A 576,716-nucleotide genomic window follows, 5' to 3' on the forward strand; every position below is an offset into this window, starting at 1 on the left:
GAGGCTGAAGGTCCTCATGTGCGAACTGGAAACAGGAATAGTTATCAACTCAGCCTGTTGTTTTGAGGGTTAAACAAACTACTGTTTATAAAACACCTAGGAGAGTGTCTGCCACAAGTGGCATATCGGTGTTTGTCAAATATAGCTATACTTATACACACACACACATATATATATGCACCTATAAAATATATGTGGAATATTGTTTTACATGATTTTAAACTTTACATAAATGGCATCCTTGTACACATCCTTCTGTAATGCGGGTTTGTCCGTTCGATTTCCAGTGGCATTTTCCAGCTGTCCCCCTGTGGGTCGTCTGACTCTCGTTCACCCCATCTCACCGCTGTGGGCTCAGCGCATCTTGATGGCTCTGGTCCCTCCATCCTCACTGCGGTGTGGACATCTCCTGTCTCACCTGCAAGCTGCCTCCTCCTCTTGGCCTCTTTTCAGCCATGCACAGAAGACCATTCCCGGCCTCCCCCAGGATGCCCCCGGCCTGCGCCTGGTCGAACCCTCCTTGCCTCCAGCTGCCCCTCGGGGCCCGGATCCTCTGGATCTTGCATGTCTTCCTGCCCGCTGGCATGCTTGGTTTTCCTTTTCCACGGGACTGTGCTTCAGAAGGTCAGCACTTCCCACATTTCAGAGGACTTCCATAGCCACGGTCTCCTGTGATGCCAGGCAGCACCCCTGTGACGGTGACGGGGCACTGCTATCCCCTTCCCCTCGCACGCGAGGAGTCGGGACCACAGAAAGGTTGAGGGACTTGCGGAAGGTCCCAGAACAGGTTACAGACACAGTTAGGACTAATGCCCAGCTCTCCAGACTCCCAACCGTGTGTTCTTTTTAAATTTCTTATTATGAAATTAAGTGCATTTAATGCTTATAGTAACACTCTGGAGTTTTATTATTATTCCCATTTCACAGATGAGAAAATTAAGTTTTCCTAAAGCAGAGTCCCAGAGCCACTTGTGTCAGGATCCCCTGGAGTACCTGTAGAGAATACAGGTTTCACATCCCCCACCCCCCCATTCTTCAATAAGTTAGGGTGGGTCCAGGAATCTGCGTTTGAACGACCATTGCTGGGTCGTTCCGATGCACACCCAGGTTTGAGGAACCCTGGGCTCTAGAATAGGCCTTGCCCTCCTTCTCACCCAATAGTCACCGTGGCAGCAGCTCCTGAGCCTCTGGGCAAGGTCACCCGCAGCTGCCAACTCTGAGGGGGACACATCAACTGTGAAGGCCAGGGTGGCAGAGGTCAAATGCTGGCAGAGCTGAGCAAGGAGCCCAAAGCTGGCGCATGAGAAGAGAGAGCAGCTGTGACATGCCCATAGACAGGGGCACACCTCTGATCGAAGCCGACAGGGCAGGGACCCGAGGGAGGAGACGCTGCGCCCTGGAGCTGAGCCAGAGAGAGACTCAGGATCACGTCCTTTAGGGGAGTGGCTCCCTGGAGCCCACTGGCTCCTGTCCTGCTGTTTGTGCCTTGGCCACGTGTCAACAGGCAACATTTATGGAGTGTTGACTATATGCCCAGCACCTGGCTAAGTGCATGGCGTACAGCACCTCATTTAGAGGTTGGCACTTTTGTTAGCTCCATTTTTCAAAAGAAGAATCTGAGGCCCGAGAGTCTAAATGACTTGCCCGAGGCCACACGGTGAGCAGACGGATGCCTCCATCCATCCTGTTAACCACGATTTAAGGCCACCATCTTCTAAAAGTCATTATTTTCTATGTTATTTTTGTGTATCTGGCATAGTGCCTAGAACTCAGTGAGTGCTAAATAAATAAGCTGAATGAATGAATGAATAAATAAATATGAACGAATGAACTGAAACAAATGTTGCAGGACCACTGATGTAAATTGACTCTAGCATAATCCCTCTAGCTGTATTAAAAAAAAGAAGAAGGAATTCTTAAAATAAGCTTATATGGCCATTTGCCTCTTTTTTCTTGAAGTAGATTGGGCCTGAAAGAATACACACACACACAGAGGTGATTGAGGGTCTGAGTTGGAAGCGTTCTGGCTATTTTTTTTTTTTTTTTTTGAGGGAGATTAGCCCTGTGCTAACTACTGCTGCCAATCCTCCTCCTTTTTTGCTGAGGAAGACTGGCCCTGAGCTAACATCCTTGCCCATCTTCCTCTACTTTATATGTGGGATGCCTACCACAGCATGGCGTGCCAAGCGGTGCCGTGTCAGCACCCAGATCCGAAGGGGGGAACCCCGGGCCGCCGAGAAGCGGAACGTGTGAACTTAACAGCCCCATGTTCTGGCTGTTTAGACTCCGACTTGATCACTTTCGCGGTGGAAGGTTTTGGAGACAGGCTCTGGCACTCACTCCGTGAAACCGCCAAGCCTCAGCCTGCTGCTCGTCAGTGAGATGTGGATGAGGGCAGCCCGGCTCCAGGGGCCCCAGCAGAATTCAATGAGACTCCGCGGCTCAAGGCTCAGGGCAGCACCAGGCACACGGGGCGTTGGCCAATGAGGTCAGTTTGGTCCTCAGTCTTCTTTCATTATCATGATTTGGCAGGAAAAGTGCACATGTAAGAATTAGTCTTCTGTCACACTCACGCAAAAGGAAAATCCCCCTGTGGGTTCTAAGAAAAATGATCTGTAGCGATAGTTTTGGTTATACATGCAAATGAAGCCTGGGACGTGGCAAACAGCACAGATAATCCTCGAAAGATGAATGCCACATGTACTCGTACAATTGACATTTGTCTTTGACACGGTTGATTTTTTTCCAATAGATTGTAATTGCCTTTCGTTCCCGTTTATAATTATAGGTTACTTAACCTACTATCAGAGGATTCCTTGAGCACCAGCTTGGTTTGGATGATAGAAGCGACGGTCTGTGAAAATGGCCATACAAAAACTTCACAATTTACAGAGAGATTGTACACACATTCTCTTTAACCCTCAAACCTCCGTTCCCTGAGGTGAGGCTGGGACCGTACCTGCCATCAGACAGAAAAGGAAATGGTGGCTGGAGGGGCGAGGAGGTGCCCAAAGTCATCCATTCAGTAGCAGAAGCTGGACTTGACCCTGGTCTCTGGACCCTAAGCCTGTGGTTGGCCCCATTATAAGAAGTGATTCTAGAATTCAGATTCACACTTGGACACCTAATAACCAAGCCACTAGGTTACCACACTAATAGGAGAGTAGGGGTCACCAACTGGAAGAGGCGTTAACAATAAAAACAGATTTGGGGGGACTTCTAGCCAAGGTCGGGGTATCAAGGACTGGATTTATCCTTCAGGTTTAAACAACTGAGAGAAACAGAAAAAAATACTGTTTTGGGACATTGGACAACGGGCAGCAAGGACAGCGATTCCCGAGAGAGGTTGAACAGGATCGCATCCCCAGCCTCTGCCTCATTTGGGAATCCTTTCTCTCCTTCAAAGCCAGCCCCACTGCCGCCAGCTCCCGGGGGTGCAGCTTGACTGCCCTGCTAAGGGCATCTCTGTTCTGCCCTCAAGTCCTGCAGCCATGCATCTCCATGGCATTTATCATTGTCTATCACGCGGTGTGGCTGTCTGGGGACCCAACAGTCAGGACACTGAGCGCGGGAAGGTATCTAACATCATCTCCCCGCCCAGCACCAAACACGGAGTGGTGTTCGTGAAACGTTTCTGGAAAGAAGAATGAGTGATTCTTTCTGTGACTTTTATCCTTAAAAGGGAGAAAAAATTGCTTTTTAAAAAGAAAGAATGACGGGGCTGGCCCGGTGGCATAGTGGTTAAGTTTGTGCACTCCGCTTCGTTGGTTCTGGGTTTGCAGGTTCGGATCCCAGGCACGGACACGGCACCACTCATCGGCCATGCTGTGGTGGCGTCCCACAGAAAATAGAGGAAGACAGGCACAGATGTTACCTCAAGGACTAGCTTCCTCACACACAAAAAATAATAATAAAAAAAGAAAAAAGAAAAAGAAAGAATGAGATAAAGTCTTATAATCATCATAGGCTCCCTTGATATTTTTTGTTTTCTAGTTTAAAAGAGTGAATCTTCGGAGATGCCACCCGATTAGTGAGAGAAAGATCTAGCTTTTTCCTGCAGTGGTCGCTGCTAACCAATCGTGGCAAGAACAGGGGAAGGACAGACATTTATCATCAAAGAAACACAGTTTGTAAAAGTCACATTCTTGGCACAGCGAGGGTATTTCAGAGGGACAGAAAGAGTAAAGTGATTTTTCCAACTAACAGTTGAGAAAATGACACTTTTAATCTGAATTCCCTCTTCTTTCCGTGAAAGAGAATCATAAGCCTAAAACGATTTTTTTTTTTTTTTGGTTAGACAGAAGTTCATTTTAAACTTTGTTGAGGGAGAAAGAGAGGCCTCTAAATTACCCTGGGATTACCAAGTGACACTAGTCACTATCAGGTTATCTTGTCATTTTCTCCATGACACTTGTTCTCAGATCTCACTGACTCTCCGTTTCCTGCCACTGAATGTGTGCATCAGGGAAATGGGGATCTCGTCCATCCTATTCCCTGTGGTGTCCTGAGCACCCAGACAGGGCCCCACACCCAGCAGGTGCCCTGTGAATATTTCTTGGAAGAATTCGTAAAACAGAAGCCCTTCCTGAGCACGGCCGGTCGCGTCTGCAGGCAGAGGCTGCGCAGCGGTGTTTCACAGGAGGACCCCACACACTTTCTCCCCAGCCTCTGGCTGCAATTGCCCAAGGAGGAGAGGCTACAAGAGGCAAAATGAACCAGTTAGCCAGGATGAGGTTGGGCATGGTATAGAGGAGCCATCCTGACTCCAGCTTATGTCTGGGAAGGAAAAACAGTTTGGGTTTTCATTTCTTTAAAGTTATCAAAGAGTTCCAGCATAAAGACATGAAGGATGCTTGTCTGTCCAGGCAGCTCTTTCCTCCTGAAATGTCCTTTCCTCTGCCTGCCACAGACCTCAACCACATCACATCCTTCCTTCCAGGGCCCACTCCAGGACTACCTTCTTTCTTTCTTTCTTTTTTGTTGAGGAAGATTCGCCCTAAGTTAACATCTATGCCATCTCCCTCTATTTTTTTTTTGTATGTGGGTTGCTGCCACAGCATGGCTGACGAGTGATGTATGTCCACACCTGGGATCCAAACCCACCAACAAAGGCCTGAAGAAAGGCCGGTGAAAGGGAGCACGCCGAATTTAACCACTATGCCAGGGGCCACCCCCTCCTGGACTACTTTCTCCACATGCTCTGTCCTATCTGGACATTTCATCATATTTGCACCTGATCTCTTCCTCTCTCCCTCCCTTCCCCCTCCTCCCTCCCTCCCTCCTTTCCTTCCTTCCTTCCTTCCTTCTGGGAGGGGAGACAGAGGGAAAGCTCCGTGTCACCTTCCATGCCCATGACTCCCCCTTGCTCCTCTGAGATAACCACTACCCTGACTTAGGGGTCAATCACCCCGTGTATCCTTCAACAATGTGCACAATTTTGTAGATTGTTACAACTTCGTATGAATGGTTTCCTTCTGTATGAATCCTTCTGCAACTTTCTTTTTGCCCCACGCTGGTTATTCCTGTTGCTACATGTAGCCTGTGTCTGCCCATCTAGTGACTCACCGCGCTTGTTACCACCTGGTGAAAGACCCGAGTGTTTCCCTCTCTCCACCTCTCCTTCCCCCTCCTCCTCCAGGAGAGTGCACCCTCCATGGGAGCGGGGGCATTTTTAGGTATTAGAACAGCACCCAGACACAAGACAACCTGAAAAATTGGTTAATTCGTTCCAAGAATTACTCAACAGTGTACCGTATTCCAGTTTATACACTTAACACAACTGCTTCACTCATTCTTCTGTGGACGACATCCTCCTTACCCTAATATTCTGCTCCTTTAAACAGTGCCTTTCCAGAGACATTCTTTTCCATGTCTCCTTGTGCATATGCAGGAAAGAACCTCCAGGTACCCAGGGGTGGAGGGGCTGGGTGATAGGCAGAGAGCGTAGCTCCAACTTTATTAAATATGACTACCCACTTTCCAAAGTGGCCATGCCAAGACTTGTCACCACCAGTTTATTACATATATTTTCTACATAATATAAATATATATTATATATATAAAAATGTGCAGACGTATAATTCTGACCTCAGAATCATGCACTCAAATCCTTCCAGAATTTTTCCATGCATAAACCATGCATGCAAGGGAGATCTTTCTCTTTTGACACGTGGACAACTTCCAATCTCTTCTTTTTGACAGCTGTTAATTTCTGTTGTCAGGATGCAACTTAGCTTTGTAAGTCAGGCCCCCGCTGGTTGTTAGGTTTTGCCCTGAAACATCATGTATGAAGCTTGTTTGCATGTTCTGCAGTTCTGTTTTTGTGGCTATATTATTCTATTGGGTGGATGTCCCATAATTAACTGGTCACATGCATTTTTTTAAATGACAGCATAGTATAAATCTTTTATTTTTCTTGGAAAAATTCCCAAGAGTTGGAATTTTTCTCAGTGTATTAATATCTTTGATGCCTCTTACGTATTGCCAAAAGGATTATTATAATTTAGACTGCCCCCTTCCTGGAAACTGCTTTATTTAATATTGTGGGCATTCACTTGCTGACTGGACTCTGGACGTTTACATAGGCACGATCGGTGTTGATCTCCTCTACGTCCTGGGCTGTGGCACACAGTAGGCGCACAGCGAATGCTTGCTGAAAGACAGGATGGCTGTCGGAGGCAGATGGGGTTTGAGTCTAGGAAGATGGCCCTGCCCACCTGTGGCTATTCTGAAAAAGCTGCTTGGTGAGAACAGGGTGGAGCTCACAGATCACAAGCGTGTAGTCACCGTGGTTTGAGGAAGCAGGCCACCTGGGAGTCACTTGACCCAGACTGCTCTCTAGCTGTGTGACTTCAGGAGGGTTGTTGAAGCTCTCTGTGATAGGCAAGAATAAGGGCCCTCCTCAAAGAGGTCCAGGTCCTTATTCCTGGGACCTGAGAATATATGAACTCACATGGCAAAAGGAAGGGACTTTGCAGGTGCGATTAAGTTAAGGATTTTGAGATGGGAGATTTTCCTGGATTATCGGGGTGGACTCAGCATAATCACAATTAATTCTAAAGGGTAGTGAGGGGGTCAAAGCCAGAAAAAGGAGATGTGACCATGTAACTCGAGGTAGGGGTGATACACTTGGAAGACAGAGGAGGGGCCACAAGCCAAGGAATGTAGGCAGCTTCTAGAAACTGGAAAAGCCAAGGACATGGATTTTCCCCTGAAGCCTCCAGAAGGAGCACAGCCCTGCCAATGCCTTGATTTTACACTTCTGACCTTGAGAACAGAGAGGAGAAATTTGTGCTGTTGACAACTACTTAGTTTATGGATATTTGTTTTAGCGATAATAGGAAATGACACTTTCAAGCCCCAGTGGCCTCATCTATAATGTGGAAATAAGAATAGAACACGGTTGCTTCGAGGGTAAAACGCATTAATGTATTTTAAGTGTTTAGAAGGGTTCCTGGCAAATACTAAGCGTTTAATAAATACCTGGGCAAGTCACTTGACCTCCCTGGGCCCGGGGACAAAGGGATCAGGGAGGGCTCCTCCTCAGGGTGAACATTCTCAGGGAATCCAGCCGACTCTGAGCTCCCTGGACAGCAGGATCCCCGCCGCCCTCCTCTTTAGCAGGTGCCTGAAGCCTTTGCGGTCAGCAGGCCCTGGAAGGTGGCAGGACGGGCATCTGTCTGCAGCCTGAGGGAGCTCGGTATCCTGAAGCTCTGACCCAGCACCGGGGCAGCCGGGGGGAAGCCGACGGGGGCTCGGAGGAGCTGAGAGGGAGCCCCCTCACCCTGACTTCGCAGGAGTGACTTGTTACAGCCGAGTAGCCAGGAGAGCGACAAGACATGCCCACCTTCCAGAAGGTCAGGGAAGGGGAAGAATCACCTCGTCTAACAGAACAGTGATTTACTGTGCTCAAAGCTTGCACACACATATGCACATGCACACCCACGCACGTGTGCGCAAACACACACACCCTGTGTGCATCTTAGTCTGTTCAGGCTGCTATCACACACTGTCGTAGACTGAATGGCTTATAAACAACAGAAATTTATTTCTCACGGTCCTGGAGGCTGGGAAATCCAAGATCAAGGGCCCAGCAGACTTGGTGTGTGGTGAGGATCTGCCTCTGAAGAAGGCCTTCTGCTCGCTGTGTCCTCACGTGGCAGAAGGGGCGAGGGAGCTTTCTGGGGTCTCTTTTATAAGGGCACTAATCCCACTCATGAGGGCTCCACCCTCATGACCTAATCGCCTCTCAAAGGCCCCGCCTCCTAACACCTCATATTAGGGGTTAGGTTTCAACATATGAATTTCGGGGGCACACATTCAGTCTATAGCAAGAGCACACATTCACATGCACACAAGTGCAGTGCGTGTGCACACACAGACACATGCAGGCGTGTATGTGTGCCAGGATCAGGCAAAGCTATGTAACCCATTTTGCAGACAAAGAAACTGAAACATAGAGGGAAAGGCTTGCCCAAGGCCACCAGCTGGCTGCATCCAGGCGAGGCCAGAGCCAGGCTCCACCCTCCTGGGTTCTGCAGCCCGGGGGCGGGGGCGTGGTGAGAGAGTTCCAATTTTTCTCCTGCCCCTGCTGCCCGGTAGGGCTGCCCTCCTCATCCCTTCTCCCCTCCTGATGGGTGCAGGCACAAACAGGATGTTGTTCATTGAGTCCAGTTGGATTCCGTTTGGAGAGCAGGGGCTAGATGTTTCTGAACACCCTCTACCAGGCCGGGAGGAAAGACGCCCACTTCTTGTAATTCTCACGTCCTTCTTCTCTCGAAGATTTTGGTGGGATGGGGTCAGGTGTAGTGGCCCCTTGATGGTATTTGAGGGCCCACTATGTGCTCACTGCTGCAGGGAGCATGAAGGGCAGACATAGTTGGTGCCCCTTAGGAGCTCAACGTCTGCTCAGTGGCCTGAGCCCTAGGAGGGGATGACAAGGCGCTGGTGGAGCGTGTGGAGGAGAGAGCACTCCTGGGCTGGAAGGGGCTGAGGGGAGGGAGACAGGCCTGGCGGGATCAAGCGGTGGAGGCCAGGCCAGGACCGGGCCATTGCCATCTAAGCACTCCTTTTTACTTTCATACCCACATGTGGCTTTGATTAAAAGTCAAAATATGTGAATGTTATTTGTCAAAGGATGGCCCATGACCACCCACGTCAGAACCACCTGCACAGATTAGTAAGAGGACTGAGTCCCGGGCCCCCACCGCTCCACTGTGGCCTGCTGACTCAGAATCTCCGAGACGGCGCTGCAGGGTCTGCGTTTTAAACGCTCAGGTTTGAGACCCATGGGCGAAGGAGAGGAAGAACGAAGACCTGGAGACTGGAGAGGATAATGGGCTGGTTGGCAGAGGCGAAGAGGAGTAGCTCGGCCAGCTCTGGGCTTGGCGCCTCAGGGCCTTCCTGTCCCCAGGGGCGTCAAGGGCACGGGGAGCGGGCCCCTCGCCATCGCCGATCGGGGTGTGTTTGTGCCGCAGGAATCCTGCCTTGCAGGGAGGGTGCTGGAGCCGAGGTGATGGAGGTGAGGCCTTGTCAGGGCATTGGCATTTCCCAGCCTGACTCATGGAAGGGAGTGACTTTACTGTTGAGGGCCCGAGGGGCATGGATGAGGAACTTCTATAAGAGTTTCATTTTTCATTTTTAAACTCACCGCTCAGCCTGTGGCAGTATGTCTGTGACCCCTGCCCCTCCACGCCCCCAGCAGACCTGTTTGTTAAAGCAATCCAGCTTCAGAACCACCAGACCGGCTCCCCCAGGGTCTGGGACCACCTGTCCCCGCCCCCAGGCCTCTCTGTGGCCTGACTTCTGAAGCAAACCAACTGTGGCACTCATCAGGGTGGTGGCTCGTAGAACAGACCCGGCCCCAAGCCTCCCGGGGCACAGCATGCCCGGCTGGGCTTCCCCTCTGTGGGGTGGGGTGGCGGATGCTGTGGGGGAGACCAAGAAACCCTCACAGGGGCCCAAAGGCTGTTTCCTCTCGAAAGGAGAGCAAAATGACACTTTCTTTTGGTTTCAATTGTCGGTAAAGTTCTCATTGGCCCAAGAAGCTGAGAAACACTTCTGTCTGTCTCTGATTTAATAATAAAAAGCAAAAGCAATGGTATTTAGCCTTTTCGCCCTAACAGGCAGCAGGTTCATGCGTCCTCCACTCAAAGCAGTTACGAGCAATTAAGAATGCTCCAGAGGTGGAGGGGTGAGGGAGCTGTGCCGGGCTCTTGGGCATAAGTAGCAAAGGAGGGAGGGGATTATCATTTATGGAGCCCCTAATTTACACCAGACCAGATTAGGTCTTACATTTTATTTAAAAAAAATATTTATCAAAGTAAAATGTACACGTAGTTAAAAATTATACAAGAAGGCCTATTGTAAAATGTTCCATGTTGTCGGTTCTCGGTCCACCTTGTGAGGCAGCAGTAGCATCCACGTTTCATGGACAGGACAACTCTGTGAATATACTAAAAGTCATTGAAATGCACACTTTAAATGGAGGAATTATACGGTATATGAATTATATCACACTAAAGCTGTTATACAAGTTTTTAAAAACAGATTGTAGGGGGGTGGGAGGTTGATGACGGGTTGCTAACAGGGGGCCAAGCAGGAAGCTAGATCAGAAGGACCTTTATTTATTTTTATTATTATTATTATCTCCTTTTTCTCCCTAAAGCCCCCCGGTACATAGCTGTGTATTTCTAGCTGTGGGTACTCCTAGTTGTGGCATGTGGGATGCCGCCTCAGCATGGCCTGATGAGCGGTGCCATGTCCGCACCCAGGATCGGAACTGGTGAAACCCTGGGCCACCACAGTGGAGCGCATGAACTTAACCCCTCGGCCGCGGGGCCGGCCCCTATTTATTTTTTTTGAAACTTCTGTTGAAGTATAACCAGTGGTCTGCTGGAGCTGGCTCTATCTAGCTTGCAAGAACGGATCACGTGCCTCTTTTCCTGACTGCATTCAGTGACACCACATTGGTAGCTTGTAATCAGCCAGGGTAGAAATATTTACACCACAGGAATTGGCAAATACTACAAATAAAGGCTTTTAAATATTTTTTTTTGAGAGCTGGTTACACGTTTGTCAGCATACCACTGAGAATAATGCACATACGAAAAGCGTGCATATCAGAAGCAAACAGCTCAATGAATTTTCACAAACTGAAAAAACCTGTGTGACCAGCACCCAGAGAAAGAAATAGAACCGCCATCTGCACCCCCAAGTCCCTCCCCGCAGCGTCCCCAGGATCCCCTTTGGGTAACCACGATTCTGACCTGTAACCACACGGATTACCTAGTTTTGTACATTCTGTAGAATCCAAGGTGACTTCTTTCGAGTCTGGCTCCTTGCGCTTGCCGTTGTTCGACATTCATCCATACTGTTGCATGTGGTTGCACAGTGTTCACTCTCATTACCGTGTACACTGTGTGAATAATCCCCAGTTTTTATAGCCATCCGACTGTTGACGGACATCTGGATAGCTCACAGGTTTTTACTATCACACATAGCCCTGCCTTCGACGCTCCAGTCTATTCTTTTGGCCGGCACATGCACACACTTCCACCTGGGAGTCTGCGGGTCATGGGGCATGCATACGGTCAGCTTTAGAAGACAGGCTCTCAGCCAGCCTCACTTTGACTCTGTTCCCGTTCTCTGCCTCCTCTCCCCGACTTGCTTCACTTCCCGTCTCCTTGCAAGCTGGCTCGCCACTCTGGCACCTTCCATTTTGGTGGAGAGCAGACTAGGCCTTGGCTTTAGGTGGGACAGAGAAGCCCAGGCCACCTGCACTAGTCTGGAAGGGAAACAGGACAGCCTGGGTGTGCTGGCTGCTCCTCAGTGTTGATGCTTTCTTACAGTGGCAGAGCCATGAAACGAGCTCCGGAGAGAGCAGTCGTCGACTGTATCCGGAGGTGGAGCAGGCCAGGGGAGTCCTGGTGTCTGAGTTCTCTAAGTGGTTCCAGCTGAGCAGGAACTAAGCTTGCACATTCAGACAATGTATTCTTGTGAATCTTTGTTCTGCAGCTTAATGCACCATAAAAAGAGGTCCATTGTCAGGCCGCCTGTTTACTGGGTGGGAGTCAGCAATGTGCAGCGCAAGTGGGCAGAGCAAATTGGATCAGAGGCTCCCCGGCTTTGACCCTCGGTGGGGGTGGGTGTCCCCCATGCCATTGAAAGCATGATGCCCCCCATGCTAACATGACTCCCCCCTTCAACAGCGCACGCTCGTCTAGTTACTTTTGCCAGGAGGTTGCATGTGCTCACTCGTTCATGGAATACTTGGACTGTCACCAACTGCAGGTCGAGCACGGAGTAGATTTGTGTGTCTGATTGCTCACTTGTCCCTGGGGAAGGTGAGGTTGAAAGTTCTTATCATTTGTGAGAAGGTGAGAGGGACCCAGTCCCCCTGGTGGTGTGTGGGAATCACTCATGGATGATACTGGGGATGCTGGCTACCTGCAGATTCCTGGGTACCTTCCTGCGACTCAGAATGACTCCGAATCTCCAGGGACAGGGCCCAGGAATCTGATTTTACTCCTGAGGGCTCCAGGTGATGCTGGCCCAAATCTGAAAACGTGGCCCTAATGGATCTTCAGGCCAGCATGCCGATGACACATTTGCCAAATGGTAAAGCAAAATTTCAAATTCTGTCTGCAGAAGTGTGAAGCCGAACAAGGCTTCTCCCCTGGCGGTTTTGCACACGGTCAAAGTTCTGGCCTTCTGAGCCTAAGATGAGGGTTTGCTGTGTGGTAAGAGTTTTGCAAAACAGCTGTGTTTATCTGAGCTTTAATTCCTGTTTTCAGGAGTTCAAGTGTTTCAGTGTTTGCACAGGGGCTGCTGTACTCACGGACAGACACACTCACTGCTTTCTCCTTGGTCACATTCTACACACACCAGGACACCCCAGGCGCCAGTCCCACCTCTGGCTCCCAACTGCTGAGCAGCTGTCCGAGAAATGCTCACCGTGGGGCCCTTCCGGCAAACGGGTCACTTCTGCAAATTGTAAACTTCATCGCATCTTGTGGCCCACACTTCCCTGGCAGGCTGACCTGTCCAGGGAAGACTGGGGCAAGCCAGCTTTGACCCAGTTTCTGTTCAAAAAGGGCAGCCAAGGTCACAGTAGCAGCCAAGAGGCAGCACAGGATTGTGGCTGGGAGCCACATGGGCACAGGGTTCAAGTCCAGCCTCCGCCCTTCACGAGCCACCTGACTTCTGGCAAATTACATCTTAACCTTTGAGCCTGGCTCCTGAACTGTAAAATGGGGAAATTAAGAGTTCCGTGTCATAGTGCTGCTGAGATGAACGTGGTCCTGCTGATAAAGCACGTGGCCCCATGCCCTGACCACATGCGGCCCTTGAGGCAGGTGAGCTGTTGTTAGGGTCAGGGGACAGACACCACACTGTCCCAGTGAGCTCTTTGCCTTCACCCTCCGTGCAGGCCTTTAGTCTGAGCGCAGGTCCCCTTCCTCTGCGAAGCTCCCCACCGGGTGGGCCCCATAGTGATCACTGATTATTTGTCCCCCTCCCCAGCCTGTGAGCTTCTCAGGGACAGAGTGTAGGGCTCGTCTGCGCAAACACAGGCCCGGCATGGTCTTGACACAAAGAGGATGTCTGTGGAATGCAGACGCGGCAGATGTCTAAGGTGACGTGGCTCAGCTGATCTCGCCTTCAGCCCAGGCTGCGGGCTGTAGAGACGGGTCTGTTCAGCTGGCCACTGTGGAGGCCACGCATCCTCAGCGGAGGCCCGCCTGCTAGAGACGTGACCCCCCAGCTCCGAACCACCTCCACACTGCAGAGGCCGGGAAATAAGGTTTCCATTCGGGACGGCTGAGAACACACGGGGCATGGGGGCGGGGGGGCTCGGCAAAGTAGAATAGGTGGAGTTATCCTAATCATCATCATCATCATCATCATCATCATCGTCGTAGTGGTCAAGCCCACCCACTCCTGCCACACCCCCACATCCTGGGAGTGGGAAGAATTAAAACAGGGAGGAGGCCACAAGGTCAGGGCAGAGGAGAAAGCAGGGCTGAGGAGGGACGAGAGGAAGCCTGTGCCAAGGCCACAAAGATTTGGGTGTGTGCTGCTGCCGATACTTACTGTGACCTTGAGCAGGTCACTTCAGCTCTGCAGGCAGGTTTCCTCATCTGAAGATGCACCTGAGGAGGATGTACTCCTCACAGAGGACCAAACACAGGTACAGGGTGTGGACCTATGGACCACTTGGCAGGCCATGCTGTGGTAGGCGTCCCACATATAAACTAGAGGAAGATGGGCACGGATGTTAGCCCAGGGCCAGTCTTCCTCAGCAAAAAGAGAAAGATTGGCAGCAGATGTTAGCTCAGCGCTAACCTTCCTCAAAAACAAAACCAAACCTATATATACAACCAAGTCAAACGTTATAACATTTTGCAATTAGATAGAAAGCTGGCTGCCCCTCTGCCAGAAATATCCAGATAATTATGCTAGCCTCTCCCAGATATATCTTGACAAAGTCACTGGCTTCCACTCCAAAGCCGATTTCCTTTGGCAGCACAGGGTTTATCCTGTTTAGGTGTGTGAACAGACATTAAAGTCTAGCCACTTTCAGGAAAGGAAACACAAGGAAAGCCGAGACCAACACTTGAGCATCTTCAATGCTGGCACCTCAGCTAGCTTTCCGTCACCGTGTTCCTCTGGCTAGAACTTCGAGACAGACACCGTGTTCCGTGTGGTAGAAATCTGATGGCCTCGGAGCCAGAACCATCGTCTAGACGCCTGACCTGGGGGTTTACCGGCCATGGCATCTCCTGCAGGGTAAGGACTCTTTCTGAACCTCAGTTTCAAGCTCTGTGAAGTCAAGAGGTGCGTGCTGGACAGTACTGGACCTGCTCTGCTCCATGCATGGCGGCACCAGCAGGAACAGCCGCGTGCAAGGAGCGCACGCGCGACACCCGGTCTGCGCTGGGCACCGCCCAGGAGCTTTCGATGCATCCACAGGCGATCCTCACGACACGGAGGCACCCCCCTCCCTCTTCCTCCTGCCCTGTCCACTTCAAGAGGAGCAGGAGCGGCTGCTGTGGAAGTGGGCGTGGGAATGGAGGGGGGCCCAAAACGCTGAGGTCCACGTTTTGTCAGCGGAGGGAAGCGACGCACGCACATTTTTACGCATCCAAAGTGGGATTTTCCATAGGAGGCGGAGCGACTTGTGTTAACCACACCCCCCAAACACAGCCAAGCGAAATCTTGATTTCCTCCAATCCAAACAGGAGCGGACAACTCACAAAACGGCCTGATGTCAGACGTTTGGGATCAACTGAGAATATGTTTATTTAAAAGCAATTTTAAATATTAAAAAAAGTAGAAATTAACACGTACAGTACTGAAAAACTGTCACATTACATACATGTGAAATGACAAGTGTGCTGATGACTGACTGTAACGTACGGATGGGGTTTGGAATTCCACTAGCGCTACTATGGGGTTCCCATACAACATGTTGAAGTTCTAGGCAATAAAAAAATAAATAGCGATTGCTGTTCAACAGTAAAATAAGACACACACTATTTGCAGAACATAACTTTCCCCTCTGGGGGAAAAAAGAACGAATTAGCTATTTTTTCCGTAAGGTTCCATACCTTCAAAATACTATATCATGTACAAAATTGCAGATAGTGGCTCACTGAGTTTAAGAACAATATCAGATTTAAATTCAACCGAGATCACCAAAGGCATTTCTATCTAGTTTTCCTATGTCCCACAGTAAGCTGGGTTAGAGAGAACTCAAATTCCTGATGGGAAACACAAACAAAATCAGGAAAAAAAAAAGTACTAAAAAATGGCTTTGTCTAAGTTGCTGCAAAAGGGGAAGAAGAGTAGACATGGACTCCGTGTAATTTTCAATATCTAGTTTCTCTGTTTTTTTTAAAAACCAGTTTGAGATCAGCTGAAAATAGTGTAGGCCACAAAAAATGAATAGTTCTTTAACACAAATGTGTAGATGAATGAACGGGGACATCAGTAACCTTGGTGGATTTCCCGTCCCTGACACCCGTGCAGCTCTGAAGATGAGGCTGCGAACACTGGCAGCCACACCCCAGCTCACCAGCTGGCTCCTGACGTTCTCGTTTTGCGTGGGATTCACATGTGCCATGACACTGAGGAAGCAACTGCTTAAGATCATTTTCCAATAACGGCTGATAAGACAGGCTGCAGGTTTGTCATGCAAGGTTTATGGATTAGGTGGCTATTCAAAGTTTTCCCAGTAATCACGTAAGCAGTACTAAATTAATATTGCCCGAGCACTGGGCCTCTATTAGACAGGGCTTTTCCTACGGGTTTGGTTGGGAGCTGTGCTTCTGTGAAATGAAAAAGTCTCACTCACTGCCAAGATGATCTGCTTAAAAATATTAAGTTTTCTGTGCTGTTGCCAACATAGCACTTTAAACAAACGGGATGCCAGAACGACACAGGAGCCTTGGAATCAGAGAGCAGACCCACTGACTGCGGAGTGAAAGTGCTGTATTCTTGTCAAAAGGCAGACGGACGTATGAGACCGAAACACTCGTGACGTTCTAACGGTCTGATAAACAGCTGGGACGGAAAGCAAGCCGGGAGGGGAGACGCACTGCAGGGAGAGCTTTCACAGTGCGATGCGCAGCAGCGATCAGAGCCCTGGAGGGAAGGTATCTACCGAACGGAGCTGCAAGGAGCACGGGAAAAGAAAAGGTTGGTTTCAGCACCTGGATTCTACAGTGGGGACGTTGTGTGAAGGGCTGACTTTTAAATTTGTCATCTGCTTGAAGAATCTTTTAAAAGTTTAAATTTATCAAGAACAAAACTAAGAAAATAATTTAAAATGGACGCATTAGATGCTTTAACACATTTGGAAGATGTTAATTCATAAGATGATCTGTAAATTCATACTCTTGAGAAGGCCAAATGACTGACTAGAAACAAATACTGTTGCAACCTTATAATTTCTGCTTTAATGGCAATCAAGTTTAAAAAATGTACAGTTCAACTTATCCATACTATTCCTTTATAAAAGGCAGATTTCAGGTAAGCTTCTAAATGCATGCATAATGTAGAGGCTAGTATTTTCTGGCAGTCCTTGGTTCCTGGAAGTTGAACTTCATCAGACGTGTTTTAAGCTTTTGTCAAAATAGTCATGAAGGATATGTTGTTTTTGCATAATGAGGTAATATCTCGGGGGTGGGTGCTCATCATCATAAGACAGTGTAATCCACTTGTCCTAACTTGCGTGAGGCTGCGGGCACTTTAAATGCCACCAAAGGTTTTGGGTCAGTGAAGGTTTTGCTGGAGGAGTAACACTTACATTTAACTGAGCACTTTCTGTAATAAATACCCAAGTAGGTTTTGTAGCTGTAAACCGTGTACACAGGTAACTACAGGCTGGTCTGTCACGGACGAAAAGTTTCACCTGGAAAACAGAACCCACCTCTTCGCTAATGTTGCATTTTCAGTAACACAATCGAGAATACTGTACTGTTAGACACAGAGTCAGCTCTATGCCCTTCACCGGTTGCTGGAGACCACTTCTATTTGCAAAGCCAGCAGTTCCTATATTCCTGTTTCTGTGTGTTTGCTTGGAAAACAGCATAGAGAGAGATGTAAGTGCTAAACGCCAAGGATGGCTTTGGCAAACCAGTAAGGCGCGCCGGGTCCCCAGGCTACCCTAATACTGGCGAAGGCAGAAGACCACAGGATATTTACAACACACGCCATGTTCCCCTCCTGAGGCGGCCTTTCCGGGGGTTGCTCGCTCTGTAACGGCAGCTATATACACGTTGTGCACAGGATCACGTGGAGGCAGCAGTCTTGCATGAAGGATGTGGACAGTCGTAAGGTTCTGCTTTTTGCTAGTCGGACAGGATGTGAACAAAGGACACTGGGAAGACCCCCTTCCTTTCAGGCTGCCCTTCGATATGCCCAATCTGCGGGGAGAAGAGAGAGTCGTCAGGCCGGGGCAGCCGCAGCTCCCTGGGACCAGTCCTGCGGGGAAGAGCGTGCCTGAAGTTTGCCCACAGACCTGGGGGAATGCAGGCTTCCCCTCCTTTCCCCTTTGGTGAGCTACGGAGAGCCGCTGACAATGAACTACAGAACAAAATAGCCGCGACAGAATGTACAACAGACAGTATGCTGACATGGATCTCATGTGGTGGCCACTCCTGCGACCAACTTTTACACACGGAGGGACAGAGGCCCAGCGAGGTGGGGTGACCTGCCCACAGTCCCCCCAGGCTGCAGACCCCAGAGTCCATGCCCTTCACCAGGGGTCTGCTGCCTCTCCTCCTGGGTGACCTCAGACAAATCCTGCTAAGCCTCATCTGTAAATGGGGCTAAAACATCCCTTCTCCTCAGGCTTGTTGTGCGATTCCATCAATCATCCATGTGGAAGGGGTTGCTGTGTGCTAAGAATGCGCTTTCTGGTTGCTGGAGGGAGAGGATATTGTGAAAGTCTGAGACTGATGGTGGCCTATGGCAATTTTACTGTGTGCTGCCTGAGCCTGTAAGCCATGGTTACCTGCAAAAGGTTCCTACTTATCTCAGTTCCATGAGTATTAACTGTATGAAAGAGAAGCCTATCCTAAGCCTTCCGTAGCAAGAATGAGAAGAAGTGCACATTGCTTTCAAACGACAAATACAGAGAGGAGGAGGCTCGAAGAGCCAGGCCAGCTTTCATGTGCCTCCATGAAGAACCTGCCAGGTGGAGGGGGCCGGAGCAAGAGCCCTGCGGCCAGCCCAGGGCTCATTCCTTTATTTACAGGGCTGCGCCCTGGGGCGGTCACAGGGGCCACAGTGCATAGTTTTATCCTGAGAGCAGAATTAATGGTAAGCCCTGACCTACCCACCTCATGGGGTCTTGGGTGGCATGATGCACATGAGAGGGCTTTACAAATTATAAGTCACGGGTGGGATGGGCAGCATTGTTTTTGTCTGGTTTGGCAGATGTGCTGATGGCACACAGAATTTCTGCTGAGAATGATGCTAGAGACACCAATGAAAACCTTCCATTTCTTCTCTCATGAGCCTCTGCTGTAGTCCCAGTTTCTTAGCAAAGAATGTGATCACTGTCTGCTCATAGTAATGTTAACATATCACAAAGTGAGTTCTCAGACATCCTTGTCAGGTAAGGTCACTCATGTCCCATTTTCCAGAGGAGGAAACTGAGGCCTACAGAAGGGACATGCTTATCCAAGGTCACAGAGCGAATAAGTGATTCAGAGACCATCTCCTTGTCATCATTCTAGGTTGGCTCTCCAAAAGGCTCCATGCCAGGAGCAGGTGCACCTCTAACAGAGCGGCTGGACGTGCCAGCTGGGCCACCCCCGCTCGTTCCTGCCTGAGAGAGAGAAAGGCCTCACCACTTCAGACTCCTGACACTCTGGGTCAGGTCACTTTGTTCTCCCGAGCACTGTAGGGAGTACAGTGTTTAGCGTACCCCTGGCTTCTGCCCACTGGATGCCTGGGGCACCCACCCTTCCCAGGTCCTGACAATCAAAATGTCTCTGATATTGCCAAATATCCCTGGAGGGCAAAACTGCCCTGTTGAGAACAGCTGATTCAGTTTAAGGAAAACCCCTACAGCTGTGATCAAGGATCTGCAGTCACTGCCTAGGCCCAAAGGAAGAAAAGCTAAAGGTGTGCACGCATGTGCCTGTGTACACGTGTGTGTGTGTGTGTGTGTGTCTGCACACACACGTGTTTCCGGGCATTAGCAGGCTCTGCTGGGTCCACCGTGAACCACAGGTCCCTTTCTCAGCAGACAGAACTGGGTCCTTCTGGGCAGGAGGGGCTCAGGCTGCCAAGGAAGCAGAACTTCCACACCGGTGTTGGGACACAGTCAACTAGGAAACTCCTAAGAGGCCGCCGCCCCCTGGAGGCTTACTCCTCAGGCAGCCTCCCCAGCGATGGACGTGTCGGGCCACTGAGAGCCTGGGCATTTCCACGGGCCCCAGATCTCCAAACGACCACTGTGTGAGCACAGTGATGCCGTCCCTTCCTGACACCTGGGAGGCAGGTTTTCACGTAAAAGGAGTTTTCGTAGATATTCTTGTATAATCTCCTGAAACCACATGAGGAAGGTATCATGCCCCACTGCACACAGAGAAGTGCAGGCTGGACTGAGGGTTGAGCCTGAGGACGGCAGAGTGGTCAACAGCCGGGCCTGAGCAGAACTAGGGCCCTGCCTCGTGGCCAGGACAGCGTGCAAGGAATGCAAAGCACACAGGCGCCTGATTCCCAGATGCTTCGGAACCTGGACCGCCTGCCTCCCAGCTGTGTGCCACAGGCAACATGTTTAACCTCCCTGAGCACTGGTTTTGCAGCTGAAAAATCAGAAAACAGTGACAGCTCGCAGGCTGCTGTGTGATAACAAGGGTATAGCACATGCGATCTCAGTTCTCCTGACCCGTCTCAAAGCTCCACGGCTGTTTCACCAGCACATAATAGTAAGAGAAAAGACATCCAGTGAAAACGGCTGCGGGGTAAGTGACTGGGCGGTGGGGCCCTGGGGCGCCCCCTTACTCACGGCAGGGAGCCCGCCCGACATGCTGAGCCAGCGGGTGACAGGGACAGTCCTCGCACGTACCCACCACTCCTGGTCCTCCTCCCCTGTGACGACGATCACCTCTCCCTCGTTGAAGGTGAGCTCATCGTCATTGTCGGCCTGGCAGTCGTAAATGGTCTTCACTCGCCTCACCTTATTCTTCCCCTTTAGGAAAGAGACTGGGTGTTAGCTGACAGGACAGACAGAAGGGAAAAAGGACACACTGACCTCGGGCAAGTGACTGAACCCTGTGCAGCCTCCATTTCTTGACTCTGAAAGGGGGGAAGCACGTCTGCCAGGTGCCCTGTGTACCGTGTGCTGTTAAGACACCACAGCCCCTCGCTCCTCCCCGAGCATCAGGGCAGAGCCGGAAATGGCAGGCGGCCATCACCCAGTATTTTCATTGGAAAGCAGACAACATGGGAAGGGATCAAAATCCCGCTTCACCAAAACCACGCAGCTCTCTGCACTCCCCACCCCTGATGGCACTCGCAGAGATGACAGCAGAGTCTAAAAATGGTTTGGGAAACATGATGTAAAGCAGAATGTGCAGCTTCTGCACACCGAATGCGCAGCGTAAACAGATTTCAGTCCCCTCGTGCAAAGCCCCGCGTCAGCACACGCTGGTTAAACAGGGCAGGAGCAGCAGGGGTGGGGACCATTCCAGGCAGTTCCCCAAAAAGTTGTAACTTTTGACTCATTTTGCCTTAGGCTTTTATTTGCTGGACTTCCAGTTCTTTGCAAACGGGAAGACAGAAATAGAGAAATCATCTTCTAAAGGATGTTTCTGGCGCCCAGCTCATTACATAATTAGCAATAAAAAAGCAAGCTACATCTCTGAAGGTTTTGGGTCGGTGACTTCCTCTCTGTCCCCTGGTTCTCCCTCAGTCACCCTGAGGACCTGGTGCCTTTCTGCAGCTCCCTTCCCAGGGCTGTGCTGGGGGGTCTGGGAAGCTGGCAGAACCGTGGCAGAGCCGATCTCATCTTCCCAACTATGACTCTCTGAGCAACCGAGAAGGCCCTATGCAATCGTGTATAACAGGGGGGATTAAATGAGATCGTGGAACAACTGTCAAGCACGCAGCACGAACTGGAATTTTGCACACATCAAGGCCATCAGCAGTCCCTGGGGTAATGGGAGACTGCCGTCGCGAAGAGCAACAGCATCTACCGCACTGACCATGTGGTCTCCGACCTGCGGCAGGATGGGTTTTCTTTCTTTTACTTTTCCTTTAGTACTGAAGTGACACGCTATTATTGCCACATCGTTTTTATAATAAAATGTGAGTGGGGGCAGAGCTGTCACTTCAGTGGGAGGCCTTTCAGTCCCCCCATTAACTGCTCCTCAACCGAGGGTGCTAGTGCCCCGTGGGCAGGACAAACAGCACACATGGATCCCCCTGGAGCATCATTTTTCCAAAAAATGATTTTTTGGCAAGAAAGCATTTTTATACTAAAATAAAATTTGTATATTATGGAGTAGCAAGCATTTCATGGAAACGATGGAATGTGAGACTTCAAGCAAATTATGTGTTTGTGCAAGTCTCTCTGAGCTTTGCTCCGATCCCTCCAGGAAGATGCAGTGAGCAGCACTGAGGCTGAAGATCCTCGCAACCCTGAGAGGGCGACTGCTCTCTCACCAGGCAAGAAAGGAGCAGTGTCATCCTCAAGGTCCCCAGATCAGAGGGCCCGCTGCTGAGCGCTAGCTCATCTGTCACTGTGCTTGTCGCCCATGTGCTCAGTGACTGTATCAGCTCCTTTTTGTATAGGAGGAAACTGAGGCTTGGAGAAGGTAGGGAACGGGCCAAGTCCCACACCTACGGGAGGCCCTGACGGCGGGGCCTGCAGCCCGGCTGCCGGAGCCCAGGGCCTGCATTTGTAACCACAGGCCCCGCTCCTCCCCAGTGCTGACCGGAGCCATCTGGGTGAGCGCGCTCCACTCCGTCTGCACAAGCCAGAGCACACACCCTCCCGCCGGGTGTCAGAGGGCAGCAGGGGGCCTGCGAGGGCCTGCCCCCGTGCCCACCCACCGTGTTGATCTTCCTGGGTAGCGGGACGGGCGTCTCCGGCAGAGTGGGCGTGAGGTCGTTGGAGTCTTCAGAGGCTTGCTTTTGGAGGGCGTCTCGGGACTGCACGTTTAGGGAGAGATCCACCGGGTGTGGCTTCTGGGGCACCTCTGAGGGCTGCAGGGCCTTGGGCGAGACCTCTCCGGCCTGGGATTTGGCCAGCAGGTCTCCCAGCTGCGGTTTCGGAGGCAGGTCCTTCATCTGAGGCTTGGGAGGTAAGTCTGAGAGCTGGGGTTTGGGTGGCAGGTCGCCCAGCTGTGGCTTGGGGGGCAGTTCTCCTGGCTTAGGCGGCAAATCTCCGATTGGGGGCTTGGGAGCCAGTTCTGTGGGCTTCGGGGGCAGGTCTCCAGGTGGCGGCTTCTGTGGTAACTCTGCCAACTGTGACGATTTCTGAAAGATTTCGGGCGGGACACTGGCTTTGTCGAGAGAGAGATGATGGCTGGTTTCTGTTTTTCTTAGTGCCACTGTGCGGAGCAAACACAAAGAGGGCGGTCACTGGAAGGGAACATGGGGCGGGCCGTGCTGCTCTCCTCCTCTGTGTCCCCTTGAAGAGAACCGACCGGAGGGAGCGTCCGGGACACAAGAGCTCAGGGGCCAGGCCCAGGCGCAGGCGGTCTGGTTTTAAACATGATTTTATGCCTCAGTTACGTAAGAACAGGATGTCCCAACTAATGCAGAACTGGGGGAAAAAACACAACTATAAACACAATACAGACTACAGAAAATTGGAAAGCACTGTATAGAGTTAAAAGGCTTCCACAGGCCTAGCACCTAAACGTAGCCATTTTAACTGTTCTGATGTATTTCCTTTTGGACTTTTCTACACATTTTCCATAGATAAAACTTTTACCTGCTTTTATTCATACACTGCTTTAGCAAGAGTATTTGCCATGTTAATAAAAATTCTTTACTAGCAGGATATAATTTTTCATGTTGCATTCTACAACTATATCATCATTTATTACTAATTCCCATATTTTACATGATTCATGCACTAGATGACACACAGGGTGACAGATGTCCCCTCACCACCCCTCTCAGGTAACCTGTTACATTTTGGTGACACACAAACAGGTGCTTATGAATGAATATATCTTTTAAAAACTATAAATGGGATTACAATACAGATATTGTCTGCAACTCTGCTTTTTTCCCCCACTTATGTTTGGGTGTATTCCTAAGTCAGATTCTCCTTAGTTTCTTCAGTGGCTGCTTAGTATCCACAGCTTGGGCATTCCACAGTTTGTTGAGCTATTCCCACAGTTTGTTGAGCTCTCTGCACAGCTCTATCCAAGAGAACTTAGGACATGAAGGACACATCTCCAAGTCCAGCTCTACCACTTACTGTGTGACCTTGGACAAATTACACAACCTCTCTGTGCCTCACCTTCCTGATCTCTAAACCAGCAGTTAACATGTGTAAAGAACTGCCAACAGCACCTGGCAGGCTCTAACTATTATATAAGAGTATTCTTATCATTACTGTTAGACCAGCTTCCTCAAGGCCAGGATTCACGCTGTTGCTCATTCTCATAACTCTGGCTCTTGGCACCGGGGCCAAGCACATAGTATGCGCTCGGTGAGGAAAGAGCTGACTAAGGCACACTTGGGTGAGTCAAACTAAAAATACAACATAGTTAGAAAGATATTCTTAAACTTTATTTTTAAAGAAAGAAAGACAAGATAAACCCCGGGGTTATAAAGGGTCACATGCTGTACTGCAGCTGTTTCTGCTCCTGGCCTGCCCAGCCACAGCCCTTCCTAAGGAAATCAAATTCAAGGGTACCCTGCTTGGACCGGCCCTTGAGCTTCGGCAGATGTGGCTCAGCTCAGAGACTTAAAGCAGGCTCATCAGATGCCTCTGCTGGACGTTAAAAACTGGCAAATAGAAGTCTGAGGCAGTGGGGAAGGGGAAAAGCTGGGGATTCCCTGAGGCAGTGGAGCCAGAAGGCCTTGCTGTGGGCTGCACTTACAGGGGAACAGAAACTGTTTAAGTGTGGGGCAGCCAAAGCCCTCATGCAAGTCCAATTCTAGGAACTCACCCTAAAAAAGGATCAAAGCCAGGCACCGAGATGTCTGTGCTGGTGTCAGTACAGCACTGTGTACAGAGAAAAAACTCCAGGCTGTGTGAACGTGGAATAGCAGGGAGTGCTTAACACGTGATGGCACCAGACAATGGAACACTATGCAGCCAGTAAAAGTGATCCTGTGGTGTAACTTCTGGCATAAAAAACGTTTCTGGATTTATTATGGAACAAAAGTCAGCTTAACTAAAAACTTAAACATACAACAAAAAAAAGCATAGAAAATGTTTAAAAGGATATACCCAATTGTTTATCTTACATGCTAAGACTTCAGGTGGTTTGTATTTTCTTCTTTTTGCTTATCTGTATTTTTCAAATCTTCTAGAAGGACTATATATTACTTTTATAATAAGAAAAGACAAAACAAAAAGAGAGTCTCTCCTTTAGGGGAGCTTGCCCAACCTTCGGCTATTTTATTTCCAAACTGGTCTTGTTTTTTCCCCCTCTCTAATCAAAAGTCCTCTCTGAACTGCATTCTGAAAGTCGGAAGCAAACCTTGTCCCAAAACTGGACTACACAGGGCCCACTGCTACAGCGAGGCACATTAAAAACATTTAAGGAATGAGAATTCCAACTCGTATTCAGTGCTGGGAGGTTATGGTGCAGCTGGTTCGTGCAGGCAGGACGGGGCAGAAAGCAACAGAAGCACCTGGCACTGAGGACGGCCCACTGAAAGGCCTCACCCTGGCTTGTGACCATCCCGTTCCTGGGAACCGATCCTAAGAACGTCACTGAGGAGGAGGAGGCAGAACCCTGCAAACTTCCAGCCCCCATTTCCAACGAAAGGGGGTGCGAGTAAAGGACGGCACCCCGCCTGATGGAAGAGCACGCAGCCTGACGACACCAGGAAGAGCTCGTGGACACACGCAGAATGCTGACGCCGAAACGCAGAGTGGAAAGAACCAGCGTGCACAGCTGTGCTTTCACTGTGCTGACAACTACAAAGAACGTGTGCTCTTGGAGGAATCAGGGAGTCGTAACAGTGGCAAAATTAGGAGTAATTTTGTTCATTAAAAAAATCCCTTCAAGTTTCTATAATACTGCTTTTTACCAAAACCCACATTTAAAAAATGGCTCTCCTATTGCAGCCTGTCTCCAGCTGACAAGGCTTTAATTAAGCCTTTTAAAAGGTGCCCAAAGGACTTTAAAAAATGGGTGATGTTTGGGAGGGAAAAAGAGCAAAACGTGGCCAGGACGCAGCTCACATGAACGTGCCAGCTGGTGGAGGACGCTCAAGGGGGCGGGAGGGATGAGAAGCCACACCCCCGTCCCTCTCAACATCACAGGCGCCCTCTGCCTCCAGCTGAGGAGGCCAGAAATGTCCCTGTGGATCCCCTAGGAAAGAACGCCGGTGCTTAGATGGCAGCCACAGACCAAAGAGGGTTTTGGTGTCAGGTGAGGGAGCTCCCTGGTTCTTGGGCTGGCTGCAGCCTGACCTCTGCACACGCCCCCTGGCTTGCCTCCTGCATCTCTGTGATCGTCCAGTCACCTGCCTGTATTGGTGGCCACGTGGATTGAGCGCTGGGGGGGCAGAGGCCTCTCCGCTGCTTCACCCCAGCACCCAGTGCACCCAGGAACAGAGCAGGGCCCATCAATCCCGGTGGACTGAAGTACTTTAGACGGAAGTACCGTGCGCCGGCTTCAGGAGGAAGAGACCTACGCACGCGTCCCAGCTTTACTGCTCTTCTGCCAAAGAACTGTGTAGGCCGGAGCCAGCTCAGCCCGCTGAGACTTCTCACACAAAAACTGCGGACGACATCAGTTCCTTCTCACGGGGGCTGACGGGAGTACAGGAGACAAAGAGATGCGAGTGCCTGACTCATAGCAGGTGCTCAACAGATGCCAGTTCCCCGGTAAGTTGCACGTGAGAGAAACAGATGGGGACAGAGGGCTGTCTGGCCATTAGAGCCTTTTCTAATCCCAAATCAAAGCCAGCATTACCACCGCTGTCACCAGGCAACACAGTGTAGGGCATGCAACATCTCCCCTGCAGGCACCTTGGACCTGTCTAATAGCAGCTGAGTATGCAGCGTGCAGGCAGAGGGAACAGCAAATGCAAAGGCCCTAAGGCAGGAACGTGTTTGGGGTGTTCCAAGAGCAGCAAGGAGACCAGTGTGGGGAGGGAGAAATACACAAGGAGGCGAGGAGCCAGGGGCCAGATCACAGAGATGGCAGGCCTCTGTCACGGGAGGCCCTGTGCACCGCTGTAAGGACTGTGCTTCTATTCTGGGTGAGACAGGGAACCACTGGATGACGGGGCAGGCGTGACCTGACTTAGTGTGGATCACCTTGGTCATTCTGTTGAGAACAGCCCACAGGGCTAGGGGGAAGCAGGCAGACCAGGCAGGGGGTGGCCATGGTCGAGGCAAGAGATGACGTCCCTTGGACCACAGTGAGAGTGGGGGCCATGCTGAGGAGGGACCGGGCTTTGGATAAACAGTGTGGGTAGAGCAGCAGCATCTGGAAACACTGGATCTGGGCTGTGTGAGGAAGACAGGCGTGAAGCCTGTCTCTTAGGTTTTAAGGCCTGGACCCCGGGAAGGAAAGCACTGCCTGCAACAGAAGAGGACACTGCTGGTGGGGCACGAGCGAAGGGGAGTCAGGAGTGTCTTCAAACTGTCACGTTGAGAACCCATCAGACATGGGAGTAGAGACACTGAACAGGCTGGTGCGAGCAGCCTAGGAGGGCACTGGGGCTGGTTGTGTAATGAGCAGGTGTCAGATGGTTCTAGAGTTCTGAGACTGTGTGGGTCACCGAGGGAGTGGTAGTAAATTCAGAGAAGTATCCATGACCAGGCCTGTGGCAGGCCAACCTCTGGAGGGGGAGATGGCGGGGAAGCAGCCCGGGAGGCCGGGCAGGAGCGGTCACTGCACCAGAAGGACCAGGGTGGCATCCAGGAGCCAAGCGCGGAGTCTGAATGAGGGGAGAACAGAGCTGCAGACGGCTGAGCAGGATGAGGGCTGAGATCTGGCCACTCGCCAGTGGCCTCGTGGGCTGGTTTTAACAGAGGAGGGAGGAAGGGATCCTGCAAACTTCCCAGAGAGGGCCAACTGGACGGGACGCACCTCCTGCCAGAAGAACACAGCACTGCCCAGGAAGGCGTCTTGCCAAAACCTGCACCTGTACCTGATCGCGCCTCTAGATTCAGCTCCCAACTGACCGGAAACAGAGGACAGAGGAATGTGTAAAATGACCACATGGGGACGCGGTCAACAAAATCCACACTGAAAGACTCTACAGGACACATAACCCCATTCCTTCAACAAATAAATTACTACGAAAGAAGAGAATGCAGGGACACCTTTAGTCTAAGAAACCTGAGACAAATCCATCAACTGGAAAGTGTGGACCTTATTTCATTCGATCCTGATTTAAACAATCGATTTGTAAAAAAAAAAAAAAAAAAAGACATTTATGAGACAACTGAAAATGTGAACTCTGGATATGTGAAGATACGACATTTTTTGATTTTTCTTTTTTTGTAAGGAAGACTGGCCCTGAGCTAATACCTGTTGCCAGTCTTCCTCTTTCTGCTTGAGGAAGATTGTCACTGAGCTAACATCGGTGCCCACCTTCCTCCGTTTTGCATGTGGGACACCTGCACAGCACAGCTTGATGGGTGGTGTAGGTCTGTGCCTGGTATCCCAACTTGTGAACCTGGGCCACTGAAGCAGAGCGGGCGAACCTAACCACTACACCACCAGGCGGGCACCCATTTTTTGATTTTTTGGATGTAATAATGGTATTGTATGTGTATGAAATGGTATGATGTCTAAGATTTGCTATAGAATTCTTGAGGATGGGGTTGGGGAAATAGATGAAACAAGATCAAGTATAAACTAATAAGTGTTGGAGATGGGAGATAAGTATCTAGGTGGGGTGGGGGACGCTGCATCATATTATTCTGTTTTTTAAAACATCTTTGTATTTTTGTACAAACGTCTTGTTTTATAAACATTTATTACGGGAAATTTCAAAAATAATGAAAAAACCCACAAAGAGAAAGAATGGGAGCAATGCGGTGACGGGGTGGCTGGAGGAGCTGGGTCAAGGTGAGAGCGTGAACAGCACGTTCATATTCTGATGGAATGGTTCAGAGAACACGGACGCAAAGGAGCGACACGTGCTGGAGCGAGGTCCTGAGCTGGGGAGGGGACAGGGTCCAGTGCAGGAGGACAGGGTCTTCCCCAGGACACGGCCTGCCGCCTGCCGGGTGCCGGGTGCAGGGGTGCTGGGGCATGCGGTGGTGGTAGCGGGTGGGCTTATGTCCTGGTTCACTGAGAAAATAGAAGCAAAGTCACTTTGAGGAGGAAAGAGAAGGCGTGAAGGAGCGGGCTAGGAGATGGCGAGCAGAGGGATCGAGGAAGTGGGGAGGGTGGCCATGCAGCACCAGAGGACGGCTTGAGGCCGTGGACACGAAGCAGAGCAGAACCGCCACCCCGCCTGTGCTTCTGCAGCCACAGCGAGCTGTGCGCAGTCGGAGCCAGGGCCAGGCGGCTGAGGAGAACGCAGCCGGCAGGGGTGCGAAGAGCCGAGGGAGAACGGCGGGAGTGACGCTGGCTCAGGAGGAAGGAGGACAGGAAAGCAGTGTGGGACCGTGAGAGGGGGCAGCAGCCACGGTCCATCCCAGCGAGGACTAAGTCATGTTGGGGTTTGAGGAAGCTGGACAGGCAGGTGGAAGGGAGTCAGGGGCAGTGCAGGATCAACGGGTGAACAACACGGGGGAATCTGGGGCAGATTTTAGATACGTGAGAATAGTGCCTGGGAAACTTGTCTCTAACTTGTATGGCATCAGGACAGCCCTTTGGGAGTAGTTAAAAGAAAAAAACTCCAACGACTGTAGACAAAGACTCAGTAAACGCAGGGGAAGCCTTTCTTTGTGTTCCACAGAGAATCAATCAGCGGCCGTCTGGGACTCCCTCCCCTCATCTTGCTACACAGGAGCCTCGCCTGATCAGTTGATGCTCCTGCAAATATGCCCCTCTGTTGAGTATCTTTGGAAGCAGTGACTTCCAGCTTCCACCACTAACCCCTAGCTTGACTTCTATGCAAACCAGGCAGCAGAGCACTGTGCTGGGGTCAAAGTCTCGCCACCAGCACTGAAACCCACAGAGCGGCCACTGGGCTCCTCTGAGCCTCCATCTGTACCTAATGTGGGCCCTGCTGGCCCCGTGGGCCCAAGTGAGGATGGACGGAATGAACCAAACGCCTCTGCGGGTGCTCAGCATCTCTAAGTAGAGCACTGCAACACAGGAAAGCGGGCACTCTCGCTTTTGCTGTGGTAAGAAGGTGGATACTTTGGTCTCACAAACGAAAAGCTCCATCAGGATTAAACAAGATTCGCTCAAAGAGCTGTGTGTCCTTGCTTGGCAAAGAAGCCACATGTACACACACTGCCTTCCTGTACCTCGCCAAGCACGAGTACCACTACTTTCATGATGGATGCCGTCCTGGGAAAGGAGGTCTGTGCCACCTGGTAGCTAGGGCCTTTCTGAAGCAGGATCTCCTTTCGTCCTTAAAACCTCATGCAGTTTGTGTTCTCGCCCCATTTACAGGCGAGGAAACTGAGGCTTACTGAAGCCTCTGAGGCCCCTGCCCAGGCCACAGAGCTAGTGAGTGGCAGAGCTGGCCCTGGTTCCCAGTCTCTCTGATGGGACGAGAAGGAATGGTACCTGGAGATGATAACGATGTATCTTCTGAAAAAGTATGGTGTTTGCTCAGGAAAAGTATGCTGTTTTGCTAATCACAGAATTAGAGTTTATAAAAACCTTTCTTCATTGAACAGGTGTTTTTAGGGCATCTACTACATGCCAGGTGCTGCTCTAGGATCTGGGACAGAGCAATGAACAAGAGAGACCCCTGTCCCCTTGGAGGGTATGGTGACATTCTAATTACGTGTGAAGACGAAGAAGAGAAATCTTACCTTTCTGAGGTAGTTTAGGAAGAACTCTTGGGCCAAGGGCAGTCTTTGCAGAACCGGTGCTAATTAATAAATAAGAATCATTTAGGATCTAAAAGGGCTATAATATCAGTAGTGATACATTATTCAAGGAAATCACAGGAGTTTTCAGAATTATCAAAAAACCCTTTCAAAATTTCTTTAATGAAGATTATAGTCTATTTTCCATAATTCAAATTTGCCTGGCTGGGGAGGATCAGGAAAAGGCGAAAACACCCCAACCGCCTGAATGAAGCCTAACTCCTTCTCCCATCGACATCTCTTCCCAGAGGTAAGGATGTTTATGGAAGTGCCTGGCACACTGCAGCCCGTGACCCCAGCCTATTATACAGAAGTCACTCCATCCCACGTGATCCCACACGTAACTCTCATCACCCCATTTGCAGATGAGGAAACCAGAGTGTGTGGAACTGCAGTGACCGGCAGAGGGTCTGGAAACTGAGACTCAGCTCTGTCTGACTCCAGAGCCCTTCCATCATCCACTGCACCAGGGCGGACAGCTCGGTTCTCAGACCTCAGACTTCCCCTCTTTTTGGAGGACGTGTAAATGAGCAGGAAAATGCCCACGCCCCTGGAACAGAAGCCGGCCCCACGTTGTCTGAGTAATCAGATGTTCACCTCCACACCCCTGCTACCGCTGAAATGGCAGTGCTGCAAGTGGCATCGAGTAGGTGCAACCTGCCATCTTCCTTTAACAAGAGGCTGTAATGAGTCTCAGGGGACCCCAAGAGCACTGCAGACCCCAAAAAGAAGTGCCAGCCAAGGGCCTGAGTCCTATCTGCAAAGAGCCCCTTTCACTATCTCATTTCTCCTTTTCTTTCCTCTCATGTGCTAAGAATTGGGGTTTTTCTTCTTTTTTATCCTAATTGCATTTAAAAGAACAGGATAAGCCAAACCAACTAATAAAAATAGAGTCAAAGAAAGGAGATGGAGTGCACGTGTCGTCTTCTCTCCTGGACGCATATCACCCCGGGTCTTAACTGCTCTTTCCTCGGCTCACGTGAAATCCCACTGCCCTGGGGCTACTGGAGGAGAACACTGTTGAGACAGAACCACTGCTGAACCAGCAACAGTAAACATGCGAGGGTTTTGCTGTGAACATTTTTGGAGTGAGTTTTTCTCATGGCCTGCCTCAGCATCTTCTCAGGGGAGCACACTCGCCAATGACTGATGTGAACATGACGGTCATTCCTGACCAAGTCACTGAGGTCAAGCTGAGAGGTTCAGAAAGGCCCGACACAGATGGCCCTGGGTGGACAACGCATCTGTGTAGACAAGGGCTTCTTCCTATGGAAACGACCATGAGGCCACTGCTGGCTGGTGGTGCTGTGTGCATGTGTGTGCGTGCATGTGCATGCGTGAGTTGGGGGGCTTGATTCCATTTAAAAACATTTTGTGGGCACTTTCCCTGTGTTAGACATTCTCCCCCTCTGGAAGAAGCCCACCGGCACTGCAGTTTTCGAGTCCCTGGGAGCAGGGTGGAAGGAGGAGGACTGAGTTAGAATGACGAGCAGGGCCCGTGGGAGGGGGACTACGGGACGTGGGGTCTGGAGGACAGCCAGGTTTGAGTTTAGTCTGCCATCTGCCCCCACTTAACTTCTTGGGGCTCAGGGTTCTCATCTATAAAAGAGGATAACAGCAATGGGGCCTACCTCACAGGACTGTAGACTAAATAAGATAGTGGCATTAAAAGAAATGAAGATTTTCGTTTCGTTTCTTTGATAAACTCTGGAAAGCAACCCACACGGGCCAGACTTTTTCTCCCTGAGGTTTTCGGTCTGGATGTGGCTTTCTGTGTCCTCATGTCAGACTGCGCCTCGAGAGAAAACTGTTTTTGTTGGGATTGGACAAATGCTGCCCACAGAAGATCTTCCAAAGTATCCCCTTTCAGTGAAAGGAGAGAAGAAGGCATGGCCACTTCTAGCCTAGCCTAAAAAAAAATCTCACAAATAGGGAACTTGGAAAGTCTCTTTTTTTTTTCATTCTTCTCCCCAAGGCCCCCAGTACATAGTTGTATATTCCAGTTGTGAGTGACTCTGGTTGTGCCAAAGAGTCATATTTTTATGTTTGAAAATCAGATTTCCCTGAGGAGTATCTTTTCATTCTTAAGTTTGCAAAAGGAGTCAAGAGGGAAAGTAATGAAAAGAAGTTACTTCCTTAAAAACTTTAAAATACAAACTCATTCTGATAGGCTCTGTGATCATTGGGGGAGCGAATTCCGTTCCCACCTGGAATCCGGATGGAGAAGAGCTGTGCTACTCAAAATCCTGGTCTGCAGACCCGTGCCAGGCAGGAACTCTTTATCATGGCTCAGCAACAAGGTGTGTATGCAAATTAGGGGCGAATATTTAGTTTCTCATCAAAATCAGCACCAGCTGGCAGACCATACTTTGAGTAGATTGCTGCTAAAAACCATTTCTATAATTCTGTCCGTTGCAACTCTAAGTCCCCTAGGAGAGAGCCGGCTTACCTGGACTGCTGAGACAGCCCCTCAAACTTGTTCGTGGTCTTACTTGAAGATGATGGACCCACATCGTTACCTATGAGGAAAATCAAATGTGAAAAGTTGCGTCTTCAGACAGGGAGATGTAATGTAATATGGGGATAAAGACAGGTACCCCTCAGGTTCCAGAAAGGAATTTAAAAGACTCAAGGCAGGAAAGTATGCATTTCTGACATTAAAATAAAACCATGCACCAGTTTGGGCTTTGATGCTGTTTTCACTACTATTAAAGGAGTATATCAAGAAGATGAGCAGCCTGCTCCGCAGCAAGGCCTCTAAGATCACAGGGCCTTGGGGAAGTCCCATTGGCGTGGGATCTAGTCCTTGGCTAGGGGCAGGGAAAAAAGAGTAAAACTTCTAAGTTCAAAAAAAACACAAAACACCAAACTTCAAGCTCACTCAGCGGTTCCCACGCCAGGAGACTAGCCCCTGGGAACCAGACTTGGAAGAAACAACCTACAAGTTGTGTGTGTGTGTGGACACTATCAGCAGGGTGGTGATAACTGGCCATCTGCCGGGCAAGGCCTCCAGTCACTTATTTACTTATTCATTAAACACTAACATTCACTAAACATCTGCCACGTGCAAGGCATGCACGTGGAGCAGGAGGCAGAGAAGCATAGAACACCTCACTGCTCTCGCGCGGGCGTGATCCGGCCTGGGAGATGCGGGTGCATGAACTGCACTAATAACGCGGAAGGAGGCGGATGCTGAGTAAGGTTGAGTGCTGTGAAAACAGGAGGAAATCGTGCCTAAAACTGACTGGAGAGAGGGGCAGGGGACCATCCTTTGGGGAGACATGGCACCTGAACAGGTGAAGCACTTTCTAGTGGGCGAGTGGCAAAACCAGAAACTGTGTCCAGGAGGAGAAAGAAAGACTGGCTAGAAAACATATGTGCTCTTCTGTGACCCATTCCACAGTGGGAGGAACACAGTCCCTGTCCCAAGCTGCCAGGCACCCAAGAGAACCCCAGAACCTGCAGCTGTCTCTGGGGCTCTAGTCTGCTTCCTTGTCTGCTCTTCCAATGACTGCTCTGGAAACTCCGCGTCCTCCTCCCTTGGCAGACCCCTCCCTCCCCACCCAGATGCCCCTAATACCCCCCAGGTGGCATCGGGAAGGGGCTGACTGCGGAGGCTCAGAAACAGGAGTGCAGATGCAGAGGACAGGGCGGAGCAAAGAACTGAACTCATGCCCACGGCACGGTGTGTCTGCTCCACAGCACCAGCAGCGTCCAAATGCCATTCCTCCTCACAGCGACAGCAGGAGCTGGGGTCACTATCCTCACTTTAAGGATCAGGAAATGAAGGTCTGCAGGTCACACTGCTAAGTGCTGTACCTAGAAGCCCCGACCACAGTCCATGTGCTTTCCATTACCCATTGCGATGCCCCAACAGTAACGTTAATAATAGCTACTATTGTTTATGGAGCACTTACTATGAGTAAGGTACTGTGCTAAGGACCGCATAGTAATTGTCTGTGAGATACACAATTACCCTCCATTTTACCTATGAACAAACACACAGGGAGGTAATGTGACTTGCCCAAGGTCAAGCAGCTGGCATGGTGAGAGCTGGGTACAGAGATGAGCAATCCACCTCCACCGTCTGTCCTACACCACCACTCTCTCACCTCCCGTCCCACTGACCCTACAGGAGAGGGACAGGCTGGCAGTGCTCAGATGGGGCCTCCTGCACAGAACTTCCTGCAACTCCACGACATCAGAACAAGAAGAAACAAGCTGACCTGGGGTTGCCAGGGCCAAAGACTTTCACACAGAGTGTTATTTGACCAAGATGCTCCTTCTAACCAACAGTATGTTTCCACAAACCTCTAACTTAAACGGAGGGGCTTCTTTGGCAGCCTCCCATGAAATTCTCCGTGATTTCCTTCGAGGCAGGCATTTCTTTTCAGCACAGTGCCCAATGTGAGTCCTCAGGACTGGGCATCAAATCTCACCCTTTCAGACTTAGATGAGCCATAACAGTCAAAATGTCAGGGAAAGTTTGTGGAACAAACTGTTACATGTGCTGATTTCCTTTCCAGTAGAAAACATTCCAAATCAGTGATTCTTGACCCTATTACACATGAGACTGAATATGAGGCCATTAGGGCTGCAAAAGCCCCTGGCTCTGTTTGTGGCCAGCACTCTACTGTCACACAGATGAGCCATCACATCAGGGGCTGTGGCCGGATGCCCAGAGCCCCAGTGTCCAGAGTCTTCATTTAACTCGTTGGCCACTCAAGGTGACTTCATCCTCCAAAGACATTGTGTCTGTGTTTTTTTTTTTCCCTGAGGAAGACTGGCCATGAGCTAACATCTGTGTCAATCTTCCTCTGTTTTATATGTGAGTCACCACCACAGCATGGCTTGACAAGTGGTGTAGGTCCATGCCAGGGACCTGAACCTTTGAACCTGGGCTGCCGAGGTGAAGCGCATTGAACTTAATCACTATGCCATGAGGCCAGCCCTAACATGTGTTGTAAGTCTCTGCCACTTTGCGCCCTCTGTTCCTTCCCACTGCAACACCTATCCCCCTCCCAGTCATGGTGAATTCCTATGCAACCTTCAAAGAATAATGCCAAAGTCAATTTCTGAGAATTCTTCCCTAGTGAGACTTGATCACTCCCTCCTTTTTGTATACCTACAACCATTAATCATAGACAAGAGGCCAAGGGTCAGATTTTGGAGCCAGACAAGCCTGGTTTTGAATTCCAGCTGTACCACTGACCAGGGGGTATGAGTCTGGATTACACCACTTTGTCTACTAAGCCTCAGTTCCCTCACCTATAAAATGGGAACAACAGCACCCACTCCACTAGGTGCGTATGAGCATCACAAGAAATAAACCGTGGCATGCTGACAATAGCGCTGGACCACAGAGAGCATGACACAAAGGGTAATTCACATTATTCGTAGCTCTTGGTTGGAACGTAATAGAAATGATCATGATTTACTCAATGAGTAAGCATCTCAAAGTCAGGGATTCTGCCTTGTTCATCTCTGTAACCTACTTTCTCACTCAGTACCTGGCACAGGGCCAGCACGAGGTGCTGCTGAAAAAGACAGGACGAACGGTGCTGACTCAGCCACCTCTTGCCCACTGCCTGATTTCTCACACGCCTGGTGCACAGGCCCCTGTGCTCTGGCAGACAGGAGCCCTGTCATCCTCAGAGTTAGGCAAAGGTCACCTGCTGTGCCTAGGAAGAAAAGCGTGGCTTAGAAAACTTTCTCAAAATAGGATAGTTTTTGAGGGAGGAGCAAAAACATGGAAGCAGCTCACTCCTTTTTCCTCTACATGCAATCTGGAGAAGGATTCTAGTCTATTACACAGACGTGTGTGAGAGACGCTGGGCGGGCAACTGAAAAAGCTGTTGCCAAGACTCGAGGTCACTCACTATAGCTCAGAAGCTGTGGGCCAAGAGTTTATGGAAAGAGAGGAGGGCACTGGCCCAAGAGTGAAGGGCACAGAAGCTCCAGCAGTCTTCTGGATAATTACATGCACCTCAGAGTCAGAAACGGGTTCAAAAACCAGCTCTGAAGTCACTGGATTTGTGATCTTACGCAAGTCATTTGACGTCTCTGGGCTTCCATTTCCCCATCAGTAAACTAGGGACAATGGGAGTCCCTATCTTACCGAATGGTTGTGGTGGCTTACGCAATAACGTATGAACAAGCACGGGGTGCCTGGTACATGCGAACGATCTACAAATGGTAGCAGGCCTTAATACTTCCAGAACCAAATGCACAGGGGGGCTGAGGGTGGACAGGGTAGAGCTGACATGAACATACGTTGGGAAACTCAAGAAAAAGGAAGAATAAGGAAATTTCTACCCAAAGCCTCTTTTACAAGCTACTACTACTTCTAATAAGTAGACGTGCATGCTTTGGATCAGATATATCAGATATATCAAATACTGAGGCTTTTCACCTGGAAGTTCTGGCCTTGAAATACGAGCAGTGAATCAATCTTTGGCATAGTTTTTCATCTATTATCTGCCCTACCTTACAAAAAGCAGCTTATACAACTTAGACCCAGTGGCCTAAGATGAGGAACGTTAGGTGATTTCCAGAAGTCACTTAGCTAGGGACTGGCAGAACCCAGATCAGAACTCGGGCTTCCAGAATGTTTGTTCAGTGCACGTTATGGTTTCCCACGATGTGTGATGTGGATACTTCTCTGAGTACCTGCCAAAGAACAGAGGTCCCGGGGCAACTGCTCTCAGGTATTAATCACAAGGATCTCCAGTGTGAGAAGGGGGTCATCTTACGGCCACCATGAACTGGACAATTAGTTGTATTTTTCTTTGCTCTGTTCTGTAAGGACCTCAGTGTCAAATCTGCGGTCTACTCCCAGCCATCATATGTGACCTGGCTGTGCCTTCTGTGAGGAGCTCACGCTCCTGTACTTCATCTTACTCTGCTACCTTTATTCTCCTGTTGTCTTCATTTCCTTGCCAACTTTATTTAAAGTGTGTTAAAATACGTGTTGGTCTGTTATCAAGTAGGTTATAAACAAATCACTTTGTCTCCAAAGGTGAGGTTTAATGACATGCCACTTCAAAAATCAAAGTCCCCACAAAACCCCAATCTGCCCACAGACCTCTCTGTTTTCTGCCCAGAGGCCGGCCTTGGCAGTCTCCTGAGACAGATGGCTGAGTTCATCCCAGTGGCGGGACTGCAGTACTGTGAGGCCGGGGCTATTTTGAGTGCTGTGGACATTGTGGTTCTGGCAGGGAGAAAGCTCAGAGCGGCCCTCGCCGCACACCAGGGCCCTGTGTGCAGATGGATGAGGAGGCACGGCCAGGTATGGCTGACATGCCTCCTCCTGTCTTTGCTTCACGGGCAGAGACACAACCACTGAGAAGGGCGGCAGCTGGTGGAACCCCCGAGCTATCACGTGCAGATGCAGCACAGCACGGAGAGGGCGCAGAGCGTGGGCTCTCTAGCCCCAGGCTGGGGACGAATCCTGGCTCCCACTGAGCCGCTATGAGAAGTCGGGCAGGTGATTTAAACTTTCCGAGTCTCAGCGTCCTTAAAGTTGAGGTCCCAGCATTTCCTACTCTGTGGAACTGTGGCTAAGAATTAGATAAGGACTATTAACTAGCCCTAGTTTACAGCTGGAGAAACTGAGGTATGGAACAATTCAAAGAGAACCGCTGAAAGTTACAGGGCTCCCACGTGGTAGAGTGGGATAAGAATCCGGGAAGTGTGACATGGGGTCCACGCTGGAGCCCTCTGCTCCCCTGAGATAGGAACAGCATGTGCCCTCCTGAGGAGTTCCGGATGCACTGGGAAGGACAGAGAAGCAAACAGAACCTGTGTGACAGTCCCTATGCCACAGGGAACAAAGAGTGGCAGTGGGGGCCGGTGGCTGCACTGTGGAAGGCCTTTTAAGCAGGGCCCTGGAGAGGACCCTTGAAGGATGAGGAAGCATCAACACAAATGAGTGGAAAATTCTAGGTTGAAGGCATACTATGAGTAAAGGCTCAGATCTCAGATGAAAGAATGTAGTTTGGGAACGTGGCAGGCACGTCCTGTTTCAGGGGGTGGGCAGGTGAGGGCTGGGGAGAGCCCAGGGTGTCTCTCTCTCACCTACTCATGCCTGGCGGCTACCCCTAGGCCCTGGTCCTGATCTCACAGAGTCCAAGGCCCTCCTCTCAGAGGCTGGGAGAGGGAGGTTCACGGGGACAGAGGAGCCCTGGAAAGATGGGTTCCCAGAGGGAGCTGCAGGCATCCTAAATATTGCCTAGGGGTCTGACCCTTGAGCGCTTTATTAACAAGCAGTTTGGCCCCTGTCTCTGGCTTCTGGAACACAACATCAGCAGGAGACAGCCAGGGATAAAACCAAGCAAGTGGTCCCGCAACATGAAGCGTGAGTACTAGAATTGGAGCGACTTTATGCTCCCCGATGAGATGCCCGTGACTGACCTGCGTCTGCGCATGCCTTCACCTAACGCTCAGGCATGTGCACACGCTCCAACACACCGCAGCCCTGACAGTCCCAGAACCACCATGTGCGGCTGTCTGTGCGTGACCACCCAAACTCCAGACAAGGAGAATGGTCACTTTTTTTTTTTTTTTTTGCCACGGACAGGTTTTGATCTTTGTCCCTCAAGGCTGGCTGTAGGCGGCACTGACTCTCTCTCTTCAAGTGGTGACTTTCTTGCTCAGTGAAAAATGCCCCTCACCCACAAAAAAGCCAAAACAAACAAAATACCAGCTTCTAGTCCTGCTGCTGAGTGATGTGAAAGAAATCTTAAGAAAGGGAGGATTCTTAAGTTTGGTAAATTTACCTGCAGATCGACTGAGTCTATAAGGTGCAGAGGGGCACTACAAACTTTACACAGAAATAAAAACCCATTGAACAGGATCAGTCATGTGAAATTGGAAAAGATTAACTTGTGATCTGTAGTATGAAAATGTGCACAGGACACTGGTAACCTTCGATGGAATGTTATGTGGGGAAAGTCCTTTTGGGTGAAATCTGGGGCCTCTTGAAGGCCCTGCAATGCAACCTCTGGAGACATCGAGGACACACACAGTGCTCACGTGTGCCTGGGCCGCATTCCCCACTGTTCTTCCCATGGGGACTGATTCCTTAACACCCACCGTAAGCGTCTCCTCTGCGAGGCCTTCCCCTGCAGTGTAACACTCCATGCTTCAGCAGGTCCATGGTATTTGGTTAAGAACATTTACTTAGTTGTTTACCTGTCTGTCTCCCTCACTAGACCATGAGCTCCCTGAGCATATGGGTTGAAAAGATCCATACACACCATACGTAAGTATGCTGAGTGAATGGCTGACCACGCAAACATATTCATGCACACAGTGTGGCATCTGGGCCAGATATCAGACAGGTGTGCCAGTCTGAAAATGGGTAGTATGGTTTTTTGCAAAAACTCCAAAAATTCAGAACACTTGACATAGGCTTTTGATGAGGTCTTTATAAGCATTCAGCTGAATTACCTATCAGTTACAATGAAAAAACAAATAAAAAAGCCACAGTGACTCATCAGAAGGGGAGGTGACACATGCCAACCAGCATGCACTTTGAGCAAAGACTCTCTGTGCCCATCGTGGCCCAGGACCCTGCCGGGCGCTGGGAGGACACTTGGTTCTTGACTTAAACTGCTGGCAGGCTAGGGAAGAGTTGTGGAGAAGTAAAAAGATCGACACAGATGGAAATTCTGGACCTTGTGGACGGAAATTTGTTATTGAAATGGTTAAACTGACTGACTCTGGCTGGGTGTGTTTATTCTCCAGTTGATTACCGAGTGCCTACTGTGGCCTGGGCTCGACTCTAGGCCCTGAGAGCACAGGAGAGCACAGGACAGACAAGGTCCTTGCTCTCAGGGAGTTCCCATTGGAGAGAGACCAAAACCCAAACACAAATAGAAGACTTATCAACTGTGATAAGGTGGTCTGAAGGAAATAGGGGGTCGGGGGCTCCTTGAGGGAGGAGGGCTGGGGAGACAGACACTGAAGCTGAGAAGGATGAAGGCAGCCAGCCTCTCAAAGTGCATGACCAAGCACAGGGAAGGACCGGCCTCAGGAAAGAAAGAGCTGGGGAACCCCAGAGGTGGAAGAAGAGGGTGCGGTGGAGCAGAGAGCAGAGCTGCTGGGAGGCGCTGGGAGATGAGGGTAGAGGGCGCAGGGCCCCCTAGGTCCTGCAGAAGGAGCCTGCGTTTATCTGAAGCGCAGAGAGAGGAGTAACTACGATCTGACTCACACTTTGAGAAAACCATTCTGGCTGCCATGAGGAGGAGGGATCACTCTGCTTTTCTGAGCCTGTTTCCTCGTCTGTCAATGAGGTTGACAGTATCTGTCTCACGGCGTTGCTAGCGTGACTGAGCGAGATCTGGTAGAAGGCTTATGAGCACCGTGTCTGGTGCACAGGGAATGCTTGGCACCTTATTATTACCATAGCTTTTAAATGGCCCTAAATATTTTCCAAAATGTTTCTCGGCCTCAAGAGGCAGTACCATCCTACTCAGACGCATCCAAGCCCTCATCCGAGTTGTGTGCAGTCTGCTCCGTCTGCCCATGGAGCCCCACGCACTGCCTGGGCCGGGCAGCGCTGGCCCTGACTGTAGGATGACTTACCCCAAGGAACTGCGCCTTTGTTTGGGGGCCCGTGAGGTAGTGGGCTGGGAGGGTCGGACAGGGTTCTCTTGTGTCCGGGTGGTGGGGGAGGAGGCCTCTTCTTGGACAGGGTGGAGCTGCCACTAGAGGTCTGGGTGCTTAGAGGGAGTGTTGAAGGTGGGCCAGTTGGACCTAGAAAGGAATCGAATGGGGCAGGAAGGTTAATCCCAGTCTCACAGACAGAACAGCCAGTATGCAGTTACTTCCACAATCAAATGTGGTATGACACACAGAGACAAAAGGATACGCTGGATATGGCCAATTCCAGCAACCTAATAGCTCACGAAGGTTTTCAAAAATTGCCGGTAAAAAAAAATTACAACAGGGGCTGGCCCTGTGGCCAAGTGGTTAAAGTTCCATGTGCTTCGCTTCGGCAGCCCTGGTTCCTGGGTTCGGATCCCAGGTGCGGACCTACTCTATTCATCAACTATGCTGTGGAGGCATCCCACATACAAAATAGAAGAAGACTAGCACAGATGTTAGCTCGGGGCTAATCTTCTTCAAGCAAAAAAAAAAAAAAAAAAAGAGGAAGATTGGCAACATATGTTAGGGCAAATCTTCCTTATCAAAAAAAAAAACAAAAAACCCCCCCACACAAGAAAAACAAAGTAAGGGAGAGTGGGCACTTTTAAGGAACAAAATGCCAGTCAACATGGAATGCTAATGGGTTTAGATCATCATTTAGGTACAATGGGAAAAATAAAACACACATTTAAAACCAATATCCCACTGGAATCATTGCAAAATCTACTGAGTAAGAAGGCACACAGCACTGCCAGAAAAATCAATGGAGAAAAAGCAGAGATGCGCTAACCTTTCAATAGGCCACAGGCTGAAACACAAAAGTATTCATAGAAGAGGGTTTTTCTCTCCACTACTTTTTATTTTAGTCAGAAAACTTTGCCTGAGTTTTTTTTTTAATCACTTATAAATAATGAAGATCTCATGTAAACAGTTACTTGGAAAAAAGGGAAATCCCCAGAATCTTTTTTCCTCCAATTCTGAATTGTCTTAGAAATCATAAACCACCGATTACACTGGAAGCCTGAACAAGTTATACAAATTAGACATTGATTTCCTCAGATTTAAAAAAAAGACAACTTTCTCCAGAAGTATAAAACAGAAGGGCAGCAATGACGTTAATATCATGCACACACACACAAAACCATTACTGCAAAAGTTGATTTTTTGAACTAATGTTTTGAGGAAAAAAAAAGGAGTTTGTTTTGAAGAGCTGTTCTGCGAGTTGTCTGTTACTAGTTCTGTTTATTCAATGGGACACTGAAGTGGCGGGTGGTGCCGCGCACCATATGCTGTCAAGCTGACAAATATCTCTTTGTGATTATTACCAGGTATACGGTTTAACTGTGTTCATGGAAAACTGCTTCCACAAGCACTAAGAGAAAAAAGGGGGAAAGAAACAACAAAAAAAGCTAAGAACACTGCCACGCCAGATGTTTTACACAGGACGGTAGATACCTGGTGACCCACAAAGGCTCCAAAAGAGCTTTTTACACTCTGCGTGCTCCACGAAAAGCTTCCTTACTGCCAGCCTCCGTCCTGGGTCAAAGAAACTCTGATAGCCCCACGATCAACGCTGACCTAAACCAGTTTCTTGTCTTGGAAGTAAATCCTGTTGATCTCCGTAAAGTGATCATCTGCTTTAGGACGAAACGGCCCCAGTATCTAATTTGTTCTCTCAGTCCTACTGGTTTGATACGTGATAGAGGCCTTGCGCTTACCCCAAATCAACGCCTAATGATGGCACCAGTCACTGCCGTTCCAGAAACTATTTTTGTAACAAAGTCCTTGTTATTACAGCCCTGTCTGTATAATGCTTTGCAGTTTTCAAAATATGCTCGTACACGCCACTCCGCTTGATATGCATAACAACCCCGTGAGGTGCTGGGTCAGCTATTAGTCCCCATTTTGCAGCCGGGGAAGCGGGGCCCTGGCGGGACTAAGCTTCTAGGGTCGTGAGGGGCAGAGCTGGGACTGGCGAGGGGCACACCCATCTTGATGCTGCTGTTCCTGAACGCCAGAGCAGCATTTCCTGCCCTGGGCACACGAGGAAAACAACAACAGATGCTCAGTATTAGGAAGTGTAACTTTCCTCTTGGAAATAAATGGAGAATAGATAATAGACAATGCCGGGATTCTCCAGCGATTTCCTCTTCATCGCCATCTAGGGATTTTTTGACGCACTGCATGTGAAAGGTCCTTCAATCAGTTCCAAACCCTGCAGGGAGACAAAAACTGCCAGAGACAAAATGCTAAGGGAGCCACGTCTCTGGGCAAAGGTGTATGTGTGCGTGATTTTAGGAGCAACCGGACCAGTGTCGTCCTATAACTACCGACCAAGCAAAATCAGGCCTCCTGAGTCATCATTTCAAAAATGAAGGGATCAGTGTTCCACATGTCATTACAGACTTGTCTTCTCCACATCAGCTATTACAACCTGTAATTATTTGTCTCTGTGTACTTGCTTATTGCCTGTCTCCCCCACCAGGCTGCAGGCTCTACTCGGGCGAGGCTGGTCTCTGGCCTGGTATAGAGGAAACTGAATTTGGTAACAAAGTACTGAACAAATAAACGAATAAACTGCTAACTTCTATCATTTTAAGGCTCGTGATTCTTAAGGAAGACAGTATGTCTCACCTAGGGTGACTGATCAAAAACTACGGAGAAGGGGAAATAGGGAGGGACAGTGTTAAGTTTAGAAAGGAATATTCAATACCATAATCTGTCATAGAAAACAAACACAGACCCACTTATTGTTTTGTAATAGAAGCTACAGAAAGGAAGGTGCCACAACATCCTCTTGGCTGGTAGGGCATCAGTTAAAAAAGGTTGAAAAACACTATGTTAGACCCCAGAAAAGCAGACCATTTTTTTAAGATTTAAGGAGCTGAGAAGACTTCCAAAATGAGTAATGGCTCTCTAAGCACTAAAGGGGATGTTTTATGAAAATACACCTGAATATTAGCTCAGTCAGGAAAGAAGCAATTCTGGCAGGGTAAAGAAAGCTAAAACAAAAAAAAATAAATAAAAAAGAATAAACACAGCATCAAACAAACTCAAAAAGGAGTTAAGAGGCAAGGTTAATAGATGTGCGGGAGACATGCACAGTCAATTTTCTCCCTTGACTCTGCCAGGGCCTGTGCCAGCAAGGGGAAAACGTCCCAAACCTCATTTGCCACTAACATCGGCTATCATGTCAAATATCGTCTAATTCTTTGTCTTAAAAATATGCGTCGAGTCTTCCAAAGCTGCTATGAATAATTCTGAGGTTAGTGAAGTTATCAGAAGGTCTTCTAAGAGGAGACAGAGAGCCCCTCAGCTCTTCCTGAGGGTCACATGCCTGGGTTGCTGTCCTGCATCTCCAACAGCCTCCTGGTCCCTGCATCTGCACCTTCTGCCCTGCCTTTAACTCTAGTGGTCCCCACTGGACGCCCCTGAGCTGTGCCGCCAAGGGCACCTCAATGTCATCAGCTCAGGGGGGCCTCTGACTGAGGTCTCCACCTCTGAAGTGTGCCCAGCACGTGGCCCGAGCTCAGGAAGCTCAGGCACACGACGACACTGTACATCTCTGAAGCCGCCGTGCTCACGCCGGCAGCCCAACAGTAGCCTGCAGGCCAAAGCACTTGTTCCATGTTCCTGGGCCCAACCACTTAAAGGCTCGAAAGGCTGAAGCTATCTCCCGAGACCCTCCCGGGAACTGACATTTCCTCTGGTCATGAAAGCTCCCGCATGGGAAAACATCATCTTCTTGACCACAGAGGTGGTTTGAATCAAATCTCACCAGACAGGATTCCATCTTCAACAACAAGGAAATCCATTCATGTTAAGCCCAGAAAAACTGCCCTTCTGAAAAATCATTCACCTACACCTAAGCATATACATATAAAAAAATCCATTCCTAAAATCACAATCAGCACGTTTTTCAAATCTCCTTCTCCGTTTCCTAAATTCTCCAGAGCTACCATTTACTGAGTGTTGTGTGCCTAACCTAATACACATGAGTTTAATACACATTATCTAGAGCTCATCTTATAAAGCAGTTTTGTTATCACGACCTCATGACCACCTATCTTAAGGGTAAGACCCGAGGCTCAGTTTATAACTGGCCAGTCACAGCGAGTGAAGTGGGCTCTGTGTGACTCGAGGCCGGGCGCTCAGCCGACAGTGCCCTGCTTCCCTTCCTATGAATGCACCACGTCCACCCGGCTGGAACATTCAGAGACTTAACTGTGTGCATCTGCTAAAAGTCTGCTCCGATGTAACCTCATCCAGGAGCCTTCTCTAATCCATCCCCTTGGTCCTGGAACAATTGCTTCTATCTCTGAACTTCACAAGGCTTAACAGACTAGATGGTCTCTACCTCGTGTGAGAGCTGTGCCTTCCCAGGCTGCAAGCTTCCTGAGGGCAAGATCCACATTGTCTTTCTCCCCTCAGAGCCTGGTACACCCTGGGCACTCAATGTAAGTCTGTGGAAGTAATTCATGGTGTAAGACAGGATTCTTTTTCAATATCCTTGTACCTTTGGTTTTCAGTAAAACAGAAAACCCAGAGTTCTTCTATGCTGGGAGACCAAATAAAAGTACATTTTTGAAACTTCAAAGAAAAACAGGATCCAGAAGATGGCTTTACAAATTATCCTGATAATTTTTGAAAAAAATAGTCTGTATAAGTGAATTTACATATTCTAACATGCCATATATAAGTGTTAATGACATGTAATATTTATACAGCTCTGGACAATACAAATGAAAATTTTATTATTTTTTAATGGTTTTCATAGTATAGAGCTTAAGAGTGAAAAGTTTGTTACTTTAAAAAGTAAATAAAGACACGATATATTCATCTAGAGAAGAACTGTGGGTATAGAAGGAAGAACCTATTATCGTCTCCATGCTCAGATGGGGAAACAGAGGTACGGTGAGGTGGAGTGGAGTGTGCAGGCACGCGCAGTAAGTCAGCGGCAGAGTCGGCCAGGATTCCCACACAGCAGTGTGACGCCAGGCATGACACCGCGCTACATGCAGAACACGGCATCAGCTATTCTCTTATCCTTCAATCTCCGTCCAGGACACTGGTAATTAAGAGAACAGCACCAGGATTCAAGGGGCTCAGGGGTGGTTCTTCAACAATGACTCACACATTCCTACCCACAAGAAGCACAACAAGGATTTCCCCGGCTTCCCTTTCCACACCCTGGCAGTCAGGTGACTTTGCTAGCGAGCCTGTGCCAGTGCCACTGCTGAGGGCAAACATCACAGATGGCCTCTCGGCCAGCAAGTGACAAGGTGACAGATGTGTAATGCTTTAAAAAGGTTTGGGGGAGACTGATAATAGGACCAAAAAAAGAAAAAAATCCAACATCAATAAAGGAAAGCAGCCCACGGGAAGCTTTAAAATCCAGCCATCCAAATGGCTGAGATAAAAAATCCAGGAAACTGTACAGTCATCAATATATGAATAATGCTGCTAATAGGAAAATATTTCCAGGGCAAGTCAGAATCGTCCAGGAGTGCACTTTCATGATAGCAGGCCACCTTCACATCCCAAGGAGGTCTTCCCTCTCCACTCCCCTCTGCCTTCTCTAACTATCGCCACAGACCTCAAATGAAGGTTGGAGAAATGGTGTACAGGATGCTTACACAACTGTGTACTAGCATAATGCTGCAAACGTTCTGTAGATTTTCAGCAAGTCAATGGTCACATCCCCAGGACATCCGGTTTAGTTTCATGAGTGGCCCCTCCTTACTCCAGCCACGTATTTCTGGCATATGCTCTCACTGATTCGGCTGATTATTCATTCAACAAGCACAGGTGGAGCACCCTACCCCCTACACCAGGGATGCCAGGACAGCTCACTCACAGCCCCTGTGCTTGAGGGGTTTGGTCTTGTAAGCGGGAGACAGTGAGACAAAGACTTCCTCGGGCCTCTCCTCAAGGCTGCAAGAGGCGCCTCTCCTCCCTGCGCCCACAGTGAGCCCAGTGCTGCCCCTATGGCACATCGCTCGGCTCCCTCTCCCGCTGAAGGGTGAGCTCCAAAGTGGGTGCTCCTTCTCTACTCTTTGCTGCCTTCCCAGTGCCCAGAACGTTTGTTGACCTGAGCGATGCAGCAGGATCAAACAAACTCCCGCGTATTGAATGCTCGCTGTGTGCAAGTCACTTTATAGACACTGTTCCACGTTCTCCAAGCAGTGACCAGTAAGGCAGACGGCCATTCCTTATTTTCCAGATGAAGACCTGAAACTCAGCGAGATCAGCTACATGTTACAGTGAGACCAGGGCAGGGACAGGACTGGCACTAATGGGGGAAGGAACCCCAGTCTCCTGGGTGGGGCAAGGGGACAAAGGCTTCCTGGAAGAGGAGAAAATCAAGTTTGGCTTCACAGGGGCTCGCAGCTGTCCAGGTGGCTGTGGTCTGGCTCGACGGGTGGATCTGCCTTCGATAGTGTGTTACTCTCTAGCTCTATTCTTAGATTAAGGAGGGTATTTGACTCTTCACCTGAGTTGAAGGCAAGGGTGGCATCTGGTGTGATACTCTCCGTGACACTGAGCAGTTGTGAACAAGCATTTGTGGGGGCCTCAGGATGCCTTGTGTGGATGTCCTGCCAGCTTATCAGACCGGGGCTAGGGTCCGTGTGAAGCAGGGAGGCCACATCACAGAAGACACATACGAAGTGCAGGGTGAATGCTCAGAGGCATCCAGACAACACTCAGAGGGCTGCGTTACGCCTGACTCTAGGGGACTGACTTCATGAGCAGATGGGAATGAATTGTAGTTAGCCTATCAGTTGTTGGTGTTTCTAGAAGCTTGAAAAGTTAGGTTTTTTTTTTTGGTGAGGAAGATTTGCCTTGAGCTAACATCTATTGCCAATCTTCTTTGTTCTCCTTGAGGAAGACTGTCCCTGAGCTAACATCCGTGCCAATCTTCCTCTATTTTGTATGTGGGATGCTGCCACAGTGTGGGTTGATGAGTGGTATGTAGGTCCGTGCCCGGGATCCAAACCCATGAACTCCGGGCTGCAGAAGCAGAGCACATGAACTTAACCACTATGGCAAGGGGCTGGTCCCAGAAAAGTTAGTTCTTTTAACTAAGTTAAATAAATTTCTCGAGATCAAATTTATCATTCACTGATGTAACAAATCCTTTCCTGAGTTAAGGTGTCTACATCGTGCAGAGTTTCACTGTTCAGAGTACCTGCTGCTTTACCAGACCTGGGGGACCTCACCAGCCCTATTCCCAAAAGGACCCTTTCAGGGCTGAGGAGTTGGAGTGGCCCCAATGCCAGCAGCACAGGCTCCAGGGGGCACTCACTATGTGCCAGATGCGGAGCTAAATGCTTCCTGTCCTTCCCACTAATCATTAATCCCACTTCCCACTGATCTCCAGGACTGTCTCATGTCAGGTACAGTTCTGTCATCGCTAAGTAAAAGGGATGGAACTGTACAATGTGAGAAAACCGCAGTTCTACAGCTTAAACTTACTTACAAATAGAGTAAAACAAACACACCATAAACGAGCAATATCTGTTTCAAGTACCTGTTCTGTGGGATAGGTATCAAGTTGCTCACCACATGCTAGAAACATCTGTAGAGTCACAGCCTAACAATCCTACCAGGAGTCTCTCACAGCAGCCCAGGCTTTGCGTTTTACACAAAGCTTTCTCCATATATTGCCTCATCGCATCCTGACGGCAATTCCATGAGGAAGGCAAGACAGAAACAGACCATCTTCCCCAACATGGAAAAGAAGAAGCTAGAAGATCTTGTTTGACATCTGAAGGCCCATTTTAGTTTTCCATCCTCTTTTAGCCACTGTGTGACCTGAAGTAAGTTCCTTAACCTTTCTAGGGCTCGGTTTTCTGAGCTGTACCATGGGTTGCAGGTTGGGTTAATCTTTCAGCATCCTTTTAGCTCTAAAAAATGCAGGTCCTACAACATAATCTTAACTTAAAGACTAAAAAAAGCCAATCTTGGCAAGACTGAAGAACGTCTAGTCTTAACAAACATAGTAAAGTGGGGGGTGGTGGGGAACCGCTGATCAGGAGTAACAAACTTCTGCAGACTCAAATTTGTAGCTTTAATTTAGTCTCGTTGGACATCGCATCTGAAGAGGGGTTAGGCAGCAAAGGGATTCTGTCGAAGGCTGAAGGGTGGTGAGTGTGGGGCTCTGGATCGCTGAGTTCTTCTGACCTGGCCTGCAGCTCTGCTTTAACATAACAGGGTTTTTCTTGGTGGCAATTTAGGTCCAACTTCCTTGCATTTTGATGAGGCAGCTGGAGTTTCTTGAAAACACTCCTGAGCTGGATTCAGACTAATTCTTCCTACTTCTCCCCTCCGCATTCCTCTTATCGGGGGGACTTCATGAGCGTCTCTTTCTGCCTCCCTGGAAGCCCTCATCTTCAGACCCCTACACTCACAGTTGTGGAAATGGCGTCTGCTGCGAGCAGAGACCTCCTCGTTACTTGCCATGGAAGATGAGCAACCCAAATGGCAGATTCAAGATGTCCTTGTTTTCCTGCAAATGGTTCTATCAGCTCAATGAAGGAAACGAAAAAAGTGTAAGGGTTTCAAAACAGAGAATTATCTGTGCACAGAGCGTCAGCTGATCTTCAACAATGTCTTCTAAGAACTCCCTTCTAACCATTATCACTTTTCCAAATGTGAGGGCACACGAGCCAACCTAGCCACGAGACGTGGCTCACATTTCCAGTTCCTCACAAAAGTCACGTGAAGGCTGTGCTCCCGTCTCACCTGCTCGGGCTAAGTCTCCGAATACGACGTCCTGCTAAGAGCGGCCTGGAAGAACACTGAGTTCGGTAAAAAGGGGTTTCTGTTTTCAAGGACGGGATTTTTGGGGGGTGGAGGGCAAGCAGTGTATCCTTAGCTGACCACGGTTGCGCGGCCAAGTCTCTAAGCACTTGTCTCGGCAGCTGGGTCACTGAATAAATTTGGTCTCTGTCTTCTGGGCCTTTGGTAAAGAGCTAGTTAGAATTTCTTCAGGCAGAAGAGAGATGCTTGGCGCTGAGTCAGAGAGTGTATTTTATGGGTTTCCGTGTTCTCTTGAGATAAAATGACGAGCGGGTGGGGGAGGTGAGGCAGCCTCTGGGCCCCAGCACTCTGGTGTCCTTTTCTCCCGTAGACCTTTGCAAGGTTCTCAGTTACCTGGAGGATCTCTGAGCAGGCGCAGGCCCTGCCTGTAGACAGCTCATCACCCCTTGTCAGTAACCCTAATTAGTGGATGTGAACCTTACAGAGTGACTTCTTCGATCATTTCCTTTGGTCTGGAGGTTTCTCACAGTCCTCTTTAGGGTGCAGAAAGGGAATCTCTGTTCCTCTCGGATTGCCATCCTGATGGGGAATGTCGCTACCCAGAGGTGAGCAGCAATAGTACTACTGATCTGCGACCTGCAGTGTTAGCGATTTAAAAAGGATTCCGACGCCTTATGTACGTACATTCTAGCATAATTCATGGAACAGTAAGAAAAACACCAGCAGGTTAACCCTTTGGCTTACAAGTGCTGTTACTCTTATGGTCAATGGTTATCCTTGATGAGCACCGTTCATGCCAAAGCCTTATTTTAACTTTTCTCCGTTATTTCATGATCTATGAGGCCATTTGCGGTCTAAGAACACAGCTCCCATTTATAACACTATCTGAATGGAGAATAAGCTCTGAAAAAACACTGTTTTGAATAAAGCTCACATTTCCCAGAAAATAGCCCCAGTGTGATTCACATAGGCACGGCATTGTGTACTGAGGGGCCCCAAAACCTGCGTTAGCATGAGCTGAGGGCACAGGAGAACCCTGCGTTTGGATTTACTGGCTGAGACCAAAGTCAAAGTGACAGCTCTGGGTACCTCTCAATGTCCCCCTGGCTGGGGTGACCCTTTAATGCTGGGAATTCTGTGCCTCGAATTATCCCTGCACAGGTGGGAACACATCGCCCTTCTGAGCAGGGCACACTGTGGATTCAGCATCCACGAGCAGCTCTTTGTTGCTACAGAATGGAGCGGTGGACTGTAGCCCGTGGTGCTTGCCCTGCAGAGGCATTTGACAAAGCACTGCATAAGAACCCTCCTCTGGGTAAGATTCTGCCCCATGTGTGTCCCATGGAAAAGCAGTCCTCATCAGAGGGCATAAGGACTGTGGGCTCAGGTCACAGCACCTGGGTCAGAATCCCAAACAGCTGAGAACCGTAGGCGAATTACTCAACGTCTGTGAACCACAGTCCCCTCGTCTGCATGATGCTAGCAACTGTAGTACCGACCCCATTTTGTGAGCATGAAATGGGAAGTGCTGGGCTGAGTGCCCCTCTTAAGGCAAGTACTTCATAACTATCACTGCTGCTATGAATGTCTTCTGGAGAGAGGCATCTCAGCACAGAGGAAAGAACTTTCCAAAGACCTGAAGTTCCATCCCATGTTATACAGGAAAGAGCACAGGTTTTGGAGCCTATGTGGACCTTAGACTCAATCTCAACTCTACCATTTACCGGGTGTGTGACCTTGGGCAAGTCATTCTACCTCCTTAAGCCTCAGTTTCCTCATCTGTGAAATGCGCACAAAAGCACATACCTCACAGGACTGTGTGAGGTTAACATGAGATAATGCACGAGTGCTTGGCAAATGGCAAGGTCCCTATTTCAAACTGTCCCTGACATCACATTCCGTACTCTGCCACTCAAATGCTCCTCGCAGTTTTTACCCCAAAGCTGGGTTGACCACCAGCTTTGAGGAGGGAGTCACAAGGCCCTTCCCGAAGCCCGTACCTTTCCCGGCGTTTCTAGGAGGCAGTGGAGGCGCCTCCGAGGTTGGTGACGTGGGCGAGTCTGTGCTTGAGACGAAGATCTGGTTGGTGAAGGCGCCGTAGGAGAGCCGCTGTTTGTCCCTTGGAGTGCTGAATCCCGGCAGTGACAGCTTGTCCTGGGGGGAGATACTGGAGGAGTGGCAGAAGCTCTGAGGTCTTGGGGAGCGCTCTTTCTTGACTGGGCTCGGCTGGCAGATGAAAGCACAGGGCAGGGGGTGAGACAATAATCAAGGACTACGCTTCAGGTGTACAGAGGACCGCTGCAGGGTGGGCTTGTTGGGAATCTGCGTTCCTGCAGCTCTCAGTGCTTACAATGGGAGCCTAAGAGCCACGACACGGTACAAGCGAAAGATCCAGAAACCACACTTGTGATTCTCACGTCACCCTTACCAGTCACATGAGGGAGACACTGGTTAGCGACCAGCAGTATTCAGAAGCGAGAGGTCACAGTTAGAGTTAACTTTCAATTGACAAATGCCCACCCATGCAGGACACTTTCACCAACAGCTGAACGGTTTTCCACCCGCTGCATTTGTAATCTATGACCTTCACTTTTCCTTCCTGCTCAACCCTTTCATGTCCAAGTTCTCCATCCTCACCTTTCTTCTCATTTTACATCCTCTTAGAAAGTAACCTCCTCCACACCTGTGGCTTTGACTGACCTCTAATACTGATGACTCAGATCTGTAGATCCCACCCCAATCTCTTGGATTCCAAACCATTTCCACCTCCCTGTGAGGGGTCACTGGTGTTTGCACTCCTGTTGACAGCAGCAGGATCCATGCAACTTCCCAAGTTAGACACCTCAGTGTTGTCCAGACCACGGGGTGCTGCACGGGGAGCTCACAGACAACTTTCAGACCCATTCCCAGAGCACACACCCACCAGCTCCCACTGGAAGCACTGGCCTCCTGAACAGACCCTGACTCTAGTTTCTTTAAATTCTAGCCCATTTTCCACACTGTGGCCAGAGCTGGTAGGAAACCTTGCTCTTCGGACAATAAACCTCTGTTGGCCTGTGACTCCTTGGATAAAAGCCAAGAGGCCAAACTTGGCCTGCAATGCCCTTCGTGATCTGGGCTGTCTGGCTCTGCAGCGCAGCCTCCCGCCTCTCCCCAAGCAAAGGCACCCCACACACCACGCTTCTAACCACCCTCAGACTCCAGGCTCCGTCACAGCCCCTGGCCTCGGCACAGGCTCCTCTCTCTCCCTGGAGGGATGCGTTCCTCTTCCTCCTTTGCCTGGCAAGCTCCTCCCTCCCCTCAGAAACCCATCTCCAATGCGACTTCCTTGATAAGGTCTTTGCTGCAGGCCAGGGCAGAGGCAGTTGCTCTGTCCTCTGGACGTTCTCAGGAACTTCCCCACTCTCATTATCATGGCATCCACTGTGTTAGAACTGACCTCTTCTCTAAGTGGTACATGCCTTTAGGACACCTCTCTATGACCATCCCTGACCATTCCGTACACCCTGCCTGGGACAGAGGAAATGCTCAATACATGTCTGATGAAAAACGCAGGACCGAACCTTCAGAGGTAGTTAAGAACTACCTGTGCGAGTCAGACAGAACTGGCTTTAATCCCCGAGACTGTCTCTAGGAGCTGTAGGACTTCAGACGAGTTGCAAAATCTGTGTGTGTCAGTGTTTCCTTCGGTAAAACGGGGGCAATGATAATGCCATAGTGGGCTTTCGGTACAGATGGTCTGAGATAACACAGGCATGCCTTCTGCTGCTTACTCCGTATTTAAGTACTCAATAAATGATGACTTTCTGTTTATTAATTAACTGTTTTGATGGCTAATTTTATGTGTCAACTTGGCGAGGCTATGGTGCCCAGGTGTTTGATCAAACACCAGTCTAGATGTTGCTGTGAAGGTATTTTTTAGATGTGATTAACATTTAAATCAGATTCTGAGTAAAGAAGATTACCCTCCATAATATGGAGGGGCTTCATCTAATCAGTTGAAGGGCTTAAGAGAAAAGACTGAGGACCCCTGAAGAAGGAATTCTGCTTCCAGACTAGACTGCCTTCAGACTCAAGACTCTACCTTAGCTCCTGCAGGAATTGCCAGCCTGCCAGCCCGCCCATGGATGCCGGCCTTTGCAGCCCCCAAGATCATGTGAGACAGTTCCTTAAAATAAATTCCTCTCTTTCTCTCTTTCCATACATCCTCATGGCTCGGCTTCTCTGGAGAACTCTAATACAGCTATTAAGTGGCACCCAACAAGGACTAAAGACTGACCAAAGAAAATGGCCCTAGTACATCAGGTCCCAGGACTGAAATCAATCTCACGAAGAATGGATCTTGTCCACAGAGTGTAGAGTAAGTGGGAGAAGGGTTTAGTAATTCTCAGGCATTATTCACACTCACCTTGTCATCCAGATCATCATCGCTTTCATCCATCTCCTCCTGTCGAAGATTCCACTCATATTCTACGTGGACATGTGGATTGAACTTTCCAGACTTAGCCTGGGAAAGCTGAAAGCAACAACAGGTGGAACCATCTTAATTTAAATGCCAAACACCCTAAGATTATATAAACATGGAGCAAATTCATCTTATCCCTGGTTTCAAATGAACCGCCGGTAGCTGCAGTGTAGGCAAAACTCATTGTACAAGCTGGGCTGCTACAGGGCTGAAGAGGAACTGCGAAGAAATACAGGCAGAGCCTTCCTTATTTCGATGACTTGACTTCTCTCCAAAATTAAATACTTTCTTAATATTCAAATGAGCCTCAAAATGGGAAATCCTGGCCGGAAGGTGAAATGAGAGTTAGTCAAGTATGAGCGTTGGTCTTTGAAGTGAGACAGTCCCAGTTCAATCCATGTCCACTTTTCTTATCCATAAAATGGGCATAGGGATAACTGTAGCTTCCTCAAAGGGTTCTTAAGAGATTACAGAAGGACAACTGCTGGGCTGGATCTGGAACCTGGCACTTAGCAGACGCTCCAAGGAATGGAAGGCAGCTCTCCCAGATCCTCCTGTCCTGTGGTTCAGAGAATCATGCTCAGCCCAGAGTAAGAAGCAAGAACCAAGGGGATCAAAAAGGTGAGTGCGCACAGCCTGGGAGGGTGGAGGGGGGGCGGTGCGTTCACACTTTAAAACCGTTACACTCTGAACTTTACTTGCCAAAGTTTTGGAATTGCCTTCCCAAACAAGTCTTCTTTACTGTCAAGCTACAGAGAAAGCCTTACGGTCTGGGAGATAAAAAGCGAGACCTCAGTCCACAAGCCTGTCTGGTAATAACACTGCTCAAACGCCTTTCAGCTCCTGCCTCATAACTGTAGTCAAAAGACACATGGATGACAAACTCATCATTTAACCATTTTTATCAAATGTAGTCTTAGTGCCTGTCTAAATTTCTCTACTAATGTTCAAACAAAGGAACCTGCTTCTTTTATCACCAATGCCAGTTTCTCAGAATGACGTTTTAAGTTGGGGTCTAATGAGTCTCCCACTTCCATTTCTGCTTACCAGATCTTCACACTGGGTAGCTTTCAGTCTCTTTGCTATGTCCAGGGCAGTCTCTCCAGCCTGGTTAACTAAAGGAGGGCAAAATAACTCGGCATAATTATCTAAGCATATATCTTGAAGAGGCAAGGAACAATAATCAAATTATAACGTAACATGCAAGTCTCAGTTTTAGCCAACCAAACGCTCCTACTATGGTTCCTAAGAGACACCCGCCGCACTCTTACCGACATCCACGGTGGGCTTGCTCCTGAGAAGCAGCTTCAAACACTCAGGCTTACTGTACATGCTGCAGTAGTGCAGGGCCGTATTTCCCAGGGCTGTCTGCTTGTCCAGGTTCCCACTGAAAACATCAAAATATTCTTAGAAAAAAATGACACCCTATAACTTAAAACTACAGATTAACCACTTACTTTTGTGCTAATGCCTGAGTCAAATTTGAGATCTACTTATTATAAGCAGGGAAAATTATATTTCTAACACTATACCTAAATCTATAAGCAACATAATGACAATAAAAACCAGCATTTCTTGAGTGTCTACTATGTGACAGTATTAGCTCATTTAATCTTCAAACCACCCTATGGGGTAGGTACTATCATAACCTTTATTTTATAGATGAAAACACTGAGGCACAGACAGGGTCAAGTGCTTGCCTTCAAGATTATTAAGATACGGACGACAGAGCAGGGATGTGAACACAGGCAGATGGCTCCAGAGGCAGCTCCTAACCACTACACTGTACTACCTCTACGGAAGAGGCTGGGGCGTTCACACTATTTGGCTTATATCCTGGCACCATTCTCCATATATGGGTTCAAATCCACTCACTATTTTGATCTTCGTCTTTGGATGAGCTCCAGCTCCTCCTTATAATCTGTGGCTTACAGAACTACCTAATAGAGAATCCAGCAAGCCCAAACCTCCTGTGTCCAATATTATACTGCTTTTAGTACCTCCCAAATTTGAATTAGCTATTGAGTCAGCCATATGCACTGCTGTCTTTTATTAAACTTAGGAACAATGACAACTCAAAGATCCTGCTGACCCTGTGCTGTTAATTCTCACTTTCAACCTCTCCTAATGCAGCAAGTTTTGAACACAACAGGATTTCATACTTATCTAGATCAGAGGTTGGCAAACCACAGCCCTCAGGCCATATCTGGCCCTCTATTTGTTTTTGTAAATAAAGCTTTATTGGAACATGGCCACGCTCACGTATTTACATATTGCCTATGGCTACTTTCACACCATGATGGCAGAGTTGAATAGCTTTGACAGAGGCCTCAAGCCTGCAAAGCCTAAAATAATTTCTGGCTCTTTGTGATTCCTAATCTAGGCCACTGATAGGACTGATTTGTGTTAACTTACAAGGCATATTCAGAGAAAACAAAAAGCATACCAGTTTTGTACGAGGAAGTCAACCAAATGGAGAGATGTCTGGTCTGCAGTTCGGACTGCAAGATGAAGGGCTGTTTCCCCGAGCTCCTAACAAGGAAAGGATAAATAAAAACAGGGTAATCGTAAGTCTGACTTTGCCTAGAGCAGCTTCGTTCACGTCAGTTACCCCAAAGTGACAATTCATAGCAACCCTTTTCACTCTCAAATTGTCCTGAGTTAGACACGGTCACTCAACATATCAGAGCTTCATTATGTGGTGTTACGATAAAAGGAGTCATCTTTTCAACAGATTTTCTGCACTCCTTTTCAGCTTAGGATCTCGGTGAAGCCTTACTTGTCCGGGTTCCAGCAGCGGTTCCATCAGCTCGACTCCCTCTGCATAGACTTGAATTAGTGCAAGTAAATCCCTGGATTTGATGGCCTCAAGCAATTCACTCAGTTTAGCTGATGACGATGAGCAGGTCTTCCGTGAAAATCTATGATCTACATACTTCGCAGTGATATACTCTTTCCGTACGGTCCTAAAATAGAGCAAAACAAAAGGAAGAAGAGTTTTTATTTTCCAAGAGCTACGGAAAACTTACATTTTTCTGATAATGGTTCTCTTTGAGAAGAGTTATTTTAATTAAGATACACTTCTTTTCAACATTCAAACAAACCAGGTTTTAGAGCAAGTTATTCCAAGAAAGACAGAACGAAGAAACACATATATTTACTAGTATGCGCAGGTAATACATAGCTACAAAGTTAACGGGAACACAGATAACAGCAGATTTCTTTTCCCCCTGGAGCAACAGCACGAGAAATCTATTTACCACTTCAAACTCAGATACATATGAGTATATAAAGAAATTTAAAAAGTTAAAAAGTTGAAACAATTCTAAAAGACCAATTAAAAGTTCTGAGAGCATTGTGGAAAGGATTTTAGGCATCTGATGTAACTCCCTGTTTTATTTTTATTTTATTTTTTTTGAGGAAGACTGGCCCTGAGCCAACATCCGTGCCCACCTTCCTCTACTTTACACGTGGGACGCCTACCACAGCATGGCTTGCCAAGTGGTGTTATGTCTGCACCTGGGATCCAAACCAGCGAGCCCCGGGCCGCTGAGAAGTGGAACATGCAAACTTAACTGCTTTGCCACCGGGCCGGCCCCTGTAACTCCCTGTTTCAACAGGTAAGGAAACTGAGTCACAGAAAGGCTGTCCTGAAAGCCCCTGGCACAGGCCAAGCACCAAGCTCTGGAAGGACACTGACGAGCTTTCTTTCCCACAGAGGTGTCTGTCGGGAGTAGCAGACTGCTGCAGGAAACACGCCCAAGAGCTGAGGGGGCAGGGGGCATTTCTCCTGCTCTTGAGGACTCACCCCTTCTCTACTTCAGCTCACGTGGTTCTGAGCTCATCTCCCAGGTGCAGGGGTGAGTATATGACCTAAGTGGACTGACGGTTACCTTTGCCACCTTTGGGGAAAGGCTGAAATGGAAGCCAGCTCAGAGGAGAGGAGAGACAAGAGTAGCGAGAGTGAGCTAGGGTCCAGATGATGATAGTTTGCATCCTGTTGATATTGTTCAAAATCCTGGATCCAGCTGTACCTGAACTCACCCTTTGAATTTCCCAGTACGTGAGCCAATTAAAAAAAAGACAATAAATAGATTTTGGATTCAAAGTCTACTTTTATAGTATGCCAGCTATGTGATTTTGGGCAAAATACTTAATCTTCAAGAGCTTCAGTTTTTTTCATCTGAAAATGGCGACAATAATTCATTGGCATATTTTGAACTAAAGAAGGTACAGCACCTAAGAGGTACACTTTCTTCTTTCTGAGAGGGCTCTAACACAAGGGACATAAAGTTTCTCGCTCAGAAACAGCCATTCCATCTGTGATAGCTGCTGTCGTTTCACACATCCCACAGCCAGGTGACACTGTTTAAAACTGTGCTGATGCTTCTTCCTTCATTTTGGCTTGGCAGCAAAGAGTTGAGCTGGTTGATGGTGGCACACAGTCTTGTGTGACTTGTAGATTCCGCTCAGTAACCAAGATCTTACATTCACGGTGTCCTTTGTGCTTAGGTAAAGTCCTCTGAGGATCGCACAGCCTGGTGAGTTGGAAGACTTTCAGACACCTGAAAGCATGGCCTAAGCCTGGCTTCTGAGTCTCCCGCTGCATGTGACTTACAGAAAGTTTGAAAGGGAGCGACTCTGTGATGGAAGGAGCATCAGACATAAGAATTAAATGGCTTGCCTGATATCACCTGCAATGCTCGTGGCCCTGGGTAAATCAAGCTCTTGGTACACTTCAGTTTCCTCATCTGTAAACTATCCATAATCACACCTACTTTACTCACTACCTTCCGGGGAAGCAAGAGCATAGGGATGGCACAGAGTGATGCATGGCTATGGGTTCATTTCAAAGCTTCTTTTTCAGTATTATCCAAGAGGGCAGAACCAAGATCAATGGTGGAAAGTTACAGGGAGCTACATCAGGGACAACTGTCCCAAGCATTAAGCTAGGCTGCAGCAAGGTCTGCAGGGGGCTTCCTCTTGCTGGAACTATCATGCAGACACTAACAATAATTTGGCAGAAATGATGCAGAGCGCACTCAGGTATCACATGGGAAGATGCCTTGGGGTCACCCTGAAGGTCACCTCCAACCTTGGGTCTCTAACTCTGTGGCTCTGGGCAGAGTCTGAGCTCTCACTAGACTCAGTATGTTCAACTCTTTCTAGACACACCGCCCATAGTCCTCTGGCAACCAAAGGCTTTCTGACATGGGGCAACTGGGAGGGCAGAAAATAGACTCATCTGAAAGTCTGGACACCAGAGCTCTAGTCCTACGGCTGATGAAAGACAACTTTCCTCTTTTGTCCCCACTAAACCTGGTCCTTCCCATCTACCCTGGTTCAGGTAATGGTACAGGCCAATAACCTAGAGTGTTATCCTGACAATTCCCTTAAGCACCCCATATTTGGCCCCCCTTCAAAATATATTGAGAATTCAATTACTTTTCACCACCTTCACTGCCACCATCTTAGTCCAATGTACCTCCAGTTCTCAGTGGATCTAGTCTAACCGTGTCTCTTTAGTCTGTCTCCACCTCCCCCAAGAGAGTGTGTCCTTCACTCATCAGCTACAGCTGCGTGTCTCAACCTCAGCCCTACTGACATTTTGGGCTGAATAATTCTTTGTTATGGATGGCTGTCCTATGCATTGTAGGATGTTTAGCAGCATCCCTGGCCTCTGCCCACTGGATTCCAGTAGCACCCGCCCAAGTCATGACAACAAAACATCTCCAGACATTGCCATGTGTCCTTAGGGGACAAAAGTGCCTCTGAATGAGAACCAATGAGCTTCAAGGTTTTAAATGTAAAACATAACTGAGCTCACGTCACTCCCTCTGTTTAAAACCTCCCAATAACACCTAGAATAAAGTCCAGAAACATTCCAGGACCTATAGGGCCCTGTGTGACCTGGCCCTGCCTCCATTTCACATGGCATCTCCCACCACTCTCCTTGCTCGGTCCTCTCCAGCCACACTGCCTTCTTGTGATGGCTCGATTTAACCAAGCCTGTGCCTGCTGAGGGCATCCGTGGTCACTGTTCCATCTGCTGGCCCCTCTCTCCCATGCGTGTCCTGCACATCCTTACATCCCCACCCCAATGTCATGTCCTGAGAGATGTCCCCTGTCTGCCCTAAGGAAAATGCCCCTTCACTTCCAGCCCTTCTCCCATTACCCTGTCTTTATAACACCTATCACTGTGTGAAATTACAGGATTTAGTTTCTCATTCTCTGTTTCCCTTCCCCAGTCAGAACATAAGCAGGACAGGAACTGTCTTGTTTCCTATTGTATCTTCAGTACTTAAAAGTGTGCCTGGAACACAGAAGTGGCTTAATAACAGGTGAGTTACTGAATTACGTGTTACAGGAGATTCACCTCATTGCCAGGCTGCTGGCCAAATAACAGAATTATAATAATGATGATGACGATGATGATAGTAAATACTTACCTAGCACTCCACGCCAAGGGCTGCTCCAAGTACTTTTTAGTTAACCCCTTTAATACTTCCCACTCCTAAGAGGTTGGTACATTTTTTCATATGAGGAAACTGAGGCACAGAAAGTTGGAGTTAGCTGCTAAGATCACAGGGTTTAGGAAGCGGCAGGGCCAGGCTCTGCTCCAGTGGTCAGGCTGCAGTCTAGGACTTTCACCACCACACCAGAGATGCCGAGGGTCGCACACACTGTGAAGGGGAAGGCCTCACAGAGGCCAAATGACCATCTGAGGCCCAGGTCTGACGGGGGCAGTCCTGATGCAGTCTCCCCCGTGAGACACAGGAAATAAAATCCATGCTACCAGGAAACTTCTACTCAAGTGATGCCTTCGAGGTCTGGGTTGTGGAAACATTTCAGAAATGCTGGTGTGGGCAGGACCGCACCGTGAGTGCTCGAGCACCTACTGTCACCAAGTCTGTGAAGGGACTTCAGAACCTCAGATCCTATCTGTTCATGGTTGTTTTACGATCAAATTACCTCCTGAAAAGTCTTATTTCTCAGTGTAATTTATGCTCATTAGTGTGCAAAAGACACTCAACTGCTTCTGTGCTAGGACGATGCTTGACATCATCATTAAGCCAGACGTCCCCAGATAAGGTGAGGGTATTACATACGCCCCAACACGCCCAACTTCTCTTCTGACGCTTACCACAACCATGACTAACTAATCAACCGCTTACTGCCCTGGTTAATACCTCTCTTCCTCTCTAGGCCTCTGGGATCATGAAGACAGGGCTGACATCCGGTCTGGTTCTGCTGTTTCCCCAGCATCTAACACAATACATACATATGTAAACAGAACAGAGTAAACACGAAAAATAGGCATCTGCTGAATCCAAGAAAAAACAACTGCCGAGAGGCTTTCTGGGAGATTTTATTTCATGACTTCAGAGTGGAAATAACATGCTCCTTGAATGAGTCCCATACGAGTTTCCATGCTGAGCAAATCTGGAGCCTGAATAACCAGCAGGGAGGGGCTGCCAGAGCACGGAGGCTGGCATCTCCGTCACAGCCTCCCCTGGCGCTCGGCTTGGAATTAAATCTCTTTCCTCCTCTTCATCCATGGTATTTAAAAATTTTAAACTGTAAATTCCACGTAAACATTTTTGGGTAGGTTTGAAGATTCACATGATTCAAAAATAAAAATGATACAAATAGGTGTTGAGAGTCTCAGGCCCATGCCCGCCCCAGAGTAAGGACTTTCATTAGTTTCCTGTGTATTTCCCAGTGTGTCTTCACGCAAACACAGGTTCAAAGAAATATATACATTTATGTATTCTTCACTGCCAAAACCTATTTCGTGTCTGAGTCCAGAGAGGGAGTAGAGTTCGAAAGCGAGGGATTTGTCAGCAAATTTACCCAAATTCAGTTCCTGAGTTTGGATAGTGGGTCTGGGCCGGGGGGGACACGTGCACCTGTTCCCGCCCTCAGCCCCCCAAAGGCAGCGTGTGCACTCAATGCTCTGCACCTTGCTGTTTCTACTTCACAGCCACGTGGAGAATGTCCCCAATCAGGACACAGAAGCTTCCTTATTCTTCTTTACATTTGCATGTGTCTCACTGTGTGGTTATGCCATGAAACAGTTAATCAGATGCCTATGGATGGATACTTACTTTGTTTGTAAACTTCTCCTACGAGAGAGGAGGAATAAATCCCACAAGTGGGACTGCTGAGTCAAAGATTAATAAATTTGCAATTGTGATAAATATGGCTAATTTGCTCCTCATGGAGAGCGTACCTCTTGTCCTCCCACCAGCAACACGTGAGACAGAAGGTGTTGCCCCACAGTCTTGCTGAGCGGGCTGCTAAGTACCTGGAGTTTTGCCAGTCTGACATGACTCTCCCACTGCTTCTGTGTGCCTCATTTATCATGATGCGCCATGATTTAGAGATAATTGTCCCGAGGAGGCTTTACCCCCTCAGAGCAGGCACGTGGCCACAAGGACCCAGCACAAGGGGACGATGGAATGATCCGTGCATTCCAGAAATATATTTCAAAACACGTTTTTTACTCTGCTTTTTCTTCATAATAGAATTTCCTCTGGAAAAAACTACAACCACCAAGAAGTGTTTTGGGAGGGTAGAAAAACAATTATAGAATGGTAAAGAATTCAACGCATTAGAACTACTTACATATCACTTGAACGGGTGGGCTTTGGTGAGGGGCTGGGTAAATTTGCTTCCATAATATCATTAAAACTATTGTTTCCTACATTCTTGGCCAGCTGTAACACAAAGAAAACACAATATAGCAAACTCTGCACTGCCAGGTCAGAAGTTTCCTATTCTTTACTTTTCAGATGTCCGATTATATATTTTCCTTTATTTGATTCATGATATAAACCACCCATCCACCTGGTCAACACATATTTACTGAGCATCTATGATGTGTCAGGGCCCGAACTTCAGAGTGCTAGGAGTACAGAGACAGGTGAACCATGTTGCCTCCTATAGGGGCTCAGAGACTAGCAGGGCCATTGATAAGAAACCAATAATCATTTATTTATTTATTTTTTGGGTGAGCAATACTGGCCCTGAGCTAACATCTGTTGCCAATCTTTCTCTTTTCGTTTAAGGAAGATTGTCCCTGGGCTAACATCTGTGCCAATCTTCCTCTGTTTTATATGTGGGATGCTGCCACAGCATGCCACCACGGCTTGATGAACAGTGTGTAGGTCTGCACTCTGGATCTGAACCTGTGAATCCTGGGCCGCTGAAGTGGAGCGTGTGAACTTAACCACTATGCCACCAGGCCGGCCCAGAAACCCGTCATTTTTACCGTATGTGTGATAAATGCTGGAACAGAATAGGCTGTGGTCCTACACACATACACGAACTATCTGAGATCACGCAGAGCAGCTTCCACATGTGAATCTAGGTTAAATGCTTAACGAACAGCAACAGCTTTTCAACCATCATCGTGCCTCGTTTGTAGATTGAGATCTCCTCTCACGGACAGAAAAGAATGTAGGATTCTTATATATTTGGGGTACAAATTAAGATGCTGCAGGCAACTAATGAAGACGCCTCAGGAAGCATTTTGCTTCCAAGAAATTTTGTCCCAAAGGGCCTTTGGTCGTTCCGATAATTTGGGGATCAGTGCGAAATTTAAGAAACACTCATGCATCCAGTCTCTGGGGGAAAATCCTGGATTTATTGCACAGTAAGCGTTTAGGATTTGGACTCTCCCTGTTTCTAGTTTTAAAACTGGGTTTCATAAATAGAAGTCAAGGAGATGGAGCGACACCATTTCCACACTACAGAAGAACGCTTCAGGTACCAGGTTTGAGCCTTTTCTCTGTCATCCTGAAGTGAGTTAGAGAGCCGAGCACCAGTATGATACTTCCTAAATCAAGGGGCTCGTACCACACAAGACAGACCAGCAGTGCTGAACAGGTGCTCAGACGACAGAGGCTGCTGGCTGCATGACTAACTGCCCTGACTTTTGGGTACTTTTCTCCAGACAAGGCTAGTGGTGAGCTTGGCCTTCAGATTTTTGAGCCTCACAGTCGCCCAGGCTCTGCTGAAGAGCCTTCTGTCTGAGAGGGAGCCCTATTTTACGTCCAACTCTTTCACCCTCAGTATGATGGTGCATCTCTCTCAGTGCACCAGGGCTCACTGCCAGACAGGGCATCATGGGGGATGCAAGAGGGCCTTCTCTTTCTTCATCTCGTGTACTGAGGGGACCACCTTAACTTGGAATGAGGAGGGCTCCCAAGTTAGGTGAACTGCGCTGGGAGGGGCAGGGGTTACGGGAAACACACGTTTGAGAGTTACAAGCACCCTGCCTTCACAAAGGTTTTTCCTTACCACCTAATGAAGCTATGGGTTGGGGAGTGATTGCTTTTACGACAGTAGCTAACAGGTCGCTCTCAATTCATGTGTACTTTTACAAACTTACAAACAGCAAAAACAGAGAAAAACTCTTTAGTTATTTTTAATAACATAAGCCACGAGCTAAAGGGAACATGTGCGTTCAGCCCTAACTCCCTTTACCGCTATTACAGTGAATCCTACAAAAACTAATTCTCAAAGAAAAAAAGCAGCTTTGAAAAAGCCCAATCCAGAAGAAAAGAGCCAGTTTAGTTGAACTAATTTTAGAAATATATGATTCACCAGTTCTTTGAACAGAAAATAGAAATAGCCAACGTTACATACCACAAAATTTACATTTTAAATATCTATGCAAATTCACTAAATTCAGGAATCAGAATTCTTTGTACTCAGCAGAAACAAAAAACCCTGAAGCAATGTATTAAATATATTCACGACAATAAACTTAAAGCTTTCTTCCAAAATACGGGTCACTACTTACCAAGAGTTCAGAAGTTCCTAATTTGTCTAGTTCCAAAGACTGAATGCGAGAAATATGGACCCCCATTTCCCTATGGATGCCGGAACATTCTATACAGGTTAGAATACCCAAGTTGGTCGAGAGCCAGGTGGGTTCTGTGGAAAGGATTTTGAAGACAAAGAAACAAACAAGATATCTAATTTTAAAACAGTAAAACTTGTTAGGATTTATAAGGGAAACATTTAAATGGAAGACATGATTGCTTGCGGGATAGCATAGGGACTATTACAGAAGTGAACAGCTTGTTAGAGGGCAAAAAGCGCGGTGAGACAAATTTTTAAGTTCCTTCCAATACTGAATCAAAAGCAAAATTAAGAGATTGATTTTTATGAAAGCATGAGGAAGATTTTTCTTCGAGGTCCCATGAAACATCCCAGGCCTTGCGGGTGGCGGTCCCTCACGGCCAGCATCACCCCTGACAGTGCTGGACTGAAGGCCTGCTAGTAAGCGCACAGAGACTGCGTTCTGCAGTGTCATTAACCCCCACGGTATCACTCGCTTTAACCCATCGTCTTGTCTATGGCTTCTCCACAGCACCTCTTGGTGATAAGACAGCTGTAAATATCGAACACCAGAAGTTGCTTTCAGAGACGTAAGCCTTTGCTACAACCCCCAAGGGCTCCAGAACAGTGGGAACAAACATTTCTATGTTACCAGAACCTTCAGGGTTCTCTCTCTGTGGCAAGCTTCTTTTTGATTGGTTAATACTTGAGTATTTACCACTACTCCTCAGCCGTATTTTCACACTGTGTGAGTCACTATCACACACGTACATGAAAACAGAACAAAACAGGAGGCTTTTCTCTGAGGAGCTTATGGAATGTTGTGCAGAGAAGTTCATTTCCACAAGTAAAACAATAACAAAGTACATCATAATGCTTAAGAACAATAAGTTTGCATCTACGTTCTGACCCCTACTAGCTGTGTGACCTTAGGCAAGTCACTTAACCTCTCTGAATTCTCTAGTATTTCATCTGGAAAATGGGGATAATATTACTATCTTGCTCACAGAGCTTCTGTGAGGATTCAATAAAATAAGCAAAACAACTAGCACAATGCTTATTACAATGTAAGCACTGAATAGACCTTAGCTACTGTCAACACCTCGGTAACACAGATGCTTTTGAAAACAGAAGTTGGGACACCAATGTGATGTGGAGGTTGGGGACATTTTTCTGAGCAGAAAGAAAGGGAAGTAATGTACCGGGCGTCAGTCTACTTCATATGCACCATTTCACTAAGTCCTCGTAACCGCTGAGGTTTATTATTTCATTTTTAGGATGAGGAAATCAAAGACTAGAATAGTAAACCTTGGCATGAGGTTGTCCAGGCTGTGGGTGGTAGGCTGGTGATTCAACACCCGGATGATGGACTCTGTGTCCAGTGCTCTCTCCATACTGGCACTGGTGCTTGCTGAACTGGACCTTACAGCAAAGGCAGCATTTTGGCAGGCGACCACGTAGGGAGAGCAGGTGAGAGCTTTCCAGGCAGAGCAAACAGCATGGGCAGAAGCAGCTTGGAGGGGGAAGCCTCAAGGGGGGAACATGTGCTGGGTGTGTGTCTCTATCCACAAGGACAGGAGGCTTTTAAATAACCAGCTCACTTATACTCTATAGGAAGAGAAGGGATGTTTAAGACGCCAGCTCAAGTTTGGGGGGCAAATACCTGACGAGCCACAATCGCAGCAGACGTCATTCCCAGGGAGACGCTGGACATCCTCGATAATGGCTTTTGTCAGGTCTTCCAAGCTGTTCTCCCCTGTGCTCTGCTCTCCACGGAAGGCCATGGTGAGGGCCTCTTCTTTGCTGTTTGTCAATACTGATATCCACCTATTGTCGAAAACACAGAAGAGCAGGGCCATGGCCTTCTCCCTCCACTGCAAAAAGTCTATTTTCATCAACAGTGACCAAAAGAGACCCCTGCACCCCCAGACAGTGATAAAGTGAAGAAAGATGAAAGAAATCAAATCTGAAGGAAAGAGAGTTAAAGAGTGAAAAGCAACACATGGGAGATAATGAGAGATGAGAGTAACAGATGAGAGAGGTAAAGATCAATATAACTGAGGATTTGCACAAATACACAAGGGCTTGCATTTCCATTTGGCCAGAATAAAGGGAATGTCAGAATGTGGAGGACCCAGAGTGGGACCAACCCAACCCAAGGATGAGAAAGAATTGGGAGCAATGAATAGCAAGCAGGAAAAAGAGTTTACAAAAAGCATCTGTTCTCTGGAAGTCCATGTCAGTGGGGCACTTAAAAGTGAAAACGGAGGGATATTTCACCAGCAGCCATCAAAATTTATGCTTATGAAAAAGGCATGTTAACATGGAAACATACTAACGTGTATAATATGAAATGAAAAGTGCAGGCTATTAAATTATATACACAGGACGACCAGGACAGGTGCCAAACAAACCTTCTACTACCAACCTATGCATAAAACACCTAAATACCCAACAACAGGGGCTGATTAATAGCTTGAAATACCTACAAAGTGGACTAGTTAGCCAGGTATTAAAATGGAAGTTTTCAACTATTTTTTGGATGACCTTAGGGAAATGCTCACAGTATAATGTTTTGTGAAATAAACAGGAAAAAAACTGTTACAGCATGTAATCCAAAATTTAACTGTATGTATGGATTATGCATTTTGTTTGGGGAAGAAAAGGCTAGAAAGAAATTCACCTAAATGTCAATACTAGCTGTTTCTGAGTGATTTTCTATAGGAAAAATGGATTGGGTTGCGTAACTATGCTTTCTATAATTTTCCAAATCTACGATAAGCTTGTACTAGTTTCATGAATGAGGAAAAAAAGCCAAACTCATTTTTTAAAGAAAAAAATTGAAAAACATTTCCAAAACAGTTTGTTCTCACTGACTGCACAGACAGCTAACTACTCTTAACAGAGAATACAGAGGTCCAAGAACTTAGTCTCTAAATTGCTGTGTGTGCCTTGAGGGATGAAACGGGTATGAACCAAAGGACTATCCACAAAACGTTTTGAATAAGTAACAGAGACTGCAAGAACTAAAATCCAAACTACCTGGCGTACGTGACCTGCAAGTCACACCTTAGACTCCAGGTGGCGCTCACCCTCAGTGTGTGGTGTGAAACACACTTAGCTTTCCCACTGTGATGCAGAAAACCGAACACCTCAAAACCAAGTGTCTAGGAATGGGGCAAGGGGGCGGGCATATAATACATTTTAAATTAAATAATATTTTTTCCATCACTTCGTCTCAAGTTAGAAACTAGAAATTATTTTGTTAAAAACAATGCAAGAAACTGCGTTCAACAGGCCTGACCACTGTGCATTTTATCAGCAGCATGGATGAAACTGGAGTTTTTGCTTTGACTGCTGAGTCTCTATTTTGCTTTCCTTAGGAATTCTGATATTTTGGCTATCTAATATTACTAAGTATGTACTATGTGCCAAGTACTTACAATTTTTGAAATATAATCCTCCAACAGGCCTCTGAGTTAGGGTTATAATGCTTTATAGGTGAGCAAATTGAAGCCTAGAGAGGTTAAATGACTCGCCCAACAGCCCAGCAGCTGGACTGATGTCAGACTAGGAAGAGGAAAAACTGCTGCTGACACCTTTCTTCAGGGATCCTTCCCTCATGACACATCTGCCTCTTTACTCAAGAGCTCATGACAAATAAAGACATTTGTTATGATAATCAGAAAAGCAGAATAATTCCAATTTGGTGGAATGGAACAGTTACATGTCAAATGAGTCAAGAATCAAAGAAACTATTTTTGACAATTAAAAAAAAGTTTTAAATTATTTTAAAGTAACAGGCATACAAAAAAGTATGAGAAATAAAATAATGCACAGCTCTCTCAAAATCCTGCAAGCGAGGAATACAATCCCCGTGCTACTGACAAGAAGACTGAGAAGGATGATCTTTCCAAGGTCAGAAAGCCACTACCGGGGAGATTCTGCCCTAGAAGTCAGGGAGGCCTGCCTTCAGACCTGCACTGCCTCCTTCCTCGGGGGGAGGGGTTTCTTCAGCACATCTCCCCGGACACTTCCACAAGAGAAAGGAACTCAGCGAGGCAGAGACTGCCTTTTGCAACTTGGAGGTACATGAAGCACTGAGCCTCCCTCTGGGACACGTGCTTTCCCTGTAGGATGCCATCACTTCCTACATCACTCAAAACGAAGCCCCCTAGCACCACCACCAGCACCCAAAGAGAATTCCGAGTGCAAAACGTGCAGCAACTGCGGGATGGGCCAAGCAGCCCTTTTAATGAAGGGTGTTAAGTCCTGCAGGCAGGAAGCCAATACCTCTTTGACTAAACTGGGACTGAATTACCTGTAAGTCATAAGAGTCAATAAAATATTACAGGCCTGGGTCTGAGATATGAGAGAACCAAGACGAAGAGGATGTGTTCCAGGCCTCACACAGATCTCTCACCTGTGCCCCAACTCAGGGCTTTGAGGAAAGGAAAAGAGGAGAAAAGAGTGAAATCAGAGATAGGGAAGCAATATTCCAAGGTGATTCTGGAATTCCATCCAGGAAACTTAATGGGACGTGCGTCAGGAGTGCCCCCTACCTGTGACTGCATGTGGTACCTTTTCTAGCAGGAACCAGTAACGCCCACCACACCCAGGAAAGCTGATCTGCTTGAAGTATCTTTCACTGCTACCTTCCAAAAGGGGCCTGAAACAATCCCCTGCTGGTGTTCCCTTGCTCCTAGAGCAGGAGACTGAAGTTCCTAACCAGTCAAGGCAAAGGTGACGGTTTGGACTTCTCAATCGTCTTGCCTCCGAATTCCTATCCTATAACCCAGGGACTCTCAACCATACAGCTGAATATCTGATGGAACCAGTGTCATGGACTGCAAACAGCACGGGCGTTAGAGCCGGGGTTCCCATCACACATCTGTTATTTTGTTTTGAGACCTTAAAAAAGTCCTTTAACTTCACTTGGCTTGTTTAATCTTGTGTAAAACGGGCATAATTATGCCAACCTTTTGGTGTGTTCGAAAGGATGAGAGAGAATGCAGGTGAGCCCCTGCTGCTCGGCTCACAGTAGGCCCTCAATACTGGGGGCCATTACGCATCCATTGTACGCTGGCAGACTTTCTTCTCTAACTTGAGCATAAGACCCCCAGGGTACCAGGACTGTGGCCACAGGCACGCAGGCCTCAGTTTCCCCATTTTCAAACTTAGGATAATACTCTGGGGTTGTGACCTACACTTAGCACAGTAAGGTCTCAATAAGTATTACCTGTTTCTACCATAAATATTACTTCTCTCTGAACCTGAGAGTGGAAGGCCAGCCCCTCTGACTTCTCCCATTCTCATTCAGTTTGCAGTCACCCTCCAGTCTGCCAGCTCTATCCCCACAACATCTAGCCGTCTATCGCTTCCTTTCTACTCCCTCCTGCCGCATCTAGGCCAGCAGAACCGCCCACCTGGAGTGCAGAGTATTTACAACCTTCTCACACGAGCCAGCGCACTGCTTACCCTCCTCTTGGAAGTCATCTCCGAATGCCATCCCCAAGAACCCCCAAGGGTGTGCGCCCCTCGTCTGTGTCCCCACAGCACCCTGCAGCCTCTGTCCCTGCACAAGGTCACCTGCCTGTCTTCCAGCAGAGACCCAGTCCCTTCAGGGAGGGCTCCATCTAACTTCATGTTGTATTCTCAAAGCTTTGCATGGTTCTTGGCATGTGGTTGGCATTCATTAAACATTCAAATGAATGAATCGATCAGCAGACGTTTCTATTTTTCCTTCATCTCTCCTACCTTCTTGCTCAGCTCCGCCCCCACCTCCGCTTTTTATTCTGTTTCTCCCAACTTTATACCCTTTCTACCCATTTCTTATTCTTTCTGATCCCTGATCATTTCTCCCCTGAGATGGGGAAAGCGTAAAATTCTTCAGAGGAGGAGAAAAGGGGGAGACAGAAAAGAAGCGAGTGTAAGGCAAAAAGGGTGTGAAGAGAATTCTGGGGCTCTATGTAAATAATTAAGGAAGGAGAATAATATTTATCGTGTGCCATCGATTTGAACACTACAAAATGTTTAGTTGCCAGCTTTCACACAAGCAGCTGAGAATGCAATGGTCACATCCTGCCTGTTTGGTCCCGGCAAGCTCCAGGAAGGAGGAGGGAATGCAGATGGCTCAGGACCAGGGATAACATCAAAAGAGGGGGCTGCCTAAGGTTGCAGACCGGGTCAGGTGAGGGCAGGATTCCAACCCAAGGGTGTGTGTGACACCAAGCCCAGCCCTTCCCACTACGCCAGGCTCCCTTTAACTGAGCCATGCTCACTCACAGGAGGCACCTGCCAACACTGCTCCTTCAGGACCAGGCTCTCCTGATCCTCTCACACTGACAGCCAAGGATCCAGGAAGACTGGCTCATGCACGTGGCCACCAAGCACTGAGCAAGCCCCTCCTAAGTGCAGGCTATGTGATTAAAAGATGAGGAGGCGACGGTCCTTGCCCTCAAAAAGCTCTCAGTCTCTAGAGGGCTCAGACTGAATCAGGGGATCACAGAGGGGTGCGAGGAGGCTGCAAAACCGCCAGGGTGGTGAGGCTTGAGCAGAGCCCGGAGAGAGGCACTGGAGTTTACTGACCACCCAAGGCAGAGAGAAGAGCAACATGTGAAGGCCCAGAGGTGAGAAATAAGCACGTGGAACCCCCAGGAGTGGTGCTTAGTAATAAAAAGAAAACTGTAAGGTATATTGTGCAGGGGAGAGGTGCCTTTTCAATTCAAAACACTGTGCCCTTATTTCAAAACTACTTACGCTACATAATCCTGCTCATCTTCTGCCTGAAAGTGATACGTCCTATTATCTAAAACACAAAAAAGAAAAAAAGTGAAACCTTAGAAAGCAGAATCCCTTCAGGTATAAGGCAAAAACTGACAGTTCCTGGAAAAAAAGAAAACAGAGTAAAAGTAGGATTTTAATATTTTTTTTATACCATTCTGTTTTAGCAGTTACACAATTCACTTTGTCAATATTATTCTTCTGAAGTGCAATAGGAATACAATAAAATAACCACAAATACCATGTAAACACCTGGCACTTCTTTTGAAAAAAAAAGTGGGAAGGGGGACAGGTCCTACCTGACCAAAGTGGATTTCAGTGACAAATCGGAGAGCACTAGCTGTCACTTGAGTATTTTCGTTGTTGTTTTCAATTTGCCTTTTACTGTGTTTCCTTGAGAAGATAACTCCCTTTTCAGAACTGATCCATAACTCGGGGCAGCTCCAACAAGGAGGCACACTCTGCCCCAGCTTGCTCTCTGGCTGAATCAGGCTTACAACCTCTGCTCAAGGGTCACCTTCAAGCTGCCACCCAGGTAAGGAGGCAGCAGCCTAATTTGGATAGTTTGGGCAGGTGCAAAAGAGAGAGAGAGAGAGAGGGTGTACATGTCCAAGAACGGGTCATGGGGTAGTAGAGCCTAAGAGACTCAGTTGAATCCCTGCTTTATTGCTGTGTGACCTTGTGTAAGTCACTGAATGTCTCTGAGCCTCAGTTTTCTCTTCTGTAAAAGAGGAAACTGATAGGGCCTTTGTGAGGATTAGCCACAGTGTATATAAATCACCTGGCACATGCCAGACCTTCAATTACTGATGACTATTATTAAAAACCTACAAGTTCTCAAAACTAGGTCTTCCTAGCCTTTTGAAGTCACATTATAATTCCAACTTTTCATATTTCTTTCTCATCAATAACCCGAGAAATCTCCTGGTCATAAAAACCATGGGGAATCTGAACTTCAGTAGAAGCTGCAGAATCCAGCTCAGACTCCATCGCAAGTCTCATGGCTGATCCAGTCTTCAGGGTTGGGGCTGTCTTCTGGGCTTCCATTCATGTAACTATACCAGGAAGATTCCAGGGGGCAGGAAAGTATTTTTGCGATCTACACACAGATCACAAGCTTAGGCTGCGGCTGCCCCGCGGGGCTTTACAGAAGGGGAGGAATCCTGAAGGTCAGCACCGCAGGATTTCAGAGTGCTCACGAGAGTCACTTTAAGGGTACTGCCATCCTCTTCCTTTACAGGAAGACGTCCCCACAGCTACTGTGAGGGTCAGTAAGTACACCCACAAGACCCGTGTAAGCACAGGGAACCAGCCTTGGGGAAAACAACTTTCCCCACTCTCAGAAGACTGTGAGAATACAGGCTACAGGCTGGGGGGGGTGGGAGAGTCTTTATGCACCCTCATCACAAGAGAACAGCACATTCCAAGCCATGGAGTAAGAGAGTGATGGAACGCAGCATCGTCAATTCATGCAGTTTGCAGGCAGTTCTGCTTGGAAGCAAGGAAATCATTTCTCCTTTAAGAGCCTGATTTTCCAAGGATAAAACCGGGCAGATCAGTTGTACAGATATGGTGGTGCATCTGCATTCCCAACTCTACGCCAGTGCTTCTCAACCATGGGTACACATTAGAAGCACCTGGGGATGTCTTAAAAAATACCTATGTCTGGGCCTCACACCAAAAACTGATTCAGCAGATCTAGGAGAGAAATAGGAACGTACTTAGAAAAATCTCTCCCAGGGGATAAAGCTATAAAGCTGTGTATGCACAGTCAAGAACCAGTCTAGTTTAATGTACAAATCTAGATTCTAGTCTGTTGCGGGTCACAGCTGACACTGGTATGCCCTCCCACTTGCAGGTGGGCTCAGGGAAAATTAAGAGACTGAGGGGTCTTCCTGGAGCTGCACGTCCAGGGAGGGCAAGGAGCCCTGCTGTGAAAGCTGCTGCTTCCATGCCCAGAGAACGGAAACGTGCAGCTGTCAGAAGCCACAGTGACGACCGGAGAGAACAAGGACTCACGTGATATCAGGTCAAACGACTTCTTGTCCTCTGCATTCGGTTTCACCTGGCAGGTGAGAAGGTTCAACTTGGCTGGCTGCCGGTTAGACTGGAAAAAAGAGGAAACCGAGAAGTTACATGCAGCACCACCCTGCGGGGCAGGCCTGCAGCTTCATGCAGTCGACGTGATCAAGTCTCACTCGCCCCGTTAGAATTCTGAATCTGACTACAGAAGGAAACATTTTTAGGTGGCCTACTAAATATCTTTTAACCATGTATAGATATCTTGGTGATTAATCAGAGTGGAACTGAGATAATCCACCTCACTCTGAAGAAGAATGGGCATGGTCCATGGATATACACCTTTCTGGAACCTACACACATCCAAGCACAAACAGCTGACACTCTCAAGACTGTGTCTTACTGTGAAATGTAGCTTAATTCACTCATTTAAAACAACCCCAGTAGTCAGTCATCCCAAACCCAATGTCCCAGGCATCCACAAATTTTGGTTGCAATGTGAAATTTACATTACTCCTCTCAAAAGTACAAGGACAATTACCACCTGTGAGACATTGTTTAATGAGCCCCAATATCTGGAGAGAGGGAAAATATAATAAGGATTTCACATCACTTAGCAGCAAATCTCTCGGTCACACACATAGTTCAGCAGACCCTGCAGTATCTAGATAGTCACACTAATTTACCCTCTGCCTAAACGGAGTCTCGCCATGTAATCATTCTGCTCAAAACTCTTTCTTGCCTTCCTACTTGCATTTGTCCAAGGTCACATGCTGGCCAATGGCTCATGCCAGCATGCCTGCTTCCTGCAGGAGCTAACCAAGGAGTGACCTGTCTGAGTGCCCGGGCTGGGCTTTGCTCGAAGAGAAGCCTGCTGAAGCACCCACGGACCTCTTTAGTCAGGCCTGCAAACCTTTCCCAACTGACAGTCACGATTCTGAACACCCCCCACTAGGAGCATTTCCACCCGAGGAACTTAGGTTTTAAGGGAAAACAGGGGGTAGGAAGAGGTCTTATCAGTGACCCAACTGAAGCCCCAAACAACAGAGATGGCATATGATCAAGACAATTCTAATGACACGCTGCACCTCTGATTCTCAGTAATGGGCACTGGACATCAATTTCTGTTTACCTTCCTGTGCTTGCTGGACAATTCTGGACATCTTCCTCCCTCTGTGATTTGAATGAGATTAGACACAGAAAACAATGTGCCTTGTCCTGAATCCCTAATCTGTCCTGAAGCAAGCTGTGTGGAGGAGGAAGTGAGGGACCCCGAGGGACTTGACGTTCGTTGCACGTACATTTGACTTGGACATGGATGCTGGAGGCAACTGCTGTACGGGAGAGTTTTGCCTGAGAGGAAACAGCGCTTGGGAAAGGATTCCTGTGCTACAGAACCGGTCAACAAACCCAGCATGGCGAGGCAGGAGGTCGTGGGCCCGAAAACTTTTCTTAGAATAGACCTGGAGTTTGGCTTGCTAAAGGCCAAAGCCAGCAACTGCAGCCACAAACCTACGCCTGGTCCACTGTGGAAGGAACTGTCAGTCCTACATCTCATCTCGTGGGATGTTGATCAAATTGCTGGATTTCCCACACGAATGACAATGATATCTGACACCCTGAAAAGATAGCAACCCTGGTTAATGGTGAGACTCTCCATAGACTCCTATGTTCCAATTTGGCATCCACATTCAAAGAAGGATGTAGAAAAGCTTAGGGAAGATCCAGAGATGATTAAAGGAGTGGAAAATGAGAACTCTGAAGAGTTACAGGCACTATTTAGTCTAGAGGAAAGAAGCTGGGAGTGACTTAATAACCATCTTCAAGTACATAAAGGGCTGTCAAAGAAGAAGGCTGGGCAGCTGTTTTCCATTTGCACAGAGAAGAAATGCACTCAAATTGTAGATTTGAGCCAGACATAAGGAAGAACTTCCCAAGCTTAAGTTGATTATGCATAATAAGAGGTTTCAAGTTTCTTAATGTAAGTGGGGAAATCTCTCTGAAAAACTTAAGACACCATTCACATTTGAATGTGGCAGAGGGTTAACTAGATGATTTCTTCTTTTCCCCAAATCTACATTACTCCACTGTTTCTGAACAACCTTACCAACAGATACAACCAAGTAACAGATAAAAAATTTGAAAAAAGGAAAAAACGCTCAGTTCAGTATTAACTGATTCACCACCATTCACCTCTCATTTCTAAGCAGGGACTACTCCAAAGCCTATCACCAGAAGGCTTTTGATGGTAAAGGTTTTATACAGTTTAAGCCATTCCATGACTAATCCGCAATTTTTTTTTCTTCTTTTTCCCAAAGCCCCCTAGTACATACTTGTATATTCTAGTTGTAGGTCCTTCTGGTTGTGCTATGAGGGACGTTGCCTCAGCATGGCCATGTTTGTGCCCAGGATCCGAACTGGGGAAACCCTGGGCCGCCAAAGCAGAATGTGTGAACTTAACCACTCGGCCACGCGTCGGCCCCATGATCCATGACTTTAACGACGATGACATACGATATTTCTTCCCGTGGAATTCTGTCAAGTCTACTGGCCTGACCTTTGCCACACCAACACGAACTTCATCTGACACAGATACATCTTGCCTGTATATAGTGTTCTCTCCCCCAAATGCCAGTGAGACTTTTGAGAAATGACCTCTCACCCCAAAAGCGAATCTGAGGAGCAAAGAACAGAATTTTCGACTGTTGAAGCATCCGACATAGCCAGTACTGAGCCCAAGAATACCAGAAACTGGAGTGGTATGCTCAACCAAGGTCCACGGATCCAGGACCAGAAGGCTCAGGAAGCACTACACTAATAGGAATCCAGCTTTGCAGAACTTTCCAAAATTTTAGAGTACTTTCTCAACATTTAGGACTAATTTATAGGTAAATTGATTAAAAGGAGGGATAATCTTTCCCGGCATCTTGGCAGACTAAAATCAAACCAAGGCTAACTGACTTGCCCTGGGCTACGTCACTGTGGAAGAGGTCAGGAAATGCTTTCATATTGTTTAAGGAAAGGAAAGAGAAAAGGAAAAAAGTGGAAAGAAAACTAAGGAAACACGTATTTATGAGTCCTTACTGTTGATGATTCCTACCATACCCAGAATAAAAACCCCAGTGTCTGTCTGACCTCCGCACACTGCCTCCAGGCTCCTCCGGCCATTGGCTCCTGCCCCAGTATCCGCAGCTCCCTCTGCTGGGTGGTGAGGGTGCGGGCCTCCCCCTCGCTGCTCCCACACCCCGCCTGCCCTCCCACATGGCCCTGCTCACTCCCTCAGGGGCCCCAGGCCTCTGCAATCAGCACCTCCTCAGAAAGAAGCTTCCTGGCCTGACCACCCTCCAGTCACTTTCCATCCCCTCTCACCCTGCTGTCCTGTGTCCCTGGCTCTCATTACTCCAAATTTGCTGCTTGTCTTTCTCCTCAGTGAGGGTGCACATTTTTCTGCTTTGCTCACTAAAATGTGTCTGGCATACAGCAGGCACTCAGTAAATATTTACCGAATGAATGCATTCGAGGTGCCTTACATATACTACCTCAGGTACTACCTGTGAGGAAGCCTTTTAAGTTTCTTTACTAATTATGACGAAGAAATGGATGCACGGAGAGGTTAACAAAGGTCCCTAACATCTCCCAGTAAGGAAAGGGCAGAGCCTGGAACCAAACCCAGGTCTGAGTGGACCAAAGCCCGCTCCTGCTTCTGCTTCCACTGTGGAGAGAGCAACACGAGAACCCTCGGAACAGCCGGATGCCCCGGCACACGAGAACATCTCCTTCCGAGAAGAGGAAGGAACAGAAATAACAGATCAGAGGTTCCAAAGATTTACCCCTATGGTAATATCTTCTCAGGTTATCAGATTCTACCCTAATTACTTACTTACATAATTGATGAAAAGGGACATTTCAGAAGGCTTTTTGAAATACCTACTCATTTATTCAATGGACAAGATACTTATTAGGTCTCTACCGGATTCTAACCACATATGAAAAACACGTGGTCCATGCCATCAATCAGCTATGGGAACCAGACCCAACCACGGACCCAGAACGTGCCTGGTGCCCGGGGGGTCCCGGCCTGAGCTTGAGTGCACCAAGGACTTCGATAAGGTGCCACAGAGGCACCTCAACCGTGAGTGAGGACTTAGAGGGGGAGGGGGTGTGAATAAGGCAGAGGAGCAGAAAGAATAAGGAGGAGCAGGTGCAGGCACTTGTGCGGAGAGGGGACAAGTGCTGTAGGTGATGCTGACAGGAGGCAGCGAGGGCATTGCACGTGGCACTAAGGAATTCACACTCCCATCCCAGAAGCTCCGGGCATCTACAGAAGGAGTTAATCAGAGGCGTGACCAATCAGACTTGCATTCAGGGGGGGCAGCTGCTGGAGGAGGCCAAGAGAGTACCACTGATGAGCAATGATGAGGCCTGCATTAAAGCTACAGCCGTGGTACTGCGGGCTGGGAACTCAAGACACAGCTAAAAAGAGAGATTTTTAATAATTATTCCAAGAGTAACCTCTATACAGCATGTGGATCACCCAGTCCAGGAGTTCGAATGGTGAGTGGAGGAAAGCTGTGCTGTCCCTGTGGGCTCTGCTGTTGAGCAGCGTCTTTCAAAACCTACAAGTGCTTCTACTCCACACAGTTACAACACCTTTCAAAAATGAAGATCTGTGGCCCTGTTCCCTGAAACTCTCAGGCGTGTCCCAGTCAGACTTTACCTTTCATTAAAATAATGCACGCTCACTGAAGAAAGGCGAAGAGCAGGGATTGTGCAAAGAAGAAACTGAACGTTACTGGTTAATTCCACTTTTATACCCAGAGATAATCATTGTTAAAACCTTGATTTTAACAAGACGTGACTGTGAAATGTGTTCTTTAAAAAAAAACATGGGCTTGTCCAACTGGTATATATTGTTTTGCAAACTGCTTTTTTCAATTAACAATATACACAGACGTGTTCCTTTTACACACATGCGCACATGGCAAAGCTATTCTCAAGTTTTTGGGTTTGGAAAATGTCTCAACCAGGGAAGCTCTGGGCATATTCCATGAACAACAGTGATGGAGATATTATCGCTCTGACAGGATGCTTTGCGGCCCAAAACAGAAAAGTGGCCGTTCAGCTAGGAAAGCCATCAGAAACGTAAGCAGAAATGCATGTAGAAACAGAATGAGTCAATGCTGATTAAATGTTTCTGTGTCTCCTGAAAGAAAACAAACACCACACATTTGTCCTCAGACAGCTTCATGTACACCGCGGTGGTGTTTTTGCTGGAAGTGTGAAGTTGTTAGCGCGGGCATATTCCCTGTTAGCAGAAAACAGCTGCTGCTGGAATTAATATCCAGAAATGAAATTATTTCCCCCATCATCCTGTTGAATTGCTTTGCTTCACAAACAAGAAGTGAACATCATTAATTACTGGGGAAGTATGCAGACCCAGCCAGGCCGAGGCTGCTGTGTGGAACGAGGTTAAAAAAAAAACAAAGCAAGCTTGCTTCACTTCCTATGCTAGTGCTTGGTAATGGAGCTGTTCAGATCATTATGGTCACTTCTAACTTTTCGTTTGATAAATATTTATTTAGACCTACCATGCCCTAGAGGGACACATATATTTGGCATGCTGTCAATAACCACAACAACACCCCCCTGGCAAGAATTAGGTACGCTCAACACCTACCACTGTAGACAGATCTTATGCCCTAAATTTTAGTACACTAAAACTACCAGCTTTTGAAAAGTATTTTGGTTTATTTGGGGCAAAGTAACAGTTTTCATTTACTGCGCACCTAAATGGCTATTTTATATAAATTTTCTTATTTAATTCTAGCAATAACCCTATGAGCTAGGTACTGTTACTGCAGCCATTTTACAGACGAGGAAACCAGGGGTCAGGAAGGTGAAAGGAAATTGACCAATGCTTTAGAGAAAGTAAAAAGCAAAGCTGAGATTTGAACGAATTTCTTCTCAGAGTTTTCCCATTTATCACATGGTTTCCCTTTAAGGCAAGCCCTTAGGACATTTGTAGAGTAAATGAAAACATCTTTCCTATTCTTCCTTTCCGGTTCTTCCTGCCTTGGAAGCCAGTTCCCTCATTTTCCCTCGAGATCACTTACCATTCCTGTTGAGAAATCCCACCCATTCTTGACATGTTCCACCTTCTAAAATTACTATCTTGCGGCCACAATTAAAGCTCCCCTACCCCTTTAGAGACCCTTGAGACAGCTTCAGGGATGATCCTCTAACTGAAGTTAATTCATCCTAGAGAGTGGATGACCGTAATTCCCTTAAACCTCCCAACTGTTTTAACCAGAGGACTGATGTCCAGTTGGCAGAATGTGTGTATGTGTAAGAAAGATATATTTGCAGATGAAATCTTCTAGGGACGGGCTGCAAGTCTTGCAGGTGTACACAGCAATGTATTTCTTCTTACAATAGTGAGCTGGGGAGAGGAATGGCCCCTGGAGCAGACTTTCCATGGGTGGTCAAGCCAACAGGCCACGACTCATTAATCTAAATGCACACTTGACCCTTTCCTAAGAACAACTTGCAAAAGTGACACCGGTTGGGGCCTTTCAAGCAGGAGGAATTCCCTGGTGTTAAGGGGTCCCAAACAAAGGCTCTCAGTTTTCTGACAACAAAAGCTCCTTTTACCCACTTTTCCAAAGATCACTGAATCCCATATGTCTTCCCAGGAAGCTGCTGTTCTTGATTTTCAATCTGATTCTAAGTCATCAATGGAGTTTGCAAAGTCAGGAAGAGCCAGCTGAAACTGGCTATAGAGATCTTTCTGTGGGAACAGGAAGGTGACTACAAGTGATGTACTTGGCAGACTGAGAGGAACCAGAAGAGTGGGTTACAGGACCCAGAAACTTGGGAGACTAAAATAAAGGAGATGGTGAGAATTAGGCTCCAGACTGGCCAAGCTGAGCATGAGGTCGACAAGCCAGTTCACAAACTTTACCAAAGTCCTTCCTATTGGGGTTAGATTTCCACATTACAACTTGCCCCTACACCCCCCTAAATTATAACACTGGCAAACAGTGGGTGAGGCCTCAGTGGCTCTCTGCCCTGGATGAAGAGGAGAATGACTTGGGAAGCAATCCGGGGGCAGAACCAAAGGTTCTAAGGTGCCCTCAGAGCTAGGAATGGCTGAATTCCTTCAGCCAAGTGCAGCCTCTAGCAATCATTTGTAAATTAAGATGGAAATGATAAGGGTTTTCATCTGAAATAAACCAGGGAGTCTATATTGATACTGTTAATATATAATCTTGGGATTCAAACAGTGAAAAGGAAAAGACTCTTTACCGGAACTCAAATATAGTAAAAATCCCTCTTGAATGTATTATTTAGAAGAATAAACAACTTGTAAGACATAACCAGACATTTCTAAACTTATAGTTTATGGAACTTGAGTTTGAGAAGCCCTCTAATAAACGTCACTGTCTTCAGCTCTGCATTTGCAATGTGGCAGAGGCCAACAAAGATATTCCATAAGGATCCCCTGGGTTTTGGAAACAGTGCTGCTTATTTTATATGTCCAAAAAGCATTACCTGCGCGGAACAACTGTTTCTTCTGCTGGAGACCATGACTATGTAAGTGCGGGCCCACTACGACCAGTTTGTTGACCCCATCTTATCAACAGAGTAATTAAGAGTTGTTTTTAACAAACTGAGAGATACCTCTTGTCCAATTCAGGCCACCTGAGACCACCAACCCATCAACTGGGCCTGCGCAAATGCCTGATAGGTGACCCTTTGATGTCAAGAGGCCGAAAACACCACCCTCAGATCATACTAAGCCCACCTCTTATGAACACGTGTCCTATGAAGAACTATGAAGCTCGACTACACTTGCGCAGATTATCAATTACCTCACCTCTCCTTACCTCCAATGATCTATCTCCACACTTCAGACCACCCTGCCCTTCTTCCCATAAATTGTGCCCCAAGCCCTGGATCAAGGCGACAGATGTGAGATTGTTGCCTGTTGTCTCCTTGCTGGCTGACCTCACAATAAAGCCTTTTCTTCTCTCAAAAGCTGAGGCCATAATAACTGTTTTTTGTTGGTTTTTTTAACACACATCGGGCAGAGAATCTCCACTTTGTGCAGTAACAACTACTAAGATTCAACACCAGTGCCTTTGGATCTGAGGCTGCATTTTCAACTTCATTTATGAAAGTCAACTCTGTTTTTTTGTTAAAAAAAAAAAAGAGGGTGGGAGGGAGTTCCATGTCACAAAGGAAGCAGGGTGAGAAGCTGGCTGATAAGATGAGGGAAAATGGCACCACCTGAAGCTGATGGAAGAGACGTAAAACAGAGAACTATTGTTCAAATGGGAGAGGGAAAATTCAAATAAGGAATTAAAATAATACTAGTTCAGGATGTTATACAATTTTCTATGGTTCTTGCCTAATTGGAACTTCTGTTATACCAACCATAAAGTATTTTTTCAGTTCATCCTTGAATGTTGTCTTTTTTTGGTATCCAGAATATAGACATAGCAATAGCTTTCAAAGAGAGTCTTAGTTTAATCTCCAAATGACTCTTTCTTTTTTTTCTGCTGAGGAAGATTCACCCTGAGCTAATGTCTGTTGCCATTCTTCCTCTTTTTGTATGTGAGCCACCCTGACAGCATGGCCACTGACAGACGAATGGAGTAGGTCCACACGCGGGAACCAAACTCGGGCCAAACAAGGGGAGCATGCTGAACTTAATCACTAGGCCACTGGGGCTGGCCCTCTAAGTGACTCTTTAAAGAGAATAAGGAAAGTGATACCATTTCTACCCGTACTGGCTTCTCTTGGCTTCCCGAACGCACCTTCTGGTCGCAGGCTTTTGGACTATCCCCTTCGCTCTGTTGGGACTGCTCCTCACTGAGTGTCCCTGCTCCCTGCTCAGAACAGCCTTCCCTGACCACGCTAATGTAACGCCCCCTTTATTTTCTCTCACAGCACCTGCTCACTTCTTCTGTAGCACCTAGCCTCTGTCCACTCTACGCTCCAGGAGGGCGGGGGCCACTAATTCATCACTGCCTCTGGAGTGCCTGGCCCAGTGCCTGCTTAGAAAGGACTCGACAAAACACTTTTAATAAGCAAATTATACCCATTTTACATGGGAGAAAACTGAGGCTCCAAAGACTTAAGTAACTTATCCAAGGTCTTACAGCTTGCTCAGGAGTTTGAGCCCAGGTCTAATCAGCTCCAAAGTCTGTCCTTCTACAATTCATAGTGTTGCTTCTAACCTCTTTGGGAAAAGAAAATATTCTCTTCTTGCAGTGACAATGGGGACAAAGACTTGGACTCGGGCCGAGTCCAGAATAGCCTCAGAAGGCCATAAAGACCAAACACAGAAACCAGGTTATTAAAACACACTGCAAGGAGAGAGCAATCTATTCTGCAGGTCTCCTGTGCCTCCTGAATGGACGTGTATGCACCTGTTAAAGCCCTCTCAGTGGCAGGTTATCTTTAGGGCTCTGGATGCGATGGAAAAACAACAGTTCTTGGGGAAAGTCTGCAGTCCAAAGACCCCAAGGACAGGGAGAGACAGAGCAAATTCTTGCTTAGTGAAATGCCCTGAAGGCACTAGAGGTGCTGTTAACCTCTAACAGGCAGAATGAAATTCCCATGAGAGGACAGGTACCCAAATTGGCTTCACAAAGTACCTTGAGGAATACAGAAAAAGCTACACAAAAGAATTCCAATAAACCACAGCTTAACATGGAGGTAGTGATACATGAGGGAAGAAGATATAACAGTAACAGTAATAATAACAGCTGACACTTATTGAGCATTAATTCTGCCCCACATTTGTTCTAATTACTTTTAATCAATGAACTCATTTAATCTGTACACCTACTTACGAATTAGGCACAATTGATAGCTGCATTTTATTTAGATGGGGAAATCATCACTAGGGTTCAGTGTCATTTGGAATTCAAATCCAGGCAGTCTGGCTCCAAGATCCCACCTCAGCTCAATGAGATAATCACACTATTAAGTTCACAAAACACTTAGCCTGGTCCAGGCTCTACAAAGCTTGAAACGCATCACCTCACTTAATTCTCAGGACCCTGAAAGACAGGTATTGTTATTATGCGATTTCACAGATGAGGAGCAAAGTTAACTATCCTAACAAAAGTCACACATAATGAGTAGCTGAAAGGGCATTTCACTGCAGGTTGAGTCAGACGGCTGTGCTCGTCATCTCCCACCTTTACAATGATCAGCCCACTAAGAATCATCTAAAGAGGCTCCCCTGGTCCAGTCCAGCTGGATTCCCAACCTTTAAGAGTAAAACACCAAACCTTCTTTGTGGACTTCTGTGGGATACTGAAAGTATTTCTAGTGTTGGCTGAGTGAGAAAAAACTAACTATGAACTTAATGATTGTTACGGTGTTAAACTGGAGAGCATCTTTAGGCATTTGAAAAATTTAAAACTTTAAAAAGTCAGTCTTCAGATTCAAAGATAAATTCACAGATCCCTGTAATATCTTCATGACTCCTCTCCTCCCTTCCTGGAAACCCTGACAGCCTTCTCTACCCTAACATCCTACGTCTGATTCAATTACAAGGTAAGAAGTTTATTTCATTTCAAAGAATTATAATTCATGAAGCTTTCAGAGACCTAACAACAAGTTGGCATAGAAGGAAAGGCTTATAGAGAGTGCACAGGCTTTAGGGTTTGAAAACTGGTCCTGCTGTTTCCAACCTGCATGGCCCTAGGCGTGAGATTTAATCTCTCTGAGTCTGTTTCTTCATCTGTAAAATGCAATTTTGTTCACAAAGCATTCACGGAGCACTAACTATATGTCAGGCAGTCTGCTAGGTATTGGGAAATCAAAGCTAAGACATAGTTTCCACCTCGTAAGAACTTCCAGACTAGTGAAAAACGAAGATGTTGGCACCAATCTCGTAGGGCTGGCTTGAAGAATGAGTGCAGGGCACGCTCTAAGAGCACAATAAATGGTAGTCATCTTTCTTTTTCAACCCATATTTGAACTCTGTGACACTGAGGTTAATATATTCAGGAAGTAAGGGGCTTTGAGAAGCAAAGCTTCTTATACTTTTGAAATTAATTTTTCAGGATTATTATAATAAAGTAGTACTTCAACTATAATTCTTATATTTCCTTTCTTTGATAATTTGTTTTATATTTATTATATACTATAATGCTTATAGTAAAAAAAAGGACAAGCAAACAATTCAAAGATACAGAAATCTATTTACAATAGTTTAGTGGCTTGATATAAACTTCACTATCCTTATTAAGCTTTGAGGCTGAGTAAAACGTGGGCATATATCTATGAGAACTGGTATTTTGAAACAAAAATCATCTTATACTGGGCTTAGAACACAATAGATGGTCCATAAATGGAAGCTGCTCTCAATATTATCACTGTAATAGCAAATTCAGAGATTCTCACTGGATTCCCACACTGCTGTATTACTTTGAATAGTAAATAAAAAAAAAATTATGTCTTTGAACAGGTATGTGAAAAGCAATGAATTTGCAGATGAAATCATTTAGGAACAGGCTGCAAATCTTGCAGGTGTACACAGCAATGTATTTCTTCTTACAATAGTGAGCTGGGGAGATGAATGGCCCCTGGAGCAGATCTTGCATGGGTGGTCAAGCCAAGAGACCAAGCCTCATTAATCTAAAGGGCACACTTGACCCTTTCCTGAGTCACTGTGATAAGAACAACTTGCAAAAGTGACACCGGTTGGGGCCTTTCAAGCAGGAGGCAGGAATTCCCTGGTGTTAAGGGGTCCCAAACAAAGGCTCTCAGTTTTCTGACAACAAAAGCTCCTTTTACCCACTTTTCCAAAGATCACTGAATCCCATATGTCTTCCCAGGAAGCTGCTGTTCTTGATTTTCAATCTGATTCTAAGTCATCAATGGAGTTTGCAAAGTCAGGAAGAGCCAGCGGAAACTGGCTATAGAGATCTTTCTGTGGGAGCAGGAAGGTGACTACCAGTGACGTACCTGGCAGCAAAAAAGCGTGGCCTAAAGCCACAAAAGTGGGGAAAGGACTAACACAAATCAGTGGAGGGAATCCAAAGTTAGTTGGAGGAAGCCATTTTCCCCTGGGCTGCTTTGGGGCTGGAGAGGTAGACCCACGGTTTCCCATGTCTGTGGCAGGAGAGGCTGCCTGTCAACAGATTTCAGTATTGCCAGTGACATCCAATGAAGTAACACTAATAGCCATGACTACTATTCACTGAGTGCCCACACACAGCATGTGATCTCCTCTAATCCTCACTACAAACTTCAGGAGTTACATACTCTTCTCAATGTCACAAAGTAAATGGCAAAGCCGGGATTCAGACTCAACCCGACAGATGCCAAAGTCCATTTTTATAGCCAGTTAACAATGCAGCTGACATGATATCTGTTGTTGATTAAAGCCTTAAGAAAGCATATCAACAGCTCGCTTGGCCACAACAATGTGTTTGGCAGGAAAGAAAAAGGAAGGGTAGAAGAGAACGCATTCTTTTTATTTTTAGCAAATTGTCCAAGGTCATCTAACTACCAGCAAGCAGTGCCTTTGATCATGTCATCAGCTCCGTGATTTCCATCACACCGCGCTGCCTTCCACTGCAAGTTCTTAAGAAAGGCAAGTGGATGGAACACGATAAGGCCATTACACAGCTTGTCGAATGCTTACTGAGGACTGTCATAGCCAGACGAATCCCAGGGAAGAAGAAGGTAAAGAGAGTTAGGGGACACAGTGCGAATCTTTGACTAAAAACTCCCCCTCGATATAAAGTCAGATGGTCAGAAACGTTCACTGTAGTATATTCAACAGGAAGGATGCTCCCCGGGAGCGGAGGAGAGGGAGTAACATCTCCCCCGTGGGTTTTCTGGTTTTTGTCTCTGCTTACCCACACTACTTACACCTAACTCAGCTAATAAAATCAGTCCATGTCAGACACGAGCCTGGCTCAGGAAAGCTGACTGAAGACCAGGCACAATCACATCCAGGCAACTGCTGCCCACATGTTCCATCTACACCTTACAGAGCTGCAGCAGAAACCTCTCAACAGGCCCGTGAACTGAGGAAGGGCGCCATTCTAACTGCTGCAGCTTTACAGTCTACAGACCACCCTGGATGCCTTTGGAGCTGGCCCAGAGACAGGTCGACCTCGGAGCTGCCCAAAAGTACAGGATATCCGAACCAGGAGAGACCACACTGAGGTTTTTATCACAAAGTGCAGGGCTGTCTGCATTGTATTGTTCTTATAAATAAATCACGGCTGGGAGTCACGCCCTGCTTGGGCTGGGCCATCCAAGAATTCCTGCCTGCATGTACAGGCACGTGCCTCTCCCAGACATGGACTCTCAGACACTCCCGCTTCAGGGCTGTCCTGTGATGTCCCAATCTGGGACCCTATGCTGGGGATGAATTCGGGTTGCAGGTGACGGGGAGTTCAAGTCTTCGGGTGTGTGGGAATGTTGAAGAGAGGAGTCCCGACCTGCACCAAATTCCTAGCCATGCCATTTGCTGGCTGTGTCAATTGGGTAAGGGAACAACTCTGAGCCCTAGCTCCATCGGCTGAAAACTGAAGGGAACATCACCTCTAACTTAGGGTTGTTTTGGGGATTAAACGTTACAAGGCATTACTGTGCTAGTGAATGCCTGGCACATGGCAAGCATTCAAAAAAAGGTAGCCCCAGGCTGCTGCTGCCAGGACTGCCTTTGAAAAGTCCGAGTTAGATGGTGGGAATCTTCACTCTCACAGGAAGAAACACAGCCCTAGAATGGAGACTGTTTATCACCTATAACACAGGAATAACAGAAGCTATAAAACAGGCTGTGGATATGTGCTTAGAACCATGACGCCCTGCCTGTGGTAAATACTCAATAAACGTTATCTGTTCCCTTGAGTGTTTCCAATCGTGGATCCTGTGATCAGAAATCTTTATGACACGGCCCCACAAGTATTTCAGTCACCAGAATAAAGAGCAGAGTGGGTCCCTGCACGGCCAGCGATCACTGACCATTCAGCAATCAGGGAGGCTCCAAGCGTGAAATCCCAGAATTCACCAGTCGTTCTGACTTGGGTAAGTTGCCTAAGCTCTCTCAGTAGCAGCATTTATCTGGTAGGTTGTGGCAACAATCACATACAGTAATACAAGTAAAGTACTGTCTCTAACCTGGCCCTTAGTAACTGCTTGCTTAGTATCAACTAACGTTCTCATTACTGTCAGAAGTTCTTCACAGGACTTCTGTTTCTTAAGGTAACTATGCATGGAATTAAATATGAGCAGGTCATTTTCCACCTGTGCATCTTTGATGCCTAGTCCAGCACATGGCAGAGTGGCAGCGTAATAAAAGATCCTGAATGAACGAATAACTGTTTGACAGCCTCAGCGATAATTACTAAGTGATCTAAGTCTGCCAGCAGAATTTCTGACATCAGATGGGTGGGGTGGCTGGTCACAACAGGCATGATGGTTAAAAAAATCTCAGCTGGGCTGCCTGAGGGAAGCTGAAGACGTCTGAGGAATCAGCCCAAAGGTTCTGCAGGGGGCAAGGGACAGAGGTGATGTAACCGCTCAGGTTCCACAAAGGCCAATGATTTTTAAGATGCATGCAATCATCCAGCAGGAAGGGCTTGGTCACAGATATGTACTGACCACCTTCCGAGTGTCAAGGTCTGTGAAGGGGCTCAAGACAGACGAACAGAACCTGATAAGTGCCCCTGGGGGGTGTGCGGTCTAGTAAGATGATGGGGTCCTCCAGGAAGAGAGGCAGAATGGAAGGGGCACAAGGACTCATGTCAGACAGACCCGTGTTTGAGTTTCCAACTCTGCCAGCTACTAGCCAAGTCATGTGCTTCTTTGTGCCTCAGTTTCTTCACCTGTAATATGAAGGTTATAATACCACATGGGATGTAGGGAGGATTAAGTAAAATAAATTTAACGAAGTATCTGGCATGAAGAAGTGCTTAGTAAGTGCTACTTCCTTTGCTCTTCCATAGAGGGAAATCTAAATGTGGTTGTGAATAATGAAAAACTGCCACTGTAATAAATGTTCATCCCTCATTTCTACTATCCTGTTAGCGATTAACTGCTTATCATAACTCAAAGACATCACCTGGCACAGGATACTGAAATTTACCCATGAGCTTGTTCTCCAAGCTGGGATTACAGGGTTCAACCGCATGCGTCTTTGTAAAGACTCCTGGTATATTCTGCCAATTCCATTACCGCTTGATACATTTCTCATTATGATCTTTGCATCTTTAAGGATAAAAAATAATTTCTTGCTAGTTTTAAAAGGGAAAAATAGTAATTACTTATTTTACTGTGCACGTTTTTGACTACCACCAAGATTGAACCTTTTTTGACAAGTCTATCAAAATTACAGGACTTTTAGTTAGAAATGAGCGATACAAAATATATAAAAAAATTCTAGATAGACCGTAAATATCAACTGTAACTACATAATGTATGTGTATATTTATTGACAACATTTTGAAGGGAAATAAAATATGTGTGTTAATAACTTAGCTTTATTATTTTCCACTTTCTATAAAATTGCCTTTATTCCTAAAGAAAGAGGAGTCATAACTGAGACATTTTACTATTTCACTGTTTTAACATGACAGTCTTTTGAGTAATTTAAATAAATAGTAACAATAAAGAAAAAGATTGAACATTTCATTTCCTACATTACTTTTTCAGGCGAAGAACATCCTTTGTCATCTTTATAATTCAGACTTTAGTTTTTTCAGAAAAACCACTAAGATTTCCCAAAAGATAAGATTATAAAATAAAAGAATACCTGATTGGTCTGAGGGAGCAAAACCAAAAAGTTCTGGAGGAGCCACCTAAGGAGGCAGCACACCACATGACAAGCTAAGACCAATTTCTTTTGTAAAGGAATATTCTAAACTATCTGACCCAACCCCATAGATGGAACATACTTGGGGGAAATTTCAGTGCAGGTTATTCATCATGTGTTTGCTGTCTAGTCCACGTGGCCAGAAGGCATAAGAGGTGCAGCGTGGTAAATTACCAGACACACTTACTGTGGCGTGGGAGATGGTCAGAATCCCATTCTTGACAGCGCACTTCCTTCTCTGCCACACTTTCCGGAGCCTAAAGAGTGAGTCAAACACAACCTGATATGGTATCTGGTTCACACAATTATACAGTGTTATGCGTAATAATCATTACCAAAAAAACCCCCCAAACAAAACCAAAACCCAAACCAAAAACTTTTGGTTGCCTTTTATTACCCCAGGTGGAAGGTAATTTAGACTAGTAGGCATCTACAAGGATGTTCATTATAGCACTGTTTTTGATAGTGAAAATGGGAAACAACAAAAATCTAATAGCAGGAGAATAAATGCATTTTATAGTTACATCCATACCACAGACTATTACGTAGGAGTTTAAAAGAATAATGTAACTATGGAATGGCTATCATCAAAAAGACAATGAATAACAAATGTTGGCAAGGACGTGGAGAAAAGGGAACCCTCGTACACTTGGTGGGAATGTAAATTAGTGCAATCACTATGGAAAACAGTATGGAGGTTCCTCAAAAAATTAAAAATAGAACTACTATGTGACCCAGTTAATACCACTTCTGGGTATTACCTGAAGACAAAAACACTAATTCAAAGAGATATGTGCACCCCTATGTTTATTGCAGCATTATTTACAATAACCAAGATACGAAAGCAACCTAAGTGTCCATCAGCAGATGAATGGATAAAGAAGATGTGGTATATATATATCTATATATGGCATATATATATGAATATTACTCAGCCATAAAAAAGAATGAAATCCTCCCATTTGCATCAATATGGATGGATCTAGAGAGTATTATGCTAAGTGAAATAAGCCAGACAGAATACTGTATGATTTCACTTATATATGAAATCTAAAAAAAACAAAACAAAACGAACAAACAAAACAGAAATAGATTCATAGATACAGGGAACAAACTGGTGGTTGCCAGAGCGAAAGGGGGTAGGGGGATGGGTGAAACAGGTGAAGGGAATTAAGAGGTACAAACTTCCAGTCATAACATAAATAAGTCATGGGGATATAATACACAGCATAGGGAATACAGTCAACATTGTAACAACTTTGTATGACGACAGATGGTTACTAGTCTTACCAGGGGAATCATTTTGTAATGTAAAGAAATGTCGAGTCACTATGTTGTACACCTGAAACTCATACAATATTGTATGTCAACTATACTTCAATTAAAAAAATATAACTATGTATGTCCTGACTTAGGTAGATTCCGAAAACACATTGTTGACTGAAAAAAGCAAGCTGTTTTGAGATGATTCAGGTATCATCTAGTAATGTTAAAAAAAAAATTAAAAATTTCTGACATAAAACAGCACTCTAAATTTTCCACGGGTACAGACACATATGTAGAAACATACAGGGGAGGATCTGGAAAGAGGCATACCACACTGACAGAAGGACTCCTCTGGGAAGGGGGCCCAGACTTGTATTAGGGGTGATGTTAAGGAGTTTTTAACCTATCTGTGAATCTTTCACAAGAAGGTTGTATCAATCTATTGCTTCTGTAATTAAAAATTGGATTAAAAAAAATGAAGGGGCAAGCCTGGTGGCATAGTGGGTAAAGTTTGTGTGCTCTGCTTTGGTGGCCCAGGGTTCGCCGGTTTAAGCCATGCTGTGGCAGGCGTCCTACATATAAAATAGAGGAAGATGGGCACAGATGTTAGCTCAGGGCCAATCTTCCTCAGAAAAAGGAGGAGGATTGGCAGCAGATGTCAGCTCAGAGCTAACCTTCCTCAAAAAAACAAAAAAAGTAAGTAATTCAAGATGTCCGCCATGCAAAGAAGAGTGGGGCTGGGGCTGCCTCAGGACACAGAAAAAGTAACTCAGGGTCCAGGGCTCAAGGATGAAGCAACATCACTTTTGGTAATTTGTCCCCCTCTCTTTTAGGATTCTTTCAGAGCCAAAAGGATGCCTCAGAGTCCCGTAAGAGAATAGTTCACGATTCATTTGGGAAAGTGAACTGTGGCCAAATCATTCACAAGTAGCTAGGACTGATACACACTTCGAAAATTTTGAATTGACGACGCTGAAGGTTGGACAAAGCCGAACAGAACTAATTTCAACTTGGAGGGGTTTTTTGGTGAAGCTCCAGGTACAGGTGAGAGGCTGCAGGTGGGCAGATGCGCACACGTGCAGGCAGGTCCAAACATACTAGCTGGGACCATTTCCATCAGGTCAGTGGCATATGCAGGGAACGGTGATCCTCCAGGCGAGAAGGCTTCGCAGGCCTTTTGTAGCCATGGAAACCAAGAACTTTAGAGGAGACCACCACAGCTTCTCTGAGGCACTTAAAATAGTATCATCTTGTGTTTCCTTTTCCCTCTTATATTAGTCCTGTAAGCAGCCTGCTACAACATGAATTTAAAACCAACTCTCAACACAGATAATATTGTCTTCTTGTATATGGACCTAGTCCTAGAAGCATGGGTTTGTTCCAAAGCACGCTTTACAGAGGGAAAGAAGAATTTGACATCGTGACCAAAGGTAAGTTGAACACACTGTGCTCAAAATGCTCGACTCCTCAGGAGGTAATAAACTACTAACTGATAAATCGCCCTCAAATTACAGCTAAATCACTGACCAGGGAATGTCTGATCCGAGGTGATACCTGTTGAATGACGGTATATTTGGTTAATGTAACCAATTCTCTACAAGTTTCTGCATTCCATCTTATACTCACAAAAGCCTGTTAAGACAGGTGAGGTATTCCCTGTACACATTAAGCCGAAACCAGTGTCACCCTTCTCTATCAACATTTCAAGTATCAAATAACCAACCTAATCTAGTCAATCTTGGGGAAGCTGTTCTGGCTCAGTCTATTCATTTTATTTATAAAGTTAGGTCTTATTGATTAGTTTTTCCTGACACACGTGTATGAAGGAAACACAAAAGAAAACAAAAAACCACATTCTCTTGAATTGCCAATAAAAGTCAAGGAAAGTAACACAAAAGCATTAATTGTTCTGGTTAATATAGAGATTGCTCATGTGGTGCCTCCAGGTCACCAGAGGAAGGGGACCAGTATCAAGTCATCCCCTCGCACAGCACCCCATCTCTGCGAATGCTTTCAGAGCTTTTATTCCAGAGACTTCTGCTGGGGTCTGTACAGCTCCTGAACAGACTTACTAAGGATTTTTGCCATCTGTTCTGACAGCGCCACACAGAATCACCAGAACAGGAACTTCCCATTAGAAAGTGGCCTGATACGACTAAACGAGGACCAACTCTGATGCTCGATTACTTGGGCTTCAATCCCAGCGCCATCAGCCAGCAGCCACGTGACGCTGCTCACGCTGCTGGCCTCTTGGAGGTTTATTTTCCTCACCTGTATCATGAAGATAACAATGCCCACCTCCTAGGACTATTTTGAGAAAACATATGTAAAGCAATTGCTCCTTTGCCTCTTAATAAATGCCTTTGGGCTAAAAAGTTTTAAAATTATTTAAAAAATTTTAAATTGTTTTTCACATTGTGTAAGAATCCTCTAAGTAACAAGGAGCACTACAAAACTAAGGTTGGGAATTACTAATGCAAATGATCCTTAGCAGAAAATCACACGACACATCAGCAGTGACTGTTAGCAAATGAGTCTGTCTTCATGCATAAGCATTCCAACTTTTTCCTCCTCCACAGAAAGCAATCACAAGCAATTCTGGGTTATTATTATTCATCTTTGCTTTCTGTGCAATTATCAGAAGGTTGGGTCACCCGATTTCCAACCTCCTTTCCAATTCTAAGATACAACAGCTCTGGCCTTATACCCTCCCAACAGACTGCAGCAAGGTGAGGGTGAGGATGACATCTCGCTCACCTTTTACCTTTCAGCATCTAGCAGGCTGCCTCAGACACTAGAGTGCTTAATAAATGTCTGTGGAATGAGTGCTTGAAGGAAGAATCGACCAAAAGAATGGAGTCAAGTAGGTGACTTTACGCCAGTATATGCCTTGTGTATCCCAAGGGTGATCAACAGCAGCGGAGGCCCCTTGAAACACGAAGGGGAGACACTCCGGCATTACGTCAGAAGACCAGGAAAAATTGGGGCTCTGACACTTACTGGTTATATGATCTGAGTCAAATTACTTAATCTCTCTGGATGAGTCGCCTTGTCTATAGAAGGTGTCAAATGAGATAAATGAGAGGTACCTGGCAGTGTCTGGCAGGCACACAACAGATGCTCACAAGATGGTGATATCCTTGAACATTTTAGGGTTTGAACTAAACAATACCTAAGAAAAGACTCTTTTGACTTTTCTTGAGCATGTTGATATTAACCACAAACAGGCACTTATAATTTTAAGAAAATCATTGTGACTTTAGGTGAGTATTGTTAGAAATAGGACTGGTTCCATACTTCTGTTTCAAAAGGTAGCTAACAGTATACCCTTGCCTACAACAGGACACACGTTAACTTTCCTTTTGATGAAAGAGTAACTGGTCACCACATTCCTAAGAGATGTCCACTGCACAGGTGGTCAGGAAAACAATGGGCACTGAGCCTCAGGCTTTCCAGTACATTAACTGTGGAATTAATAATTTGTGCACACTAGATACCATGCAGTTTGGGCTACAGTTTGATCACTGTGTCACTTAAAAAGAGCCCAGGTTCAAGCTGTGATTTTGGTAACTCGTATTTCTTTTCTTCTTTTACTTTTTTGTAGGACTCAATTAATGGCCAGCAAAGATTCACTGACTCTACAAAGAGCCAGGTGCTGTGCTATGTGCTGGGGATGCTTTTTTTTCTTTACACCCCAAATCAGAAAATCCTGCCGTCCCTACTTTCATTATCCAGGATCTGAGCACTTCTCACCTCTCTATGGCTATCCCCTCCATCCCTCATCATCGTCATCTGGGTTCCTGCAGTGGCCTCCTACCTTGTCTCTCAGCTTCTGCTCTTACACCCTACACGTTGTTCTCAGCGTGGTAACCAGAGAGAACCCCTCAAAATAAGTCAGATTATGGCATTCGTCTGCTTAAAATCCTCCCGTGACTCCCCATCTCAACCAATGGCTCCCCAAGCCCCCATGGTTTGGCGCCCTGCCACCTCTGACCTTGTCTCCTGGGACTGCTAGCTGTCACTCTACTCCAGCTATGCCGAACTCTCGAGTGTCACCACAGTGGAAGGCATGTTCCTGGCTCCTCCCTCTTCCCCCAGGTCTCTACATAGATCATTCCCTCACTTTCTTCCGGTCTTTGCTCAAACGTCACCTTACCCAAGTCTTCCCTCACCACCTTGTATGACCGCAAGAACCACTCCTACCCACCCTGTACCCCTTGCCTTGCTTTATCTTTCTCCACAGCGCTATTACCATCTGACCTCCCATTTACTTCCTCTTTACTGTCTCCCCCCTTAGAACGTAAGCTCTATAGGGATAAGGCCTTTCTTTTCTTGAATACTATAGTCCCAGTGTCTACAACAGTGCCTGACATATAGTAAGACTCCCCGAAGACACCTGTTGAACACATGAGTAGAATGATGAGCAAAAGTGACTGTGATTCCAGAAATTTATAGGAGAAATATGGACAATTTTAACAAACAAATTAAAATACAACAAAAAATGTATGCATCTTAGATAAAGGAGCACATATCCACAAGCAATCAGAAAACAAGAGGATTTCTCTCAAAAAAAAAAGGTGGCAATTAGTGGAGTGAATAATCAAGATTCTACTTATGCACTTATTTGAAGCAGAATCATTTGTTCAAGCAACAGAAAGAAGGCCAGTGTGTCAGGGCCAGAGGAGAACAATGGCATAAGGCGAGGCTGGAGAGAGGCAGGGGCGAGAGCTGACACACAACGGGAAGCCACCGGGCACTTCAAGCATGAGGAGGACCTGAAGTGCTTTGTTTTTGAAAACCTGCTCTGAGTGCTGTGTGGAGACAAAGTAGAGAAGGGAAGAGTGAGCGACAGAGACCAGTTAGCAGGCTACTGAAACAGTCCAGGAGAGATGACGGTGGCTCATCGAGAGCGGCGCCACAGAGATAGCAAGAAATGTATTATTTCTTGTCAGAAATGGAAGGGCTTGGGGCCGGCCAGGTGGTGCAGCAGTTAAGTTCACACGTTCCGCTTTGGCTGCCTGGGGTTCACTGGTTTGGATCCCGGGTACGGACATGACACCGCTTGGCAAGTCATGCCGTGGTAGGCGTCCCATGTATAAAGTAGAGGAAGATGGGCACGGATGTTAGCTCAGGGCCAGTCTTCCTCAGCAAAAAGAGGAGGATTGGCAGCAGATGTTAGCTCAGGGCTAATCTTCCTCAGAAAAAAAAAAAAAGAAAAGAAATGGAAGGGTTTGTTGTTAGATTGGCTGTGATGTAAGAGGAAAGAGGGAATCAAGGTTGACTCTTAAGGCTGGGGTTAGGGCGGCCAGGTGGCCATCCTAGCAGAGAAAACTGGAAGGAATAAAAGCAGAGAGGTGGGCGAGTGTGAAGTCAGCAAGCCATCTGCTTGCCTCATGTTCTACTCGGCTCCTGCATTCCTAAAATGGCACGTTACAAGTCACAGGAGCCAACAATTACTGTGCTTCTAAAGACAGCAGCTTAAAGCTCAGATTTCCCTGAGGAAAACCTGAGTGCTAAAGGTCTGAACCTAGTGCATTAGAAAACTTTTCAGTGTGTTTTCCTATTTGAGAGGCTGGGAGAAGTTCCTAGGTTACTGACACCCAGTAACCATGCTAAGCGCACCCAGGAACGCTAGGCCGGCCCATACATACCCGTCGCTCTTCTTCAGCAGGTACCCCTTCTTCTCGCTGCCATATTCCTTATTGCCCTGGAGCTGATGCATGCTGTATCCTCCTTGCCGGCTCTGGGAGTCCTAGAAAAGAGAAACCACACGTTAAACAAACACTCAGACAGTTCTCAAATCCTTGACTCTACTGCCACTGAGCCCTTGCCGGTTGGTCTAGCACTAAGAGAATGATGGAACTTTAAGACTGTCAGGTCCTTGCCTTTATTTTCAAGGAGGAAGCTGGGCAGCTAAATAATCACCAGAGTCACAAGCATGTCCCAGGCAGAGAGGGGGTGGGGATCATGTCTCCTATTTCTAGTTCAGAATCCAGCTCTACTTCAAACAAACACACGGCAGAGACAGACTATTCTATGACTCAAACCAGTTTACACCGGCAGCAGAGGCAAGCACAGGAAGGGCTGGAAAATGGAAGTGGACCACAAACCAAGTTCATGCAACCTGGATGTGTTCCTCCCTGAGGGACACCTTTCTCCCTTCACATATGCTGCTAAAATACCCACGATAAGAAGCACACCTCTGAGTGAGGTATTATGGATTGTTATAAAATTCTGATTTCGTAACTAACTGGAGCTCTGTAAAATATACCTATAAGCACGCTTTTAATTAAAAAAGATGACTCTATGGCAGTGAAAAGTGTATGATGTGGTGAAAGTGTGACAAGGGCCAACAGAACAACACAGACGCAAACAAGCCAGGTTGAACATTAGCACTCCATTGATACTCCCCATCGTTTCGAAAGACAGCACGAGCAGACACAGCCATCACACCGTGAAAATGTAGGAAACAAATGAAGAATGTTGGACTGTCGAATGAGAACATGGGGCTTTAGACACAGAAGTAGGACAACGCATTCTCACAGAAAGTATTGACTTACTCTCCTAGACTTCGATCAGGAAGGGCAAAAGCAACAGAGAAAAAAGGCAGAGAACATTTGAAAATATAGTTAATTTCATTGATAGTCTTATCGCTCATAATTCAAGCACTTTTTATAACACACAGAGAAAACATCATTGTAAAGATAATTAACACGAGAACATAAAACATCTTTAGACTCATGATAAACTTTGAGTGATAGGACAATAAACTTATCTTTATCAAGTTTTATTTCAGGTCATTTGAGTTAGAAAAGAAAAAAGAGCTGATTGGAAGATCATGAGGTGCATATTTCACCAAGAGAAAACGGCTCACAAACGGGCCTTTCATTCCTCGGGTCATTTTTTAGATTATTTTAATATTCTTCCTGAACAGTAGCTCGGTGGCGAGAACGCTCTGGTGGACAGTCTCCTTTCGCATTTAAGTCATTAAAATCATTACCTTCTAACATGCCACAACTGGAAGGACCCACAACTAAGAATATGCAACTATGTACCTGGGGGCTTTGGGGAGAAAAAGTAAAAAAAAATAAAATCTTTAAAAAAAAAAAAAAAATCATTACCTTCTAAACATAATTTTGCAATGACAGATGACAAACTGTGAGAATGGGATAGGCATGCTGTATAAAGATTTTACATTCTTTACTTGTAAAATCCTCTGGACATGGTACTAATGAAAACTCATTTATTAATTTGGGTGGAGTTAAAATCAAATCATGTGCATTTCCTCATGTACATAAGAGGCTTCTGTGCCACTTTGCTCTTCAGCTAGCATGAGCAGAATACATCAGTCTCTATGCAAAACAACAAGGACTGTAATAGTCCCTTCTTTTTCCAACAAAGCTTCCATACACAGGAAGGAGGTAATCCTGTGCAACAGAACAAAGGGGGAAGTGGTTAAGCACATCCGTGTCAGTCCAAAACTCATCATTTTCTCCCCAGACAGAGATCGACCTCTCACCCCCTCCATTTGAGTCTTGCTATTGCTCTTACACTGAGAAATCACTCAAGGAGACTACTTCCAGGACTTGTATGCCAGCAGTGAGCAGCCGCAAGGAGGCCTCAAAGCACAGGTGCAGACGCTGGCTGAGACTGCAGACGACACTGGTACACAGCATGCCATCTTCCAGGCCACTGATGCCTACCGCACAGGCTGCAGGTGCCAGTGCTAAAGGGCTACAGACTTCTCTCACTTTAAGAAAACCCACCGTGCATATAAAAACTGGATTTGGGGAAGAAGAACAGAGGCCTGCATTCACTCAGTAAAGAGGACCTTCAGGGTTCCTTTAAAGGATTAGTGTTGCTGGAGCAGGGGGTCTGCTTTGTTTTTGTTTTGGACTCGGAACCTCTTTCAGAAATTTTAGGAGTTTAAAAATAGTTTCCAATTGTGAGCTAATATCATGAGGAACTGACAATATAATAACTGCTATATTTTATGTGATTATTAAATTCAGTCCATAATAATTTCATAATAAAAACAGGCAAATTTGTACCTCTTCCCATGCTCACTACTTAATTCACCCTTGGCATGAAGTCCATCCCTTTATCCTGGCACCCAAGGTCCTCCACAGTCAGGCCTGAGTTTCCCCCTCAGAAACCGCATCTCTCACTCCTCCACCCACCTTGCCCTAAACTGTGTGTAGCCTGCTGAATACAGCAGGCAGTTTTCATGTTCGAGCCTGTTCAGTTTCCTCTCTTGCCGGCACGCTATCTCCCAATATACCTCTTACAGCATCAATACCACTCTAGGCATGACTCCTTGTTCTGCGGCTGACTCTCTCCACTGGATACTGAGCTCCTTGTCAGAAGGGACTAAAGCTTAGTGCCCAAAACAGCTGCTGGCACGTTAGGTAGGTATTAATTAAATGTTTGAACAGCAAATGAACAACTGACATTTATAGTTAAGGATCTGTACTGCATTCATCTAACATCTCCCCTGCATTATATACTCCATTTCAATATCCAAGGATTATCTCACCTTAACTTTCCTAACCATGGGGCAAAACTCCTATAGGATTCTCCATCAGACTACACCTCTATTTCCCTGGCAAAATGAGACAGGTCTCTTTGGCTGCCCATAAAGACACAGATGATGTAAGGACGGTATGGCGAGTGCACTTCACTGCCTCTCCTTCAGCGGCCTGAGAGGACGCCCTCCTGAAGTACACACCTTCAAAGCCAGGACGGAGAATCTAGGGTCATGGAATTGCAGACTGCGGGCTAGGGGCATCTTTTTCATAAGGAGGGAAAGGGCACTAAAATATTTTCCACACTGGGCAACATGGTAGGTGCACACTTGTATCTTGTACCTCATTCGTCCCCAAACCACCCTGCAGGAAGCTGTCAACGTGACTGCTTGGCGGATCGGGAAACACACAGGCTATCACAGCAGCTGCGCTTACATCATTAGCTCTGCTGGAAACACTCAGATCACCTACTTCTTTCTGATCAAGTTGAAGAGAAGATTTTATCAAGTCTCGGAGTGCAGTTAGCTGTTTTTTTTCTTCATCCTGGGTCTGTTTTATCTATGAGAGAAAAACATTTCTTCTGTTACATTTATGAGCAGAGGTTAATTCAGCCAAACATACCACTCACCAAAGAATTCAATTATATAGCTATTTCCTTATTAAAGTCCTTCACACGGTCTAATTTTTGATATGCGAGGCACAATTTTCTCATCTTATGAAAGTCCCAGTGAGTTTTGAAATTAGTGAATAATGCAACATGCTTTCTTATTAAATAATACATCGAGGCTAGACAACTAACTCTGAAGTATGATTTCAAACAAAATTAAGAAACAACACTGCTTCTGGTTTTTCAAAGGGTGGTAGTGGGGACACCACCATGTGACTGAATGGGCCAGGAGAGAACCACAAGAATGACAAGAATCCCGTGGACTAATGTGCATATGAAAGTTTATGAAGTACCACATGAGGGCAAGGGACCGGTTCTGCTCTTTTTAATCATTTGGAGCTTAACTGTAACCTGAACCATGTTAACTTTAAAAAGAAAGTTGGAAAAAATATGCAGCTGTGTATTTTTAAAGTTATAGCACAACATCAGGTATTATTTGTAACACCAAAGTCTTATTTGAACACATGTAGTTACACTCATAAAACATCTATTTTTAATATTATTCTTTGCTAAGTGGTTTATGGGGAACAAATTTGACATTTCTACATATGCATTTAGTTTTTTTCTTAAAAAAGTTTTCCTCTCGATTCTCCTATTATAAAAGAAAACCTAGACACAAGGAAAAAAAGGAGAGAAAATATAAAATAAGCAAGCAAAAAAAAATAATTCATAAACCTGCTTACTGAGATATCATCACAATTTTTATCCTTCCAGGATCAAAATTTCTTCCTGCAATTGTGGACTGAAGGGCACACATGTGTGATGCTTCTGAACCCTGAATGGAGAGCCATCTAGAACCAAGGGCTATATACTCCCCCCCCTCCCTGCTCCTCCTATGCCTCCAGAACATACTCTGGACTATGTGACCACTGATGACTTTCAGAGTTAAACGGCAGGTTATCTATGCTAGGTCCATACTGATATTTCACCTAACCTTGTCTTCTTTTCTTTAATTCTCTTCTAATACAGATTTCAAATTCACTGACTGTTATCTACAAAAGAAGTTAAAATGCATGTATTTTATAAAGAACTTACATTATATAAATCAGCAGCCAGTTTTTCAATGTACTGTTTCAATTTATCAGCTGTTTTCAAGCCATCTTGAAAGAAACTACAAGGGAAAACGTTAGAGATTTACCAGCAGTATAAAAACACAAATGAACCACAATTACCTGAAAAATCTAAAAATACTTATATAAAACTAATTTCAGTATTATAGAAAGATGCACCAACAAACACATTATGGACATGTTTGACGTGCTAGTAGATATCACACAGACACTACAAATAACAGTTGCAGTCTCAACTCACTGATTTCACACTGCGTATGCCCTTCTGTACACAGAATAATGCTTCCTGGTTGTGCCACATTTGAACTCAAAACAGACTGAAAGACACATTTACCAGCTGAATATCATGAAGTCAGACTGGACATTCTCAGGAGAGATGTGACTGAACTAGAAATAAAGGCTGGAGGAAGGTCAGCGTTCTTTCAGTTCCCCAGAGACCCCTGCGTCTTAACACACAGGTGGAACACAGGACGTCGAATTGAGGGCACGATGGATTCGGAAAGCTTTACCCTTCCACGTGTATATAAGAAGGATGCATCACTCCTCCCTGAGTAACAGCGAGAACTGACATGGGCTGAGCATTCACCACATGCCAAGCATGTTGAGCACCCCACAAAGGTTACTTTATTTACTCTTCAGAACAATCCAAATACAAGTTAAGAAGCACTTCAACTACGTCTTCATTTTAAATGGTGAACCGGGGCACAGAGTGAGTACTTAACTTGCTCAGGTTGCTCACTCAACTGTTAAGTGGCAGAACTGGGATTCAGGTCCAGGTTCTGATTCTGACACCCTGCTCTTAACGAACAAGAGACGAGATTTCTTCTCTGAGCACTTCCACTCAGGAGCCCCACGTGTTTCAGGGTTAGGCCTTTCTCCACCTGGTTGAAGCTTCGCTAACCATGCTGGCACGGCAGATTATTTCTCAACACACTTTATCTGTGTTTCTGCCGCCCCACAAAAGGCTGGGCTCCTTGAGGATGAGGACGGTCTCTTATCTCTGTAACACGGTAGGTCCAGCACAAGCAAATGCTCCGAAAGCGGGTAAGAATGAAGCATTATCAAGAATTTTTAGGGTACGCTTTGGGATCCACATGTATCTTTTTAGCTTAATAAGTACATTCAATGGTAACAATGAGTGATTACTGAAATCCCACAAGTTCCAAAATTCTTTAAGATTCACATCTTCAGCAGAGAACCCTTACTAAAATAAGGAAGAGAAACCTTATCTTTACAAAGTCTTTCAGCAACAAGAATGGGAGAAAAGAGGGCTTTTTGGTTAACCACTTAACTAGAAAGCTACATTTAAACTCTCACCTTCTAACATTCAGGTTTTCATCGCTGTCTTTAGGGATGAAAGTTAAACTTTTTGGTGCCAAATTGAATAAATTTCATGTTCTGGCCCTTGAATATCTTTCTGGTTTTACCTCTTACCATTTTCCCTTAAAAACTCTGGGCTCCAGCCACGCTATGTTATTTCTAGTTGCCCCCCCCAAGCCTTTGCATATGCTGCTCCCTCTGCCTGAAATGCCGTTCCCCACTATACTTGTCTGCCAAACTCTCATTCTGTCGAGGCTCAGCTCAGTTGCTACCTCCCCAAGCAGCCTTCCCTAGCCTCGCCAGTCACGGGGATGGCATCTTTGAGCACACGCCTGTGTCCAGGCCTAAGTGCCAATCCTGGAGCAGCAGGCAATGTTCCGCACAGAGCAGGCCATGCGTTAGTGTCAATCTGAACCAGCATCTTCTACATCTGGCAAGGAGTGTGTACCAAGGAGGCAGAAGTATAGCTACTAAGTTAATCATAGCAAAACCAATACTGATCTCTGAAACGGCACTTAAAGAATTTCCGGAGAAGGGTTTTGAAGGTAGAACATTTCAGTGCTAGATGGATGCTGTCGGGACTCCTTATAACAGAAAAAGCAAGCGCTTTGGGGTCAGATGATTATGGCCTAGAATCTGTGCTCTAGGACTTACTCACTATGGGAGTTTGGCAAGTCACTTAACTGGTACTCATGTTATCTCTATTAAATGGGGTAAACAAAACAGAGAAGGCACATGAAATCACTCAGCAAAGCGCTGGGCAGTTGGGATGTGTTCAGTAAATGCTGGTTTTCTTTCCTAAAGCTGTATAGGTTTATCATACAAGGAGTTATTTCCTCCCAGAGGGGTATAGATTCTTTGCAGATATTTTTGTGAAAGTGTCCCATTTTCACTTTCAACATGAAGGGAATTTAATGATGTCAAAAAAAAAAAAAGGTGAGTTTAAATGACAGTGCTCTAAGATCTGTGTTTTCCAATTCAATGTTTGCCATTAGTCACATGCAGGTAATTTAATTAAAATTAAACAAATTTAAAATTCAGTTAAGTCTCACTAGCCAAATTTCAAGTGCTCAGCAGCCACAGTGGATCACGGGTACCATGTTAGCAAATATGCACATTTCCATCATTTGAGAAAGTTCTGTTGGACAGTGCTGCTCTAAAAGAGTAAGCAAACTGAGACTTGAATAGAATGCAAGGAATGTGATAAAACATAAATTTTAAGGAGAAAAAGGGCACTGTTTTAGTTTGAGATGTTATTGATAAAAATGAAAAGTTATTTATCAGCAGTGAGAGCAAGCTGGAAGGGGACAAATTCCTACCAATTAAAAGGCTGAAAAAAGACCCAAACAAGTCTATTTCCCTACAGTTAAATTCTTCAGAACATTACAAAAACGTGGACTGAGAAGAATCAACATAATGAGGAATCATTTTAACCTACAGTATGATCCAATTTCATGTACGCAAACCTAGTAATCTTCGGTGCGAGGAGATTATAGAGTTTTTTTCTTTTTTGTGAACTTCATGTACTCAATTTTTCTAAAAATGATCATATACTACTCAGGCAAAACAAAATCAATGAAGAGAATCAATGTTTAGCATGGGAGGACAACGCTGAACTGAGGCCCTCTCGGAAAGTTATTTGCTGGGAAAGATTCGTGCTGAGCTAACATCTGTTGCTGATCTTCCTCTTTTTATTTTTTCCCTTCCCCAAAGCCCCACTACATAGTTGTATATTCTAGTTGTAGGTGCTTCTAGTTCTTCTATGTGAGCCACCACCACAGCACGGCCACTGACAGATAAGTGGCGTGGTTCCATGTCTGGGAAACCAAATCGGGGCCACTGATGTGGAGTGCGCCAAACGTTAACCACTAGGCCATCAAGGCTGGCTCTCTCAGAAAGTTATGTTAGGGCCAACTCCTAGTTTTTGGTGAGAAACAGGAGCAGGAGGAGAGGACTGGTTGCAAGGAGAACAAAACCATCCTGAGAATCATTAGTAACACCACAAAAAGCAACGGCCAACATGCTGTTAACCGTATTGTTCCTCTGGCAACCCCTCCTCCTGTACCTGAACCCTCCTTGAGCTGTTCAGTCTCAGCTATGGGCACAACATCTCACCGAGGGCAGTGGGCTCCTCTGTTCCATTTCCTTCTCCCTCTATTTTAGCTGGCTCTGGGTCAGTGGAAATGTATGGGCGTACAAGTCAAAAGTATGTATTTTGGCTCCAGGCCTTACTGCCTGTATAACCCTGGGCAGGTTACTGACCCTGTCTCAGTAAGAGCACGCTCATTGCCAAATGTGGACATTTTCCAGCTCCAAGGAGCATCAGAAGAGCTACTACATATAAAAGTATTCTGTTAACTGGAAAGCGAAGCACAAGTGTCAGTTCTGATTTCCTATCATTCAACTTGAACATGTAGGCCTTCCTATTAGAAGGGGAAATTACCTCTACAACATCCCACTAGTCCCTTAGCCACTCTCTCCGTAAATTACTGAAATATAATGAGGTCTTGGAAAACAGATGGTGATGATTAACAGTAATAATAATAATGGCAGCTAGCCTGAAACTGAGTATTTACTCTATGCCAGTCATTCACCATGATGCACAATTCATGGAAGATCCCCTTTTAAAATTCTCATTGCAATCCATCAAAATAGGTAATTATTGGGGCTGGCCCCGTGGCCGAGCGGTTAAGTTCACGCGCTCCGCTGCAGGCGGCCCAGTGTTTCGTTGGTTCGAATCCTGGGCGCGGACATGACACTGCTCGTCGAACCACGCTGAGGCAGCGTCCCACATGCCACAACTAGAAGAACCCACAACAAAGAATATACAACTATGTACCGGGGGGCTTTGGGGAGAAAAAGGAAAAAATAAAATCTTAAAAAAAAAAAATAGGTAATTATTAGTATTAACCTGTGAGAGAGATAAAAAACTGAGGCCCAATGAGGTCAAGTGTCTTTTTTTTGAGGAAGATTAGCCCTAACTGCTGCCAATCCTTCTCTCTCTTTTTTTCTTTTTTGCTGAGGAAGGCTGCTCCTGAGCTAACATCCATGCCCATCTTCCTCTACTTTCTATGTGGGACGCTTACCACAGCATGGCGTGCCAAGCGGTGCCATGTCTGCATCCGGGATCTGAACCGGCGAACCCCAGGCCGCCAAAGCAGAATGTGCACACTTAACTGCTGTGCCACTGGGCCGGCCTCAGGTCAAGTGTCTTGACTAGCATCATCTAGTCATTAAGTGCAGATGTGGATCTGAATATAAGTTTTCCTATCTCTGGAGCACAGGTAATTAATAAGTCCAGTTGATCTAGTTCCCAATCCTGGCTTTCCTACTGAAAAACAGCAGAATTCTGGATCTCTGTGCCTCAGTGTCCTTATACCAGCAACAGAGATCCTCCCATGTATCTTGGGGAGTTCTTGTGAGCGCTGAGATAATGTTCTTAAAATGCCAGGCACAGAGAAGCAGTTCAATACACGATTGGCCACAGGCCAGCAAAATGGGCTCCATTATTTCTTTGACCCTAGAGACACAGCAGCATTGGCTTCACTTTTTAAATAAGCAGGTTGAAAGAAATATGACCATATTTTAATGACATAGGGTGCTAGAAAAATATAAGTTGCCAAATGATGGGCTGAAGGACCCTCACATTTACACTGACATGCTGTAACACACCCACAGCTGCAGAGTGCAAGCTCATGACTATCCTTCTTAGAATGAACCAGAACCTCCTCTGTCCTGAGAGAATCACTGCAAATATCACTTCTTTCCTAAGCCATTCTGTCTAAACAATGATGGGGAAGGAAAACACTACGTTCTTTCTGATTTTAATTTACAAGAGAGAGACAAGAGTGCCTCTCTGATACCCTTTACCACATGTTCTCCTTGGCTTAGAAAGGCTGAAAGGCTCAGAGAGCACAATATTATTTTCAAAAGAAGTTAGGATACGCTGGAGTACCACAGAGAGTATGGTACTATAAAACAGATCAAACCATAAAACAAATAAAAAAATAAAGCGACCTCTTAACATATCAACCATCAACCCCTTCTGAAAGCCTGATGTTTAAGCTTCGGGCTTTGACTAAGGTACTTTCTTGACTAAGGTGATTTCCAGCTGTCTAGGTAACAGGGTGACATTTTCGCCCAGACACATTCCATGCATGTCCTGGGGTATTTAAGAAACTTAAATGTTACAGGAGTTAGTGTAAGTTCTAAGTAACAGCAAATACATCTTGATGTTCAGATCAAAGAGACAGCAGAGAGTGGTACACTGGACTCACATAGGGAGAGTCTTAAAATAAAAGTCCAGTCCCAATTTCTGGCAAACTAGGAGCATGCACTCTGGAGTTAGAGAGACCCGGGTTGAAGACTTAGTTCTGTCACCTTCTAACTGTAAGTTCCATGAATCTTTGCTTTTGTTTTGTTGGGGTTGTTTGCACTTTTAAAAATTGAGATAAAATTCACGTAACATAAAATTTTCCATTTAAAAGTGTACAATTCAGTAGTTTCTAGCATAGTCACAGTGTTGTGCAACCATCACCACTATCTAATTCCAGAACATCTCACCCCAAGAAGAAACCCTTAGCTATTAGCAACGACTCCCCATTCCTCCCTTCCCCTGTCCCCCAGCAAAGGGGGGGAGGATTTTCTGTCTCAATGGACTTGCCTTTTCTGGACATTTCATTTAAATGGAATCATACAATATATGACCTTTTGTGTCTGGCTTCTTTCACTCAGAATTAATGTTTTAAATGGTCATCCATGTTGGAGCATGCATCAATATTTCATTCCCTTTTATGGCTGAGTAATACTCCATTGTACGGTTATGCTATATTTTATTTATTCAACAGATAATGGATATTTGGGTGTTTCCACATGTTGGCTATTGTGAATAATGCTGTTACAAATATTCACGAACACATTTTTGTTTAAATACCTATTTTCAATTATCTTGGATATATACATAAGAGTGGAACTGCCAGGTCATATAACTCTATATTTAACTTTTTGAGAAGTTGCTAAACTATTTTCTAAAGCAGTTGAACCAATTTACATTTCTACCAGTAGGTACTGAGGATTCCAAATTTCTTCACATTCTCACCAAGACTTATTTTCTGTTATGTTGTTGCTGTTTTCCATTAGTCATCCTAGTGGGCGTGAAGTGGTATCACATTGTGGTTTTGATTTGCATTTCACTAATGACTAATGATGTTGAGCATTTTTTTCATGTGCTTTCTGGCCTTTGTATACCTTTTTGTGAGAAATGGCTATTCAAATCCTTTGCCAATTTTTAAACTGAACTGTTGATCTTTTTGTCGTTGAGTTGTAAGAGTTCTTTATATATTCTGGATACAAGACCCTTATCAGATAAACGATGTGCAAATACTCTCTTCCATTCTGTGGGTTGTTTCTTCACTTTCTCAAAAGTGCTCACACACAAAAGTTTTTAATTTCAAGTTCAATTTATCCATTTTTTTCCCTTTGGTTTCTTGTGCTTTGTCTGTTTTGACACACATTTATTGAGCATCTTTTAAATGAATGAATGAATGTGACTTTGGGCAAGTTACTGATCTTTTCTGAGCTACAATTTCCTGATCGCTCTTGACAAATGTTAGCCATTATTACCTGTAAGATGAAGGATAATAAAGTGATGTTTGTAAGTGCTCGATTGTGCAGATCATAATGGTACTTGCTAGGTGGTAAAAGGAGCCAGTGAGCAGAAGGATAATATGTTTGTTTTGAAAGCAGCACGTACTGACAGTGTTCATGTTTGAAAGTGAGCAGTAATTGGTGTGGGTGAGCTGAAATGGGGAACAAAAAGTCAAAAGCTCTTCTTTCCTGCCCCCTTTATTTCTCCATCGTAGCAGCTGCATCCCCACTGCGGCGCTACGACTACACTAGGCATTACCGGAGCAACCTCATTCTCGAGCACCACCTGACTTTGTACTGAAAATCATTTTGGGAATTGGAATAAGGACTTAGAATATGAAATCTCTCTCTTTTTAAAAGTCTAAGTAGAGGATGCCTTACAGGTCCATTATATGAATACTGAAGGTTTTGAGGGACTGACTCAAGTAGGAGAGAGCAAGAGCAGTCCTTGAAAGAGAATTATGCTGGCTTCTTGCTGTGATGGAGTTCTTGGGGTTCAACCATGGGGCAGCTAGGGTTGAATCCCATTATAACCCAGTTCTACTACTTGATATCTTCAAATATTTCTCCCCAAAAGGCAGTTTTTACTGGGTAGGATCTCCTTCGGCTGATCTTTCTCTGCCCTGGGGAGACACGCTTTTACCAGATTCCAATGGCCAAATGCTTGTCATCCTCCAAGACCAATCCCAAGTGCCACCACCTCCTTCAAGGAACCGTCCTTCGTCTCCCAGGTCAGAAGTCTCTCCTTCTGTTGATGCCCCATGTTATTAGTTACTTCCTAGCCCCATTAGGATTAGTGATGGAACTGTCTTACTCCCTATACCACATAATTAACTCCAGAGGGCAGAAGCCTTGTTTCACCTCTGTACCCTAGAACCTGCCAAAGTACCTGGCCTTTGTTAGGAGATTAATAAATATTTGTGGGAAGGAGAAAAAGGCAAGAGAAAAAGTACAAAGGGAGGATGTGTTAGCTATATAGGTTAGAGTTGCTCTTTTTTTCACCTTTACCAACAAAGGCAAATATATATAAAATTCACAAAACATCTTACACTTTGGGAAACTCACGTTTGTTTAGGTTAAACCCTCCTCTACAGAATTAGAGAAGTTTGAGATCAAAAGAGATTTCTAAAATCAAGTGAAATCAGATTTGCTGCCAAAGTGGTGTAACTGAGAAGACTGAGAGATTCACTTATTTCTGCAAAAGTCTCAAAGCAATGATATGTTTCTAGGAAAACTAAAATTGATGAAAGATGAAAAACTCCACCCTAAACTAAAACCAGGGACCACCACAGCACATTTCAAAGTTTCATAAGTGCCTCACTACACTATGAAGCCAAATGTCAGTCCAGGTCTTCACTATGAGACTTCTGTAGGCAAACTTTATCTTATAAATGTGAATCTGTTTCCACTTTAATGTATTATTATTTTTTTAATATCTGATACACATTCATAGCAGGTAGAATTTACTTGGAAAAGAGGAGAAGAGTTAACAAATCAAATTTATGTACATAACAATTCGATCACTAAAAAGCTTTTCCTGAAGAGAAATAATCCTGGACAATAAAATACACATACGGATGGTTTTTCATGCCACTTAGAACCATCACAGCAGCAAACACGCACAATGTAGCAGGCACTGGGCTAAGCTCTCCACATGCATCATCTCACTGCATTCTCACATCCTCCCAGAACCCGAGAAGGGTCTATGAACCTACACCCCACTTACAGATGAGGCCACTGAGGTTTAGAGAAGCACCCAATGCAGATCACACGGTTCCCCAGCTGCAGCGCCAGGATTTGAACTCATCTCTCTGTCTGACTCAAGCCTTGTGCATTTCCCATAATATTAATGCTGACCTCCTTAAATGCCTCAGTTGAATACAAAGATCTTCCCAGACATAACATTATCAAAAGGAATAAGAGGACATTATAAATTTAAATTTTTTGGAGAGTAAGCATTTTATCTAGTCCTCATGACCTTTATGTTATTCTACTTACAAATATGGAAGCTGTCTGAACCACTTTGGAGAGTCCTTGCACTATTTTCTCTGTAACTTCCACCGACTCAATACAGACTTTAATAGTAATGGGCACATTTTCACACAAACGCTCTATTTGAAAACCCAGAAAAGCTAACCCAATAGTAAACAAGTAAATAAGCAAATTCGGTGCCAGAGGATCTCAAACATAATAAACAGGTAGTCCTGCCATGTAAAGAAGCAAACATGGTGCCAGTCTACAGCAAGGACGCTCTCAAAGCACACCAGCGATCACAGAGGATTCAAAAGTAAACACAAAGTATTCTTAACGTCCCAAGTATTTATTTCATTTAATTTAGATTATGAAAAAAAACCCCCAAACAATCCCAAGCAGGAACATGTGGTACAAATGACCAAATAATAGGTAAAATGCCAAGTAAGGCACAAGGGGGACGGGGTCACTAAGAATGCCTCTTTAGTGACAGGGAAACATATATATCTGCAACAAGAGGGCCACAGGCTGTCCATGCCACTGTTAGCAGTTTAAGACAGATGGCATTTAAAAAAGAAAAAAAATATATATATATATTTATTTTTATTGTGTTAACAGTGGCTTATAACATTATATAAATTTCAGGTATACATCATTATATTTCTATTTCTGTGTAGATTACATCCTGTTCACCACCCAGAGACTAATTACAATCCATCACCACACACATGCGCTTAATCACCGCTTTCGTCCTCCTCCCTCCCTCCCTCCCCCCCTGGTAATCCCCAATTTAATCTCAAGACAGCATTTTTGAGGAGCCAAATAGTTGCACTCATTTGAGTTACTGATTTATAGAAAACAATGAAGACTGAAGACAATACTATTTCTTATCATTTGGGTGTGGAAGGTCATTATATCACTATATATAGTGATCAAATGAAGACCAGAGAGAAAGAATTAAGAAAACCAATGAAGTGAAGGGGCTTTACTTGGGCTAATAATTATGACTGCAACATTCCACTTACTTGCACTGTGCATGGTAATACTTTATAAGATTCTGCAGCAGATCCACACCCTTTTTGGTCTTGATTTCATTAACTTTAATGAGATACTGTGGAAATAAAACAGAATTGTATGTTGATCATTATGGACACAGTTCTTCAGTCATGGGTTCGGGTGGCAGATCACCAATCGGGAATCTGCACAAGTTACTGAGCCCCAGCTGCCTTTGGACAGTGTGGGCTTAACTCAGGGAACGCTGATTCGGCACAGCCACAAGTGTACAGAACAAACTGATTAGAGTGTTAGCATTTTATAAATGCTTAAGAGTAGTTTACCGGACAAGCAGAAGTCAAACACAGCAAAACATTCTGGAATAACTGATTATTTCCCCTTGGTGCAGTGGCTCTCAAACTTACAGTTCATGTGTCAAAACCTGAAAGATGGATTATTCTTTGCAGAAAACAAGAAAAACAGCATTCTCTCGAGGAACATGTCATAAGATACTGCAACTTTTGAGACCAAGGAGGTGAATTAGAAAGAATTTTTGCTACTCAAAAATGAAAGAACAGAACAAAAATAATGCATTACTAGTTTATGCAGTTAACTAAACACTACTAGCTCTGATTTTCACAACTGGCCAAGATTTTCCGTTGATACTGTTTGCTTCTTGTTCACTTGTTTTATTGTGTGGAAGTGTTCATGAGCAGGCAAGTTCAAGAAGGAGCCAAAGGTTATGACGGGGAAAAAAAGGAAAGAAAAAAATGTAAGGAAGAAAAACTTAAAAGTTGAGAAAATTCCATCCATTTTAATACTGTCTGAAGACTGCAAAAGGAATTCCATCACTTAACATCAGCATTAGAATGGGCTGGCCTCTAGGTCGAGGAGTGCCAGGGCTCAATGGGAACTCAGTTTGAGAACCACTGCTCTAAGTTTAGGGCAGCATGCTTTTTGTTGCATTTTTTTCACGAACTCAGACTTTCTTAATGACTACTTCATTTAAACTTTCATTCAAATTGGACACACGGTTAAAAAAAAAAAACATGCTCTAAACCTGTACCAAAAAACTTAATATTCATCAGTGTTATCCCTCATCAGAATTTTTTTTCCACACTCACTCTCAAGCAACATTAAAGTTCTCACCAAGAATCCTGTTTTGGCTTAAAGAGCCCCATAGGACCCAGGCTCAAAATATGAGACAACAGTGAAATGGCGGATCCCAAAAGGCTTGGAGAAAAATGGAGATTAGAATCCTTAGGAAACAGTCCCCTCCTCTAATAATCAAACACAGCCTGCTTTTAAGCATAAAAACTGCTGACTGGCAGGAAAGATTACTGTTAATAAGATTCTAGGCCAATGGCTGAAGAGTCTGCTCTTACTTCGCACATTTGGAGCTGAAAGAGGCGCCGCTCCTTCTCCATTTCTTCTGCAATCTCGGCTCCAGTTATCTCGGTGCGGATCATCCCATGCTGTTTGGCATGCTCTCTTTTCTCCTTTTCAATTTTTGTACTGTCATTAAAGCAGATGTCATCATTAAAACAAAAAACAAAACAGAACAAAGCCCACACACACTCGCGTCTTTCCCTTAATGAGAGCCACTTGATTATTTCTTAATGATTAGAGTTAAGAGGCAGGAACACTTAAGTTGGTAACATCGATCAAAAGTAAAACTCCAAGTTCCAAGAGAATGAACACATTGAATGGATTTTCATCTGGGAAACTTCTTACATTTTAACTTTGCTCTTAACACATGGATAGATTCATATAAATTCTCTTACATTTTGGTTGGTGTGAAGAAATTTTGACAGTTTACTTTTTCTTGGATAAAGCACTTTATGATGAAAAAGAATCACAAAGTTGGAGAACTGAGGCAAGTCTTGATTATCAATAGATTATGAGACTCAGAAATATTTCAAGACTATTAAACTATATAATGGGTCTTCGTGGGCAGGCACAAAAATTAGTCAAAGGTAATTTGCAATATTTCTCTAACTTGGGCTGTTTCCATATCCCAATAACATATTTTAATCATTCAACCATCTGGCACTGGGTTGTACAAAATAAGGACTGGGAGAAATCCCAATCTATAATTTGGAATCCTATGAAAACTTTTTCAGTAGAGAGGGGGCTGGGAGGGAACCAGGGAAATAAGAAGGGCCCACTTTAAACCTACAGCACCCGAGCTAATGCCTGGTGATGACAGATAACACTCTGGTAAGAACACACTAATGGTCACAGCCTTCTTTCCGAAAATCCATTTAACTTGAAAACAGAGTTCTAATTTCAGAAACAGCCTATAATTTCTAGCTGTGAATGCAAAGACTAACTGATTTAGCTTTCAAGTCTTCTTTTAAATTATGGTGGTGGGAAATGAAACTCCAAAGAAAGCCAGTAACTTTGTCTATATACTACAAACACAGTGGAAAGTCACCCCACTGACCCAATGGAAAATCTTGTACAAACCTGGATGGGACTCACTCTAATACTCTAATGCTATATCTAAGCATCACTTTTATCATGCCACCTTGGAAGTCCAACAGGTGTGATGGCAGGGATTTTACCCTAAAGAGAATAAGTCTCAGCTCTCTCTCCACTGGGGTGGGTGAGAAGAGAAGCAGGAAGCTATAGATGCTTGGGAAGAAACATGAGGGGCAGGCATAACTTAATAGCAATAGTAGACTGCTGGGGAACATGGTGACTTGACCGCATGTATTTAGCTATTCTTCCTTCAGCAATCCCACTTAAATGATAGTAAAGTCATTGAAAAAGTATAATCTCCCAAAGATAAGAATTGGAGACAAAAAAGGATGAGAGAATTCAACAAATATTTGGAAGAGCAGGTCTGATGAGAGAAGGAGTAAGAGAAAGTCTATACTCGAAACAACAGGGCTCCCTGCCTTCTTGGCCCGTGTGGCTTCCAGAACACTGTCATATAGAATCACTAGACAGGGGGTGCAGAGAACTGAGGGTCCCAGCAGACAGACCTCTAGATAGTGACAAACAGAATATTCCTGATAAAAAAAGCTATCTTGACATCTAAAACTTAAAACCTAAAAAGGCAGCTCATTGCTTTCTTGACAAGCCCTGCTGACGTACACGAGCTTTCGATCAACTTTTGGGTGCCCTGCTCTCAAATATGAATGGGCAGGCAAGGGTTGTAAGATAATTGAGAAAAGGCTCCAAATGAAAGCGAGAGATCAAAATAACAAATGGGCGGGGGGTGGGAGGGAACCAGAGGCAATAAGGGAGCAGAAAAAAGTTTTCTAAAATGTATTACATTATCAAATCTTCAGAGAGTTAAAATATTGCACTTATGAAACAAGAAACAGAAACTATAAGAAGAACAAAAAAATTAATAAATAACCCAACTAACTGAGAAAAAGCACTTTTAGACATTTAAAATACGATAGCCAGAATAAAAAGTCAACTGAAACAGTGGGAAAAAAAGATTGAAGAAATAACCTAAAATATAACATAGACAAGTAGGACTGAAAAGAGAAGGAAATTCTAAGAACAATCTAGGAAATCTAACATCATATGATGAGGAGTTTTAGAAGAATAAAAAGAAAAAAACAAATGGGAGGAATTAAAAGAAAATTTCCCCAAAATTAAGAACTAAAAAATTGCAAACAGAGGGTCAACACACCACGGCACGTGAAGAAACTGTGAAATCTTTTATAAGAGAAGACCTCAACGTTTTCTAATTGAAAATAAACCAAAACCCCCCATGTCACACATAAAGAAATGAGAATCAGAGAGGTATCAGATTTTTTCTCTAGCAGCACTGGAAATTAGAAAAACATAGAGCAATGCCTTCAAGATTTCAAGAGAAAATGATTATAAAATTAGAATTTCCTATTTAGCTAAATTCTCATCCTGTGTGATGGCAGAATGAAGATATTTTTTTGACATGCCAAAACCTAAAAATTTTACCTCCTTTAGAGCTCTTTCCTGGAAATGACTGGAGCTGATGTGCCAGCAAAATACGGAACTCTATCAGGAAAGAGGAAGTAGGAGATGTCCCTGAAGGGTAGTCCCAGGATGATGGCAGTCTGCTGATCTAAAGGGCCCTGGAAGGACGCCTCCAAGAGGGAGAAGGAGGAAGTGACGGAGAATGTCATAATAATAGATATCTAATCATAATAATATAGATCATGGGTTTTCTAAATGGAAATAAAATTGGTAGGTGTTGGACATCTGTTGGAATCGATAATAACTCACAAAAGACTCATATACAACTAAGCAAATGAAGAAATGAGGCAATTATTTCATTAAGAAAAAGCAAAAAATTGTACTATAAGAATGGAAATTCAGGGGCCAGCCCGGTGGCGCAGCAGTTAAGTTCGCATGTTCCGCTTCGGTGGCCCGGGATTCGCCAGTTTGGACCCCAGGTGCAGACATAGCACTGCTTGTCAAGCCATGCTGTGGTAGGCATCCCACATATAAAGTAGAAGAAGATGGGCATGGATGTTAGCTCAGGGCCAGTCTTCCTCAGCAAAAAGAGGAAGATTGGCAGTAGATATTCGCTCAGGGCTAATCTTCCTCCAAAAAAAAAAAAAAAAAAAAAGGATGGAAATTCAGGAGTCAGCCCAGTGGTATAGTGGTTAAGTTCGCATGGTCCACTTTGGTGGCCTGGGGTTCGTGGTGTGGACCTACACACTGCTCATCAAGCTATGCTGTGGTGCCATCCCACATACAAAACAGAGGAAGACTGGCACAGATGTTGGCTCAGGGACAATCCTACTCAAGCAAAAAGAGGAAGATTGGCAACAGTTGTTAGCTCAGGGCTAATCTTCCTCACCAAAAAAAAAAAGAGAGAGAGAGAGAGAGAGAAAATTCAATCATAATACACCATTCAGATTGGCAATGAATATTTATACTCATAAAAATTTAATTACTGACAACTGGTTTAACCACAAATTGTATTAATCATATTGGATGATCAGGGGTGGGAAAGTGATGGGGGGGGGGTGGTTGAGCAAGAGAGCTAAATCCTTATCACAGATGGCAACATGTCAGACAGACCAAGAAAGAACAGACAAAGAATACTGAGGAACAGGGAGATAAACAAACCAGGGCAGAGGTAAGAGGTGGACAAGGACAGAGACTAGGAGGGGAGGAGAGGTGGGCAGGGGGCTGCCGTGTTTCCCCATCAGAAGCACATTCTTTGGCTACTTAACTCTCCCCTTCATCATTAGACAAAGAGCCCTGGACCGTCAGGTGCAGCATAAATTCACTGAGTTTAGATTCTGAGGACAACACAGACAAGTGACCAGCAAGACAAGTTCGTAAGTGGCCTGAGAAGTGCTATGAAAGCATGTGGTCCTCCCTGGAATGCTTTATATTCTCTGATAAACCAGTGTTGAAGCCACTGTTATTTGGGGTTTCTATTATATGCAGTTAGAGCAAGTCTTATTTGATGTTTTATGTACACGTATTATTTTGACCACAGAATATGTCACCATTAAAAACTCTAATAGAAACCATTTGAGTGTCTACCCTATGCTAGACAACTATGACAGTTGCTTCAACACATTAACTTCTTTTGTCCTCACAAAAATCTTGAGAAGTAGGTAATCTGTATATTATTTCACAGGTGAGGATCATCCAGGTACGGTGGCTGAAAGTCACAAAACTGGTTATGTGGCACTGCCCAGATTCTCACACAGATCTCTGCCTCCTGCGTCTGTGCTCTTAATTACGACACCTCACTGCCTCCCAACTTCTAAATGGAAGACCGCAGAAAACGCCCAGCTTCCTCACTTATTAAAGCTAACAAATTAACTTTTTTTATTTTTGCACAAGCCATTTAGTTTTCTGTAACCCATAATCAAATAAGTCCTACTACATCAAACCAACAAATGCTTATTTTTTTTCTTTCTGCACATCAGTGAGAAAGAAGCCTATCTTAGGAAAATAATTTGATGACAGGGATTTATTAAAACACAAAAATAGGAGCCAGCCCGGTGGCATAATGGTTAAGTTGGCACACTCTGCTTCAGTGGCCTGGGGTTCGCTGGTTCACATCCTCGGTGTGGACCTACACACCGCTTGTCAAGCCATGCTGTGGCAGCATCCCACATGGAAGGACTAGAAGGACTTGCAACTAGTATATGCAACTATGTACTGGGGCTTTGGGGAGAAAAAAATAAAAAACAAAAATAAAACCATAATCTTTTTGGTGAGGTTCTAAAATTAGAACCCACTCAACTCGCTACTCCTGTTGTATATTTCCAAGTCTGGATAATTCCTTTATTCCCTAAATAAATATTCCCCAAGTACCAGCTATGTGCCAAAGACTCTGCTAGGCACTGGGAGATGAATACCATACACAAGTACAACGTGGTCCCTGCCCTCACCGAGCTCAGATTCTGGAGGACAATACAGAAAAGTGAACAGTCAGACAAGTTCGTACATCATGTGAGCAAAGGGCCCTGAGGAGCGCCCGGATCATCTTAGAACACTTCAGTTCTATGATATTCACAATACTGACCACCTGGCACTTTGAGGTCTTCAACCAACACGTGGATTTTCACATAAACACAGTGAGACCACCCAGCATCGGCAGTACTTTAGTTGACAGAGCACACGTTACGCCTTGTTTTGTTATTCCTATGTCCTACAAAGGAGATCCGCTCCACAACTAGTCAGGAGCTGGGATTTCTTCCCCCCCTTTTGCTCACTCCCGCCCCTTCTGTAAGTACTCAGTTCCCTTCCTTCCAAGTGCGTGCAGCTGCCTCTGGGCAGGGACAGTACTTGGCTCACAAGTGTGAGCGCTCACGACCCACTTTCACACAGAAAGATGCCATGGCCCACAGCATTCACTTCCATCAGCTGGCCTTTTTAAGAACCTTTTTGTTCTCACCCACATTTGAAACTGTCAACGCACAAAAGTATTCCTAAGGCAGCAAGTCCCCAACGATGCAATTATTACATAAGCAATTACAAAAGTAGTTCAGGAAAAAATATTTATCCTAAATTTGTTTTTCTTTTGCTTATGTTTTCATTCTGCTGTTATTGCTGCCTACGGAAATGCTTTTACTCTTTTATGTTTATAGTTATCTTTACAGCCAAGCTTTTTATTAAATGCTTTAAAATAACATTGCTCCTCCCACCCCACCTCATGGTGTTGTAAATGTGTCAGGGTAATAATAATAAAGGAACGCACAGTATGAAGAGGAGCCAGGCCCTCACTGAGGGCTTCACGCATATCGCCCGAATCCCTCACGATAACCCCGTGGGAGGCCACCTGACTGTAGAGGCCGCGCTCTGCTGACCAGGCTCCGGGGTCAACAGACTGGACTGTGTGCCAGCTGACACTCACTAGCTTTATGACCTTCCGCCCGCCCCTTATCCTCTCTAGGCTTCAGTTTCCTGACCTATAAACAGACAGTGAAAGCTGCACACGGATGGGCTGGTGTGAGGAGGTCATGCGTGTAAAATACTTTGAACAGGTCCTGGCAGGCAGAAAGCTGTCACAAATGCTCGCTACTGTTTTTATGATTTCCCAATTGCTATGTCACACAGAAGTGCAAACGGTCTATGGTTATATGCTAACTATAATGAAAGAGAAGGTATAACAGCCATAGGTCTCCAACTTGATAGTTAGTATCAGCCATGATCCCAAAACGCTTGACAGCAAAAGTGCATCTTGCTCCAGATGACTGGCCTGGGAGCTGTGCCACTTAATTAGGTCGGCACACTCGACCTCTTGGCCCTTACAAGGACGGGCTAAATAACTGTTTGTCCAGGAGACACTAGTTAAGGGCTCGCCCCTTCTTCCAGTTATTCTTTTTCTTAGGAAACTCATAACAATATTAAAAAAACAAATCAAATCAAACCAAACAAAAAAAACCACTTACAACTTCGTCTCATAATCTTTCCAAGCTTTGTCAAATGGCTTCTTGAGATCCTTAGAAAAGAGAAAATGAAATTGAAATTGAATGCTCTTTTGCTTACAGGTGAATAAATAATTTTTGAAGTAACATCTTAGCAAAATGCTTTCCTTTACAGGATACTTGAAACTTTACACAAGACACTTTCACACACATCACACCATTCACTGCAAGGGCAGCCTGAGAGAGTTGAAGGGTGAGCGTTCCTAGCTGCATTGATGAAGCAGGACCCCATGGTCCTGAGAGGCTGGGTCCACAGAGCGAAGTCAAGACTTGGGCGCAGAGCCCCCACCCACTTAGGCTCTCACCAACATTCCTAAAAGTGTCTGATCTTGTGCTCAGTCAATAATGTTACGCAAAGTCGCACATCTTTTCCAGTGATCATTTTCCAACAACATTTTTTACGCTAACAATGTTGAGAGTGCCTTTCAAATACAAGTACCATTATGATCTTAAAAGAGAAAAAATCAATCCTTTTAAGTTAAATCAAAAATCAAATTTCTGAACACTTACTCCTTTGACTCCCTTTAGGTCTCCTTTTAACAAGGAATCCAGGGTGAAGATGACATTGTGGCTCAGCCCCTGGAGCTGAAAAACAAAGCAGAGGTGGGTTAAAGGAGAAAGTGCGGACAGAACAATGGGCCAGCTCCTGCTGACTGGGGCTCTGTGGGAGGGCTCTGCACGCACCGTCTCCCTCGGCCTGAGGACATGTCCGCGGTCAGGGGCACACCTGGCCCCACTCCACAGCACGTGAGCAGAGAGCTGGGATCTGCACGTAGGCAGTGTGGCTCCACAGCCTGCCTTCTGAACCACTACGCTGCAGTGTACGTACATTTGTACAAACAACTCCTCAGATCATGTTTAGAACTTTCCTTGCTTCTCCTGAAATGGTAGATCTTAATTTGACTTTTCTTCAGATGCGTCTGTCAGAGTAAGCAGGGGACTGTACAATTGGTTTTCACTGCCTCCTTTCTATATTCTTCTGTGGCGTTTATCAGTATCTGAAGTCACCGGTTTGTCTGTATGTGTATTCTGTCTCCCACACCAGAACATAAGCTCAGTGAGGGCAGGGAGCTTGACTATCCTGCTCACAGCTGTAGCCTCAGGGCCTAGATTCTGTTAGAAAGAGAAGATATTTAGGAAGTGCCGTCTGCAGCTGCGGTGCAGGTTTTTTCACCGTTCCGAGGCAGTGGCCTGGGTTTCCTTGATTTCAGGATGGAGTCTACAGAGGACAGGGGGAGGGAGCTGCTCCCCAGCTGGAGAGAAGAAGGAAGGAATGGACAAGTAGAGACGGGGAAGAGTTTATCATATAGTCCGTCTTCAAGGCGATCCCTACAATCTTGGTGAAATCAGTTTTAATGGCATGGAACCAAGGCGGCAGGGACCCACAGAACTGGGTTATAGATGGAGAAGTTGGTGGGTTCCCTCATTCAAGAAATAATTTTATTCAAGTGTAAGTGTATTCAATTGTCAGTCTGTCCATCCATCCAACAAATCCTTCCATCTGTCATTTACCAGGTACCAGTTCTGTGACACCCACTATGCCAGGGGCTGGAGGTAAAGATGGAGAAAATGCTGCTCCTGGCTTTAGAGAGCTCGCATCCCAGGGACAGACACAGTCAGTACGCAACCAACACAACCACTTATGACACTACGTGTTGTATTAGAAGCGGAGAGACAAAGTGGTACAAGAAGGAAGGACGCTGACACTCACAAGCTTTGTGTGTGACCCTCTTAACATCTCTAAGGTGAGGATATTATAAGCCATTGTGGATGGCTACTGGGAGGATGGAATGAGTTAACGTATGCAAAAAGTGCTAGCTTACTCCCTGACACCTAGGAAGGGCTGAATACATGTTTATTTTTAAAACGCATGGGCTGTTAAATACAAACAGGGCAATGTGGGAGTAGAGAGGGGCAGGAACAGAGAGACCTTCCCTTTGGGTCTCAGTTTCTCTCTAACCCTTTCCTCTGGTTCTCTCATTCCTGGCTTCCGCAGCTCACAAGTCATTCTACGTCTTGCTCTCCCTGACCACTGACTTTACACACAAGGAAGGTTTTCCAGTGTGTACCACCAGAAGGCTTGGATGAGAAACAACCAACTCTTTCTTTCTCATTTCAAAGACAGAGATTCCTACCAAGACAATTCTGTCTATGTAATTTCACCACCATCCAAACAGAGAAACAGGCAAGCCAGTAGACCAGCCAACAGTGAGAAGGCCATAGATTCAGAGTCTAGTTCTGTGAGGGTCCAGGGCATTGTTTCCTGGGGAGTGGAGTGAAAAAAAATCTGAGATATTACAATTTTGTGGCTTTCCAAAGGGCCACAGTACAGAAACTGATACAGAGAACATCTACGATATTAAAATTTCATGGGGGAAGGAATTAGGAGAAAGAATGTCTTCAAAAAGGCTCCTTGGGGTGAGGGTTTGCAGGTAATAATAAAGAAAAAAAAGGTTGAAGCCACCGGCCTTGGGTATGAGATGGGAAAAATAAAGATTAATAGGATTCACCCTCTGCCCTAGACAGACAGCTGGAATGATATTTTGCTCTGAACTGTCACCCAACTCATTCCTGGGACACAAGCCCCCCGCATTCGGCTACCCTGGGGGTCTTAGGAGTCTGTGTGGATGGTGAGTAAGTGAGGTAGGGGCCTTCCAATAATCAAGCCGGTACCCACCTTTCCTCTGTTCGTGGAGATCCTGGCATTATTTTCTTCAAAACACCTACCATCCCTAACTATTTACTTATATGTACTTGTTTACTGTATCCCCAGTTTGAATGCAAGCTCTACTGTGCGTTCACTGCTATACTTCCAGAATTCAGAATGCTGCCTAACACAGAGGAGGTGCTCCAGAAATGTCTGCAGAATGAAGGAAACATAAAATCATGTGTGTATAAGGTTCTTCTCTACAGGACTGTTGATGCTGATGGAAAGTGTGGTGCTTATCCACAGGGGTCTGGTTAATAAATTATGAAAGTTCTAAACATTAGTCATAAAAATGAGAAAGCTCTCTATGTCTAACTTTGGAACTATCTCCAAGATAAATTGTTACATGATAAAAGCAAAGTGTAAAATAGTATTCATGGTGTACAAAGATTTGTATCAAAACAGCAAAAAAAAAAAAATGTCTATGCTTAAATTATTTCTGAAAGGACAGAGACTAAACTCTGGCTACTGGTCCCCTCCAGGGATGGAAACAGGGTGGGCAAGGACAGAGGGTGAGAGAGGAGCCTTGTACTGTGTACCCTTCTGCATTTTTTTGGTAACAAGCACTATATTGTTTATTCAAAAAAAGTAAAAATCCTAAAACAAAAATACAGAGATAGTGATTATAAGCCATTTTTAACTATTAGTCCTAAATCAGGGCTTCCATCAATGCCTCACATCCTTGGTGAAATGAAGCAGGAGAAAGCAAAAAATACATTGATGTTATTGACACCTTGATCTGAAGTCTGTATTACAAAATAACAATAAAAGAATTAGGAAACTCTGTGGTTAGTACTGAATGTAGGGGTTGTTCAAAAGGAAAAGTCCCTTAAAAGCCATGTACTGACCACACAACAATCACATACTGTAAGCGTTCAGTGTTGTCGTTGTGGTTAGGCATGGGGCAGCAGGCGGTGGACTGTAGTTGGATTGATGGAAAACCCCAAGAATTAAGAATTTCTTTGTGGTTATCCACACACATACTCTTGGGGACTGATAAGAAACCAAGAAGGCAAAAATAGTGTGTATTATGAATACAGAATCTCCCCAGTGATGAGCCTATGAAAAGGCTGTATGGAAAAAAAATTAAAACTTACGATCTCTTTCTTACTTCCCAGGAAAAAGTAGGTTAATTTATAAAAACTGGCAAAAGAGATTGTTTTAAGTAAAAAGTGAATAGTGGGGCCAGCCCAGTGGCATAGTGGTTAAGCTTGCACGCTCCACTTCAGCAGCCTGGGGTTCGCAGGTTTGGATCCCAGGTATGGACATGGCACCACTCATCAAGCCATGCTGTGGCAGGCGCCCCACATATAAAGTAGAGGAAGATGGGCAGGGATGTTAACTCAGGGCCAGTCCTCCTCAGCAAAAAGAGGAGGACTGGTGGTAGACGTTAGCTCAGGGCTAATCTTCCTCAAAAAAAGAAAAAAGTGAATAGTAACTGCCTGTCACTATAAAGATACAAAGAGAAGTCAAAGAAAAAGCAGACCAATCTCAAGAGGAGGAAACTTTTAGGAAATACTTATTGAGGTGCAGAACTACATTTCCTTCCTTGGAGACCTCATGAAGAGAAAATCTATTTTCTCAGATATTTTAAGGTGTGCTCTGTGACAGAGACCGATTACATGACTTCACAGTTGTAGGATTCTGTAATTTTCCTGTTTGTTTATTCTCTAGTTCTTTCAGGAATCCCTTTCATGGCCTGAGCAAGACTTACAAATTGATGCATAGCAAAAGCATCTCCATGACAACAGCACCATGGCCAACATGATACAGCAACAACATGGTGGACAGGCGTCTCCATGACAATGGCACCATGGCCAACATGATACAGCAATAATATGGGTGGACTGGTTTCTCCATGACAACCACACTGTGGCCAACATGATACAGCAATAATATGGGTGGACAGGCTTCTCCATGACAACCATACTGTGGCCATCATGATACAGGAATAATATGGGCGGACGAGCTTCTCCATGACAATGGCACTGTGGCCAACATGATACAGCAATAATATGGGTGGACAGGCTTCTCCATGACAACCATACTGTGGCCATCATGATACAGGAATAATATGGGCGGACGAGCTTCTCCATGACAATGGCACTGTGGCCAACATGATACAGCAATAATATGGGTGGACAGGCTTCTGGATTGCCTTCGTTATCTTCAATGGATCTTTAAAAAAGCCTTTCAAATTTATGATGTGATTATTTTCCATTTATTTTAGTAAGATTCTATTGATTATTCCATTCCCACTTACTCAACTTCCAATCCATTTCCTCTCCTTTAATGACAAAGTTGAATTAACCTAAATTCTTTACATGATTCAAGATTGTAAGAGGTTGTTGAAGAGTATGTTTTAAAAAGAGTACCTTCCAAATTTTATTAAGTAAATAACACATTAAAAATCTTTTTAGGAATGATGTTTGCGTGTGGTACACATATTTGCTTTCTAAACAAACTGCTGTTTACTTCCTTCCTGACAAAAGGGAATTTCCCCTGGGAGTATTATGTGTGCGTGTGTGTATAAACATGAATTTATATATATAAATATACAGTATAAATAACCCCATGCCTAACCCACAATATATATAAATACACACACACACACACACACACATCCAACCCAACCAGAAATTTGGAATAAATCAGAAAAGGAGATGGCTGAAGTCTATCGTTTTGCATAATGATGCAAAAATGACTTGTTTAAGCAAATAAACCGTAATTAATATTGGTTTTGATAAAACTAACCGTTTATTCCTTACAATTGCTTAAACACTACCAGACATTATACAAACAGTCCTGTAACCCCAGCCGTTGGCGATGACTTGATGAACAGTTCTCCTCTGTGCATACACACACACACACACACACACACACACACGTCTTCTGCACTGACTCTTTTTACCCCTGTATACCTTTACTACCACAGAAATGATCTTGTTACTTGTTTACTCATTTATCACCTGTCTTCCCTCTCTAAAAGGTATGCTTAAGCAGAGGCATCTCATCTGTTTTGTTCACTAACTGGCCAGATCCCCAAATAGGAGCCCAGAGGCAGCTGTCGGTCATCACAGTGCTGTAACTTCTGGCTCGCCAGGAGGGTGAGTGCCTGGTGGGGCTCTCTAGAGCACAGTGGAGGGGCAGTGACTCAGCAGTGCCTCGTTTTCTTCCCTCTGTGAGAGCAGCAGAGAGCAGCACAGCTCTACAAATGGTACCCCCACGACCCCTACATGCACATGCAAAACTGCATCAATTAACTAGGTCATAATTTGCTTGCTCTGTCATCCTGCATTAATTCTGACATTCTCTCTCCACCGCCCGCTGCTTCTCTCCCTCTCCTTACCTTCTACAGACAGAACCAGTTTTGCTGAAAGTAAGGATAATGCAAATCTGCTGACTTGCTCAACACATCAGAAAATCCAATTAAAATAATGAGCCAGCCCCCAGCAGTTAAGTTGACGATTCCCTGGTATGAATTAGGTATCCTGTCCAGTGAGTTAACTCCCTCATGCCCTAGAGAGTTATTTACTACCTAGAAGCTATTTAAAACTGGTGCCTTCTCATCAGGCCCTTTCCCTGGGGTTATGATGCAGAGGAATGAGTTCTCTGCAGGAGCTAAGACGCCCAGAGGCATGTGGCCACTCATCATTCCTGGCCTAGGTGACTCTGAGCCAACTGCTGGACCTTGCTGACTTGGTTTCCTGCCTTTAAAATGGGTGCCCTGGCACCTTCCTCAAGTACTGCCCACGCTGGTGTGAGAGGATGAGAGCCTGACATCAGGGAAGCTCCCGGTTTGCAGCAGGCCACGGGGCTGCCTGCTTTTACATGCGCTGCTTCATCTGCTGCTCCTAAGAACCTACACGGTATTATTAAGTGACAAGTTCAAACACACTCAACGGGTTAAGTGGCGGGGTCAAACCACAAACCAGGTCTACCTCTAACGTCAATGAACTGTTTACGGGACCATCTTTTTAAGCATAAAATCTTTTTAAGTTTTAAAAACTATAACATACTATAAATATGCATGAACAATTATTATCAGTTATGAGTGACCTATTAAACTAAGTTTTATTTGGTTGCATATGCATTAAGGAAAACAAAGTCTACTGCTCTCAGGTTGAGGGAACTTACAAACCCAGCACAGACGAGAGGTAATGACACCACCTCACCACTGCCCAGGGGTCTGTAAGTTCACCCTCCCAGGAGCCAGAGCGCCCAGTGCTCACAGGATCAAGTGGGTGACATATACTTAGCAGGGTGTGTGCTTGAGCAAGTCATTCAGGCTTTTAGAGACCTGTCTCCTCACCCATAAAGTGGGTGATAGGGCCCCTCCACATGCTGCCAAGGGGACTGTGTGAGATGCAGATACTGGCCCCAATGCGTGCAAAATGCCTGGCACAATACAGACCCTTAAAAAATGGAACTGGGTTTTTTCTTAGAATTCTTTACACTTGAAAAGCCCAGCAGTAGTGGTAGAAATATTGAAAATAGATACTGAAATAGATCTTTTGAGGCTGGGTTGGTGGTGGGGACTCCCAAATGTCCTTCATATTGTACCCCATTCTCTCCACTGGTAAGCTTCCTAGTTCTTGTCTCCCTGCCTCATTCTGCAAGGCAGTCTCCATAAACTGTAAGATAATGCATTCCATTACACCATGTGCTAATCTAAGCAGAGTGGCCTGAATTAGATTTATTAAAATGACAGATGGTACTGTGTTAACATATGTTATCTAAAGCTATGGCTCAGAACAACACTGCAAGATGGGTCTCTGTCTTAATTAAAGAGGAAACAGGCTCAGAGAGGTTAAGTAACTTGCCCAGGATCAAACAGTAAAGCAGGTGGTCAGGTTATTAATTAAGGTTTTTACTGACTCCCAAAGGCCATTCTCACTTCCTGTGTCATGCTGTTAGACTGATCTTTTAAACTGATTATCAGCTCATATCACTTTCTTGCTTAAAACCCATCAATGGCTTCTCATTGAACTGGATTTGGATCCAACCTCCCAGTTTAGGTCTGGCCTTGACAACCTGTCTTAAGCTCCTCTACTCATTCCTATTACCCTTCAACCACGCCAGCCCTTTTTCAGCTTCTTGACCCATCAAGTTCACCCCTCCTTTGCACACGCTTTACCATCTATCTGGACCACTCTTCCTTTGGCTATTGGCAGAGTCTCCTAGTCCCCATTTCACTTCCTGAGTGAGGTCAACCATTCTGAATAGGTCTCTCCTCCCTAATCTCCTAGTAGCCTCACCCAGGCAGGACAGGCTCAGTTCAGAGAGGACTACATTTCACAATCGCTTGTTTCTTTATTGCCTAGAGCAAGGCCTCCTGAAGGCAGGGGCTATGACTGTTGCGTCCACCACCGTGTTACATTAAACCCCCAGCACAGCAGACATGCTATATATACTGAATAAAATACTTGTTGATGGAGTAAATGGATGAACAAATGAATTCCTCGCCAAACTAGGAAAGCTCTTCTGAGACTCAGAAGTGTTACAGAACCTGAACCAGTTTTGGTCTTCCTGGAGCGAGGTGGGGGGCGGATTTAGGAGAGGGCCTGGAGGGTTAGAACTGCTCCCGGGATATGGTTAGGGGCGACAGACCAAGGATACCCTCCATCCAGTAGCTGTCAGGCCTTGCCTGACAACTGGAGAAGAAAGGATGCTCCAGACTTGAACCTGTCTCCACTTGGCTGTGAAAGTTCAGGCCACTCACTTCTCATTCTTGCCACTGACAAAATGAGAGGTCTATAAGGTCTCTAAAGAACCTTTTAGTTGTAATACTCTTACAGCTTAAAATGAGCTACTGAGACACAGTTGAACAGTAGGAAAAAACCCAGACCAATTGGGTGAAAGAGCTACAGGGAGACACTCCACTGCTGCACGAGCAGAAGAGCGGCCCTGGTCCTCCCCCCAACCAAAGTAACAAAAAAACAACTAAACAGTTCTGTACTAATGCCGAAGAGTGAGAGGGCTCAATTCATAACTCCTGTCAAAGCCCTAAATTTTATAGTCCACAATGTCCACGATAAAACTTCTGGTGCACTATAAATACAACCTTTTGAAAATGTCTGAAATATCTCAAGAAAATGAGCTTCTTACTTTTTTTTAAAGATTGGCATCTGACCTAACATCTGTTGCCAATCTTTTATTTTCTTCTTCTTCTCCCCAAAGTCCCCCAGCACACAGTTGTATGTTCTAGTTGTAGGTCCTAGTTGTGGTATGTGGAACGCCGCCTCAACGTGGCCTGATGAGTGGTGCCATGTCCGTGCCCAGGATCAGAACTGGCAAAACCCTGGACTGCCGAGGCAGAGTGCGCAAACTTAACCACTTGGCCATGGGGCTGGCCCCTGAGCTTCTTTCTTTGACCAGAGCAAGGACTGATACGCCTACCAGAGCCTTGGGCTACAAGCAGTTTCTCCTCATTTCCCGACCGACTCAAACAATAGTGAAGGAAGGAGAATGAAAATATTACAAACTGAATTCATGCTAATCACAGCATGTGCAGAGATTTCAAAGATGCTCTCTACTGTTAGCCTGAACAACAAAAAAGTGGAAATGTTCAAAAGAGAAGATTGGGTACATAAATTTTGGTGCAAATGATGGGCATGCTATACAGCTGTAGGAAACGATGTCCTGGATAGTGCCTCTGGGTTCTGCAGACCGTGCTCCGGAGGGAGAGGCTGCAGGCTTTCAATTAAGCAAAGGGTCTCAGGCCACAATATTTTACAAGGCAGGAAAACATTTCAAAAATACATAAATATGTGAAAAATAGATTACAAAATAGCACCACAGTATGGACTCAATGTTGTTAAAAAAATTATATGACAAAAATTACACATAAGAAAAAAAGCATGTACAAACAGAAAAAATGTTAGAAGATTTTATAGATACAGATATATCTCAATTCCTTAACAGTGGAAAATAAGGTTGTTGTTGATTTTTATTTTAGTCTCTTTTTCCTGTATTTTCTAAGTTTTTCACAATGAACTGGTATTAATTTTGTATTCACGTTATTAAAAAGATATATGAACGGAAACACAAGAGGGCGATATAATCAACCAACAGCCCACTTCTCATTCAACTTACTTGATTTACTAATATGAGATACAAACCAGATGGCATGTATGAAAGTATGAATAATCAGGTAGTGAATTTGGAGGAAAAAAGTTGTAGTTTCTCTCTAAGAGTAGGAAACTCTGGATCTCTGCCCAGAATGACAATCCTTACTAGTGGTCCTCAAAGTGTGGTCCTCAGACCAATAGTGTCAGCCTCACTTGGAAACCTGTTAGAAATGAAAACTCAAACCCTTAAATTAACCAGACCCTCCGAGGATGGGGCCAACAACCTATATTTATACTCTCCAGGTGAGATGGATGCAAGCTCAAGTTGGGGTATCACTGCCTTAGACTAAGGGCATCCAGAGTAGAAGAAAACCCAAAATTTCTTTAGAGAAGGGAGACCTACAGTCAGAGAGTGGAAATCACCTGCCTAAGGTCTAAGGCATAATTACTATGAGGTGGGTGAATGCTCTGGGAGATCTGGGAAAGACCTCAGGAAAAGTGGGAACCAAATCACAGCTTGATGCTAATGGCATTAGGAACTGACAAGATGGAATTTAAGTGGAACGTACAGTCTTACCGAGAAAATTGGGTGGTGTAGGAGTACCGGGGAATATGAGAATTCCTTAGTGTAAAATAATGCAATTATATTTTGTCTAATTCAATTTAAGTAAATGATGGGTTAGCTGTAACATCATCTCCTACATCAAGAGTGAAAAGGAAAGCCTCATTTCCCTTTGCATTATGTGCAGCATCTGATTCCATCTGAGGATAATGACAAGAAAAGGGGAGTAGCTAAGATTTATAAGACCAAGATAAATGAGAAAGCAAAAGGAAATAAGGCCTAGATAGCCAGCCTTTGGTTTAAAAAAGTCATCCCGACCCTAACAATTTCTTTATTGTGATCGAAATGATTAATCAGTCAGTTCATGATCAACTTGGAGACCTTTAATTTCATTTCCAAGCATGTCATCTATAATTTGCCATGTTTAAACTAGAACAAAACCACAGTGTAAGTGGTATCAAATCACATTTTCCTCGCCTTCATGGAACATCTTTATCACACATTATATGTTTTACAATAACAAACTGTTACTTAGGAAGCACCTTCTTAACACAATTAAAAAATCTAAAATAATAAGCATGAATGAGCACAAAGGGCTTACCACTACCAGGAGGACATGGTAACACCTCACAGTAGACATGTCCATCTTCACTTAACTGACAACAAGACAGAGGCACCTGCTGCTCCCTTTGCCTGTGCTGCCCGACTCTGTCTCCTGGGTCCATAGCTTCATGTTTTAAGACTTGCTTCACTTGATCCTCATTGAAAATTTTAGAATTCAAAGAATTTATCTAAATGGTGGCTGTGACATTCACCACCAGTTGATACGTTCAAGGCCACCCTGGCAGAAAAGGAGTCTTCTTAGATCTCATGTCTGTGCTGCCAGCTGCTGCCAGGAAATCAAGTAAGTTTTCTCTACTTGTGGGCAACAAAAAGCAGGAAGTTTTAAAAATCTGGTCCTATACCCATGTCCATCTTTCACCATAAAATTAAGTAAATTATTAAAACATTCTATATAAATAACCTCACAGAGAAAGTGAGAGTCAGGCTTATCAGCACAGAGCCTGGAACAGAGTGGACAGTTAGTAAACACAATCAGTAAAGTGTTTTCTTCTTTTCTGTAAATACTGATGTATAAAGTAAAGACGTGCACCTTACTCTAAATATCAAGTCTATCAACCAAAGCTTTATGCTGTTTCATGTTTCTATTTAAGGGAAAGAGCCTCTGCAAGCCTAAGAGAATAGTTTCACAAACATCTATTCATTATTTACGGCTCAGCTCAAGGATCTCTTCCTGATATCCTTGCCTTCTGGATGAGTGAGTGACAAATGCACCGGCCTCTGGTGACCTAGCTGAGAAACTGGTGGAGCAGAGATTTGAACTCAGTTTTATCTGACTTCAAAGTCATGCTACTTCTGCCAGCTCTCTGAATTTTCAATGGCTTAACATGGCCAGGCGATAAGTCAATAAAAGGGCCCACTCGTTTTTAGTGGAAGATGTAGTCAGCCACTACTTTAAGACTGAATCGTAGGCCGTTTCTTCAGGTTTAAATCTAAAGGTACCAAAGGCACCAAAGGGTATAATTTAAAATAAAGAGGCAAAGTGTAAAGAAGCAACCAGCTTAAAAAATCAGACATTACATCTTGAAATGTAAATAATAAATTCTAGAAGAGATGTGAAATGGAATAAAATTAAAAAACACACAACAAATGAAATGGACCACCTGACCTGGCAAAATCTCAATCAGCATTTCTCAAACTGGTACATGGGAAGTTACTGCTTCTTACACAGCAAGAAGGTCTGTGGTCAGACAAGTTAGGAAAGCAGTGAACTGGACAGCTTTCCTTCATCGTAGGATGTCTCTGAGCCTTTACTATAAAATGTGCACTGGAAGTCTCCAAGGGTAACAAGAGGTGCTTCTCAACCCAGAATTCTTGTCGAAAAACAAGGCACGGGATTCGTGTTTCAAGGAAAACTCCTAGAGGAAGGCATCTCACACTCTGATACTCCTGTTCCCAAGCAAGAGAGAGCCAGACGCACGGGGCTCAGCATGGCTGCTGTGCAGTTTCGTAGGATGTACACAGCTCAAAGCATCCACCTAGCTTGTACAAGAGGAGCCTGAAATCCAGCCACGCTCACCTCACTAATCCCTGTTCCCCGGTGCTGGCTGACAGCAGCCCAGAAGAAGGCACCCTGGCCGAGCTGTAGTACCTGCCCAAGAGTCTGCATCTGGAGGAGGTGGCCTTGTCTGAGGGCTACAGTAAGTGGAGGTGAGGAGAGACTCTGCGAGGAACCCCAAATCAATTCAAGACAGAACACTTCATCTGAAGCAGGTATGTGGAATGGCAGAATCCAGGTAAGACGCCTGGGATGGGAAACAGGAGATGCAGGAAGAGTGGAAGGGCTCAAAGGAGTGAGGGTGAGGCTGAGTCTGGCAGAATGCCCTGAGCCAAGGAAAATAGGTGCATTTGCTTCGCACAATGTGCCTCCAGATTTGGGCCTGAAGAAGGAGCTCTGGAGCCTTCTGGGACCAAGATCAAGCCAAGAGACGGCTGTTAATGATCTCGAAAACAGTGTTTGCCTTACTCCTGCAACATCTGGGCCATTGTTTTACTTGTTCTTTAAATCAAGACTTTTACTTAAGTTAAAAGTAAACTTCATGTCCATAAAAAGACATCCCTATCTTTGGAGAGGCAGTCCAGGGGACGGCTTAGAAGCACAGACTCTGGAGCAGACCACCTGTGTCTGAATGCTGGCTCGGACAGCTACTCAGCGCTCTGTGACTCAGCCTTCTCAGCTGTTAGAGAAGGCTAACTACGGCTACTACCTGGTAGGGCTGACGTGAGGAGTAAATGAGGCTATATACAGATGAGGCAGAAACAGTAATGCTCACCAAATATTCCATTTGCTCCCTTCTACTTCCTGTCCCCTGCACGTGGGACCAAGAACACAGTTTATACCAACGAACTAACAGATCCAGGAGAGCTGTGACAGGCCTTCCCGATTCTCCACTTTCTCGCCGCCTCTGCCATGGCAAGCCCTGCGGAGAAGGAGAAGCCTCCACCGGCCCAGGTCTGCGAGTTACAGTTACTGTGCGGAGCAGACTCCTGAGAAGACGTGGGGCAAGAGGAGGAAATAAACCTTTCCTATGCCAAGCCATGGAGATCTGGGGGTCAATGTATTACTGCAGCATATCCTCGCCTATCCTAGCTAATGCAACATGTGAAGTGCTTGAAACAGAGCCCAGCATATAAGAGGCACACTATAAACATACGTGATTGTTAACATTATTATTTGTATGAACAAAAGTTAGCCATAAAAATAACAAAAATTTTACCTGCCTCAAGACTCTGAGGGTGAGACTAGCTCTATCTTTGTTTAAAAGAGATATTGAGGGGCTGGCCCTGTGGCCGAGTGGTTAAGTTCGCGCGCTCCGCTGCAAGCGGCCCAGTGTTTCGTTGGTTCGAATCCTGGGCACGGACATGGCACTGCTCATCAAGCCACGCTGAGGCAGCATCCCACATGCCACAACTAGAAGGACCCACAACGAAGAATATACAACTATGTACCGGGGGGCTTTGGGGAGAAAAAGGAAAAGATAAAAAAAATCTTAATAAAAAAAAGAAATATTGACACGCAAATGTTAGGGACATCCTGATGCATTCCAGCACCAATCTGAGACTTTCTCCTCCACATTCAGATCATTCCTATGGCTGAAGAAACTCTCTCCTCCAACAAGCAACCACTTTCTTTCTCCCTCCCCTTCCTTTCCTCCTTTTTCTTCCCTCCTCTCTCATGCATCACTAAGTCTCTTCCGGCGTCAAAATGCTGTTTTTTGAGTCTGTTCCTGGTGGAACAACAATGACAAATACAAACACACAAATTTCAAATTAAAAGCGTTATTTACTACATGCAAAATTCACAAGATGAAAATTCAGTCCTATTTAAAATATTATTTGAACTTCCTATTTAAAACACTTTTAATGTAAATTCTCAAATAAAAAAACAAAAGAAAAACAAACCATTTCAAAATTTGGCCTGTGGGTACCAGGACTTCTGTATAGTGGATGTATTTAAGACAAGATACACCTGTATTGATGAATCTAAAATTCAAAGCCTATATAGGGAATCAGTGATGGTTTAGTTACACAATGAAATACTCTGTAGCCTGTTAAAGTGACTTTGCAATTTTATTTGTATGGTCATGGAGAGCTAGCAAGCTTTAAAAAAAAGTTTGAGAAACATATGTATAATACAAGGTTGTATTAAAAAAACCTCATTTGGCAGCAAAACCTGAGCTGAGATAAATTCATTTGGTGGTAAGCTCTGACTTGAAGTGAGGTGGGACTCTTCAGGGTCTTTATTTATTCCATTTCATGTAAATATTCACATGTTTCACTGAAGACATAAAACTGTTTAATTATGAGGACCTGTCTGAGAAGTCACTGGGGGGTATTACATAATATATGGCATAAGCACCCTGTTACCCTTCTGAAATCTGTAAAATTCTGAATTTTGAAAAACATCAAACCCCAAGGGTTTTTAGATAAGAGACTGTGGACTTGGATTATATATATATACACATTTTGTGTTGTGTAAATTATCAGCATCTCTATGTATAAATCTATGAAATTATTTAAAGACATACTATAATATTAAGTTAGAAGTTGGAATTATATAATGATCTTTATTTTCTTAAATTCTTCTATATCTCTGAAATTTTTTAGTAAAAATGTATGATTTTTATAATAGAAGGGAAAAAGAAAACCTCCCTCTTACCCACCCTCCCACCCACATGGATAGATCTTACTTCATGGAATGTCCCACAATATTAATTGGCAATGAAGCATGTCAGGACATGAGCTCTGCCGAATCAAATGCTGAAAACTTCCAAGTATGGATTACCATTTTCTAAGAAGATAAGGCTTTTTAAATGTATTATATAATTCAGGGTACCCAGAGGCTACCAACGCTCTCTACATTTTTCATTATTTCAAAGAAGAAACTTGAGAAATAGTCTGTTTGCTATAAATCTAGATCCAGTCTGCACATTTCCAGCTATTCTCATTTGAGGGGGAAGAGAAGAAAAATGAAAAATAAAAAAATCCTTAACCCAACCACAATGCTGGGCAGTCAGAGATTGCAAACAGGAAATGCTATGCAGCTGGAGAAACCTTTGCTTTGCTTCAAGAGCTCTGAAGCAATAACTGCCCTCCAACGGCTAAAGGAGACTCAGGCTCTTAGGGAAAGTGTAGAACTGTCCAGAGGCTCAGGGAAGAGAAGGAACCAGAGGCACGAAGAGTCCTGGCTGGACAAGAATCCTCCTCCTATTTTAAGAGAGGTTTTAAATATATTTTCTAAAACTACTGCTACGGGGGACTCTTCAGGGATGGTTTACATGGTTTTCCTCCACACAATGAGAATCTATTTCAATCCACCAGTTACTTCTTTCCGGTCCCATTTAGTGGTTTGGTAATTCAATGGATGCAATTCACTGTTGACTCTGTAACCCCTTTGCCAAGAGACTGGTAAGTCAGCTAAAGAAATCTTTCTTATAATTAAAAAAAATTCTATCTAGTAAGCATATGCTATGAACCAAACCTATGATAGGCACTTCACATAAAAGTACATGCACTTAAAACCTCGCCACAAACATACTAAACACAACAGCAACAACATAGATCACGTCGACATTTCTCTGGCTTCTCACCACTAAGAGGCAGCATTCCCTAGACATACTCAGACATGATTCACTTCTGGAGGAAACAGCTCTTCACTTTACCTCTGGGGAACAGTTACCACTAAAGAACTCTAGAGGGAGAAATTCAAAAGACGAGAAAGACCAGTTTAGAACACCTGTAGAAGTGAAAGGCAGTGGAATTACAGATCAGTGGTCTAAAGGAACAACAGAAAAGTGAGAGTTTTATTTTTGGTCTGTATGTTTGTTTTACACTGAAATTTTTATATAACAATAGCTATATTATTAAAGACTTTTCCCTACTTTGTCTCCCTGACTGCAATTGGATGATTTACACTTTTATTTAACCTTCTTATTTTGAAAGAATTATAGGGGCCAGCCCTGTGGTGTAGTGGTTAAGTTTGGTGCACTCCACTTCGGCAGCCTGGGTCTGTGTGTCTGGATCCCTGGAGTGGACCTACACCACTCATCAGCCGTGCTGTGGCAGCAACTCACATATAAAGTGGAGGAAGATTGGCACAGGTGACAGCTCAGAGCTAATCTTCCTCAGAAAAGAAAAAAAAGAAAAGAAAAAGGAAAAAAAAATAATAGACTCACTAAAAAATTTGCAAAAGTAGCGCAGAGAGGTCCCTTATACCCATCCACCAGCTTCTCCCAACAGTAACATCTTACATGCGCTATACAGTACATTACCAAAACCCAGAAATCAACATTGCACAAGACGATCAATTAGGCTACAGACCTCACTTCAATTTCACCAGTTTTTGCACACACTTATTTTTTTTTGCATGTCTTTGTGTATAGCTCTATGACATTTATAGATCAGGACAGCCAGCACCAGGATGAACATGGAGAACTGCTCCATCAACACAAAGAAACTCCCTTCATAGTCACATCCTTGGCCCACTTCTCCAGCCCCTGGTAACCACTGATATGTTCTGCATCTCTATAATTCCGGATGACTTAGACTTTAATCAGAAAAAGACACAAATGGCAAGGTTCACTTGTTTAAAGTCACTCTTCTATGGAACTTCTTGTTGACACTTTAAGGTGTCAAAAGCCCACAGTGGTAGAAAGAACATGAAACTCAAAGACAAAAGGTCTTCTTGTATAGTTCCACTGGATAGGCAAGTCCTCTCTCCTATTCCTGCCCAGGACCTGGGTTCCCACCAAGCAGATGTCCCAGCACTGGCTCTCACAGCAGGGAGAGGACAAGACTGCAACGGGGATGAGGGCTGAATTGCCGAGGATGGGGAACCCACACAGGGGCTCCTCGGGGAGTCACATTCTGTTGTGCTTCTGAGTCTAACTTGTCCCAACTAGGGAAAGTGTGTGACGCTCTAATGCCAACACTAAGTGAAATCTAGTGAAACAAAAAGTTTCTTAGAACATATGAGTTCATCTATTTGGGGGGAGAAAAGGTGCAGAAAAGAGAACTAGAAAGATAAATCCCAAATATCAATGACGGTTATCTCTGGGTAGGGGGAATATAGAAGAGAAACTACAACTTTCTCTGTATTCTAAATTTTTCCCACTAGGCATGTGTTCTTTTTATAAGAAAAAAATAAATACAAAAAGTACCCTGCAGTGACTATTAATGCCACAGTAGTATTTACATTAATGTAGTCTATTAATAGGCAACAATCCTCTGTGTGTGACTCAGGGACTTTGCAGTTTACAAAGCTTCTCACGTGGGTGATAGGACTTGATCTTCGCACAGCAAGAGGGTAGGTGGGGAAGGTTTCCTCATTCTCCCAGGGGGGAAATTCATGCTCTAAGCTGGGCAATGTTACCCACTCAGTGGCAGGGCTGGACTCTTAACAGAGCCTTTCATTTCTGATACCAGTGGTTCTCCAGGTGTGGATCACGGACCCCACAGAGGGCCTGAGGTCAAAAGTATTTTCACAATAATGCTAGGAGGTTTTATCTGACTTTTTCGACATTTGCAGTGACAGTGCAAAAGTAACGGAGGTGAAACTGCTGGTGCCTTAGTGAGAATCAAGGCATCGCCACAAACTGCAGTCACTGTATTCTTCATGGTCGTGCTCTTGCAGTAAAAAAAGAAAAGGTTATCTTCATTCAAGAATGCCCATGACGGGGGACTGGCCCTGTGGCTGAGTGGTTAAGTTCATGCGCTCCACTTTGGTGGCCTGGGGTTTGCTAGTTTAGATCCTGGGCATGGACCTACGCACTGTTCATCAGGCCATGCTGTGGCGGCATCCCACATAGAAGAACTAGAATGACCTACAACTAGGATATACAGCTATGTACTGGGGCTTTGGGGAGAAAAGAAAAGAAAAAAAACCAAAGAGGAAGACTGGCAACAGATGTTACCTCAGGACCAATCTTCCTCACCTCCCCCCCCCTCCAAAAAAAGCACACTTTAAAAAATGCCAATGACAAAATAGTAAAAATTACTGATTTTATTACACATCAACTCTTGAGTCTTTTTTATATTCTGTTTGCTGAAATAGGAAGTATGCATAAAGCACTTCCAAGGTGTACCAAAACATGACAGTTATCTTGAGAAAAGGCACTTAGGCAATTTTTTGGGTTGCAAGCTAAACTAGCTGGTTTTGTTAGATTTTTAGTGGAACACCATTTTTTTCCCTTAAAAGAATGACTGACAAACTGTGATATTGAGATTTGGTTTATGGTAAACATTTTCTCAAAAATGAATAAGGTGAGCCCGTCACTATGAGGTAAACAAGTGACAGTAATTGTTGCTTATGATAAAATGGGAGCTTTTGGAGAAAAGTTAAAATTTTGGAAAACTTCTGTCACCATGAGTTTGACAGCTTCCAAATCCTTAAAGAACATTTACATAGTTTCAGATTCACACTGCTACTAACTTTTAAGAAACAACCACTTGTTAAGTTTAGACGGAGTATCAAAGAGGAATATTGAAAATTCCCAGAAAAGGCTCTTCAAGTCCTCCTCTCTATTCCTGATATATGGACCTGTGTCAGGCTGTATTTTTTGTCTACTGCAACCAAAACAACTTATTGCAACAAAATGAATTCAAAGATTTTAAAATTTCTCAGTTTTAAATTCTAAGATAGTAAATATAGATAGAAACAGTCCACATAAACAGAAACTCTGGTGGTCCTCAATCGTTTTTAAGATTGGAGTGCTCAGACCAAAAGGTTGAGGACTACTGGCTAACACTCTCGCTCTTTCCAATACACTGTAATTCACTGACGAAAGAAATGAAAGGGAAAGCGTAGACAAGAAAGTACTATGCAAGCTAAACGTGCACAGGAATCTGATGACTACTGGCACAGGTTCCAGTTGCCATGTCAGGTGGGCCATCAGCGTCCACCCAGTCTGCAAAGGCGACATCCTGACTCCGTAATCCATGGGGCAGCACCGCTGAAACAGCGTCTGATCTGCAGTCAGGGAAGCTGAGCTCAAGCCCGAATTCCACTCTTTTTGGAGATGTGGTGCACTTCTCAGTAAGGTGAGATCTGACTACCTATACCTGCCCTTACACTGGGAGTTGCCAAAAAGATCAAAAGAGAAGATATAAATAACTAATAAAAGCTTGTAAATATTAAGCAGGTACTGTGCTTCGTAATTTACTTCCATGATCTCAATGAAGTCCCACCATTACCAAGAAATAGATACTATTATTTCTTTTTTACAGATAAGAAAATCTAGCCTTAGAGAAGCTAAGTGATTTGCCTAAGGCTATAAGGCTTGTAAGCAAGCTGGGAGCTGGAATTCCAGGTCTGAGGGAGACCAGAACCCATATTCCTCCTACCTACACCTCACAGCCTCTCTCATCCTATATTACGATGTAAAACAACTTTTTACAAAGACTGTTTTCTAGTATGTGGAAGGCAGGGGCAGTAAGAAAGCAAATTAGCCCTGACTTGGTGCCTCAGCTCAGGAACGTGCTCAGAGAGTAATGGCTACAACTGCAGTCCTCTTCACAGTCCTCAGAGGCCTGCCAGTTAGAAGTCAGAAGCCGGTTAACGAGACCCTTCCTCGGCGCTATCTGATGTAAACACCAACATCTGTGCAGCTCTTGGGAGTTTTCGCATAACTCATCATACTCCACCATCACTGCAAGTTCACAAAAAGAAAAAGGAACGTCTACCTGGTGACTGAGGTCATTATCATCACTTACTGGGTCGGTATTTCTCAGGACCAACCTTCAGAAGCCCCTCAACACAATACACTTGCAAAACCTCCTGCTTCCAAGTCACACAGATAATGAAAGTTCTTCTCCATCTAGAGTTAGCCAACAGCAGAAAGCTCAGGGCCAGCCCCGTGGTCGAGTGGTAAAGTTCACGCACTCTGCTTCAGCGGCCCAGGGTTTTGCCCGCTCAGATCCTGGGTGGGGACCTAGCACCACTCATCAGGCCATGCTGAGGCGGTGTCCCACATGGCACAACCAGAAGGACCTACAACTACAATACACAACTATGCACTGGAGGGCTTTGGGGAGAAGAAGAAGAAGAAGAAAAAAAAGAAGAAAAATAAAAACGATTGGCAACACATGTTAGCTCAGGGCCAATTTAAAAAAAAAAAAGTGAGGGAAAAAAAAAAAGCGGAAAGCTAGACCTGACCCCCAAATCTATCCTTTCTTTTTTCCTCCATGAAAATAAGTAATGTTTCAATATAGACTTAAAATACCTGTTTCTAAGTGATATTTTAATTGGAAAATGACATTCTTCGGTATTTACCACAGACCCCGGAATACAATAGACATTTGGTATGTGCTGGTTGAACTGGGGATACAATTTAGAAAGTCTACAAAATATCAAAGTACCGTCTTTTATCTTACTCTCTAAATTTCAACTGTGTTCATTATTGCTTAATATTTCCAGGCTTCACTAGCCTTAGAGAATAGAATTTTCAGGAATCTCCTGAAAAATACTGGTTCCCGGGGGGTGCTCCCTCAAACTCCTCATCCAGGCACCGTAGGTGCTGCAAGCCCTCCCTCCCTGGGGGGGTTGGCTTCCCCTGAGCCCTCTCTCCAAGGCGTGGCCCCCAAATCTGCCTGGTTCGCTCTTCCCTTTCCTGGCAAAACATAAAAAGGGAAGCTGCAAGCTGCTGACCGTTGTTTGGCTGTGTCACCTCCTGGGACTGATGGATATGCAGTCAGAAGAGCGCTCCCTGAGGAACCAACCACAGTAGGAACAGATTCTTCTATCTGCCCCCTCGTCAGGAATGCCCTCATCATCCTCAAAGGGAAAAGGTTTTATTTATTTTTTTTAATTAATTGAATTGGATCTTCCAGCAATTTCCTTCAGATCTTTCTTAGACTTCTACTCCTTAAAGGAGACTAGCTATGGAGGAAGGAGGCCTGCAGCATGGGGTGTGTTTAGGGGAACCACCAGACCAGCATGTCTTCTCACTAGGGAAGTACAACCGCCCGAGCACGAGGTGCCAGAGGCAGCACAGAGTAGGGTGGTGAAGACGACTGACGCAGAGATAGAACGTTTGGGTCCACGTCTACTTACTAACAGTGTGCCTGAACAAGTCACATAATCTCAATGTGCCCCAGTTTCCTCATCTGGATTAAAGGTATAATAACGGTAGGATTGTTCTAAGTTGTTAAATGAGATAATCCACATAAAGCACGACGCCAGGTTCATTAAAGCATTTGGGTAATATCAGCATTTTTGTGTGGAGATAGGCAAATGTATTCGACAATCAAACAGAGACAAGGAATGATGCTCCCATGGCCACTAACTTGTGTGGATGGCATAAATCCACACAGTGGGAAGGAACCCACAGTGTAGCAAAGTGATGACCCTTGACCTAAGCCAAATACACTTGGTCTCCCGGAAACTAAAGGTTAGCAAGACATTCCTGCTAAAGCGCCTATCTCAGGGAAAACAGAACTTCCTCCCCGAGTGAGTCTTGTACCACTTATTACCAAAGTGAATTATCAGAGGCTTGTTTCACTTCCTTTCTTCCCACCACACCACCCTTCGAGCAACCCCACCAGCAAAAGGGCAAGCCATACCCAGAGGAAGGAGAAATGCAGGGCCCCTTCTAAATAAGAGATTTAAATCATCTAAAATTTACAGAAATATCACGGACTTGTCAAATAAACCCCAAAGGGTAGGAACATGTACATCCTAAGTTTAAAATGATCCTTTCTCAAGTTTTTGAAAATACGTATTTCTATTTTCAACCTACATTTTCTTTAAATTAGTAATCATTGTGTAAGACTAATTCAGTGGCATAAAGCACCAAAACGGTGGTGGGCAGACTGGTGATGCCCAGACAACACTGCGTGGCATACAGGTGCCCCTATCCCAACTCTGTGTCTGCTTCCTAGGCTCAGCACCTCTAGGGTCTCAGATTTTTAGGGATTCTTCTTGCCATCTACTTCTGAAACCAGAGATTCCTCAAATCTCAAAATCTTTTCTTGGCACGGGGTTAAAAGGATGTGGGGAATTGAGGGAGGTTAATCATTTGTACATCAGGGACCAAAATGCACGGCACGATCATCTTTACTAGTGAGGTGTGAGGTCTCGTGAGGTGTAACACTTGCAATGTGTATTTCCAATGTACGTCTGACACAGAAATCATCACACTCTTTCAACTAATTAAAAAGCAAATGTTGCTCAAACTTATCTAAAACAAAAACAAAAACAAAACAGTGGTAGAATGTGGAAGAGAATTCAGGTTAACCAGTTGCTCTCAGATTCAATACATCTGCCCTGCTTTCAGGGTACAAATTCTCGGAATTTCACAACGGTATTTTCTTTAAATGTGACTCCCATCCCTGGGCCTGAAAAGCTTTTTGTTTTTTATACCTCCAGGACAGAGGGGTGAGGAGAGGATTATTAAGTTGTTCTCTTTACGATCTTATTACACTTTGGTCGGGCTGTAATTTTTAAAAATCACTTATGAAACGGCTTACCAGATTTTTCAGCAGTGTGGACAGTTCCTTTGTAAGTGTAGAAAACTTGACAAAAGCGGTGCCAAGATCTGGGTTGTCTCGACTTAAAAAATTACTCCCAAACTTATCAAGAACTTGTGCATAGTTTTCTTCATTTTGTACGTGATCTAAAAAAGAAGAAGAAAGAGGAGTCTGAGCTATTATTTGCAACAATGACAAGTTACTGTGAACACTGATTGATCATGAGAAACTCTCAAAAGGAAAGCAAAGAGAAACTGCATCAATTATTCACTGAACATGTCCAGGAGGCGGTTAGCTGTGCGCAGAATGTTCTCACTCTATTAAAGGTGGTCTCCCCTTTGTCCTCCACAGTGTTTAGCTCACTTATAGCCCATTAATCCACAGACTCCCCATAGGTTCAGGGGTCAAATCATCATGACATTTTCAAGCAATTAAGAAACAATGATTATCAGGGAATAAGGAGAAAATTCTCCTTAGAAAATCAATCTTGGAATGCAAAAGAAAAACCCATAGGTTCTGTCTTTCCCTGCAACTAATCTTAATTTCCTCTAATTTTGTCTAAGCCCCAGGTCTGAAGAATAGCTTTTTTTTTCTTCTTTTGCTGTGGAAGATTAGCCCTGAGCTAACATCTGTGCCAATTTTCCTCTATTTTATATGTGGGTTGTTGCTACAGCATGGCTGACAAGTGGTGTGGGTCTGTGCCTGGGATCCGAACCCATGAACCTGGGCTGCTGGAGCAGAGTGCACTGAACTTAACCACTACGCCATGGGGGCTGGCCCCTGAAGAATAGCATTTTTAGGGCGCTTTTTCACATACCATCTCTTGGTGCAAAGCGGGCAGGCATGGATCAAATGGATTTAAGTTGGGAAGTTAGTTTTACCACCTATGAGCTTGCTACTTTATCCGTTTTTTAGCTTCCGTGGCTACTATCCCAGCTGCCATATCAGACGTATTAATAAAACAGTTGCGAATAAATTTCCTCCCTCTGAGCTTTGATTTTCTGATCTGTAAAATGAGACTAATATTTACCTTACAAGATTGTGGTGCTGATGAGTTGATATAAAGTATACAAAAGTGCTTCTGGAGAGTGAATGTTCCATACTTAATAATCACTCCCACGTGCCTGAAACACTTTCTTTACTTGGCCTCCAGGACATCATACTCTCTTGACTGTCCTCCTTTCTCAGGGCTGCTCCTCTCTATTGTCTTTGCTGGTTCTTCATCTCCCTGACCTCATCATGTTGGAGAGCCCTGGGGCTCAGTCTCTGGGCCTTTATTCTCCTCTATCTATGCTCACTCTCCTGGGATTGCACCTAGTCTTATGGCTTTAAAAAACTTCTAGTTTTAGAACTAACAACTCCTAAACTAATATTCCAAGCCCAGATCCCACCCCTGAAATAGAGACTTATCTATCAACTGCCTACTCAATATCTCCACTTGGATGCCCAATAACTATGTTCAACCTTATGCTTAAAACAAACCCTTGATGTTCTGCCCCAACCCTCTTTTTTCTGCAGTTTCCCATCTCAGTCAGTCAATGGCAAATACATTCTTGTAGTTGTTCAGGCTGAAACTCATCAAGTCTTGCTTGATTTTACTGTTTCTTACATCCCAGATGTAATCTACTGGCAAATCCTGTTGCCTCTCCCTTTAAAGCACATTCAAAATCTGACAACTTCTTACCATCCCCCTGGCTATCAACCTCATCCAACATTATCTCTTGCCTCGTTCACTGCAAAAGCCTCCTGCAAGAGTCTATGTGTTGCAGCTCTTGCTCCTCTACAGTCTATTATCAACACAGCACCCAGTGTGATCCTGTTAAATAGGCATCAGATCTTGTGACTCTTATGGCAGACATTATGGATATGGGTAACAGATATCCAGGTTCCCAACCGTTGCAGGCTTATGGAAAAAAGTATTCCACAGCCCCACACTCTTGGAGTAACAAGCCATGGAATGTGACTTGCACTGACCAAGGAAATGTTGAGTGGAGGTGATGGGTACCACTTGTACATGGAAACGTTTCAGATGCCTCTACTCAATTCTCCACCTCTCTCTTCCTCTGACATGGCTAGAGGGAAGCACGAATTTGTATGGAGGCCCACAGTAGATGTATAACATTTATTGAATGAATAAATTAACAAATAAGTATTCAACAAAATCATATCTTTAAAGGCTTAATTCAAACATCAACTCTTTCTTTATAAAGCCTTACCTTAGTCGGCAATGATCCTTCCTTGCCCACAATTCTCTGTAATTCTACTGCAATATTCTCCAGTACATTCTTTCATATTTGTGTAAGTACAAATATTTCCCTGCCACTAGACCACGAGAAGGAGGGACTGCCTCTGGCTCACCTCTGCATCCTCACCCAGCAAACACCACTGCATCTTTTCCGTTAGCTAGGCTTATCAAGCTAGGGCTCAGTAAGTATTTGTTGACTTGGAGTTGTTCATTTTCTTTTTAGGAATGTAAGAAGCATTCCCTCTTTCAATCTCCTAGATTGTTCAATAATTGAGATGAAACTTTAAAATATTTTACTTTCAAACACACCCTCAACAACAGCATGGGAGCAACAGGAACTCATGAAACAGTTTTTGAGTCTGGACTGGGGAATGTCCCAGACGGGGAGGAAAGAAATCTAAACACAATGAAGGAAACAAGTGTCACAGCAGTTCAGCGAAGTGAAATGAGGCCCGAGCAGCCTTCTGATCATCACCCCATTAAAAATTCATGATGCCTACAGTGGATGTCAGCATTTCAGGCTGAGATATTAAAAAAGATAAAATGCAGCTCTGGTTACTGCCCAGGTTCACTCAGAGAAGTGGCTCAGAAAAGCACAAAAGAAAGGCCTCATCAGCTAGACAGACAAGATGCACATATTTGATCTCCCTTACAAGCGGGAGGTACCCTGATACCTTCTGTTTGAGGCCAAAGAGCCTCACCTCACCACTAAGAATCCCAATCCACCAGACCTTCTTTTCTGCTTTTGGAGGCCAGCAAACAAAGAATGCAGCTGCCTGTTCATTTCAACTGCTCTCAGGGGAAGTGTTTCAGCAGTAAAACCTAAGTATTAGGCCTTTTGTTTTGTTTACTTGAAATGATAAATTATTTCAAATGATAGATATCAAAATGTTTAGATTAACAGGATACCCATGTACCCACCGACCAGTTAACAAATACAATATCACCGAATGCTTCCTCTCCATGCTCCCTTGCCCCTCAACCCAATCCCAATCTCTTCCCTCCCTTCCTAGACAGAGCCATTACCCTGAATTTGGATTTTGATGCAGGGGTTAGAAAGAATTATGAGAAGCTCTCAGTCTATCATGGATGATAGACTCATCAAAAAAATAAGATGGACTTGGCTAAGGCAGAGACACGCCACAGAAGGGAGCACTGGCATTTGTTGAGGACCTTCTCTGACCCAACTGCTTTTCACAATATCATATTTAACCCTCACCAGAACTCTGCAAGGGAAGAATTATGCTTATCTGGCAGATGAAACATAAAATGTGACCTGAGAGAGGAAGAAAGTGAGATTGGATAACTAAGCGTAGGGTAGATCCTGGGTCCTGTATGTTTTGCTAATTCCACAACTGAATAACCACACAGTCAATATATATATCTATGTGCATAAGTATGTGTGTATATATATCACATATATATATATATGTATGTGAAATTTGCTAGTGTAGACATGCATTCTTAACTATATCAGCTAATTTAGTAAGAAATATCTTGGAATACTACTACTAATCCTCGTGAGGGTAGCAATGATGGGAATTAAACATAAGGTGCTTAAAATAGTGCCTGGCATGCAGCATGTGCCCCCAGAAAATCAGCCATTATTACCTTCGATTAGTTATAATATAGAGGGATGCATTTAATATCAAACAGCATAGGAACCTATGTCTTACATGTTTTAAGTATTTTTTTACATACTGCATTATAAATCTAACATTGACAACTCACTAGAAAGATTATATAAACACACACATCCTTTTGTACAAAATTAAGGGTTTCCCAAGCAGGTTTTCAACAGGCACAGAGAAGAGAGGGCAAGGAGACATGATTCTAGCAGAGGAAAGACGAGCGCACAGGCAGAAGGAGGGACAGATTACAGAGTACAATAAGCAATCTGGACGGAATGTAAATTCAGGGGTTGAGGGAAGAAGAGGGGAATAAAGGGCTTCAGTGGGGGGAGCACTCACAGGCCTGAGTGAGACTGAATGAGAGGGACAGAGGAGGCAGAAAATGGCCTGATCAGTTTAGGACATTTTAGAGGGCAGGATAAAGCTGTTTTAAGATCTTTACTATATCCAAGTGCTAGAAGACTTTTGGGAGGTTGGTAAAGTGGGGACTTGGGGAACTAGGTGAGGAGAGAGATTGGATAAAAGAAAACAGGGAGAGAAACTGGATCCATCCATTATGGAGATCCATGCTTTTCAAATATTTGTAGGGATGTCTGGCATTTATGGGGTTGTTGCAGAATGTAAGATAATTCTAAGAGCTAGGTGACTCCTTTCAGCTCTGAAAAAAGAACAAAACAATATATTTTTACTAACTGAACTAGAAAGGGCCACTTAGTCAGGATTTCAACTGCCAGCATTTCTTTGGGGAGATGATTAACATATAGGAATCACCTACTATGTCGCACGCAGCCTGAAAAGGCCTTTACAGACATTCCAACATTTAATCCCATAGCAATTCCTAAGTAGTGACATACTATTTCACTAATAACAGTGTTCGGTGAGCATTCGGTGTATGCCAGTCACTGCACTTGGCACTTTACGTACATCAATTAATTCACTCTTACTACAAGTCTATGAGATACATACCATTATCATCCTCATTGTGTACATACAAAAAGGTGCCAAGGTCACACAGCTCTTAAATAAGGGAATTTAAACTGAGGTCTTTTTGATCTCACAGCTGGGAACTTTGCCCCATATCCTCAAATGCGACAGACCTATGTTCAAATTCTATCACCTACCCTGTGTAGTGCTTTGGTCAGGTAACCTCACCTTGCTAAGCCTCATCTTTCCCTGCAGTAACATGGAGATAATAATGGTATTGACCTCCTAGAAGTACTGGGGAGATTAAGATACTGCATGCTAAGCAGTACACAATAAGCTCAATAAATATTTATGATGACAAGGGCAATAACAATGACGACAACACCAGGCTGCCTTTCCTGGGCCACTGCAGTGAAGTCAGGCTTTTGGCCTCTTGCCAGGTGGCAGGGGCTTCCAACAATACTCTGAAGTCAATGGCAGCACTCAGAGTCCACATTCCCAAGGGCTGGCCAAAACAAGTGTCTTCGGACTACATTAAAATTCAATATTCTACGACAATACTTTGTATATTCCTCCAATGAGGCCCTTCTCAGAATTTTCAGAACTACAGCACTTACCAAACAGGTGTTTCTCCAAGGGACATTTGCCTACTTCCCACCCTGTGTTAGACCTTACCAACTGGGAAACTGACAAAACCTCCCAAGTGGCCTGTCAATCCAACCTGGGATTCTCTGTCACTGTAACCATGGCTGCCCTTTATTACACGTTGACTGTGTCGTGGGATTCAGCACAGTGAATACTAAAACTCCTTCAAGGCAGTTGTTTTACAGATAAGAAGAGTGAAACTCAATGGTGAATCCAGACTGGATCCCAGCTTCATCTGATTCTAAACCCCAACCTTGTCCACTGACAGACTCAGCAAACACTGTCATGGATACCAGGATGTGTGCAACAAATATCTATTTAGAATCTACTATATGAAAGGCTTAACGATAACCACTGAGAAAAAAAGAGGAGTAAGACCTCCTGCCTCATAATAACGACAATGACATAACAATTATAATATATAATGTCATATACCAATGTTACCACAATAAAAAGTAATTATAACAATTATAATTATAATAATTGTTAATAATTAATTGCAGTTAAAGTTTTTGATTACTTAATATGCCAGGAACTATGCTAAGTATTTTTCCTGCATTATCTCATTCAAGCCTCAAAAGAACATGCTATTATTATCTCCTTTTCATAGATGCAGACACAAGTTTAGAGAGGTTAAACAAGTTGCCCAAGGTCACACAGCTAATAAGTGGTGATGACAGGCGAGCCTGTGCTCTTACCCAATATGCCTGGTTAAGTGTTGGAACCCCTAGAAGTTTCCTAATTTGAGACAGATGTCAGTGATTGAGGAACCTGAAAATCTAGGTCTTAGCTCCAGCCTCTACCATGTGATCTCGGTCAGGTGACTAAGATTCTCAGGGGCCTTAATTTCATCTATAAAACAGGTCTAATAATACCTACCCAGCCTACTTCTGGAAGTTGACGGCTAGGAGGTGAAGATGCCAGAATTAATGTGAAAGCTCTTTAGGGAAAACAGCAGCAGCAGCAGCAACAACAGAGAACCCCATAACGTCACAAAGGACTATTTCTATTTGAGTATAAGCCCTTGAAAGCACTCAAAATAAATCCATCCTCAAGAGCATCTTCGACCTTGACCAAGCACAACCCAGTGTTCACTGAGGCATCATTTAGTGGAGGGATACAGGCCTGAGTGGTGCACAGACCTGGGTTTGAATCCCACTCTGGTCCTGACCAGCCATGTATGACCTTGGAAAAGTCAGTTAACTTTTCCAGGTCTCAATTTCATATGTGATAGATAGTATCTATAAAGTACATGGCAAGCCTCTAAAAATATCTTTACTTTTATTACTTCAGTCATCCTGAGGCTGAAGGCTGAAGTCATGATGTTAATGAACATTTAGATGTAATCTAAATATCATGGTATTTTGGGGAGGGTTCCCGGATACATAAGACAACTGTGGATCAAATCCCAGGTCTTCCAGTTACCAGCTGTGGATCTAGGGCAATTTATGTGTCATCTCTGACTCCCACTTTCTTAACTGCATAACACACACTTGATGGGGCTATTACATGAACTGGATGAGAAAAGCCTATAACATGCCTCCTCCAGGGTCTGGCCTGTGGTGAGTATTCATGAACTGTAAGGTATCATCCCTCACTCCACAGTGAGTCTCACCTCCTTAGCTTCCCACCTCTCCTTCCGGGGAGCCTAGCTTCCTTTTCAGTGTCTTTATGCAAGTTATCTTCTGTGCCAAGAGTCCAGAGCAACTTGTGTTCATCACTTTATCTTCATTAGCTTAGAACAATCTTTGGGAGGATAGCTTGGATATGGCCATACAACCTAGCCAAAGTTCCCCAGTCCGCCAAGCTCCATCACCACTCCAGGCTTTAGCTTGCCTCTTTCAAGGTCAAAGAGAAGTGTACCCTTCCAGGCAAGCTTGTCATTCACTCTCTCCTTGGCCTCTTGCAATGCCCAAGTTCCCAGCTTTACCTAATTTGTTGCTGTATATACCCAGTTCCCAGCATTGGGCCTGGCACATAGTTAGTGCTGAGTAAAATGCTCATCGCATTTAATGAATTCGCCCAGAACACGTCTTTTTCCTTCCTTCAAAAAACATTTAGCATTGGCCATGTGCCAGGCATATAAAATACAATGAGTTACAACTGCAATAATGAAGCCAGGTAATATGTGTCATAAATTACAGAGCTGGCACAGAGGAGGAAGTGGTAAATTCTTTTATTCTATCTTCTACATACTTTGTAGCACTAATCACACTTTAAAAAATTTAATTCCATTTGTTTTTTAAATTACAAAAATAATTCATACACTATCCAGAGATGTATAAAGATAAAAATTATTGCCTTTCCCCTTCCCCAATCTCATCTCCTTGAAATAAGCAAAGTTAATAATCTGGAGCGTATCTCAGCAAAATTTTCTCTATGCTTAAAACATACACACACACACACACACACACACACAGGGGTTTTCTCCCCTTCTCTCACTTAAAAAACAAAGGGAATTATCTACAAAACTCCATGGCTTTTTTCCTACTGAATAAAGATCAAGAAATTCAATATAATTAAATCTAATTAATTATTTTAACTGTGATTATATTCCATAATAAACTCTACTGCAATTTATATAACTATCCCTCTGCTGAGAGACTTCCAGTTTTTGGCACCAAAAAACAATGCTGCAATAAATATCCTTATACACAAGCTTTTACATGCTGTTACTTTATCTCTGGAAAGATATATTCACACAGGCAGAACTGTTGAAGGATAGGGTCCACATTTCAAATTATGATTAATACTGCCACGTTCCTTTCCAAAGGGGTTGGTTGCAGCAATTCACGTCCCCAACAGCAAGGCAGATATAAAAGGGTCTATTTCTCTATAACCTCAGCAGCACATAGATGTCACCGTTCTTTTTAATTCTTGCCACATGGACGTGAAAAATTTGACTATGGTAAGGCTGAGTATCTTTTTGTATTTTATTGTCCATTCACGTTTCCTTTTCTGCCTGTTTACATACTTAGCCTAGTTATCCCACTGCTTGTCTTTCTCCTATAAATTTCTAAGAAGACTGTCTTGCATAAGGGCTAGCACTCTTTCATAATATGTGTTGCAAATATTTTCTCCTATTTGTCTTTTAACTTTGTTTATGGTGTCCTGTGCCATACAGAACTTTTTAAAATTTCAGGAAGTCAAAAATACCAATCTTTACCCAAGATTTTTATGTTTCCTGCCTTGCTTATGTTCCTAAATGTTTTAATGTTTAGTCTATTTTTTTTAAACATTCAAATCTTTAATCAAATACAATGTATTTGTTTATATAGCACGAGGAAGGGTTCTAATATTATTTAAAGTATGTTCCTAAACTTTCTAATATTTAGTTTAATTTTATTCTCTTTTTAATATTTAAATACTTAATCCATCAGCAATGGATTTATTTTATGGCATGAGCAAGAGTTCTAACTTTATTTTCGTTCCTCTGTATGAAAATATATTGATTATTTAACATGGCCGATCATAGGCACCCATTTAATATCTGATGAATAAATGAACACATGGAGAAAACTTGGATAGAACAGGTTAGGTTTCACAAAAGACGCTAATTGAGCAGCAACTTGAAGAAGGAATTAGTAGTTGGTTAACAAGTAGCCTTAGGTAAGGTACATTCCAGGTCAGAGGTAACAGCATACGATGAAAGGCACCATCAAGTGGTAGAGAAGCTAGTGTCCGTGTGAGTGGGCAGAAACAGGGCAGAGACTAACACAGGGCCTTTGGTTTCTTGAGAGCTCACCACCTTTGGTCTAGAACAAGGCAGGTTAAGGTTTTAAAGCACTTGCCCTCCTTTCCTGTTTGTTGTCAGATTGGGGCTCAGATCCTTTCTGCCACAGCAATCCATAAAACCAGCAATACCCAGCCTGTGACCCTGAAAACAATTGGTTTTAATTTTACAGACACTGTGTTATTGGGGGATGAGGGCTGGATCTAGAGTCCAACATCTGTATTTTCTTAGATACAACATTTACTTGATTACAAGCAAGTTATTTCACTTCCCCAGGGCCTCAGTTTCCTCCTCTGTTCCCACCACCCCTCAGTGCAAACGTCTATTATTAAGATTAAAGGCAACGTCCTCGGAGGCAGAAAGCTCTGTGCATATTTTTTTTTTTTAAATTGCCTTTCTCTGTGCCACTTTGGATGATTCATTCCTCTAACTTTTCAAGGTCATTTTGAATTTGGATTTGTTCTTTCAAAGTTCTAGCCAAGCCTCTGCAAGAATCTGCCTCAGCCCCTGGGGTGTTATCTGGAAACTCAGCATGCAGACTCCCATTTCCGCAGCACTGACAAATCCATTAACTAACAGAGCCCTAAGAAAAGACGCCTGCAGAGTTCCACAGGGCTATTAGTCAGCATTTAAACGGCCCTCGAACATTGCTCCATTACAGCAGAAGCAGAAATGTTCTCTCTTCTGGCTCCATCATTCAGGCTTCCTAACTGCCAGATAAAATACACATCACACTTTGCTTTGCTGATGGCTCTCTAGGTAATTTTAATGCTCTGCAATCTGGCCCGTAAGAATAGCCAGAAAGGAGACAACCAATTCCTCTCCTACTCCAGCCTCCCAAAGTCTCACTACCCACCATCCAATGGAGCTAAGTTTTCTTATAAACAGGTGTAATTTAAAAACACAGCTCCACATTTCACTATCAATTCATAAACTTTCATCAAGCACCCATACTGGGATATAAAGGTTATTTAAGCCATTAGGTTCGTGGCCTTAGATGCATCCCTTAGTCCTTCTGAGCTTTAGCTTCTTGGTTTATAAATTGTGTGTAAAATAATTAGGGATAAAATAAAACCTCACTGGGTTCTTGCCCCAATAGATCAAGTAGCGTAGGAGAGGACCTGGCCCGAGCAGATAGCCTCCAGACTGGGGCTCTCAGACTATTTTCAATCATCCATCCCTGTCAGCAAAACATTTTAAAGCATACATTTCCAATCAATGCTTATTTATGTAACCATTTAGTTATGTAGTAATACTGTATATATTATATGCATATATTATGGACTAACGTACTATTTATGTCAATCAGTGGTTCCGACCTCAATTTCAGGGTTCCAAAAACTCCTAAAATTCACTGAAAAATTCTGCAAGTTTTTCTTAATTCAGAGGAGAAGCTCTGTTTTTTCCCAGATTATAAAGGGATCTACAAGCCCAGAACATTCAGTCACAGAGAAAATGTTAGCGGACTCTAAGGACAAAGCTGCTCGCCCTGGATGGGCCAAGTCCAGTGAGTCTGACGGAGGGCACCACGCCTACAAAAGAGATCAAAGGCACAGGCGAGCCTCTGGTTCAGTCGCTGGGGAAAGGCGACCCCATCTGTTGGACCCCATAAACTCCCTTCAGGGGATGTATGGTGCATTTTAGGCCATAGTGCAAAACAATTTTCACCTCATTTTATAACTGCCAACTATTTCATAAATAGACAGGGTAGAAATCAACTTCTCTGCTTCATAGATAAGAAAACTGAGGTCCTGAGAAAGGGACAGACTGGCTAAGAAACACTCTGTACTTCCAGCCAGAGCAGAGGGCACATCCAGCTCTCCCGCCTGGGAGCCATGGCTCTTTCGGCAGGCCTCCTCCACCCCTCCTGGTGTCGCCAGCACAGAACACGCCCGAAGACACAGCAGTACCGGTCTCTCCACCTCAGCACTTCTGGAAAGGCATCAGCTTCAGTGCAGACAAGCAAGAAAACAAGGGCTGTAGAGTCACAAAGGTGCCAGGTGCCACCCAAGTGTGCCGTCTGTGACTCAGAACATGCACAGTGACAAAGAGTTTTAAAGAGAAACACATGGCTGATTAGTATCTTCTTTTAGCTCATCTGAATTTTCCACAGCAAACATGTTAATACACTATACTTTCACAATGAGAAAAAGCACCAAACCGAAAATGCCATTAAAAAAAATCAGCCCGTGGTGCTCCAGAGTGACAGCCCCTTGTAATCCTCCACAAAGAAAAAGTATAGGTTTGATCAATTATCTGACACATGGGAGATCTGAGAATATCCTTCTGCAGTCTGTGAACGCAAGTGACAAACTGGCCATGCAAAGTCATCCTCTGTCAACCTCCAACTGTTCTGTCCTATGGCATTGATTATCAACGAAAAACACTTCAGAATCAATAGGAACGTGGTTGATTTCCATACACAAACAGGGCATCAGAAAGACCATAAGTAGTTACCTTCTGGCTAAAGACTCAACTGGAGAATCCCTCCAGTGCTGGAAATAGACACTTTAAAATTCATGCCCATATCCAAACTACAAAAGGAATTCAACACACACAACACTGCTCTCTAGAGGTTATCACAGAGCATGGGGGCCTTAAGATGGTGCCTCATGTGAAGAACTGTGATGGATTCGCTTCACATGTGATGCTCCACATGGTCAGGAGAGCATGTGCCAAAGAGGTAGGATTTAAGCAACCCCGGGGAAAACATCATACAGAGAAATAAAACCGAAGGCCCTGGCCTTCCTCCAGATTCTGCTACAGTTTCACTGCAACATCTCTATAAAGGAAAAAACAACCCTAGTTTGATGAGACATAAAGCCATCCAAGAGTGTGGTCAAAATGCAGACTGGAATGAGAGGCAGCAAGGTATAGGCAGGGTGTAGCATCTTGAGTGTAACTGTCAAGGAGGGTCTGTTCAAGGCAGAAAGGTGGTCCTTAAAGAAAACCAGATAGTCATTAACTTGAATCTTTAAACAGTTAAAAGGACTAGTTGAGAAGGACTGAAAACCACAATGGTGTCACACATCTGTGCCTTTAACTGATGATATTTAACTTAGTAAATCTGAAAGAACGAGAGAGTGAGTAAAAACAATGTAAATGGCTCTGGGGTCCCATTCCATTCAATGAGCATATGTCCCAGGGGTGACGGGCAGGAGGAATGGTGACAACCTGCTCTTTCTTCACTTGCTCACAGGGAGACTAAGGGAGAATGCCTTAAAGATTGTGTGTGTTTTAAGTACCAGGGCTCCTAAAGGAATGCCAATACTTTGTAAAAACACCACATGAGTTATATTTCAAGTGTACTTTACAGGCCATTCAAGGATTTTGACCCCATGGGTTAATTTCCATTCATGCTGACTTTAAAACCTAACCTCAAATAAAGCGTGACTGTAGCGTAAATATGTAGAAATCAGGGCCTGCCCCGTGGCCAAGTAGTTAAAGTTCCACGCCCTCCACTTCGGCAGCAGAGGTTCATGAGTGTGGATCCTGGGCATGGACCTACTCCACTCATTAGCCAAGCTGTGCAGGCATTCCACATAAAACAACAACAAAAAAGTGCAGACGTCACTGCTTCTCCTTTCACCCTATTACCCACTCACCTCTCCAGCACATGATAGTTTTGACTGAAGAAATGAAATGCCAATTTTCTGTATTCAGGTATTTGTGATCCACTAATCAGAGTTGAAGGCATAACTCTTGAGTCACCTGTCATGTACTGTCATATATTATAGTTATTTACATGAGTCCAATTGCCCTAAAACACAGTAACCACCCATGAACCAAGAGCGTTCTGTCAATCCCTTGTAGCTATATGCTCAACAAGTGGTTAATAAATGAATTACTCATATACAATTTTTTTTAAGATTTTATTTCTCCTTTTTCTCCCCAAAGCCCACCAGTACATAGTTGTGCATTTTTAGTTGTGGGTCTTTCTAGTTGTGGCATGTGGGATGCCACCTCAGCATGGCTTGCTGAGCAGTGCCATGTCCATGCCCAGGATTCGAAGTGGCAAAACCATGGGCCACCAAAGCAGAGCACGCGAACTTAACCACTCGGACACGGGGCCGGCCTCACTCATATATAATTTTTATAATTAAAGGTCTGCCGTTGTTACCTTGACAGAGTAACTTGTGCCAGACTCTTGCTCCTGTCAATAACAATTATAAGTGATGGACAAAATATAAAAATGCAACTGTTTGAAGCCACTGGAGAGCCAAGACAAGCAGACACAAACAGGAGGGGATATTACCCTTCAAGGAAGGGAACCCCATGGGGGAATATCAAATTTTACTGGCTTTTCTCCTGAGGGCAGACCTCGGTCCACGCTGGGCAAAGAGAATAGAACTCACGCAGAAAGTGGCATTTTACCAAACTGAAGTGTTAGAGGTCAGAGTTTGGGATTGCTTTAGGAGCTGGAAATTGAAGAGGGAAATCCTAGAAAGCAGGAAAACACAGAAAGGGGAGCCCTCAAATCTGTATATATTCTCCCTTCAAATCCTTGCCTGACCCTGAACTGCACATGCATGAATGATACTTCAAGGAGTCCAAGAGAAAACAACATCGAAAGGGCTGGGCAGATTTCAGCCACTTCCCAATGCTGAGGAAAAAGTACAGAATTCAAGCCCCACAGAGGCAGCAGGGCCTGGTAAACACTTTGGGCTGAAACCTCAGAAGAATCATACCTTAGGAATATGGAGCCTCTTGGAACATATTGCAGGACTAAGGGCTATATCCTAGGACTGTGAGTAAAACTAAAATAAACCCACTCTAAGAAAGCCTTTTACAGGATCAAAGTGGTGGTGATCACCAGCAATTTAACTGTGTACTAGAATTAAACACAGCACACTTCAGAGGAAGATGACAGAGTCTCTACAGCATATAATTCACCACATCTACTATGCAAACAGAAATTACTAGACATGCAAAGCAACAGAAAAATGCAGCTAAAAAGCAAGAGAAAAAAAGACAGCCAAGAGAAAAAGAATTACCGACAACCCAGATGTTGGATTTAGCATACAACAACTTCAAAAATAAATACAACAAATATGTTCAAGAATCTATACGAAAAGATGGATAAAATGGGTGAAGAGATGAAGAATTTCAAGGGAGACAGAAATTCTAAAAAAGGACCAAATGGAAATCTAAAAATTAAAAACTACAGTAGTGAAATAAAAAATTAATTGGATGAGACTGATAACAGACTGGACAGTGAAGAAGAAATAAGCAATCAACTTGAAGATAGGTAGGTAGAAATTATCCAAACTGAAGCACAAAGAGTATATAAATTAAAAATAAAGAAACAGTCTTAATGACCTGTGGAAGAATATCAAGCAGTCTAACACAAATGTAACTGAAGTCCTGGAAAGAAAAAAGAGAATACAATAAAAAATAAACAATTTGAAGAAATATTGGCTGAAATTTTTCCAGCTTTGATTAAATTTTTGCAATTAATTATAATAATTATCACTGAGGACTACTATGTCCCAGTATCATACTAAATATTTTAAATTTGTTTTTCCCACCTTTTACAACAAGGTAAGTATTACTGTCTCATTTTAGAAATCAGAAAACTGAAGCTTGAGGTGGGATGGGGGCAAGGTGAAGCAATGTGCACATATCTACATGGTGGTGGATCCAAGGCGACAAACTGGGTGTGCCTTGATTTCCCCCTACTATTTCAGAAAGCCTCAAGTTGATGAGGATGAAGGTAACCATCACCATGACCATTATTGGGTACCTGCGCTACATGCGTTATTCTTCACAACAGTCCAATGAGGTAGAAACTATTTTTCCATTTTCAGAAATGAAGAACCAATTGCTTGAAGTGTTCTCTGACCAAGTGCTCTCCTGCCACCGAGCAGGGGCTCAATCAGCATGTGAGCCCAAATCTGTCAGACTTCTCCCACAACAAATCAGTAAGAGTGTGCGGGAGGCATGTTTAGCCTATATAAAAGAATATACCATCTAAGTGCTTCATTGTTCATATATGAATTCTGCTAATTACAGAGGACCTAGTAGTAGGAGTAAGTTTGGAGAAATCCTTTGTGGCTACCAAGTATTAAAGTAACAAAACTGCTCCTCTTTTTAACTGACCCATCTAGCACTTTCATGCCATATGTCTACTTGCTTGTTTTACTTGTCTGTCTCTCTTCATGTGGAAGGCGCTCCAGGGCAGTGTGTCCATGTGTCCTGCACTCCACTGAATCCTCGATGTCCCACCCTGGGTCAGCAGTCACTCACCTCTGACAGTTAATAATCTGGCAACTCTGCCTCAGCATTTGGATCATAAAGACCTATGTTTCAAGCCTCGTATCTACTTACTAACTGTGTAATTTTTTTTTCTTGAGGAAGATTAGCCCTGAGCTAACTGCTGCCAATCCTCCTCTTTTTGCTGAGGAAGACTGGCCCTGAGCTAACATCTGTGCCCATCTTCCTCTACTTTCTATGTGGGATGCCTACCACAGCATGGCTTGACAAGCGATGCCATGTCTGCACCCAGGATCAGAACCTGCAAACCCCGGGCCACCAAAGCTGAATGTGTGCACTTAACTGCTGCGCCACCGGGCCAGTCCCTGTGTAAGTAATTTAAAGCACATTTAAATTTAAACTTACTAGCTGTGTAAGTACTGTAAACCAGGTTCCTTCACCCTAACTTGGGGACGATAACGTCTTCCATGCAGGACTGCTGAGATGCGTGGGTGACAACATACATGTATTTAAGGCCCCCGGCACAAAGTAGGCACTCAACAAATGGTACTATAATTTATTATTTCTACCAAAATTGGGCCATTAAGGCAGAGAAACATGGTTTTTATATTCACCTTCAGAGTATTTTTGTGAGGCTTAAAAAAACCCCAAACTACTGGTTGTGGAAGGAGCACTCCCAATTTTATTTAAAATGAATTAATTTCTCATGAAGTATGCTCCCATAAGATGCAAGCATACATCGCAGAAAATTAACTCATTTTAAAATTGAGAACATTCATTCCAGACCAGCAAAATGGAAGAAGTGCATACACACACAACGGCTTCTGATTTCAAGTAACAGAATATCTGAGCCAATGGCTTACTTAAACAGCCTAGAGTTACAAGATTATTCTGGAAAGAAACTTCAATTTCCTAAAGGCAGTTTGTAAAACTCCTCCAGTTTATCCCCACATAATTTGAGGAGTAAAACTCTCCTGGAAATCTATACTCCCTTTTGGAAAAAGCTTCCCTCCTTGACCATTCTGAAGGAACTCATTATTTCAATTTATTTTTACTTCTTAAGGAGTAATAAAGGACCTGCAAGAATGCAAAAGGCCTTGAAGGCCCAAAGTAATTTCTTTAGTAATTTGCTCAAATCTCTACCGCCACTAAAAGATATTTACTGAACAGGTGGCCCTCCAGTTCCAAGGGTTTTGCATGGGCAGATTCAACTAATTTCGATTCGCGGTTGGTTGAATGGTGGATGTGACCCCCGCAGATACAGAGGGCCGACTGTATTCACTGAACGCACCATGCTATAGTATAAGGGACTGGAGCATTCGTGGATTCTGGTATCTACTAGGGGTGCTGGAACCAATCCCCTGAGGATACTTAGGGATGACCATAGTATTTCTATCTAAACCTTCTACTTTGGAAGACTTAAAATTATTTCTTTTTTACTAACAAGCTTACTTTACTTCAAAATAAAAATTTTAAAATCAGATTATTATCTACAAACTTGGAAAACAGCAAAAAGGAGAAAGTTTCCTAACAACACACTAGTTGCTCTCTGCATACCTCTCAACACTTTATTTTTCTCTATCATTCTATTAAAATTGTTATCTATTTTATCTATCTATCCCTGTTAGGAAAATTTTTCTCCCCATTGAAAACAACAGGATTAAAAATACCATTATATGACACCATGCTAAGACATCAAACTTAATTACCAACTCTAGTTAGAATACAATTCACACTATGCCTTCAAATTTGAGAAAATGTTAACCAAAAAAACAGCTAAAAAGGACTCATTTAGATACAAAAACATTCACTTTCTATCCATTGCTGAGTTTGTTTAGCACTTTACCTTTAAAATGTTAGATTTCATCATATACTATGAACTATTTCTTAAAATAGATAAATTATAAAAATGAAAATTTAAGGCAAACATCACATTTTAATTTTGCTTTGAAAAACACAAATGTTCTTATAAGACTACTTGCTAGGTAATTCTAACTGAAAAGGAAGGGAGTAAAAGGGAGGCCAATGAGAAAGGCAAGAGCTTTCTTTCCTGAAGTGAAACAGCTATGGAACTGTTTAAGACCATCCAGCTGTATTTTAGAAATAAGACTTCCATATCATATGCCTGTAATCAAATTACGTATCACTGTCTTTTTTTGGGGGGGTGTGTGAAGAAGATTCACTCTGAGCTAATATCTATCGCTAATCTTCCTCGTTTTTTTTGCTTGAGGAAGATTAGCCCTGAGCTAACATCTGTGACAATCTTCCTCTATTTTGTATGTGGGTTGCCACCACAGCATGGCTTGAGGAGTGGTGTAGGTTGGTGCCCAGGATCTGAACCTGGGCTGCTGAAGTAGAGCACGCCAGACTTAACCACTATACCACAGGGCCAGCAGCATACTGTCATTTTTTTTTTTATTCACTAAAGTTAAAGGATTTAAAAATCCCAACTTTCAGACTAACAATGTTACAGATTTCTAGGGGGCACCACATATTACTAAGAAGCTAAAGTGTATTCCAAATATATCTTGGCATAAATTGTATGGAAGCTACCACATAATAATAAAATATACTTTTTGATTTGTGCAAAAAGTATATGCATATATTTTTACCACAGAAAAAGACATAATAGCAGAAATAGCCTGGGTCTTCACTCCCAAGGAAAGTGTACATGTGTGCGCTTTGGTAATAATAATGTATCCATTCAAAAAGATTAATGAATTCAATTCAACTAAGTCATTTGACAGAACAACAAATTTGGTACACTGATGCTTACCATGAATCACATGACTCTTCCATTTTATAAAAGTATACTGTGTTATCACTTTTTTAACAGCATTTTTTAACTGAGATGCAGTAAAGCTCTTCTTTCTCAAGAGATACATGCTGATTTACAGTGGGCTTATGACATGTATACACATGGCCACGCTTGCAAGGGCAGAAGTCCTACGAATGCCAGTCCCACTTCTACCGTTCTGACCCTGGGTGTCGCCCAAAGATTGAGAGCAAGATGTCAGCCAGGGCTGCAGTCACCTGAAGGCTTGACTAGCGCCAGCAGACTAACTTCAGTAGTGGTTTTTGGTGGGAGACCTTTCTCCACAGGGCTGCTTGAGTGTCCCCACAAGATGGCGCCTGGCTTCTTCCAAAACAAATGATGGGGAGGGGGAGACCAGGTGGAAGCTCTTTATGAACTGGCCTTGGAAATCACAGGGCATCACTTCTATTACATTCTATTCATTAGAAGAGAGTTATAAGTTTGGCACACATTCAAGGGGAAAAGAATTGGGTCCATCTTTTGAAAGGAAAAGTGTCAAAGATTGCAACATATTTTAAAAGCTCTAAGATGTTGAAGAAACCGCTAGCTATTTTAAACATACGTTAGGGGAGAAAGAAAGGGAGGGAGGGAAAGAAGGAAGGTGGGGACACACACCAAAGCAAACTTTCTAAATGACAATATAGCTCACAGATTAATAATGTTAAGACTTTAAAACTTAAAAACAACACAGGAAAACTGAATGGCTTGGAAAATTTTCCCTTGATGCAAGAAATTCACAGAATTCAGTTTTTTGTTTTTAAAATGTCCTCATATACAGTAGGGGCAGTAAGAGAAAGAGAGAAATTCCAAAAGCCATTTTCAAACTAAAAGGCTTACATGGAGATAATTTGTTTTTCCAGTAAAATTTCTGTTATTATTATACTGTTTACTAATTAATACTGATAAAGCTTTTGTGCAAAAATAATAAAGATATTTTAAGATTAAGATCCTTCGCCATTCTCAACCCTCTTTCAAATCATTTGGGGTGTGGGTAGGGAGTAGTGGCTGGTAATTTCAAACCAGAAATGTAGAAGTGCTTCTCAAATCTTTCAAGAGCATCAGATGGGTTTCGTGTCACTAAAGCACTGTGAGAAAACAAGAAAATTATGAAAACACACTGGGAAACAGATATCAGAGTTCAGCCTCTTGTGGCTTCTCTGGACAAGGCCAAATGCCCTTGGATGGGAACAGCTTAGATTCCACTGAGCATGTATCATGGAAAGATCTGCAACATCACTGTTTTACTCATCTAGCTATTTTTTAAGAATTAAATGTCATAGTGCTGCCCACACAAGCTAACCAAAAACCTGGGTGTGCTATACTCATTGGTGACTGCAGACACCCTACCAGGCCCAGGAGTCTGCAAGATCTGAGTTTATGCCACATTTCCAAGCCACCGGCACCATAACTACTATTGCTATCCCTATCTGGGAACCACCAAAGTCATCCTATGGATTACACTGCTAGGAGGTTACAGGTGATCGATTCACTCACAAATATTCGAGATTAGTGAATATTTAACAGCCATTCACGGAGAGCTTCTCAGGGACCCATCCAGCTAATATGCGGCAATTCATTCTACACTTGCTGAGCCCCTGCCAACTGTCACAGAGAAGACATACAGAGCTATAAACAGCAAAACTGGAGTTAGCTAGGCTCTCATTCCATTATTTGCTAGGTGTGGCATCTTGGACAAGACAGTCTGGCTCTTGAAGCTGCAGCTCCATCATCTATAATATGGGGATAACGGCAGACCTGCCTCACAGGCTTGTTCAGCTTAGCTCAGCATGATATAAACACCCAATGAACGTCATGTCCTCCAAGCTAACCCCCTTAGCACCCTCCTCAAACTTCAGCAGATCCCTCTTGTTATTTCCCTCTTTGTATCCTGTAAGCTTTCCTTTATAGCACTTTCCAGTTTCCAATTATAAATACTTCTCGGTTCGATGACCTGATTAACATCTCTCTCTCCCACTGGACTGCAAAATTCATGAAGGCAGAGATTCTGTCCAATACACCCAATATCCAGAATAGCAGCATGTAATAGGTGCTCAGTAAATATCTGTTGAACAACTAATAAACTAGGTTGAAAAATGCACAAAATACAAAGATGAAAGACACAATACCGGCCCTGATCAAGGAGCTCACAGGCCAGTGACACAGTTCTCAAATCTAGCTGCATTTAGAACCAGCTGGGGAGGAATTTTGTTTTAATCCCAGTACTTGGGCCCTACTCTGGAATAACTCTTGGCCTGCAGGCTGGAGGGATTCCCGTTTTTGTGTTTTAAGAACTCTTCAGGTGATTCTAATGAACAGCCAAGGTTAAGACTCACTGGTATAATGCAAGAGAGACCAGTCAACAATTATAATACAATGGAATGTATGTTCTCCTACAGCAGCAAAAGAACTTCCTGCAATGATGGCAATGTCCCGTGTCTGCACTATCTAATATTGTAGTTGCTAGTAACATGTGGCTACTGAACACTCAAAATGTGAGTCCTATTGAGACTGAGGACCTGAATTTTGAATTTTATTTGCTTTTAATTAATTTAAATTTAAAAGCCCTATGTGACTAGAAGCTAGAAGCTAGTGCAGACCTAAGGAGTACACAGGACAACTCTGAATCCAGGCGGGGAGATTCAGAGCTCAGTTAGCTGTGACCCCCATCCACGAGAAGAGAACAATCTGATGGAGGAAATGGCAACTAAACTCTGCAGACCCCCCCTGAACTCTCCACCTTACATACATGCTGGGGCAACCTCTGCCTCCTGCCATATCCAGGACAGCTGGGACCAACGAAAGAGCAAGATGAAGCACATCCTCACCAAGTAAAAGAGACTCTGTGTGAGCTGCTGAATGATGTAATCACTGTGGCAAAGGGAGGAAACGTGTCTTGAGCAAGGACACTTGGGAAAAAAAGAGTCACATGGCACCTCCAGCAGAATAAACATGGTAACACCTCGCCTCAAGCATAAACCATAACATTAGTGAGAACTGACGCTTATTCCTGAGGCAGAGAATGGCTCATTAAGCTCTTTATAAAATCAGATTGGTCCAACATTATTTGTAGGATGACTGAATTAATATAGAGAAGACACCCACGCAATTGATCTGATTGCCATGTTTTCCCATCTACCATGAGTTAAGCACCTACTACGTGGCAGGCAGTGTGCTAGGGACCTTAAATATTCCCTCATTTTGTCCATACAATACTCTACAAATTAGATATTATTTTCGCATTTTATGGTAAGTTAAATAATTTACTTGACTTTAACAAGTAATGACAAAGCTAGGACTCAAACTGAGATCTACATGACCTGAGTTTCTTTTTTATATAGGCTGTATTCTATTATACAGATATACTACTGTTTATTTAACAAATCACTATTTATTTTCTGTTTTTCCAAATACAGCAAACGCTTCATTGAATCTACTTGTATATAAATTTTAAATATACTTGTATTGGTGCATAATACACATACCTACATATAGAAAAGTGCATAAATCCTAAGTGTAGCATTTGATGAATTATCAAAAAGCACATTTAACCATGTAATCACTCCCCAAATCAAGAAATAGGGCAATACAAGCACCTCAGAAGCCCCTTTTGTACCACCTGCTAGTTATTTACCCCACTCCCCTGCCCGAAGAGCTCACATCTATAAAGGGCTATCATGCTAACTCCTTAAAACGAAGCTCAGACGGAAGTTACAAAGCAGGTATATAATTTAGGCCAAGACTTAAAACATTTGGTCACTACATAACTATACAATGATCATTTATCTACCTTAATTAGAAGTTAGTGTTTTATTGGATATAAAGAAATTAGAGGTATCAAGGAACCGGGGTACAAAATCTGTCAACAATTATGATGACAGAGTGTCTTAGGCCTCGGGGCTTTAAAGAAGACAAGAGACTTAGGTTTCCAGTTTAGTGAGACTTCTCATTCCCAGCTCCGGTAAGGAGAGGAAGGTGATAAAGAATCTGAGGGTCGGACTTTCCCTTGTTCAATGTTCCTTTCAGCTCTATAATTTTATGACAATTATGAATATAAATATAAATAAAACACAAACTTTATATAAGATATGAATTTATGGCATTTACTGAATTCCCACAAGTACTCCCGCAAGGTGGTAGGCCCTTTATAGGTATTAGCTCATTAAACCCCTTCAACAGCCTTGTCATACCAAGATTCTCGTGGTACAGAGGAGAAAGGAGGTTCAACAAAGTGAAGCAACCAGTTCAAGGTCACACTGCTGCTAAGGGGCAGAGCAAGGATGCAAACCCACATTGGTCCATGTCAAAGCCTGTGCCCTTTCCATTCTCCTTGGCTGCCTTCCCCTCCCAGGTTTCTGTTGCATTACAGACAACCAATTTCTTAGAGACCTGACCTCTGGGTGAGCAGGCCGGTACTACAATAATGAGAACAAAAGATGTGAGTCAGAGACCTTGAAACTCATTTTGTATTTCCAAGTCTCTCCTTCCCTGGGGCGCTGGAACCTACCATTTCTTGTGGTTATCCATTGTTTATCTTAATTTGGTTTATTTCTTCTTACCCACTGACAACATACTTTTGTCTCCAAGTGATAAAGTCACTAGACCAAAGGTAAAACATGTAGTTACACAGGTTACTGGGCACGCCCTCAGCCACAAGACACGACTCTAGCTGGCAGGTCTGTCCAGGTCTCAATTTAACCTTGCCCCTTTCCCTCCTCTAACTTTCACCCCACGCCCGTCACAGGTAACTGATTTTCAAATGTGTACAGGTACACCTCAGAAGGAAAAGGTCCTCATGTGTCTAGGGCCACTGGATTACAGATTGCCCAACTACAAAGAGGTTTCTACATATTTCATATGTCGCTTGTGGCAAAATTACCTGTAAGTCTACTAAGTTTTTAAGTGTCTAATAAAACCCATTGCAACTAATATTTTTCCTACTTTTTACTTTGGAAACAGTAACAGGTTTGGGCTGATAGAAGAGAGAGAGGAAAAAAGAGAAAACCCAAATTTCTTTGACCTACTTATTTTTCCATTTGTAACAAGTCTTCTATAAACCTAGCATCTTACAAATAAAGAGAAAACTACAGACATTACATATAATTCATGCTATCTGCCTTAGTAAGTACTTACCTTGACCGGAATTATATATTGCTTTTACAGACTTCTTCACTTTCTGTAAGGCTGTTCTATCTTGGTCTAGAGCCTAAAAAAGAAAAACGGGGAGAAAAAGATGTTGGAAAACTTGGTAAACTTAAAAAATAAGAAAAACTCACTTGTGACTGCATTTGTTTTGCTGAGTACTGGAGCAACAGCAAGCTGACATATTTATTAACAATGAACCATTTCAAAGAATGAAGTGCCCTGGATTTGAGTAGCTATGTTTTGGGGATAAATGCAGAGTTGTTCCACAAAGCTGAGTGTTGGGTGAAATGGATAACCTTCAGTCAGCTGGTGACCATGCTAAGCTATGCCCAAGAAAGGAAATACAGGACCCCTAAGCGATGGTAAGACTTGAGAGTTCACCACCTGGGAAGGGAGAAAGGCAAGCGAAAGACATGAAAGACACATACCCAGGGAACAAAACACATCTGATCACATAACGGCAATTTCAGCCAGAAAGAAAACATTTAAGAGGTGAAAGTAAGAGTGACCTGAAGAGCTCTGAACAACGCTTTTAAATTTGAGGATTCCTTTTAGTGTCAAAAAAAAAAAAACTCTATGATATAACGCCAGTTGTATTTAAAAATTCTGTTTACTGAAAAAGCACAGCATGGAAAATGCTACCAGGATGCTCGTAGTGCTTGTAAATGATTTCTTAGATGATGAATCAATACACCTACATTAATCTACTTGTGCTACAAGGTGGGGGCTTCCAGGGGACTGTCACTGCTGATTCTTAATTCAGGTGCTAGATACGCAATTGTGTTCCGTTGGTGAAAATACATCAAACAGTGCACTTAGGAAGTGTTCTCTTTCCTATATAGGTACTACACTTCAAAAGCAAGTTTAAAAAGGGGGTGATCAATATAGGTATACATATGGCAACAGCGACCTAACTTTCTAAAATAACTTCAAGTCTCTCTCTGCTTCCCCAGCAGTCAATGATCCACAGGCTGGGGACACCATGGATGGTGTGTCAAGATCTGGAAGGCATGAGCGATAGCAGCAGCAATAATAATAAACTTGGATATATAAAATGTAAAAACACTACATGTGCATTCATATCCATTACATCAGCTAAACCTCAAAACTTCAGATGAGAAAACTGAAGTCCACGGAAGTTAAGTACTTCCCTGCCTGAAGGTCACCCAGGAGACCGAAAGGGGTAAACGCAACGGCAGCAGGCCTCTATAATTCCCCTTCTCCTGCAAAATGGTCTTTCCTGCCACCCAAAACATGTGGTTCAACTGGGTGCTGCCGTTTTCCTTCAGCTCCTGTAGTCTGGACACCAATGGCTGGCCAGGTGGGCATGACCCAGGCTGGGATCAGGGTCCTTGCTAGGATTTCTGGGCTTGGGAACAGGGATCATAATGTGCAGTCTCTTTCTGATGATGTGAGCCTGGGGATGGCCAGTGGTTCTGTTTCTAGCTGTGTGGAAGAATCTGGCCAGACAGAACGATGTTAACAGAGACAAAGCACCAGAGACAAGAGGTGAAGAGGGTCTTGGTGGCATCTGAGTCCTTGCTTCCAGCTTTCCCCAAGGCATATGTCACTGCTAATGTTCCTACAGACTGAGTACATGAGATAATAAATTTCTTCTGTCCCAAGCTAGTTGAAATTGGGATTCTATCACTTGCATCCACAAGTCCTAAATAACACAAGGACTCAAGTTACTGAGCACTTACTAGACCAGGCATAAGCTTTGTACAGAAGACATACCAAGGAGATAAGCTACGTATGATTTCTACATCTTATCTCTCGGCATTGTATCTTTACAGTGCTGTGAAGTAGCATCCATATTTTTCAGATAAGGAAATGTGCTAGGCCTTCAATAAATCCTTGTAAGAAGTGGGGGAGGGAGGAAAAGATTAACTAAGGTGCTCAAAGTCACAGAGCCGTAAAGTGCTAAGTCACAATTAACACTAATGTCTACCAAATCCCAAATCTAACAGGATGCTGGGATAAAATCCAGAGTTTTCAGACTGTAAGTCTAATGCTATTTCCACCATGCCCATCACTTACATTCCATCTCCACAAATTTGTCACAGTCATGTCCTACAGCACTCTTATTTAATTAATTTTGTTCTTTAAATCCATTCACATCTTTTTTAACTTAAATACATTGTAAAGAGCTATCATAAATGGAAAACCAGGATCACTTACCATTAATAGAAGATACCCAAAAAATTACTATGTATCTCTAACTATATAAAATGCTCATCTGTTTAGTACCTCAAATCAACTCATCTAACACCAGTGATACTGTACACCATGCTTAAGGAAACTATTTTAAGAGACAGTTTCAGGGAAGAGACGGAGTTTGAGCTATTTCAAAGATTTGAGATTTATACTTTAAAATAAAGAGGGAAAGTAAGTACCATTAAAAAAATGCTTAAGTATGAACCTCAAAGTATGCTGAGGTTTACGCAGATTATCTCAATTCTCACAAAAGCCTTATGAAATAAGTCCTATTATTAAATTCATTTTATAGATGAGGAAATACAAGCTCAGAAAGTATAACTTTCCCAGGGTGGCGGAACAGCAATTTGAACCCAGATATTGAGAGCAGAATTTGATCTCCCAACCACCAGCGAGTTCTGCATTCCACTGACATCAGTGATGAACTGAAACCAAAAACAGCCTCATCTTAAGAGGGGGACTATCCATCAGTTTTCAGAGACAAATCTGTGCTAAGAAATTACAAGGCATTAGGTTGCTGGGAGTATGTGAGGGAAAGAAAGCAATGCAAATAAGTGCAAGTAAGTACCCATTTAAGAGACCGAATCCCACGGGTTTATCCTTTTTTGCAGGAAGGACATTTAAAAATGAATCCTAACGATATCCACTACTATTTATCATTTTTTCAATTTTTGTTTGTTTTTTTGGTGAGGAAGATTGGCCCTGAGCTAACATCTATTGTCAATCCTCTTCTTTTTGCTTGAGGAAGATTGTCCCTGAGCTAACAACTGTGTCAATCTTCCTCTACTTTATATGTGAGATGCCGCCACAGCATGGCTTGATGGGTAGTGTGTAGCTCCATGCCTGGGATCCAAACCCGTGAACCCCAGGCCACCAAAACAGAGTGTATCAACTTAACTACCATGCAACCAGGCTGGGTCCCCCATTTATTTTTTATATATGTATTACTTCCATCTCTCTTTTATTTTTTTAATGAAAACCCCTGGGCTTTAGGGAAGTAAAACAGCTTGCCAAATGTCACGCACTGACTAAGAGAAGAACCAGCCTATGCTTTTTCAACCATACCCCTTATACCCACCACAGAAGGTGCCCCAGTGCTTTCCCTGGATCTTAGCATTTCTTAATTATTTTCAAGAAAGGAAAAAAGGATCTGCTTCCAGAAGAAGACAATCTATCTGTTCAGCTTGAGGGAGTGATGACCACATAAGGATGGGTCTAGGCAAAGATAAATTAACGAGCAGGCTTTAATGTCCATGCACATTTAGAGCTAATGATTCCACGTGAGCAAAGGGATGTGGAAGATTTCAGCCGTTAACATTTTATGAGACCCGCTACCTGCTTTATTTTTTCTCGGGAAAAGTCTCATAATTTATGTTGAACTCTTACCAACTCATCTATAAACTAATAGGGTGTAAAGTTCATGTGCTCACTTCTAAACGTTATTAATAACACCTGCGTTTGACAGCAACAGTCATAGTTAAGTCTGGATGACACTTCTCTTTTTATACTCTAGTATTTGGCCACTAGCAAAAAGAAGCCAAGTAAAATGCAGTCTTAAGGGCTCCATGTTTAACAGAGCTGGGGAACACTGTCATTCAATCAAACAAGGCTGCCTCCAGAAATAACATGTCTGAATGTGCTACAGAGTGCCATTCCCTCAACTGCCAGACAGGCACCACCTGCAGTGACATCCTCTGAGATGTCGTATGCCTAAAATTAAATAAAGGCGGAGAGAAAAGTGGCAGATAATACAGGCTATAAAATTATTACATCTCTGAATTTGTTAAAATATGTACCTCCATTTCTAAGTTTCCACCTGAAGTTAAACAACTCGAAAGGATATGTGTGTGAGAGACGGGGAGATGGAGGGAGGGAGGGAAGGAGGATAAATGAACAAATAAACAATCCAGGAGAATATGCTTATCTCTAGTAATAGAGTAACCACCTTCCCTATCTAAAATTGTGCAATACAGCAAGTTTACATTCTCTACATTACTAAAGAGCAGGGGTGTTAACCTAGAAAAGCACTTTCAACCTTGATGTGGAGAGTTTTTTCTTTTATTTCATGTATAGTTCTAACAGGTTTGGTCATCTGAATATAAAGAGAAGAAAGCGGCTTTTTCCAAGTTAGAGACTGCCAGAGAAACCAAACCGACAGAAGCAATACATAAGAGCTGGCAAGCAGGATTCAGAAAAATTATACAAACCAGATATAAGAATGAAAAATTCCCTACGAGCCTGAGGCTACTCAGGGTAGGACATGGAACCTTTCGTACTCCCCCAGGCTCAGTGGCATCCCTTGGTCACAACACAGTGTACCAACAGACGCACACGAGTCCAGCCAGACTTGTTCCTGGCTCAGGGCATCTGCACCAGCTGATTCCTCTGCCTGGAACTCTCACCCAAACTCTTCGGATGACTGGCTCTTTCTCCTTACACAGGCCTCTGATGAAAAGGCCCTTCCTGCAGAGGCCGTGTATAGCCAGCCTAAAGCAGCGCACACCCCAGCCCACCTGCTGACTTGCTAACACCCTTCGTGCTAGTTTTCCCGCAGCACCACCACACCCAGAAACGATCCTGGGCATGACGTGTTTACTTTTATGGTGCTCACCTCCCTCCCTAGAAGAATGAAAGCTCTATGCAGACAGGGCCCCACGTAACCTGTTCACGGCTGAATTCCATGACCAGGGCCTAGCAGATGGTAGAGGCTCAAAAACGCTTACAAAATGAAGTAACAAATAACTGAATGAATGAATTCCTCAGTATTCTCAGCTCCACAAAACAGGAGGTGTGTGACATAAGACTTACCTTGAAAATGGTTGAATAAAATAGTTTTGGATTGAGAAAATGTGGGCTTCTGTAATTTTTCCCCTAAAGATTTTGAATAGCCAAAGTTTAAATGTATGTATATGTTATATGTATAAACAGTCACACCTTTAAAGAAACGACCATACAGTACCAAGAGTAACGGTTAACAGTATAGACAAAATTTACACATTTTAAGTTGGTTTTGCACTTTAAAATGGTCATTCTGGTAACTTCCTTAAACCTTTTATTGAAATATAATACACGTTATGTTAAATGTTGTTATTCATTAAGATTTTCTATTTTAGAGTTACTTTCTAAGCCTATGGCTCCTTCTTTTCAATATACTCAAGTGGGGGACACTATTTTTATTTTGGGTAGATGTGATTTTTGAAAATAAGGACAAGTCTTTGGAGCAAAATCGTATGCACATACTTATAGAGAAAGGAAACGATGGATGAAAATAACATAATAGCATAAAATTCCTTAGAGATATGCTGAGGTCAACAGACATCACACCTGGCTTCCAGGGATACTGAGCATAAATTAATTAATTAATTAACTTATTTACTTCTTGTGAGGAAGATTGGCCCTGAGCTAACATCTGTTGCCAATCTTCCTCCTTTTTTTTCTGCTCCCCACAGCCCCAGTACAGAGGTGTATATCCTAGTTGTAAGTCCTTCTAATTCTTCTATGTGAGATGCTGTCACAGCATGGCTTGATGAGTGATGTGTAGATTGCACCCAGGATCCAAAGCAGCGAACCCCGGGCCACTGAAGTGGAGCAGGTGAACTTAACCACTATGCCACCTAGCTGGCCCCTAAATACATTAATGTACCTGGAAGTGGCTAGCATAAAGCCTTGCACAGAGCACGTGCTCAGAAACTGCTGGCTGTCATTACCCTCACCTCTGAAGGTGCTTCCAAGAGAGAAATTCCTGAAAGATCTGGAGCAGTGACAGCAAAACATTTCTGAAACAAGTACTCGTACTACCGAAGGGATTTCTTCAATGGAAAGAATTTTTACTTGCTTGGGGGAAAAAAGCTGTGTTTCCACTTTATTACTTTATACAGTCATACATTGCTTAACAACGGGGCTATGTTCTGGGGAATGTGTCGTTAGGCAATTTTGTTGTGAAAACGTCAGAGAGTGTACTAACACACATCTAGATGGTATAGCCTACTACACACCTAGGCTGTACGGTACTAATCTTATGAGACCTCATCCTATATGCAGTCTGTCATTGACCGAAACGTCCTTAGGTGGCACATGACTATAGTTGCATTCAGAGAGGTAATTTCAAAAATTCATCTTAATAGATGCATCTGTGCCATAATCATCACAAAGCAAATGTTCTTATGGGTAATTCCTTTAATAGGGAAAGCAAGGGAAGACTACTCTGGCCTAATTTTGGTTCAGATCCTGACTGCTCCAGCCTTCGGCTTGCTGAGCGATCGTGCTACCTCACAGGGAGCAGGGAGGATTGGGGAGCAAGGTGTTCAGGCTACAGGAGAGGCTGGCTGCCTAATTAACATTCACATAAAGTCTCTGAGGATGAAACAGGGATGTAGGTTCTCATGCAGCCTCATAGCCAAATCAATAAATTATTTACCCATTGTAAGGCCCCATATACTAGAATGTGTAAGTGTATAATTATCATGTGAATCAGGCATGAGCCTAGAAAGTAATCTGATGTGATACTGAAGAGCACTGTGAATGAAGGTGCCGGAAGAGAGAATGACAAAGAACAATGTCTACTACCTCAAAAAAGAGGAGGGGTCACAAAGCATGCAAGGGAGTATCTGCTGGGGGGAATCATCAAACTCAGGTTTTTCTACCATTTGCTCATTTTTTCACCTAGTAACTGTGCCTGGCACATAATGAACACTACTCTGTGTCAGGCACTGGCCTAAGTGTGCAAACCCAACACTGTAGGCACCTCTACTTCCCCAGCTGCATGCCCTCTCCCTTCTACTTGCCACAGCAAAACAACACCAACATCCTTTGCTAGAACAAACGGGAAGCCTGCTACTGCTTTTGACAAGACTGACGAGGGAACTTACTCATAAAATATTCATCCTTGCTACCGTGGGGCTTTATCCCCACTGCCCATATCATTCCACTCTTTACCTTGTATTTTAGGAGTTTAGGTACCTGTGTCTCTTCTCTACTCAATCAACTAAAAGCTCTCTAACGATAATACCAGGATAAAGCTTATGCTTGTTTCTTTCTTCACATAGAAGATGCTCGGTAAGAATTTGCCAAATTGAATGACAAGAAAACGCACGCACACACAGACGAGGAAGGATGAATGAATTCACTGTTCTTAGAATAAAATCCAGGTCCTCACTACTGCCTGCAAGCCCTATGTGATCCAGCCCTGCCACCCTCTGACTTCTCTCGCTCCCACACTCTCCGCTATTCATGTCTATGCCACAGCCGCAGTCTTTTTGAACCCACCAGGCTTGTTCCCACCACAGAGCTTCTGCAATTGCTGACCTCTCTGCTGAAACCCTTTTTTCAAAACTCTTTCCCAGATCTCAAGGGGCCTGGCTGGTCTGCTCCTTCTCTTTCTTTTTTTCTTTTCTTTTTTTTTTCAGTGTTCAGCTCAAATGCTGGAAGCACAGGTCTGTCAATTTGAGGAGGAGAAGTATGGGGTGCCGAGAACCATCCTGTGTGACAGCTATATACCACCAACAGTTACAGTAAGGCTAACCAGGAAGCAGCGGCACAGAATACCTGCAAACAGAGGAAGACAGACACAGCAGCAGAAGCTTTATGAAAGGAAGAGGTCAAGATGTTATCGCTTGTTAGTTTCAAGATTAATATGAGTTGAGTGAGGCTGCTACACAAGGGGAAACGATCAACCTAAAATAAAATTTGATTTGCATAACTTAGCAAAAAAATGGAAAGTTGACAAGTCATCCACAAATAGAGGTTTTAAGCTGTTTATCTGTGCTATTTTAGACTAGAAAAAGTGTCCTTAAGATTCAGATTCTCCTGTGCTCATAGATTTCAATCAGAAACATTTAATGTCCTCTACTGTGCCTAGATAGCTGAATGGTTGCATAGGGTAGAATTTGACCCACAGACAGCAAAGATCTGTAGCTGCTAAACTACAAGGGTTTGGGCCCCACTTCTTCAGTTTAGATCTGTAGCAAAGAGTCAGTGTACTACCTTCAGCACTACTTCCTGAACAATTCTAAGGATCTGTTCTATGCAGGAAAATACCACCCACTTAACAAAGAAAAGATACTGCACAAAACTGTAACTCACAAAAGTCCACTTTCCTGTGTACGCACACATTACCTGTTGGGTGTGCACACATCTTTAGACCAAGGACCACACTAGGCCCAGAGTATGGACTCAATTAAGGATCAGTCAAATGAATCTGCCTGTATTAAAAGCATCCAGAATTAAAGGTGTACAGAACAAGGACTGAATACAAAATGCTGCTGTTTATTTCTCATGTGCTATTTATTTTAAAAATCTAAGTGTTTACACCAACCACTTGAAGGAAGCACCATCTTAACTAACGTAAATACAGCAGCACACAGTTTTTGCCTGGGTGACGCGTGTAGAAATATTCATTTTCTAATCTCCCCAGGGCTCATCCTGTCCTTCAAAAGTCAGTACATCTATGAGGTATCAATGATGAAATAATTTTATTTTCCCTGTGAAGACTTAGGACCTGGATGAAACAGAGTCGCCTCAATTAACCACTCTGAGGTTGCAAAGGCAGCCATACAGAAGTCCGATACGTAATGGAGGCAGAGGCAGCTGTGTGGGGTCAAGGACCTGTCCCCCTGCCCTCACTGTCCCCGCTTCTACAGATGGAAAAAACAGGCTCAGAGAGGGAAGTAACTGCCCTCTGAGTGAGGGGAAGGCCTAGGGTCACTTTTGTATTCAATATTCTTTCCGCTAAACCACTCTGCCTCTGACACTGATGCCAGGAGCCAGCAATGTGAATAAAGAAAGCGGAACAGATCACTTTCAAAACCCTCAAAGTCAAACCTGCCGTCATAAAGAAGCACAGCCATTCTACATATTCTGCATCTTCTGTGATGAGACCTAACCCATCTCTGAGGGCTGCGCCAAGTCTTGCTCTGCTTTGTTAAGCTCGTTCTCTGCAGCTAACAGCTGGAGCCCTTGCTGGCCCCACACCATCCGGCACTCGTTACCAGACGTGGGTGCCCACAGTTCCACGTGATCTGATATCAACATTCCAGCACTCAACTACCACTTGTTACCAGGGCCAGCCTTTGCCTCTGGTGTTTATCCCTGGACTTGGAAGAAGCAGGGCCTAGTCGTGGTGCCAGGTGCCATCTCGAGATGCAGCAGGATGCTGTGGCTAACAGTGCAGGCTTTGAGGTCAGGGAGACCTTGCATCACGGCTCTGAGAGACTATGGTCAAGATAGTCATCTTCTCCGTACTCATGCTTTCCTCACACAACACCTGGTACAGACAGGTGTTTCCTTCTTCCCTTCCTTTCTGTCTTTAACTGTCCTCAGATTCTTATATTAGCTCATTCTCGCCTCTCTTCTCCCCAATACTGATGATGATAAAACATGTTGAAATGTGATGAACATGTTTGATACATCTTATCTTATTTAATCCTCACAATAATGTGTGCAGAGGTTTCTTATCACCCATATTTTACAAATAAGGAGACTGAAGCTCAGAATGGCCCTAGATCCAGAAGCTAGTCAGAGACAGTGCCAAGATTCAAAACCGGGTCTTCCTGACCCTAAAAGCTATATTCATAAGCATCATGCTCTCCGACCTTCCAACTAGACAGAGTGGAGTCCAGAGGACCAAAGAACCTTTAAAATACAAAATCAGCCAAGGATTCAGTAATCAGGCCACTAGATAAACAACTTCAAAAACCTCTTCCTTCCCATTCCCGTAGTTCTCTATGAAGGAGCCCAAGAGGAAGTGAGATGGGCACTTTGCTTGAGAACCCAAAGTAGCTCTTTAAGAAGGTTGAGGGGTGGGGCAGGGAGGAGAGCAAAGTGGGAAGAAGTCAACCTGCAGTTTGCTGGGGTTGTGCCACCGAGCTGCCCACCAACCATTTCATGTCAGTCCATCTGCCAACTACTGTGCTCGGCACAGTAGGCAAAGTGGCACAGTCAAAACCAGAGAGGTTTCCCACTTCGCTTCAAGTGCACCCTGGGAACTGCAGCCTTTGCTTCACTAACTGAGAACTCGATGCCGGGCATCATTTTCACTAAAACTGACTGCTGGCTTGTGCACCTGCACACAGAAAATAGGCTTAATATTAATAACTAAGCACAACACCACATGGAGATGCAGAGGCTTGTGAAAGCTTCTAGGTGTACTTTAAAATACCAGTAACTTATTGAAAACACCACTGAGACTGACTGGTAGAAAAATCCTTGAAAAGAATTGGTTGGCTTAACCTTGGGACCAGCAAAGAAAATAGGAGCTTATTTTTAAAAGAGGGATAGCTTCTCTACCTGCTATTTCTAGTCCTGCTGTGGTCCACAGAAAGGTCACTCAAGTATTTAGTCTGTGCTCAGGACTGCGAGGGGGATGGACAGGAACACTCACAGACTGGGCTCATCCATCCATAAATATCTACTCCTCCCACATGCCAAGGTCCATACTGGACGTGGGGATACCTGGCAAAGACAAGACAGTTCTCTGCTTCAAGGTGGGGGAGGCAGAAAAACAACCGAGTGTATACCAACATTTCTGAGAAGAGAGATGCTTGGTGTTTAGAAGCATCAAGGAGACCAGGTGGCCGAAGCAAGTGGCCACATGGAGGATAAGGAAATGGACGGGGCCAGATCACACAGGGAAGAAAGGCCATGGAAAGGAGTTTGCATTTTATTCTGAAGGCAATGCTTAGGTAAAGATGGAGCCACCGGGGTTTTAGAAGAAGGAGGCGATTACTCCCGACCTTCGCTGCTGTGCTGGGAATGGAAGGTAAAGAAGCAAGATTGGAAAGGGAAGAGCCAACAAGCCGGTTATTTCATAAACAGAACTTCTTTTAAGTATTTCTGTTATGGCTCAATCCACTTCCTCCTCTGGGACCACACCCCAAACTTAAGCCTTCCTCCAAAAATACTCCTTCCCCCTCCACAGCGATTCAGTACCTCAGCAGATGGCATCAAGCTCCTCAGCTGGAACCTGAGGTCACATTCCTCTTGTTTAACCCTCTGTACCCAACAGGCCACTAAATCTCACCAGTTCTACCCCTGCAGCAGTTCTCAAACCCACTCCAAGGGCTCCTGCTTTTAGGACTTGAATATGCCCACGCAGATCCCTTAACAGCATCTGAGCTGTTCCCCCTTCACCCTCCAGACGGACACCAGAGCAGCCTTTCTAAACGACAAATCTGACTGTGTCACTCTCTTGCTTTAAAACCTAGCATATGGGGGACCAGCCCGGTGGCACAGCGGTTGAGTGTGCACGCTCCACTTTGGCGTCCTGGGGTTCACCAGTCCCGATCCCAGGTATGGACATGGCACCACTTGACAAGCCATACCGTGGTAGGTGTCCCACATATAAAGTAGAGGAAGATGGGCACAGACGTTAGCTCAGGGCCAGTCTTCCTCAGCAAAAAAATGAGGAAGATTGGCAGCAGATGTTAGCTCAGGGCTGATCGTCCTCAAAAAAACCACAAAATCTAGCATACAGCGCAAACCCCAGCCATAGCCTATAAAGTGCTTCTCCACCTCACCCCAAACTACTTTCGCAGACTCCTTTTTGCAGTACACCCACTTCTGTCTTCTGACCTTCCACTTTATATTGCTAGCACCCCAAATGCATGGTGCCCAAACATATGAAGCCCCTTTCTGGCCTCTGTGACTCTGGAGACGCTAATTCCAGTGGCTCCAATTCTCTCCTTCCTCAATAATACTTCTGTCTTTGGCCTTTTGTCTACCATCTTCTTGGTAATCTTGCAAACTCACAGTCAACCTTTAAGACTGGGTTTTATTATCTCTTCTGTGAAACCCTCCCCCTTCCCTCTGAGAAAGAATCTTTATGCCCTCCTGCTACGAAAGCACTTACCATAATGACTTTTTTCTCACATTTTTATCTCCAACAAATGGTAGCTATTAATCTTTTAAGATACTACATATGTACTCATTTCCTTTCCAGAGCTGTAGAGCCAGCTTCCTGACCCCACCCCAGGGCACATGTGACCAGAGGATCTATCTGTTCACGGTGCACAGAGAACCCCGGGGAAGATCCCAGGACACCAGGCATCTGAATCTGAGTCTGCCCCCAGACACCTCAGGTCCCTGCTTCCTGATCCGTAAATCTGGAAGACTGGACCAATGAGCAGCCTCTTCTGCCTCTGATTCTCTGAAAATCCAACATTTTCACCTACTAGCCACATTAGTCCACTGCCTCAACTCTCTTAGCATGTTAGATTTTGTTTTAAATGAAAGACATTTTAATTTTTTAAAAGTACCACAATTGGCAGCAACAGTGAATGAGCCTGGGGAAAGATCTTACATTTACGATTTCTAGGCACTTAAAAGGATAGACCCATTCGAGGAGCTGGTCCTACAGTTAATAATCCTGTACTGCATATGTGAAAGTTGCCAAAAATGTAGATCTTAAAAGTCCTCCTCACAAGAAAAAAAAACTGTAACTATGTATGGGGATGAATGTTAACTAGACTTATCACGGTGATCATTTCACAATACAAATATCGAATAAAAAAACCCATAGATTTAGTCTCAGATTCCAATTCTAGGCATTCTGTGTCCCTCTTTTGCATCCTCTGCCCTCCAAGAAATGTTTTGAAAAGTTCATCTTGAATTTTGTATTCAAAGACTCTATCAATCTTATAAGCAAGCACTACTAATGCCTTATTACAGATGAGGACACTGAGTCCAAGCAAGTGTCCAGGGCCGAAAAACTAGGAAAGGGCAAAACCAGGCTTTTCACCCTGGAAAGTCTAACTCGAAAGTGTGTGTCCTTTCTGCCACATCTGACTGCTTCTTCACTGACAGAACATGTTTCATTCCACTTCTTATCACATCACATGCTAAGCTTTCCATAGGTGGCTCACCTCCCTGGCTTCCGAGGACCAAAGTCTGAAGGGGACACAAGCCATCCGTCATTGGTGACTTCTCCATTTCGGCTGAGTTTAGACCCCTCACGTCTTCTCCAAAACAAACTCAGAGCTGCTGACTGCAGATCTGGTCACTGCTAAGTAATGTTTTTTACAAAGAAAGACGGACCTAATTTGACAGAGGAGACCAAGAAATCCCAGCTACACATTTGCACAGAGATGACTACCAAAAATGAAGGACTGTTTCTCATGAAAAAAACTGGTCAGGGTAAAAAACAACGAAACGGATTAAAGTGGCATTTCCCCTGCTGGAATCTGTAGAAAACTGTTTCTGAGAGAGGCTGGAAAGTATTCTGGGGGGAAAAGAGGCCACAATAAATTTGGAAAACACTATACACTAACTATACCTTTCTTCTGTTACCCAGTGCACATCAGAATACCAAAGACTGGGATGTTTTAAAGAAATGTTTTTAACTTTATAACCCAGCAATTCTCAATTAAAATAACTCAAATAATAATTATTAAAATCAGAATGGTTTTTTTCTGCACACCTATAGAACAACGTTTGTTCTGACATAAGATAGGAAACTCTATATTAAAAAAATCTATCAAAGTTAAGCCTCAAAAATTATACTATGTGTATCAATTAAAGAGGCCTAACGATTGTGTAACGTCAACAACAGATACTACCAGGAAAGAGACACATGACTTCAATCAATTTTTTCACAAAACCAAGATAAAAGAACTAAGAGGGAAAAATAACAAAAAAGGGAAAAAGTTGACATCTGTAACATATAATTAGTATGTCGAACTCTTATTTTGCTGCTATGGACATCGAGCAGAATAGGAGAACAAAAGACAAGAAATCAAAAATAGTAAACATATGCAAATAATTTCAATCCCACCGATCATTTTAAAATTCCAAGTAAAACAATCCTGAAGTCTTTTTTATCTTATAAAGCTGTGAAAAATAGAAAAAGTTTTAAAAACAATGAATGGAGAGGCTTCAGAGAAATAGTCACAACTGATATATGGGACAAACTGTATTCCATGTGACATACTGCTCTTAAATTTGACAACAATGATCCCACTCCTAGTAATTCCTATGCAAACTACCACCACTCCCTCAATAAGAAACAAAAAAGAGACACTATAAAACATGGTACCAGGTTTTACAGTATAAAAAGCTGGAAATAATCTAAATCCAAGAAACAGGGAAATGGCAAAGTAAAATATGAAACAAACAGGAGGGTTTATTATATGGTTACTAAAAATTACAAATACAACAATTAGAAAGGATCAAGGATTATCATTTATTGAGGATCTATTATGTGATATGCATAAATATTATGAAATACCACTATTTAGAATGTAAAATTACATATATTATAAAGATGTGAATTACCTAGAAATGAGAAGAGAGATACAGAGATGTCTAAAAGCTGATGCTACATAGGACTGTTACAATTAGGAATTTTTCCTTTAAAATAATTTCTTTATACAGCATTTTATGGTTGATTTAGTACTTAAAAATTTTAAAGCCTTTTAACAATGTCTGTAATACATTCAGTGTCTGCTTTTCCCTCAGCATTTGCAAAAGACCCAACAAGATGTTAACTTTCATAGAAAACAAGGGAGAAATAGTACATACTCCTCTCAGTAATTTCCTTGTTGCCTTGCAAACTGTACATTTAAAAATTAGTAGAATATTGTGTTTCAAGAGCTCCTGTCTGGGGCCAAAAAGAAAACTGTAATCACAGCAATTACCTTGTGAACCTCTAATTTCTGTTGTAGCTCTAAGTTCGGAGGAGCACACCCACCCACAAGCACCACGGCTCTTTCATCTTGAAGCAATTTCAGCTCCATTCTTGGGAAAATAATAATTATAGGTACAACAAGGTATTTAAAGACCAAAAAATAGTCACGAAAACACCATTTCCATGTTATAAGATAATGAGAGATCCTTAAAAGAATTAAAAGCTAGACCGGAAAGGAGCTTCCTGAGTCACATCTTTTCAGGATCTTTAGAATTTACCAAGATTCTACCTCAGGACAGAAGAGTTTTTCCTGGCAGACAGATTAGGCCCCACTGAGCTGGTCCGCCTTTTAACTTCCCAGCAGTTCTGAGGGGCCACTAAACTTGTACATCTGGGTCTTGACCAGATTTAAAATACGCTGCTCACGGTTCACAGACATTTAGGCTTAATCACACAATTTTACCTAAAATGGGGAATCACGTAACTGCCGACTGGATGCTGGCATTTAAACACAGTGGTTAAGAGCACAGAATCTGGAACCAGACTGCCTGGGGTCAAATCCTAGCTCCACTCCTTCCACCTACACGACCTGGGCCTGTTAATAAACCCAGCTTAGCCTTTAGTTTCCTCATGAGCGACCCATCTCAGAGTTACGTGGATTAAGTGAGGTAATCCAAGCAAATGAAGTGCTGAGAATGGTGCTGGAACAGAAGCCCTCAACAAATGCTGCCTAGAACGTGCAGGTGCAGGTACTTTAATTAATTTTTTTCTAAGGTTCTCAAGACATATACAGTTAGCAAGAACAACTTTTACATGGCTGGTGGTGTTATGTATAGAAGGAAAAGAAAAGGCAGATGCAGACAGAAAACTTTCCACTCAGACTAGATCTTTCGATTGGTGACCTCCCTAGAAGGCACACCAGACAGTCCACCGTAGTGTGGGAAGAAAAACAGTAGAACTTCTGTTTGTATTGTTTTATGTTATACAATTATACAGTATTAGTCAGAAAAGTATGCATAATATATGTGTTTATAGGTATAAGTATATGCATGTGGAATCCATGCTCAAAAAGGTTTGACTCGGAGATGCGCAAGTCTGGAAACCATGGCTCTGTTAATGAACCGTGGGAAATGTGGAGTAAGACGAGACAAAAACGCAGCTCAGGGGCAGTTCACTATCTGTGTACAGGGAGAAGACAACACCACTGTCCAGCGTTTCAAGACACTGCCAAAGATGCCAATGGGTTTTTCTTAAGTAGCGGCAACCAGTCTAATAATGTTAACTTAGAACGTGGGATGGCATCAAATAGCACTAGCGTTATTCCAGGATAAAACAGCAGCTCCTTATATTTATTCTTGTCACTTTTAACTATTCTCATCTCATTTCCTCATTTCCTTTCTGAGGACCTGAAGGCTCCAAGAGACGAGGTGATTTTTTTCTAGGCCCATCTGGCTAATAAATGTCTCAAAACTCAAGTCTCCCAAATCAGAATATAATTTGTAAAAAATTCTTCTGTTCACAGGTGTTCCATAACCTTAAAGATAATACATGGCTAAAAGCAAACTAAAATAGATATTTCTCTCAAGGCTGCTGTTTCCTAACACAAGGCACTCTGGACACACGCTTTACTGGCACTAAGAAAAACCTGAGAAAATTTTGGTGTTTTTCCTTTACATAATACTGAGCAAATTAAAAAATTTAAACTTTACCCATAACTCCATGACTAAAAACACTGTTTTCTTTTTTCTTGACTTTCCATCTTTGTTCATGTACATGATCTCTATGTAACTAATCAATGTTCTACATGCAATCTGTATTCTGCTTTTTTATCTTATTATTATGCTGCAAAGACTCTTGCTCGTTCTTTCTGCACAGGCACAGCCATTACCACTCCAGGGGCTGCACAGCCTTCCATCACTCTGATATGTCATCCGGCTCCTATACATTTCTGTTGTTAAAGATGAACTTAACGCCCAGCTTTTTCACTTTCATAAATAAAGGTATTTATTTTTAAGAAAGACCTTCTTTTTGGCATGACTGTGAAATGATCAAGTTTCTTTCAGTAAGGATAGTTTTCAGTTGCGCGTGTTTTAAACATGATTGCGAAGCAGTAGCAGCACTAATGATATCTTTTAGTGTGTGAAGAATTCACGCGCCCCTAAGTCACACACTGACAAAAGGTCTTCAGATTTTGACTTCTAAAAAGCTGTCACATACCAGAAATGTCAAAAAGATCTAACTAGGCCTCTTGCAAATTACAGCTGACTGCAATTTAGGATGGTGGTTAATAGACAAGTAGGAGCATCTTAAAAAGGTGCAATGGTTAATGTGGAACAGCCCCACTCTAACCTCCACACACAATAGCTGGTCCTTAACACACGCCCTTTCAAACAAAGCTCCCTCAGGACAGCCAATCCAACAGAATGTCTTGTTAGCAGGAAAATGCTCACTAGACCCCTGGACCTATTGATTCAATATCGGGGAAAACAGGGATGAGGCAGCAGAGTTCGCTCTCGAGCACAAATGAGTATTATGCTCTATTGCGTGTTGTTTCCATAGAGGTAAATCTTTTTGTTTACAAGAGTTGAAGAAGTTTTCTACAAATCAAACCTTTGAAATGAAATCTTATTTCCTCAAAGATGCACATTAACATTCAGAGATGCTTTCCTCAATAGGCATCAAGTTCTGTTGTTTTATCTGAATAAATCCTCTTGTAATCAAATAATCACCCTCATCCATTCCGACATTTGGTATACTAAGCTTACTTGGAATGGAGATGCAACTACAGAGTATTTGGGAAAAAACTTCAATCTCCACCCTACAAATTCATTCCTTTGACAAGCATCTGGTGGGAACAATATCCCAGAGTTGAGGAATACAGAGACGATCCCTGACTTCTGGGATCCTGATGGATTACTTCAATCACATTTATTAGGTAGCTAGATACAAAATGTTTTCAAACATGAATGCTTCCCTATAATATGATATTTGGGGGATAAGTCTGCCAAGGCAAAAATCTATTTACCTAGAAGCGAAGCATGTAGAAAATATTCAAGAAAAAAATATAGCTTGAAGGAATGATAAAAGAAAATTCACAGTCTTCTTGATAAACACATATAAAAGCTTTTATTAAATTACATTTTGTGGATTGAGTCATACTGTAAAGGGAGGGGATAAATTTCATTTGAATGATTCTTTAATATACTACTGGGAGTAAAATTAAAGAGATATTAAGGCTTAAAAAGTCGTTTCCATTTCAAATACTAACATTAAAAAAAATGGAGCTGGAGTATTAAGGCTCTAAGAAAGCATCCCAACTTATAATCGACAATTTTATAAAAAGTAAGTGAATTGTTTTCCAGTGTCTTTGCTCATTCTTCAGTAACATGTGCAGTGGCCACTTCTCGGAGAGCCTGAGTGAGCCCAGCACAGTAACTATAACGTCCCCCCTCAAGGAAAGCTTTTTTCTCCTTTTAAATAGAGTCTAGCTGCTATAGTGCCACTTAGCACAATGACGAGTGACATTTCACTATCCAGATGTCCCAGAGATGCTCCAAATGATTCCACTTGTCAAAAGTGAGCAAACAGTGCCTTCCTTATCCAATGACAAGGCCCACTATGAACAGATGAGTGGGTCAAACCCAGTCCCAGGCAAACCACAGTAAATTACATCGAGTTTGGCTAACGTGTCACACAGTGCAAGTCTGGAGGGCTTGGCACGAGCAGTAGGGCTTCACGGTGAATACTTCATTCCATGAACTTTCATTTGACAGGTAGAATTGTGGTGAAGTACAGGGTTTTAGAGTTTTCACGTATTTAGAATACCCTTAAATTTGAGAACTATTCACTTAGACCGGTAGTGCCCAAAATCTGTGCCCAACGAGTCCAATTAATGCTGTGAGGGAAAAGGGATTTACAGCCAATAGGTTTGGGAAATACTCCACACTATACTCCCTTTTGAAGATTCATAGAGCATTAATATATTAAAAGACCATGAGATTTCTATTTAAAAAAATTTTTTAAAAATTTTAACTTTAACATAGTATTTCCGAAACTTATTTGGACTCAAAAGCACACTTCCCACCTCTCTCCTTTTTTAGAAGTGCCTACTAACATCTCAGAACTAGTTCTCCACATAATACATTTTGGGTAACACAGACTTGGATCATAATATTCCAGAAAGTCTGTTACAACTATATCAGAGAAAGCAAATGGGTGGTTCACAGTCCAAATTCAACTTGCATGAGTTTTTAAAATGTGGCTTGCATAATATCTTCTGTAAATTCTTGAATTGGCTTCCAAACATTTAAAACTTGGGAGATTTAACATAAAAATGCAGAAGTCCAACTTTCCCTATAAAATGCCTTGGGTGAGCTGACCTCACCTTTTCCAAGTAATGACAATGAGCTGTGCCTGAGGAGGAGGTGCCATTTTAGGTTCTCCAGTTGCCAGTGAACCACCAGATCTGTGCCAGTGACTCACATTTGGCCCCAATGTCACAAGGTCTCCTATGGATTCCACCCATGTTCTGGGCAATGGCTCCACGATGGAAGATGGCAGGGCATGTTCAGGATGCTTGAGGAGAAAGTCACTGTCAATCTGCCCATCGCCCCAGTCTGTCTCCTCCATGAAGCGCATGACCCAGACGGCTTGCCAAGGACAATCCCTGTTTACACCCACTGTCCTGGTATAATGAATAATACAGCCACTCGCACTGTCCCCCATTTTGGATAAGTTACAGGGTCACTCTAGCTGTGAAACCTTCCCAGCCCTCCCTGACAGTCACCCACATCCTCCACCTTCAAGGCCCATGGATATGCTTTAGCGCTTGAGTACTTCCTTCACGACTTTCCAATTGTGTCATGTGAGTGCTGTGGAAACAAGACAGACACCGGAGCCCAGATGACCTGGGTCTGGATTTGGGCTCTGTCTCTGAACGGCTTCGTGAGTACGGGCAAGTCTCCTAATCCCTCTCAGAGTCAGACCCTTCATCACACTACTTCACAGGGCCAAGAGGAGGATCAGGGATGCAGCAAGTGCTTGGTAAACAGCCAGTATTCAATTAACAGTACTTTTAGTTCTGAGACTCTAACTCCATGCAATTAAGGCTCTCTTCTCTCACAGTTCTTATATTCCAAATGCAACAGTTGTGGGTTCTTATGGTAGATAGATAATTCGTGATTGTTGACTGACTTGCTGATTTCTTCTTTAAAAAAACCCAAGAAATGTCCTTGTCTCTCTTTTCATGTTTCTTTAATTTTTTCAATTTTGGAGTAAGTAGTACAGGAGTGTTTTTCCTATTTGCCCCATCAATTTAAAAAAAATTTTTTTTTTTCAGAAGGGCATCTGTCCATTTACTTAGAGATTTTGTTTTGTTTTGTTTTGAAGGCTAGGGGCAAGAAAAGAAGAAGAAGAAAGAAAAAAATTGTCCCCACAGAATATGGTTCACAAAATTCATGACCCGAGTTGATTTAAAAATAACAATCTGCCTGCAACTCAGAGAAATAAAGTGATGACTCATTCACTAAGATGGGCTGGATTTTTTTTCTTCCATGCCTTGGGGTTACTAAATATCAGAAAACCCTCCCTTGGGATTTTCCCCAGTCTTTATTTGTTCCCAACAAGCTTCAAACATTTTCCTATTTTCTACTCCTTTTAAATTGGTCCCCTTTCATTTCAGCTAATAACTGAAGTAATTTCTCACGAGTTAGTGCTATGGAAAGAAAAACCTCAAAGTGGATGCTTAAATGCTTAAAATTCACTTTAAACCCTTGCCAGCCCTCTTTTGTGAGACTACACTGAAATCACCCTGGATGCAAGGCCTCTCCTGCTGTCTGACTTTTCTCTCAAGTCTGAAGCTAATATCCATGGAATAGATGGGCAAAACAAAAGAAAGCAGAGCTCTGATCCAGCAAGCGCCTTTTATGGGTTGGTTATGACTATACAAAATTTTCAAGCAAAATTTGCATAAATTAAAAATGCTGTTCTTAAAATCAAACCTAATGAACCATCATTATCTTGTCATGCTCGCTCACTAATTAGTTATGCCACATTGCCTCACACGACTTCCATACATTTCAGTTTCTTATAATGGACAGGAGGGGGTGGGGGATGGGAAGTATCTGCATTTCTACAACGTCTTCACCTGAGAAAGAAATCATAGAAGGCTGGATGAGATCTGAGATCAATGACCCTCACACTTATAGGGCAAGACTTCCAAGACCAGCAAATTATATGCATTTAACTACTTCTTGCATGAAGATTAAGAAATATTAAGGCTTTCAAATTAGTTGTGTTTATCTATGAGCCCTCAGCCACACTAAAGATTATAAAAAATGCTTTACCAAGTGACTCCTCTCTCTTCAAAACATTTTTGGGATAATGGGTAGAGGATGGGCTACGATTCCCTTTTTTTTTTTGGAAAGGGAGAAGAATGGCCAACTAACATTGTTCATTTACACACTGTCTAGTTAGGGCAAAAAACTCAAGAATCCATCTTTTTCTCTCCATTCAGTAGGCACTCCTAACGTTTCTTGTTATTTCTGTGACACTATAAGGTCTTTACAACGCAAGTGTAATGATGACAATCAAATCAGGAAAATGGCAGAGCGTGTGCCCTCTACTACAGGGGTACATTCTGTATTACCGTAGTCTCTTCCTGCCAAATCTCTGAGCGCTCTCTGCTTGTTCTACAGGGGTCGCTCACCATGTTGGGCCTCTAGAACAGGAGCCTTGTGTGAACAGGTGTTGGTCTTCTACTTCTCGTGCATCCACTCAGTTCAACTAGACTCTATACTAACAATGTTTCAGCCACTTTTCTCTATTTCTAACAGCCAAAAGTTCATCCCATCTCACTGAACTGTAGAGCCGGGAGGCCCTTAGAGATTACATATTCTAACTGCCATAGTTTATTTTAAAGCAAAAGAAAAACTGAAATCCTGAGAGGTTAAATGACTTGATAAGGTCTCACAGGATAGTTTAACATCAGGACTAACCTCACGTCTGTCTCCTACCCCTGTGGCTTTTCCCTCTATCAAGACGCAACTGGAGTTCCAGACTGCCCCAGGATGGCACTTAGGGTCCTCAGCTTGGAAGCCCAGTGGGTACGAGAGGAGATGCTGGGATGACCCAATGGGTGTAGGAAACATGGGCCAATTAGGCCTCTAAAGGGACCCAGTGGGTCTCTATGTGCTGACCTGCCCTCCTTCTCCAACCAGTGGACTACAGCATAAACAGAGGTGGGCCAGGGGTACACACAGCCACAGGGTGAACACAAAGCCTCTTTCCGAGGCCCTAAAGATTTGTGGGGGAAACAGTCTTATTTTAAAACAAACAAACTCTATTGTAGTGCATAAAGCCAAATTTGCCTGCCCCGAGCCCAGATAAAATACACTTCCAGAAAATTTCAAGGCCTCTTAGAGTCTCCCATTTCTCAGGAACCTCAAGCAGAAATGTAATTCACACGGATTCAATTATACGTATTCAGAAAAAAGTGTGGGAGAGGAATTACTAGTTAAAAAGAGCGGGTACTTCTACCCACACAAACCCCACTGTGAGGAGGCCAGGCCACTGAGACTATGGAAGACAGATTAAAGAATCTGCTGAGCCTCGTGTATTCCAAGGATCTCACCAGCTCGGAAGTTAGCCTGGTGTTTTACACATGCGTATGTTTGTATATGTGTATGTCTACTGATGATATCACAGCCCCTAAATGCACGCCAACACTTTCTCTGGTGCTCAAGTGAACAAATAGTGTACTGGAAAGAAAACGGATGACAGTTGATGTGCTGGCCATGAACATGGACTCTTAGCAATTTTAAGGGTATTCCTGCCTTTATATCACTTTCACCTAACATGAAGACCTAAGCACCTGATGAAATTCAACCTTCCTCCAGGAGGTAAGCTTGAGAAAGACTAGGAAGAGAGGTGTAGGGTGGTGGGAGGCTCAAGAAATACTGGGCTGGGATGCTATGGAAGCATGGGGCGGGTGGGTAGGGATGAGTGGGGAAGGCTTGGGAACCTAGGGCCTCTCTGATTGTGAGAAAAGACTGCCAGAAAGACCTCATACATGGGATGTTTAGTAGCTACTCTGGTCTGTCTAAATTAGAGGCTGACAACTCCTCAGGTGGACGTACCCCAAGGCAACCACATAGTTGACATAGAGTAAGAACCTCCAACAATAAAATCTCGAGAGTTCTTGCGAATGGTACATGTGGAGGAGGCCAGGGGACCTGAGGTGGGGAGATTTCGGAGGGGGCAGGATTAGAGGCAGAGGATCTCCCTGCCCCTCTCTCTCTCAGTTTTCATTCTTTCTTGTTCCATGACTACTGACAGCTGACCTCCAGTAACTATCAAAATTCCTACATATTGTACGTACACAATAAACGTGCAGAGTGAATAAAAGAATATGGCTAATAGGTAAAAAGGAAAAAACCAAATGAACTTTACAATTACTGCAAAAACTTAAGAGACCATATGCTCCAAAAAGAAAAATAACTGCTAGACACGGACAATATAAACCGTACACACTTTTTTCACTAGTTAACAACCAGCATGTGAGGAAAAAAATTATTTTATAGACTGGCTTCATGTTCCTGGTGCTGCTTAAAAATAAAGTACACGTGGGATTTTAGACAGGTTACAGGTTTATTCACTGTAAACACTTGGGATGAAAAATAATTCTTTATTAAGTATAAAGCAGTCTTCGAATGAAAGTTGGAATTCCTAGTTCCTCAAACGCCTTTAGCTAATATTTAGACTGTAAGGATCCCTCACTCTCCATGATCCATGTTGGGATAAAGGCTATCACAAAATTTTGAAAATATTTATAAAATAGGCTCCACTGAAAATTCCCTCAAAATGTGCTAGAACAGATCTCAAATACAAGTTTATCTTGAGATGTATTATTAAATGCTTCAAATTTTTTACTTCTGCAGAAACATAAACAGAGAGGCCTGTTCCATGACCCCATAGCCAGGATTTCCTTGAATGACACGCTAATGAAAAATGCAAACCAGTGGAAGTCTTGACTCATTGTACCAGAGTTTGTAACATTCCAACCAAAGATCTGCCTTGCATCAAGAGAGAAGAAATAGCTCCAGAAACCAGAAGTTATCCTTAACCCTTTGCCTCAGGAATATTTTTGCTTTTGTATAACATGGAAACATAGAAAAAGATCTCCAAAAATACTTAACACATTCACTAATATGAATCGCTCCCATTTACCTGGCATACAGTGTCTGACTGTGTGTGTTGATCACAACGCCTACCTTCAAAAAGCCCCAACTCAAAGATCAGGTAAGACATAGCCAGGTTTTGCAGCGAGGGATCAGATTTTTCCCTTTAGCTATTGCTAAATGGACCAGGGAAGGAAGCCTGACCTAGGGCTTCCCAGCAACCCATGATGTGGCTGGAGAAAAGAAAGATGAGCTGGGCCAATCAGATCTGACCCTCTGAGGAATTTGAACTAGAAAAGAGAAAAGAAAAGGTGGGAGAGGAGAGGCCATGATGGGCCAGGTAGATAAGCCTCAAAGAAGAAACACAAACTATGACTAAGCAGGAGAGAAAAAATGCACAAAACAGAGGCAAGGCCAGGCAAGAGTGTGAGGGGAGGGAGACCTCACCAAGATCCTGAAGTCGTCTGGAACTAACCCCCAACCATTACCACTTTTGAGTAAGTCTAAGTGAGCCTCTGCTCACTAGAGAGCTCACTGAAATGGCGCTCGTTGTTATTTCATTTATGTCTCAGAACAACCCCATCAAGTATTATTAACCTCTGCAGGCCACAGAGCTATCAACAGCAAGATCAGAGAACCAAGCTCAGCAATGTCGTGTTCCAGGGCCTACGGCTTATTCACCAGCTATATGCATTCCATAATAATTACTACAATTTCAAGTGCCTTCTATGAGCCAGCCACACAGAGACACTTTACAGAGCTCATTAATCTTTTATTTCAACAGCTCGCAAGGTAGGCATTATTCATTATTTCATATATAAGGACACTCAGGTTCAGAGAGGCTAAGCAGCTTGTTTACAGTCACACAGGTAAGAAGAGGCCGTTCTATGAGTCCCATACACCTCTGTGTTGCAGACACCGACAACTGTGAAATTCTAGCCCCTGTTACAACAGGCAAAAAGAAAAAAACCACCACTACGACTGGAAACGGCAGAGGATTCCTAACAATGACTGGGAAATGACATGGTGTGGAGGTAAACAGATCAACATACACAATTTCTCCAGTGCTCCTCCACATACCAGGAGAGAAGCCAATGAGACTCGACAACAATGGGGCTGGATTTAACCTAAAGGCAAATCAAATAAGGAATGCTGGCCAGACAGCAAGATTAAGCACCTGAATCTCTCTTTTTCTTTTTTTTGAGGAAGATTAGCTCTGAGCCAACTACTGCCAATCCTCTTTTTTTTTTTTTTGCTGAGGGAGACTGGCCCTGAGCTAACATCCATGCCCATCTTCCTCTACTTTATAGGTGGGACGCCTACCACAGCATGGCTTTTGCCAAGTGGTGCCTTGTCCGCACCCAGGATCCGAACCAGTGAACCCTGGGCTGCCGAGAAGTGGAACGTCTGGACTTAACCGCTGTGCCACCAGGCCGGCCCCAAGACCTGAGTCTCTTAAACTGAGAGAAAACCGCTGATGCCTCGTCCCTCCTGTCCCTTCCATGTTTCAACCAGTGGGAAGGCGCTGTGGGCCTCCTACAACCCCATGATCACCAGCACCGTATGCAGGTGGACACGGTTCTCAGGCGGCCCAGTCCTCTCTGTTGCTCAGTTGGCAAAAGCAGCGCAGCCCCTGGCAGCTGAGCTGGGGCGGTGGGACTGGCCTCCCCTTGTGCTGCCCAGAGAGCTACCAGCAGTGCTTGGAGAACTGGGCCAAGTACCACCTCAGAAGTGCCAGCCTACATCGTTTCTCCCTTTTCAAAACTGGAAAACAATGATTACCTAAACCACTTTTTAAAAATTATAATTGTATTCTTTAATTGTTATTTAGCTATTCATGCACACAAATATTTCACCTCACTCAGGAATTTATTAAGTGCATAGTATGTGCTAAGTAATGTGCTTGTCCCTCCCTGTGAGTACAAACATGAGAAAGGGTAAATCCGTTCCTTCCAGAAACATGCCAGGTGGTGACAGTGCTGGAGCAGCACCGGTGAACCACAATGATGGCACAAGATGGTAACTATGGACACAAAGGGCTGCAGAAGTTCTGCTTGGGAAGTCAGGGGGAACGTCCCAGAGAAGTGGTGTTTCACCTGGCTTTGAAGAGTAAATGTTCTTCAAGCATCAAAGGAAAGACATTTTAAGAAAGAGGGGTGAGCACAGGGATAAAGAAGCTACATGGACTAGAATCTCTGGTATGCAAGGGGAGGGGGGAAAAATTAGAGGATCTTTCAAAGACTACTGTGAAATGGGCCAAGGATCTGGCCCTTTTCTCAATGCAAGACAAAGCCAACGGTGGCCTTAAATAAGAACTGTGACAGGGGTCAAGTCTTGTTTCCTTCAGGGTTCCCCAGAGCACCTGGCGTAAGCAGAATAAGGGGAGCTATTCATAAATGTTTCTGGGAGTGAACAATCAAATAAGCAATCGGGACTTGGGAAGGAGTTCCCTCTACTTTCCCCAATACAAAATAAAAAAGTAAAAGAAGGACTTCCAACAGTTCAGCATCTGGATCAAGTACAACTAATGTCCATAGTGAGCTTGCAAGAAAGTAAGAAAAATCCACCCACCGGCACAGGGAGAGGCGAGAATGCTAGTCTGTCTGTTTGGGGCGAGTGGGAGAGCCTCTCCTGAGATTACAGGATTAGTGATTCCACCTGCATGTCTTGGGCGCTCCCAAGCTGAAAAGTGATTATAAAAGGTGGTCTGTACATTCAGGATGGTGGGTTTCAAATCAGTAACAATCTCAAATGACGGTGGGGAGCTCTGTGGACTGTGCTTACCACTTTTCAGTAAGTTTGAGGTCTTTTAAAAACGTTTTAAAATTAAATAAAACAAAAGTGGCTGGAGCTGGAAGCACCTTGGGACAATCGAATGTAAAACCAACCACTCTGGAAAATAAGGACTCCAATCAGGCCACAGAAACTGCCCACCAAGAGAGCCTTCCTGATAATGAGATCACCTTCCTCAAATACAAAAAAAACGTAACAGAAAACAATCTAGACTGAGTGAGAACCAGCAGATAGGAAAACACAAAGAACAAGTTTCCTCAAAAATTTGAGCTAATTATTGAATAGATTATACAATTTGCAAAAAGACCTAAAATAAGAATAAAAATGAGAAAAGAACAAGATACTACAGACAGATGTGAAAAAATACTAAACAAATTTTCCAAAAATTAAAAAATACATATCAAAGGAATGGTTAAATATTATACATAGCTGATGAGAGAAATCAGTGAACCGGAAGACATCACTGACGAAATTATCCTAAGAAAGCAGCACAAAAAGGGACAAAGTAGGATAATACGAGACACAGAAGACGGAATGGGAAGGTCCAGTGCCAGTCTAACAGAGTTCCAGGCGAGATCAGAGGGAAAGAGCGGAGGGGTAAGTGAAGAAGCTTAGGAAAGCTAACAACCATAGTTCTTTGAGCTTTTCAGAATATATCACTTGTCAACCACTTCTTAAATACCTCCTACAGGTACCGAGAACTAAGGCAGACACATCAGGACACTAAAGAAGTCCAGCCAGCCCCTTTCATATACTCCAGTTAAGAGCCCTTGTAAAACCAGTAGAGAGCACAGAATCCACTGCTCAACCAAAGCCTACAGGTAACCCTAACACCAGCTTCTAGGGTTACTGGATTCAATGAAAGAGAGTAAATAACAACTGTAGTACTCAAGTAATTCATGGACCTTGAGGGAGAAGGAAATAAGTGCCTTGCCATGATACAATATTGATGGCTAAGACTTAACTGAGTACTCAGTCTACGCAAGACACTGTGCTAGACACTTTAGATGGAGAATCAGATTAAATCTTACAACCAATGAGAGGGGGAAGATACAGTTATGATGATGATGATGATGATGATGATTTTACAAATGAAAAAGGCTGAGCACCTTGTCTGTAGTCACACAGGAGGTAACGGAGGAGACGGAAGTCAGACCAGTCAAACACCACAGCTGGGCCTTTAACCATTCTGATATCTAGGCAGAACTCCCTCTCCTTGATAAAAATCTGATTTGTAATTTCTAAGTGAACTGTGTGTTGAAAGAACCTCTCTACCCCATCCTTACAAAAACAGTGAGGTCAGGGTGGAACCTCCTCAGCCTTCTGGGTAGGATACACTTCCTTCATAACGGCAGTGAACTCAGCTGTGACTGAGATTTTCTCCTTGGAAAGGCCTCCTCCTAAGGGGTCTATTAAAGGGGAGGTTGGGAGAGGCCTTCTCTCTAGAGAGAAGCCCTGTAAGCCACCAGCCCTGAGCTAGCCGGAGCAGCTGAAAGAACAGTCTTTCCGAAAACCATGACTCTTCTCTGTGGCTAGTGGTGCTACACAACACTTTGAGAAAGGAATACAGCAGCGCAAGTTCCCAAAGTTGGTGCTCCTTTCCCTTTGTCCAAGAATCTCACTTCTGGAAAAGCATCCCAAGGAAATCACTCAATAGGGGAAAAATGGCTAATGACTCAAAGAAGTGGATCACAGCATTGATGGAATCAGCCAAAATGCAGGCAATCTCTAAAGACCCAATAACACTGAAATGGTTTAGAAAATCAAGAAATGTCTATATGCAGATATTATTTTGTGGCCCTTGAAATAATGAAGATGACAAAACTATGGAGCAATATTTGTGCTAAGTGAAAAAGCAAAATTCAAGGTGGCAACTGTTAAAAACAATGAATGCAAGCAACAAGGACGGAACAGTAGTAATTAAAAATAGTTGGGTTAGGGTGGTGGGATGGTGGATGATCTTTTCTCTCCAAATATTTAAGAAATTCATTATTGTTGCATGGTATATTAACTTGAAAAAAAATGGCACTCAGGCTTCTTGATAACTGTCCAGTTCAAGAATCATTTGCAGTCTCCACAAAATTATACTACTGTTTGTTAAACTAAATTCTTTCCCCTGAAGCATTCCCCCAACAATTTTGCCAACGTTCACTTACATTATGCAGGACAAGAGCAATATCAAGTTACTTAGCCTGATTCAAGGAACCTGAGGGAGGAGAAGGGGGAGGAGGAGAGGGAACAGTCGAAAGCTCTTAAACCACTAACAAAAAAAGTACTGTGGCTTGTACATAAAACCATTATTGGCCTCCGTGAGGCATTATCAGTCCAAGAATACATTTCTGTTTTAGACTTTTAAAAAAGTGTACTTGAAACCAGAACAGGCCTTGAATTTCAAACACACAGAACTGAAGGAATGCCATGGAGGGAGAATTAAGGTCAACTGAAATTGGCCTTTTGTCTGGGACGCATTCTTCAGACTCTGGAAAAAGGCAGAGTTTGGTTTAGCTGTGGATGAATTTGAAAGTAAAATCTGAGGTTTTCAGATTTACCCACACAGCCAGACACAGAATGCTAATGCAGATTTCTGTGATACGGTTTCCAAATAAAATAGCCATTGTGTGACCTTCACCGTATGTCCAGCTGCAAGGAAGTGGACAAAACATTGTTAACAGGATGTTCTGGGAATACAGGTAGTGACAGTTCAAATGGCTGTTTACACACGTGTGGAGGGTCAACAGCAGAAAAGAAACAAGAATGTTAAACATGTGTCAATATGCTACATTGCAACTCAGGTCACACATGCCACCCACCAAAGTCCCTTCTCCAAGTGTCACCTAGACTTGGTGATCATCTCACCTTTGTGTAAAAAAAATGTAGGTTCTGATAACTGTGTGTGACTGGCTCTCTTCTCCATGTGCACCAGGGACATCTGTTTCCCAACCAAAGAGCAGTCACCACCCAGACAATGGGAGGCAGCCTCAGGGTCACTACCAGAGCAGTCACCGTCTTGGGAAAGATGAAAGGTACATAAAGGTAGGGGCTGCCGGTTATCAGACTAGGCCTCTGCATTCACGTCACTGTAGAGCTATTTTTAATTGTTGCGTTATCTGGTTTCTGGATGAGATAAGGAGGCCAAGCTTGCGTTCCAGGCACCCAGGAATCACAGTAGTCTGAGGCATTACTTCAAAGTATACAAAGTTACCAAACATCAAAGACAAAAGGTCTAGACTAAGTCACTCCCCTGTTTCGACCTAGGCTCCCCTCTCAAGATCAAACTTTGTTTGGTAAGGATTGTATGGTAAGGATTGTAGTAAGTTCATTTCATGACCCATTAATGCACTGTGACCTGCAGTTTGACTAGAATATTTCTGAAGTCCCTTGTTTTCTGACAGTGCCTGACTCTAACATTCTTTCAAGTCCCATCTTTGTGATCTCTAACACAGAAACCGCTCTGTATGTAAAAGTATAAAGAAATAACTTCCCTCATTAAACAGGTTAATTGGGTAACTAGTTTTCAGACAAGTTTTTTATATATTCAAAGCTTTTCATTTTGATATTTTGCTTTATGTGAATAAAAATATTCTTTCAACTCAAACATGCATAAGGACATAAAAATTAAACCAACTAGGCCAGAGCTTCATCCTGTATATTTCTTTGGGAAAATTGGGTCCTAACATTTGGGTTTAAAAAAACAAAAGAAACAAAACCCCTCCATAACACAGAGGTATCTCAGGAAGCTCATTTTTGTTCTGCAGGTAGAAGGTGCTGGGAAAAAACAATGCTCAAACAAGAGTCACAGATGTGACTCTCCTCTCTCTCTCTACCTTTAAATGTCATTTTCCTAGTCTGCTCAAACTAATTTTTCCTGGTGATTCACATTAATCTCCCTTGTTTGGTAGAGAAATCTTCCCTATAACCTTTACCCAAGCAGTCATTCATCTTGCAGCGTCAGACGAGTCACTGGCACAGAAAACAAGTGCTCCACCATCTGCCTGGCCACACAAGTCACCGTCTCCTCCCCAGGCACCCGTGCACGCTGGGAGGGCTTTGAGGACCACACTGATCGGAAGCAAGAACTGCTTCTCCTGGTCCCCAGTGACGTCCTGGCCGATCAGCAGAGCCAGCTGTGGGGCTGCTCAGACTTGTCTCATCTGCCCTGTGAGCACCAAATCCTTCTCACTCCCCACCTTCTCATTGTTCCAATCCAGAATGGGGCTGCTCTTAAGACTGTATTGGATTAAGCAGTATCTACTGACAGGTGCCCAAGACCGTGACGAAAGGGGATCCTTCAGCACACGTCCTGTTAAAGGGGCAGTTTACCCCATATGTATATTCAGACTCATTCTGTTCTTTTTTAAAAACTAAATACAAATTATAATGATGTGCTATGAAGACACTACATTGCTTATATGCCACACAGGTATTTGTTTTTCTTTACCAAGAAAACATACCTTACATAGTTTTGGTAAAAAAGAATACTTATCACCTCAAGGAGGAAGAGGGAAATCAATAGCATTTCTTCCATTTCTGCACGCTGAGCTCAGATGTTCAGATATTCACCTAACTTGGAAATTTAGCTTCCAACATCTACCACCCAGTATCGCCATTTTTCTTGGTCGTCTTCTTTTGCATTCTTCATAAATATGATAAAAGCCACAAAGCTTTTAAAGTGGAATTAAACATTCAGCTATAAACTATTAGGCTGATCACCCACTGGGCTAAACTTGCCTTCATTATTGGGATTTCATAACATCAGAAAATGGTCCTCAATGAAGTTACACATTTTCACATAGTTATCTCCACTCCTAAATTACTAAATTTAGTTCACCATTCTCCTGTCTCTTGTTTATAACAATGTGCGCCACTTTGTTTGGTTTTCCCTTCCTTCCATTTTGTGTTATTTTTATAAGGCATGAAATCTTTGTGGGAATAGAAACTGCATGTCTTTATATCAGACGAGGAAAAAAAAGCAAGAATTACTAATTTACTAACTAATAGGTTGGATGAGTTGATCCTTAATTACCCAACTACTGGCAGTCTAATTGTATATTATTCTTTATTTTGTTGGCCAGGGCTTGTTTTGAATCCTTGGAGGCAAGTATGTGCTTTAGTGTTTAGGGATGGCCTCTCTCCCATTTAAATGTACATGATGCCACTACTTGATTTATTTCAGAAAAACAACAAAAACAGAGACATTTCCTCCCAAGGCACAGATTCAGACCTTTGGTCACAGAATGGTCCCTGTTAGAGCCTTAGAGTTGATTCCAGATGGTGATTCATATTCAACCAAGATTTGATAAGCTCATCCCCCTCTTCTTAACCTCAGTCTTATGAGCCAAGCACTTTACAAGAATATCCTCAATCCCTAAACAGTCCTCCTTATGAAGTAATAAAGATAGATTTGTCTTAGAATGAAGAAATAGAGAAAATAAGTAACTTGCTAAAAGTCATCTGTAAATTCAAATATCACTTTCCATTTGTGTTCCAGTCCTGTTCATGTTTCCTTCAGTTTCCAACATTCAGAAAATCCCATGAAATTATGGTGTCCAGTGTACCCTGCCATAATAAATCTGCTTGTTTTTCAACATTACAGAGCTTTTAGAATAGATATCACACAACTTTTATACTGCGCTAGAGCAAGGTAAAGACAGAACTGAAAAAACGGTAATAGATCACATTTAATTAAAATCATATTATAGGGGTCATATATGGTAGCAAGGTTGGGAAAGGGAGGAAGGCCCCTGAAAGTCCTTACCTCTAAAAATTGCTTCCCCACGCAAAACTCTTCAGCCTCTCTCTGATCTTGCTAACTTACACAAAACTAATAATGTAAGGCAAAATATAGTAGCAAGCAAAAGAGATTTGCAGAAACACTAAAGGAATCCCAATATCTAAAGAGAGAAATCGGAAGAAGGGAGAGAAGCAGTTTCTTTCTTAGAAAATGTGCAATTTTCAAATTTCAAATTTCAAAAGGAGTCAGATGAAAATGCATTTTGCAATTGTGCATTCCTGAGGGGTGCTTTTTGTCTGTTTATTTAAATTGTTTTATCTGTGGAATATTACACACAAGAGTATACCACTTTTGTTTGTTTTATAATGAGCACAATATGAAATTCTAGAGCCAGAAAGAAAAGAGTACAGTGAAATTTTAAATGTGCTAGAAGTGAAAAAACTCAGATGGGAGAAATGTTGTTATTTCTCTGGAGATTATTGTAAATTAACTGGCAGTACACTTTTCCAGTCTCACTTCTCTGTTGGATCCCTGCATATAAGAGAGGAAAGGGAGAAACACTTGTTCTGATATGTTGAATTCAGGGCTGGTGCCGAGCAAGAGTCATATTTCTAGTGACACTGCAAAGGGTAACTTCACAAATTAAGCTAAAAAAAAGAAAAAAGGATGGGCTAATGGAGAAAGATACAATCCTACCACTTATTCACCAACAGATCAATGTATAGTTTCTTTAAAAAGTTCACTTTAGTGTCATCATCACTTGTCGCTTTAAAATTAATACAAAGAAAGCCCATATTCTCAATCTCTTTCCTTTCTGAAGAAGGGAAGAAACATCAAAAGCAGTCTAAAGCCTTGAAGTTCAGAGGCAGGGTCATGCCTGCTTCCCTCCACTCCAGCTCTGGCACGGCAGAAGGGAAGAGCAGAAGCAGAGCGCTGGGAAAGGTCAGCAGGGCACTGTAGGGGGAGGACGGACTACAAGAAAAGTACCCTACGTCCAGAACACTGGTTTTGCATCAGAATTACCTGGGGAACTTGCTATAAATGCGGAAGCTCAGCTTCAGACACCAGGAGATTGTACCCAGGAAAAACAGACAGGACCTTGGAATCTGCTTCTTAACTGGCACCCCTGGGGATCCCGATGGAGGTCGTCCACAGACCGCACTTGGAGAAAACCTTGCAATGTCATGCCTAAGATGACAGACAATCCTAGGTGAAACAGGTCACACTTGCAGAAGGACAAGTGGTTTCAAATGGTGTGTGATGGGGCCCAGGCGTATTTTTAAAGCCCCCAGGTGATTCCAATGTGCAGCCAGGGTTGCGCACTTTGCCTTTATGGGGGGGGCAAGTGGCACACAGGTGAAACCCATTGATGTTGTCTGCTCTGATAACAAAGCTCATTATTCTCACCCCCAAGACTTGGTCAAAATCCTCTTAGCCCCAGCACACTCTCTAGGATGAAGGAAATTGGGGAAGCACACAGAGCTTGGGCCTTAGAGTAGAGAGACCTGGGTTCTAGTCTTGGCTCAGCCACTAATTGGCTCTGAGATCTTGACAGGCCTTTATCTATTTTGGTCCTCAGTTTCCCCATCTGTAAAAATGAAATGTTTGCAGTAAAATTCCTTTAGGGTAAATAAAATTCTATAATTCAGAATATCTTAAGCACGATCCTCTTTTTATTCTTCTATGGGCACTTCCCTACTCGTACTGCTTACTCTTGGGAAGAACAAGTCAAAATGGCAGGCCTTGAGATACAGGATGACAGATTGTTGTTACTATGACGGTTTACTATTGTTGCTATGAGGATGCAGCGAGTGACATCCTATCACCAAGTCACGGAGGACGGGCCTTGCTGGCATTACTTTTCAGAGGCCAAGTCTTCACTTACACTGTACATAGAGGCATTTTGGGTTTTTTTTGGAGGATGGTACAGAAGTGGGGAGGTTATGCTCTTTTCGTTGGTAGAGAGAGAAAAATATCTAGCTGATAGAGAACCAGGCTGAAGCATCAGGAAGCAGAGGCTTCTTGTCCGAACCCTTGCAACAGACCACTCAATCGACCTCCAACTGTCATTTACCTTTAGTATGCCCAAGTTTTCCTAGTGGACAACATGGAAAGGGGTGCTTAACCTCCCACTTGTGCCAAAGACTATCAATTTGATATGGCAACTTCTCTCTTCTCACTACCTCCTATTGGATTCACTGTCAGGGATATACCTTGGGCACTGACACCTGATGATATACTATTTCATTTTATTCAAGTCTGATGAGCAAGAGCCCATTTCCTTGGGAGCAAGAAGAATGAATGGCAATGTACTCCTTCTCCTCAAGAGAGTACCAGGCACAGAGCAGATGTGTGCTTATGGTCCTCGTAAAGCCCTCCTCGCTGGCCTGCTGCTATTCTTACTTCCCCCACACTTGTAGGTGGGAATGGAGGATGCACCTCTTTCTCTTTTCCTCACAGTTCTTGACCCTTGATTGGAACACAGACCATCTAGTGAAGCGCAGCAGCACGGACTCTTGAGACTATAGCTCCATACTAAAATATCGGCTGGGCACTTTGTTGCTGGCTAACCTTAGGCTAGTTTTTTAACTTTCTAAGACTCTGTTGTTTCAGCTGTAAAATAATCATAACCATCTCTAGAGTTTTAGAGAGAATGAAATTAGAGAGTATACAAAGCTTGTAGCACTCAGAAAATAGCCAACAAATGGTAGCTCCTTTTCCTCTTCCAAGTGCTTTGAAATCCACAGCTGGGAGATTTCCACATACGGAGTTATACTCCTGGCCCCAGCAGAAGGAAACAAATGGATGAACAAATGAAGCCTGTATGCGGCTTTCTACAGGTCATCAAGAACTACAGAAAGCCCACTAATTCATTTACCAAAGATTCCTGGAAGGCTGCAGTAATGGCTTTGGGCTGCTACTCACTTAGGCACATTTAGACTGATGACCGCGGGGTCAATACCCCTCTCTCAATTACCAGTCCCCCTGAGGCTTCCTGGACTGCCAGTGAGCTCCTACTCTCTCACGGCCAGTAGGAGCCAGAAAGCACTTTCAAAACAGGGGAATGGGCAGAGCTAACTGCTCACTCTGAGAGGTGAAATGCTTACTAAAGGAGCCATATCAGAGACTGGATAGATCAATTTTGTTTGCTCTTTTGTTCGAACTCTCCAATGGAAAAGGCATGTGGAAAACTGTTTATATTCCTCACGAGGACTAGAACAACAGAACCGGAAAAGGACATAGATACTAACAAACGGGCTGAAGGTAACAGCAGCCACATTTATGCAGAAGTAAATGTCCTGACAGTGTTTGGACTTTATCAGAGGTTCCAACAAGAGATTCTAAGCAGAGTGACCAAGGAAATAGACAAGGTCCAAAGAGGCAAGCTTCTCCGAAGGAGAGAGAGTGGGCAAGATTCAGATCCAGGACCTCCTATGAATGAATGGATGCTCTGCAATGAAAAAATGTACCACAGGGGCTGGCCCCGTGGCTGAGTGGTTGGGTTCGCGCACTCTGCTGCAGGTGGCCCAGTGTTTCGTTGGTTCGAATCCCGGGCGCAGACATGGCACTGCTCATCAAGCCACGCTGAGGTAGCGTCCCACATGCCACAACTAGAAGGACCCACAATGAAGAACACACAGCTATGTACTGGGGGGCTTTGGGGAGAAAAAGGAAAAAATAAAATCTTTAAAAAAACAAAATGTACCATAAAAAGAAGTGCTAGGGCCTAGCTTCTAGGTCTGGCACCCTACTAATAAGGTATGGTATCTCTAGGCAGAGCAAACTTCCAGAGCCCAGTTCCTCACTTGTTAAAAAAAAATAAAATGTGGGGGAGGGAGGCCTCAAAAGGTATAAACTTCCAGTTTTAAGATGAGTAGGTTCTGGGGACCTAATGTACAGCATGGTGTCTGTAGTTAACAATACCGTACCGTCTATTTGAGAGTTGCTAAGAGGAGATTTTAAAAGTTCTCACCACACACACAAAAAAACTTGTAACTATGTGAGGTGCTGGATGTGTTCACTAACCTTATTATGGTCATTTTACCATATATACATATATAAAATCACCATGTTGTACACATTAAACTTATACAATGTTATACTATGTGTCAATTATATCTCAATAAAGCGGGGGGGGGGGGGAGTCATTATAAAAAAGGGGAAGGGACACTACTGCTCCAGCTATAAGAACAATGTCTTCTATCTGTGTAACAGTTTATAAAGTGATTCCACATACATTCTACTGTATTACTGTGAGAAAAGCTCTATTAGCCTCTCTTTTAAGAAGCTGAGGCTCAGAAAGGTTAAGCGACTTGCCCCAAATCACACTGCTACAAGTGGCTGAGCTCAGACTGGAACTCACAACTATTAATTCAAAATGTGGGTTTTCTCTATTATACCCAATCACAAGATACAAAGAGCGCGCCTGCTAAGACACCTGATGGTCCATGTTACTGACAGCTACCTTGAGAGAGAAAACCACCTGGCATGAGGGTCCTGGATAGGTCCTGGATGTGGCACTTGAATATGGGAGTCAAAACTGGAAACACACACGGGGCCGGCCCAGTGGCACAGTGGTTAAGTGTGCTCGTTCCACTTTGGCGGCCCGGGGTTCACCAGTTCAGATCCCGAGTGCGGACATGGCACGGCTTGTCAAGCTATGCTGTGGTAGGTGTCATACACATAAACTGGAGGAAGATGGGCAGGGATGTTAGCTCAGGGCCAGTCTTCCTCAGCAAAAAGAGGAGGATTAGCAGCAGATGTTAGCTCAGGGCTGATCTTCCTAAACAAAACAAAACAAAAACTGGAAACACACACACTCAAGAAAAAGCTCTGCAGCAGCATGAGTGACTCTCAAGCATGAGGCAGAAACTGAGTCAACAGAAGGCAAGGAGCTAGAGTAGAGGAGTTCACAGTGTCAGGTGCAGTAGTGGCAGGGAGAGGGAACTAAAAGACCCAAAGGCAGAGGATGGACCAACTCTGCCTGCTGCTGAGGGAGGCCAGTCCCTAGGGCGAAACGAATCGTCCCAGTTCCTCGAGTGTGTTCCATCTACGTGAGGCCTCGCTGGCTAACAGCAGGTCCTGTCCTGCCTTCCTTAGCCCCGCCCACACCCCTCCACAATAGAATCACCTGTGAGTGCTTTTAAACGCAGGCACCTGGGCCCCACTCCAGACCTTGCAGATCAGCATCTCCAAGAAGCATGAGGATGGTGCCTGCTCTGGCTGAGAACGACAGGCCATGGTAATTCGAATAAGACTGAGGAGAAAGCAGCTGCCAGACTGGATCAGGAAGCAACAGGAACTGAACTGTCTCTGTCTCATCTAGTCTGCCCATCATCTCCAAGTGGTTCCTTGGAGCAACCACTTTGCAGCAAGAATGTGCAGAGGTAGTGAGATAACTACCATCTGCAGGCAACAAGAGGAAAACACCAGGGACCTTAAGCCATGCCAACTTTCTACATCCACTGAGTTAAAGACAACAAAACAGAGCAGTTAAAGTTGGGTTGAGGTGAAGGAACCAGAAAATTCATTTCACCACAACAAAAAACAAATTCAAAGTATCAATTCCATTTTTGCCGCATGGAAAAATGTTTACATAATCCCATCTTCAAAAATGTAACCAAAACAAAAATGTTAAAAACCAAACACAAACACAAAGTAAGCAATGTGACACTAAGTGTTCTCATGACAGAAACCCAAAATTAGTGTCACAGAACTCAAAATGTAACAATGTGACACCAAAAAGGAGAGTCTGACGGGCGGGAATAAAGGAAGTACAGATATAGAAACGGTTTTCGAATGCTTTAAGAAACATCACACACAAGGAGCCATTAGCTCAAATTTGGAAATGCTTTCTGTGAGAGTTCTCAAAGGACTTTCCAAAGTTGTCCCCAGATTACATAAATGTCTTTTTCAGCTCCTATCGCGTCAGCTGGCTGAGAGCTGCAGGCATTTGCGGGCGCATCACAGTGAACTCGGCAGGACAGTATGCAGACTACAGATGGCAGACTACCATCTGGGTGCAGCTCAGCTGGGCAAATGAATGTACTCTCAGCAATGAAAGGAAGAAATTCTGAGTAGGCTGGTCCTCAGTGGGGCCGAACATTTATTTCTCTGTGCCATGAGAACAGACCTAATGAGTGTGCTGAAACTGGAAAAATCAAAGGGCCATGTTAGCATACGTAAATTAGCACTAACATCCTGAACTACGGCTCCTGAACTCCCCATGACGCTCCGTAGATAGTAGTGAGCGAACAAGCATAGTCAATAACGATTAGGCAGTGTTATGCACGTCTGTCACTGTAGTCACATGAGCATTTGCAGAAGAATTTTCTGAGCCCAGATCTTTAGGATGGATCTGACCATAGAAAGCTGTAGTCCCACCCCATATTCTAAACATATTTTATTATTTTAGAGGGGTGTGGCAGGTAGAATCTACCATGGCTAAATGGAAAAAGAAAACATGACCCTCTCCAGAAAACAAACTGCATTTTTTTTGCTGACATCAACAACGTCAGAGTGGAAACAAAGAATAAACCAGAGACCCACTGGCTTCTGTTTCATTAGAAACACACGAAGACAGGATCTGCCAATGAGAAGAAAACATTTTTCCTTCTCTGCAAAAGTCTTCCATGCAAATCAATGCTTCTTTTTCCTTTTCTATTCTTCTTTTTTTTTCCAATACATACCATCCAGTTTTGTAGCTGGAGGGGTACACATATTGGACTGAGACACATGATCAAAGAGATGACAGATAAAGGACAAAAATACCCCCAAATAACTCCTAGGGTATTTAGCCCATATGCATTAAATATCCTTGTTAAATATCAATCCACAGGGGTGGAACACTGAGACAGCTACTGTTTCTGGGCCAACCATCATCCTTTCACCCCACCTAGTAACCATGCTGGGGCAGAACCAGAATTCAAATCCAGGTGTTTTACCTCCTGCTTTAAAAATCTCTTCAAAGGGCGCCGGCCTGTAGTGTAGTGGTTAAGTTCACATGCTGCTTTGGCAGCCAAGGGTTTGCAGGTTCAGATCCTGGGCACAGACCTACACACCGCTCATCAAGCCATGCTGTGGTGGCTTCCCACACAGAAGAACTAGAAGGACTTACAACTAGGATATACAACTATGTACTGGAGTTTTGAGGAGGGAAAAAAAAGAGGTAGATTGGCAACAGAGGTCAGCTCAGGGCCAATCTTCCTCACCAAAAAAAAGCATTAAAAAAACAAGTAAAACCTCTTCACAAAAGCCCTCACAATCAGAGGGCCTGTGGCATGTTTACCAAGCCCTTCCTCATCTGTTAGTTGATTTAAAACAACTCGAGACAAACAAGGCAGGAACCCTCGAACCCATTTCACAGATGAGAAAGCTGAAGGGAGCCAAGTTCTAGAAGGTCACACAGCCAATATGGAATGGAGCAGAGCCAGGCTTTCGACTCTCAGTCCATCTACTTGTCAGATAAAAACAAAACCCCCAAAACTCCAGCACTTGATTCACAAGGAGAATGAGAGAAGAAAAAAATTAACAAACGTACACAAATCCTACCCCCTCCTCTGAACTTTGCGGTGCTTTAACCCAGAAGCATGTGGGGGAGGCAAAGGCAATGACTCCCTGCTCATGTAAGGTCTGAATCACAGACTCAGGGTTCGGGTTTGGAAGTTCCCCACACGTTCTGCCCCAATCTGCTTCTCTGCAAGACGCATCAGCTGTCGTACGTGGAGCCTTGAACACGACAACCAGGGAACGTGAGGGCCTGGGTCCCACCGCAGGGAATGTGATGGCCGGCGGGAGGGTGAAATCCTCTTCTGTGGAGATTCTGAACCATAGTTTTAAATGGGAGTGGGGAGCCCTAGTCCATGGGAACAAATCGAAGCAGCAGCACAATGTGGTGAAAACAGCGTTTGAAACTGAGCATATGAGGTTCACCAGCTTGGCTCCCTATTAGCTGTGTGCTCTTGAGCAAGACACTAATCTCCTGGCTTTACTGCCTTCATTTGTAAAATAAACAGATTTCACTAGATGATTTCTAGACCTCTTTCAACTCTAAAAATATTCTATAAGAGAGATGAGAAAGACCAAGAGATGAAGTAGCGGAGAGAGAAAGAAAAAAAAGAGATGTGAAAGCAGGGAAGGAAGAGCATGTGGTGTTAGGTGGGAAGCTGGTCCACTGAGTAGTTTGGGGCCTCCAGAACTGAGAGTTACCCTACTCTGTGTGGAGCCCACTGCCCCTCCTGAACGAAAACCCAATACAAAACCTAAGGCTCAAAAGAGGAGACAGGAACTAACTCTCAATTAACATCAACTATGCACCAGATTAGAAGCTTGAGTCTGTCTCAGTTCAGTAACTTTCCGCTGTTACAGAGTATCTCAAACTAGCACTGCCATGGTCCTTTTTTATTTGGTCATATCCAGTTATCTCTTTCTGAGATAACTGGGGTCAATGTTCTTGCCTTCATTTTGGTGACGAGGAACCCATGGTTTGGAGGGATAAAGAGGCCTTAAAAGGTGGTCACAAGGCCAGTGATTAGTACAGTTGGACTTGCACAAAGATGATTTTACCAGTGCACTTCCTAATATTCCTTGATGCCCCTTTTCTACCTCCTTTATCCTCATATATGGATATCAGCAGAATCCCTCAGCATAAAACTGGTAACTGATCTCCGGTCTAGAAGCCAAGTTTAGAAAAGTGGTGTGCTATGTATTTAACTGTCATTGTAATTCCCAAAAGCCCTGGGCATTTTGTGCACAGAGTCTAGGTGTGATAACGGTTATGGCATCTTTTGACAATTAAGTCTTCACAAACCCGCAACTACTGCTGGAAGGAGTTCTCGACATACAGTCCACCACGACAGACAGGAGTCAATCATGTCAGCACTCTCAGCATTGGGACTGGAGGTTTCTTAGAGTGTATTCATGCACTATAATTTAGTCACTCTAACGGACTCTTCCAGCTTTGAACTGTAATTATTTATCCACGTCAATAAAAGGCAAAGAAAAGCAGGAGAGAGGTTCATAAACACTCATCAGAGATTCTGTTTAAGAATGAAAATTCATAATAAAACAATAAAAATTATCTAGTTACTTAAAATTTATAACAATTATTTATTAGGAGCTGGGAAGAGTACCAAAAGTGAATTTAATTTTCTACATCAGAATTCAACCACATTGCAATTTTTATTGAAATTTAAAAGCAAACAAGCAAGGAAATGCGAATTTGTCAATCGGTCCACTGTTCTTAGATATTAACAGCATTGTTGCACTGAAAGTAACCCAGAATACACGTAGCCTAACAGTCACTGGTTTGTCTAAGAATGGGTGAATGAATATGTGTGTTTATGGGATCACTTTTCTCAAATAACGTATAACAACATGTTATTTTTCCAGGCAACAAACAGGTTTAGACTATGTATGCATGTATATGCACACAGAAAATGCGTCATATCTGGAGGCAGCGTTGGACAGCAGAAGAGGACAGAGGTTTTGGGTCAGACAATCTGGGGCTATAAGACGCGGAGTAGGTTATTACATCTCGGCGGACTCAATTACCTCGTTTGTAAAACTGGGAATGACATGTACCTGAAACGGTTGTTGGCAGGAATAAATAATCCTACCACTCAATAAAAGGTAGCTACTAGTATTAGAGATCTACAGATCAACAAAAACAACGTTTCCCTACCATTTATGGCTTTTCTCCCTGCTTTTAAGTTTTTATAAATCTCTCTATGGTCTACGCCATCGTTTCTGGATTTTTTTCCATAGAAAGATTGATGTATGCTTATTAACTGAATTTGAAAATTTACTATTGGGTGGGGGGGACCTTGTTTGGTTCTTGATTTTTAAATTATGCCAGACCTTTCTGAGAACAGGGACTTCTATCTCAAAGTGTGCGGACTGTGAATGTACAACTAATGTACTGGTTCAGTTTTTCAGACTGGAAGATTTACCAGAAGTTTAAAAAATAGTGTTTTTTTAAAAAATGCAACTTAATTCATTCTGTTCTGAGACACATCTATACGATGATATGTGGGGAACCCCAGGAATCAAGATTCACGATTACAGCTCATCTTCTTCTAAGAGACTTTGCATCTTACGTTCCACATTTTGCAATTGGTTAATTATAATCCAATTTGATTGATCACACTGTCAAAGTAGAAAGACCTAAGATCCGATCCTGCAATTATACAGTGTTCCAGGGGTTCAATAATCTATCTGGCAAATAATTATTTTTCTACTTATGTTACCAAATAGAACAAAAGGGAAAACAAACAAAATGATACTGTGACTCCATATTTTTAGACGCCATAGACAAAACTATAAATTTCATTTGTATTTGTCTGTTAATCTTTCCTTTTTGAAAAATGGCTTAATTATTATCAGTCTATTTGCAAAAACAATTGAATCCAAACATTTGAAAGATTTCATGTGAAACTGCTTAAGGTATACCAACTGCAATAAAACTGGTGCCGTCCGCCCTCCGCATGGATATTCATTATCAATCCTGACTTGGGAATATAATTATGAACACTTAGTAAGATCCGCTTTTGGCAAATTGAAAGGCTAAATATTTTAAGTACCGTTCCCCTTTCTATAACACAAATGATTGTCTGAAGAGAAAAAAAGCCTACTCTCAAATACAGGACCACAAGAGAATTTAACTAGAGAGAAGCAGAAAAGATCTACAAATAAGCTGGGGGGAAAATGAAACACATTCACACATACCTCCTGTATTAAACATTTCCTGAGCGCCTGTCTTGTTTTAGGTGCTGAGAATACACAAATAAGTAGACACATTCCTTAACCCCCAGACGTTCATAGACAGGAAGGAAAAAGCATGGCGTGAATCACACCAGTACAGACGGATATGCTTTAGGAGGGTAAGGCCTCAGATGCTGGAATCAAGACAAATTTAGGTTCAAACGACTTATTAGGGAACTCATCACCTAACTTCTTGCTTCAGTTTCCACATCTGTAGAATAGGGTAAGAGCTGCTACCACCCAAGACTGTTGCAAAGATTAAATAAAGTATGCAAAAGGAAGTACTCAATAAATGCTATGGCGAGGCAACTGAAACACATCTAAATTGGACCAGAGAACTTCCTGGAGACGCTGATCCTGGAACTGAGGCCTAAAGACTAAAAAAGAAGTCTCCCTCTCTTTCTCTCTTGCCCCATCACACTCCTTCCAGTTGGGGCTCACCCTCCACGGCTCTGTGCTCAGCCCCGGAGATGCTGAGATGCGTTACACAGGATTTGTTCATGAACGTACTAGTGTACTAAGGCTTTCAAATGCTGCTAAAGCCAAGTAGGGCAGATGAAGGAAAAAAAATCTTCTGTCATGTGTACATCATTCAAGCTAAAATGGCCACCATGGCATTCAAGCTAAAATACCAAAACCAATTACTGATTTGGTAGAAGAGTTACCCATCAGAGTATGGATACTCTTGAGGAAACTATATATGTATATATGCAAAAGGCTGCCGTCCCTATTCTCATGAAAATCACAGAAATAACAATTTGAAAAGAGACAGAGGGTAGGGATAGAGGACGACACAGACTAGAAACCAAGGGATTACAAATGCAAATGGCTACTGGAGCCAGGAAGATAAATTAATAACAGAAGCGAGCTTGGACTGTTACACTATGGAGAGGATATGACTGTGGCAAAATGACAACAAAAGTTGCCCTTTAAGAAAAGCAGCCACTAATTAATTGGCGTTAGCTGGCTTTTGCCATTCAGGAAAGAGAGTTCAGTGTTATCAGATTGTCTGCTTTATCAAAACAAGCCAGAAATCCAATACTTCTGTGAAGTTTCCTGAAATTTAAATGACAGCAACTAGGTCAAATTTGGTGGAACACACAAATCATCTGTGGACTGGATGCCGTAAGGGGGCCACTAGTTTGTGAGCTCTGCAGTAACTCCTGTAGGAGAGAAGACAACTGTAGCCATGCAGGCTAGAGCAGCAGGGACCGCTTTGCAGAGAACATGCAATCTGGGATTAGCTTTAAAAGATGGCAGGATGCCGACGGCTGGATAAGAGTAGAATGGCCAACGCAAGAATGTGTGGGAATAGTGTTTGGGAGCTGAGAGAGGAGACGAGCCTCGTAAGAACAGAAAGTCGTAGGTGAGACTAGATAGAAGAGGAAGAGCCAGAGAGTAGGGGCCCTTAAAACTAGGCAGAGGAATTCAGATCTGCTTTGACGGACAAAGTAGAACCACTGTCAGCAGCTGCAAGATAAACTCCCACAAAGACGAAAGGCCTAACAAAATGGTGCCACGTCTCAAGAGAAACCCATGTTTGGATGGAAGGCAAAGTTCTCCTGAGCATATCAGTATGAAGAGCTTCAGGACAGGCAGAAATTCATCCGACATAGGAAATCAGCAGAAACCATGAGGAACTAGTCTGGACACCTCACGAGTGGCTTTCTCTCTGACTCTATCGACAACAACCTTGTGGCAGACTGAGCATGTGATGGGGACAGCTCTGTAAGGCTCAGCACCATCTCGTCATCCCTAAACTCCCAGCACAGTGACAAGCAGGACAGAGGTTCTCATGAACAGGACCCATCCCTGGAAAGGGACTGAGGTGGCCAATTGAATAGCAGTGTTTCTTGAAAGTTTTGGGGAGCCTAAAGAGTGCCTCTAAAAAAAAAATTCTATACATAAGACTCAGAAATTTAGTAATCATAATCCGAGATCTCAAAATAGTGGAGCAATGAGAGTAGAAAAACGAAAAGTGGGCAAACAAGTATCCTAAAAACAGCCAGACCCCATAAACTGTATATATAATCGGATTTAAGTGATTATAGTCTAATTAAGCCCACAGGGTGTGAGGTTCAAGTGAAGGCCAGAAAGGCAAAAACATGAGCCAACTGTGATAGCTAAACTTTTCCCTAAAGGTGGTGGGGAGCTCAAGAAAGATTTTAGGCAGGGTAAGGCGAGGCGTGTTCATGAAAAGCAAGCACTACAGAAGCTGGGCTGAGAATAAACAGGAAGGGGATGAGCTGGATTCATGCAGACAAGCGTCACCACTCAATAAGACCAATGGCTTCCTTTGGGTATGTTAGGGAACCAGCAACAGTGAACCACGGTGACCATACCTAGACTGAGATGCAGATATAGACTGAGACTAACATGCAGCCACTGGGAGGGAGGGGTATTTAGGAATGCACTTATAAGTATCTCAGCAACCACTGACAGAGCATAACAGCTTTGCAAAGAAGAAGAAAACATCCTTCCTGATATCCCTTCCCCCCAATAAAGTGTGATCTCCTTAGGAGGTAATGAAACTGATCATTCCTTCCCACTCCCTTTACCCACTCATCATAAGTGGGTGGCTGCCCACAAAGACTGGTCCTAAAGCCTGTGAAAGAGAACTGGAAAAGCTCCCTAAGCCACACTCTAGTCAAGACCTAGAAAAGTAAAAACCAGTCTCTAAAAACGATGGTCCTAGTGCTTCCTTAACATTTGAGTCTTCCTTGACTACAAAATTTAGAGTGAATTACTTCAGGAAACACTAGACCAAAAACAAAAGGAAGGCTTGGCAACCCACACTCATCTTTCCACAGGAAGCATGGAGGGAAGATTAGCAAAAGAGATAGTAGGACATACCAGTAATGACTTTAAACAGTCCATCATCCTTATAGAACATCCAGAAACATGTGCAAATAAAAATAGAATACTCAAGGAGTTTCAAACCATTAAGTTAAAAAAACAACTGACTCGGTGCCAGCCTGTGAGCACTAGCGAACATGGAATCTCATGAATGAAGAGAATTTTATGCACATCGGCCAAAACAAAATGATGTTATCATTAGAGTCATTTCTGGTGGTCTAAATAAAATCAAGGAAAAATGTAATTATTATCATATTTATCCATTCAAAAGCCATCTTTTTAAAAAATTTTGTTTTTATTACTGAAGTGAAGAGAGTCATCATATGTGTAGCAGCTAAAATACCCAGCCAATTGTAACCCTGACATCTTCGGAAAATTAAACAAACACAACAGGTTGGTTTTGTCTTTCTGAAAGCTCTGGGAAAGCAGCCACATTCAGTGTCAATCTGGCATTCAAATTTAGTTGGAATAAAGCTGATATCAGTTTTTATCTTCCATAGGCAATAGCCAGACTGTCTTTAAAAATATGAAATATTTGTTTATGCACACCACAGGGGAAGGCATGCTGCCTCTGGTTTCTGCTCTAACTTTATGATGTTCTCTCCCTGCTGAGTACCAACAATGCTCCAAATATCGATTGAAAAGAAACAAAAACAAAATAGGTAGCCAAGGCCTTAGTAGCACAGATATAACAAATAATTCAGGACCTATCCTAAACGAGGAAATCCCTGGCTGCTAACGGCAGGTTCCTGAAATATCTCTTCTTTTTAGCCATTGGTTACTGAGCACCCACTGTGTGCCAGGTGTGGAACTGGAAGGTAACGTGTGTGATCTCTCTCACTCCTCACAGGAAATTTCCCAGGTAGAATTACTCTCTTTCCAGATGAGGAAAACAAGGCTCAGAGAAGCACAGTAATTTGCTCTAGGTCTCAGAGCATCAAAGGACAGCGCAAGTTTTGGAAACCAAGACCACCTGAGGTACAGTGCACTACTACTTATACGACACTAATGATGAGCTTTGGTGAAAATGGGGCCGTAATAAAAAGGTGCCACAAAACAAACTGACAAAGTTATTCTCAATTAACTAAAAACAAGGCTGGCATTCATTTTACTGATGTTCATCTCACCTTGTGCATGAGATTCTATTTCTGTTTACAGTTTAAACCTATCGCTTACTTTGATATCTAGAAAAACACCATTTAGAGAATTGAGAGTCACAGCAGGTAGAAGAATCTCTCATGTGATGGGGTCTGGAGGCCAGAATCCCTGAGGTTTTAATCCTGCTTGAGCAAGATCCTTAATACTGCGGGCTTCGGTTTTCTCCTCTGTAAACTGAGGGTTGCTACAAGGATTTAAACGAGTTACAGAAAGTAAAGCAGTAAGAACAGTGCCTGACACCAAGCAAATGCTCAGTATGGGTTCACTGCCATCACCCTCAAGCTCTCTTTCACACTTGGACTGAAGTGGATGATCAAGATTCAGAGCATCCAACACATCTACTGAGCTAAACAAAGTATTCGACCGTCCAAAGGAATGCACGAATGAGCAAACACCCTTACTGACTCTGTGCTCATCGTTATGAAACGATACGGAAGCACAAGTCCGTGCTCTCAGGGAACATTAGCCCAGGCACCAGTTTATTAACAAGGTAAGATATACTAACATTGTGAGGAAACAGCTCAAGAGAGCACAGACCTTCATGCCAAAGGGACTGTGCTACAGATGAAAGGAGGGCTGAAGGAGGTAAATAAGGATGGAGTACAATTTGAGGGATGAAGGCCAGCCTGGAGGGAGCCCTTGAAGGGAGCTGATCAGAGAAGAAGAGGGAGTGCCTTCCTGGTAATGAGGCCCCAAGGAACAAAACGGAGAAACAGAGGTGAGTGTGTCATGACAGGGAACTCGGAGGCTGGTAAGTAGAATTATTTGATTCTAATTGAACAAAGTTGGAATGCATAAGCACCAAGAGGTCAGGAACTGAGCCTCACACATTTTTGTGTATTCCCTGCTGAAGGCACAGTACCTAGACAGGCACTGGTTAGGTGAACTACAGAGGGATGGAAGGACCACATGAAGGATGCTGGGGAATAATAACAGATAAGAAAGGGTAGGTGAGGTCACTTTAGATTAGGAAGACCTTGAACAAATGGAACAAGTGCCAACATAGAGGGTGATCTTCAGTCACACCTTCCTCTGAAGAATACTGCTGAATGTCTTATCCTATGTATTCATCCATCCATATCTATCAATCAATATATCAATCTATCTATCCATCCATCCATCCCTCCCTCCCTATCCATCCATCCATCCTCCATCCCTCCATCTATCTATCCATCCATCTACCCATCTTTGAGAAGGGAGTTAAACTGATTTGGGGGGAGGCCTAGTTAGGCTAATTTTTCCCAGCCCAAGGGAAAAACAGTTCCATGCAGTAATGGGGATATAAACTCTGAGTCAGGGAGTAAAGCGCAGCATTGTGGGAAAATCCCCCAAATCCTCTGTACTTGAGTTTCTCATCTTCAAACTAGGAAGAAGGCCTTCCTCACAAGGTTGGTGTGCAAGAACCAGAGCTAGAATATGTCAGGGGCCATAATCGTGTCATAGTTTACAAAGCATTATTAGCTATTTGTGTCCTTTAATAAAGTAAACTCCTACAGGGCCATGTCTGGGACTTGTTAACTTTGTACCCCTAGCTCTTTGCACTCAGGCCAGCATACAGGAGGGACGCAGGAAAGTTTTGATAAATTGATCTGACGTTTCCCTCAAACTTCAAACATGCACTCTGTTGCCCCATTGGTCCCTGCAATGACCTTCCTCCCGTCCAGGCCCCTCTCCCCGGAATGCTCCAAACATAGTCAATCAACCATCAAGCAGGAGAGAGGCACCCCGAAGTGCAGCTTTCAAGCCCTGCTCCAGTTCTCCTCCAACAACACTCCATGGACCTCTGCTCCCTGTGCTGAGCCCCAGCCACACGGATGGCTCAGTCAGCCTCCAGTGGCTCTCCTGCTAATCCACCAAGTGTGGGAGGCTTATCTCCTCAACCAAGCGGGAAACTCCGTGAGACTTTCATCTGTGGCTTTTTCCTGATAAAGCTGGGACTTTTCATGGATTTCTAACCTTTTTGGTTCTAGTTTGTGACTTCAAGGGCATCATTCCTCAATTTAGTTGCCCAGAACTTACTCCAGGGAATAATTCCATGCTTTTGCAATAGCTGCTATAGGAAAAGTTAAGAAAAAGGATACTTATGAGGAAACATAGAGCCCCTGTGACAGGTATGATCTCCCTGCTAATGCTTCTCAGGAAACGTTTTATGTGGAGCTGCAGTGTCCGACCTGCAGTCCCGCGTTTACAGAGCTCAGCCAGCTCTTACAGTCTCTCTAAGATCAAGGGGGAACAGGGCATTCCGAAGTCTGGTCTGCATATTAATTCAATAAATATGCATTAACACCTTCACCTAGAGATCCGGGACCCCCCTTTCTTCCCAAGTTTTAACTATAAGCTCTCATGGCACACTGGAGAAGCCTTTTTGGAAACAGGAGCATATGAGCCAGGGCTATATGATGCCTGGTTTAGCCGAGTCCACACGGGGATGTGTGCCTAACTTCATAAAGAACCCCTGAAGTCCTTCCAGCTATCCCTCATTCCAACGGCGGTCATTCCTCCCAGGCAGCAGGCTCCTTTATGAGACCTTTGAAAATGTCAAACTCCTTCCACCAATCCCAAACCCCTGGCTGATTGTTACCTTGGGATTATTTCCTTACAGGTGCTTTGAACCACCACAAAACCTGCATTTTAACACACAGGACTTTACTTCACCCTCCTTTCCCTGGGCCAGAAAGGCATGACCAACTTTAGTAACCTATCATATATACTCTCCCCCCTTGCTCTGATATGCTTTCAAGCCGATGGCATGTGCCTTGGGTTAAATGGAGTAAGGATCACAAGGCCCCTTGATGCATTCAATGCATCATGCCACCGAAGACCTTCACAAGTAGGAGCTACTTATCTTCTAAAACCAAAGATCATTTTGCAGGCTAAGAAACAGAAAAGATGAGTTGCCAAGTTACCATTTCAAGAATCCAGTTATCTTGACTTTTCCCCTGGGGCTTGCCTCTGCTGCAGCTAAAAATGAACCTCAGATTCTTGTATATATTCACATACCCCTCCAGCCAAAAACGAAGGAAACTGGTATGTAAATGGAAACATTACAGAACATTCTTAGAATGTGAATGTCAAATTCTCCTGCTGAAAAAACTCAAGAGATGAAACCAGGATTGACACCCAAAGAAAAATGCTGGATCCAGAAACAGACAATTGCTAGAGTATATATTCCAAGTGGATTAATTCCAGGGGAAATAATTATATAAGACCCAAGCCAAAGAGTTTCTTATTCATCTGACCCCTCATCTCTGGCTCCACACATCCCTACTCTAGGACCTACTGTCCTCATTAAGGGAAAAGGTCTGCAGAAAGTCATCTCCTGTCGCTTCTCCCTGATGTCGTTGGGAAAGAAAAATGGAAGGTGTAAGATGGCAACTCCCACCCAGCAAAAATACTTGCTATATTCCTATCTCCCACAGGGTCCTAGTGAGAACCAAGATGAAGCGGGGAGGAGGCAGAAGTAGGGGTAGGTAAGTCTGAAAAATGAGGGAAAGCAAAGGAGTAAATAAATGAGCAGTGTGAATTAGTGGAGTGAATAAATGAATATGTCCCATTCACACCTGAAAAAGCAGCCAAAGCCCCCATTTCCTTAGCAGGAGGTAAGATTCACTCCCACTTATACTTCCAGACAAGAATGAATTCACTAGATCCTAAGCCACCATATGCTAAAGTTCTCCAAACGGTGGAAAAGCCTGACAAGTCTGGGCTTCCTAGAGTGTCACTTGCTACATTCCACTGCTTACAAGGGGACACGGAGGACACATAATGTGCAAGCACTCCACATAAACTGCAGCCACAGTCAATGCTTATTTATCCAGGGAAATGGACCAGATCATCCTCAAGCCCAAGCGAGACTCCCCTTCCTCAAATACTTTCCCAAAAGCTGCTGCAGGAGCCAAACTAAAAATCTGAGTTTTATCTCCCACCCTTACACTTCCTGCCCCCACTCTGAACGCTACTAAAAACCCATAAAAGGCGACAATGGGGGGAAAGTAGGGGAAAAAGAGCGAAAACAGAGTCTGGATGATATATGCATGCACTCATACATTTAACACGCATGGAGGGCCAAAATAAGCCCGGGTCTGGGGCTACACTGGTGAACAGGATTCTTTTGACATCCCCAGGGAACTTACAGGCTGTCTGGATAGGAAGGTCTTAAAACAGGTAGTTAAGATATAGTAATCAGATCTGTAATATATGCATGAATAAAACACTGATGGAGCAACCCACTATCTGTCCCCCATCAGAGGGAAGGTTTACAGAGCAGGGGCCCTCTGAGCTGGGCTTTACAGAAGGACTGGAGGTGAATGTGAGCCAAGAAGTAGGAGGGAAGTGGCTTGCTGTTTCAGGCTCTAAATCTGAAACAGCCATGAAACTTTCCAAAAGTCAATTACTGCAGAATTCCATTCCTGGTCCAGATTCTTCTCCACCTACAACTGTCTCACGCCCCCTCTGTGTACAAGTGCACCTACGCAAAAGCAAGGGCACTGATGGGGATTTTTGATATCTCAATGTGGAAACATCAGATGATGAAAAAAAAAAAAGCAAGCTCTGAACCTAGGAGTTTTAAGGCCTCAGTTCAAATACTGCTAACTGATTTTACTGTGTGACTCTGGGTATGTCACATAACCTCTCTGTGCTTTCAGTTTTATTATCTATAAACTAGAGTTGACACTATCTCACAAGACTGTGGGATCAGAGAGGATGCACGTAAAATGGTTTTTAACCCTACTGTACTTCTGTTTTCATAGGCAATCATGCACCTCTATGAAGTTAGCAGCTCAGCCTGGAATTCTGCTGCTCAAAATATTTGGTAAGTTTTAAAAAGTGAGAAATAAGTCCTAATTGGTTGCGATTGCTCAACAACTGACACTCAATGACTCCAGAACAACATTCTCATTCCTAGGCTCAACATCTACAGAACTGCCCTTCCTTTTCCAAAGTTTGCTTCCCACACTGCACACAAACACCCGGGAATCTTACAAAATAAAGATTCCGATTCAGTAGGTTCTAGAGCAGAGCCTCAGATTCTGCATTTCTAAGAAGCTCCCAGGTGATGCTGATGCTGCTGGTCCCCAGACCCTACGGCGAGTAGCAAGAAACTGAGGGCTCCACTAAGACCCTTTCAAGTCAGTGAGTGGCTGCCTCACCAGGTAAGAGTGGATTCAGTCACTCAACTGAGGCAGCACTTTAATTTCTGGCTCTTTCCTAACTTCCAACATCCATCCCCTATTCCCCATCAAGCCATCATTTCCTCAAGCCAAAAGGTGTCATGACACATTAAATCATCCTTCAGTCAAAGAGTGCTCACAAGACATTTTCAGGTCCAACCCACCTTAGAATGACAGCAGAAGGTCCAATTCTGATAGCAATGCCAGAAGTAGTAAGGACTTCCCCCATCCCCAGCACAATCAGCCACAGAGCTGGGGAGGGATTCAAACGTCAGCTTTGCACTCCATAACCACAAAGGACGCCACCTGACCACCGCTCACCAGTGGGTCACTTTCCTTGGATTAGTTTGGTAAATGATCATATATCTCACGAGACTTATAAATGCCTCTGGTGTTATGAATGCCCCACGTCCTCCTTGTCTGGCACAAAGCTAGGGGCTCAAATACCTGTACAGTAAGTGAAGGCGGAAAAGAAATCAACAATCACCAACATTTACTGAACGTGCACCATGTACAAGCCTTGCAGCAGCCTAGGTGCCAAGGAAGCAATGACGAGTAAGACAAGGCTATGCCCAGCTCACTAAAGCAACAGGGGCGCCTATGTGAGTGCAGGACACTCGGCAGTACTTTACATCACTGTCTCCTTTCTCAATTCTCACCATAACCATACGAAGTGGGTGTTAACATCCACACAAGGTAGGTGAGGAAACGGGACACACCAATGTAAAAGAAATGCTGGCTGCTACTGTAAGTTTTCTCTCTTAGTCAACCAGAGGGTTTTTCCATCCAATAACCAAAACAAACTGCCTTTTGCCCATTATAAGAGTTCTGTGACTTAGAACCCCTTCTCTACTTACTCCTAAGATTTTCACAATACTAATATGAAGCATTAGGTGATGGGTCCTGAAAGAAAGTCAAGATATGAGCCAAGAGAGGTACCACTGTTTCCCTCTAGTGCCTCAGTCATCTCCTCTGCATTCCAAGAAGCCCTACCTTCTTAAGCCAGCCAGGCCATTCATCACACACAGAGAGAAATGACTGGAGCTGGACAGAAGTAGGTTTGAATCCCAAATCCACCACTCATCAGCTATGTGGTGCCTTTAACTCTTTCTGTGCCTGTACCATGAAGACAGCAACAGCACCTTCACAAGGCTGCTGGAAAGATGACATGAGACCATGTTTTTAAAGTCTTCAAAGCGTCCAGTGCACAGTGGACTTCCCGTAAATCGAAGCTCTCTGCCCCCTTATGAGGGCCACTGTTTTGCCTCTGCATGGGAAGAGTGTCACGAGTCAAGCCCTTCACTTGGCTAATGAACAGAGAATTTCCTGAAGACAAAGTCAGCAAAAGGCCAACTCCAGCAGCCATCTGAAGTCACCGTCCAATTACTGAGGCAATTACAAGCGACTCTTTGGTTTAACTTGGGAGAGAACGGAAGCCATTAAAAAGAGGATGAGATGCCTTCTTTTTAAAATTAACATATCTGCAAGTCAAAAAGATGATCAAAGCCAACTTACAGGAATGTGGACAGGGCCTAGCATATAACAGATAGGGGAATAGTAAAAATGTCCTAAGCTTTTCCCCAGATGGGTTTAAAGGCCTGAAGGTAACTCATTTTTCTGGAAAGACTATACCACAATGATTACCCAGGAACCACTTTGGAAAGAGCAGTGCTTCCTAAATCAGAGAGCTGAGTTCTCTAAGTTTGGGCACTTACTGGCGATGTGACCCTGGGCAAACTACATAAAAATCCCTTGCCTCACTTTCCTCAGCTGTGAAACAGGAATAACAGTATCTGTCCTATAGCTACTGTGAGGTTTAAATGAGATAATGTATACAAAACATCTGGCAAAAAGTAAACACACAGTCAGTGCAGCTGTTAATTACACGTGACCGGTCCCTGGAAGGCCTGCCCCCATGGGGCAGAAAGTCTTTCCTAATAAGCTGCAAACTGGCTGCTGTGCAGTAGGTGGGCTTGATGCTGAGCTAGAATTTGTGCTGCCACTGGTTTCAGAAAGGTTCCTAAAAATATCATGCAGCTGTGGCACAAGAAGATTTGTTTTAATCAGTCCTTACCTGGGTTTCACAGAGATTTCAGGAATATTTTTGGACTAAGTCCTGACTGTGCTACATTTCAAAGTTAAATATATTAAGTTTAGGAGCTGTCTATATTAAATAGAATTTTGTTTTTCTTTTACGGTCCCATCTTTGCCTCTCAAAGCACTTCCTTTTACTTCCCAAAATACCACCAATCAAAGGGACTACTAGATTCTCCTATAAAGAGCCAAAGCGCCAGGTTGCTCACCTCTGAAACCCCAGCCCAGTGGAGTTTCCTGGGAGCTGGTCAGCCTTTAAGCCCTCCAGATCATCTCCTCTCAGAAGAACCTCAGACTTGTCAAAACCTAGCCTTCTTTTACTCTGTGCAGTCTTGTTCAGGGCACTGACTTCTCAAAGGACAAGACACCCCCTACTCGTGAAGATGGCACTTCTCACTAAGTGGAGATTTATCTGGTTGAATACCAGATAGAGGTGACGCTTGCATCCGGATGCTTCTCTGCAGGAAAAACAGGTGTCTTTGTTCATGAGAGTCACCCTTAGCTCTGCGAAAACCTCGCTCAACAGCCAAGTCATGCTCACTCTGAGGCAAAGCTCTGTGGGAGAATGGAAGGCAGGATCCCCCGCATTTTTAAACTATCTCCCCCTTCACTTTCTTCTTCCCTTGTTAAACCCATGGCGTCACCCTGCCGAGCAGAAGCTAGAGGCTGATCACTCATGACACTTCTTGGTTCTCAAATATTAACCTCCTGCCATTCTTGGATCCTGCATCCAGGAAGGATTTGTGGTTCTGTACCACCAAATTCATTTCTTGTTTTTTTTCCCTACCCTTTCTTTGTAAATGTTCCTGTGTCTCTTCAGAGCATAAGGGTGACTACACAAAAAGTTAAAAAAAAAAAATTAGCAAGCTCTCAAAGCAAGGAAAACTTCTTCCCACAGATGTTCTATCTGTTCCTCTGCTTCCGGCACCTGTAACTGAGGCTGAACCCCCTCCCTGCCCAAGGTCTGATGGAGCTTCCACAGTCTGGTAGCTCTCAAGGTTAAGTGATGGGGTTCACGGAGGGTGGGTGAGACAAGGGTGGACATCTATCACTCAGAAGGGTGGAAACAAAGACCCCACACTTCTGACATCTCACCAAGGAATCGACACGAAGGCAACTGTGGTGGACAGGGGTGTGGTGATCAAATCCGTGGTTTGGGAAACCACAGTAAACGGCCAGAGAGCAATAACATGGTGTAAACATATCTACCATTTATTGAGCATCAACTGTGTGCCAGGCACTGTACTGGATTTCCTAATATATATCTTTCTAAATCTGCAGTCTAATTAGTTAAGTATAACTGTTCCTTGCCCAATGGACAAGTGGCAGAGCTGGGATTCAAACCCAGGCTGAGTCCTATGCCCAGGCGCCTAGCTGCCAGGCTGTAATCTACAGAAATTAAATCTGCAGCAGAACCACCCCTCACCACCATAAAGCCATAAAGAAGCCCAGCGTCCTACTGCCCCCTGCCACTCACCCAGGGGCTTCAGGAAGGGGAATTCAGGATCGAGTTCACTGCTGTCAGAGTTGAAGAAAATAAGGAGTGAAAAAAGAAAGGAAGGGCAAAGCTGGGAGATAATACATCGTTCCTTCTGGAGAATCCTGGCCTTAAAGAACAGCACACCCAAGGCCAGACTGGATTCATTTACCTGCCACACATTTCAGATCAGCCTACTGCAGCTGAGAAGAGTGGGAGAAGGGAATTGGGCAAAGCAACATACGCTTGTAGTTAAACTGGCCAGAGAAGCAGCTGTTTGGCCCGCAGCATCACCTAACTGGGAGCTGAAACATCTGGTTCCAGTCCCACTTCTCCGTGGGTGTTTGAGGAAGGCAGTTCCGTCTTTGGCCACCATGTACTCACTGCTGAAATGTGGGGGTTGGAGGGGATGAACTTTAAGGAATCATTCTGCTCTAACATTCTTGGACTCTAGGATTCAAACTAAATGACAAAGAGCTAGTTGGTGAGGATGGATATTGCCCAACCAATCCAATGCTTTAGCTCAAGGATCTGGAAACCAAGGGAACGACAGAACCTGTAAAAGTAGCTGCATCCTTGGCAATGTCTTGATCAGTAGGAAGCTAATGTGCATCGTTTCAACATGTTAGAGAACACAAAGACCCAAGATAACAGACAAGCAGGATAAGCCCTCATTTTCAGGGGCCAAGCATCATTTTTTTCCCCAGCAGGCAGTTACGGGTTAAACATCGCTTGAGTCTCTCTCTCTCCAGCCTTCTCCATCCCAGTTCCTCCTCCTAGGCCAGGCCACCAATAGCTCTCACTGGTTCATCTTTGCTACCCTTCATTTATGCCTGCCCTCTCCAATCCATTCCCCACATTGCAGGCAGAGTGGGCTTTCTAAAAGGCAAAACAGAGCGTACCAATTCCTTGCCGCAAACCCTAAAAGTTTCTGCTCCCAGGATAAAGCCCTGCTGTCTTTCCAGTCCCACTGCCATCTTCTTTCCCCATCATGCTCTAGCTATAGCAAACACGGTTTCCCAAGAATGGTAAGTTCTCTCCCATCTCTATCCTTCAGGTCCAAGCTGAAGTGTCATTCCTTCTGGAAACCCTCCTTTGACCCAGTAGACTAGTTTGGTCCCCTGACCTGGACTCTAAGCACCCCTGCCCTCTCCCCACCACAGCACTTAGCATATTTCACTGTAAATTCTTGTCTACTTGTCTGTCTGCCCCACCAGACTGCAGGTGTTAGGGAGGCAGAAACCACATGTGTCTTGTACTCAGTTGCATCCCAGCACCTAGCAGAGTGCCTGGCACACAGTATAAACTTAGAAACCAACAAAACTCTTTGTTGACAAAATGGATGGCCTCCTAAGAAGGTGGGGAAAGAGAGCAGACTAATGAAGATTAAAAGGAGAGGCTGAAAAGGGGGGTGGGGGTAGGCCGGGTGCCCAATAGGTTATGTGTGTGCCTCTGCACAGCTGCCCAGGGGCTAGGTGAGAACAGGAGCGGATGCAGAGGCTGTGAACTGTTTACAGGCAAGCTGTGAACTGTGCCGTGTGCAGATGCACCCCACACTACACTCCGTGGAGCCCAGGGATCCTGAGCAAATGGTCAGTTATCTTTCCAAGGTTTGGAGGTCCGGCAACAAGAATGATGTTGTTTCAGTGCTGCATGTACGTATAGGAGATGGATGACATAAAAGTGGGCCACAGATAAACTCAGCAATTCGAGTAACTGGACAACACTAGCAGATCATGTCTACTGTCCCCTCCGTTGTGTGCCAGCACTATCTGGCATGACAACCTCCCCTTCTTTTTACAGGATGCATATCCAGACAGGATGTTTCCTAGAAAACAACTATATCTGGGTTTGGTTGCTATACTATTTAAATAAACACCGTTGTCACTCCCCATAAATTGTGACAGATAGAAAGGCAGAGGAAGTCTTGCATATCAACATTATGGAAAAATGCAAACTGATTTAGGATTTAAAGAGATGGTAATCCAGAAGATGGACACTGCAGGAACTTTCCAGAGTAGAGTTAAATAAATTCAGAATCAGGAGGAACAACAAAGGCAGTTCAGAGGAGGAGAACAAATTCCTATTAAAAACACTTAAAAACATTACATTTCAAGATCAGAAATAATGCGCTTCAGAGAAACGAACAGTATAAATAGATTTCATACAAATCTCTGTTGGTAGAATAGACAACCACTAAAGGACAGGGTGGATTGTGAAATGAGCCACATACACAGGAGACGGGAGTTAATTAAACGAGGAGTCAGCCAGTTCCTTGAAAAACAATTTAGCCAAAACAGAGAAGGAAAAACAAACAAGCTAAAATACATACAGTTTCCTGGCCAAACAAGAAGAAAAAGAAAAATTCACACACAAACACTGCAGTCAATGCAAAAGGGTGACATGTTTCCAGAATTTCTCAGTGACCAGGCCATGAGACAGGCGAACAACAGATGTGGCTTTCAGCCTTAATTAATTGGGGGGGGTTTAAAATCAAACCAAGTTAGGACATCTAAATGAACTCACCCTCTCACATGTTTCTCCTTTTAAGGAAAGGATAACATTTTTATATTACCCCTATTTCCTAATTTTTAGAAGGTCAACCTCTGCCTTGTGCAGCTGGAATAACCACTTTGCAGAAGTTCTTAGTTTTGGTGGCACCTTGGAACCACCTGGAAGATTTAATATCCTGCCACCCAGACCCCTCCCCTAGAGTTTCTGATTCAACTGGTCTAGGGTGTGGCCTGGGATCCCAGTATGATTCTAACATGCAGACGAGGTGGAGAACCACAGTCATATCATTTCTCAGACTAGTAGGCAAGTTCTCAATTTCTGAAACATGTAATGAAGTTGAAGGAACTCAAACTTGACTGCTCTATAAGAAAGCCTCACCATGATTTCTAAAAAGAAATCATCTCTTCCTGCTTTATTTCTCCCCTTTCTAAACAATTGGATTCCTAAAATAAAAGCCCACCACTAGGTTGAACCCTTTGGCCAAGACAGGAAGAAGAGACAACATCCAATCCTTTGGCTCCTGTCTGGTCCAGGTTCAGCAGAAGAGCATCTGTCAGAGAGAGATGACTGATCTCTAACAATGGGCTGTCTGCACTTACTGAGGGGCAGGGGCCCTCCCTCCTTGCCATCCTGTGTCTGGAAAGCATGTAGAGCTATCGCTAAATCAAAACCCTGCCTGACAAAGCTGTAATGGGGCTTCTGAGGGGAGAAATTCATTCCCTCTGATGCATTTAAGGAGATGATGCCAAAAAGCCCATTAGTTCAGATGAGTGTATGGGGAACGAGCATAAACACAGGACATGACAAGAAATAGTACCTTACATTTCATGCAGACTATCCTAATGATAAGTGGCTTGCATAACTCATTAGGCTACCTTCCTCTACCTCGTAACTATGGAATGACATGTACCAACGCCTAGTTGGAGAAGACCTCATTCTTTTAATAAGTATACGAACACGGCGGCTTCCTTTATTCCACTCACAAACAAAATAGTGTGTTCTGCATAACAATGGAAATTCCGGCATGACTCTAATCCACATACATTGCTGCTCCTTCTCTGTTATCTAGTAGCATTTTATACACATTTCCATTATTCAACAGAAATGAATATAAATTGTGTTCTAGAATGATGACCTAAGAAGGCAAGGACTTTTGTCTATTGTGTTCACGGCTGTAGCCTGAGCTCCTAGAACGGTGCCCAGCGTACAGCTGGCACTCAATATGTAGTTTTTGAATAAACAGAAAGCAATGGCTATACTGAACGGTCACTGCTATTTACATGAGTCCCTCCAGGGCAGGAGCATCTGGGACAATGGTGTTTTTTCTTGCTCTGTTTCTTTCTTTATTTGATTAAATCTGTATAACATGTTCATTATGAAAAAATTAACCATCTTTAAACTCAAGCATCCACAGATAACTAATGCTAAACTTTTTGGACATCTTCTCAGATTTTTCTTATAAAAGTACATAAAATGGGATGATACTTCCATCCTGTGTTGTCTTATAACCTGCTGTTTTCCACTTCACATATCAGGACTACCTTTTGATATCAATAGATATGCATATGCACTATTGTTTATTGTATTCCATTCACAGATTTCACTCATGTGGCTCTCTGTTTTTGCAATTCCAAACAAAGCATGCAAACAGGAGAAAATTTGCAGAAGCAGAATGAACAGGTCAGAGAAGTAAAGAGAAGATCGTGACCTCCACGAAGGCAGAGGTTTCCCCAACACCTATAGAGCCCAGAGCCAGCTACTTGGTAAGTACTCAAATACTTACTAATAATCTCTGCACTCCAGGAGCTGACATTCCAAAAGGAGAGAAAGGCATGAAAATAAATAATCTGGCCATGGCTGTGGGCTAACATCATGTATAACATGTGCATTCATGCACAGCCTGACACATTCACTCGTTCGCACAAAGATTTGAAAAACCAGTAAAAAGGCATTGCACCAACCTTACATAAGAAAACTCTCTCAAGATTAAATAAACATGACAGAAACCAGCCAGGGTTGCTAAAAAAATACACTTCAGGGAGGGTGGGGTGGGTTGTGTGTTTGTGCAGTGTTTTGGGGGAGGGGGGACTCATTTTCCCCAGACACACGATATGTGTCACTATGAATAGCTATCTCCAATGCTGGAAGAGATGAGAGAGAAATGCTAAAAATGAATAGGCAAAAACCCCAAACAAATAAAAATGCTGGCTTTTAAACCAATACTGCCAGCTGTTCTTCACAGCAAACAGGAAGAACAGATCGAGAGGGCAGGCCTCTAACGGGCACTGAAAAGAACAACCAACTTCTTTATCCAGATCAGGTGCCATCTGCCGGGAGCCCTAGACTCAGGGCCACAGGAAGAAGACCAGAGACGGCGGCCAAGCCCTGGAGACAGACGCCAACTGGGGTGCAGGGGGTGTGCGAGTATCTATAGTTTCATTAAGCAAACGGTTCCCTGCAGAAAACAGGTTTTTGGTTCCGGGACTAGCAAGAGCTGCGTCACCCAAGGACATACATCCCTCTACCTTTATCTTCTGGGGCATCCACCTCAAAGGGCAGAGAACTGTGAAGAAACAAGAACCAGAAGACAACTAGACTGACAGTTCCCTGAGGCCAGAGACCACAGCTTCTTCACCTTTGTTGTTTCTCCAACACTGAGTGACCTACTACGTACTTAAAGAACTTTCACTGAATTGCACTGAAAAGATTACGAGAAATTTAAGTCACCAAGGAAAAAAAGGAAGATCATTTTGGTCAAAAACAAAAGAATCCATAAATAACGCAGAAGGGAAGACCCCAATGATACCTAATACTACGGTGGGGCGCAAGTGTCATCCTTGGGCTTAAAGACAGAAGCTGCAGACCTGATCCTGGCTTCGGCCGTTTACCAGCAGAATGACCAGAGGCATGCTCCTAACACCTCTTAGCCTGTTGCTTCATTCACAAAATGGAATTCACAATACACCCGGCTCCTGGGGATTGCCGTAAGGCTAGGGTTCTCAAACTATCCCCTAGCACAGCAAAACCAAAAGTGCATGATTAACATACTCTGTCTATATCTTTTAGGATATAATTAGAACAGGGCTTCTCAACCTCAGCAATACTGACATTCAGAGTTGGACAATTCTTTGTTGTAAGGGTGTCCTGTGTATTGCTGCATGTTTAGCAGCATCCTTGGCTTCCTCCAAGTTGGTGACAAAAACATCTCCAGAGAAGCAACCAAGATGTCTTTCATCAGGTGAATAAATAAACAAACTAGGGTGCATCCAGACAATGGAATATTATTTAGTGATAAAAAGAAATGAGCTATCAAGCCAGAAAAAAAGACACGGAGGAACCTTAAAGACACGTTGCTAAGTGCAAGAAGCCAATCTGAAAAGGTTATACACGGTGCAAGCCCAATAACATGACATTCTGGAAAAGGCCAAACTATGGCGACAGTCAAAAGATCAGTGGTTGCGAGGAAGCAGGGAGGGAGGGATGAACTGATGGAGTACAGGGAATTTTTAGGGAAGTGAAACCACTGTATGTAATACAGTCACAATGGATACATGTCATAAATTTGTCAAAACCCACAGAATGTGCAACACAAAGAGCGAACTCTAATGTAAACTATGGACTTTGGTTAATAATAACATATTAACGTTGGCTCATTAACTGTAATACATGTACCACAATAACGCAAGATGTTCTTAATGGAGGAAATGGGGAGTTGGGGTGGGGGGTGTGAGGGAATATATGGGAACTCTTTGTACTTTCAGCTCAATTTTTCTGTAAACCTAAAACTGCTCTTTAAAAAAAAATCTATTAATTAAAATAAAAACGTTTATGGACAAGAAAAAAAAACATCTCCAGACAGTGCTAAATGTCCCCTGGGGAGCAAAATCACCCTCATTCCCACTGAGTACCACTCATTTAGGATACAGTCCATCTTTTTGCTAAGAAAATGGTTCTTAAGTCTTATGATAGAACCAAATATGTATTAACCTTTTACAGGGTTCAGAGAAGAGCACATTGCATTATTATTTCTCTGTCCCAGGCTGAAGTAAAAACAAACATCTAATTTCCAGAGGAAAAGTCATGTTTGAAAGTCTGACACACTCACCCTAAAAAAAGGAAAATCATTTCACCCTACAATCTCTTCTTTAAGTCTGCTCTCAGGCTAATATTAATACTAATGATAATAGTAATATATTAGAAGAATAAAGAGAAAAACAATCGTAATCAATGAATCTAATAATGTCTAGCAGTCTCATGGAATGATGGGCAGGGCCAAAGCAACCTTCACAACTCAACCCTCCCTGAATCAGCACAAGGTGCAACTTCGATTGACAAAACTAACGGTCTTGTAAGCACCTGCCCAACCCAGTAGTTGTACCTGACAATCTTATTTTTATCTCCACCTTGTTCAAATGTTTGCATATGTTTTCAAACCAGTGCAGGAGGCATATCATCAACTGGATGGAAACCTCACCTAAACTCACTCCTATAGTCTCCTAACCCGGCTTCCTCCTTCTACCCTGTACTCTCACAGTCTAATTTCCAGAGTAGCCAGAAGGATCCTTTTTAAACCTAAGTCAACTCAAAACTGTCCTACTCAGAACTCTCCAAAGGCTCCCTATTCAGTCAGAGCAAAAGCCAAAGTCCTTACAATAGCTACAGGGCCCTACAGGATCTGGCCCCCTTCCAACCTCTCCTTCCACTTCTGCCTCGGCCACAGGACCTCCTTATTTCTTGAACATACCAGGCATGCTCCTCCCTGATTACCTTTGCACTGCCCCTGGCCAATCTACGAGAGCTAACTCTGTGGTCCCAGCCTTCAAGTCTGCTCATGAAGCCTGCCCTCATGTTCCCGCACCTCCACCATTCTCTATCTCATCCCTTTTTCTTTCTAGCGCCTATTACCACCTCACAAACTATATATTTGCTTATTTCTTGACTGTCTGCACCTATGAGAAAATAAGCTCAACGAGTGCACCTAGGTCTGATTTTCATTGCTCTATCCATAGTGCTTAAAAAATCCCCGCCACATTGTAGGCACTCAGCTGATAATGATGGATTCATTCCTTAATTCATATAATTGACTAATCAATCATCCTCATTTTAGAAGTGAGGAAACTAAAGACCAGACAGGTTAAACTAGCCTCCAGTCAAAATTAGCAAGTGATTTGAGCCATAAGCAACTCCAAAACTCCAGCACACAAATGGACTTCACCATCAGCTGTTTCACTGGCCCCCATGCTACCCTAAGAGAGGTATCCTAGGGATCAGCACCAAGAACTTCACATCCAGTAGCCCCTCTATACCTATTCCAAGCCACTATATTAGCTATTTGGGCTCCCTATACTCACACAGGTCTTCTTATTCATATTCATCTGTCTTCTCCCCAGACAACATTCCTGTAATGTCCTTTGCTTATAGTCCCAACACCATCAAGGGAAGCCATGACTTCTTAAGATTAAGGAGGACTCTGGGGTCAGAAAGACTTGGGTCCAAGTTCCATCCAGCCACCGACTGACTGACTATGAGACCTTTGGCAAGGAGGTTAATCTAGTTAAGCCTTCGGTTTCTCACCTGAAGAACAGCGACAACAATACCAACCTTACAGGTTCTTGGGAGGATTCACAAGAATGAGATACAGAAAGGCCTTAGTAGCAAGCATTTACTATGCGTTAGCTTTTATTATAAGTATTATTATTTAACAAGTCATTCACTCAGAGATTTGCTGACTTCTACTAATATAAGTCACTGTAAATGTACATCATAAGTGACTCTCTTCAACCAGTCATTTGGGTAATGGCTTCTTTTTTAATGTCCCTCTCCCCACACTGACAATCCCTTTAGCCTTTGATAAATGTCCCTTTTTTTTAAGCCACAAAATCAATTCAGAAGAAACAACCTTATCCATTGTCATTAGCACCAAGCCCCTGAGAGTTCACATGATCAATTGGTCAAAGGTCTGAGCAGAGCTGGTCCTTCATCTCCTCTTAAACTTTTTACTCGAGAGACCAAGGGATAGAGGCCAGTAACCTTAGGGTACAAGGAGGAACAAACCCAGCTGTTTGCACAAGATTAAATTAGCAGATGTAAGGATGAAAGGAATGGAACTGGAAAGCTATTTCATACATATATTTAGGATATCCTCTTGAAGTAAATTCCAATGAACCATATAAATCTGTTAGCATTCACAATGCACCATCCATGTAACCTAACATTTATTTGTAGTCTCCACCTCCATGTTTGATCTCTATAGTGTTTTCTCCTCCAATTAAAAATTTAAATCTTTCAGGGCAGAGACGACAGAGCCAAACAAAACTAGAACCATGTAGTTCACTATTCCCAGCCACCCCAGTTCAGAGCCTCTGCACCAGGCACTCCCTCAGTCTGGAGCTCTGGTGCAGCCAGCTCTTCTCATGGGGCTCCTTCTCACACCTCAGGATGCAGCTCAAAGGTAATTTCCTCAAACGCATCTCTGGGCAATCCTTACTAAGCCCTCCCACCCTCGCTCTCCCAAGTCACCCTATTTGTCTTCTTCATGGCAGTTATCACTACCTGAACTTATCTTTACATTTGTTTGCTTTGTCTGCCTCCCCCTAAAATGTACTCTCTGAGAAGACAGGGATTTTGTCTACGTTTTTTCACCACTGTAGTCCCCAGCGCCTGAAACAGTTACTATCCAACAGTAAGCGCTCAACTGAGTATTTCCTGAATAAATGAACATAGTGTTCAGGAAATAGTATTTAATTAACTGAAGGTCATAAATTTTTATCTGATGCTGTGGCAAAAAATAAAGAGGGTCTCAAAATAAGGGCTGTTGACTTATGGCATGTACAAGAGACAGCAATGTGCCAGTAGATTTAGCTCTAAGTCACACACCAAGGAGACCAGGGATGTCTGCTCCTGTGTCCAGTGGTTCAAAGGGGTCTCGAAGTCCTGAGAAAACTGGCAAAAATCTTACCTGTCACCTGCCTCTGGTTTTTCTCATTATCCTTTTCTCTCTAACCCCCAATATGCAACCCTCTCTCCATGGGAAATCCATACATATATATATATATATACACACACACACACAACACACACACACAGAGACATATAGTGCTCAACAATTTAGATGTTTCCCTCTACCTCTCACCTGATCTTCTAAGAGCCTGGTGAGGTAGGAGGAACAGGATAAGCATCCCTATCTCCCAGTTCCTATGCTCTGATCTGCCAAGAGGAAATCAAGACTCAGGGAAGTAAAAACGCTGGCCCAAAGTCACAAAGGACTAAGTGGTGATAAGCTGGAACTTGAAACCAGGTGTTTCTGGCTCCAAAATGCTCACTCCTTTAGTAAGCTGCCTTTCCAAATACATAAAATACATATCTTTTAATGTTAGTATTAAAATACACTTGAGAGAATAACATTTGCACAGCTTCAGTGAGCAGTTTCCTCCCTCAAATGTTATCTCCATTTCCTGACACAGAATTAATTTAGGAAATGTTCACATTTTAAATCCATAACTCAATTTGCTCCTAGCAATACATCCTTGAATTTGTAACACTAGCACAAGCCCCTTTAATTGTTACAGAATATTTTAGACACACATAACTATCCATCTTAATAAGTTTTACAAGTCATAGCTGCAAAATTCTACTCCAAACAAAGAGATAATCTACAAACTAAGATTTTCACAGTTGCCCAATTCAAAATAAGATACTAGACTGTTTTCTACAATTGGATTACAAAAATAGATTCTCAACTCTAAACTCAAACTCAAAAATAACCAACCCCATGTTATGATCAAAATGAGAAGTCTGAATATAGACAGACCCAAGGGATGAAGTGAACTTCAATCCTTTGGAATACAATACAAATGTTCTTTAAAAATTATTGTGGGATCTTAAGCAAAACTTCCCTCAGTAAGTGTAAGATCTTTAGATAAAGCAATATTACGTAGTCAAGTTTATTTACTAACATTAGCATCAGGGAAGAAGGGGAGGAAGACAATCCTAAACACAGATAATTCCGAAGTCATTTTTGTGGTCTTCTGAGCAATACAGTTAGTTTTTTCAACATGTACAGTTTTGACAGACATAAATAATAATTTCAAATTCCCTCAGTACACATCATTCACAAGGAGTGAACGTGCAGAATGAGGGAAAAGAGTCAACAACCATCACAGGCAAAGGAAAAGGAGCCAGTGGGCTCCCTATCTGCCACAGACAACCCACACCGTTGTAAGTTACATGCAGATAATTAAGAGCTGAAGACTGACCACAGAAGCCTTAGATTTTTACTCCTTCATCCTTCAGCAAACAGGTACTGAAGCACCTGCCACGCATCAAGGAGTGAGTGTGCTAAGCACTGGGATGATCCATTCTCGGAGTGCCTACTATTTAAAAAACACAGGGCCTACTTTTAAGAAATTCAGTCTTGGGGGTGGAATTGTGGGCAGAGACACGTAAACAAATTGTTTCAACAGGATAAATACTCAGACTGCGGTGTACAAGTTTCTATAAAATGACAGGAGAAGCTACCCCAGCCCCGTCTGACAGAGTGACGGCTAGCAGAGTCCGAGAAGGTACTTCAGGAGATACGACCCTTGGACTGCCTCCTCCCAGTGAGTAGACCCAATTACGTGAACAAGCAGATAGCGGCGCTGCCGTAAACAAACACATCACGGGATGACGCACAGGTGTGTGTGTAACTGCTGGGCGTGAGTTGAGAGCAGCAGTCAGGTGAGGGGGGAGAGAGAGAAATTAGCCAAGTGGGCCTTATTGGCGGTGCCAAGGGGTGTGGCTCTCACCATGCAAGCACTGGGGAGCCACCAAGGGCTCTACATAGAGAGTGGTACGGGTGGGAAGACTTACACTGGGATGCATTTGGAAATTCCTGATACCTCATCCATGACTAGGGGAAAATGGAAAGACTCAATGCCAACAGAGATCGGCTCAGATGTTGGTTCCTCCAAAACCAGACTTTTAACATTAGCGAATCGCAAGCTGTACTGCCACAGGAACTCATGGCCATGTCCACAAAAACGAAAATTGTGACCAAGCTAACTTCCTAGGTTTAGCTAAAAATCTCTCAAAATCCAGAACTTAGCATGAGCCTTCAGACATATTTTTAAGATGTTAACACCAGGGCAATGCCAATGATAACAGACAACAGAAACAGAAGCTGTCTTCTAAACTGTAATACCCCAACTGTCCAGTTACTATAATGAAAGTCCTAGTTCTGCACTCCATTAGCCATACGATTTGGTACACTCTTCCTATAATTCCTTTGCCTCAGTGTCCTCATCTGCAAAATGAGGATAATAATATTTGCCATACTGGGGTTTTTGGGAGGGGACTGTGGGAGTGATTAAATAGAATAAATATGAAAGGACTTTATAAACTCTAATTCTCTACAAATGAAAAAAATGACTTCTTATAGGCTCAGCCGATAGTATTATGGAACAGACAATTGTGAGAAGGAGGAAGGAGCTTCTAGGCACTAATTAAAATTAAAAGGACCGTTTTAATTAAACAAGACAAATTAGCCCATACAAAACAACCACTTATTTTAAATAGCATAAAACCACCTCTCAACCTCTCCTTGACCCCAGGAGTCATCAAGTAAATACGAGGACAGACACGGGTGAAGAGTATAAACTCCATCGTGATGGATGTGTCATGAAGTGAATTAAACCACAAAGGCAATTAAGTCATAAAGCAGCAGTAGCAATATAACTAGACAGAAGGTTCAGAGGGCCAGCTCCGAAAGATTTCATTAGCTAAACCACAAAGTCTCGCTGAAAAGCACACCACCAATCTAGTTAAAAATGGGTCACTGTATTTATAGATTCCATCACCAAATCACATATTCTCAGTTGAAAAAAAAAAAGCCTCTGAAAACTTTCTTGCACAGGTGTGTTAAACAGGGATGCTTTATGCCTGTTAAAGGAAATGAGGAAATAATGTTTAAACTTTGCCCACACTCATAGAAAGTTTTCTTAATGGGCTCAGTGCAGAAACTGTCCCAGTTTCCCTACATATTTATTTTATTATCTACATGTTTATTATTATAAATAAACAAGCTTCACGTGATGCCAACATGGCGTGCAGATTACACTCCACCAGAACACACGCTGTACAAGTTTGGGACTGAAGACCAACCTTAAGAGGGACAGTGTTTCCTTGGTGAGCTTCCCCCTGTTTGGGTCTACAGTGGAGGGGGCTTATATGTTAGACTCAGCAGGGGCTCCCATTGCGGGCAAGATAGCCACTCCATGAGAACACTGGGGAGGGCAGACTGTCAGAAATCTGGGCAAGGGGAGCAAATCACAGGCCTGGGAAATGCAGCACAGTCGCTGTTCACACTCCAAGTGACAAGGGTGAGCCACCGAATGCCAGCTGTGGTGATCTGAGTGATGGATGGACCCGGGTGATTTTTAGATTTTCTTCCCTATATTTTGCTCTGTTTTTCAAATTTTTCCCAATGGCTACATTTTGTAAAATTAATTTAAAAATATCCATATAGATGGAAATCTTGGAAAGTACAGAAAACATAAGACTAAAATAACAATGGCCAATTCTATCACCTAGAGACCATCTCTACTGACACCGTGCTCTAGCTCTTCCTAGTGTTTTTTCAATGCATATGCATTTTTTTAATTTGTTAAACCATTATTTAAAAAAGGGAAAAAATAAGCAATATATAAGTTATCTATAATTACAGAAAGCAAGGTTATTAGGCCAAACAATCAAAAGCCGTGTTAGATAATTAAAATTCTATTTTCCAGGGGCCAGCCCAGTAGAGCAGCGGTTAAGGTCGCATGTTCCACTTTAGCGCCCGGGAGTTTGCCAGTTAGGATCCGGGGTGCAGACCTATGCACTGCTTGTCAAGCCATGCTGTGGCACACGTCCCACATATAAAGTGGAGGAAGATGGGCATGGATGTTAGCTCAGGGACAATCTTCCTTGGCAAAAAAAAAAGCCAAAAACGAGGAATACTGGCGGCAGATGTTAGTTCAGAGCTAATCTTCCTCAAAAAAAAAAAATTCTATTTGCCAATAAAACAAATAACTCCAATAAAAAGGGCAAATTTCTTAAAAAGCAGTAATTTAAATACGACTTGTAAGGATTTGCTACTCATTGCACTTCTAAATGAGGAGATCTAAACTTAGCCTGCAACATGCATGTGCAAGTATATTCTTGCTTATTCACCTGTTAAATTCTAAATGACCACCACCCACTGCAAAGATGGAAGTGACTTGCCTAAGGGAGCTGGCCACAAACACTGCAGGATCCCTGGAGCTGAGCTCCTGGCCTTGGACACTGAAGGTGCCTTTCAAAGGGAGCTTGAACACTACCCAGACCGGAACTAAACTTCATCTAACACACCTAAATAGAATATGACATCCCTAAAAGGAGGAGGAAAGAAAGAAACATTTGGAATTCTTGTTTAAGAAGAAACACTTGCAACCTGTACCACCTCCCAGACCACCCTCTCTCTGATAGTGAACATCCTCTGGGTGAGGGATGTTTCCAGCCCAAAGATAACAGACTGTCTTTTAGTGGATCACATTAAAGGGTGTTTTAGTCCAGGAGGTCCTGTATATGCACGGTTAGAAGGCTTAAGGGCAGATAAATGGGGCACTTGTAAGACAGGCTGCAGCTCTTAGCAGTCCCTTTAAAACATACTATCATACTAACATTTCAAAGAGACAAGTATGTGTAAAACACTTAGCACAGGTCCTGGCACGTAGCAATGCCATCAGTAAGTGGAACCGGCATCAATGTATATATCTGTACCTATATCTGTATCTCACAGCCTACCAAAAAAGCACGGGTTTCTCACATATGAGGCTGATACTACTGACGAACTCAGAGCATCTCCTCTGACGGCTTTTTCTTGGCCATGGTGCTGAAGATTTTCCTTAACCATTATGCTATTTCAGCTACCTTCCGGGAGTCACTTGATGGCAGATTTAAGGAACATGTAATACAGAGTCAGAATGGAATAAAATGATGTGACTTTCTTAATTTACACTAGTTGTGCGATCCCTGGGCATCTGCTTAACCTCACTAAGCCTCAGTTTCCTCATCTACAAAATGGGGATGACAATGGTAACTATATGCTTATTTTGGAGTGAGGATTAAGTGAGAATATGCAAGTACAAAATGCTTCCTAGCACAATGGCTGGCACAAAGAAAGTGCCAAATAAAAGGTAGCTGTTACTCTAGGGTAGGCAGCCTCCTTAACACCTTGCTTCCTAGGAACTTAAAATCATTGTGCTAGGAAAATACAGATCTGCTTAAATAGGATGGAAACATGTCATCTGCCAAGCTACCAAGGAAGACACCTGGAAGACACTGATTGCCACATGTTCCTACACAAATGCTGCTGGCGGTAACGCTTCTTCCCCACTCTGGCCAGATGTCTCCTTCCATGGGAGGGCACTCCACTGGTGTGACACCCTGTCTCTCTCCTGCTCCCGCACTCACTGGATCCTAAGGGGGACAGAGTAACTGGCAAGAGGGGAGGAGAAGCTGAGCCTTGCAGACTCAGTCATTTCCTCTTACCTCTCCTGGGAGGGAGATGCTCACCTTCTGTTCTGCTCCTGCAACGCTGCTGAGCAGACAAGCCTTTAAGTCCTGGAGCTCAGCATTAGGAAGTCTACTTACCCACAGACAGAAGCCAGGCCATGCAATACAGCTTTACCAGGACTAAAGATGGTCTATTTGGATTCCGTTTGCCTTATTCCGCCATCTTATTTCATAATTCAGCCCAAAATTTATGTAGGGGAGAACGAATTTACTGGGCCTCCTCCAGATGCAACAAATGCATCATCCCTTCCTCACAGTTTGCAAGATTATTTCTCACACTCTTACTGAAAAGTCACAATAAAAACAAATTCTAGCTCACAGCCATTTTCACAGTTTTAATTTTTACCTCTAAACTGAATATCAATTACAAGGAAGCCTGGAGCCAAAGAAAGAGAATTAACAAAAAGGTAGCATGAAATACAAACACTTGGCTTACCACTTTTACTTTATTTCTTGGTGTGTGTGTGAAGTAAATGGAGTTCCAGAATCTTAGAGTCCAGTCTCCGAACTCCAGGTGCAAGAAAACCATTTCAGAGAGGTTAAACCATGTATTAGAGGTCACAGAGCTTCGGTCAAGAAAGAGAAGCTCAAACAATCAGTCCACTAGTTTCACATATGAAGAGACTAAGGCCCGGCCACGTGGACAAAGCAGCAAAGCCTAGATAGAAAGTACAGACTGCTGACTTCAAATCCAGTGCTCTTTCCACAACATCACCCTGTCTCTCCAGTTCTTTCCAGCCTTGGTTGAGAAGGGGACACAGTAACACGGCACCTGATCTTGACAACTACCTGGAGCTGAAGGACAGAGATACCTGACTTCTTTTTCTATGCTTTCAGGGAATGTGAAAAATTGTTATTCTCTCTTTAGATGTCCTGGGATGCCAACACCACTGGAGCTCACTTGCCAAAATGACTTACCCTTCAAATGGCATGGGTCAGTTCACGGCCCAAAGAAGGCCAACCTCTGCTGCTAGCCCTCTGGGCCTCTGAGTAAGTGCCAGCACCTTTTGAGTCCCCATGGAAAAGGAGGTGGCCTTTTGCTTGGCAAAAATAAATGGGCATTAATTACTGGAGACACCTCCTGGGCCAATCCAGTGTTGCTCCTGCATAGCAAGCACATTAATTCAATGCGTGATCTTGAGGAAGTCCCTTCCTCTGGCAGGGCCTCTGGGACTGGATTAGATGGTCATTAAAGCTCCTTCCTCAAATAATAATGTTTTATTATACTGTGAAGCCAGGGACATTCACTCTAGTACAAAGTGACATTTGTATATCAACATTTAACTAAATTCTACATGGAAATATGCCTTGGTCTTCTGCCTTTGGTCTAGATTAAACAGGTCAGTTTTTATCTGTACTTCAAAAAATATAAAGATATTAAATTGGTAGGTCTTAGACAGCCACACAATTGAATACTGCCTAAATTGTGTGTGTCCATGCATGTGCATGTACCATTAGCCAGCAGCTCAATCTGTAGATTCCTAATCTACAGCCCTCTGCCTACCCAAAAGCACTGTTTTGGGCATTATGTCATGGCAATAGTTTGCAGTTCTACACCAATGTACCTGAAATTAACTGTGAGTCACTCAAAGAAAGCAGCCAGTACAGGGATAAAATACTACTGTGAATCAAAACTTAGAATAAAGTCTTCGTTAATTAAACAAAACAGCACAGACGGTGAAACTGACACGGTGGGGTGAGAACAGTGCATGAGTGCAGCGAACGCTCGCCTAAGGTCACATTGTCAGGTGACGCCCCTCACGCTTGCCTGCAGTCTGTTCCTCCTAAAAGCTGCTAAACCAAAAATACACGAGACAGAAGACTGGCTGCCAACACCTGAACCGCCTGGTCAATCTTACCATAGAGAGAGCGCACAGAGAGAATGAGAATGAGCACACCAGGCACCATACGCCTCTTGACTCAAGTGAACAACACCATCTACGCAGCACTGTTGCTCCACCCCACCCTCCCCTTCCCCACCCGCAAAAAAATCAAACTTGAATCTGATTAAATCTCTAGATCTGTTTTCAGGAAATCTTGGGGCAATGGAACACGTCAAACACTGCAGGGATGCAGTGAGCAAAATCCCAGCAAAGAACGTGGGAAACTCTATAGGACAAAGGAACAGTTGCGTTAGCAAATAAGTTATTAAGGAAAGAAAAGGCAGGGGGAGAGCGGGACCCCAAAGAGACCTATGAATCAACACAGCTGTATGGCTCTTATTTGAACGCTGATTTGAACAAATCAACATTTGAGACCACTGAGGAAATGTGAACGCTGAATATTTAATATTAAGGAATTATTGTTAATTTTTAAGTGTGATCATGGTATTGTGGTTATTTTCTGAAAAGAGCCCTTATGTTTTAGAGATGAATGATCTCTATGAAATGATACGCCTGGGACTTGCAGAGCCCAGTGGGGGCAGAGAGGAAACTGGTGGGACAGCAAGGAGACAGGAGCGGCCCGTAAGGTGATTGTTATTGAAGCTGGATGCTGAATACAATGGGGCTCGTTATCCCCTTCTGCCTTTTGTGTTATTTTACATTTTCCAGAATAAAAATAAAAAATATATATATATAGACATAGGTGTAGATGCATGAGTTCCGCCAAAATCACAAAGAGAATGAAAACAAAGAAATTCACAGGCCATCAATAACAGCTCCTCTCTCTCTCTCTCTTTTTTAAACATTTAGCTGTCTGCTGTTTCAAAGCTTTAAGAGTCAATCCTTCTCAACGGTCTGGTGCGCCATACACAGCAACTGTTTCAGAGCTGGAATAGGCTCTCTGGAATCTTTGCTTTGCTTATTTCAGTGGCCCTCAGGGTGTGGTGCCTGGACAGCAGCATCCGCCTCACCTGGGTACTTGTTAGAAAGGCGAGTTCTCAGGCCCCACCCCAGACCTGCTGACTCAGCCTCTGGGGGTGGGGCCCAGCAAGGTGTTCTGACAAGCCGCCTAGGTGACTGCGATGCACACCAGAGTTTGAGAACCACTGGCTTATTCCAGCTGTCTGAAAAAGGTCTCTCCAGGTGTAAATTAAAACTGGATGGATCTGGCACAAGAATAACTAACTAAACTAGAGAACTGAGGAAGGATTGAGGACTGCTTAGGTGCCACGCTGATGACTGACGAATAAAAAACTCTATGGCCAACAGATCATTTTTAACTAACTTTGGTGGATCCCCAAAATAAAATATCGCCTCCATACCCATCCACTGCCACCTTCAACAAAAATAAAATAACCTTAAAATAAAAATTTTAGAAGGTTCACTCCCTTTCCTCACCTCTGCTGCCCTTACTCTCAATACGATCACACATAAATTTAACCCTCTTTCCAAATCTCTTGCCTTAGAAAGGAAATTGCTGTTTTTGCTTTGCAATAATGATCAGAGAAGAAAACTGTTTTAAAGTAACGCCTTCATGCAAATTCACCCTAGGGTTATCTGCAGAGTTAACAGACTAGCCTTGTGGTATCCTCAAATTACAGTTATATTGCCCAACTATGGAGCTGCAATTTGAAAATGAGAAACTCCGTTAGGTGGCGGAACACATAATCAACATCCTCACAGAAAACCAGAGGTTTCAGTTAAAGAAAAGAAAAAAAAATTTAACTTCACTGCCTAAAACCACCACCCCAGAATATTCAAAGCTTATGAATTATCTTAAACATTTTCCACATTCTGAGTAAACTGAAAAACTCATGACTTAAGCCTACCAGTGCTGACTGTTTAACAGTCTCTGCAGAGGGAAAAGGGCACGAAAGCCTCCAGTGTGAAGAAACGTCCCCGTCTGCAGTGAATGCCACCTCAGCACTCAGAACATCCTCGTGTCCTTTTCTCCCCACGTCAGTACAGCCCCGCAGATTGCTGGCTTCCTGCACACACTTCTTCGCAGTCCACCCCTAGGCTGGCGGACAGCCCAGGAACCACTAACTCAGTGTGACAGAAAGTCAATTTGAAAATAAAAGTACTGCATGTAAATGAGCATCATCAATGAAAGGATAGAATGAGTCACCCTCGAGATGGTCGGAAAAGGACATTTTTCAGAAAAGAGTCAGGTGCAAGCCTCTCTCTCTGGATCAAAAAGGTACGTCTGCACCCCGCACTTACACACCACATATTAATTCTACTGAGTGGGCAGAGCGTTCAGATTATGACATCCTTGACTTTATTTTTTAACCTTCATACCAGTTTTTGAGGCTCTCCAAACACCTGGAAAAGATGAAGAGGAGGAAGAAGAGGAGATAGATGGCACATACGTTAAGTGCCAGCTGTATTGCTAGACTTGGTGCTGAGCTCCTTTTGTAGAGTACTTCATTTAATCTTTACAACAAGGGAGGTGGCAATCATTGTGCCCATATTACAGATGAGAGAACTGAGGTTTGCAGAGGTAACAAATGGTCCAGGAACTACATGTTTCTTCCTCAACTGGAAAATGGTGAGGTAGAGGCCAGAAATGTTAAGCGGTGGTTAATATTGACATTAACAGAGCTAATACCCACGCTAGGAGCCACACACAGCCAGGCCTATCCAGAACCAACATCTGGGCAAGCACTACAGCATGCTCACTCTGCAGAGGCACCTGTGAGGGTGAGATCTGCATAAACCCGCTTAATCCAGCCAGGATGGAACTGTTATGTAGTCAAAATGCTCTAACTACTGCAAACGGAAGGGAGTTGAGCCACAGATGACACCAAACATTAACCATCGAAGCCTGGTTTAGATGTGGTCAGGATACGCAGGCAACTGTTTCAGCCACAGCAGACTGACTGACTAGATTTTCAACTCTACGCGTGAGAAAGGGAGACAGACAAGCTGAGTTCAAACCCCAGGTCTCCCACAAGCTAACTGGGTGACCTCTGAGCCTAAGTTTGTAAACAAGTGATAAGTAATGTCTGCCTCCATCACAGTTCTATTAAGAGGATCAGAGAAGAAAAGAGGGAAGAACCTCTGTAAGCCATAAAGTAGTGCACGAATGGAAAGAATTAATAGTATGCATCAGCTGCGCAGGCAGAATAGCAAGTTTTATAAGGAAAGTGTTAGGCAGCCCCGAATCATGCTAGTGGCACAGAGAGGTCATTCCAGGATTTAAAAAAAGAAGAAACAGAAACAAAAAATGTCCGTGACTACTCCTCAAAATGTCTACTCCTTTGCATACAAGCAAGAGAGAGCATGTAAAATACTTATTGTGCCCCATCCGGGATCAGAGTAGAGAACCGGGAACAGAAAGGTGAGTCTAAGGAGGGAGGGCAAGTCTTCAAAACCAGGACTATCCACAAACCTGTTCATAATGAAGACAGAGTTGCAAGCAAGTGGGAAGAAAAGTCCTAAAGGTGAGCAGAGCGCAAGGAAGAGGCTCCTTCTCCTCAATTCCCTAGGGGGAAGAGGCCACTCTAGGTCAAGTGGGGCCAAGAAACAGGTCCCTCTGTGCTCCCCAGTCCCGTGTTCCCATGAAGAATCCACAGCAGAAAACCTCCTTCAGCAGGGCTCCCAGGTTCAGTGGGACAGACAGACCTGCCTCCTGCCAACAGCTGGCCTACCGACCTGGAATTGCCAACGAAATGCCCACTGCAGTGTATGGCACACTGAGGACACTTGAAAATGCAAAAAAGGCAACCCTGAGACCCAAACTGATTCACTAACACTTCTTCTGCCCATCCATTCTCATCCTCCCTAACTTCCAAACGCCAGCCCCCTTTTTCTTTGTAATATAGCTGCCACCCTAGCCTATTCCCTCCTTTCTGTTCTTGTCTGGTTTAATGCCTCGCCTCCCCACTGGCTTTAGTCAATCCCTCCCACACGCCCTTGGAGTTTCTTCTTTGCTGAGAATCAATTCTCCATCTTCTGTAAGGCTGGGAGAGGAAAGCACTTCTGCCTTTCTCTTCCTTTCCTCAAGACTTATTCTCAAAGAGTACTAGTCCTTTTCTACTGTCTGTTCCCATCCACAAGTCCACCCGCAGCCACTATTATCCCATCATCATCCAACAATCTTGTCTTTGAGGTCGTGCTAACCACCTTTCTCTCCTGAGCTCCAAGACAATAATATTTCTATGACTTTGCCATCTAACTCAGAATTCTTTCCACCTCAAGATCACTCTTAGCAACTCCAGTGTCCACATTCAGCCTTCAGCGACATTCTTCCTTGACTTCCTCTGCCTCTATGCTGCACTGAGCTTTGCTTCTTGTTTACCCCAAGTATCCCGTGATGTGGCTTTGGGACAGACACTGCTGACTGCCTGCCCCAACATCCATTCTCCTCTTCTCCTTAGTATCAGAATCTCAGTTTTTAGCAAGATATTTTGCCACGGGGAATAAAAGACTCCATTTCCCAGTCTTTTTTGAAGCTAGATGTAGCCAATAAATCGTAGTGTTATGTGAGTTCTAGAAAAAACTAACGCATTTGGGAGGGCCCAATTTTGCCTTTCTTCTTTAGCATCTATATCTCAGAAATGAGAGTCAGAGCTCCAGCATCTACCTTGAGCCAAGATGTGACCTTGAAGACAGAAACCATGTGCTGAGGAAGCTGGGGTGCAAAAAGAGAAGCCTGAATCTCCGATGCACCACAGACCTGGCATTCCAGGCCTATGTCCAGACTCCTCTTAGGTGGGAGAGAAATAAATTATAGCCATGCATTGCTTAACAACGGGGATACATTCTGCAAAATGTGTTGTTAGGCAATTTTGTCATTATGTGAACATCACAGAGTGCACTTACACAAACCTACATGGTATAGCCTACTATACACCTAGGCCATATGGTACCAATCTTACATATGCAGTCTGTCATTGACATGTCGTTACGCAGCCCACAACTGTTACCATATTTAAGCCTCTCTTAACTTGTTTTTGCTTTTTTCTGTAATATGCAGCTCTACCTAATCCTAACTATTACAAGCCAACGATCAAATTATGGCAAATGATGAAATGGACAGGAATTCATGAAGAAAGGTCCAAAGAGACTGAAGGCCAATGTTTCCCAGCCTTTTATCAGTATAGGATACCCTATTGAATGTTCCAGGCCCTAATATCATTTGGTACATTATACACCCTATTCTTATTTTGCTTTTAGTTTCCTATCTTTTAATTTTTCTTTTAAATCTATATAGTTGTCCATAAATCTTTCAGGCAAGTACCACAAATATATTAAAAATAAAAAATAAATCTCAAAAAGTGTACATAAACTCTGAGTTTCTTCTCATATAAAATTCAAAAGAATAGTACCCAAGCAAGTGAAGGTTCCTTTTAGTCTTCACTCACCCATGCCCCCATCATTACATGCTAACACCATACAGCCAAAATGGTCACGACACCCCCCTTCTCAGCCAAAATCTGGCAAAAGGGAATGACCCTTGCAGGGAAAAATCATCTCTATGATAAACCTAAATGCCTTAAGACACTGTCAGGGTTTCAACTACTGTAGGAAGAGGACTGAACCTCTGACTCACTGAGCTGCCCGTGAGTTTCTCAGATTCCACCAGGGCGTAGTTCAAAGTAAGGAATGAAGGGCTGCACCTTCTCTGTGAATCAGGACGAACATACGTCCTACATGAAGGCTTTTTATAGCCTCCTCCCCCAAATGGAAAAGTCAAGTCCACCATTTATGTCTCCACCAGAACCCATACAAGTACTATCATAACACCTCCCATGGTTTATTGCACTTCCTAGAAACCGGTTAACATCATGGTGAGCTTTTGAGGCCTGGGGCCCTGTTGCCACCCTGCTCGTGTTACTCGTGCTGACAGCATCTGGAACATAGCAGAAGTTCAACAAATGGTTGCTGAATAAATGGATAAAAGTATGAATAAATCAGTGAGCCGGCCAGGGAGGTGTACACCCACTCCTGTCCTTTATACATCATCTCTTGCCTACCAGTGACAACTGCTAACCTGGGTAACATGGCTAAAGAGGTGAACATGGGATGGGATGCCCTTTCCTCAAAGAACTAACGGGCTGCCCACTGCCACAGCAACAAGAAAGAAAGAGGGGAGAGCTGAGGAAGCACTAGTGAAGAAATGGTTGCTGCGCTATTTGCTACTTCTACAGAAACAGCTAAAATAAGGAACAGGAAACTGTTTGCAAATGGATGTGCAGAAAGCACCCACTGAAAGAATTTCTACGACAAGACAAAAAGGGAACGCAGAAGAATCTGATGGAATCCATGGGACAGATGATGTTTTTCCAACAAGGGGCATTTGCTGTGACATGGGGTTGGAGGGGCTGGATATAGGCGGGGTTAGAAGGAGATACAAGGAGGAGAACTGCTCTTTGCCAAGCACTACTACGTGCCAGGCACTGCAGGAGGCATTTTCATGACCATCTCCTTTCATCCTCAGAGCAACACAACGAGCCCGCAGGTGAAACAATCTGACTAAGGGCAACTGATACAACAGTGAATTCAAAGGTAGGTCCCTTTCCCAAGGTCTTAAAACTGATGGGATAGACTTGGGGTTTAGCCTACGTTTGTCTAACTTCAAATAACAACCCAACGCTTGAAGAAATCTTTTTTCCTCCACCTTGGAAATACGACACTGAGTCAAACCAACCAGAGGGAGAACAGGTCCATGGAAAAGATGGCCAGGTGAGAGCAGTGGGGCGAAAGGAGTTCACTGGTCTCTCCACGGCAACACTGGCCAGTTTCAGGAGACTCGAGAAGGGAAGAAACCAAGAAACTCTAAAACCGAAAAGGAGAATAAAAAGCTGAAGCTTCTGCTGTATCTGAACGGAAATGATAAGAAAATGAACACAATTTATTAGAACTTAAGAGCAGCCACTCCTACAATCAGCACGGCTGTCAGTCTGCCAAAGTGTTTTTACAATTTCACTTCCTCTGTAGCAACTACTGTGGTTACTTGGAGAAGAGACTGCGCGGGAGCTGAGCACCTTGGTAAGAATGCTAAGATGATGGCAAGGAAGCGTGTGCAGCCAGAAATAGAATGGCACCCTCATTTAAGTTACTGTCGTGTTGGATCACGTAGCCAGAAGCAGCCCCCAGCTGCTGCTAATTTTAAGAGAGCCATTTCTGTCCTTTAAAAAAAGAAAAAAAAAAAGGAAGGAAAGTATGTTGAGAAAAATCCCTGGCGCTTCCCGGACAGATTATGTTATTAGTGAATGAAGACTAAAAAGTAAATGGGGAGGAAGAGGCCAAGTCTAAGGGTGATGATGACTTGCCCCCGGCCCTGAATGAGCAGTATGCCGTCGCCTCACTGGAGGCGTGTGGGAATACTGAGGGAGTCTGGAACAGAGCAAATATTTGCACACCCTAAGAATGGGGGGTCAGAGACTACCTTGCCCGTGGAGAGGGGACATGCTTGTACCCTGATGGTGGGAGCATTAATTGATGTAACATTTCTGGGGAGCATTTGGCAATGTGTCAAAACAGCCTTAAACTTAGCAATTGAAATCCCTTCCTAAAGGAGTCCTCAGAAAGGAGAGAGAGAAATGTGTGTATAATAACAGTAAAAAATGGAAAAGCCAACATCAATGGAGGAATATGAATAATAAAGTAGATCTATCTATTCAATAGAATATTGTGCAGCCACTACAACGGAAGGCAAAATCTTTTAGTGAGATGAAGAAAAAACTTTGTAAGTGAAAAAAGCAGAACATAAAAGCTGTAGATATAACATGACACAATAACTACTTCATAATAACTATTTACATGTGCCATATATAATATCAACTATTACTCTATAATGCATAGAAATGTGAACTCTAACATACTTCTGTCTAGTTAATACTATGTGAATTCTCAAAACTGTGTTATGCAATTTTAAGTTTTTCTGTATTTCCTGTATTTTTATAATAAGGAGACATTACTTTTATAATCAGAAAAGTCAACATATTTATCATGCAGAAACCAAATTCATCACTCCTATCAAGCAGTCTGGTTTCACTGCCAAAATGAAATATCAATGAGCATATGTCGCATGTTTCCAGGATTTGTGATGGTAAGAAATAGAGAGAGAAATAAGACCTGACACCTAGATTTAGACAGTGAGAAGACTAGGACTGTAAGAGGCAGAAAGAGTTAGAAAGAAAATTATAACCAACCTAGTTCTAGTTTTCCATGCTACCAGGGACCAGAATCCTTTCTGTCAGTGTCAGTAATAAAACAGTTGAGAAAATTCACAGCTTCTTATAGTTTCTAATAAGCCACTCTGAAAGTGGAATTTATCTATGGAAAAGAGTAAAATTACCTACCCAGAGACACTGATCAGGTCAGCAGACATTAACACCAATGCCCTAGTTCACACTTCACCCACGAAAGCAATATGTCCAGTCTTCTGTTAAAGGTATCAGAACAATAAAATAGGTAAACAACTAAGAGGCTAGCCACCTGCCTAACTGCAAATACAGAAAACTAGAAATGTGAGGAAATCTTTTTGTCCCATCCCATATACATATAAAAAAAGGATATTGGCCTAGAAGACCAAGGGCCCTTCCAATTTTGAAATTCTGTGATTCTAAGACATAAATTTCATCTCTGGCATACTAAGCCATCTTGTCCTAGAAGAGTAGCTAATGAAATCTTCCAAAGGGTAGTCACTTTCCTGGAAAAATGCATGGATTATAGTAAAATGTGGTATAAGCCCCAGTGGCTACACAGACAGGTGACTGCAGAGAGGCAGGTCGAGAGCTGACAACCCACTCTGCCACCTCTGTGAGGAACGCTGATGTTCATGTGCAGCTCCATTTGACCATCTGAGCTTACACATAGGTATCTGGTCCAGCACCAAAGCTTCTGAAGGGCAAGGAGAAGCAGGCAATGGGGTAGGGTCAAAGGACAATCAATCACTTGGGAGTTCCACTTCCACCTCAGCCAATAGGGGTGTGAACTTGGAGACCTACATCCACAAGAAGACAACAGAGGGACCCACTAGATCGGGGTTCTCTCTCCAACTCTTCCATAAAGTACCCCTTAGAAGTCGGAGGGTATATCCTAAAGCACTTACCCTAAGTACCTAATCCTAATAAAGTCTCTGTTTTGTCACCAACATGCACACATATTTTGCATTCTCCTCTATATTTCTAATTTAAATATGACTATCTAAATATAAAATGATTACTGGTCATTTACATTACCTAAGTTCACCCATTCTCCCCACCTTAATCTTTGAGTAAAACTGATATTCCAGGAAGATACACCATGCTTGTCCTGTAGCATCGGTTATCTCACTCCAGTCCATAACATGAATCCCCAAAAAAGTCATTCCGTAGTATGAGATGCAAAGTTCTTAACAATCACAGAATTTTCTCCCTGTTATAATTTTCTTTGATAAAATGAAATAATGTATGTACAAGTGACTAGCTCATAGTAGACGGTCAAAAGACAGAAGCTAAATCTGAATCTAACTGACTTGTTTTCTTTACCAGATTAAACTTGCTTTGAAAAAATGTGCCAGCAGAGAGTCCTGAGCTGGGAGAGCAAATCATAAATATTGTATTGAGGATGCTACTGCTGACACAGTTCTTAATCTCTAGAGTTTCTTGTTGAGAAAAACGACGTGTGGAGAAGAGAAGCAGCAGGTAAAACACAGAAAAACAAAGAAACAATTCAATAAAACAACTTATAAAGGAAGACTGACTGGGTAGGTATGTGCAGTGACAAACTGCATAAGCACCAGAGTGATAAAAATTTATACTCCAGTTTAGTACCAAGAGGAAGTCTCTCTGCAGATGAACTTTATGCCATCTGTGGTAAAAAATGAAAATGCAGTAACTAACCATGACTCCTTCTTTGTGTTAGATGCTAAGAAATTATGGAGTTACTACAATCTGCTGAATTCAGGCGTCTGAGTCCCCGCTGCCTCCTACAGAGGTATTATATTGATCTTACCCCAAATTACCTCATTTTACCCTGTATGCTAATCTTTAGGCTGGCGTCCTTCAGGATGCAGAGGAGACACATATCTTTAACTAAATATAGAACTGGGGCAAGGAACTAGACAGGAGAAAGTAAATATTAATTGATCTTTCTAAAAATAATTCTTTTTGTGCTTGATGAGTATTCAGCTCAAAATACATAATGCTATCTGGACTCAGTTCAACAAATATTTATTGAGTGCTTATTATGGTAAAGCCTCATGCTGGGGATTGTGAAAAATGTATAGAACACACAGTCCTTGCGAAGGTGAGTTTACAATCTGGTACGAGCTACTGGATGCACATATAAATAACTAACGAAGGGGAGAATGTAATAAGGGCAAAAAGAGATACAAAGACTTCCACTGTAGAGAAGGGAGGACAGATCATTTCCAGGCCAGGGAGACTGAGAGAGCTGCAAGGAGAACCCAGCCCACGTGTCTGGGCTTTCTTACGACCTATGCATAGGACCAGTTCCACCTAGGCTTCCTGACACAGTAGGCATTTGTGGAATCAAATTGGATGAGAAAGACTAAGATCAGAATGGGCAATGCAAAGGAAATACCAACACATTTGCTGCAAAGAAGAGAGTCCTCTAGTCATTAATGACAGCTACTGCTCAAAGACGGAAGAGAACTGGTGGCTCTTTAAACACCAAGAGCCAACTACTCTTCATGAGGGCACGGCAGTGCCCAGACTGTTCTTCTGGTTCATCACCATGCGCCTGGAGGGCATGTCTCCCAACACTGAAGCAAATGGAAGCACGACACTTTGGACGATCTTTAAGGGATGTGGGTTGAGAAACAAGGGTGGAAACTCTGGTGTTTTTAAACACCAGTACAGGGAAGCAAGAGGGAACATACTTTCCTTGGTTCACTTTTCTGAAAACAACAAATAAGCCTTTCACAGCTATAACCAACACCAAGAGATGCAGGGAAAGGCAGTATTAAAATCTCCTGGCTCTTTCAGACAAATGTGTGTCTCCTTAAGGCATAGCTTTCTACTTGCTAATCCCTGTACTGCTGGATGAGAAAGTCAACACCATTCCAATGCCATTGGTAACAGAGCTGAGATTCCTGCCTCATTTAAAAAGCCAGGGGCCAGCCCAGTGGTACAGTGGTTACACGTTCCGCTTTGGTGGCCTCAGGTTTGCCAGTTCAGATCCCGGGTATGGACCTACGCACTGCTTGTCAAGCCATGCTGTGGGAGGCGTCCTACATATAAAGTAGAGGAATATCAGCACAGATACTAGCTCAGGGCCAGTCTTCCTCAGCAAAAAGAAGAGGATTGGCAGCAGATGTTAGCTCAGGGCTAATCTTCCTCAAAAAATAAATAAAATAAAAGATAAAAAGCCAGGTTCAACCCCTCTTACTTCCCTCTACTGTCCATGGCTCCCCTATTCCCCATCTCAAGCCAGGATGGTTCCCTCCCTCTTTTCTATGTTCCTTCAGCCCTTGGCAGGCACCACTGTGAACTCCTCATCACACCGTGTTAGAATTAGGCGGACACATGTACAAAAAGCACCTAGCGCAATGCTGGGCACTATGCAGACGTGTGATAAACGGTAGGCATCTCCCCTCCAGCCTGCGAGGCCCTCAAGGGATGCTCTCACCTTTGTATCCCAGGGCCTAACAGAGTGCCAGGCACCAAAACCTCTTATCTGGATAAAGACCCAGAAGCACAGAGGAGCAGATGCAGGAGAGCTTCTCCCTTCTTGCCCAGGGCTCCCAGAGCTGTTTATGATTTCCTCACAATGTCACACCCTCTATTCCTCCAGGGGAGCAAAAACATGTTAGGCCACCCCACTCCTGCCCTGCCAGCTCCCTTAGATGTCAACTAACAAAACCCTCAGGGCCAATCATCTAATCAGCAGAATCCAACTTGCAGTAAAGGGCTGGGAGCTTCTAATCAGGAAGGTCTGGCTGGTTTTGGCAGGCCCTCCCAATCCTGCAAGGATCATTACTCAGCCCCACTTCTCCCCAGGCTGTTAACTTTTCCTGTGCTTCCAGAAATATTAGGCTGGCTTCTCCTTTCCCAGGATGGAAGGAGAAGGTCAGCCAACAGTGGGTCTGGGAGAGTGGCTGAGAGCAGTGAGAGCTGTCTTGGAAGCAGGAAGGGACTCAAACGTCGAATCCCATACCGAACTGGAAAGCTGGCTCCACGTGCAGAGAAGTAATTTTTAAAAGCTACAGTTAAAAGGCCTTAAAGATGATCTAAGCCTGACCTCCTTGTTCTGTAGAAGGGGAGACAGAGGCATAGTGAGATGAACTGCCTCGGGCAAGTGCTCACAACAAGGACATCAGATAACCAGGAGCTGACTGCACACGCACTGCATGACTCAGATGTGCTCAAGGAGTTAATTATATCCTATTTCACTCTACAGCATCTAAGGAGAAGAATTCATAAAATCAGTTAAAATACAGGCCTCTGATTTTATGGCTACATGAACAGGGCTATGAAATTTCAGTGGAACTTACTTCATCTGTTTTATCTAGCTGCTTAAGATTCTTCTAATAAACATTCACATGGCCCACACCTTCAGCACTGGGTTTTTAAAACACCCCTTTGGAAAAACAAAAGGCCCTTGGCTAGTGGCAACTTGCTTCCTCAGCACGTGGCAGCAGAACATGGGCATCTAGGGCAAGAAGCAGGCGAGGTCTCCAGACAGTCTAGCCCTGAGCTCTACAAAAGCCAAGCAAGCGCGACTGAAATCTGTAAAACACAGCTTGACAGCTGAGACCACAAAGCTCCAAGAGCCCGAGCCCCAGCTGCCGTGACTGGCAGCCCTGCCCTCAGGCCCTTCCCGAGGGGAGCGTGTCTTTTCCTAACCCGGACATTCTCATTAACCGGGGGACCAGAACTCCACTGACGTGTTGGGGGCAGGGAGGAAGAGGTGGGAGAAGAGCAGCAGTAGCAATTACCGTGTGAGCTTTCAACCCTTCCTTTTCTGAAAACCAAGAGGAGTTTATATCCAGCTCCTTCTTGGGACTAAATCTGGTGGTTTCTTTTTAACTGGGAGGAGAAGTTGACATATGGGAGAACGCTTTTCTTTCAAAGCTTTTCAAAGGTAGATACCGCAGAATGTCTAAACACTGGCTCAGGTAATACAGATTTCTAGCCCGAGGCCAACTTCACACAGTGCGCCGTGAGGAGCGGCCAGTGGTGAGCTGCACTTACCAACCGTGTGAGTTTGGGGAACCACATCACAAGCACCCTTGTTAAGAGAAGGACATCGGAACCATTTATCACATTTTGCTCTCCCTATGAGCGTATTAAGAGATACTTGTTCTTAAACTATGTGCTCCGCAAGTGCAAACAAACAGCTAAGTTGATTAGCTGTTGTGTTGAGCTGGGCATCCTGGGATACACAAAGATGAACGCACAGCCTCTGCTTACAGTTCCTGACGGGGACCGATGCAAAAAGGACTAGGGTACAGAACACAACACAGGATGACGTGCTGACTGATTAACTACCACACACTGATGTGCCAAGTGCCTGATACGAGTCAGGAGCCAGGCCAATGCTTTTCCAGCACTGTCTCACCTGGTCCCTACAAAACTGCTGTGGAGACAGGTATTTTCGTCCTATTGCAGATGACAAAACTGAGGCTCAGAGATGCTTCAGTCACTCCAAATCACCACAAGTAACAGTAACCATGGCCATTACGGAGCACCAAATAACCAGAAACTGTGCTATTATCACATACCGCACATGGAATGTTCTCCTTCCATCTTCACAACAACCCTTTAACTAAAGTACTACCACTGACTCCAATTCACAAATGAGGAAATGGACAGAACTGAAGTAATCTATGCTGGCAGAGCTGGATTAGGAACCTAGGTCTTTTTGACTCCACAGCATATCCCTTAACCACCATCTCTATGTCTTTGAGGTGGAGTGCTGTGGGAAATCAGAGAAGGTTTGAGGAGGTGGTGACAAGTGGCATCGATGCAGTGCCTCACTGCCCACCTCCCAGAACACATCTTTTACTACGGTGGGGTGAGGAATGAGGAAAGCCTCAACACACTAACGCACGACAGACTACGCAAAGGAGCTTACTTTTACAGGCCCACTATCGCGATTACCGTACTCTTGAGCCTGCTGGCAAAAGCCTGAGAATTCAGGTGCCTGCAAGGTTCCACACTTTTCTACTTCCATTCTTTAATTTTATAAAACAGTCAAAGCTGCACTAGGATCCCCAATTTAAGTACAAAGAAGCCGAAATGCCTCAAGCAATTTTCTACCCCAAATAAAACACAGGTTTCGATGCACACCATGAACAGACTGATGTGTCTAAATGGCAGTCAATGCAACATTGCTGGGCTCCTGTTGCAACAACTTTCATTTCCATTCCTCCGAAAGAGGCTTGAACAGCCTCCTCAATGCCAATGAAACTGAATTAACAGTGTGTCCATCTGGAGGCCAGCAAAGGGTAGAGAAAACACTAGGAACAACAAACGAATGGGACCGTTCTAAACTTGAACACAGTAAGACAGCCAGACGGCAAGCGTGCAGAAACAGATTCTCCTACGATAATCCCAACATTTAAACGCAAAGCATGAACTTAATGCAGCTCTCCCAGCCCTGGGACTTGAAAATGATCCCAAAGAAGAGATCAGGAGACGAAGAGCAGCCTGTTTTTTTAGGATCGCTTTTTCCCAAGTCATCTTAACTTAAGCTCTTTAGACTGGCACATCAGACGTCCTCCGGCTTTTCCTCCCTTCTCCAACTCAGTCTCTGCACCACAGGAGCAGGACTCAGAAGGAAGAAGTGGAGGGACGCCCTGAGAAGCAGGCATAGAGGAGCTCCACCCTTCTGCACAGGTGTGATGGATAATTCTCCCTGCACTTCGTTCCACTAGGATTTGTTCTTGGGCTTGAGACTGTGGCACTATTTGAAGAGCTGGTGACAACTATGGCCCTGTGCTTGGTCTGTCTTCCAATAGCTTTGCTCAATAAGTCACTTGTTCCCTCTGTCCCTCACAAATGGCTGCTGCTGCCCCTGGACAGCCACGACTGGACCTCAGAGGGGTGTGGTAGTGGGGCTTAGGCTCCAGGTTGGTCCTCCTCAGTGGTTCCAGGAGCATCTCACAGCACAAGAATATAGCACCATAGCTGAAGATTTCCTGTTATTTCCTAATTATGATTCCCAGGTGACTCTACTGAAATGATCAAAGAGGCCCAATATGAGCATTACCTAAAAGAATGAAACTAACTTAAATGTCCAACAGCAGTGGACTGGCTGCTAAATCAGGTACATCCACACAACAGAATACTGTGCAGCCATTAAAAAGCATAGTTTGGGGGGCTGCCCGGTGGCGTACTGGTTAAGTTCCTGTGCTCTGCTTTGGCAGGCCAGGGTTTGCCAGTTCGAATTCTGGGCCGCCAAATGAATTCTCATCAAGCCATGCTGTGGTGGCATCCCACATATAAAATAGAGGAAGACTGGTATAGATGTTAGCTCAGCGACAATCTTCCTCAAGCAAAAAAGGAAGACTTGGCAACAGATGTTAGCTCAGGGCCAATCTTCCTAAGCAAGATTAAAAAAAAAAAGTAGAGTTCAGAAATGTCTAGAATAAGCAAACCCATAGAGACAGAAAGTAGATTAGTTGGGAAGACTGGGAGGGTTGGCGGTAAATGGGGAGTGACTGCTCATGGGTACATGGCTTTTTCTGGGGTGATTAAAATGTTCTAAAATTGATTGCACAACTCAATATACTAAAAACCACTGAATTGTATACTTTAAATGGCTGCAGCATGGTTATGTGAATTATATTTCAATAAAGCTGTTATAAAAAATTATGGTTCGAGAGACTAATGACATAGAGAAATGCTCAATATAATGTTAAGGGGAAATGGCAGGTTTTAAAACAGATTATTTAAAAGGATCTTACTTTTGTAAAAAAAAAAATTATATATATATATACACACATTTAGAGGTTTATTACCTTCTGCTAATTCTACTTCTACCATCCCCAGTGTAGCTGGTTAGTATTTACGGAGCATTCAACTATGCGCCAGTCACTGTGCTAAGTGTGTTACATGCATTTCTCATCTACTGTCACAACTACCATCTGAGATGGGTACTATGACAGATAGGGAAATGACCAAGACACATGGTAACAAAAAGGACCGTGACCAAGTTCACACAATTAGTAAGTGGTGGTAGAGCAGAGATTCAAAACCAGGACCACCAGATCAAAGCTGTGTGGTCTTATCTATTGTGCCATGTAACACAGTGGCTAACAGTCTTCAAAGTAGTGAACACACGGTGACTTAACCTTTATATCATTCTTGTTACAATGAACCTGTATTAATTTTTGGAATAAGAGAGGACAAAGAAATATGTGTAATTTTGCCAAACAAAAGCAAGAAGTTCTAAGCATCTGCCCTCTGTGGTAGGCCCTGGGCACAAACCACACCTTGTACCAAATTATTTCCAAGAGGGAGATGGGCAGTATTAAGACTAAAGCTGTAAAAACCCAATTAATTAGTTATGGCTCAGAATAGACTTGTAACAGTTGAAAGAGGCAAGGCCTCCTAGACTACCTGGAAATCCAGGGCAATACTTTCCTTGACCAGATGTCTAATAGCTGGACTATGGCATCAGCTTAAACTATCCCCTTGAGGCCCCAGTGCTCTCTGAGACACCTCATTTCAATTCAGCCCAGAAGGTGGGTGCCTCTTCCTCACACTGAGAGCGTGGGAGCTCTCCAACTGTCTGAAGGCTAGCGTCGGCCCCCATTCCCACCATCGCTGCTTGTTTTCTGGGTGACACAACAGTTCCCTGAGCCACCTCTACAAAATGACTTCCAGCTCTGTTACCATGCTGGCCTCTGTCGCATCTCTTAAAATATGGCATCCAGCTGTGGTGCAACGTGGCTGGGAAGCTACCTTGCTGAGGACACTACAGAGCCTCAGAGCTTTGACTTGGCTCCTTCCACTTAAGACCGTGAGAACTCGCAGAGCTGCTACATTGCCAAGTGCAGAGTAAGGATCCAGGACCTCGGATTTATTCACTCCACTTCCGAGGGGCTACTGTGTAAGAGATCCTTGGAGGTCAGCTGGTCCAAATCCATCATCTTATAGATGTAGAGAGTGGCCTGGGTAGATGGCTATGCAACTCGCTCCAAGTTCTACAAGCGACACTGGTCTCCTGACACCAGATCTCCTATGCAAATGTTACTGGCTCACATTAAATGGGTAGCTAACTAAAAACTCCAGTGTTTTCAAACTTGAAGAAGTTGAGAGTCCTTTACATTTTAAGAAAAAAGAAGAGCTCTGAAATAGGAACCAAATAGAAAATCACATAAATGCGTTAATTCTTTCAATAAAAACGTTTTAACCGCCTAGCATATGATGTCCTTCTCCACTGGGGCAGCCTCAGATAGCGCCATCCTAAATTCTCCTTGGAGAAAACCCATGTGGCTCAGTGAGGAGCCATATTTATTAATCAACTGGAGCAACACAGCCCTATTTTTTCAAATAATTTTCAAGTCAACAGACCCAGCAGCCCTAAATCACCACTTCCCTCCTGTCTTGCCCGCAAAGGGAGGATGTCTCATGTTACAGCTAGTGCCCTGGCTTTCAGGGAGAAATGGCTGTAATCTAATTCCTCAATTTGTCAAATAGGACATTTTCATTGCAGCTGGACCCAGCTGGAAATGAATCTCTCCCACACGCATCCCAACAAAACACAAAACATAAAACGCATTTAACAGAGAAAGACAGAGAGAGAGATTGATCACTTCATCAAATCAAACTGAAGAGGCATGAAATAAAGCCAACATCACTGCCATGGGGATGCTGACCCCTACTACCCAACTAATGGAAGTCACCATTCCACTGTGTACTTTCCCAGTTTGGGTCTTTGCTCAAACAGTGTCCTCTGCCTGGAATGCTCTACTTATCTATCCTTCATGGTCTAGGTCAGAAAGGACCTTCTAAGGTCTCTCCAGTTGGAAGGAGTTGTGGCGTCACTCATGCTTCCAGAGCATTCTGAACTATCACCACAGCACAGACCACAGTCTATGCTGTATCACAGTTAACTCTGTACCTTCCCCCTAGTCCCCATTCACCTGGGAACACCTTTTCAGCAGAAATCGTATCTAATTCATTCCATTACCCTTCTTCTCAGCATCTACCACAGACCTGGCATACAGGAGGTGCTCAAACCATGTCAGAATCAAATTAAAGTGAACTTATTAGTTTGATGTGAGGCCTTTCTGAGCATTTAAGATTTATATTTCCAAAGGGAATCTGTCCTGTAGGTAAGCTTTATAATGGATCACTGTTTCCATTCCCACATTAAATGGGTATATATGTCCACATAGGGGAGGCGGGAGAGTATAGGGTTTTATCAAATAAATCCACGGTTTATTTTTTGTCATCTTCTGGGAATTCTGCCTGTCTTTACATATAATCCTTCTTGAGCCTATAAAAGCGCATCAAATTGACAACTATACATGAAGCTGTGAAGAATACAGACACCAATTCTACAGTCCTAATGGGTACAGTGTGCCCAAAGGTCAAACAAACCCACTTCCACTTCTACGCCCATCTTTTTTCTTAGCAGTAGCTTGGTAGAGTGTGCCAAAATGGGCTCTGGCATCAGAAAGATCTGGGTTCAAAACCTGCCTCTGCCATTTTTTAGTTATGATGTTGGTCAGACAAGCCTTTCTAATGCTCACTCTCCCAAGGTGCAAAGCGAGGGTAAGACTACTTCCCAGCAGATCGATGTAAAGAACACAGAGAATATATGAAGAAGGGCTAAAACCCAGCAGGCACACCTTCAATGGCAGCTGATGTTAGTGTGGTGGGTTCCAGTGTTAATGAAGAGGGGAATGATGTTTTCATTAGGAATGAATGAGATGAGGGGTGTGGCTATTTTGAGGGGAATGGGCAAGGAGGGCCCCTACCACCACTTGGACCATATCCACACAGGCTGGGGAGTGGGAAGACTGAGGCCCAAAGCCAGAAACACCGAGTGGGTCCCTGCAGACTTCTGTGGCCCCACGTCTAGGTCAAGCCACCTCAGAATCACTAAATCCCGAGACCCTGTGATGGAATACACTACACTGTAAGGCTTACACAGAAAACAGAAGATACTGCTGTGGCTACTATGTCAAATACAGGAGCACAGGCCTCCCTTCGAGGCTTCTCTGTTTACTTCGTTTTGGGTCACAGAGCAAAAATTTCAGAACCAGTATCTGGGATTTTTCATTCAACTTTGATGAAACAATCTTATTTGTCAGAGCTTCTTCTGAAACTTCCTGCTTCTGCTCTGCATTTTTAAGGTGCTTTCAGCGAGCACACCCAATTCTTGGACCAGCACAGGCCTACACCCGCCCCCACCTCCGGCAGTGGGTTTAATAAAAACACTCTAGCTCCCTCAACGCCTGCTGAGAAAGGAAACCTAATTCTGCCCATAAACCCATCCATGCCACCTGCATTTTCTGAACATTCAATCCCATTCCAAATTAAATAACCACTTTTATACTAGTTTCTGTGATTAAGTAACTGTAGCTTAGTGTATTTATCATTATTTGTACTCTCAAATAAACGATAATACAAAGAACAACTAGTTTTTATTTCAACACTTAAAAAATTTCATAATTCCAAATCCAAAATGGAATTCAGCATCAATAGCAATGCTTTTGGAAGTATTCCAGAATGCAAAAGAACTTTTATTTTTCTCACTAAAAAACAGCTTCTAAATGGCTGAGAGTAGAATAAAAAGCCTGCTTCCCTAGTTAACCATACCTTAAATTTACTTTCTACTTCTCCTATCACTTCTTTCAAGTAAAAGGGGGATCTTTATTCATTTCCCCAACCTGGAAGGAGAAGTCCATTAACACGCCAATGGTCGTCCACAATTTGAAGGCACACACAGTACAACAGGCATAATTTTCATTTCATTTTTATAAAAAATACTTTAGAAAATATTTTATATAAAAATCTAAGAAGTCTATAGTGGCTAGAGAGAAATGTTTTTTAAAAAGGAGAAATAATAAAGTGATGAACTGTCTAAGAAAAATGTATCCACGTAACAGAGAAAACTGGCAATAACAACATTCAGAGAGATTCTAGCACCAAACAGTTCCACCTTTCACACTGACCTTTTGTGTGGAGGCCAAACCATGCCATGCTCTGTTCTGCACAAGTGGCTCTCAAACCTCAAGGGGAAATTATAATTATACATCCACTTTAGACTATCTTTCTATCTACCCCTCACCTCCTAAGCACTTCCCCCCATCCAAACCAGCTGGATTACTTAAAAGGTGATTTTCCAAAGAATTATACATCAAAATGTCAACTTTGACTGTCTTGAGACGATGGGATTACAGGTGATTTTGATTTCCTTCCTTATTTCTACAATAAACAGGCGTGACTATTAAAATTTTTACAAACACTATGACATGGCATTTCCCTTTCTGAAGCAAAAAGGTTTACAGCCAATGTCACAATACCAAAAGATTAATATTTTTGCTGATCGTATGAATACAACGAAACTCTATCACAGACAACTAGACGTATTTATTCATTCAGCACTATTTCTGCAGGGCCCATGATGTGACAAGCATGGTGCTGTACTATGGAAGCTGAGAACACAGAAGGCATCCACAGCCATGAGCAAGGCCCACGGAGCACCACAGGAGTGGGCCAGGCATGAACAAGGACAGAGAAGTTAGGAAAGGGCTCTTCAAGGCGGTGTGACAACTGAGCTCAGTCCAGAAGGACGAGCAGGCGCTCATGTGGTACGGGGAAAGGCGGGGAGATGAGAAACAGCAAGATGCTTTCAAGTTGCTCCTGCTCCTTCAGGCAGCAGGAAAGGAGGGCAGAGGAGCAGAAGACTCTACGTTTGGCTGCAAAGTGGAAGAGACATTATCCCATAATCCATAGAAAGTTGCTGAGGCCCACAAATAAAGAGTTACACCTTCATTTCCAGGTAACAAAAATCGGGTGTATCAAGTAGACTTCTCAGGTAACGGAAAAAGAACAACACGTGATGAAACACTATCGCGAAACTCCAGCTCTTCGGGCATTCACTACTCAAGTCTTCTGCAAACCTCAGCTTCCCCAAGGAGGCTCCAATTCAGGTAGAGTTCAGGAGACAACATATATGGTCTGTTTTTCACTTTTCTTTTTTTTTGTGAGGAAGACTGTCGCTGAGCTAACATCTGTGCCAACCTTTGTCTATTTTATGTGGGATGCCGCCACACCATGGCTTCACAAGCAGTGCTGGGTCTGCGTCTGGGATCTGAACCCACAAACCCCAGCCGCCAAAGCAGAGCGTGCTGAGCTTAATCACTATGCAACCAGGATGGCCCTATTTTTAGATTTTAAATCACAAGACAAGTAACCAAACTTGAATAGAACTTCACACAATGAAGCAAAGACAGTTATCTTGATACTATTCCAATTCCTCACAACCACTCTGATGGCTTAAAAATTACTTCTGGCTGTAGCATGTGACCAAAATATACTTTTATTTAACAATTTGGGGGAAACAAAACACAAAAATGAATGAAAGATCCATTATATTTCATGTGCGTGGCGCTTTCCTGTTCCTTTCACACTTTTGGCAGCCCCGTACCCTATCACAGAGCACTTTTTATACTACAACATCAACAAAAATCCCTTTTCAGACTCTGGAAAAACTGGGCCTCTCTCTAAAATACCAACAGCTCTCCATCTACTAAGATAAAACAGCAATGTGATTAAGAACAACCACCCTACTAACAAAGTCCTTTTGTCACTAATAAACTTTCCCTTTAGATCATCCAAGCACATCCCAGATCTTCGCACCTCCCTTTCAGAACATCAAGCCTCCCTCCTTGCCCTCACTACCTTCCTGTGCTCATTCTCGTTCCCAAAATCTTCTTTGGTCACACTGCTGTCATTTACACAAGCATAAAGATGACTGATTTCTTCTCTCCCCCCTTCAGAGTGAACCGGGGTCCAGAGAGCTAATGCACACTTCCTGTCCATCACTTGCTCCCCTGCCATGAGCAAGATCTCCCCCAACTATTCTCTCGGGTTGGGTTCCCTTCCTTTCCGTTTGATGACACTGGTCATCTTCATCACCACCAGAATGAGCATTAATTGGAGGCCTATCATGAAGCAGACCCTCCACCAGGCATTTAAACAGACTAATTCCTTTCATCCTCACTGTCCATGAGGTCAGTATATGATCCCCATTTTACAAATGGAGAAACCAAGGCTTGGAGAAACTGAGGCACAGAGAGGTATAGTAATCTGACAAATAAAGAGCGACACAGCCAGGATCCAAACCCAGGTCCCTCAGGGTCAAACCCCGGTTGGTCACACTGTCTTCTACTCAGAACTGGCACAGTGAATGACAGGAATCGCCCTACTCATGTGTATTGGAATACGGAAAGATTGGATCCAAATCCAGAAATCAACAGTGTCTGGAGAGTATACAACACCCAAGTGGAAAGAGAGATGGAAAGAAAGAGTTGGGGGGCAGATTCTGGGCCTGACTTTGCCCTTCGTGGTTGCTGAAGGGTACAGCAGCCCCTGCTGCTGAGGCTGTGTTCCCCATGCCACCCAACTGGTGACGCCTGGGGCTCTCTGGTCAGGGAGAGACCTCAGAGGTCAGATGGGAAATGCAGCTCCTGGGAAAGCCCCGGGAATACATCATGATTAACTACTCTGCAACTATGAGCCTAAACAAGGGGTTAGTGAAATTATTACTTTTATGGTGCTGCTGAGTCAGTCCAATAATTTGCAGTAAGTTTTCAGTACGTTAAAAAACATGCAAACTGTAGGCACCTGAATGATTATGAAGTATGATTACTGGGAAACAAGATTTCCAAGTGAGACATGGGGAATGGAGGCCCAGGATGGGAGCAAGCTGCATGCAATGGAGACCACCTGAATCTAAATACCATCCAATCACTGCCCACCACAGATGGACACCTGGGATGAAAATGCCTCAGAAACAGCCCTCAGAAAACCATCAGGCCTCCCAATTGTATGACCCAAGATAATGTTTACTGAAAGAATGAATGGTCAACCAATCCAAGGCAGTGATTCTTGCCTCACACTTAATAATCACAGTAGAGGACAAGAAGGCCAAGTTAAACAAAGGAGTGTATGTGTGCACACCTATGAGAGTGCATTTAAGGCTGTAGATCAACAAGTCTCATCCGTGCTATTCAGTGTGGTCTGTGGACTGGCAGGAGCGGCATCACTTGAGAGCTTGTCAGAAATGCACAATACTGAGCCTGACCCAAAACCGACTGACTCAGAACCAGCATTTTTACAAACTCCCAGGTGAAGTGTATGCACATTAAAGTTTGAGAAACACCGGCCTAAGTCTATGCAACACAAAGCAAGTTACATAAAGACAAGGCAGCAAACTAAAGGAAATAATACGTGACGAATGGCTCCTATGGACCAAATAAGGTATTTAAGAGAAATAATAAAGAGGGAGGCAGGAAGAATGGAATCAACATTAAAACCTACACTCTTATGATTTGGGAAGCACTGCACTTTTTGACAGTCCTCATTTCAAAATTAGTTACAAAAAAAACAAAGGTACCTATTTACAACCTCAGTAAAAGACGCTAGTGAGGCAGAAAGGGAAATTTTACTCTGCAGCCAAACCAGACATTAGACCAAGAAGAAGAGCTAGAATGATGTTAAAACCCAAATGAAACCACCAGAGAACATTTAAGAGGAACTACTTCTCCATCAAACAGCTCCAGTTAGAGGCGAAAGTCTCCTCACATCTCACCATAAGAAAACAGCTGGAGGATTTCAGCAAAACCCTAGCTTACAACTGACTCTTAGAGCTAGTCACTGAGCTCGCAGGTAACAGTGCCCTGATGTTCGGGGCTAGCATTAGGGACTAAAGGATCTCTTCCCAGTCAAGCCACTCGCTTCTGTTGGCCAAACCAGCCTTCAATAAAACATCAATAATTAAATAGCACTCAACTGAAATTAATAATGCAATAAATGGACTATTATGGGGAACTTCCCTCTTACTGTAAGGGGCTTGAAAAATGCCCTGTGGATGGCTTAAAAATGTTATCAAAGATGATGGGGTTTTTTAAGAGCCAATGCAAACACAAAATACACAGCTTGTCTGTTTATCAAAGTCCACAATTTGGCACCAGAACAGGAAAAGTCCACAATGTTTCTAAGGTGAAATCACTGGCTCTTAAAAACAAATAAGAACAGTCATATTCTTCTGGAAAAAAATCACCCATATAGAAGCCACCAGCAACTAAACAAAGGGGAGCAAACTTAACTCACAAAGCCAGCTCCAGGGAAATGATTCAGTGGTCAGAGCATTCCCCACTGCATCAATGGCACTCCTGGCATGCGGGCTCGGGGATGGGGGCACCATAGTGGTCTGCTCTGCCCCCTGGCTTTTAGTCCAGGAGTAATGGAGGAGAACCAAGTTGAGGGTCAGGAGAAGAGAGTTTAAGTTCCAGCTCTACTACTAAAGCTATTTGCCTCTGCACAGGTCCTAGAATTTACCCCTCAGTTAACAGGACAACAACTACACACAATGCAACCAGGGTCAGAAAAGAAAAGAGAGACAAAAGGTGGGAGATGGAGAGAGAGAGCCCAACCAACCACTATAAATGGGAAAGAACCACAGAAATGCAAAAAACTCCTTCCTCTCCCTCAAGATACTATGGCAGAGGCTCTAGAAGCTGCTCCCTCCCTACTGGAACCATCTAGAATGAGAGCCACTACAGACCTCCTCCTTATGGTCTCTCTCTTCTCCTCAAGGTCTCCCCAAGGTGCCTCACAGCTAATCAGATCAACTTCCTTGCACTGATGTGCTAACAAAAACTAGGATGCAGACCAATGCTCTCGAGCAACATACACTCACATTCGTTCATTCTAGATCTGTGTTGTGACCCAACTGTTCACGTGACTGGTGCTAGGCTGCGAGCAGACATGCTGGGAGTCCCTGCAGCAAGAAACTCAGGTAAACAGAAACAAAGACACACACTGCAGTGCGTCCGGGCACCCTGCTCTAACTGCTTGGAACCGACCCAAAACCAGGGTATGCCAGCGGGACCAGCACTCAGGGCACAAATGTAAATGGAGCACTAAAACACACTTGTAAAGTAACTACATGGAGAAAAATATACCCTACTACTCCCTTTGAGACGCGTTCCACATGTAGCTGGGAGGAATAATATAGTGATAACTTCTCAGTATAAGATGGTGAGAGCTCCATGGGGCACGTCAGATTAGCAACATAAGTCACCAAGCTGCCTTCTCCAAGAAAGGTGAGCTCACCACCTGCAGGGCCCTTGTTTGGCTGAGTGAGGTATGCAAGTTTACGGCCAGAGCAGAACTGCTTAGGTCAAGAGAGGGGAGGTGGAGTCCTGGTACCAGCAGTTTCCTTCTCTGAGGCCCCAGCTGCTGAATAAATATGTCACTCTGAGGGGCTCCTCTAGTCTCAGGCTGACCCCTACTTGGAGGAAGACATCACTGAATGACTGATATATTCAATCAACGAATATTTAATGAGCTACACATGTTCTTTAAACAGGTACTGAATAACCAGTATAAATGAGAAAATGAGCAAGATATAGTTACTATGTAGATTTTAGCTCATTTTAGTCTAGACAAAGACAGGCCTGTAAATTAACAACAGAAATGCAGGGTGCTGGGTGCCTCAATGTTGGCCTCAGCACAGGTTTGAGCATCCAAGGCTTCACCAAGAAGGATATCAGAGACAGCAGAAGCTTTGTAGAGATCTTGAACCATCCCTTCTTCTTATCAGATGGAAGCTGACACATAACACTGCCCTCCTCTGCGGTCTACAACTCTAGCATCTGTCAGACGAAGGAAGGACTGCAGACCTGAAAAAAAGGATGAAGGGATGGTCTCACGGCAAACCACTGAGCGGAAGGAGGAAAAAAGGAGGAGGGTCTGGAAGAGCAGCTGTGCCATTAAAATTCTACCACGCAGACCAGGATGGAGTCACACAACGGAAGAATTCTCAAGTTCTAGAACGAAAATCACCAGAAAAACTGCAATGTCCAACCTTTCATCTCATGAATGTATTACTCAATTTCTGAAGAAAGTCGCTAACTCCACAATTCCTCATTTGTTTTCATCTGAAAACAACCCTTGCAGAATAGCTGCCAGAAGGGATTCAACTCCACTAAACCCTGGTCCTTCTGTTTTCAAATTCCTTATGAGTTAATTGAAATTACAAGTATCACAAAAAAAGATGCCGTGTCTCAAGGAAGACAAGCTGAAAACACTGCATCTACAGAAATAAAAGGTCCCCTGGTGTAAAAGAAAGGGAACAGGCTTGGCAGTCTGTATGGGACATGGAAGTCAGGGTGACTGCCATGCCCAGTGTCCACTTGCTGGGAGAAATAGCCTTAATAGTCTTTGCCCAGGGTGGGCACCTCGGACCAGGACTGTCACCTGGCTCGTGGGAGGCTCCTCCACTGGCTGGCCAGTGACCTGTGAGGTGGCCTGCTGTGGAGGGCTCTGCCCAATAGAGCAATGGTTCTCAAACTTTTTGGTCTTGGGAACCCTTTACATCCTTAAAATATTAGAAGATCCCAGAGACGTTGGTACTGTTTTAAAGTGGGCTCTACCTACTGACACTGGCTGCAACAGAAATTAAAACTGAGAAAATGTTCCCACTCAGGAACACATACATAACTAGCTGTCAGAGAGTGACACCAAAACACATCATTACAGCCTCTGGAAAACTCCACTGTACATTTATGAGAGAATAAGAGTGAAAAAGGTAAATAACGCCTTGTTATTATTACGAAAGTAGTTTTGACCTCACAGAACCCCTGAAAGGGCCTTGGGACCCCCAGAGACCCCAAGACTATACTTTAAGAACCTTTACAATAGGGGCAATGACAAACAGCTAAGCAGTCAGACAAGCTCACACCAGAACTTAGCAAATAAGGAAAGGCTTGGCCAGCCAACAGTGAGAGAATAATAGCAGAGGCTGCTAAAAGGACAGGATTGATCCCAAAATATTTTAAAAGACGTTCATGTGTTTTCCAAGTTAAATGACATTTTTAAAGTTTGATTTAGCATCTACTTATTAAGACTATCACCGTAACTCCAAATGAATGGTGCATGCTTCAGACAGATTACAGGAATGTCAATCAGTTTAACTGCTATATTAACTGGCAACTGGGTTCATTTCCTGTACCACCAACCACTTGCCTCTGGTTCCTCACTGATAATCAATGCAACATGTTGTTTTTTTCAGAAAGTCTCCACAATGTAACAAAAATGAACACACTCCAAACAGAATCCTTGTTATAAACTACAAATTCTGAATGCTAATTAAGCATGGTAGTCCTCCCCAAATAATGAAATTGTAACTTGTCCATGATAAATAATAAAACAAAAAAATGCTATTGCAATGGACTGACTGTTTGCATTGCGCCCCCCTCAACAATTCATAATCTCTCCAAGAGGAAGGTATCAGGAGGCGCACCTTTGGAAGGTAACTACCTCCCGAGAGTGGAGCCCTCAGGAATGGGATTAGTGGCCTTATAAGGGACCCCAGAGAATGTCCTTGTTCCTTCTTCCATGTAAGGACACAGCATGTCCACAACCCAGAAGAGGGCCCTCACCAGAGCCCGACCACGCTGCCACTCTGACCTTAGACTTCCAGCCTCCAGAACAAGGATAAAAAATTTCTGTTGTTTATAAGCCACCAGGTCCACGGTATTTTGTTTTAGCAGCCTGAACTGATGAGACAGAAATATAATCTTACCAGGAAATAAAAGCTGGGTGTATATGGAGGTGGTAGGGGGAGCTTTCATTCCATCCCATGAAAATTAAAGTATAAAGGCTGGCAGAACCTTATCCACAGCTTCTCAAAGAGCTTCTGTGACACTTGTTTTCTTGTATTTTCTTTGGTTTTTATAATCATCTTTTAACTTTTCTCTATCCCCAACCTGAATCTTCCCTTTCACCAAAACGTTCTCTCCCCTAAGTTAGAACAGAGAGTGGCCACTGGTCAGCCTTGCTAACAGGACCCCTCGATCCTATAATCTAATCTATATGTAAAAGAGTGAGAACCAGTTCCCATGGGGACGGTACGGCTACCATTCATATGGAGCATTTACTATGTACCAGTGTAAAGCATCAGGTGCCTGAGAGCCATTATCTCCTTTTAGCCTCACAACACTCCTGTCAGTATCTTTATGACCATCGTACAGATGAAGACACAGGCTCAGAGGGGTGAAGTGTTGCCCTACATCACACACTGAGGCACTGCGGGGGTCAGATTATCTACAGAGCTCGTGATGCTTCACGTGCATCCACTCTCTTCACCCTTACAACAGCACTGGGCAATAGGACGGTGTAAATACTACAGTTGAGAATAAAGCACAGACTTACAAGTGATGCTGGCAACTGGTGCCTAAGGCACAGAGATGTTAAGTAACTTTGCCAAAAGAGCAGTCAGTAAGTGGCAGTGGCAGGCATTCAACAGTACCTACCTTAAATGGTGGTTGTGAGATTTAAACAAGCGGATGCAGTTAATTGAAAATGGCACCTGACACACAGCAAGTGCTCAATAAAAATGAAAGTACTCTCCATACAGGAAGTGTTCAACAGAGTAGCCAGCAGCAGCAGACGTGTCTCAGGTAAATAAAGAGTGGGACCCTCCTCCAAGCACATCATCCCGACCACTCCTGAATAGCTTTAGTGCCCACAGCTACCCCAGCAAACATTCTGCAATACTGCCCATGACTCTAGCTGGTCATGTACATTTGCGCAGAACTTTTCCTTCCTGCTATTAAAAGCACGCAGTGGGCTGTGGTGGAAAATGTACATGCTGGGTAGCGGCGGCCTTGGTTCCATCACCTTCCAACTGCACGACATCTCTAAGCCCGAGTTTCCTTGGCTGCAAAGTGAAGACAATCACCACTTCCCTGTCACACCAGTGCTGACATCCTGCTGCTGCTCTGACCAACTTGGGGCTCCAAGAGATCACAGACCCCCATGGCAATTTCCCCCAAGTCAGTTGCTACTGGGCTCTTCCTGCTGAGCACTTGGTCCAGAAATGCGGCTGCCGGCCTGACAATTAAACTCCCTGACAATCAGACTCGCAGCGTGGGGGCAGTGAACAGAACACCGAGGACGAATGGGCACCTTATTTCCCCACCACGCAGCACAGCAGTCAGGGGAGAGGGAGGATGGAGGAGGGAGGAGAGAGAGCAAGGAACCTTCAAGTTCAAGGAATTCTAGGTAGGCTTAACACACATAAGTAGAGCACTCTTCCTCAGGGAGACTTTTAAAGGAAAAGTGGGGTCTTTGTCATGGACAAAGCCACGCACAGGAGAGTCATCACCCCAGAAATCAACATGTAATCAGCACTCAGCCCCTGTGAAATCTGAAGCAAGTTAACTTCTCTGAGCTGTCATTTCTTCATCAATACCTCACAGAGTAAAGTAACATACACAGAAATTGTCCGTAAACTGTGAGGTGCCAGATGCATGTGAGATGCTGGGGGTCTTTTCAGTTGTGAAAGGATCATGCTGTAGAAAAGACGTGGACAGATAATTTAGGTTTTTGTGGAGAGCAAGTCTTAGGAGTCAGCAAATTTACAAGGAATCTTGACTAGAGCAAAGGGGAGAGAACAGAATGTAAGAAGGGGAAGTGGAGAAGAGGAAGGAACAGAGAGGGCAAGCCTGGCTATCACAAGATTCAGCATGGGGCAATTCTCTTCCACTTGAAGGCAGTGTTCTATTTGATTAGTTCCTGGAATTTTTAAAATTGTTCTTCCTTCCTGACAAAACCATCCCAGCGCTCAAACACAAAACGAAATCAATTACTTAAAACATAAAACAATGCAATGATCTGTAAGTGTTTAAGTCAATAAAAGCACTAATTGAAAGAGATCTGTCTGGTTCTGTGCCCTGAAGTGGGCAGTGGCTGCAAACTCAGGGCTGCTGAGAAACCTCACTGATCTGGAAAATGAGGTGGCTGACCTCCATGACCTGGAAGGCTCCTTCTGGCTCTAAAATGCTAAGATTACATTACTTCCCTTGAACTCTTACAAGCCCTGAAATTCCTCCCTGTTCCCTTCCTGGTCAGTCCTACAGACAGTACTCCTCCCAGACTCTCCTTACCCTCAATTCTTCCACACGAAGAGCCAGGTTCACCTTTGCCTAAAATTCCTCAAGGCCCCCCAGGGTGCGTGTGCATGGGTGCGCGTGCATGGGTGCGCATGCCTGAGTATATTCATTTGTTCATTCAAATGGGGTCCATTCTACTGGCTCCCAGGCTTTGGAGATGAACAAATGAGTAAGATGAAGTCCCATCCTCAAAACAGTGATGCGACAGGCTGAGAACCAACCTTTCAACAGAGTGGGCTCTACGTGAATCAAAAGCTGACTGGAGGGGCTGGAGAAGGGAGTGACCCCAAATAAGCCACTGTTTTCCAAGCATCGCACAGTCGTGAGAAAGAACGGGTAGCTGCAAGGCAAAGGGGAAGTTCGGAGGGAATGAAAAATCACCCGGTCTCCTCTGAGACCTACGAGACAGACTAACACAGTAATTTATCCTACGAGAGAGTCAGACAAGGTGAGGCCCTCAGGAAGCAACCACTGCCGCTTCAGAAACAAACATACATTAACTCACCCTGGGTAACAATTTATGCCAGGCGCAGGGCAAACCTTTCTCCCTTCACACTGTAACGTTTCTAGGGAAAAGGGCATGAGCAGAAATTAAATACTCAATTACTAATATTTGTGTTATTCAGACTCTTGTACTCAATGCATAAAACGTTTACATATCTTTAAACTATGAATTTAAAAATTTTCATTCCGTGTCTCCTTTTTTTTTTAATAGGCTATCACGCCTAAGGCGGTGGTGTGACCTTGAGGAGTTGAAGAGGCCTGGTTTGAAACTTAGCTTTACTGTAGACCACCTGGGCAATGTGGGCATTGACCGATCCTGTCTAAGCATCTATTCTCTCCCTATAAAATGGAGACTCTTGCAAAGCTGTTTTAAGGATTAGAAATATTTACATACAGAACTTACCATAGCACTAGGCTCCAAAAGAAAGCTTACTAAATTGTGGCTATTTTAATATTATAATGACTCCTGAATGCTTCTTAAGACTGCTCAATCATTGCAATGGATGCTGAAACTTTTCCAGGAGGCATTCTAGTAAAACACTAGGTTTGTTGGTTTTTTTTGTGGGGGGGGTTACAGAGTGTGGTTTTTTCAACCAATATTTAGTGATTTAGTAATGCCACATGGTTGTGGGGGTGCTAATAGATCAAACTCAGTCAACTGACATGATGTCTTATGGCAGGAAGTGAATTTGACACTAACCTCTCAACAGACAGCTCCAGAGCACAGCATGCCCACCACCCCCGCGGGCCTGGGTAGGCGCAGGCACAGAGCACCAGGAAGGCCACCCTGCTCCCCAAAATGGATGTATGATTCAAGTGTCACAATGTCAAGTTCCTATCCATTACTCATGCTGGGGAGAGTTAGCCCCAGTGAAGCGCCCACGGTGTCTGGCACCGTGAGCAGACTTGGCCGGACAGTGCTGTGGGGTCTTGGGTAAGAAGTGAAGCAGCAGCAGTTAAGAGCAGAGACCTGGAGACTTGGGAGGCAGACAGATGACACTAAGGTCTGAACTTTGGTTCTCTCCCTCCAGCAGTGCATAACCTGAGCCAGGAAACTGCCAACCACCAAGCCTCATTTGAAAATTCAAGTATTACTTACATCAGAGATTTGCTGACGGTCAACTGATAAAATATGTCAAGAGCTTGGCACCTCTCTGGGGCGGCTTCCACTATCTGTAAAACAGGGGCCTGAGAATTTACCTCCTAAGGCTGAGGCAAAGATTAAATTATGCAATATCTTTAACTTAGAATTGTTTCTAAGGGCTGGGTGGGGAGCGACAGCCAACCACGCTGTAAGATGTGAGCGGATCCCCATGCTCAATACCTAAAGGACCTCCCAGCTGCTTCCTCACAATGCCTGGAAGCCCACCCTTCTGCTGGCTCAGGGCATCGTGCACTGTCAGACGTGCACACAGCTCCGGGAGGCGCGAGCTGCTGCATGCCTCAGCAGGCATTAATACCTGTAAGTGAATCAGTGGTGACATTTTCTTCCAGGAGAGTTCGCTGAAAGCACACTTTGGTAAGGAGATACAGGGCAATCACGGTGGGGTGGGGAGGAGAATGTCCTGGGACCCTGAGAGGAAGTCTTAAAGGGACAAGAAGAATGAAGAAGGGTACCAAACGGGCAAGGATGACACCAATGAGGGAAAGACCGTGAGCCTTCGAGACACAAACTCCAGCTTCCCCACTGACTGCATCGCTGGCTCAAGTCACTGTATCGTTCTATGCTCAATGTTCTCATCTGTAAAATGAAGTTAATACTGTTTACTTTCCAGATGTTCTCAAGAGTCCATAAGATACCACATGTAAAGTACTCAGCATGGAACCTAGCACATTCCACCAAGAGTCAACCTTGACTTAGAGAAGGCCACTCTAAGCTGAAATCTCACAGGAAAAATGTTCCAGAAAGCCACTGCTTGGATTCCCTGGGGAAGCAGAGGCCCAACATCTTCAGAGGCAGTCTCTGACTTAAGAACGGGCCTCTCTGAAACCTTTGGAACTGAGAAATTAACACCACCAGGTTGGCCCAGGAAAACCTCCTTAGAAATTCATAATGTAACAAACTCACATGACAAAGTGATGGGGCTCCCTAGCCAAGAGCCAACTCCAGGACATCTGAAACACAACTTGGCTTCTAAAAACACTGTGCCAACTCTCAGCAAAGACAACTTAATGTGGCTTTTGCACCTTCTCCTCCGTTGCTTCGCCTTCCCTCAGGTTGCTCCCAAACCCCTGGCCCCAGCACGCACCTGACTTGGAGAGGCGCCCCCTCTCCAAAACATCTCCCCTCCCGTCTTCTCAGCCAAGTGTTAAGCAGGAAACAACCCAACTAACGAATTCACAACCACGGGTGAATAGTGTGACAATACTTGGGTCCGCAAAAGATACTAACCCAAAGGAGTTTCTCAGCGGGAGAAATGTCCCCTGGAGTTAAAAAAGGGAAGTGAAACTGTCCAGGCAGCAAGGGAGAAAGAGGAGGAGCTACCTGAGGCCAGGTGACACTGACTAGGAGTCAGACGCCACGTCAGGTCTTCTAGTTAGTCCCTCTTTTCAGAGTGAATGCTATTTCTTTATTCCTGAACCCATGAGGCAGAGGCCTTATCGAACCTATTTCCACAGGAAGCAGAAACTCCCTCAGAGACTGTATGGGGCAGAGAGGTCACCACCCAGGGGCTGGAGGGCTCACAAGGAAGGGCTGCCCAGTTCCCCATGACACTGGGATGACATCGGCTCTCGGCTCTCGACGCTGCTAAGCAGACGGTTGCTAAGCAGACGGTGTGAAAACACTCACGATGCTCCTTTTTTCCTTCACTACTCACAATAACGTCTAGTGCACAAACGCATCAATGGGGGAACCAGCAGACTCAAAGTCTAATTTTTTGCTTTGAAGGAACTTTTAAGTCAAGGCCTCATTCAAAGCTGTCCTTGTGTGAAGAAAAGCTTTCAGAGGCTGCCCAGGGCTGGGGTGGAACGTGCCACAGATTACCATTCTAGGGGACTCTGGCAATATGACAACTGTATCAGAAATTTACCAAGAGACCTGGCTTTTGACCCAATAAACCTACTTCTAGGAATCTATCAGCAGTAGTGCAGATAATGACAGATGCATACAAATATTCACTGCTCTGTTTGCAACAACGGGTCCTCCTCTGGGGCAACTGCTGAGCCAACTATTTAAAACAAACTCCTCAGCTGGGGGCAACTTAAGGGAAGGAGGGAAGTATCATTAACACAATGACTCGCCTCATAAACTGTTACTGAAGACTTTTTAATGGTATGAGGAAAACTCATGATGTATTAAATGAAACTAAGCAGGACACTGAAGTGACAGCAGTGGCTATCTCTAGCTGGTGGGATTATGGATGACTTTTAAATTTTCTTTTTTATGCTTTTCCTCGTTTTCTAATAAAGAAAATAAATTCCTTTTATTCTCCAAAATGAAAAATCATTAGGAACAAAAGTATGTCAAGAATAGATAGTAGCACATGTTAAATGACACCAGAGAGATGCAATCAGTACTATCCAGACTGGAAAAGTCTATGGGACAAACCACCCACTTCACCAAATAAATTGCAAGGAAAAAAAAAGGGGGGGGTACCCATAAATTAATTTTAAACATACATTAGTCTATTTCAATATATGGATCTCATTTGAATCCTGATTTGAACCATTAAAAAAAAAAGAAGACGACCACTGGGGAAATTTCAACACTGAATACTTAATAATATTGAGGGAAACATTCATTTTTTTCAGGTGTGATAATCATAATGCAGTTCAGTTTTTCTTTTTTCAAGTCTTTATCTTTTAGAGATACATACTAAAATATTTATGGATGAAATGAAACAATACCTAGGACTGCTTCAAAAAATCAGGGGGGCCAGCCCCGTGGCCGAGTGGTTAAGTTCTCATGCTCCACTTCAACAGCCCAGGGTTTCACTGGTTTGGATGCTGGACGTGGACATGGCACTGCTCCTCAGGCCATGCTGAGGTGGCGTCCCACATGCCACAACTAGAAGGACCTGCAACTAAAATATACAACTATGTACTGGGGGGATTTGGGGAGAAAATGCAGGAAAAAAAAAACTCAGGGGTGCGGGTAGAGATGAAAACAAGACGGGCCAAAAGAGATCACTATTGAGGCTGGGTGACAGGGATGTGGAGATTCATACTGGTCTTCCTACTTCTGTATATAGATGGGTAAAAGTTAAAAACAAATCAATAAACTAAAACAGAAACATCCCCAAAGTAAAAACCACCTGGAGGACTGGGCTACTAGGGAAAAAAGAGACCTCAAAACGTGTATGTGTATAGGGGAAATCTAACTATGCAAAGTATTACAAAATTATCCATAATACAGTCCATATTTTCTTTATTCAAAAGGTAGTCTTTAAGTTAAAAATTACTTGACAAAACATCTGGAGGTCTGTCTTTCAGACGCTGAGCTATTGGGGGCATGGGCAGGGACACACCACTTGAGACTGGAAGGCAGAACCAACCTCAGGCCTCAGTGCGCTACTTTTTCAGTCTTGTGACCTTTGACGAGTCATTTTAATTTTCTGAGCCTCAGTTTCCTCATCTGTCCAATGAGGAAATGGTGGCTTTGTTGCCCAACAAAGTGCTGTGTTGATGAAATGAGACAAGACATAACGAAAGCACTTGGTGAAGTGTTACAAGAACACAAAAATGGGGCCGGCCCCGTGGCCGAGTGGTTAAGTTTGCGTGCTCTGCTGCAGCAGTCCAGGGTTTCACTGGTTCAGATCCTGGGCGTGGACATGGTACTGCTCATCAGGCCACGTTGAGGCAGCGTCCCACATGCCACAACTAGAAGGACCTGCAACTAAGATATACAACTATGTAAGGGGCGCTTCAGGGAGATAAAGCAGAAAAAAAAAAAAAGAAGACTGGCAACAGTTGTTAGCTCAGGTGCCAATCTTTATTAAAAACAAAAAAAAAGAACACAAAAATGCTGGAGAGAAACCCAGGGCACAACTGCTCATAAAATCATGACTCACTACTGGCCACTTATAAAGAAAAATCAGAGAGGTCAACTCTTTTTGAAAATACCAATTCTCTCATTAATCCCTCCAATACCACCCACACCATGAACTGGCTGCTCCAGCAATGGAATGTAAACTATCTAAATTTAAATGGCTCCCACCAGAAGGAAACAAATCAGGAGGGAAAGATGCTTTCCTTTTCCACAGGCAGACGTGCATCTTGTTTGTGTGTGTACACTTATGTCTGTCTCTGCTAAGAAAGTCAACGATAACCTGACTCTCTGCCGTTCCCTTGCACTTTGCAGCTAAATCACAACCAAGTAATGCTGGCTGGCGGGGGGCGGGGGGAATGTGGGCCATGGAGCCTGACAGACCCAGGTTTGCTTCCTGGCTCCATCATGTACTAGCTGGTGACATGACGGTTAGAAATAACTGTATGTGAAGTACTCAGCATGGAGCTGGCACTCAAAAAGTGAGAGGTGGGGCCAGCCCGGTGGTGCAGTGGTTAAGCGCACACATTCCACTTTGGTGGCCCGGGGTTCACCGGTTTGAATCCTGGGTGCAGACACGGCACCGCTTGGCAAGCCATGCTGTGGCAGGCGTCCCACATATAAAGTAAAGGAAGATGGGCATGGATGTTAGCTCAGGGCCAGTCTTTCTCAACAAAAAGAGGAGGATTGGCAGCAGTTAGCTCAGGGCTAATCTTCCCCCCCCAAAAAAAAGGTGAGAACTGACATCATACAGCATTTGTCTCCGTCTGACTTACTTCACTTAGCGTAATACCCTCACAGTCCATCCACGGTGCCACAAATAGCAAGATTTCATCTTTTTTACAGCTGAGTAGTATTCCATTGTCTGTGTGTGTGTGTGTGTGTGTGTGTATACACACACCACACCTCCTTTATCTATTTGTCAATGGGCATGGAGGACAATAGGGGTAAAGGGGCACATGTGTATGGTGACGGATGGCAACTAGAATTTCAGTGGTGAATGTGATGTGTAGTCTATACAGAAATCAAAACATAATAACATACACACGAAATTTAGATAATATTAAAAACCAATGTTACCTCAAAAAAAAAAAGTGAGAGTGATCACTGTTCCTGACATACTAACCCAGAGACAGACTGCAGGCTGCAGACACCAGAAGGACAGACAGAGAATTTGGCTGGGCATCCAGGTCTGCCATGAATCTGTGGCATGACCTTCTGGAAATTCAGTAATTAAGGACTTTTCCAATTGCTCTATGCAGTCAGTAGGCATATAACTGAAGTGTAGAAAACAGACAGCAGTATTTGGAAAACCTTTACCAGACCTGCCCTCAACAATTACAAATTGAATGCAGTTTCACTACAACCTTCATTATTTCAGTCAAACTTCTGAGGGCCAACTAGGTTTAAAAAAGGCGGGGGGAATCCCTGGGCCTGAGGTACTTACAATCTACTAAAAGTAGAGACATGTATGAACATGAGTAAGTACATAATCTAGCTGAATAGCTAGTCCATGACAAAATTATCCTAAAATTAGAGGGGAAAAATTAATACCATGCCAGGAAGTTCTTATTCAACTCTAGCCTAAATATCTCATGCTTCAGCTGAAGCCTGTTTCCTGATTGTTCTAGCTCATTAGCATTACATTCACAATACAAAGCATTTTTTCTTGAGGATGAGTCTGAGGGGGAAAGAGCACAGATGGGGCCGAATCCCCTCTAAGCATAGCTCATTGTCTGTAAAGTGGGAAAAGGGGACCCTCCCCACAAGCTGCTGGAACAATTAAATTAAGTGAGATGTGGGTGGGGCCAGAATAGAGCAGGGGCTTAACTGTAGTGTTTGAGGTTGCCGAATTTGTTCAAACTTTTATAAGCAAAATGCAGAAGCCTTGGGACAGTGACAGCATGATCTGACTTGGCACCATTTTATTTACTGGGAGGCCGTGCACTCTACTTGCTTTGTTATGAAAAATATTACTATTATTAAAGCGGCAGCAGCTGCTGGGCCAGCAGTGAATGCTTATTTTGATTTGCACTTCGTGGAAATAAGGAGTATCTAATTTATGTAAGTGCTATTAATGTGAATAAACATTACAAGGAAAAGGAAATGGGCTTACATAACAAAAGTGCTTAATGAAACATAACAGAAGACCCCCCCACATTACAAAACAACGAAGACGCTCAAATGTTACTTTGCACGTAACTGGTCAGTGAAGACGCCGCTTCGTGGCAGGGAAGCTGCGAGCCCTCAGCAGACCTCTCAGTTGTTTCTGTCATCGAATGGCAGGAGAAGGCCAATCGAACCAGGCAATTTCCCGAACATAGCCCAGCCGCCCTGCCGAGTCTTCCGTCCATCCTCAGAATCTATGGAAGGCTGTTTTTTTTTTTTTTTTTTTAAAGATTGGCACCTGGGCTAACAACTGTTGCCAATCTTCATTTTTTTTTTTTTCTGCTTCATCTTCCCAAACCCCCCATACATAGTTGTATATCTTAGTTGCAGGCCCTTCTAGCTGTGGGATGTGGGATGCCACCTCAACGTGGCCCGACGAGCGGTGCCATGTCCGCGCCCAGGATCGAACCCTGGGTCACCGCAGCGGAGCGCGCAAACTTAACCACTCGGCCACGGAGCCAGCCCCATATGGAAGGCTGTTTTTGAGCACCATGTTGTCACTTCGGATTTCAACAGCAATGAGGGGTTTCTTCTCTGCCCACACCCTGCGTGGGATGTTGGTCTTTCTCGACCACATCAGGAAAGCTACAACTAGGCAGCATAGTGCTTGGACCACAGCCCTTCAAAATGTCCCAAATGAATACAGAGCAGAAGGGTCAAGGGGAGGCGAGACTTGTGGAGGGAAGGGCAGAGAAACTACCATCTTCTCAGTGCTCTGGGGGCCAGGCCTGTAGCTGCCTGACCCTCCCCACCAGTTCTCCCGACAACCCTGTGTGGTTCTCTCCTCTTCAGTTAGCTCTCACTCCAATGAAGGATGAAGATGGGCGAATTTTCCTCAAGCAAAAAGAGGAGAACTGGTAACAGATGTTAGCTCAGGGCAACTCTTCCTCAGCAAAAACAAAAAAACAAAACTGCCTAACACACTTGGGTTTTCTGGGCCTCAGGTTCCTCATCCACAGAAGGAGGAGGTGGACTAGCTGGTCTTGAAGGCCTTTTCCAGCTCTGTCGAGTCTGTTTCATAACAACACAGTCATCATGACACTGCTGGGCTGGGCACTGGGGACACTGCCATCCTTGCCCTGGCCCCTCAGCACAATGCTACAGAAATACGTGGTATCCAGACTGTATTAACGGTAGAAAGAGCTTGGAAGAGCTTATATTTTTCTCCATCCAAAGTACATGTGGCAGGGAAAGAGATGGTCTAGCTCAGCTCAGCCAAGTCTGCTTTCTGTAACAGCTGGTACCAAAATGCCACTGTCTTTTGGGCTTTACCTCCCTGGTGCATGAGGCTCTGATTCTGTTTTCCTAGCTTCTGGGTGGCTAAATTGGGTGCTGTCTTATCAAAGGGACATATATTCCAGTCCTTTTGGGAAAATTATACCATAGCCTCGGCATTAAAATTTAGTTCTTACGTAAGTGACCACAAACAGCACCACGACACAGGGCTGCTCAGAACGCGCTGTGGCCGGAACAGCCCACTGTGAACCCCCAGAAGCTCTTAAGACCAAGCGGGGACAGTGCCTCCAGGTCTGACATAACCCCTGCCCCCAAAATAACGAACACTCATTTTACTGACACTGGGAAGAAGTCATGAGGCACACAGAAATGCAAATTCAAGGACAGATCCTTTTCACTTTAAGGCGCCTGCCTCCAAACCAAAACAGAATTCTCTGTGGTCTCAGTGCTTCAAGCTGCAATCAGTAAAGCCCACAACCTAGCTGCCACACTCTGCCCCCGTCAGGCCGAGGCATAAACACTTCCCCCAGCACCTTCCCACCAAAGACCAAAATCACATATCTGGATGTATGATGTACAGAGAACGTAGCTCATTATCCTAAAGCCCCAGTGAAAATCAAAAGAGGCAGCACCATCTTGGCTCTCATTCATCAATGGCAGGGACGTGGCAGAGGGAAATCGGGGGGGGGGGGGGGGGAAGGAAACAGAAAGAACCAGCAGTGACACAAAGCAGCATGGACAGTGAGGTAAAAATAAAAACCCATTAGTCTGGCCCAGGTCAGAGCAGGCAGCACTGGTCACTGGTTCCCTTACTTCAGGGTGGCACCCACCAAGGGCTGAGTATACAGTAAAACGGGGTTGACAGTTTGTTTCAGATCAAATTGGCTTTGACTATGACCCCTCAATGGTCAAAGTTCTTAGCGGTGTCCCACTCCTCCCTCTAGTCCCTTCTGTGCCTCCAGCTCCACGTCCTTGAAGGCACCCGGCTGTCATCTGACTCCTCATCCCCCACCCTTCCAGAATGAGTCTACCAGGTCTTGTCCTCCCAGTTACACATTCAAGGAGCTAAGTGAATAATAATACACAGCAGTAGCAATGAAGACATTAAGAACAATCATTTACAGAGCACTTCTGCCGGGTGCTGTTCTAAGCACTTTATGTACATGAATCCCTGAGACGTGGGTACCATCCTCACGAGGAAACTAAGACCCAGTAAGGTTCAGTAACCTGCCCCACACAGACTAGGAGACGACAGCGCTGCAGTTAACCTGGGCAAGGAACTCCAGCCTCCTGAACCCAAATGTCAGCCACTGGTCCACAGTGGGGAACTCTGCCTGCCTTTCTCCATCCCCATCAAGGAAGGCCTCTCACCTCCTTCCTCCCTGACCCACAGGAGGAGGGCTGACTAATCTGACTGGTCAGACCTTGACATTCATAGGGCCACATTTTATCAGTGATGAAGTCACCTGAGCGCTTCACATGCATTATCTCCTTTAACACTCACCACACCACCGTTTATTTAGCAAATGAGGAAACTGAGGCTTGGAAGCAACTGATCTCTAGCCCATCACTTACTCATGTTTAAATAATACATGTGGAAATGGCTGAGGCCAAGGTCTGACTCTAGTCCCCAAATGAGCAGGTTACGTAAATGGAAACCACCTCTCTGAGGCTCCCTTGACTCACAGACATAAAGGCAAAGGTCTGGATAGTGTCTGAACATCCACCACCACCAATCCTTCTAATGAAAGCCTCTGAGCCCAGCATGAGGCAGGGCTGCTGGGCCTCACACAGCATGTCCTGTGAGACCAGGACTTACACCAGCAGACTGGCTAGCAAGGTCAGGTTCCTAATTCAGGTTTACCCTCCACCCCTCCTACCTGGAAGCAAGCTCTAGGCAGCGGCACTAGAAAAGGTGCCCCCCCATCCATGTACGACCAGCCTCCATAGCCCTTTTGGAGAGCAGAGTGCAAACAGCCCAGGCTGGGGGTCAGGAGATCTGAACTCAAATCCCTGCCTAAATATGGGAAATATTTCCCTCCCATCTTTAGGCCTCAGTCTCCACATGTGAAAGCAATATGATTCAACTAGGTCTGCGTGGGTTCTCATCCCGCCTCAGCTGTCTCTCATGGGGATACAAAACTCGAAGGTTCTTCTGGCAAACCAATCACAAGAAGGAGATAACAGTTTGCTTCCCAATTTTAGCAATCTGTAACGGCAATCCAAGCATCTGATCAGCAGAAGATTATCAGAGCTACATTACTGAGCTGATGTATTTCGACCACAAGCAAAGACAACTGGCATGTGAGTTATGCAGAACCCCATTAGAAGTGTCTCCTAATTTTTCTGGAATACTGAAAGTGGCTATTAGAGCCCCATTACGATACTGATGGGCCCCTCGGAGACTAGGCTCCTAGGCTGGCAAGCACTAGGTTACATTTTCTCCCAGGTCCCTTCAACTCTGTCCAATGATTCCCAGCACCCAGCCAAAAGGCAGGGCTGTGGATGGCCAGGAAGGCAGAAGGCAGACAGCCAGAGCCTGCAGCAACCCCAACCAAGAGTAGTGGTTCTTCAGCCAGGGCTGTGGGCAGCTCCCAGGCAGAGGCAGGCTGGTCAACAGTCCCAGACTAAGTACGCCAGGGTGCAGCTGAAAGCCACGGGGCCATTTTCACTTCCTCAGAGCCCAAGGAGGACCGGTGGCAGCACTGTCTCTGACTACAAATGGCAGAGATTTCAAGAGAGGTCTAACAAGAGAAACAACGGAGAAAAGAAACTGTCTTTTCCTTTTTCTTCTCTACTCCAACTCCTCCTCTCTGGCGTTAGAAATCAAGTAGGATTAAGAAAAATAATCAGTAGCTATTTTTTTTATGGGCCTTGCAAAACAAAAGAAACTAGCTGACAGGAAGCCCAAAACACAGTGAGACACAGAACAAACAGAAAGGTCAGATCCAGAGATCCTGCATTCAGAGCCCAAGTCTATCATCTACTACTGTGTGACCTTGGGCAAGTCACTTTACCTCTCTGGGCTCTGGTTTATTCATATATAAAAGAATGATAGGAATGCTACCACACAGGGGTTTTATTAGATGGTAGATGTGGAAAACTTTTTTTAAACCCTAAAAATGTATATAAAGGGCAAAGAGCATTGGCTTGGAATACCTGGCTAACAGGTTTGAACCTTATTCTAGAAAAAGCATGAGTTTTGGTACATAAAGGGAGTTTCCGTCTCCCTGTGCTTCTGTAGGCAACTGTGTTCTTCATTCACTGACCTGTGCTGGTTACGTGCAGAGGAAATTCACCTAAGTACCTCAGGCCTGGGCCCGACGGTCGGGCCACAGAGCCCAGGTTTCTGTGTGGGACAGTGGCCTCAAGGGAAGGCTTGATCACCCTTTGCTGTTCTATCTTCCAGAGGTCAGGGACAAAGGCAGCACATTTTCTTTAAGCAATGCACAGGACCAACCTTGATTTTTATCTAAACCCTTCCTGAGACTTGTTCTTCTTTAAGACTACAACCACGTTTAGCAGCTGCTATAGAAGAAGCACTTCCTACTAAGTTTACCAGCTTTCAAAACTTAGGTAATGCTCTTGCATTCTAGAACACTGGGAGCTGATGAACAAGATCAGACTCCAAGCCCTGGTCACAGAGGTCCTATGTGTGAGATTCCATGAAACAACACTCGACGATGTCAAAGCATTTACCAAAGACTGCTGACTTCCAGTCATTAGCATGGAAGAAGCAGCCCAAAAGAATATGGGTAAAAATTAAAACTTGCATGGAGGGGGAATATACACAGACGAAGTCCGACTGGCATGCATGGAGAAGCTCTACAAATGGGATTCATTCCCAAATCCCCAACTTACTGTTTGTGTGACCTTAACAAAATACTTAACTATTATAAGATGGGGACAACAACAACAGTAGGGTGAATGTAAGCATTAAACAGTAGTATGTATGGGCCTTGCACACAGTAGGAACGCTAATAACTCGTATGAAAGAGGCCTTGATAACCAATCTACATTCCATACCTTCATTCATTTCTTCATTTAGCCAAACATTTCTGTGCCTTCAAAAAGAACTAAGCACATCATTTGCATACGTTAGGACAAGTTGACCTTTAATGCAAGACCCACACTCAATGGTCAGTCCCCTTAAGAAAACTTTTAGACTGTGCTTCTTGAGGGCAGGGTTGTTCATCTTGGTATCCCCAGGGCCCAGCACACTGCTGGGCATGCAACCGGCACTGGACTTGTATGCTGATTGAGTGGTATTATGAGTGACTTGGCTTGTATTGCTGGGGTGAACGTCTGTATATTCCCCCCACCTATGAACGGCTCCTTTCTACCTTGTTAAGAGTGAGAGCCCTATTTATCTCCTTCTCAAAGACCACTGTTTCTCTGTATCACAATCCAGAAAACAACCCCAATAGCTCAGCAAGGCTTAGCAAAGTGACTTGTACACAGCAGGTGCTCCCCAAAATGTGCTGAGTGAATGCTGTTCCCGGATTATGCTCAAATAAGTCCCCACATTTGAATCTGAAAAACCATACCCAAATCTTTGAAAGCACAGGGGGCAAAAAAGTGTACTCAAGTATTACTAGTGAGAACTCTTGCGAATGGGAACAAGAAGAAAAACTAAGCCACTTAGGAACTGAGGCACCTCTGTTTCATGGGATCAAAATTAAAAGGTACAATGAACAGGAAGAAGCCTCCTACATTCTCTACAAAGCCATTGACTATGCCTCTGCAGCCATGTAAAACATCTATTTTATGTCTTAACTGTTAAAGGATTTTCTAACTCCAGTTACTTACTAGCCATTTGACTTTGGGGCAAACCATTTCACCTCTCTAGGCCTCAATTCTCTTCTCTGTAAAGTGGAGATAACAATTATCCTTTCTTCACAAAGCATGGATGAGGGTTAAATGTGATCATGCATGCCATGTGCCTACAAGGGGCCTGGTACAGAGCAGCTGCTCAATAAATGGGCAGAACATGCCTCCTCCAGTGTCACTGAATATAAAATGCTGGCCCACTATCAAATAACCAAGCAGCCCTTCGTTTATCATGTTGGACCCTCTTTCAACAAGCACTAAATATTGACCAACCTATGCCTTTAAATGGAGTCTCTCCTACTGTGCCCTGACAGGGGTCCTGAAAGGCCTGCTTGCTCCCTTCTTGGGAAAACTGTCCTCTCCTGGTCTCAGTCATTTACTCATAACTTCCAAACGGTCACGAGTAAAATGGCACACGTCAGTGTGCTTTGGTTGCTGAATAAGCAAAACACTGGCTTTTTGCTTGGAAAACACTCACACACCAGGATGAAATCTTGGCAGCCAATCCATTCCTGCCTCCCCAATGCAGGCAATCACTGTGTGCCAGCCACACCATAACTCCCAGAGCCATGTGGGACCCTTCGCCTCCAGAGGGAAGCCCAGAAGTAAACTCTCTGCCTCTTTTACCATATATTTCTGACCCATTTCCTAGAGGGCTCATCTCAGAGAAATTTAAATAAAAGCACCAACATCTGCAAAGCAAAGCACACTCTTTGCCAACAGGACACAGTAAAAGGGAGAGTGTGGGGTAATCTGGGGTTCCAATCTTGGAGATCTAACATAGATTTTTAGTTGAGACTTATGTATGTTTATTAGGAATGCAAAGGGCAAAAAAATTACCGAAATAGACAAGAAGCTATTTAATCACTAGAACTAGAAAAAGACTTTTCAAAAAGAAAAAATTCCAAGCTGCCCAAATGAATTCCTACTCCTGAGTTTCCACATCACCAAAAAAGTACCCAAAAGTCCTATTCCTAAGAATAACCACAAGACAGCACAAACAGCGTTCTGAAAGTGTCCAAGCATCTCTCTTGTGAAGCATATGCTAACAAGATTTTGTGGTTTGCCCCAAAACTTTTCCTTCTATTTTGAGGGAAATAACCTTAAGCCCCATATTTTTTAAGAACTGAATTCTGATCCACTTAAGATATTTATCATAAGGTACCCCTTCCATATACGTAAGCTTAGAGTTAAAAACAAAAATTCAACTGTGGTGGCGATCTACCAACAAGGAACCAAAGGGTCTATTTCAGATTTATGCAAAAGGCAATTATTCATGAGTCCAACCTCATGGAATAGGATTCAAGAGTTAAAAGATGCAGATGGGGGACAATGACTTCTTGACCAGCACTGAACTCAAGTTCAGAAAAAGAATTACAAAGTTACTGTGCCATTCTAGATGAAACATTTACTGTTATATTTTTGAGAACAGGAGTATTATAATCGTACTCTAACATGACACTTTTGAACTTCTAGCCTTGTTCCAATTCCTTCTCAAGTTCATAGGTGATGACATTTGTATTATGATTAGATCTATTTTTTTACCTAAGCTTACAAAAGTATTTCTCACCAAAAAAAATGTATCTGTTGCATTTGCTTTTAAATTGAGTTACCTCAAACTAAGAGCAAGGGCAACTGCATGAAATTTAACACTCACCCTATTCTCTGATGTAGCTGCAAAATATAGGCACATACCCCTACAAAGAGCATCACCAACTACTTACCCTTATCACATCCCACACAAACAGAATACAGTGACACTATCTGAGTGTACAGGATGAGGAGGGGAAGTTAAAATAACTGACAGCTCTATTAGCAGGCACTGAAGAATTTATCTAGAAGGAAAATAACCGCTCAGTCTAATCAATGTCACATCCTTCAGAGACATACACAGTTAGTACAGAAAAAGGATGCAAAATGCTCCTATATCAACATATTCCAATTTATCACAATTAAGTGAAGGACAGACCCAGCATGAGACGGAATGCCTGGCAACTCAGTTTAATCCCAGATGCTAAGAACCAATTGAGCTGGTGCAACAGACCGACAGTTCACAAAGACACATATACACACAAAAGATCTATTTATCTCTGGCTTTCAAACAAACTAAGTTGGGTGGTATTTCTCCAACTGAATTTCAAAATTCAGTTCAATAACCCAACATTAGCTTCAAAGAGAACTCTAGAAGCATCCTCAACTGGCATAGAATTTGCAGCATCAGGCAAGCAAGATGGACCCAGCATGAACAGAAATCTCTCCACTCCTGAAATTTAGGACCCCTTGGGCTTCAGAATGCCAGTTCTGCATGTAACCTGGCCTGAAGAGCATCAAAGCCATATCAAGAGCAGTCCACCCACAGAAGCCCAAGTTTCTCAACATAACAGAGGGCTGGCCATGGTGAGCATAAATCAGAAAGAGCTCCCCAAACCTCCAATAAGCCAACCACAAGATAATCCACCCAGGGAACACGATCTTCCTCCCTAACTTCCCCAATGCTGTCTTTTCGAGTTGAAATAGGTTTGGCTTGTTTGGAGGGGAGTGGTGCTTTATGGCACTTACAGATGGTGCAGAGTTCCAGGGCAAATGTCCTATTTTTATAGAGCTTCAGAGGCGTCTGCAGCTCTTGGGCTCCCGGGTTGCTCCTAACCTACCCACCCCGCCCTAACACCAATTCTCTTAAAAATTTTAAAGGAAATTGCTACGCCCTTGGCCCTGCCCCTGGACAGCCATAAGGCTTCATGAAGGGTCCAGATAAGAGGAGCTGTTCTTCCTGCCTTCTCAGGCCTCCCTTCTCCCCGGCTGGCCAGCTCCTCCAGGCAGCATGGGCCTCAGGTCTCTGCTCACAGCGTACGAGCGCCCTGTGGGCAAGTCCTGCTGGCGCAGCCGCCTGCGAGCTCTCCAAACCCTCGGGCGAGGGGAGCCGGGTGGGGACCCGTCTGCACAGATCTCTCTTTCCACCCAGGGCCTCAGGCACCTGGAGGAAGAATCCTGGGGTTGAGGCAGTCCCAGCCCGAGTTCCCTCTCATTCCTCCGGGATTTTTCCACCGGCCCTTGCCTAACGAAGCAGCTAAGCCTGCCTGGCCCAGCGGGGCCATGGAGAGATGCATTCACTGACCATCTCCCAGTCCCTTGCCGGTGACCTTGGCCACGTTGCTTCGCCTCCCTCTGCCCTCGGTGGCCTGACCCCACCTACTTTTCGGGTTATGAGTGGGTCCCAAGGATGCCGAAAGAGCCGAGCAGACTGCCTGGCATCCAGAAAGGGCGCAAGACAGGGAGAGGACTTCCCTCTTCTTCCTCAGGGTGTCCAGAGCTCGCTCAGTCCTCTCCCCACCTCCAGCCCCCGGGGATCGGCCCCGGGGCAAATGGGGCAGGGGGCTGCACAACCGAAGTCCCCCATTCACCTGGGAGCGAGGGGAGGGGTCTCCCGGAGGGGGTGTGGCTCCCCCAGGCCCCAACACCCCCTCCCTCCCCGGCTCGGAAATCGAGAGCATCCCACTGCGAGGCAGCGGCTGCGAGCGGCGGGTGGGCCGGGGTCCCCGGGGGGCGCGCCGGCCCCGACCTACCTCCTCCAGCAGCGTGACGGTGTTCCTGCAGTTGTGCAGCCGCGTGGTGAAGCTGGACGTGGTGGGCGAGTTGTAGTCCTCGGTGGTCTCGGCGATGAACTCGGAGACGGAGATCTGGTCCGGCATCCTGCCGAGGGGGGCGAGACACAAGCGGGGGCGGGGGGTGAGTCACGGCGCAGGCTCCCGGGGCCGCCGGCCGCCCGGCGGCTCATGAACGCCCCGCGCAGCCCGCCACCCGCCGCCCGGACTGGCGCGGCTCCCGTCCCCGGCGGCGGCGGCGGCGGGAGAGAGAGCGGGCGAAGCCGGCGGCGGCAGCGGCGGCGCTCGGGCGCTCGGCGCGCGGCCCTTCAAACTCCGAGCGGCGCGCGAGGCAGGGGGCTCTCCGGGACCCGCCTCCCTCTGCTCATGCCGGCGGCGGCGGGGAGGGGGCGCGGCGCGGGGGCGGCCGGGGCCGAGCGGCTCGGGGCGGCCGGCGCTGCCTCCTCAGACGCGCTGACAGGCGGCGGCGAGGACACCGACTGACTGAGCACACAGTCCTGCGGGCGGGCGGGCGGGCGGGCGGCGCTCCCGCTTCAGTCACGGGGACAAACAAGGAAGTGCTCTGCGCACGCGCCGTCGCCCCCCGCCGCGGCCCCCGCCCCGCCCCCGCTGCCCGCCCCGCCCCGCCCCGCCCGCGCCCCGCCTCCCCGGCCACGTTTTGACGCGGGCGCCGGGTGGGGGCCGCGCGGCTCTCCGGGCTCCGGAAGCCCGCGTGTCGGGCCGCCCCCGAGCGATTACTTCAGCGAGCTGGTTCCGCGAGCGTTTTGCAAGAAGGGGGACCAGAAAAAGTTGTGCGCGTGCTTTTTCAGTCTCGTGTGGGTGCAGGAGGCGAGGCCGCGAGAGCCGCCTCCTGCTGCGAGGGCCGCGGGCCGAGCGGGCGGCGCCCGGGCGAGAAGGCGGCCGGCGACCAGGCTTGCAGCTGCCCGCTCGCCCGCTCGCCCGCTCCCGCCCGCGGTCCCTTCGCAGGGCGCTCGCCGCCGCTTAGATCGCTCAAATGCTAAGTGAAGACAAATAAGAGTTTTTTTGCTTTTTCACAATTTTCTAATCTTCCCATTAGCACTTTTTTTTTTAAACCCAGAGGACAGACGAGGGTCAGGGAATGTAAAAGGCACTTCCCGAGGTGCAAATGGTGTACAATGCTAAGCAGATGCCAAATTTCAGCGGAAAAAGTACCAACAGATTGCTCATTCCTCGGCCCCGGCAGATGGCTAACCAGCTCAATCGACTTAGTCCAAGGAATCCATTTAATTTCTCACCATTGATTGCAGATGAAATTGGTTTAAAAAAGAAAAGGCAAAAAAAAAGAAAGCTCCGCACGACTGGCTCCTGCAATTGGAACCAATAGGAGCGACCTTATAAACTCATCTCCCAAATGCGCCCCCTTCGGGTGGAAGGCTGGTCCTCTGGCCTCCCCTACGATTGAGTTCCTGCCATCTTCTATGGTTATCAGTCTGTTCTCTGGTCCTTACCCCTGACTACAACGGAGTGCCCCAAGGCAGGGACCTTGTCTTAGCATTGGGCCGGCACAGAGAAACAACCGAGTGGTTGTCAAATGAAAACGCATCACCTCGCTTACTGTGGCAACATTTACTAAGAGCCTACTATGTGCCCTGAAGATTTAGTAAGGACAATGCCCCTGCTCTCATGAGCTTACTTCTAGTAGGGAAACAGACAGCCAACAAATACGTAACATAAAGTGGAGTATGTATAAAGTAAGAAAGTGATGGGGGTTCTATAGCATAAGGAATGCTCAGAGAAGGCCTCTCTGCCAAGGTGACATCTTAAGCAGAAAAGAAGAGAAGCTGAGTCCCATAGATATCTTGTTGGCTATGGGATTTTGGCCTTCAGTTGCCTCACGTGAAGAGGAAATGTAAGGTCACCACCATGAGGCTGTTAAGTGATAATGGACCAGAAAGTGCTTTGTGGACAGCAAAGCCATTATGAGAGCTGGAGGGTTGGTCTCCCTGTGTTGTCTGTACTGAACCAGCACTGTGCCTCCAGCGAATGCTCATCAATGTCAGGTAGACAAGTGTTTCAGCTAACTAAAGGAAGATGTTCCTAAGGCACCAACCACCAACAAAGACTCCCCTGGCAAAGTGAAGTGTTGAGAAATCAACTTTGAGAGGCATTATGAAAAACATGTAAATAAATAAATGGGCACCCACTTTCTCCTTTCAAAGTTTGGTTTGGGATACACTGAGGTTGAGGTTCTGGGGAAACAGCCAGATGGCGATAGCAGGCAGTTGAAAACCTGTTTCTAGAGGTCACTTGCTCATGTGCAGTGGTTGACAGAACGTTGGCTTTTGGTCTATGAGCCACCCAGAAGTATAGTTCCACATACCAACTAGGTCATCCTGCATCTGGAAAATTCTGTGACTTGGAGCAAGCTATTCCATGAAGCCGTAAAGAGCATTACACCCAGCACTTAGACTTCCATCCACTCCTCTTCCTCTGGTCTGGAAATCAATTTAGACTTTGATTTTGCATTGATTCTACTCGTCCCTCTATTCCAAGTTGTCATCTAGTGCCTGTCACCTCTGCTGGGCCGGCAGCTCCTTCCATCCCATTTGTATGGCATATAGTAAACACCCCATAAGTAAAAGCCATTATAAAAGCCTAGAGTCAGTGAATAATTGTCTCAATTCCAGGAGCCCTGGATTCCAGACCTTTCTCTTCTAATAACTGCTGCTGTCACCTTGTGACTTGTAAAATAAAGGGGTGGGTGTCAAAATGACCACACAGCTCCCTCCCAGCTGGAGCTGAGTCTGTGCATACCCTCAGGTCTACAGACGCAAGGAATAAAGATTATTACAAGCAGCTAAGCTAACTGCGGTAGTAAACAGCCGGGGATTTCTTTCCTGACTGAATTCACCAGAAAGCCCAAACTGCTACCATCAACTGTTGTTTCAGTTTCATTTGAAGATTATTTTATATATCTGCTCCTCCTCTCCATCTCCTCTGGCCAAGAAAGGAATATGTGAACAATGAGATATTGTGCCCCGGTAAGTATATACCTCCTCAGTCTGGTCTGCAATTAGAATTTCAAAGGTTCACACCTCTACCCACTATTTCTAGAGTTCATGGGCCATAATCCTCTTTAAATTTGAAACCATGCCCCGGTGCAAACCATCTGCACCTCTCATTTTCTCAAATACCCTGAAAACCATTCCTGTATATCTAAAAGCGAATAGAGCCTGGTGTAGGCAAAACTTAAAGGCTGGATTTCTTTGTGTGGAGCTGCTTAGAAATATACATCATCTTTTCCAGAGCCAGGAAACAAACAGACACACACACTTATAGTTGTGCATGCCCGGCTTTACATACAGCAGGCATCATCTTTGTTGTCACATCATAATCCCCATCAAAGACTATTCAACACTCTTGCACTCATGCCAGTTTCTTACTCTGAGCACTGCTGACTGGGGTAAGACAGTGGTTCTTGCAGGATGCTCTCCATCTCCTTGAAAAGAGGCAGTAAGAATAGCGGAGGCTTATTCTTATGGACAGTGGTGGTACTACTGGCCCCACTGTCATCAGGGAATTGGCTGAGTCATATTTCTAGTTGCAGGCTTCACCCTCATCCATCTGCCTAACAACCAAGGGGGTGCATTTGAAGATGGCTAACAACATACCAGGGGTGGGAGAGTGACTGTGAAGAGTTGGGGCTGCTCTGTGAGCCCAAGAAACCAAGAAGAGCTATTGATGCTCTGGTCAACAGTGCTAGCCAGCATCCCAACCTGATGGGATGGAATTAACAGCATTCATCAAAGGCTCCCAAAGCCTTCATGGGACAGGAGCAATGGGATACAGTGGGAAGAGAATATGCTTTGTGATATGTGAACCTAGGTTTGAATCTCTGCTCTGTCACTTATTAGCCTTGTTTTCTCATCTGCAAAATTAGGGTAATAATAAAACTATGCTACAGGTTGTTATGTGAAATGAAATGAGAAGATGTGGATAAAGTGGCTGACATATAGTGAACAATCAACCAATGTTATTCCCTTTGAACTCCCTTTTATGTGAAGTATGACTATAAATACATCTCTTTTCATTCCACGACTCAGATATATCTCTAAATTAGTCACCTGGAGGAGGAAAGAAGAGGGGGAGGGGAGGCTGCACAGGAATTCCCAAAGTCTGGGATCTTGGATTTGGGAATAGTCTCCAGAGACCTGGCTTTATTCTGGTAAGTATCCTTTGTGAGGTCAGATCCATTAGTGATGGTTCTGGATTTTGGAACTAAATAAACCGTATCTAGAGTCAAATAGGATAAATACTCATCAGGATCAGAAGTGAGTGGACACCATAAAATAAAAGCCTTGTTTTCAGGGATCACATTTCTTGTAAAGAATAATATTTTGAACAAGGCAACTTCTAGAGGATAGAACAGGGCATTTATTTTGCAAGAGCATGAGTTATACGCTGATTCTCATATGAGAAAGACTTGGGCTCACATCTCTGCCATGCTAACAGACCTTGTTAAAGTAATTCAATCTGAGTCTCAGTTTTCAGATCTGCAAAATAGGGGCAATGAAAATAGCTCTCTCTTAGTACTCTGAGGATTCAATGAGCTAAGGCACATAAAGGGCTTGGCAGGGTCTGACATATCATAAGTAAACAATACTTTTCAGATCTCATGGGAATACTGAACACTTACTTGGAGATGTAAATTCTGATATTGCTTCCACAAAAAATTCACTGAGACCTTCTATGTACCAGACATTTTGCTAAGTATAGAATTTTGGACACACATATCCTTCTTTAAATATCATGACAACTTTATAAGGTAAATATAATTATCCCAGATTTACCAGAGAGAAACCTGAGGCTCCTGGGTTATAGGATACTGCTTTCTGAGTTGCTCTCCTGGGCCCAGCACTGCCCTCATCGTTCTATATGCAGTGTCTGAATTCACTCACATAACAGTCCTGATATGGGAGTATTACAATAATGGAAACTGAGACACGATGAAATCTCGCTGCGACCTAATGTCTCTGAGCCTGGCAGATGAAATCTAGTACTTTTTCCACCACCTGCAAAATCAGTCTCTTGACTATACCTCTGGTTACGTATTTTCCCCAACCCAAGCAACCAAGAAAGTATTCTTATTTCCTTATTTCACCTGGTAACTCATAAATTCATTTTCTACCATCTTAATGATGTGCTAGAAGAAAGGAAAGTGGAGGGGGGGGGGCGGCGAGGAGGAGGGAACGATGTATTTGAGTCTGTGTGTTTTAGCACTAGGCTCATGCTGCCATATTCTTCCTAAACTAAAGACTTTTGTCATGTGCCTTGTATGAGTGCTTCCCAAGTGCACTCATGCAATTTCATGTAGTAATAATTTTTTTAAAAAGCCCATTCTAGTCCCAAATGTGCTTAATTTAATTTAAATACTCCTAGTAAAACCACTAGAGTGTTCTCAGTAAGTAAAGAGGAGAGCATGGTTTGTTTAGAGACAAAAAACTGCTCTCTGTTCTACCTCCCTGTTCCTGTTGATGGAGGGAGGAGCAAAAGGGGCAGGCGGTGCACTGGGAATCCAGAGGGCTCATTGTGCAAATATCAACAGAATGAACTCAGGAATATATTTCTGTTCTGTCCTGTAAAATAATATCAACTAATAAGTGTTGTGCTTATTATATGCCTTGTACCACTCTGAGCCACTGCAGGCACGACCTCCCCTAATACTGGCAGCAACCAAATACAGCAGGTGCTGGTATGGTCCCCATTTAAACAGAGGGGAAACCTGAAGCTTAGAGGTCACCTTGGCATGTGGTGGAGCAAGACTGAGCAGTCTGATTTCACAGCCATGTGGTTCACCACCCTGCACTCCGTGCTCATCCAAGACAATGGGTCTACAGCCCCAGGATAATTTCCTGTTGGAGCCCATGTGTTATCTTCTTTTCCTCCTGGGGAACTCATTACAAGCCCAACTCAAATGCAAGCTTGACTGGTCTGGAGAGCACTCCCTTTGCTCCAGTCCTCCAGTTGGGATTAATCTTTGCATGGATGGTTGTCATCTTGCCTCTCTCCCTCTGCCGTAGCAACAGGAGCATGCTGGCACTGCTCAGAGGGACTTCAGACTCATGTGCACATGGAGACACTGAGAACCTCTCCGGAGACCTATAACTCTGTTAGTGGCAGGGCTCAGCTCAGAACTCAGATCTTCCTGCTGAGTTTCCTGCGTTACAAAATTCCCAGACTGTCACTCCCTGAGGACACCGGGGGACTAAATGGTGACCTTATCTGTATCACCTACATCCCCAAGGAACTGAGGGAGGGGACAGGAGGTTCCTGGAGCCCCAGATTGGGCATTTTACAAGTACCATCTCCTGAAATCTCCCCAGTAGCCTAGTGTGGTCCCATGCTTTCTGCTGAGAGAACTCGGAGACAGGCACAGTCTGCTCAAGGTCAAGTTAATAAGTGGAGAACTGCTATTCAAAGCCAGTCTGAATTCAAACCCTGCAGGCCTTTTCTTCCCCATGGAAGGCATTGCCTAGTACAGGCCTCCAGGGGACCCCCAATAAATGTGTTTTGGATTTAACTGGCTCCCTTTTACGAGCAACATCATTTCTAATATAAGTAAAACAACCTCTAGTGAAGGAAAATTGTGGTGTTATATGGGATTCTTAAAAACTTGCAATCTGTAGGAGTGAGGGATTTTAAATCTTAGTTTATTTCAAAAAAGAAACATTAACCTGAAAAATGAGAAAAACTGCTGGAACATCCAGGTTTCTTTTCTTTGCGGAGGAATTTGTTTTGTTTTCAGTTTAGCTGATCACACTTACTCATGCCCACTTCTGCGCTAGCTCGAGACTGAGAACATGCCTCTCTTATGACACCCTTTTCCACTGCACCATTTTCCAAATAGTTCTATTTCTCCCACTAGGCTGAGCTCCGTGAGACGAGGGGGTTCTCCATTCACTGCTGCAGGCCAGAGACCCAGGTGCTTAAGAGACACTGACTGAAGAGATGGAGGGAACGAGGGATGGATGAAAGAATGAACACATGGACGAATGAAGGAATGAACATTTACTCGGGGAGGGGTGTGAGAGAATTGGGGGAGGAGAACTGAAAAGAGGCATCCTAGTTCTTAGAGTCGCTTCCATCATCTAACGTCATCACAAACTACCAGAGCCAGGGAGAATTTCAAGGATAACGTGGTTTCTGATCCTTTCATTTTTCCAGATGAAGAAACTGATTCTCAAGTGGGTGAATGACTTGCCCAGCATGCACAGGCAGATTTGTGGGGAACCAGGGCCCAATCCCAGGTATCCTGGTTCCCAAGGGTTTTCCCACTCCTCTACCTTCCCTAGTTATATTTAAAAGACAAGTTAAAGATGTTGTGTCCAGAAAGATATCTGAAACTCCCAGTTAAGAACATATTATGTTGGGCTTTGCATCATAGTATCAAGGAAGGCCTATAGACATTTGCCTACCATTTAAAAATGGTAACCATATAAAATTTGGCACAGATCACTTAACTGATGCCCCTAATTTTGAGCAAGAAGACTCTGAGTAGTCTGAGCCTGGAGTAGTACCTACCTCCTTTTTCATTCTCTGTCTCTTTCTCACCTTTCCTGATCTCCAAAGTCAGTTAAGTAAGCTGGGAGCTTGAGGACAATCAACGTCAGTAGATGGACATTCTAAGTCTTCCCATCCCACCCCCTGCCCTTCCTTAAGAGCCCCTTTATAAAAGGTAAGAAATCATGAGAAACAAGGACAGAGATGTTTTGTGACTTTAACAGTGGGAATCAGTCAAGATATCTTTGTAAACAACCACCCCTTCCCCCAACCCCGGGCGGCCCCACAGCACACGCAGAGTGTAGGTGCAATTCCTTCTTTGGCCAAGTCCACTTTCCTCTCCTGATTGACAAGTTCTTTCCCCCTTGGACATTTTCAGAGATGAGACCACTGTCTTCTGAGTTGCTGAGGACATCCCCCAATGGGGGGAAGATGTATTAGGTTGGAACCCATCAGTGCACTGCCACTCCACAAACAGTTATTAAGCACCTTTGTAACCTTTCTAGTGGTTAAGAGCATACAATCTGGATTCAGATTATTTGGAAAATTTTCAGAAGATATTCAGAAATTCTAGTTCTGCCACTTAGGAATTGTTACCTTAGGCAATTTGCTTAATATCAGCTTATTTACGTTTAAGAGGAAGATAGAAGATCTCTCTCTCATAAGGTTGTCCTAAGGTTTAAATGAGATAATCCATGCAAGATGCTTAGCACTCTGCCTGGTGTATAGGAAATGATCAATAAGTGTTAGCTACCACTACCATCACTTGTATTCTAAATAGGTCCTATGCTAGACTCTTCAGGAGCCAAAAAGATACATAAGACAGGGGGCCGGCCCGGTGGCGTGGTGGTGAAGTTTGCGCGTTTTGCTTCAGTAGACCAGGGTTCACAGGTTTGGATCCCGGGTGCAGACCTAGCACCACTGGTCAAGCCACACTGTGGTGGCATTCCACATAAGGTAGAAGAAGACTGGCATAGATGTTAGCTCAGGGCCAATCTTCCTCACCAAAAAAAACACAAAAACCTCCTGACTTGGAGGAGAGGTAATAGAATGACAAAATCATGTAAAAATTAAATTAAAAAAATTTTTTTTTAAAAATTAAAAAAAAAAAGAATACGTAAGACACAGCCCTTCAAGGAGCTCACACTTAGGTAGAGATACAAGTTTTCAGCACAACTGATGAAACATTCAAAGAATTCAAACAGAAAATAAATATGTATTTAAAATAAGTGACCCATGAATGTCAAGTCCAAAAGTCATTTCATGTATGGCTCTTTCTCTGCTTTGCCCAAAGCCCAGGTAAGACCTATTTCTATGAGCAGTTTTCAAAGCTGCTGATCGTCTGAAACACTACTCAAGAAGAAAAAGTGACAGCTATTTGTGACTTTAGCACTGAGATGGAACATGGCATGCCAGGGAGGTCAGCTCCTTGCCCTCGGCCAAATCCTTTCACCTCCTTGGGTCTCCTTTTCCTTGTAGTTAAAACCAGGAACCTGGAGCAGAAGCTCTCTGAGGTCCTAGGGCAATAACATACTGTAATTCAATGAATTCTTTTTTGACATCAGTCTTACAACCAATGTCAAACACGACAAGGCCCCCAGCTCTCCCTCAAGATCTACATGGAAGTGAAGGTCTGGAGGTCATCAGTGCCGGGTTGGGGGCTCCTGTTAGGGGCACCCCAGAGTATATGCATCTATTGCTGTGAATTACGTGAAATTCCGGAATTATGTCAAATGTAGGGCATTTCTCAATTTCAATAGGGAAAACTGCCCACCTACTGCAGAGTTTTTCTGCTTAGCATATGCTACTTGGTGAACATCATTCTCAAATGTGAACATCCAGAATCACACTAGGGGCTCTAATTAAAAAAAAAAAAACCAACTCTACAATTGCTAGCAAACCTCTAACAGACGCATCTAGCTTCTGTTCCCTGTTTTTTATTTTGTTTTTTGAAAAATCAGTCTTTGTGCTCTGACCTTGGAGATTTCGAGGTATTATACAATCTAATTTATAAAATTGCTATGTCTGAGTGGACAGCAGAGGATTCACTGTTGACTGGATCTGGGGATCACTACTTTCAATATCTTTCATTTGTCTTTTGCGAATAAACTGACTTTTCTCTTAATATTTTGTTTCAGGAATTAACTTTCATTTACCCTCCAACTAATTTTGGCATCTTGAACTTAGCCGTTCAGACAGACCTTGTAGGACATCAACCATATTTTCTGTCCGCCCCACATAGCCCCTTCTTTTAGGAACTACCCCTCCCCGACTCCACGTGATTCTTCAGAGACTGTCAATCATATGTCTCTACCTTCCCACCCAAAGGGCTGGACCCAGGCTGTCCCATCAGAGTATCTCAGACTCCTGAAAGCAGCATCAATGGGTACTCCAATAGGCATTTAACCCAACAAAGGCCAGTGGAGGACTGATAAGGATTCCGGGGTAAAAAGTGAGGTACACTTTCTCTGGAAGTCTAGCTCAAAAGGACTTAGTAAGCCTTCAGCTACTGGCGACCATCTTTGCCAGTGGTACTTAGAACTGCCTAAGAATGATGCTAAGAAAAGATGGCAAGAGATGGAGGGAGGGAGAGGAAAAAGAATGGAGGGAGGGAGAGAGAGAGAGAGAGAGAGAAAGAGAGAGAGTCCCAGTGACATAATTTGAACCACCGGTTACAGACTCTATCCCATCTGATGCCAGTCCCGCCCTTGGACTTCCAAGGTATGTGAGCAACTATGCTTCTTTTGTAGCAGAAGCTGATCTGAGACGGGTTTCTACGAATAAAATGAAAAGAGCCCTGGTTAATCTTTTCCTGGGTTCCAGTACCATCTTCACAGATAGTAAATGTGTTACTTAGACAAGATATTCACTGCCTCAGAGCCTCAGCTTCCTCATCTGCAAAACGGAGATAACAATATCCACCTCAAAGGATTGTTTACGACAGAGTAAATTAGACAATACACATAACAAAAATGGGAGAAAATATTTGCAAATCATGTATCTGATAAGGATCTAGCATCTAAAATATATAAACTCTTAGAGTTCCACTATAAAAAGACAACTTGTTTTAAAAATGGGCAAAGGACTTGAATAGACATTTCTCCAGAGAAGACATGCAAATGGATAAGCACATGAAAAGATGCTCAACATCATTATCCACTAGGGAAATGCAAATCAAAAGCACAATGGGACACCACTTCACACACACTGAATGGATATGATAAAAAAGATGGAAAGTAACAAATGCTGGAGAGAACATGGAGACACTAGAACCATCACACATGCTGATAGGACTGTAAAATGGTTCAGCAGCCCTGGATACAACTGGCACTTCCTCAAAGGTTAAATACAGTGTTACCATATGACCCAGCAATTCCACTTCTAAATATACACCCAAGAGAAATGAAAACACTTAGCTACACAAAAACTTGTACATGAATGTTCACGGCAGCATGATTCATAAGAGATGAAGAGTGGAAACAACACAAATGTCCATCAGTGGATGAATGGATAAATAAACTGTGGCAGATCCATACAATAGAATACTATTCAGCCATAAAAAAGGAATGAAGTACTGATACGTGCTACAACATGGACGAAACTGAAAGACATATTATGCCAAGTGAAAGACACAAAAGGTCACATATTATATGATTCCATTTATACAAAATGTCCTGAATAGGCAAATCCACAGAGACAGAAAACAGTCTAGTGGTTGCTAGAAGCTGAGGGAAAGGAGGAAGGAGTAGTGACAGCCAATGGTTACGAGGTTTCTTTTGAGGAGTGATGAAAATGTTCTGGAATTAGATCATGGTGGTGATTGTGAATAAACTAAAACCACTGAATTATATACCCTGAAGGGTAAATCTTATGTTAAGTGAATTATATCTCAAATAAATAATATGCTGATGCAGGCAGAAGGCACAATGTATTCATTAATAATAACTAAATGCCTACCTTTAGTACCTACTACATACAAGGCAATTTGCAGGCATGATTTTGTTTAAACCTTACAACAATTGTAGAAAGTAGCTATTTCTCTTCTTGTGTTTAATGGATAGGAAACAGGCTCAGAGAAGTGGTCCTGCAACTCGTAAGTGGAGAGGCTAAGATTCAAACACAGGTCTATCAATTTTTCAAAGTTCAAGCCTTTCCCACTCTACTACACTCTTTGTACAAGTAGCACCTCGCTGGCCCTTCTATCCAGTGTCCCTTTCTTCAGTAACAGAGCCCCAGTTTGATTTGGGGCAGTATTGTGTTCAGCTAAAGGACCCATCATCCAGCCTCCACGACAGCTGGTATGGCTGTGTGCCCAAGTCTAGGCAGCGAAATGTACACTGAAATGCTATGTAGGACTTTGGGGAAGGTGCCTTAAGAAAAGCTAACACCTCTGTTGCCCTTCCCCTCTTCTTCCATCCTGCTGCCTTCAATGTGGATGTGATGACCAACACTCCAGCAGTCATTTTGGGTCATGAGGTAATATAAGGATGGCATAAGCAGAGAGACCTTAACAGCTTGGGTCCCTGATAATCAGGGAGGCACTGTCTGGCTTTGGACTATCTCCAGACTTCTTTGGCCTGAGAGAGAGGAAAAAAAGACCCTAATTGCAAATGTTATTTGCATTTTTGTTTATATGCAAGTGAAATCTAATCTTAACTTATACACTGGACCTATGAACATGCTGAACCAAACAAGAATGTATAAAAATGGCTAAATCTCAAAATTGGCCAACTTAGAAGTGTTCTACCAGACTCATTTTCCCCAAGTTGTCTTTTATGTTTTAGATTCCATATTCAGAGGCTTAGAGATTCTACTGAATTCTTCTGAAGACAGTCACCAAGGCCAATTTCGTGGAGCTAGAGAATCAGTGAAAAGACTGGTCTCCATTTACCAAGTACAGACATTACATTTTGTAAGCCTTAAACTTCATCTCAGGAATTGCTTCAGAAATACAGCCACAGAGGAGCCAAGAGGCTCCCACAGAGTGGATTTCTGAAGAGGCAAATTTGTTTACACAATCTTTGCACAATTTGGTTAAGAGAAAAGAGACAGGGCAGACTGCAAACAGGAAGTAAGATGATAAAGCTCAAAGACTTCTTTGCTTTAAAATCAATGTTCTGCACAATCTTTCCAGAGCAATTATTTAAAATTCCAGAATTATTTTACCTGCCAGAAAGACAAACAGTAGTGGCCTTTCCACAACTGAGATAGCATCACAGTTTTCCTGTTGGCTTATTTGTTTATATAAATAGATGTGATCTTTATTAGTGACGTATTATTTATAAGTCAACAGCAGGGTGCTACAGTATTGTTGGGTCAAGACTGAGTTTTCTTTGGTTTTCCTCCATTCTCATTAGGGTTTTAAGAATTCAAGCCACAATGACGTCAGTGAGGACGAAACATTTGGAGGAAGGAAAGATTTTTCCATACTGGTTAATATATCTGGTTTTGTACACACTATGAATGGCTAGAGCTGGTAGCCCAAATATTCTTTATGAGGGTAAAAAATTCATCTTATTTTGTTCTTTTGTATTATAGGTAACGTGTCTGTATATGTTTGCAAGTAAGTGAGAAGAGAAAGAATTCAGATTAAAACTTATTACAGTCCTTTCTCCAGACGTGGGGTGGAATTTTTACCCTACATTTTCCCTTTTCTAAGAGAGTACATTATGCATGTGTGCGTGCGCACACACACACACACACACCCCCATCTCATCTCTTCTAGAACATTAGGAACCAGGGAGTAAACCACACAGCTCCCCAGGGAGCCAAATTCATTTCTACAAAGCCCATGCACCAAAACACATGCATTTTTAATCATAGGAGCACCCCCCAGCTCTCACGGGGCCTTCATTTTCTCTTATGTTATACTCCATTCTAACTCATTTGGTGAGCTGGTTTTTAGGCCTTTGTACACTGAATAGAGCAGGTATAATGGGAACAGTGAGGACAGGCTACAAAGACGGAAGGAAAAAAAAAACCAACAAAAAACTACAGAAATTTGCTGGCACACACCCCCCACAAAAAAAGAAATTCTAAATACATGTGCCTACTAATGAGGGCAAACCATTCTGCTCTACTGGTGCCAGGCTCAGTAAGAAGTGATACCGAAAATGATGAACCTGGGAATCAGGAGGGGTCGGAGGCATGATGCTATGTTCCAGGCACCATGCCAGATGCAGGTCTTTTAGAAGAGTTTTCAATCAGACCAGCAAAAACAACATAAAACAAAAAAATGTTTGCTGCTCAAAGGCTTTGCAGAAAATGCAAATTTCTCAAGAAAAGCAGCAATGGCCAAGCTGAGCACAGAGGAGCAGTGAAAAGACCTGGGGTCAAATCTGGACGCTACCATTTGCAAACTGTATGACACTGGGCGAAGGACTCAACCTTCCTCATCTCTACAATGGGGCTAATGACAGCAAGTTCAGAAGTTGTTATGAATATGAAATAAGCTAATACATGTCAGGGTACAACCTCTGTGTCCCATAGAGGTTCATTCAGTCCAAAGAACTGAGACTTTACTCTGCGTGTGAATCTTCACTGCTTTCCATGAAACTGTTATTACAATTATTATTTGATCTAATGATGCCAATTAAAATCAATGAATAATATGAGCCAGCAGTTTCACTCCTAGGTGAATGCCCAAAAGAAATGCATACATATGTTCACCAAAAGACACATAATAATGTTTATAGAAGTACTGCATATACAATGATATATGTATAAATGCTCAGGAAGACTGGGGCTGGTCCACTGGCATAGTGGTTAAGTTTATGTGCTTCACTTTGGCAACCCAGGGTTCACAGGTTCGGATCCCCAGCGTGGACCTACACACCACTCATCAAACCATACTATAGTGGCATCCTACATACAAAATAGAGGAAGACTAGCACAGATGTTAGCTCAGGGCCACTCTTCCTCACCAAAAGAAATAAATAAGCTCGGGAAGAAATCTGCAGTTTCAAAGTAACAACTCTGTAGGATGCTACACTTCCACCCCTGGTCTTTATATTCCAGCCTATCTTTGGTCCTAAATATGTATTTTATGCATATATCTTTCCATTGGTTGGTATATTTTATAATGTAATGTGCCCTATTCTCTGAAGAATACAGTGGAGTATAAATACCTACATAAACACATACATACTTACACAGACACAAACACATAGAAGATCTGGCCCAGGCTGTCTTTCACATTCTTTGATTCTAAAAAGGGGCCAACTCAGGGGCTGGCCCCGTGACCGAGTGGTTAAGTTCGTGCGCTCCGCTGCAGGCAGTCCAGTGTTTCGTTGGTTCGAGTCCTGGGTGCGGACATGGCACTGCTCATCGAACCACGCTGAGGCAGCGTCCCACATGCCACAACTAGAAGGACCCACAACGAAGAATATACAACTATGTACTGGGGGTCTTTGGGGAGAAAAAGGAAAAAATAAAATCTTTAAAAAAAAATCTCTATAAAAAGGGGCCAACTTTTCTAGCCAGAAAATGGTCGCACATCCGGGAACCCCATGGTACCTCTGTTCCTTGAGCTTTCATATCTATGCCAAGGTTGATTCCAACACACGTATATTCATGACAGGGGCAGACTAATACCAACCATCTTAAGGAGGGAGAAGCTAAACAGATTCAAGTAGGAAGGAAATTAACACGTTTAGCACTTATCATGTAGCAGGCAAGGGACCTGGTGATCCCAGTATTTTTCATTCCATCCTGAGCACAACCCCGTCCAGAGAGCATAACTGTAGGGAGGCTAAGAAACCCACCTCCCACCAGGCAGCGACTAAGCATTTGCATCTGCCCTGTAATCAGTTCTTCTGACTCCAGGATCACTTCTCTGTCAACCACACCACAGCTGAAGGCCACCAGACAAAAGAGACATATTCACCGTGGATCTGGGATGGAGATGATCTGGGCGGTAGTTTATGTTCTAGTGTTTAACCCCCAGATCCTAGTATTATCAACCCTGAGACTGCAAAGTTTTGGAATCATGTTCCCACGTAACGCAGTCTCCTCTTGAGGATGCAAAAGGCATTTAGTTAGGGTCAAGCTTCTGGGCTGTGGTGGGTATATTATTTCGGCATAATTGGTTTTTAACAAGCATAGGTACGTGCTGACTGTAACACATTGCAGATTTTGCCCCACTCAACGAACTGGCTTCATCATCACCTGGTTCCTGCTGAAGCAGCAGCACAGATGTTGAAGTCAAGCTGACCCAAGTTTGCGTCCTAACCTGTGCCACAGTGTCTGGCTTCCATGGGAGGTGCCCAACCCGTGACTCTGGAAAATGGCAGGAGCCAAATGCATCTTGGCTTCTTTTCATACAAAGAGGATAACAGAGCTATAACGATTTATCCCTTAAGGACAGTGGCATAACTGGTCACAGAGCCCCCATCTGCAAGGCATCTGCAATTACCTTCAAGGCTAAACGTAAAAGAGGCTCCACTATAAAGAATCATCCGAGGCCCATTCAAGGAGCAGTCCCTAAGGAGAGTCAGCTTTGGGACCTTAGCCTCACTGAAGCCCTGATCCGCTGCCTTACCCTCCCAATACGCATCTTGACTACCCCTGTTTCCTAACTGCTCCACACTGCTGGTCTCAGCTACGGGCCTTCCCTGGTGGGGACCTGGGGACTGACGGGTGGAGAGGACCTAGGCCAATGTCAGCGATGGTTTATGGTTATTGACTAGTGCTTCATCGCAGGGCTCTAAACTCTTGGATTCGATGCTCCTCAGCCATCATGCACCCTCCCTGGTTAATATTCTGTTGGCAACTGTAGGATGGACCAGGACAGGGATGCCCTGGAGAACTGGCTTGGAAAAGAGGCCCCCGCGGGTTCTGGCTATGGCTGGGGGTGGGAGTGGGGGAGCCGAGGAGGAAGGTGAAAAGTAATGCAAGCAAAAAAAGACAAGAAATGAGGTCTCATCCCTCTGGTTTCACTGGAGAGGATTTTGAAAAGTGTAATAGAAAGAGCAGGCAAGCGGAGTTCTACCAGCAAAAAATGGAGGGAAAGGAAGGGAACACCCATTAGTGCCCACCCATTACTCAGAACTTTATCTCTGTTATACCTCCTTTAACTCTTAGACAACCTGTGAGGGATGCAAGAGGATCCCCATTTTACAGACGAGCAAACTGAGGCACAGAGAGGTTAAATACTTGGCCCACATCCTAACAAGCAGGTCTGTGTGATTTCAAAGCCGGTACTGTTTTTTCAACATCAGCCGTCTACAGCTTCATCCCTGCACATGTACCTGAGAAGCAAATCAACAAATGGGAAGACACGGATTTCTACCTGATCTGAGGTCCTTGGAGGGAGGACATAACTTCCCCTGTCTTTTCAGACACACAAACACACTCACACACCACACACAAACTGGAAGACAAGAATTATAACCTATTTGGAATTATAGTTTTCCTTTTGGGTCCTTTAACCCAGCAAACGTGGGCTCCTGGAGCACATCCTACAGTAATTCAGGTTGTTTTTCCTCTCTCTCTCTGGCTGGGCGCACTGCTTCAGATGATTTCAATTTGGAAGCACAGAGAGGGCCTCGGGACCAGGAGGTGTGGGAATGTGGCCACGGGCTGGGCTGCGCGCTCCGCCCTGGGTGCCAGCGCCTCCCACGGGTCCACACAGCTGGGTCTCCGCAGACTGCACACTAGGGCTGATTTTCCTTTCCTGATCTCAGGAATTCAGGCAAAGGCTGGCGGATATGACTCAATTAGCTCAGTAACTGTGGCCGGGTGCAGCCAATGGGAGATCAGCACGGCATTTACTTGCTTTTTAAATTTGTTAAAAAAGGTCTACTTTTCCACTTTCACTTCCAAGTTCAAATAGCGCAAGAAGTGTGAAAAGTTTCCTGAGAACCAGTGAAAAGAACCAGGCGTCTCAGAGTTGGAAGGACGTTGCCATCCTTTTCCCCAGCACAAACCTCAGAGATAACACGGACAGACACACACATGCACACTCAGACATAACAAGGACACACACATACACACTCAGAAACAGCATGGACAGACACATACATACACACTTAGAATCCTGAGTCCACACATGATTGACAAGCAGATACTGCGGGAGGAGACTTTTTACTAAAGATCAGTCACTCATTTATTCGTTCGATACACACACCACCACCTACAGGCTGCTGGCTTCTGAGCGAGGTGCTGCAGGTGGCACATAGGAGCAGGGCAGAGCCGAGCCCTCAAGGAGCCTACAGTCGACCAGAGAGTGTGCAGGTGGCCCACCAGGCCCCTCGCTCGCTACCCTTCCCTGTCCTGCTCTGGACACATCTCAGGGCTTCTTAGCCCTCTGACTTCCAGTTGGGTTCAGCCAATGGGATGTACGGAAGGCAACTGGAGGAAGAGCGTGCAGGGAGGGGTGCCTCCCCTCCTCTCCAGGCTGCACCCTCTCAGCTGCAGTCTGAGGGCCTCTGCACACAGCCTCTCTGGCTCCCGCTTCCCAGAGGCATCCCTTCCCTTGCCCCTCAGACCTTCAAAGGAGCCTGGAGTGCCCCACCATCCCTTGCGGTTGCCCTACCCTGCACCCACACTTCTCAAATGAGTCCTTTATTAAACTCTGCTCAAATGGTCCTATTTTGAGTGTGCCATCTGCTTCCTGCTGGGGCCGGGACTGATCCGGGGAGGCAGAGTAAACAGACAATTGCGGTATAATGCAGAATAATAAAAGATGATACTGTTTCCCAGTGAAGCCCAAGAGTTCTGGGGTCTGATGGCTTGGGTTGTGCATCCTGGCTCCACCACTTACTATCTCAGTTAGCCTGAGTTTCCATCTGAAAAATGGGGTTAATGCCAGTATCTACTTCATAGCGTGGTCGTGAGGATTAAATGAGATAATACAAGTAGTGTGCTCAGCTCAGCGTCTGGCACACCATCGATGCTGACAGATTATTTGAGTTAAGTGTGCAGTACCATCAACACAGGGAGTGCCCTATATGTATCTGTTGAATGGCTGAAGTGCTAGGAGAAATAGATTCAGGAGACATGGAGAAGCGACAGGGCAATGGTAAAGAGGAGATGGGAAAGGACTGCCTGGAGGAGGTGATGCTGAGATGCGTCCTGGAGGGGAAGTTAGCTAGTAGGATGGCTAGCAAAGGGTATTCTAAGCAGAGGGAACAACAGGTACATGTGCGTGGACGCCTGACACGCACATCAGATGTGGGGCAGTGCAAAAAGCTCAGTGCAATGAGTGTAAAGGACATGTGCCAGGCTGTCAGAGAGCTGAGGCCAGGGGGAGGCGGGGACCACCAGGGAAAGCTTTGAATGTCACGCCAAGAAGTTGGTCTTTGCCCTTAAAGCAAGGGAGAACTTCGAAGCCGGCAGTGGCCATGAAAAGGTTTGATGCTGAGAAGGTTCAATATGGCTACAACGTTGGCCTTGACCTGGGGACAACATGAGCACACAGCAGGCGCAATGCATGACTGCTGAAGAATGGATGCAACACCAGCAGTTCTGTACAGCAAGATCTGTCACCTTCCTCCTTCTCTCGCTCCTTCCAATGCACACACCAACATACAACATGTCATGATCCAGGCAACTTGCCAGTCACGGGTCTTCCCACATTTCCTCATCTGATCTCACTAATACTATGCCCCACTGTGGTGTAACAACAAATTTATTTGGTGTTGTCCCTGGTTCCTGGCACAGAGCTCCTAACACCCTAGGAATCTCCTGAGTGATAAGAGAGTCTTTTGTATGTTAATGAGATGAGACGTGGGTAGGGGGCTAAATAGCTTCAGGATGGTCATCAGATAAATCTCCAGGGGAAGAGAGGGACTGGAGTTCAATCGCCAATGGCCAAGGTATTAATCAATCCTGCCTATGTAATGAAACCTCCAAAATCCCCTAAACGCCAGGGATGGGGGAGCTTCCGGGTTGACAAGCACATCAACGTGCTGGGAGGGCAGCGAGCTGGAGAGCGCAGGGCTCTGTGCCTACCCCCATAGCTCGCTCTGTGCACCTCTCCCATTTGGCCGTTCCTGAGCTGTATCCTTTATAATAAACTGATAACAGAAGTACGGATCTTTCCTGAATTGGTGAGTCATTCTAGTGAGTTATCAAACCTGAGGAGGGGCTTGTGGAAATCTCCAAATTTACAGCTGGTCAATCAGAAGTAGCACATGGGACTTGCAACTGGCATGTGAAGTAGGGGCAGTCTTGCGAGACTGAGCCCTTAACCTTTGGGGTCTGTGCTAACTCTGAGTAGTTAGTGTCGGAATGAACTGAATTGTTGGGACACCCAGTTGGTGTCAGAGAATTGGAAAGTTGCCTGGGGTCAGAAGTGGTGTTAGAAAAAGAGACATCACACCCATGAACACTCTACTTCATGGCATGTGCCGGACACTCCCTCCCTCCTCCCAGCTGGGAGACACACCTGAGCCCCTCTGCCGGACTGACACAGGAGGACAGCGCTCACAGGGGCAGCTCTGTGCTCAATGACTCAGCTGCTGATTCATCTGTCCCTCTGGGTGTGATAGCTAGAGGCACTCGGGACCAGCCAGCCACCACACCCCATGCCTGGCAATGTCCCTGCTCCCTGTCCTCTGGCTCCAAGGTCCAGAGGCTGGAGCATACTGGCCAGGAAGCCTGTCCCATTGCCACCCATGCTCTATCCCCACCCCTGTTCCCCATGACATGCTGGAGAAATGATCCCTCTCTTTCTTCTCCTCAACACCTATTTGTCTCGGGCTGGGTTTCCCAGGAAGTGGAGCCTGAGACAAGGATTTAAGGAAACAATCCCAGGTAGATGAATGGGGAAATAAGATGGAGAAGGGAAGGAAGCCAATACGGGTGCGTTAAAGAGCAGGTTATCACTGAGGGCAACTGGGGTTCAGTCCTGTTGGGGACCTCTGGGAGATGCTACAGAACACACCTCAGAGTTGTGCACCCGCAGGGCAAGGAGGCTGGAGCATTTATCCCCAACTCTTGTCCTTCACGGGCTGAACGCTGCTCCCGGGGAGTGAACCCCCGCGCTTCCGCACTGACCCCTATGCAGCCGGAGCAGGCAGAGACCACCTCAGGAGGAGCGTCCTCTGGCGCCCAGCACACGGGACCCGGGGTGCGCCAAGGGGATCCAGGTGGACACCAACGCTGCCCCTGAAGACTGCACAAGACAAGAACCACCACCTGGATGCAGTCAGTCCTCGAGGAGGGACATGGACAGGTCAAGAGGTGACTACGACCCGGGCAAGTGAAAGCATCGGCTGAAGGCACTTTTAGGGCAGTGCTGTCCAAGAGCCACATGATGCAACACACGCAAGGCAGGTGGTTTTAAATTTTCAGTCGCCACATTAAAAAGTAAAAGGAAATAGGTGAAATTGGTTTTAATAATAAATGTTATTTAACCCAATATATCCAAAATATTGTCATCTCAACATGTGATCAATAGAAAAATTATTGATGACACAGTTGGCATCCTTTTTTCATAAAGAGTCTCTGAAAACTGGCATATTTTATACTTACGGAACATCTCAATTCAGACCAGCCACATTTCAAGTACTTAGTAGCCACGTGTGGCTGGTGGCTACCATATTGAACAGCACGGTGTTCGAGACCAGTGAGGAGCATCTACTCAAGGCTGGACAAGGAATTGCAATGATGGCTTCCCAAGGCACTTAGAACAAAATCTAAGCCCTTGACGGGGTCTCAACGCCTCACCTGATCCCGCCGCTGTCCACCTCCCTGACCTTACTTGCCAAACCCTCTTCCTCTCTTCCCATACCCACAGCCTTGCTTCTTGTTGTCCTTCCTGGAATGTGCCACCATAGGGCCTTTTCAAATGCTGTTGCCCTCACCTGGAATGCCCTGCACCCAGACCTCTGCACACTTCCTCCTTGTCATCCTTTATGTCACACTCCACAGGGTCCCTCCCATCCCACTCCCGAGCCCTTAGTCTCTCTTTACCGTTATTTTCTTAAATTATACACCATCAGAAATTATCTTGTTCATTAATACTACCTATTGATTTTATTGTCTCTCCCATCATCCACTGAATCCCCAGCTCCCAGAGCAATGCCTAGCCAAAGGGGAGGTGTTTAATAAATATTTGTTGAATAAATCAATGAACCAATAACTGCTCTGACAGAGGAGAAACGGAGCAGAGAAGAAGGACCAAACTAATTCTGTTGCAGGCACTGTGATTTACTGTCTTTTGTATTCCCAGCACATAGGGCCATCACCCTGTAGTTGCTTGTTCCAAAATGGAAAAGCAATTAACGATGGGGAAAGGGGCTGGGGTGGGCGGTGATGGCTACTTTAGCCGGGAAGGGCTTCACCAAGAGCTGGCTCTCGGAGGATGAATGGGGAGTGTGCAGGGCAAGTGGGGCATCCCTGGCAGAGGAATAGCCCGTGCAAAGGCACAGGGGTAGAGAAGGGCAGATCATAATTGGCCAACACACATTAATCGTCACCCTCTCTACTAGTATCCCCCTCTCAGTAAACAAGGACTTGCAAGGCTCTTTGTTCAATCTTCCACCTGGAATTAACATCCCACCCTCAGTCTGGTCCAACTTCACTCTTGCCCAATCTGGCAGGCGGGCTGCTTGCTTCTCAGATCTTTCTCCCAAGGGGCTCCCCAAGTTCCAGCTACCAGGAGGAACACTTCCTGGTTGCACCCAAGGAGCCTGAGACCCATGTCCACATCCCTGACTGCCCTGGGGAAAAAGAAACTCTCTTCACCGTGGACGAGAAGCCAGAAGGCTGTGAGCCCGGAACCACTAGGGGCCAGAGAGGGGAGAAAGTCTGCCTGAGAATGAAGCCAGTAGAGACAAGGGCAGAACCAAGAGACCTACTAGGCGCCAGGCACTGTGCTAAGTGCTTTCATGAACTGGCTCATTTAATGCTCACTGAGCCGTGTGAGGGATCTATTATCCCCAGATGAGGAAACTGAGGCTCGCCATGGTTAGTGGCTTGCCCAAGGTCACACAACAGGGAAGTGTTAGATGGGAGAGTCTCCTCATGTTTACGTATGTAGTACTGTCACAGACAAAGAGACCGAGTCCTGACAGTTCCAGTGGCGTCCCTGGATCCAGGAGTGCCTGAAGCTAGATCTAGCCTTGGACTTCTCTGTTCCAGTGACTGCCACTGAAAGATGTCCAACTGATACAGTATTTCTCCCAGAGAGGTGTAAGGACTTGCCCAGATCGCCGCGTGAGTGTGGGTACCCAAAGAAGGACCCAGGTCTCCTGGCGCCTCTCCAGGGCTGGGCACCTGCTCAAGGTGAAGACTGCCCTTTGTGACACAGGTCGCACTCATCTGAACCCTATTTGAACCCCTGGGAAGGGGGAGCCAGAGTCCTCTAACATTAAATTTGCTAATGACATGGTAAGTCAACGTCGCAGGCATGCTCCCTCCAGGTCCCACCAGTCACTTTATCACCAAATAAGACAATGGCAACCCAAGAGCAATCAAAGGCTCAAGCCAGATGGGACACTCTGAGGTGAAATGGAACGCTCTCAAGTTCCAGCACGGAAGGAAGGTCTTCGCTGATTAAAATAAACACATAAACTACCTTCTTCTCCATGTATAAGACAGACCAGCTCGAAGGAAGGGGCAATTACAACTTGTCAGGTGCAACATCAAAGCTGTCAACATCGCTATGTAATTTATGACCTGGTCTGCAGACAAGCATTCATTCTGTGTTATAATCATCACCCTCCCTCTCCTGTTCCTCAGAGAACCCCACTGCTGGGCAGAGGTGGGGAAAGCAGGACACTGGGAGTCAGAAGACGTGGGCTTCAGAGAGGGGGGTGCCTGTTACTATTTGGGGAACTTGCGTAAGTCATCCTCTCACACATCACTTGCCTCGGTGGCTGCCATTGCCTCCAGTCATTTATTCATTCAACAAACACTTATTGAGTGCCTACTATGGGCTAGGTACTATCCTAGAAGCTATGGATAGTGGTAACCAAGACTGGGATGGTTCCCACCCTCCTGGAAGTTAGAATCTAGTAAGAAAGACAGAGACTGGCATGAATAAAGGCAAGATGGTACACCCTCCCCACCCCCCATCCCCATAGAACATGGGAGTTGCATAAGGTTCTGTGGAGACGCAGAGTGAGAAGGCTAGCTGAGTTGGGAAGAGGTGTCAGGAAAAGCTTTCCTGGGGAAGTGCCCTTTAAGCTGAGACTCAGATGGGCAGGAGTTAACTAGGAAAAAGGAGAAGAGGAGAAGGGGGCAATGAGAGTGTTCGTGCCAAGGGGCAGCATCTGGGAAGGCCCCAGGAATGGAGAGAACAGAGTTCTTTAAGGAACCAAGAGAACCCGAGTCTGGCTGGAAAGTAAAGGAGAGGCGAGTGGTGGAGATGCAGTGAAGCAGTGGCAGGCTGGATTGGGGGAATAGGGCGGAGGGCAAAGGTTTATACTTGTCTGAGGACAAGGAAGCCACAGGAGGGACCACCACAGTGTCACAGCACTTACCGTGGGAGCCCTCACTGCTTCCCAACCCGCTCCTGGATCTGCCTCTCAACCCATCAAACTCCTGCCCACCAGGCGGAGGCTGCACTCATGGGAAGGGTATGGGATCTGGGGGCTGCCTGACATGAGGGGGCAGAGACATGGACCCATGTTTCAGAGGAGGCTGGCAGTCAAAGGCAGGGACTGGAGGTCCAAACTCTGTCTTTGATCCAGTGGGATGAGCTGAACAAAGGAGCTCAGAATAGAGGATGGGAAACACAGGCAGACGCTGTCCACACACAGATACCGCCTGGAGCGATTCCAGAGGTGAGCGATGTTGCTGGCTGATGGAGGTGGGCTCGAGGTTCATTTAACAGAGCCAAAGCAGAACAGAGACACTGGAACGCCTCCTAAGGAAGCTGACTGGAACCTGAGCCACACTTCAGCTCTCCCTACCTGCAGTGAATTGGTGAGCGGGGTGGGCACCGCTGTTTTTGCCTCCTCAGCATCTATTATTCCTTCTTCTGGTGACTGTACTCCAAGTTCCCATTGGGAAAGCCACCCTCTTCCAGCTCTCAGTCTTTGGTTCCCATGGTGCTGACCTTCTACCCCCAGCTCTGGGGATGGTCAGGTGACATGAGCCTGTTCATCACCTTGTCTCCAGTGATTGGGTCACGTGACCCAAGTTGGACCAACAGGAATCAATTTAGAGATTTTGCTAGAACTTCTGGGAAGAAAAGTTCTGTATGATACGGAGGTTGTTAGACCAGGAGCTGCAGGACAGATGCTTCTGGAAGCCACGACATGGAGACTGCAAATAAAGCCAGCGTAGGGGAATGCGCTACTGAGAGATGAGGGGATGGGGGAGAGATTCAGTGGTGATGGAGAGAGCAAAAAAGAAAGACTAAATCTTTGAATCCAATCATTCCTGGGGCTAGGTTTTACCCCAAGAGCCCTCTGCTACATAAACAAGTAAAAATTTTTATTGCCTAAGCTGATCTGAGTTGGGTTTCTATCGCCCAAAACTAAAACTGTGTGGTATATACAAAAACATATTCCCTCGTGACCTAACCCATGGCTCTGAGCTCCTGCCTGCCCCCACCTCATGCCTGGTCCTGAGGAACATGGAGCGGGGCATGAGGGAATTCAGACAGCGGCCCCGCCACCACGCCAGCCAGAGGCCTGAGTACAGAACCTTGCACACTGTAGACACACAATCCCTACTCTCAGAATTATCGGTGAAAACTCCACTTCCAATCTCCTTTCTCAGCAAACTCGCACAGTTTGGAAACTTCTGAAAACTGTACCTCACTTGGAGAAGCAGCTAGAAGTGGACTGCCGTCAGCCATGGTCTGTGGCTCAGGAATCTAACAGCCAATTATCTTGCTGCTGACGAAAAGAGAGCAGCAATGCAGAGCGCGGCAGAGCGCAGTGCAGCCAGTCGTGTTAATGACCTGTCTGCAGTGACTTTGTAAACCCCCATTTTCAGTTTTGCAGCTCAGCCAAAAACAGCCACTCCACGCTTCAGCTTGGCAAGCACATCTTCACCGTGGAAGCGACGCTGCTGTTGCTGAGGTTATCAATTCGCAGGGAAACCTGTGTAGTTGTTTATGAGCACCAAACCCCAAATATTTGCAGAGAACGCCTTTCAGGAGCTTTCAGCACTGGGGTAACCCACACAGTGTCCCACATCTCATTCTTTTTTCTTTTTTTACAGAGAACATTGTTCTCTACTGAAATCTGTAAAATGCATTAGCACACAGTTTCCATTTTAAACCAAAATCAAATCAACTTTAATATGGATTAGGTGGCCGAGGCTGCTGTTTTCCCTAAGATTATCTTTGTGAGTTCTAGCATGTTGGATGACCCAGCAGGGAGAAATGTGAAAACAGAGACCAAGGTCCGTAAAAATGCTCAGGTCCCACCCACTCTTCAATCACTAGTAGACTCACAGGAGGACGGCCTGGCCTGGGAAAGGATTCTACGAGTAACCGGCCTAGAACTGGCATTTGATGTTCACGATTGTTCAGGGGCCGTTGGTTTGATTTCAACAACAATATGTATTTATTGAACATCTACTATGTGCCAGGCTCGATGCCAGGCATTAGGGTGCCATTAGTAAATAAGCAGCCGTTACCACTGCCTGTGGTCTTGGGGGGGGGGGGGACGGTGAACAAATAATTCCAGATTGTTACAAGTGCTGGGAAGAAAACGTCCAGGGTGCAGCCAGAGAGAATGGGGTGGTGACAAAAGATCTGTCCGAGGAAAGAGCATCCTAGCTGAGACTCCAGGGTGAGAAGATGTCACCCCTGTGAACAGGAGAGGTTAGCGCACAGGAGATGCAGGGAGGGGGCCCTGCAGGCAGAGACGCAACATGCGGCAGAGTCCTGAGACGGACAGCACTTGCCGAGTGTGGGAAGAGAAAGAGGCCAGTGTGCTGAAGTGTGTTGAGGGAATGTGGTGGGGGCAGAAGGGGGCACAGGGGTAGGCAGGGGCTGGATCATGCTGGCCTTTGTGAGTCTGGATTTCATTCTAAGTAAAATGGGCAGGGGGTGTTGGGGCCACTCATGAGTTTTAAGCAGGAGCATAGCATGATCTCATGCACAGGGAGAGAAGAGAATAACGCACGCTGGACACATTAAACTGCAGGTGCCTGCTAGACTACCAAATAGAGACGTTAATCGGATATTTGCAATAATCAAGTCTGGAACTCCAAGACAGGTTCAGCTGGAGATAATCTGGAAGCAGTCAGCATACAGATGGTCTTCCAAAACATTTTGAGGTTGGCTGGAGGAAGGGGTGCCCGACTGACAAAGAGGGCAGAGTCACAAGAAGAAATCCAAGTGAGCCTGGTGCCGTGGAAGCCAAAAGAAAACAGTTTCTAGAGGGAGGGAGCGGTCAGCGGGGTCAAACGCCTCCCAGAAGCTGAGTTGATGCTTTGAGATTTGGGAGTGGGTGGGGAGAGGGCTCATCTTAAAAGGCTTTCCTTAGAGCTTCGGGATGATTTAACAATGCAGTGAGTAAAAGGTGAAATTCCAGGCTCCAGGGCCAGACTCCCCACAACTGAATTCTACTTCTATCACTTATCAGCAACTTTCCAAACCTCCAGAAGCTTCGGCTTGTCTTTACAATGCAAATAACAACAGTGTCTACCTCACAGGGTTAAAGGATGAAATGAGTTAATAAACAGCAAGTGCTTAGAAGAGGAAAACGCCTGGCTCATGTTAAATGCCCCGTAACTGTCAGCTTTTACTACTATTGTTGTGGTTGCTGTGATAATTAATACTAAGTGCCAAGTGCTGGGTTTTACGTGTATTATCTCATGTAACAAGATATTGTTATACCCATTTTACAGATGGTGAAACTTGCCTAGGACCACCCAGTGAGTTCTGAGGGTAGAGTGGCATTCACATCTAGGTCAGACTCAGGCTGAGCTCTTAATCACCACTCTGCAATTCGTCATGTGACACCAAGATGGGTGGTTAATGTCCAGGGCAAGGAAAACAATGGCCTACTAATGTAGTGATTGTTATGGACTGAACGTTTGTGTCCCCGCAAAGTTCCTATGTTGAGATCCTAACCCCCAATGTGACAGTATTAGGGGGTGGGGCCTTTGGGAGGTGCTTAGGTCATGAGGATGGAGCCCTCATGAATGGGATTAGGGCCTTTATGAAAGAGACCAGAGAGCTCCCTCACCCCTTCTGCCATGTGAGGACACAGGGAGAAGACCGCCATCTATGAGCCAGGAGGTGGCTCTCACTGGACACTGAATCAGCAGCGCCTTGATCTCAGACTTTCCAGCCTCCAGATTGTAAGAAATAAATGTTTGTGGTTTAAGCCATCCGGTCTATGGTATTTTTGTTGTAGCAGCCCGAGTTAAAACATTGTACTTCTGCTTCAACTTGCATTTCCAGAAGTAATTACTGATTGTTAAATTGGTTCTGGCATGCTTATGGTTATTAGAAAACCAATCTAATGGTTTCAGATTCATAAAGTGACGAGATTGTGCTAGATCAGGTCGTATGAATTGTGCTACAAGAAACCTCGCCCAGGAGGACAGACCGTGGTCCCCCACATGTATGGAGCTCTGGGTCCCAGTCCTACTTAACCAGAACAGCTCTGCTCTCGTCTGTTTTACACACTGAGCTCTCTCTTAAGCCTCCATCCGAAGAAAATATTCTGATACAAAAAATCGAAAACCGCGAGGCTTGGCATTTCTCAAACTGCACCTGCACCAGAATTACCTGTGGTGGGTGTTAAAACGAAGAAGCTTTGGCCCCACTACAAACATAAGGAAGCAGAAACACTCCAGGGAGGGCCTGGGAATCTACTGTTTAACCAGATCCCTTGATGACTCATGTGCATATTCGAGTTGGAGAACCATGTAAGGTGATCTCTATTAGTTCAACATCCAATACACTAGCTATCGGCCACTTCGGGCTAATTTCAACTTAAATGGAAATTCATCAAGATTAAATAAACTTTAAAAATCCAATTTCTCAGTTGTAGTAGGTACATTTTAAGTGCTCAACAGCCACCTGTGGCCAGTAGATACCACAGAAAATGAACATTTCCTCCCATAATTACAGAAAGTTCTGCTGGACAGTGCTGAAAGTTCCATTGGACAGCCCAGACATCAGGACTCTAAGTCCACTTGAATGATGTACTGCTTGTGTTTTACACCAAGGCACTAAAGTCCGTCGACATTTCCTACCATTTTTAACTGTATTCAAGGCATAACGTGCTACCTAAGGATATATTATTACACTCATCATATCAGACTGTTCACAAATCTATTTCCCTGACACACTCTGAGAGCCTTGAAGGCAGGAACCATGCACGTATTATTTAGGTCTGTATTCCCAGTGCCTGTGGCTTAAATAAATGCTTGGCAATTTCTTCGTTGGCCCATACAACAGAAGCGAGATATAAAGCTGACAATGATTTGTCCCTGCTAAAAGCATTCACCAGCACATCCATTAGGCTGGCTACTACCACAAAAACAGAACATAAGGAATGTTGGCAAGGATATGGAGAAACGGTAACCCTTGTTCACTGTTGGTGGGAATGTAAAATGGTGCAGCCGCTGTGCAAAACAGTATGGCGGCTCCTCAAAAAATTAAACACAGAATTACATATCATCCAGCAACTCCACTTCTAGGTTTGTACCCAAAAGAATTGAAAGGAGGCTCTTGAAGAAATATTTGTATACTCATATTCACAGCAGCATTATCATAACAGTCAAAAGGTGGAAGCAACCCAAATGGCCACAGTGGGTGAATGGATAAGCAAAATGTGGAATATACACACAACGGAATATAATTCAGCCTTAAAAAGGAAAGGAATTCTGGCACATGCTACCACATGGATGAATCTTGAAGACATTACGCTAAGTGAAATAAGCCAGTCACAAAAAGACCAATATGGTATGACTCTATTTCCATGAGGTATCTAGAGTAGTCAAATTCACAGAGATAGAAAGTAGAGTGAATGGTGGTTGCCAGTGGCTGGGGGAGGAAGGAATAGAGAGTTGTTGTTTAATGGGTACAGAGTTTCAGTTTTGCAAGATGAAAAGAGTTCTGGAGACGGATGGTGGTGATAGTCACCCAACAATGTGAATGTACCTAATATTACTGAACTATACGCTGAAAAATCATTAAGATGGTAAAGTTTATGTTATGTGTATTTCATCACAATTTTTAAAAAATTAATCAATAAAAATTTTTTTAAATGCATTCACTAGTGCCAACTAGAGGAAATATATCAGCCTCATGGCTTGAAGAAAATGGCTTTGGAAGAAGTCTGGTCCTCAATTTATGCTGCAGCCCCTTGGGTAGGTGCGGGGAGCAGGAGGATGGAGATGCAAAGATGAGACGCAGAGGCATTGTCAAAAGCCTGACCTGGAATCTTACCTCTTTAGAAAGAGCTTCTGCAAAAACCCCAGATGAAAGACGCCCTCTTGGTTCCCCTGACCTGCTCTCCCACTGACAGTCGTCATCAACATTCCTCTTTTAACTGATCCTCAGAACTTCCCGGAAAGGTTTCGCTCTGAGAGGTTCTGATTCCATACGTCTAGGGGTATAGTCAAGGGAATCTTATTTTTACAGAGTTCTGCCGGGGAGCCAGAGTTCGGAGCCCCTAACCTATAGCATCATATAATATTATGCCTTACATTATGGTTTCTCTTTCCATGCAGCTGTTGCTCCCATCTTCTCATCTGGTTTGCAAACTTCTTGAGGGGAGTTATTCTGCTTTATATCAACCATGAGAATCAAAATCACTTGCGGAATGTTTTTAAGACTGCAGATGCCTGAGACGCACCACACATCTATTAAATTAGCATCTCCAAGCATCTGTGTTTTTTTTTTAAAAGCCCCAAAAGGCATTCTGATGCACACTCCTGGATTGAAATCTGCTGCTCTGTGGGCTAACAGGGTGCTTGATGCAGAGGTTGGTCAACGTCTGCTGAGCGACAGACAGAAGGAAGTCCCTTGAATAAGCTATCTAAAAGGGAAAATAGTGTTTCAACCGTGGCACTTATTCCAAATATTTTTCTATATTTGGCACACAATTTAGGCCATATGATAAATAACAACAGTAAAAATTAGCATTTATTGAGCAGCTAATATGTGCCAGGTGCTGAGCATGTGCTTCATAGGTATTATTTCATTTAATTCTCAATCCTATGTCTAGGTACTGTTATTGTCTCCATTTTACAGATGAGGAAACGGAGGCACAGAGAAATTAAGTCGCTTCCTCAAAAATAAAACTTTCCTTTTTTTTCATGAGCATTCTCAGAAATTTTAAAAAGCAATCATAATCTTCTTTTTATTGGCTACATTGTTCTTCATTGTTTTACCCTAACTTTTTTTTTTATCCTTTCGCCCTAATTTGTTAACTCATTTCTCATTGTAGGGCAGGTTTTTATCTTGTTTGCAACCGTTTGCCATTTGAAATGAGGCCGCACTGGACATCTTTGTGCTACGGGTGTTTTCTCTATTTCCAAAAAACTTTCCTTAGAAAGACTACAGGGAAATGTTCTGACGGTGAATGGCACTGAACACTGAACAAAAGTCTTTATTGAGAGGAATGTGCTGAATGAGCTGGGCACAGCGGGGGCGTCTTTCCCGGGGAGGTGTCACACGCCCTGTCATGATCCCACCGACAAGCACTCAACATCTACTATGGACCAGGCGCTCTGGCGAACCCTTTACAGGTTTGATCCCACTTGGTCCTCACCAGAGCCCTGGGAGGAGGTACAGATGAGATGCCCAAGGCAGAAAAAGGCAAGACATGCCCCAGCCCACAGCAGAGCCAGGACAGGAATCCACAGTTCTGACCCCCAGGCCAGGCCTTCCAGGAGAGGCGGGTGTTCCCCAGGACTCCCTCATCAAACTCCCCAAGAAATAAAAACTGACGCAAGCAGCAGGAAAGAGCTCTGCCCGTCCACTGGGGAAGGCACAAGAACGTCCCTGTAGGCAAGCGATGAAATGCCTGCCCCAGTTCCCTGGCAAAAAATCCAGAAACACTCGCTCAGAGCAACACAGGGTTCCTGCCCTCAAGGCGTGAATGCTTTAGATGCTGAGACAAAGTGGAAAGGAGGGAGGGTGGACAATTACACCTACTCAGGACCCACCGAGCACCAGGCACCCATGGAGGTGCTTTATTCACAACGTTATCTATATTTGTTACAGGTTGAATTGTGTCCCCCCAAAACTGCTGACATCCTAGCCCTGGGTACCCATGAATGTGAGTTTATTTGGAAATCGGGTCTTTGCAGACGCAGTTAAGATGTAAATTAAGATGAGGTCAGACAAGTGGGGTGGGCCCTTATTCCAAATGACTGGTGCCCTTGTAAGAGAAGAAGTGGGAAACACATGGAGAAGGCCACGTGGCAACAGAGGCCACAGAGATTGAAAGGACACAGCTGTGAGCCAAGGAGCACCAAGGAATGCCAGCCAACAGAAGCTGGGAAGAGGCAAGGAAGGACTCTCCTCTACAGGTTTCAGAGAGAGCGCGACCCTGCCGACACCTTGATTTTGAACTTCTAGCCTCCAGAAGGGTGAGATAATAAGTTCCTATTGTTTTAAGCCACAGAGTACTTTGTTATTGTTATGGCGGCCCTGGGAGACGAAAACAATATTGTCCAATCTTTTAGTTCCATCAAGACAGAAGCTATCTTTTGTTCATCTTAGTATCCCAACAGCTAGTGCAACCCCTGGCACACAGTAGGTGTTCAGAAAATGTCTGCTGAGTGAGCAAGGGAAAAAATTAATCAAGTATAAACCCCACAGAAGGAAGAACTATGTCTTTTATCTCGACAAGAGACCAGAGCCAATTCGACGTCAAATAATCATTTGTAGAATGAACAAACTTTTTTAAATGAATGAACAATAAGCTCAGGAAGACTGGAGCAATGAGTCTTACTCATTTATCTCCCCAAGAGTCAGCATCGGGCCTGGCACAGGTAGAAACTTCCTTCCTTTATGTATCTAAGTGAGGAACGGCAGACGCCCTGGAATAACCGGTTGAATTTTAAACAGACTCAATTATATTGAAAGGGCTTTCACAGTGGAATTTGAATGCTATTGTTTTTTTAAAACACATGTCTTTTTTCTTTTGTATCCAGAAATCAGAAGGCTTTCCAACCCTTCCAACAATCTTAGAAATGCGGCTCAGAGGTGAGAGGTCAGTGCCTTCGAGCTCAGCTCGAGGGACACACTTCCCGTCCATGAGCAGCGTTCATTCCTGACCCCGGCCCTGCGGCCAAAAAGGGACATCAGCTGGGCTCCGGGAAATTCAATTTGTGCTGACAGCTGGTGGCATGATAATGACCTCTGGAAAGGCCAAAGGGGGTGTCACAGAGGTTTCTCCTGGGCCTGGTTTAGGAGGGTCTAATGTTTAGGTCAGTTCATTTCTACCTATGGAGAAAAACCCTGGAAATAGGGCCAAGTGATTTCTCCTGCTGGCTCAGGATTCAGCTCCACTTACAGCTGCTGTCTGCCCTCGGCTGTCCAGGTGGTATGTGAGGTGAAGAAAGGAACCACCTTGTTCTTTATTCCCCTGGACCTGAGCTTTCCCAGGGGTGACAACTGCATTGTTGTGGGATGTGACTTCATTCATTCATTCATACATTTATTTTAACAAACAAACAAAGTAAGAGGTCCCTGGACTTCTGCTTTGATAGATATAGAAAATGTCTGCCCTCTGGGTTCCCATTCTCGTCTACTGAACTCCAAGCTCCAGCGCTGCCTGCTCCATGGGGTGCCAGGTGGATGTCAATAACAGTCACAGTGACAAACAAGGAAAAGAACAGCTGACCCCTTCTCAGTGCCGCCTGGCAGGGAACGGAGGGCACGGCTTTGTGTTTTTCCCCGTAGCCCTCATGTGATCGGCTCACCCGCTGATGTGGGAAGCGTTCTTATCAAAGGAGTCGGTTGAGATGGACATCTATGTTATTTGCGTGGGTGGGTTAGTTTATGTGCCCCTCCTGTGGCCCCAGGGCGTCCCACACTGAGCCAAACCAGGGCAATTGGGATGGTGTTCACATCTCTCCTGTTTCTCCAGAGAGAAAGCCCCATGAGGATAGGGCTCTGTCTGCTGCCTGCCCTTTCACATTCCAAGCACTCCAGCCCTGTTCCTGGCACATAAGGAATAAGGAATTGATCGATATATGTCACATGAATGAGCCAACAAACAAACAATGCAATGACAGTGTCGGGCCTTGTGTGATGGTGAGGAGAGCGCAGGCTTTGGAACCAGGTGAAGCTTCCCCCATGCCCCACCACAGCCCGCCCCATGCTTTGTTTCTACTGAAGTGTCATATAAATACATAAACCCATGTAACCAGCACCCAGACCAGGAAACAGAACATTCGCAGAATCTCAGAAGCCCGCCTCATGCTCCTTCTAGTCACCACCCCAGGATGATGCCCCCAGGACTAAAGCACCACCCTGCCCACTGCACGACATCTGACAAGGTGCCCATCCTCCCTGACTCTGACCTTCAAAGTGGGGGAAATAATACTTACCATGCTATGGGTATAAAATTTGTAAGTGTATGTGCAGTGCCTGGTAAACAACAGTGGTATCGCAGTAACAGCATAGTAATAGAAATAGCAGTAGCAACAGCACTAGCAGCAGCAGCAACAGCAGAAAAGTGGAAGCAGTGGTCACGATGAGTAGTACTAAAGTAGAAGCAGTAGTTGTAACAGTAGAAGCAGCAGGAGTGGTAAGAGAAGTAGTCATAGTATCAGTAGTAGTAGTAGGAGTAATGGTAATAGTAGAAGTAGTAATCGTGGTAATAGAAGTAGTTGTAGCAATAGTAGAAGCAGTATTAATGGTAATAGAAGTAGTAGTAATGGTAATAGTAGAAGTAGTAGTAATGGTAATAGTAGAAGTAGTAGTAATGGTAATAGTAGAAGTAGTAATCATGGTAATAGAAGTAGTCATAGCAATAGTAGAAGCAGTATTGATGGTAATAGTAGAAGTAGCAGTAATGGTAATAGTAGAAGTAGTAGTAATGGTAATAGTAGAAGTAGTAGTAATGGTATTAATGGTAATAGCAGAAGTAGTAGTAATGGTAATAGTAGAAGTAGTAGTAATGGTATTAATGGTAATAGAAGTAGCAGTAATGGTAATAGTAGAAGTAGTAGTAATGGTAATAGTAGAAGTAGTAATCGTGGTGATAGATGTACTCATAGTAATAGTATTAGTAGTAGTATTGGTAATAGAAGTAGCAGTAGCAGTAATAGCTGACATTAATAGAACTTATGTTCCAGGCACTGATCCAAGTTCTTTACCTTAACTCATCTAATGCTCAAAGGAGCCCATATAAGGATGTAGGATTTTACAGATGAAGAAACTGAGGCATAGAGTGGTTAAGGAGCTTTCCCAACGTCACATAACTATGGAGCCATGGATCCAGGATTCAAACACCAGCAGCCTGGCTACAGAGCCTACCCTCTTAACCGTAATCTTTCAATAACTACTTGCACAACAAAGAAAGATTTGTCCTCCAATGTCTGTTCTCTTCTTTTTGTATAATAACAACTCTCAATTTTGGTAAGCACTAGTCTCACAGTATAAAAATCATATTTCCCAGCCTTCCTTGTAGCTAAGTGTAGCCAGAGGACTAACTTCTGGGCAATACAATACAAGTAGAAGCAGCAAGTACAACTTCCAGGAAGCACCCTGAAAGGGAGGGGCCTGCCTTTCTTCCCTGTCCTTCTTCCCTCTCGTAGATGTGATGGCTGGAGCAGAAGCAGCCAACACGGACCATGAGGTGACCTTGGGAATGGAGGCCCACATGGAAGAGAAACAAGACAGGAGAAGCCTGGGTCTCTCACAGATTGCTGTAGCAGCCCTGCACCACCTGTGTCTGAACTTTCATAAGGAGGGAAATTTACTTGTATCTTCAAGTCAATGTTCTTTTAGATTTCACATGATTCACAGCAAAACCTAATCCTAAATAATGCACCGTTATTGCAGTTATAATTATCACCTGAAAAGACACCTGCAAAAACAAATGTCACTTTTGTGTTGGACTGGATTTAAAAAATAGAACAAAATAAAATAAAACTTTGGGTAATGGTCAAACTATGAAAATAAGCAGGCAAAGTCTCACTTATCCTGGAAGGTGGCAACAGCGCCCTATGACCTCATGTCTGGGTCACATCAACGCCTCTCAGGTTGGCCTCCCAGCCTCCAGCCCCTCACCTCTCCCACCCATTCAGAACACTTTTGCTTGTCTAATTATCCTTACAAATTACTTTCATCCCCAAAATTGGAATAATTACAGTGCCTTCTGTGCCCACTTTAGGCAAGACACTTCATTGTATACCTTTTTTCCTAGTCTGCACAAAAAACCTGGAACATAAATATTATCACCCGTCTTTCATAGATAAGAAAACAGAAGAAACAGAGAAGTTTAGCGACTTGCCTAAGGTTACACACAGTCGGGGCAGAGCCAGGATTCAACCACCCGCTCCCAGCACCCACACTCTTTCCACCACTGAGCTGACTTCTGGGAAATGCCAGCTACAGCAGATTGACCCTGTGTCAAGAAACCCTGGCAACTTTAAGATTCTCAGACTCTACGAGTTTTCTCTGCCTCGTTTTCAGGGCTCTTCCTGTCTGGTCTAATTTTTTTATCACCCTCTAACACAAACCTCCACCCACAAGGCCAGACTCCTCAGACCCCATCACGTGCCCCATCCCAGGCCTCAGTATCCCCAGCTGCAAAATGCGGCAGATCATACAACTATCGAGAGGCAACATGGCAGAGAGAAAAACGCAGAAGACCTGGAATCAGGACAAACTGACCTCCAATCCAGCTGGGTGAGTTCTTCATCTGTAAAATGAATGTGGCAATTCTTACCTGGTGGGATTGTTGAGGGCACTGAATGAAACAATGTTTCTAAAGAGCCACTCGGCTAAAACAGCACCTGTTACTGTTGGCGGTGTCGACGTGGTTGTCTAGTCCCATCACCCCGCCACCTCTGCTTCTATACCAAGGAGATAGCCCACGTGATGGAAAACACTTTAAAAAGTCTACAGCTCTGCAAATGCCAGAGATCTGAATGCCACTTATATTCACACCCATGGGGTCTCCGTCAGATTCGAGTGCTTGAGTTTCATTAAATTTTGCATTTCAACCCCCAAAAAGAATCCCTCTACTTGTCCCCGGCTGGGCCCCCTGGACAGGATGCGCTGAGACCACTCACCGATTCCATAGTGAATCTCTCGACGAAAAACTGGAGAGCCGGGAGGCTGAAGATCTCATGTCTCAGCCGTCACATCAGAAATTACCTGGATGGGGGGCAGGAAAAAAGGCGACAAGAGTCATCCAGCGGGACAGGGCAGAAGTCATTGTCTCAGACCAACACGCGATTTCACTTGGAGGCCGGCACCCTTGTTAGGAATGTCCTTACCCCACAGAGTGGCTGTCCAGGAAGGAGAAGGAAAACAGCCAGGAGACCACTATTTCAGCCATCCACTTTGGGGCTGACGTCTCCATCGCTGCATCTGTGCAAGTGCTCAGGAATCCTTCTCGCCTTCTATTTCTAGCTCTACGTTGGAGAGCAATTTACAAGTCATTAACTTCTCTAGACCTGGGCTCCTAAACATGAAATTAAAGTGTGCTGACAGGTGCCACAGACAGACAGACAGACAGGCACCTGCAGCTGTGTTCGCCCAGCAAAGTGAACCAGCCCCAGGAAGGACATAGATGTATGTGAATATCCCTATTTCAGGACAGCCGCTCTGAAGCTGAGAGAGGATTTTAATTAATTCATGCATACCAGCGCTTAATTAATTGCTGAGTGCACAGCACGCAGGAAGTCTGGGGTAAAAGGTGTTATATAAGGGAGCAGCTCCAATATTTGCAGAATGGAGGGGAAATAGAGCTGGGAGTGGGAAAACAACATGAGCCGAGGGACCTGTTTGGTCCTTCTCCAGTGATCCCCAGCTCAGAGTGGCACCTCCATCTGGGACCAGAAACCGAGGGACACTTGACCTACCATCTCCCTCACCCCAGTATCCAATCCACCCCCAAGTTGGGTCTCCCTTACTTCCTAAAGATCTCTCAACGTGTCCCTCTCTCTCCGTCTCCACTGACAGAGCCCTGAACCCAGCGTCCATCATTCTCCCCGGGCCACTGCAACTGCCTCTGGACTAGTCTCCCCTCGTCAACATTTCTCCCTCTAAAATCTGCCCCCCTACACTGAAGTCAGAATAATCCTTTTCTTTTTTTTTTGTTTTAAGTTTTATTATGCAGAATTTTGTACCAAAACAAAAAAAGAGAAGAGTATCATGAACCCCATGTACCCACCACCCAGCCCCAATTATCATCAACCTGTAATTAATCTACCCCATCCACGCCCTTATCCTTCCCCTCCCCACATTATTCTTTCAAAGCAAATTCCAGACAGCTTATTTTTAGTCTTAAATCGTAGAGCATGTATCTCTAAGATAAGATCTTTTACAAAAATATAACTGCAATACCATTACCACACCTAAAAAGATTATAATAATTCCTCAAGGCGGCCAGCCCCGTGGTTAAGTTTGCACGCTCCGCTTTGGCAGCCCAGGGTTTCGCCGGTTCGGATCCTGGGCACGGACATGGCACCGCTCATCAGGCCATGTTGTGGTGGCACCCCACACATCACAACCAGAAGGACACACAACTAAAATATACAACTATGTGCTGGGGGGATTTGGGGAGAAAAAGCAATTAAAAAAAAAAAAGAAGACTGGCAACAGTTGTTAGCTCAGGTACCAATCTTTAAATAATAATAATAATAATAATTCCTCAAAATCACCAAAAATCCAAAGTTAAAATTTCTAATAGTCTCATAAATGTTACACATTTTTTTTAACAATTGTTTTTAAAAATCCAGATCCAAATAAGGTCCACACCTTAAACTGACCATATGCAGAATGAAACTTCTGCAACAGAAATCTGATTGCGTCATCTCCACCTCTCCACCCCCAGCTTTTAACATTCTTCACTGGCTTCTTAGTGCTTTAAGGTAAACATCCAAATCATTTAACGTGGTCTGACTCTTGCCCACCTCTCTGGCTTCATCTTGTCCACTCAGGCTCACTGCTGCAGCCATATGACCTTCTTTCAAATCCTGGAACTCTCCATGGTCCTTCTGCCCCAGGTCCTTTGCCCATGCTGCTCCCTCCGCCTGCAAGCCTTCGTCACTCACTTTGCCTAGTTAACGCCTATACTTCCTTAAATCTTACTTCCTCAGGGAAACTCTTCCTGCTCCTCCAGATTAGATCACAAAATTTACCTCAGTTTTAATTGTGTATTCATTAATGTGAAGCCTGATTAATCTCTGTTGATTTGCCTCGATTATAAGTTATGTGAGTACAAAGACTGTGTTTGGATTTTCTCCCTGGTGTAGCCCCAGCACAACCACACAGTGTCTGGCAAAATATTAATAAACATTTGTTAGACAAATGATCGAGTCACTTCCTTCAACCTGAGATGGCAACAGGGATTGACTGAATCTTCCTGAACCTTGAAGCACACATTTAAATTAGACGGGATATTGGTAATCTCAATCTAAAGTTGATGGGGAAATGGGATGGACTCAGGATAGCCAAAATGATCTTGAAACAAAAGGACAACGTTGGAGGACTCGCATTTCCCGATTTCAAAACCTACAACAAAGCTACAGCAGTCAAGACAGTGTGGTAGCAGCATAAGAATAACATAGGCTCTCCCTCAGAATCACAGACTGCGATCTTCCTGGAACATTCACCCCCTGGTCGCAACTTCACTCAGTACCCGTCTGTGAGAAATAAGGCCTGGAGACTTGCACAAATCATCGATGACTCTCCCAGCCCACTCCTCCCCTTGCTTGTCTCTTCCTTTCCCTGCTCCACCCAAGTGTACGAGCTGAGACGGTGCCTCGACTGGACCACCGCTCCCAGTTCCTCACTCTCAACCTGAATTTGGATTATACGTCGCTGCCCTTGGTCAGGTGACTTTGCAGTGCTTCCCTCTACAGTGGGTGGTGGTTAGCTCCCTGACCCACTGGATTCTGGACTGGACCGTTGACTTGTTTAGCCAACGGAATGTGGATGGAAGTGACAGTGTGTTGGTCCCAATCCTAACCCTCTTGCACCCCCAAGATGTGCAAGGAGAGAAGTATGTCTCCCTCGGCCCTGTCGGCTGCTGCCTTTCAGTCTGGACCCCAGATTGAAGACACATGGAGCAGATCTGAGCCCAACCAGAAGGCCAGCCTGAGCCAGCCGAGCCCAACTTAGGCCAGCCAAACCACAACTGCCCCACAGACCCAGGAGCCTGAAAATAAATATCCGCCATCAAGCAAGCTGCTGCCAAGTCTGAGGTTTTTGTTATTTGGCCAAAACTGACTCATACACATGGGAACACCAATTTATGGACACCAAGGAGTATCAGCACAGGTTGGGAATAATGAGTCTTGCACACAGACAGCACAGATGTGATGACAATCGGTGGAGCTGAACACCCACCTCCTTGGTGCCAGTGTGACCCTCATGCAATCCTGCAAGGTAGATATTGGGCCAGCTTTACCAATGAGAAAATCGAGACTCAGAGATAGGATATAACGTGTCCAAGACAGTGTCTGCCAGAACTGGGATTCTGACCCCAGCTGTCTGACTCAAAACATCCAAGCCAGGCTTTGCCTCCATACGAGGGTCTTGCAGATGCTCAGAGACAACTGTCACATGAGTCCCTGGTCCACCAACCCACCTGTGCCCTTGTCCCACTCCCTTTAATGGGTCTTCATGAGAGGCTGCTGGGATAGAGTGGGAAGGCCACTGGGCTTAAAGTCAAATGCCCAGAGTTCCAGTCCGGCTGTGCCCCCAAGCAGAGCCTCGTCCTAGTCAGCGAGCCTCTTTGGCTCTCAGGTCCCTTGTTTGTGAAACGAGGCCACTAATCCCAGTCTGGCCTACGTCACGGGACTGGTGTGAGCTTCCAGAGAGATGGTGTGTGAAAGAGCTGTGTGAGGTGTGACACCAAAGTCAGTTCACATCCTGTGCTCTCTAGACTCTGAACCCACTCAAATTAGGTTAGCATCCAGGTACATGTCAGTGTCTCCCTCATGCTGTCTTAGGATCCATTTGTGCTTTGAGACTGATTTTTTTCTGAAGATTATTTCTTTCCAGTTAAGAAAGGAATCCAGGTCCATCATGGAAAATATTAAGGCATAAAACTAAAATCTTTTATTATCCCAACACCTAGAGATAAATACTGTCAGGGTTCTTAAAGCTATTTCCTTCCTGGAACTGGTTTCTGTAAGAGTGAAATAAATAATGCATTTCAATTAACATGATTTTCGTAGAACCAGAAACTACCAGTAACTAAAAAAATTCCATTTCATATTCATTCATTCAACAAACAGTTGTTTTGTACCTACCATGCACCAGGGATTGTTCTTGCTTCCTGAAGACAGAGCCAAGAACAAAAGAATGTTCATGATCTCAAGGGACTAACATTCTTCCTTTTTTTTTTTTTTTTTTGGTGAGGAAGATTGGCCCTGAGCTAACATCTATTGCCAATCTTCCTCTTTTTGCTTGAGGAAGATTGTTGCTGAGCTAACACCTGTGGCAATCTTCCTCTATGCATATGGGTTGCATGCCTCTATGGCATGATGAGCGGAGCATAGGTCCGCACCCCAAATCCAAACCTGCAAACCCAGGGCTGGTGAAGTGAACCCTGCAAACTTAACCACTATGCTACCGGACTGGCCCCCTTCATTATTTTCTAAATTCAACAAATAAGGAGCAACTACTATATGCTGGGCACTTGCTAATGATGATGATGAGAAGAAGAAGAATAATAGTTTTCTTGCTAGATCCTGTACTCTAACAATTTGGCTTATTATTAAAGGTCAGCCCTTACCAACAGACACCTGAAAAGATGTTCAACATCACTAATTATTACAGAAATGCGAAAGAAAACCACAAGGAGATATCACCTCACAGCCGTGAGAATAGCTGTTATTAAGAAGACAAAAAGTAACAAGTGTTGGAGAGGATGCGGAGAAAAGGGACCCCTCATGCCCTGCTGGTGGGGGTGTAAACTGGTACAGCCAGTATGGAAAACAGTATTAAAATTAAAAATAGAACTTTCATATGATCCAGCTATTCTGCTTCTGGGTATTTATACAAAGAACATGAAAACACTAATTCGAAAAGATATATGCACCCTTATGTTCATTGCAGCATCATTCACAATAGCCAAGACTTGGAAACAACCTAAGTGCCCATCAACTGACGAATGGATAAAGAAAATGCAGTATATACACATAATGGAATACTACTCAGCCATAAAAAAGATGAAATCTTGCCATTTGTGACAACATGGATGGACCCTGAGGGTATTATGCTAAGTGAGATAACTCAAATGGAGACAGACAAATACCATATGATTTCACTCATAGGTGGAAGATAAAATAACAACAAAAAAAAAAACACATAGACACAGAGAATAAATTGGTGGTTTCCAGAGGAGAGGAAGGAGGGCAACAGGGGTAAAGGGCAAATCTGTAAGGTGACAGATGGCAATTAGACTTTGGGTGATGAACACGATGTAGTGCATACAGAAGTCAAAATATAAGGATGTACACCTGAAATTTATATAATGTTATAAACCAATGTGACCTCAATAAAAAATGCTGGCCCTTACAAGAAATGCATCTGGGTTACAACTCAGACTATGGCTCTCTGGTGAGTTATTTAGCCTTTCCTACTTCAGTTTCCTCGTCTTTAAAACTGGGATAATTAAAGTCCTGCCTCATAGAGTCACCATGAGAATCAGTAAGACAATGTATGGGTCCCCAGGACTTGTTGAATAAAGGGTACCTAGGAGTGGAGGCAGTGATGTTACTGTCTCATTTACTCCTACAACCATCCTATAAGAAGCTGAAACTCAGAGGTTAAGGAATTTGTCCAAGGTCGTGCAGGTTACCGCTTAGGCACCAGGGGAGCAATCCCACCAGGGAACCTCAGAGAGACTGGGGAGAATACATATCAGCACTGTGCCCCCCAGGGGTTAGGAAGCTGGAGCATTGATGCACCCACGCCTCTGCCTCACTGGCCAAGCAGAGCTGGGGGATGGCCACAGACAGAGATGCAGGAAGCCCTCCGTGGGAGCAGGCACCATCTGCAGTGCCTTCCAGGGTGGGCTCAAAGTTACAGGCAGGGAACACACAGCGTCTGTAAATAAGTGCTCAATAAATACACGTCAGAGGAGTGAGTGAACGTGTGCTCTCAACTCCTGTGCTCTTCTTTACAACTTCTCATTTCCAGCGGCCACCAGTGATGGAGGATTTAAAGCAACAACCCGCTAGAGCGAACCAGAATTCATTACCAACAAGCATCGCATTTTTAATCCACCCACGTTTCTGCTTCTCCACTGAAATTCTATTCTGTGACTTACGGTATGTCAGTCAGGACAGCAATTCCTGCATGTCATGCAGGAATAAGAGACATAAATCACTGGGCGCATCAACCCTTCTTTACTGCCAATCCCCAAATAGGTGCCGGGTTTTATTCACAGAAGTGACTTCACGGATGTTGCGATCCGCATCCTTTTGTAGAGGATGTTATGAACTCTTGAGTCATCTGCAGCTGCTGTGACTTGGACAATTTCTTTTTTTCCCATAACATCATGCCAAACATTTTTGCTATTTACTGATGCTGCTCTTTCCTGTTCTGTGGAAGCTCTACTTAGCAAATCGGGGACCTAAAGAAAACAGCCCGAACGTATATTTATGCCAGTCTCCCTCTCATCCATCAGAAGCCCAACTTGTCTAGTCCCACTTGAAATTCCCCTTCTTCCAAGAAGCTTTCTCCAACTTTCCTAGCCCAACAATCTATCCATTTCTGAACCGCACTAATAATAATAATAACAACAGCCATAACAATAGCAACTCGTATTGGGCACTATGTACCAGATCCGTGCCAGGCACGTTCATTATCTCCTTCAGTCCTCACCACAACCCTCCAAGGAACTGTGACTGAGTTTTACAGGTAAGGCAACTGAGGCTCACAGAAGTGACGTAACATTTCTCAGGTCACACGGCCAACATTTCTCAGGTCACACGGCCAGCTGGTGGTGGCAGATTCAGGATTCAGCTTTGGGATGGCTTGACTTCAAAGCTCAGGGCTTTACTCACCACACTAGGCAAGGCGGTATGGATTATGACTGAATACCTCCCGTCCTGTATTATTTTCTGATTGTTTTAAATAGGTAAGTCAAACCGCCTCTCCTGGGGCGATTCTTGAATGGTGAATGCCGAGACCGTCTGACCTGGTCATGGGGATTTCGGCCCGATACCTAGGTCTCTCAGTTTCTATAGCTCCCAGCAAGCAACAAGTCCTGCCTCCCTGCCTGCCGTGAGGAGCTCCAAGTTATACACCTGTGGCCTGTGGCCAGGTAACTCTGGACTCCTGCTGTTTCTCCTAATCCCCCCTTCCTCCTCCCCATCAGCAAGTGTTTGGGATGGGCCACTCCCACTGACTCCACCTGCCCAGGATTACCCAATCAAGCTACAGAGGGAAACAGACAAGAGCCTGCAGAAGGCCACCCCAAGAAATCCAAGAAGCGTTGAGGTGCTCTGCCTAACAATGCTGATGCCTCTGGACCTCAGCCTGGGCCCCGTCCCCCTGCCTCACTCGGCAGTTATGATAACAATCAAAGATGGTCTGGGTCTGTCCTCTCCAAAGAAGAGATCACTGCAGAGGGCCCATGATTCATAAGAGTAGAAGCACCCTCTTGTTGGGTTATAAATTCATGATGACCGTGACCACATGTCTACATTCTATTCCCTGGATGTACCGCCCACTGGGCCACACAGTGGGGAGGCAAAGTTGGGTGGGTTGAGCTCACAGTCTAGTGGGGTCAGGGGGACAGATGCAGAAACAACGGACAGGATGAGCTCTCATAAGTGACCTCATTTGGGTGTGAACACAACATCACAGGACCTGCCTCACTAGTAAGTGCTTACCACATGGTATTTCCCATTGGCGAGGGCTTCCCATAATGAGAATCATCTGTTGGGGAAACGCACCCATTCATCCATTCATTTATTGAAAAGATATTTGTTAAGCTAAATGTCAAGGATATAATAACGGTGAGCAATACAGACATGGTCTCTGCTTAGAGCCCATGTGTAAGAGAATCAGATCTGAAATAACCTCATGGGAGATAAGAAAAAGGCAAAGTACTGGGTGCCATAGGAACCTACATACCACAGGTGAAGAGTAAATCCTCAACATTTTCAAAAGTTGCATCCTGAGAACTTGGTGAATCTTAAAACAAGTGAATGCCAGAGAAACGGCCTCAGTGAGCCGAGAAGAGAACAACCGAGTAACCTTGAGAGCCGTGTACTGAGAGGCCGGCTAGGCTCCCTCTCCAGCCACGTGACTGCTCCTCACACCAGCAGAGGCAGACTCAACTCAGTCTGTGCCACCACAAAACTACACATTTCCTTCAGGGACCCCTGGGGAGAACAGCAAATGCGGAACGTGAAATGTGCGGGCGCCTGGGTTTGTTGTGCCACCAACTGTTTTAATAGTGCGACGGAGGGCCTTTCAAACAACCGCGTGTTTCCTCCCAGGGAGCATGCCGAGCCAGAGCCATCTGTGCTGACTGTGCAGGAGAAGGAAGCAGCAGGCAGCCCAGTGCTGGGGGAATTTCCCAAGCAGTGGGACGAGGAGAGCCTTTGGAGCAGGAAGCCTTACATTCCAACACTGGCTCTCCCACCTGACTGCTGTGTGACCTGGGGCAAGGAACTTCACCCTATGAGCCTGTGTCTTCTTCTGGAAAGTGGGGATGGCAGCAGCCTCTGATGGTGCCCACATGGGTGATGATGCCCACTCACTGCCTATCAAGGTATCACTCACGAGTCCATGTAAGGCCAAGTGCATCCTACTGCAAGCAACACCTGAGACTTTCTGCCTGAGAGCTTGCTCTTGGCCACCAAGGAGCAAGGTGGAAGTGCCAGGGAACTAACACTCCCAGGTGTGGCCCTCAGACAAGGGTGTGAGAAGTGCCAGCAGAGAACAGATGTATGGTCAACAGCTGCCACGACCGTGACAACCCACAACTAGAAAGAACATCGGCAGCCCAGGGTCCCGACGTGGTGGCCTCTAAGCACGGCCAGCGCCATGGACATGGTTCCTGTAGCTGGTCATCATGTTACTGTCCACTGGCCACTACCCCAGGGACAGTCAGGGAGGATACACCAAGGCCTGGAAGTCACCTTCCAGGAGCAGCATCTGAGTGTCCCAGCCTCCAGCGTGCCCAAGGAAAAGAGAACCAGGATGGAAAGGGTTTTGCACAGAAAGGCGTTCACCCCTCTGCAGGAAGCCCCCATTGCTGAGCGCCCGCCAGGCACCACGCAGGTCCTGTGTGGGCACCAGGTACTTGGCCCCGTTCAATCGCACTGAATCTTTGCCCAGCGCGAGGAGTGAGAAGCACAGCTCTTATTATGATCCCCGTCTTACACAGGAGGTGACAGCTCTGAAAGATTAAATAATAGTTGAAAAAATAATGTCGCTAGTATATACTGCATGCCTCCTATGTGTATCGGACACTACACAGCAATAACTTCTTTAATCCTCATAACAACCCGAGGAGACAGGTATTATTATTGTGCCATTTTACAGAGAAGGAGACTGAGGCTGCACAGGATGATCATCTTGCAAGAGTTTTCACAGCTAGTAAGTGGAACCTAGATCTATCTGATTCCAGAAGACTCTTCTTTCCGCCACCAGCCTCTCAGAGCAGTGGCAGCCTCAGGAGAGAGGTCTCTGCTGTATGTACTTCTTTCCTGGTGCTGGAACTAAAACAAGACCCGTAACAAGCCAGCAAGACTGGCCTCGCCCATCAAGCTCACTCCTAACCCCCTGGAGCAGGTCCGATCAGCATCAGCAACCCAATTTGACAACGCTCTTTGTAATCACATTATTCCCTCCATTCCGTGACAGCCGTACTTTCACATTTTACCATTTCTGGAACACACTGTGTCTTACTATCAATGAAATTTAATGTGGCAGAGCTTGTTTTCTCCTCCAATGCTGTGATGATGTCAAGAATGCATGTTGCAATCAAAGGCATCTCAGAATCAAAGGAAATAAAGTATCTCTAAGAAATTTCCAATCTCATCTAGTTTAAGCCCAGAGAAGTTCTGAGAAAGCTTTAAATGTGAGAAATGAGGTGCCTACATAATCTTCTTTAGAACACCCAAAATCCACGAACGTGGACCTGCCCCCACGTGAGGTTTCACCCCACAGTCTCCTCTCCATTTGTAACTCAGAAATTCAGGCTTAGAATCCATGCATATTTGCACTTCTAAGAAGAAAAGGAAGTGAATTCCTCTCTTGTCAGTCCACAGGTAACAAGATCTAATGAACGCCCATTATATTGTAAAACTATGAAATAAATATTTGACTCTATCTTCTCTTTTACCATTCATTCATGCACTCCTACAACAGTTGAACAGATGCCATTAGGTGCTAATCCAAGTTGGGCACCTTGCCCCAGGGGGAGGCAGAAAGATGAATCAGTAGTTGCTGGTACCTGCAAAAAATGGATGTTGGCATAAGGTACAGAAGCAACACAGAGGATCAGACACGGAGTGGCCTCACGGGGGAGGTGGTAGCAGGTTTTGAGGGAGGAATGGGGACATAGCAGACAGAAAAGACAGTAAGAAGGACTTGTGAGCGCACAGAGAGGCAAGTTCTAAGCCACAGCCCAAGATAGAGCTTTCATTGGACAAATGCTTGCTGACCCCTCTGCCACATCCGAGGCACAGCGCCGATACCCGTCACAATGTCTGGCCTGCTGAGCCAGGCTCCCAAGCACCCTGCACCAGCACGGTGAGCCAGGTCCTGCCTGTGTCTGAATTACTGCAACCCTAGCCGCCTGGCCTCCTGCTCCAGGTGCTCAGCCCTCCTACCCCTGGATATGGGTTTCATTCTGGGATTCCAGCCAAGCTGTTTCACCTCTCAGCTTCCCCTTCCTCATCCGTATGAGTGGGAGAGTCAGCAGCTACCTCTGGGGGTTCTTGTGCAATTCCTGGCACGCACTAGCTGCTCATCACAGTGCAGGTCCATGAGGGGAGGGACCTAGTCTGGCCTGTTCATCAGTGAAAGCTCGGTGCTTAGAATATGCCTGCTCTAAAAGACTGCAGACATATATTTTTAAAACTTAATTGTGGTAGTCAGAGAAAGACGAACTCTGTATGACTCCACTCATAGGTGGAAGTTAGTATATTGACAAGGAGATCTGATCGGTGGTTACCAGGGAAAAGGGGGGGTGGGGGGAGGGCACAAAGGGGGAGGTGGTGTACCCACAACATGACTAACAAAAATGTACAACTGAAATCTCACAAGGTTGTAATCTATCATAACATTAATAAAAAAATAAAAATAAAAAATTGAGGAAAAAAACTTAATTGTGGTAAAATAAACAAACAAACAAAAACACATAACATAGAATTTACCATCTTAACCTTTTTTTTTCCTTTGAAGATTAGCCCTGAGCCAACATCCACTGCCAATCCTCCTCTTTTTTGCTGAGAAGCCTGGCCCTGAGCTAACATCCGTGCCCATCTTCCTCTACTTTATACGTGGGATGCCTACCACAGCATGGCTTGCCAAGCGGTGCCATGTCTGCACCTGGGATCTGAACCAGTGAACCCCGGGCCACAGAAGCGGAACGTGCGAACTTAACCACTGCACCAACGGGCTGGCCCCAATCTTAACCATTTTTAAGTGTACAGTTCAGTTGTGTTAGGTATGTTCACACTGCTGTGCCACAGATCTGCAGAACTCTTTCATCTTGTAAAACTGAAACTCCATACTCATCAACAACCACTCCCCATTTCATTTCTCCCTTTCCCCAGTTCCTGGCAACCACCATTCCACTTCCCGTTTCTATGAATTTGACTACTTTAGATACCTCCTATTAGTGGAATCAGATAACTCACTGTCTTTTTGTGACTGGCTCTCTCACTTAGCATAATGTCCTCAAGGTTCGTCCATGTTGTAGCATATGTTAGATTTCCCTCACTTTTTAAGGCTGGATAATATTCCATTGTATGTATATACCCCATTTTGTCTATCCATTCATCCATCAATGAACATTTGATTGCTCCCACCTCTGGCTATTGTGAATAATGCTGCCGTGAACAGGGTTGTGCTAACATCTCATTGAGATCTGGCTTTCAATTCTTTGGGAGATATACCCAAAGTGGAATTGCCAGATCACAAGATAGTTCTCTTTTTAGTTTTGAAGAACTGCCATACTGTTTTTCACAGACGTTGCCCCATTTTACAATCCCACCAACAGAGCACAAGGTTCCAATTTCTAGGACTGGATACATAATTGAATAATGAATGAATGATACATTTGTTGAATGAATAATGGACAAAGCATAATAACACAATAAATACTTTCTGACGGGCTGACACTTTCCCTCAGTGACTTACAATCTCAATAAGCATACCCAAGAAGAGGAAATAAGAAAACACCACACTGACACAACTGCAGGAACCTACTGGAAACCTCCATATACAAAGGCTACCTTTGCTTCCATGACCACACTCAATACCAGAAGTTCCCCCAGGTCAGGGACCATGACTTGCTCCTCTCTAAATCGCGGATCTTGACCCGCAAGGCCCCGGCACAGGGGCTGAGGTGCAGCAGGCACACAAAAGTATCTGCTGAATGGTTACAGGGGTGTAGGCTCAATCAAGGAAGGCTTCCTGGAAGAAGATGGCTTTGAAAGAGGAAGAGGACAGTCTGGCAGAGAAAACGAAGAGCGGGTGTGCCTGTAGAGAGGAGCCTGACTCATTAGTTTCATCTCATTCCTGAAGGCAGAGGCAATTTATGTCGAAGGCTCAACACTATAATAAAGTCATGCGACATGAGGATGCAACATGTTTTACAGGTGCTCGATAAACACCTGTTGACAGAAAACATGAGAAGAGTGAGATAAAAACAAACAAGGGAAATAGCAGAAAGACTTCTGTGCGAGTTGTCAAAATGGGAAACTGGGGGCTCCTTTTAAACTATAGGGAAATATTCGTGCAACCTAAACTGAGCTTTCCCACTCCACCATCTCCAGTCCAACAGAACGCCCTGGAGAAGCCACCTTTCAGCCCTTCCCTGGGGAAGCCTTGTGACCAGGACGCCACTGATGGCACAACCCCAATCTTCAAACTTCTTTCTGGAAATCCATCTCTGCTTCTTAGGAATTTCACCACCTGTAAACCTAGAAGGACCAGCCACTGTTTACAAGGGTCCTTTTCAAAATGAAGTTTCCCCAAGTCAAGACTCTTTCCTTCAAATTAAGATTTAAACCTTTTCTATTTCACAAATGTTTGTCTCCCAGGTGTGGCGGGCGACACCTGCGCGGGATGCTAAGCCTGGATGCAGCTGGCTCACTGCAGGCTTGAGTCCACTCCCTTCACCGCTCAGTGTCGCCACCCCAGGAGTCACCAAACTCAGGATGCCCATCAGATTCGAAGGCTCTTGGGAAACCCCAGGCAAGTTCAAGAGATGCAAGCAAAGCAGCCTTGCCTCCCATCTTTACTTTTCTGGAGGAGACTTCGGGAAAACCAGAAGACCCTGCAGCTAGCACAGTGTCCGGCTCAGAGAACGTTTGTTGAATGAATTAATTAATGACCGCCTAAACAAACACCCTCACGCCAAGACTTCCGCAGCACACTTTCATTTCCCATCAGAGTTCAGGTGCCAACCAGTCAACACCAGTTAAACAGTGCCATGGATTCCCTGCAAGCCTCAAACGTAGGTTACCCTGAGCATATTCTTCTCGCGCCTGGTATGAACCAAACTTCTCTTAGAAATCAAGGCTTCCCACCTTCCCCAACCCTATTTTCCCTAAATGACAAAGAACCACAAGGAAATAGTCTGAGGTGGGAATATCAGTGCCCCAAAGTGGCAGGAGATTTGGCCTTGGCTACCTGCTTTGGAGACAAAACCATATGATAGAAAGCCCATTGGCTCCTCGAGGCCTCAGGTACCCCTGTGATAAAACCAGAATCATAAAGCCCAGGCCCCACAACCACCATGCTTCCTGGAGCCGGGGAGACAAAACAGAAAGAGCATCAGAGACTTTTCGCTCTGGCAACATGGAGGACTGAGCTGACACGGGGCCCCTTCGCCCTTGTTCCAAACACTTAAAATCTTGAATGAGTCTGACTCAAATAGTGCACAACACACAGCCAAAATGGAAAGAAAAAAAGGGGGGACCCCATGTGAGAAACAAAGGCCACAGCTCCCAGTACACATCCATGCCCAGCTGCACGCACACGTACGGACAAGCAGATCTGCAACAGGAGGTGCAGGGGAAGGCCACTGGGCGGTCCCCAGATGCCCATCCAGGAGCCCTTACAAAGGACTTGGTGTGCTGGGTCGGGACGTTCCAGCATCAGCCTGTTTCCTCTGTGGAAGCAGTTTTCTTGGCTCATTCTAATACAAGAGATGAGGGCGGAAAGAGCGGTCCCCTCTCACGGCTCTGGGACAGTCATGGAAAGGGGTTATCTGAATCACATGGGCCCGGAGGGCCCAAGTGTGCAGAAGCCACACCTAGACTTATTTATGACACAGAAAACCCAACAAATACTGCCTTAAGAAGAAAAGGAGGGAGGGGACAGGATTTACAGGCTGACAAAACTGAAAAGTCCAGGGACGCATCTGACTTCGGGCAGGCTAGATGCAGGGGCTCAAAGGATGTGGTCGGGGAGGGGTTACTGTCCATCGGTTGGCTCTGCAAGCCTGGAGGGGTGAGGGGTGGTATTTCAGGCAGGCTTGCCCCCAAGGGGCCAGTGGCCTTTCGGTTTATGTCCAGGCCCAGTTCAGCAAACCCTGTGGAAGGAAAGACTCTTTCCCACTAGTTCTAACTCAAGTCTCAGGGTTGACTGACTGTGTGTGCGTCCCTAAACCCATCTCTGTGGCCAGGGCTGAACCACTCGACTGGCTGGGTATTGCTCATGTGCCCATACGGGTATAGGGGTTGGGTCAGGTCCACAGGATCTACAGAGACTAAGGGAGGGGGGTACTTATCCAAAGGAAACTAGGGGACAGAAAGAGAGCAAGAAGGAAGGAAAGTAAGAAAGCAGGGAGGAGGACGGGAGGAAAAAGAAAACATGGTGTAAGCTACGGGTAATTTTTATTATTAGGGAATAAAGTAGCAGACAACTTCAACTTTAAGTAAAACGAAGAGAACAGAAGCAGATCGCGCTTTTATGTCTGTTTTTTTCTGTAACAGCTTTGTCGAGATAACAATTCACACACCATACAACCCTCCAATTTAAAGTAGACAGTTCAATGGTTTTAATGTAATTCACAGAGTCGTGCAAACATCACCACAATCGATTTTAAAACATTTTCATCGCCCCAAAAAGAAACCCCATACCCATCAGCCGTATTCCCCATTCCTCCTCCACCCACTCCTGGCAAAAGAATAGCGTAACTTTCTGTCTCTACAGATTTGTCTGTTGTAGAGATTTCATATAAATAGAATCACTGGATAGGAAGGTTTTTAAAATTCTGTGTTTTGCGGCAAAATCTACAAAAAGATCCCGTTCCCTGAACTCAGACTGCTGGTTCTGATCAAGTCAGGCCTCACTCCCTGGGATCATTATCACAGATGTGGGCCAGAGGAGGGATGACCCTCTGCAGGAGGCCTGAGAAGGCCAGCACTGGCTAGAGATGGCCCAGTGCCCGCATGACGCAGCGGAACACCACAGCCCCTGCAGCAGCGAGGGCATAAACGCCCCCAGCAGGCCTCGTTCCGGCTTCTGCTGTCGCCCCTGGAACGGTGCGGGGTGGAATGGAAAAAGCGTGGGCTTTCGTCACATGGATGTTCCAAGGCATCCCCAGGGCAGGGCACCACGGGTTTCTACCCAGCACCCTTCCTCCTTCCTGATTTCATCTGGGATTCCCCTCCTCCGAGGAAGCGCATGTTCCCGGGTGTGGGCCCAGTGGTTCAAAACCACCCTAGTCATTTGCCAGGAATTCGTTTAGAAGGGACATGTGGCCCAACCTGGGTCAACGAGACTTGAAGCTGGAGGTTTCAGGGAAAGCTCTTTCTCGATCATCTAGAAGAGGGTTTGGAAATGGTGTTTTTCTCTCTTCCTCTGGATGTTACAATAAAGATGAGAAGCTCAAAACAGCTGCAGCCGGGCTCACTACCAGCCTCAGGGAGGAGCCAACGCATGAAGCACAGATGGAAGAACAGCAGGATACTGGAGCCAGGGCTCCCGGAACAGAAGCTAATTCTGGATCCCACTGTGCCCCACGCCCCTCGCACTCCACGCTCCCCCCTTTCCATACCCCAAATGGACCTCTAGGGATTAACGCAAGGGCTCCCTACCCCTCAGGCTGCAGGAGAGTTCTAGTCAACAGAGAACCCCAGCAGGAGGAGATGGGAGGGAGGAGAGGGTGAGGCTGAGGTATCCATTCCCCTCTCCGGCTCCCTCTCTGGGGGTCACTGCACACTGGTCACCTTCTTCAACCCAAGCCTCAGCTCTGGTCAGGGCCCCTCCGCACAGCCATCGCTGTCTCCAGGTTCCAGGATCTTCTCCCTCCCAGCCCTGCAAAACTACACAGGACACGGGAGCCCAGAGCCATCGGTCCTGGGCACGGCCTACATCTGCCCATACCTTCTTAAAGATCCCTTCACGGGGCCCACAGGGAAAGGATGCTCAAAGGCATTAGTCATGGGGGAAATGCAAATCAAAACCACAACGGCATCCCACTCCATGCCCACTAAGTTGGCCATAAAACACAAACCAAAAAAACCCCATGAAATAACAAGTCTTGGCGAGGATGTGGAAAAACTGGAAGCCTCATACATTGCTGGGGGAGATGTAAAATGATTCAGCGGCTTTGGAGAAGGTTGGCAGGTCCTCAAAAAGTTAAACATAGAGTTATCAGATGACTCAGCAATTCCATCCCTAGGTATACACCACAAAAAACTGAAAACAGGTTTTCAAAGCAAATGTTTTTTGTTTGTACATGAATTTGTATTTGTACATGAATGTTCAGAGCAGCACTGTTCACAATAGCCAGAATGTAGAAACAACCCAAACGTTTATCAACAGATGAACAGATAAACAAAATGTGGTTTCTCCATGGAGTGGAATATTACTTAGCCAAGAAAAAGAATGAAGTATTGATACATGCTTTAACATGGATGAATTTCAAAAACATGATGCTAAGTGAAAGAGGCCAGACACAAAAGGCCACACATAGTATGATTCCACTTATATGAAACACCCAAAATAGCCAAATCTATAGAGACAGAAAACAGACTAGTGATTGCCAGGGGCTTGGAGCCCAGTTGATGGAGAGTGACTGTTTAACAGGTACAGGGTTTCCTTGTAGGGTGATTGGATGACGGTTGAACAACACTGTGACTGTGCTAAATGCCACTGAATTATATGCTTTAAAATGCTTACTGGTTAATTTCACATCAATTAAAAAAAAATCCCTTTATGAAATTCTCCTTGAATTATCTTAATTCAAGGGCACTGTGTGTGTCCTGTGGGGACAATGACTGACCACCCCCTGCACCCAGTTTAGACTGGCAGCTGTGTGAGTCAATACATTCCCCCATTGTTTCATTTAAGCCAGGTGTCTTCTTTGCAGCAGGAAGCATCCTAATTGACATACCCACTCAACCACTTCCCAGCTGGGTGACCTCGGGTGAGTGTCTAAGCATCTCTGAGTCTTAGTTTCCTCAGCTGTAAAATCGGGCTAATTACACCAATTTCATTGGGTTGGTTTAGGATTATTGTGACATTAACTTAGGAGAATGTATAAAATGTATTTAGAACATTAGGTGGAGCTCAAAAGATGATTTCATTCATTCCTCTTAACACCAAATGATGGCTCTCCCTCAGTGACAATAACAACATCTACCTGGCAGAATCGGTATCAGGTTCAAATGAGGAACACACAGTGGAGTGGCTGACCAGGCAGGCTCTGTCATCACCTTGCCGGAGCCCAAATCTCAGCGCCATCCCTCACAAGCTGTGTGATCTTGGGCCAGTTACTTCTCTGAGACTCAGTTTCCTCATCTATCAAATAAAGATGAATATAAGTAAGGATGAAACACAAAGCGCTCAGCACAGTTCTTGGCAAAGAGCAAGTTTTCAATTAATCTGAGTTACTGTTAGCCTCATTATAGAGCAAATATAGAGTCCCTAATAAGTGTCGCACAGGACTTTACCAGGAGTACTGCTTCTCCGGGACAAACATTCCCCTTTCCTTCACACAAGCCTCATGTGACAGGGGTTTTGAGGCCGAGTCACCATCTGTGGCAGAGACTGCTAGCTGTTTCTCAAAACTCTGTTTCTTCTTCTTCCTGGGCCCATAGCTAGACTACATGTCCCGGACGTAGCCACGTGTCAGAGCCCCAGCCAAGGAACGAGGGTAGAAATGTTTGCCATCTCTGAGGCCAAGGCTTTTAAGAGGCGGGTGTGGCTCCTCCACGCTCCTTCTGCCAGCAGATGCAGACAATGACAAGGCCCTTGGGGGCAGCTGGACCACTAAGGTGGGAGAAGCCTAGGTCCATGAGTCACCACATGGAATGCCACCCCCTGAACTAGAAATTTCCATTTGGGACTTTCACATGAGTGACAAAAAAAAAAAGAATCTCTTATATTTGAGCCATTAAACATCGTAGGGACTATTTGTTCCTGCAGCTCTGATCACCGTATTACAAATTAATACACTATCCTGGTCTTCCTGGTGAGAAACAGTGACTGAATTGAATTAAACAAGGTTTCATTAATTCATCCCAAAAAATCTTCAACTGAACACCTACTGTGTGTCCAATGCCATGTTAGATCCTGTGGGTTCCAGATAAAATAACAGCATAACTGTTCTCAGGAAGCCACAAAATAGCAAGGGAGACAGCGGTATAAACAAAACAAGTCATTAAATGTTTCAGATGCCTTGACAGAAGCCTGCGCAAGGCAGAGTGAGGGCAAAAACAAGGAGACGGTCAATCCCCCCGGGGGTCAGGCTGGTCAGGAAAGGCCTCATGGAAGGGGAGACACTCAAGCTGAGGAGAAGGGGTTCATGAAGGAGATGAGTGTTATAGGCATTGGAGGCAGAGGGACCAACCTGAGCAAAGGTGTGGGGGCCTGAAACAGGGGGGGAAGTGTGAGGGGGATGGGAGCATCTAGAAGAAAAGCTGCAGGGAAGACACAGAGGGGGAAGAAGAGGAAGAGGAGGAGGTGGGAAGAGGGGAGAGAGGGGGAGAAGGAGGCGGGAGAGGGGAAGTGTGAAAGATGAAGCTGAAGAGGAACACAGAACCATCACAGAGGGCCTTGTGGGCGTTCTGGAGTGGACACCCTAACAACCATACAGAAAAATTGACATGATCTGAACTAGCTCTTCCAGACGAGGCCAGGCTTCTTAATTGGAGGCAAGAACGCCCTGCTGGTTCATCTTGCACAGGGACCAGCCTGGCCTCATTTGAGCTTTGGGTTTTAGAAATAAGATGCATAAATCAAACTGCTTTAAAAAAAAAAATCATTTCCCTCTCCAGACCTGAGATTTCGCTTCTGTAGAATCAGAGGGTTGGCTAATGATACCAAAGTGAAAGAGAAAAGAATTCTTTGATTTTATGATAAAGGCAGTGCTCTGGGTCCACCTGTATTTATTCAGTATCATTGAGTTTTAGATATCATACCATGTTCCTTTAAATATCAGGATGTCATCAACTCAATGGAAAGTGGCATAAATACGGATGATAATAATTGTTTTTTAAAAATTGTAACTTACAAAGGGAAACCTCAAGGACCCGATGACCCGGGACATCTGGCGCCTGTTCTCTGGCCTGGGCGCCCCCCTCCCGCAGTGTGTTTTCCTGCCTTCTCACTTATCTTGGCCTTCTCTGCTGCCCTTCCTAAATCCTCTCTGCCGAGACTCACCCCATTGTCCTTAGAAATCCAGACATTTCCCCTGTAATCTTCGTCCTTCCTCCTTCCCTGGGTCCCCAAAACTCTCTCCCACAGATCAACCTCTTGAGGGGATTCACAGCACACTGAAGTGGGCCTGGTGAGTGCCGATCCTCCCGGCAGATCCTGGTTTGTGGCCCAGAGGGCGCTTTGAGCCAGGGAAAGACCCAGAGCTTCAGAGGCACTGATCCTGGGTTCAAATGCAGCTGGCCCTTGCTACTTTGGGGACCTAGCGCAGGTCATTAGGTAGGTTGAAGCTTCAATTTCCTCACAATTACTTCCTTCTAGTCTTCTTAACAAGGAATCATAAAGATGGCGCCGGCAATGACCTCCACCTCCACCCTCGCCTCCCTCACTTTACAGTTTAAGGAAACTGAGGCCATGAGAGGGAGAACAAGCAGCTCAAGGTCACAGCTGACGGCCAAGTCTATGTCAAAGTGTGGTATCGAACAGAATTAAATTACCAGCTGGCTTAGGTCAGTCGGCAACTATTATTAGAGTCCAATTTATGCCACTTTCTATTTGGTTTATGACATTCTGATATTTCAAGGAACATGGCATAATATCTAAAACTCAATGATACTAAATAAGCACAGGTGGACCAAGAGCGCTACACTCATCATAAAATCATAGAATTCTTCTCTTTTTCACTTTGACATCAATTAGCCAACCCTCTCACTATACAGATGAGAAAACCGACGTCCAGAGAGGGAAAATGATGCTCCCAAAGATACAACCTGGGTTTGGGCTAACACTGGGATGCCAACCTAAGTTTTTCTTTTAGTCACTGTTTTTACACAATATTCATCCTAACCAACATATAAGCTGCTAGTGATCTCCAAACAATTCAGAAGATCTCTGATAGAAATATTTACCAGAATAAGGTATTGAGGAGATAGCTGAACATTAATATTAAGAGAACAACTACAAATCAATAAGAAAAACAAACATACCAAATAAAAATATGAGCAAAACACATATTCGGGGGCCAGCACAGTGGCGTAGTAGTTAAGTTTGCACACTCTGCTTTGGCGGCCGGGGGTTCGCAGGTTCGGATCCTGGGCGCAGACCTCGCGCCACTTGTCAAGCCATGCTGTGGCGTCATCCCACATAAAGTGGAGGAGGACGGGCACGGATGTTAGCTCAGGGCCCATCTTCCTCACACACACACATATAAAGATCCTGTAAATCTAGATTTATCCTCTTGGAAAGGCAGTCCCAGTATATCAACTGAAAAAAATCAGATTATTAAAGAGGATGTACAAGATAATGTCACTGTGTGGAGAAACCACGTAACCGTGAGTCTATGTGTACAGACAACAGTGGTTCTCTCTCGGTGGCTGGATAATTACGGGTGATCGCTGTCCTCCTTTTACCTCTGCCTGTTCTTTCTGAACATTCTAAGAGCACGTATTATGTTTAGATTCAGAGTGGGGGGGGGAGAAATTGTACAGAAAGTAGATCAATGACTGCCTACAGCTGGGGGTGGGGACGCTGGGGGAAATGAGATGACTACTAATGGGGACGGATGGGGTTCTTTTCAGGGTGATGAAAATGTTCTGAAACTGATTGTAGTGACGGTGGCATAACTGAATATACTAAAACCCACTGAATTATGCACTTTAAAGGTGTGAATTCTATGGCGTGTGAATTATCTCTCAGTAAAGCTGCTACAAAAATATAATATAAAAATTGCTAAAAAAGAAATTGTGAAAGACTTTGAAGTTAAGAAACAAAATGAATAAATGTGAGCTGAGCTGGGAAATGGGAGCAGGGTGTAATGCTCTCACACGGGACCATGGCTGTCTATTCTCTGGTCCATACAGGCAAAACCAAGCCAACCAGAATTTCTGGATACACCATCCCAGTCAGTCTGGGTCTCCCGGCCCGGGAGGACGCCCAGCCCATCAGCAGCCACGTGCCCCAGTCTCCTGACATGGTTATCCACGTGCCTGAGCCGCGCAGACAAGCCTCGGAGCTCACTCCACTGCCAAGGGCCCTTCAGCATGCACACCTCTCCACGTCGGTATTTGCTTTGCTCTTCCCTTCAGAAGGCGCAAGGGCCACCTTGTAAGCTCGGGGCTTTTTAACAATTTAACTCTCCCGGTGACATGCTGGGATCAGAAGTGACACTGGTGTCACACCCTGCTCTCAGCAGATGATGAAAGGGACCAGGTGCATTCGTTCACTGACATGAGCATCTCCTGGGCACCTACAGGTGGCAGGCACTAAGCTATGACAGTGGCCAGACAATGTTGGCCTCATGGGGCTCAGAGACCAGCAGAGGGAAGGGACAGACAATGAGAGATTGGTGTGACAGATGTTCGGATAGGGTAAGCTCAGGGGCATACTGGGAGCACCAGAGATGGCTCCAAAACCTATCTTAGGGACCAGGGGATGACAGGCTCGTCATCTACATAATAAACATTAAGAATGGCTACCAGTGACGTCAGGCACAGAGCAAGGTGCCAGGGACACCAAAGAAAGAAAATGCATTGCTGTCCGTTCCAAGGAGCTCACAGTCTAGAGGACCTGACGCACAGGATCTCCAAGGTCCTCCCACTCGCCCTGGGATGGAGCCAGCAGGGCTTGGGGATGGTTTGAATGAGCTGAGCGAGGGAGGGGAAATCCATAAATCCGGAATTCAACCATCCCCACCACTTCTATTGCTTCCACTATGGTCCAAGCCACTTTGACCTTTTGCCTGCATTACTGCAACACCTCCCTAAACGTCTCTCTGCTCCTACTCTTGTCCCCTTCAACCCACCCTCTACACAGCAGACAGCAGGATCCTAGCAAAAAAGTAAGCAAGATCATCTCCACTCCTATGCTCAAAACCCTCCAAGAACTGCCTTTCTCACTCAAAGTAAAAGCAGAAGTCCTCAAAATGCCCAGCCACCAGAGGTTCTTTGAACATGTCACACATGCAGCTACCCCAGGGCCCTTGCACTAGCTATTCCCTCTGTCTAGCAAACGTTTTACTCCAGACTGTTCCATGCTCACTCCCTCAGCTTCTTTGGGTCTTTGTTCAAATGTCACCTTTTCAGGGAGAGCTTCCTTGAACACCCCATTTGACATACACACTCCCTCAGCCTCCTTTCAGAGGAATTTTCTCCATAAGCACTTTCCATTATCTCACATCCATACATTCAATGTCTGTTAGCTGTCTGTCTCCCCCAGTGGGAATGTAAGCTTCATGAAGACAGGGATGTTTCTCTGTTGTGTTCACTGCCGTAGCCCAGCCTCTAGAAGAATGCTGGTGTGCAGTGGAAACGCAAATAAACATGTGCGCAATAAATACCAAGGTTGGTAGCCAGGGTGGCTGGGAGGAGGACGCACGGGGGTCCCCACTGGGCAGAGACGTGAGCAGGAGTGGTTGGAAAGGGCACGGCGGATGGACGGCTCAGGGAGAGAACAGCACTGGCCGCTCTGCGCCCGGCGGCTATTTTTAAGCCATCCAAGGATGGAAGGCTTTACCTGCTTTTCTACAGTATTTTAAGCAGTGGGAGAACAATGAGAGTTACTCCTGCCGATAAACGTGATCACAGTCTTCCAGAAGCCCCAGCGTCTGTCTCAGGCCTCCCTCCCAGGGTCGCAGCCCCCTGGTTTTCCACAGCATCCTCGCTCCATGAGGTGCAGGCCTTTCCAGATGCCAACCCTCTCTTTCCACCTCTGATCACTGAGCTTTACAAGCATCGCAAGTCCTCTTCCAGAGTCCCGTGTGTAAACGGGGTGAAGCAGGGAAGAAGCGACTTTTACTCAGGGCCTCCCAGGTGCCACAAACTTGTCCTATACGATCTCATTTTAATCCCCACTCTGCGCAAGCGGAAAGGTGGGGAAACTGAGGCTCAAAGTTGCCCAAGTTCTCAAAGCAAGAGAGAGAGCTGGGGTTCCCCTCCTAAGACTCTGCCCCAGGACTACCTCACGCCCAAGTTTATGTTCTTTCTACCACAACACACTGTCTCTGTGACACAGAAGGACTCATGCTGTCACTTTTTCCCTCCCTTCAACCTGGTGTTTCTCTCCTCCAGTTTGAATTCTCTCAACGCACGGCACAGGGAGGCTGAGGCACAGGGCAGAGATGTAGAGGGTACAGCTGAGCCCCATCGGAGGGACGTTTCTAAAGCACAGAGTCACAAAGCTCCCCTTCCTGGAGGCAGGATGAAGGCCAATCCTTCCTCCTCCTCACTCTTGCCCCTGCTCCCTTCTCCAGGCTCAAGGCGTTTCTGCTTCCCAAGCCCCCAGCAACCACCCCTTCTGCTTCCCCTCCTCCCACCCCTGGCACACACTGGCCATGGCCACTGTCCTGTGCGGTACGGGTCTCCGTCCTCGGCCCCAAAGCAGCCCATCATACCCTGTCTGTTCTACGGATCCCCTCTCAACACAGTCACAAAGCAGACGGAACGTCACTTCGCTTGCTGAAAAACTGCTCCTCAGCGTCCTCCTCAGCCTCCAGATTGGGCGCGCTGACTTCTAATCTCCTAGTACAACATCAAGTTAACAAGTGTAACAAGTGCCACTTGGAGGCATGACTAGACTGCAGAATTGGAAGGTACACCCATGCCGGCGTTCGCTGAATTAATGCCAGAAGCCTCTCTATGGCAGACACATGTGACCATCTTTTTTTTGGTCAGTGTTTGGGCCAGATGCCAAACCACCACCACCACCATCATCATCATCGTCATCATCACCATCATCACCATCACCTCAGTTTCCCAGGGCTGCCATAACAAAGTACCAACAACTGGGAGGCTTAAACAACAGAAATTTATTTTCACAGTTCTGGAGGCTGGAATTCTGGAAGCAAGGAGTGGGCAGGGCCATGCTCCCTCTGATGGCTCTGGGGAGAATCCTTCCTTGCCTCTTCCTGCTCTGGTGGCGGCCAGCAATCCTGGGCGTTCCTCGGGTGTACATGCATCCCTCCAGTCACATGACTACCTTCTCCCTGTGTGTCTTCACATCGTCTTCTCTCTGCGCATGTCTATCTCCATATCCAAATTTCCCTTTTTTATAAGGACACCAGCCATACTGGATTAGAACCCACTCTAAGTGACCTCATTTTAACTTCGTTACCTCTGTGGAGACCTTATTTTTAAATAAGGCCACATTCTGCAGGACTAGGGGAGAGGACACGACTCAACCGCTCGCAATCATCATCATCAGAACAGCTCTCGCTTCCCCTTGGAGTGAACGTGTGCCAGGAGCTATTCTCACTCTCTCCGTGTCCCACCGCACATAGTCCTCCCCACAATCCCAGGTGACAAGAAGCAAACCTGAGGCTCAGGGACACCCAGAACTTACCCAAGCAAAGCAAGTAGCCAGTAAAAGCCCGAGTAGGACTCCACCTAAGTCCAGGATCCAAACTCACCCAATCGTCTACACCACCGCAACTTTGTTTCTGACGGTGTGATAACCCTCTGCAGGCCTTCTCTTTCCGCTCTGACACGATTCCCATCTGCAGACGCTCGGCACTGTGACTTCCTTCAAACTCGAAGTTTAAAATATCATCGCTGAACTCAACTTACCCCAACCAACTCGCCACTCGTTCCAGGATGGGAACACCCCCACACACACGTTATGGCCACTAAGATTCTTTCGGAAAAACGCACACAGACTTCACTGACTAATTCAAGCGGCCCTGCTAATGCAAACGTCTATAAGAGCTGTAAGGAGGGCCCCCACCCTTTTTCAGGATGATACATCTGGAACCCTGGCATCCTGCCCCAGTGGGTGGCTCCTGACTGCCCAGGAAGTCATGGGGTGGTCAATGGAAAGAGCGAGGAGCGTGGAGTCAGAAGCCCACGCCCGAGTCTGACTTCTGCTTCCTCCTCCCCACGAACTCCCCCGAGCGGCAGGGCCCCGCTCCTTCTGGTCCTTAGAGGACAACTTGAAAGAGTTTCTCAGATTTAGCAAAAAAGAGATTGTCTGAGCTAAAAGAGAAGGAAGGAATAATTTATTCACCAAAGACAAATTAAGCATCTGTTCCACTGTGGGGCACGCTCTAAGGATTCACCGAGATGAATAAGACTGTAGGGGAGACAGAAAACCAGTGTGTGTGGTGTGTGTCTGGTGTCTGTGTGTGGTGTGCGTGTGTGTGGCATGTGTGTGTCTGTGTGTGTGGCATGTGTGTGTCTGCGCGTGTGCCTGTGTGTGTCTGCATGTGTGCGTGGCGTGTGTGGCTGCATGTGTGTGGCATGTGTGTGTCTGCGGCACGTGTGCATCTGTGTGTGGTGTGTCTGTGTGTGTATTTCAGGCAGGCACTTGAATGTACTTCCTCCCTCTGCCGTCACTCCATAAGGCAGCCCACCCCCATTTCACAGGTGGGGAACCGCAGGCTCAGGAAGTTAAGCGACTTGTCCGAGGGCTCTCAGGGAGGAAGAGAGCCAGGGCTGACCCCAGGTCAGCGCAGCTGAAGAATCCAGGCTGCTTTCTTCCTCACCTGACCGCCGAGGCACTGGAGATGGGTAGTGAAGCTTGCTAAGCAGGAGCGTGACCCCGATCTGAGGTCTGAAGGACACTCCCCTGAGAGCAGGACTAAGAGGAGGGCGGTGAGTTAGGAAAAGGCTGGAAGACTCAGGGGAGATCCCCCAGGATCTGAGGCAGGAAGGGCAGGGATGCACAGCAGGAGAAGCTGGAACAGGCTTATTCAGAACTGGTTTGGTTTGGGAGAGGAGCAAAAAAGAAAAGCAAATGGGCGACAGGCAGTAAGAAAATCTTCCCTCTCCTCGAGGCTCAGAACTAGGAAGCAAGGACACCAGGAAAACCACATCACAGCTCCACTTCCTGTTCCACTTAAACAGGAACCGAAGAGCTGAAGTTGTGGGAGGAGAAGATAAGAAAGAAGAGAGGGACAGACTTGCTTCTTCCTCAGCCCGTCTTCCCTTGAAGCCCAGAACCAAGCACTCTAGGGGATCTGACCGCAGGACCAGGAGCTAAGGAGGCTGCAGTCTTGCAAGACACAGACGTGACTTAGCCTCACGAACAGGCGAGAAAGCTCAGTGTCATCAATGGCTCTTCCTCCTCCCCATGCTCCTCACCCCATCAATCCCCAAGCTGGCCCATCCTCCTGCCTTCATCTTCCCTCTCCATCTCCAGGGCCACCTGCTCCCAGACTCCTACAAGAGCACCCTAAGTGGCCTCCCAGCTTCCAGTCTTGCCTTCAGCCACCTATCCATTCAGTCCAATGCAGCCAGGATCATCTTTTTAAAGGGCAAGCGTCCTACCAGCCCCCACCTTAAACCTTCAACGGCTCCTCAGTGGCTTCAAGACAAAGTCCAGGCTTCAGGATTTGGCTCCTGCCTTCCTCTCTGGCCTCAATGCACCCTACCCCAAACATTACGTTCCAGCCATATTGAGTCACTCAGTTCCCAGCACAAACTGTGATATTTCCACCATCCCCGTCCTTGCTTAGGGGTTCCCTACACCTAGAATTTCCTTCCCTTCGCTTCATTCTTTTCTGAGCTAATTACTATTCATTATTTAAGATTCAACTCAAGGATCACACCCAATAGCACGTATTCTCTGACCCTCCCTGAAAGCTGGGGTCAGCACCTCTTCATAAGAACCCGGTGATACCTTACGTTTCCGTACGACCACACGAAACACCCCGGCTCATGACTTTCTGTGCATGTCTGGCCCCATTCATAAAGGATGGTGCCAGTGTGCAACACAGCAGCTGACACATAGTAGGCACTTAATAAAGAATGGGGGGGTAGAAGGGAGGGATGGGAGAAGGGACAACAAATGTTACAGGTACTCAAAGAACAAAATAATTAATTACAACAGGAAGGATCTGGAAAGGCTTCACCAAGAAGGTGCCTTTGAGCCCAACTATAAAGAATGAGTTAGATTTTTGGTAAGTGGAGCAGGTAGGGAGAGGGTAATTCAGGTGGAAAAAAAGAGAAAGATTGTGAAGGTACAGAAGTGTACGACTTGGTGGTGAATTTCAAACAGGGTGGGGGAGCTAGAGCATCAGGAAGTAAAGGAGGGTGCAGTGGACCCTGAATCATCTAGATGTCATGACAGGTGGCCATCCCATTGTATATCAGTTAAGTTGTGTTTTTGGCTACAAGTAAGAGAAAACTCCACTCAAAATAGTCTAAAAGTAGGGTGTTCAGTATTTTGTTCCTTCCATCTTTCTGCTCGGACCCACTCAACATGTTGTCTCTAAGCAAGGCCCCCTCATGGTCCCAATATGGCTGCCACAGATCCAGATATCCCATGCCAACTCTACTATGTCCCATCGCAGAAGAAAGGATGTTTCTTCTTAAACATCTCTTTTCAAGATGGAGGAAAATCTTTCCCCATCCTCCTCCCCCTCCCAGCAAATGTCCCTTCACATTTCATAGCCAGAGCTGTGTCACATGCCCATGCCTAAATCAGTCATTGCCAAGGTGGACAGGACCACAGCGATTCCCGCCCCCACCCCCACCCCCTGGGGCTGGGACTGACCTCCCTTAAAGGCCCTGGAAGGTGGACTTCTGAAGATCAATGTTCTGCTAGTGAGGAAGAAGGGAAAAGGCTGTTGGACAAGCAGCCAACAGGGTCTGCTGCACCTTCTCACCCACCCGCCTCCACAGGTACCATTAAAACAGTGTAGTGTGCAGATGCCCCCTTCTCCACCCTCTGCCGGGCTATTTTAGTCTGAGGAAGTAACTGTCCTAGGAGAGGAAACTTGCTAAAGGCTATTATGGGAATGTCTATAAACAACACCACAGTTTGCTTTTCTAGATCAGTTCCATGACAGTGAGGGGACAGGAAATAGCAGCGATGACTATATTCCAGAGAGAAACCCCAAATGCCACTTTATTTTAACCAAGAGTTTTACCTTTCTCCTTGAACACAAGTGTTCCTTAGACCTCCAAAAAATGACCAGCACATTCCTACTGCAAAGACTTTGATCCAGCCATTCGCAGCCTTGAATACCCTTCCCCACTCTGTCTACTTCTGGAAACCCTGCCCATCCTAGAAGGGTCAGCCCAGACGGCAACTCGTCCCCAATGCTCTCTGACCCTCCGACTGGGACCATCCTCTCCCTCCCCTGCATTCATGGCCTCTCCTTCATAACTCTCCTACGGTGTGGGCCAGCATCAGTGCAAAAGGATGAAGTTGCACATCTTTCTCTTCTACTCAACTGTAAGGTATTCTAGCACAAGGACTTTGATTTTTCATCTTTGCATCCTTGGTGCCTGGCACAGAGCAGGATATGCAAGAAAAGTCTGCACAGTGAAGACTCTTTAAATCGAATTAGTTCTTTCATGTTCCCTCTCCCCACTGATCAAGCAAATGAGAACTCTTATCCCATTTGGAACCCACTCACTTTTGTTCAGTACCAATTATGTGCCAGGCACTCATTCAGCCACTTTCTGTAGATACTGCCGTATCTAATACATTTTTTAAAAACCCGCAAGCTTTTTCAAAATTTACAGAAGAGGAAACTGAAGCTCAGGAAGACTGAGAGAAAGGCTAAGGGGAGACACTCCCGAGGCCACAGGAGAAATTAGGGCATGCATTCAAATTCAAGTGTTTAGAGGCAATATTGCATCAGAGTCAAGAGTGTGGGCACTGAACGCAGATCGCAGTGCTTAAAATCTTGCCACCTGCGAGCTATATGACCTCGGGGAAGTTAATTAGCCTCTGTGTATCTCAGTTTCTTCACGCACAAGAAGGGATAAAAATAATGCCTATTTTATAAGGTTATACAAGGATTAAATGAGCTTCCATAGGAAAACTGCTTAGAATAGTGCCTGACATGTATTGATGCACAATAAATATTAGCTATCATTATTGACTCCAGGTCCAGTGGTTTCCCTATTGCATCATGACAAATGCTCCCACCGTCCACCCACCAAATCACCTCCGGCCTGGCCAAAGGACAGACCCTGGGAGATCACGAGCTCCAATGCCCAGGAGCGCAGCCTCAGAGAACATCAGGTCAAAGGTCGTGAAGGCAATGCCATGCACAAATTCCATCCCACAACAGCTCTTGGCTGCACCTCGGCCCTCGTCTGTGGAGTCCCAGGGGAAACTTCTAAGGGAAAGAACATCACATGAGACAGGAGCCGGCTCAGCCCCCCAGTGCCCAATTGCTGACCATATGCCAAAGAATAACAGTATGGACAAGCTCTAAGGACCTGAAACGCCTACAGTCCTTCCCTGGAAAAGCCAGGGCCACGGTGGGTACGAGGCAGAGAGAGTGTCCACGGCAAGGTGCTGCTGGAGGACATGCTGTGCCTTCAGCCTTAAAGACAAGAGACCCCTTACACTCGGAGGCTCCCACCTCCTACCCTCATGATCTCACTATAACCTGGGGGAAGGGGAGTCAGGACCAGACCCATCACCCCCTTTACAGAGGTGGGGAAGTGAGGTTCCAAGAGGGGAAGAGACTGCTAGGAAAGGTCACATAACTAGTCATACCAATTCCTGGACTAGAACTCAGGACTTCTGAATCTCAACTCAGTGCTATTTCCATCATTTTATGACGTCCTCTGCATCTGGATTACTCTTCTTCAACCACAGAAATTTCCTTTCTTTCTTCCTAACCATTCATTGTCTTCTCTGCCCTGAGGGCTCCAAAGATGCAAAGGGCACTTTAAGGCCCAGCTCTCCCTTGCCCTTCTGCCACCCCACCCCTGTTCTGCAGGGTGAACACACAGGAGATGCCGTTAGTGCGTGCTGAGCTGAACCAAATCTTTTTATTGTACTGTTCTGATAAGGATCCTGGTTTTCTTTTCTCAGAATGGTCATTTTTACATTGTTGTAAATGTTCTTTCTTTTCCTAGACTGAAAAAGAAGACTGAATATATTATGCTGCCTGGTTTCCACTCAGTGTCGATGAGAAGGACAGGAGAGCTGAGACCCCTCTACAAAGCCAGGACCCCAAAGGGATGCAAGCCTGCTCAGAAAGAGGGCCTGAGAAATGGCAAAAAGCTTGTGTCTGCCTCAAGGTCTGGGTGGGGGAAAAGGGCTCCTGTGTAAACTTTAAAGCCCCAGGGATGGGTGTAGAGCCCATACGTACACACCGGGCTCATGTGAAAAGTCTCGGACCCAGAAGCTACCACAGAAGCTTGTCCAGGACCCAGGAAACCCTTGGAGCAGGAGCTGAAGCATAAAACCGCCCTGCAGAGCTACTCCTGCTCCCCAGGAGAGGGAGATTCAGGGATGAACCACCACACCCCCCAAAACCAGAAGTCGCAGGAAATGGGAGAACAGGCACCTCTCGAATTAACACAACAGGACAATCTGAAAGAGAATGTCAGCATGTTTAAAACAAAGACAGGAAATAAGAATGAGAAACTCTAACCAAAGGGTAAGACTCAAAGATTAAAAGCCAGGATGATCTGAAAGAGAATCAAAGAGAATTTCTAGAAATAAAGCGTAGATTCATTAAAAATTCAACCTCAGGGATGAGAAAGTCTGACAAACATAACACAGCCCAGCAACAGAAGCAACGCGCTTGATTCAGCCTGCCAGTCCAGTGCGTGCCATTTGCTTGGGCTGGGCACAGGCGATGAGAGGAACGACACAGAGCGCCACCCCAAGCCCTTCAAGATGCTCAGTCTGAAGGTGAGGCAACCACAAGAGCGAACACATTTCTACACGAGACCGTTCTAACGAAGGCTCCCATTTACAGCATCCTCGTGCAGGATGCTTTTCCTTCATTATCTCAGTTCAGTTACAGAAAGCGCAAGAACAGAAGAAAAGTCGTGAACCCCGGAATCTTCTTGTTTCCTGTCCACTGACCATTCCCCTGAGCCATCCTGGACCCATCCAGGTCACAATGACAAAAGGATGGCTGAGCACTCTTTCTGTTTTGTGTGTGAATTGGCACCAATCTCCTTTTGGGAAATAATTTCAAGAATGAGAACAGTACAAAGAACACCACTACGCCCCTTACCCAACTTCAACTACTGTTAACGTTGTCCTCCATTTGCTTTGTCCTTTTTTCTCACTCATGTATAATTTCTTTTTAAGATTTTATTTTTTTTTTCCTTTTTCTCCCCAAAGCCCCCTGGTACATAGTTGTATATTTTTTTAGTTGTGGGTCCTTCTAGTTGTGGCATGTGGGACACCGCCTCAAAAGGGCTTGATGAGTGGTGCCACGTCAGTGCCCAGGATTCGAACCAGTGAAACCCTGGGCTGCCGAAGCAGAGTGCATGAACTTAACCACTAGGCCACAGGGCCGGCCCCTCATATATAATTTTTATAACATATATATAATCGTTTTCTGAACCATTTGAGGGCAAGCTGCATATATCATGGTCTTTTACTCGGGCACTCTTTCCACGTTTCTACTTGAAAGGATAATGTTTTTAGATATAAAACGACAATGAAAGTGGCACCCAGTATTGTTCCGCACAGGCGGAGTTTTATAAAGGCAGAAGCCTTGACGGAACATTCGCTCGTGAGGAGCCCAGATGCGGGAAATGCAAGCCATTCCCCAGAAGCCACAAGCAGGCGTGTTCCTGATCCCCTGCTTCCTGTTCTGCCCACAGATGATGTGCACCCGGCTCGGCTCAGCTCTCCGGAACTCCCCGCCACATCTGGGGGAAGCGCTGATGGCTCTTCTTCATCCTGAGTTTAACCAGACTCCAAGAAGGACCCCTCCAGTGCAAAGACACGGCTTGCTCACTTTTCTGTCTTCCTAACGCTCCACACTTTTGCATTTCCTGACTGAGAGCGGTAGAGGAAGAGGAAACGCCAAAAATATTACGAGATGAGCTGGTTTGGGGCATTTGCAAGGGATGGGAACCTCAGGCAGCAAGCGACTTCTTGCCTCTGCAACTCAGCACTCTGGGGACCAACAGAGGGAAAGTGGCTCTCTGAGGCGCTTAGAGACTCGAGAAGCCGTCTGTTTCTGGGGAGTATCTGGGACAGATGCCCATTTTCTCCAAATAACTGAGAGGATGTTTGAAATCTGGTCTTAATTATCGCTCGCAGCAACGTGGCTACAACACACCATGGTGTGTTTCCCTTACTCCCAGAAGATGAGGCCACCTGCCACACACCACTAGGAGGCCAGGCCCTCGAGTTATTGTTCCTCTAATGGTTCAGATGGATCTGTCCTGATGGAACCACACGCTCTCTCCAGACCTCTCTTGTGGCTTGCTTTGGGAACAGGGGGGACTGAGGTTGGGGGTACTAGCGGTGGCTGTGGCACCAAGGTTTTAGCTGTCCAAAAGGCACTCGTGTTGGGGTTCACGCTATGCTGGGAAACTAAACACAGCAGATGTCTAAAGAAAGTACCACACAGCAGACTTCTAAAGAGCGTCTCAACCCCTCCCACTCGCCACCCCTTCCCGGGAGTGGATGCAGGGTTGGCAGGCTGGGAGAGCATTTTCACGAGCTGGCAAATTTAACTTATTTGTGAGGTCGGGTGAGAAGAGTTAGTGTCCCTGGGTTGAATACTCTGGCCTGCAGCCTGAAGAAGGCACAGCAAAATGAACCCTCAACTCCTCAACACGTAAAGCCGGGCATGGAGAAGAGCTTGAATGACGGAATGAATAAACTTGGAGGAGGGAATGAATATTTGGGAGGACAGTGAGGATTCAAGTGCAGATTGACCCCCGCCCACGCATCACTACCTTTGGGAAGATGCCCCTGACCTCCCCTCCCCCACTGGGTTAGGGGCCTCTCCCCAGAGCTCCTGTAACACCCTCTTATGAGCCTGCAAAGATGTCCATGTCCCAATCCTCAGAACCTGTGAATACATTAGGCTCCATGCCTTACATGGCAATGGGGGGAATCAAGGCTGAAGATGGAATTAAGGTTGCTAATCAGTTGATCTTAAAATAGGGAGATTATTTTAGATGACACAGGTGGCCTGATGGAACCAAACGGTCCTTAAGACTGGAGCAGAGAGCCAGAAGGGAAAACCAGAGAGCCAGCAGCATGAGAAGGATGAAGACCAACACTGCTGGCTTTGAAGATGGAGGAAGGGGACCACGAGCCAAGGTACGGAGGAGGGCCCTGGAAGCTGGAAAAGGCAAGGAAACAGGTTCTTCCCCACAGCCTCCAGAAGGAACGCAGTCCTGCGGACACCTTGATTTTAGCTCAGTGAGATTCATCTCAGACTTCTGACCTCCAGCTCCGTTAGAGAACAAATCTGTGTTGTTTCAGCCACCAAGTTTGGGGTTATTTGTTACAGCAGCCACAGGAAACAAACATGTCATCTCTCACTACACTTACCCTAATACCATGGAATTTTTGTTCATATGCCTATCACTCCCATCAATGTTAATAGCGATAATAAAATAGCAGCTAATCTTTGTTGAGCCCTTACCACGTGGCAGGGCCTGCACCAAGTTTTTCATACCCATCAGATGCTATAAAAAGGTAACTTTGATGGAACACGATGATGAAGGTAAACAGGAATCTGAGAGTAGGGGAGGGAGCTGGAGGCATCTTCAAGGAGATAAAGACACAGGTATATTTTAAAAGATGAGCAGGTCTTAGCCTGGGAGAGAGGAAGAATGTTCCAGGCAGGAGGAAGAATGTAAGCAGACCCTCAGAGAAATGACACAGCAGGACGTGTGCTGGCAAGCACGTGTTGGTGGCTCAGCTCCAGGCTGGTCGTGTCCATCTCAGCGTCTCTAGCCACTAAGTCTCCTCTGAGATCCAGAGTCACAGGCCCTCCCGTCTGTCTGAAATCTCCACCTGGATGCCCTGCAGACATCTCAATCTTAGCATGGCCAATACAGAACTTGATTCTCTCCACGAACACATTCCTCCTTTGGTCTTCCCTCTCTCCCCACAGGACACCCAGCTGTTCAAGCCAGCACCCAGGAGTCATGCTATAGTCCTTCCCTCTGCCTCGCCTCCATTTAATCCATCGCCAAATCTCATCAATTCTTCCTCCAAGATCTGCCCAGGTTACGCTCCCTTCTCTCCACCTCCACTGCTGCCACCCTGGTCTAAGCCACCACCGTCTTTCCCGGATCAGCACGATGGCCTCCTATCTGGTCTCCTGGCTTCCACTCTTCACCCTCTGTGATCAACTCTTCAGAAAGCAGTGAAAGTAACCTCTTAAACGTGTCGATCAGATCCCACTCCTGAGACTAAACTCACCAATGCTTCCCTTCATATAGTGAGGGGACCTCCCCATCACGGCCTAGAACCTGCTGTGGGATCTGTCCCCAGCCTCCTTTGAAAATTTCACCTTGTGTCATTCTCCCCATGGCTCCCTTACACTCTGGCCCCTCAACTTCCTTACTCCCAGGAACACATCAAGCTCTTTCGTGCACAGAGGACTTTGCACATTCTGATCCCTCCCCCTGAAATGCCCTCCCCTGCAACCTCTCAGCCCTGCTAGTTCCTTCTCAACCCTTCAGTCTCAGAGAGGCCTTTCCCTAGCAAAACTAGGACCACCTCCACCCCACCCCACTTCGCTTTGGTCATGATTTCAATCCCTTTTGTGTTTCCTTGATAACAAGAACCACTATCTTTCATTTCTTAGAAGTTACCCGCTTCTTTGTTTTTGCCTAGCTCTTCCACTGGAATGCACGCTCCATGAGGGTGGGACGGGCCTATCTTGTCCATCACTGTATGCTGGGGACTTCACCCAGTGCTCAGCACAGAGCAGGTGCTCAAAACAGGCTTGCTGAATTGACCAATTCGAAGAGAAAGTGTGAGGCTGACACTGAAAGATGAGGCTGGAAAGAGAAAGCCTTGAACACAGGGTCCTGTTCACCTTTGCAGGACTGGCACCTCCCACTTAGCCAATGTGTGCTGGATGCATGAAAGGATGACTCAACTCCAGGTGAGTCTGAAAAGTGTCATCCTCTCTGGGCAAGGCTCCCTCAGGAGTTCCCTCTCCTCTTTAGGACTTCCTAAGAGGTAATGTCTAGGGCATACAGCAAGTACTCAACAAATGCTAGCTGTCATTGCCACTACTGCTTATGTGGGGATCAGTCATGCATCCCATAGAAAAGACTTCTTCTCGAACCCATGCCAGATATAGTGGCTAGGAGAGAAGGGAAAGGAAGACACACAGGAGGGGAAAAATGAGAATGAGGCAGCAGGATCCAGTCAAATACAACTGAGAACTTGGAAGGAAGATGCAGAAGCAACACTGTTTCAGGTCATGCAGGTTCCCTTCCTCCCTCTAGACTCCAGCCAGCTGGGTGCACTGTGGAGATGCCAGCTGGGTGGTGGGTGCTCCCGAGGGGCGAGGGGAGGGGCCCCAGTGGAATGCACACACTCATTTTGGGGCTTGCAAAGCTCTCAATGATTTTGAAAATCTGGCTCACCATGGCTGGTAAGGACTGGGTAGGTGGAGAGAATTTCAATTTCCTTCACCAAATGGCAAGCTTGCGCAAAAGTCTTTACTCTCCAACATTATCACATACTAAAAATGAAAAACCAGCCATTCGGAAGAAGGAGGAAAAGAGATGGGCTGCTTAGCTCACAAGATACAGGAGGCCTGAAAATCAACTCTAGGGGACATCACACCGTACATTACGTGCTAAGATACTGTCCTTTTTTAGAGTTGGAGTTTCTATTTTTCCACAAAACAATGGGATAGAGAAAAGTAATTCCCTAGATAATAAGCCACCCATTTTATATTTCAAATCCATTTGGTGGCTGCAGTAGGGTTTGAGGACTTTTTTTTTAACCCTCTATGGATAACCGCATATCTCAAAAACAACAGTAATAATCGATAAGACAGAACAAGAGAAGGACAGAAGGCACTAAAACAATGAAGGCTATAATGGAAAGAAGACACATATCCAAACCTTTCCTGGCTGACAGTCCATCAACTGACATAGTGAAAGGAGCACTGGACTGGGAGTCTGAAGACCCACCATGTGACCTTGGGTAAGTCTTGTCACCTCTCCCAGCCTCATTTGTTTAACAAGAAGGGGCTGAAACAACCGTTCTCAAATATCCTTTTTCTTTCTAAACTGTTGAGGTTTGATGCTTCCAGAAGACCTGCATCTTCCTGCTATACAGACACCTCCAGCTGCAAAATGGAAAGGCCTTGGGGTGAAGGTTGCAACAGAGATAAAACCGGCCTCCACACTGAGTTATGTTTTACAATCCCAAAACATTACTCAGCAACCCACGCTCCCCGAATCACTCACGCCAAGACAACCTGAGCGAGTCTATGGGAAAAAGTGGGAGAAAGTTCTCGTCCTTTCTGATTAGAGCAGGGAAAGCCCAGATCACGTTGGCGATGGTCTGAAGTTGGCTATCTGTCCCCCTGCGCTAGTGGAAAAATAAATTACCAAAGGAAACCGCTTTAGGAATGCCCGAGAAGAACTCGCGGGATGTATGAAACCGCAGAATACCAGACGCCAGCGAGGTTTTTTTTTTTTTCTTTTAAACTTCATGTCGCTCTCAGAAAATGCAGCAGGTCCCCAAATGGTCCAAGCGGAAAAACACACGCCACTTCCCAGTCTTCCCGGGGACACACACCAAGCCCCGAGTGGGGGGTCTTGTATCCCCCACTTTCGTTTCCCGGGAGCCTGGGGCCTGCGTGGCAGAGCCGCGTCCCAGCCGGGGCCGGGGGGCCGGGGCCGGGGGGCCGGGTCGGCCCTTCCAGGAACGGCGGGGAACTTTCCGCCGCCGCGCCAGAGAGACAATGCCGCGGCCGGCGCCCGCGCCTCCGCGCAGGGAGGGCGCCCCATCGGCGGGGCCGCGGCCACCGGGCGCGCTGTCCCGGCCCCTCTCCGGGAGGACCCCCACCCGCCCCACCTCGGCGCCCGCCGCGGCGGAGCAGACCCCCCGCGCGCCTTCGCCTGGCCCTGCGGCGCCCGGGGACCCCCGACCGGGGATGCAGCCGGGATCCCGGCCGGCGCCTCTCCGCGCGGGGGGCGGGCAGGGGGCGCCGACGCCCCAGGGCGACCCCGCGCGGCCCCGCCGAGCCCGTCCGGGCGCCCGCAACTCACCGGGACCGGGCGGGCCGCTGGGCATTATTCCATCGCGGGCTCGGCGCCCCGGCGCCCTCGCGGGCGATCGCGGCTCGGGGAAGGGCGGGCGGCGGGCGGGCGACGCGGGCCGGGCTGCCGAGCGCAGAGGCCCCGCGGCGGCGGCGAGCGCGGGAGCGGAGCGCGGCGCAGGAAGGGGCGGGCGACCATGTGCCGAGGGGAGGAGGCCGCGGCGGCGCGAGCGGCTCGGACGATCCCGCGCGGCGGCGGAGGGCGCGGGTTTCAGGAAATCCAAACCCTTCGACAGGAAATCGGGATCCTGACTAAGCATTCCCGGCCCGTGGCCGCTCCGCGCCGGGGGCTCCCGCCTCGCTTAACCCTTGGGCCGCCGGCGCGCGGGCGGGGGGCAGGCGGGGTCCCCCACACCCCCGCCGGCCTGCCCCCTCCTTGTCCGGCGGTGGAAGGGTGGGATTTGTCCACATAAATCCTTGGCCTTGGGAGGTGCCTTTCTAAGGCCCCCGACACCAGGAGAGGGCCTTGGCCTGTCTCCCATTCTGCAGAGGATGAACTTACAATCTCCTGGCCATTCCCCTATTTTCAAAACAGAAATGGCTTTACCTGGCTGCCCCCTTTCACTGCTTCCCCTCGGCTAATTTCCTCATTTTTGCCCAGGGCTGAGAGGCAGGAACTTTCTGGGTCAGGATGGTATAGTAGTAGTATGGACAGTAAGAGTATGGACGTTGAACTCTGATGTAGGTTGGAATCTGGACTTTGCCTTTTTGGTAAGCTGTGTTACCTTAGGTAAGTCACTTAACTTCTCTGGGCCTCGGTTTCCTCAAATGTGAAATGAGGTGTAATACCTCCCTCGTAGGGTTGATTTGGAGACAAAATGTTTAGACAGAGATGGACACATTGTAAATGCTCAAATAAATGATAGCCATGATTATTCTCCTTATTACCATAAGAAATATCAGAGAAAGGAGAGTTTTAACCCATGGGTTGTGTGCTACGCATAGTATTCATGTCTACTTACAAACCCTTAGAACTTCATTTCTCTCCTAATCACCTAGTGATTATTTTTCTTTGCAGCATTTCAGTCACTACTCTCTGCCAAGGAAAAGGTTAGTGGCTATGGCAGACCCCCTTCTCGTGAAATCTGAAACTCAGCAAACCTCACCGAATTGGGGATTTTTGCTCTTAACCCGAGCGTCAGGCCACTGTGGGAGTTTGTGAAAAAATTTGGAGAGGCTTTGCAAAGTTTAAGAAAACCAAAGCAAATCTCTGTCCAGTCAGGGCTGGGCTAGGCTGCCAGTGGGAGTAATTCATTGTGGTTTCCCATGGAAATGCCACACTGGGGTTTTCTACCTGGAGGATGTAGCTCGGTGGTTTTGCTGTAAGTGTTTCAAATTCCTTTGAAGCCCAATCAGACTTTGAAGAGGGAACAACGTGCCCATGAGTGGAAACTGAAGCTTGAAACGAACCCACAAGGAACTGAAAGTTGGGTATCAGCTCCTCTCCTCTAAATAAGGACCAGACATCAGTTTTTAGACCCAGGTTTGCCTCTTTCCTGCAACTCTTTTTCAGTGATCAGAAGCTGTGGGACAAGCTCCGGGCTTGGCACCCGGAATCCAGGGTCCTGCCTCAGGCCCTTTGCAACTGCTGTTCCCTCTGCCTGGAAGAATCTCCACTTGGCTGTTCTCGGCGCTCAGCTCACAGCTCAGAAGTCAGCTCCTCAAAGGGGACTTTCCCCAACCATTGATCTACTTGTCTTTGGCACCTGTGCTCTCACCCCCACCTCTCCCGCACATCACGTGCCCTGTTTCATCCCTTCATAGCCCTTGTCACTATTTAATTTATCCTGTTTATTTGGTGGCTTATTTATCATCTGTCTCCTCCTGCACGGGCCAGCCCCACTAGAGCTGGACTTTTGCTTGTCCCCATCGCTCCTGTGTCCCAGTGCCGAGAACAGTGCTGACCCCTAGGAGACCCTCAACGAAGACATATCAAATGGAGGAAAGGAGCAAACCAGACTGGCGTGGCAGGTTCGCTCTGTGCCTGTGCTCCCTGTCTCTTTCACTTTGGCGGAGAGGCCCTCCAATGGGAAAGCCCAGTGTAATGGAAGAAGCGCCAGACGCCCTATTAATGGTTCTGGAAAGTTAGAACTATAAGTAATTAAGACTGTCAGACGACATAACTGCAGTCTCATTGGTGCAGTCCCAGTTAATAGCTCCCTCCTTTGGGCTCCCCCAGCGCTTCTGTTCATTTAAAGCACGTATTTATCACGTTATATGCTCGCTGGATGAGGGCTCTCCCAAAGTCAGATGGCAGACTCGGAGTTGGAGGGAAAGCAAAGGAGCCTACATTTATTGACTGCTTACTCTGAGCCGGGGCAGGGCAGGGCGGGGGCGAGGGGGAGGGGCTGAGCCAGGTGGATTCAAATTCATTAAGAGGCACTGGTTACATGCCTATAACGTGCTCAGAAATATTCAGGGCACTAGATCTGCAAAGATGAACTGTTTTTGCCCTCCAAGAAAGTCAGACAAGAAAGTTCTAATCCGAAGGCAGAGAGATAATTACTCTTACAGAGGTCCGTCCGGGGTGTCATGGGCACAGAGCGGGGAGAAGGGTTCCTCCATCAGCATGAGGGGTGCCTTAGTCAGTTCAGGCTGCTGTAACAGAACACCAGAGATGGGGTGACTTATAAACAGCACTAATTTGCTTCTCGCAGTTCTGGAGGCTGGGAAGCCCGAGATAGGTGCACGTAGATTCGGCGTCTGGTGAGAGCCCGTTTCCTAGTTCACAGACAGCTGTCTTCTCGCTGTGTCCTCACATGGCAAAAGGGGCAAGGGTGAGGGACCTCCCCGGGGTCTCTCGTAAGGGCACTAATCCCATTCATGAGGGCTCCACCGTCATGATCTAATCACCTCCCAAAGGCCCCCACCTCCGAACGCCATCACCTTGGGGGTTAGGATCTCAACCTATGAATTTGAGGGGGACCCAAACATTCAGTCTATAGCGGGAGGTTAGAAACCACTTCTAAGAAGTGGGTGCTCTTGAACTAAGTTTCAAGGAAGAGGTGGGGCTTATCCAGGTAGACGAGGAGGCCCAGGCCTGCCAGCCAGAGCAAAAGGTGCGTGTGCTGATGATGGTCAGCTCTGTGTCCCCTGGGCCCACCTCTGAGCTCAGCTGCAGCTGCAGTTTGATGCCTTCTGTCCAATGGGCTGTCCCCCCGAAGTGCACACCTCTCCTCCTCTCTGCCTGGAGCCGTCTCCGGGGCTGTGGGGTCTTAGACTGGAAGTGTCCAACAGCCCTGGAGCAGTCCCCAACCAACCAGTGGGTAAGTGTCCCAGCCTCCCATCCCTAAGGGGCAACACTCCTAACGTGCTTTCAACACCGTTCCTCAGAGGGTCCCCAGAGGAACTGAGTCCAGTGGCCCCCAGCAGTAACGCTCCTTAAGTCACTCTTCATGCTTTTTCTCTCTTCCCTGCCTCACTCCCTCACTCCCTCATTTGTTCTTCCTGGGATCAATCACCTCCAAAATAAACTAGCTGCACCCAATTCCTTGTCTCAAGATTTGTTTCCGGGGAAACTCAATCCAGGACAGCATTCATTCATTTATTCGCAGATGTCGACCAGGCACCCACTATGTGCCTGAGAAAGACTGAGCTTGAGCACGTAATATATTTGGGTACAAGGTGCTAGGTGATCTAAGGAAATAGTGCACGTTCAGACGTGGAAAGCGATGAGACTAAAAAGCTTTGCGCTATTTTACAGTTGAGGAAACTGAGGCACAGGAGTGTTGAGTAACTTGCCCAAGGTCAAACACTTAGTGCGTAGAGGAGTTTGGGAGTCCAGGTCTTAACTACCACCCTATACTGCCTTTCCTGGTGGTTAAAGCTATGGGTGCAGGCTGCAGACGAATTCACCCGCGGGGGAAGTGTAGAGTGAGAAGATGCTGGGATGGAGATTGAATGCTGAGGGACACCGTAGGCGGCAGAGGAAGAGGTGCCCACAAAGAAGACAGGGAGGGTGTGGCCAGAGAAGGGAAGTGGAAGGAACACCAGAGTTCAAGGGAAGAACTTGCTTCTAGAAGGAAGGAATGGCCAACACTCTCAAATGCCCCAGAAAATTCAGTCAAATAAGGATTGGAAAGCAAGTGTCCATTTTATTTGACAGTAGATAATAGAAGGCTGATAACTTTTGCTTGAGCTTCTCAATGAAGTGGAGGGATTGGAAACCAGATTGCAGTGGGTTGAGGAGTGAGTGGGAGACGGCCAGTGCAGACAACTCCTTTCAGAAACATGGCAGTCTAGGTAGTGGGAGTTAAGGGTGGAGGATTCTTTAGAGAGAGTGGGCGAGGGAGCATCTGTGGTTGATGAGAAGGTCCCAGTAGAGTGGGAGAGGTTAGAGGAAGGGTGGCGTCACAGACGGAACGGGTCCTGAGGATGAGAGGGGATGGGATATAGGGTGGGGTGGGAGGGGACAAGCCCTGGACCAGAGGAGGGCCCCCTGGCCCACTGGAGTAGAGGACCAGAGGGAAAGGGGCAGAACCCGCAAGTTCCATCACGAGCTTTTTCTGGATTCATAGACTAGGAGTTAGGTGGGTTCTTAAAGTCCCCCTAGTTTAATTCCTCATGAAATTCACACTCTGGGTGAAATGAATTCATTCAAATATAGATGAATAAAAAGTCACTTCAGCCTCATAACTGGAAAAGAAATAGCATAAGAAGCTATTTTGGCCCGAAGTAGGTTAGTGAAGTAGGAAAGGCAAAGATGTGCAGGAGAGATGCCCAGGAGCGGGAACACACACAGCTTGGTGACTGAAGGTTGGAGGGAGAGCGGGAGGCGGTGGTGAGAACATGCGAGGTGGGGACAATGGTGCTCACCTGTGAGGAGGAGGAGGAGGGTGGTATTTTTAACCGTGATAAAGAGCATGGGAGGGGAAGGTTTTGAGGAGGAAGATAATGAGTTCCTGTTTGTGCTTTGTGCCAGGAAGGCAGTGTGGGTGGTGGGTAAGAGCCTGCGGTTTTGTTGGGCTGGGGAGAGGAGGTGGTGGGCTTAAGGGTGGTGGGAAGGGGGGAGGCAGAGGGCTCTGCACAGTTGGTGAGTGGAGGAGTAAGTACCCAAAGAGCTAACATCCTAAAGTAACTTGTCACCGTCTTGCTTCATAGCAATTTCTCTAATGGAGTGTTTCTCATCCTTGGCCATATTGACATATTGGACCAGATGATTCTTTGTTGTGGGGCGCTTCTTGTGCTTTGTCGGATGTTCAGCAGCATCCCTAGCCTCTACACACTGGATGCCAGTAGCAACCTTGCAGTTAGGAGACAACAAAAATGTCTCTAGATGTTGCAAAATGTCCCCTGGGAGGCAAAATTGCCCCCAGTTGAGAACCACAGCTCTATCATCTTTTCCTCATGTCACTTTAAAATTGTTACTTAAAAATTGCAACTGTGGATAATCTTCTTCAGCAGAAGCACCTATTCCAACGGCAGAGTTAGATTGCCTGGGTTCAAATCCTGGTTTTACCCCTCCCCTGGTTCATAACCTTGGGCAACTTTCTTCCCTTCTCTTGGCTTCTATTTGGTTTTGGTTTTTCTCAGTAAAATGAGGTTTTTGAGAGGATGAAGTGACGTAATCCATGTAAAGGACGTGGCTCAGTCTGGAGCCCCTAGTTAGCATTCAGTCGCCACTTGCTGTTCTTAGTAACCTTCACAGTGGTATGGAGGCACAGGTAGACATCTAGCAAGCATCTGGAAATTTGGGCCTGGAGATATGGGTGCCACAGATGTATTACAGACAGGAAGGCGCACTCGAGGCTGTGCACATCTATGACGTGGCCTGGAGAAAGAGTAGATAGAAAGAAGAAGGGAGATTTAAGCAAGAGCCCCAGGGGACATCAACATTTACTGAGAAGCTGGAGGAAGAGGAGTCTGTAATTGAGTTTGGGGGGTCAGAAATGTAGACAGGGAACTAGGTATGAGTTTTCCATCTAGCCATCGTTGAGCAGCTCCCCAACCTTTGGGTGTTGGGAGGCATGTCAGCAGTTGCTGTACTGTAGAATGATGGTATCCATGCAGTTGCTAAGAGCTCACCTTGACACAGGTGCTATACGGATATCAATGCTCATTTAATGCCCACAAGGCTATGAATTAGGTACTATTTATTACCCCCATTTTATAGATGGAGAAACTGATGCATGGAGAAGTACACTGGTGAGGGAGGGTGAGATCGTCAGCAAGGTAGTGTGGAAGGAGAAAAGGCCTTTCACACAGAGAGGACCACATGAGCAAAAGCAGAGCCCCAAACCCCCTTGTGTATCCATCAGTGTCAGTGGAACAAAGAACATGAGGCAGGTGCAAAGGGCTGGAAGGCAAGAAACAGAGGCCCCCCGAGGGGGACAGTGTTCAGCAGGGCCATGGCGAGCCACGCTGGAGCCCAAGGCAAAAGGAGAATTCAGTCATACTGACCCTGTCTTTACTTAAAATTTTGATGTTTTGTTCATCTTGGAATTTTTACATTAATTTTTCTTTTTAAAAATATTGCCTTAAAATATTTTTTATCTTGATTACTGAATTTGTTGGCACCCGCTCAGATGGACTGAACAGAATGCCAAATTCTTCCAGCCTCCTTGACCTTGCTGCTTACGACTCAGATTCCAGCCTGTGCCACTCCCCTGCCTCTTAGCCAAGAGAAGGCTGGAATCCTGACGTCACCCACACATGACAAGAGCCAATGGGGAAGAGGTAATGCCACAGGAAACCAGGTGCTTTTAGGAAGAGGAAATGGATACTGGGCACCAAAACCCAACAAGTGTCCACTCTAAGAGGTTCCAATTTGGGCCACCTGGAAATCCTTGGTGCAGAGAAGAAAACATTCTGGCGGGGGGCCGGGCCTGGGGGGGAGAGGAGGTAAGGAAAGATGGGAAGTGGGATCAGCACACATAAGCACCCAGCGAGGTGGTGAAGAACCTGCACTGTGGTAGGTAGCCTGGGTCTAAATTCCGGCTCAACCACCTACTAGAAGTGTGATTTTGCCTAGTGACTTAAAATGTTAAACCTCGGTTTCCTGGCTATGAAATGGGGATAATAAAAGTACCCCTATCATAAAGTTGTCAGGAGGATTAAATGAATTAAGCCACGAAAAGTGCTTGAATATAATAAGTAGTCAGTGTTTTTTCTTTTCTTTTAATTCTGGTACCAGCATTTTTGTTACTATTTCTCAAGCTACTGAGTAATGAAGGGGAGAGAGATGGAATAGTAACATGAAGCTTCGAGGGGTTCCACGGAGGATTTTGGTTGGTTGGTTGGTTTTTCCAGTTGGGAGAGCAGGAGAAGGAGCCAGCGAAAGGGACAGACAGAAGCTCGCAGCGAGCAGTGATCCCCCACCTGAGGTGGGAACACCTGTTAGACATTCTCAAGTTGAACTCACCAATTCACAGAAAAGTTAATGACTGGAGCAGGGTTATGCATGCCTGGCCAGCATTGTCAGGGACAGAATCTAGATTTCCTAATGCCCACGGAGGTGTTTCTCTCTGAAAACCTGGCCACCGTACTATATCTAGTCATCATCAATCCTGAAACCACTCCTTGAGCCCAGGTCACAAGAAGGTGAGATGTGATGAGGTCATTCTCATCACCTTGTTAACAAAACCCCCCTTTGCAAAAGCTGAACCCGAAAGAGTCCTGTAGGATGAACATCCAATGGCATTTCCTCCGGAGATGCTCAGCATGGGGGAAAATGCTTTCCATCCTTAGGTTATTAACTTTAAAAGCTTCATTTCCAGCTTTAATGGAGCTTTATGATAAAAGGGTCAGACAAATGGGTCATTGCAACAATCTCTTAAGGAAGGAAGGTCCTCTTCCCTTTTGTGGGAATTAATAAGAGCTTCACCCTCTTCCCCATCTGGGAACCTCAGGCAGCCCAGAGCAAGCCTTCCCTGACCTTTTTTTTGTGGGGGAAGTCAGTCCCTCATTTATATTCCTATAGCATCTGGGGATCAACACTGGTGGAGCCTTTCCTGCAATGCACTGCGTCTCCCCCTGTAGACCTGAGGGCGGGGACTGTTATTCACCTCTATACACCCAGCACCTGTCAGGATGCCGGCGCACATGTGTGCTCAACCCATCTCACGAATGCCTGCTTGCACACCTTATGAAACGTCACCGCTCCTCAGCTATGTGGGGAAACCCGCTCACTTCTTGAGAAAGCAAAATTGGGCAAGGCAGATTTCAGAGCACCCTTCTCGAGCTGGTATGTTGTCCAGAGCAGAAGCAGCTGCGTGTGTTAAGAACTAACTATGATGATGATAACCAATAATAGCTAAAAATGTATTGAGTGCTTCCTCTTTGCCTAACACTGTGCTAATGACTCTAAAGGCACTTTCCAAAATTGTCTCATTTAATCTCAAAATAAACTTATGAGGTAAGACTATTAATACGTACATTTTACAGATGAAGAAACTGAGGCTCAGAAAAGTTGCACACAGAGGATCTGTCTTTGGAGCCATTCGCCATTAGCCTCGTGATCTCTTGCTGCAAACTGAGCTCCAGGGATCAAAATAGGGCATGGAGTTGGCAGACTCCAAATGTAAGGAGTTTATGGTGTATCTGAGCCATCGATTTATCCTGCAAAATAAGAAGTCCCTCTAGTCGGTGCCTACTGTTTCAGAAAAAGCGGAAAATCCTCCCCTGGTGGTTTTGTAAATAGTCCTTAATTGAACTCAGGGTTGGTATCATTACCACCGAGTTCTGCAATTAACCAGCCCAGAGATTACTTGCTAGGTTGCGCTGCAGAGATATTTACATATACGCATTTTAACTCTAGGCAAGCCTTTCAGCCTGTAAATTGCTTATCCAGCCACAATCCTAGCTGCTAGGAAACTGCCTGGGGCCGTTTCAGGGGAATGAGACAGAGAGAGGATTTCCCAAAGCCAGCTGTTGCCACCCTAGAATAATAACACTAACGATTAAGAACTAACATTTGTATAGTCCTTTAAAAATTACAAGATGCATTCTCATACAGCGGCTCGCCTAGTTTATAATTCCTGTGATAGTGGGAGGGGAGAACGATATGAGGGTTATTATTTTAAAGAGGAACCCGTGAAGGCTTGTTTCCTCCTCTGCTATTCGTAGTCTTTCATTCACAAATATTCAGTGGGCACCTACTGTGTGCTAGGCACTGTACTACGTGCTGGAATATGATGGTGAACAAAATGGACACTCTCCCTGGACTCATGAAGCTTCGAGTCTACTGGGGAGAAAGACCATACTCAAATAATAAACACAAATAAATGTAAAATTACAATGCCTGTGGTGCTGCTAGCAGAGGTGAAAAATGCATCAAGCCTGCAACAGAAGGGCTTAACCTAATCAAGATCAGGAAAGACTCTTCTGATCCTGATGAATAGAGCTAACTAGGCAAAGAAAGAGGGAAAAGGGTTTTAAGTGGAGGGTTTTAAGCATGCATAAATGTCCTAGGACGAAAGGGAGTGTATCAGTTAGCTTTTGCTGCATGACAAAGCACTCCAAAATTTAGTGGCTTAAACAAAAACCATTCGGCCCTTAATTCTGTGGATTGGCAACTTGGCTGGAATCAGCTGGGCAGTTTTCCTCTGATCTCAGTTGGCCTCACTGGTACACTTGTGGTCATCTCCCAGGTCAGCCAAAGGGCTTCTCTGCCTTATGTTCTTGCACATCCTCTAGAAGGATGGTCTGGGGTTTTTGACCAGGCAGCAGGGTTCTGAGAGGAGCAGGAGAGGAACAAGCTGCGTCACCTTTTATAGCCCAAGCTCAGAGTCACACAGCCTCATTTCTGCCACCGTCTATTGGTCAAAGCGTCTTTAAATAGGATCAATAGGATATAGAATCTTAGAAAAGGAAGGGATTTTTCAGCATAGTGTGGTCCAAGTAACAAATTGTAGGTGTGTACCAAATATTGTTTGAACGAATGGAAGGATGAACACACCACATATGCTCATCTTCAGCGTCTCCAGTCCGTGGAATATTGTACTGAGGGCCTGGAACTAGTTTCTCTACCTTGGGTCCTTTTTGTCTCCTTGTCCTTACTCCCTCCACCGTGAGGTCAGAGAAGTTTATCTAAAGTGCAAACCTGACCTTATAATCTTCAGTGTTTCCCCAGAGCCTGCCAAGGCATTGGTACATCAAAATCGCCTAGGAGGGGCTGTTTAAAATGCAAACTCCTGCCTTCCCCCTAGGGTCACCAAATCTGAATTTATGGGCTTGGGAACTTGGCTGGATATTTCTTAAAAGCTGTCCCAAGGAGTTAGATACAGCTGATCCCCAGCTTTTGGGGGCCACTGGCTACAAGGTCATCCAGATGCAAGTTTTTCAAAAAAGATTCTCTACCGCTATTGATCTCGTCAGCTCAGACATTGCTTCTTTAAGAAAGGGTCTCACCTCTCCCTCTACATCACCCCCATTCCTTTCACTGTGAATTATTAAAATATTCAATCAATTTACATGTTTAATATTTGTAATATTATTATGTATATGATATAATACATACTGTGTATCTCCCCTGTAGACCCTGAGGGAGGGTCTTTATATATGGGAACTGAATATTAAAATCAACTTACATATGTGCCACATTCTCACTCCCCTTCCACAGCCCTTGCCTCCACTCCCAGGTAAACTGTGAGGTCCTTGAAGATCATAGTCATCATGTTAACCTCAGTGCCTGCCAGAGGGCCTGGTACAAAGTTGATCCAGTTTTGGAACAATTGATCCAAATGTCCATTGATAGGTGAATAGATAAACAAAATGTGGTATATACGTATGTTATTCAGCCATGGAAAAGAAGCAAATTCTAACACATACTCCAACATGGATGCACTTTGAGGACATTATACTATATGAAATATGCCAGTTACGAAAAGAAAAATACTATATGATGCAACTTATGCGAGATACTGAGAACAGCCAAATTCATAGAGACAGACAGTAGAATGGTGGTTGCCAGGGGCTAGGGGAGGGGGTAATGAGGAGTTAGTGTTGAATGGGTACAGAGTTTCAGTTTTGGAAGACAAAAAGAGTTCCGGAAATGGGTGGGGGTGATGGTTGTACAACAATGGGAATGTACTTAATAAGACTGGAATGTACACTTAAAAATGGCACAGTATAAGAAAATTTAAGATGGTAAATTTTATGTCACGTGTATTTTATAATGATTAAAAATTTAAAAAGAAATCATTGAACCAATGAAAGTATGATGGTCACCAGGCATTTGTTGAACACCTCCAGGATCGGAGCATTTCCTGACACACAGACTTTGCCAGAGACCAGCTCATGGGCTCCATTATAACTTGGATTCCTTAAGATAATGGCTCTGCACATATTCCATAGCATCGCTGATGGGTGACGGCCAGCTGAGGTTGGGCCAATGCTGCTAGCTCCCCATCTATCTCTGCCTGGCTCCTGAGGCTTGGCCCCTTTCCCGTTTCCTTCTCCATTCCCGCCTGTGGTCTCGGCACTGTTCTCCCTCACCGACTTGGCGTGCCTCTGCCCCAGTGGCTGTCTTTGCCCCAGACTCCCACAGCTAATGGCCCTGCCCTAGACAGACCCAGAGGACTCAGCTCCCAGCTCAGGCCAGCCTCCTTGGAAGAAGCAATCAGATAGAAACTTCTTTCTTAAATAGAGCCAAGGCCTCTGTCCTTATAACTCTCCTTTCTATGTTTCAAATTCTACCTTCTGGAACAGTACAGGGCAAGCCCGACCCCTCTTCCCATCCAGCAGCTTTTCAAACACTCAGACCCAGCTCTGATGATCCTCCCCAAGTATCTCTCAGATCTTCAGTTTCTCAGATAACAGATTTCTAGATCCTTCTTTCCACCCAGTTCCCCTTGTCTGACCCCCATGACAATTTATTCATGTACTTTTCAAATATGGCTCACAGAATTAAATAAACTCCCCAGATGGCATCTAACCAGTGCAGAGAAGAACAGGATTATTATTTCCATGATGTGGACCCAAATTTGCTGAAATGAATCCAAATAGCCATTATGTTTTTAAACAGCCATAAACCCAAGGTCAGCTTGTTTAACCACAAACTTCCTACATCAGCCCAAATGGTAATTAAATGAGTATACTTAAAACTTCAGATTGTCTCAAATATCTACGTGTGCTACCCATTGAACAGCCTTTGAGCAATTTCAATTGTTTTAATATCTTTTCATTAATTTGTCTTAAAAGTTAATTAGGGGTCAGCCTCATAGCCAAGCGGTGGGGTTTGTGCAGTCTGCTTTGGCAGCCCAGGGTTTGCCAGTTCAGATCCTGGGTGCAGACCTATACAGGGCTCATCAAGTCATGCTGTGGCAGCATCTCAAATAGAAGAACTGGTATGATTTACAACTAGCATGTACAGCTATGTGCTGGGGCTTTGAGGAGAAAGGGAGAAAGGGAAAGAAAGAGGAGAATTGGCAACAGATGTTAGCTCAGAGCCAATCTTCCTTACCAAAAAGCCAAAAAAAAAAAAAAGAGAGAGAAAAAGTTAATTAATTTGCACCTGGAACTTCTCTAGTCCTCACCCCATTTACAGTCACGTCTTGGATTTCACAGACTGGTTGCCCTCACTTGCCCAGGCAGATCTCACCCCATCTCCCTCAGAGTCTGACCCAGTTATTTCTGGGATTCCCAAGGGGGTCTCATGTGGGCTCTAAACAGGCCTCTCAGCTTCATCTACTCCAAGCCCTTTGTGGCCGTCCTTTGCCCTTGAGCCCTCCCCCCAGCTTCCTGGCCCTGCCCCTCTCCCAGCACCAGGCACAGAAACACAGAGTCCCTGCCCAGACTGATGTCTCCAGGGTCCCCTAGGCCAGAAACTCAAGATGCAGTTCTGTTCCTACGCTTGTCTCACTAAGCCTTTTCTGCTGCCATCTCCTTCTGCAGGGATGGCCACGGGGATGCCTCCGAGGGGCCCCTGTCCCCTCACTCTTCATCAGTTACCCCAATCCAAACACAAGATGTAAAGTGTGAATGGAAGGATCTTTAGAATTCTTTGCCAGTTTTTATCTCTAGCACACAAACTAAGCAAAACCTGTCATTTCCATGCAAACTTAGCTCTGAAACCCTAGAGATCCCATTGCCTGTGTCCCCACACCCCATCCTGTTCAGATGATAAAGCTGAGACCCCACAGGGAAAGTTATTTAAGCAGAGAGTGTTAAAATGTTAAAACCAGGAATAAATCCTGGTCTCCTGAGATCCCCAGGAAACCATACACCCCGCTCCCCCAATCCTAACAAGGTTAGGCAACTTCAAGTTATGTATCTGGAAACTTCAAGCTATTTTTTAAATAATTATGTTTTGTGTTAGACGCCAACAGTTCATCCAAGCTGTGGCTCTCCCTTCACCTCAATCTGTCACTGTTCTTTTCCATTAGGTACCAACTAGGTTTCTGTTAGGCAAAGATTGACAAAATCCAGCAGCGATACTGCTAGAAAACATGAAGTCTTTTTTCCAACTGTAAGTTGAACAAGTTTTTCCTAAGGGCAAATGCTAAAAAAAGATAAGCAGGTGAATCTCGTATTTTTCTGAGATTGAGAGTGGATGTTTCTCTCCTATTGGATTTGCTATTTTCTCTGAATGTGGTCTCTGAGCCAGGCTTCTCCTTGGACTGTGGAGAAATCATTGCTCCCACCTGTGCCTCGCTTTACTCATGTTTAGAGTGGGATTACAGTGTGCCTGTAGGGACTTCTAAAAGGAAAGTGGTACCCGGCAAGCCTGGTCACAGCATCATTTCATCCATCCGTCCCTTCATTGATTCATGTATTCATCAAGGATTTATTGAGCATTTCCTAGATTCATTCATTCAACGAATATTTACTGAGCATCAACTATGTGCCAGGCCCTGTTCTTGGTGCTTAGAATATCTCAGTGAACAAAAAATAAATAAAAGAGACAAAAATCCCTGTCCTTGTGGAGCTTACATTTTAGTGGGGAAAAATCAGCATAGAAAATTAGTAAATGACATCATATTTCAGAGGTGATAAGATCCATGGAGCAGAGAGAACCAGAAGATCGATGAAGGGGAGGTCACAAGGACTGGGACGGGGTGGAGCCAAGGCTGTCATTTTTCTTTCTATTGTGGTAAATAGGCATAACAAAATTTACCATTTTAACCCCATTTTTAAGTGCACATTTCAGGGGCATTAAGTGCATTCACATTGCTGTGCAACCTTCACCATCATCCATCTTCAAAACTTGTTCATCTTCCCAAACTGGAACTCTGTACCCATTAGACACTAACCCCCATTTCCCCAAGATGCTGACTTATTTCACTTAGCATGACGTCCTCAAAGTTCATCCATATTGTAGCATATGTCAGACTTTCACTCCTGTTTAAGGCTGAATACTATCCCATCATATGTATATACCCCATTTTGTTTATCCATTCATCTGTCAATGGACACATGGGTTGTTCCCATCTTTGGCTATTGTGAATAATGCTGCTATGGATGAGGGTGTACACATATCTGGTTGAATCTCTGCTTTCAATTCTCTCGTGTATCTACCCAGAAGTGGAATTGCTAAATCATATGGTAATTCTATGTTTAATTTTTTGAGAAATCACCATACTGTTTTCCACAGCAACTGCACCTTTTTACATTTCCACCAGCAATGCCCAAGGATTCCAATTTCTCCACATCCTCACCATCATTGGCTGTTTTCTGTTTGTTTGTGGTTTTCTTTGGTGAGGAAGATTAGCCCTGAGCTAACATCTATGCCAGTCTTCCTCTACTTTGTATGTGGGTTGCCTCCACAGCATGGCTTGAAGAGTGGTGTAGGTCTGTGCCCAGGATCCAAACCTGTGCACCTGGCCACTGAAGTGGAGCATGTGAACTTAACTGCTATGTCACAGGCAGGCCCCTGTTTTCTGTATTTTTGATAGTATTCATCCTAATGGGTATAAAGTGGCATCTCATTGTTGTGATTTGCATTTTCCTAATGATTAGTGACGATGAGCATCTTTTCATGTGCATATTGGCCGTTTGTATATCTTCTTTGGAGAAATGTTTGTTCAAGTTCTTTGCTCATTTTTGCATTGGGTTGGTTTTGTTGTTGTTGAGCTTTAGAAGTTCTTTTTTACATTCTCAATATTAATCCCTTATCGGATATGTAATTTGCAAATATTTTCTCCCATTCTGTGGGAGGCTGCCATTTTAAATAAGAGTAGTCAGATTGAGCTTCACAGAGAATGTGTCCTTTGGGCAAAGACCTGAAGGAGGTGCCATTTTAAGCAAAGGAAATGGCAAGTTCAAAGGCTTTCAAGAGGGAGTATGGCAGGTGTGTTTGATAACTGCATTCTAGAAGTAGAACGAAAGGCTGAGAGTAGATGACAGCAGAAGAGGTAATGTGGGACCTGGTCATTGAGCCCTCTGTAGGTCATTATACTTGAGCTTATTCACTGAGAAAAATGGGGAGTCCCTGTAGGATTTTAAACAGAAAGAGTGATGAGATCAGATTTAGGATCCACAGCCAAGGATCCCTCAGAGAACAAGATGCAGCCTTTGGTTTTAAATAGCTCCCAATTTTTTTCCTTTGAGAGAGAGAATGAGAAAAGTAAGGAAGCAATTGTGATTTTTACAATTTGATGTCTCAAAGTGAACACATGTGTGCTCACAGGATGGTTTTCTTGAAGGTGGTCCCTGTCAGTCAATCAACAATACAGGCTTACCCATTGAGCGTCTCCTGAGTGCTGTGGCAGTAAACGGTGAATCGGAGAAGTTCCAACATTGTGAAACTTGTGTTGTAAGGATGCTTATTAAAATACTGATTCCTGGGCCCTCCTTTGGGCTTCCAGAAGCAGAATCTGAGAAAATGGTAGATGGAGGGAATGAAAAGCACTATAAACAAGCCCCTAAGGTCGTTCTTAAATGATTGTAGGTTAGGCCACTGCCTTAGGGATTCAGAATCAAGGCAGGCATTGGGGGGCGTGGTTGCAAGGATGGTGATTTTCCTTCCCCTTGCTTCATGTCTCCGCGGAGGGACCTCCTTTAGTAACACTCCAGGACCTCGAGCATGTGATTGGTGGTGACGACCAGTGGGTGGAGCTAAGCCGGTAAAAGGCTCCAAGCGCTGGGACAGACCGCAGGAGGCGGCAAGTGTGAGTGTCATGCCTGCTGCGTGGCCCGGACTCTCCTTGGGCTGGAATGTCCCTAGGTCTAGAGGGGGCAAAGAATGTTAGCAAACCCCTTCAGCTAGAAGTATAAAGCCATGACCTACCCTCAGTTTTATCAGCCATAAACATGCCATTGCGATTGCCATCCCTGTGTGTACCGCCTCTCTCCCCTGGTTCCATGGTCGCTAGGGGAAGAAAGGGATTATTATTTCCTGACCCCCTAAGGCCCCAGCAGCTGCTCTCAGCCCTGAATGGGAAACAGGCAGGGTTGTCTTGCTGGTTCTTCCTCTGCACCGCCCACCTTGCTTTGGATTCTTCTCATATGCTGCGTCCAACAGATGGTTGACCAAACCAGAATCCAGCTCTACTGTCTGTTGCTCAAGGAGCGATGGAAGAGAACTAACATTTCTCCACTTGCCTAAGACAGGCCGGGCATTGTGCTGGGTCCTTTCCATGATCTCATTTGCGTCCTCCCAATAAGTACATTTTATTCTCCCCAGAGGAGGAAACTGAAGCTCAGAGGTGAAGCCACTTGCTCAAGGCCATGGATCTGCCTGATTGCAAAACGCGAGCCTCTTCCCTTACGCCAATGGAAACTCCTTTCCAAGGAGTTTCCAGGGTTCTGAAAAGGCGCCTTAGGAGCTGCAGGCGGACAGGCAAGGAGAGGGAGAGGAGGCTGGCTCTCAGGGATCCGAGTCCACCTCTGCATTTCAGCCTGAGCCACAGGCCTTTTTATCTGTTTCATATGACTTATTCTCAATTCTAGAAAATTTATTTATTTCCTTGCATTTGAATGTTTCCGTGTCATCAGAAGAAGCTCACCACTCAATTCTTTATTCCCGATCAGGTGTATTAAATCAATGGTATATTTTATAGTCAATGTCATCTTAAGATCAAGGAATAGACTATTAGCATTACATAGAAAAATTCATTTGCAAAATGCTTTTATGTTTAAACAAAACAAAAGAAGAAGATGTGAAGTGCACCATGTCACTGACCCCTCTCCCCTCTCAGCCCCTCCATGCCCCAGGCGTCCTTCTTGCTCCCCCGCATTGAAGCTCCCTGGCTTGTGGCTCAGCCCCTCGAAGCCCTGGGCTTGTCCTCGGCTCTCCTGTCCTAGACGCACATTTGCAGTGAGGTCTCATGACTGAGGATGACATCACAGATTCATGGTTACTAGAGCATTTTGTTCAATTTCCTCCTTTATAGGTAGGGAAACTGAGGTCCCAATTTATTAAGAAAAGGGCTTCACTCCAACTGACGACCCAGGATGGTGAGCAAGGACCAGGGCGTAAGGTGAGACAGGAGAGAGTGGGGAGTTCGGTGGAGGTGGGGTGTCAGCATGAGATGCCGCCCCCACAAGCTCTGGATTTACTGGGAGGGACGTGGGGCTTCCTACAGCACGTGGGGTGGGGATTAGCCCTAATTCAGCTCATCTCTAAAAACAGATGACCTCAGCTGACCCTTGGGTTATGGTAAATTATAGCTTGCATTAGTTTTTGCTTAATTCTTTAAAATGTGCCATGATGAATACTGTCTATAATTGTTTACATTTCTAGTTTTCTTTAAAAATTTTAGGATCACTCTTCGAAATGTCAACAATCATGAAATCTTTTGAAAAGGAGGATGGAGCACATAGCAAGGAAAGACATATGTGTCTCTGTATGTGTTACAGTTTCCCAAAGGACGGTGGATTTGTCTATTTCTCTTTTCGGTTCTGTCACTTTTTGCTTTGCATGTGTTTGAGACTATATTATTAGATGCTTCTGAATTTAGAATTGTTCTATCTTCCTGGTCGATGTAACTTTTTTCATTATGAAATGTTCCTTTTTATCTCTTGTAATGCTTCTTGACCTAAAGTCTGTATTTTCTGATTGAAGTAGAGCTATGCCAGCTTTCTTTTAGTGAGAGTTTGCATTCTATATCTTTTTCTGTCTTGTTATTTTCCATTTTTCTATGTCTTTAAAGTGTGTCTTTTCAGAGCAGCATGTAGCTGCTCTTTTTTTAAAATCCAGTCTGACAATGTTTATCTTTAAATTGGATTATTTAGTTCAGTTACATTTAATGTAATTATTGATAGATTTGGTTTGTATGTGTGTGTGTGGTCTTAATTTGTAATTTATCAAGATATGAAGACTGGCCCCTCATTATGCTTTGAGATCCTGGTCTTGACTCTGTTTTCTATCAGTAGAAGACAGAGTTGATGCAGCCAGATGCAATACAAATTTAGAGAGACTCAAATGCATAATCCCCCAGAAATCATTTGCATTTTCACAGTTGCTAGTGATGCCAATAACCTGAAGAAATGACCAATGGCAGGAATCTCATCAGCACCTGGGCAGGTGAGCTGTCTCCAGCCTGGAACTCCTCCAGGGAGCGTGTCCTCAGAGCCAGCCCTGACTAGGATGACAGTGTGACCAGAGAAGTTCAACTGAAAATAAAAGAACATTTCTCTAATGCGTCTCTGGTTCTATTTCTGATTTCTACTTTGGCTACTGGTGAGCGAAATATTCTACATCAAAGCAGAAAAGAGCAGACTCTAAGCTCCTTATAAGTAGAGTCTATAACCACCTGCTACCTACTTCTCCCTCGATGCCTGGCATGGATTAAATTCTTATGATATGTTTGTTGAACGAATAAGTGAACAACACAAAATATGTAGCTTAAAGATCTTCCTATCTCAGCCATTATGTTGCTGTCTGGCCTTGGGCAAGTCATTTCCCCTCTTTGGGCTTTAGTTCATCTTGGACTATTCCCAGAATGTGAGATGCATTCCCCTCATACACAAATATGATAATGTTAAAAAGCAGAATCAGAGAGTGAGGAAGTCACCCCCTTCCAGATTCTCTTTCTGTAGTTCTGTTTATTTCAGAGAGAAAGTCTCAGTTTTCTATTAGTAAATTGTTAGCACAGCTTAAACACTTGCTAACGTCTCATCTTTTAAAAAATGTTCCATTTTAACAAAGACAGGATAGGTCTCAGGTTCAGAACCTTGGCTGGAATAATTAAAATCTCATAACATTTTTTCATTTCCATGTTGCTCATTTTGAACAGCCACCTTTCATTTATGATAAGTGATATTGTTTGTGATTTTGAAAATAAACCTATTTGATTTTTAAAAAGTGGATCAAGGAGCTGGCCGGGTGACACAGCAGTTAAGCTCGCACGTTCTGCTTCGGTGGCCCAGGGTTCGCCGGTTCCGATCCTGGGTGCAGACATGGCACTGCTTGTCAAGCCATGCTGTGGTAGGCATGCCACATATAAAGTAGAGGAAGATGGGCCCGATGTTAGCTCAGGGCCAGTCTTCCTCAGCAAAAAGATGAGGATTGGCAGCAAATGTTAGCTCACAGCTAATCTTCCTCAAAAAAAGAAAAAAAAAGTGGATCAAAACAAAATGAAGAGTAAATGACAATGCATGCGGCAGCCCCCCTTCATCCTTTGAAAGCAGCCAAGGGCGGCCTTCTCTGCCCAGGGCTGCTAGGCGGGGCTAGGGGTCTGCTTTGGAATGATTGAACACTCTGAGGATTTTATGTGCGCAGGGAATGATGCAAAGATGCGGGGAGAGGGGATAACGTCCACACTGCTTGCAGGAGATTCAAAAGTCCATCGATGAATATCTACTGCGGGGACATCTGTGCCTGCCTTAGGACCCAGCAGTTCCACTGGAATTGCTATTCCTAAGAAAAACAAGTGCACATGTCCACCAAAACACAGGTATAAGCATTGTCACAGTGGCGTTATTCATCATAGCCAAAAACTAGAAATAACCCAAATGTCCATAAAAAGGAGAGTGGGTGAAACATTTTGGTAAAATCATACCACGAAGTATTTATACTGCAATTGCAAAAAAAAAAGGAACAGTGAACCATTACTACAAGAAACCACATGGATGAATCTCACAGATATGATGGGAGAGAGAAAAAAAGAAACCAAGCACCAAAGAGTAGAGATTGTATGGTCCTACCTACGTGCAGTCCAAAACCAGGCAAAACTAATCGAAGCCAATAGAGTCAGAAAAGTGATTACCTTTTAGAGGGGATGGTGGATGAATTGGGAGGGGCCGTGAGGAAGCCTTCTGAGGTGTTAGAAATATTCTGCTTTCTGAACAGAGTGGTCTACACAGGTGTAGACGTATTTAAGATGTACACGTAAAAATTATGCACTTCACTCTAAGTCATACCTCAGTTAAAAAGGAAACAAAGCCCAGTAGCCCGAGTGATGTCCAGGTTTGGCAGTCCTGGTGGCTACACTCTAATTAGACTATGGCTGTGACAGCCCTTGGCCGTGTTCTCGGCTGCGCAGCCTCCCTCGGTCCCCGCTTGGTGTCAGAGCCAGGTTTGCCAGCCCGCCTGTTGATACTTGAGCATCCTGCTCTCCTGCCAGTAAATTCTTTTCGCGTTCGTGTTGGCCCGAGTCTCTCGCTTTGTTGGTGACCTACGCCCTTTCCTAGCCTGTAACCTGGGTCTGGAAGTAGAATCAAATAAAACAACAAATGTGATTGTATCCGTCAGTTGTAAACAACCGAGATGCATGAAAGTCATTATTAGTAGTTTAAAAAAAGGCAGAGGAAATTGGCGTATGAAATGCTCAGTTAGTTTGAAACAAAATCATTTGAAACCCTGCTTTGTAAAGGCTGCCTAATTGCAGAAGCTATAAACTCTCCTGGGAAAACAACCATTAAAAAAAAGCATGACATTTCAAAATGTAATACAAGTCGGGACCGACTAGCTCTTGATGGTTATTGTAGCGAATTGTTATTTTGGTTTAATGGGACACTTTAAAAATACAATTAGATCTTTAGACTCTGGCAGAATAAAAGCACATAATGAAATGAAGATAGCAGGTATATTGGAAGATAACGTTACATAAGGAAATTATTTTGGTGAACTTTATTTGAATCAGGATGATTCATAATTGTATAATTAGATACTTCAGCTTAAACATGAAATGCAGTAAATTATACAAGCAGCAAACATCTCTTCCTGGTGTTTCTCAGTGAAATATATTAACGAGACATTGATATTGGGGTTTTTTCCAGGCAACAGTTTATGATTAGTTGATAGCCTCATGTCTGCAAACATTTCCTCTTAGTTTGGAACGTGAACATTCAGGGTACCAGTTCTCCTGTGATCACTCACCATTTCCTGAGGTCTGGGTCTCCTGGGGACTCATGTCCCACCATGACCTTGGCACCCTAGAGGGTGTGGCCACATCGGCAGTGCATTGTGGGAGCTGCTCATAGAATGGCTGGGATACAGGGCAGACTGGCTCCTGTGTCGGAATCTCAGACTGATGCTTTGTCGCTGGAATTGGACTGGCTTTCCTGTCCCTTCCTCCTGCCACCTTTGTTCAGCTATTCTGGTCTGGATCTATCTTGGGCAGAAGCGCATCTGTCACCCAAGAGTTGGCTGATTCAATCATTGGAGATTAAACATTTGGGCACAGTTTTATGAGTCGCACCAATACTGCCTCATTTGAGACTCTCAGTCACCCTAGGGCTAGATATTGTCCTCAGCCCTTTGTTTGAAAATGAGAAAAGCACAGAAGGATAGTCACGTGCCAAGACTGAGAGGCTAGTGGCAAAGCAGGATCAAACTCAGGTTCAAACTGGCTAGAGAATTCGTGTGGCCCAGTGCAAAAAGATGTGGAGCCCTCTGTTTAAAAATTATTAAGAATTTCGAGATGGTGACAGCAAAGCATTAAACTGAGAGCAAGACCCTTCTGAGTGCCTGCACGGGTCCCGTGTCCGTGATGCTGGCTCTGCTCAGCTTAGTCTGATTCCAAACTCTGGGTCTTTCACAAATGGTGTTGGGGTTGAGGGGGCACCTTTCATCCTTGCCTGAGCTCTAAGCCAACTGAGAGAACCAAAATTGTCAGGCAGATGGTGAGAAAAATATCAGCTTTGTTTCAGATAAAGGTGAGGCTGGGGATTGTGGCATAGGTGTGCAGTGGAGTGGGCTGCCTAAATCTGAACCTATAGTGACAGCGCTGTCCCCAGTGGCTCTAGAAAAGGGAAAATGTGTCCCAGGAGGACAGAGTCTTCACTGCTCAGCCTCTGCATGGCCAGTAGTGAAGTGGGACTGGTTCTCCACACACAGGTGGATCCCAAGGAGGAAGAGAGAAGGAGTGGCTGACCTACACCTCCCAGTTCCTGCTTCCAAAACTCACCAGTCACTTCTCCTCTCTTGGGAGGAGTAATGGAGGAGGCAGGAAGAGCCCGGGTGTGTCCTGTTGAGGGTTATCCCTGAGTGTGGTGGGCTGCTTCTAAAGTGGTTCTCAAAGACCCTGGCTTCCGGGTATTCACACCCTGCTTTAATCCCCTCCTCATCAGTTGTATCCAGGTGCCAAATGAAGTCCTGCACTAGAATTGGCAGTGGTCCCAAGGAGTCGAGCTTGGTTCATTTATTCACTCATTCATTCTGCAAGCATTTATTAGCCAGGCATTTTTTCAGATGCCAAGGAACACAGCAGTGAACAAGACAAACAGATCTTGCTCTATGAGCTGACATTTTATTGGGGAGAAGCAGGCAATAAAGAAACAAAAAAGCAAAATATATATTATCCTGGGTGGCAAATAAATGCCATGGAGAAAAATAACTGAGAGAAGTGGAGACAGGGCATGGTGAGAAGTATTGCGATTTAAAATAGGATGGTTAGGGGGCCGGCCCAGTGGTGCAGCGCTTAAGTGTACACGTTCCACTTTGGAGGCCCAGGGTCTGCCAGTTCGGATCCCGGGTGCGGACACGGCACCGCTTGGCAAGCCATGCTGTGGCAGGTGTCCCACATGTAAAGTGGAGGAAGATGGGCATGGATGTTAGCTTAGGGCCAGTCTTCCTCAGCAAAAAAAAAGAGGAGGATTGGCAGCAGATATTAGCTCAGGGCTAGTCTTCCTCAAAATAAATAAATAAATAAATAAAATAGGATGGTTAGGCAACAAAATATGTTAAAGTGTCTTTACACAGAAACACATGTAAAACAAGGTTGTGTATTGATCAATTGTTGAAAATGTTGTGACCAGAGGCTGGCCGGAACCTAACCCTGTATTTCTCCTAAGAGCAATGATTCAGTATTCACAGCAACTTTGTAACTACAGAGAATAAGGAGAATGTAAATAATTGGTGAATATGAGTAATAGGTGCACGGGAATTTCTTGTTCTAGTCTTGCAATTCTTCTTTAAGTTTGGAATTATATAAAAATAAAACATTACCCAAAAAACTGAAACAAAATAAAATAGGATGATTAGGGAAGACCTCAGTGAAAAAGCGACAGTTGGGCAAAGGCCAGATCATACAGGGTCTGTAGGCCATTGTAAGGTCCTGGTTTGATGAAAGAGAAATGGTGCTGATCACTGATATTGGCACATGCATTTTCTCTTCTGGCAAAGCGAGGAGGTGTTGGCAAGTCACTTTGCAAGCCTCAGATTCCTCGTCTGAATAACTGTTGTTATGGGTTGAACTGTGTCCCCCACAATTCATATGTTGCAGTCCTAACCCCCAGGACCTCAGAATGTGACTGTATTTGGAGAGAGGGTCTTTAAAGAGGTAATTAAGTCAAAATGAGGTCGTTAGGGTGGGCCCTACTCCAATCTGACTGGTGTCCTTATGCAGAGAGGAAACTGGGACACACACATATCCAGAGGGAAGACCACGTGAGGACACAGGGAGAAGACGGCCGCCTGCAAGCCCAGGAGAGAGGCCTCAGGAGAAACCAACCTGCCAACACCTCGATCTCAGACTTCCAGCTCCCAGAATTACGAGAAATAAATTTCTGTCATTTAAGCCCCCTGGTCTGTGGTACTTTGTTATGGCAGCCTCAGTGAAACAATACGTTGGTGTCCACCTCAAGGAGTCGTTGTGTGCTTGCTTTAAAAGAGATAACATGGAGGGGAACATTCACTCATTTTTTCTGTCCATAAAAATTTATTGAGTGCCTACTATGTGCAACAGACTGTATCTGACACACAGAAACACAAACACATGTCGGTGAATATTAAAATTATTAAAAAGAGACAGGTTGGCAGGTGAATTTGGTGATAGCTTTTTTTCAACATGGCAACTGCAACAGCTCATCCTTGGCCTGATTCATTAGGGAGCGTGGGGATGACACAGTTTCATGCATAACTATAGTTCTCTCAGAGCCTTACTCCTGACACAGGACATCATAGATCTCAATCAGCATGAGGTCATCTGGCTGGAGTCAAGTCCCCAAAGATCTTACGGAAAACCTGAGGCTAAACAAGCAATGATACAATTGCCAGCAAGGGCTCCATGTTACAAGAGCTTGTTCCTTCCAATTTCCAATGTGAGTCATCGATTAAATTTATTTACCCTGAGCTCCATGCAGGGGCCAGGCAGAGCTCCAAGGAAGGGACCCTTCATGGGAGCCCAATCCCGGGGTTGGGAGTTTCCCTGGAAATCCATCATCTGCTTGGGTCCTCTCACTCCAGGACAAATGCATTGAAGCCCCCACAGAGAGACAAGGCCAGCTACATCATCAGTGAAAAAAAAAACCCAAACCTCTAGATCCTAGGCCTGATATATCTCCCCTGGATGAGTCATCTGTATCCAGTCTCTTTCCAATTCAACCAAATCGAATTCAGTGCCTCCTTAGCTCTGGACATGGTGCTGACATTGGAGGATGTAAAGGAATTAGACAGCCTGTGCCCTTGAGGAGCTCACTGTCTGATGGGTGAGACACACACAAGCAACAGTGATAATGCACCCTGACAAAGGTTATGAAAGAGGCAGAGCTGGAGTGCCGTGGGAAAACGGCTAAGACAAAATTATTCTGTCTGGGTGTGTGGGCTGTGGAGCGGTGTCTGGGAGTTAAGGCTGCAAGTGTTTCCAAGACCCCGTTGATTGTAGGCTGTTCTCTGATTCAATCACAGCTTCTGGGGAAACATTCAGAAGTACTGCCACATTCAATGGTCACATCGATTATAAGATGCATTACAGAAGTGTTAACATTGTGGAAATAAGCCTGTTCGAACTCCCTTTCTGCTTAGCTTGGGATCCCCTACACCTGGGTGGAGACTTGGAAAGTCTGTTGTGAGCATTGGGAGGAGCAGGACTATCTGAGGGGCCCTGTTTAGAGCTTAGAGAGATCTGAGGCTGGAGGGATCCACTAGCTGGGCACTAAAACATAAACAGCCAATGCTGGAGACGTAAGAAGATGGAGGAAATAATGATTCTGGCACGCCTTCCAAGAAGAATACAGGACATGGTTGTAAGAAGTACTTCGACAAGATGCTTATGGGGAGAGATCTCCGAAAAGTTGCCCAGACTGTTAACTGCCCTCCCAGGAGGCTGTGACTTGGGCAGTTGTGGGGGCTGTGAAGTGGGATGTGTGAGCTCGGAGCCAAATTGCTGTGATAATGGGAACAGGCTGGGGTGGCCACTAGCAGTCTTCTTTCCATCCTGCTTCTTTCCTTTAAATAAATGCTGAATGAATACTTAGAGTATCCATTTGAAGGGGCATGGGATGATTTGCCTGCCGGAGGCCCCACTTCTTTTTATCTGGCTCTGGCTGAAGGGCAGCGTTCTGAAGCAACAGCTGAGACAGGCAGTGTGGATGAAGTGTCAACCCAGAGGCTGGGCGCCAGGTGGAATCAGGGGGAGAGGCTATGAAGTGCAGAGCAGAGTCAGTCGCCAAAACAGAGCAGGCCAATTCACAATGGAGCAGGCAGAGGGCCCTGGAGCTGCTCCCCAGGCTCCCGGGCTTATGCAGGGGCTTTAAAGGCTACCAGTGACATCCCAGGGGTGGGAAGGAGCTGTTCAGGGTGCTGAGGCTATTTAGACCACATCTCCCTTCCAGTAATCACCAACTGGTGGATCATGTTTTCTTTTACCACCAATGGCATCTCTAAGTCACTGCCTTTACCAGGTGTGTGTGTGTGTGTGTGTGTGCATGCGTGTGTGTTTGAGGATGGAGATATTGGATCCAAGGGATGCAGAAAGGAGCAAAAAGGTCAGAAAGGACTGGAAAGGTCACCCTGGTTCACAGCATCTTGGAAACTACCCTGAGTGCACTGGGAAGCTTGGATAATGGAGAGGAGTTGACTGTTGTTACCACAAGAGCACAATAGTTGGAATCCCACAGGTCTCTGTTTGAATCCTCTCTCTGGCATGGACCCTGTGTGAGCTTGGACAAGTTATTTAACCTCCCTGCAGTTTCAGTCTCCTGGTCTATAGTATGGATCTTGCAGGACTGTTGAAAGAACTGGATGAGATTGTGCAGTGGAAGAGGGTATAGCGTTGTGCCTAGCACACAGCAAATGCTTAGTCAATGGTAGCTATCATTGTTGTTATAATAATTATGTTAATATATTTATATTATGACTCAATTTTGGCCTTTTGGCTCAAACCAATTCCTAAAATGACTGCATGGAACAGTAAATGGGCCAAAAGACTCCATCACGGATTTCCAAGCAGGACAATATACTTCATTGAATTTAGGCAAATGCCTAGGATCCCGTATTTTCCTCCTGTCTTTCGAGTCATTGACTTGACTGCTCTGAGTTCATGTTCCTATCCAACAAATGGAGATGGAGGCTCCTAGGACTGGGATTTTTGCCTAAAACAGGTTAACTCACATCCCAGAGGGTTGGGAATGTACACTGTGACCCTCTTCCCAGGAAAAGGGAATGTTTGATGAGTGTACCTTATCACATGGGATTTCTACCTGTTCCTCCTGTCGTGGGCTGTTCCCTAGTGCCTGTAACTGGTGTATCGCAGGCACTGTATAGATATGCACTGAGTGGATAAATGAGTAGATTAGCCCACGCATCCGTGTCTCCATCCATTCCATAAACACACGTGGCCCAGACAAGATTTCTTAGCATGTGGATGCTTCCAGCCTCTGGCACCCTCAGGGTACCCAGCCACCTGCTCACGCTGAGTCCTTTCACCTCCTTCCAAGGGAGAATTTTGCCAGCCTGTTCCCTAGACTTGGGGAAGGGTATAAAAATGGGAGAAGGGGGAGAGAGAGAATACCATAGATATGGAAGAAAAGGGGAAGGGACTCTTGCTTCAAGTATAAAGGAAACAAAAGCAGGCAGAAAAACTAAGTTGATCTAGGTAATAAAGAATGGGGAGACAGGGGTGGGAAAATAGGGGTGGGGCAGGGAGAAGGGAGAGGATGCACGGAGGGAAAACCAGCCGCACAGGCTGGTGTTAGACATGGTGCTTGTGTGTGTGTGTGTGTGAGTGTGTGTGTGTGTGTGTGAGTGGCGGGGGGAAGGGGAGGTGGGGTTGGCAATCAAAGGCTCCAGAGCAATTCCAGAGGATGAGAGAATTGGGGAGGAGAGGAAAGGAGCTTTGGAAGTTGTAAACGGCATCTCCTTTCAAGTTCTTGCAGATACCTGGGCAAAGAATGCCATCCCTTCTCATTACTTTGGTTGCTGGACTGTGGTTCTTTCAATTCTGCTGCATCCAGAAGCCCACCACGTGGGCCTCTGGATTTCCTAGCCTCATACAAATAGCAAGCATTCAGTACCTGGGGGAAGAACCAAGGATACAGAAATAAACTATAAAACAGTCACGACCTCGAGGAGCTCATGACCTAGAGGGAGCACTGGATTTTACACACACACACACACACACACACACACACACACACACACACACACACACACAGAGGCATGGAGACTCAAATGCTATGGTGGAGAGTTGTACAAAGTACTGTGGGGGGAATCAGGGAAGGCTTCACAGAGGAGGTGCTATTTGACCTGGGCCTTTCAGGGGAAGTTTACCACAAAGGAATGGGGTTGAAGTCTTTGTCGAGTTCACAGCCTAAAAAGAAATATAAATATGTACATGTGTGTATAAAGGTTAATATTCATATATAATATGGGATATACTCTAATGAGCATAGAAATAAGGTGCATGGGGAACACAAGAAGGAGGGGCTGAATCTGCCTCTGAGAGTCAGGGAGAATTCACAAGGGAGATGATCCTTAATCTGGGTTTTGAAGGATGCACAGGAGTTTACCAATGAAGATTGTGAGGAAAGGTATCAGAGTCTAGGCAGAAGGCCCCTGTCCCTTGGTCCCATGGATGTGCTATGTGACTCTTGAGGTTTATCCTGGGCTGGCCAGGCCTAAGCAGTTGTTTCTCTGGTGTTTCAAGGGTGGATGAGAGCAGCCCAGAGTTTATTTGTCACAATGAGCAGTGTTCTCAGTGTTGGCTACACCCAATTCCTTTCTGGTGATGAACAATGTCATGGAGCGAACTCACCTTTCCGAGAAAGCGCTACCACCTGCGTTTGGCTCTGCACATCCGCCCGGATAAAGGACTGATTGTCTCTCAAAGAACAAAGGCCCGGAATTTTAGAGAAACTGCCGCTAAAGCCCTAAAGCCTCTTCCCATTGGCAGTGGGGGTGTGTGGGGGGTGGGGGCTGTGGGAAGAGCCCAGACCTTACACCAGCACTTACAAGAATTGCCTAACGCATTTTTATGTTTCTCTGGTTTTGGATGGCTGTCTCCTGATCGTTCAGATAATTGTCATAAGAATCTAGAGGAGCCAGAGGTGGCCAGGCTGGGGGTGGGGTGGGCCAAGGAAGCCTCTTAGGTGAGATGTGATGTGAACGGGGTGCTGGGGGCTGGGGAGCACTTGGATTCACAGGCAAGTGACTTCACTTGACTCAGCCGCGCTTTGTCCGACTGTAAAATGGGCATTGTTACAGTATTTTATGGAGTTCGTCTAGGAATTAAGTGAGATAGTATGCTCCTGCTCTGTGCCACGAGATAGGCAATACCAGCACTATTTTGTAGTTGAGCAAACTGCGGCCTGGCACATAGTAGGTACTCAGTCAACAGTGGTAATTTTATTTGTCATCATCATCATCATCATCTCAGGCACGTGGACCAATAAGATAGGGAGCATGGATGGAGGAGGTTGCTGACCATCTTGCTCACTGCTCTCTCCGGTTGCTGGAATAGCGCCTGCATGCAGAAGGCACTCAATACGGATTTGCTCAAAGAAATCCTAGCTCCTTCGCATGTCACTTCTGTGACCTTGGGAAAACTCCTTAACCTCTCTGTGCCTCAGTTTCCTCATCTCTGTAATGGGGATAATGAGACCACGTGATTGAATTTTTGAGGATAATGAAACAGCGCCTGACTGAGTGCTCGAGAAACACTCCCTGCTGTCGTTACTCCTTGGCAGTGGTGGAGAGCGTCTGATTGGAAATCCTCACATCTGTTCTGTTACATGACCCTGGATTTGGGGAATGTTTCCCATCCATGTGTTTTTAGAGCATCCCTTCCTCTAAAGACCATGGCCTGAGGCTGGTGGTGTGGGGTGCCTGGGCAGTGTGTGTAATGGTTGGGAACACTGGTCTTAGTCGCTGTGATTGCTGTGTGACCTTGGGCAGGTTACTTCACTTCTCTGAGCCTCAATCCTGCAGCTGCAGAAGGTAGGATTACTAAAGTGTCTACCTTACAGCCTTGGCACACAGTAACCATGAAATAATAGGAAAAAGTGCCTGGGTGGAGGGAGCAAAGGATAGAGCCTGTGCTGAACTTGCTTTTAAATGAATGGCTTTCCCTCTGCAAGGTCCTCGGGGGCCAGCAGTCACTGACAAAGATGATTTAATTATACTGTTGGCAGGGGACGATGGCAGTGACCCACGGTTATCCGTACACTGAACATCTGAAGACATGGGGAAGAGGCTGTTGGAAGAGACGCCTTGGGAGTGTTGCTTAACCTCCCTCCAAGTCGCTTTCCAATTGGATTTGTTTTCTGCCAAGATTTTTTTTTTTAAGCTGCACCTCTGTAGGGAACAGGCTGACAAGATCTCCAACAAGAAACAAATTATCCTGCTTGCAAACCACACTGGGATGTGTTCAGGCCTTGGATATGTGACAAGGATCCTGTCGGTTTGGCACAGAAGTTCCCGATCGGGGACAGGTGAGGTGAGATCTGTAAGCATCTGGCTTCAGCAGTTTAATTCAGCCAGCATTCATCTGGTGAGTCTTCAATGTGCTGAGCGCTGGGGATGTACAAGCTGACTAAGACATGCTCCCTGCCCTCCATCAGCTCACAGTCTAGGCGGGGAGAGAGAGGTACGGATACAATTCACAGCCCCGCAGAACACAACACACAGAGGACACTGGGCAGGAATCCCTTAAGGGCAAGGTGGAGGAGGCAGGGCCACTTCCTCTGGGTGGGAAGGGACATTCTAGCCTTTTCCCTCAGTCTTCTGGAGCTCCGGAGAGCTCCCAGCTTCACCTCATTGATCAGTGCGTCCCTTTTTTCCAAAATTCCAGACTTCATCCTTACTCCAACTTGTCTCTAAGAAAACCACCTTTGAATGGTGGTTTATTACTTGGGTCTTTAAAGATAGAATCTTATGCATTCTGTGAACATTTATTAGGCCCTCCATTTGACAGGAATATGGTGGATGGACCAAGAGGCAGAAGGGCCCTGGCAGACAGAGAGATGCTAGAGGAGAATACTGCCCTGATCCAAGGGGAACTGATGAGGACCTGACCAAGGAGATGGTGTTGCCTACGGAGATGAGGGAGGGATTCAAGAGATATGAAGGAGCAGAATAGACAGGACCGGATGATGGATTTGTGTAGAGTGAGGGAGAAGAAGGAGTCGAGACCGTGTTCAGGGTGGGTGTTCGATGCCATTTAGTCCACAAGAAAGCTTTCCCAGCGGGTGGGCGGTGTTTCCCCGGGGCCACCTGGGTACCACCAGTAAAATACGCCTTTGGACGCATGAGCTGATTTTAGGTCATGAACTATTAGGGAATTAGGTAATCTTAAAACACAAAATGAGAAAGACAGTAACTTTTTTCCCCTTCATACCCTCTTGTAACAATATGAGGAAAGTTTCAGCTTGGGGTTAGTAACTGTAACACTTTCCGATCTTCCTCTTGAACAAAGAGGAAGGAGCCCATCCGAAAAGTGCCCGAACGAGGCAATGGCATGTAGCTGGAATCCAATAACCAGGCTTGGTTTGCACTGTAGTCCTTTTTTGTTTTGGTTACTTTTTATTTATGGCAAGTGCTTTCCATTTTCTATATCAAGTTCTCTTTGTCAATAAATTTATTTAAATTTAAAAAGTGAGTCAACCGACAGAAAAAACATTAAGCAGATAAGGCAAAACTTGTACAGGTGTTATTTGAAACAAAAGATTGGGAGACACATAGCTAGTCCCTCCTCCTTTGCATGCTGTGATAAAGAGGGTGACGAGAGGCGATGGTTCAAAGGGCGTGAGAATGGAGCGTAGTATTAACAAGAACACCACTGGGCACCAGGAGCAGATTATCCCCATCTTAGCCCAAGGGGTTAGATGAACAATTATTCCTAGTGAGCTCGGCCTAATTTAGAAATGACTACACTTACTTTATTTTTCACTCAAGTTAATGTTTCCACGTCCTCTAATTTATTTGGAGGGAGTAACATATTCAAATGAATTTCCAAATAGAAGTTCATAATTTATCGTGACATGGGGATTCGCCTGATTTGTGTAATACTTTCCCTTCTTTCAGGCAATTGAATATATCACGCCACGTCATTGGAGCCTCTCAGCAATTGTGAGTTTGTTCCGGAGGAGAGGAGTAGAAATGGCTGAGCCAGTAACAGCAACAGGCCCTGTGGGTCAGGCACTGTGTGAGCGCCACATGCTGTATTAATATCTCATGCCAGAGGCATCCCTATGAGGTGGGCGCTGTTGTTACTATCATCGTCATCATCCCTAACTTAGGGATGAGGAAATGACTACATCTACCTTGGTCAAAGTCAAGGTCAAGGTCACACATCGAGCAAGTCAAGATGCAGGATTTGAACCCAGGCAGTCTGGAGATAGTGTCCACAGAACAACTCTGCTATCCTGGGCGGCAGTCGGAACTTTGACCCGTGTCCTCTATCCTGTGTTCTACAGACATTTAATTGAGCATCTGCTGTGTGCCAGCCTCTGTGCTAGGCACGAGAGCTACAGAGATAGCAAAGCCCCGGTCCCTGCCTCTGGGCTCCCACTCTAGTGGGAGCCACAGAAATACACAGACAACTCAACATGACAACTGCCATGATGAAGGCAAGAGAAAGATCTAGTGAAGGCATAAAGGCGGGACTCATCACTCAGGGAAGGCCTCATTGAGGAGGGGTGGCTGGAGTTGGCCTTAATGGATAAGCGTGAATCTCATGCCAGATGGATGTGGGGCAGAGTGATGTGCAGAGAGCATCCCCACGCAGAAGAAGCCACGCATGCAAACGGCTGTGCAGCAAGATGACACGTTTGGGAACCTGAAATATGGTCTGGCAGAGGCATGCTGGGGTGGGGGAGGTGGGGAGTGTCAGGGAAGCGTGGGAATGGAGCCTTCGGAAGAACGTGTGTGCCAGAGGGAGTTGTGTTTCAAATGGCGAAGCAAAAACATTCCCAACATCCATCCACCGCTAGGTAACATCTGGTAAGATCTCCATACACCAAGAAAGCAGGATGCGACCCCAGCAACATGCAGATCAGCTAATGCAGCCTCCACGCTGGTGGTGGGCACCTGCAAGGCCAGAAACAGTCACAGCCCTTGAAGCCCCTTAAACTCAAGTTAACCTCGGCCCTGGAAAAGTCCCCCTGCATCGCTGCCTTCTAGAGGCCCTGTGACATTTGTCACTTTTCCATTCCCCTAATAAGATTGTTGCATTTAATTTTCACCTTCTCTGCATTTAATCACCCTCCTTTGAAGAGACTTGGTGCAAAACAACCCAGATGCGGCCAATCCAATTATGCGCAATGTGGGGAGAAAATTATCATCAGAACAACCTGCCAGCAAAGCCACGTGTTTACTCAGTTCTATCACCCTAGCACTATTCATCTTTGGAAATCGTATTCGCATAAATTCATAGTCATTTTGAGCAGAGTGACGAGCATGGTGCTTGGTATGCAGAGGCACAGAATTCCAAATTATCCTTAGGTGTCTGCGATGACAGTCAACACGACTCACTCGGCAATGATAGAGCACCGACAACATACAAGTTACCTTGCTAAAGGCTGGGAGGAGGCGGGAGATGCAGAGATGAATCTAGGAGCTAGAGCAAGGAGCTGAGGTCTGGGAGGGGAGAGAAGAACTATAAATAACTGCACAGCAAGTTCACAGGCAGACGGTGCTGAGGACCTTGAGAGAGGCAGAGAGCGCGGCTTCATCACCAGAGGAGGGAGATTATTCCCAGCTCAGGCATGTGGCTGATTCCACCTAAACTGAGCTTCTCAGTCCTTTACTCAGCAAATCCACACTTGCTATGGGGACATGAACTCTGCTAGGTGCTAGAGACACACAGGCATTCTGTTTATTCTGAATATTCAGTTTATTCTGCTGGATAAGGCAGAAAAGGCTGCCCTCATGGAGTGTATGATCTAGCAGTGGGGAGGGGGACAGATAAAAACACAGATGAACTGCTAATAAACAGGAAAATTTTCATAAAGTGAGTGTTATGAAGAAAATTGAACAGGTGTTGTAATTGGTCATGCCCAGGGCAGATGGGGCTCCTTCAGGTTGTGTGATCAGGACAGGCCTGAAGGTTAAGAAAGAGCCAAACTTGCAAGCAGTTGGAGGAATGGGGTTTGAGCCAGCAGGAACTGCATGTGCGAAGGCCCGGAGGCAGGAATGAGTGTTGGGTATGTCACTAGAGTGCAGAGTGGAAGGAGATGAGGTTGGTGAGGTAGGTGGGGCCAGAGCATGCAGGGCCCCATGGACTGTAGGAAGGAGTCTGGATTTTACTCCCAGTGGAAAGGTTTAGCCAGGGGATGGGTGAGTAGTCAAGCAGAGATGAGAGGGGGCTCATTATAGGCAGGGGAATGAGCAGGATCACATTTGGGAGCCTGTGAAGAGAAATGTGTTGGGAGCTACACCAGGGCCAGGTTGAGAAGCCCCTTGACAGACTGCAGCTTGGCCTCTGGTCCTGAGAAACATCAACGTGATGGAAGCCATTCTTTAGGCTCTGGAGATGCTGTTTCGGATGCAAACAGCCACCTGCGAGTTATTTCATCTCTGTGAGCACGTCTTCTACAGAAATGCTCAGCATCCGCAGAGCTTTTAGCTTTTCCCCAAACCAAGGAGAGATGCAGGGGATTCAGACAGGCAGCCCTGAGGCCACGGGACAGGGCGGACCCCTGTTCTTCCCCTGTGAGCCCTGGGCATGTCCTTCCTGCCTTCCTGAGAACCACCACCACATACGCACACATACACACGCACACACAAGCACACACTCACACAGAGTAAAAAAATGCACATATCTGTGTGTACACTTAAAACTGTTATACATTGAAATAGGTGAGTTGGATGGCATGCAAGTTGTATCTCAATAAACTTAAAAAAACAAACAAACGGATTGGTATCCAGGCCCCAGTCTTAACCAGGACAACCCCGGAGGGAGAATGCGGCTCTGGACAGGGACTTAAATACCTCTCCGTGATTCCCTTAAGTGTTAAAATATATCAACTCTTTCTTCCTTGTTCACAACCTCAACAGAGACTTAAAAAGCCAGATATTCACTTTCCTAACTACCTTTACAGATAATAGTGGCCATGAGACCCAGTTCTGACCACTAATATGTAATAAAATATCTATTGGGAGGACACTTGGGTAAAGGATAAATAAGAAAGTCCTTTCTTGCTGCCTGTCCCCTAGCTTCTTTCCTACCTCCACTTTGAGCCTTTCTGCCTGATGAGAACATGGTTCCTGGAGCTTAGGCAGCCATTTTGCCACCATGAGGTGCTCTGCTTAAGAATGAGCAGTAAGCTTAGTAGAGCAGAAGGATGAAAATAACCATGGTCTTTGGTGATGCCAGCTGCTAAACCATCCCTGGGATTACCTGCCTCTAGAATTCTTTAGTAAGTAATGGATGCACTCATATTTTAGCCACTCTAAACGGTTTTCTCTTAGTTGCAGCTGAATACATCCTAATGGATACAGTGTTCTAGGGGCCCTAAGTATTCCAACCAGTCCTGGAAAGAGTCAAGGATACGTGTATGGCAAATTCAAGATTCTCCACACTGCTGGCTTCTCCCTTCAGAGCTCTTTCAGTTTCCTTCTTGGGAAGTGGGCGGATCTGGGTTCACCTCTGCGAGTTGCCCTGCTTCCCTCCGTTCTTCTCAGACACAGGCTCTTCAGTCTCCCTTCCACACCCTGCCTTGTGGAGCAGAGGCTGTGTTTTCTGTGCGATAGGATACAGGGTTGACGTCTATGACGGAAACTGAGATATCCACGGCTTAAAGCAGGGGCGTGCTCCTCTCGGTGGAAGCAGCTCAAGGCTGATGTGGCAGCTCCACGGTACAGGGACGAGCCTCCTCTCTGGTGACTGGCAACGCGAGGGGACCACTTGTCTGCATGATCCATTATGGCTCGCTGCCACGTTCTCACTCAGCCGTGGAACAGAGGAAGACCTGGAGGAAGAAGGGCCACGCCCCCGCCCTTTGAAGTCATGACCTGGAGGTGGCACACACCACTTCCTGTACCGTTGGCCATTCTGCTGCCTATTGGCCAGAACTTGGTCATGGGGCCACACCTAGTTGTCAGGAAGCTGGGAAATGTAGTCTTACTGTGGAAGGAGGGGAGAATGTCCTGGGGCACAGCTGGCAATTGTGCCAGTCTTGATCATCGCTGGATCCACAGCAACTGGGACAGTGTCTGATGCATCCTAAGTATTCAATATATATTTATGGAATGAATGACTAAATGCATTATGATAATTTGTTTTTGGGGCTGGCCCTGCGGCCGAGTGGTTAAGTTTGCATGCTCCACTTCGGCGGGTCAGGGTTTCTATGGTTCGGATCTGGGCGCAGACATGGCACTGCTCATTAGGCCATGCTGAGGCGGTGTCCCACATGCCACAACTAGGCCCCCAACTAAAAATGCACAGCTATGTACCAGGGGGGCTTTGGGGAGAAAAAGGAAAAATAAAATCTTAAAAAAAAATAAATAAAGGGGCCGGCCCGGTGGCACAGCGGTTAAGTGTGCACATTCCACTTTGGCGGCCCTGGGTTCGCCGGTTCAGATCCTGGGTGCAGACATGGCACCGCTTGGCAAGCCATGCTGTGGTAGGGGTCCCACATATAAAGTAGAGGAAGATGGGCAAGGATGTTAGCTAAGGGCCAGTCTTCCTCAGCAAAAAGAGGAAGATTGGCAGCAGTTAGTTCAGGGCTAATCTTCCTCGAAAAAAATAAATAAATAAAATAAAAAATAAATAAAATAGAAAAAAATTGTTCTCTGTCTCTCCCACTGACTGTGAACAAGTTGAAGAAAAGTATCTCTGCCACCCCAATGCCTAATCCAGGACTTAGTGTATAGTAGGTGCTCAATAAGTGCACATTACATGAATGAATGCACAAGATTCAGTATTTGTTTCACTCTTCACAGTTCTTCTTTCTCTTTTTTGAGGAAGATTAGCCCTGAGCTAACATCCACCGCCAATCCTCTTTTTGTTGAGGAAGATTGGTCCTGAGCTAACATCCATGCCCATCTTCCTCTAATTTATATGTGGGGCGCCTGCCACAGCATGGCTTGATAAGCAGTGCATAGGTCCACGCCAGGGATCCAAATCGGTGAACCCCAGGCTGCTGAAGTGGAGCATGTGAGCTTAACCACTACGCCACCGGGCTGACCCCCACAGCTCTCCTTGATTACTCTCCCACCACCAGTGAACATTTCAGGACTGGGCCATCAACTTGTACCATCCTTGGCCCCTCATCACGGTGACCCACTTCTCTCTATTTCCAGCTTCAACCCAATCAGCCTGGATCGAGCCCCTTCTCCCTGAGGGTGTGAGATAGACGTGAGATTCGCAAACGTGAGAGAGGGGCTGGCCCTGGTTTCATTTCAGCTCCTGGGTCCCGGGTGCTCTCTCTGCACCGTCCTCCTCCTCCTCAGGGATTTCTGCAACCCAGGCGGTGCGCAGGGTCTCGTATGGAAAGGGCCAGGCTTTGGAGTGGTTGAGACCCTGTGTTGTAGCATGAGTGCGGCTTTGACCCGGGATTTTGGTGGCAACATACTGTAGCGAGTAAGGGCATAACTTTTGGTGGTAGATGGATCTGAGTTCAAATTCCAGCTCTGGTGATGAAAATAGTCAAAAGTGAATCGTGGCCATGATCGCGCGACTCTCTGAATATATGAAAAACCATTCAGCTGTGCGTTGTAAGAGGGTGAACTGTACAGTGCTTCAGTTAGATCTCAACAGAGCTGTTATAAAAAGGTCAGTTCTGCTTTTTCTTAGCTGTAACCTTGTGACGTCTCTGCATTTTGGTTTTCTCTGTCTAAAGGGGGAGAACTAAGAACTGCTTGATAGGTTTGCCCTCAGAGCAAAGATGGATGAAGCCTGTAGAGCTTTCAGCGTAATGCCTGACACATGGTAATAAAGTTATTTTATTATTAACTGGAAGGCTTAATTTCTGGTGTCAATTCTGCTGCTTGCTAGCTTTTGGGACTTTGGGAAGTTTCCTAATATTCTCTGGGGCTCAGTTTTCCCACTTGAAACGAGATAGCATTATATTCCCCATGTACATATCATGAGATTGCCGCTTCGGCTCAGATAATAGCACAGATGCGAAAACTCTTCCTAAACGGTGCTATAAGGTAGTGATGCTCTGAGAGGCTCTGTAAGTGTTTAAGGAAGGAGGCTCTGTGGCAGGAGGACCCAAGTTCAAATCCTGGATCGACTGCTCACCAGCTGTGACACCTTGGGCCAGTTCTTAAACCTCTTTGTGCCTCAGTTTTCCTATCTGTAAAATGGGGTAATACTGGTGCCTACCTCACAGGATTATTGTGAGCATTGCATGGGTTAATATGTTCAAAGCACTAAGAACGTTAATTAGAACAGAGTGAGCACTGACTAAATGTTCACTATTATTACTACAAGAAAGAGACACATTTTGATGATGATGGCAGCAAGGGAAAGTCTCTTTGTCACGTGGCATACCAGAAATCTGCTAGTGTTATGGAAAGAACACGAGAAAAGGCAATATTGCCCAGCCACCAGTAAGAGAAACTGTTTGCTCAATTCGCAGGGCTGTGCCCTCAAGAAACCATGTGGGCTGTATCTCAGGACCCTTCCCAGGGGCATAATTTATCCAGGGGCTTCTGTCTTGCACTGGCCAAAGTTTCACCCCACGGGGCATTAAACCCACTGCACGTCAGGGTTGTGCATGTGTGGATGGGGACTCTGAGCGAGGGGATCCTCAAGCAGACCTAAGAGAGCCGGACAGCAGGCATGAGGCCTATGGCGTGGGCAGGAGGGAACTAGAATTGGAAAATGTCTCTGGGGAAGAGATGTCCAGAACGTTGGGCCCACTTCTCTGCAGTTCACTTTTCTCTAACATATTGGCTCCTTAACCCCTGACTGTCATGGTAGCCCTGAACTCCAATTTTTGGTCTCCCAAGGAGCGTGACACTGGTGAAAGCTCATCAGCTGCTCTGCTTGGTCTTTCAGTTCCATGGGGCTTCAAAATGGGCAGATGCCTCAAGGGGAAAAGCAGCGCGCAGAATGTCAAGCTCACCACAGGGTACTTACTTCCCTCTCTCTAGCATCTGGATCTCCAAAATCTTGGTGCCTCGGTGGTCCCCCTCTGCCATGATAATTCGGAGTGGTCCTTAGAAAGCAGCATCGGCGTCATCCATGAACTTCTTGCAAAAGCAAATTCGTGAGCCTAAATCTGACCTACTGAGTCAGAATCTCCGGGGATGAAGCCCAGGAAATGGATGCGACAAGCTCTCTTATGTACATTTAAGGTGAAGAACCACTGGCCTATGCTTTCAAACTTTTTTTTTGTGTTTTATCCAGATTATACAGCTGTTCTCTGAAACAATGTTGGTGTGATACAAGATACTCTATCATAGCTAGAGACGGAAGTCCACAGGGAACTTTTCAAGTGTCGTATCTGTTAATTTTGGAGAATTCGGGTAATTTTTGCTCACTGTTGTATCTCCAGCACCTGCTAGAAAGCCTGGCACCTGAGTCAGTGCTCAGGGGGCATTTGATGAATATTCAAAACTCTATGGTGCAGATTTTATTATTCCCACTTTACAGATAAAAAATGATTTCATGATTTGACTAACATTACTCAGATAGCAGGTGACAGAACTGGTAATGGAACGAAAGATTCCAACAGCCATGCTATCCCCCTGGTAATACAGTGGCCCTGGGCATCTGAGGGGCCTGGGCGCTAAGAGAGGGCCCAGCAAAGCAGAGAGGAGAAGCAAGAAGAGCATCCAGCCGGACGACTTTGTTGATTCAGGGACTTGCCTCAGGTGGGTACAGCTCCCGAGTCAGGGTGGGGCGTTGGAATCAGGCATGAGGTTGTCCAGGTGGGTGTGTGGCGCCAGTAGCGTGAGCTCTGCCAAGAGGAGAGACGATCCACCCCAGGTCTTCTTTGTGAGATTTCGTCCTCTGGCGCTTGAGGGCTCAGCTCGCAGAGAAGGGATTGTGGAAAAATCCTCCTGGATCCAAAGGGCAAGCAGGTACCTGCAGGAGAGGACGGATCCGCCCCCAAGTAGACGGAAGCTGCCGGGTGGAGGCAGAGCCACGTCTGGGTTGGACTGGCTCCCCAGGGCGTCGCCTCAAAGGGGCCACCTGGCCTTGTTTCCGTTCTGCAGCAAGGCCCAGAGACGTCTGGGATGGGAAATCCCTTCGGTTTCATGGATCCAGGAAACTGCGTCACTGGAGTGTTGGCTCCCTGGGGAAGGGAGGAGCCTTTTCCTGAAGGAAGGACTTTTCAATACCCTCCTGGTCTGTCTCTTGTCTCCATGGAAATGACAGAGAGGCCCAAACAAGAAGTCGGCTTCCCTGGGGAAGGGAGGGCGCACCCATTGGTGAGAGCTTCCTACCGTCAGAGCCTCAGCTATGAACCAGGCATTTCCCCAAGGCACCATGTCACGGGGATCCCATCTGGGCGAGGGCAGAGACTAGGAGAGAGAGCTGTGACCCCGCCGAGCCTGGAGCAGACCCACAGGGATGATCTGAGAATAAGAGTCAGAATGTCCGGGTTGGAAGAGGCCTCTGGGATCATCTGGGACCCAGGAGTGATGTGACTCGCCCAAGGTCACCCAGTAAGTCCCGTAGACTAGGATTAAGATCCTGCCTGATAGGGCTCCTTCCTGCTCCAGAATGGCCCTTCTTCAAGCATGGTCACAGTGCAAGTTGAATCTGATGTTTACTGACGGTTTACCATGTGCCGGGCACACAGCAGTCCTTTCTGTGACTTCTCATCTCCGTGACTTCTCACGACAGCCCTGGAAGGTACATGCTGTTGCCCCCAGTTTACAGACAAGGTATTGAGTTGTAGAGAGCCTGAGTGTGCTGGTCAAGGTCACAGAGCTGCTAAGTAGCCGAGCTGGTACACAAACCTAGGACGTCTGACAGTAGACAAGGGCCCATAACCTCCGTTCTTTCCCTTCACAGTTCTCATGGCTTCTCTCCTGAGCCCAGGGTGGCTCTTAATCTATGTGCCAAGTATCTGTCGGCTTCTGATGTTTAAACGCACATTGGGTGTTGTTTAGCTACAGAACACGACAGCAAAGAAGAAGCCTTAGGCCTTTTTAGAAATAGCTGTCTAGATTAATAAAATAATTCTTTTCTGATTGCCAAAGTAATATATATCAACGCTCTTTGCAGAACACCAAGAAACTATGAATAAATAACAAAGAAGATAGAAAAAGACCTCATATGTTTCTTGATTGTTTCTCCTGGAAATTATTCACGTCCTTGTCCATTTATCCATTGATGATCTTGAGGATTTCCTTATCAATTCGCTAAAGGACAGCATCCTCTATACTCATGATTGTAGTAGACATCTTTCCCCCCGCTCTCAATCTGTTGTTTTTTCATTGCATTTTGGAAAATGTTTTTGGAAGTTGCAAGTGGCCGCCTAGGTTTTAACAGACTGGTGCCTTGCCCCACAGATAGCCATTTGCGGTGCTGGAGGAGGCTGACTGGCGGTGGCAGGCAGACAGGTCCTCGATGCTGGCTTCAGTGAGTGTTTGCGAACAGCTGTCAAGGCGCTTCTCAACCAGCTTGACCTGGAAAAAAGCAGTCCTGCCCTTGAAGGCCCCAGGGCGCCAGTCAGAAATGTCATTACCGTTTATTTTCCTTTCCTGGGAAGTGCGGGGCTCTGCTTTGGGGCTGAGAGCCAGGACTACAGAACCGGGGAGGTTCCTCCTGGTCCTCTGAGTCTGTTGGAATGCAGTGGCAATGCAATGCAATGCAAAGAAAGGTACGCAGTTGAAAGGAAAACAGTCCTACGGCATCTCTCGCATGCATGCAATTCCATTCAGGGTCGGTTGGCTAGAGAGCTGAAGTGATCATTACAAGTAGAGTTTGTGTGGCTGGAGGGCCATTGTGGCCTGACCTCCTCATGGTTGCACTGCTGTTTACAAAAAAGAGGTTTTCATGCCCACCCTAGGAAGCACCCCGAGCAGGTTAGTATTAGTTTACCTTCAGATGAGAAAACTGAGGCTCAGGAGGGCAGTGGCAGGGCTGGGACTGGAAACTGAGCTCCTGTGAGCTTTCGTGATGAGGGGTGAGGAGTCGCAGTGGGGGAGGAAGGCCGGCTGAGAGGTTGGAAGATGCGGAGAGAGGAGAAGGCGCCATCTCCAGGAGTACCCGGGCTGGACACATAGACTTCACCTACTTTGCTCATTGTCTGGGCCTATTCTGCTCTCCCTCTGTTCCCTAGGGCCACCCTTCCTCCAGTCTCAGCTGCAAAAACAGTGGGGCATGCACAATGTGGGGGAGTGGGGACATACACTCCATGTGCTTAACAGTGACATCCCAGAAGTAGTCCCCTTAAATTTAGAACATGACATGTCCATGATCTCTGTCACTACTAGTCAATGGTCACAGACATAACTGATGAGACTAGAAAGGAGAAAGAAACAAGAGAAGTGAACAATAGAGAGGAGGCCAACTTATTATACATGAATATGACTTTATGCTCACAACACCCAGGGTACTCAGTTAGAAAACATTGCCAACAATAGATGTCGGGGTAGCAAAGTATCTTCCAATATAATTAAACAGAAAAATACAACAGAAGAAAAAAGTCCATTTACAATAGCTACAAACACCTGGGAATACAGTTATCAAGTTACGTGTAAGAGGTAAATGAACAAAATTTGAAGACGCTTCTAAGGAATATATACAAACATATGAATAAATGGAAAGATGTGTCTGTAAGAGAGGAAGCTGCATGTCACATATATGCCAACTGGCCCTAAATTAATATTTAAATTGAATATAATCCCAATTAAAAAATAGGATTTTTTCTAGAATTAAATACGCTAAACTTTATGTGGAAAAAGAAACAGATAAGAATAATCAAATTCTGAAAAATAAAAAGTGGTGTAGGTCTGAACAATATTAAAATATATTCTAAAGCTAAGATAGACTGAGCAGTTTGGTAGCGGTGCATGAATAGAAAAATAAAACACCGTGGAAAGTCCAGAAATAGATCCCAATAGGCATAGAAATTTAGTTTGTGATTAAGAGGACATTTCAAATCAGTGGGAGAAAAGGAGATTATTTAATAAAGGGTGTTATGTTTAGACAAATGGTAGCCATCTAAAATAAGGTTTAGATCCTTTCTTAGATCCTTAAACTGAAATAAATTCCAGATGGAGCAAAGATTTAAATAAAAAAAAAAGACTCATAAAAGTATTAAAAGAAAACATGGGAGATTTTACTTAAATAATATCCAAATGCCGAAGGACTTTGTCTTTTTAACCATGGCACAAAATCCAGAATCTATATGAGAATCTGTATAAGACATGTACGATATCATAAAATTAGAATTTTCTGCATTGCAAAAATTACTATAAAGGCAAAAGGTAAGCAACAAACCTGGTTGGAAAAAAAATGTTCCCAACATGTGAGGCCCAGACAAAAAGTTAATTTCCTTAATATCTGCTTGAACTCCTGCAGATGAATACAGAAAAGGACTGAGGACCCCGAAGGAAAGCAATGGGCCTGAGTGGAGAGCTCCGAGTTTATAGGAAAGTAGATAACAGTGGCCTTTCAACCCATCAAAGGTGCTCACTCCCACTGCTAACAAAAATGCAAACTAAACTCCTGTGAGATACCACGCTCACCTGTTAAACGGGGGGAAAATGAAGACGTCTGCTCGTGCATTGTGAAGGCGGGAAGCCGGCTCTTCATGACTGAGGTGGGAGTGCAATCCGGTATAACCTCTTCGCGGGGCTGTTTAGGGATTCTCTCTCAAAATGAAAAACGCACTGACCCCTGCCCTAGCAATATTGCTTCTCAGAATGTGTCGTACATACGCACTCACACATTCGCTTAGTGACATATATATAAGGATGTGATTAGGAGAAAAAGATGAGAAATAACTCACGTATATATCAACAGAAGTACCATGCGCTCTTACCGTGAAATACTCTGCAGCTTTTAAAAGCAATGTGGTGGCACTTTCATGATGTGGGACCAACTTCCAAATATGCTGACCCTATAGCATTGTCCACAACTGGGACTTCCAAGGTTTTTTGACTGTAATCCACCATAAGAATTATATTTTACATCACAAATTGGTTCATTCATTCATTCATTCATTCTTTTGTTCATTCATGTTCTTTCAACAAATTTTTAGTAACTACGACACATTCAGACACTGAATCAGGTATGAAGAGACAAGAGAGAGTAAAACAGATTAAAAAAAATCCCTGTCATCATGGAGCTCACAAACATACAAAAAACCCAAAAACTGTTTAACATGGAAACAAGCAAAACTCTGTGACAGAAGGCAAATTAGTGGTTTTCAGAGGTGAAGATGGGGACGGGACTGACTTTAGAGTGACACCATGGTACTTTCTGGGGTAGTGGAAATGTCCTATATCTTGATGGTGATGTGGTTACAGGACTGAATGTATTTGTCAAAACACATCACATTTTACACTTAAAAAGGGTGAGTTTTTATTACACGCAAATTACACCTCAATGGGCTTGATAAAAAAGAAACTCAAACAGAAGTTATGTGAAACAATACTCGATCTTTCTATATGAGATATGCTCTCCTCTGTTCCAGTCCGTTTCATTCTTTTTCCTTACAACAAAACAAAACAAACAAACAAGCTCACATGTTTAGTGACCAAAATCAACTGATTTTACAACCTTTTCATGCATCATGATCCATAGTTTGAAAGACTCTGGTTGATATTAATGACAGTTAGTGTAAGTAAAAGGTGGTGAATATCATATATATGCATATCTATTCATAGAATGTCTGTAGAAATACATATATGGTATATGTAAATGTACACAAATGTTAACTGCAGAGGTGGGTTGGAGACAGGCTGGGAAGGAGCCGGTGGGCTAGGCTAAGGGGGTTTGAACTCGATCCCCAGGACAATGGGGAGCCACTGAAGGGAGATGAGAGTCAGCAGTCAAATTTGCCATAGAAAGTTGACTCTGGGGTCAGTATGGAGAATGGATTAAAGGTCAAGATCAAAGACACAAGGACCAGTTGGGAGGCTGATGTGCCAGTGGGTTGGCTCCCTCTACTCCCAGGCTTTGTTCCCAGAGAAGAGCGGATTCTCCACGGACCACGTGTGAGTGGATTCCCACAGGGTGAGCCAGGGCCCTGCTCAGGGCTGTGTCTGTTCCAAGCGGATTGAAGCTCCCCATTGGGATGATGTGAAAGTAAGCCAGGGGGACAGGTGAAGGCTGTGATGGTCTCAGCTTGTGTGGCCCAAAGCCTTTCCGACCTGGAAGTGTCCTCCCTGAGGAACCCATGGATCTAATCCACTCTTCCATAGCACAGATGGAGAAGTGAGGGAATGACGAGGAACAGCATGGGGGCATCAGGGGTGCTCTTTCCGTCTTCAACATGCATGAGGATCACCCGGGAATCTTGCTAGAAGGCAGATTCTGATCAGTTGGCCTGGGCTGTGGCCTGAGATTCTGCGCCCAGGGAAGCTCTGGGTCCACAGACTACACTTTGAGTCCCGAGGGTTTAGGCCACACAGCAAATACACGCAGGGATGCCAGTAGAGCCCAGGTCTGTTGGGTTGCATTCACTCTTTCATTTACTCATTCAACAAATTCATGTGTGCTTTTTTTGCTGTTTGTTTACTTAATAAACATAAACAAAAACACTTATTATGTGCCAGGCATGGTTCTAAATGCTTTACAAACACTAACTCATTCAATCCTCACTACAACCCTATATGATAGTCAATATTATGATCCTCATGTCACCCACATCCAGTTGGTGGCCTAGTGAATGCCATGACTGCCAGGTGGGCTGTGTGCCTGAGCCCTCTCTGCGGCACCACATGGAATGTGAGGCGTTGGGTCCCCAAGCCACAGTGGAGGTATTTATTTACAGAGCTTGGGGCAGGGGGTGGGGGTGGCTTCGAAGTGATGTGTCTGGAACATCCTTCCCCTGTTGCACTTCTGCTCATGGAGCAGCCTGGCCCATCCCACTCTCCACCTGTTGGGGTGGGAGCAGAATGGAGCAGCCTTTCTGGCGCCCGGAATGGACTGAGTTTCCCATGAGCCGTGTGGACACCCAGAAGGTAGCAGAGCTTGAGCTGTCTTATAAGTGCGAGGGAACCGAGAACCGAGAGGCTGGGGGGAGACAGCAAGGAGCTAGAGGTTAAAAGAGGTTAAGGCGAAGCAGGTTCCCCCCAAGGAGGGAGCCACGCTGGGGCGAGACCTCCCACATAGAGATGACCATGGGCGGTGTGTTCAGGGCAGGAGCTCTGGGGCAACGATCTGGGTTCTGGCGAGATGTAGGCGTACAGATGGCAACCAAGGCCACAGGGGCTGCTGAACCTACCAGGGGAGCATGCGGTGAGGACGCAGGAGGTTAGGGCTGGAACCCCGGGGACATCACTGAGAAACAGGCAGATAAAGAAGATTTATAAAGGATGGTCAGAGAGATGAGAAGAGAACGGGCAGAGTGTGTGATGGCTCTTCCACGACGACTGCAAACCGAAATCCTGATGGTGTTCTCTTCGGATGTGGACAGTTTATTTTCCACGTTTAAGTGGAGGAAGAATTCCTTTGACAGTGGAGCAGTTTTCAGCTGCTCTTCCCTTGTTTTCTATTCTGATGTAAATTAAACAGTTTCCCATATGCTGTTTCGGCAAGGTTCTCTCCATAAACATGTTTACGTATATATACACACATATATTTGTAGGCACACGTATATTTAAATCAATTAAACTAATATTTATTGAGTCTTGGTTATGTGCAAAGCACAGCATATCCCAGGCGAGTGGTTTGCCAGGATGTGACTGCAATATGCTAAGTGTTGAGAGCCAACAGTGAGCAGAAACCGACAGTCCCCAGGCAGGTGCGTCCCTTTAATGCAGGACCTCAGAGCCGTTTTTACCAACCTGTGCTTCAGACCTGGTGGGTGATCTCCCTGGACCAAGTCGTGGACCTGAGAAACCCACCTCCTCCTGCAGAGCGAGAAATAATCAAGCTCTGGTCTTGTGTAAGCCACTGGCACCTCGATTCTGCGAAAGAGTATTCATCAGTATCCTCATTAGTCCTCATGGACATGTGGCCCTACCTGGGAAGGTAAAAGTGGTTCTTAGCAGGTAAAGATAAAAGAGCATCTTCCATTAAGCTTTATTTTGCTTTCATAAGACTGAGAAGAAGTTGGCTGGTAGAGACAAGAGCTGTCTGTCCACTGCTGTCCTGTTGCTGTCAGGGTGGGACAAGGGATGTTATGACAGCGCATCCATAGGGGGCCCACATGGCCCAGCAAGATTACGCCTAAAATATTTTTTATTTGAGGGCAGGTTAGTTTTGCTTAATTTAATTTTTAATTTTATAATATGGGGAAGTTCTAACATATGCAAAAGAAGACAGAACAGTCTCCTGAAACTGCATAAACGCACCCCAGCCTCCTGGCCATGAACTCAGGGCCAGTCTCGTCTTATTCCCGTGGCCACCCACTTCCCTGCCCTTATTATTTTAAAGCAAATGCCAGCCATCGTATTACATCATCCATAACTATTTTAGTATGTATCTCTTTAAAATAAGAACTTGTAATGAACACAACCACAAGGCCATTATCACACTTAAAAGGGATTAATAATATTTCCTTAACATCATCCTTACATACAGATGGTGTTCAAATTTTAATTGTTTAGTAAACGTTGTTTTTATTGATAATTTTGTTGTTTGAATCAGATCTAGACAAGATCCACACGTCATGATGGGTTAATATGTCCTTTAAGCATCTTTTAATCGATAGATTTCCCTCTTCCTCTCTTTTTTTTAACCCTTGCAATTTATTTGTAGAGGAAACCGTTCTTTGTTTTGGTCCTGCAGAATTTCTCCTGTCTGGCTTTTGCGGGTTGCATGCCCATGGTATGTTTTTTTTCCCTCGTATTTCCTATAAATCCTTAGTTTGATCTACAGCTGCATCGTCTGATATAGTAGCCACTAGCCACAACTTAATTAAATTAAATAAAATTTCAGGTGCTCGGTGCCCACACGAGGCCACCGCTGCCGTACCGGACAGTCCAGAGTACAGAAGATATCCATCACCGCGAAAACGTCCACTGGACATTGAAAGGTCTGGAAGCTTAACCAAACTTAAATTTAATTATTTTAGGGGGAAGACGACTGCATTGGTGGTGGTGTGAGTGCCCAGTGGAGGCACAGAGTACCTGGCTATCTCTCTTTTATGATCTTAGAGTCTTTGATGCTAGGTCCATGAGTTCATCAGCAGAAAGATACATCTTCGAATTAAGTGACCCCACGTTGGCCCCTCCGCCATTCCTTCTCTGGGTCTCTCCAGTTCTACGAATCAGACATCTTGGAGTCCTTTTTGACACTTCGCTCTCCCTTCGGTTTGTCCTGTCGATTTTACCTCCTAAATATCCCTGGAATCGGGCCCCTTGTCTCCATTTTTGGAGCTAACACCCTACTCCAAGTCACCTCCATCTCTGAGAAGCCAAAGATGCTGCTGCTGGGTCTCGCATGGTCGCATCCGCCTGCTCCTAGTGCGTTCCCAGCCCTGCAGTCGGCAAGCACCTCAATATTCCCTCTTTCCTGGATAGGGACCAGGCTCCCATGACCATGCCCTGCAGGGCCTCTTGCTTCTGAATACCTCCACGGATTAAACCTTTTAACTGCTGCTTAGGCAGGGTTAACTCCAGCTGCTGGACCATGGGGCAGTCCCTGGAGCTCTGGGGGAGGAGAAGCTGGGCCGTGGGGGAGGGGGCACCCAAGGGACCAACGGAAGTGGCTAAATTTATCAAATGGTATGGAAGTGTTTCAGTATTTTGACAACTGGCTCAGCTCTATTAGTGTATTTGGTGAACTTTTGCCTGTGGACCCCTGACCCTTTATTCTGCCATACTGGCTTTCTTCTAGTCGCTGGAACTTTCTATACTCCCTCCAATCAAAGGATACTCTGTCCCTCAACTCCTATTCATCCTTCAGGTCCCAATTCAAGATTCACTTCCTCAGGGAGGCCCTCACTGGCCACCTCTCAGGCCGTCAGTTTCCTCTTTCATCCTCCAATGGAACTATGTTTGTTTCCTTCTCGCTTTACACCTGGTTGTACATGTGGCTTCTGGTTCCGCCCAACATTTATTCCCAGCACCTAGTGGTGGTACGTAGTAGGTGTGCAACAGTCATTTTTGTTGAAGGAATAAAATGAGAATTGAATTGATAGATTGAACTTTTAATATTCGACATGTTTGCCTGGCTGGATATTTCCCCTCCTTGGCTTTGTAATTATTTGGCATTATTAATTTACAAATAATGGTTTCTCTTTGCAGACAGGCTGCGTCTGTGTCTTTTGTTATCTGAAGGATCTGGTTCATATCCATCCTACACAGGCCATTTTGCTCATTTGTAGCTCCTGGAGCACCTGGCACTCGATGGCACCTTGTGCCAGTGCAATCAAGGGGCATACAAATTCCCAGCATGGCCTACAGCGTGGATAAGAATCACCCCAACGCGGTGAACAGCCATGCAGAGGAAGGCACACAATGCTGAGACTAGTAGAGTAAAACTGAGCTGCCTTCGCAGAGCCCTAGTCTAGTGCCTGGGGTGAGGGAGTCAAAAAGAGCAGACCACTGCCTCAAGGAGCTTCCTTTCTGGTGGGGAAAGACACAATCGAATCAGGCAGACAAATAAACAAATAATAATATAGATTGTGTCGAGTTTCGAGAAGAAAATAGTGTGGAATGATAGAGAGAAACTGGGAGTGATGGGGGAGCTACTGTAGAGGGTGGTCAGGGAAGGCTTCCTGGAGGAGGCGACATTTGAGCTGCGCCTCGAAGGATGAGAAGGATGAGAGGGATGAGAAGGATGAGGACTTAGCTGCAGAAGAGTTTGGAGAGGAGAATTCCAGATAAAGAAAACAGCCAAGTAAGGACCAGAGCTGGGAAAGAGCCAGCTGGTGACTTGGGAAAACAACCTCAGCCTCAGTTTTCATGTCTGTAAAGTGGGTGACAATGGCACCAACTGACTGTCGGGGGTATAGTTATCATTGTCAAGATTATGATTATTGTTCAGTTCAGGAGCAGCTTCAACAAAAGAGATGCTCTCAGCCAGTGAGGGAAACAGATTCATTAATCGTACATTGTCACTTCCAGTGGAAAGCAGGTTTAGGCCCAAGAACTGGTAATGACACCAGGCCCTTACAGACACACACACACACACATGCGTGCAAGCACGCACATACACATCCCAGCACAGGTACACACACACACACGCATGTCTATACATGGGTACATATGCACACACACGCACACACATAGACACATGCATGCACACAAACTCACATACACAGCACCCACACGGCATTTCAGCTGTGGCTGTAGGATTTCAGCTCCCAGACTCCCCTGCAGAGAGAGTGCAGAGTTTGGTATTTCAGGCTCCAAAGGGTTCAGCTCGCTTTTCCGCAGTCTGTGGGAGGAGCCGGCTGTCAGAGGCACAGAAGGAGGGAGGCGAGGCTGTGGGTGGGGACGAGCCGGTTAATTAGCATATTCTGCTCTCTGCCCTGGGGAGCCTCCTCTGAAGTTCCTCTGCGCCATTCCGAGGGCAGACGAGAACAGTTTGTAGTTAAGACTGAAGACATAAATGTGGCACGGACACCACGCCAGGGCAGGGGCAGACCATCACCTGCGGCGTGGAGAGAAACAGGTGCTTCCTGGGGGAAATAGAAGAAGCAGGGAAGAGAAAGGCCTAGAGGAAAAGCAAAGGCAAAGAAAAAGAGAAAAAAAAGAAATACAGAGACTATTCAGTCTCTTTTTAAATCATGGACTCTCTCCTTGGCCTCAAAGGTAGAGGACTTCCCCTGTGTGATGGGGGCGCCAGGACAGAGGATGGCAGGTTTTTTTAAAGTCTTCCTTGTCTCAGTTCAGAGCAACAGTATCCTTCCAGCTGCTCAGACCAACAGTGTGCAGCCATCCTTGACTTCTTTGGTGGTCTCACATCCCACATCCAATCCATCAGGAGATCCGACTGGTTCGACTTTTGGAATACGTCCAGATTCTGGCCACACCACCCCTCCCCACCCCCATGGCTTCACCTCACACCTGCATTAGTGAAAGGGTCTCCCGGCAGGCCTTCTGTTTCTACCCTTGTCCCTTATAATCTGGGCTCAACGTGCAGCCAAAAGGACCATGTTAAAGGTACACCAGTTGGAGGTGAATTCACCCTGAGCTACGGAAGCCGAAGCTTCGGGACCCCCCGCTTGCAGAGCCACTTGCAAAGTTCTGAGAGGGACCCTAGCAGCATCTTCGTATGCTCATAAACTTTTTTGTGAAACCTGCAAAAGTCAGAGCTTTAACTTGCAATTGGCTAAGACTACTGTCTCTTCCCACTCCAGTTTCCCTCCCTTGTACCTCCTCCGCTGATGGATAGATACCGTTGGGGTGCCTGGGAGAATTTTGGGCATCTGACTGTGACGTGGGCATCCATGAGTTGGGCATGCATTTTTGTTTGGTGGGGTATATTTATGTGGTTCACAGGAACGTCCATATATAGTAAATTTATTGCTAGCCACCCCAGTGTAGGAATGGCTTTCAAGAGGACTCCTTCTGTTCATGTACCAAAACGAGATTGTATGGTGACCTGAGCACGCCCTATGGTGCCTGTCCCAGAAGTATATGGGTATTAGATGGTGTACTAGTTTCCTGAGGTTGCTGTGACAACTGGCCACAGTACTGGTGGCTTAAAAAAACAGAAATGTAGGGGCCGGCCCAGTGACATAGTGGTTAAGTTTGCATGCTCCTCTTTGGGAGCCTGGGGTTTGCAGGTTCAAATCCTGGGCACGGACCTACTCACTGCTCACTGAGCCATGCTGTGGCAGTGTCCCACATATAAAATAGAGGAAGATGGGCACAGATGTTAGCTCAGGGGCAATCTTCCTCAAGCAAAACAAAAAACAAAAGACCAGAAATGTATGCTTATAGTTCTGGAGGCCAGAAGTCTGGAATCAGTATCACTGGGCCCAAATCAAAGTCTTGGCAGGGCTGCACTCCCTCTGGAGGGCCTAGGGGAGAATCTGTTCCTTGCTTCTTCCAGCTTCTGGTGGCTGCTGGCATTCTTTGGCTTGTGGCTGCATAGCTCCAATCTCTGCCTCCGTTGTCACATTGCCTCTTCCCCTTCTGGGTATGTCTAGTGTCCCTCTGCCTCTGTCTTATGAGGACCCTTGTCATGGCATTCAGGGCTCACTCAGATAATCCAGGAAGATCTCTTCATCTCAGGATTCTTTACTTAATCATAGTGTGGTTCGATGAGATGCAGAGAGACCATTGTTGGGCCTTTTATTGAAGAGTATGTGTTTTTCCCTGGAAAATAGGAAGGAGTGAAGACTCATGATCAAGAACTTCTTGGCCATTTTTGGCTCCTGTACGGGGAGCCAGCTAAGATAAAAGCCAACACAGAGAGGAAGGAAGGGCCTAGAGAAGCAGAGAAAAATGGAACTAGAGTCCTCATGACATATTATAAGCTCCTGGATCACACACAGCCTGAAGCCCCTCTCTCCTACCTCTGGTTTTTTCACTTAAGAAACTCAATAACTTTCTTTTTCTTTTAAGCCAGTTTGAACTGAATGTTCTGTCGCTTAGATCAAAAACAGTTCTCTTTAATATTCTCTTTAATGAGATGACATGTAACACGTATATGTTGGTTTCTGGTATATAGAAATTCTCTTTGTGAATGACGACTGTTAATATTTAACAATTATTACTTGTTAATGTTAACTAACTCAATTTTTCTCATAAGAGAAGCACTAATAGAACTTACATAAAGCTGGGTGTGTTTGGGATATATTTATTAAAATCATAGAACCTTACCAGAACCCAACAGCCCTGGGCAGTCCTGAAACCCCACCATAAGAACTCCTTTGAGCATTTGCCCGGACTGGGTGTGGCCACCTCCTGGGATGTCAAACTTCCTGCCAGAAAAGTGGTCCATTCCATTCTTCCCTCAGATTGAGCTGCAACCTGTCTCCATCGTTTTCACCCATTGATCCTGGTTCCGCTTGTTTTGGGGGGTGGGGAGCAGAATGAATCTAATGCTCTATCCTACACCATTCTTGATTCTCCAGCAGATTCACCTCTGGAAATCTTGTATATTTTCACAGCCTCTACTGTCATGTCCCTGTGCCTTCCCAGGGTTTGAGGATCACACTGACTCTAGTGGGAGCCATGGGCAGTGTGCGAGGCACATATACAAATATCTATGGAGAGAGTTACTTGTGTGCACATACATACACTTGCGTGTTTATGTGCAACTGTGTGAGATTCGGGTCCTCCTCGCCTGCGTTCAGTTCCAGGAACACTGGTTTGCTTTCACACACAGCACATCTGTGCCACGCACAATTTCTAGGCGTTGGAATTGCATCTGGGGTGCTTTTCTAGTTCTCTATTTTGGCTACTTTGAATGAGACCCCAGGGCCAAGCTTTCCTGAGCAGACTCTCCGATGGATAATTACACTCGGAACACGCTGGTGTGGCATGGAGCAGACGAACTGTGCCCCGGGGAGGAGAAGTGCATGCTCATGCATGCCTGTGTGTGTGCTCATGAACGCCTGTGTGTGTATCATTGGGGAGTCCTGGGCTGCAGAATTCCAGGTGTGTCTACGGATCCCTGTCTGAGATTCACGACTCCAAATTTTCTTTGAGAAACCTCTTTCCTATTGGGGTTCTTGGATGGTTTGGGTGGGTTTTCCGTTCCTCCTGTCCCACGTGGAGTGGGGTAGGCAGCTGAGTGGGATGGTGTGCAGGGATGTGGTGGAGAGGGCAAACCATGGCGGGGAATCTGGCAGAGGGGGAGCAGAGTCAATGCTTTTCCTTGTGGGTGATCGTTTATCTAATCCCTTATTCAATGATTGCCAAATGCCTTGCAGGGTTGCAGGGGGTTCCTGGTCTTACCAGGAGCTCACGTTCCTTCTTGTCATGGAGAGTTCCACATCGATGAATCGAGCACCTTCTGTGTTGCAGGCACAGGGCTGGGAGCTGGAGATGCCACAGGAAGCAGAAGCACAAGTCCCGGCAGCAGCAGGACCCACAGCCGGATGGAGGAGGTGCACACGAATCCATTAATTGCACGTCCCGGTGACATGGTGGTTGGGGTGCTGGGGGGTTGTGAGATGTGGAGGATTCTGGGCAACTCTGGAAGGCTTCTGAGAGGTGGCAATGTCAGGCCTGAGACCCCAAAGATGCATAGGAGTTTATGAAATAAAGAGCATTTTTTTTTTAAAGATTGGCACCTGGGCTAACAACTGTTGCCAATCTTTTTTTTTTTTCCTGCTTTATCTCCCCAACCTCCCCTGTACACAGTTGTATATCTTTAGTTGCAGGTCCTTCTAGTTGTGGGATGTGGGATGCCACCTCAACGTGGCCTGACAAGTGGTGCCATGTCTGCGCCCAGGATCCGAACCCTGGGCCACCGCAGTGGAGTGTGCGAACTTAACCACTCGGCCATGGAGCCGGCCCCTAAAGAGCATTTTAAGTAGACGGAACAGCATGTGCAGAGGCTTGTGACAAGACAGTGTGATATGGGCTGCACTGTGTCCTTCCAACTCATCTGTTGGAGCCCTAACTCCCGAGGTGACTGTATTTGGAGACAAGGCCTTTAAGGAGGTAAAGTTAAGTGAGGTCATACTGGTGGGTCCTAATCCAACAGGACTCGTGTCCTTATAAGAAGAGGAAGAGACACCAGGAGTGCACATGCACGGAGTAAAGACCATGTGGAGACGCAGGGACAAGATGGCCCTCTGCAAGCCAAGGAGAGAAGCTGCAGGAGAAACCAACCCTGCTGACACCTTGATCTTGGACGTCCAGCCTCCAGGACTGTGAGAACGTAAATTTCTGTTGTTTAAGCCCCCCTGTCTGTGGTATTTTGTTACGGCAGCCGGAGCAGACTAGTACACATTCTAATCCTTTGTTCTTTGCGTCCCTCTCACACTGGACTGCCAGCTCCACAAGAGCCGGGACCAGAGCTATCCTGTTTGTTGCTGAATCTTCACTGCCCAGAACAGTGTCTGACACCCTCACTGGTGCTTGATAACTGGTCCTGGAGTGAGTAATGCAGAGATTTACTGATAAATAGAGAATTATGAGGGTCAAGAGGGAGGAGAGATTGTCCAGTCTGGTTGGCTGGAGAAGGTTGGAGTCAGGACCAGCTACATTATTTTCGAGGCCCAGTGCAAAATGAACACACAAATCTGCTTGTTCAAAAATAATTAAGTGTGGCCATCCCCATGGCTGAGTGGTTAAAGATCCATGTCCTCTGCTTCCGTGGCTTGGGTTCGAGGGTTTGGATCCCGGGCACGGACCTACTCCACTCAGTGGCCATGCTGTGGAGGCATCCATTTACAAAATAGAGGAAGATTGGCACAGATGTTAGCTCAGGGTGAATCTTCCTCACACACACATAAAAAGAATTTCAAGATGGAGACGGCAGAGTATTAACCCAAACCTGGGTTTTTCTGAGCTCAGGGACCTGTGTGACTGCACAGGTTTCATGTCCATGAGCCAGCCCTGGTTGGAGTGGATCCCGGAAAGCTTCATGGAGGAGGTGGCCTTTGAGCTGGATTAAATCTGGGCCTGGGGAGGGACATGCTCAGAGAAAGGAATAGAATGGTATAGGCAGGGAGGTGGACAAGGCTACCTGGGGGAAGTAGACAGATACTTTCTTTTACTGTTAGAAAAAAAAAAAAGAAGAAGACTAAGCCTCATGCCTCTGAGCTCTATTTTGGGGTGAGTTTCATTAATAACAGATGAACTCCAGCCCTGGGGACATCAGAGGTAATTTTTCATTTTCACTAGGACTTGATAAGATCCAAGTACCAGGCAGAAGCTCGTCCCTGGTTGCAATGGGTTCTCTTTCATTTCTCTCCTTTGCAGCTACACAAAGGCCGGCAGCGAGGCAGGACTTGCTCCAACACAACCGCCTGGAACAGTGCCCGCTGACGTCAGCAGCCGTGCCGCCTGGCATCTGCTCTGCTGAGGTCCCCGTGCAGCGTGCTGCCTTGTGTTTGCTGCGCCACCGATGGCGAGACAGACACAGTATCGAATGGAAGGAAAATATGAGCTGGTATCCTGCGGCGTGGAGTGTGGTCTGGGGGCTCATGTGATGGGGGACCCAGCGAGGAGGTGGCCTCTCAGAGTAAACAGTGTGTACCACCTGGATCCTCTGGGGAGCTGGCCCGGGAAGCGTTCCCTTGACACTGTCCTAGTTTCTCAGGCTGCCGTAACAAGTAACCACAGACCTGGTGGCTTATGACAATAGAAATGTATTCTCTCCTAGTTCTAGAGGTTGAAAGTCTGAAATCAAGGGGTCGGCAGGGCTGCACTCCCTCTGAAGTCCGTAGGAAAGTATCTTTTGTCTCTTCCTGGCTTCTGATGCATTCCATCAATACTTAGTGTTCTTTGGATAATAGCTCATGGCTCCAATCTCTGCCCCCTGTGTCACACGCCGTTCTTCTCTCTGTCTCTAAATCTCCTTCTTCTTATAAGGACGCCAGTCCTTGCATTAGGAGCCACTCTTATCCAGTATGAGCTCATCTTAAACCTGATTACGTTCACAAGGACCTTATTTCCAAATAAGGTCACATTCACAGCTACCAGGGGTTAGGGCTTGAATATACCGTTTTGAGGGACATAATTCGACCCATAACACAAGTGTCCTTTGCTTCCAAGATATTAAGCGTCATGAGTAACACCTGCACGGGGCACTGCATGCTGCATATCCGTTCTCTGGACCCTTTTCCTTGTCTCATTTGCTCAGCATCCCTGTCAAGCAGACTAGGAGGAAAGCTCATGCCCATTTTACAGTTGGGAAAATTGAGTTGCAAAACATTTTAAGTGGCAGCAAAGGACAGAGTGAAGCTGTTAATAATGTCTAAGGGAAAAGACAGGAACTGAGTGGCGGGAGGAAAGAAAGGAGGTAAAGTGGGTGACAGAAGTGGAGGAAGGAAATGGACCACACAGGCGAGGAATGGTCCTGAGAAAGGTTTGGGGATCACATCCTCGTCTGCCTGACCCAGCAGCGACAACTTAACATTTATTGAACCTTTACTGTGTGGTGGGCACCGGGCTAAGCCCTTTACCCGTATGCTTTTACTTAATCCTTACACCAACGTGGCGCTGTGGGTATTACTATTATTCCCTGTTTACAGGGACACTGAGTGAGGGCCTCGGAGGCAGTGAACGGAGAAGCTGGGCCTCATACGCAGGTGGTTTAAGTTGAAAGCTCGCGCTCTGTCGCTGGGCCATCCTCACTGCTGGCAGGGATGGGGGCAAAGGTTTGGGTCCATCAGTGTCCTATTAGGGACCTGCCACGCCCTATTACTGCGTTATGGGCTGGAGCTCAGACTCCCACGTAAGGTGGAGGCGAGCTGACTGTTGCGGCGGTATCTGAGCCCGGCTGGAAAAGTGGGTTCTGAAAGAAGGTGCAGAACAGGGTACAAAGTAGCTGTAATGGGTAAGTCACGTGGTATAGACCAGGGATTAAGAAACTTTTCCTGTTAAGGGCCAGACAGTAAATATTTCAGGCTTTGTGGGCTAGACAGTCTTTGTTACAACTATTCCACTTATAATATGCAAATGAATGGATGTGGATGTGTTTTAATAAAACTTTATTTATCAACACTTGTATTTGAATTTCATATGATTTTTCGTGTCTCGCGAATACTATTTTTCTCCCCCCTTCTTGCATTGAAAAATGCAAAAACCGTCCTTATCTGAAGGCTGTTCAAAACCAGGGGGCGGGCTGGATGTGGCTGCGGTTTGCCAGCCCCTGGTACAGACTCAGGCTGTGCTCGTTTGCTGAAACATGTGAGGGCTTGGCCTCACGCGGGGATATAGGAGAATATGGTCAGGGCACCAAACTTTCCATTTAAACGGTCACAGCGCAAAAGGGGGCCAAGTGAGTAGTGTGGTTTCTGAGGAGCCCATTTCATCTAGTGAACCCCCAAAAGTTCTAGCGTTCATGACTGCACCATAAACACAAAAAGGATGAGATGCAGAGGAACCCTGAGCCAGGCGTGCAGATAAATGCCCTTCCCAGAGCTTTTGCTGTCAGCAGCATTCCAGCTCCCGAGGCGTCCACCAGCAGTGCGTGATGAAGGCAGGACCGGGCTGGTCCTTGAGCCGCGTGGGGTGCCCTCTTCACACCATTAGTGCTCAGGAGATGTCCAGGAAGTTGGTGGAGGCTGCGGTGCTGGAACCTGGTCTCATGTTCCCAGGGCCTAGAGGGAAAGGGGCTGGAGGCAGCAGCAGCTGTTGAGAAGCTCTCGGAAGGCTGCGCCCAGTGCCGTTTGGGCAGATCAGAGAGGCCTGTGGCGTGGCATTGTGGGTGGATGTGTGTGGATGGTGTGGATTTCAGAGCCTCCCTCCTCTTAAAGAGGAAATGTGGGAGAGTGAACCCATCCGCTCATTTTCCAGATCCACGTGTCACCATCTTTTCTGGAGTGGCTACTGGGTCCTAGGGTGCTGTGCTCGGCCCTTTGGTGAGAGGAGGGTGAAAAAAAGCTACCTCCAGCCTTCACATTCTAGTTCTATCATTAACTAGCTATGTGACCTTGGACAAGTTACTGGACCTCTCTGAGCCTCAGTTTCCTCATTATAAAAAGATGGACAGTGGTGGTAGAGCTGTCGGAAGGATTTAGAGGAAATGATGTATCGTGCCTTGCACATAGTGTGTCCTCCATGCACGGTGGCTAATGCAATGATTTGCCACACATCTGCCAAGCTCAGGCACAGCTTTTGTCGAAAGTCACTGAAAATCTGGCCTCAAGGGAAAAATCTTTTGCTACCAAATCTTGGAGTTAAATCTCTCCCTCCTTCTTGGCCTCCAGCCACTGGGGAAGGTTAACTTTGTAAATTCTCTTTGAGATGCAAAATCCAGCCAGCTGTCTTTGCCTCGCCCTTCCCAACCCTGTCCCTTCCGGGGGCAGACACGAGGAACTCATCAGACATTCAAAGGCGGGCACTGCACATTTTCAACAATTGAGATGCAAAGAAAAAAAAAACGAAATTAAATCCAGCTATTAAGTTCTAATTGCGCAATTACTTCACTTTGTGGCTCCGTGCCAGGGTTGGGAGTCTCGCTGCCACAAATGGTGTTTTTGTGCAAACTCAGGCAGGCGGGGGTGAGGGAGATGGGGCTAAGGAGGTGATATCTGAGGATGGGGAAACAAAGGCATTTATAAATTAAGGCATCTTGCCAACGCCCTGATGTCAACGTTCTGACTGTCAGGGCTGTGGGTGGGCTGGGGAACCCAGGGGCTTTTCAGAGCTAAAAATCTGTGAATACACTGTAATCTGGGCTTTCTTTACGCAATTTCCACTTTAAGCAAGTATGTCTTCTAGTGAGAGCTCCTCTCTGCAGGCCTGGGGTGGGTGCCCCTCTGTTCCCACCTGGAGTGGGGACCCTCTCTGCAAACAAGAGGTGGGGGCCCCTGATGAAGCCTGGTGTGGCGGACCCTCTATGCAAGCTGCGAGTTTCAAGGCTTTGTGGTTGGTGCTGGGGCAAGGAGCCACAGCAGTGCCCGGGCTGTGCTGACCTGCAAGGTTTCTGGAAAGCTGGGAGGGGCTTGCAGGTGTCAGCCCACTGAGTAGACCCATATTTGTGCCCGGAGAAGACGTGATAGAAAGTGAAGCTGCTGCTTCCATCAGTGGATTCCACTGGCTGCTTCTCTGCTTTTCAATCACTCACTCACTCATTCTTTTTGAACTCACTTGCACATTTCCCTCACTCTCTAATTCTTCCACTGATATTCATGGGGTGTCTAATTTGCACAAGGCACTCTGCCCAGCATTACAGGGGAGAAAACAAAGAAGATTTAAGATGGACCTCGCCCACAAGGAGAAGGGAGACAAGACATGGGCAAGATGGTCTGGCAGTTACCGAGCACCTGCTGTCTTAGCTTGGGCTCTGTAACAAAGTATCACAGACTGGGGAGTTCAAACAACGGAAATTTATTTCTCCTAGCTCTGGAGGCTGGAAGTCCAAGATCAGGGTGCTGGCTGATTTGGTTCCAGATGAGGGCTTCCTCATCCTGGTTTGCAGATGGCTGCCTTCTTGCTGTGTCCCCTCACAGTGGAGAGAGAGAGACAGATAGAGCTCTCTGGTGTCTCTTCTCATTAGGGCACTAATCCCATCACAGAGGCCCCTCCCTCATGACCTCATTTAACCCTAATCACCTCCCAAAGGCCCCACCTTCAAATACTGTCACATGGGGGTTAGGACTTCAGTATGTGAATTTTGGGGGACGCAAACATTCAGTCCATAGCACCTACTACGTGCCAAAGCTACCCCTGGTGCTTTACACGGATGAGTGTCAAACCTCATAACATCCCTCTGAGGTATATATTACTGTCATTTCCATTTTGCAGATGAGGAAACCGGTCCTTAGGAGAGGTTAAAATGCCCCCCCCCCCACCCCCGCCAGGTCATACAGTCAGTCCGTCTCAGAGATCTGAGACTGGAACCCAACCGAGTTTTGATTCAGACCTGCGACCTTTCCATGACCTCAAGGTAGACGGTGATTTGTGTTCCAAGAGAGATGCAGCCACGCCAGGAGCGCTGGAAACACAGACACAGATGAAAACATGGCTGTCCCCGCTCTCTCCCTCCTCTCCATGGGAGAGACCAAAAGAGAAATAGGGAAAAGGAAGAGGATCCATCACTGATGCCACCTCTGGGAGGCTGGCGGGCTTGGTCCCCTGGCAGGGGCGCCAGCATCTTGGCTGGGCAGCTGGCGCGGCGGCAGCCGTGGGGTGTCCTGGGCTTGCACAGCTGAGCCCCTGCAATGTCACACACATGTGCCCAAATCACCTCCAGTGGGTCGCTGGAGATGAAGAATTGCTCGGGAGAGAAATTCCATATTATATGTTGCAGCCAACACAAAGCACCGGGACTCCAGCTACCAAAGAAATCAAAGGCAGGCGTAGGAAGCTCCTGCGCTGTTCAGAGGAGCCTTCCAGAGCAGAGCCACACGGGGGGGGGGGGGGGGGGGGGGGGGGAAGCGGGAGGGAGAGGATGAGATCGCAGCCTCCCCCGCCATCCTCTGGCCTCTCCCTACTTTTCCAGCCTTATCTGCTGCTGCTGCTTCTCCAGATGCAGCTGACGTTCGGCCACCCCATCCTCCCAGATGCTCTTTCTCTGCTTGTCTGCCTGGCCCGCTCATTCTGCAACGGCCTGCTCAAACATCACCTCCCTTGGAAAGCCATCCTCCACCTTATCCTTCTCCAAGACAACTTAGCCCTTCCTTCCTATGACCCGCCCTACAGCACAGCGGTCAAGACCATGGGCTGAGCCAGACCTGCTGTGACTCCCAGCTCTGCTGCCGTCTCTTTGACCTAGGACCAGGGACCTCTCCTCTCCGAGCATCAGTCTCCTCACCTGTATGCTGGAGACAAGACTGAGACCTGTCTCAGAGGGCTGTTTTCTCTGGGGAGTGCTTCTTGAGGGCCCACTGTGTGCCGGACGTTGTGCTGAGTGCCTAGGACACGGTGGCAAACAGCGCGGACAGGGTTTCCTGAGGCTTTGCTGCGGTAATTCACAGAAAGGGCCCAGCATTGCTCCCGGAACATGGTGAGAGCTCAGTAAATCGGTCATGAGGATGATTGTCCTGCAGGGTTTCATATGGACCTCGGCTGTAAGATTTGTTACCCTGTACTGGAATTCTCTGTGCTGTGAGCTCCCCAGTGCAAGCTCAGTGTCTTACTCATTGCTGTTTGCCCAGTGCCTGCCTAGTACCTGCAGTAAGCTTAACCCTCACGTTTTGTGGACGGAAGGTATGATTGAAGGTGGTGATCCAGCAGCTGTCAGCTCTTGGGCTACAGAGGTGGCCTGAAAAATGAGGTCCAAAGGCGGTGTGTGGAGGAAAAATCACCATGGGACAAGGGGTGATAAATTTTCCCATGGGGTTTGGCCTCGTGCCAAAGGAAATTTTTTTTTTTTTAAGAAAAATTGACGCTGGAGTGAATCTCCGTGCCTGCCTTTTTCTCTCTCTCTCGCTCCAGCCTCCTGAGATGTTGCACGTCTGGATCAAACCAAAGCTGAGTTTTTCAGTTCCCTGCTCTAAGCAAAGTTCCGAGAGAGAGGAGAGGAAAGGAAAAAGGATAGAGGGGTGAGTAGAGGGGTGAGGGGTGTCAGGGGGAGGAAAGGGAGATGGTGGAGGGGGCAGAGAAAGGGAGATGGGATCCTGACCCATCCTGGGGCAGAGGGAGCCCGTGACTTCAGGAGCAGAGCTCGGCTAGGGTGCTCCTCTCAGCCCTCGCCGCGGCTGCCTGGTGCAGCCCTTCCTCACCTCTCCAGGGGCTGTGGCAGCATCTCCTTACTGGGCTCCCAGCCTCCAGCCTTGCTCCCTTCCAGGCCATTCCCCACCCTGCAATCCATAGACCCTTTACAAGCTGATCATCTAATGGCATCATTCCTCAGCTCCAAAGGGCCCTCAATGGCTCCCTAGTCCCCTTAGAATAAAGCCCAAGGTTTTTGGAATTTCATCTAAGACTCCCTGTGCTCTGGTTCCTGCCAGCATTTGGCTCTGCCCATCTTATCCCCACGGCCACCCCAACCCCAACCCTGCCAACCACCCTGGCCTGTGCCCTATGCTCCTGCCTTTGTGATTGCCCTGTAGCTTCTGGAGTGCGTTACTTGGTTCTCCCTTCCCTTCTTGGCAGACATCTATTCACTTTTCAAAGCTCTGTCAGACATCACAGCGTCCTTGAAGCTTTCCTGACTCCCACATCCCTGACCTCCCTGTGTCATGATCCACTGGAACCAGCACAAACTTCCCACAGGGCGCTGGCAGCACTTGAGTTATCATCATAGCAGCTAACCCTTGCTGAGCGCCTACTGGTGCCGGCCCTGGACTAAGGGCTTCCCATCAGGATTCACTGAGGCCTCAAAACCGTCCACGAGGAAGGCGCCATCTTACCACCGCCATTTTGAGATGGGGGAATTGAGGGTGAGGAAAGGCGATGAACTCGCCCAAGCTCACACAGCTTGTGAGCTCAGAGTCTGTCTACATTGAAAGCCCACGCTCTTAATCACCGTTCTCTGGAGCAGAGAACTCCAGAGGGAGATTTCTTTCCAGTTCGGGTTAAATTTTCTCTGTTCTTATATCCCCAGCATGGTATTTAGCACCTATGAAAACTTAATAAAAACTAGTTGAATGAATTAGTGATGATGATGCCTGTCTTACAGGTAAGGAAACCGAGGCCCAGAATTATTAAACAATTTGCCCAAGGGCACCCCACCAGCAAGGGGCTGATCTGGAATTAGGGCCCGGGTCTGTCTGTATAAAGGTATGCTCATGTTGCCGCCCCACACTGCCCACGAGGTGCTTCTCCCCCATACAGGAAAGCTATTGTTTGGAATTTAAAAGTAACAACACCGACAATAACAATAATCAGCACCACAACTACTGAAAAACTCTTTTATTCACGGCTAACCCCAATGCTAGGAAAGCATTATGGAAACAGAGGCAAGGTTATGGGAGGAGCGAGAAGGAAGGGACCAGCCCAGCATCGTGGAAGTCAGCACCATCAGCAGCAGAAGCAGCAACATCACTTCCAGCATCGATCATTTGGTGTGAGAGGCATTGTGCTAAGGGCTTTGTCAGCGTGAGCTTGCTGAATCCTCAGACCCGGCCTCGTGTCCAGAGGCGCTGTTTGAATCGTGATTTGAAGAAGAGGTCACGGAGGCTTAGAGAGGTGGAGTGACTTGTCTGGAGTTGGCGGAAACCCGTGTGTATCTCTCTGGCCCCAGAGCTTGTGTTCTTAACGCTGGGTACACGGTCTTCCTTCTCTGTTTTTGCTTCTTCTGGAATTTGCCATCAATTGGACAGTGCCAGTGTCAGAGTTTTGCCCCTGGCATGAAATGAGGGCACCATGCTGAAAGTAGAAACACAGCGCCAGTTGTTGCCTGAGTGACTGGCCTGGATTCTCCCAAGGCACCAAGAAGAGTAGAATTCATTGGATACTACTGTTGTGGGTTTTTTTCTTTTTTTTTGGTGAGGAAGATTGGCCCTGAGCTAACATCTGTGCCAATCTTCCTCTGTTTTGTATGTGGGATGACATGATAGCACGGCTTGATGAGTGGTGTGTAGATCCAAGCCCAGGATCTGAACTTGCCAACCCTGGGCCGCTGAAGCGGAGCACAGGAACTTAACCACTACGCTACAGGGCTGGCTCCATGCTGCTGTTTTTGAATCCACCAGAAACACCTCATGGAAACAAAACCTGGCCATCCTGGGTCAAAGGTGACAGCGCGTGGGTGTTTTGTGACCAGGGAGAGACTGGACATAAGGAGAGGGAAGATCAGGAAAAAACAATGAGCCATCTCTACTTTCATACCATTTCCAAAAGCTGTAAAAACACGGTAACAACAAACAGACAGAGCAACCAAGAGGAAAAAATGTGGCAACTGACGTCCATCCAGTTAGACGCACTTTCCAGAGACAAACTTCTGAGCAGCTGGAAACAGCTCAGGGCTGAGGAATCCCCAGTCTCCCCTCCTCCTTAATTAAATAAAAGCAAAGCAAACAAATACACTCTCCCAGCTCCTCAGTGATTCCCGAAAGTCCCTTCCCCTGGGACATGGTCTATCTTTTCACTGTTAGAGATTGTTTATTTTCTAAACTAGTTGTCAGTGTTAAAAAAAAAAAAAAGTAATGCATGCACCTTGTAAAAGAAATTCAAACAGCACCGAGGGGCAGACAATGAAAATAAGTCTCCTGCCTACCCCAGATCGGATTTCTTAAGCCAGAGGCGAGTGTTGCTAATAGTTTCTTGTGTATACTCTCGTCAGTTTCCTTTACAAGTAAAAGTCTATGTGTGTTCTCTATCCCATTCCTCTGAAAAGGAACCAGGGCTGCTCCTTGGAAGAGGGACGCTTCTTCCAGGGCTGGGAGAGGAAACACATAACATGAGTCTGGGGCACCTGCAGCTGTCATCAGGGAAAGGAAAAAAGCCACCAAAGGTTAATGGTCACATCTAAAAGTCCCAGGGGTTCACATGAAGTGGCTCCCATTGACCAAAGATGAGACAACTTAAACGTCAGCAAGAATAAGTAACGTGACTGTCTGAACACACATTTAACATGTAAAAAACCATAATTCATAATGCATACATAAAAAAGAGAAATTGAAAAAACACAAAAAACCAAGCAACCATCCATTAAATGTGCTGGTTACCACTGGAAAGAATTAAGACCCCAACAACTTACTCTCAAAATAGGCAATAAAAGGAAAGTATTAAGCAGATCTCCTGCCTCTCCTGAATGAAGCGTATGTTCAGACAACTAAGTAGCTCTTATTGATGAAGCAAAGACCTTTGTAGAAGAATTCTAGCTAAGAAATGTGGAACGAAGGACAGAATTAGAAAGCTGCCATTTTGCAATTATCAAAGGATGGTCAATGGATGGAACCATTTGGTTGATGGGAACTCTGCAATGGAGCAATCAGACTGTCACTAACTGGTCTCACTTAAAAAAAATTCCACAGGGGGCTGGACCCATGGCCGAGTGGTTAAGTTCACGTGCTCCGCTGCAGGCGGCTCAGTGTTTCGTCAGTTCGAATCCTGGGTGCGGACATGGCACTGCTCATCAAACCACGCTGAGGCAGCGTCCCACATGCCACAACTAGAAGGACCCACAACGAAGAATATACAACTATGTACCAGGGGGCTTTGGGGAGAAAAAAAAATTCCACAAAGTCTCCAGGGTGCCCTTCAGCATACTCTTGGACACCTTGCTTGCAAATTTTTTGTGTAAGTGCGAATAGATCTACATTGTACTTTTGTTGGGTATATATACAATATTGCGCAAACTGGATGTACCAAAATGTATTTATTTAGTTCCCTAGTGATCAATGTTTAGGTTGTTTACAATGTTTTACTATTACAAATAATGCTGTGAGAAGGCATACTAGATTATTCTGTCTCTGTGGTTCTGGACTGGAGCTTCTTATACCTTAGAAGTCCCTACAGGAAGTAATGACCAGTCCTCCTATGTAGTTATGCTGGTCATCTAGAACATCATTTATTTGCCTTTAGCTGGAATTTCACAGCTTCTGTGAGACAACTCTGGTTGTCTCATGGTTGTCAGGATAATGAAATAAATATTGGCCCAGTTAGTGGCAAATCAGAAATGGCTGGGCTGAGTTTTCGTGCTCAACTTCCATGTCTGCAGTAACATCCCAGACCTGTTCAGAAGCCTTCAGTGACTCCCCAGTGATATAGGATGAGGTCATCCCTGCCTCCTTCCTTCACTGAGCATCTCCTGTGTGCCAGGTTGAGCACAGAGTGGAAAACACACAAATCGTACTTCCATGAGCTCACAGGCTAGCAAGGATGACAGCCATTCCAAACAGCAAGTCCAGTTTAGCCTGATAAAATAATGATGTGGGAACCTATGAAAAGTGCCTGCCACAGAGGAAGAACTCAGTCAACATCGCTTACATTAGTACTGCTGTTATCTGTCGTATGGCCTTCTGTCATGAGGCCCCAACTTGCTTTTCCAGCGTCGTATCTCACTTTTCACACTGCCGCACTTCACTCCCTCCCTCTTGCTGAGAACACGTTCAGTCTTCCCCATACCTCTGCCTTTGCTTGTGCTGTTTTGTCTGCCACGTCGTCTGCTCCCACCATCACCGGTTAAATGTCCAGGTTGGATTCTATTTCTCTGTGATGTAATTTCTCATTTCCTTAGCATTCTGTTCAATCTCTCTGATAACTCTTAGAGCTTTCTGCTTTGAATTACATGGGCTATTGTTTTATTCCCTCTTTTCTGCTGTAATTTTGGGGAAGGAGAGATTCTCTCTTGCCCGTACTTGTGTCTCCAGCCACTGGCACTGAGCCTGGCACATGAGACACCTAACATTTATCACAGCGTCTTGAGAAAAGCACAGACTTTGGAGCTGGATGGCTCACCCTCGACAAGCATATTATCTTCTCTGTGTTCAGTTTCCTCATGTGTAAAATGGGAATAATATTAGTACCCATCTCATAGGAGGACTGCATGTGTTGGATTGTGTCTCCCAAAAAGCTTTGTTGAAGTCCTAAGCTCCACAGCCTGTGAATGTGACCTTACTTGGAAATAAGGTCTTTGCAGATGTAATCAGGTTAGAGTCATACTGCATGAGGGTGGGCCCTACGTCCAACAGCTGGTGCCTTTATAGGAGAAAGGAGAGGGAGATTCGGACATAAAGAGGACAGAGGGAAGAGGCCATGTGAAGATGCAGGCAGAGACCGAAGTGATACAGTGCAGGCCGAGGAATGCCAGGGGCTGCCGAGAGCTGCTGGAAGCTGGGAGAGAGGCAAGGAAGGAGTCTTCCCGGAGCCTTTGGATGGAGAATGGCCCTGGGGACACCTTGATTTCAGACTTCTAGGTTCCAGAACTGAGAGAGAAGAAATTTCTATTGTCTTACGATACCTAGTGATAGCTGCCCTAAGAAACCAATACAAGGATTGAATATGTTAACGTTGGTAAAGATCTTAGAACAGCGCCTGGCCATGGTGAGTACTATACGTATTTGTTAAAAGGAGTATTTTTTAAAAACCTCAAGATAAGTCCCTGAGATAGGTGTTGTTTTTATTCCCATTTTACGGAGGAGGAAACTGAGGCGAAAGTCAAGCACTTAGGTGAATGATGAGACCTCCCTGTGTGTATCTCATTTCCCCCATTTATTTGAACTATATAACTTTTGAAATGTCCCATTCAACCAAGGATCCTTGAATATTTCACAAAACTCTTTAAATATGGATTGGGAAGTAACAGAAAGTCTCCGTTTTGCTCAGGATGGGCCAGGTTTATGCTGTCGGAGCCAATCGACCCAGCATCTCAGTCTCTGACTCACGCAGTCTGGTGACTTTCCTGGGCATTGGTCCTCTCCACAGTGATTCCATGATTTGGGCTCCACTATTTTGTGATGCACCATCTCAACCCATGGCTTCCAATTAGGCCATGACACAGGAAAAAAAGAGCATGCTGCATATCATTTCACTCATAGCACATTGGCTGGAACTGATCACATGGGCAGCAGCTTAACTGCAAAGGTTGCTGGGAAACGTAGTTTTCCCATGTGCCCAGGAAGATGAAATAGGAGACGGTGATCATTTGACTTTGGCTGGGCCAGAGCCTCCAGATCTTAAAGCCACATTTTCTGAGATAATTTTGCTTGACAAGTCTCTATGGTGGAATAGTTTTCTACATGTTTTCTTTCCTTAGTTGAGTCTCCTCCTCTTCCTTTCTCCCTGCATCCTTCTACCCATTGGGAGGGTCAGAATCACTCATTCACCCTTTGGTTTCACCTGCTGCGAGGATACCGGGGTCCTCCAGGAAACGAGAACTGCCTCAGTGAAGCTGGAGGAATAGCTTTTCTGTAACTACAGCTAGAAGGTCGGTCTTGCAGGAGACGAATGTTGTAAGCAGCAGTAAGAGGTGCAGATAATTATGGGCCTTGATTAGGAGCAGAAACTGTACTGCCTCAGTTAAAGAGATAAATTAACATCCAAGAAAGGCTTGTCCCTACAAGTAGCAAATTACCCTTTTTACGCCTATAAGCACGTGCAGTATTGTCGGTGCTTCCGGGAACTTGGCAGTATAGGGACTTTCCCAGGGGCTGGTCCTCTGTGGATGCTGGGGTGCTGGTAGGCAGTGGGTTTACAGCAGCCGTGGATCCTTTCCATGGAAGCTTGGAAGGTGTTAGTAAGCATTTATTAGCACTTGCTCTGTGCACAAAGGAATAGAGGAGGTGCTAAAGAGGAGAGAGAATGACATTCACTCTGTGTCTTTTACGGGCTGGGAATAAACACCCCAAGCTCTCCTGTCCCCTTTGACATTGATGTCCAAAGAAGGCTGGTTGAAGGGGCAGACTGTTTCTTGCCGGGGGAGTCATACTCCAAGTTCTCAGCCCTGTCTGCCGCCTTAGGTCTTGCGGAGGAAGGCGCAGAAGGCTTGTTGCCATGACGTCCAGGAGAAGGTTGAGGTGATGGTATTTATTGTTTATTAAGAAGTGAGAGGAGCAATTTCTGGTCAAAAAAACTAGTGAAATTTGAAGCCAGGAATTCTGAGTTGGCACTCAAACAGAAAATAGTGAAAAGAACTGTTATTTACTGATCAATTATATACTGAGCACACAGCAGCAGATTTTTGAATGCAGATATTTTTATTCATTTTTCACAAAATTATTTATGGATCATCTATTATGTTCCAGGCACTGTTCTAGGCTTTGGGGATTAAGAGCTGAATAAGACAACTTCCCCTGTTGTGCCCAGCACGTCCCCTTGGTGCTCCTCTGATTTCAGCTGTAGATGTGGTGGACAGTCTCTCACAAGCTGTCTGGCCTCAGACTGCCAACGTCCTACCGAAGACTCAAACTAGGGGGTTTTCTGCTGTTTTCCAAAGCAGTGCAAACTTCTTCATCCCATGAACAAGTGCAACCCACAAGTGTGAAAGAGTTAACACCCCGGGAGAGCCCTCAACGTGCAGTCGTGGGGCCGGGAGCTGGTGGATAAAGGCTCAGCTTCCTGTCTCTAAGGAGACAATTCTGGAAGGCATTTCCTGTAACATTTCAGGAAGTCCCCATGGAGTAGACTCCCCGTTACCACAGCGACCTCGATAATGAACACTCATATTGACTTTTACTTCTTTCTCACTATCCCCAGTCCCTTCCTTCTCTTCTGGTATCACATTCCAGAATAAACTGTAGGTCCCCAAGTCTGGTCTCAGCTCTGCTCCAGGGGAACTGGACCCAGAAGGAGACTGCCTTCTGGTGCAGCGCTGTCCAAAAGAAATACGTGAGCCACATAGGCAATTAAAAAATTTCTAGAAGCCACATTAATAAAGGAGAAACAAGTGAAATTAATTCTAACAGTATATGTGCTCTAACATACCCTCAATATTATCATTTCAGCATGTAATCAATATAAAAAGTTATTAATATTTTGCATTCTTTTTCTCCTGTTCTAAGTCTTCAAAATTTGATGTGTAATTTACACTTCGGCACATTTCAATTTAAATGCTAAATTTTCATTGGAAATACATGATCTGTATTTTGATTTCATAAAATTTATAGTTGAAAAAGTACATTCTCTTATGCAAGTTGTTCTAAACACACTTAAAAGTTTTTCAATAACTGAATCAATTTTTCAATAATTTTATCCACTTTAAAATTTAAATTAATTGAAATAAAATAAAGTATTCAGCTCCTCACTAGTACTAGCCACATTTCAAGTGCTTAACGGCCACATGTGGGCAGTGGCTGCTGTATTGAACAGCACAGTTCTAGCGAGTGTAGACAGACTAAATAAAGTGAGTAAGTAACGTGAATGATACATGAAATGGTGATAAACGCTAAGGAGAAAAATAAAGGCAGGGAAGGGGGTTTACCAGCATCGAGGTGATGGTTTCAATTTTAGTCAGGGTTGCCAGATTTAGCAAATAAAAATACAGGACACCTGGCTAGATTTGCATTTCAGATAAACAATAGATATTTTTATTTTAAAGATTGACCCTGAGCTGGTATCTGTTGCCAATCTTTTCTTTTTCCTTCTTCTCCCCAGAGGCCCCCAGTACATAGTTGTATGTTCTAGTCGTGGGTCCTTCTGGTTGTGCTCTGTGGGACGTCGCCTCACCACCGTCTGATGAGCAGTGCTAGGTCCGCCGCCAGGATCTGAACCGGCGAAACCCTGGGCCTCTGAGGCGATGCGAACTTAACCACTCGGCCACGGGGCCCGCCCAACAATAGATAATTTTTAAGTATATCCAATGTAAAAAAAGTCCCAAATACTGCATGATACGTACTTATGCTAAAAGGTTACTCCTTGTTTATCTGAAATGCAAACTTAACTGGGGGTCCTGTGCTTTATCTGGCAGTCCTGAAGGGGCATCAGAGAAGATCTCCTTGGAGCGTAGACATGGAACACGTGAGGGTGTGAGCCACATGGGTATCTGGGAGAAGAGCCAGGTGGAAGGGTCAAGTGTGAGGGTCTTAAGTGTTTGTTCAAGGAGCAGCAAGGAGATGGCTGAAGCACCACCAGCCAGGAGAGCGGCAGGAGATGAGGCCAGAGAGCTAACCGGCACTTGTCATGTAAAGCCTTGTAGGCCAAGGTAAGGAATTTGGCTTTTGTTCTGAGTAAGATGTGAAGCTGTTGGCGGGCCGGCTGGGGATTGCCGTGATCTCACCTATAACAGGGTCTCTCCTTGTAGTGTTGAGAATAGCTTAAAGGGGGCCCAACGGCCCCTCCTGGGGGGACCAGGAGGCTATTGCAATAATCCAGGTGGGAGGTGATGGTGGCTTGGACCAGAAGTGGTGGGATTCTGGATATATTTTGAAGACACAGTCGGCTGCATTTACTGATTGAATGAGGAGGGCGCGAGAGAGGTAAGTCCAGGACTCCTGGATACTTGGCCTCCATCTGAAGGATGGAGGATTTTTTGGTGAGAAAGATTCCCCTGAGCTAACATTTGCACCAGTCTTCTATTTTGTGTGTGGGATCCACGGCATGGCTGATGAGTGGAGAAGGTCCATGCTTGGGATCCAAACCCATGAACCCAGGGCCGCCGAAGCCGAGTGCGTGGAACTTTAACTGCTTGGCCACCGGGCCGGCCCCCGGATGGAGTTTTCATTTACAGACATAGGGAGCAAGGTCAAACGTGAGGGGCGGGGCGGAGATCAATGGTTTGCTTTGGGCACGTGAAGCTGGTGGAGCCCATTAGAAACTGAAGTGGAGATGCAGCGTCAGCAGCTGAGTTCAGGGAGGCAGGTGGCTGCAGACGAGTTGGGAGATGGAACTTAAAGCCGTGAGACTGGACGAGATCTCCATGGGGTTGAGTCTGAGTTGAAAAGAAGAAAGGTCCATGGACTGAGCCCTGGGTTGCTTCAAAAGTAATGGACCACTCCTCTCGCCGAGCCCAAGAGGTAGGGCCTGCGAGAGTTTCCATTTTTACGGGTGAAGGATTTGAGGCTTGGAGAGGGTAAGGAATGTGCCTAACCCTGAGGCAGAGCCGGGATGAACTTCCCTGCTGGTCTCTGTTTTATTCTTTCTCCAGCCCTTCTCTGCACATGTAAGCCAGGTGAGCTGTTTATTTTTTATTATTTTTAAACTGTGATAAAATACTCAGGACATGAAATTCACCATTTTGATAATTTTAAAGCGTACAGTTCAGTGGCATTTACAGTTATGGTGTTGTGTACCATCATCACTATCTAATTCCAGAACATTTTCCTCACCCCCAAAAGGAGATCCTGTATCCCCATTAAATGGTCACTCCCCATCCCCTCTCCCTTTGGCAACCGCTAATCTGCTTTCTGTCTCTGTGGAAGCCCATTGCCTATTCTGGATCTTTCACATAAGTGGAATCCCATAGTGTGTGTTTTTGTGTCTGGCATGTATCAGTACTTGATTCCTGTTTATGGCTGAACAATATTCCATCCTATGGATCCACCACATTTCGTTTTTCCATTCATGCATTGATGGCCAGTTGGGTTGTTTCCCCCCGCTAGAATGATTTTTTAAAATAGAATCAGACTATGCTAGTGTCTTCACACAACCCTCCCACGGCTTCCCATCACACTTGGGACCAAATTCGAAGTCCTTACCAAGACCCTCGTGGTCTCGCCTCCTCTGGCCTCTGCCTGCTTTGCCAGCCCCGCCCCCAGCCCCCAGCCCCCTTCAGCCAGCAGCACGGGCCTCCACGCAGTTCCTTGCACACCAGAAGCCCCTCCGTGCCCTCTGTGGCTCAGCTGGACTCTCTTCCCCAGATATTCGCCTGGTTTGCTCTCTCGCGTCAGTGCAATCTCTGCTAGAACGCGCTTGTCTATGCAAAACTCCGCTCTCCAGCCCTTCACTCTGCTTTATCATCAGGGCATTTGTCACTACCTGGTATTGTATTATATATTTATTTGTGCACCTGTAGAAGATCTTCTTCCCTAGAATGTAAGCTTTTGTCTGCAGTCTTCACCACTGTGCCCTGAGGACCAGATATTTGCAGCGTGAGTGCTCCCGAAGCCTGAGGTCTGCCCGTTTGCTCACTCCGCTTTTCATGAGAGGTCCTAGCGTTGAGAACTTGCACGGGGTCTGAGCACTTAGACTCCCAGAGGAGGCCTGGCCTGGAAAAGAAGCGGCAGGAGAAAGAGTTTCTTCCTGTCCTTGACGAATTTGTAAGCTACCTACTCGTAACCGAAAAGTAGAGAAAAATTCAAAGCCAGGGAAGGACTGACTGGGGTGAGGGCGGGTGATGCAAGAGAGGCTCCCCTCCAGGCTGTGGAGCTTCTGGTCTGGCAGGCTGAAGAGCTAGTTTGAAGCCATCCTTTGGTCCCTTACTAGCTGTGTGGCCTTGGGCAAGGCACTGAACCTCTCTGAGCGACTGGTTTGCTGGAAGTCCAAAGGAGACAATGAGGATGAAAGTAATTTATTAATAGCGATAGCCAAATCAATGTTAATTATTTTCATTGTTTTTACTTAAGTTTCTTCTTGATGCTGAATAGCATAGTTTGGGTCCTTTGGGTACAAGCAACAGAAACAGAACTCTGGCTTTCTTAAATTAAAAAATGGGCTCTATTGGAAGGATCTTGGGGTACTCTCAGAAGTGGAGAAAAGTGGCAGAACCAGGTCTCTGAAAGGATAAGGACCAGCTCAGTTCCAGGGATTTGGGTAATATCTGAGTCCATGAAAAGGCTTGTTGGGGGTGGGGAGGGAGGGAGTCATGGGGAGGTGGCAGGATCCACTGGACCCTAGGACCCTATTGAAGGCAGAGAGCATCTGGTTGGCTTAGCTGGGGGTCAGTGCCCGCCTCCTGGGCAGGGGAAGGGAAGTCACCTTGATTGACAGGCTGCCAAGAGTTGGGAGGGAGGCTGGGGGATTTTTACCGGGAAAAGGAGCGATAGATGCTGCTGAGGGAAAACAAGAGATATCGATTAAAATAACCAAAGCACGGCATTTCCTGTGAACCTGGCCCTGTGCAAGGCTCCATGCAGAGCAGAAGCAAAGAAGTCTTGACGCGGAGAGTTTTTGAGTTTTATTGCAGGTGGAGCAGCCTGACGAGGCAGCTGGACTGGGGGGTTTCTAAGCTTGAATGTTCTTTAGTTGCACGATGGGTTCAGTCTGCCTTTTTGCTTAAAGCTCCTTCTTTGCGATTAATATGATTAATTAGGCGAGTCTGGCCTTGTGTGGTTCAGGGTTAGGACGTGCTGTCAGCTCTCCAAACCTCGCCGCCCTGCGCCCCACTTTCTTCGAGAGCGAGGATTCTCTGCAGAGCTGGCCGGCTGCTGCTGCTCTCCCGCTCTTCCCTGGCTCAGGGCTGCCTGGGGTCAGAAGCCACTTCTGAGCTGTCCCTCTGTGGCCTCACCTTGGCACGATGGTGAAGAGTTGGTGTTTTTTCATTTCTCAGGGCACATCCTCAGATGAAACCAAAAGGGAACGAACCTGGGTGCATTCCAGTTTCCTTTGGGCTTACAAATCCTTTGCCCAGAGATTACTTTAAAAAATAACTTTTATGGTTGCTTTTATGATTAGGAAATGAATCCAGATGCATTACGGAGAACTGAAAAAAAAGGAACATGAAAAGAAACCAAATATTACCCCTAATCCCATCGTGATCTCTCCATGCAGTGTCATCATTTTGGGGTTGATCTTTACCATTTTATTTCAATGCATTTATATACCTAGACATATATGGCAACTTTTCTAATTAACAGATATTAATTACTATTTATTATTAATTCTCACTTCTCGTATCTATAGAGTCAACTGCCATTGGTGAACCCTCAACATTACATTCTCAATTTGGCAGAACAAAGGAAGAAATTCATTGTTAATTTGCATTGTCAGGATGGGAAATTAAAACTGAGGCCCAATAGCATAATGGTTAGGAACTTGACCTCTGCAGTAATCTTACCTAACATTTATAAAGGGTGTCCTACTGTGCCAAGTACTGTTCCGAGCCCTTTTTGTATACTAGCTCATTTATTCTTCACGGCAGGCAATGAGGTAGCAATGAGGATGACGATTTCCCTCTTACACCTGAAGAGTTGGAAAAAACGCTCCTGTATTTCTCCTCTACTCTCACACTCACAACACTTCTGACACCACATGTGCTGTTTTTCCACACCAACCAATTCTCTGACACCAGCTGGGTGTCCTACAGTTCAATTCAGTTCTGACACCTGCTGGAGTTAGGACAGACCCCACAGGTTAAGGGCCCAGCCCCACAGGACTGTCCCTCCCGGCCCAGACACCTGTTGCAAGTTCAGGTTATCGCCTATGCTTCTGATCAACCACCTATAAATCAGAGGTTCCCACGACCCCCTCTTTGGGTTCAATCATTTGCTAGAACAGCTCAGAGAACTCAGGGAAACACGTTTACCAGTTTATTATATAGTAAAGGATATGATACAGAATACAGACAAACAGCCAGATGCAGAGGTACATAGTGTGAGGTCTGGAAGGGTCCCAGGTGCGGGAGTTTCTGTCCCCGTGGAGTGGAGGTGCGCCACCTTCCCAGTGCATCAATGTGTTCACCAACCCAGAAGCTCTCTGAATCCTGTACTTTTGGGATTTTTATGGAGACTTCATCACGCAGGCATGATGGATCATGAACTCAATCTCCAGCCCCTCTCCCCTTCCCAGAGGATGAGGGTGGGGCTGAAAGTTCTAAGCTTCTAATCATGGCTTGGTCTTTCTGGTGACCAGCCTGCATCCTGAAGCAATGCAGGAGCCCACCAAGAGTCACCTCATTCAGCAAAAGACACTCCTATCACCCAGGACATTCAAGGGACTTAGGACCCCTGTGTCAAAGACCAAATATTAGAACAAAAGGTGCTCCTAGTGCTCTTATCACTTAGGAAATTACATTTTTAGGAGCTCTGTGCCAGGAACCAGGAGAAGATATATATATATATTTCACAGATGGGGACACTGAGGCATACAGAGGTCAAGTAACTTGCCCAAGGTCACACAGCTGCTAAGGAGCAGAGCTGGGATGTGACCATGACCACCTGGCTTCAGGGTCGTGCCTGCTGTGTACACTGGCTCTCCATGGTTAGAATGTGGGCTTCGTGAGGGTAGGGACTCTCGTTCAGTGTTCCACTCGAATGATGAGCTGAGCTTGAATCCCAGCTCCATCTCTTCCAAGCTGTCTGAGTTTGGGGACTTTTCTTGACCACTCTGATAAACTGGCACAATTCAGGGGCAAGTGCTGTCATCTTTCTCTTCAAAATATCTTCTGAATCCAGCCACTTCTCAACACCCCGATGCTGCCATCTTGGGCCAAGCCACCATGTTCCTCACCAGGACTTCTGCTATGGCTTCCTAGTTAGTCTCCCTACTTCAACCCTTGCTGATGTCTCTTCTTCACCCAGCAGTCAGAGTAATCCCTGAGGACATAATACAGATCATATCTCCCCTACGCAGATCCTCCCTTCACTTCTTAGCACACTTGGAATAAAATACAGGATCACGGGTTTCACATGACCTCACTTCTACCTCCCTAGGCTACCTCTGTCCTCCTTGCTCACGTTCCCCAAAGACACAGACTTTTCCTTGAACCTGGCCTGCTTCTGTCTCAGGGCCTTTGCACACACTACACACGAATAAAGTCAGCCTAAGCATGAAGAAGATGCCGAAGCACCATTGGGCTGTTAACACAAGTAATCTGGCTTGGAGTGGAGGTGGGTAGGGAGGATCATTTGTGTTTTCTCTATGGGTTGAAGTATTGTGTAACTGGTTTTGGTGAGCATGCTCTAATTTTGCAGTTTTAAAGAGGAATTTAATAAAGAAAGGAAAAAGGCCCATCCTCTCTTAGCTGTGGACACGTCTCGTCCTTCCTTCTCAGGGAAGTTTCTTGGCTTTCCATCTCCTCATCTCCTACTATCTCCCAAAACCACCAGCGTGGGGTTGCTCAGCCCCACTGCTGCTCCTGCAGCCTTACCCGACCCGCAGCCTCCTTGTCCATAAGGCCAGGGCCCTTGTCTTCTTCTTATCTCTCTGGACCTCCCAGCAGAATTCAACCCTGTTGACCACTCCCTTACTTAAAAAATTCTTTTTTATTTTTCATTGTGGCAAAATACACATAACGTAAAACATACCATCTTAACCATTTTTAAATGTACAGTTCACTCGTGTTGAGTACATGCTCATCGTTGTACAAGCCATCCAATCTACGGTACTGTGTGATGGCAGCCCGAGCTGACTCATACATATGAGAGTGTCCAGGTGGCTTATTTATGGCTGGAGTGTGTTCTGAATGGTGGAGCATCCATTCTGATTGGTTGGCTTCCATGCTCTTCCAGTCGTAAAATATTTTGGGTATTACCCTGCACGTAATTATATGTTAACTCGCCTTACCCACCCTACCCTTGAGACAGTGAATTGTTGGAAGACAAGGACTGTATCTTACTCATCTATGTTTCCCAAGGCCCCAGTAAATGTTTACCGAATGACTGAATCCATCTTGTTCTTCCTCCACGAACAGGAAGATCATTCTCTTCAAGGACATAAAGCCCTGGGTATCTCTATGTGATTTAATCTCCCTGTGCTGACCCTAGCCTTGGTTTTCTCGGTGTGTTTCTTCGTATAATTCTGTGGAAGGCTAGCCCTGGGGACACAGTCCTGCCCCACATTAAAAGTTTGACTTAAGGAGCTGGAAAGCCACAGGATCTGGGTGAAGCACACTCAAACGTTATCGTGCATGCATGCGCCCACACGTGTGCGCGCCCTGTAATTGACTGCTAGTTAGTGGTTAGAGAACTAGAAGCTTCGGAAGCTGGAAAAAAAATTTAAATATCGAAGAAGACCTTATTCCTCTAGAGACGTGGGATGGAATAATAGAAAGAATTAGACTCTAGCATCGGAAGATCTGAGTTTCAGTCCTGGCTCCACAACTTATAAGTCTGGGTTAGTTATTATGAACTAAAGTGCGTTGTTTACGTTAGGGTTCACACAGAATAGATTTTCTGCTCCAACAATTCCCTGTTTTCCACCTATTCGTCCTTGCCTCTCCCCAAACCCCTGACAACCTCTGATCTTTGTGCATACACTTTAAATGCACACTATCCTTGCCAACTGGCAGACACATCATTGTCAGCGTCCGAAGTCTAGAAATTCCCTCCTAATTGCTCCCTGGGTGGGAGTATGCAACAAGGCCAGGAGAGCTTGTCCCTCTCTTGGAGGTGCTCCTGTCTACCCCCAGCCCCCCGAAGATTATACAGGAGGAATAATAATGTCTACCCCACAGGGTTGTTATAAGGATTATATATATGAAAAATAAAAACCTCTACAGATGTTAACTATCACCAGAGTCTCTAATTTTGATTTTGAGTAACTCCATCAGAGAGAAGTTGGTATTTATTTTAATATGCAAAAGGGTTGGCTAAGCAAATCCGGGGACTGCAGGGGAATGTTTAACTGAGAGAACGAGTTTTTAAAAAACATTTAGCAGCTGCCATTTGCCAATTAATGTGCCATCCAACAGGGCCATTCCCCAAGACTTAGTCCCCATCTCCTGCTCTCCTTCCTTCGCTGTCATCAGTGAACTCTTTGATCTTTCATGGCTTCTCCCATTTCTCGCCGGATACATTCCAAATCTGTCAGCAGTACGTCCTCTCACCTGAGTCATGGTCGGTGTCTCCAGCTGTCTCCTGGACAGTTCTACTCAGATGTCCTGCCTTCGCATCAGAAGGGTCCAAACCTAGCTCCTCTGGGGATGTGGAGAAATTGGAACCCTGGTGCCCTGGTGTTGGGAATGTAGAATAGTACAGCTGCTATAGAAAACAGGATAGCTGTCCCTCAACAAATTAACACTAGAATGACCATATGATCCATCAATTCCACTTCTGGATATATAGCCAAAAGAATTGAAAGAGGGTCTTGAACAGACATTTGCATGTCCATATTCATAGCAGCGTTATTCACGCTAGGTGAAAGGTGGAAGCAACCCAGATGTCCACCAGCCGATGAATGGATAAACAAAATGCGGTACATACATACAACAAAATGTTATTTAGCCTTAAAAAGGAAGCAAATTCTGATACATGCTACAAAATAGATGAATCTTGAAGACATCCTGCTAAGTGACAAAAGCAGACACAAAAGGATGAATACTGTACAATGCCACTTGTATGAGATCTCTAGATTAGTAAACTCATAGGAACAGAATGCAGAATGGTGGTTGCCAGGGGCTTCCTGGGGGAGGGGAAATGGAAAGTTGTTGTTTAATGGGTATAAAGTTTCAGCTTTGCAAGGTGAAAAATTTCTGGAGATTGGTTACACCACAACGTGAATAAACTTAACACTGCTGAACTTTACACTTAAAAATGCCTAAGATTGTAAATTTTATGTTATGTGTATTTTACCACAATTAAAACAAAACTGAAAACCTAGCTCCTCAGCTCAGCTCAAAAGAGACACATGACAGCCTAACGAGAAGGGTGGAGTTGCCAGTGTGGGACCTGGCGTTGGCCGGCTGGGTTGGAATCCCAGCTCCATGGGACCTTGGGCAAGTTTCTTAAACTTCTCTATATCTGTTTCCTTGTCTATACAGTGTAAATAATACAGGTACTTCACAAAGTTATTATGAGGATTAAATGAGTTAATCCATAAACAAGGCTTAGAAAAGTGGTGGGCACGGAGCTCGGGTTCACTAATGGTCAACTGTGTCAGGTGGCCCCTCTCCTGTGGGAGGCACCGTCCCTCTCTTTTCCACCTATCCGAATCTTCTTCATCTTGCAAGATCAGAAAACATTTCTCCTCCTTTTTAAAACCTTTTCTGACCATGACAGCCCGCAGGAATTGCCCTCTTTTCTAAATAGTCACGATATTTATAGACTTGAGCACTCACTTATATGATACTGCTTTGTATTGTATGTAATTAATAATTATGTTACATTTGTATAATCAAAGTGCTTTTGAAGGACATTGGAAAGAGGTGTGAAATGGTTAAATAGGGCCTTCCCAGTGGCCTAGTGGTTAAGTTCAGTGCACTCTCCTTTGGCAGCCTGGGTTTGGTTCATGGGTGCGGAACTTGTCAGTGGCCATGCTGTGGCCATACAGAACAGAGGAAGACTGGCACAGATGTTAGTTCAGGGCAAATCTTCTTCAAGCAAAAAGAGGAAGATTGGCAACAGACGTTAGGTCAGAGTGAATCTTCCTCTGCAAAAAAAAAAAAAAAAAAAGAACTGGTTAATTAATGAAATGTATGACAAGTTTGAGCTGGGGAAAATGACCAATAGTGTTCTATGTGGTGTGTGCTGGGCTCCCCTGAAAGCAGAGCCTGAGACAAGGACTTTGTGCAGGTCACTTACTTGGGAAGCAATTTCAGGGAGCAGGAGTGAGGGAATGGGAGAATGAGTGAAGGAGGAAGTCAATCTAAGGGTATTGTGATAGGCAATTTTTTGTCAACTTGACTAGGCTATGGTGCCCAGTTGTTTGGTCAAACATCAGTCTAGATGTTGCTGTAAGGCTTTTCTTCAGATGTGAGTAATATTTAAATCAGTCGACTTTGAGTAAAGCAGATTACCCTCCATAATAAGGGTGAGCCTCATCCAATCAGTTGAAGGCTGTTCAGAGCAAAGACTGAGGTTTCCTGAAGACGCAACTCTTCCTCCAGACCGAGACACACAGAGCCCAGCTGAGCTTCCAGTCTGTGAATTTCACTCGAGACTGCAACATTGCCTCTTACCTGACTCTCCAGCCTGCCACCCACTCTACAGATTTTTGTTTTCTTAAAAAATTCATTAATTGTTTTATTGATGTATTATTTACATACAACATTATGGTAGTTTCGGGTGTACAATATAGTGATCTGGTATTTATAAACATTAAAAACTGATCATCACAGTCAGTCCTAGTCATTCTCTGCCCCCTAGTAGCCACTATATAGTTACTACTCTGAAACTTCACTATAATATGGTTAACTATATTCCTTATGCTGTACCTTACATCCTCATGATTTATTTATTTTTTAGCCAGCAGTTTGTACCTTTTAATCCTCTTCCCCTATTTTGCCCACCCTCCAACCCCTTCTCCTCTGGCAACCACCAGTTGGTTCTCTGTATCTATGAGTCTGTTTCTGTTTTGTTTTGTTTGTTCATGGGTTTTGTTTTCAAATTCCACATATAAGTGAAGCCATATGGTATTTGTCTTTCTCTGTCACAATACCCTCTAGGTCCATTCATGTTGTTGTAAATGGCAAGATTCCATTTTTTTTTTTACAGCCAAGTAATATTCTAATATATATATATATATATATATATATATATATATATATATATAACTTCTTATTTATCCATTCATCTATAAATGGGCACCTGGGTTGCTACCACATCTTGGCTATTGTAAATAACGCTGCAATGAACATAGGGATGCATATATCTTTTCCAATAAATGTTTTCCAGGTCAATACCCAGAAGTGGAACTGCTAGATTATATGCTCAAAAAATTAAAAATAGACCTCAGACTGTTTTACATTCTACAGATTTTGAACTTTCCAGACCTCACAATCACATAAGCCAATTCCTTAAAATAAGTCTCTCCCATTAGACATATTTATGTATATATTCTATTGGTACTCTTTCTCCGGAGAACCCTGACCAGTACAGGTATGTCATCAAAGTCACTGCTTTGGGCAGTGGGGTTGGACTCTGACCCAGACTTCTGAGGACTGCCAAGAAAGCCTCTCAGAAATGTCTGCCTGAGAGTTTACCTGGGGGTATTGACATTTTCCTTGGCTTCTGCTCCTGTGGGTTGAGGACCTAGGGGTGTTAACTCCCTGGTGTTTGTAGGCTGTCGTGCGGGCTTGATGAGCAGGCTTCTGTTGGCGTCTGCTGGCGTCGAAGAACCCTGGAGGCAAACACTTTGGGCTGTTGGCAGAACCCCCAGAGAACCATCCACCACAGCTTTCCCCATGAGGTGGCAGAGACAGCCAACAGCCATTCCAAACTCAAAGTCTACCAGCAAGGTAAACTCACTTAAAAGAGATTGTTTATTTTCTGATCGTTTGGGCCAGAGTCTCAGAATTGTCTTCACGTGTCCGTGCTTGGGTCCTATGCCCACTCTGAGTGAACCCTCTTGCCGGGGAGTTGGAATTTTCTGACTGGACTGGCTTGGAACAGATGTCTCCCCAAATCCAAGGACCGAAGGTTAGGGAGGAGTGATTCCCCAAGGAGATGACGAGCAGGCAAAACCCATATCCGTTACATCTATAATTTCCATTTTTAAAAATGAATATGTAGGACATAATGAAATTACAATAACTGTTAAATAAAAACATTTGATTTTCTTATTTCCATTATATAATCTTAAAAGAGTAAATAGTGAACAGTTTCACTCCCATCCACTAAGGAACTCCCAGGCACCCGGTTTCCCAACCTCTAACCACACATCCTCACTTCTACCAGATTCCTTCTAGGGTTCACACAAATATAAGAAATACTCAAAGGTAATACATTTTACATGCTATTATGCATTTTCCTTTTTCCAAGAATTTTTCACCTTAACAACATAACTTCCTTCTAGAGCAATTCATAGAGTGTCCCCATTTTTTTCCCCTGTGGCTGTATAGCATTCCATCGTATGGACAAACCACAGTACTTTCCCAGTCCCCTATGGGTGGACACATAGAACCTTTCTATCTTTTGTTATTCCAAGCACTGCTGCAATTATTCTATTTGGATACATGTCATTCCACCCACGTGCAAGTATATCTGTATGACAGAGTCCCAGAAGTGGGATTGCTAAGTTAGAGTGTACGCATTTGTAATTATTATTTTTTTTTTTGGTGAGGAAGATTTGCCCTGAGCCAACAACCCTTGCCAATCTTCCTCTTTTTGCTTGAGGAAGATTGTTGCTGAGCTAACATCTGTGCCAGTCTTCCTCTATTTTGTATGTGGGATGCTGCCACAGCATGGCTTGATGAGCGGTGTGTAGGTCCATGCCCGGTATCTGAACCTGTGAACCTGGGGCCACCAAAGCAGAGCTTGCCAACTTAACCACTATGCCACCAGGCCTGCCATGCATTTGTATTTTTTATAATACTACCAAACCATCTTCCACAGTGCTTATACCAATATACGCTCCACCAGAAAGTTTGACAGTGTCTCTTTCTTCTCAGCCTCATCAACTGAACAGCTTGTCAACCTGTGGGTTTCTGCCATCGGACAGATTTGAAAAGTGGTATCTAAGTGCAGTTTCAGTATGCATTTCTCTTATTATGCATGAGATTGGGCATGTTTTCATATGTCTAAGGGCCAGCTCTATTTCCACTACCAATTCTCTTAGCCACGACACTAGGCTGCCTCCCATTATCGCTGACACCCCTTGCACACCACACTTCTTTAGGACAACTTGGGTGTCACGGTAGGCAGAGTCCTGGACTAGGAGTCAGAGATTCAGGGTGCTTGTCCTAGTTCTGCCGACAGCCTCCATGTTGAAAGAATTCTTAGGTACCAACAGAATTCCTTCCAGCCCATGCAGTCAGGGTCATGCAGACAAGCCATCTCCGTGAGACCTAAACTCGCTCTGCAACTCTGCCATTGAGTCTTTTTGTCTTTCTACTTGAACCTTTCTTATGATGGGGAATCTAACTTCCTCAAGGGCACCCTATTTTATTACTGGGTATCTCCAACTTTGGAATGTTCTTCCCCACAGGAAATCCATGGTAGAAGTTCATTTTTAGGGAAATTCCAAATTAGAATCGTGTTCTTCCTTCTGGAGACTTCCAGAAAGAATTTGACTCTCCCCCCCCAACCCCGATGTGTGACCTTGAGCATGTCCTTGGACCTGTGAGGGCCTCAGTTTCTTTACCTGTAAGGAGGACAAGTTTGGCTTCATATTGGCCACTGTTCCTCTGTGCCGTATAACCCAACTAAAATTGGGTTAAGCCATACAGGGGGTTTACTGGAAAATTCACAGTGAGGGTGAGCTTCCAGCTGGCTCAGTGGTTCAATGTGGTGCTCAAGACTCAGTTTCTTTCAGGCTGTCTGCTTTGCCTTCTATAGAGCTTCATCTTTGAGGCAAGGGACACCTTGCTTCCTCTTCCAAAGCCAAAGGGAGGACACTGTCTCAGAAGAGCACTGGTACTTCTTTTCTAGAAGTTTATCAGACATCTGCCTGCACCTCATTGGAGAACACTCACCCGTCAACAGCATCCCCATCTCTGAATCCATAACTGAGGCAGGGAATGGGATGCCTGATTGGAGCCGGAACAACACCAGCTTCTCCAAAGTAAATGGGCTACAAGAGGGACATGTGGCTTTCTTTGTGAAAATTGGAATTTCTTACCCAGAGAAGCGGATGGACACTGGGGAGGCATCCACACGGTGTTCTTTAGGAGTGCATGAATCCTCTTTCTGGTTCTAACACTTTGTGATTCTGGATGGACGAGATTCTAGATGTGATTCTGATCAAAGGAAGACAATTACTCAACACTTTTGTGCCTCAGTTTCTCTTTTCTTCTCACATCCGCTGGGCTTCCCCTAGGTGTGGAGGCGGAGTGGTTACATGTGCTGTCTAAAAGTCTTACTCAGGAAACTCTTGCTGACCATCTTATTTATTACTAAGTAATGGACAAATCGTTGCTTGTCTAACAGGAGAACCTGTCCTCGCGACAGAAAGGAAGTTCAGTTTCTTGTTGAAAGAAAATAACTTCCTGTGAAGGCTTATATTTAGGGTGCTGTCCACTTCCTATGAGACATTTCCTCTTTGTTCACACACAGCCTCGGCTGGGGGGCTGCGGTGGTGCCTTCATTAACTGGTTGAAGTATATGGGAGCCATTTGATCAAAACTTACTCTACCTCTCCGAGCCTCAGTTTCCTTACTGTAGAATGGGATTCCTCCACTATTTGTAAATTCATCATGATATTAACAGCACCTATAGCTCAGTTTCTGGCACATAGAATGCATTCAATAGGCAAATACTTGTTAAGTAAAGGAATATCTCCTTGGCAGGGCTGTTACCAGGATTAAATAGGAAAATATAATAAATATATACACTATAGTGCTTAGCACAGTGTCTGACACACAGAAGGTGCCCAACAGATGGCCGATCTTATTAGTGCCATTGTGAGGAACTGTAAGAGGAAGGTCTGTGGAACAAGGCTGTCATTCCCTTGGGATGGAGAGGATGGAATTGGTCTTGGTCACTTGAGCCACTCTGTCTGGCCCCTCGGGCAGATCTGGTCCTTCTGCCTTTGTTCTGCTGCCAGGGGACCTCCCAGGGATTTTTCATCCCCATTTGGGGAATCATTGAGCTTTGAGGTTGAACCTGCAGGCGGGCCTGGGTTATTACCCACGGAGGATATAAAACTCTCATAAATCAGAAATCCCAGTGGACTCATCTCCACCTTCCCTTCTCCAACCATGTCCCCAACTCTCAGAGGACGTGGCCTCCTCTGGGTTTGGCTTGGTTTAAATTCACTTAAAATTGGTTGGGGGTTTCCCAGCCAATCAGAGCTGTCTGCTCATCCTGCAACCCATGACCTAGATCCCTCCAGCCAAGACTAAGCTAATCCATGAGAAAGAAGCTCTTCGCCTCCATGAGGAAAACGGCCTCTATGTATCTGGGAAGGTCAGGGTGACCCTTCTGCCCTCTGCTTGCCACCTTCCTGCCTCCTGAAGACCAGAATGAGGGGCTTCTAATTTTCTGCAAGCCATGCTAGTTGCCCTCCACGTCTTTTTTTTCCCTTTTCTTTTGGCTTCTTAAATAAAATCCAGCTTGTCACCCAGGTACTGGGCTCAGGCAGAGCCAGTTTCAAAAAGAGGAAAGAAAAGGCCACAGCGTTCCACAAAGCTAATTGCTTTCAGGCGGGCTGGCCTGGTCATTTGTACTCTCGGCACTGTCAGTCCTACCAGGGGCTCTGTGTGGAAACTGGCTCGTGGGAACTGGCTCCCTGAGGGGATAAGATGGGAGCATTAGAGGAAAGGAGGGAGGGAAAGAGAAGGACAATGGGGAGAGAAGAGAAAGAGAAAAGTGAAAAATTAATAAGTTGCTGCGATCTCATTTAACTTTCACCATACCTCTCAGAACTCACATTTCCCCCAGTTTTTGCAGATGAAAGGAGCTTGCTCAAATCTCCCAGCTAGGAAGCGCCCGAACTGCCAGCCTGGTTCTGCCCATCTTGAAAGCTGTCGAATGAGCTTTAGTCCTGTGTCATACCCCATGGGAAAGTGTTCCATGGTCAAATACTTTTGGAAACTACGGAGTATTATATCCTCTGCGGGAGATTCAGAGTATGTATGAGGAAATTAAAGACCCAGAGAAACCCTGCAGTAGGGAAACTTTGTTGATTTGGTTTCATCTAGCAATTCCCAAACTATAAATATTTTATATATTTATAGAAGTTCCCACTTACGCCTCCGATTCCGTTCAACACCGGTGGGTTCCTTCCAGCCTTCCGCATTCCGTGTCTGAAACCGTTTTCTCTGACAGTGAACAAACTCAGTCTCGTTTACTGAATCCTAGAACACACACGACATCGCTGTGGAATGGCTAACCTGTACGCTGTGGAAAACAAACCCAAGACCGCAGGCTCAATATTTATTGACAGTTCTTTTTGTCTTGAGCCTGAGGGCATTTAGTCAAAATACCGTGTCCGAGACTGCTGCAGGATCTTTTTATTGCCCTTCTTAAAGTCGCTTATGTTACGCATTTGAAATAGAGTTAGGTTCATTTATTTCTATTTGCATTCCATTTTGCTTTTTCTCCTCTGACTTTGTTTTTTTTCTTGAGTGTGTGAAACACAATGCAGTTCTAAAAGTCAAAACTGTGCAAAAAAGTATATCCAGAGAAGTGTCACTCCCCGTCTCTTTTCTCCCTTTCCCGCCCTCCTGTCCTTTGATCCCATTCCCACTCAACCCTGTGTGTGACTAATTTCTTTAGTTTCTAATTTATCCTGCTGGTGATACTTTCTGCTCAAGTTAGCAGATACGTTTAACAAGAAAATGTCCCCTTCTTTCTTACATAAAAGCTGGCATACTATAGACAGTCTTTGGCACTTTCTTTTTTCACTTAACTATATTTTCTGGAAATTACTCCGTTTTGGCTTTATTTTTATTACGGCTGCATAGCACTCTATTGTGTGCACATACTGGCGTTTCAACCAGTCTTCTGTGCATGCGCACTTAGGTTGTTTCCAACATGTAGCAATTGTAGATGCTGTTGCTCTGAATGACCTCGTGCATATGTATCTTTGTAGTGTTGGAGATATAACTTCGGGGTGAATTCCTAGACCTGGGATTGCTGGGTCAAAAGGCAAATGTGTACTTTCATCAGATGTTGCTCAACCCCCTCGAGCAGTGCTGTGGCTCTCTGCATTCTCACCAGTAACATATTAGAGGGCGTGTTTCACCCTAGCCTTACCCAAAGCATGTCTTAGTAATCTTTGTAGTTTTGCCATTCCAATAGGAGGGACATGGTTATCTCTTTATGATTTTAATTTGCATTTTCCCAATCATGAGTGAAGTTGCACGTCTTTTCATATGTTTAAGGGCCATTTTTATATATTTCTTTGTGAATTGTCTACTCAAGTTTGCCCATTTCTCTATCAGGCTTTTGGTCTCTCCACCCATTTTCAGGAGTACATGCTAGGGAAATTAGCCCTTTATCTGTGATAAAGCTTGCAAATATTGTCTCCCACTTAGCTGCATTTTGACTTTGTATGGTGTTTTTGTCACGCAAAAGTTAAAAAAATTTTCTATGGTCAAATTGATCAATCTTTTCTTTTATTGCATCTGGATTTTGAGTCATAATTAGAAAACCTTTACTTATTCCAGCTTAGAATGGAACTCACCCATCTTTTTTTCTAGTACTTGCATGGTTTCATTTTTTTGCATTTAGATTTCGGATCCATTCAGAGTTTATTTTTGTGTATGGTGTGAGGTATGGATCTAATTTTATTTTTTTCCAAATGGTTACCTACTTGTTCCAGCCCTATTTATTAAAAAGTAAATTTTTGCCTTTGAGTGTGTTTTAAAAATGCATTTTAGGATAATCACTTTGGCTAGATAAAATGTTGGCCAAAGTTTCTGGCTAGAGTCTACCCTCCAGATTTGTTTCTATCCTGGTTGAAGTTACTATGACCCCTGGCTGGCTCACTAAGCCCCTGGCAGTCACGCTAAACTGACTTTGTGATGACAAGTCTGCAGCAGGGCATGGCCCTGTGGCCAATTTCGGCATCAGAGCTCTACCCTCTGGCCTTGTGCATTGGATCCCATGATAGCATTTCAATCCCTTGCCTCTAGTTATTTCCACACATTGAAATTTCACCAGCTTCTCTTAGTCCTACATTGCTGTCGTTTATTTTCCTCTTTGGTCTCTAAAAATACAAAGCATCCTCCTAAACACTAGTTTCAAAGTTTGTTCTGCATTATTCTTGTTCTAAATTTGCACGACTCAATGAAGTGGAGAAGAGATGGAGGGACCAAGAGAGAGAAGAATATTTCCTTTTTGGCTTTCTCTTAGAGTTCCTCTGACCTGTCCTGAGTGATGTTAAATTAGAGAAACTGGAGACACATTCATTTCTTTATACAGTGAGCACTTATTGAATACCTACTGTATGCTAGTCCCTGGGCTAGACCTGGACATAATGTTGACACAGCACAGTCCTGACTTCCTGGAGCTCATGGTTTAAGGGGAGGGCTCATACGGCAATAGATAATGAAGATAATATGTAAATAGATAATAACAATGTAATGTATTCAGCTCTTTGATAGAGATATGTAATACCGTGGAAAGTGTAAGACTAGAGAAATCTGTAATTTGAGAGTTTGCAAAATGAAAATGGAGACTGGAGAAGAGCTTGAAAGATACCCTTTTCAATAATGATAAAAATAGGTACTGTTCTATGGTTAGAAAGCCCTTTCACCTCTAACGTCTGATTTGATCCTCAGAGGACTGTAGGGCCGAAAGACAATTCCTCTACTCACTCTAGGTCCTTCTGGCTGGGCTGTGAATTGAATCGACATGAGACAGAATAACAGGAGAAAATCAAACAAGTTTAATAACTTGCATACATGGGAGAAACCCAGGAATACTGAGCAACTTGGCCATCTGGCCAAAGCTGCCACCTTAAATACTATCTTCAGCTGAAGGCAAAGGAGGATGTTGGGGTAGTGGTTCGGGATTTCAGAGGGGAGGAAGACAATTTACATGGAGATGGAAATGCAAATGTTTGTTAAACAAGTTTTTCTGGGCCAAAAATGGGCTTCTTGATGCCTTTCTATCACACCTATTTTATATTATACTATAGCTATCTTATGGTATTACCTCCTTCCTGGAACAGACCTTCTGTGTTAAATTCTTTTAGGCAGTTTGAGGGAAGTTCAAATGTTCTTCCTGAGTCTTCTGAGTCTTTATTGTCTTCAGCTCAAAATAATCTGCATATCAGAGTGGTGCATCTCTGGTGGCCTGCCCTGAACCCCATTAGGTCTGTAGCAGAGGAAGAAATTTTCCTTTACTCTTCTAGGTTCTTCTGGCTGATCTAAGAATTAAATTGACATGAGACAGGATAACTAGAGCAAATCAAAGTTTAATAACATGTATACATGGCAGGAGCCCAGGAAAACTGAGGAACTCTCCAAACTGGCCAAAGCCACCACCATAAATACCATCTTCAGCTAAAGTAAAAGATGTTGGGAGTAGCGCCTTGGGACTTCAAAGAGAAGGGAGGCAATTCACATGGAGATGGGAAAGCAAATGTTTGGTCAACAAATCTTTGCCCTGCCTTGCAGAAACCATGGGACACAGAGAGGCCTTTGATCAAAGGGGCCTTCTAGGTTCCTCTCTGTCTACACACCTAGTTCATGTTATGGTTATCTATGGTGCTAGCTGCTTCCTGGCACAGAACTTCTGTCTTAAAATCTTTTAGGCAGTTAGGGGGAAGGTCAAAGTTTCCACCTGAGTCTTTTGTTCTCAAAAATAAGTCAAAGAGACATATTTTAGGGAGGCAAATCCTGCTCTCCTACAGGACCACCATCTTGTAGGTATTAATTTTATCGCTATTTTGCAGTTGAGGACATCATCAGTGTGTAAGAGGCATAACTGGTATGTGTGTCCACAGCTTCTGATCCCAGTGTCTGTTTTCCCTCTTTTTGGGTGTGCTTTTTTTTGCTTATTTTTCCTAAGATTGGAAAGAGGATGTTGGCGCACACAGCCTGAATTCTTTGAGGGTGTGGTGCTCTTTCCCTGACCCACTTCTGAGTAGGTAGAAACCAATTAGCAATTTGCTTCTGATTTCTTCCCTTGCCTCTCCCTGTCTCCATGTCTCTCTCTCTCTCTCTCTCTCTCTCTTCTCAGTTTTCTCCTTCATAGAGTGGGAATAGTAACAGCAGTAAAATCTCCTTCAGAGGGCTGATGGAGAACTAAGGGAGAAAATATATGTGGTGTAGGTTGGAAATTATAAAATACGACCCCAGTACGGAAGATGATTGTAATTATCTCCACGGCACACACGCACAAAGAATAGATGACAATAACCAATAATAGTGGCTCTGCTTTGATAGGTTATTCTGTGCCTGCTGCTGTGTCAAGCATTTTATAGACAATATCTAATTTAGTGCTTGTAACAACCCAGCAAGGGAGGAACCGGCATCCTCATTTATAGGTAAGGAATCCTAGACTCAGAAAGGTGACGTCACGGAACCAGGATTGGAATCCACTGTGGTATTAAAATCTGCTCTCTAGAAATCTGGGGTAGGTGAGGAATAGGGAGAAAGCCTTCTAGTTCCTTCCACCCTGTGCTCCCTGCCTCCCATGAACCTCCAGCATTTTCCTACCAGCCTTTCCCTGACTATATCTGTCACTTCTACACATTCAGTCCCTGCTTTGCCCGTCTGCTGCCAGTAGGAACACAGAGTGGCCCTGACATCAGGATGAGGGAATTTTGGTCCCTCCCAGGCCTGGAGAACAGCTCAGAGGCCGGCCCAGCTGCTATCACTTTTGGTGTGTGTGCCGGTCTCCCAAACTGTAGAGTGAATGCTGTCACCTCTGAGGGCCCAGGCTGAAGAAGGGAGAGGACAAAGGAGGCATCGTAGCATCTTCCTGGATGAGCGACCAGGCATGTTTGGGACTGGGTTATCTCAGCCTTGAGGAGTCCCGTGTATCTGCCACCACCCTGTGCCATGTGGTGACTGTCCTCGGCTGTATCTGAAAGCCCCAGTGGCGTCCTCAGGGATGTATGGAACATATGGTTTCTCCCCAGTTGTTTTTGTCTTTTCTTGGGGAGCTTGGCCTGCCTGATTCTCAGGGGCACATGGGCTACTTTCCACTGTGGTCGGCCAGGGCTGTAGGGGAAGGTGGAGGAAGGGCACGGGCTTGCAGTATCAGTCAGAGCCGTTTGGATCCAAGTGACAGAAGTGGAACTGGATCCAGCTTAGCATGAAGGGAGATCTGTGGACAGTTTAGGTGCTGGGGGAGGCGTGGTAGAATAAGTTGGGTGAGATCACCTCTCAAGGTTTTTCCAAAGCAGGAATCATCACGTGCTCTGGATCCTTCCCATATTCTCTTCCTACACATCTTTGTGAGGTTCTTTAAAGGTATACACAAGTCAGTGTGCCCAGGATCAAGTCCTTAGGGTGGTGTGAAGAGAAGGCTGGTGAGAGGGGCTTTTCTTTGACTTTTCAGCTGCTAAATCCCCATTTAAAGAACTTGGCCCACGCTGGTTCACTGGGTACGAGTCTTGTTCTGTGGGGATGAGGTGGGAAGTCAGAGGAGGAGAAAGCTGAAGGCGAGAGATTTCTACTCCATTGCCTGGGAATGGGAAGAACCTAGAATCCTTAACATCTTACCTAGAAGAGAATATGTGAGGATCCAGGAAGGAGGGGAGACCCGCCTCTCTTCTTTCCCCTGGCCAGGAAAACAGACCACTTAATCCCCTCAGGAGGAAAGACTTGTGAGTCCAGCTGGCAGCAACCATCCATCTCACCACACGTCTCTGTCCTCTGTGGCCACTACCTAAGGAAAGTCAGTGTATTTAAAACACATTGGTGGGAAGAAGATGAACTCTTGTTGCTTATGGCCTCAGCCTTTTTAAAAAGATGCTATTTAGTTTTGTTTATCAGACAACATTTTTTCCTCTAAACGACATCCTATCCAGAAGCTCAATGTTTAAGTGACCCATTGCTGTGTAGCAAATTACCCCCACACTTAGCACTTTGCATCTGAAGACAACACTTCTTATCTCACAGATTCTGTGGGTCAGGAATCTGGGAGCCACATGCTGGATGCTTCTGGATCAAGGGGTCCCACGAGGTTGTAGTCAAGCTGTGGTTGGGGCTGCAATCATCTCAAGACTTATTCACACCCCTGGCCTTATCTTTAGGCCATGTTTTCCTAGAAATGTCCTGGGTTTGATCTTTGCTCAGAAGTCATTTCTAAATTTTAGCATCGTTTGCCACCTATGGAGGCTGAGGAGTCTCCAAGCCATCAAGTCCTTTCTGTCTTTTGTTTGCAGCCCTTTCCTCCATTTCTCTCTCTCCTCTCATATTTGCAGTACGTGGCAAGAAGAAACCTGGCAGCATCTTCAACACTTTGCTTGGGAACATTCTCAGAAGCTAGATTACGCCGTTCATTAGGGATATTTTCTACTTTCTGCTTGGCTGCAGGTGAGTGTTGCTAAGTTTTCTGCTACTATGTAACAAGTATCCCCTTTATTTCAGTTTTCAATAAGATTTTCTTTACTTTCCTGCAAGCCATCAACATAGTATCTTCAAAGTCCCAAATTCTATGAACAGCTGTCTTGAAGATGCTCGGAGCTTGCACTAACATTCTGCTCCAAGCTCATTGCTTGGTTCCAAAGCCACTCCCACATTCTAGGTTTTTGTTACATAAGCACTCCACTCCTAGTCGCTCTATTCCCCATCTATTTTTGCATAACTTGAAACAAGCATTATCTCACAGTTTCTGTGGGTCCAGAATCTGGGAGTGGCTTAGCTAGATGTGTCTGGCTCCAAGTCTCTCTCTGCCTGCAGTCAAGCTGTCAGCCAGGCCTGAGGTCTCATCTCAAGACGACTGGGGCTGAAGGACTGGCTGACACACCCACTTACATGGTGGTTTGCAGGCTTCATTTTCTCCCAGGTTGTGGGACTGAGGGTCACCATGTCATGCAGCGCTCTTCACGGAGCTGTTCATAGCATGATTGCTGGTTTCTTCTAGCATAAGTGATCCAAACAAGAGTGTAAGAAAGTGAGAGGGTCCCTGGTGGAAGCAACAGTCTTTTATCATCTAATCTTGGAAGTGACATCCTGTCGCTTCTGTCATATTCAATTACTTAGACGTGAGTCACTAAATCCAGCTGACACTCAAGGGGAAGGTCATACAGGGCCTGAGTCATGGGATGTTATTGGAGGCCATCTTACAGGCTGCCTACTCTCTCGAGATAGAACATTTGCAGGTACAAATATTTATTGAGCAACTACTTTATGCCAGTCACTCATCTAGGTGCTTGAGGTGCATGAACAAGAAAATGAGACAAAGATGCCTGTTTTCAAGGAGCTTCCAGAGGGAAAGGCCCTTGCAAAGTTTTGGAGGCATGTGAGAACATGGTGCCTTTGAGGAGCTATTGGAAGTTCAGAAGGGAGCAAGTCGGGTCTTGGATATGAGATTGAGGACAGATCCCAAAGGGCCTTCCTTGCTATGTTGAGCATTTGGACTAATACCCAAAGCAATGGGGCTCCTTAGTGGATTCTAAGTGGTAGAGTCATGTTATGTGTGGTAGGGCAGACTGGATGCAGGCAAACCAATGGGGGTGGGGTGTGTAGTTCAGGCAGGAGATGCTGGTGCCCATCAGCTGGTGAATGGATAAAATGTGGTATATCTGTGCAATGGAATTTTATTCAGCAATAAAAGGAATGACATACTGGCGCATGCTACAACATGGATGAACCTTGAAAACACGCTAAGTGAAAGAAGTCAGTCACAAAAGACCACATATTGTATGATTCCATTTATACGAAATGTCCAGAATAGGCAAAGCATCCATGGAGATAGAAAGTAGATTAGTAGTTGTCTAGGTCTCGGGGAGACGGAGATTTTGGGAGAGTGATGGCTAAAAGTATGGAGTTTCTTTTTGGGGAGAGGGAAAAAATATTCTTGAATTGATTGTGGTGATGGTTGTACAACTCCGTGATTATGCTAAAAACCATTGAATTATACACTAAGTGGGTGAATTGCGTGGCGTGTGAATTATATCTCAAGACAGCTGTTACAAAAATACAAAACAAAACAAAAGACAGGGGCTGGTGGCTTGAGCTAAGACGGTTCTTGTAACTTTGCAGCCATTTTTGGGCCAGTCGCTTTCCCTCCTGCTGTCCATATTCAATTTCTCAAACCTTGTTACCGCTTGTTCCAGGACACTGCTCTTTCTTCCTTCCTGTTTTCATGGGCACCTCCCTAACTCTAACCTTTTATCTCTGCCCTGTTCTCACCCTTGTCTTCAGTTCTAGCCCTTGGGGCTCCCAGATGCCTGTTCTAAGTCACCCCTGCCACACTTGCAGTGTCTGCTGTATGTTCTAGGTCTGCCCGCTTGGTCTGTCCCTTATCCTTTTCTCACTTCATTTCCCAGGTCCTGGGCTGCCCCAGCACTCCCAGAGTCTGACTCAGTGCAATGCCTCTTTGTCTATTCTGCATCTCCACCCGGGAAGCAAATTTCCTGAAAAATTTGGCTCTGTCCCCCATCTTGGCTCTGTCACCTGAAAAGACCCAGCCCCACTGTGGCGCCTGAAATAAGCACATTGTACCTACAGGAGAGCCACCCTACTCACTGGGGGCTGATTCTGTGAATCTGTCAGGCTATAAACCGGCAGGAGAAATGTTGCCGTTTGCAGCGCCTGTCCTTGTGGGAATATCAGTAAAAATTTATGTGCTATAAATTAAGGGAGAAATGTGCAGATGTAATGAATTGACTCCTTGTTAATAATAGTTCCCCATTTACTGACCTCCTACTATGTGCCAGGTAATTTCTGTGCATGATCTTTTTGAATTTTCACAACAGTCCTTTGAGGTTGGTTATTGTTAACCCCATTTTACATGTGGAGATCAGTGACTCTGAGAGGTGCAATGATGTGGCCACAGCCACACGGCTGGGAAGTGGCAGAGTTGGAATGTCGTCCCAAGTCAGCATGGCGGCAGGTCTCCTGTTCTTCTCTGCCTCTGTTCAGGGAACCGGAATAACTCACTCTGGTAATTTATTTTGTCTCTTAAGGCCGTTGTTTCCTTGAAATGGGGAAGGGAAGATTCTGTTCTTCTGGATTATATTCTGTACTCAGTGACCTCTTTGTCACCATATCCAGTGAAGAACCTTTAATTCTCATCTTTTGTCACTATTGAAGTCATTCTTGCTGGCTTCTCTTCCTCCGGCTCCAGAATTTCTGGTTTTCCTCCTATCACTGTGATCATTCCTCAGTTTCTTTCATTGGCTCCCTCTGTTCAGCACTTTCCTTAATTCTTAGTTTTTTTCAGGATTCTGCCTCATGCCTGCTGCTCTTCCCAGTACATCCCTTCTCTCGGTAGGTTCACATACACCTGTGGTTTCAATGACCATTTCTCTGTGAACGATGTCTCTAGACCTATAACTCCGGTCGAGGTTGTTCTCCTGAGCTCCAGACCTTCATATACTGCGTAGGCAACTTGCCACTTGGTGGTCTTACAGGCATCGCGACCCAACTTGAGTAAAGCTGATCTCTGCCTTGGCCCACGCTGCCCCAGCTGGCTCTTCCTCTCGTCTCTCTGAGGATCAGTGCTAGCAAGTGACTACTCAGCTGCCCTGGCCAGAACCTGGTCATCAGTGTTGATTCTTTCCTTCTCTCTCCCCCACATCTTCTCCATCCCTAGGTCTGTCTGGCCTTTTTTCTTCACTTCTCTTGATCTAATTCAGTTCTCCCCAATGCCATTACTCCATCAGGCCAACACAATCTCTTAGCTGAGCGACTGCAACAGCCTCCTATCTGGGCTCTCTGCCTGATCTTGATCCCTTACGGTCTTCTCCATACTGCACTCAGAGGGGCCTGTCTAAGATGAAAATCTGATCAGGTTACGTTCTTGACCAAATGCCTTTGATGGCCCCCATTGCTCAGGGGATGGAGTCCAAAGTCCTTAATAAGGCCCTGCACGACCTGGCTCCTGTTTCCTCACATTTCTCACTGCTCTGCCCGCCAAACCCTACACTCTAGGAACCCCTTTCTCTTTCTCAAAGTTACCCACTTTCTCTCTTGCCTCTGGGTCTTCCCATGCACGTTCCTCTTCGCCAAGAACATTCTTCTTAGACACTTGTCTGACTTTCTCAGCCAATCTTAGGTCTTAACTTAGGTTTTGCTCATTTTGGGAAGTCTTCCCTCCCACATCCTCTAAAGCTGTGTCACGTGTGTCACCATGTTCTTCCCTTATCTTATTCATTATCATCCTCTACTCTAACTTATTATGTAATTGTCTGTTTCTCCCATGAGATTGCAAATGTTTGCAAAGGTGTGGAACTTCTTTTATTACTCATCGTGCTCTCTACCGGTACCTAAGATAATAGATGCTCACTTAAAACTGAAATGGATGCATGAAAGTTGTGTCCAGAACAATGTCATACTGACTGCAGATAATACCATGTAATCAAGACATCAATGTGACTGGAAGAGAGAATTTCTTCATTGTGGTGTGGTCCTCCTTATGACCTGATTTTGTTGGGGGATCCTGGTGACAATGTTATTTACTAATGTTTAACATTATGACATATTATTATTGCTCTTTTAAACTATGCCCTGAGGATGATGCTGCTGTCAGAAGTCTGATCTCTGGGGTGAGACAGAAGCAGTTTCCAGTCCTGGCTATTCCCCTTCCTGGTTGACCGATGATCCTCTTTGAGCCTCAACTTCTTTGGTGGGAAATGAGAATAATATTGCCTGCTCCTAGATTTGACGTGAGGAGAGAATGAAATAATGCAGTAAAGGGACTTCTTACAGGGCCTGGTATAAAGCAAGCAGTTTTACGATGTTAGCCATTATTAGTAGTACAATAAAGATAATAAAAGCTACCTTGCCTGGCAATTAGATGCTTGACAGATGGAAGCGGTATTATTATTACTGTTATTATAAAGGAATGCTTGCAGTTTTATTGTGATCACTCTGAGATGGAAAGGCAGGAAGCTGCCCTCTGGGGATGGAGGGGAGGGGGGCCCATTTCTGGGAAGCTTCTGCCTCTGGTTTTCTGGTGGTAGACGTAAGGTGGCCAATTCTGGTTGGACTAGGCCAAGGAGAGCGTGGAGAGGGAGTCCCTTAAAGGTCAGACTTTCTCCTGGCAACTTGCTTCTTTGGGCAAAGCGCAGCACTTCGGAGAGACCCTTGTCCAGGAGCTTGAAACCTTTCCTCCTGTCAGCCTGAAGGGATGAAAAACCAGCCCAGGGCAGCATTTGGAGTTGCAGGGGGTGGAGTGAGGGTGCTTAAAAGAGAACTCTGTATTTGGAAAAGACCACGTCTGTGAAGCTCTATTGAGACCTCGTGGACACGCTGTGGCAAGAAGCATTAGAACTGCCAGGAGGCTCAGCTGCTCGTCTGATGGCATTGCAGCTTTGGTCTGAGACTTTCGGAGGCTGCTTTATCTACAGCGTGCTCCTTGGGTTTATCCCTCCCTCCTCCTCCTTCCAAAGGCTGGCCTTTAGCGGTGTGGGCATTGCCGTGTCCCTTCTCCATTAAGAACAGGGAGGTGAGCAGCACTGCAGAAGCCCAGGGATTTGGAGATTTGGAGCAGCAAGCCTGTTGGCAATCTGATTTCTGACTCTGTCTTCTGCCTGAGGGCACTAGCATCTTCCATGTGCAGACCTGTGGCTCATGACTACCTGGAGGGTGTGATGAGACTTTAGAAGCTTAGAGTGTCGGAAGAGGGTGGGCCTGGGAGCCTGGGCAGAGCTGAGCTGGAACTTTGGCTCTGCCCCTTGTTTCTGTGCACTATTGGTGAAGTGACAGCACTTCTCTGAGCCAGTGCTTCCTCATCCCCAAAATGGTGATCATATCTTCATTTAATGGAATTATTGACATGTTTAGATGTAGCTCTACCATTTTATCATTTTTTTTCCGTTTGCTTTTGTTCTTCTGTCTTCCATTTCCACTCTTCTTTTGAATTATTTGAATATCTTTTAGTATTCCATTTCAATATATCTATGGAGTTTTGGACTATATCTGCAATAGACTGAGTTGTGTTGCCCAAAATTCATGTGTTGAAGCCCTAAGACCCAATGTGATAGTATTAGGAGATGGGGCCTTTGGGAGGTCATTAGGGTTAGATGAGGTCACAAAGGTGGGACCCTTATAAGAAGATACACCAGAGAGCTTGCTTCCTTCCTTTCTCTCTCTCTCTCTCTCTCTCTCCTTCTCTCTCTCTGTCTTGCTCCCTCTGCACACACTGAAGAAAGACCATATGAGGACACAGCAAGAAGGCTGCTGTCTGTAACTCAAGGAGAGAGCTCTCACCAGACGCCCACCCTGCTGGCACTCTGATCTCAGGCCCCCAGTCTCTAGAACTGTGAGGAACGAATTCCTGCTGTTGAAGCCCCCCAGTCTATGGTGTTTTATTATGGCAGCCTGAGCTGACTAAGATAATACCTCTTTATACGCCTTGTCTTGGTGGTCGCTCAAAGGATTACAACATACATACTTAGCTTTTCACAGTCTGCTTAGAATTGATATTCTACCATTTCTAGTGAAATACAGAAACCTACCCATCTTGTAGGTCCCCATGCCGTTCCTTCTGTTTTGTTGTCATATGTATTTCATGTACACGCATTGAAAATCCCACCAGACAATGTCTCAGTTTTGCTTTTAACTATCACACATATTTCAAAGAACTTAAAAGGAGAAAAGTAGTCGTGTAAGTGATGTGTCATTTTTCTGGGGCTGTTTTCAAGACTTTTCTTTGTTTTGGCAGTTTAACTATGGTGTATCTGGGCATGTAAATCATATATTTGAAAGCATTTTTTGACTAAGGGGAATGTAAGGACTCTATGCATTGTGACTGCATGTTAGACAAAGCCACATAAAATATAAAAAATTCCATTGAATATAACATTAAGTATCTTCTAAGAACTGTATGGTCCTAAGAATATAAAAGAATGAAAAATTCCATATGATCTCAAAGTTTAAAAAATTACATTTCTTAGACTGTCATTGTGTCTGTACATTTTGGGTACTATAACAAAGTAACAGAGACTGAATAGCTTTGAAACATCAGAAATTTACTTCTCACAGTTCTAGAGGCTGGCAGTCCAAGATCAGGGTGCCAGCATGGTCGGGTGTGGGCTGTCTTCAAGGTCACAGACTTCTCGTTGTGTCCTTACATGGTGGAAAGGGACAAGGCAGTTCTCTTGGGCCTCTTGTATAAGGGCATTGATCTCATTCATCAGGGCTCTGCCCTCATGACCTAATCACCTCCCAAAGGCCCCACCTCCTAATGCCATCACATTGGGCATTAAGATTTCAACATATGAATTTGGGGGAGACAAAACATTCAGACCAAAGCAATCATTGATTTCAAAAATCTAGGGCTGGAGGGAGAAAGATGTGTATACATTGGGAGCTTATCAACAAGGATGGGAGCTTCAGACTTTTGTTAGAATTAGGCAATGACCCCCCAAGAATGTGGGCTCTCCTCTTGAAGTTATAGAAGAAATGACACTAACATTCATAAATAGGGTCACAAGCAAGAGTCTAGGCAGCCTGGTCTGTTCCACATCTCCGTTAGTAGATGAAGCCAAGTGCAACAAAAAGCAACCCTCAGGTGGCCTGAGGCCCTTCCAATTGTCATGACGATTATGACGGCTGCAGTTCAAAGGACTGTGGGGCTGTAGACAAGATGACACCATCAGGGGACAGATTACGATGGCTGCAACCCCTGGAGGACATATTACTGTCTTCATCCAATACACATTTCTATTCCAATTCCTTCTCCTCTTAAGTGTGAGCTGCCAGGACAACACTGGACTCCATGCCAACCCAGGCACTCCAGCGGGGAGGCTGTCTACATGAAGGAATTCTGGATGAAGAACTGCCTCACAGGAGGATGGATTGTGCCCTGTGAAATCCTATTTGACAGTTTTGCAAGTTGGCTCTCTACTACAAACTCAGAGGCCAGTGGACAACAAGCAACTACTATACCCAAACCATCACGAAAACAAGATGAGCCTGACTCCTCAAATTACTGATATTTAAACTTGATAACCTCAAAGTTGTCACCACCCTACGAAGCTTTAAACTAAAGTAAAAAGGGGTTACCCTGTGGCTTCTACAGCGAATGGTGAAGTTCATAACTAAGTCATGAAGAATTGCCTCAAGATCTAAGATCAATGACCTCTCAGGATTGCTGGGGTGAACCAGAAAACCACTGAGCTCTTTCTAACTGTGGAACTGACAACAGTCTTTACTGATGCGTGGATTACACATCCACAGAATGGGGAGCAATGAAGCCCCATTATCAAGAGAACTTTGTGCCACATATTCTAAAAGTGAAAAGCTCAACAAGCCAACAAAAATCTCAATATTTTACTCCCTCAACGTCATGCTCCCCTTTGCGCTTCTGAAGGAATACTGTGGCTTTCATTCTTTTCTAGTGTGTATCTAAATTTCCTTATTGATGTACGTTTTACCTTGTTTCCTATTACCCCTTTCCCTCATCATTTTAAAAATCTACAGATGTATCACTTTTACATGTAATTATCAACCTCGAAAATTTCAGCGTGTCAGTACAATGGCCACTTTTCCCTGAAGATCCCAAAACTATTCCTGGAGAGGTGGTGGTGATGCTGGGCCTTGGGTTCTGTTCAGGTATAAATGGGAACCCACAAAATAGATGTAAGGACCGAGGTGGAATAGTCCCTGGCTTCATTCTGGTTGTTAATCCCTCTCAAGTAAACAATGAAAACCATGTTTCAAAAATTTCTGAGTCTGTGTTCTTGAAATGGATGGAATTACATTTCTCTCTCAGATAAAGGTCCAGATGAGGGGCCCAAGGTGGTGGAGTGGATGGATATCTGTGAGACCTGTGGTCTTCCATCTTGTGGCTCTGCCATCCTCACCATGCAGATTCCCTCATGTGGTTCAAGATGGCTGCTGCAGCTCCCACTGTTGTACCTGCATTTCGGTCACGGACAGAGAGAGAAGGAAAGGAGAAGGCATGCTCCTTCTCTTTAAAAGTGAGAGCAGAGATCACCGTCTGCCTTAACTTAATCTTACTATTGGTGGTCTCTATTTACATGAATTTATCGTTCTAGGAAACTCTGGCCAAGGAAGATGGAGTTGTAAGTAAATTTACAGTGGTTTCAAGAACTTCCTCAAAAACCGCTTATTAGAAAAATAGACTACTCAGATAGTCCTCATTAGAGTAAATAACACTTAGGACAAGTGATGCTCAACTAGGCTCATCAAAGGGTTTGAAGGCTGCTTGGTTTCCATGAGGGGTTAGTTCCCTCACAGAGTCTACCAATTCTAACTACTATGTCACAAATTCTGCCTAATCCCAATCAAGTCCCTCCCCCAGTGAAAGACTGACCTTAAACCAGACTCTCAAGTTTCATTAATATGTTACCTTAACCTTTCCTACTTCATGATGCTACAAAGATTTTGCTAAGGTAGTGGTCTCTCTTGCTGTTATAAGCAATAAACTCAGTTTTGCTTTGTCAACAGGCAATTTTCATGGTTGTTTCAGGGAGTCAGCAATGTCATGACCTGAAAGTTGCACACATATCTTCCTATTGGCCAGAGCTTGGTCATGTGGTCACATCTAAATGCCAGGGAGCATGGGAAATGTAGTCTTTAGATGAGTAGTCATATGTTCAGCTAAAATTTCTATTGTTATAGAAAAATTGGGAAACAGATAATGGAGGAGAATAGTATTGGCTACAATTACTCATACCAATATTAAGACTAATACTAGTAGCTTACACTTCCTGAAGCCTCTCTATGTGTCATGCACTTGAAAAGCACTTTTCTATAGATGGTCTTCTTCAGTCCTCAGAACACCATGAAGTCAGCACTATCATTATCACACCTATTTTACTGAAAAATTTGAGGCACAAAGAGGCTAAGTAACTTAGGTCACAGAGATCATCAGTGGTGGAACTGAGGTTAAGTCCAGAAGGTTGACTGTGGAGCCCTGGGAGTTAGATGATGTATGGTTTTGACTGAGCTGGGAGCATTGGAAGGAAGACTAGGTGTATTAGCTTCCTATTGTTTCACAAACTTAGCGGCTTAAAACATGCATATTTATTATCTCACAGTTTCTGTGGGTGAGGAGTCTGGGCATGTCCCTTGTATAAATGGGAACCCAGGGACCCTCTGCTCAGGGTCTTGCAAGGCTGCAACTAGGTGTCAGCTGGGCTGTGTTCTCATCTAGAAACTCACATAGGGAAGATTCTGCTTTGAAGCTCATTCAGGTTGTTGGCAGAACTTAACTGAGGGCCCCAGAGTTTTGATGGCTGTTGGCTGGCGGCCACTCTCAGGTCCTAGAGGCTGCCCACAGTGCCCTGCCATGTGGACCTCCAGATAAGCTGCTCACATGTGGCAGTTTGTTTCTTCAAGACCAGAAGGAGTGCCTCTCTCCAGTTACGGAGTCTTACATAACAAAATGTAACCAGAAGAGTGACATCCAATCATCTTTGCCATAGTCTAAGCAAGACACAGGTTCTGCTAGAACTCAAGGGGGAGGGGAATATACAAGGTCACGACTCATTGGGGGTCACCTTAGGGTGTTTGCTACACTGGGTTAGATGACCTGAATTTTGTCCTGACTTCACCATTTGCTGGATGTGTGTCTTTCAGTGAGCCATTTCACTTCTCTTGATACGTAGTTTTATCTCTAAATTGGAGTTAATAATTTGCTCTGTGCCCATGTCACAGTTTCCGGGTAGATTAAATGAGATAATGTATGTGCAGAAGCTACAAAATTATGAGCTTATGATATACTGATGAAAATAAACTGATTACTCAGATGAAGCCTGTATTAGAACTAGTTATCTTCCTTAGAATTGAATAAAAGTTGGGTTGCATAAATTTCTGATCTGTCATCAAGAGCTTAAATATACTTGGATAACATAAGACTATGTTTAATTTTATAGAGACATTTATGGCTTAATCAATTATGCTAATGGAATATATAAGCAAAAATCTTGACGGCTAAGAGGCTCTTGAGGATAATTTTTCAGAATTATTTAAAACATCCTAAATATAGATGGTAGAACTTTTGCATAATATCTTGCTAGCCAGAGACGTCTGCCAAATAAATGCAGGACTGGAGTCATGCAATGCAATGCATTCAATGCAATGAGTGAGTCAAAAGAGCACACTTCTGTATCTGGTACCACCAGAGACTTAGAATGGTTCTGTGACCTTGGGAAAAGGAATTTACTATGCTATGAGCCTTAGTCCCCTCATTTGTAACAATGAGGAGGGTGAGTTCCAAAATCTCTGAGGTCCCTTCCGGCTCAAAGATTCTAAGAACCAAACTGACAATGCCATTTCCTGATTTAGCATATTTAGGATTTTTGGTTATAGTAAGCAGATCTAACTATCGTGTACCTCTTTCATGAGAATCTGTCTGTTTACATAGCAACTGGAATTGGAGATTCAGTGTATATGGTGGGTGCTCTGGGGTGCTGCCCCATCACCCTTCAGGACCAATGTGTTCATTCTTCTAGTAACTGCCAATGTTGTCTGCTGATGGCTCACAGCTAAGTATCTCCCCAAGTGTTGCTCTCAGCGGAGGAGAGCTGCTTGGTTCATGGCCGTGTCCCCTTCCTGGGTGTAACTCATACCCAATGACTGGTCAATGCAAGGGTCATAAAGTAGGAATATAGAGGACTGGCCCCCTTGCCTCCATTGGTCTAATTGTCTATCCTGGTCCCAGAGCTCCCCATGGGGTTGGCCGAGAAATCTTTTGAAATGACATTGCACTTCAACGCCTTTTCCTGTCCAGTCCTGTTGTTATCGCTTTTTCATGGTTGTTGATCCTGATGGTATTTCCCAATCAACCACCATCTCAGAGTCTCTTTTCTGGAGAGCCTGACCTGAGAGTTATCCATTAACATCAGCTTCAAGTAATAGAAAACCAAGCAAAATCTAAGTTAAGCTACGGAGCTCCAGGGTTAGCTAATTCATCAGCTTGAGAACATCATCAAAGATCTTGAAAGTTGTCATCCAACTTTTAATTTTGTTACCCCCAGGAAGGAAAAAAATGGATAATTAAGCAATTTTTCAACATATACAGACCAGTGAACCATTAATAGCCTTAAAATCCTGCTTTTTTCTTCATGAACAAGTTTCTCTTTATTAAAAAAAAAACCCTAAAATTTACAGATAATTCTAATTATGTTCACTAAACCAGTGCAGACACAACCAACATTTATTGAATGCCTGTGAGATACCAAACATGTATTTACTTTCTAATGCATTTAATTCTTAAAATCATCTTATGAGGTGGGTGTTATTATCCACACTTTACAGATGAGGAAACAGGCTCAGAAATATGAGTGATATGTCTAAGGTCATATGCTACTACATGGTCAAACTTTGGTCTCTTGACTCCTAAACAGTTGTTGAGTTCTTTTCATTATAGCAGCTTAGCTTCTGTAAAAACGTCTCCTAACTGTGCACTTAAGCTTGGAAACAATATTTTCTAATCTGTTTTTAAATCTTCAAAATAAAGGGGTTCAGTGGATTTTAAGTCCATTTCCCCCCAAAATATAAAGAGATAGAACATCTTCTGACTAGTTTGCAAGAACCACTGATTGAGATCAGAGAAGATGAAATTTTACTAGTCAAATTTTATCAAAAATCCTCAGAAAATTGAAGGTGGAATTGAAATGAGTATCATAATGTAGCTAGTATAGCCACATTATAATCCTTTGATTGGACCGATGAATCCTTAGGAGGTATCTTGGTTAGTTATGAAGGTCATTTAAACCAAGTATTGAAATAAACTGAACTTAAAACCAGAACTTAGATGTGCCATGTTACAAAATGAAACCAGCATTTAAAAAATAAGGACGCATACTGAATCACATTGCTCTAACTAAAAATATGTTATTGTTATTGATAATTTTATTTTGGTGAGATTGAGGGTTTTGTATCATTAATAAGAAGTAAAAATCACTTATTTGTAACTTATATAAATGTAAATAAAAATGCATGTATTGAAAATACATGCTCAAACTTTTTTTTTCCTCATGGAAGTACACAAGCAAGAAAATTTGGAATCTGCTATGGTTGCCTAAGAGCTCCTCAAATCTTATTCAACATTTCACCTTCAGTGCTTGACAAATAGTAGATGTCATTGAATAATTAATAAGAGAGAGTGGAAGGCTGAAATAATTGATGGATGGATGGCTACTGGATGGATAGATGGACGTAAGATGGAAGGACACATGCTTGATAGATCCCAGCACAGTGCTAGGTATTATAAAGGGACACAAAAGCAATGCAAATCTTGGTACGTCTGCCCAGGAACTCACTGTCTACCTGGGGAGACAAGTATTTATGCAGGAAATAGTCAACAAAAACATGAGGCACTGGGGGATTAAATGCTCAGACAAGTTGAACTGGCATAAATGCAATAGATTATACTCTGATTCAGTGAACCTGGAGCAGATCAGAGTTGGAGGCTCTCCTCTTCCATGCTCCAAATCCGCATCCCAAAGACTGCAGAAACCCACTGAGCATTAGTGGCATTAATCAATCCACAGCTTGAGAAAGGGACTTTCTTGCTTCCTGAATGTTTTCTAGTTGCTGTTTTAATCAGATCAGTACTTTTGGTGAGAGATTTTTCCCTTCTAAAACTATAATTACAGCTCCTGTAAACTCAAGTCTGAGAACACCTGCAGAGGATCCCCAGGCTTTCTTATTAACACAAAAGGGAGGGAAGAGGCAAAAAAAAGTCTCTCTGACTTAACTACTGAACACCTACCAAGCGTCCTCATAAATTTACCTGTCTAGGAAACCCAAAGGAAAATGGACGTTTCCTTGGCGATTCCCTTGTTCCTCCAAGTGCTGTCTTTTATGCAGCAGGGACAGGCTTAATGTTGGGGAGATTGTGATGATTAAGCAAGCAGTTAGGACATAAAATGACTTTTGTAAAGCAAGGAAGGGATTTATATTTTTGTGTTGGGCATCGTTTAGACAGCAGTAGTCATGCAGCATGCGTTCATTGGTACCCATTGTGTACTAGGCATAGTGCTAAGTGTTGATGCAACAAAGATAGTAGTGGATGACAAAAATCAAGAAGGTGGGTGAAGCAAATGTATCTGGTTGCCTACCCATTCAAAAACCCTTTAAATGACAGAAAATGCACTTTTAGAAAGAATAAATTTGACCTAACGACAGACTACATATCAATAACCAACCGTTATACTGAAAAAAACTAGAAAAGCTGAACAAAATATTTTAAAAATCTTCTTAAAGTGACTAGAGAGCTGACAAGATAGCAAAAAAAAAATTATCATGCCAATAGCAGGAAAGGACTGAGGCCCAGGGAGATGATCTCAGTTTTTGGGGCTACTTTTTCCTCCAGGGAAAAGTGTGTCAGTTTTGGAGAGAGAGGTCAAGAAGCTTAAGGGCTGCAGCACTTTTGACTCTCAAGGATACTGGGGAGGAGACCCCAGTGGATATCCCTAACTTTGGGTGGCACCCTAAATGCTGTAAGGATGAACCAGAGATAGGCTCTCTCATGGACTGGGGCTCTGCTTTGAAACTGTTCAATCTTTCATACTGGATTAAGGTGATCCTGGAGTAGTAATGTCTCAAGGCGCCTGGCAATAGCAAATGTAAATCCTTTCCAGAGGAGGATAGACACATCTTAGGCCAATCATTCATTTTACAAATATTTTTATAAGAACTATGTCTGGAACACAATTAAAAACAAATAGACATACAAGGAGACAAGACCACATGAATGAAAACAAGCAAAGAAAAACCAATAGAAGTCACGGACCCACAGTTGATTTTTAAATAGCCACGCTTATCATGCGCAAGAGGATAAAAGACACAATTAAGAATACTAGAGGAAAACTGGAAGCTATAAGGAAACCAAATGAAAATTCTAAATCTAGAAAACTGAACATATAAAATTAAGAACTCAGTGGGTGGAGTTTAGCAATACATTTGACAACTACAGAGAAAATTAGTAAGGTGGAAGATAGTTCAGAAGAAAATATTCAGAATGAAACAAGAAGAAGCAGAGGATGAAAAAATAAGAAGGTAAGAACTATAAACGAAACCTTGTGAGGTCTAATTTAGAATAAATTAGAGTCCAAGTTGAAACAGAGAATGGGGTGTGATATTTGAAGAAGCAGAGACAGATATTTCAAAATGTAAGAAAGACATCAAACCATGGAGTCAAGAAGCCCTACAAAACCTAAACAATAGCAATACTGCTAAAAATCAAATGAAAAGTGAAATCTTAAAGGCAGCTAGACAAAAAAGACCCTGTAACCTTCAAAGGAGCGAAAAATAAGACTGACAGCTGACTTCTCAACAGAAGCAGTGGAAGCTAGAGGCAAAGGAACCATCACTTTAAAGTGCTGAAAAATGACCGTCAGTCTGTCAACCAAGAATACGATACCCACTGAAAGTATCTTGCAATAATGAAGGCAAAATAAAGACATTTTCAGGAAAACTAACACATTGTAGCACTCACACTAAAAGAAATGTGAAAAAGTATTCTTCACATAGAAGGAAAATTACCCCTTCTACATGTAATTAAAATTAAACACACACACGTACATATTTAAAATACACAACAACAGTAGTATGCAAGTCGGAAAGATGTTAAAGTGTTCTAAGAACTTCGCGTTGTCCAGGAAGTGGGTAATATTAGATTTAGATAAATCAAGGATGCATATTGCAATCGCTGGAATAACTATCACGATACCTATAAAAGTGTATATAACTTCCCTGCTAATAGATGGGGATATAAAAGATATGAGATAAAAATTGTTTTTGCTCAATCTTAACTAAGGCGAGGAAGAAGAAAACAAGAATACAATAGGTAGATGAATAGAAAGTACTTAGTAAGATGGTTGGTTAAACCCAAATGTATCAGTAATCACATTAAATGTCAATAGGATAAATATTCCTTTAAAAAACACAGATTGTTAGAATGGATTTTAAAAAAAATTTCAGGCATATGATCTTAAAAGAGTCACATCTAAATCATATGAGCAATTACAACAAAAGAATGGAAAATGGAAAGAAAGGTGGTATTGTCGTATTTATATCAGACCAAACAGGCTTAAAGGCAAAGAATTGCAAGATATAAAAAAGGCGTTTTGTAATAAAAATAGAGTCAATTTGCCAAGAAGATATAACAGTTCTAAATTTGTGTACACTTAATAATGTAGTCTCAAATATAAACAAAGTTAAATTTGATGGTGCTACAAGGAAAAATAGACAAATTTGCTGCCAGAGCGAGAGACTTGAACATATTTCTCAGTAACTAATAGAATAGGCAGAAACTTTTACAATATTTTCTACAGAGAGAATATAAAGACAATTCCATCTTTTCTCTAGTGTGCTTGATTGAAATTTGCTTTTTTTATTGATGATATTTCAGGAAAGTTTCTTTCAGCTTTACATAAAATCTGCTTTTGGTAACGTCAAAGTTGGGAAACTATCAAATTTCTTTCATATACGAGCTATAAAATTCAGAAGGATTTTCCACAGGCTTGCTTTTGCACCTCATTTTTTCTCCACTACCCCATATTTTTGATGTCAGGCACCAAAGAAACCATTCACATCTCGATAAACCATTTCTGGCCCTGGACATTATTTGCATCCTGACTCTCAGTGGGTTGGCATTGTGGGCGGTAAGAGTATGTCTGAACATCATTCCTTTCTGGAACAGCTAACAATAATGTAACCATACATGGAAGTGGCTGCAGCCACATAAATATAGCCCACTAAACTCGCACCAAATGAATCCACAATCTCAGCTTAAGCCGAATTCCCCAAATGACGCAACTCTTCCCACATTAACCAACATGAGGGGAAGTATGAATGAGGCAAGGCTAAAGTTGAAAGAGACAGTGGTCCTAACCAATTATGGGTAAAACATCTTACTTGCTATACTTTATAAGCACTCATGACTATATGAATCTGTGGAAGGGGTTTATGCAAGTGAGAGGCAAGTGGAAGGTTATCCTTGCTTAGCTTCATAGCAAATCTGCCCTTGCCTGGCACATAGTAGGAGCTTGGTAAATATTTGTTGAATGAATGAATAAAACCTGTCTACTCAGATTCTTACCAGTCGGAACAGACTTTAGCCATAAACAACTGGTACAGCCAACCAGGTGACCAATGGCATGGTCCTACTCCCCAGTGACTGTTTTAGTGAAATCTCACTAAAGAGTTACTTTGGCGCAAGAAACTACCTCTTAGGGAAGCTTTATCCCTCATATGTAATTTAACAGTCTGGATCCAACGTGGGACCACATCACAGAGCATGACTCTTGAGTTTGAGAACAAGTTACATGGTTCCAAATTTAGCCCCTCCAAAATTGCCCTCTTGGCCCTGAGCGTAGGATAAAATCTGGGACAGTCAATGTGGCATTGCCTAGATTTGACAATTTAAAGCCAGGTCCTCACCAGCGCTCAAAAGCACACGGAGAACTCAGCGACCTTGCAGTTAAAATCTTTCTGTATTCTGTTCCATTAAAATCTCTATCTGTTTTGCACTTTGAATGGATCTTTCGCCCTTGCGTGGTTTTGAACAACATGCATTGGTCATTTGGAAAATATTGGCTCGATGACTTATACAGATCTCCCAGTTGTTAACATTTTTCATCATACATACAGGTATATACTATATACTATATATATATATATATATATATATATATATATATTCATTTCAGTATCAAAAAATCACATTCATTAATATCCCCACCAATTTGGTCAAAAGAGTCTGGAACATTGGGAAATTGTCTGAAATTCTAATCTTCATCTGGAAAATTGAATTTTGCCATTGGCAACTAATACTGTCAGTTGTTTTTCTTAAAGTGACTGGCTTACTCCCTTCACTCATTTTATTTTATTTCTTCAGCTTTATTGAAGTACAATTCACAAGTAAAATTGTAATATATTTAAAGTGCACAATGTGATGATTTGATGCATGTACACTTGTGAAAGGGTTCCCACTGTCGAGTTAAAGAACACATCCATCAGCTCACATATTTATCTATTTTTTTTTAGTGAGAACACAGTTCTACTTTCTTAGCAAATTTTAATTATACAACACAGTGCTGTCAAACACAGTCACTATGTTTTATATTAGCTCCTCAGACCTTATTCATCTTATAGCTGAAACTTTGTACCCTTATGCTAACCTCTCCCTGTTCCCTCCCCCGACCCCTCCCCAGACACTGGCAATCACTTTTCTATTCTCTGTTTCTATGAGTATGATTATTTTTTAGATTCCACGTATAAGTGATACCATGCAGTACTTGTCTTTCTTTGTCTGGCTTATTTCACTTAGCATAAGTGAACGTCCATGTTGTTGCAAATGGCAGAATTTCCTTTTTTTTGAGGCTGAATAATATTCCATTGTATATACCACACCTTCTTTATCCATTCATCCATCAGTGGACATTTAGGTTATTTCCATACCTTGGCTATTGTGGATAATGCTGTAATAAACATGGAGGTGCAGATATCTTTGAGATAGTGATTTAATTCCCTTTGGATATATACCCAGAAGTGGCAGAAATATACCCAGAAGTTGCATGATCATACAATAGTCCTATTTTTAATTTCTTGAGGAACATCCATACTGTTTTCCATAGTGGCGGCACCATTTTACATTCCCTCCAACAGTGCACGAGGGTTCCCTTTTCTCCATATCCTTGCCAGCATTTCTTATCTCTTTTTTTTGATAATAGACATCTTAACAGATGTGAGGCGATATCTCATTGTGGTTTGAATGACATTTCCCTGATGGTTAGTGATGTTGAGTAAATTTTCATGTAGCTGTTGGCTGTTTGTTGGAAAATGTCTATTCAGGTCCTTTGGAACTGTCTTTGGAAAAATGTCTCTTTAGGTCAGTTGCCCATTTTTAAATTGGGTTATTTGTTGTTTTGCTATTGAATTGTACAGTTTTTCATATAGTCTCCCTTTTTCTTCTCTATTCCTACTTCCACCCCACCCCCCAAAATCTATTCTCTGCAAAACAGAGAGAATGATTTTTAAAAAATGCAAATCAGGTTGTGTTCACATCGCTCACACTCTGAGTTCCAAATCCCTGCCTTCTTCTAACTAGTCTCCTACCCTCTTTTCCCTCATCTGCTCACACACCAAGCTCATTCCCCACTTAGAGTCCTTGCCTGCTTGTTCCCTCTGCAGGTGTATCCTGCCCTTAATCCCTAGACAGCTGGCTCTCTCTGGGCCTGAGATTACATATTTAATGCCACCACCGCAGACCTGGACCAGTAAGTGCGGTTTTCCCAACCAGTCTTTTGCCCATTTAAAAAATGGTGTGTTTGTCTTCTAATTATTTAGTTGTACGAGTTCATTATATATTGTGGATATAAATCCTTTGTCAGATATATGGATGCGCATATTTTCTTTTTCTTTGTTGCTTTCCTAATTAAAAGGGTCTTTGACATCAGTAGTTCTAAAAAGTGCTCAGGTGATTTCTAATATGAAAGAGGAGAACCTCTGGTCTGGTCCAGTCTTTCTGCTCCAAGTGTGATCCGTGGACCATCAACACTGCTATCACCTGAGAGTTTAGCAGAACTGCAGAATCTCAGGCCTCACCCCAACTCTATTTAATCAGAATCTGCATTTTAACAAGATCCCCGGGTGAATTTTTTTTAAGGTGGGTCAATTTATTTATTTTTTATTGAGGTAACATTGGCTTATATCATTATATAAATTTTGGGTGTACATCATTATATTTTGATTTCTGTGTAGACTACATCATGTTCACCATGCAAAGACTAATTACTATCTGTCACCATACACGTATGCCCTGTCACCCCTTTTGTCCTCCTACCTCCCCACTTGCCTTCTGGTAACCACCAATCTAATCTCTGTGTCTATTTGTTGTTGTTACTGTTTTTGTCTCCTATTTATGAGTGAGATCATATGGTATTTGACTTTCTCCATCTGACTTACTTCACTTAGCATAATACCCTCAAGCTCCATCCATGTTGCCACAAATGGCAAGATTTCACCTTTTTTTTTTTTTTTTTTACAGTTAAGTAGTATTCCATTGTGTATATATACCACATCTTCTTTATCCATTCATCCATTGATAGGCACTTAGGTTGTTTCCAAGTCTTGGCTATTATGAATAATGCTGCAATGAACATAGGGGTGCAAATATCTTTATGTATTTGTGTTTTTGCGTTCTTTGGGTAAATACTCAGAAATGGACTAGCTAGATCATATGGTAGTTCTATTCTTAATTTTTTGAGGAACTTTCATACTGTTTTCCATAGTGGCTGCACCAGTTTGCGCTCCCACCAGCAGCGTATGAGAGTTCTCTTTTCTCCACTTCCTCTCAGGCATTTATTATTTCTTGTCTTGCTAATTGCAGCCATTCTGACAGGCGTGAGATGTAGTTTTGATTTGCATTTCTCTGATAATTAGTGATGTCGAACATCTTTTCATGCGCCTGTTGGCCATCTGTATATCTTCTTTGCAAAAATGTCTGTTCAGATCCTTTGCCCATTTTTTAATTGGGTTACTTGTTTCTTTGTTGTTGAGATGTATGAGTTCTTTATATATTTTGCATATTAACCCTTTATCAGATGTGTGGTTTGCAAATATCTTCTCCCAATTGTTAGGTTGTATTTTCATTTTGTTGATGGTTTCCTTTGCTGTGCAGAACCTTTTTAGTTTGATGTAGTCCCATTTGTTCATTTTTTCTTGTGCTTCCCTTGCCTGGTGAGACACGGTATTTGAAAAGATGCTGCTAAGACCAATGTCAAAAAGCGTACTGCCTATGTTTTCTTCTAGAAGTTTTATGTTTTCAGGTCTTGCATTCAAGGCTTTAATCCATTTTGAGTTAATTTTTGGGTATGGTGTAAGGTAAAGTTCTACTTTCATTCTTTTGCATGTGGCTGTCCAGTTTTCCCAACACCATTTATCGAAGAGACTACCCCTTCTCCATTTTATGTTCTTTGCTCCCTTATTGAAAAATCAGCTGTCCATAGACATGTGGGTTTATTTCTGGGCTCTCAATTCTGTTCTATTGATCTTTGTGCCTGTTTTTGTGACAGTGCCATGCTGTTTTGATTACTGTCTTTGCAGTATATTTTGAAATCAGGGAGTGTCATACCTCCAGCTGTGTTCTTTTTTCTCAGGATTCCTTTGGCTATTTGAGGTCTTTTGTTGTTCTATATGAACTTCATTATTCTTTGTTCTATTTGTGTGAAAAATATCACTGGGACTTTGATAGGGATTGCTTTGAACCTGCAGATTCCTTTAGGAAGCATGGACATTTTAACTATATTAATTCTTCCAATCCATGAACACAGCATATCTTTCCATTTCTTTGTGTCTTCTTCAATTTCTTTCAACAATCTCTTATGGTTTTCAATATACAAGTCTTTTACCTCTTTGCTTAAATTTATTCCCAGGTTTTTAATTTTTTTTGTTGTGATCATAAATGGGGTTGTATTCTTAATTTCTTTTTCTGCTACTTTGTCATTAGTGTATAGAAATACAAGTGACTTTTGTATGTTGATTTTGTATCCTACAATTTTACTATAGTTGTTTATTATTTCTACTAGTTTTTTGGTGGATTCTTTAGGGTTTTCTGTATACAAAATTATATCATTTGCAAATAGTGATAGTTTCACTTCTTCCTTTCCAATTTGGATCGCTTTTATTTCTTTTTCTTGCCTGATTGCTGTGGCCAGGACTTCCAGTACTATGTTAAATAAGAGTGGTGAAAGTGAGCATCATCGTCTGGTTCCTGTTCTTAAAGGGAAAACTTTGAGTTTTTCACCATTGAGTATGATATGAGCTGTTGGTTTATCACATATGGCCTTTATTGTGTTGAGGTACTTTCCTTCTATACACATTTTATTCAGAGTTTTTATCATAAATGGATGCTGCATCTTGTTGAATGCTTTGCCTGCATCTGTTGAGATGATCATGTGACTTTTATTCTTCATTTTGTTGATATGGTTTATCATGTTGATTGATTTACAGACGTTGAACCATCCCTGCATCCTTGGAATAAATTCCACTTGATCATGGTGTATGATCTTTTTAATGTATTGTTATATTTGATTTGCTAGTATTTTGTTGAGGATTTTCCCCAGGTGAATTTGTATTCACATTATGGTATGAGAAGCATGTTGATAAAAATCTTCTTGGGCTGTTGTTAAAATTATAAATACTGGGGTGAGTTTGAGAACTGAGTCAGAATGCCCAAGGGTATAAGAAGCTGTATGGGGGCCGGCTCCTTGGCCGAGTGGTTAAGTTCGCGCGCTCCGCTGCAGCGGCCCAGGGTTCGGATCCTGGGCGCAGACACGGCACCGCTCATCAGGCCACATTGAGGCGGCGTCCCACATCCCACAACTAGAGGGACATGCAACTAAGATATACAACTGTGTACGGGGGTGTTTGGGGAGATAAAAGCAGAAAAAAAAAAAGATTAGCAACAGTTGTTAGCCCAGATGCCAATCTTTGGGGGGAAAAAAAAGGAAGATTGGCAACAGTTGTTAGCCCAGGTGCCAATCTATTAAAAAAAAAAAGGAACCTGTATGTTTAACCAGCCCTCTGCGTGACCATCAGGGACAATTGGGAAACTCCGCATCTAGGTACTCACTGAACTCAGGTCAGATTTGTTTACAGCTTGTGAGTGCCCAGACTGTCTTACAGACTAGAAGATACAAAAATGAATAGGATTTAGTCCTTGCCCTTAGGAAGTTCAGATCCCAGTGGGAGACAGGCATGGAACCCAGTACTATCAGGGCAATATAGTCAGCACAGTGATGGACGGATGGATGGGCAGCATGAAAGAGCACTGACATCCATCCCCAGGTCTGTTGTGGTACAGCTTTGGGTAAGGCACTGAAATTTCTGAGCCTCACTTTCTTCATATGCCAAATAAGGTAGTACCTCCTGGTGCTCAGGCCTATTTCAAAGATTGGAGAGTTACTATATGTAAATATATAGGTGCTCAATAAGCTGTAGTGATGTTACAGCTGCTGCCCAGGGTGCTGAGGGGGCAGGTGGGGAAGTAGGGAGGGCTCTTTCAGATCAACTATTCTGACTCGTGCATTTACAAATGGTCTAGGCAGCCAAGAGGGGGAAAGCCCATACTAGCCAGAACTAGAGAGAAGCATCCTGGCATCAAATAGAACGTACAGAATTTGAATCTAGAGACCTGGGGAGGGGAGACCGTGCATTGGGTAAAGGGAGTGAGCCCTTGCAAGCCAGCCTCTGCTCTTCTGCTTTTCATTCAATAAAAGAGCCAGTCTGTCCATGTGAACCCAGATTAATGAGGCCATAATCCCAACTTTTGTGAGACTTGGTTTTATGGTTGTCCACAGCCGTATTGGGGAACCATCTGAAATTTGTAGGAGGTGGCACCTTTTAAAGATGGATCAAGAACACAAGAACTCTGAGTGGCTTCTTTGCAAAGGGAAGTCAGTGACGACTGAGGAGCAGCAGCCCAGAGTTACTGAGGTCAGCCTCTGGAGTTAGCGGCTTCCCTGGAGGGTGCAAAACGGGTGCGGGCTCTAACCATGAGTGTAGGAGTAGGGGGCAACTACTGAGAAGTGTTCAAGAGCAAATGCAACTGAGTGAATTTTAAAGATCTTATTGGTTTTCTTCAACGATTTGTGAATTGGGCAGCATCCAGTCTAGCAGACAGAAAGGAGCTCCCAGGAGCTGTACAAAATGACTTTTATAGGCGGAAGGGAGTGGGAACAAGGAAGTTATACCAGACAAAAAAGCAGAGTGGTTATTGCAAGTCACTTTCCCTTAGGGGATGGCAGGGATCAATCAGGCAGGTGACCTCACTAGTGCTGATTGAGTGACTCCTGATTGACTGGTTTAAGATTTAATTTTTTTGGGAGAGCCAACACTAAGTCCCAGTTTGACAACATGGGGCTTAGCATCAGTGACTCCACTTTGGGTCCATTTTCTTGTTTTTAACAATAGCTTGGTCCACAAATTTCCAGACGTTTCCCCATACATTTGTTATTCTTCAGTTACACATATAATATCTGGATAGGCCTACAGAGACAGCTCATTACCAGCAAGAAAACTAGTTCAAGCAGTAACCAATGAGAACCAAATAGGGAGTCCTGGAGATGAGGCATCCACAACTCTTTGCCATGTGAGTCATTTTGTAATCCAGGCAGCTTCTGGCTCAGAAACGGGACCAGGGACCAGAGATCCCCCTCTTTTTTTTGCCATGGTCTCCTTTCCCTCCCTGTCCCGCAAGCCCGCTCCTGTTTTTTCTTCTCTCTCTCTCTCTGCTCTTCTCTCTTCCTCCCCTCCTTATGAGGAGGTCTTTTGATCTTTCAGACTTTTTAGGGTAGAGCATCTGCAAGAAAGCAAACTATCCTCTCTGGAATAGAAAATCTCTCTCATAGCATCACACTGAGATGTTATCATGATAATGAAACATCCTGTCTCCTCACTAAATTACCAAAGAACCCTCAGGTGATGGGGAAGGGAGGACAAGACCTGAATGAGGGAAAAAGAAACTCTCATCCTGCTACATACACATCGTTTATAGATATGTTTGTGTTTCTTTCAGTGTTTTACAAAATTGAAATCGTATTGTGTGCTCTTATGCAGATGCTTTTTTTTTTACTTAATAATGTCGCAAACATTTTCCCACGCCATATCTATAATACGTTCTTTTCCTGTACTTTATTGAAATATAATTCATGTACAATAAAATGTACAAATCTTCAGCACATAGCTCAGTGACTTATGACATATGTGTATATTCATGTATCTACAACTCATATCAAGATACAGAACATTTCTATCACCCTAGAAAAATTTCTCATGCCCCTTTCTGGTTAATCTACTTCCTGCCCCCTGCCCTCTATCCTAACTAATATTTTGATTTCTATTACTATAGATTAATTTTCCCTGTTCGTCCACTTCATTTAAATGGAAATATAGAGTATATATACTTTCATGTTTCCTCTTTTTTGCTCAACATAATGTTTTTGAGATTTACCTTGTTGTATGTAGCCAGTGTCCATTTTTAAGAAGTTGATGAATTGCAAAAATATACCACAAATTGATTATTGATTCTTTTATTGGTGGGTATTTGAGTTGTTTCCAGTTTTTGGCAATTTTGGGCTGTCTTAGTCTGTTCAGTCTGCTATAACAGAAATATCATAGACTGAGTGGCTCATAAACAACTGAAATTTGTTTCTCACAGTTCTGGAGACTGGGAGTCTGAAATCAGGGTGTGAGGATGGTTGAGTTCAAGTTCTCATGAGGACCGTCTTCCAGGTCCTGACGTGTCATTGTATCTTTACATGCAGAGAGCAGAGAGAGGAAGCAAGCGCTCTTGTGGTGCTTACAAGGACGCTAATCCTATTGGATGAGGGCTCCACCTTCATGACCTTATCTAATCCCAATTACCTCCCAAAGGCTCTATCTCCTAATACTATGAGGAGGGTGAGGTTTCAACAGATGAATTCTGTAGGGGCACAAACATTCAGTCCATAACATGAGCTGTGAACATTCTGGTACGTATCTTCTTGTGGACAAATGTCCTCATTTATACCCTGGGGTTGCTAGGTCATAGGGTGGGTGTATGTTTAACTTTATTAGAAACTGCCAAACATTTTTCCTAAGTGGTTGTATCAATTTATATTCCCACCAGTATGAGGGTTTCCACATTTTTCCACATTCTCACCACACAGTGTTAGTCTTTTAATTTTACGCACTTGTGGGCATTCTTTGGTTATGGTTTTCAATTTTCATTTCTCTAACAACCAATGAAATTGAGCATGTTTTCAGATGTTTACTGGCCATTAAACTATCTTCTTTCTTGAAGTGCCTATTCAAGTCTTTTGTCCATTTTAAAAACTGAGACATTTGTCTTTTATTATCATAATTCATAGCAATTCTTTGCATATTCTGGATACAAACCCTTCATCAGATAGATGTATTATGAATGTTTCCTCCTGCTCTGTGGCTTGCCTTTTTGCCTTCTTAACAATGTCTTTGGAAGAACAGAAGTTTTAATTTTGATAAAGTCTCATTTATCAAGTTTTTATTTATGATTATTTCCTTTTATAGACTAAGATATCTTTGCCTACCCCAAGTTTAAGAAGATATTTTCTTATGTTTTTGTCAAGAAGCTTTATAGTTTAGTTTCATTTTGAATTAATGTTTGTTTATCATGTGAGATAGAGATGAAGCCTTATTTTTTTGAATGCATGTATTCAGTTGATCCAGCACCATTTATTGAAAAGACTTTTCTTTCTCTCTGGATTTGTACTGGTACCTTTGTCAAAAAACAAGTCATCAGATATATGTTGACCTGTTGCTCAACTCTCTATTCATTCCCATTGATTGATTTGTCTACTTGTAATTAACAGTTATCTTAATTCCTGTAGCTTTATAGTAAATCTTGAAATACGTTAATGTAAGACCTCCAAATTTGTTCTTCTTAAGATTATCGTGGCTATTCTAGGTTCTTTCCATTTCCATCGGTATTTTAGAATCAGCTTATTAATGTTTACCAAAAAATCCTTTTGAGATTTTGACTGAAAGGTCATTGAATTTATTGATCAATCTGGGGAGAACTTAAATCTTAGCAAAATTAAATATTTGAGTACATTAATACAGTATGTCTTTCTTTTTTTAATCTCTTTTTAAATCTTCTTTGATTTATCTCAGCAACATTTTGTAGTTTTCAGAGTAGAGGTCTTCACATCTGTTGTTAATTTATTCCTAGATATCTGTGATATTTTTAGTTTATCAGTGCTTTCCTATTGTTACAGCTAGTGCAGCATACATCCTAAACATTAGCAGAACCCAGCTACAGTATGGTTTTAATGTCCATATTATGATTCATTTTAGCTGAATTTTGCAATTTACTTAAAGAATCCTTTACTGTTGGAGATTTAGGTTATTTAAATTCTATTCACTTATAAGTAAAACTGAGCCGAACATTTAAATGAAATATATTAAGCTAGATACTGTTCTTAGCACTGTGTTTGTATTACTTTATTTAATCCTCAGAAAAGCCATTTTGTCCATCTCTGATCGTTTCCCAAGGATAAGTCCCTAAATGTGGAATTGCTAGAGAAAAGGGTGTACGTGTTTGCAAAGCTCATGTTGGCAGAGCAGAAGGAACTTCATGGCAGGTCATTTCAGTCCGGCCAGGCTAATGGTGTCGTTCAGTCTGCACCTTGGTGTTTAGTATTTAAGTTAAAACCCCAGCGCAAGGTAACACTGCAATAAATCTTTATCTAACGGTAAAAGGATGGAGGAATGTTTAGATGAGCCATGAAAGTGAGAGGTCAGCTCAATCAGTGTGAACTTCCCTTGATTTGAGCCAGCTCTGTGTTGGTCCATCAGGATTCATAAACTTCAAGTGAGCAAACATCAAGAGAATCTATATTGGTTAACTGCTCATACCTTGCAGTAAGTTAACGTTCGTTATTAGAGACTCCTTAAGTTTGATTATTAGAGAAATGGGTTAGGACATCATTATACAAACCATGCCAGCGTCTCCTCTAATCTATCTCAGAGTTCGTACTCATATCCATACTGGTTTCAGAACTCTGGATCACACTTCATCTTTCCTTGAGAAGCCAGGCACATTGCCTGTGTCCGTGATGCCGGCATGCAGCACAAGGCACATTAGCCTTAAAAAAATCTCCTGGCTTTTGACTTTATAACATTGCTGTGATAAGCCTAGGAAGGCCATGGCTATTTATTATATGTATCGAGAATGTCCCAGAACCTATGAGCGGAATAACTGGGCGGACCACAGAGGTGGGAGGACAAGGTATTGGGAGTCAATTTTCCACAGGTCTTTCAAGTTTCTGCACATCTTATGAGTAGAGGCACTGATAGCTTTTGTTGGAAACTATCTTCCAAGGGAAATGTTTGTATAACAAATAGCTCCAGAATGTAGAAATAGTGTCTCCCTCTGAGGCAGAAGGCAGATTTGTTGCTGACCAATAATGTCTCTCTCCAGGGCAAAGGTTGGGCAGCCTTGCTTACAGCTTCTCTAAAAGATTGGAATTTCTTAAGTTTGGGATTCCTCTCCTGTAACACAGCCCACTGTGTGTGCAGAAGTTACCTGGCCCTCACTGTATTGCCCTGTGGGAATTGGGGTTTGGGAAACCAGCATCAATGATGATATTCTGGCTACTGCTATTGCTGTGAATAATAAGCTCTCCTTTGTTTCTGTCCCAGGAGTTTCGCATCTTCTGCCAGCATCCAAGAATTGTAATAGGTTAACCTATTAGATTTTAGGTAGGGTAAAATCCCAGATCTTTCACAGTTCTTATTGCAAGGTGGAAGTCCAGAGCTGAGAGCTGGCCTGAATCCAGAGTTGCTAGTGAAGGTCAAAACTATGAAGCAACATACAGGGCTGAGTAATTTCCTGCTATTTTAATGACCAAGTTAGGCCTGGGATAAGCCTCAGCCTCAAACTGGGGGCTGTTGCTGAGTCCTCCTACAGGGTGCTGAAGGAGGCAGAAGAAGAATAAAATGGAAGTAGGGGCTGTCAGACAGAAGTTAAGGCTCATCTAAGTCAATCCTTGTTGCTTCTCAACAACCTTCATTAAAAGCAAAACAGGATGATGGGGGAAAACGTGGTGATAGGGAGTCATGGACAAATTCTGGTACTACTTTTTCATTTATCCAAGTCTTCATTGCATCCTCATTATGTGAAGGTCAATAAGGGTCTGCTATGCTGCCTCCTCCAGGGTTGTAATGAGGCTTGGAGGAGATGACGTATGAGAAAACTCTAAAGCAAGAGGTAAAAATGTAAGGGTGTTATTCTCATCCGCTGCCTGGTGCTTTGTTAATTGAAATAATTAAATCTACAAGTAGGCTGAAAATACTAATAGCCACCATTTGTGGGGCACTTATTGTTCTAAGCACTTTACAGTCATTATATCGTTTAATTTTCACAACAAGCCCATGAGGAAGGTAATATTATTATTCTCATGTTAGGAATGAGGGAAATAAGCATGTGGGCTCAGACCACAAAGAAAAGACATTGCTCAGTAACTAGAAATGAGATCGACCACGGAAGGACTGTGAAGTGCCTTTCCCTTCTCCCGCCTCCTTGCTTTGGGGCATCACCTTTCCAGCTCCCCCTTTCCAACTCTTTCCAAGATGCAATGATAGGAGACAAGTCAGCCACTTGACCAGTCACTCTTGAAAGAGCCTTCACTGGCTCTATGCTGGGTGGTTGCCCACCTTAGAAGCCCTGATCAGGAACTCTGAGCTTTCCTCATCTGCCCTCACCTTCTGAGCATCAAGAGGTGAGGGGATGCATCTCCAAAATGGAATGTTCAATGAATATTGGAAGGAATTCCAGGATAAGGCTGGGAGATGAGACAAGAATGATCAAGCAAGGATAGGAGCTGGACTCAAAAACAGGTACGAAAAAGTCATACAGAGGAAAAGGGGGTTCAGAGGCCAGGCTACTGTGAGTATAAGAAGCAAACATCTGCTCTAAAACTCCTCCCCCTGAGAATAGAATACAAGAAAGTAGGGTGTGGTCAGTGAGGGAAGGAGGCTCTTCTTCTTTCTGTGACTTCCTGGAAGGGAAGGAGAGAAGCTGGCCATCACCAGGTGAAGTCCTGTTGATGTCAGAGCCCATGTGGAGCATGCCATTCAACTGTGGACGTAAATGAGTGACAGTCCAAGTTGGAGCAAGAGCAGATGAATGGTCTCCCAACTCGGTCATATGAGGAACTGTTGACACATCTGAGGAGACAGGAAGAATATGATCATAAGAAGACTTATTTGGAGGAAGGGCAAGAAGATCAGTTTTGTGTATGTTCAAGGGGGAGAAGGCACAGAAAGGGAAATTAGGCCAATTCCAGAATTCTCCACCTTGGAGCACTACTGGAATTGTCTTCAGGAATGAGTTCCCATCCCTGATGGCATGCAAAGAAAGCAGGATGATTGGCATTGGCCAGGGAGTCAACTTGGTTGGGATTTAAATCCGGAGAGATACAAGTTCAAATCAGGCTCCAACATCTTCAAACTGTGTGATCTTGGACTTGTATCTTGAGTTGAGTTCTCTGAGCCTCTATTTCCTTTAAAGGGAGACAATACCTGTCTTGCAAAGTGTTTTTTTTTTTTTTAATTAAAGGATTAGAGACCATGTAAGAAAACTATCTGGATCCCAGATGATCCCTATTAATGGTGGCTATAATTAACCCATATGATGCAAAAAAGATCTTAGCATCAGGCGGGAGAGGGTGGGAAGGTGGGGACCCATATCATCTTTAATGTCTTGTCCAATATTCCAAGGAAATTGAACTTCTAATGTGACCCTGGACAATTTGCCCTGCCAATCCGTACCTCATTGTTGTCATCTAACACGTGATTATTTTTTATATATTTATGTCCCTCATCATCCCACAAAGAGTTCACTTGGCTAAGAAAGGAAAAATACAGATATGCCAAAGGGAGCAGAAAATATAAATAAACGATGATGACCATGAAGTGATGGTTCTAAGGGTGACAGGTGCTGTGAAAACACTAATCCAAATGGGCATCTTGGACCAGGCCAAGCGTCCAGTTGCCAGAGACTGTCTCCTCTCGCACGTCAGTGCCTGGTGCCAGTTGGCTGCTGTGCTGGTGATAGAGAGGGCTCCGTTTGGCTCCAGTTCAGACAAGTTGAATGAACATGATTAGAGAAATGTGAAAGGGGTGATGGATGACTTGGATGAAGTCATGGAAAGAGCGCTGATCAAATTTGCATTTGATTCAGAGCTGGGAAGGAGAGCTGAAATGCTGGGTGACATAATCAAGATTCTAAAAGACCTGGGCAGCCTGCAACTATGAACGGAGATTAACTGGGTCAAATTTAATAGGGTGAAATCAGGGTTCTGCATATAGGTTATAAAACGAATCAAATTTTGCAAACATAATGACAAGGACAGAATCTAAGATGGAAAAGATTGATGAATTGGCGCTAACACAAAGTAAAACGCGTGCACGTCAAAAATGCTATAAACAAGATGAAAAGACAAACAGTAAAGTGGGAAAAATAATGGCAACATATACGACAAAGAGAGTGAGTTGATATATTTAAGAGATCTTTCAAATCAGTAAGGAAAAGAAAAACTCTCCATTAGAAAAATGAAGAGTGAATGTAAACAAGCAGTTCAGAAAACAAGAAATCAAAATAGTCAAACGCCATGTGAAAAGTGTTTAGCCACAGTATTTAAGAAGTGCAAATAAAAATGAAAGTGGAATACCTTTGCTTCCCCTATCAGATTAACAATGCCTTAGAGGAGTAAGGATAATCAATGACACAGGACTCAGGAGAAGCCCCCAGGCTCAGCCACTGCAGTAATTAGGCACAGCTCTAACCGGGGCCAGTTTGGTACAATGTATCAAATGCCTTAAAAACATGCAGACACCTGGCCCTAGAATTGCACTTTTAGAAATTTGTCCTCAGGAAGCAAAATCAGGGAAGAATACAAAGATGTAATCTACCAGGATATTCATGGCAGCATGATTTAGAACAGCAGAAAGTTCTAAATAATGGGATGTTCGTCCATTAGGGTAATGAGGACCATGAAATACCATGCAACCATTAGGAACCACTGATGTGAGAAATGTTCACAGTGTTGCTGTGGTGGACGTGGAGCTGGGCCGCGCAGATCCGAGTCCAAGGGAGGGCTTGCTACCACGTCTGCTAGCTGCTTCAGGGTTTGTGTCCGCTGTGGAGAGCAGGGTCGGCCAAGGGCACATCCTTCTCAGCCGGCCCACATCCAGTGACAGTGTGAGCAGGGGTATTTCCACCCAGTGCAGAATATTCTGGTACATCATTTATGCTCCAGAGCTCCCCATGAAGTTGGCCCAGGTGTGTCAAGGCTGCTGTTGGGAGACAATTCTCCAGGAATATTTTCACATTTTCTGCGTGGTCCGGGATTTTTGAGCAAAGGACATTGGCAAGTTTGGTTAAAGGATGAGTGAATTGCTAAGATCCCTTGGAAGTTAGAAAGAGTACATTGTTCTCAAGAGGTTTAGAGACTCAGCTCCCCTGCAGCCACCCACTCACCTTCTATCATCAAAGGCCTGGGCATGCCTTTTCTTCTCCTGCAGAGACACATGTTTATATTCCACGTAAAAACCTTTCTTTCTCCCGGGGAGGTGTGGGCAGAGCAGCAGCCACTCTATACAAGCTCTGAGTTTCATAATTTGGGAGTTGCAAACTACAGTGCAACCCTGATGAATGCACAGGTTCACTTCTGGCCCTCATTGCATTATCCTGTGGGGAACTGGTGCCAATATACTCTGTGAGTAAAAACCAGTCTGTTCTTATAACCACAGATTTCATGTTTCCTGTCAGAATCTCTATATATCTGTACCTGTTTATCTATCTATCTATCTGTCTATCTATCCATCCATCCATCCCTCCATCCATCTTTTTATCTGTCTGTCTGTCTATCTATCTAACTATCCATCCATCCGTCCTTTCCTGTATCTATCTATCTATCCACATATGAATATATATGCATGTAGGTATGTGGGGGTGTGTGTATTATGTATATATTTATACATATAGACGTAACACCTGCATTAAAGTTTGACTTCTCCTCCACCCAATTCTGCTGCCTCCTTCTCCCCCCCACAGGTGTTGATCCTTAGTAAACATCTTGCACACCCCCGAAACTGTCTCAGTGTTTGCTTCTGGAGAACCCAACCCCCAACAATTACCAGGTTAAAAAGAAAATCAGTCTCCAGGCCTGCCCCATGGCCAAGTGGTTAAAGTTCTGCATGCTCCGCTTTGGCGGCCTGGGGTTCGCAGGTTTGGATCCAGGCATGGATCTACACATTGCTCATCAAGCCATGCTGTGGCAGCATCCCACATACAAAATAGAGGAAGATTGGCATGGATGTTAGCTTGGGGCCAATCTTCCTCACCAAAAAAAAAAGAAAGAAAGAAAGAAAGAAAAGCAGTCTATAGAACCATCTATAAACGTGATAACATCTTTGTACTTTATGTGAGGTTGCGTAGAAAAAGAGAAACGACAAAACCACAAAGTATTAACGATGGTTTTCTTTTGGTGGTGTAAATATGAATGATTGTTTTTCTTCTTCTTTGTGCCTTTCTGTGCATTCCAAGTTCCCTGCATTGAGCATTTATTACTTTTAATTACAGGGCCTGCCAGAATGCGATTGCCGTAAGCCGTGTTTAGCGGGAAGTGAAGGTGGGGACAGGGATATAAAAGCTAACATTCACAGACTGCTGACTGTGTGGCTGGAACTGTCTTAAGCACTTCACATTTAATTTCTCCTTATAGCCTCCATGCAATCTGATAGGGGAGGTATTAGTATCTCTTCCTCATAAATGAAGGACACTGAGATTTGGAAAAGACAAGTTGCCCACAGTGGAAGAGTCAGGGTGTGAGCCCAGGCTACCTGTCCTCAGGGCCTGTGCTTCTCATCCTCGCAGAGTTCGCATCATCACCTTATCCTCAGGCACAAACTGGGCCCGGCACACCTCCCCTGGTAAGTCAGTCTTGAGGGATTCCTCTTTGTCCAGACTCTAAGCTCCTCTTTCACTTTCAAGGCCCTATAGGACCAGCCCTGCCTCCATCCACGCCCTCGCAGGCTGCTCCTCCCATCCTCTGTGCTCCCGTTGTTTGATGCCTAAGACATTTTCCATCCTTGGAGCCTTGGCCCCTGCTTTTCCCACAGCCCAGGATGCTCTTCCGCAGTTCAGCGTACAGCCGACTGCTTCCACCCCTTGTGTTCCAGCTTAACTGTCCCCTCTGAGTGATGCCTTCCCCGGCCACTCAGAGTTTCCCTTCTCCCCTGCCCTCCCATCACAGTCATCCTCTAACTCCTAGGTTTGTTGCTCGAGGCTCTTGGCATCTGATAAAGTCTCTTATGTTGTTCCCTCGTCTAGGGATGTGCGATAGCATACGTGCGCTCTCAAATCCCAGCTCTTTCTTTACTGAGAATGCATCACTGGGCAAGTTAGTTCACCCCTCAGTGCCTCAGTTTCCACATCTGTAAACGGCTTATTTAGAACGCCGCCTGGTATAGACTGAGAGCCCCATCTGCCTATGAAGTCTGTGACAGCAGGGATTACATCTCACGGCCATGCATCGAGCTCCTGATGCAGCACCTGGTACTCACGGGTGCTAAATAAATGTTTTTTGAATGAGGAAGGAGTGCAGAGGCTTGACTCTTAAATATGCTGACACAGGTCTAACGCTTCCTACTTTCACCAGTCCAGACGTGACCGTGTTGAGGGAACACCTTCTCTTGCTCTGAGCTTTGTATCTTGCCACAGGAAAGAGCTGATGCAATGAGCCTGTGCAAGGCTTTGCCCTCATGACCGGCCGAGGGTCTAAGGGTGCTCTTTCCAGAGCAGGAGTCTCACGCATGAGCTCAAGGTCTGGCTCCCAGTCAGCCGCCCGAGCGCATTTCCCCCCCATTAGACTTAAACCTTTGAAGCGAGATGGATTTGGAAAACCCTTGCTCAGGGTTTAGGGCCTCATCATTTGAGTAGGACCACCCGCTCTCCATCCTCTTGCCAAAGTCAATACCTAATGCGAAAAGAGCTTTAGAAACTCTGGTTTTGTTTCCCGTCTTCATTTTTCAAGAGTGACACAATCTGCCGGTTGAAGATGCCTCTCGCGCTGTAATTGTTCCCCTATCTCTCTCTGCTCCTTAACCATGATCCGCTTGAGTTCAGAAGCTGCTCCGTGTTCATCGTGCCTAGCACAAAGTGGGCACTCCATCAGCCCTAAATGCTAGATGAATGAATGAATGAATGAATGAATGAGTGAATGAATGAATGACTAGATTGAAGTTCACTAAGGGCAGGACCATCTTTTTCTCATTCTTGAATCTTCAGCAGCCCTAGCACAGCACAGGCATGTAGTAGATGCTCAAAGAATTCACACAGTCAGACATTTATTCATGGTTGCTGAGTGCACAGTAGGTTCCAGGCAGAGTGTTGGAGCTATGAGAACCATGATGAACCCCACAAGCATCACAAGCATTTGCTGCCCTGGCAGGAAAGCTTGAACGATGGAATGAATGAGTGAATGAACTGCTTTGCTGATTTGACTATCTTAATTTGCAAAGCAGCAAACACCACACTCAATCTTGGTGTCTGCCTGGAGCATGGCTTCCCCCAGAGAAAAGCTGGAGTGCTGGCAGGGAATGAGGGGTGTGCACTGAGATGGACGGTTAAGTAGAAGACACTGCAAGACACAGACACAAATGAAAAAGGAGCTGGGAAGGTCTGGTGTTTGCAGAGAACGCAAAACAAACAGAAGAATCAGAAAAATTGAGTGGCCATGTTCACCAAGGACCTGGTCAGGGTCACGACAAAGGGAAAGAGGTCAAGGATCTCAAGAGTGGGAGCTGTCGGGGTGAATCCAAGACAAAGCCTGGTTGGTGACAGCAGGTGCTCTTGGACATGCTCTCTAGCTGTGATTGCCATCAGTTCATAGTGAGACCACATCCCTTTTAGTGTGGCAGTGTCCCTATTGTTCCATGTGACACATCCTTCTCCAAAGTCATAATTATCTCACCCAGAATTCTAAGATTCAAGGTGCTCAGACCATGAGCATAGGAAGGACCTTTCCTTGGCTACCTGCTCACAGGTGAAATGCAATGGAACCTGCTGAACTTCCTCCAGGATCCAGAAACGCTTCACTTTTAGACTCACACCAGCTGACATTCACAATGGAATGCACTAGGACAAGCTTATTTATGGCTAAAATATTGAAATGTTGAATTAATGCTAACTGTTCAAGAGTCATTGCCCTCACCACCAACACCCCTCCCGTGAATGCCCCCTCCATGCCATCCAGCAGCCCAGCCCTTTGCTGGGACCCTCAAGGATGATGCTGGGGGTCTCCTGGACTTTCTTCAGTAGCTTTCCATTCTATTTGGTTGATGGCCATCTGATACTGATTGTTAAATGTTTTGACTATCCTTTCACATCCATCACATCCATTGCTGCCTTACTGATAATGGTTTATTCGCTGTCTCCTTCACCCCAGATCCTTTTTCCAAACTGTAACCAAGTAATCTTTCTAAAACATAAATGCTACTCCTTTGCTTAAAATATTTTGAAGGTTTCGCTCTGGCCTCGTTAAAACATCCAGGCTCCTTAGCTTGTCTTGTAAGGTTCTCCACGGCCCAGCCCTACTTCTCCAGGCTCGCCTAAGACAGCGCACTGAGCTTCCTCCAGTTCTTCAAAGGCTCCAAGGTCTCTGTCCTCCAGACCATTCCCGGAGCCTCCTGTTCCCTCCCTGACCAACTGCTCCACTCCAGAAGCCTCGACATGACTAAGACGTGGCTTTCTTGGTGAGTCCCCGTGCTGGAGGATTCCCCCGACCATGCACTTAGCACATTCCACTTTAATACGTGCATAACACGTGTCCTCAAACCTATATGCTCCATAAGGACAAAGCCATGTCTGTCAGGTCCACCACTGCATTTCCACCATCTACCACAGTTCCAAAAATACTCTATGGGTGAAATGAATATTTGCCAAATACATGTTTCTCTCACTAGGATGTGAGCTCCTTGGGATCCTGGATCTTCTAGAAACGCCCAGCCCCTCTCCCATTGCATGGGGTATAATTAAATGCTCAGTGGATATTTATTGCACCTTTGAACAGAAATAGACTTGGATGCAGGAGAACCAGGTTCATTCCACGCCTGTTCCTGATGTCAGTGATTTTGGATGAGTCCCCTTATGTCTCGGAGTTCGACATTCTCGCCTGCAACTAGGATGCTAGCAACAGCTTTGCAGAGAGTGAGTAAAAATGAGAATTCACACTCCTTCTGACTGCCCTCTGGGCCCGAGTGTCCTAGGTGCTGTATGCACTTGATCTGGTTAAAAACAGTTCATATGATGCTGTGGTCCCGCTTCTACTGAGATTCTGAGGAAGAGCATCTTGCCCAGGATCGCATGGAGAGAAAATACCGAGCCAGGATTTCAAGCCATCTCCGCCTGACTCCGAAGCTCACGCTCTTCTTGCTATCTGTCCTGCTTGTATTAAAGGCTAAGACGACGATTTGAGATTCTCTCTCTGTCTCTGAAGGCACAGTGCCTGGTTCATGGCGGGTATGCGATCATTGATCCCTGGGGATGGTTTAGGTTCCATCTCACTTGCATGCAGGTTCTGAACAAGCTGATCCTGCTGGATTCCACCTAGTCCTACGATCCCAGCATGTGGAAACAGGTCACGGCATGCATGGTGCCCCTCAAGCCGTTTTCCTGTCCCCATAATGTCATTTGCATGTTCCTCCAAGCACGAGGTGGCCAGTTTCCAGCAGGGCAAATACATTAAGGACAGCCCCCACCAAGGAGGAGGTTTGTGTACTTTTCCTTATATTTAACCTCGAAGATCATCGAGTCTCTCTTAGCATCACAGAGAGGAAGAAACACCTTCACTACTCACTCATTTCCATAGCTACAGAGCAATAACCACCATCTACTGAGAGCTGATTCCATGCCAAGCGCTGGGCTAAAACTGTCCTCACGACACCTCTGCGATTTGCTGCAGCTATAGCTACAGAGATGGGGAGAGAGAGAGAGAGAGCTTACTGGCTGAAAATGAGGAAACCGAGCACAGAGAACTTAAAAAACTTGCTCAGAGTCTCCTAGCTTCTAAGGGGTGAAGCTTAGATTCAGACCCGGTTCTGTCTGCTTCAAAGCCCTTTTCACTTTGTCGTGAGTACAGCACTGGACTATAGTCCCCCACTGGAGATGGTGGGGAGAGGGGATGTCAAACAGCAGTGCTTTACCTGTAAGGACGCTCTGACTAAGTTTACGGCATAAAATGGAGGTGCTGACACAAGGCAGATGGATCAATTGGAAGACCTCCCAGGGCCTCTTTTAGTCCTTGGGGGCCCCTGTCATTTCCCCGAGGAGTGCTGTGGTGGGAGGAGTTTTGGTCTAGAAACTGACACTTGAGTTGGATTCTCAGCCACACCTTTACTGGCTGGGTGACTCTGGGCAGGACTCATCACCTCTCTGAGCCTTGGTCTCCTCCTTCCATCGAGATTAAAGGAGATAATGATTAACTGAGAAAAGCAATGCTTAGACCTCAGTGAATGTTTGAGAATTGATAGAAATCAGGTCAAAAAAATCTAGGCTTGGGATTTTGGCATCAGCTATCAAAAGGACAAAGTTTTTACTTGGACTTTTTCCTACATCCAATTTCTTTCTTTTCTTCCCTCAAAGAAAACCGCAAGCAATACAAGGAGCAGAGAAGCAGAGCAGACTTCAGCTCTCCCTACGGGAATGCCTTCCGAGGGTTATTAGCTCAGCCATTTTCCATTAACAAAAATAAATCGCTCGGAAACATCTGGGCCACATTCGTCAGGAATCTGCTCTGTACCAGCATTTCACTTTCAAACCCAAAGTCATTTTGGACCTACTGCGACGCCCTTGAGAAAACAGAAGTGTTCCAGAGCCCGCACGTCCCCCTCTGCCCCATGTCTTTTTTTCACTTCTAAAAACCTCAGAGTGATGGTAGCCAAACAACGTTTGGGTGGGCTGGTAAAGAAAATCCATTCCTGGCTGCAGACCACGCCCTCTCTGCTGGTTCTCAGCCCTGTGCCCCAGGCCGCAAGCCCTGAGGGTGGGGATTCTGGCTGGAGATGCGAACTGGAGTCTTAGGGGCCTCCACGGGGGACAGGCAGCAAGACTACATTTCTAGGTCGGAAGGCATGGGATCAGGGTGGCGGAAGCCGTCTCCCACGTGGGGTTTCCTGCAGTTCACCACTACCCCTGCTCTCCCCACTGCCCCCGGTTCCAGAGCCGTTCCCAGAGTTCATTACAATATCATCAGCTGAGACAGTGACTCAGCTAATCCCAGCAGGTCCCCGGGGCTTGATGTCCTCTGCAGATGTGTGCCTGGGAGACTGAAGGACGCCGTAATCAGCCACATGCCTCAACCTTCCGCAGGGCATGTAGGGGAAAGCTTGAGGATTTAGGGCAATGATAGTCAGAAAAGGAAGGGGCCTCTGAGATCATCTTAAATGAGGTTCCAGTTAACAGATCAGGGAACTGAGGCCCAGAGAGCAGAAGTGATTTGCCCAACGCCACATGTCTGAGTCTCAGAACTAGTTCTGGCTGCTTTTAGGATTATTATCTCAGAGCCCCCATGGGACAATGGGGACAAGATAGCTGAGGAATGGTTACTGTGCTCACGCTCCTATAGGCTCAACTCAGGCACTCCTTCTGCTACAGTTTGATCAGATATGGTATTTACCAATCTGACTGATGGAAAAAAGCGAAGAGAATCTAAGTAGGCGTTCTACTACGTGTGCGTGCGTGTGCGCATGCATGGGGCTCACAACAGGTCAACTGATAACAGCTCTGCCCTCTGCCCTTAGAGGGAGAAGGCTGGACAGAGTGGAGAGGGATGGGCAGGGATGCGGTTGAAGAGGAGCAGTGCTGGGGGCAGAGGCAGCGCTAGCTTAGGGATCAATTAGACGAAGAAACTCTGTTTTGGTTTTCCTGTGAAATGACTGATTTTACCTTTATTTGGAAAGCTGCCTCGGGCCTGTCAAACCTCACCATTCCCAATGTGTACGGTAAGAACACCAGCTAACGGCTGAATGGAATTCATTACCTCTCCCTGAGACAGTTTCAGCCGTTTGCTCACCGTTTTCTGCCGCAAGCCCTTCCATCCTCCCAGTCATCATCCCGTCTCTTTCTGCCGATTTCACACCTGCTGCCAGGTGTCTCCGTGAAGCACACTTCCTGTCCTGCCACTTCCTTGCAATGTTTCCGTATCGCCTGGGGAATCCAACCTGGGGGAGAATGTCTTTCTTGCTTCTGCAGCTCATGGTTCCCAGCTCCCTGCCCACAACCTCCTGGGAGAAGATAGAGTTGCCGTTAGAACTGGATTTTGATAGTTGAGTAAATGGGAGCACAGTGAGGTTGAGTGCTTAGCACCTTAGGACCACCCCCTCCCCAGCTGCCTCTCATGATTCCCAGACCCATGCTCACCTGGTCCCCTCCCTAAGTCCTCCATTAAGAGACAGGCTTCATCCAATTCGAAGGCTGACCATGCCACCTGCACCAGCTCTTCTCCCACTTTTGGACCCTTTCTCTCCCACCTTGAGGTAGTCACCCAACCTTTACCTGACCTGAAGCCCTCTGCTACCACCCCCACACCCCCTTCTTTCCCTCCCAGTCCTCACTGGCTCCCCAGGATCCAAGGTTATGACATGTTAATCTAGTCAACTTATTCATATTGAAGAAATCCAGCATCCGCATTGACCCAGCGATTCAATCCTGAAATTTGCTTAAAATGTCATCCCTGGCAGAAGGGAGGATACAGCAGTTGGAAGGATGGTGGCGGATAGTGGTGGGGAGATGGCACCTTGCTTTGCCCTTCAAGTAAGAAGGTGATGGGTCCCCAGCCTTTGCTATCCATTCTTTCTTGAAGAAGGTGATGGGGTATAGTGGGAAAAGCACTGAACTGAGAGCCGATTGACTTGGGTTGTGAGCTTGGCTCTGCCACCTACCTAGTTGTGACCTTGGGCAAGTCGTTTGTCTCCTCTCTGCCTCGAATTCCCCACATCTTAAAGGAGAGATAGCCAAGAAATCTTCTAAAGTTCTGTCTGGGTGTGACTTTCTGTGACTCTCTGGCAGATCCCGTCTCATCAGATCAACACAATTTGTGAGCTGAGGTTCCATGCCAAGTAGGGGTCCTGGTTGTTTCTTTAGCCTCCCTGTTATATAACCCTCTCCAGGGTCAGCAGCTGCCCTCCGTTTCCAAAGGAAGTCCTCCGCCACCACTCCTTCATCCTGGCAGTATTATCTGGAGTTAATTTCCCTCAGAAAAAGAGCCAAAAGTAAATCGTGCCTTGCTCCCTGATCAGCCTGTATCTCCTGTTCCTCATAAACGACAGCAAGATCAAGTGAATGCAGAGCTGTTGAGGCTACTGGACCCTGATGCAGGGGCAGGGGCCCATGCAGACACATGGCCAGCAGGCTGGCTGCGCTCAGAGTGTTGTTTTCAAAATTGAAGTGGGACCTGCTTCAGGCCAGGGCATGGTAGGTGGTCTCGGTTCTTGGACCGTAGATCACTGGAGGTAACTGTTTTTCCTGGCCCCTCTTATGATCCGGTATAGCGTTATTGTGATTGGAAGGGTGACAGAGGAGGGATTTCCCCCCTTTCAAATCCCCGGGAGCCCTGAGATGCTTGGGTATGTAAATCTTAGGACTTGCAGAGTCTCAGGGGCCATGTGTGATGTTGTGAGACCAGAGAGGGTCGAGGCCTCTGGGTCATGGTGCAAGTTCTGTGCTGCGAACTCTCTGTGTGACCTTGGGCAAAACTCTTGTATTTTCTGAGCCACAGTTTTGCTCATCTGTAACAGGAGAAGTTTGAAGTGGTGGTTCTCTATGGCCCCTCCAGATCTAACGTTATGGCCTCAGTGATTTTGTGATAAAAGGTGTTTATGGAATCAACACAGAGAATCAAGTCTACTAATATTGTTGACTGGCGTGGGAGGCGCCTTGTGATTTGGTCTCTGATTGTCTTTCTACCTTCACGTCCGACTATCCCTCCACCCAGCCCTTTCCTTCCACCCACTTCTCTTCAACATGGCTCCTTCTTCCATCTGTGTAAGTGCTGGCACATGCAGTTGTGTCTGCTTAAAATTCCGTCCCAACTGGTGAAACCTTTCTACCCTTCCAGCCCGGTTTTCATGTCATCTTCTCTGAGAAGTCTTCCTAGTCTCTCTCTAGTTGATGGATTAATGACTCTGACCTCCCAGACCTGCAGGTGCTCCCAGACCTGCAGGAAAACATGTTTGCTTTATCATTTATGTAAAGCTCCTGGCACAAAGTAGACCCTGTTATGGGTTGAACTGTCCCCCTTCTGCCCAAATTTGTATATGGAAATCCTAACTTCTCAGTACCTTTAAATGTAACTATATTTGGAAACAGGGTCTTTAAAGAGGTAACCAAATTAAAGTGTGGTCATTATGGTGGACCTCAATCCTATATGCAAACTGTTGAAACAGTCTTGGACACAGACACATACAGAGAGAAGACCATGGGAAGACATAGGGAGGAGAAGACGGCCGTCAACAAGCCAAGGACAGAGGCCTGGAATAGATCCTTCCATCACAGCCCTCAGAAGGAACCAACTTTGCCATTTATAGGTTTACACATAAACCTCAGGTATTTTCTGGTCCCAGCGTGGTCTCCACCTTCTACTGCCCACTCCCTTCTTTTTCCTCCGTGTTGTGCCCTCCTCCATTGCAAACCAGAGGCCCTAGAAACTGCTCTTCTTCTGCTGCACCCCTGGCCTGACTCTGTCTTCATTCTCAAGAATGGGGCTTTCGTTTCAACCCTGAACAGAAACTTGGAGATTCCCCTGCAGTCAAGGGACATCTCCTGGAGCCCTTGGGTTGTTGATGTTATTTCTTCCCAGCAACAGCCCTCCCTGGTTGAGTTTAAAATTGATAGCACCTTTGAAAATTACATGCGAAAACCATGCCAGCCCACTTGCCTTCCAGGAGACACGCAGACAATGAGATGACCAAGCATTCTGTGTGGTTCCCACATTGTAATTTGTCATTTGCTTGGGCCGGTGAGTGGGAGGAGAGTCTGAACACTGATTTACAGAACGGTTTTCAAACACGGGCTGCTAGCTTATTGCTGAGGCCAAGAAAAGACTCAATGCCCGGGTGCCTTTTCCATCCTTCTTCAGGCAATAGCTCCTGCCCCAACATCAAAGGCTAGTTTCCTCTGTGGGGCCAGCAAAAACCTATCTATGCCTTTTCAAGCATGAGTCATTGGTCCTTTTATGACTGTCCTCTGGATCTCCTTTGGGAACATAGTAATTACTGAGTCTGAGATCATGGCTGTCCTTGGGGGATCCACTCCAGCCATCTGGTCCCCAAGATGTTCCCAAGTTATCTTTGTACCCAGCAGGCTTTTGTGATTGCCTGTGAATTCACTTAAGAATCCCATTGACTACCTGCCCATTGCCCTCCCTGTGTCTTTGGCATTTTCTCTCTCATTACCTCCTGGGCTGGGCTCTTCTGCCTGATGGTGTTGAGGTCATTGCATTTGGCAACATCCCAGAAACAATGGTCATGGGAATAGTTTTAGAGGGTGCCAAGTGGTATTGTGGAAACAGACAGTATGCAGTGTTCAGGAGGCCTGGGATTCAAACACTGCTTCTGCCACTCACCAGCTGGGCAAGTGACCTAACCTGACAGTGCCTCAGTTTCCCCATGAGCTTGATGAGCATAATTATACTACTCGCAGAGTTATGTGAAATAAAATAACCTATGTAACGTGCTTCGAGTAAGTCATGGCACTCACTAGATGCCTTGAAAATAGTAAGTTTTTGTCCCACTTCCTTTGAGCTTTTATTATAACATCTTGTTAGGAGAGAATGAAAATGTAGCTGAGATTGCTTTCCTGAGGAGCTGAAGGGCAATATTTCTCCAGAGGTCATTTCTGAAGGAGAGTCAGCCTGGGAAGGAGGATGTTAAACACATACCAGGAGATGCAGCCTCTGGGGTCATTCATTCCTCCTACGTCCGTGGTGTGGGTTGAGGGATTGCAGATGTGGTCTCTGTCAGGCGTTACGTAGTTTTCCACCTTCGTGTGGCTCCCTCCACTGGAGGGACCATCTGACCCTCTGTCGGTACCTGTCAGACAGCTCCCAGTAGTCAGAATGGGGGGTGGGGGGAGGGGATTAAGCAGCTCCAGCCACATTTGGTGGGAAAACAGCATGGGCTATGGAGTTGGTCAGTCCTGGGTTGAATCCTCATGATGCTCTGTACTAGGTATACAACCTTAGTAAGTCACCTATCTCTTTGAGCCTCAGTTTCCTAACTTACAAACTGAGGATGACAATATCTCCTTGTCCCCAAGATGACTTAGGTGACTAGGAAGGGAAAATCAAACTCTAAAGGGCTTAATAATAAAGGAGACATTGCATTACATAACTGGAAAGTCTAGAGGTAGGACTCAGGCATAGTTTGATCAGGGATCTGGCTCCACTCCTCTGCCATAATGTTGCTTCCAACTCCATCTTATCCTGTGTGTTGGCTTCTTCTTAGGCTTGTTTCCTTCATGTAGTAAGATACCTATGTGTAGCTCCTTTCCCATAATCAAAGAAATCTTAATTTGGATGGGATCATCTTAGGTAACATGACTACTGATGGACCAACCACTATGGCACTTAGACCATTTCAGCTCACTCTGAAAATGGGGTAAGTGCTACTCAAATCACCTGCTACACAGGGAGAGATGAGATAATGTTGGGAAGGCGGGTACCACCCTATCCAGAGTGGAAGTTGAGGATAAGGAGCTACCATGATAACACTAAGAGCTGGCAGTTTTCGAGAACTGACTTTGTGCTAGCCAGGTAGCATCTCATTTAATCCTCACCATCTCCCAGCATCAGGAATGTAACTAGCACTCTCAATCCATACCAGTTTCTCCTCCAAACTCCTCTGACTATTCTGTGCCTCCGATTTCCCATCATTGTTATCCGCTCACCTGCTATTATTATACTGTGGATCATACTGTCATCCGTTGCCAAGCTATTATTAATTTACATGGTTGGCTGAATAATGACCCCTTAAAATATTCACATTCTAACGCCAGAACCTGGGGATGTTATTTATATAGCAAAGGGACATTGCGGATATGATTAGCTTAGAGATCTGGAAATGGGGAGATTCTCATGGGTTATCCGAGTGGGCCCTAAAGGTAATCATCACAAGCGTCCTTATGAGACGGATGCGGAGGGAGATTTAACAGAGGAGGAGAAGGCAATGTGACGATGCCAGCAGAGACTGGAGAGATGTGCTTTGTCTGCGAAGGAAAGGGCCACAAGCCAAGAAACCCAGGCGGCCACCAGAGGCTGAAAGGCAAGGAAACCAATTCTCCCCTCACAGCTTGCAGAAGAAACCGGCCCTGCCGATACCTTAACGTTCACTCAGGGAAACTGATGTCAGACCTCTGAGCTCCAGAAATGTGTGAAAAGGAATTCCTGCTGTCCTGAGCCACTCAGTTTGTGGTAATTTGTCGCAGCAGCCATATGATACTAATACAATATATAATAATTAATAATAATAATAATAATTAATAATAGATGTTGTGTCCTGAGCCAGGCCCTCATCTACGTGCATTAGTATTATTTCACTTAGCTCTCACAGTCCCGGCTGGTGGTCAGTATTCTTATCACGCCTATTTTACAGATAGGCACACTGAACCAAAAAGACAGTATACAATTTGGCAAACATGTACCATTGAGATGCGATGGGGTCAGGGCTTACGCTCGGGCCCTCAGGGATCAGCTCCGGCACCCCTGCCCGCTGCTCTAGACTGTCTTCTGTCAGCCCAGGGCGGGTAGCTTCTCCCTACTCCATCCCTTCCCTCTTGCTAACTGTCTGCCTGCCCTGTGCTTAGGCAGGAGACGAGATTCCCGCTGTTCTTAATTGATCCCCGCCCCCCTCTGCCAGGCTCCTGTCCTTCCCGATGAGCAGAACAAATGCCCTGGCCCCTCCCTGTCTTCTCCCACCTCAAGAACTAACCAACATTTCCCCCACCTAGTCCCAACGATCTGCCATCTAAAACAGGCAGTGACATCTGGCCATCCCTTTGGCTGGAGGTGTTATTGGCCGGGGACCATGTTCAAAGGGCAGGATAACCAGGCAGGTGTAATACAGGGCAAGCAACCTGGCACTGACTGCGTTTCACAACCACTGCAGGAGGCAGGTTCTCTTATTATCCCCATTTCACAGATAGGGAAACTGAGGTCAACAGAATCCTGGGAAGTCCTTCAGCTGGTGAGTGGTAGAGGTTGGATCTAAACCAAGGCAGTGTGGCTCAGAACCCATCGTCTTATCCATCACCTGCCTCTCTCCCTGCGCGGCGCGGAGGGGAGTCTGGTCTAACGGTAAAGCAGAGAGCAGGATCCTCCGTAAGAAGGCAAAGAACACATCTGGACACAAGGCCTTGCAAGCCCACGTGTGCAACATTGCAGAGCATGGAGCCTCATCTATAAAGTGGAGGCAAAGAGTAACTACCTTATTGAGTTATTATGAAGATTTAATCATGCGAAGGCAAAGCATATGGGGTTTGTATCACGGCGCCTGGCAGAGATAAGTGCTCAGAAACGAGTTATTATTGTTTCATACATATTTGCTTAAGCATGATATGGAAATATCGTGTATATTTACTATATATCATGTTTATGTATATATATGTATGTACACACACACTAATTTTCTGCCTATTATCATATCACTTACAAATGACTAGATGCATTTTCATTAAATTTGTAGAGTTTGAGATGGTTTGACTCAAATCCTGACTGTGTAGCCTGGAATTCAGTCTTGGGGGCTTTGAGAAGGGACACCCTCAAAAGCTAGCTGAAACCGTGGCACAGTGAGAGGCCTGTGCTGCTGCTGGTTTGGGATAGGATCCCATACATGTTATGAGGGCCGTGGGCAAGGACAAGAAATACCAAATATGAGAGAGAGATGTCAACCCGAGCCCCAAGTCCACAGCTATGAGGCAGACCCTCGAATCATAGGCATTGATGTGCAATCCAGATGCTTCTTCCTTGGTGGGCTCAATGCTCCTGGCCGAGGAGCAGCAGACATTAACTTCTGTGACCGTATGCTCCAAGTAATGCCTGGCAGCCAGCTTGTGAGCAATGCGGACCCAGGAGAGCAGGCTGGGAGTGGTTTCCTGGAGTCAGGGATGGGTGGGGATGCAGAAGATGGACGGGCATTTTGCCTTGAAGATAGCATTGTGGCATTGAGTGATGGCGTTGAGTGGAGTGGAGAAGTCTGTCCCTGGGCGTTGGAGCAGGGGATGAAGTCAGAGCAGACACTTGTCTGAGGAGTGGGGAATCCACAGACTGGGAGGTTGCGAGGCAGCGCAGGTCAGAAGTAAGGAAGCAGTGAGCCCCACTACGCTTGGATGCTTGCTGAATGGGAGCAGCGCTGTTCCATTTGGTTGAGAAAATCGTGAATTCCTTCCTGCAGACAGGATCGACAGATGCTGGGTGTGGAACTGCTTAATGAGCTTGAATTTTGAGTTTCATCCAAGGCTTTGACTCTATACTACCTAAAGCAGAAAGCTCTTTGATTTCATTGTATGTTGGTTTCATGCCAATATTTTCCCCACTGAAGTCACCTAGAAATATTTTCCCACAGTAAACTGCATATTTCAAAAGATCTTCCAGTACAATGCATTTATTAAATTATCCTTTTTTGCTTTGGTATAAAATAACTAGTTTGCTAAGTGGAGCAGATATCATTCCAGACAAAAGCAAAAAAGGCTATTTTAATCAGAAAACATAGGATATCCTTGCCAGCCTTTTGGAATGTTAAAAGTAGCTCAAGTGGTTTATCAGCTCCTTCGTGGTCCCCAATCTGGGAAACATGAATAAAGACAGAAAAGCAGATCCAGAGTTTAAATAATTTTTATGTCTTTATCTATTGACACAGATGGACATATACATTATGTGGGTGTAAAGAAATGGAGAAAAATGTCTGTGATGGTTAGATGTGTCCACTTGGATAGGTGATAGGACCCAGTCTTTAAATCCAACCTAATCTAGGTGTTGCTGTGAGGGTATTTTGTAGATGTGGTTAATATCGCCTATCAGTTGACTTTAAGTAAAGGAGATTACCCTTGAAATGTGGGTGGGCCTCAGCCAATCAGTTGAAGGCCTTAAGAGCCCAAACTAAGGTTTCCTGAGAAAGAGAATTCCTGCCTCAAGTCTGCAGCATCAGCTCCTGCCTGCGTTTCTAGCCTGTGGGCCTGCCCTATGGATTTTGGACTCACCAGCCCACACAATTGCGTGAGGCAATTCCTTATACTAAATCTTTCTCTCTCTCTCTGTCTTTCTGTCTCTCTCTCTCTCCACACACATATACATACACATTCTTAGTTCTGTTTCTCTGGAGAATGCTGACTGATACAGTGGTCACGAATAGTAAGCAAAGTCAGGCTTGTTTAGAACCACAGTATGTACACATGCTCATCTATATGCAAAGTTAGAGCATCTAAGATCATGTACATCTTACATTATTCATAAGATACAGGCTCCTGGCAGACAGTGGGGAGGGGTGAGCTGCCTCAAGGTAGCTGCAGGTCTGTTTCTGCAACAAACCTCATCATTAGACCTCATAAATACAAATATCATGTGTATGTAATTTACTTGTGAAATAGCCAACTATTTATTGAGTGCTTACTGTGAGGTTCCCATAAGCATCTTTCAAATGAATATAGATACTATCACATATAATCAAATATAAAATCATGCCCAAACATTCTAAATTCACAGCCCTTATCTATTTGAATTACCAATGGATTCAAAAGTACAGTTATTCTCATGTGGGCATTTGTAATAATTTTTGATATTAAAAAGGTTTCCTTATGTCAGGAGAGGTTGGGAATCAATGATTGATGGTATTTGGCTTGTAAATATAGAAACTAGGACATAGTTGCAATATATTCCACTTGAACCCAATGGACTCTGAAGGGCACATTCCTCATCTCCCATCTGCTCTGATTTCCCAGGCAACTGGGATATGGACACTAGAGTCATAAAGGGATCAAAATAATTACCTTCAATACTAGCACAGCTGGATTAGGGAAGGGGGCATGGACCCGAGGCTCAAATGGCCCACAGCTCTTTCCCCTTGCATTGAATTTACCTCTGGGCCGTAGATGGAGCAGGTGGACAATTGCGGGTCTCTTCCCTTCTCGATCCCTGGGTTAGAGACTGTCCTGGGTAGCTTACCCCAAGGCAGAGGGAGCCAAGAAAGAATACAGGCCAGGTCCCAAGGAGACAGTGAGAGCCAAAAAGACTGGCCCGTGGTGCTCGCTGCTTCCTGCTCACAAAATACACCAATAGATCTGTCACTTCTCGTCCTGGGGAAGTACTAAGGGAAGCGTCTCACTGTGGAAACTGTGGAGCATGGTAATACCCCTGAAATGACAGCATGGCTTTGGTGTCTTACAGAACCAATAATATACCACGTTTTTTCTTACCTAGTCTCCTAACCTCCCAAATTTTTGGTAATGATGACTTGAGAGGAAACACTCCCAAGTAAGCTCTTTGGAGAGTGGAAAGGACTTTGGCATAAGACAGGATTTTTGCAAAGCAGAGCTTTGCCACTTACTGAGTGACTCTGGCAGCTCACTTAACCTCTCTGTGCCTCAGTTTCCACAGGTGTAAATTGGGGGAAATAACAATACCTACCTCCACAGCTGCTATGTGAATTAAGTAAATTACCGTATGCAAAGTGCTGAGAGCAGTACTTGGCCCGTAGCATTCACTGAATAAATGTTAACTATTATTAAATTGAGATAATCTTATTGATGTAGTAAGACTTTGCATAAGAATTTTAAAATATCACCTCTCTCCAGTCAGAATGGCTATAATTAACAAGACAGGAAGCAACAAGTGTTGGAGAGGATGTGGAGAGAAGGGAACCCTCATACACTGCTGGTGGGAGTGCAAACTGGTGCAGCCACTACGGAAAGCAGTATGGAGATTCCCCAGAAAATTAAGAATAGATCTACCATATGATCCAGCTATCCCACTGCTGGGTATTTATCCAAAGAACCTGAAAACGCAAAGGCATAAAGATACCTGCGCCCCTATGTTCAATGCAGCATTATACACAATAGCCAAGACTTGGAAGCAACCTAGGTGCCCATCAAGGGATGAATGGATAAAGAAGATGTGGTATTTATACACGATAGACTACTACTCAGCCATAAGAAATGACGAAATCCGGCCATTTGTGACAACATGGATGGAACTTGAGGGTATTATACTGGGTGAAATAAGTCAGAGGGAGAAAGTCAAATACCATATGATCTCACTCATAAGTAGAAGATAAAAACAATGACAGACACATAGCAACAGAGAATTGGTGCTTACCATGGGGGGAGGTGGGAGAGGGCAAAAGGGGCGATTAGGCTCACATGTGAGGGGATGGACTATAATTAGTTTTTGGGTGGTGAACACGATGTAATCTACACAGAATTTGAAATATATTACGATGTACATCCGAAAGCTATATAATGTTATAATCCAATGTTACTGCAATTAAAAAGATGAAAAATAAAAAATAAAAAAAATTAAAAATTAAAAAAAGAATTTTAAAATGACTGTGAACAAAGGAAGGCCTATCCTTCAAACCCTCTCATTCATTCATTCGTTCATTTAAAGCAGATATCGAGAGGCTTCTACAAGCACTGTGCAACGAATACAGAGAAAGGAGTGGAAATAGTCACTACCTTCAAGACATTCAGATTCCAGTGAAAGAAAAAGACAAGGAGAGGGGCTGGCCTGGTGGCATAGTGGTTAAGTTCACATACTCTGCTTCAGCAGCCTGAGGTTCACAGGTCTGGATCCTGGGCGTGGACTTACATACCGCTCATCAAGCCATGCTGTAGTGGCATCCCACATACAAAATAGAGGAAGATTGGCACAGCTCAGGGACAATCTTCCTCAAGCAAAAAGAGGAAGATTGGAAATAGAAGTTAGCTCAGGGTCAATCTTCCTCACCAAAAAAAAAAAAAGAAAGAAAGAAAGAAAAAAAAAATTGAAAAGAGAGGGCCTTGCCCAGGTTGGGAGGGAGAATTATGGGAGACATTCTGGAAGGGAGGAAAACCAGTCAATCCAGTGCCACTGAAGTTAAGGAAGGAGGATTTCAGGGACAAGGAAGAAATTCATTATGTTGAAATTACAGAGCAGACAAGTGAAATGAGTGATGTAGTGTCGGCTGGGTTAGCAACAGAAAGGTCATCAGTCAAGAGCCATGTCTGTGGAGGGAGAGGGCAGAAGGCATGTTGCAGGGGGCTGAGGTATCAGGTAAGGTTGAGGAGGTGGACAAGGAGCCTGAGGTTCACTCAGGCAGAACAGGACAACTCAGTCAAGGCACTTGGCTGTGAAAGAGAGAAGAAAGACGGAGTCGTGCCCAGGAGGGAGGTGTGAGATCAAAGGAGGGCTGATGCTGGGTGGAAGGGAGCTGGTATGTTTAAAGGCTAAGAGAAGGGTAGGGGTTGACAGAGAGAGAGAGAAAGAGTGAGAGAGAGAGAGAGAGAGAGAGAGAGAGAGATCATCACCAACATTCCAAAGTGCCTCTGAAGGTAGGAGGCTGGATCCAGGTTAGCATTTGTCTCAGACCAGAGGGAGGCCTGGGAAAAGCCTGTGCTGGCCAGGAGAGAAGGTGGCAATCACAGGATGGATGTAGGTGGTTAGGCAGGGGTGGTATTAGGATTTGGGAAATTCCCACCCAATGGCTTCCATCTCCACTGTGTGGTGGATGCAGGGCCATCTGCTACGGTGAGGGGTAAGAAGATGGAGTATAGAGGATTGGGAAGAACACAGAGCGTTGAAAATAGCCACTATGGGGAAGGGGTGAGTGGTCTGACTGGGAAAATGAGGAGGCCTTGCCCTGCATTTTAAAGTCCCAGAAAAGCCAGAGACTTGGAAAGTGTTATGCTGTTAACTCAAGGTCATGGCCTTCCATGGAAGAGACTTTAGAGATAATTTGGTTCAGTTGTTCCTCTCTCACCACGTTTCACCATTTACACATGAGCAAATCAAGGACCAGAGAAGATGATGTAATTTCAGGAATGTGTCACAGTGAGCTCACAGCAGCGCATAACGGAACTCAAATTATCGGGTTCCCAGACTCCTGATCTTTCTACTACAGTGCACAGCAATTCCTGCTTTGCTCCTTGATAGACTTGTTGGTGTTTGATGCTAACACAACGTGGACTATACATCCACTAAAGGTCTTTTTCCATTGCTCGAATTTGCTCCATCTTGAGATGTAATGAAGGGCTCTCTTTGAGTCTATAACCCATATATCACTGTGTGATGGCCAAGGTTAGATGCTACGCTAGTCACGTCCCATTACTCAATGAGACGCAGGACCTTTGTTCCCTCATCCTGCTTTGCAAACAAGCATTCTGTCCTACTCAGACACTGCCGAGACTGTCTGCATCCACCCAAAGACAAGATAGACTGCTGAGGAGACTTCCAGAAATGCTGATTGGGGAAACTGAATATGGGCTGTTTTAAAAATGATAATAAATCAGTGGTTGATTGAAAACGTAATATTCAGAGTAATAGAATAGCTAGAAATTTGACCGAGCATGAACAAGCTGAAGGCTTCTAATGCACTGTGAATTAATCTTCAATCCATATATTGGTAGAAGACAACTTCAACACATATGTCAAAGGAAGGGCAGAACAGTCTCAAAAAGCCTTAGCTAATCAGAATGAGCAAATCCATTTCGAGGTGACATTCGCTTTATGGGAAAAAAATTAAATTCTCCTAGGAGCTTGGGAGCCCAGGGTATTTCTAGCTCAGCATCCACATAAAGGAGGCATGCAAACACATTTGCTAAATGGAATTGAAACTCTGGTTAAAGTCCCATACGGCCGTGGAAACTTACTTCTTGGTTCTTGACTATTTTCCAGACAGAGCAAATTGCCCTTTAGATGAGTCTGTGAAGGGCACGGTATAGGCAAATTCACCACAAAAATGTTCCTGTTCTCCCGAGAGCATCAGTAGAGTGTTGAAAGACATTGCGATCCAATCCAGATGTTCTTTTATTCATTAAATGTTTACTGTGCACCTACATGTGTAAGCACCACTGTGGTCAATGCTGGAATTACAAAGATAAATTCGGTGAGGTCTCTGGTCTTGAAGGAGAGATGGAAAAGGAAGCATTTCACACACTCTAGGATGCAAGAATATGAGGGATCATCTCTCCTCGATAGGCAGGAAGTTCAAGAGAGAGGGAGACCACGTGGAAGTAGTAACTGTTGACACTTTAATCCTGTCTGTTAAAACGTCTTGGGGTAATGGTTTTCAGACTCTTTCCACCTTATCAATCAAATGGTGGGGAGGAGAAAGAAAGGGGTGGAGAGGGAAGCCAGATGTATTTTTCTAGTGGAATTTATCTCATGGAAACATGAGGACTGGAGAAAAGAAATCCCTCTGCCAGTGAGGATCTGGGTAGATCTAACAACAGGCAGGAGTCAAACTCTCTACAAGACTCTCTCTCTCCCATCTCTCTCCCCTCTTCCTCTCTCAGCTCTCTCTTCTCTGTGCAGGGGCCTCGTTCTCTCCTCCACAGCTTCGCGCAGCTGGGAAGATGGCTGCCAGCAGTTCTAGTGTAGCGTCATTCCAACCTAGTAACTTCTTCTCAAAGCAGAAATTGGTGTCCTGATCAGAAAATCAGAGAAAGGCATTGGGAAGGAAAACAACAACAACAATAAAAATAAAATAAAAACAAAAAAATCAGACGTCTACTTCACAATAGAACCAGGTCTATTGATATGTAGAGATATTGAGATGCTTGACTCTTTGGCTTCTCTTAGACCAGTCCTCTAAGCTAGGCTTCCTAACGTTTTCCCAACCTCATGGAACACCTAGAGTCCTGGGGTAAACTGACTAACCTGCCCCCAGGAGGAAGCGAGTAACGCTGGGGTTCAAGCAGCTCCCGGCCCCTCCCTGTTGCCCTAGACCCAAGAGGATCAGTGTCTTGGCCTATCTCTAACCCATTAGTCAGGAAGCCTTGCTTGATGTTGTTTCTTGCCCTTAAGACTCTAAGGAAGAAATACCTTGAGCCGATAATGGTCACTTGTTCTTTAACTCCAACATCATGACTTAGAGAGAGTTAAAGGACATTGAAGAACAGGGAGAGGATAACACCGACTCTGGGGACAGAGCCTTCCCATTGGTTCAGGGCAAAAGGCAAGAGAGTCGCTTTTCCTATAGCGGTGGTATTTGGAAGCCAAGAGCAAATACTGGGTCAAATTCCAGAGCCAACACTCTAGGCAAAGCCAGAGGAACATATTCCAAAAAGGTTGCAGGAGGCTGTGATTTAGGCACCTTGAAGTGAGGGGCAGGGTCAGTGAGGTTAGGTAGCTGGGGAGGATGAGATCAAGTACCATAAAGCAGAAGGCAGCAGCCCAATTGTTATCAGCAATGAACACTTCTGTCTGAAGCTGAGCTTTTATATGTGTTTAGATATATGTTGTAGGGGTGAGCTGAATGCATAGGAAAGGCTGGGGATAGAATGGACAAATGGCAGGTTTTTGTAGAAAGGAATTAAGCCCCTTAGACAAATTATCTTCCTTGATAAACTTGTCCTCTCCTCCCATCCTCTGTCCCTTCACCTCCCCTCTTTCCTTTCTGCTGTCTCTTCCCCTCTCCTCTCCTCCTCTCATACACACACACACATAGACACAAAGTTAATGCATGCCATATTTCCATCCATACGGTAGACTCACTAAAAAACCGGTCTAGAGAGAGGACATACAGAGCAAGAAAGAATCTTAGTGATTGCCTATAACAACTCTCTCAATTTTCAGAGGAGAAAACCAAGGCCCAGTAAGGGAGGTGAGCTGTCCAACTCCTCTGACCTGAGAGGCAGAGCTAAGCTAGCACTGGGTCTCCAGGATCCCAGACAAGTATATGGCACTGTTTCTGGGTGCGAAATTCTTTCTGTGCCTGGAAAGTGAAGGATGGATGAGAACCAGACCCTGTCCAATGCAGAAGGAGATATGCTCGGGCTCAAATCCCAACTGCACTAGCTGCATGGAACTTGGACAAGTTACTTCACTTCTCTGAGCTCAGTTTTCACTATCAGTAACATACGACTATGTACCTTATAGTGTTGTTGTGAGGATTAACGTAGTTCAGGTGAAAGTCAGTGTTACATTAATAGAATGATAGTACACAAAAAAGAAATCTCAATTATGGATATAGAGGAAAGAATTCTAAATAAATTATTAGGGAGTGGAATCCAGCACATGTCAAAAGAATACACCACATCCAAGCAGGGTGTATTACAGGAATGCAAGGATGGTTCAATATCAGGAACCAGCAAGTAACACATTACGTAAAAAGTTAGAGGAGAGGAGCTGGCCTGGTGATGGAGCAGTTAAGTTTGCGCCCTCTGCTTTGCTGGCCCAGGATTCACTGGTTTGGATCCTGGGTGCAGACCTATGCTTATCAAACCATGCTGTGGCAGGTGTCCCACATATAAAGTAGAGGAAGATGGGCATGGATGTTTGCTCAGGGCCAATCTTCCTCAGCAAAAAGAGGAGGATTGGTGGTGGATGTTAGCTCAGGGCTAACCTTCCTCAAAAAAAAAATTAGAGGAGAAAAATACTGATCATATCAGTAGATGCTGAAGGTGGCATTTTACAAATGAGATAACTTATTAATATTCTAACATTGTGCTTGATACATAGTAGGTGCTCAAGTGATGATAGCTATTATTGTCAACTACAGAACCATGATTAATTTGCACCAATTGGATTATTTAAAGACATTGACTTTTATGAAGATAGCAGTTATTTCTTGGTGTATTTCCTGAGCTGGATGTGGATTATACGCCAGTGTGATTGACCACGTTTAGGAAATAAACATGCTGATTTTATTATGTTCGCCTGATCTTCACTCCACTTGCTCCTCAAGCCAAAAGTTATTTTTAACCTGTCTAGGACAATGTTCCTCCATCTCTGAAGTGGAAATAATAACATGTCTCCATCATAAGCTTGTGAGGATCAAATGAGACATCAGTGCACTAGCACTGGGCAGATTGCCTCCACAAGGCAATCATTTAAATGTGCCCATGTCCCCTGGGAGTCACCTTTGTTTCAGACCTAATTTCTCTAAATAGCAGTATGAATGCCTGGATGGAAGGTCTCTAGTTCAGGTGAAAATGAAAAGGCAGCAAACCGCGTTGGTGGGAGTTAGTATGGCCTACGCTATCTACAGGTGGCGTCGGCTCATGAGACTACCAGGCAGGTCAAGCCCAAGGTGAAAGGCACTTATTGGCATCTTGCAAGAAACTATGTAAGGCAGAGGAAATGCTAAAAGGGGATTTATTGAAAGAGAGTTTCTGGGAAACAGCAAGAAAAGACTTTGGCTTGGATTAATATAGCAGGAAAGACTTAAGACAACATCCATAAAATGTCATATCTCCTCTAAAGTGTATGACCTCAATACTTTTCAAAGAAATAGTTTACTTACTGATTATTCTCTTTTAAAAAAAATTGAAATACTTTCAAACTTACAGAAAAGTAGCAAGAACAGTATAAAGAATGCTCACATTCCTTCCTTCTAAGGATCCATCCAAGTTTTGCCTAATGTCCCAATCATGCCCTGGATAGGAAAGGAATCCAGTTCAGTCACCCTTAGTGGTCGTGTCTCTTCAGCCTCCTTCAAAGTGGAATGGTTCTTCCGGACTGCCTTGACATTCCTGACTTTGACATTTGTTTTTTCCTTTCAATATGACGTTCTTTTATTTCAATTTACAGCAGTTATTATTCCAGTAGTAATAAAGCTTATTAATAATGGGGGTGGATGCTGGCCAAGTTCAAGGTCCATCATAAGGTTTTGACAGTGTAAAATGCACTTAGAATATCTGGTGTTTTCTCCTGATTCGTTGACACTTCTTGGATGATGACATTTAAAAAAACCCACTTTTTAAACACCACAGGATGTTTATTTTGTGGCGTGTCCTTCACTGTGAGTTTGCTGTACCCTGATGATTGGTTGCAGGTTATACCGTTTGGCGGGAATTTCACAGAAGTGATGCTGTGATCTCACTGCATCTCATCGAGTGGCACACGATGCTGCTGTTAACCATGACGGGTGGTGTTAACATTGACCACTCCACCAAGGTGCCAGGCTTCTCCACTGTGAAGTTGCCCTTTCCCCCCTTGTAATTAATGCAATTAATAAGTATTTTTGTGGGAGATACTTTGAGATTATGTAGATATCCTCTTCCTTGTTCAATTTCACCTCCCCTACTATTAGCACCATTGATGGTTCTCGCCTGAATTAACTTTTACTAAACCAGTTGCCAAATGGTGATTTTCCAATTCCTTAATTCTTTCTGCATTTATTAGTTGGCGTTCTATTGAGAGGAAGAGCTTTTTATTTTTCTCATTTATTTATTCATTTACATATTTTTTATCAATGTCGGGGTATGGATTCTTAACTTATTCAGTGGCACCCGATCCATTGTTATCTTGATTTATTTTGATACTCAGATTGTTCCAGATTTGGCCAGTGGGAGCCCCTTCAAACTGGATCCTGGGTCCCTTTGATGTGCTCCATCGTTCTTTAGCACGTTGAGCATTTTCTAGTACAACAAGATATTCCAGGCTCATCTTATACTTTTTCTGACCCGGCCCTGGAATGAGCCATTTCTCTAAGGAGCCGTGGTTCCATTTAATGGAGAATGTTATTTAGGAACCAAGATCTGGGGGCTAGGTGTGCTCATTCTTACCTGGGCATTATTGCCTCCAGGCTCTCCCAGTCTCTAATTCAATACCACATGGCTCATTCTGGCTTTGCCTTTTTCTATATGTGTAATTCCTTTCTGTAACAGTGAAAAGCCTGGCTCCCATTATCTTCAAATACTTACTTATTTGTCCACCTCCTCCTGTATCTAACCAATCTCCCAATCTTGCTGGGCTGACACGCCACTTGGGTGCTCTTCTCCCTTGGGTCCTGATCCCCATGGGGCCACCTTGTTCATTCAGGTGTGCCAAATGGATTTTGGACTGAATTATTCAGGAAGGAAGAAAGAAGGGAAGCCAAAGAAATATAAATACATATATTTAATAATATCCAGTTTGGTCCTGGATATGGGAAGATGGGCATGTTCATAATTAGCCAGGAGAATATATTTATACAATGTTCCCGTCTTAAATATAATGCTCAATTCCTACATGTTCAGTATAGCTGAAAAGACACACACACACAGACACACACACACACACACACAAAGTCATGCTCTCTGACCTAGAAATTTCACTTGCAAGAAATCATCCTAAATAAACAGATAATTGAAAGATGTAATAAACAACATTTGTTACAACATTATACATAACAGCAAAACCCTGAAAATGTAAATGTCCAATAAACTATGGTTCATCAATTTAATGTATCAGATAAAGGTTGTGTAGATTTATGCTTTTTGTCATAGAAAATGTCAATAATATAACATTAAATAAAAAATCAAGTTAAAAGAGTAAATATCATGCATTCCTTTGAATTCACATGCATATACTTACAACTCTATTTATGGGGAAGAATCTCAAAGGCTCTTCATCAAACAGTGGGTTTTCTCTAGGTTGTAAACTTTTAGATTGTTGTGCTATTTTATTTTATTTTTATTTTTGCTTACTATAAATTCAACAGTGAACATGTGTTATGTAATTTTTTAAATAGACCAAAAGCAATCACAAGACCTAAAACTAAATGTCTTGTCTGAAAAACTGGCATTGACCCCATAAATTTCTACCAAATCCACATCGCCACCCTCCTCCCACCCACCACTTGGTAATAATTACTGATGATCCCCAAGGAGTGCACTGCACGGGATTGGAGCGAGAACCAAGGAAATAAAATAGACACGGCAGCCATTGTCAGCTGTAAGGTTCTGTAAGAAAGGTAAGTGCTAGTAAGATCATTGCTGTTGTTACTATTGCTATTATTATTATTGGCTTTGATGTTAGTTCTTTCTACTGATCCCTGTTTCATAAATTTAGAGAAGATGCTAGCGTCTGCTTGGCTGTTTGGAAGCCAGACGAGAAGCCTTTGGAAAGGAACATTCTTGAAAGGAACTTAGAATCTAGTCGAGAAGGTAACAGCCCAACACCTGCACATCACTCAACAGATAGGACCAAGCTACAGCCCAGGGGGAGGTAGGAGACTGGGTCCACTTCCGCCAGCAACCCAAGACCAGAGACCCGCGTGGGCTGGGGAGTCAGAGGAGATCTCAGAGGGCTGCAATAGCATAGCCTGGTTAGAGGCTGATGGTCCATTGTTAAATGCTTTTCAAATGCTGTGACTGGATTTGTTCACACTTCGTGATGAGTACGAAGTACGAGTTTAGAAACCAATCAGAAGGATAAAAATGTTGCTGAGAATAAAATCCACTTCGTTGATATTTTTAGAGATCCTGCATGGTTTAACAGGCTCGAAAGCTCATTTTATCCCAGACAATAATATCCCAAAGACAAATATATGAAAGGGTGGGCATAGATGTGTGTCATCTTCTCTGGCTGCTAGCCTGGCATCAGGGAAGAAAAAATATCAACCTCCTGAATATAAGCTCAAGATAAAGGCAGGGATCAGTCTGCTTGGCTCACGGATGTATTCCAAGTGCCCAGAATAGTGCCAGGCACACAGTAGGCGCTCAATAAATACTTACTGAATAAATGAATGCATTCTCATTTTCACTTTTACTATGCAAAGTAGTTAGATTTCTTTTTCAAAGAGGCTGTGCCTTGGTCATAGTACATTAGTGGATATTGTAAATTAAAACTGTGCTTGACTTGTACAAATATGTGTGAGGATTTCAAAGAATTTGACTTTCATACGTGAAAGCCAGACTCCATCAACACTGGTCCAAGAAACCACCTGAGATCAAAGTGGACAGCCTCAGAGAGACATGGGTGTCTGGCCCCTGCCTTTCAGGAGTCGGGTTTTCAAATTCCTTAATTTCCTGACAGTTCTTCCTTTCAGGAGGACTAACTGACATTCAAGCAGTACTTGGAGAACCTTCCCACAAAAGTACCCCTGAGGGCAGAGGCCAGTTACAGGCCACCTTACACTGAAAATTTTCTATCTGTTTTTATCTTAAAAAAATCAAGTGAATTTTTTCCTTTATTCTGTATCTACGTTTGCTTAAATATAAAGATAAGGAGGCTTCTTCCAAAAATATTCATTTAAAATTAACTTTTCAAAGGCCCCGTATTACCCTCAGAATATAATCTAAATTCCACTGGGGACCTTCAAAAGCTAGCCTCTGCCTACCTCCTGGTGTCACCTCTTCTCACCTCCTTCCACTATGTGCATGGTCTTCTCCAGCTGTGGGTGACTGCTTTAGTTCCCAAACTGCCCTCGTCCACCCCCAGGATTTTAGCCTCTTGACATTCAGCTTTCATTTTACTGTTCCCTCTGCCTGAAATGCTGATCCCACCCTTGTCCCTTGGCCAATGCTTACTCATGTAAGAATTTTTCCCTTGGCACTTTCTTGTAGAAAATAAAAGATGCCCCTTCCATGTGCTCCCAAAGTCTTCTGTTTCATGCAAAATGCAGTATGTTTTATTGTTCTTGCTTATTTAGTCATCTCTGTTCTTCATAGGCTAAGTTCTATGGAAAGGGTTCTTGTTGAATTTTATCCCCATTAGCTCTCACTGCCTAGCTCATGGCTGGGCACAGCAGGTTGTCTAAAATAGACAGATAAATGACCGAGAATAATCACTGAGAACCATTATCAGAGAGGCGAGCGTGTCTTCCTGTGATCATATATTTCCATCTTCCATGATACCCTCCAATTGCTCCCATCAGCTGATGGCTGCAGCTCAGTGCCACACACTGTGGCAAATTGTTCTCCAATGATCTCACTGTCACGATTTTTAAAATGGATGAAGTTTTAAAAATTTTACATAGACTAGTTATATCCTTTGGATTCTTCCCGAATGTGGACTCCCAGATAAACAATCCTCCGTGGCATTAGACATCGTATTGCTTTGGATCTGTTTACAGCTCTGAGGAGGATGATAACGAGCATTTCTTAGCTTAAGCTAAGAATGCTCGGTGCTTTCCTAATGACTGTAATTCTGAGACAGTATTGACTGAGGTTACAAACGCGATACCTGGAGGTTCAACCAGGTATCGATTGCCTCCTAACAGGCAGTAATGACTGTAATAAACACTGGAGAGCTCAGCTGAAACAAATAGATAAATACAGTCGCAGCAGGAGATGGCTGTGACACATTGAAGCCCGCGGTCATCAGTCCCGTCAGCCAGCTTCTGTGTCTCTTTGTCAGCAAGGTGGCTTCAGGCTACTGGAGCCTGCTTGACCGGTGGTCTGCAAAGATGAGAAGTGCCTGGGAGTTTATAGCATCTGGGAGGCAGCTTCTGACTAGTGACGAAGAATGCAGGAGGGTAAGTTCTCCAGTTCCCTTGTCCTCTAATTGGGACAACTCAGGTGTGACTACGCAGTCTCTGAAGCTCCTATGGGATTAACCCCAAGTTTTTCTCTGTGAGACTTTGCTTGATATTGACTCTTTGCTTGGCTTCCTTCTCTTCCCCTTCCTCTCGTTCCCCTCCCAACTCCCTATTGACTTTCCTGGAAACTCTTGCTAATACATCACTTTTGTCATGAATCTTTGCATCAGGGTCTGCTTCTGGAGAATTCAAACTATGACAACATCACAATAGAACTGGAAATGTGGTCCTCCAAAATTGGTTGTTAGTTCCCTACCGTGGGCCTTGATCCAAGTGGGCCTTCAGTAGGATCTTAAAGATTTGTACAGCTCACTGAGAAATCTCTAGATGCTGCTAAAGCTACCACTATTCAGAATGCTCTTTCTCCTCCTCATCTTCAACTGTCACCTCCTCAGAGTCATCTTCCCTGTCCATCATGTCTAAAATAGAACCAAGTTGCTCCATTATCTCCATTTGGCACCTCGTTGGTTTCCTTCAGGCACTTGCCACAGTCTGTAATCATTGCATGTATTCGTGTCTTCATTTGGTTTTGCCCATCTTCATCCCTAGGCTATATGCCCCATCACGTCAGGGCCCTCATCCGTCTTGTTTCCTGCTGTGTGCTCTGTGCCAAGCCTAGTGCTCAGAGACAATTTGTTGAATGAATAGAAATCACATGTGACTGCCCCCTCTGCCCCCGACATTGTGTCCACCAAGACTGACCTTTGCTGAGGTTGTGGACATGGTTTTGTAGGTTTGGTAGAAGCTAGGAGAGGTCTGCTATACAGAAATTTTGGAAAACTCACCTGGCCCGAATAAGGAAAACAGAGGAACCACATGTTTAAACCCAGGAACGGTTTAGCCTGGGATGTACCAGTCGGTAAACAGATTGGGCCTGACAAGTCTTCATGAAAGGTGTGGAAGTTGTGAAGTCAAAGCATTGCCGGTGTTGATTTGGTTCTTGGAAAACATAAACCCCCTTTGTCCCTGAGCGCTTCTGCGTGACTGTGGCTTGTGCCTCTGAATCAGATTCTCCCAAGGCAACAGTGAGGCCAGGAGAGAGAAATTTTTGTGGGTTATACATTAACCCTTTAAGGAAATTGGGACCTTTCTAAAATAGTGAAGATGAGATGAGTTCTGGAATCTTCTATCCACTTGGATAGAATGCGAGGGCAGAATTTCTCAAAGTGGGACCCATAGAACACAACTACTACAGTGTGTTAACAGGCTTCCACAGAAACAACAGCTGTGTGGCTGGAAAAATATATTTGGAAAGCGTCTTTCATATCTTAATATATTTTGTTTGTGATTATGGAGCATACGTGATTATAGGATATTTTCTTCATGGACTGTTGCATGAGCAATACTGCACTAGATGTTGTCTGGAATTGCAACTTCACACTTTGTCTTCATGGCTGTGCATCCCCACGCTTCCAGCCTGCAGAAAGTCCTCATTTTCTTCCACGTGGAATAGCTCAAGAGCCTCGTCCACCACTCTCTGCTTTGTCTTTTACGATCTTTCTAAAATCAGAGTATCTACCAGTCGAGGAACATTCTGCCAACTTTCTCACTGTTCTGGTTCGCTATTGCTGCATAACAAACCATTGCAAAACGAATGGCTTAAAGCAGCAATCATCATTGTTTAGCTCATAAATCTGCAATTTGAGCAGGGCTCCTCAGGGCAGGCTCATCTCTCTTCCATGCAGCCTTCACCGAGTTCCACGGATGATCTGCTTGCAGGATGCTTCACTTACCTGGCTGGCCATTGGTGCTGGCTGGGGCCTGAGACCTCAGCTAGGGCTGTCGGTTGGAACACTCATACATGGCCTCTCCACGTGGTTGCTTGGTTTCTTCACAGCATGGCAGGTGGGTTCCAAGAGTGAGTGTTCAAAGACACAGGAAGTAGAAGCGTGGGCTTCTTCAGGCCTGGGCTTGGAAACAGCTCAGTTTCACTTCCACTGTATTCTATTGTTCAAGCAGTCACAGAACTCAGATTCCAGGACTGACGACATAGACCTGTCTCTTGAAGGAAGGTGTGACAAAGAATTTGGGGGCTATGTTTTAAAATGGCTATAGAAGCTCTGTGAATTTGCTTTTAAAATTCCTTCTGCCCGTAATGTTCCTTCCTTTCCACCCCTACTTGGCCACCTGGAGAACTGCTGATTCTCCAAGGCCCGGCTTCAATATCACTTCCTCTGAAAAATGTTCTTGCCTCTTCTTCCTAGGCATGTTGTTTTTATTACTATTCTCATGTTTAACACATTAATGTTGGTTGCCTTCTTAGAAGGCAATAAGAGTCTGATTCATCCCATATTCCAGTTCCTAGCATAGGGTCTGTGCTGAATGAACTGACTAATTTTCCAGAGCAACTGTTATCATAACAGCTACCATTTCATAAATGTTTACTGTTTAATAGACCCTAAAACATGTACCTTACAAATATTATCTTAGTAAATCCTCACAAGTAGGAAGCCATTATTTTTCTCTATTATACAAATGAAGAAAGTAAGATCGTAGTAAATTTTCCAATGCCACACAGCCTGTAGATGGCAGAACCGGGATTCAAATCCTAGTCCAAAGTCTATGTTTATAACCAATATGTTCTTATTTGAATAGTGAATGACTTAAAATAGCCACTTACATCCATCCCACATTGAAGTAACCAAACAACTCTCTCAAATAGTCGATCTGTAGACTGCTGTAGTTTTCAGAGGTGTGGGTTAATTTCATTCCTACATACCATCATCCATTGTTCTAAAGGACCCAAATACTTGAAGAACTATTATGTGGGAAGAAGATTTGGACTTGTTGTGGCTCAAGATGGCAAAATTAGAAGTACTAGGTGGAAGTTATGAGGAGGAGGCACATTCTGATTCAACATAAGGAATAACTTCTTCAGGGTTAAGCCGGACCATAGATGGAATGGGTTGCCACTGGAAGTGCTGAGTTCCTTGTCACTGCAGGAATCCAGGAAGATTCTGGATGACCACTGGGTTGTTTCAGAGAACTGGGCTAGATATGTATAATGTATATGTTATGTTTGTTCCCCACTATTCCTTGCCCTGGCTCCTGGTAATTATGTTAAAATTTTCCTTTGGTAAGTACTCTCTCCCCTACTCTCAGCTAATGTGTTTCAGGTGAAGTTTTGGTGGAGTTTAGTCGATCCCAGCCCCTGGAGTGGTCACATGACTTAGGCCTACCCAATCAAAGTTTTGCATTTCCCTTCCCACACTGATTACTTCTGTGATGAGTCATGAGCGAGTCATAGCCATTCATCTATTCAACAATATATATGTTGAAATTTCTTCCAAATCATAAAGGATTGACTTCTATAGGAATTGTCCTTCCACTGTAAACAAGAAAGTAAGATAAAATATATAAAACAACTGTTTTCAGACACTATAGTTAGGCAGTGCAAGAATGTGATCTCTGAGAGACAGAAGGCAAAAGAGGTGAGCCCGATGATTGGGCCAGATTACTGGCTGGCGGCAGTTTCCAGGATACAGTGTGGGAAAAGAAAACCCAAAGAGCCTGAAAATCTTGCTGAGTTGGGAAGACTGAGGTGGGAGTTGGAGGATGCCAAGTCAGCAAGAATTTGTGGGGCAGATTTCTGGAGAGGAGGGGCCTATGTAAAGAAAGAGTTCCAATCTATACAGGTATAAGAGGAAACCCCATAGGGATGGACACCAACAACTTCTAAGAAAACAATGATTATGAGGAATGTATAAACAAACAATTTCTAGAGTTCATACAGGGCATGCAATCATTCTACCTGTTTCTACCAGAGTGGAGAGGACTTGTTGAATACCAAAGCATTCGGTAGGAACCCCAGAAGAGCCACATCTTGGCAGTGGGGTTAAATCAGCCCTAGAATAAATGCTACTCTAGACATGTCCTGAAAGAGCTTAAAAATAAGCCCCCAAAAGATCAAATTAATCTGCAAGTGACTTAAGAGACTGCTAGAAATATTTCAACACTCTTTAGAGGAATAAAATAAAATCTAACACCCGATAACATGATAATGTCCAGCATCCAATAAAAAATTACCAGACACATGGAGGAGCAGAAAAATATGATGTAAAACCAGGAGAAAAATCAATCGGTGACAGAGATGATGGAATTAGAAGACAAGGATGTTAAAGCAGCTACTATAGATATGTGTCATGTGCTCAAGCAAGTAAAGAAAGCATGATCATAATGAATAGAGATGCAGAAGATGTAAAAAAGAGCCGCACAGAACTGACAGAGATGAAAAATATGTTATCTGAAATAAAAAATGTACTGGGGCCAGCTCAGTGGCATAGTGGTTAAGTTCACATCCTCCACTTCGGTGGCCCAGGGTTCACAGGTTCAGATCCCAGGCACAGAACTATATACTGCTCATCACGCTATGCTGTGTTGGTGTCCCATATACAAGGTAGAGGAAGACTGACACAGATGTTAGCTCAGGGACCATCTTCCTAACAAAAAAATAAAAAAATATATATACTGAATGAGTTAACATAGATTAGACACTGCATAAGAAAAGATAAGTGAATATGAAGAGACAACAGCAGAAATTGTCTAAATGGTGCACTAGTACCATTTCTGGGGTAGTGTCAATGGGGTCCAGCCACCCCAGTTGGCATCAATGATACTGAACAAGGCAGTGCAAGGTGGGTCTAGCCAGAACTCCACTTGTCCTCCTTCTCCCCTCCCCATGTAAGTGAGGCCCAGTGGGAAGCTGAGTCTTCACCCCTGCTTGGCATCAGTGAAGCTGAATGAGGTGGTGGGAGGTGGGGCTAGTTGGCACCTACTGCTCTTCTCCCCTCCCCTGGTGTCAGCAGGGACTGGCAGAGAATTTAGCTTCTGCCCCAACTCTGCAGTAACAAAGCAATGTGAATCAGTCCTCCACCATTCCTGGTGGCAGCAGGGCCCAGTGGGGGAGCTGAGCTTACATTCCCCACTTGGAGGCAATTAGGTGGTGTAAGTTGGTGTCCCACTTTCACTGGGAAGTGGGACACCAACTTGCAGGGTGTATCTACAGGGCCAAGCTGTACCTCCACCCCACCCATCTGGCAGGAGGCAGTGTGAGTCAGTTGGGTGGGGCCCATAGGAACATATACACCCACCAGGCCCTTGATCTATATCTCAACAGGGGAACTTCCTACTAAAAAAGAAGAAGAAACAGCATTTGGAGTCTATAATGTACCATCTAAAATGTTAAGGATACAATAAAAATATCCCTTGTCATAGCAAGAATCAGGAAAACCACAGCTCAAATGAGAAAAGACAATTATTAGATGCCAACACTGAGATGAATTAGATGTTGGAATTATGGACAAGGATTTTAAAGCAGCCATCATAAAGGGGCTTCAACCATCAATTATTAATTTTCTTGAAACAAATGAAAAACCTGAAAATTGCAACAAAGAAAAAGAAGTTATATAAAAAAAGAACCAATTAGAAATTGTAGAACTGAAAAATACAATTATTAAAGTAAAGGCTCACTGGATGGGCTCCATGGGGGAAGGACATAAACCTACAGATTCAAGATGCTAAAAAACCTCCAACCAGGACAAATCCTACGAAATCCACCAAGGAAAGTGTCATAAATGACACTTTCAAAAACTAAAAATAAAGGGAAAAAACCCTTGGAAGCAGCCAGAGAGAAATAACAGAATTACTTATAGGGGAAAATCCACTCAAATGGCAGAGGATTTCTCCCCTAGAACCATGCAGGCCAGAAGGAAGTAATACAACACTCTTCAAGGATTGAAAGGAAAGAACTGTCAATTGTGAATTCTATGTTTGGTGAGACTATTCTTTAGGAACGGAGGGGAAATAAAGACATTCTCAGATGAAAGAAAACTAAGAGAATTTGTTACCATCACACCCATTTTTTAAAGGATGGCTAGAGAAGATTCTCTAAACAGCAAGGAAGTAATAGCAGAAGCTGGCTTAAAACATCAGAAAGGAAAGGAGAAGACTGACTGAGGACCCTGATTTTTAAGGTCACTATTCTCAACTAATTTTTAAGTGCATCAACATTTTCTCTGAATCTTGTGGCCAAAACAAAAGAGAATTAAACTGGATTTTGGAACTGATCTAAGATGACAATGGTTATCCATCGACGCCTGGAAGTTCAGATTTCTGTGCTCTAAACAACCTTGCTCTTATCAGCAATTACTTTCTAATTAAGTAAATGTTGCACATTGAACCGGAAGTACACTTGTGTTAATAAAAATAAGTGAAATCCAGGACAGTTACTGTAAACCTGACACAGGCAGTCAACAAGTAGTTGGCGAATGAGCAAATGGGCACGGCTACAGAAAACGCTGAAAATCTCTTTTGTAAGAAAATAGGAAACATGCAGTGAAACCTCAATTTTCACTCTAGACATGTGATATAAAATTTGAGCACGTTTCACGAATATTTATATCTTCTAATTAAACTGATTATCTCTGCTCATAGGTATGATAGGAATTTTCAAATTTATTGTCAGAAGAACACACATTTACTCCGGAAAGAATAATTTCCTTTTATTTTATGTGGATAATAACAAAAGTACGTTGTTTACTATTACTAATATGAAGAATCACATTTATAGGGCTTAAGTTTGATTTCCCAACGGGTGATAGGAAATTGCTGCAATTTTGAAGCTTTGCATAATATGCCAACTGCAAAGCTATTGGGCCACTGCTGTCCCTACTGGGATTAGTCACTGTGGAGCCGTGGCAGAGAAATATCGAAACAGCCATCTCAACGTGAATGGAAGCAGAAGCTGAAATAAAGCCCTGGCTGATGCGTTTAAAAACTGATAGATGAACCTTAGAGGATACAGTCAATACCAGAAACAAATTTGCAAGACAAGCAATTTAAGACAGGCCAATTCATAAACAATGAAAAAAAATTGATGCACACTCCTTTTCTTTTAAAACATTACCCAGTGAGTATACAATGATGGCCAAGGTCTGCAGCTTCTCACAGCTTATGGGGAGACAATTCTCCGTGGGTCTCTCGTGTTCCTGCATGTCTTGCAAGCAGAGGCACCGACTGCTTTTATTCTGCACTATCTTTTCAAGGATGTTTTTAAAGTGATTCGATGTGGAAGATAGAGTGTCTCCTTCTAGTACGAAGGACCGATTTGCTTACAGCCTTGGATGATTGAGATAATGTCTTTCTCTGGAGCAAAGAGCAGGCTTCTCTTCTGCCCATTTTGAAAAGAATCAGGATCCCTAAGCTCTGGGTTCCTCTCCTGTAACATGACACAACGCACGTGCAGGTGTTACCTGGCCTTCTTTGTGTCGCTCTGTGGGAAGCGAGACTCAGGAAATTGGCTCAAGAACATGCAGGTTCTATGTCTGCTGCTACTGCTGTGGTTAATAAAGTCCCTATTCTCTGGGAGGGAATAAAAGCTTCCCACAAAGCAAACTCCAGGTCCAGAGAGTTTCATGGTGAATTCCACCTGCAGTTAAGGAAGAAGTGATACCCCTTTTACACAAAATTGTTCAGAAAGTAGAAATGGAAAAAAACACTTTTTAGGTCATTTTATGAGGTCAGTATTACCCTGATACCAAAACGAGGCAAAGACATTACAAGAAAAAGAAACTACAGATCAATATCCCTCATGAATCTAGGTACAAAAATCCCTAACAAAAGCTGGCAAATATGAACGACCAATACACAAAAAGGATAACATATCATAACCAAATAGCGTTGATGCCAGCAATGCAAAGTTAGTTTAACATTAGAAAATCAATGCGTCTTACCATATTAGAAGACTTGAAAATAAACACCATATTTATTCGTCTGCTTGAGCTGCCATAACCAAATCCTGTAGTTTGGGAGGCTTAAACAGCAGCAATTTACTTCCTCACAATTCTGGAGGCTGGAAGTCCAAGATCAAGGTCACACCTGATTCAGTTTCTGATGAGAGCTTTCTTTCTGGCCTGCAGGTGGCTAGCTTCTCCCTCTGTCCTCACCTGCCCTTTCCTTGGTGTCTGCACGTGGGGAGAGAGAGCACAAGCTCTCTAGCATCTCTTTTTATAAGGACACTAATGCTATTGGATCAGGGCCCCACCCTCATGACCTCACTTAACCTTAATTATATCCTTAGGGGTCCATCTCCAAATACAGCCACACTGGGGCTTAGGGCTTCAACATGAATATTAGGGGAAAAAATATTCAGTTCATAATTCCACATCATCATCACAAGGGATGTAGAAAAAAAATATTTGACAAAATTCACCATACATTCATGACATAAACTTGTAGTGCACTGACAGGAGAAGGGAACTCTGCTTTGGCACGTGATGCAGTATAGAAACATCTGTCTACCCTGCTGAAGAGACTATGCGGAGAAACAACATGGGGAGGTCACAGGGCTAACCCCGAGGGCCAGGGGATTTTGGTATTATGATTGGCCAAGTCTGATCACAGAGTCTACCCCTAGAACTGAGGACTGAGCCTTCTTCCTCTCAAAGCATTTGGGGGTGGGAAGGGGATGTTTCCAAGAGAAAACTGACACAGAATTACCAGGAGAAGGGTGTGTAGATGTTGAGTGGAAAATGACCAGGTCCATCGCAGAGACCCTCTGGTTCAACCTCAAGAGGACCAGAGAGGAGAAGAAACTTGCCCAGTGACACACTATCAGTAAGAGGCGAGGTCCAGCTCAGAACCCAAGGCATCAGAATCACAGTCTAGGGGTCTTTGTGTTGTACCAACTTGGCTTCTCACAAGTGCCTGCACCTCCGCTAACTAATCCCAGGACCATGGAGGCTCTGCGAGATGTGGACACATCTGATCCCTGGATATGTCAACATAAACCGCCTCCTTTAAAGATACCAGGATATTTACATGCACACATAGATACATGTGTAGAAAAACATCTGGAAGGATACACATCAAGCTGTTAACACTGGTTAGCCCCACAAAGGGGTGAGAGTGAGGACGGGGAAGGGGGGCTGGCCCTCTCCATGCTGGATCCTGCATGGTCTGAGCTTAGTACACTTGTGCATTCCAGAATTACTTCCTCGTCCCTCTTCCAAGAGTGTCCCCTTCTGCCCTCTCTTGTCCACCTGTGGGACTCACCTAAAATACCAATCCTGCTGTGCCATAACCCATCTGAAAGACTTCAGGAGCCCATCATTGCTCTCAGGATTCAGTGCAATACCCTTAGCATGGAAAATAAGGCAAAAATAGCGCTTCCTCTTATCAATCTGACCAGCTCATGTCCTCCCTAACTCCCTTCTACCTCCCCGCAGACTCCACCTGAAACCACTCTCGGCTCCAGTCACAACAGGCTGCCCACACTTCCCAAAATTCACCATTCTTTAAATGTTTATTCAACTGACTTTCCCTGCACACGCTGTTCTTGCTGCCCATAATTATCGCCCTTCCTCCAGCTTCGCCCCTGCTGAGTTGAGCTTGAACTCTAAGGCCTGCCTCAAGGATCACCTCTCTGGTGGAGTTGCCACAAGCCACAGCCTCATTCAGAGCTGGTCCTACCTCATCTCTATTTCCCTGTCCCCATCTTTCTGTCCACATCACATGAATGCCCTTCCGCTGTGATTGTCTCCTCACCTGTCTGTCTCTCCCACTGGGCTGTGAGCTCCTAGAAGCCAGGCTCTGTCTTACACTCCTTGGTGTCCTCAGTGCCTGTCTCAGGGCCCTGAACAAGAGAGGCCCCCAACAAATAGTTGGTAATTAATGAACAAATCTGACCAAGGAATTATCTGGCTGTCTGTCCTCCCTGAGGAAGGAAGGAGCAAAGGTCAGATGCTTTTCTTAGTACAATGCATATGTTAATTCTCTTAATCCTCATGATATCTTCATGAGGCAGACACAGTTGTCATCCTTTATTATCAAGATGTCAGTAGAGTAGGGGTTATATCCATGGAGTGGGGAGCCAGACTGACTGAGTTTGGATCCTGGCTCTATTACTTCAAGTTGTGTGACCTTGGGCATGTGCTCAATCTTTCTGTGCCTCAGTCTTCCTACCTGAAAAATGGGAAAATGACAGTAAGATTGGATTGCTGTGAGATTTCAATGAGTTAAAATAATGCAAATGCCTGGCACATAGAATTGCACAAGGGTGAGCAAACAGAACATGTTCATATATATTTTATAGGGTAGACAATTGAGACACAGGAGAGGTGAAGCCACTCACCCAATGCCCCATAGCTAAAAGTGGTAGAACCAGGATTTGGACACCAACAGACCATTCTAGAGGCTACCCCCATGACCACTACTCTGCTGTCTCAGCCCTGAACCATGAATTTAATAGATTAGCTAGCTGTCACGTAGCTAAGAGGAAATCAGTGTCAAGCTGGGTCTCCTCCCACCTTTCCTTGGCTGCTGCCCCAGGCTGGAGCCCAGCCCACTTCTCCCTGCCTATGAGGCTGGTGAGAGAGGGAGGGCCTGACCCAGACGCCAGAAGGCAGTGACTGAAGCCGCGCCTCCCAGGTGTTCCTGGAGCCCCACCTATCCTGGCTACCCAAGGAGAATACCTGTGAAGGGTGCACACTTCCCCGACCTGGACACTCCCCAGCTTTCCTCCTGCTGGTTCTCATTTTCCAGAAACTGCCTGGGAGCCCCAGTCATGGACTCACGTATCCCACAGCTCCAACTGCGAGAACAGAACTTTGGCATAAAGATTTCAGCCCCTAGATGTAAGCTCCCAGGAACAGGGCCTGGCACATAGCAGGTTCTTGATTCAGATGAGGGAAGAAAGCTTAGTTCTGGAGTCACAGAGTGTTAGAATGGATGAAATTGAGAGAGACTCTCATTTCTTTTTGAAGCTCTCCTTCTGAGCTGACTATATTCCAGAATTGTTTCTCTGTTAAGCGGGCCAGTAGACTTAAGACCTCAGGAAAACAGAAATGCTTCCTCCTTCCCTCCTCTTTCTTTTTCTTTTCTTCCTCCCAGCCAGGAAGCACACATCTACTGGTGTGCTGGTAAATGTTTCACATTTGTGTCTCCAGAAGAACAGAAGCCCTGGTTTGTAGAGCTTGACAATTCCTATGGTGTAAGTATTCCTACCATGGCCAATTTCGAGCTACCAACATGGCGTCCCTGAACGTGGATTGGTAAAGGATGTGTCCAGTCAGCTCTCTTGAGCCACTACAAGCTGGCTCAAACCATCACTGCATAAGGTAGCACTGTGGGTCTAGGATCTGAAGACACACGAATTTGACATGGTTTCTGAATCTTGTACTTCCTAGCTGTCTGACCTTGGGCAAATTGTTTAACCTTCACATATCACAGTTTGTTTATCTGTAAAATGGGAATAATAAAATTATGCATGTCACGGAGCCATTCTGAAGAGCCGTTGAGAAAAATGTATGCAAAGAGCGTTGCTCAAAGTCTTGTCTGACACATCTAAACACTCTATGCACGGTAGCTAATATTACTTATTATTATAATATTGAAATCACATAATATAATACCTCCTTCCCCTCCTTGCCAAATACTGCAACAGACTGGCAGTAAAAATGAAAGCTTCCCAGCCCGTGAAATATCTGGATCATTCCTTGTGACACAATCACATGTTGAGAACAAAGGCACATGCTGATGAAGCAGGGTAGGCCCAGCCTTTGGGGAGCTCAGTGGCTGGAAAGAAATGATTATGGCAAAGATGAAATGACCTTCTTATCTTCTTTATTCCAAATAGATTTTTGGCAAGTAGGCAGTCTTCAATGATCCCTTAACAACCTTCAGGAAAATAGATAATTTAGGCCATAAAGCAGACTGCATTCTGATGCATGATGTAGCTCACAAATGAAAGGATGACTTTCCATCCCATCCAGGCAGCAAAGAAAGAGAGTGACGTTTCCTGAACAGGGGACACAGTTAGGTCACAGAATGCCTCTCACAGCTGGTGACCTGTGTGTCTTTGTATGTACAGGGCCTCGTCCGGTGGCCGGCACATGACAGGAACTAGAGAAACACTTGCAAAGTCAACATAAATATGTATTGAGTGTCTACTTTGGGCCAGGCATTGTGCTCAGCATAAGAACCCAAAGATAAAGGAAACATGCACCATACCCCTCAGAACTCGTTGTCTAGTGGAAAAGGAAGACATGTAAATAAACAATTGTCATTTTGTAACAGTGGTATGAAAAGTATATTCTGGGATCACAGCTGAGTATTGATGACATCTGCCTGGGGGCATCATGGAAAGATTTACACAGGAGGTGGCACATGAACTTGGTTTTGAGCCATGAAGGACTTTACCAGTTAAAGAAAGCAATAGAAGCCATCTGGTAGAAGCAGCAACACTCACGTTGTACATAATATTTCAGGGTTAATTGGTGAGCTGTTCTCTACCCTAGCACCTAGCTCTCCAGCATGCACTGAATTCGTCCACTTGTACCCCGAGGAAGCCAGGGCAGTGACATACTTATGGGGAGTGGTGGAAGGTGTCTACCCGGTGAAAATAATAAAGGGTGCATTGTCTTAAAAGAATAAACTGACTAACAGTTGTTCTGTGTTCTAGTATCCCATGTGCCGGCAATGCTAGACAATGCCAGTGATAAAATACTTCCCCCAGCTCTCTCTATCTCCCTTCCCTGCAGAGCCAGAAGATTCCCACGCCCCCACCCTGAAATGCCACTTGACCAGGTTCTTCCATTTAGGAGCAGAGCCAAGGAGAAGAGAATATGGGCCCATTGGTGGGGAAAGAAATACTTAAAAAATGCATCACCCTTGAATTGCTTTCTCTCAGTGTCTTACGGTCTCATTGTTTGTGTCTCCATAATACCACCTCTAATGCTTTGATTTTCATCAAAGTTTTAATAACCATCGTATCAGTCAGGAATAGGCTAAGTTATGCTGCAGAAACAAACAACCTCCAGATCTTGGTGGCTCGTAATAATGCATGTCCGTGGCTGGTGGGATGGGGGTGCTGCTCCAAGCCTGTTCACTTGGGATTCAGGAGGATGGAGGCTCCATCTCAAGGTGAGCTGCCATGGTCACCACTGCAGGAGAAAGGAGCACTGCAATGACCTATACCGGCCATGAACACATCTCCCCAGAATGGACACGCGCCACACTGCTCACGTTCTAGTCGCCGGAGCAAGTCATGTGTCTGTGCCTGAGCTGAAGAGGGAGGAACTGTGCAAGCTTAACATGTGCTCAGAGAGAAAACACCAGAAGAGTTGTGAACATTTGTACTGACTCTCACAGTCATATAAATGTATGAACTTAGAAATAGTTGAAAAGGTGCCATTTCTGGGGAATGTACTTGGTGGGTGAGCAGAGAGGAGCAAAAAACCCCCATGCTTCCCCAATCATGTGGCTAGATTCCTACTTATCCTCTAGGACATTTGCTCCCTTCCACTCCCTCACCCCTAACTAGACATTATCCACCAACTCTGGAACTAGAAACAAAGGGGCAAATCCAGACTTTTGTTCCCCAAAGCCACAGGTCTAAATGGAAGAAAAAGACTTGGATTCTCAAGCAAGTTTTCTGTGGCAGGAGCTTAGATATAAAGACACCATGGGTTGGGTACTAAGGATATAAGCTGAGCTGATTTAATAATGGAGGCCCCAAAGTGAAGTGTCTTTGATAAGATACACCCTTATTTCTCTCCCATATAATATTGCAGAGGCAGGAACTCCAGGGAAGACGACGGACTTGTTATCCTCAAATGTAACTTCCGTGTCTACTTCCAAAGTGTCCGCTCTAGTGGTCACCATCTCCAGCCAGCCGGAAAGGCCAAAAGGACCACAGGAATCCACACATATTATTTTCAAGGGCATACCACTTGTGATCACACCTTGTGGGCCAGAAACGAGTCACGTGGCTTCACTTTGCTGCAAGGGAAGCTAAGAGATGTTGACCAGTTTGGGCAGCCATGTGCCCAGCTAATAGCCTACCACTGTGGGACTAGGGAGAAGAGATAGCTGAGGGCATCCTGCCATCTGCCACACAAGAGAGGCAAGGATAGATCCAGAGAACACAAGATTGTGTAATTACAAGTCTCTATCAAGTAGACTGCATGGACCCCCAGATTCAGGGTCTGTAGGAGCTGGGCAGTGTGGAGCCATCCTGTGACGACCCCCGATAGGTAAGTGTCATCTCATTGCCAGTGTGCATTAGTGTTCTTCTATGCCCTGAGACTCTGCTCAGCTTTCTTCCAGCAACTCAGTCCCCAATCCAAGAGTTTCCTCGTCCTCTTCCAACATCCCCAGGTACACACAAGCTCTCTGCTCCCGCCCCAGCAGAGAGTATGTGACCACCTTGACCAGAGATACTGATGTGAGGGTAACATGGTCAAGTGGCCCACTGAGGCAGGACAGTGTGCCCAGCTCACTGTTACCTGACAGCAGATGACAGAGAACGGGTCCAAAGCCACGTTAGGGCAGCTTCCAGTGGTTCCTTGTAATTGAGGCCCTGCAGGAATGTGAGACGAGTGGAGGAGTAATTGCAGACAAGAGGAGAGTCAAGCTGAACCCAGGTTGAGAAGGGCCTTGTGAAATAAAGAGGAAGAGTTTCCTATGAGAAGCAATGGGCATCCGTCAAATGTGCTTAAGCTGGGTTGGGACATGGTCCGACTGGGTTAGAGAAAGATGATTCTGGATGCAGAGTGAAGATGGTTTGGAAGTGCGGAAACTGAGGCGTCCAATAAGGGCAGTTTAGCGTGAGTCTGGACAGAAATCATAAAAGGTGAGCAGGATGGTAGCAACAAGGACCCCATGGAGAAGGATGGATGTTGAGTCATTTAGCAGTTAGAATTGTCTGAACCTGTTGCTGAAGGAAACTGAGGTGTTGAGGTGGTTGCCGGATCCAAGAGAAGGTAACTGGGGAAGTGGCGCCTTTAACGAAATCCAAGATCCTGGGGAGGGAGTTTGGGAAGATCACGACTTAGTGACTGGGCGTTTCCCAGGTCAAGACCCTGTGTCAGGTGTGCTAGTAAGGATGGTTAGTAAGCCTGCATCTCTGCTGCGTCTGGCCTGCAGCACGTGATGGTTGAATGGACTTTAATGAAAACTCAATGTGCTCTATTGAAACAAAGCCCTGATTTTAACCAGTGAGGGAAAAGAATCCCAGTGTCTGGCAACAGCATTGGTCTTAGCTCCAGACCCACAGGATCACAAAGCTAGCTCTGAAAGGGGAAAACGAAAGGCAGGAGAATGGGCACCTCCTCTCCTTCCAATGGGGGTACATTTGCTCCCATTTAGGGGTGTCTGGTTCCATGTAAGCCTGTGCGGATGGCCGTGGCTCTGAGGTGGCTCCACGTTCTCAACTCCGACAGCCGTTGGTGATGTGCACGCTGTGGCCCTGCTCCCCAGGAATGCTCTTCCCTACCTCGTCTGACCGGGGGCTGGGATCGGCTCTTCTGAAACAAACGCGGTCCCAGTGAAGATATTCATCTCCTTTGAAGGAGGAGCTTGAAGGGAAACAGTTTGCAGTAACTATTTCTGTCTGTGCCTTTGTGCAGCTGCCATATGAAAGCGAAGTCCCTTAAAAAAATTCTTGGATATGTTCATGCTCAGGTTAAGGGTCTTCCTGTCATCCTTCCGACCTCTGGAGTGTGGCTGCTCTTGTGGGAAAACAGCAGAGCCTGGCTAGGACGGCAGGGCCCCTATCACTGGGTCACCATCAGGTGAAGGAGATGGGGGCGTGGGGCTCGCTGGGGCGGCCAGGAGAGTGTAGCTCCAGCTGCCAGGTTTTGGCTCTCTCCTAAGTACGGTCTTGGCAGGTGATTGCACCTTCGTCAAGGGGTAGCGGGTTGGAGTGCATCTGAAAATTGCTCCTCTCCTGGACCCACAGATGGCTGAGATGTTAATGCCAGTGGTGTGCGTGTGTGTCTGTCAGGGGGAGAGGCACGCTCCTGTTCCCAAAAGGATGCTCCAGCACAAGATGCTGATAGAATCACAGATCTAGAGGAAGCTGACCAGCTCCAAGTCTTCTCTACCATTTCCTGTAGGCAGCAATGCGTTGGGACTGCTTACTTTGTACTATGTGCTGGGAGTGCAGGGCTCAGGGGTGGCTGGACAGCAAAAAAGCCAACATTTGTTAAACATCTTGTGTTTTGGACAGTTAACATATTATGTTGACTATCTAGCCTTTTCTTGATTATGTAGATATCATCACATCATGATAGCCACCACTGATAAGCCAGATGTTGTGCTAAACATCTAAATGTATATTGCTTTTAAACTCCCTAAACGAACCTGGGAGGGAGCTAAGTCATGTTCTCCATTTTGCAGGTGAAGAAACTGAGGCTCAGGTGAAACAACTTGCTGGAGTCCCACAGCTCCTCCACTCTGGAGCCCACACCTGTACACAGAACCATCTTTTTGTCTCTGAAAAGGGGTCATGATGGCTCCTTTGTAGGGCTGAAGACAATCTTCACTCATTCTGGGATAACTTCGAAGACTATCTGATGATGCCTGTGATGGGTTCAGTAAGGGGCTGACACACAGCAGGCCCTCATTATGCCACGAAGTTCTTCCTCAGGTTTAATCTGACCCAGGCCCCAGGCCTCAAGGGGGGGAGGCCTCATGGGGTCGAACTTCTTCAGCCTCTGTCCCACCCACCAGGGAGCTCGCTCTCCTCTCACATCCCAACTGCCTTCCCCTCGGTCACTCCAAGTTGAAAGAAAATGAAAACCAGGCCTCCTGTCAGGGCTTTGACAGCCGAGGCTGTATCTCTTCCATCTCTGTTACTCCAGAAAGGTCTGGAATAGTGCATCTAGTTAATATAAATAGCCTCAGAGCTGAATTGTGCACCCCTTCAGCCTCATGGGTCGTAGAGGTTTTCTTTCTCTCCATCGCTCCCTTCACACCTATGAATGCTTAACCAGGGCACCATCCCATCCTCATGTCAGACCTGAGTGGTGGACATCCCCACCCCTATTTTTAAATCTGAGTCAATAGGTGCTCAGGAGGGGAGTGACGGGTAGTTGGTTGTCCAGCATGAGAACAAGCCTCTGGAAGAAGTACTGTGCGCGGGTCAGAAGCACCTTTTTGTCCTGTGGGTGGCCAGAGGTGTTTGGCAGTGGTAGGGGCGTGGAGCCCACCTCCAAGCCCACTGCACGCTTTGCCGCTTTCCCCACTTCTGTGGTCTCCCAGCTAAATTGCTGCAAGATGTGCTCCTTGGCAGCAGCCCTGAAGACCACCCAAGTGTTGAGGCAAATGCAAAATGCAGCCCCCGACCTCAGCCCAGAGCGCTCCCTCTTGGAGCCAAGCACGCTCTGTGGTCTCCCTCTCGGGTGAGCTCCAAGCAAGTAGAACCAAGAATGCCCTCACTCACGTCAGTGGAGGTATTGCAGGGGCTGGAGGGGATCCACATGGCGGGTCCTATGGGCTGAGGACACTCACCAGCTTCCTGGCACCAACTGAGATGTCTGGGTTCCCAGGAACCTAAGTGGGCCCTGCTTCATGCAACTAGTGCCTTTCTGCACAACTGGGTGAGAAAACGGGTTCTTGCAAGTCAGAAAAATTTTAAATTATTAGGAGAGCTCATGCTTTTTAAGGTATCATCCTGAAACCCCTTTGTAAAGAGAGTTCTAGCCCTAATATGTCCCTCTTTGGAAATCCTGATGTGTGCTTATTGGATTTGCGCTGTGCCCCGCGACGAGCCCCACAGATGAGAGGCAGAAGACCTCTGTGCACAGCTCACTGGCTGTTTGCACTTGACCTTAGGAGAGCCACTTAACCTCTTAGATCTACTATTAAATGATACTGTGCATTTAAAGTGACAGTACATGGCTGAACACTGATTAAGCGTTCAATACTTGGTATTTTTTGGTAGTCGTTTTTTGGGGAGAGAAGTCGTGTGGTTTTCCTCTCTGCAAAATGGAAACGTTACCTCATCTCTCTCCTCTTGGGGTTGCTGAGGGTTGCTGCAGATCACTGGGCAAATTAAGATATTATGTATTCATTCATTCAACACACGTCTTTGAGTGTCTACTAGAAATTTATGTTCTGTTTAGAAACAAACCATCACGGTTCAGTTTAGTCCTTGTTTTATGGAGGTGAGCACAAAGCACAGCAGACACGGAAAGCGTGCCTTATCCTCCCCAGGGAAGTTGCCTCGTCTTCACAGAGCAGATACTCATAATGGCTAATGTTTATTGAGTTCTGACCACGTGCCAGATCCTAAGAACTTTCCAGGCCAATAAACACAGGAGCAGAGTGTGTCTGAAGGAGAAACAGCATGGATCAGGGCAGGAGGCAGTAAAGGATCACGTTCGGGGGAGAATTGGCGGTCAGTATCAGATTATTAATAGCAGAACATTGCTGCAGGCTTGTGGGAATGACTCTTACGCACTTGCGTCCAGTGGTGCCTGTTCTTCTTGCTTTTGTCAGTAGCCTAGTGGCTCTCAAGCCGGGTACATTTGAAAATGTAGGGGGGCACTTTTTGACTGTCACAGTGATGGGATGTGGTGCTACAGGTGTTTAATGCCCAGAGCGCAGGGTTGTTAAATGTCCTGCAGTGCACAGGATAGCCCCACCCAATGAGCCACTGGCCTGCCTGAAATGCCAGGTCACCTTCCGTGGGCCACACAGTGTAAGGCTTCTCAAGCCTACCACTGTGCCTAGTGCATATTAGGTCCACCCAAGGGTGCGGAATTGAATTGGCAATTGTTGGAAATTCAAACCCTTTCTCCTGACCACCCAAATAACTAAAATGTTCTAAAGAACTGGCAGTTTTCCCCCCATGGATTACATTTGGCTCCAGAATATAACCTTTCCATTTTCTTGATTTGGGGTGGTAGAGTTGGTGAAAAAAAGAACCTTTTTAGATTTCAGGGTTCAAACTTGATTCAAGCCATTTCACTCTCTGGGGACCAAAGTGGGTTGATGCCACAGCCTAAAGACCATAGGAGTGGACCATCACTATCTTGCCCGCTGACACTGCCTTGGTTTGGGTCTTTCCCTTGCTTTTTGGGTTCCTAATGGCCTCCCTCACTCTAGGCTCCCCCACTCCATTCACTCTCCTCTGTTGCTAGAAAAATTGTCTTTCCCCCAGCACAGATGTGACCATCTCCTCTTCTGCTGAAAATCCTCATGTGTGTGTGGGAGAAGCTCAGGCCTAGAGGCTGATTAAGCCACAACACAATTAGGGCAGGTACTACTCACCTCCAGGACCAAACTGAGGCCTCGAGGCTCTGGCCCCGTACCTGCTTCCAGGCTCCTCTGGAAAGCAGGACAGCTCAGTGGTTGAGAGCATGGCCTCGGGTGCCAGATTCTTCAGATTCCTAGCCCCGCCCTGTCACTTACTGGCTGTGTGGAGTTCACTGAATCTTCTTGTGCCTCAGTTTCTCCGTCTGTAAAAGCCACATCACTGATCAGTCATAGCAAGAAGTAAACATGCTAATTTGTGTTTATAAGCACATAGACCTGCCTATGTGAGGGATTATTAAGAGATTTTTTTGTGCCATAGACCCCTTCTCAGAGTCATGAATTAAATGCATAAAGTGAAATATGTAGGATTATGAAGGAAACTGATTCTATTGAAAAATGATCGAAGTATTAAAAAACCCATCATATTTATGATGTATGAAATGTATCTGCTTTTTGAATTGTTAGATAATAAGATCCAGTGGGGGTCTAGTATGTACGGCACTTTCAAAGCAGCAATGAATGCAGATATTATTTTGAGGTTCTGCAACAACCCTTCTATGAAATGAGAATATCGGTTGTTCCTGTTGGTAACGAAGCCATGAGTGGAGGGACTATGAATACTACTGTGGCTTGTTGCCTACATTGATGAATGAAGGAAGATCTGAATTTCAGTTGGAGGTTAGCAAATAAAAGAAGTAATAGGGCCGGCCTGGTGGGGTAGTGGTTAAGTTCATGAGCTCCACTTTGGTAGCCTGGGGTTTGTGGGTTCAGATCCCAGGTCTGAACCAAGGTACCGCTCATCAAGCCACGCTGTGACAGTGTCCCACATACAAAGTAGAGGAAGATTGGTGCAGATGTTAGCTCAGTGACAATCTTCCTCAAGCAAAAAGAGGAAGATTGGCAACAGATGTTAGCTAAGGGCCAATCTTCCTCACCAAAAAAAAAAATAAAAATAAAAATAAAAAAAGTAAATTTTGTTCCCCTTCAAATTCATGGATTCCTCCTGAATTCTTGAATCTTGAACTCTTGCACCCCAATTTAAGAATTTCTGGATGAGGCATAGTAAATGGTATCAACCAGCTAGGAAGCATGGTGACCAAGTCAGTGCGAACAGGAGCCGGGAAGGCAAGACGAATGAGGCAACTGGGCAGCTGTAGGAGAAACTCCAGCCAGAGAGGCTGAGTAGGCCCCCACCCAACAGGGCAGGCACTTCTCAGCCCGACAGATAATTCCCTAGAGAAATGCCCATGCATTTTACCAGCTTCTAGGGAATCCAGAAGTTTAAAAATTTTGGTAAGGATCCCCCTCTCCCTACTCTGCATTTGAAATATCGTCAAGTGGTTTAGCATTTGGTACGCCGGTCTACACAGTGGATCAAACCCACTTGTCTGGGGCTGGTTCCATCCTTGGGCCACCTTGGAGGTGCACGGCTCCCCAGTGTGGCTCTTATTTGAAGGCGTCCTGCGCTTCCCCTCTTGGTGCACCTGGGTACGTGTGCCTCCTTCTTCCCAGATGCCCTGCCTATCTTCACCTTGCTAACTCTAACCGGTCCTTCCAAATCCTGCCCCAGCGCCCCTCCACCAGAAAGCTCGAGAACCAGGGCTTCCGGGCCGGGCCGACCAGGCTCTCCGTCTCCCAGCAATCGCAGGCCTCTCTCAGAGTGGTGCAGCACATCTTTCTTGCACTTGTGTGGTTACTTGTGTGCCTCTCTTGTTGGCGTGGATGCTCGGAGGGCAGCATCCTCCCTCTTCTCCTTGACGTCTTCATCGACGCTGGGCAAGTGCTTAGTGAACGCGTTTTTGAAGGAATGAATGAAGGAACCAGTGGGATGATTTAGGTAACATGACCTCTGAGGTTCTTTTCAGTCCAAAGACGGTTCAAGAGGTGCATTTCCTGATGTTTTGACAGGCTATGCCCTCGCTCACAGACCCGGCCGGTACAACGGGGCACAGTTATTCGAGTTTGATGAGCGTAAAATGTGACCGAGATAACGACGCTGCTCTCAGGTTCCCGCGGCGAGCTCCTTTGATCGTCTCCATGAGGCAGATCTTTCTCCCCGAGGGTGGATTTGATTTTTTTAAAATAGACATAAATCATTCAGAACTGCTTCTTAGGAACAAGATGGGAGAACAGGTCAGAAAAACTATTTTTGGCTCCCCGAATGAAATGGAGGTCTGTCTGCGAGGTAATGAAACAGATTTTCTCATTTGGCTTGTAAACCAGCTGCAAGGATAATTTCCAAAGAAATATTTCAAACACGTCTTAGCAAGAAGGGCATCGTTAGAATAGGTGTACGCTTGGTGGGGAAGGAGGAGAAAGCTTTGGAAGGGCCATCTCCTGTGGAGGGTAAGGTCTGGCACGTTACCTTAGACGATCAGCCGTGTTATCTGACAAGACAAATCCAGCATTTGCAGAGGACTTCAGTTTTCAAAGGGCTTTTGCGTTTGTTATTTCCTCAGACCTCACAGTAATTCTGTAAAATATCAGGGGCAAGTCTTTTCAGCCCCGTTTGGAAGCGAGGAAGTGGAGGGTCGGGGAGCCTGATGATTTGCCAAGGGTCACGATGCCGGGAGGAGGCAGAGCTGCCTCACAGGTGCCCGTTCACTCGTACGTCATCCAGGAGATGCTCAAAAGCTACAAGCACACACAGGAGGCTCCCAGCGATGCTTTCAGTGCCTCTCATGGTCCTCACTGAGGGAAGGAAGGAAATGCACACTTCCCAGGAATCTGTGCTGTCACACTTCACACACTCACCCTGCTCCAGAGGCTCGATAGTGTAGGGGTGGCTCAGTCACAAGTTGGGGCTGCTATACCGGAATACCATGGACTGGATGGCTTCAGCAACAAGTGTTTATTTCTCATGGTTCTAGAGGCTGGGAAACCTAGGATCAAGGTGCCAAGAGATTCATTCTCCGGTAAGGGCCCACTTGGCTGTTCACAAACATCCATCTTCTTGCTGTTTGCTCACATGGAGGAAGGGGTGAGGGAGCAATCTGAGGTCTCTTTTATAAGGGCACTAATCCCACTCATGAGGACTCCACTCTTTTGACCTAATCGCCTCCCAGAGGCCCCGCCTCCAATTACCTTCACGTTGGGAATGAGATTTCTACATATGAATTTTGAGAGGACACAAACACTCAGTCTATAGCAAGTGGTCAAGAACATAGACTGTGCAGCCAGATGGTGTTGGCTAGACCCCAGCTCTACGCTAGCTGGCCGTGTGACCTTGGGCAAGTCACTTACCTTCTTTGTGCCTCAGTTTCTTGCTCTGTAAAAGATGGATAACCACTCATAGAGGGTTGTATGTAACATGTGAACATATGAAAGTCCGTGAACAGTGCCTGGTCTATAGTAAGAAGGTTTAGCTAATTAGCATTATTTAATTTTTCCCCCCTGCTGTTTCTCCCCAACTCCCCCCAGTACATAGTTGCATAGTTTAGTTGTGGGTCCTTCTAGTTGTGGGGTATTATTTCATTTTGACTTCTCAACAACCCTGAGATGTCGGTGGTACTGTCTGCCATATTACAGATGGGGAATCTGAGGTCAGGTAATTTGTCCAAAGTCTTAGAATTTTGAACTAGGTCTCTGTATGCGACAATACCCTCTGCCACACTCTCTTGATTAATGCGCTCTCTCGAATCGTGCTCACAGTTTTGGCAGGTGGCCATGTTCACGTTAATATTTTATAAATACAGGCAATAACTCTCTTCTTTTCCTTCAGTGCGTCCCTCAGAAAAGATATCTGAAAGTCAATGTTTAAAGGCAAATTCTACCTTACATATCGCCTCTGCATCCCCAGAGGACTAAAAATATCATCAAATCCCAATTATATGTCACTTTTACAATGCAGTCTTCGACAACACAGTTTCAGAACAATAGACACGTTCTTTGATTTCGTTTGTTTCCTTCATAATTGAATTGACGGTTTGATCCTCTTGAACTCAAGGTTCGCAATTTAAGCATGCCTGGTTATTGCCATCTCTATCACAAATGTCTTAAGTTTGTGAGATCCATATTTCTTCTTGCTAAGATCAATACTGTCATTTTTTCTAATGCAGTTCGTTTTTAGGAGATAGTGAATGCAATGGAAACATTCAAATAGTTGAACGAACAACCATTGCTGTACAAAGACGGCAACTCCGCCAACATTGATTGAGCTGTTGGCTCTCAGGCCACCCCACCACATAAGAGATTGAATTGTTCATCCATAGCATGGTTGTAAAAGTCTGTATTAAACACACATAAGGGAAACAATGGTTTATGTCGAATCTGAAGAGACGGTTGAAATAAGGATGAGTGGAGAAGACAGAAATGTCATGGGCGTGAGGAAGAGTTGACGAGCCTAAACCAGATGATTTTGTCTAGCTATGAAATATTCTGTAGCTTGAAGGTACTTTACCAAATCCGAACCTACAAATTAACCAGTTGACTGAATTTTTCAGGACCCTTTGGGGTGTAGGTAATAATTTCTGTTAGGTTTTTGGTTTGTCCACGAGTTTTCATTTCCTCCCTGCTCTTGTCTTGGCTTCCCTGTGGGCAGAGGGTGGATTTATTCCCTATTGATTTGGGGCTCTGACAATAAGATTTGCATCGGCCAATGGAATGTGGCTTGAAATAGCAGTTTCAAGCTGCCATTTTCAAACTGAGATCTTAAGAGGCAAATTTTCACCAGTTCTCTGGAATTTCCCCTTATTCCTACGAGAAGAACATGCACCAGGTAGCTTCTGTTCCATCAGTCTGGATCCTGGAATGAAGACAGATGAGGGAGACCTGAACAGAACCAGAAGCCTAGAGTCTAGCCTGGCCCAGCTGACCCAAGAGTATAATATAAACATTTCTTGTAATAAGTCACTGAAATTTGGGGATTGTTTATTAAGCGTTATTATCACAACAACAACAAAACCTGACTAACATATAATTCAAGCTAACTTAAGAGGAAAAATGTATCAGTTCACATAACAAGTCTGCTGTAGGTCAGGGGCTCAAATTATTTGCCTTTCTCCATCCTCTCATCCACTCATCCATCCACCCACACACCCACCTAGCCATCCATCCATCCATCCATCCATCTATTCATCCACCCACCCACCCATCCACCCACCGATATCCATCCATCCATCTAACCATTCATCTATTCATTTTTCACTTCTGCCTGGCTTTGCTTCCTTTTGTGTTTTGACCTCATTCCCTTCTTATGGAGACAGATCAGTGTTGTGCATTTGCTAAAATATAATTTGCAGAACACAATTCCTATAAGATGTTCTGGGAGAAAGAAAGTTTCCATGGTCCAACAGATTTGAGAAAGAGTGTATATTTCAGTTTTAAAGATTCATGAGGCATCACTGGCAAACAAACAAACTTAAAATACAAAACAAAAAACTGTGAGAAGTTCTTACTAGAAAAATCTTTAACATGATTTATTTAATGCAACACTTCCCAAGTTTATTTGACCATGGAAAACTGTTCTGGCTGTTAAATCTATTGACAATTCCTGGTATATGCTTGGGGAGAATGGTGTTGTAGTGGGGAGAGCGCTGGCTTGGAGACAGAAGACCTACATTTCAGTCTTGGCTCTGCCACGAAAGTATTTTGCTCTGTCTCAGAGAAATCACTCCCACTTCCCAGCCCTTGGACCCCCATTCACAAAATGAGAGGGGTGGGATTAGTTGGCTGTTGAAGACTCTGCTGGGGCCAAAATCTGTAATTCCAATGGTACGCTGTATTTCATGGAAGAAAGAGTGATACGGCCTCCAAAAGGATGGTTAACTGTTGGCCAAGGAAGCACCATATGAGACTATGGAGAATATTCAATCACTTCTATACTTTAGGTTCAAACATTATGATCTAAAACATTCAGAGTAAACAAGATGGTAGAGATCCAACAGTGGCAGCTCTAGTTTACTCAACTTGCCCATGAATATGCAGACTTAGTCCTAGATTGCAGAGTACACACTGTGTGTCCACCCCTTCTGGTGGCACAGGGGGTTCCTCTCCTTTGCAACTTTGTTCTTTGTCTCTGTTCCCTACAATTCCTCAGTCCTTTGAACCTCTTGTATTCCATCACCCCCCCCCCCCCCCACCTCCACACACACACAAAGTCTCTCCTCCTCTTGAGTGCAGCTTCTAGAATGGCTTGTTGGTAATTCTCAGCGGCATTCAGCTCAGCTACTGGATGGAGGAGGAGGGGGAAGAGAATCTTCTTTGAATCCTGTATTAGTCAGGATGCTTTGGGTGGCAGAAACAAAACCCTGACTCAAGCTGGCTTGAACAATAAAGAATTTATTATCTCACATATCAGGAATTCCAGGGGGCAGGGCAGATCCAAAGCCAGTTGAATCAGCCATCCAACAATGGCATTCAGGAGCAGTTTCTCCCTATCTCTCTGCTCTGCCATCATGAACTGGCTTCTTTCTCAGGCTGGTGATAAGAGGATGGCAGCAGTTCTGAGCATCATATCCAGACATGACACGATCTAGAGAAAGAAGGAGGATCCATTGTTTCCTATGGCTCTTTCCTAGAAGCAAAGACATTTTCTCCAGAAGCCACCAAGCCACCGCTCACCCTGGAAGAATTCTCATGTTTCCTTGGCTGGAATTGAGGGATGGCCATTCCTAAACCAATCATTGGCAGAGAGAATAGGATTACTCTTAGGTCAATCAAGCCCATCCCTGACCTGGGAGTGAGGTCAACCACCACTTGGTCTGATGTGGGAGAGGTATAACAAAACTGAAATTTGGTTAGGAAGGAAGAAGGGAGGAATGAATGCTGGGTGGACAATCTATAGTAAGACCTTAGGAGTAGAAAAGGGACGGGAATAGGCCCTTGGAGTAATCTGGCCTCAATTAAACCTTTTCAGCTACAAAGATTAACCTATTGGTAACATATCTTTTGTACCATATTGTGCTAAAAGAATGTCAGTCTCCTTCCTAGCCCCGAGTTACGTGACAAAAAGACTTTCTCTTACTTTAGCATCTCTAAGTGCAGGGCTCCACGAAAAGAGGTGGGAGAGGGAGAAAACTCAATCCGTCCTACTTCAATAATTCCATTTAAACTACGTATGTTTTCCACGTTTTAAGTCTTATTCACTCATCTCCTAACTGGAATAGCCAGTCAGAGGGAGTATGCCCCACATACAAGCAATCACCCTCTGTGGGAGTGAGGATGCTATGGTCCTTATTCTAACAAGCTGTAAAATCTGATGCAAAGTGGCTGTACACAGTGGCATCCAGTGCTCCCATCTCCAGCTTATAGCCAGGCTGATGGGAGTTGCAGCCTTACCTCGACCCCTTCCTAGAAATGGAATCTTGGGCAAATTGACCTCCTTCTTCCGCAGCCTACCTGTCTGTAACAGAGGGATCATAATAATAATTCCCACCTCCAACAATTATTGTGATGATAAAGAAGGGAGAGCACATTACTGCCTTAGCACAGTGCCTCACACAGGGGCTGTACCTAATAGCTATTGAGGGTTGTTATTTTTATGATTATAGGAATTCAGCTATTATTATGATGTCATCTAGAAAAATCCCCAAGCAGCCAATTGAGTCAAGCTGATGCTTCCAACCCCACTGAGCAGGCTTTTCTCTTCCTGGTGGCACTCAGTTGGCACTCCCCATCCTGAGTGACACAGCATCACATGGCAGGAGGAGCGAAGCCAAGAACTAGACTGGCACTTGATTCAGCAGAATGACTCGGGCTGCCAACTAGGCTTTTGGAAAATTTCTCGCTCCCCCCTCCTAGAGCATATTTTGGACGCCTACTTGTCATATTGCAAAGTGTATGTGACAAAACAATCTGGGATCTCACTGACAATTATTCCCTTCATGCGATGGCTTGGAATCTCTTGGCTCAGGGTATGCTGCCAGCCTCAGAAGCGCTGGCACAAAGGCAACTGGAGGTTGGAGCCCCGCCCAGCAGGAGGGGTCGGAGGCAAGGCAGGAGCAGGGAACTGTGTTAACTCCAGATGGGCCTTCTCCTTTGTGTCCCAGCTCTGGGACCTCACAGAAGTATGCCTTCCTTACATGGTAGAAGGTTTTCCAACTCTACTGAGGCCAAGAAGGGCAATAGTAATAGTGTACATTTATTAAGCACTGGGTACTTTATATTTTCCTAAGTGTGCTGTAACAAATTACTCCAAACTTGGTGGCTTAAAACAATGGAAATTTATTCTCTCACAGTTCTGGGGGCCAGAAGTCAGAAATCAAGGCATTAGCAGAACCATGTTCCCTCTGAAGTTTCTAGGGGAGAACACTCCCTGCATCTCCCAGCCCCTGGTGGCTCCAGGCATTCCTTGGCTTGGGGCTGCATAACTTCCATCTTCGCTTGTGTCTTCTCATGGCCTTCTCCTCTGGGTGTCTTCTCCCCTTCTCTTCTCTTCTAAGGACACCTGTCATTGGATTTAGGGCCCACCCCAATCCAGGATGATCTCCTCTTGAAATCTTTAACTTAATGACATCTGCAAAAACCCTTTTTCCAAATGCTGACATATTCATACACTCTGGGTGGATATGTTTTTTGCAGGGCCCCCATTCAACCACAGCAAGCCCTTCCCATGTGGTAGGTGATAGACCAAAACTACATGAGCTAACCTCGTTCACACAGCCATCCTAAGAGTTTGGACTGATTTTAACCCCCGTTTCCAGATGAGGAGCCTGTGCTGTCCTAAGCACATTCATGATCATCCTTTTTATTCCTTGCCCAGCCTGAGGCAATTGAAACTATTCTTAATCCTCATTTGATGGATGAGGACGCTGGGATTAGATGGATCATGGGATTATGGAACATGCCCAATAGCCAGTGAGAGGCAAAGCTCAGGACTCAAGCTTAGATCTTTCTCACACTAACTGGACAAAGAGAGATATAACTCTTCTCCCTTCTACTATACTTTCTCCAAAAACTATTTGTTGAAGAAATAACAACTTGAAGATCAAGCAGCATGTTTTCATCTCCCAAGAAACTTGGGCATTTCTCCCCTTTTCTTGCTTCCTGGTAAGAAGAAATCGTATTGCCCATTGCCAAACCATTGCCAAAACTCTGAAGAGGTCCTGAAGGCAGGGTCAGAAAGGCCCCGGCTGGCACGTGGGCCCACACCTTGTTCCTTCTTTCTGAAAACTACAGGAAGCGTGTGTTCAAGGGTTGCTGACAGGACCTTCCCATAGCAGAGCTGTGAGGTTTCCCAGGCAAGAAATGCATTTCACCCCAGAAGGCCCAGAACTGTCAGTCAGGGATGCTTTGGGAAGAAACTTGGTCTTTACTGCAAATCCAGTGAGTCAGTTTTTCTGTATTGGTCACAGGAATGTTGGAAGCAGGAAGAGAACAGTGATTTATTGGTAACTCACTGCACGTCCCACTCTGTGATAGGTCCTTGCTCATAAATGATCCCATTCAGTCGTCAGATATTATCATCCTCACTCAGGGCTGCCTCTAAGATTTGTAGGGTCAGGGATAAGAGGACTAACGGAGGCACTAAGCCGTATGTTTGAATATGTAAAAGTAGGCAATCAGGCTGACGCACTGTGGGTGCCCCAACCCACTTATCGAGGCTCAGGCCGTCCCCCACCCCCAACAGCTGTCTCTGGGTCTTAAGGCTGTGCTGGCAGTGGAATGGTCTATCCTCAGAAGGGAAAGTCCCCCTAGACCCTACAGGCAGGCCCAGGGACACTTGGGCAGGGCACTCTGGAGTCTGTGTGCCTGGAGCATAGGGTGAGTGTGTTCCTTGGGCCCTTTGGGTCCCTTGTCCAATGGGAGGGGGTGAGTGTGGAGGAGGAGGGAGAAATCAGGACCTTCTAAAGAGCCAGACCAGAGTAGGGGCCCCTCTTGTCTTGGTTAGGGTGCTGTCTCCTTGCTTTACCCACAAACCAACCAATCAATAGTTATTGTATCAATTATCTGTTGCTGTGTAACGAATACCCCTCCCCTCCAACTTAGTGATAGAAAGCAACCAACATTCATCTTCTCAAACTTTCTTTGCTCAGAAATCTGCATATGGCTTAGCTGGGTCTTCAGACTCAAGTTCTCTTACAGGCTGCAGTTAAAGCATCTCTCACATAAGGGTGGGCCTGCTTCCAAACTCACTCACATGGTTTTTGACTGAATTCAGTTCCTCCCAGGCTGCTGGATGGAGGGACTCAGTTCTTACCACCCGGACATCTCCACAGGGCAGCTCACGACATGGCAGCTGGCTTCATCAGGGCGAGCAAGCAAGAGGGAAAGAGAGAGAGGGTGCAAACAAGAAGGAAGTCACAGTCTTATTAAAACAAATTTTTTTATTGTGGTAAAATATATGTAACACAATATTTACCATCTTAACCATTTTTAAGTACACAGTGCAGTGACCTTAAGTACATTCACATTGTACTTAAAATGAAGCTATCCGTTAGCTAGCGACTCAGCGTTACTTCAGAGTGTGTGGCCAAGGAAGGCATCTTCAGAGAGGTGACATTTAGCCTGAGTTCTGAATAACAAGAGGGAGTCCGCTCTGCAAAGATTGAGGGAAGAGGGAAGCCAGGGCAAAGGTCCTAAGAAGAGGAGGAACTTGACCGTGGAGAAAGAAGAGAAAGAAGTTAGAGGCCCCGGAGCCAAGCGAGCGAGGGCAGGGGCAGCAGGAGATGAGGTGAGAGACGGGGCCGCAGCCAGGTCCTTCGTCAGTTGCCTGGAGCCTGCACTTGATTCTCAGCGTAATGGGCAGCCACTGGGAGATGCTGAGCAATGGAGGGACCAGCTCAGAAAACCGTGATGGGGGAAGAAACGGTGTGTCCAGAGAAGGGGTGCTGTGGCGCAGGAGGGCGAGCTTACCTGGATGACCTGCCAACTCACTACCTCATTTGTCCTGTGAGTCCTCATGGTTTTTGCAGCCATTAACCGAATGTTTTCCCACATTATCTCCTATCATGCTCATAACAGCTCTAGGTGGTAGCTACTAGTATCCCAATTCCATCCATCCTACGGGGGAGTTAGAAACATTCCAATAAAGGAGATAATGGGATGAAATAATAGTAGCTAGTGCTCACTATGCGCCACAGTGCTAAGGCCTTTGCGTACTCCATCAGATAATGTTATCCTGTTATCCCCTTTCACAGAGGAAGAAAGTGAGCCACAGACAAGTTAAACAGCTTGGCCAAGATCACACACGAATAAGGGCAGAGCTAGGATTGAAACCCAGCCAGGGATGTGCCAGAGTCGGTGTTCTTGCACCCCGGGTGATATTGTTGATGTCATCTCTTAAGTTCTGGCTTGTGGCACTTGGGTCCTGGTGGGCATTTACTCATTTAATTCACTTTTGTATTTTGTTTTTTGCTTGCTTTTACATCATAGCAGGGCACAAGAACATTACTTCATCATCAGAATAAATTACCAGCTTGAACAAGGATGACTCTCTCTCCTTTGCCCCGGGCAGCCAGCTTGAAGACCTGCCCACTGTTCTGGGCTCCCTGTCACAGTGATAAACAAAGTGTGTATTCCTCAGGCCCTATAATAAGGTACTTTTTAGCATCTGCAGTGGGAATAGCAGATAATTGGTTGATCCCCAAACTGTGTGACACAATTAGTGTTTTCTATGGGATGTTGAAAAGATTTGCTCCAAAGTCACAGCAGAGAACTGCAGGTAGAAGCTAAATTTAAACTTCCTCTTTAGGAAGAAGTCAAACCTGGTAATTACTATTTTAAATTCCCTGCTGAAAATGAGTCAACAAATCACCTCGGTCATTAGCCGTAACCAAGGTAGGATCACCTGAAAGCCGGCCTGGAACAGTAAAAACTGCACCGGCTCCGGAGGTAGATGCGGGTTTGAGAAGATGCTTTGCATCTTCCTAGTCATAGGGATCCAGAAAAGGCCACAGGAACGGTGTTTCTTCTGGGGAACATCGTGTGTCCACACGTAGTATCTGGACACGTGGGGGCCACCTTGGACCAGGAGGTGCAAGGTTGACCGGTACAGGGTGACAGAAGAGGAAGATGGAAAGACCCTAGGTCCTTGAAGATGTTGATGAGGAAACAAATGAACAAACCGTGAAACTGCCTTACCCTCAGACATTCTGGTATCTGAGAAAATAAGACCCTTTATTGTTTAAGCCGTTTTGAATTGGCGTTTCTGTTACCTGAAGTTGAAAGCATTCTAATTGATGTGCTGGACACTTACAAGGAGCAAATGATACAGAATATGTAAAATGTGCCTTGTCTGAGATAAAGTTGTGTTAATATAAAGGGACGTGTTCTGAAAGTCAGAATCTTTATGTTTTTGCTGTGATGGCTTTTCTACTTGCCAAAGAATAATATCTATGTCCAATATATAATACATTATAGAATTAGTATAAAAATAATTACAATAAATTAAAAATAATTAAAGTCCTAGTGTTTGTATTTTAAAACAGATTTCTCACTGTGAAAGGAATGCCTTGGTCTCCCCTTAAAGGCCTATACATATTGTGTATATGTGCATAATTATCTAACGTATTATATAATTGTTATAATAATAATTAATGTCCTAGTGGTTTATATTTTAAAAAAGATTTCTCACTGTGAAAGGAATGCCTTGGTGTTCCATTATGAGAATTTCAAGCAAGCAGAGCTGTGGGGTGGAGGGCTGGACTTTTCTCCCCCTGCCGCCTGAAATTACATCTCACAGATCCCAAGTTATAGGGAACACAGCTGAGCCCGTCGGAGGATTCTGCAAGCTCTCAGCACAAATCCTGGCTGTTAATGTTGCCGCAGAGCCTGACTCAGAACACCATTGCCAGAAGCAGGGTAGGTGCAAATGGACTGGTGACAGCTTCTCTTCTAATTTCACCCCCACCCCAACCATTATCACATGTTTCTGAACAATGTGGTGCAGTTTAGAAGTGAATGGAATTGTGGCTTCTATTCACTGGAAGCAAGGAGATAAGCCACTTCTGTGCTGACAATACGAAGCAGGATTGGCTTAGAGAGTTGCTGGATCTACCAGCCTCCCTGTCGGCTGAGCTTCCTCGAGATTCATCTTTCATCTAAATATTGAGGCTGGGAGCCCTTGCCCGATGTGCCTAAAGTGATGGTTACACAAAAAATTAGCCAAGGTAACATGGTTTTATATACTTTAAATCTCTGAGATGCTATATAAATTATTATTGAGGATAAACAATCTTCAAGTTCCAGTTGGATAAGATTAAGTAACTCCACCCAGGAGACTGATGCATTCCACCAGTTGGGGAAATGATGATCAATTGCAAAAATGGCTGAAGTCTTCGTTCCTTCCTTTCCCGCATCCACATCCTGTGCAGTGGGGCTTTGCAGCTCCTTTGTCTAGGAAGCAGAGTCTGTTCCCTCACTCTTTGAATCTGGCCTGGCCTTGTGACATGGTTTGGCTAATAGAATATAGTGGAAGCGATGGTGCCAGTTCTGAGCTGAGGCCTCAAGAGGCAATCCATGCTTCCACTCTCTCATTCTTGGAGCTCTTCCAGATGCCATGTATGCAAGCTTGGGCTAGCCTGCTGGAGGGTGAGACAATTCATCCTCCATCACCCAGACTCCATCTGAGCCCGGAGCTGACCGGGTACCTGTCTACAGATATGTGAGTAAGTTTAGTCAAGACCACATGAGCTGCCCAATTCAGCCCAGACTAAACTTTATCCACTTGAAGAATCAGGAGCTAAATAAATAATTGTTAATTTTTTTCAAGTTACTAAGTTTTGAAGTGGTTTGTTACACAGCAATAGAGACTGTATAAATATTTTGCAGAAAGCTCATGGCGTTTGTTAATAGTCAAAGACTGCTTCTAAACATGTCCTTTTGCCAAGTGTACATAGAAGTTAGGAAGGACAGATACTGAATGAGGAGTCAGAAACTTGGGTTCTGCCAGCCTTTATAAGTTTTGAAATAGCCCAGGAGTTTCTAGAAAAGTCACGGCAGACGTATATTTAGGAATTTGTCCTTTGGATCCACTGCGTCCTCTCCCCCTAGTCTCAGTATATTCAGTTGTCACGAGGATGTAATGGCTCAGGCATTCTCACGCTGATGGGGATGTGAACAGACACGACCATTTTTATTCACTAAATAAATATTTATTAAAATATACCCTACAGTCAGGCCCTGTAATAGCGGATAGGGTTACAGGATGGAAACACACAGCTTATGTCCTCAAGCAGCCCACAATTTATAAGGAGTAACAGACAAAAACTTAATTGTGAAACCAGCTCATATGTAAAAATAAAATATTGGCAAGGAATTTGGCAATCTGTATCAAAGGCTTTAAATTATTTTTACTCTTTAGTACAATGATTTCTCTTCTAAAAATATGTCCTAAAGGAATGATGCAACATGAAAAAAAAAGCCTTATTCACAAAATGTTCTTCTTTCTATATAAATGTAGGTGAAATATATCAATTATTGACAGCAAATTCATTATGATATATCCACTAGCCAGCGTACTACACAGCCTTGAAAATTATGTTTATGAAGAATCTGTTATAAAAAAAATTCTGACATATATTAAATTAAATACACAAAAACATATTTGCAATAGTATTAAGCCTAAAAACAAAATAAAGATTAGAATAAAATACTCTAGATGTTTATAGTGGTATGGACAGATAGTGGAAAAGAAGAAAGGAAATTAACATTTTTGATGATGTATTATGTATTAAGTACATATGTGTCATGTCCCCTACAGGCATTTAGAAAAAATTTAATTGTCACAATGACTCTTCAAGGTAATTGCTCTCATTACCATTTTACAGATCAGGAAACTGAGGCTGGGAGGGGCTGAATGACTTCTCCAGGCTTAGAGAGTTGGTAGCTGGCGTCAGTTGCATTTGAACCAAGGAATATTTGACTCCAAGACCATTCTCTTTCCATCAGAGCTGTCAGACTCCCATTAAAGCAATTATAGATGGTTTTTATTTTCCTTGTTTCCCCTTATTGGCACTTCCTAATTCTTCTCTGATAAATTTTATATCTTTAAAATTTAAATACAATTTAAGAAATAGGCAGATGGTTCCCATGCTGCCTTCTCGCACAGACGCACAGGCAGAGTGTGTAACTGTCTACAGGGGGTCCCCCAGGCACTTTAGGATGCGCCCCTACTCTCCTGAAATGCCTCTTCCCCTAGCTGAGCACACCTGAAATGATTTAACAGGGGACGATTGTCCATTTCACAATTAGAAAGAGAATCTGAGCATTCCTCGAGCACAGCCCTGATCTTGATGTCCCCAGTCTCTGCCCAGCATTCCCTCCTGCTTATATCCAGGCTCGGCTTGAATATTCCCATAAAGGGGAATTCTCTGTATAGCAAGAGGCAGCCCATTCATGGTTTGATGAGCTCTGAAAATGGAGACTTTCCTCCTTGGGTTAAGCTGAAACCTAACTCCCAATTCTGTCCTCTATGCAGTACACTCATTCCTGTCCCTCCTGAGAGCACTTGTGTGTAAGTACCTGGAGACAGATGCTGCGATCCTTGTAGCAGAGACTGCTGGTTCTCTACCCAATATCTATTTTCACCTTCTTCCTTAGAAACAGACCCCAAATTTTATTCAGGAGCACCATGTTCTTAATTAAAGATTGCATTTCCGGACCTCCCTTGCAGTTAGCTGGAGAAATGTAACTAAATTCTGGTCAGAGAGATGTAAACAAAAGTTGTGGAGGACATCCAAGACAATTCCTTAAAAGGGGATAATAGCTGACCTTTTCCCCTTTCCCTCCCCATCCTGGTTTCTTCCCACTTTCTGACTAGAGTGAAGACAGGATGACTGGAACTCTCGCAGTCATTTTGGAATATGAGGCAACCTTGAGGGCAGAAGCCAGTCCTAAGTTTGGCAGAGCAGAAAGATATAAGGAGCTTGGCCACTAATGTTTATGGAGCTGCTACACTTACCTTTAGGCTTCTTTCACTAAGATTTAAAAAATAAAACAAAACAAAGCAAAAAGAGTACTATTTCTGGTCATTTTTGTAAGCAGGCAAATAAAATTCCTAATGGACTTTCAATCTTCTCTGCCTCAGGCTCGACATCTCCTTGATGTCCTCCTGGATAGAGTTCAACTCCTCTCCCTTTGGACATTCTACCTGGAGCTGCTCCAGTCTTTCCCTGGATCTCTTCAAAATGGTGCTCTAAACTGAACACAACGTGAGTTAAAGTGCAAAGAATGCAGGATGGAGGACACATCTGATGCACCCAAGATCGGGATGTCTGTGCTCCATGACCCTCTTTCCTTTCCCTGTCTCTTGGCACTCATATTCAGAGTAACAGTAGCTGATGTTGATTGAGAACTTTCTATGAGCCAGGTATCACGCCAACCATTTTAAGCGCATTATCTTGTTTATCTTAAGTTTAAAACTCCTCCTGGTGTGCCTGTCTTCCGTGCCTGTCTGTGAGCTCCTGGGGAGCAGCAACCCTATCTTGTTCATCGCTGTTTCCCCAGTGCTGGGCACAAGGCAGGTGTGTGTTAGATGCTTGTTGAACGGAACTGAACTGATGCTGAGGTGAACTTGGAACTGGGCAGCGCTGCCTTCAAATCCAGCTCTACCACGTGCTGGCTTGACCCCTTGAGACACCGAACCTCTCTGAGCCCCATGTAAAGGGGAGATAATGAAACCTAACCTGAAGAGTTGTTATGCCAATCAGAGAAATTTCTGTATCAACTAGTGAACACATCTCTTGTGGAGAGCGGTTTTGGGATATGGAGTAGAATTGAAAACCCATGGGTGTTTGTGCTGTAAAGTAGAAGCTGGCAGAGGGAGGGGTGCAACGGAAAAGTCAAGGAAAGCAGAAGGAGGCGGCAGGAAGCACACCAGCAGGTCTCAATCCACTTTGCCTTCCTCCTCAGCTGGTCCTGCCTCCAGGTGTCTTGGCAGCTTGGAGGTTGATGGGGAAGCCAGGGAGGCAGAGTAAGGCTTGTTGCCTATAACCATCCTGAGCTCTGGCCAGACTAGCAATGGCTTCTATCCTGCTGGTCACATGTATGAGCACACATTCATGGAGACTGTGGAGTTAACATAGAAGAGCCAGACTTTAGCAGAGATGACAAGGAGGAAACAAAAGGCTTATCTTTGTCCTACAACTTGACAATTCCTGCCAAGTCTTCCCTTCTGCCCTGGAAACTCCTCAAGGGCAGTGGCTGTGTTTTGGTTTCTCAGTTGTATACTGGGCAGCCAGCACTGTCCCTGGCACACAGTTGTTGTTAGCGCCGTGGAGTCAATTCCGATTCCCAGTGACCTTGTGGACTGCAGAGCAGACCCCGTGACCAGTCTTTTGGCCCCATCCTCTCACCTTCCAGTGCTATATCAGACAGTGCTCTGCTACTGTTCATGGGGTTTTCACGGCCAATTTTTTCAGAAGTGGTGGCCAGGTCCTTCTTAATCTATCTTAAAGTCTGGAAGCTTCTCTGAAACCCGTCCACCATGGGTGACCTTGCTGGTATTTGAAATCCTGGTGGCATAGCTTTCAGCATCACAGCAACATGCAGCCACCATAGTGTGACAATTGACAGAGCATAGTTCTGGCACATAGTAGGTGCTCAATAAGTATGTGTTGAATGCATGGCTGTATGGCCCAGATCAATTCATTGTGTAAATTCAACTCAACAACTTTATTGAATATGAAGAATTAACATGAGCAAAACACCGTTCTTCCTCAGATATCAAGGAAAAAGGGGGAAGAACTAACATCTATGAAAAATTTGCTATATGCCGGGCAGTTTGCTAGGTGTTTATATTGATTATTTCATTTATATGCCAAGATCATCAGGTCAGGACCTTTATTTCATTTTTACAGGTAAGGAAACTAGTACTTTGAGAGATTAAGCAAATGGACCAAGTTTGAATAGAGTTGTCTGTTTCCGGCATCCTCAGCTGTGTAATGAGCACTTGCTTCCATTCTCCTGAATATGCACACTTTCTCCTTTACACCATTTCTGCTCAGACCCAGCTTTGTTTTTCTCTTCATCAACCCAAATATGAAAGGTCCCAGCACACCTTCCACCTGAGCCTACACAAGTATTAACACAAACACTGACTCCCAGAACCTATTGATTTGTTTCAGCTTTGTAAATATCTATTGAAAATTCCTAATGATGATAGCGACCATTAACTGATTCCTGCTATACACCAAGAACTTTACACACAAGCATCTCGACTCTTCCATAAAGCCTTATTAGGTCTACCCAATATCTATTTTCACCTTCTTCTTATTATTCTTACCATGTAACAGATGAGGAAACTGAAGCTCAGAGAGGTTAGGAGTCTTGACCAAGATCCCACAGCTTCAACCTAGAGCAAATTCTAATGCCTGAGCTTTCCCACCTTACCACTCTGTCCCCTTGTGCTAAACGCTGCCGGGGTAAAGATGTGAGCAAGCTCATTCCTGGCCCCGTGGATCGTATTCTTACGTTGGGACACAGCCGAAGCCCATGCTTCCTGGCTCTGCCTCTTCTGCCCCTTTCCTTTGCAGTGACTCAGGGATGGGTGGGGAGCTTCTTCTCACCTCTAATCCTCAAACCTTCCATCCTCCAGGTTCCCTTTCCCCTAAACCCTGGCCCTGTCACTTATCCACTCTGTGGTCCTGGGATAAGTCTCTTCACTTTTGTCAGGCTCATTCTCTTTGTCTGTACTTGGGGACATTGATATCTAGTTGACAGATTAGGGGGAGTGTGCAGGTTTTATTTTTCAAAGATGGCAACACCAATACACGCCCATCCCATGTGCTTTTCTGAGGATGTGGATTCTTCCATCGAGAGGTGGGGGTCTATGTTTCCTTCCCTTGAACTTACCCAGAACTTTGGGACTGCCTTGACCCACAGACTGTGGCAGAACTGACTCCTCATGGCACCTTAGGCTAGGTCATGAGAGGCAATACAGCTTCTGCCTGGCACTCTCTCTTGGGAGATGCACCCTGGGGGCCCTGAGATGACCTGTAGGAAGTCCTGGAGTGCATGTCAAAGAGAACATATACAGAGAACACAGAGATGGAGAGAGGGATGTGTGAGGAGCCCCAGCTGTTCCGTTCCCAGCTGTTCAGATCTTCCCAGCCCAAGAGACAAGCGATCGAAGGAGCTCTCCGATGATTCTAGCCCCCAGCCTTCAAGTTGCTCTAGCCAATGCCGAGTGGAGAGGAGACAATATTTCTACAGAACCATGCTCTGTACTGCAAATTCAGCAGCAAGTTCATGTTCTTGTTTGAGGCCACGGCCTTTTGGGGTGGCTGGTTATGCAGCCGTGGTACTTGGCACAGCGGGGAGCATTAACTGATACAAAGCACGTGACGTGTTTAGCGCTGTGCGTGAGAAGCCAGGTTTTCTGAGGTCACTGCAGTAAGTCAGGACAAAACCACCTCAGGACCACGAGACTGGGGCTTTTGGTTTGTAGAAATCAGCATCAGAATTTTTCGAGTTACTCAACTCCTCCGGAGGTAGGTTTTCACCAATGTCAGGAGCTACAAACCCATAGGAATGTAAAACTCAGTTCAAAACACACTATAAACTGACTCATTTTCATGAGACCATTAAAAAAAATTTGAGCATATGCTGAATTTTCTCGGGGCTTCCAAAAACAATAGGGAAGTCTTTCAAATGGAGCCATGTGTGTGCAGAAGATCTGTCTGGAATCCAAGCCCTTCCCTAACTTAGTTAGCTTAAGGAAAGTTCTTTTGTTTCACTGAACCTAGAGGCAAAGAAAATCGCTGGGCTAGAGAAATAGACGCTAGTCACACGGTTGGAAAAGCAGTATCAGGCAGAGATTATTGAGTAAACTAGGGCGGTTTTCTCCTCGACAACTTGCCAGCCTTTCCTTCTGGGTCTTGACTATATAAAACGTACATGTGACTTCAGATTCGATGAATCCCAAACAGCATGGAGGGACAGGGAAATAATATAGGCGACGAAACGCAACAGTTGGTTGTGGTGAGATTGTAAAGGAATTGCCAGAACTGAAAGAGTTTTTAGGGATCCTGTGGTTAGAGCCCTTTGTTTCTGTAGATGAGAAATTGGAAGCCCAGAGAATCAATGTGGCTTACTGAGCTGGTTATAGGGCTGGGTGGGAAGTGAGTTTTTCTGAGACATTCGGCAGCCCACCAGTTGCTATTGCTCTTTCAAAACTTGCCTTTAAAAATTTTTAAATTCCTGAGGAAAGCTGTGAGCAGGGAACAATTAGAAGGGGGACTAAGGTAAAGAGAGACAATGGCAGTCAGGATTTGCAGGCTGTTTTCTAAAATTCGAAGTCATTAGGCAGCCTGTAGGGCTGGAATTGTGAAGGCTGGGTTTCAAATGCAGAAGAGGGTGGGGTGGAGCATGTGTGGGGGAGAGCGGAGGGGACGTGGGATGCTCAGCTACTGATATGATGGATGTTCAAGCTCAGAACTGAAAGACGACCTGTTGTTTGCCAAGCGAGGGAATGGAATGGAGGAAACTTGGCATTGACGTTGCTCAGAGACCCGAAGATAGTGAGTGAGGGAGGGAGTGTGAAAAGACCTGAGGGAAGAGCATTCTTGCAAAGGGAACAGCAAAGATGAAGGCTTTGAGATGGGAACAGACTTGGAGCATTTGAGAGCAACAAAAACGCTGGTGTAGGGGGAGCCTAATGAGCACAGTGACATCTCAAAGTGGCAAGGATGGAGACAGGCACAGGGTCAGGTCCCGTGGGGCATGGTGAAGACCCTAGGAGGAGTTTGGAACTTGCTCTGAGGCTAGTGGGAAGCCCGTGGAAGGTTTTGTGCAGGGGGGTTGTAAGTTGAGGCTCTCCTTTAGGGCAGGGACTATGTCTTATGCTCTCCAACACCGGAGGTCAGTGCATGTTCCCAAAAGCAGGACGCAGCCCTGAAACCGATCATGGCAGAAGCTGAGAAGAAAGAAGGGCAGGACAATGGGACCATGCAAGCTGCTCTTTGGTCCTTATTTTTTCAGTTCCTGACCTCATTCCCTGCTCGTCTCACTCCTGTGACTAAGCAGTGAAGAAATAATTGCCTCTATTTTAAGACAGGAAACTGAAGCGAAGAGAGGTTGACTTGCTTGCCCAAGGTCACTGCTGATTGTGGCAGAGCTTGGCCTCCAGCCTCCAGACTCTCAGTCCAGGGCTCTTCTGAAACCCCCAGAGCCCTCCTCTGGGATGCTGTCTCCATTCTTCTAACTGTGAATGCTGCCATCACGGGCGGGACTCGACAGGCATCTCCCTACATGTCCCACCAGAGAAGTCCCTGCAAACCTCTTCTGAGCAAGCAGAAATGAACACTCTCAGGGACCTGGCAGACTAAATAAAGACTGTTACCCATGGGTTACAGTTACTGCAGTGAAACCATCTGCTTCCACCGAGCAGCTGAGACCGACTTGCACATGGCACTGTGCGGTGCTTGTTATAAGTTTGTGCTGAAAACCCCTGGGCAGATCACCCACTCCTCAGGCATGTAGGGCCCTGGGCAGCAGGCATGAATCTAGGTTCAAGACTTCAGCTGTGCCAGAAATGTAGTTTGCTTTGTTTTTCTACCGTGGAATCTGGTTTTGATCTCAAGCCTCTTAGGTTTAGGTGGTGGAAATGTGATTTGGTCCATTTGGGCATCTTCGCCTGGTGATGGATGCGTCTAAGCTCTCGGAGGTTTGCTGACCTCCAAGGAACTGAGTGCACTGCTGCTCAGTGTTGTCAGCGTTGCATGGGATGTGCCCATCTGGGCTTCAGTCATGAGGCCATTGCTCTGTCCCCTCTCATCCCTGACCACAAATCTCCACGAGGTCTCAGGGAGACCAAGGCACAATCGTCCTCACCATGCATTCTTCTGATGCTTTTGCCAGGTGCTATAAACTGAATCCCCCAGTTCCATCCTTTTTTCTACTTGCATTCTTCTGGGTCATCTCTTCCCTGAGCCAATAAACATTGAATGTCCTACCTGCTGCTTAAATGCGGAGAAAGGGTCACTGGGTATAAGGCAAAATCAAACCAAACCTTGTTAATATTTCAAAATATTAGCCCTTCTTCTCCATTATATGCCTGAGGTTGGAAACATCTGCTTTGAAGTCAGCTGACCTGGTCAGAATTCTAACTGCAAGGTGCTTGATTTATCAGTTGGAACACACATATGAACCTCAGTCTCTCAACTATAATATGGAAGTAATTATTCCTATTTGATGGGTTATTCTGAGGATTAAGCTATTGGTACAGTGCCAGGTCACTATCATGATTATCATCATTCTGACCAGGTCTCCAGTGGGTGGTTAGCATTGTGTTGTCCACCTGTGCAGTTCAGGAGGTCCCAAGACCATCCTCAGGTCCAGTGGTTTGCTAGAAGGACTCAGAGAACTCAGAAAGGCCAGCATACTCATGGTTATGGTTTATTACAGTGAAAGGATACCGATCAGAATCGGCAACAAGAAGAGGCACACAGGGCAGGGTCCAGGAGAGTTCCAGGCTCGAGCTTTCAGTTGTCCTCTTCCAGTGGACGCGTGTGGACAGCACTTACTCTCCCCAGGAATGACATGGCAGCACCCATGGTGCACTGCAAGCAGGGAAGCTCACCTGATCCTTGCTCTCCGACTTTCTATGGGGGGGTTGGTGACATAGGTATGGTTTACAGCCCTTGTGGCTGACCTTAGTCTCAGGCTCTCCAGAGGTCAAGTTGATACCACATGGCCCAAGGCCTCCCCTCCCAAATCACATCATTAGTATAGACTTTCAGGTGTGGGCCATGGTCCCAGGTAAATAAAGACGTTTTTTCAGGCAGGATATTCCAAGTGCTTAGAGGTTACCAACCAGGAGCTGGGGCAAGTGACAAACTTTTCTTTAGGTGAGGTAAATCCTTTCTTGTACAAACTATATCTTTATCCTGGTTAAATCCACAGTGTTGCGCCCACTCACTTAGCACAGTTTGGGCCAGTCTCTACGTTCTTAATAATCTGGGTTTGCCTTCTTTCCTCTTCCTCTGCCTTCTCCTTCCTCTTCTTCCTGAGCTAGAAAGCTGACTCACTCTGGAATCTTCTCTCTTGCATTCTACTGGCCTCCTGAATATGTCTTGAGTCTGCACGTCCTCTTTGTCCTACTGTCAAGGTCATTGTGGGCCACTTGGGCCGGGACAAACACCTCCTACTGGCCTCTCCAGCTGAGTCTGTCTCTACTCTGATCAACCCTCCACAGTGCTCCCAGAGGGACCTCTCTTAACAGCACTGGCGGGGTCTTTCTTACCCTTCACTTAAGAGTCTTTGGTGATTTTTATTACCCATAATGTTTAAGCTCTTCTGGCGTTGCTTAGTTTTCCGGCCACTTTCTCTGCCATTTCTTCCCCTGCCTTCTGAACAGGATGTTGTTATTTAAATTCAGTTATTCACCACCCTGGGTATTTGCTCTCTCTGACTGCATTATTCTCCTGCCTTGCTCAGCACCTCTCTAGGGCCCCCTTCCTGTGCCCCATCACCCTCCGTTCACCAGGACAGGCTGACCTCCCCTGGGCTCAGCTAGGATGTCACCTCCCTGGAGAAGCTTTCACGGTCCTCTCTGGATGCTGCCATAGTGTTGTGGACAAGCCTACAGTTCTTTCTTCCTTGTGCCATGATGTTTTTAACTCTGAGCCCGATGTGCAGGAGACACTTGGTAAATCCTCGTCGACTTAATTGACAGTGAACAAATGAAACAGTCTCCAGCATTTGGACTCCATATATTAAAGGAGTATTTTTATGCTGGGCTTTATTACAGCTTGATTCCCAAACTCAATAGGATTAGATTTCTCATTCTCATTTTTCCTTTTTTACAGGCTACAGTTTTAAACTCAAAATCTTTCATTTTAATTCTTACATCCCTTACAGTTTCTTCTTTACTCCTACCATTGCTTTTTTTTTGTCTTCCACATAAATCAAATCTTTTTTTTGCCCTCCTCACTGAGAGCTCGGCTCTGGAATTATCCAGTGGCTCAGTTGCTTTATCATGTAATACTCGGCTGTAGAACAAATCAAATACTCCTGGCAGGTTCTGCTTTATGAGAAAATATTTATTATGTTTGAGCTCTGGAAGCTGGTTATCATTTACTAGCTGTGTTTTAATATTGTGCTCTTTTTCCAGAATTGCTTTTGCTGCTGGAAGGAAGCACCAGCTGTCTCCGATCCTGCCCCCTTGTGGTGAAGTGGAATGATAACCAGTTCTTTAGGGAAAGTTGGTTATTTATAAGGGGGAGAGGGATCTCTCTCTCTCTGCTCTGTGCACGCAGAGGAAAGGCCATGTGAGGGCTCAGCGAGAAGGCAGCTGCCTGCTAGCCAGGAAGAGAGAACTCTCCACAAACGGACCATGCTGGCACCCTGGTCTTGGACTTCCAGCCTCCAGAACTGTGAGAAATAAATTTCTGTTATTTAAGGCACTCAGTCTATGGTGTTTTGTTATGGCAGCTGGAGAAGACTAATACAGTGGGGTATTCTGAGTCTGCCTTACTCTGTGACTCACAAATATTCAGGGAATTTAAATAATGTTTATTATTACTGAAGTTAAATTATTTAATTTTTATTCATTAAATTTATTTAAAAATTAATGCTTGATATGATTTAAATAAACTCACAGAAGTCTTCCCATGAGTGGTTATTTTATGGAAAGTGAATAAGGAATTGAGTCTGAGTGACATGGGTCAAAATGGTGACAGTCAATGCAGATATAGGCATTGACTAGATGAGCTCATGAGAGAAAGATCTGGAAAGGCATGGAAATCATAGAGGGCTCTGGGCTTCCACAGACCATACAGAGAAGGGATTTGAGTTAATTGTACATAAATCTCTGAGTATCCAACTATTATCTGGGTTAGTAATAAAATCTCAAGTTACAGATCCCCTCCAAATTCCCGACTGGATAGACCTCCTCTGAGAATTGCAGTCAAGATTCTTGTGCTCCAATGAGGAAAATCAGAGAACCATCTTCCAGAAGGTTGCTTTTTAGGTGTCTTTTTTTTTTCCTGTCTGGGCATGATGCCATTTATATAATGATTTAGAAAAATAATAATGTAAGGCATTTGTGTTACTGCTATCAAGTGGAATGATAATTAACAAGAATCAGAATAAAGGGAGACCCAGCTTGAGCCTAAGCAGCGTCCACTGTGGGGAATTCAGACACCTTTGGGCAGATGAGGTGACAAGGGTGGGGCGGGAGTATTGCATGAGGGGCTGAGGCCCTTCCTAGAGGAGAGCTCACTCTAACGGAAGCAGAAACAGAATGGAGGAGGAAACTGGTGGGAATCTGGGTCTTGTAACAAAGCTCTAGACAGTGGCTGGGAGCGCTGACTTGGAAACCAATATGACGCCCGTGTCTAGGCTTCCATCTCTGGTTTGCTACCACTTCCTCACGTCTGAGGAATCTTCGGGGATGGGATGGGAGAGAAATGCAGGCTCTAAGTTAAAAATTGGGAGAATCGTTTTCACTAAAACTCAGAGACATCTGAGCCCTCAGGAGGGCTGCTTTGTTGCTCAACTACCAGAGAAATGCAAAAGGAGAGTTCTGCCTTCTGCATCCATGTAAAATGAATCCAGCAGGATGGGTGGCAGTTAAGAGTAAGAATCCAGAGTTCAATAGACTTGGCTTAGAATCCACCTGCTAACACTTTTTAGTGCATAATCCTGGGTAGTTTACTTATCCTCTCACAGCCTCAGTTTCCTCGCCTATAAAATGTGGATAATCAGAGTTTCTGGTCACAGTGGTTGAAGGTTAATACATGATCATAGTGCCAGGAACACGACAAACAAACAATTTGTGTTAGCTGCTTGGAGAAGGTCTGGCACTGCAAGGAGGGTAGGGCTTTAGTGTGGTAGCCCAGGATGCCCAGAGGTGACAAAGGAGAGTGACACAGGAGAGGTGCCTGGTGGTGGCAAAAGTACTCACAAAGGGACTGGAGTCACTGTTAACCGGGCAAAGGGGTTGTGCTGTTGGCGTAGCATCCTTGTCCTCACGGAGATTCTGCAGCAGCAGACGTGGTACGGGATGCGGGAGATACAGATGCTTCCTCACCCACAACCACTGCGCCTTCCTCCTTGTTGAACAGAAGCTGGTTATATTTGGATATTGGCAGCATGCTGGGAAAGGAGGTGGTGCCCAGCCAGGGAAATGAGTCCTGATTCGTCCAAGCCAATCATATTCATCCCATTCTGCTTTGTGAATGGTTGGTTAAGGGACAGCTATGTGGCCCGTCTTGGCCAAAGGGATGTAAGGGGAAGTTTGCTGGGAGGACAAGCTTCTGGAGAGAGTGTTCCTCTTCTCTAATGAGACCAGTGAGAAGAAATGCACTGGTGAGTCCACCTCAAGTGGCTTTGGAGACACAACCCTGGAGACCTAAGAGAAAGGAGCCAGAGGTGGGCACGAGAAAATGGGCATGCTTCATGGAGTGGAGAGGGCTGTTCCTGGGTTCATGTCAGAGTCCCCCTTTAGAGAGTCTCAATTTAAAAAATCCACACAGGATGCTAGGGAAACGATGCAACTAGATGCCTACGTGTAGGTAATCAGGATGTTAATGAAAATGATACAGTTTTGCATGATAATAATTATTACATGGAATTTTGGTCTAGCTTAGATTACATGCATCCTGTAACTCATTAAAGTTGTTTTTCTTTGAACACTGTAGTAGACATAATCTGGTTGCCTCCCCAGCAGCAATTTCCTGCTTCCTCACTATACCACAAACTTCCCTGCTAAGGAGTTTGGACGTGATGGGGGGCCAGTTTTGTATAGTTGTTACGTGCGTGGGCTCCCAAATCAGAATGTCTGGGTTAGAATCTCAGTTCCACCACTTACCAGCTGTGTAAACATAAGCCCTTTACTGAACCTTACTTAACCGTCTCTCGGTCATAAGAAGGAGACAATGATAAAGACTTGCTTGTGGGATTGTTCTCAGGATCAGGTGAGCATGTAGGGTTGTTACGACACCACCTGACACATAGTAAGTGCCCAATACAGGTTATCCGTTTTTATTGATGCCCACCCCCATCTTTTGGAGTGAGCCTTGATTGGCGTAAGCCTTTCCACACAATTCACACCCTTGGCTACTGGGATTGATTCAAGAATGGGCACATGATTTAATGAGGAGACTTTTCTTTGAACCATCAGGAAGCAGGCTGTCTTCCCCCAACCTGAAGAAGGAAGCATTTGGCTCTAGTCACTGCTGGCAGACACCTTGGGACCTCGAGGGCAGAGCTGCCTGAGTATGAAGGCTCTGCAAAGAAAGCAGAGTGGAAAAACAAAGGTCATATCACTTGAGCCTTGGATACAGCTTTGCCTGAAATCCACATCTCTTGAGCCACATAAAGCAATCAATTTCCTTTTTACACAAACCAGTTTGGAGTGGCCTTAATATCACTTGTAGTAAAGAATCATTGATAAAGACTACACACTGTAGTTTAAAGAGACACATATGATATGAATTCTGACCTCAGAGCATTTAGTCTAATGATGTGGTTAATGTTACACTTTACTGTCTGCTGCTGATTAAACCTTTAGCCAATTAATAAGCTTTTACATGTAGCCAATTTGACTTTGAATCATGTGATGTCGAAAGAACATGATGTAAGGAATTAACAAAGTCTCATTTTACATGTGGTTGGCCACATATTTCCAGGGCACATGGTAGTGTTAAGCTTTCCATCCCCCTTGTGGTTGGGTGGGGTCGTGGGGTTAGGACAAGCCAAAGAGTTGTGAGTAGAAGTGGTTGCTATCACTTGGTGCTGAAGCGTTAAATTGAGGGTTTGAGACCCCTTCTGGGCTCTTTTCCCTCTGCACAGTGACTGGCAAAGTTCCAGATGGTGGCTGCTTCATTACCCTGGGTCCCTGAAGTATTATAGCGAGCAGAGACCCACCAACCCTCAAGAGTTATGTGGCAAGAGCAAGAAATAAACCTTTGTGTTTCTGAACCGCTGAAATTTTGGGGTTGTTGGTCACTGCAACTCAGTCTAGCCTCTGACAAACGGAAATGGCAAGCAGTAGGATATATTGGAGTACATGAGGAAGCCATTTGGTGTAAACCTAAATTCAGCCTGACCTTGTTTTCCCAAAAGGGCCTGATGTGGCCGCTGCGCATGCATTGTATATTTGCTTAAATCATTTGCTATGTCCCAAAGACAAGAATAAATGCCGTTAAGATAAAGGTGCAACTTCCCCCGACTTTGGCATTTCCTTAAGCATCTTTCCTTAGGCTAGGAACTGATTGCTGCACTCACCTTTGACCACCCAGCTCGAGACAACAGACCTGCCACCCTGCTGTGTCCACCGAGACAGCAGACCTACCTGCTGTGTCCATCAATCGCTGTGCCGACAGAGCAGTCTCGTGACTATTGTAAAAGGGACATTTCAATCATATGTGAAACATCCTCTTTGAGGGTATATAACCACTCTGTACACCCCACTTCTTTGGTGCCCTTTCTTCCTTCAGGAATAAAGGCCCTGGGGCATGGTCCTCACATTTTGGCTCAGAATAAACTCATCCAAATTTTCATTTACAGCTTGGTTATGGATTATTTTCGTCGACGCCACTTATGTGATGAGATGAGGTCTTCCGGAAAGTCTTCCTCACTTAAAATGTTCCAGGCCTGTGCCTGTACTTTCAAGGCATACCACCAGGTAATGAGATGACCTATCTTTAAATAACCCCCTCTCCTTTTCAATTTGTTCATATTCCCTTTGTGATCCCTTTTGATCTACAAATTGTGAGGTGGGGTCCAAAAATATTTCTTTTTTTTATATGTGCCAAAAAAATGTGCATATATAAAGGAAGTGTATACTTATATGTACAAAAAAAAAAAAAAAAGAAAGAAAAAAGAAAAGGAGCTTCCTTGTTTCCAAGAATTGACGGGATCTTCATGAGCCCCCACGACACAGGATAGAAGGCTGAGAGAGAGGGGAGGCTGGGGTGGGGCGGGGGAGAGAATCTTATTTGCCTGTAAATTATATCTAAGTCTGTTCTGGCTTAAACGATCACTAGCACTTTCAAGCAGCCCATTTTCGTAAGCACTCAGTCATTCAGTTTACCGTCCCCTACCCCCCTTCCTAAGATGTTGTCTGGCTGGGGAGCAGGACGGAGGTGCCTTGGTGGCTATGGGGAGGGAGGCCTTGGATATGTGGGTGAGGGGTGACTCTGCTGCTGTCTAGATGGTTGGAATCGTTTCCAAGTCACTTGCACTGGTGACCTTGAGGCTCAGGTGGTGAATTTGGGGTTTGTTTTCTCCCTCTGTCTGTCTGTCTGTCTCTCTCTCACATGCTGCATGCCCTGTATCCTGCTTCCAGCTGGAGTGCCCACTTCTGTGGTCCATGCGGCTTTGCCTTTTACCTCTTGACATGGTGGCCTTGTGAGGCCAGCTGGGGCTCTCAGTGCAAATTACCTCCCAATTTCCTCCCCAGGAATGCAGAGATGTCTGGGTCTATTCTGTGCTGGGGGTAGGGCGGGGCTGAGGTAGGCTCCAGAATGCCAATTAAGGCTGTTTCTCTGCCTAACTATGCCAAACCATCAGTCTAATCTGTGTGGCTGTCCCACGTTGGGAGGCGGCCTGGACACCAGAGATGTCTGGCAAGGCCTTCGAACTATCTAACCCGCTATTTTGAATTCTGGGGGTAGAAGCCATTGCATTTGTTTCTGATGGCTTGCTCCCCTACCTCACTCTCCTTTCCCCACTGGGTCAGAACGATGACCAATTTCCCTATCCATCACGTGGGACTTCCACCATGTCATATCCTGAGCACTCTCTGTGCCTTGCTTAGAAAAAACTCAATGTTCAAGTCAGCCAGGTCTGCCTCTTGATATGTTAATCGGCGCTTAAGGAATATATACTCCATATCTTGATAAAGTGTGGTCTTCAAAATATTGTCTTGAAAATTCTATTTTAGTAGTCAAAAGCTGAATCCAAATGTATTTTCTTTCTCTTTGCATTTCTGCTGTCAAAGTCCTAGTCATACACATTCCTCCACTTCCCCAGCAGACGGATGCCTTTGGATGAGGAGAGAAAAGGTCAGATACACGAAATTGCAAAGATAAAGGCATATTAACACTAAAAATACCTCTGCCATTGCTGCAATGTCTTTAATGAAAAGGGTCATACTTCACTTCTCTCTGCACTCCTCATGGTGCCTAGCACATAGTAGGTGCACACATGGGGTGACCAATTTGCTCCAGTTAGCTGAGACTTTTGGTTTTAATGCTGAAAGTCCCATTTCTGGGAATCTCTCAGCCCTTGGCAAAGCAGGACAGTGGGTCACCCCTATGTACGCAATCCATAGTTATTGCTGAAGGTAAGATGGTGATTTCCTTGGCTTGAAACGGTTACCCCATAGTAGTCAGTCTCTGGAGTAAATGATAACATGTTTGAATTTCTGTATGTTTCAACTATAACTTCTGAATTTCCTAACAGTGGTTTTGCTCAGCCAACACATAATTGACTCATACGGTCTAACTTCAGCTAACACATGATTATCTCTCGCAAAGAAGAACAAACAGAGCCCAGATTCATGCGTTTGCTAATTGTTCGTTCTGACTCCTTGACCTTTCACCATAACAATGGCTAGATTTCAAAGGACTAGAGAAATGGTTGTCTGTGGTATAAAAGTACAAGAAAGAAGGACCCATTCTTTAATAAAATTTATTAAAGAATTGTACTGATCATTTCAAACCATAAGTCATTGCCTGTTGTGACAAAAGAATGAGGGAATCTCATTACTAATTTGCAATAGATGGCCATCCCTGCTTGACTCAAAATGGCGGAAGGCAAGGGACTGGGATTCAGGAGACATGACATCTCACCCAGGTTGTGCCACCAACTTGCTGTGAGGCTGTAACTAAAGTCTCTCATCTTCTAAAGGGTAGAGGGATACATAATTTGTACACTAGTGCTGATGTGTGGGGGTTTCCATGGTCAAAAATGATGATTCCTTATCATGACCATAAAGTTCTTTGATGAAATTGCCCCATGATGTACCTTCTGCAGTCTTTTGCCAAGTCCGGGCATGCTTTGCTCTTCCTCACCCTATTCCATTGCCTTCATCTGGAACATCCCCGTACCCTTGGCCAGGTCATGTCTTTCACTCTTTGCTAGCTTCCAGCACAGGCTCCACCCACCTCCAGTCACCTGGTTCCTCTCCAAGTTGTCATCCTTCACTTCCCTTGGAAAATCTACAACATTTTTGTATCTTCTGTGAATATTAAGCAGCCAATTAGCTGGTAATAAATACTCCTTTGTCTTGCTTAGACTTTTTTTACACCCCTTCCTCTTAGAGACCTCACAGGAATGGGAGGAAGGCAGGATTTGAGTCTTACTGGTTACCAGCCTATGGATCCCAGCCTAATGCTATCAAACCAATGTCCCCAGCCCGTAGCAACTCTATCTTTTTTATAAATTAATTAATTTTTATTGTAGGTATATGCATATATATACACAATTTCCATTAATCCATTTTAAGTGTGCAGTTCAGTGGCAGTAATTAAGTTACATTGACAATGTTATTCAATCATCACCACTATTTCCAAAACTTTTCCATTACCCCAAACAACAACTCTTTAACGATTCAGCAACAACTTCTCTCTCTCCCCTCCCCTCCCAGCCCCTGATCACCTCTAGCCTACGAGGTGAATTCCATAGCACCTTCGTTACAGTTATACTGTGGAGGAAATCTTATGTGTTTGTGATATCTATCTGGCTTAACGATATCTATAAATTAAGTTATAAGTAAAAGGTTAAGAGGAATTCATTATATGGGTATTAAGAATATACTGTACTGAAATTCTCTCCAGAACTGTGTTAGGTGATGTCGGAGATACAGAAATAGAAGACCTGGTCCTTGCCGAAGTTGGGACATCTATTGCCTCCAGCTCCCTTTTGCCATGAAAGATATCACAAAAGCATTAAAGTCCTTTTTGCATCTGAGAGCCTCACAGTCTTACTTACCACGATTCTCAAAGTCAGCGCTGATGACATTTTAATGGGCATACTAAATGGGCACTGTGTTACAATGCAGATTCCTAGTAAGTGGATACGGTGTTGGGTCCTAGTTTCTTCATTTCTAATAAGTCCCCAGGTGATGCCAAAACTGCCGGTCCGCGGACCACACTTTGAGTAGTGAGGTCCTCCACTCAATAAGTGTTGGCATTCAAGATAAAAACTAATTGCCCTGCATCTGTCATGCCTTCAAGAAGGCTGCAGTCCAGCTGTAGAGACTAGCCTAGCTACCATGAAATAGTAACGAGAAAAAAGATAGCATTTCATTATATCTCCATTGCATGAAACCCACCGTGATGTTTCATTTTATGTGTCAACCTGATCAAATCACGGGGTGCCCAGATATTTGATTAAGTATTATTTCTGGGTGTGCCTCTGCGGGTGTTTCCGGTTAACATTCGCATTTGAATTGGTGGATTCAGTGAAGCAAATTGCCCTCTCCAATGTGGGTAGGGATCATCCAATCTGTTGAGGGCCTGATTAGAACAAAGAGGCAGAGGAAGGAAGAATTCGGCCTTTCCTGCCTGATTGCTTGAACTGGGACATCCATCTTCTGCGCTTGGCGTTCCTGGGTCTCAGGGTTTCACACCTGGACTGGAATCAATGCCATTGGTCCCCCTGGTTCTCAGTCTACAGACTTGGTCTGGATTACACCACCAGAGTTCCTGGGTCTCCAGCTTGCAGACGGCAGACTGTGGGACTTCTCATCTTTCATAATCGCATGACCCAATTCCTTACAATAAGGCTCTTCCTATATATATCCTATCGGTTCTGTTTCTCCAGAAAACCCTGACTAGTACATACACTGTAGGTCCTGGAGGGGTTGAGAGGAAAAGAGGGCCGGACAAGATGCGCTGCTTATGTTTTGTCTTCTCCGTCATATTTTACATATCCATTCTCTTTAGGGCAGAGACGTCTCTCTTCTTCTATAGTTTCAGTTAATAAGAATTAAATAAATTGGAAGACTAAGCCAAATTTCCCCCTACATTTGGCTTTTATTAGAAAGAAGCAACTATCAAGAAAATAAGTTGATTTGCTAATTGTTGGCACTTGTATAACTCTTTAACTTTATCCGAGTTTATTCCTCACAGGCATAGTTTAATTCAGCACGTAGTGCAGAATAGATGTTTAATTAATGTGTTGACATGGATGGTCCTCACAACAATTCTGTCGGATAAATAAACAAGTCAGTCTTCATGTTCCGGAAAGGTGACATGTTGGACCAAAGTCCCACAGCGAGGAAGCAGAGGAACTGGGATGAGAGTGCAGAGGTCTGATGTCAGCCCAGAGCCACGCTGGTGCCGAGCACCAGGTCAGTCCTCTCGAGGGCCACGCTTTGCTTCTCCTGTGACGCGGAGCAGGAGTCATGGATGGCCTTCTCCGTCGCCAGGTTGTCGTGAAGCTCAGGTGTGACAACGCATGTAAAACCACTTCACAAACTTTGAAGCTGTTCATTGGTGGTGGATAGTAGATTGTAAGATTGTTAGCTTTTTTCCGCGTACGTGAGTTCAGGATTCAGTCATTTCTGAATGGATACCTGCACAGAGACGGGTAAATCATCGTGACCCATAAACTCTTTCCAGCTGCTTGAGTACAGAACTACTTTCCCGGCCCTGCGCAGGTCAACTACCGTTCAATTTAAATATTGAAAAAAGTGCTTAACTTTCTACTCCTTTTTATCATCCGATAGCAACATTTAACTTTTTTTGTTTTTATTTGTTTTCCTATGTATCCTCCTCATGTTAGAAGGACGGTGGGTGGATAAAGTGTAAGTTTTGGAATCAGACAGAACGGAGCAGTTTCCAGCCCTGCTGTTGTTCCGGACATTGTTTGTTAGCCCCAGCACCATTCCCGCGTCTCTCTGTGTTCTTCCCTGTATTGCAGGGGTTGGAAGCCTGGGAGCTATATTTCCTCTATTTGTCCGTCAGCCTGGTTACACACACAGTTTAGGCTTTTCCTGTGAAATGCAATGTGCGTGAGTCGTAGAAGGAAGAAGGGAAATGGAAGCCGCGTTGGTTTTGCCAGCAGCGGTTCTGGTAGATGTGAAACTCTTTGCAGCGGCTTCTGAGTTTCCCTGACAGTTGTTTCCAATGTGGGGCTCTGGAAGGGGGCACGGCCCGGAGGGCATCTTCCTGCACCATCCTCATCTTTGGGTGATGATCCTTACACCCCAGCTGTGGCGGCAAACCTGAAAGCGAGCCATGGGCAGATCCATCCCCCACCCCCTGACTTTCATTTATTGGGTTCTTCCAACAGTTTACTAAGCTGTTAATGCCTATTTAGGATTAACCCATCTAATCCTTTTCAGTGTAAAACACCTAGACTGTTTTCAGGTGAGCAACTGCTGACTGACATCACACTTGCCGTGAAGACACGGCACCTTCTGAACCTCAGTTTTTTCATCTGTAAAATGGGCATAATGACCCATAGAACTCCTTTGAGGATAAACAAATAACACATGTAAAGCCACACAAAGTCGGGGCTCAGTAATGTCAGCATTTTGTTTTCACAGTCTCCCCCACCCCTCCTGCCTTGAGGGACTTCTTGACTCTTCCTTTAGGTCCAGGATGCTTCTTTTTTTTTTTTCTCCTCTATAATTGATTAGAAATCAAGGTGCCGAGAAGCCTATTGATGCTTTGGGGGGAGGTCCCACTGCCTGCCAGTTTTGACCGGATTTGGTGCCGCCTCCAGTCCCAATGTTCTACTTTTTGGCCCAGATTCATCGCCTGCCTTTTACGACGAGGATGATGGATTTCTGCCAGAATACTTAGGATCACGAGCTGGGGAAGCTGTCCTGACAGAGTCCATCAGCATGTTCCTTGGGCATGTCTCTCAAAGTCATTTTTAACTCCTCGGATTCATTCGTCTTGTTCCTAAATGCAGCAAGTAAGCTCCTGGCCGAAGGAGAATCTTCCAAGAGGAACGTGGTCCTTTTATAATTCCTAGTCTACTTACAGTCTACCTGCTGTGATCCTTGCCTTTGAATTTGAAAGAGCTCAGCAGCCAGCCCATTTGGCTGTGGGGTGGAGAGGATGGAGCATGAGGTGGGACCTGCAAGGGCCGGAGAGGCCTTAGGCCAGGAACTACCCTCCTGGGCTTCTTTTTCCCCCTCCTGAAATTGGTAGATGGAGTCTCTAAAGGGCTCTCGCAGCTCTGACATTCGCCGAATGAGCGGGGGCTCCCTGCCTCTCCCGGTTCCCCCCTGTGGCTGACGTCATGAAGCCTGCTGTTTCTCACGGATGTCACTCTTCCTACCTCTTTTCTTGTCCTCATGCTGATCCCACTAATCGGGATGGGACAGATCCTCCAGAGATTGTCCCCTGAATCCCTGAGGCTGGCTGAACAGACCCCTTCTGTGGTTGCTTGCTGTGTGACCACGGGCAAATGTCAATTGACTTTACTTCTATAACATTTATTGAGTTCCTAATGTGTGCCAGGTACAGGGCGCTATGATGAGGATGTGAAGAATGCTCATTAGTTAGGAGAGACAGACATGCACCGTGCCATCAACATCAGTCAGTGATTGGCAGCCCCAAGGCCCTGACTCACCAGCACAAAGGTCCATGTGATCAGGTCAGTTGCTGGCCAGGACTCTGAACCAGTGCATGTTGATTGACTACCACCTCTGAATTGGGGCAATAAAAATGCAATGTGATAAATGCTCTTATAGAGGGAAGTTCAAGTGTCACTGATGCACAGAGCAGGCACCTACTCGAGTCTGGGAGGCACCATCCTGGCAAGCTTCCGGAGGGAAATAGCATCTCAGCTGAGTCTTGAAAGATGAGGGAGGGTTGACCAGGGGAAGTGATAGAAGAGGAGGAGTCCAGAGAAGAAAGGGCGTGAGCAAAGACAAGAAAGGGTGAGACAGTGTGGAGTGTGAAGGCAATGTGGGAGCATGGCGTTTAAGGACAAAGCTGTGTGAGACGAGGCTGCAGAGAATAGAGAGGACCCAAATGCACAGGCTCATGAATGAGAATGTTCAAAATTTAGATTAGAGAGTCAACAGAGCACAGGGTTAGGAGATCTCAAGAGCAATGCTGCGCAGGTTTGAAGACTAGTTGTGCTAATTACTAGCCATGTGACCTTGGGAAAGTTTGTCAGTTTCTCTGGGCCTTAGTTCCTCATCTATAAAATGGGTATATAGTACCCCTCTTTTAGAGTTGTGATGATAATTAAATTTAATAAAATTCTTAATAAATTATCAAGATAATTTTCTGTCTTGAAAAAGACTTAGAAAAATGCCTGGCATATAGTAAGTGCTCATTAAATGCTGGCTCTTATTCTTATAATTCTTTGATTCCTAGATGCACATTTTTCTTCTTCCATAGTACAACATCTCTGAACTTTGGATGTGACTTAGGGTAGAGGGTACTTTGCAATCACTGCCGTCCAGGCAGCAGATGTGACAGGGTTATCTTTGTGTACATGTGAACTTGGGCATAGCTGTCCATATTGTTCTGGCTTCAATTGCATGATATACATTATCGATATGATGGGTGTTGAAATTAGTTGCCATTTAAAATATATTTAAAATAATACTCTATGATTTAGTATTGGATTAAAATTTTATTGTATTTGCAGAAAGGCATGGAAACAGAGCAGCAGGAGGTAGACCTGAAATTCATGAAGCAAATATTCATTGGAGGGATAAAAACAATTCTCTATTTATTTGCAAATCCAGAAAAAAGTACCCTTACAGGCTCTAAGAAGGGAGACACCTGTAAGAGATGATGCTGTATTATATATTGTTACCACAGCATATACAGAAGGATTGCCTGGCAAATACCAAGCATTGCAACTGATGGCAACAGAAATTGCCAAATTCCTCAAAATAGATGAAAAAAATTTCAAAGCAACAAGATGCTGATGTGACCAAGTCATACATCCCACAGGATTATGTGTCATAGTTTAATTGGCAGATACTTTTTCTTAGTGGTAAACAAGGAATGGTACAGATTGTATTAGATGAAATACAATGTTGCTGTTGTTATTATTATGATTGTTATTCTGTAGCTGATGGGGAGCCATTAAGCATGGGGATGAAACTGTCAGACTGTGTTTTAAGAAAAGAACTTTGTCTTCAGTTCCCCATCCGCGACATGAAAGGGTTGGATTCAATTCTCTGAGGCGCCTTTCTCCTCTAAGAGTCTTGGTGTCTGAGAAATACCGATGTCGTTTGCATCTGCGTGGAGCCTTTCGCTTCCAGCTCCTGCATAGCATCCTCAAGGCTCACATGTTGGGCAAGACTGGCTGACTTGCTTTGTGGATGTGACTGTCTGACACCTGTTACTGCTAAATGGCAAGGCGAGGGCCTGGCTTGTCTACTGGAGGCCGCCGCCACAGGGTGGAGAATTTGCAGATGGAGTAACAGGCATTGATCGGCAGCTCTTTGAAAGCCAGTACCGACAAGAGATGTGGTCCCTTGGTGAAAGATGCTGGACATGCGTCTCAGTTAAAAGGGCCATTAGCAGATTAGTATCCTCCAATTAAAGCTGGGACTTGGGAATAAATGACTTTCTTTAGAGAGGAGTCCAGAGAGGTTATGTTAACCCCGTTGACCTCAGAATCTTGAGTGAGCTGAGGTCCATCTGGAGAGGCAACTCTTAACACCCAAGAGGTCAAGATATGGATTCTAGTTGGCTTGCATTCTGCCACATCCTAGCTGGATGATCTCGGCTCAGTCTCCCAAACCCTCTGAGATTCAGTTCCTCCATTTATTCAATGGGATCAATAACACCTAATTTACAGGAGCCGCATTGAGGACAAAATTAAATAACAAATGAAATCTACCCAGCAAACTGGCTGACATGTACTAGATGGTGTATACATATTCATTCTCTTGTACTTCCTCATTTTCTGCCAAGTTTCATTTTTCTTTCCATTCTTCCACCTAGAATGAGACTGGAAGTGAAGCAAAAGAATCCAGAATATATTAAGAACTTCTGCACATCAGTAATAAAAGGACAAACATTCCAGTTAAAAATGGGCAAAAGTCTTGAACAGGCACTTTTCGAAAGAAGATAAATGAATGAGCAATACGTGTATGAAACAATGCTCCGTGTCAGGCATAATAAGATCCCTCTATGCACCACCAGAATGGCTAAATTACAAAGAACGGCAATAGCAAGTGTTAGCAAGACAGTGGTATCAATGGAACTCTCATACCTTGCTGGTAGGAGTTAAAAACGGTACAAATACTCTGAACAATTGTTTGGCAGTTTCTCAATGAGTTAAATACACATTTACCATATGACAGCAAATCCAATTCAAAAATTATGATCACATCTTCCTCTTTTATGGCACAAAGTTTCTGGAGTGATGGATTGAAATGTACTTTGTGGTTATTAAAATTGGTTATTACCCATTTCTGTTTTAAAATCATGTGTCCTAAAGGATAAATTCTAAAAAGTAGGATTACACATAAAGGTTTTCAAAACCTGTGCCCCACCTGCCTCCTCACTCCTGTTCCCTCTTCCCCGTAGCTTATTCTCCAGCTATACGGAAATGCAGATCATTTTCCCCTGAAGTTCTTCTTACTTAGGCATCCATGTCTTTGCACACTATCCCATCTGCCTGTGAGGTTCTGCCTGACTCCCATCCCCACCTGTCTTGGCCCCAGCCTGGTGAGGTGAACTCTTCTTTTTCTTTTTTTGTTTTTTTTTCCAAGGAAGATTAGCCCTGAGCCAACATCTGTACCCATCTTCCTCTACTTTATATGTACAATGCCTGCCACAGCATGGCTTGATAAGCAGTGTGTAGGTCTGTGCCTGGGATCAGAACCAGCGAACCCTGGGCTGCCAGTGCGGAGCATGTGAACTTAACTGCTACACCACCGGCTCCGCCCTGAGGTGAACTCTTAATCGTTCTTTAAAACCCACATCAAATGTCATATCTTCAGTGGAACCTCCCTGGGTTCTCCCTCCCCTGTGCTTCCATAGCCCTTTGTCACAGCACCACACCATAGTTATTGTTTAAATGTCTCCACCACTTGGCTAGGATCTTCAAAGTTGGGGATTGTATCACTGGCGTCTATACAATCCCATCATGGCAGTTCTCTGCATTCGCTTTTTCTGTGTACTTCACAGCAAAATCCAAACTCCTTCCCGTGGCATATATAGCTCTGCAGTATCTAGCTCTTCTCTCTGACCTCATCTCATTCTACCTTCCCTTGCTCAGAGGGCTCCAGACACTGGTCGTCTTCTAGTTCCTGTATACATCAAACCCCGCCTGCCGCAGATGCTTCTTCCACCCAGCCTCTGCCTGTGGAGTTGGTAGGATGCTCATGCCAGCTCTTAGCATGTTCTTGGCTTACATCTTCTCAACCTTTGGGTCTCAGTGTATATGTGTTCTCTCAGAGTGATTTCCCTTGGTCAAACGGTCCAAGGAGCCCCCATACCCACCCTATGATTCTCTCACAGTCTCCCATATTTTTATAGCTCTTGTCATAACTTGTTTATGTTTTACTAACTTCATTTCTGTTCCACCTTGTAGACTGTAAGTTCCCTGAAGGCAACACCTGTCTCTATTTTGTTCCCTGCTGTGTCCTAGAATGTAGCGCAGTGCCTGGTGCAAGTCAGGCATTACCAAATGTAGAGGGACTGGATGCAGAATTAGTGAGTAGGTAAATTCATGATTTATCTCAATTTAGGAATGATGGGGTTGATCACATTATTTAAGCTGTTGATATTACAGTATCAGAATACTTTGTACTCAATTAAAATAGCTTTATTCTATTTTTTATGTTATAAAAATAATGCATGACCATTGCAACAAGTCAACAAGAAAGATATTTAAAAAGTTCTTAATTTTCCCTACCCTTCCTACAATCCCTTCTCTTCATACTAGCCAATGTTAATCATTTTTTGGGGGAATATTCTTCCATATTTTTGCATATATACATATGTGTTTCTTCCTTCATATGTGTGTGTTCTTGTGCATATGTATACACTTGTATATGCATTTTTTCTTTTTTAAATGAAAAATGGGGTGATATTTTACACATTACTTTGTGACTTGCTTTTTTCCACTTAAAACTTTTTTTCCACTTAATAACACACTATGAACATCCCTCCAGTTCAACACATATACATCTCCTTATTTTATTTTATTATTTTTTTGCTGGGAAAGATTCACCCTGAGCTAACATCTGTTGCCAATCCTCCTCTCTCTCTCTCTTTTTTTCCTCCCCAAAGTCCCAGTACATAATTGTATATCCTAGTTGTAAGTCCTTCTAGTTCTTCTATGTGAGCCACCCCCACAGCATGGTTTCTGACAGACGAGTGGTGTGGTTCTGCACCTGGGAACTGAACCCAGGCCACCAAAGCAGAGTGCGCTGAACTTTAACCACTAGGCCCTCAGCACTGGCTCACGCATTGCCTTATTTTTAAGAGCTACACTATATTTCATAGCAAAGACACTGTAGTTCTTCAACCAACTCCCTGTCGATGAATGCTGAAGTCGTTTCCAGTGTTTTGCCATTACAAATAACAATACAGTAAATATCCTTACATAATATATAATATATAAATATCCTTATATAATTTGTACACTGAATTCTCTCAAAATTATGCAAACGGTGGGAGGAAGCATGTGTTTTTAAATAGATACTACCAGACTGTTTTCTAGAAAGGGAATTTGCATTCCCTTCAGGAACATATGACTGCGTCCATTTTTCTCTATCCTAACTAAGAATGAATGTTCTAGTTTCTAAAAATGTTGTCCAATCTCTGTTATTTGGTTGTGAGGCTTAAGGAGAATAGTCATTCTCCTGGAGTCCTGAGCCCTGGGAACTTGCAGACAAATCCCCTCTCCCTTTGGACTTTACAGATGGAAAACAAGCCCACAGAGAGTGGAGCCAGCAGTTCACTCGGCAGCGCAGTTCGCCCACTGAGCATTGACTCAGTTCAATTTTCTGAGCATTAGTTACTTTCCTTCTAAACAAGTGCAGTCTGGTAATGGGAACATATGGACATTTGACAGGAAATACTTCAGCTTGGGTATCGAGTTTAGCCTAATGCTGTGTCGGGGGAGACGTGGTATTAAATTTCCACCGACTGCTTCACTTAATAGCGTTAAAAGGAGGATCTTGTGAATTGCATCTAAATGGTAGGCTCATTGGAAGAACAGATGGCAGCGACAGGAATGGAGTTCTCAAAATCAAGATCGATGGAGCAAAGGTGACAGTAGCCCTGTAAATAGGGATTCTCCTCTTAGGGACTTTGAGAACATCTCAGAGGTTTCTTCATGCCTCAATGACCAACTATTTCTAGTTTCTTCCTTTCCAAATGGATCCTGCACTTACCATTCCCCTAAACTGAAAAGGATAAAGGTAGCACTTTTGCAAAGTGTCAGGGAATTCTGGAAAAGACTGTAGAAAGATAAGTTCTAACCTTTTGCTTTTTTCAGATTTAGAGTTCAGCCAGCTTGTCCACAGAGGCCCTGGGGGGACAGCTGGCTGATGTGGGCTTGGAACGGAGGGAACTTAGGGTGGCTTAAAAGTCGTTCCTCATACTTCAGTTTTTCCAGTAACATATGCACAATTTTTACCTTACTAGTTATTTTCCTTTAATCAATTCCTTTAAATCAATTCATGATTAAAACTACCCTTTTCATAAGAATAATATATTCAAAATTCTGGCTTTGAAGTAATATATATATATATATATATTCCATTCCCCTCCCCAAAGTATAAAGAGAAAATAGCCATCAGCCCAGAATATAGAAAAGCAAACAACTGTTCAAGAGTAAGAGCAAAGATATTTTCAGGCATACAAAGAGCAAAGGAAGTTACAACGCACACATATTTGCTGAAAAACCTATAAAATAAAACTCATCAAGAAGAAAAATGAATGTGGAAGAAAGAAGTAAGGTGCAAGAAGAAACTGTGAGCAGAGAAATTAGTGAAATATGTAAGTAACTATTTACAGTAAAATCTACACACTTGTGCACACACACACGCACATGCATTTTTGTATTTAAATAAAATGACAGAAGTAAAATTTTAGACAAGAATAACATGAAAGCTGACAATGGGGTAGTTCCAGTGATTTAAAACATGCCAAGCTTCTTGTCCTGTTTGGAAATAGATAGAGATATTCAAGAAATTTGGACTTTGTAGGGAAAATATAAAGTGATGTTAAATAAGTAGGTCAATATTATTAAGTGCATTAAATATTTAAGCATTATTAGAGATAATGAGGGACATTGCATGTGATAGACTGACTTGAAAAGTGTGCTCAATTCAAGTGACTTTGTAGATCTTTCCATCAAGAGGAGTTTCTTTCCTTACCCCTTGAATCTGAGCTCGTTTGTGACTTTTTTTGACCAAGAGAATGTTCTGGAAGTAACATTGTGCCAGTTGTGAGCATAGGTCTTAAGGAGGCCTTGTGTGATTCTGGAACCCTGACAGTGCCATGTGAACAAGCTGGGGCTAGCCTACTAGATGATAGGAGAACCGTGGCCCCATTACATCTGCTGTCACTGCCAGCAGCTGGCCCACACTGGATGTGTGATTGAGGTCATCCTAGAACAGCCATCTCCCAACCAACCCATCAACTGACCAAAATGCATGAACCTGCCTAGCTGAGATTAGTGGAGCCTGGTCCAGATCAACAAAACTGCCCAGTTGACCCATAGACTCATGAGTAATAATAAATGCTTATTCTTTTAAGCTATTGAGCTTTTAGCTGGTTTGTTAAATAGTAACAGCTGGTGAATATACAACACATAATACAGTAGAAATAGTCACAAAGAAGATATAATAAGTATGAGCTTATGCTGACCTTACAATTTAGGCTCAAAACGTAAAGCTAAAATTGATGGGATTATAAGAAGAATTGATACACGTATGCTATTGAGAGCGGATTTTAAGGTCTTTATTTCAGAAACCTATATGTCATAGAGCTACCAATGCATCGAGGATACAGAAGTTTGAAAACTGAGAATAAGCTTGATATTATATATATTCCTTCATCCAACAAATAGAAAACGTACTTTTTTCCCAAATACACATAGAAAATTTATAAACACTGACCACATGTTAAACCATGAAGAAAGTTTTAACAAAATCCAAAGACATCATAGAGAACATGTTCCTGTCCAAAATGCAATTAAATTAGAAATTTACAAGTAAAATATGACATAAATATACAGATACATTTGAACTAATTTAAAAAAACATGCCTCATAACATATACCTTATAACAAGCACAAAAGAATTAAAAAATATTTAGAATGAAAGGTTAAGATGTCACTACATATTAAAATGTGCGAGAAGCAGTTGAACAGTACTCAAGAGTAAATTTATAGCTTTAACTGGGTTTATTTTAAAAGCCGGGGATATGTGAGCCACATCTCAATTAAAAAAAAGAAAACTAGAGACTGTAAATCACAAAACACACAAAGAATGAAGTTACCATGAGAATTAGAAGGTAAACACAAAGCAGAATTATATGTGCACAGCCTGCATTTATGGGAATTACGATTATAGAGATAAAAGAGGTTACTATACAATAATAAAAAGCTTATTATCTGAGGGAAGTTCTAAACTTGCATGTACCCAATAACATAGCTTTAAAGAATAAAAAGCAAGTAATTGAAAAAATACATGAGATAATCAACAAATCCACCATCATCAACTATTCAACCTTTTTCTGGGGGTCAAACCAATGTAATAAGGTAAGAAAAAAGAAATAGTCTCTAATCTTTAGAGACAAAAAGATACATTTATTATTACTTGAAATAATATGATCACCTACATAGAAAGTGCAGCAAAATCTTCAGACAAATTATAAAATGAATTGGATGGTCCTAGAAAGAAGAAAAATAAACAAGACTGAAATACGAAAATCAACTGTATTCCTATACACCAGCAAAAGCCAGTTAGAAACATAATAGAAAATAGAATAGGCAATATAGGATAGAAAGAAAATCTAATCTGTAACTATAACATAAACGTACCTGAATTAAATTAATGAAAGACATGCAAGTCCTGTACAAAGAAAGTTACAAAATATTCTTCAAGGGTATAAAAGAAATATTATATTAACTTATCTCTCAAAAGCAACTTTAATAAAAATCTCCCAAATAATTTTTGTTTTTACATAGGAATTAATATAATATAGCTCTTTGAGGAAGGAAAAAGGAGAATCAGAAATCGGAATCTCTCTTTATAAAGAAAATTAGCTTTAATTAAAGGAAAAGCATAAAACAAATCTCTGCGCATGAAAGTGTTTGATATATTCCATTTCTGGTCTGTTAAATGTTCTAGTTTCTGTTGTTATTTAAATCCTAAATAAATAGGCAAGATTTTTTTTTTTTGGTAAAGAATACCTAATCAGATTGAAGTAAAGATCTTAAATGAGATTAAATTTGACTGAACTATATTATCTATAATAAGTTATGAGTTTCTCTGAAAAATATAATAAAGACAGTACAGAGTGTCCAAAAAAGTCTGAAAACATAGGGAAAATAGGACATTTGTTGTACTAATCTCACACTGATAATCAGATTCATTGCTTTATATTTAGAGATATAAGAAAGCATCTGAAGGTTGACAAAAA

At 44.9% G+C, this 576,716-nt stretch overlaps 1 protein-coding gene and 1 long non-coding RNA gene across 4 annotated transcripts; one reads left to right on the top strand and one right to left on the bottom strand.

The window, feature by feature from the left end:
- Positions 1-16,935: 16,935 nt before the first annotated feature.
- Positions 16,936-360,820, bottom strand: ASAP1 (ArfGAP with SH3 domain, ankyrin repeat and PH domain 1). Of its 3 annotated transcripts, none has more exons than XM_044781186.2 (30): positions 360,471-360,820; positions 322,797-322,881; positions 286,107-286,233; positions 165,680-165,752; positions 142,344-142,489; positions 119,930-120,004; positions 119,384-119,433; positions 112,901-113,030; positions 111,548-111,633; positions 101,551-101,626; positions 100,320-100,406; positions 96,975-97,075; positions 90,245-90,314; positions 74,205-74,292; positions 72,162-72,210; positions 67,066-67,229; positions 65,362-65,495; positions 63,180-63,271; positions 57,331-57,517; positions 56,998-57,083; positions 55,823-55,938; positions 55,599-55,666; positions 54,495-54,602; positions 52,087-52,312; positions 41,261-41,431; positions 33,123-33,192; positions 30,617-30,675; positions 22,573-23,072; positions 20,585-20,707; positions 16,936-17,927 (listed from the first exon to the last, which is right to left on the bottom strand). In XM_044781186.2, exons 2-30 carry the CDS (start codon positions 322,853-322,855, stop codon positions 17,853-17,855), a joined length of 3,396 nt encoding a protein of 1,131 aa, XP_044637121.1. In that variant the 5' UTR covers positions 322,856-322,881; positions 360,471-360,820; the 3' UTR covers positions 16,936-17,852. The 3 variants fall into 3 exon arrangements, with proteins under 3 accessions (XP_044637121.1, XP_070337710.1, XP_044637124.1); XM_070481609.1 differs by lacking the exon at positions 360,471-360,820 and adding an exon at positions 347,951-348,240; XM_044781189.2 differs by lacking the exon at positions 41,261-41,431.
- LOC139039939 (uncharacterized) lies at positions 57,976-59,248 on the top strand. Its single transcript, XR_011493376.1, has 3 exons — positions 57,976-58,171; positions 58,270-58,411; positions 59,064-59,248. It is a non-coding gene; the product is annotated as an uncharacterized lncRNA (long non-coding RNA).
- Positions 360,821-576,716: the final 215,896 nt, after the last annotated feature.

Source organism: Equus asinus, chromosome 12, assembly GCF_041296235.1.
Source record: "Equus asinus isolate D_3611 breed Donkey chromosome 12, EquAss-T2T_v2, whole genome shotgun sequence".
Lineage (NCBI taxonomy): Eukaryota > Metazoa > Chordata > Mammalia > Perissodactyla > Equidae > Equus > Equus asinus.

Bases quoted from the DNA above. Each gene is read 5' to 3' on its own strand.
- ASAP1 (XM_044781186.2), bottom strand. From the start codon at position 322,855: ATGAGATCTTCAGCCTCCCGGCTCTCCAGTTTTTCGTCGAGAGATTCA. The intron at 97,076-100,319 runs GTAGGTGATCTG...TCTCTTTTCTAG, and splicing joins TTCAACTTGATCAGAAAGAA to GACTCCCAGAGCCGGCAAGG. The intron at 30,676-33,122 runs GTAAGCCGGCTC...TTTATTAATTAG, and splicing joins GGGCTGTCTCAGCAGTCCAG to CACCGGTTCTGCAAAGACTG.